Source organism: Pinus tabuliformis, chromosome 1_1 (genome assembly GCF_031772625.1).
Source record: "Pinus tabuliformis cultivar Carrire ecotype Pingquan chromosome 1_1, CPIR1, whole genome shotgun sequence".
Lineage (NCBI taxonomy): Eukaryota > Viridiplantae > Streptophyta > Pinopsida > Pinales > Pinaceae > Pinus > Pinus tabuliformis.
This window is the reverse complement of record NC_142297.1, coordinates 773,734,509-774,311,224: the sequence shown is the minus strand read 5'-3', so window position 1 is coordinate 774,311,224 and position 576,716 is coordinate 773,734,509. Positions and strand designations below refer to the sequence as shown.

The 576,716-nt window shown below is 37.7% G+C and overlaps 1 protein-coding gene across 1 annotated transcript; it reads left to right on the top strand.

Annotated features, from left to right (window-relative positions):
• Positions 1 to 139,195: 139,195 nt before the first annotated feature.
• On the top strand, positions 139,196 to 409,719 carry LOC149216290 (uncharacterized). The gene is made up of 5 exons (XM_089392766.1): positions 139,196 to 139,930; positions 140,052 to 141,111; positions 405,303 to 405,380; positions 405,507 to 405,830; positions 405,927 to 409,719. The coding sequence occupies exons 1-5, from the start codon at positions 139,401 to 139,403 to the stop codon at positions 409,488 to 409,490; spliced, it is 5,556 nt and encodes a 1,851-aa protein (XP_089248892.1). The 5' UTR covers positions 139,196 to 139,400; the 3' UTR covers positions 409,491 to 409,719.
• Positions 409,720 to 576,716: the final 166,997 nt, after the last annotated feature.

Below are 576,716 nucleotides of genomic sequence, written 5' to 3'. Positions count from 1 at the left end.
CAATCTAAGTGAGTTGAAGAGACTATCAAAAACTTGGGCACACAATAAGAGATTGATGGATGATCAAACCCTGAGAGGCACTGAAGCTGAGATTGTTGCACTGGAAGATGAGCATGGGAGGGGATACACATCACCTGAAAAAAATGAGAGGCTCACAACCTTAGTAGCACAGAGAGGAAAAATCCTGAAAGACAGAGAGGAATCATGGAGGTTATGAAGCAGAGCCATTTGGTTTCTTGAAGGTGATGATAACACAAAATTCTATCATAAGTTTTCCAATGGATGAAAATAAATTAACACCATTTGGCACTTGAATAATGAACATAGCATCAGAGTGAATACCTTTCAACACTTAGCCTCCCTTGGCACATCTCACTTCAAGCAGCTCTACAAATCTCCCCACAATGTATCATTGGCTGATATAATCAAAGTGGAACAATTGTTCCCCCGGTTCGTGGACTAGGAGGATGTTATGGACCTCAACAAGGCTGTTACTATGGTGGAGCTTGAAGCCACACTGAAATGGTTCAAGAGAGACAAGAGTCCAGGAACAGATGGTTAGATGGTTGAGTTCTATATTGCTTTCTTTGAACTTCTTGGAGAAGACCTCCTCAAGGCCATTGAAGATTGCAGAATCTTTGGGCAGATACGAGGCTTACAACACCACATTCATAGCGCTCATCCCTAAATCTAATAACCCTGGCTCATTTGACAGCTCCCATCCCATTTCCCTCTGTAATTGTATCTATAATATCATTGCCAAGATCATTGCTAATCGCCTCTATCCCATTTTATCCTCACATATCTCCTCTGAACAATTCACTTTCCTTTAGGACCATCAGATCCATGAAGCTATAGGAATTACACAAGAGGTGTTGCACTCTGTTCAGATGAAGAAATTGCAAGGTATGATTCTCAAGGTAGACCTCTCCAAATCTTTCGATCGTGTTAGTTGGTTATACATCAGAATTCTCTTAACCCATCTTGGTTTCTCCATAGAGTTTATAAAATGGATCATGTGTTTCATAACAAATATAAATTTCAATGTCCTTATCAATGGATCGGAATTCTCTTTCTTTCACTCAAAAAGAGGCCTCGGGCAGGGATGCCCTCTCTTCCCTCTATTATTTTTTTTCATTATGGAGGGCCTCAACAAACTCATATTGGAACAACACAGGATGGGAAGACTGCAGGGCATTAGGATTACAGACAGATGCACACTGACCCATCTGCTCTTTGTAGATGATGTGTTGATCTTCCTTAATGGAGGTATAGGGGATCTGACTGATCTACAAAACATCATGGTTATATTTCTAATTGCTATTGGTATGAATATTAACAACCTAAAATCCACAATCACGGTATCAGGATGCTCACCTGATGAAATTCAGTTTGCCCTTCACATATTCCCATTCACTCTACAATAGTTGGATGATGGCCCTAGGTACCTGGGTTATCGACTAAAACCTATTAGATATAAGATTTCTAATTGGACATGGTTAATTTCTAAGCTAGAGCGAAGAATTAATATCTGGCACCTCAAGTACCTCTCAAGAGTGGGTCGTATGGTCCTTATTAAAGTTGTACTTGAAGCTACCCCCATATATTGGATGTCCCTAGCCTAGATCCATATGGGCATACTCTCTTGAATACAGAATCTCTGCTGCAGATTTCTTTGGAAGGAAAAACAGGCAGGAATATTTTTTTCCTGGGCTAGATGGGAGTTTCTGGCACTACCAAAGAAATGGGGAGGACGGGGAATTAAAAGACTAGATGATTTCTCAACTGCACTGGATGCTAAGTTAGGATGGCAATTGGTTACTACAAGCAACTTATGGACAAGGGTGGCATACTCGAAATATATACCCCCCCACAATACAATGGACTGAATCCGATGACCCAACTGGAACAAGTATGGGATATCCATCATATGGAAAGCAGTAATAAGATCCCCGCCCCTCATCTGAGATGGGATCACATGGAAAATACAGTCTGTCTCATCAGTTCACATTGGTTTAGATCCTTGGATCAGTAACGGCAACTCACACTGGCTCCCATAGGATTTCACCCTTCTACTCAACAATTATGGTATCGTTAACATTAGCCACATAGAAGATCTAGAGCACTCCTCTATATTTCAACATGCATGGAAGATTGCACGTCACCTACATCTCCCTCAGATTTGGCATCCTCACTAGGGGGAATACATTTCTGCATTGACTGAATCACATATCAGGATTACAGAGGGGGAAGATGAGATCATATGGGCCGATGCAAAAATACTCTCCAAAGGAAGGATATCTTTGTATCTCTACCATCCATCAACCACCGAACATTAGTCGAAACATCTATGGAAACTTAAGGCACCTCCTAGAACGAGGTTGTTTATGTGGACAACACTCATGAACAAGGCCCCCACGAGGGACAACCTGAACAAGAGAGCCCATCACAGACCATCTTGGTGCTGCAAATGCAAGAATAACACTAAAACTATCGATCACCTCTTCTTAAACTGCTCGATCACTATGGACCTGTGGAATTCCACCCTTCAGGCCATCAATATTCACTGTCGATGGTAGGGTACATCTGTTTTGGATGCATGGATATCATGGTGGACAACAGCTGCTCCAAACAAGGCCAAAAACCTACCCCTACTACTCTGCTGGGCTATTTGGATAACATGAAACTAATACATCTTCCAAAATACCATCCCTTATTGGCCCTCTATCTCTGCCCACATAATGGCCACCTATAACTCCATCCCTGACGACAATGTTGCTCCACCCTCTAGGAACATTGTCCCTAAGGACATCAACCGAGACTACCCCTGGGGTTATTTTGATGGATCTGCATAGGATGCAGGATGTGGGGGGGGTGCTATTCTATACCTCTCTGACTATCATTACTTTAAAATACAAATGGGCCTGGGAAGGGGCACTAATAATTATGTTGAGTTGATCACTATCAGACATCTCCCACACTTTTCCACGGAGAAACATTGCATAAATATCCAAATCTTGGGGGACTCCAAGAATGTTATCAAGTGGATAAACAATATATCAAATTGTCATGCATATTATCTGAGACCTATTTTGGAAGAGGCAGACATATTCATTACACATTTTTATCATTTTGTTTGTCACCATATCTACAGGGAACATAACTAGATTTCTGATCAACTATCCAAGGAAGTTGCAAACCGGCCTCGTGGTACACAGATGATTCAGGAGCAGAGGGACAGTGAACACTATTAGTACTACCATCGCCCATATATGGATTACATAGCATAAATGGCCCAAAGAAGCCTAATTTACATGTTTATATTTTTGCTTAATTTATCAATACATATGTATATTTCGATCTACTAGCTGTATATATAAGATAGACAATTGTACTCTCTGCGAGGAGTTTTTTGACCTCTTTGAAAAACACAGAAGACACGTTTCTCCCTGCGTGGAGAATTAAAGATCATTTTTGATACATTCTTTTTTGATAGGTGAACAACCTCACTATATAGCATATGCGACAATGCATCTACAATATGTAATTTTCTTATATCAATGAAAATTATGATTTTTCCTTGGGGCAAAAAAATTGGTATCTAACAAATGAGACTCCCCAAATATTAAGAATGAGGATGAATTAACCAGAGGAATTTCTTGAACCTTAAAGATGTAGAATCTTCCTCTTCACCTTTTAAATATCGCAAATATAAAATATCATGAACAAGGAGTTCAATATTTTTATCTTCTGATTTTGAGACCATATACCTCATTGCAATCAAAACCAATAGAATAAAGATATAAAATATATAGAGAAATCACTGGTGTAGCAGACTCATCAAATCAATAAGGCTACTGTGTGTAATGTGTTAATGATGAAGGAAGATGAAATGAGTCAGGAAAAGAAACATCAATTCCAACTAAATCAGATCTCAAATTAAAATCTTGTTGTAATAGCCTTCATGAAAATTCCATGTAATAAAAGTTAATAAATGAAAAATAACAACCACAATTGATGGGACACTTATTCCAAGATGAATTTTGGGCAAGACATCCTAGTGTGGGTGTTCATTTGGTTTATTAGGGCTAAGAAAATTGGCAAAGGTAATGGCTAAGGATTTGGGAAGGCAAAATAGCATTTTTGGCACATTTATTTATGAAAATAATGGAAATTAGGAGAATAGGAAGGTGAAAGGCCACAGGTTTCATGTGAGGAGGAAAAGGAAGGAAAATAATGGAAAATGAAGAAAAAGAGGCCTAATTGATAAAAAGGCTTCTGAGGATTAGTTGGTACCTTTTATAGTTCAGTTTTGGAGCTCTCTCATTACTCTCTCTCTCTCTCTCTCCCTCTCACTCTTGGACACTTAGAGTTTTCTTGGAGAACTTTGGCATTGGGTCAAGAAAGGAAAAGAAGGCAAGAGGAAGGAAGGAGTGAGCAAGGAGGAGTAGGATCAAGCAGCTACAACAGGATTATTTGCAGGTGTCAATTTGCATATGTGCTTTCCTTTCTAGATTTGACATGCATGGTATTGCATGTGTTCTTTGCTGTTATGGCATGGTTTTTTCCAGGTGTGATAGTCTTTTCAGCCTAGCCTTGCCATTTCTGGATAGCCATGGTGTGATGGGGTTCTAAAGTTTAGGTTTATCTGGATTAGTGGATGGATTCAAAGCTGAGTGAAGTGGATATTCGAATAATAGAACACATGGCCTAGTAACCCATGAACTAGACTGTGGGTTGTGGCATAGCTAGATTTTGTGTTGCCTTGGTGGGCATAAGAATCCTTTTCGAAGAATGGCAGGATATACGATAAAGCATAGAGGTGGTTTCCCTTGATTAGGCCTAGGAATCATTACCAATGAATGGCAGGATAAACGATAAAGCCTAGAGGGTGGTGTCTCAATTTAGGGCATAGTGATCCATGGATCACACTGTGGATTGCAATAACGCCTAAGAAACTAGGAGGTAGGAAAATTCCTCACGGTATAGGTGGAGAAGTCCAATAGAATTAATGCTTGTTTTGGCCTAGTGATCTGGTGGAGATCATGGTAAAGCCCTACTATTACATGTTTATTGTGTTGGCCTAGTGATCCAAGATGAATTACAGTAAAGCTTGATTTCTATTGTTGAGGGTGAGGGGGTTTAGCCTCGGGATGCCTTGGTTGGTTCTTTTGGTCTAAGTCCTGTTAGGCCCATGTACCAATAGGTGTCATATGTCATGATTGACTTGATGAGCTATGTAATATGTTCATACCTTTTCTTGTTGCAATTTTTTTCCATATTTTAAAAAATAAAAAAATTTAAAAAATGTAAAGAGGGTATACCCTAAAAGAAAAATCAAAGGGTAAAAAGAATAAAAGATGGTCAAAAAATGAAAGAAAATGAACCCAAAACAAAAGATAGACCAGGAAAGTGTGCAAGTCTAAATGCCACTACTTTTTCACTTTGTGTAATAAACAATTATGTGCAGCTTGTCACTTATGCCACAATTCATGAATAGTCAAACTGTTTAAACTTGGCTAATTCATTTTTCAATTTCATGTTGTAGAAATAGAGAATAAATATCTGACCAAACAGTGTAATCTTGGTAGATAAGTAGATAGGTAGAGTAAATAAAAGGAGCTCAATAGTTTAATTTGAGCCCTTGGATGTAATAACTGCAAACTTAGATAGGCATCACTATGTAAAGAAAAGAAAAATTTGATAAGGATTTTCCAGTCTAAGTGCACCCTAATAAGAAGAAAAAATGCTAGGTTAAAGTAGGTAGAGTAGGTAGATGATGTTGCAAAATTATATGTGATGAATGATGACTCTAAATGTGTTAATCTTTTACTTTCATCACAAGGCCAAGGCATACAGTACATTGAAAACATCTCAAGCAAAGCAAAGTCAGAATAATTAACTCCCCTTCTCATTTTCCTTAATTATTCACTAATTTCCGCTAAGTACTAAGGTATTTGCTAAATTGTAGGGGTTCAGAGAATTTATCTGACTTCTCAAGGGACCGGACCCTCGGCCCAATAATTTAAAAAACCTAAGTACTTAAAACCATTCATAAATCATTCATTCACCTTCATAAGTCTTTTCCTAAGTAAAATCCTATTTTACTTAGGAAAATTACATAATTTCTCATAAAAACCCTTTTTTCACTTAAGCCTAAGTTAAATACACAAATCAACTATTTTTATTCTTAGCGCTTTTCATTTTAGTATCATATTAATTTTTAACTTATATTATATAATTCCCTTATAACGTTCCCCTCTCCCGTATTATTTAAATATAAAAACCCTGAATTTCTATATATCCTACCCCTGGTTAATTATAGTCATAATACATCTTTAATTGGGATTAATTAGTTAAACAGTAACTAATTAACAGCCCTTAATCATCCTACCACATTAATAAGGATTAATTAACCCTCATGGTTAATTAACAACCCTTAATCATCCTGCCACATTAATAAGGATTAATTAACCCTCATGGTTAATTAACAGCCTCCCCGTCCAATCCCGCCAACCCTGATACAATTAATTAACTCTTTAAAGTATGGGGCCCACTCCATTATAAACCCATCACTTCATATCCCCTGACAGCCATCTGATCAGGTCCTCAAGATCTAATGGCCTTTATGCATATCGCACGACCCTTTGTGAATGCACCTTAACGTGCGATCACAAAGCGGTTTTCCTAAACAGTACTCCGCCATGCATCAAATAATATATGGAATCACAGGTTCAGGGTCCATTACCGCCCTTCCCCAAAAGCAGTGCGACCTGAAACCACTTACTTCCTCCCCACAATATGAAAAAATGTCAAGTTGTTTTTCATTGACATCACCCACCCGAATTCTAAACCCCGCCAATCTTTGACTTTTGCAAATAAAACAAAAACAAAATCATTTTCATTGTTTTATTCAGTGAACCTGTGCACCCATGCAAAAGAACATCAAGGGGTTCCAGTACAGTTTTCAGCTGCCAACCTACTCCCAAACCTTGCAGTCGACGCCGCCCAGAACCCTCAAACCGCTCCAATACCTGCATTTCATTATTCATCCCCCAAAAGAGGTATTTATCAAATTCCCGACAAAAACCATGCAAATATTTAGTTTTCGCTGAAAATTGACGAAAATTCCCAAATTCATTATAATTCATGTCTTGCTTTCATCATTTAAGTCCCCCATAGCCTCTGTTTTGCCCATTCCACAAAGAAAACCTAAATTCCCTTTCTGAATCCACAAGAACTAGAAATGGAAGCCCCGGTAGCTTTGAATGTTGCACTCATAAATTCTCCTCATCGAGATTTAGACTATCTACCTCTTGCGGATAAGGACTTCCAGATAAAAGACTTAGCCATTGATAAAAAAATCACCTCAAAGTCTTTTTCCAATGTAGAGATAACCACTTGAATGGCTATGATGCCATAGGATTGTGGGAATCCAATCTTCCCATATACTTTCTCCCTTTTGTTCATGCTTTCCCGAAACTAATCCATCATTGCCATGCCAATTATGACCCTAACCACAAAGCAATTATGTCTCCCAGTCAAACAGTCGTCTTTCCAATAATTGTTGAATCAGTGAACGAGATGTTGCAATTTCACTCTAGTCAAGCTCTCACCACCATTTCCATTGAAATTTATTTGAGAAATCAACTAAATTATCCCAATATGAACTCAATCGCCTATGTCAGACCTTCATAGAATATAGATATCAAACTAAAGATCCACCTCCTTACATGTAAATTTTCTTCACAGATATGGGAAAAATCATAATTGAGAGGATGTCTGTTATTATGGGATTCAACACCAGTGAATATGTAGATGAACTGACCCTAGTATTGATGTCTATCTTTACTCCTCGACAACTACCTCCTGTCAAATATGATTATGCCTCCATTATTGCTGATAAAATTCATGACCAGTTCATGAGACTAGAAAATGAAAGGGTTTTCAAGTACACCACCTTCATATACCACCTCATGCTCTATTATCTATCAAATAATTTCCCATTCCCTGTCATGAAACTTGATACCAAGGGTAATCCTAGATCTGTTATCTTTTGGACTTCCATCTTCCATACATCCTTCGACTCCCCTTACTCATATAATGAGATCATTGATCAATTTGTTCATCCAGCAACTACCTTATTGACAGGGGTTTCCCCTCCCAGGATCAGTGGTGACATTAAGAGGATTCTTTAGCTATCCAAATAGTATAGAGTGGGTGATGGTATTTATACCAAAATTATACAAAAATCAGGATGTATGGGTGTGAACTTCCCCCTTTCAAGTTACCAAAGTATGTTACAATGAGATTGTTTGCATTGGGATATTACAGACAAATGATAAATTCAGACTTGGTTCATTTCCACAAAGCCAAAAAGAAAGCACAGCTCAGAATCAAGAGTCAATTAGGCCCTTTCATCTACAACACTAGGGAAGCATGGAAAGAAGCAGAATACATTTTAGAAGATCATCTTAAATTACCTACAAGTTTTGGGTGGATCCCATATGACCCTCACAGCATCATATGTGATAGAAGGATGAAAAATAGACTTTCACCTTATATACATCACAAAATCCCAGAAATTGAAAAGTTTTCCAACATGGATGAATGGAGGGAAGGGACTTTAGTAGAAACTGATAGTGAACAGGTCAATATAGAAAATGTTATGAGGGATCTTGAGAAAACACTTGACCTGGATTCTTTTGGGCAGGTACGATTTGAGTCTTCTCAAAGGTCAGGGATTAGTGCTTCTATAGCTGAAACCTCTCAGCAGCACTCTCAAGATACCAACACACCATTTACAGGGGCATCTAAGGGAAAGGGACTAGAGACCAGCTCTCAAGCCACAGAACAATCTACAATGTCAAAGAAGCCTGAAACTTCTCAACAGAAAATTCAAACACAGGCTCAACAAACTCAGGTTAATGTAGGAGAGCCCCCAATTTTGCAAACTCCTCTGAATGAGGAAAAGAACAAAAAGAGAGACAGGGAAGAAACCACCCCTGCCAGTGGTCCATCAGACAAGCCTGGTGCTAAAAGGCATAGGCTAAATCCTCTTTCAGAAGAAGAATATTTTGAGGAAACTATAGAGAGTCAAAGAAGAGAAGGTGCATAAAGTCACCAGAGTTTCTCAACAGTTGAGACACCTTCTAGCTCACAGAGACAGGAGCTAGAAAGACAACAGAGCACCGAAGCATCATCTTTTAAGCCTTCAGCGAATGAAAATCTAGATTTCAAAAAGAAATTCAAGGAAACAAAAGCCAGAAATGAGCCACTAAGGATCCAAGTTTACAATCAATTCTTAAAAATGGCTCCCACAATCAGAATAGATTGATGTCAGCCTATAACATCAAGGAGGGTAAAATGGAAATGAGCCTATTCAAGCCTAAAGTGCAGAAACCTAAAATAGCTGCAGATTATCTTCAAACAAATATTGATGGCAAAAGATATTCATCCCTTGAACCAAATTGCACTACACAGGCGAACAGGGGAAATGATCTATTCTACTTTGACTAGTAAGGCCATGATGGCCCAAAGATTAGAGAATTCTCTAAGTAATACCACTACCCAATTATAGCTAGAGAGAGCCTCCTCACAGGCTAAAAATAATATAATCAAATCTTTGGAAGAATTAGTCATTGGATTAGTTCATAATCCAAAGGATGTGAAGGCTGTAGAAGCCTTAATTAAAAAGAAAGATGAAGACATAGCTACCTTAAGAAAGCAGCTGAAATTGCCTCCTTCAAGGCATCCACAGACTGTTGAGGTCATACAACAAAGGTTTGAAGAAGAGCTTATGGACTTGCTCCTAAAGCTTAATGAACGACTGAACGAGACTGAGCAAGAGCTAGAAAAATCATTGAAGAACAGGCAGGGAGAGTCGACCTCTCAGCCTCCCAATGTGATACCAGTGGTCTCAACTACAGTCCCTTCAACCCTTGGAACAACTTTGGCTCCAAATGCCCCCTTAGTCACAGCTGAGGTAGTCACAGGTACAATAACAACAGCAACAACATGAACAACACAGGAAAGTACTTCAAATTTGAGCACAGAGGAACTGATAAGATCAATGGAGGAGATGAAACTCCAAGTTTCAAAGTTACAAAAGGTAAAAGAACAATATGTTACCTTAGAACAGAGGTATGATTTTTCAAAGATAAATGTTGTAGAAAAGGCAAGGGAAATTAAAGGATTAGAAAACAAGGTAAAATCATTAGAAAAAGACCTTACATTTAACAAGCCCTTGGCAGATATTATAAAGATTCTTTGCACCAACATCACTCAATCAATTAATGATGTTTGGCCATCAATACAAATAATTTTTGAGCAAATTGATTTGGTAAAGACAGCCCTAGAAGAAATTCAGAGGACAAAAGTAGAATTAGGAAGGATGCCTGAGGAACCCACCAGGTTCATAAACTTTTTGAACACCAAGAATAAGTACCAACTTGAAGAACTAGGCATTGAAGATAGAACAGGGACTATTTTGGAAGTTAAAAAGGTATTAACTAAAAAGTCTCTGATGCAAAATTTAGAAAGAAGATGCCAACCATGCAGGAGGAAATTAATGCTTTTATGGAGAAATTTGGTATTTTGTAGAACAAAGGGCTACCTAGTCCTTTAGTTATTAATGACAAATTAATGAGGCATATAGATTATGTGGACAAATTGAATCAATATGCAGGCAACCAGGGAATTTCATCATCAAGTGCATCAGCACCAAAGGCACTGCCTACAGGCAGAGTTCTCTATGAAAATCTAGAGAACTTGTTCTATGTCGAGCATGAGCTAAAGCACTTGTTTCTAGTTCAGCCTACCTTTTTCAGGTACACCGCGACTGATGAAATCCTTAGAAAACTTCAAAGGACCAGAATACCACAGTCAAAATGGTGGGAAGAATTGCTAGAAATTTTGTAATTTATTCTTGGTAAAAGGTAAATTTTGGTTATTTACTACAACCAATGATGGTAAAAGAGGATAAACAGAGATCAAACAGGTAAAGAGTATTAGAACAGGTCAAAGCGTATCAGTGAGAAGATGAAAAGCAGAGCAGCCAGCACTAAGTTACAAAAAAGACAACAAGATGCCTCATCATAGGGCCTGCCTCTAGTACACTCACAAGAATAGGGACATCAAGCCACCAGTTTACATTATCTGCTATCCACGAGACCATCTGTCTCTATTTCCATGTAACTTATAGTTAGTCACCCTAGAATATATCTCTCTTTGTTATGAGATATTTTATTGTAAAATTTTTGTATAAATACTCCCTCATTTAGAGTATTGAAGGTGGATTCTTAGACATTGCTATAAAACTGATTACTTTGGAATAAAGTGTTGTTGGACAAATCTTGCATGACTGGCTGGATGAAGAATTAATGCAAAGGATTTTTCATAGGATTCACGTGCAATACACCACACAAATAAGTATTTTATAACTCATGTGTTATTTTTCTCTTGTTTAAATATTTCAATTATGTTTCATATCTGAATATTAAAACGAAAAAGCTTAATTCAGAAAGTGCTTCAGTGCAATCTGTTTTCAATCATTTTTATTCTTGATGTTTTCTTCTAAACTAGCATAAGCAGTGAATTCTTAATTGCTCCTGTTTCCTAGTTTACTCATTTTGATCATTTATTAAAGAATTCTTAATTGCTCTTTATTGGTGATCATTCAAGTTCTCTTCTCTTAAAACATGTTGAAGGATTCTTAATTTCCCTTCATCCCTTTTAAGTCCATCCCATCCTATCAAGTTATCATTTGCTCCTTGTTTTAGCTATCTTGCCCTGTGAAGCCATCCTTTGTTAAGAAACAAAATCCAGTTGAGCCATTTTCTTTTGACTCCATTAGCCCAATGGCCTAAAATAATTAGTTGCAACCCTCTGCTATTGAATTCCACCACCAAACCAAATCAAAACCCCAAAGCTTTCATAACTAGTCTAATATCTTCCAAAACAAAACTAAACCTTAAAGAGAGAGTCCTCTCTGGATACAGATTGGCTAGATTGTATCTAAAAGTTGGTTTGTGGTTACCTCAGACCCCTTTCCTCTTCCTACAACTTGTAGGAAAATCTTAGTGATAACATAGCGGCGACTCTGCCAGGGAACACAAATTTATTGTTATTACTCTTTACTTTATAAACTATAGACGGAGCCTAAAGTTAGCCAGGTAGCCTTTGAACTGCTCTTGCTCTGCAAGAGCATAAGTTGATGAATGTTGCTTTAGTCTATCTCCAATTTAGTTTATGAATTGAACATGAACCAGTTCCTCAGTCAAACAAATCTTTAGGAATGTTTTAAATTCAAAGCTGAAACATCTTAAAGAAACCACAGAAGTTGTTGTTGATATTAATATAGAAAATCAAAATCAAGAAATCTGGCTTTAGAAAGAGCTCGTTACACTAGGTCAAATCCTGATCCAAATCCACCACCTGTGTTTGAGAATCCCAATCTGATTCCAGAATTCTTAGGTGACGGGAAAGTCACGAAAGTACTGCTAGTTCTCGGCCTATCTACCAATCAAGATCTTGTCTTGTTAGGTGGATTTATCTCGAGGACGAACCCTTTGATGAGCATTTTGAGACCTCTTTATTTGTAACATTTTCTGACTCTGAATTGATCCACTTGGTTCTAGACCTAGTATTTATTGAAGATTTATAATTTGAAGCTGTCAGTTCCTCAATTAACAGACATTTAGAGAGTTCAATACAATCTGAGCTTACTTCTGAAGGAACACCTAATCCCTCTACAGTCATTGCTACTTCTAAAAGTTCCTCACCATTCCCTCATACATCTCAACCCCAAACTACTCCACCACAAACCCCTCCTTCTACCCCTCCATCCACAACCCAAATCCCCATTGTTAGCCCTACCCCAGTTGTTGCTCCATCACTACCTGCAACCATGGTAAACAAGTATTCCCCTCTGGTTTTACCAGCCAATTTAGGTGCCATGCCTCAATACTATCAAAGTAAAATCACTCCATTTGATGGTACTGGTACCTACACAGCTTAGCAACATACCAAAAAAATGATTGACTACTTTGAAATATATGAGATTGATATTGATGATGTAACAATGAGGATATTTGTTCAGAGTCTAACTGGGGAAGTCAAACTCTGGTTTAGGGCTCTAAGAGAAAACAACATAGATAGCCCAGAAACCATTTATACACAATTCTTGAATTGTTGGGAGAAAAAGAAAGATCCTCTGTAGATTTTATCCGAGTATGAAAACCTCAAGAGAGGAACGCAAGAAACTGTGCAAGATTATTGCACTAGGTTTAATACTGTTTACAATGCCATTCCTCAAAACCTCAGACCCCCACCTGATTTGGCCCTAATCAAATTCCCAGATGGATTTGACTTGGATATGGATTTTTAGCTAAGGGAAAGAGCCCCTAGAACTTTAAAGAGCTGAAAAGAATAGTTGTCAGTGTGGAAGCTAACTTGATGTCTAAACATGCCAAGGTTAGGAGTGAAAGAAGGATACCACTGAAAGAAGAAGCTTCACCTGTTGAACAGAAACTGGATGCTATAATCAAAGGGATGGAAAGACTAGGAGATAGAGTGGAAACAATAGAAAGAAAATCTCCTTGGGATGGTCAGCCAACCAACACAGGGAGGAATCCAAATTTCCGAAAAAACCAAAACCAGAACCCTAGAAAGACTGGCCCAGATCAAAACATTAGACCCCCTTTCCAGGAAAATTATGTAGAAGCTTCTAGCTCCAAAGATCCACCAGAAGACACTTAGATAAATCTAATGGGACTTAACAATGAAGGAGAAGTTTTCCTAACTCAAGATGATCAAGAGGCCCACATTCTCAAACAATTTCAAACTCAGTCAGGAGAATCATTTGACTTCAGGGAGGGATATGACACAACTATCTACGAAGTGCACAAGTAGTATAACTTAAGGAGTAGAAGAATTGATGTTCCTGAAAGCAACAAACAGAAAGCTCCAAAACAACCTATCAAAGGTAAAGCAGTCCCTCCACATGTACAAATTTTGTCTAGATCAAATAATAACCCATCTAACCCTATAATTGAAGATGTTTCCGATAATCAACCAAATAATAGACATTCCTCCACTCCTCCTCCTTCCAAAGGAAATGTGGAAGAACCTCCAGAAGTTGATTTAGGAGAAACTATTAATCATAACCCTACTCCTGGAAAGGAGAAAAACACAGAAAATATAGAAAACAAAGGGAATCGCACTATTCGAAACACAAAAGCCCAAACATAAAAACCTTTGAATCTGGAAACTGAAGTAGGCAAGCTAAAGATTGTTGATCCATTGTTCGAATTAGCTAAACATGATGCCTACCGAAGTCAAATCAACAGATCACTGAACATCACTGGAACTGAAGATTTTGTTAATGTTTTTGATGACCAACCAGAATTAATCTTTGGCCCTGAAGTAAATGGGAAACATTTAGAAGGAAGTGTTCCTCCCTTCTATGTGAGCTTAAATATTCATGATAAAATCCTTCACAATGCCATGTTTGATTCTGGGGCATCTCACAACCTAATGCCCAAGTCAGTAATGGAGAAATTAGATCTTGACATCACTAGGCCATATAAAGATCTCTTTTCTTTTGATTCAAGTCAAGTGAGATGTTTAGGACTAATAAAAGACTTGTGTGTTTCTTTAGTTCAATACCCTACAAAAACAATCCTGATGGATATAGTAGTAGCAGATATACCTCCAAAATATGGAATGTTATTATCCAGATCCTGGGGTGCTAAGCTTCAAGGATCGCTTCAATTGGACATGTCTTATGCTACTATTTCTATTTTCAGCCAACCTAAGAAACTATACAGAGAAACATTAATGAAATATGTAGTAAGTAGTCAGGAAAAACCACAAAATTTCCCTATCTACTCAGTACACTTTGATATGGATTCATTCATTCTGTACAATGCCAAAACCAATCCTGCCAACAATGAACAAGTTTTAGTAGCAGAACCAAAAGAAATTAAAAAAGGAAAAACAAGTGTTCAGATTCAGGAAATCTCAGATACCAATGATGATTCAGATAGTAAAGAAAAATCAGATGAAAACAAAAAACTAAATCCCCCTGCTAAACAAATTCCCACCACCCCTGACACTGATTATGTCCATGAAATTCTTTGGCATTTAGAATTTGATGGCTCAGTCAATAAATTAGGGGTTGGAGCAGGAATTTGGGTGCATAACTTAGAAAACAACCATGCTGAAGGCCATGCCTACAGATTAAATTTTAAGTGCACCAATAATATGGTAGAGTATGAAGCTCTTTTGCTTGGAATTAAACTTGTAAAAAGATTAGGAGCAATTAGGGTATCTGTCATAGGAGATTTAGAGTTAATCATAAAACAGATCAATGGGAAGTATTTAACTAGGGATCCTAGATTAGGATACTATAGAGGAATAGTTATAGAGATTCTTAATACTTTTTTGGAAACTAAGCTTGTTGTAGTACCTAGGAAACACAACTTACATGCTCACAGTCTGGCCATGTTTGCCAGCACCTGTAAATTACCTTTCGAACCTAATCATCAGTTCACTGCTGAAATTAGGCATAGGCCAGCTATCCCTGACAATCTAAAGAACTGGCAAGTTTTCAAAAGTGATGAACAGATTAATAACTTTCTAACTTTAGACAAAGAATTTTCTCACAGTCACATAGATGTTGATACAGACAGTAACACTAAACAAATAGATGAGGTAGATGCCAACATTTTAGAAGAAAGTTCAATTCAAATGCTTCATCCCACAACTTTCACCAAGCAGGAAGTTCAAGACCTAAAACAGATGGACCTTGATGAGATAAATGAAGAAGAAACAGAGGTCATTGATCTAAAAGACAATCATTTGCCTAAGGGATTAACCCCTCTAGAGGACCTCTTTGATTCCAATGACATTCCTAAGAAACCAAAGATGGAACCATTAAAGGCAGACATTGAAGAATATAACTTAGGGATAGAAGAAAATCCAAAAATGATAAAACTATCAAAGTCTTTACCTCCTGACCAAAAGTTAAAATATGTTGAAATTATGAGAGAATTCCAGGATGTTTTTGCCTGGATTTATGAGGATTTTAAATCATATGATACCTAAATAATCAGCATACTATACCTCTGAAATAAGACCAGAAGCCATTCAAACAAAAACTCAGAAGAATCAACCCTATATCACTACCACTGATTGAAAATGAAATTAAAAATATGTATGAGGGAGGGATAATTGCACCTATAAGATTTTCAGAGTGGGCATCTAACTTAGTACCTACTAGGAAGAAAACTGGGGAAATAAGATTATGTGTAGATCTGAGAAATGTGAATAAGGTTTCTCTGAAGGATAATTACCCTTTACACTAGATGGACCATATTTTGCAAAGGGTAGTAGGTTCTTCTAGAATTTCTTTGTTAGATGGATTTTCAGGGTATAACCAGATTCTGGTTCATCCAGATGACCGAGAAAAAAACTTCCTTTACCACAACATGGGGCACATTTATGTATATCAAAATCACATTTGGACTTAAAACACAGGAGCTACTTTCCAGAGAGCAATGGATATTGCATTTGCTAAAGAAATTCATGATTTTATTGTCATATATCTAGATGACCTAACTATTTTTTCTAAGTTAGATAAGCAGCATTTGGACCATCTCAGACATGTATTTCTCAAATGCAGAAAAAATGGTATCTCTTTAAATCCTAATAAGTCCTTGTTTGGCCTGGAAGAAGGTAAACTCTTAGGTCACATCATTTTAAAGGATATCATTCAAATTGACCCTGCTAGAATAGAAGCAATTTTACAGATACCTCATCCTAGAAGTATCAAAGAACTTCAAGCTTTCTTAGGAAAGATAAATTTTTTGAGAAGATTCATATCTAACTTAGCAGAACTAATTAGGTTACTTAATAATATGTTAAAAAAGGATTCAAGTATAAAATGGATAGTAGAAGCCAAACAAGCATTTGAAGAAATTAAAATGGCTTTAACCAGAACACCGGTCCTTACAAGTCCCCAATTTGATAGAGATTTCATAATTTTTTCTTTTGCCTCAGAGCACACTATAGCAGCTATTTTACTACAAAAGGATGACCAAGGATGTGAAAAACCTATAGCCTTTTTTAGTAAAGCACTCATAGATGCATCACTGAAATACAAGTTCATGGAAAAACAACCATTTGCACTTGTTAAAGAAAATAAAGACTTCAGAGTTTACATATTATATTTTCATGTGATAGCCTATGTACCAAATGTTGTTGTCAAGGACATCCTGACTCAAGATGGAATTGAGGGCAAAAGGGGCAAATGGATTTCTACAATCTTAGAGTATGATACTGAAATAAAACCTATAAAATTGATAAAAGGACATGGGTTGGAAAAACTCATGGCAGAAACAAATTGTCAAGCCCTGGATATAAATGAACTAGATGACGAATAGGAGATGGTGACTCCACAAATCAGCCAGGCCTTTTCAGATTCACCTTGTTATGCTGATATAATTTATGTGTTACAAAACCTACGGGCTCCTCCAGGGTTATCCAAAACAAAAAATAGGTTTTAAAGATGAAAGCTTTAAAGTTTTGTATTTTAGATAATGCTCTTTTTTGAAAGAATCATGAAGGAATCTTATTAAATTGTTTGTTAAAAAATTAAGGTGACAAGGCTCTCCAAGAGTTTCATGTAGGAGACTATGGTGGAAACCTCTACTGGAAATCAATTGCAGATAAGATCTTAAGGGTTGATTTCTATTGGCCAACCTTGTTTGTTGATGTGAAGAAATTTGTCACTTCTTGCCATAAATGCCAAATTTTTTAGGGCAAGAGAAAACTATTACCTTTACCCCTGAAACCCATCTCTACTGAAAAACCCTTCCAACAATGGGGTCTTGACTTCATTGGAGAAATCCATCCTCCCTCCTTTGGCCAGCATAAATGGATTCTCACTACCACTGATTATTTTACCAAATGGATAGAGGCTATCCCCTCCAGACAGGCCAATGACACTGTAATCATAGGTTTCCTAGAAACCAATATATTGTCCAGGTTTGGCTGCCCTACTAAAATCATAATTGATAATGTTGTAGCTTTTAAATCAAGAAAGATGATCAGTTTCTACAACAAGTACCACATTACCCTAGGCCATTCCATAGCCTATTATCCACAAGGGAATGGTTTAGCTGAATGTTCCAACAAGAGCCTCATTAGTATCATTAAAAAACTAATGGAAGAAAATAAAAAGACTTGACCTAAGAAACTGATAAATGCACTATGGGCAAACAGGCTGACAACCAAAAAATCCATTGGCACCAGTCCCTATGAGTTAGTATATGGTATGGAGGCTGTATTTCCTTCATCATTAGGAGTTCCTGTTATGAAATTACTCCAAGAAGCTCAAGTGGAACCTAATGATATCCAAAGAAGGATAAATCAGACCATCAATTTACAACAAACTAGAGAGGAGGTGTACCAAAGATCCCAAATATGGCAGGAAAAGCTCAAGAAGATATTTGACAGAAGAACCAAGGCAGAATATTTCCACCTTGGAGATAAAGTGCTAAGATGGGATTCCAGAAGAGAAGATAAGGGGAAACATGGGAAGTTTGACTTCCTATGGAAAGGACCATATATTATCCATGCCCTACAAGGAAACAATACATATTTTCTAAAAAACTTGGATGGCACAGAAGCAGAAGAAGGACCAGTCAATGGTCAAATGTTAAAACATTACTTTGATCCTACTTATTAAGATTTATCATGATGATTAACATGTACATACTATATCCTTTGTAATGTTACAGTTTTGATTGGACAGTAACTTTTAGAGTTGAAGCTCGAAGAAAAGGCCCTAAGCTTCAGAAGTACCATTGTCATAAATATAATAAAATAGCAGGAAAAAGAAGATTGCAGAACACAGTGAAAGTCATTCAGAGGCCATCTAATCTACTGTTCTTGACTTTCCACCAGGGAAAGCCATCCCCAAGTGGAGCCACTGTTAGGCCCCTATACCAATAGGTGGCATATGTCATGATTGACTTGATGAGCTATGTAATATGTTCATAAAAAAAATTTGTTGCAAAGGTTTTCCATATTTTAAAAAATCAAAAAATTTAAAAAATGTAAAGAAGGTATACCCTAAAAGAAAAATCAAAGGGTAAAAAGAATAAAATATGGTCAAAAAATGAAAGAAACTGAACCCCAAACAAAAGATAGACCCGGAAAGTGTGCAAGTCTAAATGCCACTAATTTTTCACTTTGTGTAATAAATAATTATGTGTAGCTTGTCACTTATGCCACAATTCATGAATAGTCAAACTGTTTAAACTTGGCTAATTCATTTCTCAATTTCATGTTGTAGAAATAGAGAATAAATATCTGACCAAACAGTGTAATCTTGGCAAAGAGTAAATAAAAGGAGCTCAACAGTTTAATCTGAGCCCTTGGATGTAATAAGTGCAGGCTTAGATAGGCATCACTATGTAAAGAAAAGAAAATTTTGATAACGGTTTGCCAGTCTAAGTGCACCCTAATAAAGAAGAAAAAATGTTAGGTTAAAGTAGGTAGGGTAGGTAGCTGATATTGCATAATTATATGTGATGAATGATGACTCTAAATGTGTTAATTTTTTACTTTCATCACAAGGCAAAGGCATACAGTACATTGGAAACATCTCAAGTAAAGCAAAGTTAGAATAATTAACTCCCCTTCTCATGTTCCCTAATTATTCACTAATTTCCCTTAAGTACCAAGGTATTTGCTAAATTGTAGGGGCTCAGAGCATTTCTCTAACTTCTTGAGGGACCTGACCCTCGGCCCAATAATTTAAAAAACACAAGTACTTAAAACCATTCATATATCATTCATTCACCTTCATAAGTATTTTCCCACTTAGGAAAATTACCAAATTTCCTCATAAAAACCCTTTTTTCACTTAAGCCTAAGTTAAATACACAAATAAACTATTTTTACACTTAGCGCTTTTCATTTCATTATCATATTAATTTTTAACTTATATTATATAATCCACTTATAACATTCCTCTCTCTCGTATTATTTAAATATAAAAAACCCAAAATTTCTATATATACCACCCCTAGTTAATTATAGTTGTAATACATTTTAAATCGGGATTAATTAGTTAAACTATAACTAATTAACAGCCCTTAATCATCCAACCACATTAATAAGGATTAATTAAACCTCACGGTTAATTAACAGCCTCCCCGTACAATCCCGCCAACCCTGATACAATTAATTAACTCTTTAATGTATCAGGCCCGCTCCGTTATAAGCCCGTCACTTCATATCCCCTAACAGCCATCCGATCAGGTCCTCAAGATTTGATGGCCTTTATGCATATCACAAGCCCTTTGTGACCGCACATTAGCGTGTGATCACAAAGCGGTTTTCCTGAACAGTACTTCGCCACGCATCAAATAATCTATGGAATCATTGGTTCAGGGTCCATTACTGCCCTTCCCTAAAAGCGGTGTGACCTGAAACCACTTACCACCTCCCCACAAAATGACCAAACGTCAAGTCGTTTTCATTGACATCACTCGCCCGAATTCTAAACCTCACTAATCTTTGAGTTTTGCAAATAAAACAAAAACAAGATCATTTTCATTATTTTATTCAGTAAACCTGTGCACCCATGCAAAAGAACATTGAGGTGTGTTAGTCCAATTTTCAGTCGCCAACCTGCTCCCAAACCTTGCAGCTAACGTCCCCCAAAACCCTCCAACCGCTCCAGTACCTGCATTTCACTATTCATTCCCCAGAAGGGGTATTTATCAAATTCCTGACAAAAACCCTGCAAATATTTAGTTTTCACTGAAAATTGACGAAAAATCCCAAATTCATTATAATTCAAGTCTTGTTTTTGTCATTTAAGTCCCCCATAGCCTCTTTTTTTCCCATTCCACAAAGAAAACCTAAATTCCCTTTTTGAATCCACAAGAACCAGAAATGGAAACCCCAGTAGCTATGAATGTTGCACCCATAAGTGCTCCTCATCGAGATTTAGACTATCTACCTCTTGCAGATAAGGACTTCCACATAAAAGACTTAGCCACTGATAAAAATCACCTCAAAATCTTTTTCCAGTGTAAACATAACCACTTGAATGGCTATTATGCCATAGGACTGTGGGAATCCAATCTTTCCATATACTTTCTGCCTTCTGTTTATGTTTTCCTTGAACTAATCCATCATTGCCATGCCAATTATAACCCTAACCGCAACGCAATTATGTCTCCCAATCAAACAGTATTCTTTCCAATAACTGCTGAATCAATCAACGATATGTTGCAATTTCACTCCGGTCAAGCTTTCACCCCCATTTCCATTGGAAATTTACTTGAGAAATCAACTAAATTATCCCAATCTGAACTCAATTGCCTTTGTCAGATCTTCATAGAACAAAGATATCAAACTAAAGATCCACCTCTTTACATGTCAATTTTATTCATAGATATGGGAAAACTCATAGTTGAGATGATATCTGTTGTTATGGGATTCAACACTAGTGAATATGCAGATGAACTAACCCTAGTGTTGATGTCTATCTTTACTCCTGGATAGCCCCCTACTGTCAAATATGATTATGTCTCCTTTATTACTGATAAAATTCATGACTAGTTCATGAGACTGGTAAGTGAAAGGGTTTTCAAGTACACCACCTTCATATACCACCTCATGCTCTATTATCAATCAGATAATTTCCCATTCCCGGTCATGAAACTTGATACCAAGGGTAATCCTAGGTCTGTTATCTTTTGGACTTCCATCTTCCATGCATCCTTTGACTCCCCTTACTCATATAATGAGTTCATTGATCAATTTGTTCATCCAGCAACTACCTTATTGACAGGGGTTTCCCCTCCCAGGATCAGTGGTGACATTAAGAGGATTCTTCAGCTCTCCAAATAGTATAGAGTGGGTTATTGTATTTATACCAGAATTATATAGAAATCAGGATGTATGGGTGTGAACTTCCCCCTTTCAAGTTACCAAAGTATGTTCCAATGAGATTGTTTGCATTGGAATATTACAAACAAATGATATATTCAGACTTAGTTCATTTCCACAAAGCCAAAAAGAAAGCACGACTTAGAATCAAGAGTCAATTAGGCCCTTTCATCTACAACACTAGGGAAGCATGGAAAGAAGCAGAACACATTTTAGAAGATCATCTCAAATTACACAAAAGTTTTGGGTGGATCCCATATGACCCTCATAGCTTCATATGTGATAGAAGGATGAAAAACAGACTTTCACCTTATATACATCACAGAATCCTAGAAATTGAAAAGTTTTCCAACATGGATGGATGGAGGGAACGGACTTTAGTAGAAACTGATAGTGAACAGGTCAATATAGAAAATGTTATGAGGGATCTTGAAAAAACACTTGACCTAGATTCGCCTGGGCAGGTACGATTTGTGTCTTCTCAAAGGTCAGGGATCAATGCTTCTACAACTAAAACCTCTCAACAACACTCTCAGGATACCAGCACACCATTTACTGGGGCATCCAAGGGAAAGGGACCAGAGACCAGCACTCAAGCCACAGAGAAATACACAATGTCAAAGCAGCCTGAAACTTCTCAAGAGAAAATTCAAACATAGACTCAACAAACTCAGGTTAATGTAGGAGAGCCCCAAATTTTGCAGACTTCTCTGAATGAGGAAAAGAACAAAAAGAGAGACAGGGAAGAAACCACCCCTACCAGTGGTCCATTAGACAAGATTAGTGCTAAAAGGCACAGGCTAAATCCACTTTCAGAAGAAGAATATTTTGAGGAAACTATAGAGAGTCAAAGACAAGAAGGTGCAGACAGTCACCAAAGTTTCTTGGCAGTTGAGACACCTTCTAACTCACATAGACAGGAGCTGGAAAGACAATAGAGCACCAAAGCATCATATTTTAAGCCTTTAGGGAATGAAAACTTGGATTTCAGAAAGAAATTCAAGGAAATAAAAGCCAGGAATCAGCCACAGAGGATCCAAGTTTACAATCAATTCTTAAAAATGGCTTCCACTAATCAGAATAGATTGATGTCAGGCTATGACATCGAGGAGGGTAAAATGGAAATGAGCCTATTCAAGCCTAAAGTGCAGAAACCTCAAACAGCTGCAGATTATATTCAAACAAATTTTGAGGTTATGGAAAAAGATATTCATCCCTTGGATCAAATTGAGCTACACAGGCAAACAGGGGAAATGATCTATTTTACTTTGACTGGTAAGGCCACGATGGCCCAAAGATTAGAGAATTCTCTAAGTAATACCACTGCCCAATTACAACTAGAGAGAGCCTCCTCATAGGTTAAAGATAACAGAATCAAATCTTTGGAAGAATTAGTCATTGGATTAGGTCATAATCCAAAGGATGTGAAGGCTGCTGAAACCTTAATTAAAAAGAAAGATGAAGACATAGCCATCTTAAGAAAGCATTTGAAATTGCCTCCTTCAAGACATCCATAGACCGCTGAGGTCATACAACAAAGATCTAAAGAAAAGCTTATGGAATTGCTCCTAAAGCTTAATGAACGACTGAATAAGACTAAGTAAGAGCTAGAAAAATCATTGAAGAACATGCAGGGAGAGTCGACCTCTCAGCCTCCCAATGTGATACTAGTAGTCTCAACTGTAGTCCCTTCAACCCTTGGAACAGCTTTGGCTCCAAATGCACCCTTAGTCATAGTTGAGGTAGTCACAGGTACAACAACAATAGCAACAGCAGGAACAACACAGGAAAGTACTTCAAATTTGAGCACAGAGGAACTGATAAGATCAATGGAGGAGATGAAACTCCAAGTTTCAGAGTTACAAAAGATAAAAGAACAGTATGTTACCTTAGAATAGAGGTATGATTTTTCAAAGATAAATGTTACAGAAAAGGCAAGGGAAATTAAAGGATTAGAAAACAAGGGATAATCATTATAAAAAGACCTTACATTTGACAAGCCCTTGGCAGATATTACAAAGATTCTTTGGACCAACATCACTCAGTCAATAAATGATGGTTGGCCATCAGTACAAATAATTTTTCATCAAATTGATTTGGTAAAGGCAGCCCTAGAAGAAATTCAGAGGACAAAAGTAGAATTAGGAAGGATGCATGAGGAAGCCACCAGGCTCATAAATTTTTTGAACACCAAGAATAAGTACCAACTTGAAGAACTAGGCATTGAAGATAGAATAGGGACTATTCTGGAAGTTAAGAAGGTATTAACTAAAAGGTCTCTGATGCAAAATTTAGAAAGAAGATGCCAAAACATGTAGGAGGAAATTAATGCTTTTATGGAGAAATTTGATATTTTTCAAAACAAAGGGATACCTAGTCCTTTAGCTATTAATGACAAGTTAATGAGGCATATAGATTATGTGGACAAATTGAATCAATATGCAAGCAACTAGGCAAGTTCATCAACAAGTGCATCAACACCAAAGGCACTGCCTACATGCAGAGTTCTCTATGACAATCTAGAGAACCTGTTCTATGTCGAGCATGAACTAAAGCACTTGTTTCTAGTTCAGCCTACCTTTTTCAGGTACACCGAGACTGATGAAATCCTTAGAAAACATCAAAGGACCAGAATACCACAGCTAAAATGGTGGGAAGAAATGCTAGAAATTTTGTAATTTATCCTTGGTAAAAGGTAAACCAAAATTTTCTACAGTCAATGATGGTAAAAGAGGATAAATAGAGATCAATCAGGTAAAGAGTATTAGAACAGGTCAAATTGTATCAGTGTGAAGATGAAAAGTAGAGAAGCCAACACTAAGTTATGAAAAAGACAGCAAGATGTCTCATCATAGGGCCTGCTTCCAGCACACTCACAAGAATAAGGATAGCAAGCCATCCGTTTACATTATCTGTTATCCACGAGACCATCTGTATCTATTTTCATGTAACTTATAGTTAGTCACCCTAGAATATATCTCTCTTTGTTATGAGATATTTTATTGTAAAATTTTCGTATAAATACTCCCTCATTTAGAGTATTCAGGGTGGATTCTTAGACATTGTTGTAAAACTGATTACTTTGGAAGAAAGTGTTGTTGGAAAAATCTTGCATGGCTAGCTGGATGAAGAATTAATACAAAGGACTTTTCATAGGATTCATGTGCAATACACTGGACAAATAAGTATTTTATAACTCATGTGTTATTGTTCTCTTGTTTAAATATTTCAATTATGTTTCATATCTGAATATTAAAACGAAAAAGCTTAATTTAGAAAGTGCTTCAGTGCAATCTGTTTTCAATCATTTTTATCCTTGATGTTTTCTTCTAAACTAGAATAAGCAGTGAATTCTTAATTGGTCTTGTTTCCTAGTGTACTCATTTTGATCATTTATTAAAGAATTCTTAATTGCTCTTTATTGGTGATCATTCAAGTTCTCTTCTCTTAAAACATGTTGAAGGATTCTTAATTGGCCTTCATCCCTTTTAAGTCTGTCCCATCCTATCAGGTTATCATTTGCTCCCTGTTTTAGCTATCTTGCCCTATGAAGCCATCCTTTGCTGAGAAACCAAATCTAGTTGAGCCATTTTCTTTTGACTCCATTAGCCCAATAGCCTGAAATATTCAATTCCAACCCTCTATTATTTAATTCCACCACCAAACCCAATCAAAACCCCAAATCTTTCATAACTAGTCTAATATCTTCCGAAACAAAGCTAAATCTTAAAGAGAGAGCCCTCTCTGGATATAGATTGGCTAGATTCTATATCTAAAAGTTGGTTTGTGGTTACCTCAGACCCCTTTCCTCTTCTTACAACTTCTAGGAAAATTCGAGTGATAATAATTCCAACATTCATGCTTGGAATATGGCGCAGGGGTGAACGACTAAAGAGAGAATTAGCTCAACCATTCTATGGTTGGGTGGAATCTTGTAGTCCCATCTCAGGTTGCCTTTTGCATTCATAAATAGGCGGTTCTTTCCTTGATATCTTCTATATAAATGTACTAGTTTAAATTTGGATTCTATGGCTAATGTATCTTTGATATTTATGTTGTTATTATGTTGGTTATAAGCATGTTTTATGAGAGTGATGATGTATGGCTCTCCTAATGTTTTTACTTATAAATGTATGAATATTGTATCTATGGCCTAACATATGATAATGCAGCTAATGATAAAAGGGACCAATGTTTCTTAGCGATTCTCAGATAAGTATGAGACCCCTATGCTCGAATTATTTTTTTTACTCCTGTAGATTAAATATTTGTTATATGTTTGAAAAAATGTTTGTCATGGTTAGTAGATGTCCAGTCAAGCCCTTGTTCAAATAATTGTGTTTGTATCATAATTCCATTGTTATCTTTCTATTATAAAGGTGTCATTTAGTTCTAGGAAATGACCTAGGCTCTGGGCCTAAAAAAGTGCCTCAAATCCCAAGGATGTAGGCAAAACTCTGGGTAGGAAAGTCCCTGGACGCTGGAATACCATGCTATGGGAGTTTCCATAGCCATATATATGGATGCATGCATGCCCATATCAAGGGAGCGTCTGAGAGTTAAATGGTCTAAAACTTCAGTTGGTATTAGGGGTTGGCTTCTGGAGTGGTTGGGATGGCTCCTGGGAGTTTCGTTATTGATGTAGAAGTTATGTATGGTCCTTTTCCATCAATTCCACTTCATTAAGGTCATCTAGGAAGTTGAATCCCATCATAGTAGAATCTCGTCACATGTTTACCTTGGTTGGCTATTTACTTGGGTAGATGTGGGAGGAAGGTGTTACACCTGCACATTGGTATCATCTTAAGGGATCAACATTCATGTTATGCCCTAAGGAATGAATTAAACATCCATTGTCGCCTAAGACAGGGTATTTGCCATGACATGGAGGTGACGGAAAGAGAATATCTTAGAAATGTGAAAGACATGTATTATCAATTTTAGATTCATAAATGTGACTATTAGGGATAAACCAATATGATTATGAAATTGGGCTTACATCACTTCAACATAGTTTAATAGAGCTTCTAAATCTAGACAACTTTGCTCCTTTTCAGGAAAAGTTTCCACATTACTTGCTTCATTAGAAACATGGATCTATACATTAGAATAATATCCAATTTCATTTGATAATGAAGATGAATGATGATCAGGGAAATCATGGGGAACCATTTACTCCTTCATAATGTGAGGTTTTCTTTGGCTTACACCTCAAGCAAATGTTGGCATAATGAAATTAGGGAGCATAATGCTAGAATCTTTTGATGAATTACTTTCAACATCCAATTCATTTTTAGATTCCCTCTCATAAAGGCCAAGTAGATGGGAAAAATCTCTCATTAGACGATACCAATCCCTATCTTTCTCAATAATTTTATAACAAACGTTGGGAAATCTATTGGAAAACTTGTATGTAGATTCATTCAGTCTCATTCTAATTTCATCAATTTCCTTAATTAAATCCTTAGAATTAGACACTTGAAGAATGGACATAAATTGATCAATGAACTATTCAAAAGAATGAATAGAAGCATACGGTAAGGTTTTACACTATAATGTGATGCAACCTATAAAGGTGAAAAATAAAAGCCTGCGTAAGACACTGCTATGACGCATATCATTATCAACACAAATATTAAAAATCCATAGGATATGCTTAAATGCAAAGATTTTCCCTTCACCATCAAACTTATTCTTTGACAAGAGATTGAATAACTTCTTAGGGATTGAAATATTTACATTATTGGAAAGGAAACCTGGAATAAGAATATCAGAAGGAGCTATTTCAAGAAAAAACATTTAAAATTAGACTCCATAAGGTCATCTTGTCACCTGCCCTCCTTCTAGTGCCAAAATCCATTGACGAGGAAAAATGTACCTCTAATAGTTAAGGGGTATCCCCAATTAGACCTCACACCATTTGAAATAGGAGCCCCATCCAATATGTGGGCTTGACTACCACCATGAATGTTTTTCTCTTGGCCATCAAATACAAGGACATCAGACTTAGGGTAGGAATAGAATTCCCAAAGAATGGGGATGAGATCAACTCACAATTGATAACCTACATAACAGAATAAAAGGATGTAACAACAAAAAATAAGATGAAACATGCATAAAGAAGGGTTAGTGAGCTAAAACCATCTCAAACATATATGAATAGGAAAGTGCCAGAAGTTAAATACAAATCATTTCACAATAAGTTATCGAAATAACATGAAATAAGAAAGGAAATATTCAAAGCGGGAATGCAAGCCATAAGCCACAAATAATTTCATTAACATATCACCAAGATGAAATCACACACACAAATGCAATGAAAATACTAGAGAACCAATACATCCACTACGAAGATTCACATGAATTAATGTCGAAAGTGAAGAACTTCTCATTATTCATGCTACAAGTTTAAGTATATGTCCTACAAACCATCGAATCCCAATACTGGAACATGGGATACTCATGCCTTCATCCAAAGTGAAACCTTAGCATCACCACAACTCACCCTACTATTTCCAAGAGTTGAGTACCTCTAGCTCCTTAAGCCCAAAACAATTCTCTAATGCTAGCCCTAGCTCAAGTGCTAAAGTCCCTTCTAAATGAGGAGTGAGGGTATATTTATACAAATGGGGAGGTGGATTTTCACCTTCCCCATGACCTTTCGTATTCCTTATGACCTTTCATGTTCCTTGTAGTCATAGTCACACTTTAAAGTCACAACCACCCTTTATAGTCACAGTCACCGTTGTAGTTGCAATCACAATTTCTAGTGACAATGATCCTTTATAGTCACAATCACAATTTATAGTAACATTCACCCTTGTAGTTGCAATCACAATTTATAGTGACAATGATCCTTTGTAGTTGCAATGATAATTTATAGTCACAACCAAACCTATAGTCGTAATCAAAATTTCTAGTGACAGTGGCAGTTTGTAGTTGTAGTCACAATTTTTAGTGACAATCATAGTTTCAACATGAACCTTAGCTTTATTGCATGTAATCAGAACAATCTCAATCACAAGTCACATTTGTAGAGGGAAATGAGTAAGTCACAAATCACATTAGCAGAGGCTAGTTGCAGATCACATTAGCAGAAGCTATATGGGCTAGTCACAAATTGCATTAGCAAATGCTAGATAAGCTAGTCACAAAATGCATTAGCAGAGGCTAGTCACAAATAACAATTCTAGAATCTAGGAAGACTAGTGCTACAAGTTGTGACTGTGACTTATGACAAAGACAAAAAATACAAATCCTTCAAATTTTAAGGAAAAACTCATTATCACTTGTAGAATCAAGTATGGATGATCTAGATTGGCCCTTGTGACAATATGTTGATGTTGAACCATACATGAATCATAACGCATCTTATAACCCTCCCAATGTAATAGTATATGCTCTCATAGGAGCTATTATTAGTGGTAGTAAGCCTCATATCTGACTACAACCTCTACAAAATCCTGGGCATACAGAAGGCACACATGAGTATAGCTTCAACACCTTCTTAAAAAACTAATTCCTTTAACCTACATAAACACCAATGGAGAGGCAATACTAAAACATCCTTTTCAAGATGAATGAATGCAAAATGTTATAAACCCTAATGACGAGGATAAAGAAAGATAGGTAATCATAGGACATGTGGCTCATGGACATACAAACACTAGTAGTCTTGATGATAACTATGTTATTAAAGGGTTTTAACTATTTTAATCGACATGGAATCCACTAAGACCTTGAAAAGCAAAGGGGGGGCCAAGATCTAGATATACAAGGCATAAATTTTGGGTCATGTTGTAGTGGAAACAATAGGTTGGAAATAAGGATATAAGATATGACATGATCTATAACACTACTACAAAGCTTGTTAATACAAGTCATCTAGTTGGAGTTTGTCCAATTGATTATGCCATTTCAAATTATAAGGTATAAGAACTACATAGCTTTAATAATTCGGTACCAAATAAATTCTCAGTTGTGTCTTTAGAGTTTCTTTTGTATCTATTAGCTAAATCAAGGTCCTCATCTAGCCAAAGAGGATTACGGTTGGAATCATTACTTAAGATAATAGCTTAGTTAGTTCTAGTTCTAGTATTAAAGTCTCATACTAAAAGGATACTACATTAATTCCTTATATTATCAATATAATGTTCTAGGGTATTATAGGGGAAATTATTATTTATATTGGCTTTCTTATAAAATGTAGAGTTGATAAGTGCAAAATAAAAATTTCTATACAAATCTTGTTATTTTTAGTGTCATATATTTTGATCCAAATGTATCAATTGAGAAGGTCAATCTTATGACGATGAGTGTGAGGAGAAACATTTGTTTTTATATAACATGTTGTCCCCCAATTCCTCTACAAAATTTGGTTTGTTGTTCCATTCTAAGCATAGAACCAATCCATCTATGTGAAGAACCCTACTATAGATTCATCATGCTCCCAAATATCAAGTAAAAAAATAATATCAATTTCACTTGAGAATGAACTTAACGTAGGACCTTTACACCTTGAAAATCCACGATAGTTCCAAAAACGATTTTGAGTGTTCTAAATTCCTATTTATTATACTAATTTTGGTCTCTATTCCTAATAATAGCTTTCCTATTTTTAATGATATCCCATTTTCCTTCCTTTCTAGCTTTATTTTTCTTTCGAACATCATTCCTTAATTTAACTTGGTTTACTAGAATAAGATCCTTATTTATAAAGGTTCACATCCCTTTTAAGCTTGGATATTTACTGAGTATGCCAAATTCATGGTCACTACAACTTATCATAATACATATTAGTCTATCTTTATACTCAAGTATCTTTCCCAACCTTCTTGCTTCTATGAGATAAATTGTTTCAATTTGTGACTTATTTTTCATTCTTATTTACTATTTCTAACATGTCCTCATCTTTTTTCTCTTTTATACTAGAAATTATAAGATTCAAGGCTTTTTTATTTTTCTCATGATCCAACTCAATTATCATGTTCATTTCCAATTTGATGGGTTTGATGTCTAATTTATTTTTCATACTACTTGGGCCAAATTGTTATTCAAATTTTCATTTAACTCTTTAATCTCATCTTTCAAGGTGTAATTTTCTTCAGCCATTAATTGTTTCTAATTTTCCATTTTTTGTATTCTATATTCCATTTTTTATAATTGATTTTCAAACCTTAATAGTTTATTTTCTAACAATTTAAATTTGTTACCAAGCATTGTAGTTAATTCTATTTTATATTCAACTTTTCTTTCTTCTCTCTTTTTTCCCAATGAATTAATATGATCATAAGACTTTCTAGGATGATTTTGCTAGGAATCCCTTTGCTAGGTGAGGTTTTGACATATGTTTTAAATTTCTCATGATTTAAAAGTAAAAATAAAAAATAAAATAAAAAGTAAAAAGAAAGAAAATAAATAAAATGAACTTATGCACCTGGTTGTGGAATATATTTCCACATAATTTATGCAAATATATTTTTGCAGAGTTATTGAGTGTAATTTTTACCGAGTATATGGAAGAAAAACCAAAAATCTATTATATTATATAACAAATATAACAATTTTTTCACATATACAATTAATCAATAATCACCAAACCAAATGACTACCAACAAGCATATAATATCTAATACATGCCCAACATATAATATTTTAAATACATGATATATCCAAACATATATACACCATTATGTCAAGAAACATTCACATAGCAGATAATATGGAAGAAAAATGAACCAATATGTCAAACACAAATACAATATTCCCAGCATCACAACAAAAAAATCCCACAAAACATTAGTCTCGCAAGTAGTAAAACTGTCCCAGCCGAAAAATAAATAAATTAATTTAGTAGACCATGGAGTATATACTTGACTAGAGAAATGTTCACGACACTTCAAATATTCATTACATATCAAATTAATTCACCGCAAAGATTCATTGCAAATAAGTCTCCACAAATATTCATCGTAAATATATTATTTCCAGTATGTATGCCAAAAATATATTTGCAAATATTCAGCTTAGATATTTTTCGCAAATATTAACCATAGTAATATCGGCTATTCACCGTAGGTAAAAAAAATATTGTTTATTGTTATTTTAGAGGCCCATAAAAGATTGTGGATTTGGAATTTGAGCGAACCTGATTTATCCCTACAGCTTCACAATAACTCTTCACAACTGGATCCCTAAACCTAGAATCACCTCGAATATGGTCGTAGAGTATACAAATAGTTGTAAAGTTCTAAATTATTGTAGGGTTCAACAAAAAAAGACAGTGGAAAAGATTTATGATGCAGAGTTCATAAAAATTCCAACGAGAAAGTTCAAAACTATCCCACCATGGAGTTCAAAACTTGTACAATCGCAGATATTAAAATTATTATAAATATTAAAATTTATGATAATATATTTCATTAATAAGAAATTATATATATATATATATATATAATTTTAATTTCTTAAATCATATGTTGTTTATTTATGAATAATAAATATATGTGTGTGGAATATTTTTTTAGGCATACATTATGCGATGAATGTATATTTGGGCGTATCTTTCTTTCTATAGTGAATACATATTTATAAGTTATAATTTATGTGATTAACATATGTTTAGGCATACTATTTTATTTTTCTATTTCCAACTACTTTATATTTTTCGCAATACAATTTCTGCAATGAATATATTTAGAACTTTGGGTGGCAAGAAATCTTTGAGCAATAAGAACTTTGGGTGATATGAAGGGATTTCGACAACACATAAAACCTATAATCAATTAAGTGAAATCTTTTTTCTTTTTCCTCTTATCTATTTATTTATCACTCTATTATACAAGTTATAATATTAATAATTCACCATAAATATCAAAATATTCCAAGGGGAGACCAAGCAATATATTCCTAGATAATTTGTATGAACATATAGATTCTTTATAAAAATGCATAGATGAGAGAAAATGGAAACTTTAATAAGAGTTAATAGGAATTCTTGATAATAACATTAATTCCTTATAAGACAAGATTCAAACATAAATACACAATATATTGTCATGAATGGACATTCAATTGTAGGAAATGGGTGCTAGATTGCAAGAAATAGGAAAAAAAAGTTAATAAGATAAACAATCAACCCAAGGAAAAGAGATTGAAGACAATCTTAATAAAATCTTAATCTTAGTGACAAGATTACGAAACCAGGAAAAAACTATGGATAAATATGGCCCTAAATATTTTGGAATGTAACTTCGATATCAAAGACATCAAGGAATAAATGAATAAGATCATAGAGTTATCCCTCGAGTGTAACAAAGGAGTTTGAAATGTAACTTGATATCAAAGACATCAAAGAAGAAATGAATAATCTCATAGATTTAAGCCTTGAGTGTAACAAAGGAGCCTTGAAGCTCATCATTTTTGCTCTTAAAGAGAAGAAAGATGAAGACATGCTAACAATAGTGAAGGAAGAACTAAACAACAAGTCACAAATTGAAATAACTCACTTCACATAAGCAAAGAGATTGGGAAAAATTATTGAACATAAATGTAGTTTGATTCATGTTAAGATAAGATCTAATGACCATATATATCACATGCTCAATAAACTCCTTGCTTAAAAATATGAAGAATATTTATAAATGAATGCCTCATTCCACAAGACCAAATATAATTAATGAAGGTAATTCAATAGCTCAAAGAAGTTAGGAAGGAATAAAAATGGGAAATAATTAGGCATCAAAATGGTATTTTCGGGGATAGAGAACAGAAGGATAAGAATAAACAAGAATTTGTTACACTTTGAATCCTCTCATGGAATTGTCATGGTTTTCCATGAAGCAAAGGTCTTGTATTAGGTTTGATCTTTTTTGAAAGTGATATTATATTTCTAGTTAATACTTGAGATCATCAAGCATGTTATCACTGGAAAAAATCTCTCATAAATGTAAGGTCCCTCACCTTGAGGGGTTCGTATTGTGTTCAACATGGAACAAGAAATCCTCTTATGGGAGGGCTAGAGGTCTAGCTTTTTACATAAAAACGAGAATTTATCCTTACCTTCGAGTTCATAAGAAATACCCTCTTACATATGGATGAAGATTCTTGATATTAAAGGTAAGAATTTGTATATAGGAATTTGTTACTTTACAGCTATGAATTCCATATTTTATTATTTAAAATAAAATAAAACAATCTATATAACAATTATCCATAAAAAGAATAAAGAAAAAAACTTATAACGATATATTTATACCCTAAGAAATGAAGATTGTGTCCTCCTACTATGAGCCTTTAATGCTATAATTGAGACTAATCAAGTTATTATTCTAAGTAGTGAATCCAACCCTAATCCTCACTAGCTAAATGAGGACCTTGTTTCCACTAATGGGTAGAAAATAAATTTCCAAGACCTTACCAAGAATTTATTTGGTATGGAGCTAATCAAGCTATGTAGTTCTCATGATCTAATAATTTACAATAGTTTAATGAAATAATCAAATTCTTACAAGATGGCTTGTATCCATAACTTGGGTAGTTGATCTGAAATGGGGCACTAAAGGCTTCTTGTCAAACTTATAAGAACCTCTCCCACTCCAAAGCTTCTATATTCCCAAGATCTATGCCTATGCTTGATAATTTGCGGAATTAAAAGAACTTGAAAAAGGTGTATGCTTGTGTTTATCTTTAACTGTTTATTTGCTTTAAGTCCATTTGCATAAACTGATATGTAGCATATAAAAGTGAAACAATGCACCAAATAAACATCATACACATGGCAAAAAGATTCAGCAAATAAGCAAACCACAAGACAACAAGCTTAATATGGAGTTCAACCTGATGTCTTGGGCTACATCTCCTTGAGCTTTAACCAACTCGATTAGGCTCTTTGGGATTATGGTAATGCTTCTTTTACAAGTTCCACACTCAACTCCATGTTGGAAATAATACTGAGAGGGGGGGGGGTGAATCAGTATTATTAAACTCTTTTCAATATACCACCCAAATTTATATTTTAACTTATTCTTCAGATATTGATGATTAACTTATATATCAGTACCGCATAATAATGAACAAGAACGATGAAAAACAGATATTCACACCATAGAACACCAGATATAAGGTGGAAACCCAATGTGGGTGAAAACCACCTGCTGCAATATGTCTCTATCTTCTTTCAATTAGAAACTTCTTTTACAATGATTTTGTACTGGTGCAGTCCTTTACCAGTACGCAGGCTCCAACCTGCAGAGAGCTACAACTCTCTCTCATTTTCCAGTCTCTCCTGGAAGGGAGCTGCAACCCCCCTTACTTCTTTTCTTTCGAGGACCACTTTTCATAAATTTTCAAACTGGATCCATGAGTATCAAATGATCATCAAATACTTGTAAAACACACAGTCAACTGCTGTAACCCAATAAAATAAACCCAGAACACCTTATCAACAAAGAAAAGTAAGCCAATAAATGTCTTAAGACAGATAAAGGGGATAGCGTGAGAAGACCCAGATCAGGTGCCAGTGAATGGGGCAGTTTAGAGGCATTTCGGGGATAGGAGTGTGGGAGATCTATAACTCCTGCTATGGTAATGAGGCAGTTCGATAGCATGCACTTGGGGAGATGCCTGTACCGCGATCATTACCCAGTCAATCATTAGATAATTCCTATAGTAAGGTGGGCTTCACATACTGGAACGAGACCAGTATTTCTTTGTCTTGCCTGCGTAGCCACGCACTTCGCCTTCTGCTTTCCTGCGTATCGGCATAGAGAACCTTGGATTGTGCTGCGTATCTACACACCTGCGGCTACTGTCTTTCTGCGTACCTCCGCACCGACGGCTTCTGTCGCGCTGCGCACTTCTGCACCTGCGGCTTCTGTGGTGCCGCATACCTCCACACCTGCGGCTTCTGTCGCACCACGTACCTCCGCACCTGTGGCTTCTGTCGCCCTGCGTACTTCTGCTTAGAACCAAATTAACAGTCCTCCAATGTGCCACTGACAGTCAGATTCACAGATCTGATCATGCGCCCGAGAGATCACGACTTCATAGATTCACTTCTAAATTCACCTTTATATAGATCAAGCTTTTAAACCAATAACCCAATAATTCAGATCTAAAGATATTCAACATTCACAAGTGATTAGCCAAGTGATCTCCTTTCCCTTTTATAGGCAAGCCCTTCCTAAAATCATGGATCAATACCATAGATAACCAAAACAAGAGGCCCAAAAACATGGGGCTCAATAATAAAAATAATAATATCAAACCATAGGATCAAATACGTCGGGCTAAATATTATGGTCTACCATCGGATTCCCCCGTGAGAGTACTTTTTCACTGCATAAAAGTGCGTGAACTAGGGTCCGCACCTTTTACACGGTATACCTGCGGGTATGTACGCACTTTATGTAAGGCATGCCTGCGGGTCCGCACCTTTTGTACGGTGTACCTGCGTACTCCTTATTTTCTTCAATAATTGAGAGCTGATCATCAATCTCTGCTATTAACTTGATGTACTATGATCTATCACCTGTATGGGTTGCCATCAAGGACAACACTTTAGCCATAATGCCAACAATCTCCCCCTTTGAACTTGATGGCAACCAACCAAACACTCTCCCCCTTTGACATCAAGGGCAAAGGGTTATGCTCCCCCTGAGAGCATGCTCCTCCTTACTATGAACCGGATCTGCAAAAGGAACGAACTTCCTTCACGACATCAGGAGTAACCATGAAACCATTTGAAACCATGAAAGAGATAGAGACATATTGCAGCACTATGTGGACCAGCATCCATGTTCTCCTTCTGTACCAACATAATGCCAACAATACCATATATATATGCTCCCCCTGAACCTGTGCAATTCGACTGCGACCAATCCATAACTCTGCCAATGTACACATATACACCCAAAAAGGCCTCATGTGAAACCGTGTACAACCAACAACAGATGAGATTTAACAACATGATGATGCATCAACAACCCCTAGCTTTTTCCTGAGGTATTCAAAGGTATCCCTGGGCAGAGGTTTGGTGAGAATATCAGCAACCTGTTCCTTAGAAGGAACATATTCCAATTTGACATTTTGTTCAAGCACTTGTTCCCAAAGAAAATGATACTTGATCGGTATGTGCTTGGTCTTTGAATGCATGACTGGGTTTTTAGAAATGCTGATTGCACTTGTATTGTCACATAAGATGGAGATAGGTGGTGTACAAGTGATTTGAAAATCCTGCAAAGTCTGCATCATCCAAAGAAGTTGAGTGCAACAAGATGCAGCAGCCACATATTCTGCTTCAGCTTTAGATAAAGCAATTGAACTCTGTTTCTTGCTGAACCAAGATACTAATTTGGACCCCATAAAGAAAGCACCACCACTTGTGCTTTTCCTGTCATCCACACTTAAGCATGAAGTGTAAGATCTGTATCTCTAGGATATCATAAGCCATAGTTTTGAGTCCCTTGAAGATATTTGAAAATCCTTTTTACTGCCTGAAGATGAGTTTCCTTAGGATTTGCTTGAAATCTTCCAACTCTTCCTACTACATGCATTATGTCCGGTCGGGTACTTGTCAAATAAAGTAGACTTCCAATCATAGATCTGTAGGTTGGTTGATGGACTGCTGTTGATTCATCATTTTCACTAAGACTGCATCCTGTAACCATAGGGGTACATACCGGTTTCGAATCTTCCATGCCATACTTCTTCAGAATCTGTTTGAGATATTTGGTTTGAGACAAGAAGATACCATCTTCATGTTGTTGGATTTGCAATCCAAGAAAGTATGTTAGTTCTCCAAGCAAGGACATTTCGAATTCTTTCTGCATCACCAAGGCAAAGTTCTGACTCATACCTTCTTCATTGCTGCCAAAGATAATATCATCTACATAGACAACAAGTATTAGCAATTTGTCATTTTCAATTTTTATATATAGGTTGCTATCTGCTGACCCTTTTGAAAAACCTTGTTGATGAAGATATTTTTCCAAACGATAGTACCAAGCCCTTGGAGCCTGTTTAAGACCATAGAGAGCCTTTTTCAGTCTACATACAAGATTTGGATCATTCCCAAGAATGAACCCATCTGGCTGCTCTATGTATACTTCTTCTTCTAAGTCTCCATTTAGAAAAGCTGATTTTACGTCCATTTGAAATACTTTGAACTTTTGAAAGCTTGAGAGAGCAAGGAACATTCGGATGGCCTCAAGTCTTGCAACAGGAGCAAAAGTTTCTTCAAAGTCTATTCCTTCTTGTTGAGCATACCCTTTGCACACAAGTCTGGCCTTGTTTCTGATGACTTCTCCATTTTCATTCAACTTATTTTTAAAGACCCATTTTGTCCCTATGACATTTTTATCTTTTGGTCTAGGAACCAACTCCCAAGTGTTGTTCTTTTCAATCTGCTCAAGTTCTTCATTCATAGCTTTGACCCAACATTCATCGTTGCATGATTCTTTTACGTTTTGTGGCTCAGTGGAGGAGAGCAATGCCAAATAGCTTGAGGCTTCTGCTATTGTTCTTCTTGTTTGTATACCTGCCTCTTTCTGTCCCAAAATCTGAGATTCTGGATGATTCTTCTGCACATACCTGGATGGAGTCTTCTCTTCTATCCTTATCTGTTCCACGGGTGCTTCTTGAGGTTCTTCTTCATCATCAGTTTGATTCGGAGGGTAATATGCTTCTTGAGGTTCTTCTTCATCATCAGCTTGATTCGGAGGGTAATATGCATCTTCTTCGATATTTTCATAATTTATTTGCCTAGGAACGTTTCCTTTTTCATCAACCACAACATCAATGCTGTCAACAATTCTTCCAAGTCTCTTATTGTAGCATATATATGCTTTGCTATGGGGAGAACAACCAAGAAGAATACCTTCATCAGCTCTAGGTTCAAACTTGCCAAGATGTTCATCATTATTCTTAATGTAACATTTGCTTCCAAAAATCTTGAAGTGTTTTACCGAGGGAGTCTCACCATACCAAAGCTCATGAGGAGTTTGAGTGCTATTTACCCGGACATTTGTTTTGTTAAGAATAACCACTGCAGCATAAGCTACTTCTCCCCAGAAGGTTGCAGGAGTCCCAGACTCATCAAGCATAGCCCGAGCCATTTGTTGAACCGTTCTGTTCATTCTTTCCACTACTCCATTTTGTTGCGGAGTCCTAGCTGTAGAGAATTCCCTTCTTATTCCATGTTCTTCACAGAAGTCGAAAAATTCATTTGAAGTAAACTCCCCACCTCTATCAGATCTGAGACATTTAATTTTGCGATCTGATTCATTTTCAACCAATGCCTTGAAAGATTTGAATTTTTCGAACGCTTCATCTTTGTGTTTCATCAGTCCTATCCAAACCATCCTGGAGAAGTCATCAATGAATAATATAAAGTATTCTTCTCCTCGAGGTGGCCTTTTCCTAGATGGACCACATACATCTGTATGAACTACCTCAAGAGGCCTGCTAGCTGATCCTTCCTTCTCAGGAAAGTTAGTTTGGGTTTGCTTACCAAACTGACATGATTTGCATATGGTGTTATCTGGAATTTTGATATTTGGAAGACCACGAACTGCCTGGTACTTGCATGCTTTCCTTATTTGTGAAAAGCTTAGATGCCCCAATCTTTGGTGCCATAACCAGTGCTCATCATCCTTGCTTAAATAGCATTGTTGTTGTCCTTCTTCAAATATGTATAGATTATTTGGAGTTCTTCTACCTTTGATCACTGTTTTTCCTGTATCAAGATCACAAACACTACATCCGTTTGATCGAAATATTACCTCGGTCCCTTGATCGCACATCTGACTAACACTTAGAAGATTATGCTTCAAGCCATCGACATACAGAACATTTCCAGCTTTGACCTTTTCTTTTAACTGAGTAGTACCTTTTCCTTTTAAGGCTGCAGGGGAATCGTTTCCAAAAGAGACCTTCTTCCCTTTATCTAATGCAGTATATGATTCAAGTTTTTGTTTATCCCCTGTCATATGCTTCGAACATCTGCTGTCGATATACCAGAGATTTTCCTGTCCTTCTGCATAAAAGGAAATTCCACATCTTTCTGGTTGTGGTTCCTTTATTTTCCATGTTCTTGAGGTTTGTTCCTTCTGAGTTGTCTTCCAAAACATGCTTTTGCATTCAGAATCTTCATGACCAAAATTATTACATATAGAACATTCAACTTCATTTTCAAGGGCGGAAAAATTGTTATAAGTCCTTTTCGTGATTCCAGTCATATCTTTTCATTTTTGCGCTTCTCTAGTCATGATTGTCTTGTAAGCAACACATTGGGCTGCCTTGTGACTAAAGTTGTGGCAAGAAAAACATTGGCCATTGAAGAAACTTCTGCGGTTATCAAATCTGTCATCCCACCGATTGTAATTTCTACTGACATCCATTCTCGAAGTAAATTGTGAGGATTTTACCTGTGGTTGATTGTAGCTTCTGTTTGTCTGATTTTCTTGATGGTCTTTGTTCATTCTTGAGGCAAATGGTCCCTGATTTACCTGATGAATTTTGTTAGTCCTTTGCTCGCTCCCTTTTGCTGCATTCAGATAACTTTTGGAGTGGATGCTTGAGATATTTCTCCATTATATCCTAGACCTATCTTGATTAGAGGAGAACGCTGCACATTGATGATCTCATCCAAAGTTTCAGAGCCTTTACAAATTTAAGATTAATAGCTTTCGCTTTCTCAATCTCCTTTCTAAGACAAACAATCTCACATTCCAATTTTTCAATATGCTTTTCCCTTTCAGCTAGTTGACATTGCAGAGAGTCAATAATTGCATTTTTCTCTTCTAAGTCAATTTTGAGGTTAGACATTTCTTTATAAAAACCTTCTACATCTATAGCATCCATGTAGTCATCATATTCAAAAGCCATTAAAAGTTTATACTCATTACCTCGTTCATCTTCATCACTGTTTGAAAGGCCATCACTATCTTCATGAGTGTAATAGCTTTTCTTATTTGGATTCTGTTTCTTGTTCCATCTAACAGGTTCCTTCCCCTTATCAATTTTATCCTTATGAGGACATTTGGCAGCATAGTGACCTACCCTTCCACAAGCAAAGCACTTGAAAGGTAACTTACCTCGAAATCGTCCAGCACCTCGTTGAAGACTTTTGACAAAATTTGATTCTTCTTCTTCCTCTGACATGTGTCCTGATTCATAGTACTCTCAGGCTTCAGGCAGCTTCTCTCGTGTCCGATGGACCTCCCTTTCTCATTTCATAAGCAGTTAAAATTCCATGTAGCTGAGACATGGTAAGTGTTCGTAGATTCTCCTTTTCTTCTATTGCTGACACTTTAGATTCAAACTTAGGGGATAAGGACCTTAGGACTTTTTCAACCACAATAGCCTCTTTTATTTCTTCACCCAAGTTTTTCATGCAACTAACAATCTCATCTACCCGAAGGAAATAGTTAGCCACACTCTCATCATTATACATCCTGAGATTTTCATATTGAATACTAAGGGTTTGAAGTTTTGCTCTCTTTACCTGTTCATCTCCTTCGTAGCTCAAGACAATCTTGTCCCATATTTCTTTTGCGGATTTATATTGCATAACTTTCACGAATTCGGTTTGAGACAAGCATCCCAACAGAGTGTTGACTGCTTTAGCATTTGTTTCATATTGCTTCTTCTCAGCCGGATCTGTAGGAGTAGCTGAAGGAAACTTGTATCCTGTATCTATGATATCCCAAACTTCTGTACCAAGAGATTGAAGATATGCAGTAACTCTTACCTTCCAATAATTGAAGTTTGTCCCATCGAAAATCAGTGGCCTGATTGATGCTTCCCTCTCGTAGTTGCTCATGATGAAAGATCTTCCTTCAAGCGATCAAGCTTCTCTGAAGGACCTGCTCTGATACCAATTGTTGGAAATAATACTGGGGGGGGTGAATCAATATTATTAAACTTTTCAATATACCACCCAAATTTAAAGTTTAACTTATTCTTCAGATATTGATAATTAACTTATATATCAGAACCGCATAATAATGAACAAGAACAATGAAAAATAGATATTCACACCATAGAACACCAGATATAAGGTGGAAACCCAATGTGGGTGAAAACCACCTGCTGCAATATGTCTCTATCTTCTTTCAATTAGAAACTTCTTTTACAATGATTTTGTACTGGTACAGTCTTTTACCAGTACGCAGGCTCCAACCTGCAGAGAGCTACAACTCTCTCTCGTTTTCCAATCTCTCCTGGAAGGGAGCTGCAACCCCCCTTACTTCTTTTCTTTCTAAGACCACTTTTCATAAATTTTCAAACTGGGTCCATAAGTATCAAATGATCATCAAATACTTGTAAAACACACAGTCAACTGCTGTAACCCGATAAACTAAACCTAGAACACCTTATCAACAAAGAAAAGTCAGCCAATAAATGTCTTAAGACAGATACGCAGTATTTCTTTATCTTGCCTGCGTGGCCACGCACTTCGCCTTCTACCTTCCTGCGTACCAGCGCAGAGAACCTTGGACTGTGCTGCGTATCTCCGCACCTGCGGCTACTGTCTTTCTGCGTACCTCCGCACCTGCGGCTTCTGCCGCGCTGCGCACTTCCGCACCTGCGGCTTCTGTGGCGCTGCGCACTTCCGCACCTGCGGCTTCTATGGCGCCGCGTACCTCCGCACCTGCGGCTTCTGTCGCGCCGCGTACCTCCGCACCTACGGCTTATGTCGCCCTGCGTACTTTTGCTTAGAACCAAATTAACAGTCCTCCAATGTGCCACTGACAGTCAGATTCACAGATCTGATCATGCACCCGAGAGATCACGACTTCATAGATTCACTTCTAAATTCACCTTTATATAGATCAAGCTTTTAAACCGATAACCCAGTAATTCAGATCTAAAGCTATTCAACATTCACAAGTGATTAGCCAAGTGATCTCCTTTCCCTTTTATAGGCAAGCCCTTCCTAAAATCATGGATCAATACCATAGATAACCAAAACAAGAGGCCCAAAAACATGGGGCTCAATAATAAAAATAATAATATCAAACCATAGGATCAAATACGTCGGGCTAAATATTATGGTCCACCATCGGATTCCCCCGTGAGAGTACTTTTTCACTGCATAGTAGTGCGTGAACTAGGGTCCGCACCTTTTACACGGTATACCTGTGGGTATGTACGCACTTTATGTAAGACATGCCTGCGGGTCCGCACCTTTTGTACGGTGTACCTGCGTACTCCTTATTTTCTTCAATAATTGAGAGTTGATCATCAATCTCTGCTATTAACTTGATGTACTATGATCTATCACCTGTATGGGTTGCCATCAAGGACAACACTTTAGCCATAATGCCAACACTCCATAGGTTTACAATTGTACCTATGGGCATAGAATACCATCTTACCCCTGGCTCTCCTTACTCTATAGATAGATCTAGGCTTCTTTGGACTAGACTCCTTCAATTAGTGCTCTGAGCTATCTTGAGTTGTAGCTTGCACCAACTCCCTTAGAATTTTGTTAACTGTCTCTGGAACTCCTTTTTTTGTCTTCAGCACACTTCGACATTGGCAATAGCTTGATCATTTGATCTCTTTGCTGTTCTGCAACTTCATTACAGCCCATGGCTCTTAGAAGTCTATTTGAGCTCTCTGGCTCTGCGGCTCTGGCTCTCTAGCTAATTGGCTCTAGCTCTCAGCTCTCTAGCTCATTTAGCTCTGGCTCTCTTAGCTATTTGACTATGTTCATCTAGCTCTGCCTCTGGTCCGCCCTCTGGCTTACTGAAGCTCTCCGAATTTTTGTGCGAATGCCTGTCAAATGTATTCTCTATGCCTTTGTAACACTTCAGTTATAGTCGCCTAATGCATGGAAGCCCAACTGTTTCCTTACAAGAAGAAGTTTACAATTGGAATGAACCGACGGGCACAGGAAACTCGGTCGTTTGGCCTTCCTGTGCAGAAATCCCGAAAATAGCCACATAACAGAATACACAGGCAAATTGACGAAAAACACATCATGCAGGGTTTTGTTGGAACTCAAATAATATAGAATCGCCCCTATAAACCTATCGATAGGTTTCGTCATCCTATCACATATTGCAATCGCATTGCATATGGCCAAAAAATCCAAACACACGGGAATACAAAGAAATCCTATAAATCTAGATTTTAAATTATATGAAATCATGTTTATAAACTTATCAGGTTTGCCTTTGATTGCATATCACAATCGTGTCTCGCATATGTCAACGACCCTTTATGTTGTGCGATCTGATCGCCAATTGCTGATCGGCGCTATCGCACATCGACGCTTATCGCTATCTGCCCCATCACATCAACGTATCGCTATTGGCCCACTCGCATCGGTGTTATTGCATATTACTATCAAAATGGCCCAGGGTCTATACAACTTCCCTTTGACTGTGCCAATCACTGATCCATCGATCCGCCGATTGCAATCGCTAATCGCCTACCCAGGGTTCCAACATCGCATGAAGGCCTTCCTCCGATGCGATATATCAAAGATCGCTATCGGGGAGTCCTTCCACCTTTTGTTAAGTCCTCCCTTTGAACCTTTTTGATGCAATTTTCTTTAAGGAGCCCTTAAGTCCATTTTTATAAGAAATTGCCTCCTTTTTTAAGGATAATGGGCAAACTTCTTTTTACAATAACTTCATCCGAAGTCTGTTTTCACCCATTCAAATTGAGTTAGATTCGTAATGAAGAGATGTATGAAATGAGACTATTTTCAAGAGTATCATTTGAATTTTATTTTCCTCTCTGAGAAAGTTTTTTAGACTTAGAAGTCTATTCTAGATCCATTTTGAATCACGCCTTCCCACTAAAAAACTTTTGGACTCCAAAAGACTGATATATTGAACTGAACAGTAACTGCGAGTACGTCACCCTCTTCTTTCAACCTCCATACACTTGCCTTTCATAGTGCCTGTTGGTATCATCCCAAGACCCCTTTTTCTTCCTAAAAACATGTCATTTACCCATTCCTTTTCATCATATCTTCCTTAGAATCCTTGAAAATTAATTATTAATAGTCTTATAGTTATTAAAATGCATTGAAATTGATTTAGGAATTTTATGTTGAAGAATTAGAAGTTTTTGGTGAAATGGTTACAGGAAGTTTCAACATCCTGTAATCAGCTCATTGTTTGACATGTGTCATAGCAGCTGGACTAGAGCGAAAGGCATGGATGAAAAATAGAATGTCCAAGGATGGACAAACACCTATCATACAGCCGAATCGACCCTCCTACATGCGCGGTCAACTCAGGTCAAAGCATGGCACACTGGCGACAAAGGCAGAAACATCAGCTCATTCTAATTTGATTTAGTTTTTGATCTTTTTGAAATCAGTTAGGATAGAAACATTTTGAAAAGCTCGATGTAATAAAAGCGGCAACAGCCGAATTCCGAATGTACATTCATTTGACATGGTTGTGATAGACATATGTAAATACAGTCTTAGTAAGGAACAGGGGTTAATCGTTGTATCATTCTGAAACAGAGTTTTAAACTTAATACTAAGAACCCAGTTGCAGTTACGACTTGTATCTAGTGCATTGATTTGATCTTCAGTCGATTATAGTCTAGTGTACCTCTGGAGTGCGGACGGGCCCTGCGCTCAACCGGTATACTGTTCTTTTCATTTTATTTGCACTTAGGTTATCGTGTGGTTTGCACAGTAGTTACGCTTGATTGGATTTCAATTTCAATAGATATTATATGATTTCGATTTCAATAGGTATTATATGGTTTGCACAGCAGTTACAATTAATTGGTTTCGATTTCCATAGCTCTTGATTTCCATCGAATTTATATTGTTTGCTTATATGGTTTGCGTTTATGGTAATGCTGAACAGTCATCACTGAGATCTGGAAGTGCATCCTGTAAGGGATTCGATCCCTGTGTTGTCCTTTAAAAGCACTGTCATAAAATTTATTTTCATTTCACAATCCATTTATGATCTCTGTATATTTTGATATTGTATAAATATTAGTGAATACTGGGTGTTTACTGAACAAGGGTTTTATGTGTAATATCTTTGTAAGGAGATTAAGATCATTGTTGCAGTGATACACAGTGTTTAGTTTCAGTGTGTGATTTGGTAAATGCATTTAATGATAGCATTGTAATCAGGTATATTAGCAGAGTGACCTGATTGATTGGATGATAGGTGACATACCCCAGTCTTCCGTAAAGAAGCCCTGTGACCTATATCATAGCCACTTAGCCAACAATCCTTTATGTCTATATACTTTAGACGCATGCCTCTAAGCTTACGCATCCTGGTCGATAATTAATATAGTCTAGTCTAGTACCCTAGCTAGAACACTACATTTTGGCGCCGTTGCCGGGGAGGCGTACTTAAAGGATTCAGACAAAAAGAAAAAAAATTCAACACACAAAAATAAACAAAAACACAGTTAGAAATCATGTTCATTTATGCCTAGATTTAGAGACAGTCAAGGGAGATTTGTAAAAACCCCCCACCATCTAAAAACTAACCCATCATCATCAGGAGCAGACTCTCTAGGGAATACAACACCAGCTGAAGAAGTTATCGAGACATTGGCAAAAAAAAATTATTCAGGATAGAAACTTACTCTTATTGAGAGGGAAACTTTATTCACACATAAATCACAGAAGAAGCACTTTCCTAGACCTTCTACACAAGGAGAAAGTAGTACAGTTACTGAACAATCTTCCTTCCTCCTTTTTCCACCAAGTGACATTGACATAGAGAGACCAATTAGAATGGCTGAGGAAGGATCTGGATCAGTCCGACGCCAAGGAGATGAAGAAGAGTCAAATTTTAAGTTCCCTATACATGAACCACAGGAGGATGAGGAGATCAAAATGAAAAACATACCCCCATCCGTCCTACCAAATTTCTATGGTATGGCTTCAGAGGATCTGGACTCATTCTTGTTCGAGTTTGACATTGTATGTCGAACTTATGGCTATACAGATGATTCCCATCGACTCAGGTTGTTCCCAGCCACACTAAAGGCATCAGCCTTAAAATGGTTCATGGGGCTAGGTGAGCATGCTATAGTTGATTGGGACGGTATGAGGAGAATATTTCTTAGGAAATATCAGCCTTATTGCAGATCCAAAGACTCTAAAGATGATATCTTTAGAATGAGTCAGCAAGAGGATGAAACCTTAGAGGAATATCTAGAACGGTTTGTCTACAACTTACAAAAATCTAAACACCGAATTATGCCTCCTGATCTGGTCCGCACAATATTCTTGAAAGGTATCCGAGAGGAATACATGGATGATCTCAACTTAATGGGCAAAGGTGACATTTCTGCCTTACCCTTTGAAGATGTCGCTGAGTTGTACGAAAAGTATTCAAGGAGTAAAGCTAAAATGGGAAAGAGAGGCCTGTCATCAAGGGTCACAAAATCTGCCTCTGCAAGTGTCACTAGGGCCGAAATAGGAAATCTTTTAGAAGAGTTTAAAACAGATTTGTTAAGCACTCTAGGGAACCAAATTGATACTTTAAAAGCCAAGAAGAAACAAGAAGATGAAGATCATATCATGGCTATCTTCTGCCCAAAATGCCGAAAGAAACATGCATTAAAAGATTGCCCTCTAGAGAATATCCAAGTTTGTGCTTTCTGTACTGAACATCATGATATGTTTAACTGTCCTAAAGTTAAAATTTTGCAGAACTGTAATATGGCAGCCAATACAGAGATGGAAAACGTGTATTACATGGGCACAAAGCGACCATGGCAGCCACGGCCAGCAACCCAAGGTATGTTTCCAAATCAAAATCTGCAATTTCCTATGAATGATCAAATGTATGCACAAAACTCATGGAATGTACCCATGCCATGGCAGCACCAGAACCAACCACAAAACCAATGGAGACCATCTCAACAGTACTCCCAATCTTATAATACATATCCTCAATCATACCCACCTTACTCACAACCATATCAACAATACCAACAGCCGTATCCATCACATTCTCAACCATATCAGCAGTATCCTCAGCAAGTTGTCTATCAGCCCCAACCTCCTCAACAAGCACTGTCTGCTCCTCCACCAATAAATGCACCACAACTGCAATTTCCAGCTAACTCACAACCTCCCAGACCCACTCAAATTCCTGCTCAAACTGTCCCAAATCCGAATAATAGAGCAGAGAGGCCAGCCTATAACGTAGAGGAAGGAACCTCATATTCCACACTGCCTTTGCAAAACATTAATTTGAGGTCTGGTAGGGTGCTCCACAAGGATTCTCCAATAACAGATAAGCAAGAAGAAAACTCAGAAAAGGAAAATGAAATGACAAATCAAACAAAACCAAATAGTGATACCAAAGACAAACAGATGCAACCATTGCATCCACCTTTTCCAGACCGATTGGTCCAAGTAAAACCACCATTGTCTACACCACAATTTGATGTCTTAGATGAACTTAAAAATGTCTACATAAAAATCCCACTGCTGCAAGCTATAAAAGACATTCCTATCTATACCAAAGCCATCAAAGCATGTGCCTCAAGAAGCCTGCTAGGAAAAGAATTGATCCTCAAACCATTCATGTTTTAGGAAATTTAGCAGGCCTTATGACCAATACCATCTCCATGGAGAAGTATGTTGATCCTGGCATTCCCAAAGTGACCACCATCATTAACAACATACAGATTCCAAACACTTTGATAGATCTTGGAGCCGCAATCAATGTCATGACTCTTGAAACCATGAGAACACTCCAGCTCATGAATTTGCAACATACCACGATTGTTCTAGAACTAGCTGATAGGTCCAAAGTCATTCCTGAAGGGATTTTGGAAGACATCATTGTCTCACTGGACTCTTGGGAGTATCCAGTGGATTTCCTAGTCCTTCAACCCAAATCCAATTTAGGAGGACACCCTATCATCCTAGGTAGACCATGGTTAGCGACTGCTGATGCATTTATAGGATGTCGATCAGGCAACATGATCATTTCAAGGGGGACCGAAAGAAAACAACTCACCCTTTATCCATCAGCACAATCACCAGCAGTAACACATAATTTGTGGCTTGATGATAAATTTAATGATAAAGAAGAAGTACAATTTGTTTTTAGCATTGACCAAATCTATGATTTCCAGGAAGACAATAATGATTTGGTAGAATTATTCCTTTCTCAACCTGATATGTCTGAAAATTTAAGAAATGAAAAATATCATGCTGCAAATTTACTTCTGGCTCAAAACTTTCAAGAAACATGCTCTATCCAATCATTGCAAACTACATTTCACGACATTTTTCCAGTTCAATCCATCACCAATACACAGAGTCAGATCATAGAGATCAGTCCAGGGAAAACTTTGAACATAGGCAACCACCTAGACTCATCTCAACAAGAGAAATTGATTAAACTCTTGAGAAAATACCAAAAAGCCTTTGCTTGGGACTACACCGATATGCATGGGATTCACCCCGACACATGCACTCACCATATCTATACAGATAGCACCATTAAACCAGTGAGGCAACCACAGAGAAGAATGAACCCCATGCTCCAAGATATTGTCAGAGAGGAATTGCAAAAACTTTTGAGAGTTAATTTTATATATCCTATCTCTGACAGTCAGTGGGTATCCCCATTGGTGATAGTGCCCAAGAAGAATGGTAAGTGGCGCATTTGTGTTGATTACAGACAGCTGAACAAAGCAACGCTCAAAGATTACTTCCCACTGCCATTTATTGACCAAGTGTTAGACACCCTAGCTGGCAAATCATCATTTTCTTTTCTTGATGGTTTCAGTGGCTACAACCAAATCAGGATAGCCTCTGAAGACCAGGACAAAACCACATTCACCTGTCCTTGGGGCACCTATGCCTACAATGTTTTACCATTTGGACTTTGTAACGCTCCAGCTACATTTCAGAGAGCTATGTTAGCTATTTTCGCTGATTTAATTCATGATTGTGTTGAAGTCTACATGGATGATTTTTCAGTATATGGCAATTCATTTGAACATGCATTAGAAAATCTTGAGAGAGTTTTGAAAAGATGTATTGAAGCTAACCTGTCCCTCAGCAATGAAAAGTGCTTTATGATGTTAAACGAAGGGATAGTGTTAGGCCACTATATTTCTTTTCAAGGCATCCAGGTTGACCCAGCCAAGATCCAGATTATTGCTGATTTGCCAATTCCACAGAATCAAAGAGAGGTAAGAAGTTTCCTTGGGTATGCAAGCTATTACCGCAGATTTATTGAAAATTTTAGTAAGATAGCTTTACCTTTGTTTAAACTTCTAACCAAAGATGTACATTTCAACTAGAATGAGAACTGCCAACAAGCATTCGAACAGCTCAAAAAGAAACTATCCACCGCACCAGTCTTGAGAGGGCCTAATTGGAGCCTACCATTTCATATCTTTACAGATGCATCCGACACTGCAGTAGGTGCATCCTTAGGCCAAAAAGAGGAATCTTGTACTTATGCCATTTATTTCATTAGTAAAAATCTAACACCTGCAGAGTTAAACTACACAGTTACAGAAAAGGAAACGCTTGCCATCATTTATGCTGTGAATAAATTCCGACATTACATAACTGGTTATGAAGTCTTTGTACATACTGATCATTCGGCCATTAGAAATTTAATGAATAAACCAATAACTAGTGGCAGATTTACCAGATGGTTACTATTGTTACAGGAATTTAACATCACAGTGTTAGATAGACCAGGCAAAGAGAACTAGGTGGCAGATTTTCTCTCTAGACTGCAAAATCCAGGTGAGGTTGTTCCAGTTGAAGATTCTTTTCCAGATGAAAAATTATTTGCAATTTCCATAGTAACTCCTTGGTATGCTGATTTGGCCAATTATTTGTCTACAGGAAGGACACCTCCACACTTTATTGCAAAGGAACGGAAAAGACTAGTCAAACAAAGTGCTAGATATTCATGGCTTAATGGCAATTTATTTTACACTGGTTATGATATGATAATTAGGAGATGTGTAAGAAATGATGAGGTCATTGATATTTTAAAATCTTGCCATGATGAACCGTGTGGTGGGCATTTTGCAGCGAAGCGGACAGCCTTCAAAGTTCTTACTCTTGGATACTACTGGCCATCCATTTTCAAGGATGCCAAGAAGTATGTAAAGAGTTGTGACAGCTGCCAAAGAATGGGCAGGCCCACAGCTACCGATGAGATGCCCCTTCAGCCCCAAGTTCACTTAGAGCCATTTGACAAGTGGGCTCTAGACTTTATAGGACCCATTAACCCAACCTCCAATGGTAAGAAGTACATCTTAGTATGTACTGATTACGTCACAAAGTGGGCTGAAGCAAAAGCACTGGTTAGAGCAACCGAACACACAGTAGTCAATTTCCTTTTTGAGGAGATTTTTGTGAGGTATGGAGTACCAAGGGAAATTGTGACTGATCAAGGTACTCAATTCACCTCAAAGCTAGTGAAGGACATCACAGACAGATACCAAATCAAGCATAGGAAAAGTACCCCTTACCATCCACAGGCCAATGGGCAGGTGCAATCCACAAACAAAAACTTGGAAGGCATCATTACTAAAACTGTTGCAATGAACAGGAAAAACTGGGAAGAGAAGCTCAAAGATGCACTCTGGGCTTACAGGATTACCTGGAAAGATACTACAGGATTTACACCATATCAGTTGGTGTACGGTAAAGAGGTAATGCTTCCTATTGAGTTCCAAATACACACTTTTAAACTGGCTGCAGATTTACAAATTGATTTGGACCAAGCACAAAAAGAAAGAATTCAGCAGTTGAACCAGCTGGATGAGATGAGGTAGCAAGCAGAAGAAACCACCATCCTCATGCAAAAACATAGGAAGCAGTGGCATGATGCACATATTAAGAAGAAGCAGTTTAAGGAAGGTGACTGGGCTTTACTTTTTGACTCAAAATTTAGAGATCATAAAGCTAAGTTCACCACCCATTGGATGGGCCCCTATGAAATTGTTCAGGCTTATGACAATGGTTCAGTCAAGCTCAAAACTATTGATGGAGCATGTCACTCCTTCACAGTCAATGGTCATCGCCTGAAACTATACACCAAGCCCATTAGCAAGCAAGATTTTCTCCATACACTATCTCAGCAAAGAGAGGTTGAGGTACTGCAGCCCTCAGCTGCAGTATCACTGCCTTAGTTTCATTTCCTTTCAATTTCAGAGTTAAAAATAAATAAAAATATATATATATATAAAACAAAAACTAAAAAAAAAATAAAAAAAAAGAATATAAAAATAAATAAATAATAATGGGTTAGATGTGAAAACCAGTCTCTGGAACACTCTAACCTCGAATTCCTACTTGAAAACCAATTCGTTGGCGGGTATGAATTCTCTTTCTTTTGTTCACTGTTTACTTTATCAGCTGAATCATGACTTGAGGACAAGTCAAAATTTTAGTCGGGGAGAGAGGCATCAACACTCTTTTCTTTTATCTCTCCATTGTAAATTCTTAAAGATTTCTTATCCTATATCTTCACTGTAAATTTCCAAAGCAGCTTGTTTCAGTATTCCAGACTTCAATAAATAAGTTGTTTTGTCAATGTGTTATCTCAGAGGGACCTGGTTATAAACATTATGCAGGGGGACCTGTTCTGTCCAGACAACTATGCTACCAACACCAGCAGTAATGGGACCTGTTAAGACATTCAGAAGGGACCTGTTAAAGAAATTGACACCAAGGGCTACTTCAACAGAATTTCATCAAGTTTCTACAAGGATTTGGGCACCAAGACTCCATCAAATGCCCAAGCTCAGTGAACCTGTATCAATATAAGGAGCTGCATGAACATTTTCAAATTTTTCTTAAGGGACCTGTTACATTCAATTTTTCTCAAGGGACCTGTTATATCTTCAAATTTTTCTCAAAGGACCTGTGCATTCAATCTTCCTTAGAGGACCTGTTACAACAAGCAAAAGAACAGTCAAAAAGGGACTAGCTACTCAGCATGTCAATACAACAATGACCAACAAAAGAGTAATATGTTTCTTGTTCTTAAACATTTGATTTCTTAGATTGATTTTTAATGTAACTTTGATAACTGTGAACTGTTATGATTGATTTCAAGGACACCTACATTTCCTATCATCCCTTATTCCACCGATTCTCATCATTCTCATAACATCAACCCATTCATACTTCTAAAACCCATTATCAACACATCAACCTTGTCATACATCCCACAGTCATACCAACATCCTCCATCCGACCGAATACCATCTGGAATGGGACACGTGGCGGATTATGTTTTTAAATACAAGGGAAAGAGACAAATGTAAAGCGGCCTATCTATTTCATTCCACACAGCCAAATCATAATTCCACCACCCAACGTACCCAATGATTCAAGGGACTTCCCGAAACCATACCCAGCATTATATATACATGCTCCCAGCGCTCTTGTGGTGACATCTATGTAAGCGTACAACACTCCTCTGTTTTAAAATGAATGAATATGCTGTGAAGTGAGTACAGCCGGTTATCCCACAGTCATTCTCGCACTTGATTCCCATAATTTTCAAAGTATAATCGGGAGCAGTGAGCGCCGGAAGAAGCATTATCATTTAGGTTCGATTATTATCATTTGGGTCCGATTTACTCAGTGAGGAATGGGAGCAGTGAGCGCCTAAAGAGAAAGTATAACCACCCTGTTGCGACTTCCACCACAGTCATAATACAGTCGACCGACCGAGCATCATATTGAAGAATAAGGAAAGCGATATACCAGGTAACCAGTTTGAAATTTCTTTGTTAAAATTGTAAGAACATAAACAGAGAAGGGTTAGAAGCACGACCCTCTGCCACCATGACTAATAGGGTCGAACCGAGTGTGTTCGACAGTTCACAATATCATGAGGATTGCATTGAAATTCTTAGAGAAATACAGTGGTTACCATTCCTGGAGAAATTTCATGGAAGAAATGAGGAAGTTTCCAAGCAATTTACTTTCACCTTCAACGGAGAAAAAGCCCTGATAGGTAACTTCTCATTCAGGGTTTCAGAGGATACTATAGCTCAGGCAATAGGGATTAGTCCAGAAGGGGAGAAGTATTTTAAAACCAAGCAATTTAAAGAAAAATCGTGGACACAATTTATGTCTAGATCTAGAGTCTCATCAGTGAACTGGAAGAAGGGTGTTCCAAGAAGTTGGTTGATGCATCCTTGGGATGAGATGGTCTACATCCTTCAAAAATTCATAACCTGTGAAGGCAGTTACAGTATTGTCTACCTATACCAGATTAAACTACTCCTCCACTTGAAGAAACAATGTGTTATCAGTATACCATATTTTCTGTTACAAAGCTTAACCAAGATGTCCAAGACTATCCAAAAGCAGAAGGGGAATGAAGACAAGAGCCTGTATCACTTTGGCTTAATTAAAATTCTCATTGAGCATGAATTGCATAGAAGAGGGAAACCATGGAAAGAATTCCTCACTGTTAATCAAATTAGAGATGAAGAAGATAAGGAAGAAGTGCAAGAGGACTCAGGGTTCATGAAGGACATTGATGAAGAAATCCCAGTATCCAAAGCCAGCAAGGCACCTCTACCTGTGGGCAGCATAAGGACCAGGAACATGAAAAAGGAAGATGCTAAGAGGGCCGAGAAAGATAAAATTTTCACCACTTACTCACGAAGAACAAGGAGGACACCAAAAGCCCAGTTGCAAGAATACCAACTTGAATCCAATGCACCTGCACAAATGGATGTTGAGAGTGGTGACCATTCACTACCAGGACCAGAAGTTGATATAGAGGTAGAAAGCAATAACAAGCAGGAAAAATGTTCACCACCTCCCATTAAGAGACAGAAGAAATTGGAAAAACAAATTGAAGAATTAAAGGGAGAGCTCATGGAGGCTAATATGTTAGAAAAAGTTATCAAGAGAGAAAATGAAATGCTCCGGGCGCAGAGTAAAGAAACTCAGAAGAAGAATGAAAAGTTGATGGAGAGAATCAATGAACTGGAGGCTGAGCAAACTGAGATTTCTAACTGGGCCACTAAGTGGTACAATCAGAAGAAGACCCTCAAAGAAAAATACAAAAGGTTAAAGCAGGAGCTCAAGGGTCAGAAAGAAAACCAGGTGAAAAAGAATGTGGACACATTGCTTAAGGCAGCAGAGATCCAGTCAGGGACAGAGTTCAAGGGAAGCACTTCGGGGATAGCAGGAGGACTTGCTAATTCCTTAAGTCGGGGAGAGATGTTGGTATCATACCAAGACCCCTTTTTCTTCCTAAAAACATGTCATTTACCCATTCCTTTTCATCATATCTTCCTTAGAATCCTTGAAAATTAATTATTAATAATCTTATAGTTATTAAAATGCATTGAAATTGATTTAGGAATTTTATGTTGAAGAATTAGAAGTTTTTGGTGAAATAGTTACAGGAAGTTTCAACATCCTGTAATCAGCTCATTGTTTGACATGTGTCACAGCAGCTGGACTAGAGCGAAAGGCATGGATGAAAAATAGAATGTCCAAGGATGGAAAAACACCTATCATACAGCCGAATCGACCCTCCTACATGCGCGGTCAACTCAGGTCAAAGCATGGCACACTGGCGACAAAGGCAGAAACATCAGCTCATTCTAATTTGATTTAGCTTTTGATCTTTTTGAAATCAGTTAGGATAGAAACATTTTGAAAAGCTCGATGTAATAAAAGCGGCAACAACCAAATTCCGAATGTACATTCATTTGACATGGTTGTGATAGACATATGTAAATACAGTCCGAGTAAGGAACATGGGTTAATCGTTGTATCATTCTGAAACAGAGTTTTAAACTTAATACTAAGAACCCAGTTGTAGTTACGACTTGTATCTAGTGCATTGATTTGATCTTCAGTCGATTATAGTCCAGTGTACCTCTGGAGTGCGGACGGGCCCTGCGCTCAACCGGTATACTGTTCTTTTCATTTTATTTGCACTTAGGTTATCGTGTGGTTTGCACAGTAGTTACGCTTGATTGGATTTCGATTTCAATAGATATTATATGATTTCGATTTCAATAGGTATTATATGGTTTGCACAACAGTTACAATTAATTGGTTTCGATTTCCATAGCTCTTGATTTCCATCGAATGTATATGGTTTGCTTATATGGTTTGCGTTTATGGTAATGCTGAACATTCATCACTGAGATCTGGAAGTGCGTCCTGTAAGGGATTCGATCCCTGTGCTGTCCTTTAAAAGCACTGTCATAAACTTTGTTTTCATTTCACAATCCATTTATGATCTCTGTATATTTTGATATTGTATAAATATTAGTGAATACTGGGTGTTTACTGAACAAGGGTTTTATGTGTAATATCTTTGTAAGGAGATTAAGATCATTGTTGCAGTGATACACAGTGTTTAGTTTCAGTGTGTGATTTGGTAAATGCATTTAATGATAGCATTGTAATCAGGTATATTAGCAGAGTGACCTGAGTGATTGGATGATAGGTGACATACCCCAGTCTTCCATAAAGAAGCCCTGTGACCTACATCATAGCCACTTAGCCAACAATCCTTTATGTCTATATACTTTAGACGCATGCCTCTAAGCTTACGCATCCTGGTCGATAATTAATATAGTCTAGTCTAGTACCCTAGCTAGAACACTACAGTGCCTCTGAACCAAAGCCTTTAAACACTTTCCTTCCTGGATGTGCTTGTCCTCCTAGGAAGAACTGTTTTCCTCCTTGGCTTCATGCAGAAATCTTGCTGAGAAGGTTACAGAAGGTAGTTTGAACTTCTCTTCCTTGATCATTAGTCCAAGGTGGCTCAAACAAATGTGAAGTTCATATTCGTCACAAAAATCTATATTTGTACCTATTTGACATATTTTCAAGAACAACAGAAATACAGACAACAACTTGATGGCTTAAACTCTTTTTTCATCAAAAGAAACAAATTTCACATCTTGTGAACACCTCCATGTCTTACATTTGCATACAAATGATTGACTAGATAACAAGCCAACAAAACATGCCTTTAAAACAATTGACCCTTCAATTCAAGCAAGTAGAAAAAGATTTCTATAGTTCTTTTTCAAAGATGAAACACTTCATCATCATCTCCATCTTGGAGACCAAATCAACTTTTCTCAAGTCAATATTGCATTACATGCATGTTTACAACAAAGTAATCAACCCTTCAAGTTAATCACACATACATGTTTAAATACAAGGAAATCATCAACATCCCTGTGGTCATGCACATCATTCTCATGCATGCATTTCATCATTTAACTTTCGCTTAAGTACATTGTACTTTTGAAGTTGAAATGAAATATAATGTTTCATCCTTCAACTTTCGCTTAAGTACATTGTACTTTCGAAGCTGAAATGACATATAATGTTTCATCCTTCAACTTTCGCCTAAGTACATTATACTTTCGAAACTAAAATGAACATAATGTTGCAGCAATAAAGTGAGTCTTATACTCAACTTTTCCATTCACCTTCTTGGTAAAAACCTACAACTTGCATTCCATTAACAAAGAAATGCATTCTATTGATTTGATGCATTTTCAAAAGACATGCAACCTTAATTGGATAAGAACTCTAACAATTTCTTACCAATCCATTGAAAAGGTCCTTCCTGTGTCTGCACATTAGCATCAACATGTGAATCATCTTGAAACACATCAATCATGGAATATTTCTTTCCATTCCTACCATTCTCTATTTCCACCTTCTTCAAGTTTCGTGGAAGCATTGTTGGATTCAAAGTCCAACATTTTGCAGAAACATGTCCATGCTTATGGTAGTAAGTGCAATGCATGTGCACCTTCTTGACAACATGATTTGCCTTGTCCAATGGACCTTTGGCTTCTTGCTTCCATTCCTTCAAAAGTTTCATGTATGTGGTCATTCTCTTCCAACATCTAGAAACACTATGGTTATCCAAACCATAAAAGGAACATTGAATTCTTTTCCAATTCCTATGTGGAAATTTATCATGCTTTACAAAGTCAAGAGAAATATGATTAGAACCAGATTTATACCTTTCTCTTTCACCTTTATTGCCTTCATCAAGAGGTGAATTAAATGAAGAAGTAGCTCCCTTTGGAACATCATCAACCTCTTCAATGGTTTCAGAGTTTCCACAACTCTCTAATTCAAGTGTATGCTTATGAACACCATCTTCCTGAAAATGATGTTTCAAGCTATTGCATTCCCCATGAATACAATCTTTACACTCTTGAGGTAGAAGACCTGCAATGAAACTCCTTCTTGGAACTGTTTCAATGGCCTTCATGGCAGCTTTGGAACTTCCTCCATAATATTGTCCATAGCCAAGACCCAAATACTTAGGCCTTTCCTCAACCATTATTGGCTCAACAATACCTTGTGCATATTTTCCCAATACTTTTCCTTCATAGCCCATCTTGGACATTAACTTGGACCCTATGCCTTTGGTATGTTTTTCAAAAGAACCAACATAAACATTCTTAGAGGAAATTGAAGACAAACTAGAATTGTTTACCTCTTCTTCAAGTTGATACTTGACTAAGGCTTATTTGGCAACAAGGAGCTATGTCTCCAACTCATGCATCCTTCCCAGGTTCATATTTGCAATATGAAAGTTGCCTCTCCATTTGCTGCAATTTGTCAGAAAGCAATTGCTTCTCTTCCTTAATGGAATTCAACTGCTCTCTAAGAATGATGCTCTTCCCTCCATCCTCATACATTTCCCTCACCATTTCCATCATGATGAATAAGTCTTGATACATTTCTTCATCAAAGAATCTTGTGATGAAAGAAGAATTTGAGGACTCACTTGTAGAAGTTGTCATTATCAAAATGAAAAAAAGAACTTCAAACAAGATTAACAAAGAGATTATTCAAGCAACCTTTTGCAACAAATCTCTTGTGCTTCAAGGATTTCCTTGAGGTCCTTTGGGATAAGAAGAATGCCTTCAGCCCTTCTTCCTTCTCGTCCTCTCCTAGACTTAGCTATCAATAGCTTTCACCTCTGCAAACTCACACAACAATCAGTTTACAAACAATTAAACAACTAAATTCTTTCTACTGATTGAACACATTTCAAGTCAAAGAAGCAAATAGATTTCTCTATTAATCAAACTTCCTACTTTGGCAATCAAGCATCATGATACCACTTGCTCTAATATAACTTGCTCTGATATAACCAATTTTGATACCACCTTCTTTGAAGGTGGGGTTAATCAACCTAATGCTCTGATATAACCAATTTTGATACCACCTTCTTTGAAGGTGGGGTTAATCAACCTAATGCTCTGATACCACTTGATCTGAAATGGGGCACTGAAGGCTTCTTCCCAAACTTATAAGAACCGCTCCCACTCCAAAGCTTATATATTCCCAAGATCAATTTGCGGAATTAAAAGAAGTTTAAAGAGGTGTATGCTTGTGTTTGTCTTTAATTGTTTATTTGTTTTAAGTCCATTTGCATAAACTGATATGTAGCATATAACAGTGAAACAATTAAGCAAATAAACATCATACACATGGCAACAAGATGCAGCAAATAAACAAACCACAAGAAAGCAATCTTAATATGGAGTTCACCCTGATATCTTGGGCTATGTATCCTTGAGCTCTAATAAACTCGATTAGGCTCTTTGGGATTATGGTAACTCTTCTTTTACAAGCTCCACACTCAACTCCATAGGTTTACAACTGTACCTATGGGCTTAGAATACCATCTTACCCCTGGTTGTCCTTACTCTGCAGACATATCTAGGCTTCTCTGGACTAGACTCCTTCAATTAGTGCTTTGAGATATCTTGACCTCTAGCTTGCACCAACTCCCTCATAATTATGTTAACTATCTCTAGAACTCCTTCTTCCTTCTTCAACACACTTCAGACATCAGCAATAGCTTGATCATTTGATCTCTTTACTATTTTGCAACTTCATTACAGTCCATGCCTCTTAGAAGTCTGTTTGAGCTCTCTGGCTCTACAGCTCTGGCTCTCTAGCTAATTGGATCTGGCTCTCAGCTCTCTGGCTCATTTGGCTCTGGCTCTCTTAGCTATTTGGCTCTGTCTGTCTGGATCTGCATCCAACCTCTGGTGGCTCTGCCTCTGCTCGACCCTCTAGCTTACTGATGCTCTCTAGCTTTCTGTGCGGATCCCTGTCAAATGTGTTCTTTGATCCTTTGCAACACTTCAATTACAGTTTCCTAATGCATGGAAGCTTGATTGTTTCCTTATAAGAAGCCGTTTATAATTGGAATGAACCGGCGGGCACAGGAAACCCGATCGTTTGGCCTTCCTGTGTAGAAATCTTGAAAATAGCCACATAACGAAATACACATGAAAACTAACAAAAATTACATCATGGAGCATTTTACTAAAACTCAAATAATATAGAATCGCCCCTATAAACCTATCAGGTCCGTCATCCTATCGCATATCGCAATTGCATTGCGTATGGAAAAAAACCCAAATACATGGGAATATAAAGAAATCCCGTAAATCCAGATTTCAAATTATATGAAATCGCGCTTATAAACTTATTGGGTCCACCTTTGATTGCATATCACAATCGCTTCTCGCATATGTCAATGACCCTTTATATTGTGCGATTCGATCACCAATCGCCGATCGATGCTATTACACATTGGCGCTTATCGCTATTGGCCCCATCACATCGGCGTATTGCTATCGAACCCCTCACATCAGCACTATCACATATCACTACGCAATGGCCCGGGGTCTATACAACTTTCCTTTGACTGTGCTGACCGACAATCGCATACTCTAATCGCCTGCCCAGGGTTGCGATATCGCATGAAGGCCTTCCTTCGATGCAATATATCAGAAATCGTTATCTGGGATTCCTTCTGCCTTTGGTTAATTCCTCCCTTTGAACCTTTTCGATGCAATTTTATTTAAGGAGCCCTTAAGTCCATTTTTATAAGAAATTGCCTCCTTTTCTAAGGATAATGGGCAAACTTCTTTTTACAATAACTTCTTCATCCGAAGTCCATTTCCACCCATTCAAATTGCGTTAGATTCAAAATGAAGTGATCCATGCAATGAGACTATTTACAAGATCATAATTTGACTTTCATTTTCCTTTGTGAGAAACATTTTTAGACTTAGAAGTCTATTCTAGATCCATTTTGGATCAGCAGTAGTGTTTCAGATTCCTATATACAACTAAATATTGAATTTTGACCTTTTAAATGACCGTGAGACTTAATCCAACCATAGAAATTTATTCTTAACCCTAAAATTTATCATGCGCAGAATCTCCATTAAAGAAAGTTTTGGTATTCAAAGACACTTGATTTTTAATAAAATTAAAGTTTATCTTTCTTTCAAGACACTTAAATAATGAATTCAATCTCATATCATAAACAAACAATATTGAGGACTTTTATCATATTTTTATCACAACTCTATCTACTTCCATTAACAAATTTTCTATTAAGGTATTATGGAAAAAGAAAAATAGAACAACCAACCCTTGGAATGACAACAAATGGAATTTTTCTAGAAAAAACCATTAAAGATGGTCCTAATGAGTTCTTAAAATTGGATAAGATAAACATATACAAGGCCCTAATTTAAAATAATAAGAAAAAGGATCTATATTAATGGACAATAATAAATTCTCCCCCATCTCTCAAATATTGATCCTATGAGATTTTAGAGAGAAATTTGACTTGTAAAACTAAATAAAGTAATACAATTCCCCTAAAGGAATGGAACTCCTACCTCGAAAATATTTATGAATCCTTCTATTGTTGTGGAAAACATTCCAAAAGTTCATATAAAGGATGGAGTGTTTTCTATAAATGACATAAAGTTTGGGATTAAGTGACTTGCAAATGGGAAATATAAGGACATTGAAGCTACCAAGTTGAAATCTTGAAAATTGGAAGGCCTATCTTCATGCCTCATATACAAAAGCTTTTTAATTTAGTAGTCAAGCAGGGCTTCCCTAAGCCTTGAACTCAAAGCCTCATTGTTCCTATATTTATAAGTGGCTATAAGAGTAATCCCTCTAATTATAATGCCATTATAATTAGCCCAATCTTAAATACGATTAATTATGAAGTATTTTAGAAAAAATATAAGCATATGGCTTGAAAACCATAGAAAAGGGCTAAAGGATAGGTTGGACATGTTGGATTTAGGGGATAACATTTGAATGTGGACCATATTGTTACCTTAACAATCATTGTAGAAGATTTCCACAATAATTTAACCAATCTCTCTTATTGTTTCATTGATTTTATAAAAATTTTGACATTATCCTTAGGAATAACCTTCAGAGGTTAGAAGAGCTAAAATTTCCTTATGAGCCGAGAGCTATTGTTGTAGGTCTGTATGAAAGTTTTAATTCCAACATTATGAACATTGAGGGGTAGTTGAAAGAAATTATTAGCGATATAGAATTCAATCAAGGTTGTCTCTTATCCCCTACTCTCTTTGACATTTACATTGATAAGTTAGAATTTTGGTTGGAAGAAACTAGCAGTACTAGCTTGACTCTCACTAGTATAGCCACCATCCTTCTTATTTATATTGATGATGTTGTTCTTATGGCATGGAATCCCTATGACTTTGATAATCATTTGAGAATCCCCAACGATGTCTTCACTAGTACGGGTATGACTGTGAACATAGACACAATAAATGTTATGCTAATAAAATCCCATACGATCACATAGGAAATTTTCATATATGACTAATAGTTTGGAGGAAGTTCCTTCATACAAATATCTTAGATTTGATACTCACGATAGATTCAATTAGAAAATAGTGTGGAAAAAGGATAATAGAGGGTGGAAAGCTCATTATGGGCTTGAAAACAAGTGTAATCTAGCAAACTTTCCACTGCGTGAAAAGAAAAGATCATATTTGATATTTTTGTCAATCCTATTATATTATATAGATGTGAGGTCTAGGGATGTGTTATTTATAGGGAATCTTGGAGAAGGAGAGATAAAATCTAAAGAATTTTATAGATTATAATCTTGATTAAAAAACAATACACCCTATCCTATTCTCCTCATAAAAGTGAGCCCCTCCTCCATTGAGTGCATCGTCATGGTTAGGTATTCAATCTACAAGAACAATCAACAACATGGATGACAAGAGGATCCCAAAAATTTTGTCCATCTTCAACAATAACAACCAAGATCTTAAGTGAGGATGACATCAAGACACCAAGTCTTGGTTAAATAATTGGGAAATATAGAGACATCGTCACACAAGATACTAACCATCTAAAAGATATTATTACATTTAAATATAAAGAAAAACAGCGCTGCAATAAATTGTTAGAAAATAAAAGGAATTTAAGTTACTACAAGAAGGTTTCAACCCTAATGTAGAAGATCAAAAGTATATTTTAGTTCTAACTAGCACAATTGAGAAAATCAACATTATTAAAATGCAAACCAACTCCCATGAGCTACATAATGAAACTAGGCATTGGGCATTATCAAACATTATGGAATGTAAGAATTTATCATCTTTGTGACATTAAGAAGGTTTAATATGAAAGTCGCATTCTACTACAATGCACTACATACACCCAAACTAGAACTCACTTTTGAACTATTTGTTACAATACTAACCTTCCTAGCCTCCTAATTCATTAAAACTATGATAATGTTATAACACTTGTCTTACTACTTTTTGAGCATGGAAATAAATACTCTAAAGGAATAAGTAATATTTAGTTTTTTAAGGTCTGATAAACCAATTATGATTTGAATGGACATAAATCATCATCATTAAAATGATCTTTTATAAAATATTTTTATTAATAAAATCTAACTTAAAATTAATAATTATGATGATGGTGATGGTGATAATTATCTATTGAGACCAAATTGGTCTATTAGACCTTAAGAAAGCAAGGGATTACTTTAAACTTTTTATATTTTTATATACGTTCTTGAAAATCATAAAGAGAAGTGTTCCAAGATCACCATAGTTTTGTTGAGTTAAAAGGTTAGGAAGGTTGGTCATGTGACAAATATTTTGAAATGAAATCTAATCTCAATATATGCAAGACATTCTAAGAGAAAGTGTTTTTTATCTTCCACCTTATCAGTGTCATAAAGTTAGAAAACCCTTTCATCCCAATGAGTTATGAGAATTAACCAATGCCTAGTTTTAATATGGAGCTCATGAGAATTAGTTCTTATTTTAACAAGATTAATTTTCTTTTTTACACTCTTTAGAACAAATATATACTTTTTATTCTCTAAAGTGGGGTTGATAACCTCCTTATAATATCGTAATTTTTTCCCATCCAATTTTTTATTGTACGATTTTCTCCTTAAATTTTGATGTGATAATATTTTTAATGTTATCCATTATTTGCAAAATGATCCCTTCCTTTATTATCCAAGGGTTTAGCCAAGACTCACACTGTCACACCATCCCCTCTTGAGTTGAAGGATGGTATTCGCTAGAGTTTAAAGCAAGTTTAAGAAGTATCTTGTCTTCCATGTTATTTAACTTGTTCTTATACATTATGTACTTTTCATAGTTGTGCTCTCAATTGGGGAAATGATTGCTTATATGTGGAGGATAGGATTATAACATCCCTTAGTATACATAATACAAAATACATAGATTTAGAAAATTTTACTAGTTTTACTAGCATGTTATTCTCCCAATGACTTATCTCATACTCCTTAACTAATAATAAAATGATATAGTCATGATCCTTAAGGAAAGTAACCTTAGAAAAGGAATAGTAAATCACATAAATTAATAATCGTTAATACAAATTGTTAACGTAATGTTTTCTATTGCAATTTTGCATCATTAACATTGTTAATAACACATTAAATGATATAAGTCTCAACATCGTGCAAGGTAGCAATATCATCAAGTTAATAGAACAACACATAAATGGACATGGATATACCCTAGAAACCCCAAAGGGAAAAAACAACAAACGTTTATTTTATTAAAATTTTTGTGAGATACTTCACCACTCAATCAATTGCAACGAGGGATTCTATCCCTTATATGCTATTGAAATTTTACAAAAGGAACATAATCTTTAATTCAATCATAATTAAGTAGAAGCAATTACATTAAACATGATGTCATGTTTCTCAACCACATTACCTAACAATTCTTCGTGCACAATGTCTCTGTGGCATAGTTGTTTCATATAGTAAGTTACCTCTTATAAACTACATTGGCAATCTTTCACTCTACATGTAACATTAGTTATGTGTAATGACCTCATTGTTTGCCATAGTATTAGTTATAATCCATCTTTCAATTGTTACAAAAGAGTTTAGTTTAGAACTACTAGCCATTTTTTTTTTAAGTTCATGATTCTTTTCTACAACACTATAATCAATAAACCCTAACATCATGGATATTGAAACCCAAAATATTATGACCTTTTCAATCGCATATTCAATCTTAACATTGTTCACATTTCTATGTTAGAACAAAAATAAACCCTAATATCATGGATATTGAAACCCAAAATATTACGACCTTTTCAATCTCATATTCAATCTTAACATTGTTCACATTTCTATGTTAGAACCATTGACAATATTCTATGCATTATACCTATTTTCAAGAAAGCACTTTCTTGAACATGTAAAAGTAAAAGTCATCTACATAACTAATTTCTTACTTTTACATGCATAACCATAACTATTTAATAAGTACAATACCTTAACTAATATATGCAAAACTATATTTTTAATGCATTTAATCCAAATTCAAAGCCATGGAAATTTATTTTCACACTTGTGGTATTATTTTCCAGTCACTCTTCTTATCCCAAAACCATGGGTAATATTCTACTTGTTTCTTCTACTACAAAACCAATCTGTTATTACCATTGCAATAACATAGATTAATAACAAAAATACATGTAATAATTTTATTTTAATTCCCAAAATATAATACAAGTGCACACAGTTTTAAGTGCATGTCTACTTTTTCCATATTTCACACGTGTATACATTATAAAAGCATGCTTATTCATCCTCTATTTCACATGAATTAAACTAGCAATTGCACCAGATGTTGCAAATGCAACATTGTAAGGCATTGGCATATAGCAGTAATTAATGCAATATCAAAAAAACGAATGGATCATGCTACAATGAAATCTTACTTCAATAATACTTCATTTAGCCTTACAAATCATGAGGCCTATGTTGAAGTTAAATACCTTGTTTGATTATGCCAACATGAATGCCTCGTAAATAAATAAATTGATTTTGATTTGCTACTTTCGAAATCAGAGGTCGTTTTGGTATAATTCCTCCATATTTCTTCTTGATCACTTCCTTTTGCTATAGATAAACCTTAATCAGTACAAGGCAATTATTTCATACTTTAAAACATGTGTCTACAAAGGACTATAACACTTTTGCAAATAAATTTTGAATTTCTATGTGAATTAAGATCTACACTTGAATAAAAATGCACATATATCCAATCTAGAAATTGAACCCAAGAATAACATCACTTACATCTCTTCTTGAGAAAATTTGAGAAAATTGTCTGTGTTTCTCTTTTGAATGTTGACTCACATGATCCTTGAAACTATTCAAAAGATCACATTGGTCTTTACCACTAATCTCCTTGGTGTCTCTCATGTTCTTGTTTTAATCCAACATATTTTGATTAAGTAAATCTAACCCATGTCATGCAGTTGAAAATATTGTAGAGATCAGTCAACAACATTTAAACTATTTTATCTTGAAAATCAAGTAAATGTGGTCCATAACCACAATGAAAACATTGTTTTTTCACATCAAAAGAGAACACCTCACCTGTTTTTAAAATAATGGCCCCAAAATTTATTCAAGTCTTCATTATTTATTGATTTTTCATCCTTCCTGATATACAATACATCACAACATCACATGTACTTCATCATCAACCTCTCCTTGCCTAGAAAGGAAGCATAGACTTTTCTTGATTTATATCTTTCTATCTCCTTGTTTCCATTGCTAGGTGATGAGATATAAGGTTGAATTGATAGATTATGTGTCATTCATGCATCAATATTTTTTCTCTTTAGAATACGTTTTTCTGTGTTATCTTTTCTTTAGGTACTCTTCTTTCCAACCCAAAGAATCTTAATATTCTACTATAATGAACCTAACTTTTGTACAAATCCTACTTCCATACTGATGAGGGTTTGATATGGTTTTTGTTAACCATTTTATGTTGATTTGGTTACATACTCAATGAGTATGTTTTTTTCTTTATGGGTTCTTGACCTATGAAAGATTATTTAATCTACTAGTTTTCATTGTATTTATGAGCATCTTAAAAGGAACTGATTTATATTTCAGTAGCTGATATGAAGAAGTTGGTCTCTTTTGTTCTTTGTGTAGATAGTAAAAACTAGATGGAGTAGTGGTTTTCATCACTTCAAGAGCAATAAAAATAAGGCTATTGAGAAAATGTCTCCAAGAGGAGTATAGTTGGTACTTTGAAGACTTCCAAGAGCATGGCTTTATGTTTTCATGAAGAAAATAATCTTAAAAAATGACAAGTTGATATGTATTTAATTGAAAAATTTAAACATTTGGTATAATGAATATTTCTCAATACCTAATAAGCATGAATATGGCCTTATGTTTTAGCTCAGAACTCTGTGAACTAAGAATCTATGTTTCAGCTCAGAGCTTTGTGAGCTAAAAATCAATTTAACATTGATAAATATCTTAACAAAACTATGAAAGGGAAAAAATAGCAATTATGGAACATAAGATGCATGAAAACATAATAAGGCCATATTCATTATGGTAAAAGCCATTTATATAAATAAGATTAACCAATTCTATCATCAACAAAGTACAAGGTCATTTCCTTCGTGGTCAAGTTAAAGAGAAATACTACATCGCCACAATTACAATACTCGAGAGAAACTGGAGATCATCTCCCAACATATGGTGGTGTAAATAGAATGTCAAGTTGTAAAAGTCTTAAAATAACATCTAGAAACATAACTTAAATTGTTTGTGTTTCTTAAGAGCTTCTACTACAATCTATATGGATATCTATTTTTACTTTTGTACAAAGTACAACAACTAGAGTACAAAACTTAACATATACAAAGAAGTCAATCCAAGAATTCACACCAACTACTGCTTTTGTCACTCGGTCAGTAGAAGTCTCACTCTCCACTCACATTTGTTCAAATATGGAGATGGATCTTCACTAAGAGCAGCCTCTGTCATAAGCATCTCAAAAGCCTAGTTAAAAATAATACAGTTGGCTAAATTTGTAACATTGGTCACTGAAATTCACTCTAGTAGCAATTGTCTTGCTAGGAGAGTCTAAGGTATTCTTCATGTCTAAAGAAATTTACAAGATGATCATTAGTCAAGACTGCAACTTGCATGAAGGAGTACATGATTGTCAAACAAATAAAGTGGAAATTTCACTTCATCGGATCCTTGCTAATAGTTCTTGCTTTGGATGACTTCATAGAAATGGTCCTTTCATACTCATGTTTATTCACAATGGGCTTGAAATTCACAAAGTCCCATGTGTATTTGTCAAATGAGATGAATTCTTGTTCAATCTAAATAGAGCCAAGAGAAAACATGTCAAAATACAAACCTCAAAGAAAGCTCAACCTTAGGAAAGATTGTTTAAGAAACAAAATAAAATCAAGAAAAAGAAGAAGAAAATAGATTTCTGAATACAAACGCTTTAAGGAAGGAGAGAAAGATGAGAGTTTATATGGAAAAAAAGACAAACAACATAAAGGGGATATCTAAATGCCAGTACTAAAAAGATATAAAAAACCATGGTAGGCTAATCTAGATGGAAGTTTATAGGAAAATAAGGCAAACAATGCAAAGAGGATGTCTAATGTCAATCCCCAAATATGTAAGAAACCATCAAATCTTTCAAAGATTTATAATATGGACATACATTGCTAATTGTAATAACTTAATAGCCCTATAATATTTAATTCTCTATTTTCAAAAGCATGAAAAAATATTGAGCAAGAGGTAAGAGATACCTCAAGAATGTGTTTGGCATTCTCAACTATCCCTATGATTTTGGCTACATCCATGATGTCATGCTCTTAACTAATTGATTCCATTTTCCTCTCATTGAAGGTTTCCACAATGGTGGGATCAAACCTAGCAAATGCATCTCTGCAAAATTTGTTTGAACTGAGATCAAGAAGAACAGCAGAAAGATGCCCAAATCAAGATTTCAAGAGGAAAAAAAACAAGGGTGAGAAGAAAATAATACCTAAAGGCTTCACAGTTGCTCAATATTGTTAGTCAATTCATTCCCACCTATGCACCCATCAAAGATAAAATCTCAAACAACATTTTGCACGATGGAATTGAAAGTAATTAGCTCCAAGATTCCTAAATTTAAACTGGCTAAGCTCAGAGCTCAAACATACCACCATGGTTATTAAACACCAATCTCACAACAATTATGAAGTAGAATAATTAGAATATCGATGATGAAAAGAGTCGAAAAGAATTTCCACATGTCATCATGGACATACACACCCCATTTTTTATTGTGATAAGCTGCATAAGTCAGATCTGCAAAATTTCAAGAAGAAAAATTTTGAGAAATACTTTCATTCCAAAGCCATAATCTTTCCTTCAAAGTTTATAAGTTTCAACCATTACTGAAATTCAATCAAAATAAAGTCAACATAGAACAAGTATTTAAATTCAAGAAAAATAAGGACCCCATCAAAACAAATGTTAATTAGATCATACCAATCTATGAATATATGAAACTACATCTCTTGACCTCCTCATAAAGTGGATCAGCAAAAGCCATGTTTTCAAGAACATGTTTCTCAGACTTGGGAGTCCCCTTTTTTTGTGGCAATGACCAATCCTTAGCTTTCTTTGCACATGAAGCTCTTATATTTATGACTTCCTTGAATTAATGATTGTTATAGGATTGAATAATTAATCATTAATCATTAATTAAGTTTCTTCCTAATTGGTTTTTTTGCACGTGTTTTTTTTAATGCTATGCATGGAGATCCTACACTCCACCAAATCAAAAGTGAACTCAAGAACATAATTCTCAGACCTTCAACAATCAAATAGATCATATTATTAGATCTTATTCCACACACTGAACAATAAGCTTTTTCTAAATGACCTTGTTACATCTTATTCCACATTAGCACACGCCAAAAACCTAATGTTTTTGCAACTTTCAATTTTCAGACGAGCCATGGTAAATTACACTGCAATATATATATATATATATATATATATATATATATATATATATATATATATATATATATATATATATATATATATATATATATATATATATATATATATATATATATATAGATATAGATATAGATATAGATATATAGATATATATTAGTGAGCTCTATATTTTCTAGATTTGTAAAATAATGAATGCATGGCAATTGATACTTAGATCTTTGCCATTTGTAGGTGGGAGATTGCCTATAACTTGGTACCCACAAGATGTTGGTGTGAAAATCTCCATGGCTAATATGAACACGAGGTTGGATCCAACCACAACTTTGTTGCTAGAAACGGGACGATAGACACAATTTCTAGAAAACGCGCTAGAAATAGGATGACATGGGAACCATTGTTTTCTACACCCATCCTATGCCAGGATGGTTTAATGCTAAACATAATCAATTATTTGGAATATAGGATAGATTTTGGGTCTTAATATGGATAATGCTCTTTCATACCATTATCCCATGATCACTCACCATCATCAGAGTGGCCTCTTTCCATAACGAATTGATTTAAGTGTTGTTCCTCTTATTATTAGGAGATCCAATGATTCAGATTCAAAACAAAAACCTTGCACTCGTTGGCATGGAGTAAAAAGACCTTAAAATAGTCATCCATGTGACCAACCACTGGAGGCCCTCAGAATGGTCATCCATGTGACTAACTGTGGGAGGCTTTGAAAAAGAACTGTATGAACCCTCTCTAGCCACTTAGCTAAGAAATTGTTTCTTCGAAAGGAGCAATGTCGCGAAGTTCTATTAGAGAAGCTTATTCTCCTGCCAAAGCATTGCGAGAAAAATCAAATATTATTTAATATTTTATTATTTGGACATTGAGAACAATAGAAAATGTTATTTCCAAAACATTCAAATATTTTCATATAGTTTATTATTTGCATCCTGTTAAAAGTGGTTAAGGTTATGTTGAAATGGTATATTTTTATTTATTTTTTAATATTTTCAATTTTTTATTATTAAAATATTGTTATAAGTGGTTAATGTTTTATTGAGATTGGTCACTAAGAAATAAATAACCCAAGGGGTTAGGTCAGCTAATTAGCCTAGTTTGAATCCCCTGGGTTAGGAGATTTCATTCAAAAATGTGGAGAAACGTCCCTTAAATTTACTTGGGTATTTCTTGCTGGGACAAAAGCTACACTATAAATCAATTTTTTCTCGTGTGATACAAAATGAGGTACTTTTGGTGAAAGTTTTTTCAAAAATATTTTGTCTTGCCCTAAGATCTGAGAGGGTTTACCCATATAAATTTATAATTATAATTCATATAAAAATTTCTATGGAACAAATGTTACTATAATATGAGGATATTATACTAAGTATTGTAAGCATGTTGATACTTGAAGATATTACACATTCTATATAAATATATAATCACAATTCATATAAAAATTTCTAGGGAAAAAATGTTATTAGAATATGAGGATATTGTACTAAGGAATGTAAGCATGTTGATACTTGAAGATTTGCACATTCTATACTATAAATAAGTGTTCTCTCACGTGATACAAAATCAAGTACTTTTGGTGCAAGTTTTTTCAAAAATATTTTGTCTCATGTGTGTGTGCCCTAAGATCTCAGAGGATTTACCCATATAAATTTATAATTACAATTCATATAAAAATTCTTAGGGAATAAATGTTATTATAATATGAGGATATTGTACACAATAGATAAGAGGCATTTATACCCAACATGTCACCATATACTGATGTGTTATTTCCACATTATTGAAGGGAAATTTATCTAGCTTCCTAGTTAGAACTTGGTTGTTGTTTTACATTTGTGTTATTTCTTTTCCAAACAAAGAGACAAAAGATCAGATCAAATCTTTGAAGTTGAGGTGATATTGTGCAGAACTGAGAACCAGCTAGCACATATCTTCAATAAAGGCATTAAGCAAGGACAAACTTCAGAAATGCAGAAAAAAATGCTTGGTGAAAAGAAATGTAAAATGGTCATTTGAGGGGTTTAGGATATATTTATATTGCCTATGTAAGATGGACACCCTATTCTGTGAAACAAAATATTGCAATTAAGATATAATACAATAGACAATTTCATGACAAGATAAAAGAACATAAACAATATCAAGTCCAAGGGGTTAGGTCAACTAATTAGCCCAGTTTGAATCCCTTGGGTTAGGCACATGAGTCTAAACTAGACAAATTTACTAAGAGATGTCACTCACAAATGTGGAGAAGCATCCCTTACATTTACCCGTGAGATTTCATGTTGAGACAAAATCTATACTATAAATCAGTGTTCTCTCACGTGATACAAAATCAAGTACTTTTGGTGCAGGTTTCTTCAAAAATATTTTGTCTCATACATATGTGCCCTAAGATCTGAGAGGGTTTACCCATATAAATTTATAATCAGAATTCACATAAAAAATTCTAAGGAATAAATGTTATTATAATATGTCATGAGTGTTTTATTGATTAACTTTCTCTAGACTTGGAATATCATTTAATGAATTTCCTTTAATCCATTACTGTCATTCTTCATTCAATCTACATATTTTTTTTCATTTGTAGTAATTGTGGTCTATTGGGTATCACTCCTACCAATGCAACGTTTTGTTGACTATACTACACCTGTACACTTCCATATTTTCTAATTAACAATTGCCTATTTCAAGAATCACATGCTAAGTTGGGTCACTAAGACATCAATAACCCTTCTCCGAACACAAAGTAGCATTGTGGTGAAACACACCTATCGTTCCAGAGGGATAACTACCCATTTAAAGTTTGTGTTCCTCGAATTATTTTATTTATGCCACTAGGCCCATGCTTATTTGAGTTGGAAATTTGATCAAATTTCCATTATATTTGCCTGTTTCCTTCTCGACAAAGCTAAAATATGGCCACAAGATCTGGTAAATACAATATATTTATTTTGGTTCATATATCTACAACTACTTCACATGCGATGATGTGCCATTGGTTTGAAACTTTCCATGGGTTTTGTTGTTGCCAGTAATTCCTTTCAATGGTTAATTAGACCAACCAAACATCATAAAATGAGTCCAGTATTTTTAGTAAAATGAAATGCATGTCAATCTAACATCTAAAAATAAGAAAGCTCCAAGGCTTACCCAACAAAATATCAGTTTTTCTTTTAAATCTCCAAATATGAAATCTATTAGCTTGTCAATGTTCTTCCTGGGTAAGAAAAAAAAACTAAAAAAAATCAATCAACATCCATTTACCAATTTTGTGGACAATAAAGACAAGATCAGGCCATATAAATCTTTTGTTGAGCAGATGACCATACTCCTACAACAAAATTCTGAAAGCAGAACTCAATGAACTGGTGGAAAAAGGCCTTTTGTAAACTACAATCAAGTTAGAAAATCATCTTCAACATTTCAAATAAGAAGAGAAATATGAACCAAAAAAATGAAACTAAAAAAAATAATCAACACCCATTTACCAATTTTGTGTACAATAAAGACAAGATTAGACCAGAGAAATCTTCTATTTGAGAAAATGACCATACTCCTACAACAAATTATGAAAGCAAATTTCAATGAACTGGTGGCAAAAAGGCTTTCTTGTAACTGCAATCAAGGTTAGAAAATCATCTTCAACATTTCAAATAAGAAGAGAAATATGAACTAGAAAAAATAAACTAAAAAAAATCAATCAACATCCATTTACCCATTTTGTGGAAAATAATGACAAGATTAGGCTAGAGAAATCTTCTGTTGAGCAGATGACCATACTCCTGGAACAAAATTTTGAAAGCATAACTCAATGAACTTGTGGCAAAAAGGCCTTTTGTAAACTGCAATCAAGGTTAGAAAATCATCTTCAACATTTCAAATAAGAAGAGAAATATGAACCAAAAATACTCCAAACATATTATACGACTTTAAGTTCTAAATACTAAATAGCTTTCTACATTTAACAATTTGATACTCATATAACTTACAAAATTGATTCTTTCTAGATTTTCCATCAAGATGTGGCTCTTTGGGACATTTGTTACGCTGATGGAATGTTTCCACAAGAAATCCATTCATATGAAGGACATGCAACTTCTTTTATGTAGGCACAGTCATTGTTTCATCTGCACCTAGAGCAATTAAGAAGTACTCACAACACCAAGACATCGACCAACTTCCCACTTTCAACTCTTAAAATGATTCCCACAACTGAAACATCTATACCTCAAGTAGTAGGAAGAAGACATTAGATTCAGACACTATAAAAACTCCAAGTTTTTTTATATGGGTGTCAATATGTTATCAAGGCCACTAGTATTGGATAGGCTTCTATGAACTAGAAATGTGTGATAGCTCATGAACCTATGATTTGTGAGAACTTTGTCTTTGAAGCACGACAATGTTCCTCTATTTCTTAACAATTGATCAAGGTTGCGGAAAACAATCGAAGTAATCAACATAAAATTTCATGACTTCTAAAATCTGAAAACACAAATCCTAGATCTCATAGCGGGACTGTTGAAAACATAGAAATATGATCTGGTAACCCAATAAAGATAAAAAGTAAAATAAACTAAAAAAATCCAAAAATCCCAACTTGTTCACATACCATATTTTTTATTTCTAGGTATTGATTCAGAGCCCATTGGTACTTGTTGGGATGGGGTACCTTGGGTCAGTTTTGGGGTAAAAACCCAAGCTTTGATGTAAAAAGATGTAAAGTCTCCGCGAATTATGGACACGGAGAGCATAGTTAGTTAAGAGTAAAAAAGGGTATTTACCCTCGGTTATGTAAATTTGATTCGGTTTTTGAGATCTACCCATGGTCTGTAGACCATGGGATTGTATAAATAGGTGTGCCCTGGAGAGTCTAAGGCAGATTTATGTCTTTGTGTATGGGTATGGCAAAAGGAGTCTGGAGAGTTAGCCCAGAAAAGTAAGCCTTAGAGGGGGAAAAGGCTCTGCAGCTAAGTGAGCAGAGGCCTAGAGTAGTTTCCACAGCTAAGTGCACGGAACCCTGTAGCTGAGTGTACAGGGAAGTTTTGAGTCTATAAACTTATATTGAAGATCAATAAAGAAGATTGTTGCCGAAATTCCTATGTTTTATCTCCTTACTTCTATTATTTATGATTGCGATATATGTTGTGATGAATGATATCTTTATGAAATAATGATGTATTGATGCACGAATTTACTGGATCTGTCTTATTAACTGAACGCAATTAATGTTAAATAACTACGTGAAGGTCATAATACATTATGTTATGTTTATCGAACACTTAGGTAAATCTGAATAGATTCTTATCTAAGGATCATTTATGATGTGCGTAAGTAGATAAGTCACCTGTTTAGGGTCCGCAAAAGCTTATCGTAGGCATTCGCGAAGGTTTATAGGTCATTCGAAGGGAATTGCAATACCAAGCCCTAAGGGCTTATAGATCTGTGCGGATGCAGATATAGCGCTTAAAAGGATATCACACTGATATCTGGATGCAGAAACTTGGTTCTAGCATCCCCCCATACTGCTTCGGGTGAGACTTCAGTCCACGCTATGCGGGTTGATGTTGAAAGGGCCAATAGTGTAGGATTTTGTTTGGTGCAACTAACTCTTAACTTGGGTCAGGACCCACTAAGCCAAAAAATGGTTTTGCTGTCGGAACTAGGATCTGCTTAAGGAGATGTGTGATGTCGCATCACTGGAATCCGACCAAGAAGGAAATTGAGAAGTGGTTGGAAAGAAAGATCCACGAATTCGCGGTGCAAGAAAATAGGAATCCATGCTTGTCAAAAGAACAGTGGTTGGAAAAATACTTATACATAGAAATACACAAGGTTTTCTTCTACACCTTCCCAAACGAGATATACAAGTGGATAGCTAAAATGGCAGATGACCAAGGAAGGTGGAATCTCGACAGACCAATAGTGTGGACTCTAGAATTAGTGCAGAGGTTGGAAGCTTCTAAAGATAAGATAGTGTGCACTATTGATCACTATCTCGATCGAGTCATAGGAGGATTTGTGACAGAGTTCGCGGTTGCTACCTTAGTCAGCTACAACGAAGTAGAGCGATGCTTTTTCAAAGGACTGTAATGTAAGTATCTAAAATCTTTGAATACTTGGATTAAGATGTTGTTGTGTGAAAAATGGGTTATGCCACTACCTTGATGTTTGAAGCTACATGAATTGGGAAGCTCTTCAGAGATAGGGGAAGAACAAGTCCTAAATATAGCCTGTTGATTGGACCTCCTTCGATTGATGACGAGGGAGTAGTACAAGCTTCACTGCGGAGTTTTGTCTAGTTGACAAGATAGGGTTTTCTATGGATAGCATCCACTCCACCTCCACATTGGCCTCCACAGCATAAACCCTTGCCCACACTACCACCACCACCATTGTCATTCAACATATCGAACTCGAAAAATCTGTCGATTTTCAAAGTATAGGAGAAAAGATACGGATCAGTTTTGGTTTGTTGCAAATTCCATGTGGACTACGAAGCAGATCACTGATGACAACATAAAGAAGGAACATTTAGTTACTGCCTTACAGAACCGCATGCTGACATGGTATATTAAGTACTGTACTGAGCACCTTGTAGCAACGCTAGCAGAGACTAAGGATGATTTAAAAAAATATTTTGGTAATCCCAACTCTAACTCACAATCAATAGTGGGGTTCAAGCAGATCACGATGAGGGCTGGTGAAACTCCCTAGGAGTAAGATTGAAGCATGTGATCCGTGAAGCTAATATGCAAATCATAGACGGTCAGCACCGCGAATGGTTTATAGCTTTGCTCCTACCTCACCCAAGTGTTGCTTTATCACAGTAGAAGATAGCAACTGAGGCAGAAGCCCAGGAAATCGCAATGAGTTTGCACAAAACACCTATATAGGACGCGTCTTTTGGAGTTCAATAGATTCACTCACAGTTTCAAAACCTCTACTTAGAATTGCAGAGCCTGAAAAAAGAAAAGGAAGCTAGGACGGATGTGCACGAAGAATTATGGTGCCTCAATTGTAAGAGTTAAGGGCATGACAAAGATCATTGCCTTGTCTTTGCGAATTATATCACGGGGGGCACCAATGCCCCTGAGGCAGGAAGCTCTAGCAGGACCAAGTATGGGGCCTGCGCTATGGTGTGTTATTTATCAGGTGGTTGGAAAACATGTAACGGATAATTTCCATTTGCTGCAAAATTTTGTGCAGACCCCACAACAAGTATCCTACAATTTTTGTAAATTGATGGGCCACGATGAATGCCAATGTCGTAGCTACAAATTGATGATGGGGAGAACACCCATGTATTGAGTGCATGTAGAAACTCAGCCTCTAGATCAGGGAGCTGGGGGAGCACACAGAGGATATTAGGGGCACAGACGAGGCTGAGGAGGAGGGCCTGGTAGAGGTCATGGATAGGTTATTTGCAATAAATGTGGGAGGCCAGGACACTACGCGTGGGATTGTCAGAGTCAGACACAACCGTCATGTCAATATTACACTGAGTTTGACCACACAATAGAAGAATGTCCTTTGTTGATAGCCAAGATGCAGGAGAAGGAGGTATCACCTTAGCACCCTACCTAGACCTTACAGATGATGAGGGCTAAGCCTCGTGAAGAGGATCCAAATATGAATATTGTACTGAGAAGCGAGATCTCGGCTAGTGACGATAAATGAAAATGACCTGAAGAGGATGAATGGGTACGGAAGACCCCGAAAAAGGAGATTGGTTTTGATCTGGAATGTGCAAAGGAAATGTTTCTAGAGACGAAGAAAAGCTTCATTGAGGCCTCCACCTCAGGGAGTCAAGACAAACTACCAAAAACTAGCGCGCCAACGAAGGTTTACCCCTCTGTGCTTACAACATTCTTGGAAACTTATATGAAACTACTTTGCGATAGCAAGGCTATGAAAGGGCTACAAGAGTTTATAAACAAGTGTGCTGGTAAGGAAAGTTCTCTTGCGGGACACCGAGTAGTTTGAAAGATTGGTAAACATAAGGTGAGAATAGGGTGGAAGATGAGGCTCACCGCGTAGATAGGAGACTATGAGATGGAATAGGTTATTCTAGATTTGGGGTCTGATGTGAACGTTTTTCATAAAAAGACATGGGAGAGAATGGGGAGACCTACACTGTAGCAGTCTCCAATTTAACTGAGGATGGCGAACCAGCAGAATATTTTCCCTATGGGATGACTACATGGAGTCACCATAGATATAGAAGGTGCGATCACGCTGGCTAACTTTGAAGTAATAGAAATCATTGACGACAGCAATCCATACCCCGAGCTCCATGGAACTGATTGGGCTATTGATATGAATGGGGTCATCAACTTGAAGAAGTGGACATTGTCATATGAAAGGAAATCACTCCCCATTGTAGTACCGTTGGACCCTACATAAGGACTGCACTATACTGAACTGGTCTATGACTACGAGAGAAGTAATGATGATTTGGATTAAATCCACAAAATAATGAAGTGAGACCAAGACTGGATTAATCCTACAACTGATGGATGGATTTCATGGGACCGCGAATGTTTCTGTACCTCAGATTTAGATGAAGAATTAGAACACTGGTAGAACAGGCTGCATGAAGTATCTACACTGAGTTGTGTCATCAGAGGTACGAAATTTACCTTTTTATGATGGATTAACTAATGTAGATAAGTTTTTGGATGCTTTTGAAAGAGAAGTCCCTAAGGATCATTGCTTTTAAGTGCTGGATTTGGCACTATGTGCTACGCCTGCATGATGGTGGGGTACGCACAAGGACAACTTTGATGAATGGTACGATTATAGGAGGATGATGAGGTTGCGATTTGGTCACCCTAAAGTGCGATTAACTGGAAAATATGATGGGAGAAATGATCCACGCTATCATTTGGAAAAGTGGACTAAGGTCTACGGAACAGATCCATAGCCAGAGTGGGTGCACTTATTTTGTCACACTTTGGATATAATCCCTATGAATTGGTACCTAGAAACAACGCTCTGCCACGATACTGTAGAGTGGGATATCTTAAGAGAAGGATTTTTTATGACCTTCAGTTTTGAGGATGGGTTCGAAAGCATTGATGAAGCCCTGCAAGAGGTTAAGGCAACGATATTTAGAATTCCATAGGATCCTTTGGAATTGGTTCAACTAGATTGGAGCACCCAGCTGCACCATGCATTGGAATGATATAATATGACTGTTGAGGGGGAGGATGAAGATCCAAGAAATATTAATATCCCAGAGGTGGAAGGCCACCACGAGGTCGAAGGTCCGTAGATAGAAAACCTGGATATCATCGCATCATTGAAGACTAGGCAAGTAAACATTGGTACTGAAGCGAAGCCAAAATTTGTGAAGATTGGGGATTACTGGGATTATGCCATGGTAGATAAAGTTGTTGAGTTGCTCCGCGAATATCAAGATTTGTTTCCTACAAAATTTTTAGACCTGAAGGGCATCATAAGTGATTTGGGTGTGATGAAAATAAATTTGAAACCAGACGTGAAGCCTATTAAGCAGAGGCCATATTTCCTTAATCCCAAATATAACGAAAATGCCCACTTGGAGTTAGACAATATGTTTGAGGCGGGAATTATCGAACCTATGGAGGAATCCAAATGGGTGAGCCCAATGGTGGTCCAAGAAAATAAACAGAAGGGAGAAATATGGATTTACGTAGATCTTAGGAAAATTAGTGACGCCTACGTCCATAATCCTTTTCTGACACCATTTACTAATGAGGTATTGGACAACGTTCGAGGGTTGGAGGCCTACTCATTCACTGATGGGTTCTTTGGATACCATCAAATTAAGATTGCACCGGAAGACATGAGCAAAAAAACCTTCACGATAGAATGGGGTTGTTTCTAGTATATGGTGATGCCATTCAAACTCAAGATTGTGCCTGTGATATTCTCTCGTGTAGTCATCACGACATTCAAGGAGATCATTCAAAAATTATTGGAGGTGTATTTTGATGACTGGATATTGTTTGGGTTAGTAAAGCTCCATGTAGCCAGTCTACTCCTAAAGTTGGATACGTGTCAAAGATATCAAATCATGCTGAACTGAAGAAGTGCTTATTCTGTGTTCCCTTTGGAATTTTCTGGGTCATGTGGTATGCAAGCGAGGACTAATGGTGGACCCTACCAAGATCACGGTAATAGTCAATTTGTAGGCCCCAAGGAGTGTCAAATAGTTGCGCACAACGCTAGGCCATACTAGATATTATCGAAAATTCATCAAGGCTTATGCTTAGATTATTACGCCTACGGAGAAGCTATTGAAGAAGGATGCTACATTCTGTTGGGATGAAGAATGTCAGTGCAACCTTGATGTATTAAAAGAAAAGATGGTCATCACACCAATCTTGGTCTTCCCATATTGGAAGAAGGAATTCCATGTGCACGTTTATGCCTCATGTATTGTGTTGGGGGCAATGCTTACACAGGCCAGTGAAGGAGAGATGGATCACCCTATAGAATTTGTAAGCATAAATTTATCAAAGGGTGAGAAGAATTACTCAACAACGAAGTGTGAAGGACTGGCTATGGTGTACGCGCTCCAAAATTTCAGACACTATCTGTTGGGCAGACATTTCAAAATGTACACGGACCATTCTGTCTTGAAGTACTTAGTCAATAAACCTGTGTTGGGGGGGAAGATCTACATATGGCTGTTGTTGTTTCAAGAATATGACTTTGAGGTAATTTTGAATCCAGGAAGGTTGAATGCAATACCTAACCATTTGTCGCACATTGAAACAGGGGAGGAGCCTACTAATTTGGAGGAAGGGTTTCCTAACACACAGCTCTTCATGGTACATATAGTAGATAATCATTTTGCAAATATTATCCACTTCTTGACTACCAGAATAGCTCCAGAAGGATACACCAGCCAATAGAATAAAGAGTTAGTAGTACATGCAGCATACTTCTCAGTAATTACAAGACATTTATATAAGATGGGTTCAGATGAGATACTCCAATGGTATGTGCTCGATTTCAAAAGAAACAACATCCTTGCAGAGGCTCCTGGGGGGGCTGCAGGAGGACATTATGCAAGAAAGGCAATAGCGCAAAATATTTTGCGTGCCGGGTTGTGGTGGCCTACGCTTCATAAAGATTCTAAAGCATATTGTAGGGCATGTGACGCATGTTAGAGAATGGGTAGACCATCATGGAGGGACGAGCTACCATTAAATCCTCAGGTGTCATTACAACCATTTGAAAAATGGGCAATTGACTTTATAGGACCAATTCAGCCCCCAAGCAAGAAGACAGGGGCACACTATATCATCACCGCAACAAAATACCTAACCAGATGGGTGGAGGCACAACCTATGAAGGGTTGTACAGGAGCCACAACAGCTAAATTCTTGTTTGAATACTTTTTAACTAGGTTTGGCTACCCAAAAGTGTTGATGAGTGATTGCGGTATTCACTTCCTCAATGCAATGATCAGCACGCTGACAAAAGAATTCTAGGTGTATCATTAGAAGAGCACACCATATCATCCTCAAGTTAATGGTATAGTTGAGGCCTTCAAAAAGATCTTGGAGAATGAGCTGACAAAGATTTGCAACATGCAACAAAATTATTGGGACATGTGCGTACCAGCGATACTATGGGCGTACATGACTACTTGCAAAAAGATAACAAGTTAGACACCTTTTTAGTTTGTCTATGGCATAGAAGCTATGATGCCTATGGAATATATCATGCCTAGTCTATGCATAGAAACTTCCACAGGAATGGCAGACCGTAGAGCCTTGGGAGAGTGGCTTGCACAGTTAATGGAGCTCGAAGAAGATAAGTTCTTTGATGGATTCAATCAGCAAGACCAGAAGGAACATGAAAAATCTTGGCATGATCAACACATCAAGCTGCGCACATTCAAGGTAAATGATTTGGTATTATTATATGATAGTAAGTTTGCTAAGTTTCCAGGAAAGTTTTAGATGCACTGGTTGGGGCCATATATCATCAAAGAGATCATAGAGGGGGGTGCAGTTCAGCTTGCAATGCTGAACGAAGATCCTTTTCCGGGGAGAGTAAACGGAAGCTGACTAAAGCCGTATGCAGGAGATCCAACTCAATGACTATATGACGGTGGACATTCTTACTGCTCCAGGTAGCTGCAAGGGAGCGCAGGACTATAAACTACACTACCTGGTTTTGGGGACTATGCAACTGGGGATCTGCATGCAAAAAGGCGATGTTACAGTATCATAGGCTACGCGAAGGGAGTTGCTCTATGGAGGGAGATACCACGCAGCCTGGCCAGAAAGTGACTATTAGAGTCATTGTTCATGATTTGATAGCCAGGAGACGGTTAAGAGGAGCGGGTGGGTGGCATTTATGGCTAAAATCTTTGGAGATCTGCCACCAGATCAACATTAATGGATGAATTTTGGGGGGAATGGTTCAATTTGAATTCAAAATTCTCTATAAATTATACATGTTGGCCCAGTAGAGAACACTTTGCACCCTTATAGTTTTTTATCTGTGCTATCTCTCGCTTATGAATCATGAGTTCTTTGAAGATCTAATCGCAAGCCCCGCATTCAATCATTTTCCCAAGTTAACTTGGAAATTTGTTTGCGACACCATGTTAGGACTAGGCCCCGCTAGGACTGCAAGCACTGGAGGAACTATCGCCTCTAAGGATTTGCTCTAGAGGTTTTGATCATGGAGGATCTGACTCCTATGCCTATGGTGTCGAGGTCACCTAGTCCAAAGCCTACACCTGTGTGAGAGACCCAAAGCCGAAGAAAGACAAGCAAAAGAGGCCGGTGCTAGTGCGTGAGTCACCTAGGAAGCATTCTGCTACCCAGAAACAGAAGAAGGATAAGCAACCTAAGAAGGATGTAGATTTGGAGCCTAAATAGGGTGCTAAAGATATAGATGTTAAGGACGCGGATCCCATCACCAAGTTGCCAGAATATATCCCTTCGCATAAAGGGAAAGCGAAGGTCACCAAGGACCCAGGCTCACAGAAATTTTTCATTCACGTGCCATTGTTGCCAGAGAAGATAACCTTTGAAGGTCCGCGTTTGGCGCAGATCCCTCTGTTAAAAATGTAAGATTGGGACCTAGCTAACCATGAGAGGTTCCCCCACCTCACAACAGAAAATTATATGAGGCACATGTATTACAAAGACTCAGGTGCCACTGAGTTGGAGATAGTTGAATGGATCTGCGAAGTGGAGCAATCCAGGTTGTTGCACCTATTTTGGTTGCCCCACTACCATCGCTCTAACATTAACACCACATGTATATGGAAGATACTTACTCTGGTGCACAATGGGTGCTTATGAATTGGCGTGCCTATCCCCATCACAGATATGCTTATCCACAATATCACACACTTGTCACATGAGGGTTTGAATCCAGCCAAGGAGTTTGGAAGAAAGACAAGCAAAAGAGACTTGGCGGAGAAGATGAAAAAGAAATTTGAGCTTATTAAGAAGCTGTGTGGCTATTCCATAATGTCCATCAATGAACCCGTGGTGAAGATTTCCACCCAAATATTAGCTGACAAGGTTATGAGAAAGTGTTGCACGAACGAGGTTCCAGCACCTGTGATCTCCTTACCCTACAATGCGCGGAGGGCATGCAGTTTAACTGGTCATGGTACTTATGTAGTGAGTTCCTTGCGAATTTCCACGAGGCCCATGATGAGAGAAAGCCCTTCCACTACACGTGGTTGTTTCTCTGCATTGTGTTGGTTGCTTGGGAGCTACCGGAGGACATCCAGTTTCCTCCATCGAAGGCAGGATTGTTGGAGGATGCACAGTTTTCCTCCCTCTAGGCTACGAAGGACCCTACACGGGTCATCAAAACAAAGATTTTCTAGGTATTGATGGAGTCAAGCTTCCGCATGGCCATCAAATTGCGCCCAAGGTTGTCCCTAACCTTGTATGAACAGTGGTCTGAATATGCTACATTCAAGGAAAATTTCCACAGCGTCTACATTCAGGCAGAAGGAACCATAGAAAAAGCAGTTCGATCTACCGTATCTAGTTACCAATGATGCCATATAGGAAGTGATCAAGGACTAGCCAGTAGATTGGCACACTTTGTCTGACTTGGCCATAGGTACCAGTGAATGCATGGGGAGCTCAATGGAGAAGAAGTGAAAGGATGCAGCGAAGCAAGCGGAACAAAATTTGGCCATGCAACAGAAGGCAGAAGCCAAATAGAGGGCTCGACTAGAAAAGAAGCCTGCCACAAAATAATATCACAACTCTGAGCAGAGAAGAAAATATCCTTCGCTTGAAACTGAGGAGGAAGAGCAGTCTGCATAGGGCAATGGAGGCGATGAGGGGTAGAGAACCCAATTTCGCAGAAAGAAGAGCAGAGAACTATAGCAGGAGGGTTCCCAGAAGAAGACAAAGTTGGCTAAAAAACATGTGAATCCCATCACGCTGATGGAGGGCAATTTCGATGAGATAGAGGACAAAGTTCATGACACTACAACCAAACTGTTGCATCAATTCAAATAACAGTACATGCATTTGTTGGGAAATGTTTAAAAGGATTTGCATGAGTTGTAGATCCAAACTAGCAGAATACAGATGGGTGCAGGTCAAGTGAGCACACATAGACGAACCTAGCATTGGGACAAGTCACGCTGCAGAACTAGTCAAGGCAATGGACCTTAGGAAATTTTTTCTACTAGAAAGGTTCTTGAGCATGGAATCGGACGATGACAAGATCATCGTAAGCACCTTGAAGAACATTGGCCTCAATATTGCAGCGCTCCCTAACGATTTTCTTCATGCGTTGCAGACAGGGATGACAATGAACTTGAGATCGTGGGGCAGTGCGCTCTCTGTTTAATAAGCAAGTATCATGTGAACAATGAGAAAATGTTCACCGAGAATATGTAGGCCCTGAAAGAAAGGAACACTATCCAAGCATAGAGTGCCCAGCTGGCGGCCACAGTTGTAGAGGCATGCAGAATAGTGCCAGAGTTGCACATACCTAAGGATGCACAACCAAAGGCAAGATACGAAAAATCTTTGTGGGCGTCCATGATGCAAAGGTAGAGGTGGCAAGAGTTCAATTTGAACTCAATATGAAAATCATGAAGTTGCAACTCAAATCAAAGCCTTCAACTCTACCTAAGGTCAGGGAATAATGCGAAACTGTCATCAAGGGATGGCTATTGTGGATGTTGTTGTCGTTGATTGCAAAACTTTGTTTGAACAAGAAATGTAGTTGGTGACGACCCTGTAGGAAGACTCCAATCTGCAGATATTGAGTACAGAGATCCATGAACTCCAAAAGAAGTATGACGAGGTTAGGGTGACGACACGATCAATTGTTATAGCACAACACCTCGCCAGGTTGCAGGAGGAGAAGCAAATCCTCGCACAAGCAAAAGCAAGGCAGAAAAAAGAAGCAGTGCTTAAGGCCAGGTTAGGTCCTTGGTTGGAAGAAGCCTACCAAGTCTCAACCAACATTCAAGTGAAGCTGACGAACTTGCAGCTCACATAGTGGAAGATCAAGCTAGCCAACGAAGGACTAGCCATAGAGAAGCTCATCGAACAAGTGAAGTGTTGGCTTGTTGGGGCATGACCTAGGTTTAGAGGTGATTTATCCAAACAAATCCTAGTACTACTGGCCCTTTCAAAAATAGTTCGTGGATAGTGGAATGAGGTCTCACTTGAAGTAGTATGGGAGGGTGCTAGAACCAAGTTTCTGCACCTTGGAGATGTCTGATGAGTTCAATTGGTCCGCGGTTCGACCCTGCTGATGAGCCCCAAAAATGTACAATTATTTGGGCTCATTCAACCTCCTAAGTTGGCTTAGTCCACCATTCTCATTTGTTTATTGCATGTTTTTGATTATTTTTATGTTAATAGAGTGAATTTGGTTAGTCATTATGCCAACAAGTCTAATGGGTGCTTTGTGTAGCCTTTTTGGTCAACTTGGAGACAAAATTGAAGGTCTTAATGAGCACTTGGCAGCCAAATTCGTGGGAGAACAAGCTAGAGGATTTGTAGGGAGGTGTCCCCCTCATTTATGGGCCCTTACCTCGAATTATCCACCATCAGCTCGGAGTTCAAAGGCCACCAAATCAATGAGCACAAGGGCAGCCAAGCAAGTCAAGTTGGACTGCTGTTAACTCCAAGTCTTGGGCAGCCAAGTCCCTAACTTTTAGGAGGACTGTTGGGTCCTCAAATTGTATAAATAAGAAGGCTTGGGGCCTCATTTTGGTTAGCTAGTTGGTAGTCATTTTTGGTAGCTAGTAGTTAGTCATTTCGTAGCAGCTAGTTAGTCAATTTGGTTTTCTCTCTTTGTAAGCTAGTTTTGGCATGACATTAGACTTTTGATTATGAATAAAAGCAAGCAGTTTTGGATCAGATTTTGAGTTTTTAAAGGAGCCTAAAGCTCTCGGGGTTGGGCCTAACCTGAGAGCTCAGGCCTCCTTCCTTTGTATCAATATTGTTCCTTTCGCATTTCGTTTCCATTTTCCTTTACATGCATTCGAGTATAGTTGCTGATTTGGATTTCCTGTAGAAGTCAAACAGATTGGTTTTATCAGTTAGAATTGTTGTAGTTGTTTGGAAGTAGGCTGAGGCATTACTTAGATCCATTCATGCACTTTTATATTTAGCATTACTTCTTCATTCCACTGCCATGCATGAGTTTCCTTCACAATTTATATTGTTGTTCATTGATTTTATGTCACAGGTAGCTCAGGTTGAAGCATTCTCGTTTTGGTGACACTCATAAACAATTTGTTTCATCTGCACTGCTCCATACCACTCCATTACCTTCCTCCTCTTTTCAAACACACCTAAAGCCACTCAACCACTCTCTGTTCAGCTCATTCAACCTCCAACTCTTCTATTACTCACATGGCCCCATCTACTTAACCTTTCATAGATACCATCCTTCCATTCACCAACCCACTCCCTACACTCACTCCCTATCCCATTCTTCCACTTCTGAGCCATCACCAGCCTTATTCCTACCTTACACATCTCCCCCTACCATTCCATCACTCCTCCATCACTTCAAACACTCACGGTAGGTCATCCTGTAGCCGTTTGTAGACATCCTGTAGAAACCAGAGTATCCTGTAGGATCCCCTGCAGACATCCTGTAGGAGGCCACTCACTCGGTTGCTGAGCTTCTGAACGTGAGGAACCTCTGTGGATGGATGCTAAGGATCCCTAGGGACCTCTCCTAGCCTCCCCAACCTATCCCACGCCTTCCTTCCTTTTCCATCCCATCTGCACAACCAAACCCTAGTTAGCACAAAATCACAATCATTCCATACACTTAAAGGAAAAATACAAAAACATGTCTTTTATGATGCAAGTAGCTTAGATCCATGCATTTGCACTTATTAGAGGTAATGACAACATTAGTAGAAGTTGCATTCACATTCTTTGCATTATAGAGGTTAGACTAGTCAAATTAGGGTTTCCTAGGTTTACATGCTTTGATTTGCTTTCAGTTCATTTTGTCAAGTAGAGTAGCTTTCCTTTGAGAATAGCTTTCGTCCATCAATTAGCAAGCTTCTTCTGAGAGCCTATAGAAGTTGGCTTGAGCCCTAGCGGACTTGTGCCAGCTGACCAAGTGACAGCTGCGACAAGAGCTAGTACTTGTGCATATAGCACCGTCGCTTCCAAGTTTGTACGAACTACTTGGTTGATAAAATTAAGAGACAGGAAGCCCCAGGAGTTGTAGCATTATTGCTACAATACTGGAGCTCACAATCTTTTTGGCGCCGTTGCCGGGGAAGCGGCAGAGTATTGGTGATTGTTGCTATTCTTCTATTTTCTACTACAACCTTCTGCTCAGTAGTTTATTTCAATTTCATTTATGCAAAAGTAGATTAGCATTTCCTGCTTTCATAGATTAGCATTTCCTGCTTTCATAGATTAGCCTTTCCTTCTTTCCTAGATTAGCCTTTCAATTCCGCAATTTCAATTTTGCAAGCGTAGATTAGTATTTCAATTCTGCAAGCGTAGATTAGTATTTCAATTTTGCAAGCGTAGACTAGCCTTTCCATTCCTGCAAGCGTAGATTAGTATTTCAATTCTGCAAGCGTAGACTAGCCTTTCCATTCCTGCAATTTTATTTGAGCAAAATAGATTAGTCCTTTCTGGCTTTCATTTCAATTCCGCATTTTCATTTCAGCAAGATAGTTAGTTGCAGTTCAATCTCTTTCAATTTTGCAAGTAGAAGTAGAAAAAAGAAAAAAAAAACAAAAAGATTTCATTTCATGCTTTGTAGGAGTAGAGATAAGTTAGAAAAATGATTGCACAACCCCCCCACTGCTTCACACAGCCAACGTTCTTCTTCGATGGCTGTGATGAAAGAACCCCTGGGTGGACATCAAGACATATCTGAAGAACCTCTAGGGGAGAAGAAGAAAGAAACACTCCTCTGAAGCAAATGGCTACAAGCAGAAATGATTGGAGCAGTCCCTTGTCCAAAGATGAGTTTGAAAATCAGATCGAAGATTTCAAGAGTGACATGAGGCAGTTTCTTGCCATGCAACTGGATACCTTGCGGATCCAAAAAAAGAAAGAAGAAGCCAAGAGGGCTTTGGTCATTTTTTGTCCTAGGTGCCTTAAAAAGCATCCTAGGAACGAATGTCCAATGCACTCCCTAGAAGTGTGTTTTGTATGTGAAGAATACCATCCTACAGATCAGTGCCCTTCCTTGCCCAGAATCAAAGCTGCATATCAAAGAGCCAAGGGAGCCACTGAATCACTCTATTATATGAACCAAAGGAGGCCACATGGACCTAGATCTTACCAACAGGAGCTGCAAGGGATACCCGAGACCTATTATGACCCTTATCAAGCCACTTTCATGCCTTCTTGGGATCCCCCTGCTCATCCCTCCTGGTCTACACCTCCTCCTTGGTCATATTCTCCTTGTTCCTTCACAGATCCATATTATGCCCAACCAGTTGCTCATTCATTTCACTCTTATGCTCAGCCACAGCCTCAGTGGAATGCACCTTATCAGGAGTGGAGGCCCCAGTACAACTCTCATCCCTCTCATTTTTCTCCACCACCTGCTCATCCACAACCATCGCCTCCTCCTCCACCAAGGCAACCCCAAATGCCTACCCAATCACAATGTCATCCATCTCCATCTCAATTTCAAACCTCCACTCAGCTAACCGTACCTCCATTTCCAAAACCATGCAATGGAGCAGCTCAACCCCATTGCAAATCTGAGGCACAACATGTGCAAATGATTCCTCGTGAGCTCAATGATGTTCACCAAAGCTCAGGAAAAGTAATGCAAAAAAGAGATCATCTTGAAAGCATTGAAGGATCACATCCAGCAAAAGAAGATTCAAAAGAGGAGATCAAAGAACCATGGGCTGCACTTGATAAAGAGAAGACATCAGAAGCAGAGATAAAGAGAGATCCCTCATGGTTACCATTAAATCCTCCATGTACTCAAGAGAAAGATCAGCAAAAAGAGGAAGATGAGAAAGTCATGATAGAAAGTGACATGAAGAAGGATCCAGATCAGCAAAAGGACCAAGGATATCAAAGCTATATTGAGACATGGTTCCAGACAGTCATTAAGTTGTAGCAGTACTCTCTTCCTCAGCTATGTTTGATCCCTTCAGAGTCAGGTCATTTGGTCTCTGAGATCTGGATACTTATCAGAGCATGCATTTCGAGCCTTCACATCATCTTGTCTCTAATCTCGATGTGCACATGGCTCCATTGGAAGTATTCTTATACTTGAAAATGATTTTGTTTTTCAAGTAGGGTAGGGTAGAAAAAAAAAAGAAAAAAAAAAGAAAAAAGAAAAAGGAAAAAATGAAAAAAGGAAAAATAGAAATCTAAGGTGAAAACCTCCTCGGAGGCACCTTAGGTTGGCTCATTGATTGAAAACCTCCATGAGGCGGTCAATGGGTTGAAAAAAAAAAAAAAAAGAGAAAAGAGAAAAAGATCTTTGGGTGAAAACCTCCCTTGGAGGCGCCCAAGGCAGGCAATTAGGGTGAAAACCTCCATGAGGCGCCCTAGTTGTTTTTCAAAAAAAAAAAGAGAAAAAGAAAAAGAAAAAAAAATAAAGCTAATCTCCATTTCATGTTGCAGCAATGACATTGCAGGTTAAAAAAGGACGTTTCATGACAGGAGGAGCACTCAAATCAAAGACAAAGGATTTTTTGTGCCTTCTACAGGAAGTTTCGTATCTTCTATAGGAAGCTTACAAAAAAGCCAAATTGATCTCCGAGGAGGACCTGAAGGCTTGGAATATGTCCATGAGGCCTACCCACATCCATGTTTCCATTCCTCACCCCTTTTCCATCATTTTTTCATGTCATTATGCTTCTTTCCTCAAAATTGTGTCTTCTACAGGAAAGCTCTGAATTTCTACAGGAAGCATCCTGTAGAACCTTTGGACGAGCCAAATTCAATCTCAAAAGTGAATCTAATGGTGGGAATCTATTGGTTAGGCCTGCAAGCACTTGTGTGTCCATCCCTTGCCTTCATCCATCATTTTTTTTACCTCCTTGTGCTTCTCATTGTGCTTCTACAGGATCTTCCTGTAGAAATTGTGGGAAACTAGGCATGCATTTCAAAAAGTGGTTTGGCGAGCATGGTAGCTTCCTCAAGTGTTCAGAAGCCCTCATGCCATCTTCCAACTCCTCCTCCATCATCTCCATACCTGCATCACAAACAAAATTCATTTTGTCATCCCATGCAAGCACATGCAAAAAGCCTTGAGGCAAAAATCCATAGAACCAAATTTGTTTTTGCCATAACTTGAAAACCATGCATCCTTTTGACAAACCGTTTTATGGGGGATTGTACAAGGTCGATGAAAACATGCCTGAGCAGTTTCATGCAATTCCGGTGCACGGTTTCCAAGAAATCAGCCTCCATCACCATCAGCCATTTTTGCATTTTCTCCATAACCATGCATCCGTTTCAAAACCTGTTTCATGGGGAGATGCACATGGGTGATAGTAGCCTACCCAAGCAGTTTCAGCCAATTCTGATGCACGGTTTCCGAGAAATCGAGCTCTGAAATCTTCAGTTATTTTCCAATTTTCTCGAAATCCGTGCATCCATTGATCACGAATTTGCTATGGGAGATGCATCATGATGGTAGGAACATTCCCACCGAGTTTCAGCTCAATCCGGGTTGCCGTTTGGGAGAAATGGCAAAAAGAAGTTCTGGTCCTGTGAAAATTCAATGGCAGCAGTTTCAGGATGCAGGTCTGAACGTGGAAATGAACTTTTGTTGCATGCATCTGGCCAGAGGACACCTGCACAAGGAAACCAGCCATGAATTAGCAACCAAGCCATCATGCAACCATAAAATCAAATTCATGCAGCAACGACAGCCCACAACAACTCACGGCAGCGATTCGACTTCGAGGTACGTGACTGATCTCATTCTTCTATTGCATAGATTTAATTTGAAAACTGCATGAATTGATGGGATGGTGGAATTAAGCCACGAATTTAGGAAGGTTCACTTGATGTCCAGTTCTCTAGCGCTCAAGGAAAAATCACGTAGCCCACGTGTATGGTCGTTCATGGAAAATTTGAAAAACACAATTAGTGGTATATTTGTTGAACTTCAGTGCACAGGGCATCAATTAATTAACAAATATAAGGGTTCATGATAGCACAGCAGTTCATATGCGCTAGCACACGTTTTGCCACCTCACCACAAGTCACGCAGTAATTCAAGGGACGCTCGGCTGAAACTCTCACCACTCTTTGTTCAACTGCGGTCAACTGAAGCGCATGTCCTCCATCCAGATCAGTTAAACAATGGTGCTCTACCGATTTATGCCTTTCATTCTCAAGATCTCTTCAGTTCCTTAAACAAATTCCCGCCTGTCGCACTGTTGATCGAATTTCCTTCAAGTCAAGAGGACTGAGTTGAATTTCTCCAATGCCATTCGCTCAAATCCATTTCAGATTTCTTATGCATTAAGAGGAGACTGATTTCATATATACCTGTCATCGTTTGTATCTGAGTTTCATGCTCAGAAAAAGGATCAAGCTTCACTCATATAGAAGCCTAAAATTTCCTTTCAGAAATCAAATATGTCCTCCAGCACTTAAACCCAAGACCGAAGATTGTTCCCTTGGGTAATTTTAAGAGGTTTAAATATCCACATTCCACAGAGGCCGGATTGATCTCTGCACTCTCATTCACTCAGCCTAAACTTCCAGGGTTCATCTCAGTTTTTGTGCATCAAAGAACATACTGATTACATGTATTGGTGGCTGTCTTTCTGATTAGAAAAAGGGTTGTTCTGTTCTGCATCTCAGACTTATTTATGTGCCAAGGATATGCTGGTTATTTGGAATGATGGCAAATTATTATTTAAATGGTGGTGACACCCGTGGTGACACCCGTGTCTACAGGAAGACAGAAAAAGCCACTACAGGACTTTCCTATAGAAGCCAGCGAATAGTTTCTATAGGAAAGTTTGAAAAAAGGGCAGCAAAAGGAGAAATCGGCCGAGATTTTAGCTAAGGAGGCAGCACCTGTGTTGGCCACCCTCAGCACATCCATCCCCTCCATGAACACTCATTTCTTTCAAGGTTCGGGCACAATTTAGTCACGGTTCAACCTTCTACAGGAAGCTACAGGACTTTCCTGTAGAAGCCTTTTGGCAGGCCAGAATCAATTTTGCAGAGGGATTCGAAGCTTGAAGTCTGTTGAGGAGGCATGCAACCACTCTTTTCTTCCATCCTCCACTGGTTTCATCTCCTTTTGCCACCATTGCTACCATCAGATTGAATATGCTTGCACACTCATACCAAGGCTGAGAATTCACTAGGAAAAGGAGCAAGTAGTGGGAAGAAGCAAAGAAGCATGGTTTCATGACAGAGAAGAGGACATCACTTCAGAAGCTTGGCATGGCAAGGAGTCCATCAGGGCCATCAGATGAGGAGAGAGATTGGTTTCTCAGAGGATGAGCAACACTTTCAGTAGGGGGTGATGATGAGCCCCAAAAATGTACAATTATTTGGGCTCATTCAACCTCCTAAGTTGGCTTAGTCCACCATTCTCATTTGTTTATTGCATGTTTTTGATTATTTTTATGTTAATAGAGTGAATTTGGTTAGTCATTATGCCAACAAGTCTAATGGGTGCTTTGTGTAGCCTTTTTGGTCAACTTGGAGACAAAATTGAAGGTCTTAATGAGCACTTGGCAGCCAAATTCGTGGGAGAACAAGCTAGAGGATTTGTAGGGAGGTGTCCCCCTCATTTATGGGCCACTACCTCGAATTCTCCACCATCAGCTCAGAGTTCAAAGGCCACCAAATCAATGAGCACAAGGGTAGCCAAGCAAGTCAAGTTGGACTGCTGTTAACTCCAAGTCTTGGGCAGCCAAGTCCCTAACTTTTAGGAGGACTGTTGGGTCCTCAAATTGTATAAATAAGAAGGCTTGGGGCCTCATTTTGGTTAGCTAGTTGGTAGTCATTTTTGGTAGCTAGTAGTTAGTCATTTCGTAGCAGCTAGTTAGTCAATATGGTTTTCGCTCTTTGTAAGCCAGTTTTGGCATGACATTAGACTTTTGATTATGAATAAAAGCAAGCAGTTTTGGATCAGATTTTGAGTTTTTAAAGGAGCCTAAAGCTCTCGGGGTTGGGCCCAACCTGAGAGCTCAGGCCTCCTTCCTTTGTATCAATATTGTTCCTTTCGCATTTCGTTTCCATTTTCCTTTACATGCATTCGAGTATAGTTGCTGATTTGGATTTCCTGTAGAAGTCAAACAGATGGTTTTATCAGTTAGAATTGTTGTAGTTGTTTGGAAGTAGGCTGAGGCATTACTTAGATCCATTCATGCACTTTTATATTTAGCATTACTTCTTCATTCCACTGCCATGCATGAGTTTCCTTCACAATTTATATTGCTGTTCATTGATTTTATGTCACAGGTAGCTCAGGTTGAAGCATTCTCGTTTTGGTGACACTCATAAACAATTTGTTTCATATGCACTGCTCCATACCACTCCATTACCTTCCTCCTCTTGTAAACCACACCTAAAGCGACTCAGCCACTCTCTGTTCAGCTCATTCAACCTCCAGCTCTTCTATTACTCACATAGCCCCATCTACTTAACCTTTCATAGATACCATCCTTCCATTCACCAACCCACTCCCTACACTTACTCCCTATCCCATTCTTCCACTTCTGAGCCATCACCAGCCTTATTCCTACCTTACACATCTCCCCCTACCATTCCATCACTCCTCCATCACTTCAAACACTCACGGTAGGTCATCTTGTAGCCGTTTGTAGACATCCTATAGAAACCAGAGTATCCTGTAGGATCCCCTGCAGACATCCTGTAGGAGGCCACTCACTCGGTTGCTGAGCTTCTGAACGTGAGGAACCTCTGTGGATGGATGCTAAGGATCCCTAGGGACCTCTCCTAGCCTCCCCAACCTGTCCCACACCTTCCTTCCTTTTCCATCCCATCTGCACAACCAAACCCTAGTTAGCACAAAATCACAATCATTCCATACACTTAAAGGAAAAATAAAAAAACATGTCTTTTATGATGCAAGTAGCTTAGATCCATGCATTTGCACTTATTAGAGGTAATGACAACATTAGTAGAAGTTGCATTCACATTCTTTGCATTATAGAGGTTAGACTAGTCAAATTAGGGTTTCCTAGGTTTACATGCTTTGATTTGCTTTCAGTTCATTTTGTCAAGTAGAGTAGCTTTCCTTTGAGAATAGCTTTCGTCCATCAATTAGCAAGCTTCTTCTGAGAGCCTATAGAAGTTGGCTTGAGCCCTAGCGGACTTGTGCCAGCTGACCAAGTGACAACTGCGACAAGAGCTAGTACTTGTGCATATAGCACCGTCGCTTCCAAGTTTGTACGAACTACCGGGTTGATAAAATTAAGAGACAGGAAGCCCCAGGAGTTGTAGCATTATTGCTACAATACTGGAGCTCACCACCTGCATGCAAGTCACTTTGCGCACTTTCCCTTACCTCACAGCCTGAGATGTTGCCTTTGCATAGCCCTACTCAAGGGCTAAACGTTGCGCTTCTGCATTATTACCCGAGAATTTATTGATATTCCAATGTTAGTTGATTATCTTAGCCTACTTGCATGCTTTAAGATATACTTAACAATATAAGCCATTCATATAGCTACGCACAGTAAATAAATAGTATATTCACAAATTATATCAAACATGCATTAACCCAAAAATAGATGCACAAAATTATGATAAAACTTCTCTTTATTAGTTCCTTCCTTAGTTACAAACTCAACTTCACCCTGCGCACTCAGTTGTAGGGGTCCACACACTCATTTGCGGACTACTAGGCTTCTGCGGACTCAGCTGCAGAGCCTTCTCCTGCTCTACGACCCACAGACACATTTTACACTTATGACTCAATCACGTAGACTTGTTATTATTCTCTACCATTCCTTCCTTCTCTTTTACACTTAGAGCCTTGCTCTATTTATACAATCTCATGGTCCATGGACCATGGGTAGGCCGACATTACATTATAAAACTAGGGCAAACAACCTTGTGACTCTATTATAATTTTGTGCCCCGCACCCACAATTCGCGAAGCTTTACAACAAAATTCGGTGAAATATTAGGCTTTGAGCCCCAAAACATGCCTTGGGGGGATTCCATGCCCAACAGGCCCCCAATAAAAACATTGTGACTCGCCCTCAAGTCACTCCGTCGGTGCGGCGATCTTTGCGTGGAGTCCCTCCAACCATTCTCAAACTGAGCTGCTACTTGCTGGATCTGCTGCATACATTATTCCAAGACCTCTGTATCCAAACTGCTTCTCTGGATATGTATGGTATCCCTTGCATTTTTTTATAGTCCCGTGCATTTGTCCAGATCCTTAGAGTGCAAAGATTGTGCTTCTGCCAACTAGTCAAATAGTCAACCCACCCGTGTAGGGCTTCAAGGAGCTGCCATTCACTTTGCTTGGGAAGGGTTCTCCATTTAGTTTGACTAGCTGGACTGTGCCCCCGTCGGTGACCTCCTTAACCACGTATGGTCCCAGCCAATTTTTGGTGTCTGAGTATGAAAAAATTATTCAATCTCGTTTCCTACATTAATTCATCAATCCGGGTGCGTACACTTTTCAAAGTAACATGCAAGGTATATGCAGGAGCAAGGTTACAATCTTACATTGACCAAGGGTTCGTGACTAAGAAATTAAATCATCGCTGTAACAATAATGGAAATTAAATTGCGAAAAGAAAACATTCACAACAATCTATGGAAATCTGTAACAACAATAAAGAAAATACAATAAGTAAGACAATATACATAAAAAGGACACATGCACAACACCTAATCAGAAGAGTGGACCCAACACCCTTTTCAAGGTTATGCTTAACTCACATATTGAGAAAGATATTAGAACGCTGGAAATTTCATTAACAAGAGTTCCATTGTTACAAGGTTCAATTCTTACATAAGCTAGCTCCCCTCTCCTTGAATTGTGTCTTTTAAATATACAAACATCCAAAGGAAACTTGAAACAAACTGATCTCAATATTCAAGATGAGATCTTGGAGATATGTCCATCATGATTCAGCTGGACCAGGTCGAATTTGGTTATTACAATTGGGCAATTCTGGAAAACGGCCGCAACAGTAAATCTGCAAATATTTCCTTCGAAGAACCTTGATTTTCTCCCAATACAAATCGAATTTCTGAAAACTTCTCATAAGGAAACTGATTTGGTCCATTCTGAACAAAACTTATGTCTGAGATTTTCCAGATTCACTTTCATTTGCCTAAAACATCCAATGCAAAATTGTCACTTCTTATGCCAGTGAATTCCTAAGTTGGAATATCTAATTATCTGTTGAAGACCAAATCTGAAATCTGGAAGAGATATTGGAGGCTAAAATCATGAGTGAGGTTATAATGAATGAATAAACCAAAATCATGCATAATAATAATTAATTATTAAAGATAAATGAGATCAGATATTATTTATCCACAAGAGCATAAATGATTATGAAATGGAATTATATAATAAATTATGGTAAATAATGTGATAAAAGAATACTTGATCCGAATGGAAAATGGCATCAACCCATGGTACTCATCTACCCATATTTTCCATCGACCCATGGAATTTACTCATGGTATTGTAAATGGCATCCACCCATGGTATTGTAAGTGACATCCACCCATGGTATTCATTCACCCATGGTAAGTGCCCATGGTATTGTGACATCCACCCATGGTATTCATTCACCCACGGAATTGGCCTGTGGTATTGTTAAATCCACCCATGGTATTCATTCACCCATGGAATTGGCCTGTGGTATTGTAACTGAAAAATACTATAAGTAACAAGTAAAGGCTATTATCATTGGTTTTAATAAAAAGTTTCTTTGTGGTTTTGTTTATCGGGCATTCTCCTCTTTTTCTTCTGGCAATTCAAGTTTTCAGATCTTGGGGGTCTCTCCTCCCAAGATCCATTTCAATTTTTTAGATCTTGGGGGCCTCCCCCCAAGATTCGGATCAGTGGTATCAAAGCAGGTTATGATTCCATGGGAATGAGGGTTTGATGCATATTTCAGTTTTAAATTTTGCAGCAATATTCAACAAACTTTAGGCATGTGCTACATCCTCCACAGAGCATTTTCTTGGGCCAAGCGGGAAGAATTTTTCTTTTTTCATTTTTTTGCAGGAATGTTTTTGGGTAGCGAGTTTATAGATCAGATCTGAAACATTTGGTACAAAATTTACAAAATCAAATACCAGATCTAGATTCCTTGTGAAAAAATACTGAAATTCAAAAAAAAAATCAGCCGAATCAGAGTCCGGATGAGGGAGATATCGCTGATTTGAATAAGCTATGTTGTAGAATTTTTTTCTGACGACAACTGGTGGATGGCGACTCTCCTATCATTTTTGAAGTTTTTGGTGAAGAATTTCAAAAACAGGATTGTAGATCTGAGCTCCTCTTGAAAAATCACCCAATTTCAAAAAAAAAGGGTCGAATCGGAGCTTGGATGTGGGAGATATCGTTGATTTAAAATCAACTATTTTTTTCATAACTTTTGTGACAACGGAAGAAATTACAGGGTGAATTTGAAATTTTGGAGTGTTCATATAAGGATTTCCATCACATGGGAAGATGCAAAATGGTCCTTCTGCTTCCAAAAACAGGTTATAATAAATATTCTGAGTTATATTGACTAAGTTATGCCCATTTTAATTCTGTAGCAGCATTCGGAGTGGGTTCCTATTGGAGACGTGCCCTCCCACCCCACTTTAGTAGGCACCTGCTTCACATTCATCAGTTTCAACATAACAGCATTTGGCTTGGGTTATTTGGAGACGTGCCCTCCCACCCTAGGCTATGTAGGCACTTGTTACTTCATCAACAACCAACATCATGGTTATGGGTCAACCGCATAAAATCCTTATCATCGAATTCCATTTGCTAGGCCGCACATGGTTAGTATTACAGTTGGTCACAAGCATTACAGGGTATCTCTATCCTCAGATCTTCATTTTTCATGGTTATGGGACATCCACAAACCCACACTTCATCGAAGTCCATTTGCTAGGCCGCACACTATCATCATCACAGTTGATCACAAGCATTACATGGTATCTCTATCCTCGGATCATCGTTCATCATGGTTATGGGTTAACCATATAAAACCCTTATCTTCAGTGGCTCTTCATATTCAACAAAGGCTTCACAGAAGGGAACTTTACGCAATGGGGACCATTGCTTCTTAAGGAGAGAGGAATGATCCGAATGGAAAATGGCATCAACCCATGGTACTCATCCACCTATATTATCCATCAACCCATGGAATTTACTCATGGTATTGTAAATGGCATCCACCCATGGTATTGTAAGTGACATCCACCCATGGTATTCATTCACCCATGGAATTGGCCCGTGGTATTGTAATTGAAAAATACTATAAGTAACAAGTCACATTTTGTAAAATGACAAATTGTCTACCACAATGTAGCCTTTACAATTATCATTGATTTTAATAAAAAAATTCTTTGTGGTTTTTTTTATTGGGCATTCTCCTCTTTTTCTTCTAGCAATTCAAGTTTTCAGATCTTGGGGGTCTCTCCTGCCAAGATCCATTTCAATTTTTTAGATCTTGGGGGCCTCCCTCCAAGATCTGAATCAATAGTGGAAATAGATGAAATGAAGTTTAAGAAGTGGTAATAATAATGAAAAATTAAGAGCCGAACATTCCCCCAAACTAAATATGTTGCATGCCCACATGCAACCCAATGCCTCTGTATAAAGTAGGGGAAATAATGGTTTGAAAAATATGAGTGAATAATGCTCACTGGTTTTTTTAATGGCATTCTCATAAACTTTTAATAAATCAAACACTCATGTTATTACACCTCAATTGTTGCTTTCAAAAAAATAACGTGGAAGGACATCTATGGATTAACATTTATTGAATCTAATGTAGGTTGACCTTGTGTGAGTGATGTGAAAGGTGGAAGCCATGCAAGCTCAAAGAAAGTAATCAAAAAGTGTAGCAGGATTTCCTTCCCCCAAACAGGTTAGTTTCCATGTCATCAAGATTTCTATAGCACATCTCATGAGTATCCTCAATCAGTAATTCATTAGGATTCAAAATCAGAATTAGACCTCTTCATCCTTCCCCAAAATAATAGTAGTATTGTTAAGCTAGGATTAAATAGAGTTTGATTGGGTAAAGCAACTATCTTTGGTTAAAGATATGAAACTTGTAGAATAAAGGAATGATAGATTAGATGATAAAAAATGTCAAATATCAAATATCCTAAAAGTTTCATCCCTAACATGTAAAGTAAATATTTATAATTGAATAATAGATATAAACCATAACCACCATTATCTAAGAACTAATTAAATATTACCCCATGAACCATAGTTCTAGCAAAAATTATATATGCAACAGTGGCTTTATTGGTAGTTGGTTTTGAGAAAACAAGGTAACCAAGTAGATCATAGTATTGAATTAAATTCTATACCATAGGCATGGCCACTACTGCCATCAGGTGTCCATAGCTTCGACAAGGATGCCTTTTTAACCCATTGAGATGCCAGTGTCCCATCTATTAAAAATATGTACATAGCTACAAAATCATTTTAATTTACTTAGATGTCTATTGAAGATCATTGGTTTGGCTTGGTAACCAGTTAATAATAATGCAATTCACGGGAACTAACAAAAATGAAAAAGTTGGCTCGTGATGAGACCTCTTTTCCTTTAGTTTTATAACCGAAGGCCATTACCTTGGCATGGCGACCAATAGTGGTATGTCACTCTATTAGGACCTATGATCATGGTAGGTCAGCTCGTGATGAGACCTCCTATCCTCCATCTGACTATTTATGTTTAAAATTTAACTATGGTTATTGTTAATCAACAAAAGATCACTTAATAGATGGGGTGGCAAGCTAGCGCCTTAAGAGCTAGGGATGGCATATAATGTTTTGTAGTAACTATTTTCAACTTGGATAATTTTGCTAAAATACTAATAACCTTCAAATGATTGTCGATAAATATATTTTGCTTTCTTAAGATCGAGGTTTGAGGAATAACTTGTTAGATAGTGATGGAAAGATTTAAGTACAATTTTTTGGTCATCATCATAAATTTTACAAGCTCAGGGATTTGACAAATTAGGAAAGTTGAAAGTTTCCATGATGAAATCATCTTTTCATAATTATTCCTCAGAAAATAAAATTATGTTTATAGATAAACAAAGATAAATTGACTACCAAATCACTATGTCAAAGAGGACCTAGACAATTAAATATATTTCCCCATTCACCAAGTTAATGCTATCGTGCATGATTCAAGTTCCAATGTGTGTGGATAAGTTGGGTTACAGATTGTTATGGATTATGGTGGTAATAATCGTGAGATGTATAAGTTGACGTCAAATTTTAATAATAATGATGACATGACATCATTGATATTAAATATAATACATTTTCTATCAAATGCAACACCTCCCCCCAACTAAGATATGACCGTCCTCAGTCATAATTGAAACATCAATCAAATACATAGAGTTGATTAGGGACATACTTGAAGACTTACCTTGACAAAGTATCAATCATGTGTAGAGTAACAATACTGGGTACTTAGAAAAAATTTCACCACAGAGTAGCAGCACCAGAGGAGTAATATCACTGAAAGATTAACAACACCAAAGAAATAACAACACCAGGTACTCAGAAAAAATTCGGGAGTAACAACATCGATGGAGTAATAGTAGCACAGAGTAACAGCAGCGCCGGAGTAACAACACTGGTTGAGTAATAGCACTGGCTGAGTAATAGCACTGGCGGAGTAATAACAGCAGTGGAGTAACAACAGTGGCAGAGTAACGACACTGGCTGAGTAATAGCACCAGCTGAGTAATAGCACCGGTTGAGTAATAGCACCGACGAAGAAACAACACTGGCTGAGTAACAACACTAATGGAGTAACATCATTGGCGAAGTAATAGCAGTGGTGGAATAACAGCACCAACTAAGTAACAACACTAGTCGAGTAACAGCACCAGCGGAGTAACAACACCATTGAGTAGCAGCACTAGCGGAGCAACAACACTAACAGAGTAATGGCATCAATGGAGTAACAGCACCAGCGGAGTAACAACACCAACAGAGTAATAGCACCGGCGGACTAACAATACCGGTGGAGTAACAATAGTGATGGATAACAACACCGATGTAGTAACAGCAATGACAGAGTAACAACACCAACAGAGTAACAACAATGATAGAGTAATAGCATTGGCGGAGTAACAACAGTGACGGAGTAATAGCACTAGCGATGTAACAGCACCGGCGGAGTAACAACACTAGCAGAGTAACATCATTGGTGGAGTAATAGCATCGCAGAGTAACAACAGTGATGGAGTAACAACACCGATGGAATAACAACACTGGCAGAGTAACAACACCGACGGAGTAACAACACTGGTAGAGTAACAACACCGATAGAGTAACAACAGTGATAGAGTAATAACACCAATAGGGTAACAACACTGGTAGAGTAACAATAGTGACAGAGTAATAGCACCCAATGGATATGAGGAAACCATATACTGATAAGACTCAGGAACAAATGGATAAATATGGAGCAACATCATGAAACTTGAGAACTTCCTTTTATTTTGATGAAGGAACAAAATTTGTGACTTTGAACACATGAAAAAAACATAAAAGGAATCAGAAAAGAAACAACAATTTTATTGAAAAACAATAAATAACCGCGCAGATGATAGGAATAGCGCTGGAGAAAACCACATGATTATTAATATTAATCATGATAAGTTGAGTAGCAGCAGTAATCATAGCAGATGGGATAAGAATTCAAAGAAAGAAAATCCAAATTTGGGGATAATCAGTGGTTTTGATGATGAAAACATTATGGTTGGGGAGCAGAATTCCCATGCAAAGGACAATCACATCACAGATGGCAAGGGGTTATCGACATTAGTGACTCCAATGTTTCCTCAGAAATCAGATAACTTTGCCAACTCACAGAGCAAGGACATAACAATGAAGATGGGCAGTGGAAAGCATAATGATAAATCAAAAAGAAAAGTGGTTAACCTGTCCTCTCTGGAATTGGATCCTGTAGTCATTAATATTCTCAGCAAAGGTTTAGGGTTTGCAGTGACTCCTAAAAACCTTCCCTTTGAAAAGATGATTTGTAGCATAGAGGATGGGATCAGTAACCTTACTGTGGAGGATAAAGAAACATTGAGGCAAGAATGCTCTCTCATCATGAGGAAAACCAAAATTCCCAAAAGCAACCTGAGTAAAGAGGAGCAAAAAGCCTTCAATTCCTTGCGAAGCAATGACAAGGTTGTGGTCCTTAAAGCAGACAAAGGAGGAGCTACGGTCATACTGGACAAAGAAGATTATGTTTGTAAAATGAATGACCACCTAAATTGTGGCAGTTATAAGAAGCTAAGCAGCAATCCCATTCCCAAAATCGTGAAGGATGTAAAGAAGATTATCTCTAATTCAAACCTCGACGAAAAGTTAAAAAAGAAGTTGATCCCCTCCTGTGAAACTGTCCCCAGAATCTATGGATTACCCAAAATCCATAAGGAAGGGGTCCCCCTTAGACCAATGGTTAATACTATTGGTTCCCCAACCTATGAGCTTGCGAAATATGTTGCAAAAATTCTTAAGCCCCTTGTCGGAAATACTGATTCCTTCATCAAGGACTCCCAGGACTTTGTGAATCTTATTAGAAATGAGAAGTTGGAACATGATGATATCCTTGTAAGCTTCGACGTGGTATCCTTATTCACTAAGATCCCTCTTGATGAAGCCATCCAGGTTATAAAAGAAGTTGCTGATCCGGGGACTGCAAAGCTGGCTGAGATCTGCCTAAGGTCGACTGTGTTCACCTTCCAAGGAGTATTTTATGAACAAACATCCGGTGTGGCAATGGGGTCCCCCCTTTCGCCAATCGTGGCCAACCTATACATGGAATACTTTGAAAAGAAGGCCCTAAATTCATATCCTTTGAAACCAGCCTGGTGGAAGCGATTTGTCGATGACACCAATATAAAGTGGACTCATGGTAAAGCAGAGCTCGAAAAGTTTTTCACTCACTTGAATTCAATCTCTCCAGATATAAAGTTTACGATGGAACTTGAAGAAAACAAGAGCATTCCTTTTTTAGACGTCCTAATCATCAGAAAAGAGGATGGCTCTTTGGGACATAAGGTTTTCAGGAAATCAACCCACACAGAAAGTTACCTCCATGCTGATTCCCACCATCACCCAGCACAGAAGTTTGGTGTTCTAAACACGCTGGCCATCAGAGCCCTTCGAATTTCCGACTCAGAGCACCTGGACGAAGAGAAGAAGCATCTAATTTTAACTTTTAAAAGTATAGGCTACAAGGAGCAGGAAATTAAAAAGGCCATTGAGAAAGCTGAAAGAAAGATGTTGTCTCATGAGCCTAAGGCTCAGGACCAGCCTAATTGTGGTATTGTTTTTCTACCATATATCCATGGAATTACAGACAAAATCGCTAAGATCCTAAAGAAGAAAAACATTATCACCCATTTCTCAGCCCCAGGTACTATCAGACAAAGTTTGAAGTCTGTTAAAGATGATATCGACAATCATCAGCTTAAAGGAGTATATAAAATAGAGTGTTCCTGTGGGAAAAGCTACATTGGTGAAACAGGTCGCTCCCTCCAGACAAGACTCAAGGAACATGGCGCCGATATTAAGAACGGAAGATCTCGTACTTCAGCCCTGGCAGAGCACTCCTTAAAGACTAAGCACCATATCTGTTTGGAAAGCGCATCAATTATCGCAAGGGAAGAGCAACATCAGAGACGAAAGATCAGAGAAGCGCTTGAAATCATCAAACATCCTAATAATCTGAACAGGGATAATGGTGTGGAAATTAGCGGGAGCTGGCTTCCCTTGATCAGGGAAATAAAAAGCGTAAGCACATCCCCAGGTAAAAGCCTCAGCAGGTAAGTTATCCCCCTCTCCCTTCTCGTGTCATTAGTCTATGTTTTTATTCAGATATAGGTATAAAATTTCCATTAAATTCTAGGATATATTAATTCCTATATTGCCATTAATTAATATATTAATCATTATATTAATTATTTATAAATATTAATTATTTATAATAGTTAATATAATTTGATTAATATTTTAATTATAATTATATAAGAATTAATATTTTTCCTAGTATTTAGTGTTTTTAGTTTCATCAACCCTTTTTGTGTTTTAGTTATAGCCCTTAAAGTCTATTAGTTAGCATCAATTTCCTTAAAATAATTTCTATTTAACAATTAATTAATATATTAATTATGATATTAATATATTAGTATTAATATATTATATTAATAATACATTAATTAATAGATTGTATTATATCATATTGTATTATATTAATATATTAATTATTATATTAATATATTATATTATATATTAATATATTAGTATTATTATATTATATTAATATATTAATTATTATATTGTATTAATATATTAATTAATATATTGTATTATATTGTATTATATTATATTGTACTATATTAATATGTTAATTATTATATTAATATATTATATTGTATTTATTTATTAGTATTATTATATTATATTAATATATTAATTATTATATTAATACATTATTTTTATTATATTAATATATTAATATATTGTTAATATATTAATTTCTTTAGTCTTAGTTTAGTCCATATTTAATCTTTAGGCTTGGTATTATTTTATGAACTTTTCCAAAAATTAAAATAATAAAATAATAATAATTTATTAAAACAAATCAATATAAAATTATATAAGATCAAATTAATTAAGGATTATTGCAGCCGACAGTATGTTGATCTAAAAATTTATCCTCTTCTCTATTTATTACTTCTTTGTTGCTCTTCTGTTATCATCATTCTCATATCTTGATGATGGATCCCATTTGGGATTTGAAACGTTGGTGCAAAAATGTTAAAACTTTGGATTCTCCGGTCAATGATTCAAAACAATAAATAAATAAATAACTTTGCAACGACTATGATTTTCACTTCAACAATGTTGTTTCCTAAGGAAATATCAATTTGTTTCCAGAAACAACAATCTATCAATCATAAATGAATGGAAAAATGTTTTGGCGGAAATGACTTAGATCTTCAAATGGAAATCAATTCTCCATTTCTCCTGTTATGAATCCATTAGGTAATTAAAAAGTCTTCATGTTGTTGGTGAGAAATAATAGGAATAATTTGTAACAAACTCTTATGATCAATTTCCATGGAACCTCGAAAGAATCAAAATTATATGATATTAGATTTCTTAATAGATGTTGGGATGAAAATCTATTATTTCATTATCATTGTCTTTAATAATGATTTGTTCAAAAACAATTTGATCTCCTTTATTCTCCTCGGACTTGCAAAAAAGGAGCACCTACCTGTAATAAAACATGTAATCATGGAAGAAGAGAGGTGATTGGGCTCTCTAAATCCAATAAATATGAAAAAAATTAACAAGTAGTTACTCTGTAAAATAAATCCATGGAAAACAAATAACAAAGTAGAGTTAATTTATTACCTGTAGGACAGCGGTGGCCAATAATACTAGCCAAAAGTATTTTAATCATAACTTCTTTGTTTTTCTTCTGATTTGCGTGATTCCAAAGTCAAATGAAAGTGAATTAATAGGGATATCTCCAATTGAAACAAGTTTTAAAAATTCCATGATATGATATGTCAAATTTACTTAGAACAACCTGCATAACAGAGTCATTTTCGATTTCCCAACTTAGACCAATAGTTGATATTTTAAGCATAACTTTTTCGTTTGATGACGGATTGAACCAATTCAAATTGGAGATTAAAGTAGATTCATGTAACTATATCCAATAGAAACATTTTTTGAAATCATGAAGAATTGATGGGTCAAATGTGCGAAGGAATAGTCAGAAAAATAGAGTTTTAAAGGTGATGATTTACGATAGACATATACGATATCGAAATTGGGTGATTCAAATTCCACTGTAAACTATATTAGTAGGGTGATATACCATAGAAACATATTTCAAAAATCTAGTCATTTAGGCCTCCAAAAATGGATTGTCCCAGCTCTATCCCTGAGCTGCCTACTCGACATACTGTCAATTTTTTGGTAATAACTTTTTCATTTCAAATCCAAATTGAGTTATTCAAATTGGATTAGAAATTCAAAATAAAGGGCTACTTAGGATAGAAACAAGTTTCAAAAATATTCCCATTTTGTTCCTCAAAATATGACTATTTCGACTGTGATTTCAGTGGTTTTATCAAGGCCACACACCCTAATATATGATAATTTTTTATTTATTTTTTTCAAAATGATGGTGAGTGTTTGCAGAAATCTGTTTTTCAATATAATACATCTACATACACAATTAAATTCAAATATTTACCATTGATATTGATATACACAACAAGTTGCAGCAAACACAACTCGTTCTACATATAACAAAAATTATTTATATACTTATTTATTCTATTTTCTACACTAACCTATTATACCTTGAAAAATGAAGCATGAGTATTTCAAATGAAGCAATTTTATAAATAAGGCCTCAAGTGTATACACACCCGAATTTGAGAAATGTCTGTCAATAAATACTAGGGTATGAGAGACCAACTTCCCTTGAAAATATGTTGTCAAAAATTGTTGAAGTATGGAGTGACGCTACGAACAACTGATGGAGTGAAACCAATCTTCAATATATCCTTTACTTTCTTGATTTCCCATTGTTGTCATATCATGAAGTTTTTGAGTTTCTAAAACAGCTTGTTGACGTAGACTAGAAGAAACCCCCTTTTCTTCTACAATTTTTGGATTTGAAACATTTCCAATCTTGATATAGGTTTTCTGCAATTGTGTATGCAAGATAGATTAGGTGGGAAGGGTAGGTAGATTTTGAAATTCAACACTGTAAGCATGTTGTACTTGTTTATTATGGTGAGGGTGTGGAATGAGTTGAGCAGGATATTGTGTAGGGCATGGAGGATTTTGATGATGTAGTTGAATGGGATGTGTGGATGATTTTGATACGCAAGCAAGGTGTTCTTGAGAAGATGGAAAATAATATGGATGATATTTTTGTGCTATAGGATGAGGGAGAGTAGTCATGTAGTCATAGGATGAACCATGCCAAACTTGTGGAAAAGAATGATGGGGGTTATATTAAGATTGGCATGGTTTCTCTAACACATGAGTATTCCATAATAGATTATGCAAGTAAGACAATGGAGAGGAAGTGTTTTAAAACATATATTAAGATTGGCATGGTTGCTCTAACACATGAGTATTCCATAATAGATTATGCAAGTAAGACAATGGAGATGAAGTGTTTTAAAACATACATGTATGCCAAGGTTTCAATGGTTGTGAAATTGTTGCAACTTCTCCATCTCTTGGAAATGTTGTTTTCATCCTAGGTAGGAAAGAGAAAGTATCCATGGGATGATCCTTTTGGCATTGATGAAAAATCACTTCTTTAAATTCTAATTGACTTTTCTTAACCTGCAAAACATGCAATTGTGAATTTAGAGAGCTCATAAAATCAACTTTAAAATGTACAAATAAATCACTGATTTCATCTCTTATATCTCTTGTTCTTGTAGCAGATTTGGAAAGGAAAGAAGAAAATTCTCTAGAATCCTTATCATCCTTGGATATTCGCTTGAATACCTTATTCATAAATCGCAAACATCATCATATGATAGCTGAAAAACATCACATTTTCCTATTAGATTTAAGATTTCTAAAATTTCATCTTTGACCCCTTTAAGAATGAGTGTTTTTAAGATCTCTTTTTCCAAATGCTTATACTTTGATTTTTGAAGGTTGTATTTAAATTGCTCCAAATAGTCCTCCAAGCTTTCATCTTCTCCTTGTATCATATTGAAAATATCTTCATTGGCCTTGCAATATTCTTTGTACTTCTCCAAGAAGGCATTCTTCACGTCATCCCATGCTTTGACGCAGTTCACACCAAGGCTCATGAACCATCGAAGAGTTGCTCCTTTTAGAGTAAGAGGAAACACTTTCAACCTTTGATCATTAGTACAATAATCATATCCTCTACAAAGTACTTCAAACTCAAATAAGAATGTATATAGGTCCTCATTATCCAAACCATGAAAATTTGGTAGAGAAGATGTAGGAATTATGTGCATTTGTGTCACTCCTCCAAGATCGTTGATAGGGAATTCAAAAGTAACAATGTGAGCCATTTCTTACCATAATAGAAGATGTTCTTCATGTGCTGCTTTAAGGTTCCTCCTTCAAATATTCCTGTCAATTTTAAGTGGAATGGGTGGTGCTTACATCACCACTTGAGTGAAATGATAAGATTTCTTTAAATTACCTTTCTCTTCCTAGTTATTCAAAAAAACAATTTGAAAGGAAATCTAAAGCTCAATACCTGGAGCAGGGTTTCAAAAGACCATTCCCTCCCCAACACGAGAGATTATTTTCTCCAAAATCAAAAATACAAAAATATAGGAAAAATTATAAGCTCAAGACCTGGAGCAGGGTGAGAGAACTCTTTCCCTCCCCGGGACGAGAGAGTGGATCCTATAAAATAAAAATAAGCAAAAAAGGAGGAGAAATAACTACACTTAAGACTTGGAGCAGGGTGTCAAAGGACAATTCCCTCCCCAAGACGAGAGATTGACCCTCTGGTCGATACAGATCGTGTCTTGCACCTTGTTAGCCTTCCCCAACAATGACGCCAAAATGTTGGTGTCCGAGTATGAACAAATTATTCAATCCCATTTCCTACATTAATTCATCAATCTGGGTGCGTACACTTTTCAAGGTAACATGCAAGGTATATGCAGGAGCAAGGTTACAATCTTACATTGACCAAGGGTTTGTGACTAAGAAATTAAAGCATCGCTGTAACAGTAATGGAAATTAAATTGCAGAAAGAAAAGCATTCACAACAATCTATGGAAATCTGTAATAGCAATAAAGAAAATACAACAAGTAAAACAATATACATAAAAAGGACACACGCACAACACTTGATCAGAAGAGTGGGCCCAACTCCTTGGTCAGGGTTGTGCTTAACTCACATATTGAGAAAAATATCAAAAGGCTGGAAATTTCATTAACAAGAGTTCCATTGTTACAAGGCTCAATTCTTACATCAACTAGCTCCCCTCTCTCTTTGAATTGTGTCTTTTAAATATACAAACATCCAAAGGAAACTTGCAACAAAATGATCTCAATATTCAAGATGAGATCTTAGAGATCTTTCTATCATGATTCAGCTGGAACAAGTCGAATTTGGTTATTACAATTGGGCAATTCTAAAAAACGGCCGCAACAACAAATCTGCAAATATGTCCTTCAAATAACCTTGATTTTCTCTCAATACAATCGAATTTTTAAAAACTTCTCTTCAGCAAAATGATTTGGTCTGTTTTGAACAAAACCCATGTCTCGGATTTTCCATATTTGCTTTCATTTGCCCAAAATGTCCAACGCAAAACCGTCGCTTCTTATGCCAACGAATTCCTAAGTTGGAATATCTAATTATCTGTTGAAAACTAAATCTACAATCTGGAAGAGATCTTGAAGGCTAAAATCATGAGTGAGGTTATAACGAATGAATAAACTAAAATCATGCATAATAATCATTAATTATTAAAAATAAATGAGATAAGATATTATTTATCCACAAGAGCATAAATGATTATGAAATGGAATTATATAATAAATTATGGTAAATAATGTGATAAAAGAATAGTGGAAATAGATGAAATGAATGTTAAGAAGTGGTAATAATAATGAAAAATTAAGAGCCCAACACCAATGCATTCTGAACTTTCCCGGAATTTTTCAAACTTACTGTCATACAACAACACTAAGTAATTTACCTTGAAGGTGTGCAGCTTAATATGGCAATCGTATCAGGCCTTTTCATGCTGCTTTTGTACTTGCTGATGAAAACCAACCAAGAAATGTTCCTCCTCAAGTTCTTCCAATTGCGCAAGCCTTTCTTCCAGGGCTTCATGGTCTGTCATACCTGTGAGCGATGTTATGAGTAGACTAGGTACGATATATTCCATTGGTATGACAAATTTCATGCCATAAACTAATCGGAAAGGTGTTTGTCCCATCATTTTCTTGCACGTTGTCCTATAAGCCCATAGTACTGCAGGTAGGTGCAGGTCCCAATCGCTTCGCTGCACATTGCACACTTTGGTTAGCATAGTCTCCAATATTCTGTTGAATGGTTCTACTATCCCGTTGGCTTGTGGGTGATACGGTGTTCTTTTCTGATGATACACGTGGAACTCTTCTGTGAGAGCGTTGATGGTTTCGTTCAAGAAATGTGTATCGCAATCACGTACTAAGATTTTTAGACAACCAAATTGAGTCAACACGTGTTCAAACAAAAACTTCTCAGTTGTGGCAGTTGTGCAGTTTTTGATTGACTGCACTTCCGCCTAGCGAGTCAGGTACTCCGTCGCGGTGATGATGCATCGCGCGCTCATTTTTACCTGAGGTTTGATAGGTCCTATGAAGTCAATTGCCCATTTCTCGAATGGTTGCAGCTTCATTTGTGGATTCAATGACATCTCGTCCCTCTGCAATGGTTTTTCGGTCCTTTGACATTATCGCAAGCCTTACAGTGTGTTTTTGAATCTTTGTGAAGGGTTGGCCACCACAACCCTGCGCGAAGAATCTTTTGTGTTATCACTCATCCTGCATAGTGTCTTCCTATAGCGCCCCCATGTGCTTCCGCAAGGATATAACTTCATTTAAATTTAGGTACGTACCTTCACAATATCTCATCATTTCCCATTTTTTATTGGTGCCCCGCGATGACAGAAAAATCCGTGACATGCACCACCAATTCCTTCTTCTGTTGGACGGAGTATTCCTTTGACACAGTCTGTGTTTTCAGAAAGAGGATTATATCTTCAAAGTGTTCATCTGCGACATGCACAGCAAAGAGCTATGCGTTAGGTAATCCTTCCTCCAAACTAGTAGGTTCCTCGCTCATCTCAATACACGACAAGTGATCTAGTCCTACGTTCAGGCATCTAGGTTTTACCACAACCTTAAAGCCATATTCTTAGAACAATAAGAGCCACCTACAGATGTGCCCCCCCAACACAGGCTTATTGACCAAGTAATTTAGCATGGAATGGTCTGTGTACATCTTGAAATGTCCTCCTCGCAAATAGTGCCGATATTTCTGGAGTGCGTACACCATAAGCAATCCCTCGTGCTCAGTTGTGGAATAGTTATTTTTGGCTTTGGACAATCTATGACTTGCAGATGCAATAGGGTGATCCAAGCCCTCTCCACCCTCTTGTGTGAGCACCGCTCCCATCTTGTTACATGATGCATCAACATGGACATGAAACTCCACATCCCATTTTGGGAAGACCAGGATTGGAGCAGAGGCCAATTTCCCCTTTAGGACATCCAGGATCTTCATGCAATCATCATTCTAGAAAAATGTGACATCCTTTTTCAATAGTTTCTCCATCAGCACTGTGATTTTAGCATAGCTTTTGATGAACTTCCTATAGTACCCTGTGTGTCCCAAGGTAGCACACGACTATTTAACACTTCATAGTGCTTCCAAATTTAGAATTACTGCAATATTTGCGGGGTCTACCATTAGTCCCTGTTTGCAAACCACATATCCCAGTAGGTTCCCAAAGGGAATGAGGAACGTGAACTTCTTAAGGTTCAGTGCAATCTAGTGTCATCGGCAAGTATCCAACGTCAAGAGTAAGCTTGCTGCGTGGTGCTTAACCAATCCAAAGACAGTCCAATCATCCAGATAGACCTCCAAGAACTTGTGGATATATTCTTTGAAGGTGGCAACGACTATGGGTGAAAAGATGGTTGGCGCATTTTTTAACGCAAATGGCATGATGGTGTATTGAAAGCATCCCCATTCAGTAGCGAAGGTGGTCTTTCTCCTATCTTCTGTGCGATTTTGATATGGTGGTATCCTGAGAACCCATCGGTGAAAGAATATGCTTCTTGCCCGCCAACATTTTCTAATACTTCATTTGTGAACTTGGTTGGGAATGGGTTGTGTACACAGGCATCATTCAACTTCTTGAGGTCCACACGTTTTCTTATCTCACCCTTTTGCTTTTCTCCTGCACTACCATAAGGCTCACTCAGTCAGATTGTTCCACCGACTCAATAATTCTGGCTATGAGCATTTTGTCTAGTTATATGCGGACCTTTTCCTTGTGCTTCAGATTCAAGTGGTAAGAACTCTATTTAACCAACTTCAAGTCAGGTTTTATGGTGATTTTCATCATACCTAAATCACCAACAATCCCCTTTAAGTTCGTAATCTTGGTTGGGAACAAGTCTTGGTACTTGTGGAGTAACTCAGCGAACTTATCCACCATGGCATCGTTCCAATAGTCACCAGTAACTCAATGAACTTATCCATCATGGCATCATCCCAATAGTCACCTAGCATTGCTTAATTTGATCAGCCTCCATCCTAATGTTTACTTGCTTCATTTTTAGTAGCGCGATGATGTCAGGATCTTCAATCAATGGTCCCTGAACCTCGTGATAGCCTTTAGTTTCTGGAATGTTAATGTTCCGTGGATCCTCATCATCCTCCTCAATATTTACATTGTAACACTCCAGTGCATAGCTTAGCTGGGTCGCCCATTCTGGCTGAAGCACTTCCATTGGCTCCTGGGGTATTTTGAAGATAGCTGCTTTTATTGCTTGTAGCGCATCATCAACGGTATCCCGCCAACGATCCTCAAACATGAAGGTTAATAGGAATCCTTCACGCAATATATCCCATTTGCTCGTGCCATGGTGGAGCTTTGTATCAGTATACCAATTCATGGGTATGATATCCAGTGTATGATAGAACAAATGCACCCACTCAAGTTGTGGCTCTTCCCCATAGACCTTGGTCCATTTTGCGAGGTGTGCACGTGGATCATCCCATCCTTCATATTTGTCTGTTAGCCACATCTGAGGTGTCCCAAACTGCATGCAAATCATCCTTATACATTCCTGCCAATCTTAAAAATTTTGTTGGTGCGTACCCCACCACCTTGCAGGCGTAGCGTGCAGTACCCATTTCAGAGCATCGAATCACTGTTGTTCCGGCACTTCTATTTCAAATTTGTTCAAGAAATCATGCACCTCTGTCAACCCATCATACATAGGTAGATCTCTTATCTCTATTGCCACACATCAGTGACTTTATCATCATGTTGTAATTGAGCGTGGTTACCTTGTTTAACCAGTTCTACCATCGTTCTATTTCCTTATCCGAATATGAGGTGCAGGAGCTTTCACGCTCCCACGAAATCCTGCCATCCACTATTGGATTCACCTAGTCCTGCTCCCACGTGGTTATCTTGTAGATACAATCTATATCATCGTCGCTCTCGTAGTCACGCATACGTTCTGTGTAGGATGATCCTTCTGCAAGGTCTAAAGGTACCACTACACGTAGTGACTTTTTCTCAAAAATTATCTTGCGCTTCTTTAGATTTATCACTCCATTCATGTCAATGGCCCAATTATTCCCAGTAGCGCGTGATAGCGATTGTTGTCATCAACAATCTCTATCACTTCAAAATCTGCAAGCACGCTTGCACCTTCAATATCCATCGTTATTCCCTGCAATCTTCCCATGGGTAGGATCTTTTGTTGGTTCACCATCCACAATTGAATAGGAGACCATTGCAATGCGGGCCTATCCATGTGATCCCATGTTTGCTTTGGTAGGACGCTCGCGTCCGATCCTAGATCCAAAATCACTTGATCCATTTCATATTCCCCGATTTGCGCAGTCAATCTCATCTCACTTCCTGTTCACATTGTGTGCTTCCCAAGCTTTTTGACTACGCATGGTTCTCCTGGCGCGGTTTCAACACATCTAATGATGAGTTCTTACAGCCCCTTCACAGTCTTTCTGTCATGCAGCAGCTTCGTGCATGTCTCCAGAAAGGTAGTGAGCATTGATGGGTCCATTTCCAGTTCCAGCTTTTCTTTACTACCTGAAGTGGAGGCCTCTATGAAGCTCTTCTTAGCTTCCATGAATGTCTCCTTATTGCACTCTAAATCAAATTCTGGTTCCTTTGCTGGAACCTTGCGAACCCAAGCACTCTCTTCGGGCTTCTTGCCCTTGTCATCTCCTATCATGATACCACTTTGAAGCACAATGTTTACATTTGGGTCTTCCTCGCACGGCTCAGACCTCATCATTTGCAGGTTCTGAGTCGGGGGAGGTTGGAGTGTTCCTTTATCGCACAACCTCTCTATCAGTGTGGGGCAGTCCTCTGTCTCATGATCAAACTAGTTACAATATAAACAAGATTCTCTCATCGTATTTGTACAATCACGAGCATAATGCCCTGGCCCTCCGCAATTGTAATAAATTAGCTGGCTGTGACCTCTTCTTGGTCCCATTCCACCTCGACCTCGTCTGCACCCCTGAAATCCAGTGTGCACCGTCCCTGCATTTTGATCGAGGGCTCGTATTTCATTTTGAACTCTGTAGGTACGATTCGATCCATAATCAGTTCGTAACTTCTACAAGTATGCTCATCATGGTCTACCAACCTACAGAAATTACAGAACAACTGCTGGAAACTTTGCATATACTTCTTTACTATATGGCAGTTATCTGTAGCATGCTTCCCTCCTATCTGAAAAATCGCGCACCATAATGCAGGCACCACGCTCGGTCTTTCTTGTGCCTCTGGTATCAATGGCATTGATCCTCCTCTCGCCAGGGAGTTCGAAAATATTGGACAATGGTCCTTGTCATGTCCCTGGCCTTTACACTTTACGCACCATACCTCCTCGTGCGCTTTTGGGTGAGTTGTCCTATCTTGTTTCAAACTCTACATCTCAAGACACAATTTTTTCAACAGTGTGTGGATCTGTTGGACTCCTAGGTTAGGATTTTATATCAAGGTCTCATGCAGTCTCATTGCGATTTCCAAGGCCTTGGCTTGAGTGGATAACTTCTACTGTGACAGCGCATTCCTTAGATGCGGCGTTAGCGACGCTACAAACCATGCGCAGTGTTGCCCATCCATCAAGGTCATGTTGGCTTCATGAATCATACCCTTCAGTCTTTGATCCAGCTCCCACGGGGTCTCTCCTAGAAGCATCGCGATTTCCTTAAATCCAATAATCGATTGTGTCTCTAATTTTGGCCTGCTAAATTCCCTGTTTAGCGTAGCTTGGATATCCGCGATCCCTGCATTTGGATTGTCATTGGAATGCTTAATGTACCACGTCAGTGCACGATCCTGCAAAGCGCTGACCAATGTTGCTTTCTTTATATTGTCATCCGTGACTCCCTGCACTTCCCATACAGCCCTTACCATGAACCAAAACTGGTTCGAATATTCATTCCCTACTCCTTTGAACACCAACAACTTTATTGCACTCGCCATATTGAACTGGGGTGGTGGCAGAGGTGGTGTGGGTGAAGACGGGGATGAAGATGGTGAGACTGGCAGTGGTGTAGGTGGAAGTGGTATGCGCAGAATTCGCTACCTTATTAAATTGATCACACTTCTTGGTGAAACCTTTGGAAGCTCTTCCTCGCTTTCTCATGGAGGTGAAATCAAGGGGCTAGTTTCTAGTTCTGCGCTACCTTTGTTTCTGTAGATCCTCCCACTTCACGTAGCCCTAAACATAAATTTATTCGCATAACCCACTTTTAACACAATAACATCTTAATCCAAGTGTTCAAAGATTTAACATACTTACCTTCCGGTCCTTTGAGGAAACATTGTTCCGCCTTGCTATTGCTGACTGAAGTATCTACCACGACCTCGGTGATAAATCCTCTTATGATTCAATCGAGCCAGTGATCCACAACGTGTGTGATCTTATCTTCTAACGCTTATAGTCTGCGCACGAACTCTAGAGTCCACACAATAGGTTTATCGAGCCTACACCTTCCTTGACTATCTGTATCTGCTAGCTTCGTGATCCACTTGTACAACTCAAAGGGAAGGATGCAAAGAAAATTTCGTGGATTTCCATATATAAGTAGCAATCTAACCGCTCTTCCTTCGATAATCACGGTTTCCAGTTTTCTTGCACTGCGAACTCATGAATCTTCCTTTCCAACCACTCTTCAATTTATTTCTTTATTGGATTATAGTGATACGACATCATACGTCTCTTATGCAGATCCCAGTCCCGACAATGGAACCATTTGTTGGCTTATTGGGGCCTAATCTAGGTTCAAAGGTGATTTAGCCAAACAATTCTTGGTACTACTGGCCCTTTCAGTAATAGTCCGAGGAGCATGGACTAAGGTCTCACCCGAAGTAGTATGGGAGGATGCTAGAACCAAGTTTCCGCACCCTAGAGATGTCTAATGAGTTCAATTGGTCTACGGTTTGACCCTGCATGCAAGTCGCTTCGTGCACTTTCTCATACCTCGCAGCCTGAGATGTTGCCTTCACGCAACTCTACTCAGGGGCTAAACACTGCGCTTCTGCGTTATTACCCAAGACTTTACTAATATTCCAATGTTAGTTGATTATCTTAGCCTACTTGCATGCTTTAAGTTATAGTTAACAATATAAACCATTCATATAGATGTGTCCAGTAAATAAACAATATATTCACAAATTATATCAAACATGCATTAACCCAAGAACAGATACATAGAATTATGATAAAACTTCTCTTTATTAGTTCCTTCCTTGGTTACAGACTTGACTCTACCCTGCGCACTCATCTGCAGGGGGCCTCGCACTCAGTTGCAGACTACTAGGCCTCTACGCACTTAGCTACAGAGCCTTCTCCTACTCTACGACCCATAGACACACTTTACACTTACGACTTAATCACGTAGACTTGTTATTATTCTCTAGCATTCCTTCCTTCTCTTTTACACTTAGAGCCTCACTCTATTTATACAATCTCATGGTCCGTGAACCATGGGTAGGCTAACATTACATTACAAAACTACGGCAGAAAAACCTGTGACTCTATTATACTTTCGTGCTCCGCACCCGCAATTCGTGGAGATTTACAACAAAATTCGGTCAAATCTTGGGCTTTGAGCCCCAAAACATGCCTTGGGGGGATTCCATGCCTAACAAGAAGAAGGAAACTACACAAAGTGCTATTGAGGTAGCAGTTGTGCAGGTGGAGTTGGGGGATCTTCGCAGTAAGATCACTTCACCAACCGAGTGACTCAAGGGCTAGTCACAACATTTTTTTGGGGGGCTTGTTGGGATGGGGTCCCCTGGGTTAGTTTTTGGGTAAAAACCCAAGTTTTGATGTAAAAAGATGTAAATTATCCATGAATTTTGGACGTAGAGCACGTAGTTAGTTAAAAGTCAAAAAGGGTTTTTACCCTTGGTTATGTAAACTTGAGTCGGTTTTTAAGATCTACCCATGGTCCACAAACCATGGGATTGTATAAATAAGTGTGTCTTAGAGAGTCTAAGACAGATCTATGTCTTTTTCTATGGGTACGATGGAAGGATTCTAGAGAGTTAGCGCATAAAAGTACGCCTTAGAGGGGGAAAAGGCTCTACAAATGAGTATGCAAAGGCCTAGAGTAACGTTCGCAGTTGAGTGCACATACCCTTGCAACTAAGTGTGTAGGGAAGTTTTGAGTTTGTAAACTTATACTGAAGATCAATAAAGAAGGCTGTTGTAGAAATTCCTATGTTTTATCTCCTTACTTCTATTATTTATGATTGCGATATATGTTGTGACGAATGGTGTCTTTATGAAATAATGATGTATTGATGCGTGAATTTACTGGATCCGTCTTATTAACTGGACGCAATTAATGTTAAGTAACTACCCGAAGGTCATAATAAATTCTATTATGTATATCGAACACTTAGGTAAATCTAAATAGATTCTTATCTAAGGATCATTTATGATGCACGTAAGTAGATAAGTCACCTGTTCAGGGTTCGCAAAAGTCGTTTGTAGACCTTCACAAATTTTTAGAGGCCATTTGAAGGGAATTGTAGTACAAAGCCCTAAGGGCTTATAAATCTGCGTAGAGGCAGATCTAGGGTTTAGAAGGACATCACACTGATCTCTGGATGCAAAAACTTGGTTCCAGCAACCCCCCACACTGCTTCGGGTGAGACTTCAGCTTGCACTACGTGGGTTGATGCCAAAAGGGCCAGTAGTGTAGGGTTTTGTTTGGCGCAACTAACTTTGAACTTGGGTTAGGACTCACTAAGCCAATAGTACTTGGATTGATTCAACCCAAACCAATGTGCCAAATACCCGTCCACTCTTGAATGTACTCCAAAACACCCAAAACCAAACATTTCAATAAAACCATTCTAGCATTTTAATATACTTTAAAAAAAGAAAGTCAAAATCTCTGTAAAACCCTGCTTTTGTATAGGATTAAAACCTCAGATTTCAAACACAGAACCCATCAACAAATTAAATTTATAACAAGTTCAAACGTCGATCCATAATAGAAAAAAGACAATTTTAAGTACATAAAACAATTGTCATGCTGGATTTTAGCAACGACATTCAAAATTGAGCCCAAATCATAGCCAACCAATGTCTCCGGTTGGCTAGTCAGAACAAGAAAGGCTTGGGCTTCCAAGTCCACAACATTCTTGGGCTTAGGACTAGAAGTTTTGCTAATCTCTTAGTCCATCTCCCAAAACGACGATATTTCGAGTTCAACACTGAAAATCCCGACAAGAGAAATGTTTTTATGGAGAAGCCATCAAGAAACTGTTCAACAAGAAACAACTTTAATTATTAGTTTTCTCTTAACTATAAATTATTAATCTGATAGCTTAAAAATCTTCATTCGTCTAACATTCCATCCAATGGTGCAGAATAGTACAGAGTGGCAGCTAGGGGAGTTATTTTCAAAGAGAAACACCTTACAACATAATAAATGCTTAAAAATATAAAAGCATGTCTTTTCATTCATAGTTCGCATGCATTCATATAATTATAAAAACCTGATTATTTATGGTTGAAAATGCAAAGTCCTATGCATCAATAAAACCATACTTATATTATTTCTATGAATGCAAAATTAGATGCATTAACCATCACAAGTCATGACTATTTTAATATCACAAATGCATTGGAAATACATTGCAAGAGGTCAATGATTATCAAATTATTGTTGCATTAACTTATTGCAAAGGTATTCGGTGTTGTGAAGCCACACTTATATATATATATATATATATATATATATATATATATATATATATATATATATATATATATATATATATATATAAGCTACCCTTTTGGTGACCATTTCTTGTGTGGAATTTTGTAAGGAATTCTATATTTTGTCTTACTCTAATTGCATGTATAATTTAATAGTAGGAAAGTAATTTTTGTTCGCTCCTAATTGTTTTCTTTTAATTAACTTCATCTCCATATAAAACACCACCCAATTTACATAGTTCCTTATTCATTGAAAAGGAACAAACTTAATCTATTTATGCAATTTCCATGCATTTTATATATAGATCACATACAATAGATTGGCCATATAGAATAACATAGATGCCAAGAACCAAGTACAGTTTGCAAAAAGGAAAAGTATGATTCATAGGGGATTTGCACTTGATAATGATAGATTTGGAACTAATGGCATTGATCTCTTGATGAATTTGCGAACATAAATCCATGATAAAGTGAGCCGCTAATGGAATGTAATCTTTGCTCGGGTCTAGAGGTGCTTGCTTTCATGATAATGGTGACAAAATTATTGTTATTTGTTGGAACTACAGTGATGGCATCCTGGACCATCTTGGACCATCCTGAAATCACTCAGACCTTTCTTCTTATATACAGGTAAAAGTATGAAGATGGGTTATACTTTTGGGCCAAATGTGGCGATGAAATTTCAAATTTTTCCTCTTTTATCAAATTCCAACTCTCAAAATTCATATAAGCATTGTGAATTTTGGTTCAGAGTAAAAAGACAATATGTGGAGAATTATGTTGTTGTTTTGCAAAAATGAATTAGTGTCATATAATCTCTTAATTTTCCATTAAATGCAATATATGTTCTTGCAAATTTTCACAAAATTTAAGAGGTATGTTTGACTTCATGTAGCATAACTTAGTCTAAAATGTGTCATATATATATACATATACATATACATATACATATACATATATATATGAGCATGATCTACACATAGACAACTAAGTTTTTTGTATTAATTTTTTTATGCAAAATTATATTTTTAATTATTTTTCGAGGTTGATGAAGTAATATCTTAATTACATTTTGGAGACACATGTGTTAACATCAGATTTTTTTCACCTCTTTAAATAAATTGAAAAACCAATAGTACCCTTTTGAAGAGGACTCGTAAATGAAGATAGTGGTATTTTTTGAAATTTTTTTGTTTTGCATATTTTATGTTATTGATTTTTTATTCAACCCTAAACTGTCCAAAAACAAATTCAAGTGTTATGTTTAAAGAACCTAGATGCAAAATATCATATGAATTCAAAAGTGTCAAATTCAGATGACATTAGATAGGGGATTCTTTCACGAAGCCAACATGATCAACTCCTCCACTTAAGGACAAATTCGACCCTAAATCCAATAGGGTATGAAATGGGGTTGCAAAGAAATCTGGATAAAAGAGGTCGGAATTGTAATTTTTAGGACTTCAAGAACTCGATCAAGCGCTTTAAACGCTTGACCATTCAAAATTCAAATTGCTTGATCAAGCGTCAAAGTAACCCTCGATTGAGCAACATACGCGATTAACCAGCGGCTCGATTGAGCCATTAAAAATTCTAACCTGCGAACGCCCTTACCAACTTTTATTAATGGTATTAATGGTAAACCAAATGAATCGATCAAGTCGTTAACTCGGGTTAGAAAATGGCTAGATCGAGAGTTTGTTTAAATGCTCGATCAAACTATTTTTAAGCGCCTCAACAATTCGATCATTTAAAAATTGATCGATCAAGCGCTTAAAATTGCTCAATTGAGCATCCATTTTTCAGCAAAATGTGCCCTCATTTTGCAAAAAACTGTAACCCAACTCCATGCTTTGACCCCTACTGTAATTGCATGTGCATTCTTAGGCTTTGCAAAAATCTCCCTTAGTTTTTGAGACCAATTGCTAAAGAATTCCGTAGAATTCTTCTCCCAATTTTTGTGTTGTTAACATTTGCAAGAAATTAAGAGTTTCACGAATGAATGGATCATCTAGGATTTCATAGAACAAAGACTATTTATTGATGTTCACACTAAATTCTAGGCCTGCAAATATCTGCAAAGCCCATTCTCGAGACTTTGGTAAAAGTAGATGTTATTTATCCTCTCCCTGCAACGAATTGTTGGCCCCCTCTTGTATTTTGTGAATTTAATACATTTTTTTGGTGATTGATCCGGTGGTTGCAAAAATCGTTCCAAAACCTACAACTAATTCTTGGGCATCAACCATTTTAGAACATGTCTTTATATTAATCATTAATATTTCTTTCATGTTAACAAAATTATTATGTTTAGTTTGGTTTTTGAGATATTACAATGATGAAGTATATTCTTTTTAATTTTGAGAATATAAATTATAATTTTTTTTTAGATTTGTTTTATCTTTCTCCATGACTCTTTACAAATATTACAGTGTCAAACTTTACATCGATATAAAATAATAAGAATAATGAAAATATCAAATTTTTTTTTCTTATCAAATAAAAATTTATTGATTTATAATTAATTTCAAACTCATAATAAACTTATCTCATTTATTTATTTTTAAATACCATAATATTAATTAAACTTGTAATAAATATTGATTTGAAACATTTTATATATATATTTTTTTTCAAATTATTATTTTCTTATGCATTTTTATTTATTTATTATTATTCTTTTATAAATCCATTTTTATAATTGTTTTATTTTAAGTACTTAAATTTATAAGACTAACATAAATAATGCGCATTAATCATGGGCAAAGATATAACGACCTCCATGTATTTTTGGATCAAGACATGTATACGAAGTCACTATGTAATATTGATTGTTTTTTATTTATTTCAATTAATTTAAAATTATCTAAAACTATGATTTAACTTATATTAAAAATAAATACAAAAATTATTATTAATTTCATATTTTATTAAATCAATTATTAATTATCATATTTTCTTAAATCAAATAGCTTAAATGTGTTTAAAAATTCTAAACTGGTCTCGGGTAATAAAGTGATAATTATTTTCACTTTTCTTTTGGATGCCCCTCTGCGTCATCTTCCGTCCTGCTCTACGGGACACGTGGCGTTCGGCACCGTACTCACGCGGAAAGTATGGGATGCTCGGGTCCGACAAGGAAAAAATGAGACGACACTACATGACACGGTATCGGAGGGTATAGAAAACCAAGGGAAATTGAGACGATCACTCCTACATCACACGGTATTGGAGGGTATAGAAAACGGCAATTCCTATTTCCACCCCCATAGCAAAGTTAATGCTATGGGGGTACCTGTGTCAGAGCCCGGCGACAGCAATCGACGGTATCGATCATACCCCTCCGACCTGCCCGCAAAAAGCCCTCTCCGACCTGCCCGCCGCATTGGAGGGCGATGTGACATTCCAGGGCGATGTGACATTGCTATGGATGTTCATACATCCATAACATTGATATTCCGGCAACGACGTAGTTTCTGATAATGCTTCGACGTCCGCACCTTGTCGCCATTTCCGGCCTACTTTCTATCCAATCTCGTCCCGTCCTGTGTACGTCTAACGCCGGCAGCTGTAAACAGACTCAACCAATGCACCTGTAAGCGGTAAATTTAAAAAATTTCAACCTGCAGTTTACCGCTCAAAATTTCAAAATTTAAAATCTGCAGTGGGCGGTTTCAATTTTGCTATTTCTCCGCGCCCATTTGAATTTTGCTGCTAATGCCTCGACCAAAGCGAGTGGAGCTATCCATGGAACTGGAAGGGTCTTTCATCCTGGAATTCAAACGGATTACAATGACAGCATGTTCCTTCATCAAGGGGTCTTTCACGCGCTATGTGAGAATGGCCAATGTTGCAGGTGCAATTGTCGTTTCTATCAATTACAGGTTGCTATCAAACATAACCTCCCGCTGCCTGCCAATGATTACCCACTGTTAAATTATTTTGAGAAAATATTCCCGTGGAATCACAAAGGCAATCTTAAGGTAGATACTAGAATGGAGGATCCAGATTATTGAAGGATAAGTTAATGGAATGGGTTCAACAAGTTGTAGCTTATGTTTGTTGCAGATATAACCTAAAGATAGCCAGAAATATATGAAACGAACGCCCAAACTTGGGAGCAAGAAACTTTGTTGAAGAAATAAAAAACTGCAATCCTGGCATATTTCAGAAGAGCGAAGAGGAAGGACGCTGAAGAAACTAAAAGACAGTGAGTGAATTAGACAAGAATTTTGTCCAGTTGATACATATCCATTTTAATAAAACAACTCACTCCTTTGAGACCAAGGTAATAGAAAGTAGGTTAGATTGGGTTGATGAGAATGGGAGTGTAAGTCAAAGGGACATCCCTAGGACAGTCAAAGACAATACGCAAATCCATCAATCATGAGAGGAATAAGTTGGGAAGGCATAGAAAATCCTCCTTTGCAAATCTTGTAACACCAACAAGCTTGGATGAAATCACTGAACATCCTACTACAAAGTGTCATATTTATCATCTTTGTCCATCTTCAGATGGAAAAGTCAAGACGACACTTAGTAGATGCCCAATCATGTTTCCAATGCCATAGGTAAGGCTAGAATTTGGACAAATTCGCAAGCACTTTTGGAAGCTTTCAACACAACACTGATTTTGGCACAAGTCTTTGCACTTCAAATTTGCACACTTTATGGATACATGAGAGGATGACCTTCTTGGAAAAAAGACGACGTTGTTTTCAGGGTATCAGTTAAATGTATAATTTTTGGTACAGGGTACCCACAACACATCATTGTTCGTGTGCATGGTGAGCAATACATCGTGTGCAAGAGTACCCACCAATGATTTGATGTGATACTTGATGAAGTGGTTGGAATACATTCAATTATTTTTATTATTAATATTTTTTTATCATTGAGATTCACCCCTATTTTAATATGAATATTTTTCAATTCACCCTCATTTTAATATGGAGATTTTTAACTTATCAATAGGAATCTTTATAATACCATGATTCAATACCATAAATCCATCTTAACTCTGGATCTAGTAAGCATCGATCAATTCTCTCAATATGCAAACCTCTTTTTATGTGCAAAACATGAAAATAAGTTCACATCTCGAGATTTGATTCCTCTTAACTCTTGGTAGATATGGAGAATTTATGTTGATAAAATGTTTTAATTATAAGACTTTTTATTTTATTTTATATATAGAATGTTGGCATTCAAATATTTTATTTATGATTCACAATTTTCACATTAAAATGTTAATACATGCTCGTGCATATTCGGAAGTAGAAACCATCTCTCTATATATATGAAAATAAATATAAATGTTACATGTCAAGAAACCATCTTAAAGAAACATGTATAGTTGGACCTATTTTGAATAAAAAATACATAAATTTATATTTGTGTTTATGACAACATCTCCATTGAATTTTAAATCCTTATGTGGATGCGATGTTATATTCTATCAATGTTACATTACTTTTTGATGAATAGTTGTAACGGATTTTGTTTTTATTAGTTACAAATTATCATGTTTATAAGTTAAGTGCTTCAACTAACCTTGTAATATCAATTAAACCATCCTTCAAAATAATTATTTGAGCTATTCAATGGTTGGAAAATATGTATTATAGACTTCCCCATTATTCCAAATGAATCTCTCTTTTGATTTTCTAACTAATGTTTAATTAGATAACGTTTTAGAATTAAAATAATAAAGTATTATAGTGAATTACAAATGTATTGAAATCAAATATCAATTAAACCAACCATTAAACAATTGAAAACAATTAATTAAACCAACCATTGAAAACAATACAATTAATAAAACAAATACAATAGTTTGATCTTTTGAAATAAAATAAGATTTGTTTTTTTCTTTATATATAACATTATAAGTTAAAATGAGAAATCTAAAACATTTCTCATTCAAATACTAACAAAAAAAAAAACGAATATTTGACTTTAACAGTAAAGACACATTTGACTTTAAGAGTAAAGAGATTAAAATACCCATTTGACTTTAACAGTAAAGACATATTTGACTTAAAGAGTAAAGAGATTAAAATACCCGGTTCCCGGAGCTAAATATGATCATAACTATAATGTATCTAGAAAAGTTTTATAATTCCATTTATAAAAATATAATTGAATAATAAGTATCACTTAGTATTTCATTCATCTTTTTGGAATTACTAAAAAGATTTTTAATAATAAGTATTATTATTAATATTACATAAGTCTTTTTTGGTCCTGAAGATGATGGGAGGTAAAGAGAACTATTTAATATTAATAATGAATCTTATTAATAAAAAGTTTTAAAAATTTCGGAAAATATTAATGAAATGTTGAATGACATGTAATTATTTCATTTCACTGTATCATAGTTATATCATATTTATTTAAAAAAAAATGTAACTTCTAATGTATTTATTGCTTAAATTAAATATTCATTTTTATGATTATTTAAATAATTTTTAGAAATAAAATTTAAAAACTTTTTCTCAATATATTAAAATTATATCATATTTATTTAATGAAAAATGCAATTTCTAATGTCTTCATTGCTTGAGTCAAATATTCAATTTTGACTTTATTACAAGTAGAGGGGCACATTGAACTACAGAATATTTGGTTTAGATATCCATCTCGAAAACAAATTGTCTTTCAATATTTTTACCTTTCTATTCATGATGGCAAGACAATAACACCTGTTGGTCATAACGGATTTGGAAAGAGCACAATTTATAGATTCATGGAGACAAGATTGATGAATTGATTCAAACAATTCATACATATGGATAGATCCTTAGATAATACCTCAATCTAAATGAGACCACCTATCCATCTACAAATAATGGGTAACATGTCTTTTCATTATTGATTTGTTAACAAACCCTGGATACCATGTATAATGTGTCATTTCATTATTGATTTGCTAACAAACCCATGCTTTGTTTGCCTATTTCAACTTCAAGGCCCAAACTGTGACAGTATGAGATAAGGAAATCATCTCGTCCTAGGATGGGGAAAATGGGGACAAATCTAGACAGTGTAATTGTACACCATCTTGAAATGCTTACAAAAAAAATGTGTATAACATGTAAATTCAACATTACAATCCTATAGTTTGCTATATAATTTTAATTAAAAGGAAAAAATGAAAAAACGTATTGCATTTTGTGTGATGTGATTACACTTGCACTTAGTTAATCACAACTGCATATAGCATTCTAATCATGATAGAACAAAATCAAAATATAAATCACAATCTTCCTGAAAGCGAGACTTTATTACAAGTAGAGGGGCACATTGAACTACAGAATATTTGGTTTAGATATCCATCTCGAAAACAAATTGTCTTTCAATATTTTTACCTTTCTATTCATGCTGGCAAGACAATAACACCTGTTGGTCATAACGGATTTGGAAAAAGCACAATTATTTCCATATTTAAACGCTTCTATGATCCCTATGCAGGTCATTTTCAACCCTCTCCTATCAATGAAAACATCACTCAATAGCCACTCTCTTTTCCAAAATAGACAAATACTAGACATCATTCAACAGATAGAAGTGAAATATGAGAAAAATTCCAGTAGTTTCCGTATATGCACACATCTTCCGTATATGCCCAGTTTCCGTATATGCCCACATCTTCCGTATATGCCCAGTTTCCGTATATGCCCACATCTTCCGTATATGCGCACATCTTCCGTATATGCCCAGTTTCCGTATATGCCTACATCTTCCGTATATGCCCAGTTTCCGTATATGCCCACATCTTCCGTATATGCCCAGTTTCCGTATATGCCCACATCTTCCGTATATGCGCACATCTTCCGTATATGCCCAGTTTGGGCATATGCACACATCTTCCGTATATGCCCAGTTTCCGTATATGCCCAGTTTCCGTATATGCCCACATTTTCCGTATATGCGCACATCTTCCGTATATGCCCAGTTTCCGTATATGCCCACATCTTCCGTATATGCCCAGTTTCCGTATATGCCCACATCTTCCGTATATGCGCACATCTTCCGTATATGCCCAGTTTCCGTATATGCCCACATCTTCCGTATATGCCCAGTTTCCGTATATGCCTACATCTTCCGTATATGCCCACATCTTCCGTATATGCCCACATCTTCCGTATATGCCCAGTTTCCGTATATGCCCACATCTTCAGTATATGCGCACATCTTCCGTATATGCCCAGTTTCCGTATATGCCTACATCTTCCGTATATGCCCAGTTTCCGTATATGCCCACATCTTCCGTATATGCCCAGTTTCCGTATATGCCCACATCTTCCGCATATGCGCACATCTTCCGTATATGCCCAGTTTCTGTATATGCCTACATCTTCCGTATATGCGCACATCTTCCCTATATGCCCAGTTTCCGTATATGCACACATCTTCCGTATATGCCCAGTTTCCGTATATGCCTACATCTTCCGTATATGCCCACATCTTCCGTATATGCCCAGTTTCCGTATATGCCTACATCTTTCGTATATGCCCAGTTTCCGTATATGCCCACATCTTCCGTATATGCCCAGTTTCCGTATATGCCCACATCTTCCGTATATGCCCAGTTTCCGTATATGCCCACATCTTCCGTATATGCGCACATCTTCCGTATATGCCCAGTTTGGGCATATGCGCACATCTTCCGTATATGCCCAGTTTCCGTATATGCCCAGTTTCCGTATATGCCCACATTTTCCGTATATGCGCACATCTTCCGTATATGCCCAGTTTCCGTATATGCCTACATCTTCCGTATATGCGCACATCTTCCCTATATGCCCAGTTTCCGTATATGCACACATCTTCCGTATATGCCCAGTTTCCGTATATGCCTACATCTTCCGTATATGCCCACATCTTCCGTATATGCCCAGTTTCCGTATATGCCTACATCTTCCGTATATGCCTACATCTTCCGTATATGCCCACATCTTCCGTATATGCCCAGTTTCCGTATAGGCCTACATCTTCCGTATATGCCTAGTTTCCGTATATGCCCACATCTTCCGTATATGCCCAGTTTCCGTATATGCCCACATCTTCCGTATATGCGCACATCTTCCGTATATGCCCAGTTTCCGTATATGCCCACATCTTCCGTATATGCCCAGTTTCCGTATATGCCCACATCTTCCGTATATGCCCACATCTTCCGTATATGCCCAGTTTCCGTATATGCCCACATCTTCCGTATATGCCCAGTTTCCGTATATGCCCACATCTTCCGTATATGCGCACATCTTCCGTATATGCCCAGTTTGGGCATATGCGCACATCTTCCGTATATGCCCAGTTTCCTTATATGCCCAGTTTCCGTATATGCCCACATTTTCCGTATATGCGCACATCTTCCGTATATGCCCAGTTTCCGTATATGCCTACATCTTCCGTATATGCGCACATCTTCCCTATATGCCCAGTTTCCGTATATGCACACATCTTCCGTATATGCCCAGTTTCCGTATATGCCTACATCTTCCGTATATGCCCACATCTTCCGTATATGCCCAGTTTCCGTATATGCCTACATCTTCCGTATATGCCTACATCTTCCGTATATGCCCAGTTTCCGTATATGCTCACATCTTCCGTATATGCCCAGTTTCCGTATATGCCCACATCTTCCGTATATGCGCATATCTTCCGTATATGCCCAGTTTCCGTATATGCCCACATCTTCCGTATATGCCCAGTTTCCGTATATGCCCACATCTTCCGTATATGCCCAGTTTCCGTATATGCCCACATCTTCCGTATATGCCCAGTTTCCGTATATGCCCACATCTTCCGCATATGCGCACATCTTCCGTATATGCCCAGTTTCCGTATATGCCTACATCTTCCGTATATGCCCACATCTTCCGTATATGCCCAGTTTCCGTATATGCCTACATCTTCCGTATATGCCCACATCTTCCGTATATGCCCAGTTTCCGTATATGCCTACATCTTCCGTATATGCCCAGTTTCCGTATATGCCCACATCTTCCGTATATGCCCAGTTTCCGTATATGCCCACATCTTCCGTATATGCCCAGTTTCCGTATATGCCCACATCTTCCGTATATGCCCACATCTTCCGTATATGCCCAGTTTCCGTATATGCCCACATCTTCCGTATATGCGCACATCTTCCGTATATGCCCAGTTTCCGTATATGCCTACATCTTCCGTATATGCCCAGTTTCCGTATATGCCCACATCTTCCGTATATGCCCACATCTTCCGTATATGCCCAGTTTGGGCATATGCGCACATCTTCCGTATATGCCCAGTTTCCGTATATGCCCAGTTTCCGTATATGCCCACATTTTCCGTATATGCGCACATCTTCCGTATATGCCCAGTTTCCGTATATGCCTACATCTTCCGTATATGCGCACATCTTCCCTATATGCCCAGTTTCCGTATATGCACACATCTTCCGTATATGCCCAGTTTCCGTATATGCCTACATCTTCCGTATATGCCCACATTCCGTATATGCCCACATATCCTACCATGTGAAGATACAAAATCTTGGCCCTTGTTGATCATAGACTTATTGGGCAACTCACTAGGATTTGGCTCTTTCACAAAATTATGAAAACTTGTTTGAAGAATACCTATAAGCCTCATATCAAAAGACACAATGTTGTTGATCTCGTTTCCCGTCAACGATAAAAGTCAACATCCTAGGGACTTTTATATATTCTATGGTGTTTTTATAGAGGTGATACTCCTCTTTCACACACTCACATTTTCTGATTAACTCAAAAATGTGGAATTAAACATTCAACATATTCACCTTTGAGTGGACCAGGTGATTTTAAAGAAAATAAAGAAAAATAAAAGAAGTAAATATTATCTCATTGATTCATTCCATGGTACATATCCATTCACATATCATGAGGAAGACACATTTGAAACAAATACATAGACAAAAAATAAAGAAATGGTCCAAATATTTTAAAGAGCTCTAAAATGATTTCATTCAATATCATAAACAATCATAGGAGAACATTCATGAGATTTCAATACTTAATTAAAAGTATACGAAACCACAAATTCCATGCGCTCTTGGAAATAGCTCTCTATAAGAGTCAAAAAGACATTACAAACTTTAAGTTCAAATAGAGCAGGTGTGTAAAGTACTCTACAAAATTCCTAATACTTAAATGTAAATTGAATGCATTCATCCTTAAGGGACTAGAATGGAACTCGAATGGGACTCTTGAGGAATAATAAATGGTATATATTAAGCTAGAAGAAAGCAAAAGGAATGCAGACAGAATTACAAATGTATAACAAACTTTACAAAGTTGGATGATTTAAGACTAGGGAGAAATAAATGGGAATTGCTTCAAATAAAATATAGAACACTCACAAAATTGCAGAAGGATGACCGACTTAATGAATTATCTATCCCTTATAGCATCAAATGTTGGAGTATACATTAGTCTTTGCATATTTGTTAATCTAACCAATGGGGAAGTTATTCAGGATTAACAATTTCATTTAAATATTTTCTAAGCCATTCTTTAATATAATCCATAGGAAGGACGATTATGTCGTGTCTTACATCTAATGCAAAAGTATGCTCATATGTTTCTTTTGTATTTGAACATAATTGATTGATGACTGATAGTTGGTCTTCATTCTCATTATTATATGTAACTAACCATTTTTTTATTTCTTCCTTCAAAGAATTTGTTAAGTTGTCGAACTCATTACCCCATAATGTCTTAATAACTTCCAATCACTCTGTTTCCCCCTTAGCCCCCTAATCACTCTGTTTTCCCCTTAGCTTATTCTAGGCAATCCCAATGCTTAGAATCAAGGAACAAACATTGGGTTTGCTGGCCTGTTCAACAAAACATGGGAAGAATGTCATCATAGTTAGCCTCCCCTACTTCGACAACACACTGAAAATTTCCTTCAACTAGTTCTCACTTTTTTTGAAGCCAAGAAGCTATCCTTTAATTGAAATGATTTCTTTTTCAAATTTGGAATGTTGAAGCATAGAAAAAAAAAGATGCACAACAAAAAAGGAAAGCACAACATTAAGTTACAATGGTAATATTATGATTGAAATCTTTAATTTGACCTAGAAACTAACTAAAAAATACACCACTAATTTTCTTGAATGCTGAGAGAATAATGACCCACAACTAAATTTCACTCATGGCTTGGATTATGCATTACCCTAGACTTATTAAACCTAAATCCTTTTAAAATTTTGATAACTTGAATTTATTTACCAATCAAAATTTAGTATACCCTATTGACACTAAGTCTTGATCTCTATCGGATCATAGTAGCACTTTACAAATTGACCAAAATAATATAAAATACAAAGCTTTACTTTGATTACTTTAAAATAGGACACTAACACATCGACCAAATTATATGCTTTGGAAGATGAAATTTGAAGCTTATCTTTTAACTCTTGATGTGAATATTTTCTCTCTCATTTGAATATGGTATGTAGGATGAATTTAATGAGGAAGACAAGAATATAATATTAAAAGGACTATCATATCATGATGTCGCTAAAGTGAGACATTGTGTGACTACAAAAGAAATCATGGACAGACAAGCTACATAGTTTTTATGGAAGAGAAAGGGTTCATGATTTATAAATTTTTGGAAAACCCCATTGCATTATTGAAGAGAAAGAGAATGATAAAAAGGACTCCACATTCATAGCAGTAGAGGATCCAATTTTAGCTCAAGAAGATAGTGAGAGTAGCCATAAGAGTAATGACATGAAAATCATTGATCTAAAGATACAACATGAGGAAGTCATCAAGGCAAATGATAATTTTTGAAATCAGCTGCAAGGTGGGGAAACCTATTGGGTTGATGAGAAGGGGCGTTTAAGTCAAAGAGAAATCCCTAGGATCCGCCTTGTTACCAAGCACTATCTTATTGTTTTTGTTTAGATAGTCAAAGGCAATATGTAAATTCATCACCAATGAGAGGACTAAGTTAAGGCATAGAAAATCCTCCTTTGCAAATCCTGTCACATCGACAGGCTTGGATGAAATCATTGAACATCCTACTACAAATTGTCGTATTTCTCATCTTCATCCTATTGAGATGGAGAAGTCAAGGTGATACTTAGTAGATGCCTAATTGTGTTTCCAATCCCATAGGTAAGGCTAAAATTTGGCAAATCCGTAAACACTTATTGAAGCTTTTGACACAACCTTGATACTGGCACAAGTCTTTGCACTTTGAATCTGCACACTTTATGGACACATGAGAAAATGACCTGCATGCGACAACAAGGAAATACAATGCAAAACTTGAAAGGATGCTCCTACAAGATAACATGCATTAAAACTAAAGCAAGCGTTCAATAAAACCAAGCAAACAACACTCACACAAAGTGAAATACAAAAAGTGATATAAAAGAAGCAAAGGACATGAAAAGCAGACTTTCCTAGAAAAGCTACAACGAGTGTGCCGAAGGTTTCTAGATGCGTTGGGAATGTCATAGCTCCAAGATCGAAGTGAAGAATGAGCTCTGAAGCATCGAATAAATACTTTTGACAAGATCGAGGCTTATGACGTGTATGCCACAATTCTAGGAAAAAGTGACACTTGGCAAGAGGTTTCTAAAAAGGCTTTTGCATGTAACCCCCAGTTGCTAAAAATAGATCCCTAAAATCTAGGGATGTTTTTTTCTTTTTTCTTTTTTCCTTTTACTTTTTGAGGAAAAAGTCGCCCATGCATGCAAGGCAAGATTGCACAGTCCTAGAGGGAACCAGTCAACTTGTGAGCACATGCAACAGATAACAAGTCTTGGGATGAATTCTACGCAGTTTCTAGGCAGAGTGGCTCTAGCTTCCCCTTAAGCTCTACGCAATTTCTAGACTAAAGCCAAGGCTGCCAGCCAGAACTGCGCAAATTCTGAGAGCAAGCCCAATGATGGGCTGCTTTGTGCAATTTTCTTGGGGAAGGCGGTCGCATGCTCTGCGCAATTTTCATGGGGAAGGCAGTCATATGCTCTGCACAATTTTGGAGAGTAGCTAGCTGCCATGATGCACTGTGAAATTCTAGAGAGCAAGGTTGGTTTCCCTCCAGTTCTGCACAATTCTCCATGTTAGCACAAGAACCGGTCGAAGACCAAGTCACGAGAAGTTAGTTTGCGGGGGAAAGGCAAACAAGTTAGCGAACACAAGACGATAAGCCAAAGAAACTCAACTGAAAGCATAAGTACTTGGGTAGTGCAAGACATGTTGCTAAGGATGGTTGGTAGGGATGCTCCAAAACGAAGCCAAGGCAAAATTTTTGAGGATGGTTGTAGCCGCTACAACATAGAGGGAACATCACGGGATCAAGAAGAACTAGAGAAGGACCCTAGGAAAGAACCTTAACTATAACAACCTAGTTCAAGTGCCACGAACCATTCACGTTCCTTGTTCAAGATGGAAGTGAAGGGCATCAAGACATATCAAGGTGAGATTGATGCCTTTGAAATTAAATCACCACTTGCAGTAGTTAGAAGTTTATTTTGGTGTCCATCACATAGAGGAAGATGAAGTTAGAAGTTTCTTCCTCATTTAAGGTATGAGGGATATTTGTAATTGTTCAATGTTTAATATGGAGTTTGACATGTAACATTTATATTTATTTTCATATATATAGAGAGATGGTTTCTACTTCCGAATATGCACGAGCATGTATTAACATTTTAATGTGAAAATTGTGAATCATAAATAAAATATTTGAATGCCAACATTCTATATATAAAATAAAATAAAAAGTCTTATAATTAAAACATTTTATCAACATAAATTCTCCATATCTACCAAGAGTTAAGAGGAATGAAATCTCGACATGTGAACTTATTTTCATGTTTTGCACATAAAAAGAGGTTTGCATTTTGAGAGAATTGATCGATGCTTACTAGATCCAGAGTTAAAATGGATTTATGGTATTGAATCATGGTATTATAAAGATTCCTATTGATAAGTAAAAAATCTCCATATTAAAATGAGGGTGAATTGAAAAATATTCATATTAAAATAGGGGTGAATCTCAATGATAAAAAAATATTAATAATAAAAATAATTGAATGTATTCCAACCACTTCATCAAGTATCACATCAAATCATTGGTGGGTACTCTTGCACACGATGTATTGCTCACCATGCACACGAATAATGATGTGTTGTGGGTACCCTGTACCAAAAATTATACATTTAACTGATACCCTGAAAACAACGTCGTCTTTTTTCCAAGGTCATCCTCTCATGTATCCATAAAGTGTGCAAATTTGAAGTGCAAATACTTGTGCGAAAATCAATGTTGTGTTGAAAGCTTCCAAAAGTGCTTGCGAATTTGTCCAAATTCTAGCCTTACCTATGGCATTGGAAACATGATTGGGCATCTACTAACTGTCGTTTTGACTTTTCCATCTAAAGATGGACAAAGATGATAAATATGACACTTTGTAGTAGGATGTTCAGTGATTTCATCCAAGCTTGTTAGTGTTACAAGATTTGCAAAGGAGGATTTTCTATGCCTTCCCAACTTATTCCTCTCATGATTGATGGATTTGCGTATTGTCTTTGACTGTCCTAGGGATGTCCCTTTGACTTACACTCCCATTCTCATCAACCCAATCTAACCTACTTTCTATTACCTTGGTCTCAAAGGAGTGAGTTGTTTTATTAATATTCTTTTAAATCTCATGTGTCAACTTCATGTTGATCATGGAAGAAATTGCACATCTATTTCATATTAAATTATAAAAAACACATAATCATAATAAAACAACGGAGTCGTCTAACGAGGCGAAGGAATTGCCCGGACGGCCAAATGTGGTCAAAATCCGAGCAAAAAAATTCAAAAAATCTTGTAGAGGTGGTGTTTGAATCATGTTTTTGATTGTGGAAATGGATTCAGCACCATCAAAAACGTCCAGGACACCTAAAATTTTGAAGTTTAACAACTATAACTTGGATTTACAAAAATCCTTGCCGGATTTTCTCTAAATATGACTGGAATTTCCTTAACTTCCCGGGCAACTCCTCCGCCTCGTTAGATTACGCCTAAAACAACTTTTTCACGCCAATATTTTATAATATCAACTCTTAAATGATAAACAATAATGTTTTTTTATTAAATAAATATATATTTTTAATACAAATACATTTTAACATTAATTTCATAAACCATAAGACAAATAAACATGTTTGCTAATGATTTCAAATTGAATTTGTTTTTTGAGATATTTTTATATTTTTAATGAATCTAAGATTAAAGTAAATGTATATGAATAATTTTTTAATTAAATTATAAATAGTTATATATTTTTTTAAATTTATAGAAATAATTATATTTCTATGATTTTTTTTGTAAAAAATAAAAAATAAAAAAATTCTTATGAGTTTTAAAGTGAAATAGAGTATTGCTCATTTCTCAAAATTATTTTGAAAGAGCTTGTTGCTTTTGTGACACTAAAAAGATTTAAAATGAAAAACAAATTCTCACCAAAAAAAGATTGAAGATAAATAAACAAATTCTCTTCAAATCTCCTAAGTATATAGAGGTTATATCTCATTTTCAAAAGATTGGTCACATGGCCAATTCTCCTAACCTTTTAAGTCAACAAAATTATGGGAATTTTGAAACACTACCCTTAATATTTTTGTAACATAAAAATAAAATTCTAAAAATTCTAATTGAACATTTAATCTAATAAACCAAATTGATTTCCAAAAGAAAATATAATAATTGAAATAATTTCCTTAGTGCACGAGTTTGACCTCAATGGATATTAATCATCATAATCAAATATTAAATTTTTCTACTACCAAATTCATGAGTGAGACTCCCTTGCTTATAGGAAAAGGGATACCCTCCACACAAGAATTTTATTCGTAAAGTTTATGGAGAATTTAAACAACATAAAAATAAAATTCTAAAAAATTCTAATTGAACATTTAATCTAATAAACCAAATTGATTTCCAAAAGAAAATCTAATAATTGAAATAATGTCCTTAGTACACGAGTTTGACCACAATGGATATTAATCATCATAATCAAATATTAATTTTTCTACTACCAAATCCATGAGTGATAGTCTCTTGCTTTTAGGAAAAAGGATCCCCTCCACACAAGAATTTTATTGGTAAAGTTCATGGAAAATTTAAACAACTAATCTTCTACAGAGAAACACATATTCTTACAGATAGAGTTTTCTCAAATACTTTTTTACCTAAAAGCTCACTCCATACTTTTTACATAATAATTAAATATAAAAAAACTTATTATTTTATTATAATAATAATTTAATCTTAAAATAACAATTAAATTTAAAAACAAAATTCTATCTTTTTACTATTAAAATTAAAAATATTTATATAACATTGTTTCAAATTTCCTTGAAATTAGATATATAACCTCCTAGTAACATTAACTAAACATTAAACTTTCCATATAACCTCTTACTAACCCATTAAGTTTTCCATAAGTAAAATTGTGAAATTCCCTCTCCTCCGCAAGGAAAACCATAAAAGCTTCCATTTCGTTGGCCACTAAAATGTCAAATATGAATAATCTCAAATGGTCAAATATGAATAATCTCCCATTGTATATTACTTCTTAATAATAAAATAAGAATAATTGAATTGTTATTGAATTTTACCTGATGGTTTTACAAAATAAGACACGCAAACAAGGCCAAATATGATATTCCAACCCATTGGCAAAATCATCCAGAAACATATTACAATATGGCGCAAGTCTTACATTCACGCTCACCGACAAACCATTGGGCAAATGCACAAATCACAAATCCATAAATCTATGAAATAAAGTACAGGCATGCAACATATGATATTCCAAGACATGCACGCAAAAATGCATCATGTTTATTGCACAGATTTTATTGATTAAATGCCCGAATATCTCAACTTCACCGTCAAGTGAAGTTTTATTGAACTTATACACAAATCCATAAACCAAATAGAAACCAAACCACTGCCTTTGTCTCACCTCCACCGTTGATCATGGAGACCCCATGTTCCTTGTGTAAAATGGATATGTATCAACTGGACAAAATTCTTGTCTAATTCACTCACTGTCTTTTAGTTTCTTCAGCGTCCTTCCTCTTCGCTCTTCTGAAATATGCCAGGATTGCAGTTTTTTATTTCTTCAACAAAGTTTCTTGCTCCCAAGTTTGGGCGTTCGTTTCATATATTTCTGGCTATCTTTAGGTTATATCTGCAACAAACATAAGCTACAACTTGTTGAACCCATTCCATTAACTTATCTTTCAATAATATGGATCCTCCATTCTAGTATCTACCTTAAGATTTCCTTTGTGATTCCACGGGAATATTTTCTCAAAATAATTTAACAGTGGGTAATCATTGGCAGGCAGCCGGAGGTTATGTTTGATAGCAACCTGTAATTGATAGAAACGACAATTGCACCTGCAGCATTGGCCATTCTCACATAGCGCGTGAAAGACCCCTTGATGAAGGAACATGCTGTCATTGTAATCCGTTTGAATTCCAGGATGAAAGACCCTTCCAGTTACATCGATAGCTCCACTTGCTTTGGTCGAGGCATCAGCAGCAAAATTCAAATGGGCGCGGAGAAATATCAAAATTGAGACCGCCCATTGCACATTTTAAATTTTGAAATTTTGAGCGGTAAACTGCAGGTTGAAATTTTTTAAATTTACCGCTTACAGGTGCATTGGTTGAGTCTGTTTACAGCTGCCGGCGTTAGACGTACACAGGACGGGACGAGATTGGATAGAAAGTAGGCCGGAAATGGCGACAAGGTGCGGACGTCGAAGCATTATCAGAAACTACGTCGTTGCCGAAATATCAATGTTATGGATGTATGAACATCCATAGGAATGTCACATCGCCCTGGAATGTCACATCGCCCTCCAATGCGGCGGGCAGGTCGGAGAGGGCTTTTTGCGGGCAGGTCGGAGGGGTATGATCGATGCCGTCGATTGCTGTCGCCGGGCTCTGACACAGGTACCCCATAGCATTAACTTTGCTATGGGGGTGGAAATAGGAATTGCCATAGAAAACCAAGGAAAATCGAGACGATCTTCGTATTCGATCACAGGCGTGGCATTTGGCAAGTGAATCACACATTGTGCAACGTCACATCACAAAAACGGGCGGGCCCCTCAACAACGCGGCCCGACACATCATAACACTGTTCAACGCGCAAATTACGGACTTGTGGTTTCCAGGTCACGGTGTGTCCGAGAAGATCCAAAGCCACACCTACCCCTTGCTTTTGTTTTCTACCATCTCAAAGACTTTGGTGCTTCAAACTTCCCATCGCTCTGCCTGCCTGCGCATCATCTGCTTCATTGTTACTATTACTCCTGCTTCAAACTTCCTATCGATCTGCCTGCCCGCGCATCATCTGGTTGCTTATTATCATTACTTACCTCTATTCTTCTTCTTTTTCCAATGGCACACAACACAACCGCCTCCACTTCTGCATCTAATTCATCCGCGCCCTATTCTGCGCCCAACTACTTCCATATATTTATAAATCACCGCGGCTGCGATGTCAAGAAAACCTTCGCAGGATATCTCTACCGGCGCCTTACTAATTCCCATGGATTGCGAGTGTTTCTTGACCGGCCAGAGTTAGAGGCTGGAAAAAGAATTCTTTCTCAAATCGAAGAGGCTATCCAAGTGGCCTCTGTCCAGATTGCCATTTTCTCAGAAAACTATGCGAATTCGAAATGGTGTCTGGATGAGCTTCGGCTGATGGTAGACTCAGAGAAGCGCGGGGCTACCATTCTACCTGTATTTTACAATATTAAACCTTCCGATCTACGGTGGGCGGACGCAGCTCAAGATGGACCGTACGCTCAAGCCCTGCTCAAACATGAAGAAAAGGGGCGATACGACTCCCTAAGAATTCAAGGTTGGAGAGAGGCTCTTTCTCAGGTTTCATATATCAGCGGCTTTGAGTTGGAGGCGTGTAATGGGTGAGTATCTTCGACACTGTTACAATTCCTGTCTTCGTTTTTCTTTCATGGACTGATAGCCACATGACAAATTAGGCAGGTTACTGTTTGTAATTTTACCCTTTGAATATGCCATATTCAGGGACGAGGCTGATCTCTTGGAGAAGGTAGTGGAAAGGGTATTGACAAAGGTTCCAAAACCAGCGTTACATGTGGCCAAATATGCAACTGGTTTGACAGAAAAAATTGAAGATTTTGAAAAGACTGTATCATCCCAGCAGGAGCAGCAACCGATGGAGTCTAAGGTAGTGGCGATTGCAGGTGTGGGTGGAGTTGGCAAAACGACGCTAGCCAAGGAATTCTTCAACTCTAAGAGATCAGGTTATGGCTGCTCCTCCTTTCTAGCTGATGTCAGAGAAAAAGCGTCTAGGGCGTCGCTACCTTCCCTGCAGTCTCAGCTCATTAAAGACTTGAAAGGTATGACTAAGGAAATTCATAATTGGGAAGAAGGTATAGGAATACTTCAAACATGTCTCTCATCTTGTCAGGCTCTCATAGTAATAGACGATGTAGATGATGCCGATCAATTGGATGCATTTTTGCCAATTAAGGGCGTCCTTCATCCCAAGAGCTTGATTTTGGTCACTTCTCGTGACAAGCATGTCCTTCGAAGTGCAGGGATAGGAAAGTCATCAATCTATCACCTAAAGGGCCTCAATGAATCACATTCTCAAGAGCTTTTCTGTTCGCATGCTTTCTTTCGGCCACATCCACTACCAGGGTTTGAAAACCTTGTTGTTGGGTTTGTAAAAAGCTGCGACGGTTTGCCTTTATCGCTGAAAGTTTTTGGTGCTCTTTTATGTGGCCAAGACCAGCATTATTGGGAAGAAAAATTGAAGGAACTTCATAGATTGCCTGATAAGATCTTGGCAAGCCTTAAAATTAGTTATAATTCATTGAATCAAAAGGAACAGCAAATATTTTTAGATATTGCTTGTTTTGGCATAGGAGAAGAGAGGGATAAGTGGGTAACAATATGGGGCGGATTGGCGGGGCTTCAAACTCTAGAAGACAGATGTCTTGTAGAGGTAGAGGTAAAGGAGGAGACTGTGTTGCTGATGTCATCACATGTAGATGTAAAAGTGAAGAGGATGAGAATGCATGATCATGTGCGCGACATGGGAAGAAATATTGCTGAGGAAGTATCAATGCCCCGTCGTCTTTGGCGTTCCGTTGAGGACGTCCATGATCTCTTCGAGGAGCAGTCATTATCATCTGTAAGTCATTAATCATCTAAGACTTCATACCCATGTCCACAACTTTCAAGTTCTGTTTATTCAAATAAATAAATAATAATTATGCCAGGTACTATGTCGTAATACTGTCTTTTAACGAACGAACAGGTAATACCAGATGTACGTGGAATTAGGATGCCTACCCAGTGGAGAGCCTATCATCAAACAATAACAGAAGAGGAGGCATTATTACGCACAAAATCAGAGATACCGCTGAACAAAATTTCAAGTGAGCCGGCGATCAAAATGAGAACATTGCAACTTCTTGAAAGTGAAGGGGAATTTGTGGAAGGCATAATAAGAAGGGTGCGGTCACCAAATCTCGTATGGCTCCGCTGGAATAACTGTCCCTGCTCTTCGCTGCCTACCTGGATTCCAATGGACCAATTAAAAGGTTTAGAAGTGGAAGGGTGGAAACTAAAAAAATTATGGCGTCGTGATTCTCAGGTGAGTAGATGTAGATGAACATACAACAATAGTAGATGAGAGTAATTGTGTATCTTCTGTTTTCTCATGTTATGATTAAAACGTCAAACATTGCAGGCACCTCTACAGTTGCGCGAGTTGTATGTTGATGCTCCACTTTTAGAGTTTCCAAAGTCAATAGGGAAGCTGACACACCTCGAAAAGATTGTCCTCAGGAATTCTAATTATTCAACTCGTTCTCCAGAGCCGGCAGATCTATCAACGTTGCCAACGTTACCAGAAGAATTCTTTCATCTCCGCTCCTTGAAATATCTAGAGCTTCATGGGCGCTTCAGGATTCTTCCGAAGGAATTTGGAAATTTAACAAATCTCCAAAGCATCGTTCTCTCTGGCTGCCAAAGGATGGAGAAGCTTCCAAATTCCTTCACGGATTTAACAAATCTCCAAGTCATCCACCTGTCTGGCTGCCACAGTTTGAAGCGGCTTCCAAAATCCTTGGGAGATCTAACAAATCTCCAACTAATCTCCCTCCACCGGTGCAGTAGTTTGGAGCTTCTTCCAAATTCGTTTGCGAATCTGGAAAATCTCCAAGACCTCTATCTGTCGGGCTGCAACAGATTGAAGCGGCTTCCAAACTCCTTGGGGGATTTAACAAATCTCCAAAGAATCACCCTCGAGAACTGCGAAGGTTTGGAGGTACTTCCAGAATCTATTGGGTGTTTGACAAATCTGTTACGCATTGAACTCACTGGCTGCAAAAGATTGAAGCACCTTCCAGAGTACTTGACAGGTTTAACGAGCCTTCAACACCTCAAGCTTGTTGAAATTATAATTTCAACTGCAGTGAACAGAACAACAGCAGCTACTTTATTCATTTGTCGTGATCCGGCGCCCCACATTTTCTCCCGATCTTTTATGTCACCGCCATTACCATCTTTTCACTCTTTAATTATTTTTGAGTTACCGAAGGATGAAGATCAGATACAGCACCACATCATTACTTCTCAACAACCATATTAATGAGCAGAATGGCTGAAAGAGAAAAGAATCATTCTCGAGCCGTAGCAGCATTTACTAGCCATAGATTTCATCACCACCGACTCAAAAAAATACAGCAAAAGATCAGATATGTTCATTATGAACAGCAGAAACTTTATCAGCAAGTTAAAGCGGTGAAGACCCTTTCCCGCACTATAAAATGCAGACACAGCAATGTAGAAAAATATAGATAGATTGAAAGTTCTTTTGTAACACACAGCAGTGTAGAACAAGAGAGTTTTTTTTGTATTGCACAGCAGTGCTGAAATTTTCTGAGATAGTTGTTTTGTGGAACTGAAGCGTTCCTGTTGTAATCCCTCTGTCAAGAGGAAGATGCTTTTCAGCATAGTTTGGTGAATCCCTCTTTCAAGAGGAAGATGCTCTTCAGCATAGATCGGTGAATCCCTCTGTTGAGAGGAAGATGCTCTTTAGCATAGATTGGTGAATCCCTCTGTTAAGAGGAAGATGTTTTGTAACAGCAGTTGTGAAATCCCTCTGTGTGAGGAAGACTTATTTTTATCAGTTAGTTTGTCGTTCATAAATAGAAGTTTCTTTTTGCCTGTTGCTGTTACACCGTAACTCAAAAAATACTTGACGTCAAAAATTTACGTTGCTGCAACACCACGAACAGCGTTGCTGCAACACAAGTTACAGCAACTGAAAAAAAACTGTGTTGCTGCAACACCGTTTCCAGAAAACGAATTTTTCTGTTTTTCTGAGTTAAAAACAGAGTATTTTTCTGTGTCAAAGACAGTATTATTTTGATCAGTTTGTGATCCTGAGGCAAAGTAGAGTATTATTTTATGCTCTGTTCTTGTGTTTTTGAATTATCAGAAAACAGAGTATTGCTCTCTGTTCATATTTTTGTTGTTTCGGAATTTATCAGAAAATTCTCAACAGTGGAAACAGAGGATTTTTCCACTGTATTTTGTTTGGAATAACCAGAAATTCCCGACATGGTATCAGAGCTAGTCCAGGCTCTTTGAAGTGTCAAAGAAGCTGAAGGAAAGATTTCTTGCAGCAACAACTTCTCCAGCAGCGTGAAGACTCAGCCAAGAAAGAATCTAAGGTATTTCTCAAGGATTTTTCTGTGTTACTGTTGAAGACAGACAGTGATTTTTAAATACAGTCAAGTATTTGAAGCATAATTAGTGTAAGGAATGGCTAGCGTCAGCACTAGCGTGGGTATGTTTAATACTCATCTCCCACTATTAAATGAGAAAAATTATGACTATTGGGCAATAGTTATGAGAGCTTTTCTTTTCTCAGAAGATTTATGGGAATTTGTTGAAGATGGTTTTGAAAAACCAGCAAATGAAGATGAAACAGAAAATGAGCTATTGAAGAACTATAAGAAGAAGGATGCTTTGGCCCTCTACTTCTTGTATCGAGCAGTGAATGAAAGTGTTTTTCCACGGATAGCAGCAGCTAAGACATCCAAAGAAGCATGGCAAACTCTCAAGACAGCCTATCAAGGCATGGAGAAAGTAAAGACAGTAAAACCACAGTTCATTGAGGAGGAAGCTTGTGATAAAAGCTTAGAGAAAACAATGAATGATAAAAACTGTTTGTCTCGTGGTGAAGGTGATGAGGAGATGGCTGAAGTACATCCCCAAACAGCAGCACCAACACAAGGGCAGCAAGTCGCACCCTTGAGGAGAAATGAATGTGCTTCTCCAAGCACACCACAAGAAGCAACAAATGAAGGTACAAATTCTTTGTTTGCTTTATCTAGTCATGTTGATGACCTTGTTTATTTAGAAGATGGAGTTCAAGATAGGAAATGGACAGAACCCATGAATGGGAGAAAGAAATTGAAGTTCCTTGAAGATATATTTAAAGAATATGGCGTTCGATATGTAACTCTTGCTAAGATGGCTGAGATGGGCTTCACTGCCAAAACCCTTGTCAATATGACAGAGGAAGAGATTGAAGATCTGATGAAGACCCTGGTAGAACTCTATCAGATGGATCTTCCTAAAGGGGAGAGATATGAAATTAAATCTCCCATGAGAGCAGAGAAGGAGCACGTTGCTGATATTCTGACCAAACCGTTGGATCAGAAAAGTTTCGAGTTTTTGATGAAGTGTCTGGGTATGACTGATAACCCAGCAGTTGAAATTAAAGGGGAGTGTTGGAATGTAATTTCAACTGCAGCAATAGTTGAACAGAAACCGCACCCTCACCTGCAAACAATCCCAGCAGTCCATCTGTCTTTAATCCAACAACCATTATTTGTTTCGGCTTATTCACGCCACCGCCATAAGTGTCTTTTCACCGTTTGCTTGTTTGTGTTCCCAAAGGAGGAGGAAGATCAGATCTGGGCTCTGCGCCATAACTGCTCACCAAACAGAATTAAAGAAGAAGCATGGCCGAGAAGGAAAGTACCAGCCTCGAGCCAGCCGCAGCATTTATCAGTCTTGGGTTTCAGCACAACCGACTCAAGAAATACAACAAAAGATCAGATTTGTTCATTATGTGCAGCAGAGACTCTGTCAGAGAGTTGAGGCGATTGATGGATAAATTATGACCGCTTCCTGCACTATATATATGTGTAGAGCCACAGCAGTGTCATGTACTCAGCAATATAGCACAACAGCGCTAGAATGTAATTTCTGTGTTTTTAAGAAAGAATGTGCAGCAGCATGAGCTCACATGAATCAAGCTCTTTTGCACAACAGTGCATGGATTGAAAAGTAAGAGAGAGGAGATAGATTGAAAGTTCTTTTGTAACACACAGCAGTGTAGAACAAGAGAGTTTTTTTTTGTATTGCACAGCAGTGCTGAAATTTTCTGAGATAGTTGTTTTGTGGAACTGAAGCGTTCCTGTTGTAATCCCTCTGTCAAGAGGAAGATGCTCTTTACCATAATATCTTGTGAAGATCCCTCTACGTGAGGAAGACTTATTTTATCAGTTAGTTTATTTTCATAAATAGAAGTTTCTTTCTGTGCGTTGCTATTACATCAAAAGTTATTTTGTCAAAAATTTCCTGTTGCTGTTACACCGTAAGTCGAAAAATACTTGACGTCAAAAGTTACGTTGCTGCAACACCACAAACAACAACTGAAAAAATTTACGTTGCTGCAACACCACGAACAACGTTGCTGCAACACCAGTTACAGCAACTGAAAAAAAACTGTGTTGCTGCAACACCGTTTCCAGAGAACGAATTTTTCTGTTTTTCTGAGTTAAAAACAGAGTATTTTTCTGTGTCAAAGACAAAGTATTAGTATTTTTCTGTGTCAAAGACAAAGTGGAAACAGAGGATTTTTCCACTGTATTTTGTTTGGAATAACCAGAAATTCCCGACAAAGCTGTCTGGCTCCGACAAATTGAAGCGTCTTCCAAAATCCTTGGGGTGTTTAACAAATCTCCAAGGCCTCTATCTGTCGGGCTGCAACAGATTGAAGCGGCTTCCAAACTCCTTGGGGTGTTTAACAAATCTTCAAGAAATCAGCCTGTCAAGCTGCGGCAGATTGAAGCGGCTTCCAAACTCCTTGGGGGATTTAACAAATCTCCAAAGAATCACCCTCAACTGCGAAGGTTTGGAGGTACTTCCAGAATCTATTGGGTGTTTGACAAATCTGTTACGCATTGAACTCATTTTTTGCAAAAGATTGAAGCACCTTCCAGATTACTTGACAGGTTTAACGAGCCTTCAACACCTCAAGCTGTCTGACTCCGACAAATTGAAGCGTCTTCCAAAATCCTTGGGGTGTTTAACAAATCTCCAAGAAATCAGCCTGTCAAGCTGCGGCAGATTGAAGCGGCTTCCAAACTCCTTGGGGGATTTAACAAATCTCCAAAGAATCACCCTCTGGAACTGCGAAGGTTTGGAGGTACTTCCAGAATCTTTTGGGTGTTTGACAAATCTTTTACGCATTGAACTCAGTGGCTGCAAAAGATTGAAGAACCTTCCAGATTCCTTCACAGGTTTAACGAGCCTTCAACACCTCGAGCTGTCTGGCTCCCACAAATTGAAGCGTCTTCCAAAATCCTTGGGGTGTTTAACAAATCTCCAGGATATTATTCTATCCAATTGCAAGAGTTTGAAAAAACTTCCAAATTCCTTGGGGGATTTAACAAATCTCCAAGAAATCAGACTGCACAAGTGCGAAAGTTTGGAGGTACTTCCAGATTCCTTTGGGAATTTAAAGAATCTTCAAAGGACCACCCTGCAAGATTCCGGCTTGAAGACGCTTCCAGATTCCTTTCAGCATTTAACAAATCTTGTGTCAATCGATCTGGGAGCATGTAGAAGTTTGAAGATGCTTCCAAATAATTTATTTGGGAATTTAACAAATCTCAAAACAGTACTTCTGTCCGGTTGCGAAAGTTTGGAAAAGCTTCCACATTTCTTGGGAAATTTGACAGAACTCCGATCCATTCAGTTGAATGGCTGCAAAAGTTTGAAGAAGCTTCCGAAATCGTTGGGGGAGATAACAAATCTCCGAGACATTGATCTGTCTGGATGCAAAAGTTTGAAGAAGCTTCCGAAATCGTTGGGGGAGATAACAAATCTCCGAGACATTGATCTGTCTGGATGCAAAAGTTTGAAGAAGCTTCCGAAATCGTTGGGGAATCTATCGCAGCTGAGATTTCTGGATTTGAGTCATTGTAGCACGTGTTCGATTGCACTACCTGGAAACATCACCACGCTTCAATTGTTAGACTTATCAGGATGTGTCCAAATGGCAACATTGCCCGCCCAAGTGGAACATCAGAAGTCCTTGAAAGTGTTGAATCTCTTGGCTACACACTTAAAAGAGTTGAAAATTAATGCACAGACTGCATGCCTAAGCAATTTGAAATATCTGTTCTTAGGAAGTCCTTTGTTGAAAGAGCTGCCACCTTCGTTCGGATGCCTATTGAGTTTGAAGGTACTGCTGCTCCATGGATGCCAGGAATTGAAACGCCTGCCCGATTCATTTGCACTGTTGACTCAGTTGACTAAGTTGGAGATATCAAAATGTGGAATACAAGAGTTACCAGATCTCATGGAGATGAACAATCTGGAAACTTTAAGAGTACTTGATTGTCCGCTGCGGGAACTGCCATTTAAGGAGGAGTCTGCCCCGAGGAGAAAGAGAAAGCGAAGAGCAACGGAGAAAGGCCTGATTCGGCTCAACTGGTTAGAGTTGTACTGCACAGAAGTAAGAGAGGTATCCTTTCCTGAAGGTGTGTGCATCAACCTTCATACCCTCAGCATCATCTGTTGTAATGATTTGGTGAAGGTCGGTTCATTGCCAGCAACAGTAGAGTATCTGACTTTGAGGGGTTGCGGTGTGTTGGGAAAAGTAGAAGGGCTTAGTGGGTTGGCAGAACCTTGGGAGGTAGACCTGCGAGGGTGTTGTAATATAGAAATGGGGGAGGTGCCACATTTCGGGAATACCACGCGTTTATTCATCCCGACTGACGCTTACAACCCCCAGGAGGAGGAGGAGGACGAGGTCACGGTGGAGATGAAGGGGGGTGTCCTGAAATATCGTTCTGCCCGAATGTCTTATTCTTCCTTGATGGACCTTAATGACCAAAAATGAAGCGGTGGGCAGTACAGTCTTGGTTGTAAGGCTTTAGTTTAGGAGTTGTCTATAATGCGACTTTTTGAGATTCCGGTGACGGAATCCGGCGGAAGAAATTGAGATGAAATCATGATTTGTTGCAGTTAAAATGGTTTTTTAACTGCATATTCGGATTCAGCACCCTGAAAAACCCCTGGGACGGTTTCATTGTGCAGAAATTAGCTATCAAACTTGGATTCCAATAAATTACTGCCGGATTTTCACCGGAAAAAATCGCCGGAAAGGCTTTCAAAAAGTCGCGTTAAAGACTACTCCTTTAGTTTATGGTGGAGTGTAAATATGAAAGGTATCTTAGTTGTGTTATATATTTATGAATTTTAAATAAAAATAAATAAATGAGAAGCAATTACATTGAAATAATGACAGACAGCGGTGGTCTTCTAAATTAAAATATTGACGATAAAGAAGGTATATTCGAAGCTCACAAATTAAACGTGGTCTCCTTTAAATGAGACGCGATAGGATTGTTTCCACTACACTATGAAAATATAAAATTCTCCCCACTACGCTATGAAAATATAAAATTATATTTTCTAGTTGATAGTGCTTAAAAAAATTTAGGTATGAATAATATTGTTGGATTTTCAAGTTTATAGCGTTTAAAGGTGTATTTTACAATATGAGTGATATGTATAATTTTTGTTGACGAATGATTTTTCTTGATCCATTATCCAGTTTTTGTGTTGGGCTATTATGTTTTCTGACTTCTATTTATTTATTTTAGGTTTGTTATCTAGTTGGGTAGTATGTATGTGTGTTCTTTATTAGCTTGTATTTGTGGTTTTGGGGTAATGGTTAATTCTGGATATTGATTTTTGATTGATAAAGTTAACCATAAACAATATCTTACAAAGCATATTAGTGGTAAATTTTATTTTTTAAATATTAATCAAAATTAAGTAAGATATTACAAAAAAAAAGAGTGATATGAGAATAAAATTATTTGAAAAAGATTTCCAAATTTTATATGAAAAATAAGTAATTTGAAAATTAGATATTTAGAATATTCTAATGAATAAAATGAAAAATTCTAGTTATTATATTTTTTAAAAATATAACATTTCTGTATTAATTAAATATACTATTGAAGTAAGATGAGATGAGCATTTCTTCTAATTAGAGACATTGTGGTAATGAATTCTAAGAAACTATTATTTGTCATTTTAAATATTCTTTCTCTATTAATGAAGAAAGAAATACATGATTATCTAGATAAAGATATTCATCACTTTTTAATAAAAAGTATACCTTTTGTTAATGCAACTTTATGCCTATTTTTCTTTTCACATTCAAAATTGTGTATTAGAGAAGGAATTAGACACCATACAAAAGGACATTGGACAATATTTTCATAATACTTCTCATCATGCGCTATGATTATTCATTGGATGTGTGGTCATGACAACAATGAGTTGTATACTTAATGGTTTAGCTTCATATTACTTCATTTAATTGAATATACAGGTGGTGAACTTAAACATGGATAGGGAGTTATTACTTGCATTGTTCCTAAGATGACACTATTAAGTATGGTGTACTCTATGAATTTTTCACTTTACACTCTTTATGCCTGCACACTTTTATATGTGGGTGTAGGGAGTATTTATGATACATTGACCATATATGATCTTCTTATGGATGACAATATACTCCTTCCTTTCACTCTTCCTTGTGACAAATCATTTGTGTTAGTATCTTTTCATTTTGAGTCATCCTTTTTACCTTAGGAGCATGGACAAGGCCTAACCACCTAATGTCTAATACTTTTTGACAAGGTCCCTTTTGCCTTTGTACCCTTTATCATGATCCTTGCTCATAGGTTTGGCCTTATTTGGGTTCCTATATTTCGGAAACTTCCAAGTTACTTGTTTAATCACTGGGCTTCAACCCCTTTATTTGGTAATGGTTGGGAACTACACATTTCCTTAGAATTCTTGGGTATGTGTTATATTATTTGAGCGACTAACCCCATGTGATGTACGTTGATATGGGAGAAAGGAAGGGAAACTTGGACCTCTTTGTTTGGGGGTTCTAGGGCATAGGACCCAACAAAAGTTTATTGGTATGTTTAAGCCCTATTTTTTGGTGTTTTTTATCCCATGGTTTTCTAATTTTCATTAAGGAATTAAGGTTTAATCTAATCTGTGATATTGGATTAAGGATTTTGGATGTTATAAAATCCTATATATTGTATTGTAAATGATGAAGAAACATAGAGGTAATACTCTAAACATTTTGTTGGTTTTCCTGGTTATGGGTTTCTAGAGTAAATCTCTGAGTATTATGTGTAATTGTTAGTTTTTACTTTTTTATTCATAAAGAATATGTGTATGCATTGCTTACTGTAAATGTTTAAAACTTACAATAACACTTCCTCTATTGTGTGTTTCCCATACTATGCAAACTTCTTTGCGTTGTGGGCTCATAAATAGCACCACAACGCTTTTTAGCTATACAAAGACAACAAAAAAATGTCATCTCATAAGTCATTTCGGTTTCCGAAGAAATGGCATAAGAAAGCTAAACTATTAGATTTATATAATAAGGCATTGATCAAAATACTTAAATCCAAATAAATGAGGATATATGGATCAATTTACTTTAATTTTGTGGTTATTAACTACCTCTCTTATTTGCATGAGGATATGCAAAATATCTAGTGTAAGGGAAATGTTGGGCCCCTGTTCTTACATGATTTCAAAGGTCATTTTCCCTTTATTCCTCATTCATCATTACCTTCATTACCATATATTTGTCCATTCTCATCCCCTGCAAACTTCATAAGACATATGAGCATTAATATGGCTAATTTTCATCATTTGATGGTTACTCATTGTTGGAAATACTGGGGGGGGTGAATCAGTATTTCTTTTCAATTGTTACATTTACTAGTTAGATCACTTATATTTAGAACACAAAATGAACAATAAGAATAAATGCTTTTATTAATTTATTTTTCACAATAAATCAAGTACAATGTATATAGGGCTCCAACCCTAGATGAAGACACCAATCTTCAATCTCCCAGGCTCCAACCTATTGCCAAGCACCAACTTGGACTTTTGTGAGGCTCCGACCTCTACTGCATCAACCCTATCTTCTCAAGGCACTAACCTTGCGTTTAGAGGCTCTAACCCCTAGGGCACCAACCCTTCTCTGTTATAGACTCCGACCTGGTTTCTTGAGGACACCAATCTTCTAGGGCTCCAACCCTATCCTCCAAGGCACCAACCTTGTCTTTTCAAGGCTCCAACCCTCAGCTTCACTTCGCCAAGATATGTTTAGTTGTACTTCATGGCTCCCAAGGTCGTCTTCACTGAGCCTTGTCAATCTTCAGCAATGCCTTAACTTTAGTCTCCACGCAACATCATCAATGATAACCTTGTTCTTCACATGAAGGTGTCACCATTGCTCTTCATGCTACCCAAACAAAACTTCTTCAGGGTCACCTCATGACGGCTTCAATGTATCATCATCTCCAAGGGTGCCTTCAAGATCAGCTAAAGCTTCTTAACAAGATGTCTTCAATAGGCCAAGGTTATATGTTTAAGAATATTCAATATGCTCCAAAGAGATGCTCCTTTAAGAGTATTTCAAGCTTGTTTAAACCCAAGGTCTGCTCCACTACAGTTCCTCAACCAGGCTCTTCAAATTTGACCACAAGATTGGCCAATCATCTTCTCTTAAGATCACTCCATAGGGCTTTCAATCAAGTACCTACAATAGACTGCCCCAAGAACCTCTCTTGCACAAAACCAAATGTGCTTTCAAATCCACACTCAGGTCACCAGTCCACAAAGAGATTACTGTGGGTTTTCAATGTTACCAGAGATGCTCCGAATATGCTTCAAGAAGCCTTCAATTCCGCTTCAATAAATGTTCAACAAAGTTGTTTAAAAACTTGTTTCATCTTTGACCAAAGGAATGTTCCCAAATATCTGTATTGCTCCACAAAATGGGTTTGATCCTCCACAAGTTCAGGTTTGGATCTGCAATCACAAAAAATTGTCCACTGTAGATAAGTGGCAGTCTACACACCACAGATCTGAGTCTCTTGTAGAATATCCTGAGCCTTCCACAAACACTTGAGCTTTCATATACTAATCCAAGGTCTTACAAGTCTGTTGTTCATACCTTCTTTAGGTTCAAGCTTCACAATGACACTGCCCACAGGGAACTGTCTGAAGTGTAGTCCTCTTGCCACAGAGTTGAGGTGATGACAGTTTAGTAAAATTGAGCTGTAATAAGAGACTTGTCCTACTATAATACTGTGATTCTCTTTCCAATCTGAGCCCTCACAGATATTCTTACCACACTTATCACAGGTCCAAGGTAGGATGTCTGAGTTGTGATGACACCACAGGTCTCTGAACTGTTACAAGGTTCTGGTTCAACTGTTCCACAGCTTGAAATGTTGACTGTTCACAAGGTTTGAGGTGGTATGCGCTCCAAAAATATTCTCCATAGGCAGGCAGTCTGAAGTAAGTAGCTTGAATGATCACCCAACAAAAACGAGTTGCAGATCAACAAGTCTGAGTCCTGAAAAAGAGGTTTGAGTTCTACACCCACAGGAAATTGTTCTCACACTTGTCCACTGCTATAATGGAGAAAGCCCAATCATAGAGAGTATTTGCCCAAATTGTATTCAATAACGTCCTCCTCGGCCTTCTGTGCTTCTTCTCTGAAATGATCACCGAAACTGATGATTAGAAATGAGGTCTATGGTTTCTATATATACACATTTCATTCATGAATTGAATGGTCACGTCATAAAGGTAGGCCGACTTGAATTTACACGTTCAGGTCGGCTTGCTGGCCAGAAATTATACCTTAACTTAAAAAATCAATAACTTTCCAACCGCTTGGAATTTCGGGACGTGTCATAGTTCGTTGGAAAGGAAAAATTATGCTCTTTAAGATGGTGTAGGTCTCATGGAATAATTCTGCCTCTAAGGTAGAAAAAAGTATTTTTTAATGTGACTGATATTTATGAGTGCAAAAATATAGGATAACAACATTCTTTCATAGATGGGCTTCCTCTTCATGGATGATTCCTTCGTTAATTGTCTTCACAATTCATGTCCATGTCTTCATGTCATTATGTCTGTGCCCTCTTCATGTTCTTGGTTGCCTCAAATTCATTAATTCTTTTATAGGGGCCTTCCAAAATTGTTCCTTAAATGTTCTTCATTTGCAAGGTTAGTTGGGCATCATTTATGTGTGTAAGGCTTCATATGCATTTAGTATTTTTCATGCATGTAGCATATGAATCTAGAGTTTCATATATGCATTTATGGTATCTTTAACATCTTCAGCAAGTGTTTGACATAAATTCACAACATCTAAGGTTAGGGTTTCCTTTATCTTTAACTATATTAATTTCCCTGGGGTTAAGTTCATTAATGGTTTGACATCATATTGACTTAAGTGATTCTAGCGTTTGTCATCGTCAATGGCACATAGGGTTAGCTTCAACAATGTTGGACATGACATCATATTGACATCAATGATAACCTTATCCAATAATCTCCCCTTTTGTCATTGATGGCAATACTCTCCCCCTTTTAGCATTCTCTCCCCCTTTGACATCAATGGCAACTAGGGTGCCCAAGTACTCCCCCTATCAAGCTGCTTATTGACATGTTGCTTTATCGTATTCTCTTCATCAATGATAGTTCTCCATGATATATATATATATATATATATATATATATATATATATATATATATATATATATATATATATATATATATATATATATATATATCTATATATATATATATATATATATATATATATATATATATATAGATAGATATATATTGCTCCCCCTATCAAGATTCTCTTCTTTCTGGCAATGTGGTCCATAATAGATGTGTTTGCATTTCTTTATGTGATGAACCAACTCCCCCTATCTGCACGACCTCCTCTAGCTCATGAAAGATTACATGCTTAGTGATCAAGTGGAAAAGATCTTCAATAGTAGTTCATGGATGAATAAGGGATCATGTTCTTCAATGGAAAGTTCCCGAGAGATGATCTATCAAAGAATGAATTTCCATGTTGCTCATCAAGGATTTCATAGGGTCCATTCACAAATAGCTTCTGCAAGAATGCCTAATCATCATAAGCTCCCCCTAACTATATGCATGGTCTTCTTTTTGGCAGAGTCTCCCCATCAAATACTTGGAATATCCAGGATGACATCATCAAGTCAACAACATGTGTTGTTGGCTGGAGAGTTCAAGAGACTTCTAGATTGTATTTGCTTCCTTCTCCATACTTGTGTAACCTTTTTCTCTGGTATGGTTCTTGCTTGTGTAGGGGCCCAATTCAAGTTACAATCACGTGCCATATGTCCAATGTTATGACACTTGAAGCACTCTATGTTTTTCATGTATAAAAAATCATGAATTCTTGCAAAATTGCTTCTCATAGATTGACAGGGACCATTAAATTTATCTTTGTGATATGCCCTACAATCTTTTTCCATGTGCCCAAAGTTTGTACAAGAATAGCAATAACCAAGAAATATACTTTGATACCTGGGAGAAGAAGGTTTCCTTGATGTACTTCTAAAGTCTTTTTGCCTTGGGATCCTTTGATGACAACCATTGCTTCTTTCATCCTTGACACCATTTGCATTTCTTCTTGGAGTAGTATTTCTTCCAATGTCAACTTGACTCTTGCCTTTGCTGGGAGCATCAACATTTCTTCCAGGCTTCCTCACATCTTTGTTGTTTGAAGCATTATCATTATTGCTTAAGGATTCACCTACATAGCTAAGAACTGATTTATCGAGGGGAGACCTTTGATGACTTAGGATGTCATATAGGGTTTGAGAACTTTTCAAGTTCTTATTCATCAAGTCAACTTCCTTTTTAAGAAAGACAATTTATTCCTTCATTTTCTTGCATTCTTCATCCTTCTTTGATAGAATGATCTCCATTTCTTCCTTCATCTTGGTTGCTTCACATGATTGGGCCTTAAGAGAAGTGATTTCTAATCTTAACTTGGTAATGTCATCATCCTTTTCTTCTAGTTGGCATATCATGGTGTTTCTCTCCTTTTATGCTTCATCAACTTGTCCTTCTATGAATGTCAAAGCTTCCATCACCTTCTCAGCTCCTTGTGCTTGTTTCCTTGCTTCTTCTAGTTGAGATCTAAGGGAGGAGACCTCTTCCTTGTATTGACCAATCTCTGCTTCAAGTTTTTTCAAGCTCTTGTGCCTTTGTTCAAGGTGGCTTGACAAGGTATCTTCCCGTTTCTTTGCTTTATCCAATTGATTTGTCATGGATATGACTTCTTCATGATGATTTCTCTTGTTTTGATGAAATTCTTCCTTAATATTGGTGAGCTCCTCATCTCTTTCTTGTACTTGAAGCTTGACAAGGTCAACTTCCTTCCTTGTCTTGTCCTGGTCACCAACTCGCGCTTTCTTCTTAAGTTCCTCATTTTCCTTTTTCAAATTGTTAATCTCTTCCATGGCATCCATAATCTTAGTGAGGAGATCTTCTTCAAAATCTTCTTCATTTGCTTCATCTTCTAGGTCTTCTTTAGCATTGATGTCATCACTCTTATCTTCAGCTTCCTTGATCAGCTCTAGATTTCCTTCTTGTTTTCCATCATTTTCTTGACTAGAGATCATTGTCAATGCTCCTTTTGAGTGAAGATCATGAAGATTATCCCATATGCCTTTTGCTGATGAACATTTTTCAAAATTGGCCTTCATAGAATTAGGTAGCCCATTCAAGATTGCTTTCATTGCTTTTGTATTATGTTCCTTGGATTCTCCATTCATCATGCTATTAGCAGTCACCAATTTCCAGACTTCAATGCCTTGAGTCTTTAAGAAATTCCTGATTCTTGCCTCCCATATATCAAAGTTTCCATTGAATAATGGAGCCTTCACAAATTGATTGACTTCAATTTCGGTGGTTGAGGGAGACACATCTTTAGGAGGATTGGAGACTTTCTTCCTTGGCTTTGCCATTTGTGTTCTAATGATCAAACTTCAAGTTGTTAGGCTTTGAGTGAAGGTACTAGCTCTAATACCAATTGTTGGAAATACTAAGAGGGGGGTGAATCAGTATTTATTTTCAATTGTTACTTTTACCAGTTAGATCACTTATATTTAGAACAAAAAATGAACAATAAGAATAAATGCTTTTATTAAAAAAAATTCACAATAAATCAAGTACAATGTATATAGGGCTCCAACCCTAGATGAAGACACTAATATTCAATCTCTCAGGCTCCAACCTATTGCCATGAACCAACTTGGACTTTTGTGAGGGTCTGACCTCTAGGGCACCAACCCTATCTTCTCAAGGCACCAACCTTGCGTTTAGAGGCTCCAACCCCTAGGGCACCAACCCTTCTCTGGTACAGGCTCTGACCCGGTTTCTTAAGGACATCGATCCTCTAGGGATCCAACCTTATCCTCCAAGGCACCAACCTTGTCTTTTCGAGGCTCCAACCTCTTGGGATCCAACCCTCAGCTTCACTTCGTCACGATATGTTTAGTTGTACTTCATGGCTCCCAAGGTCTTCTTCACCGAGCCTTGTCAATATTCAGCAATGCCTTAACTTTAGTCTCCACGTCACGTCATCAATGACAACCTTGTTCTTCACATGAAGGTGTCACCATTTCTCTTCATGCTACCCAAAAAAAACTTCTTCAAGGTCACCTCATGATGGCTTCAATGTATCATCATCTCCAAGGGTGCCTTCAAGATCAGCTAAACCTTCTTAACAAGATGTCTTCAATAGGCCAAGGTTGTATGTTTAAGAATCTTCAATATGCTCCAAAGAGATGCTCCTTCAAGAGTATTTCAAGCTTGTTTAAACCCAAGGTATTCTCCATTACAGTTCCTCAACTAGGCTCTTCAAATTTGATCACAAGATTGTCAAAGCATCTTCTCTTAAGATCACTCCATAGGGCTTTCAATTAAGTACCTACAATAGACTACCCCAGGAACCTCTCTTGCATGAGACCAAATGTGATTTCAAATCCACACTTAGGTCACACGTCCACAAAGAGATTACTGTGGGTTTTTGATGTTACTAGAGATGCTCTAAAGATTCTTCAAGAAGCCTTTAATTCTGCTTCAATAAATGATCAACAAAGTTGTTTAAAAACCCGTTTCCACTTTTACCAAAGGAATGTTCCCAAAGATCTGTATTTCTCCACAGGATGGGTCTAATCCTCCACAAGTTCAGGTCCTAATCTGCAATCACAAAAAGTTGTCCACTGTAGATAAGTGGCAGTCTACACATCACATATATGAGTCTCTTGTAGACTATCCCAAGCCTTCCATAGACACCTGAGCTTTCATATACTAATCTGAGGTCTTACAAGTCTGTTGTTCATACCTTCTTCAGGTTAAAGCTTCACAATGACATTGCCCACATGCAACTGTTCGAGGTGTAGTCCTCTTGCCATAGAGTTGAGGTGATGATTGTTTAGTAAAACCGAGCTGTAATAAGAGACTTGTCCTACTGTAATACTGTGATTCTCTTTCCAATCTAAGCCCTCACAGATATGCTTACCACACTTATCACAGATACAAGGTAGGATGTCCGAGTTGTGATGACACCACAGGTCTCTGAACTATTACAAGGTTCTGGTCTGACTGTTCCACAGCTTGAAATGTTGACTGTTCACAAGGTTTGAGGTGATGTAATATGGTCTGAGCTCCAAAACAAGTCTCCATAGGAAGGCAATCCGAAGTATGTAGCTTGAATGATCACCCAACAAAAATGAGTTGTAGATCAACAAGTCTGAGTCCTGAAAAAGAGGTTTGAGTTCTACACCCACAGGAAATTGTTCTCACACCTGTCAACTGCTATAATGGAGGAAGCCCAATCACAAAGAGTATTTGCCCAAACTGTATTCTATAACATCCTCCTCGGACTTCTCTGTTTCTCCTTTGAAATGATCACTGAAACTGATGATTAGAAATGAGGTCTGTGGTTTCTATATATACACATTTCGTTCATGAATTGAATGGTCACATCATAAAGGTAGGCCGACTTGAATTTACACGTTCAGGTTGGCTTGCTGGCTAGAAATTATACCTTAACTTAAAAAATCAATAACTTTCCGACCGCTTGGAATTTCAAGACATGTAATAGCCCATTGGAAAGGAAAAATTATGCTCTTTAAGATGGTGTAGGTCTCATGGAATAATTATGCCTCTAAGGTAGCAAAAAGTATTTTTTAATGTGACTGATATTTATGAGTGCATAAATATAGGACAACAACATTCTTTCATAGATGGGCTTCCTCTTCATGGATGATTCCTTCGTTAATTGTCTTCACAATTCATGTCCTTGTCTTCATGTCATTATGTCTGTGCCCTCTTCATGTTCTTGATTTCCTCAAATTCATGAATTCTTTTATAGGGGCCTTCCAAAATTGTTCCTTAAATGTTCTTCATTTGCAAGGTTAGTTGGGCATCATTTATGTGTGTAAGGATTCATATGAATTTAGTATTTTTCATGCATGTAGCATATGAATCTAGAGTTTCATATATTCATTTAGGGTATCTTTAACATCTTTAGCAAGTGTTTGACATAAATGCACAACATCTAAGGTTAGGGTTTCCTTTATCTTCAACTATATTAATTTCCCTGGGGTTAACTTCATTAATGGCTTGACATCATATTGACTTAAGTGATTCTAGCGTTTGTCATCATCAATGACACATAGGGTTAGCTTCAACAATGCTGGACATGACATCATATTGACATCAATGACAACCTTATCCAACACTCATAATGGTTTTTGTCTTTTCCTAACCTCTAAAAATTTTGGTGTGCCTATAGAAAGTTCTTGTAACAGACATTTGGAGAGTCAATTTTGAAACATCATTTAAAATTTGATGAAGATCAATCTAGAAAATGTAAAACATGGATTTTGTGCAAAATATGGTTATTTAGGTGACTTTCAAGTAAAATCCTCAAAAAGTGCAACATATGGGATGTTTGGATAAGGTTTCCATGGGGATTTATTAAAATTGTTCACTGAAATATGCACTTCGTTGTTTGACCAACAAACCTTGTGTACGACTTTGGGAACATGGAATTTAAGAGGTTTGATGTCATTTGACCTTCTTATGATCTCCACATGATCTACATCTGATCTCCACATAATATTCATAAGATATTCACTTGATCTCCATTATCCTACATCTAAGTTAAGTTGGTTTTAGATCCACTTATTTAGGGACTGGTTCTATCTTGTTGTAATATCTTTCCTTTTATGAAGGATGAGTTATATGTATAAATATGAGAGGATATAAGTCATTTGGAGGATGTTGGAACTAGAAGAAGGAATAGGACAACAATTTTCTCTTTTCAAATGCATGTGTATTGGGTTAAATTCAGTTATGTATACTCTTTACCAACGCTTCACCGAGTCAAGATGACCCCCTATGTAAGGGATGCATTACTCTTCTTCTCTTAGTTTTTTTTAATTATAGTTAATTTGATTTGTGTCTACTTATTGTTAATTGTAGCTTATTTTAGTGTGTTTTCAATTTCATTTACTTGCAGTTTGGTGTGGTGTGTCAACCTAGTGGAGGCTACTAATACAAAACTTCTAATAGAAGAAAGTTTTGTTCATCTTCAATTACAAAAATGAATAGTTTAAATATAAATTATATGATTAATTGATTTCGTGATTGTAACATGCCAATTATTTACATAGTAAGAGGATTTGAAAACAATTAGAACCATGACTCTATTAAATTCTTTAAATTGCAAGTGTTTTAGATTAGAACTCTGATTTCATGTCAAATTTCGATAGATTAAGTTAAAAACTAGACCTAGCATATAAGACATTTTCACAAGTTTACCAACCTATATTGATAATTTAAATGTAATGAAATTCTAGTACAGTTAATTTGACAGACATTTTTCACGCCATTCTCAAGTATACATAGGATTTGGTTGTTCATTTAGGCATACACTTAATTTGTATAAGTAAATCATGATAAATAGAATACATGAATGTTAATCAATTTTGGGTGATTTAATATCCCCCATGTACTAGTCCATGTGTTAAATAGGGATTATCAACTAGAAATTCAAGCATGTTCAAGAATCCATTTAGTAAAGAAGATTGTTACTCCAAGAAATATCTCAAATCCAAGCAACAACTGGAAAGATCTCTACATCTTGGGGAGGGAACAAATCTTAACCACCATTAGGAGCATACTTGCACTCCAAGAAGTAATAAAAGGGAAAAAAAAAGGTTCATTAAAAAAATCTATAAGAAGATCCAAAGGAGACTAAAGGATCATGGACCGCATTTGACGGAGAGCAGACTTTAGAACCTAAAATCAAGGAATTTATACTATGCCTATCATTAGATCATTTCTACATTCAAGAAACTAATCAGAAAATATTAGAGGATCTACATGGCATGAAAAAGGAGGACATATAAAGTAATGCCAATGAACAAGCAAATAAAGGCCATCATGACTACATTGAACTTTGGTTCAAGATAAGTATCGGGTCGAAGCATCAGTCTCTTCTTCAACATTTCTTGACATAAGCTCAATCAAAGTAGCTAGTATCTCATGTTCTGGTTGTATGAAATCACATATTTCAAACTTGAATACGAGCATATCTATTATCTTATTATGCATATGGCTTCATTGGAAATATTCATACACTTAAGAAAAAACTTTCTTTCTTCAAGTAGGGTAGGATATTGTAAAGAAATAAATAAAATAGTAAACAGAAAAATAAGTCTAGTTGTGAAAATCTAGTAAGTGGTGCAATTAGACATGAATCATGCTTGAAAACTAGGCTTCTTGGCAAGCATGATTCACAATAAAGTTCTATAAGTTCATGCTGGTTTGAATCTTTTATTATGGTTCTTCAAAATCCTTTTGGTTTTATCGTCAAGTTGGATAATGTGGAATTCCTTAAGGCCCACCTTCCAACAGATCTTGTCCCGTCGACTTTAACACCTTATCAAAGGACCAACATCAAAGATTTTTTTGAGTGCCTTGGAGTTTGCATACATCAATGACATATTGCCTCGCTGACAACAAGGGAATATCTCAATGCCTCTTGATTGTCAGATCCTACAGGTGACTTCAATTCAACACATTTGTTTGTACTTGTTAGAATGCACTCTTGTACCTTGATTGTCAGATCCTATAGGTGACTTCAATTCAAAACATTTGTTTGTACTTGTTAGAATGCACTCTTGTACCTTGACACTTATTTACACTATCGATGAGTTGTCTCGCATGAGTTAATGATTGACATTATTAGTTGGTACTCCAATTAATTCTTTCTATGTTCGAATTCAATTAAATGCATTCACATAGATTGACCTATACCAATAGGGGTTAAATTTGAAGATTATATGGCTTACGATATCAAATTTTCTCGTTTTAAAGTTTCCTATAGTAGCATTTTTCGTATTTTGTTCGAATAAAGATTTCCCATTCAACATAGAATGATCATAGCCACCATGGTTCCTCTTCATTCATTGTCTTTTCCAATAAGTTAGAAAATTTAGATAATTTCTCATAGGAAACAACAACCTTCCTTGTTCTAAGAATTTCTAAGCCATGTTCTTGATCCTACCTCAGCATACAATACCAATCCAAGGCTTCATGGAGGTGAAACTTGATCATTTCAAATATTTCTCCAAAATAGTAGCACAAACATACAAGCCAAATCTATAATACTTCTACGCTCTAGCATGATGTAGCATTCAAGATTAAACAACAAGATGGGGGTAGTGATGAGTCGCAAAATTACCACCATTTGATACCTTCATTTCCTTCCTTTTATCCATTCTTCATTTACCCTTAACCATGTGTTATCCCCTTTTATGTTCACGTGCGAGATTTAGGCTCTAGATGTTTTTCATTGCATTTCTTAGTATTTGATTTGATTTTTGATTAACCTTAGAAAGAATTAGTATATTATGTATTTGATTTTGAGGCGATAACTCATGTTTGGACAAGTTGTTATAGGGTTTTTATTTACATGCTACAAAATCATGTCCGCCATAGATCACGATTTTTGCACAACACTTGCCATAGATTGAAGTCATTTTGTTGGCTACTACAACTACAAGGTTCTCATACAATTGTTGTGAAATCAAACATGTAGTAGGAGGAGATTCAAGTGCATTACAAACAAATTGTTACAACAAGATGGACTGTCAATCATACAACTACTCGGAGATAATGAAATATATATTTCATAAATTTAAAGGAATATTTCTATGTGCTAAAGTGTTCATATCCACTTTTATTATGGATTTAAAGCTCCTCCATATATATACTATGGGCCAATAGAGTTTAATACAAATAATAATAATTTTTGAGCATATTTTGAGCATGTTATTCTAGCCCCCATGACTAATTTCGAATTTGACAAGTAGGGACATCCCAAAATATGTAAGTAGTTAGAAAGAATCTTGGAACTATTCTAGTTCTTGTAACTGTTTGAGAATATTTTATCAAGTGGATCTATATTTACATATTTGTTGTAACCATTTGAGGATATTATCTAGTGGATATATATTTAGCAAATTGTTGTAACCACTTGAGAATCTCTTAACCTCAAGTGAGTTTTTAGTTTCAAGCAAGTTTGTGTATAAAAGAGAGTGTCATATCCATTTCAAGGGGGGACTCTTAGAGAAATTGTCCAACATATGATGGAATAAAATCAAGCTTCTTTATTCATATTTCCATTCTCTAGTTTTAGATGCAGAATGCTTTGATTTAGTATTATGGAATAGCTTGTTACTTTGTTCTTAAGAGAAATGAGCTCATTCCAAATAGGTCATGGTAGCATTTTGTTCCATTGTATATTCTCTTTTCATTTTATGTAATCTTATTTATTTTATATTATTTCTTTTACCTATGTGTTGTTCATGAACGAATTATCATAGAATAGTTGTTTCTTTTGAAGACAAGTTGATTGATAATATAAGCAAAGGACCAAGAGTGACATCTGCTACCTCTCTTGGTGGAAAATGCCTTAACTCTCTCACAACTTCTCACTTAATGTTGCATCAAAAGAATCATAGTTTCCTATTTTCCTATATTAATTTACTTTTGATTTCATGCAAGAGTGTCTCCTTTATGCAAGTGTGTTTTGTTGCTACAGAATTTGTGTGTTAAAACATGGCCACTTAGCTTACTGACCAGTGAAACAAAGTTGAGCATTCAAAGTAGGAAACTTGAACATGTGAGGTGCTACTTAGCTATGCTTTAGGCTGATATCCTAAGACCATATTCCACCTAGACTTTGTACTATTATAGTATTTTCTTTTTGCAGCATAGGTCATTTAGAAATTTGGTGAGGATTCTCTTTCTTGTGTATACTGCATAGAGTGCCTTGCAAGCTTATTGACCCTGGTTTGGAAAAATAAAGTGCACAGTGTATCTCAAATTTCAATTGAAATACAAAGTATATAAATACACCATCATTTTTAGCATCATTGTTGGGGAGGCACTTGAAAAGAATAGGGATTCTTTCCCTTATAATTTAGAGAAGATACTAGGAGTAGAAGCGAACAAAGGGAATGTCGACTACCCCTTTCAGTAACATACATCCTTGCTATCCTACATTAGGTCATATAGATGCATGAATTAAGTTAAAACATACTCCTATTTTGTGGTACAATAAGATCCACCTTTAGTACTAATATTTTAGCAGGAAGCTTGGAACAAGAAATAAGTATTGGTGAATGAGGATTCCACTAGATGAGGAGTCAAGGATGGGTTACTTTATGAATGTATGTTTTATGAAAATTGTTAAGCCTTCTATTTTGCATGTATTGAAGAATATTTCAAATCCTCTAGATTCTTTGGAACATAGAGTGGAAAAATCTCATTAACAATGAGAAACTCCATGGACTCTTCAGAGTTTCTGTGGTGGTTATATCATGTTCTTGCTATGTCAATTAATACTCTGGATGATGAGGCACTCTGTGGATTCTCTAGGGTTCCCACTATGGTTATGTCAGGATTTCATCATCCCAAACCACACTTGAACCATAAGTTATAGCTTCCTCTTTCATATGATAACTAGAAATCAACTTTTGAGCCCCAATTCATCTTCTGCGACATATGGGTATAGCCTAATTGTGTTTTCATTCTACTAAAGAATCCCCTAGCGTTATATCACTTTGTTAAAATTTGAGAGGGAATTAGGTTGTTACAAAATCCTTCACATTTATTTGTTTCTCTCCCTTATCATCCATTAATCCATGACCATTTCCTTCATTTTTATGTCCTCCATAAACCATTCACTACATCTACTATACACCTAGTCTCTTTGGTATTGAAAAAAACAATGGAGCAAAAATCATTTTCAAGGTGGCATGATTTCATATAAATATAAAGAGGATCTTCAGAAATCGACAAACTTTGATGGTTTCTAAGCAGATGAAATTGACTCCATGGCGTAGAGCTCAAGGAGAAAATTCCAACACAATTTGAACATAATCAAACAAATTCTATATGCAAAATTTATTAGAATATGAAGTTTTTTCCAAACAATGAAAAAAGGTCTGCAAGACTACCACGTGGTAGCACCAAGGCACCACATGGCACTTAAAATGATGATTTGGTAGATCCATGCATTACCACATGGTATGTTAGGTCCCTATACTACTAGTGTAACCCCTTATTGTTATTAGTGCAACCCCCTTATTGTATTATTGTGCCCATATAGTCCCCATGTTGTTATTATTACGCCCCATAGAAGCCCACTATTGTTATTGTTGTGCCCCTACAATATTATTGTTATGTAGGCTCTGATTGTATTGGGACCCCTTAGACTCCTATATATAAAAAGGAGGTCTTGCCATTTGTATGATCTAAGAATTGTTCATTTGTGTAATGTAAAGGAGGTTTCCCCCTCGAAGAGGTTGATTTTTAAGTCGTTGATCTATCTTTTCTATCTTTTTGTGAGCTGGTTTCATAACATTTGGTATCAGAGCTTTAAATTCTAGGGTTTCATTGCTCTAAACAAGTCATCGTGGAATTTTTCGCTATAACTTTTTCTCTACGAAGTTTCAAAATCTAAAACAAAACCCAATTTGAGCTGCAATCGTTCTTAACCTCGAGTCTGAATTTCAGATCTTGTCTCGCTATATTTTCGGAGATATGATCTGAGGAAGTTAGGGTTTTTGCAAGCTCCAGAATTCCATATCAAACAGGTCATCATGGAATTTTCGCTATAATTTTCTTTCTACGAAGGTTTAGACTCTAAAATTCAAACCCATTTGAGCCAAAATCTTGGTGAAGCTTGGGCCCAAATTTCAGATCTTGTGTCGCTATATTTTTGGAGATACGGTCCAAGAAATTTAGGGTTTATGTAGGCTCCTGAATTACATCCCAAATAGGTGACCTTGGGAAAATCGTCATAACTTTCTCTCTAAGCATCAGATTGAAATTTCGTAAGAAGTTACAGAAAGAGGACAGAATGTGATTGTCTGTGTATTGTTTTCAGGTCGGAAGGTCGAAACAGTGACACATGGCACTTCGTACAAGTTTGCTCTATGGAAAACGTATATAATCAGGTCATCTTAGGAGATGGGGCATAACGCTTTCTTGGAGAATCCAATTTCGATCAGATTGGTGGCATTGGAAAGAGGACGCAGAGGGATACTTTAGGTCACCATTTCAAACCTTGGAGATCTGAAATTTCATAGATACAATAGATTCAAGATCAAGCTGCTAAAAGAAAGAAAAAGAATGACTTGAATCAAGAAAATAGAAACACCTAGTAAGAAAAATTGGATGGATGATTTGAAGAATGAAATCGAAGCTAAGATAAATAGTTTTATATGTTCCATGGAAGCTAATATAAATGGTACGGAAGTAGATTTGAAGAAAGGCATGAAAGGTTTGAAGAAAGACATGGAAGGTTTGAAGGAAGGTGGGACAAAGATGCTACAAGAAAGGCCTCCTAATGATGAAAAGGTAGTAGAGGAAACTCATGATGAGAAAAAAAAATATTAATCATGATTTCATAGAATCTAACATTGGATTAAAGACCCACCATATTCCAAAGATCGATATGAGGAAGTTTGATGGCAAGGATCCCATAACATGGATACTACAGATGGAGAAATATTTTGATCTACATGATGTGCAACTGTTACAAAAGGTACATATTGCATCTTTATATTTAGAACCGAATCAATTTTTATGGTATAAAGGGATTTTTTCTTGTAAACCACTTGTCACTTGGTCATTTTTCATGGAGGAAATCATAGCACATTATGAGGATACAAAGAGAAACACCTTCTTTAGCCAATTGATAAATCTCAAACAAAATGGTTCAATGGCAGAGCACATTGAGGACTTCCAAAAATTGAATATAATGGTAAATGATATACCAAAGAAGTAGAGGATTGATGCCTTCATATGGACTTTAAAGGATAACATTCAACATGAGGTTCATCTTTGGGAACCTGATTCATTGGAGAAGGCATTTAGGTTGGCAAGAAAAATTGAAAGAAAAATTACGGCAACAAGAAATCCTACCACTCACAATTATAAAGATGGAAGTGTTGTTGCTCCTAGCCTTCCACAACCTACAAGGTCGACAACACAACAATTGGAAGAAAAAGGAGAAAATGACTTTTGTTACAGTTGTGATAGCAAATACACTGAAGGTCATAAGTGTGCTGAGAAGAAATTATTTTACATTGATCGTGAAGAGGAGGAAGAAAAGGATCAAGAAACGTCAAAAGAAGGGGATATACACCAGGAACCAACCCAGAGAAAGAAGAAATGAATCTGATCATATCTTGTAATGCATTGGCAGGAATTACCACTCCTCAAACTCTCAATATAGAAGGACATATCAAGAAGAAAAAGGATAACCTCACTTTCGCGCAGAATCGAATGAAACAACAGGCAGATCAACATCACAGTGAAAGAAGTTTTGACATAGGCGACTGGGTATTTTTACGACTACAACCATAAAAACAAATGTCCCACAAGCAAGCTAAGAAGGATAATAAATTATCACTAAAGTATTATGGTCTGTAAAAGGTGTTACAAAAGATTGGTACTATGGCATACAAATTGGAGCTTCCTGCATCTTCCTGAGTGCACCTAGTTTTCCATGTTTCATGCTTAAAGAAGGTTATAGGTGAGAAGATCCCAGTTCAAACAATATTGTCAAAACTTGACGAGGAAGGAAAAATATTATTGGAACCGAAAGCAGTCACAAAAACAAGAAATCGACAGCTACAGAATCGATCAATTTTAAAGTATCTCATCAAGTGGAAGAACTTACCCGCTGAAGGTTCCACGTGGGAGGATGAGAATTTTATACAGAAGCATCCAGAACTACTCAAGCATTGAGGAAAAAACTTTTTGAAGGAGAGGGGCATGTTAGGTCCCTATACTACTAGTGTAACCCCTTATTTTTATTAGTGCAACCCCCTTATTGTATTATTGTGCCCATATAGTCCCTATGTTGTTATTATTACACCCCATAGAAGCCCACTATTGTTATTGTTGTGCCCCTACAATATTATTGTTATGTATGCTCTAATTGTATTGGGACCCCTTAGACTCCTATATATAGAAAGGAGGTCTTGTCATTTGTATGATCTAAGAATTGTTCATTTGTGTAATGTAAAGGAGGTTTTCCCCTCGAAGAGGATAATTTTAAATTCATTGATCTATATTTTCTATCTTTTTGTGAGTTGGTTTCATAACATGGTAGTGACATTGCATTGTATGGAGTTGAGGTGGCAAGTTTGTACAGGGGACACGTACCATAGAAAATGGGTGACACATGGCAACTGAGGTGGTGCTAACATAGAAGCATGACTGTGCAGATGATGTGGTATCATGATCTGGCATGGGTATGTGGACCAATCATCAATTTCCACATGAAAGGCCTGTATTGGCCAATGTTCTCAAACTCTAGGATTCATGCACTATTGCAGCTATATCCATTATGGTATATCATTTAGTTTATACCATAAAAAGGGGCTCGACAGGGTTTGAACCCGCGACCCCTATGAAAATATATCTAACTGTTTAACCAATATACCAATAGATTCACTGGTTAAAAAATCCATTTTTTTTAAACCATAAATATTCCAACACGTGGGTATAAGATTTGCACACAGATCGAGGTGTGGAAAAATAGTGGCATATTTTACGAGGCAAAAGGGGGTCCAAAGTGACCTTGAAAAACATAGTCATGTTTATACTCAAAATTCACAGAAGTTTGCAAGGCGTTCATTCGTGAGGTCTGTTTTGTCATTTATAAAATTTTGTGTACAAGTCTACATAGATTTGTGTGCTAGATGGGGTTTTGGGTGCTAAAGAAAAATATAGTCAAGTTTATACTCATATTTCTCAAAATTTTAAGTGGAATTCATTAGTGACCTTTGCTTCTGCATTAAATTAGTAGAATTTGAGAAGGCTTTCCAAGAAGTGGTGTTTACGCATGGGAATTGAGATGGTGAAGTGTTTTTGGTCTTTTTTAGAAGTATGGCATGTTTATAGTCCAAAGTTTCAGTTTGTTTAAATGGTGTTGATAATGATGGGAACATATGCATCATGATGGTGTAAATGAAGGGAGTATTCAAGTATTATTATTAGTGGACTATGAAGTTTGGATATATTTTATGTTAAACCTTGAAGTTGAAGTAGACTCTCCATTGGAAGAAAACCTGAAGTTATAACTTAGTAATGTTTGGGAATTGAAAACATCATACCTTATAACTTGTTTTTCAGCATGTTTGGTATATTATTTAAAATCCATATAAAAACTTGTGTGTAATGGAGATAACCATATGGATATACTTCAATTTTGCTTTGGAATCACTCCTATTAGACATCAGATGAAACTTTATTAGTGCAAAGTAGTCTAGCCTGGCCACTGCTCCCTAACATGCAACAATGATTTGTTTTTCAATGAATCCTTTAAGATATATGTTTCCAGTCATTTTAATGTTTATAGTTGTTTTCCTCGATAATATCACCTTGTGTTGGAGGTAAAATGCTAGGTTTTTTTTGCAGATCAACAAAGGATCATGAAGGTTAATCCATGAACAAGTGATTTTCAAGGACAAAATTTCATGAAATAGGGCATGTCACCAACCTTGAAAATAAGTATTCTATCATGTAATGTTGATTCCTTGAACAAACCATGTTTGAAGATCAAGTCCCTATGGATGTGCTGCAGAATTGTTCTAGCTATTAACTTACAAGGATATTGAATAAAGTTTCAAATTGAAAGATTACAAGGAAAAGAGATAATTGATTAAAGACTAGTGTTGCAAAGTTGAGCCCCATTTCTACATCAGTGGATCCATTGACGCATAAATCAATTTAAATAAATTTAAAATATATTAAAAATTTTAATATTGAAAATAAATTTAGAAGTTAATAATAATGAGGCACTGTTCATAAGCAGCAAAACAACTAAACAAAACTGAAAACAAGGACAAAAACCCACAATTTCTAGGATGGAAATAGGTTCAGTCAGTCATCGCACCTGGGCTTCATAGAAACAAGGATGCATTGCACTTTACACACTCAGGAGGTGCGATGCATACTGGTTTATAGTGATAGACAGTGCGATGGGCCAGGGAGCGCAACTGAAATGGGTTTTGGCTCAGATGTGTAGCTGTTTTCAGTGGGTTAAGCTGAGCTATGATGGACAGTAAAGAGAAAAGTATTAAGGAATGTCTTGAGAGGTTACTGGGCTACCAAAAGGGGATCTAGAATGCTTGTAAGTCAAATTTTTAATTCATAAACTAAACTAGAGATTGACTGAAGCAACATTCATCTACTATGCAATTGCAGAGCAAGAGCAATTTGAAGGCTACTTGGCTGACTTCAGGCTCTGTCTATAGTTTATAAAATAAACAATAACAACAAACAAACATCTATTCAATCCCCAGCGGAGTCACCAATTTGTTTCTGGGAAAACTAGTGTCCTTTCGAACGACTAGCCCTCTAGGTTTGGCAGCTACCCTAGAAACAACAGTTTAAAGAAATTCATGATTTCTTCTATATATAACAGATAATAGAAAGATGAAGGAACCAACCTGGAACTTCTGCTTAATCCCTTGCTTGATCTCTCTCTCCCTTGACAGAGCTTGCAACTCCTCTCCTTACTTAACCCACTTGGAGAGTACCTGTAGAAACATAGTAAGAAAGAACTGTCAAATCATCTTGATCTATTATATCATAAACATTATAGAATTAGATATGTAATGAACAGACAATAGCATTCACAAATGATAACATTCACAACTGCATAATCATATGGAAGAAAACTTGAAGAACTTTATTAAATAGAAGGGAGAATTACAACCCATTTGTCTGATCCACCATCATTCTCCCAGCATCAATCCCTCTTCACCTCATGAAATAGCAAGATCACACCAAAAATACAATGCTCCTTCCTCAATTACAAACTATCAGCACTTCCTTGCAATTCATAATATTCCAGCCTTCAGATCTCTTAGATGAGGGATCCATTTATAGATGTGTGCAAGGGTGTGAGTCATCTCTGGGGTTTTGATTAGTATCATTCCACTTGTTACATTTGGTTCCACTTGGAGATTTCTTGGATCTCTTACTCATCCCTGGGCGAATTCAAAGAGGCAAGTGTCATAGGAGAAGTTTCTAGAAGATTCCATGAGAAACCACCTAGCAAACTGTCTCAGACATTTGTCCATCCTTGGCCATTGCACCCTATATAAGGCCTAATCAATATGCATCGCACTTGACCAGTGTATCACTCAATATGCATCGCACCTGGCCAGTGTAGCAGTCAGTATGGTTCAGTTTAGGCCATTTCTTGATGGTTTTCCAGTTGGAACTTTTGGGGAATGATATAATCAGATGACCATGTTCTTTTAGGGTATGAAACAACTCTTTTAGGGGTTGAAGAGCCCTAGTTTATCGACATATAAGATTGGGGTTGAAGTGCCCAAATATGTCTATAACAGACACAGTGCACACTTCTGCGCATTTTCCTTTTGGCAATAGAGTGTATTGGCACGGGTTACTCCAAATCATGCACACATGCTTAGAATTTTTGAAAAACTCAGTTATATCCTCTTTAAATCCAAAATTTTGGTTTCTTCCTATTAATGTTTTACACTTGTTTGAACCTTCTGTGACTGATTATCAGTCTGGCCAAGTGTTATTAAGAGTTTTGATTGTGATTGTCTTACTTTTGAAAATTAGGGTAAGGTCTTATCTGGTGAATGGATGATTTATCAAAAGAGAGGTTTTTTAGTCCTATCTTCTAGACTATCTATCTTTCTTCTGTTCGTTACATCAAGTTTTGACTCCAGTTTGCTCTTTTGTAAAAGTTTGATTTGTGTGTCAAAATCAATGATTTGCAAGATTAGGTATTGTTTGAGAAAATACTTCTTGTACTAGTTTCGAAATGGAAAATAATTTTTCTTTCCGCTGCTCAAGTGTTCATGAAACATACTTTTCTTGTAAGTGAATTCATAGCATTCTATTAAAGAAAATCCATTTTTAGTCATTATTGGTTTCTTGTTGCATTTTTCGAATTTATGAGTGATTGTATGAAAAGAGAGATTTCTTGTTTTCTTGTGTTATTGGGAAAAGTTAAAATTTGAAATTGTTTTCAATATTCGGGTGATTTAAAATTGGATATTTGCATTTTAGGAAAAGGGTTATAGTGGGGTTTGGAGTTTTTGTTTACATTTCAGTTGAAAAGGTGAAAAACTCTTTCCTTACTCTAGATAAATTTTCATTGAACCAAAAATATCAATATCATTATTTTTTATTGCATTAGGATTGCGTCAAGTCACAATTTCATCAAACTTCACATCCATTACCTTTGCCTAAACAAAAACTATTAAAATAAATGCTAATTAAAATTAATCTAGAAAGTTTATTTTTATGGCTCTTTTCCACCTACAATATATTAGGTTGTAGGGCTTTGGAATAGGGAAGTGACTAAACTTTCCAAAGCTGCAAAAAAACACTACAATCTTATGATAGGTAAATAAATCTAGTTATTTCAATTTTTCTTTGGGAAGCTACCCTTACAAAGGAGTCAAGCACGAGATCATATCAAACCTTATGAAGTGATCATACCCACTTCATTGGATATGGTATATTGATTTACACATATTACAATGGTGCGGAAAGGTACTTGGGGTCACTTGAAAGTAAACCTCCAATTAACCATGTTGAGGATCTTTCAAGGGGATTGAGCTTTGTTACTATGCCCTTGTGTGTACGTCTGATTTGTGACTATCCCCCCAGGTAGAATTGTTGTAGTTAGTAATATTAGTGACCATAATCCTAAGACTATTACCCGAGGTGACAACAAAGGGAAGGTCCTTCTGTAACTGGAACAGACGTTGACTAGACTCACTTGGAATTTTTAGAGGGTAATCTTTGCTCGAGATGGCATAAGTCAAGTCACTTGCACCTGATTTTTTCATTAAGAAAGTTGTCAGTGTAACTGGTTCCATTCGCTCTATCTACAACCACTTTTCACTTTGATTTCTGCAACATTGGATTTCATTACCAAATAGTGATTTTGTTGTGAAAATATTGTTTGCATGGTTTGAATCCTTAGATTTTTTAGTGTGTGTTAATTGTTTGTTTTTAATTTTTAAAGACCTTAAGATGGGATTGTGAATATTGTTTAATCTTTGATAAAAAAATTATCCTCACTAAATCACCAAGGTACTCATGTAGAATGCAAGGTAAACCTCCTGAATACACACCTAGTTAATTGGAAAAGATAAAAACTGAAAGCTCAAAGTCAACAAGATCAAAAGTCTCAGAAGAACCTGAAACATCAACAATTTTACAATATGAGACAATTGAAACCGAAGTGAATCCACTGCAAGAAATAGAATCAGGCTTAGTTTACTCTGGTCCAGAGATTACTAAAGGAGTTCACATTGAATCTGATATTGGTGAAGTTTCAAATACTGAGCTAACCAAAACAGAGGTAGAACATCTCGAGTCTGAAGTTTCTTAACCTGAATCACCTTTGATTGTTTTAGCTCCTACTCTCAGCCACCTTCGCCACGAAGGAAGCTAATAGTTACAATTGAATTACCTCCAAGGATAATTAGCATTAAAGACATTATCGAAGATACAAAAACACCTCATTCTCCATTTACGGGTAGTGAAAAATTTGACCCAAGAGCTCCTTTCTTTCCTTTCCGACCTGACCCTTGGTATTCTACCACTTTAAGTTTTTTAGGTCAAAACTTGACACCGCCACGCATTCCTTTTTATTCACCAAAAATAACTATGTCAGAAATTCCTATTGGGAGCCAACCTATTGATTCATCTATGTTGACCGACTCCCTAGAATCACTATTGTATGGTGGTCCATCAGTTCCTCCTTGATACCAGTCACTTACTGGGGATTTTTCAAGAGTTGCTTCTTCTCCCCAACCTTCTACATGGTCATCTGGTTTATCTACATCTACTGTTCAGTGCATGACTTCCATGCCTAAAGCGCTTACGGCATCAGACCAACAAATTAACATGCTTTTTGGTAATTCAAGTAACCCTCAAGTAATCCCGACTGCTGGTTATTACCAACCTAGGGGGCAACTACCTTATCCTCCACCTGGAGGACAACCTATTGCTAGGGTTCAACCTTTTACTGGAACTTATGGTTAGATACCTTAGCCCAGATTAGGTCAACCTGTTGTAAATCAACCTTTACTCGGTACTCCTTATCCTGGGATGAACACTATTTGGAATCCTACTTTTACTGAACAATATGATCCAGTTGCTCCACAAGTGCCACTTTACCATCTTGTCTAGCCTACTAGAAAAACTATTCCTCGAATATTTGTTCTAGGTATTTTCATACCTGTCCAACAACTTTTTAAGGGGATTCCTCAAACAATTGTCGAACAACATATCCAAGGAATTTCTCAAACACTTGTTCAGAAACCAATTCAACGACCTATTTAGAGTTCTCCACAGACCCCTATTCAAACACCTGTTTCGTAGTCGGTTCCAAGTTCTCCTCATAAATGCATTCTAAGAGTATCACAAATGACCGTTCTAGCAAGCCCTCAAATATTTCTTCCTCAAACTACTCAAGAAATCTCGCAAGCTTATGCTTATCAAACTACTCCTACGGTCCAGTATATACCATAGATTCTTAGCAGGGAATCCATTGTTGGAACTGTGAAAACTCCTTTTCGAGGTCAAGCTTACTAGGTTCCACTTTTTCAAGGACAAGTTTTTCAAAGTCTGCCTTTCCAAGGTCAGACATTCCAAAACCCACCTTTTCAAGGTCAATCTATTCTAAGTCAACCTGTTCAAATTCAATTTGTTCAAGGTCAACTTGTATAGGGGAAATATTACTTAGGTCAAATGGGTCAAGATCAACCTTTTCAGAGTCAACCATACCCCAGTCATACTTATTAAGTCCTTGTTAACCTCAACCTGATATGGTTCACCCTAGTTACCGTGGTGGAATTCTAATTCCAACTACACAGGTTATTCTAGGATATCTTGGGTATCCTCCTCGAGGGGTTGGTCTTAACCCGCAAGGTTATAGATCTTTACCACAATACCGTAACCGACAGTTACAGTTAATTGCAACTCTTGATCTACAAGATTTATCCCGATTAACCAACGATCCCATTTATTATTATCCTTATTGGTCGATGATTCCTACTAATTTGCTGAGTGACATACCCAAATTTGATGGTGAATCGAGAGAATATCCATCCAATCATGTGATGACATATCAACTTTGGTTTGCATCAAATTATTTAATCAATGATTCCATCTGTCTTCACCTTTCCCAATAAACTTTAACTAGTTTGGCAGCCAAATGGTACATTGAGCTACCTCGTGCTTCTTTCCATAACTTTAATTCCATGGAAACAACATTTTTAACCCACTTTCAGTTACCGATCCATTATGATACTATTATCAAACTATTGACTTCTTTAAAACAATCAAAATTGACTCACATTTATGATCATATCCATGAATGGAGATGTAGGCATTGCTTAGTCAAAAATTTTATTCCATAGCATATTACGAAGTCACTTCTTCCCGTTATTATGGAGGATGTTTCCAAGGGAGGTGTCATCACAGAAGTGCATGTAATTTCTTATGGCCAGTACTTAGTCTACACTCAATCTAGCACTTTGTACAAAAAAATCTCGACTTTACCACGCCCTATGGATGAACCAATCATTACATATCCTATAGGATCTAATTTCATTGATGGTATTATAGGTTCTGTTAGCCAATAGTCTAGAGGGAAAAAGAAAAATTCTAATAATACTCAAATTTTGGCCATACAAGATACACCATGTGAAAGCCTTTCTCTGAAAACTATTTCCAAGATTAATGTCGTAGAATCATCTACCGGCAAGACAAAATCAACCAAAGGTAAAAAGAAGGGGAAGGGTAAATCGATACAAAATTCTTCTTCGAAAGAGAAACCTACTAAAATTGAGCCTATTGACGAAAAACGAAAACTTCACTATCCTTGTCTTATTTGCAATGAGGATCACTATACAAAATAATGCCCACATCGAGAAAACATTTCTAAATTCATTAAAGGTTCTCTAATTCCCAATGTTTTGAAGGATCCATTTCCTTCTCGAGATAGAAAAACGGTTTCTCATAGCACATCTTCCTCTTCCACGTCACAAGATATCATGACGATGTCTTCACAAGAAGTTATGGTAGCTACGAGATTGAAATATTGCGGGTCTAATGTTGGGTTGTGTTATATTCTTTCCATGACTAGCCTACCTAGTTAACCAAGGGGTTAGAGGGGGGCGGAGCCCCCACTTCGTTGCACCGATTGCGTAGCGGGGGGGTCACGGGGGGGCAGCAACCTCCCCTGTCCAAGGGGTTTAAGGGGGGTGGGTAGCCCCCCTCTACGGGGTGCGAGGAAAATCCCAGGAAAATTATTTTTGGACCCTATATTAGGTTGGGTGGACCTACCTATGGTTTTATGCATGTTTTTCACACATGGTTTTGGACGCGATGGTTTTCGGTCCATGGTATTGGATGCTTCTGCATGTATAAATATGTATTGTAACATTGAAAGGAACATAATGAAAAATCAATCTGGTAGTCCCAGTTTTAGGATCCAGGGGAAAATCTCTATGTATATGTGTTTTATGTATTATTCTCTTGCATTGTTTATTTTCTGTGTTTTAGAATTCATATGTAGGTAATTTCTATACAGGGTTAAAACCTATGTGTCTTGTTGACAATGGAAATGAGGTTAGTTCATCTTGTCAAACTTCATATTCAATTCCTCCTCCTCCTTATGAACCATTACAGATCGAGAAATTTAATCTTGACATGATGATCTGACCACCTCCCAAAAGTGTTCTTCAGAAATCATCTTTCTACCAGCATGCTTGGGCTACACAAAATTACATCATTGTTGAAGACTTGGCTATGTCTCCTTCTGTAATGTCAACTTTGGAGGTGTTGCAAACATGCCCGACACAACGAAATATTTTTATTGTCAGCCATAGGGTCCATTGATCCGAAGGATTCTAACCTAATTATCTTTGATCTTGAGAGTCATATTCTGAGACTTCCTCATCAACTGGCTTTCCAGATTCTAGTTTTTGTTAAAACTAGATGAGTATTTCACATAGTTGTTGATCAAGGAGCTTCTACGTGTATTCTGTCGATTGCTTGTTCCAAATATTTAGGTTCTCCAACCATCAATCAGTTACCTACCACTCTGAAAGCCTTTGATGGAAGAGGTTTTCGTCCATATGGGGTCCTGAACGATTTTCCCATAGAGTTAGAGCTTTCCATCGAAGTTGAAGTTTTTTATGCTCAACTCAATTACGACCTTTTTCTTGGTCGAAGTTGGACCTATGTTATGTCAGCAGTGGTCTCATTGTTGTTTCGAATTATACAATTTCCTCACAAAGGGAAAATTGTCAAAGTAGACTAGTTGTCTTAGTACTCTTTAGACCCTAACTCTATGAGTAGCATATCTTTTGTCGGAAAAAAATACTCTTTATGAGGATATTGGTGTTGATTTACTCAAAGTCTCATCACTAATGAGAAACTTTGTGATTCCTCCACTGAATTTTCCTTCTAATATCGCTGAGGTTAACATGATTACATCATGCACTATGGAATCTTATGATCTGTGGATAGTGCCTTTAGATTCTAAATTAGCCTCCTATGGCATTGAGATGCCTTTAAGCCCTTTTTAATTGGATTATCAGGTAGTACAATATTTTTCCTGACCCTTCATCTTTTGATATTAATCGAGTGGAAATGATCAATGAAGATTATTCTCCTTTATCGTGGTTATAACCAGTTTCACTTTTTGATCCTTTCAATTATATGTTTCCAACTGACGAAATTATCATGGAGATCATGAATTCAGATGAAATGCCATGGAATGATTACCATCATCGTTCATCTTTTCTACTTGACCCTAATAAAATCAAGAATGATTTTTCAAGTATGTTTTCACTTGAGATAGTTGATAGTCCAAAATCACCCATTTCAGTATTTCAAACTAAGTCCGAAAGGAATTTGGGGAATATATCTACGACGATTACCATTGACATCTCAATTAAAACAGGAATTGTTGAAAATATTCACATATGTGCCTCATGCTCAATCGAAGAAATTCAAACATATAAGGCCCTATTTCAAGAATTACGAGATATTTTTGCCTAGTCCTATGAGGAAATTCCAGGAATTGACCCAAGCATTGTAGTACATGAAATTAAGACTTTCCCGAATGCCAAACCTATCAGACAATGATTATGTCCAATGCATTCACGAAAATTTGTTGCGATTAAAGATGAGGTCAAGAAATTGCTCAAAGTAGGTTTCATCTACCTGGTTCCCTTAACTAATTGGGTGTCCAATATCGTACCTGTTAATAAGAAACATGGAACCATTAGAGCATGCATCGATTACATGGATATCAATAAAGCTTGTCCAAAAGACAATTATCCTACTCCCTATATCGATCAAATCATTGATGAATGTGCCAAAAATGAAATGTTTTCATTTATGGATGGATTTTCTGACTACAATCAAATCAACATACTCCCAAGTGATCAACAAAAGACCACATTCAATTGCCCATGGGGGACTTTTTCCTATCGAAATCTCCCATTCGATTTGAAGAACGTTGGTCCAAATTTTCAACAGGAAATATCATGCATTTCACGAGATCAAGCATATTGTGCAACCTTATTTGGATGACTTGTCAGTTCATTCACTAAGACGAGAAGACCATCCAATGCATTTGAGAGCAATATTTATCATATGTCGTCATTACAATATTTGCTTGAATCCACATAAGTGTGTTTTCTGTGTGCAATCTAGTTGATTGCTAGGATTTTTCATTTTAAAGGAAGGCATTTGTGTTGATCCATTGAAGGTTGAGGCCATTTTCAATCTGCCTCATTCTTCCAATCTTCACCAACTCCAAATTTTGCAAGCGAAAGTAAACTTTCTAGGTCGATTTATCTAGAACTACGCTAAGTTGACTAAAGGTTTTACTCGACTTTTGAGAAAGGGCATCTCATTTATCTACGATGAAGTGGCTCGAAAGGCCTTTAATTCACTTAAATATTTATTGACCCATACACTATTGTTGCATCCTCCCGATCATCACTGAGATTATTTTTATACTTAGTCGCATTCGATGCCACCATTAGCATGGTTCTAGTTCAGGAAGACAAATCGAATGAAGCGAATATGATATATTACTTAAGTTGTAATTTGAACAAAATTGAAGCAAAATATGCACATGTGGAGAAATTGGCCTTGGCATCTGTTCAAGTTGTCCATTGTTTCCATCACTACATTTTATTGTCAAAAACCACTGTGATTTTTTATTGTAACCCCATGGTTTACATTCTTACCATACAATTGATGGGGGGCAAGTATTCCAAATGGATAGTCATCCTACAAGAATTTTCTTTGGAATTTATTAAATCCAAATCTATGAAATTATTGGCATTTGCTAAAATATTGTGTGACTTTCCCCATACTAAAACTGAAAATGTGGTAGATGATTATCTTCAAGATGAATCTCTCTTTCTAATCAGTACTTTATATTCCTGGTATGGAGATATCATCATTTATCTTCAGACCCATACATTTCAATTAGAATTGAGTCAAAATTATCATCGTTGTATCTCGTATCAATCCTAACAATACAATATTGTTGGCGATATAATTTATCATCTTGGTGTCGATTCTATTTTCCGACGATGTTTAACTCACAAGGGAGCCAAAAAGGAATTAAATGACTTCCATTCTGGAGTATGTGGTGATCATATGTAAGGGTTTTCCACTGCTAAAAATATCCTGCATGTAGGGTATTTCTGGCCTTCTATGTTTAAAGATTGCATAATTACGGTCCATAAAGCCATAATTGTCAAATCTGTGATAAAAAAATGTATGCACATCCAACTCCTCTTCATCCACTAATTTTTGTCGATCCCTTTTCTAAATGGGGCATTGATTTTCTTACATGTAACCCTTACTTGATTGGGGGGCATGGGTACATTATCCTTGTGGTAGATTATTTTACAAAATGGGCCGAGGTGATGCCTACATATAAGGATGACGGTGAAACAACATCCATTTTCGTGTTAAATCATATAATTGCTCGGTTTGGAGTTCCATAAGCCATCTTCACAGACCATGGTATCAGTTTTTGAAACTATATAATGATCGATCTTACCATGAAGCTAGGCCTGTGTCATGATAGTTCTACTCCTTATTACCTACAGGTAAATGGCCAAGTGGAAGTTGTTAACAAGGTTTTAACCAGCATGATTAAACAGATTATCGGGACTCATAAATGAGATTGGCATCTAATGATTTATCCATCCTTGTGGGCATGTCATACCGCAACAAAAACTTCAACTGGTTTTACTCCTTTCCAGCTTGTCTATGACATGGAAGTAGTTCTATAGATTGAATGGGAGATACTGCCTTTGAAACTGGAAATTGAATTATTACCATCCACTTCCGTTGAGGAAGAACATTTCTTATACTTAGCACACCTTGACGAGGCTTACCATGATGTTGCATTATCTAGTGAGGCCCAAAAGAAACAAGTTGAAGCACAATATGATCAGAATGTAAAACCTCGTTCGTAATGTAGAAGATGATTTAGTCTTGGTCTATGATCAAGAGCACGATAAGTTAGGTGTTGGTAAGTTCGAGCCTATGTAGCATGTGCCTTATATTGTAAAATGTGCACTGACAAAAGGGGCCTATGAACTAGTTGATTATGCCGAAATTCCTTTAGGAAAGCCCAGAAATGGTCTTTACCTAAAGAGATATTATGCTTAGATTGTTCGGTGAAACATTTGTATATTATTGTAACATAGTTTATGTGTGACATGTTTTAGCAGATTTTTGCAGTTTTCCGCTACTTCTCCTACTCATCTTGTGTTACACTTGATTTTCAGATTTCGATGTTCCTTCAGACTTACATTGGCTTTGCTGATGGTGCTAGTTTGTTATGAAACCAACTCACAAAAAGATAGAAAATAAATATCAATGCCTTAGAAATAAACCTCTTCGAGGGGGAAACCTCCTTTACATTACAGAAATGAAAAATTCTTGGATGATACAAATGACAAGACCTCCTTTCTATATATAGGAGTCTAAGGGGTCATAATATAATCAGAACCGACATAAGAATAATAATGTAAAGGCACAACAATAACAATATTGGGCTTCTATGGGGCACAATAATAACAATATGGGTACTACATGGGCACAACAATATAATAAGGGGGTTGCACTAATAAAAATAAGGGGTTACACTAGTAGTATAGGGACCTAACATGCCCCTCTCCTTCAAAAAGTGTTGTCCTCAACACTTGAGTAGTTCTGGATGCTTTTGTATAAAATTATCATCCTTCCATGTGGAATATTCAGCGGGTAAGTTCTTCCACTTGATGAGATACTCTGAAATTGATTGATTTCGTACCTATCGATTTCTCGGTTCTGTAACTACTTTAGGTTCCAATATGATTTTTCCTTCCTTGTCAAGTTTTGTGAATATTGTTTGAACTCGGATCTTCTGCAAATTTTGAATGAGTTCCCACCCTACTTCATCATGATTCCTATTATCTCCTTTGTCTGAAGATGAGATAGATCAACTCCTGAAAGGTCATGTTACAACCCAAGCTGATGCAGATTTGCAGTGCGCACATGGTCAAGAAAGTGTTGGTGAAACTTCTTCCTCTTTTGAAAATGATGACAGTCTTGTAATTAGCTTTATAGATCAGCAAACAAATAATATTTTCTTTCATGAAGATGATAATGCTGTCATGTTTGATAATCTTGAAGATTTTTTTCTGTTTAAGAATGACCTAGACCATGAAATTGAGGAATATGAGCCTGAGAGAGACAATATGTCAGTATCTTCATCCCTCCATCAGAGATCAAATCCTCTTGTTGCATTTCATATTAGGTGTCCCGCCCAGTCAGCTGCATTCCATTAGGCGCATGGATCATCTGACATTAGTGGCTTCTCCTACAGTTTCCCTCATGTCATTTACCTTCTGGCTTATGTTTATTCATAGAAAATGGTATACAGTCACTTTTTTGTTTTTAAAGATTGCAAAAGTCTTTTTAGGGTTTCATGGTCATTTAGGTCTAGGGTTTCATCAAAAAGTGTTTTGAAGTGTCCAATAACAACCAGCAGGCACATGAGGAGGTTCCAACATCAATAAATTTCATCATCAAGTGCTCAGAAATGTGTCTTTCCTCCAAACTCTGTTTTGAGGAAAAACACAGTATTTTTTGCTTTTATTGTACAAAATCATGTAATTTTGTTTTCTTCATATGTAAATTACTTCCCCTACAACCCTGGTCACTTTCCCTAGCCTAGTAGCTCCAAACCCTGCAAAACAAACAAAGCACAAGTCATTTAGTTCATCACAAGCTCAAAAGAAGTGAAAAAGTTCAAAAATAAGGTTTAAAAATAAAGTCAAATTCAAAACATTGTAAAGTGGGTTTTGCCAATCAAAAAATTAAAAGACTCCTTGTATATAAGTCATTTCTCCAATTGAAAAGCTCATTTGCACTCCAAGACAAAGTGGAAGCAAGGCAAAGTCGTGTTGGTGAGCAAGCAAGGAGAATTGGTGAAACATCGCCCCAAGACGGTGGCGCGGCGCACTGGGTAGGTGGCGCGGTGCACATAACTGGCGCAGTGTATTGGGCTCCAATTTCCAGTTCAAATTCACACAGGCACGCCGCACATAACTAGCGCGGCGCGTTGGGTTTGATGCACAGCGCATAGAGCCAGCAAGCCCGAAACCTTCAACAACTTGCTCCAAAATCGCCCAATATGCTTGGATCTGCACTTGTACAAGTAGGTTGAGCTTCTATCATTGCTTTTCATCCAATTTTGGTGCTTGTTTGATGGTGGTTGTTTTATGGTGTTGGATAAGAAAATCAAACCCTACCAAAGAAAACAGTGCTTGGGTTTTGTATCAATTGTTTAGCTGCCAAGTTATTCCCTCACCTCACCACTCCCTTACTACATTTTTCCCTTGATTTCCCTATTCCTTAAACTTACATATCCCTAAATTCATTAATCCCATATCCCCATTCCCATTTCCAAAAATCCCAAACACAAAATCCCAAACCCTAATCCCATACCACAAAAGCTCCCACATTATTCCCTAATTCCTTATTTCCTTAACTAAACCCTACCCCAACAGTCCCTAAAATCCTTCATTTTTCCCTCCCTCTACAGTTCCCTGTATCACTCTTCCCTTGGTGGCAAAGGTCAAAACACACCATCAAGACAGTTCAAGACATTTCAACACATCATCACCTACTTCTCATCAAGACAGTTCAATCACTAGCAGAGATGGCATTTGATCCCTCATATGATTATGAAGAGGAGACACACAGTGACTCACCTGCAGAGGTACATGAACCCAGGATGCCTCATAGAGGTGGCAAACATATTCAAGAGGAACCAACCACTCTTGTTGAATTACAGGCCTGCCCTCTTGCCATCTCTTATTTTCAGCACCAGTCCTGCTATGAATTTTGTGAGAAGGTTGCTAGCATTCAGTTTCATCATGAGTTGGCTCGTTTGTTGGTGTTGCATTTACATGATGGTCAAGCCATGCTAGATGGTGTCACTTTCTCATTAACACCAGAATCTATTTCACTAGCAACTGGTATTCCCAATGTTGGAGAGCAATGGAATAAGAGGCAACAAATTGACCGGTAGCATTATGAACCATACATCAAGCCCGGCTATTTGAGACAGCTCAGGAGAGTGTTTCCTTTTTGGTACCTCAAAGATTCTTATGCTCCTTTGATGAAATTGATAATGAGGTATTTCAACTATGAGGGCTGGTTCTCCCGTTTATATGCTTATCATATCAGGTTGCTGAGGCATTTTACCAGGGTAAGGATGATGAACATCCCTTACTTCATGTGCCGAAATATTGAAAAGATGACCTCTCTAGTGTAGCACAAGACCCCTCAGCAGTAGTTCAACAGTATTTACCATTTTTCTCTCATTAAAATTGTGGTCATTCATCAGCTTGGCTTACAGGGCATCACTTGGGAGGACTTCATCTCTCGTGAGTTTTTCAAAGCTCCTCAGGGACCTTCAGAGGCTTTGAATGAGACAGGTGGACCTTCTTATCAGCATGAGGGCCATGATACACAGGCCGCCAGTATGCCGGTGTTTATCACTTACCAGAAGGGCACCAGGCAGTTGTTCGCAGCAGCAAAGCGAGTATTATCTCCACCTGGGGTGGAAGGGGTCTCGCTTCTGTCATTAGCACCATAGGTTCAGGACAAAGGCAAGAGGCCTTTACAAGATGAGGGGCCTTCAAGTGAGTGAGATATTGATTTTATTCTCATTGAGGGTGATGATATAGATGTGGGCCCGCAAAGTGAAAATCTCAAAGAAACCATCCAAGAGCAGCAGGCGGACATCAAGGCCTTGTCCCTCAACTTGGAGAGGGATAAGTGGATTATAAAGTACTTGGAGTAGAGGAATAAGCAGCTTGAAGATCAGCAAGTGATTATGGAGTTGCAAAGCATTCAGGAGAATCACCAAGTTGTCCAAAGGAGAAGGGTGGAGTTCACTTCACTCGAGAAAGAGATCAATGCCAATCAGGAGTCTTGGCTTGAGAGAGCCAACATCCACTTAGAGAGATTGTTGGACAAGGCCAACAATGAGAAAAACTTGTTGAGACACATGGCTTTTCATTACATGGCAAGGAACAAAGTTTGCAAGGCGAGAATCAGGAGTTTAAAGGCAAAATTGAAGAGAACATCAAAGAAGAGAAAGGAGCATGATCACCTTCAGATATTGGCCGAGGCTTCCTTGGCCCAAAGTAGCTCTTGATAGAGAAGACTCAGCCCAAATTTCAAAAAATTTGGGGCATTTGTTTTCATTTTGGAGAATTCTGGCACAAAAACAGGAATTTCTGCCCTATGCACTACGCCACGTGGCGCTCGCTTTTGCTAGGAGGCTCCAAATCAGCATTTTTGGATTTGGCATGAAAAATTATGCTTGCCTACCAATGGCCAAGAAATTTGGACAGGTTTCGAGCCCTCAAAAAGGTCAAAAACACTTTAAAAAATGACCTTATTGCCCCTATTTTGACACACAGGAAACAGTCTTGGGAGATTTGACTTTTTACAGGGCAAATGGAGGCCAAATTGAAAAATTCCACTTGGGTTGGAAACTAGACAGGTAGAACTTTCTAAAAAGAATAATTGGAGTGAATTTGGACATCGAGAAGGCCTCGAAAATTGCGTCCAAATAGGCACTACGAATAGAGAATCAGATGCAACACATAGAGGAAATTTTGCCAGTTTGACCAAGTATTACTCTGTTTTTCACCTAGCTTTGGCTAGTTTGACTTTTTCACTTTCTTAATGGAAAATTTGTGATGTAATTTCATGTACATTGATGGATCATGATGTAAATATGTTAAATTTTCACTTAGTAAGGTAGATTCATATGTTAAAAGGTTGTTTGAAACTAAATGAATCAGTTCCCTTGTTTCTAGAGGCATGCTGTTCCACTGCCTGATTTCTAGTTCTTAGTTTAGAATTAGTTGGATCAGCTCCTAAACATGTGAACTTGACCCCTAGAACCTAGGATGAGCTATGCTTTGTCTATATTATGTGTTTTCTCAGTCATTAGCATGGTTGGACTCTTGAGAAAGTAAGGAGATTCATTTCACACTCATATCAATATTTTGGCTAAGGAATTGAGACCAGGGTTTGCAGTACTCTTTGGGATCCCTGTGGCATTTGTTTTGGTATAGTGCTTTCTTATGTATTTTTGAATTTATTCATGTGTTATGTATATCATTTTCTCTCTTACTTCTTCTCAGCTAAATCAAACAAGAGTGTAAGTAGAATACATTGAAATTGCAGTGCTCTACTTGAGGTTTGCTTTAGTTTTTTTTTATGTTTTCAGTTGTTTGGAGAGGTTCCATGGCTTCTCTTTCCCTCTTCAACTCCTCCTCTGTCCAATCCATCCATATCACTTGATTTAGAGTGCCAAATACAGCTTCCTACGTTGCCCCATTGAGATCCCTGCAAGACTGAGCCTCATTCCCTGCACCCAAGATCTGCCTTTCCCTTGGAGCCCACCAAATCATCATTTTATTCAATCAAACTCCTTTGCACCTATACCTAGCCTAATATCAGTAGCTATATCAGTCAATCTCAAGCCCTCAGCGATCATTATTTGCTAAGATTGACCCGGAGAGAGCCCTCTCCTGACCTGGTAGGGCTAGCTACCAGGCTGAGTGTGGTTTGATGTTGGCCCTGGATCCTACCTTTTCAGCCTGAGGTAAATCTAGGCACTAACATAGTGGCGACCATACTGAGGAAGAAATTATTTGTTTGTTAGTGTTCTTCGTTTTATAAACTCCAGACGGAGCCTGAATATTAGCCAGGTAGCCTTCGAAACGCTTTTTCTTTGCATTAGCGCAAGTAGATAAAAGCTGCTTTAGTCAAACTCTGGTCTAGTTTTATAAATGGAAACATCTGGCTTACAAATTTCCCCAGTACATGAATCAAGTTAGATCTGATTGTTGATGGTGGACAGCAGTCAGACACACAGGAAGGTTGAAATCATTCACCTGGCGACTCCGATGTCGAAGAATCCCAAGGTTCAGAATTTTTATGGCGACTCTACCCTTCAAAAATCAGTAACCTAAAGAATTTCTTGGTGAATTCATTGTTATCAAAATGGTTTCGCTGGATCGAAGGTATGCTCCCATGAGCCGAGATCACATTCTAGGTTTTCCAAATAAAATTCCTAAGGTAGATTGGCAAAGGAATTTGCCTACGTTTAAAGATGATGATAGGAAGGATGTTGCTTTACATCTAGTTAGATTTCACATACATATTCGCAAGTTGAAGGTTGATTTTCCTAAATATTGCTTGATGAAGATATTCATGGCCACTCTGGAAGGTGAAGCCCGATCTTGGTATGAAAGTTTGCCGCCTGCTTGTATCTACTATTTGAAGGATTTTCATACCATGTTCTTTGAGAGGTATAAAGAATCTTATCCATCCTTAACCTTAGTTCAGAACTGTTGTAGCCATGTTCATAGTTTTATTGAAAATCTTGAAAAAGTTTATGAAGATGATGACTTCATGGACGATGAGACCATGGAGGCTCTGTACGAAAATCCATTTCAGTAGCATAAAGAGAACTTAGAGGATACTTATCAAGATGCGCAGGGAAATTTGCAGCAGGATCAAGATCTTCGCACAATGGAAAATGATGAAAGAGAAGGTTTTATTTCAGATCTGTCCATAGAAGAAGACAGCATGCTTGAAAGTCAAGTTTCAATTTCAGAATGTGATAAAGTCAAGTCAGCTATTTCAGATCTAGATTCAGATCGTGATGATGAAGAGTACCTTGTGCTGAATCCCATGAAGGAGAACTCCGCTGTTGAGATCATCTGGAATGAAGAAGACAGAGTTATTGACCAAAGCCTTCATGAGGAGGTAATCCAGTCATTTTATGACAAACAAGATGAGACCTTTGTTCAAGTAAGTGAAAAATCTTCTTTCAATAACTCAGTGGTAAATGACAATTTGGTTGCCATGTCATATGAAGATGATCAACAATGTTTTCAAATTTCAGAAGATCAGGGAATTGAGGACTTTCATTCTAGTTTTTCATGTTTTGAAATGTTATTTCATGAAAACAATATTCGCTTGAGCAAAACAAAACAGAAAGTATTATCTCCTTTGTCTGAAGATGAGATAGATCAACTCCAAAACAAAAAGTATTATCTCCTTTGTTTGAAGATGAGATAGATCAACTCCTGAAAAACTAACACTCAGATGGCAGAAGCTTATACCTCTCTATGCCTTCCTATCACTCGGCAACCAGTTGTTCTTTTAGATCAGAAGGAAGGGAGTACTTGTATTTTTGCTGCTGGATCTCAAGACAAGCTAGTGCTTCAGGATTTTCAAGATCCCTTCGGCATTCTTGTGCAAGCATTAGAAAAGATAAATGTTGCCTGGTTCGTTATCATAAGCCTTGGTTTCAGTGGTTATTGTGAGTTGCCTACATTTACATCGTTCTGCCTGCTTGGGGAAAGTGAGAGCAGAATTTCAGTGTGTAGCCATCTGCTCGATTGGTTACATTGGAAGGCCCACTTCACATGATTGTACATATTTCATCAGTAGGCAGGTGGTTGTCATCATGATTTGAAGCCCTCAAATCTCGATGGTTTGTTGCCATTAAAAATCTTTGTAAGTACTAATTTCAGTTAAGTAGGTCTTGAGTCATTTTTGTTTTAGTCAGTTTCAAAATAGTTTCAGAGCAAGTGTGTACTGTTCTCATTCTTCAGTTTGGGGCCCGAGGTGAAGGCTATAAAGCTGAGGTTTGATTTCAGTTTTGGTTTGGTTTTTTAGAGTCAGGTCTTTCAGTCGATTTCAGTCTTGAAATTGAGTCAGTTTGAGTCACATTTCAGTCCTGAAATTGAGTCAAAGAATTTGGTTTTGATTTGTCGAAGTTATTGACTCCATAGCCCAATGGACAAAGGCACTGCCTGCTTTCCCAGAGATTTGTAGTTCTTGGCACCTCCAAGGAGCTACCATCCCCATTGGAGCCAATGTTAGTGTCGGTATCTTCATCCCTCCGTCAGAGATCAAATCCTCTTGTTGCATTTCATATTAGGTGTCCCGCCCAGTCAGTTGCATTCCATTAGGTGCATGGATCATCTGATGGTAGTGGCTTCTCCTACAGTTTCCCTCACGTCATTTACTTGTTGGCTTATGTTTATTCATCAAAAATGGTATACAATCACTTTTTTGTTTTTAAAGATTGCAAAAGTCTTTTTAGGGTTTCATTGTCATTTAGGTCTAGAGTTTCATTAGGGTTTCATCAAAAAGTGTTTCGAAGTGTCCAATAACAACCAGCAGGCACATGAGGAGGTTCCAGCATCAATAAATTTCATCATCAAGTGCTTAGAAATGTGTCTTTCCTCAAAACTCTGTTTTGAGGAAAAACAGAGTATTTTTTGCTTTTATTGTACAAAATCATGTAATTTTGTTTTCTTCACATGTAAATTACTTCCCCTGCAACCCTGGTCACTTTCCCTAGCCCAGTAGCTCCAACCCCCTACAAAACAAACAAAGAACAAGTCATTTAGTTCATCACAAGCTCAAAAGAAGTGAAAAAGTTCAAAAATAGGGTTTAAAAATAAAGTCAAATTCAAAACATTGTAAAGTGGGTTTTTCCAATCAAAAAATAAAAAGACTCCTTGTATATAAGTCATTTCTCCAATTGAAAAGCTCATTTTCACTCCAAAACAAAGTGGAAGCAAGGCAAAGTCATGTTAGTGAGCAAGCAAGGAGAATTGGTGAAAAATCGCCCCAAGACGGTGGCGCGATGCACTGGGCAGGTGGTGTGGTGCACATAACTGGCACGACGCATTGGGCTCCAATTTCCAGTTCAAATTCACACAGGCGCGGCGCACATAACTGGCGTGACGCGTTGGGTTTGATGTGTGGCGCATACAGCCAGCAAGCCCGAAACCTTCAACAACTTGCTCCAAAATCGCCCAATATGCTTGGATCTGCATTTGTACAAGTAGGTTGAGCTTCTATCATTGCTTTTCATCCAATTTTGGTGCTTGTTTGATGGTGGTTGTCTTATGGTGTTGGATAAGAAAATCAAACCCTACCAAAGAAAACAGTGCTTGGGTTTTGTATCAATTGTTTGGCTGCCAAGTTATTCCCTCACCTCACCACTCCCTTACTACATTTTTCCCTTGATTTCCCTATTCCTTAAACTTACATATCCCTAAATTCACTAATCCCATATCCCCATTCCCATTTCCCAAAATCCCAAACACAAATTCCCAAACCCTAATCCCATACCACAAAAGCTCCCAAATTATTCCCTAATTCCTTATTTCCTTAACTAAACCCTACCCCAACAGTCCCTAAAATCCTTCATTTTTCCCTCCCTCTACAGTCCCCTATATCACTCTTCCCTTGGTGGCAAAGGTCAAAACACACCATCAAGACAATTCAAGACAGTTCAACACATCATCACCTACTTCTCATCAAGACAGTTCAATCACTAGCAGAGATGGCATCTGATCCCTCATATGATTATGAAGAGGAGACACACAGTGACTCACCTGCAGAGGTACATGCACCCAGGAGGCCTCATAGAGGTGGCAAACATATTCGAGAGGAACCAACCACTCTTGTTGAATTACAGGCCTGCCCTCTTGCCATCTCTTGTTTTCAACACCAGTCTTGCTATGAATTTTGTGAGAAGGTTGCTAGCATTCAGTTTCATCATGAGTTGGCTCGTTTGTTGGTGTTGCATTTACATGAGGGTCAAGCCACGCTAGCTGGTGTCACTTTCACATTAACACCAGAATCTATTTCACTAGCAACCGGTATTCCCAACATTGGAGAGCAATGGAATAAGAGGCAACAAATTGACCGGCAGCATTATGAACCATACATCAAGCCCGGCTATTTGAGACAGCTCAGGAGAGTGTTTCCTTTTTGGTACCTCAAAGATTCTTATGCTCCTTTGATGAAATTGATAATGAGGTATTTCAGCTGTGAGGGCCAGTTCTCCCATTTATATGCTTATCATATCAGGCTGCTAATGCATTTTACCAGGGTAAGGATGATGAACATCCCTTACTTCATGTGCTGAAATATTGAAAAGATGACCACTCTAGTGTAGCACAAGACCCCTCAGCAGCAGTTCAACAGTATTTACCATTTTTCTCTCATTAAAATTGTGGTCATTCATCAGCTTGGCTTACAGGGCATCACTTGGGAGGACTTCATCTCTCGTGAGTTTTTCAGAGCTCCTCAGGGACCTTCAAAGGCTTTGCATGAGACAGGTGGACCTTCTTATCAGCATGAGGGTCATGAGACACAGGCCGCTAGTATGTTGGTGTTTATCACTTACCAGAAGGGCACCAGGGAGTTGTTCCCAGCAGCCAAGCGAGTATTATCTCCACCAAGGGTGGAAGGGGTCTCGCTTCCATCATCAGCACCACAGGTTCAAGACAAAGGCAAGAGGCCTTTACAAGATGAGGGGCCTTCAGGTAAGCGAGATACTGATTTTATTCTCATTGAGGGTGAGGATATAGATGTGGGCTCGCAAAGTGAAAATCTCAAAGAAACCATCCAAGAGCAGCAGGTGGACATCAAAGCCTTGTCCCTCAACTTGGAGAGGGCTAAGTGGATTATAAAGTACTTGGAGCAGAGGAATAAGCAGCTTGAAGATCAGCAGGTGATTATGGAGAAGGGTGGAGTTCACTTCACTCGAGCAAGAGATTAATGCCGATCGAGAGTCTTGGCTTGAGAGAGCCAACATCCACTTAGAGAGATTGTTGGACAAGGCCAACAAGGAGAAAAACTTGTTGAGACACATGGATTTTCATTACATGGCGAGGAACAAAGTTTGCAAGGCGAGAATCAGGAGTTTAAAGGCAAAATTGAAGAGAGCATCAAAGAGGAGAAAGGAGCATGATCACCTTCAGATATTGGCTGAGGCTTCCTTGGCCCAACATAGCTCTTGATAGAGAAGACTCAGCCCAAATTTCAAAAAATTTGGGGCATTTTTTGCATTTTGGAAAATTTTGGCACAAAAAACAGGAATTTATGCCCTATGTGCCGCACCACGTGGCGCTCACTTTTGCTAGGAGGCTCCAAATCACAAAAACTCAGCATTTTTGGATTTGGCATGAAAAATTTTGCTTGCATACCAATGGCCAAGAAATTTGGATAGGTTTTGAGCCCTCAAAAAGGTAAAAAAACACTCAAAAAAATGACCTTATTGCCCCTATTTTGACACACAGGAAGCAGTCTTGGGAGATTTGATTTTTGACAGGGCACATGGAGGCCAAATTGAAAAATTCTACTTGGGTTGGAAAGTAGACAGAAAGACCTTTCTAACAAGCACACTTGCAGTGAATTTGGACATCGGGAAGGCCTCCAAGAGTGGGTCCAAATAGGCGCTACACATAGAGAATCAGGCGCGACGCATAAAGGAAATTTTGCCAGTTTGACCAAGTATTACTCGGTTTTTCGCCCAGCTTTGGACAGTTTGACTTTTTCACTTTCTTAATGGAAAATTTGTGATGTAATTTCATGTACATTGATGGATCATGATGTAAATATGTTAAATTTTCACTTAGTAAGGTAGATTCATCTGTTAAAAGGTTTTTTGAAATTGAATGAATCAGTGCCCTTGTGTCTAGAGGCATGCTGTTCCACTGCCTGATTTCTAGTTCTTAGTTTAGAATTAGTTGGATCAGCTCCTAAACATGTGAGCTCGACCCCTAGAGGCTAGGATGAGCTATGCTTTGTCTATATTATGTGTTTTCTCAGTCATTAGCATGGTTGGACTCTTGAGAAAGTAAGGAGCTTCATTGTACACTCATATCAGTATTTTGGCTAAGGAATTGAGACCAGGGTTTGCAGTACTCTTTGGGATCCCTGTGGCATTTGTTTTGGTACAGTTCTTTCTTATGTATTTTTTAATTTATTCATGTGTTATGTATGTCATTTTCTCTCTTACTTCTTCTCATCTAAATCAAACAAGAGTGTAAGTAGAATACATTGAAATTGCAGTGCTCTACTTGAGGTTTGCTTTAGCTTTTTTTGATGTTTTCAGTTGTTTGGAGAGGATCCATGGCTTCTCTTTCCCTCTTCAACTCCTCCTCTGTCTAATCCATCCATCTCACTTGATTTAGAGTGCCAAATACAGCTGCCTACCTTGCCCCATTGAGATCCCTACAACACTGAGCCTCATTCCCTGCACCCAAGATCTGCCTTTCCCTTGGAGCCCACCAAATCATCATTTTATTCAATCAAACTCCTTTGCACCTATACCTAGCCTAAGATCAGTATCTATATCAATCAATCTCAAGCCCTCAACGATCATTATTTACTGAGATTGACCCGGAGAGAGCCCTCTCCTAACCTGGTAGGGCTAGCTACCAGGCTGAGCGTGGTTTGATGTTGACCCTGGATCCTACCTTTTCAGCCTGAGGTAAATCTAGGCACTAACAATTCCATTCATCCCTTGCTTCGTTTATTGAATTTGGTTGAATAATTATACCAACCTCTAGCATTTCTGCAACCATACGTTCAATTTCACTCGTTTGGGCATATGGATATTTCTAAGGCTTGATGTTTGGAGGAACACTTCCTAGAATCAAATGAATAACATGATCATGATCACGAATAGGTGGGAGGCCTTTGGAAGTCTCAAATCCTTTGAATGATTGTCCACGACTTTTTGGAGATCTAGAGAAATAGATGATTTCAATGTGGGAACCTCTAGTGAACATAATTATGCAATTATGCCTCATTGTTCTTTCTTTAGAAGCTTTGTCATTCCGTTAGAGCTGATTATCATTCCTAGTTTCCCTGTGATACCCCTTAATTCAAATTCCTTTCCTTCCAAAGAAAATTTCATGAAAATTTCTTGAACATTAAAAGCTATTGTACCCAAGGATTGTGGCCATTGGACTCCTAGTACAACATCAACACCACCCGTTGGAATGGAAAGCATTGGGCTATTCAATACATATTCTCTCATGGATAGGTTGATATTATGGCACTTTCCAAAGCAATTTATGGTTCCTCCACTTGTAACCATCATTTGACACTATGGTGTTGGATATAGGAAGCAATTCAGATCCTTGTCTATCTTACAATGAATAAAATTATGGGTACTACCCGAATAAATCAACACTATTACCTTTTTCTTCTTGATATGTCCTTCTATCTTAAGAGTTTGAGGAGTGGTAATTCCTGCCAATGCATTACAAGATATGGTCAGATTCATTTCCTCTTTCTCTAGGGTTGGTTCCTGGTGAGCATCCTTTTCTTTTGACGTTTTTTAATCCTTTTCTTCCTGATATTTCACTACTTGAACCTTCTTCTTCTTGATATATCCTTCTATCTTGAGAGTTTGAGGAGTGGTAATTCCTGCCAATGTAGTACAAGATCTGGTCAAATTAATTTCCTCTTTCTCTAGGGTTGGTTCCTGGTGTATATCCTCTTATTTTAATGTTTCTTGATCCTTTTCTTCCTCCTATTCACAATCTATGTAAAATAATTTCTTCTCAGCACACTTATGACCTTTAATGTATTTTCTATCACAATTGTAACAAAGCCCTTTTTCTATTTTTTCTTCCAATTGTTGTGGTGTCAACCCTGTAGGTTGTGGAAGGTTAGGAGAAACAACACTTCCATCTTTATAGTTGTGAGTGGTAGACTTCCTTGTTTCCATAATTTTGCTTTCCACTTTTCGTGCCAACCTGTATGTGTTCTCCAATGAATCAGGTTCCCAAAAGTGAACCTCATGTTGGATTTTATCTTTTAAAGTCCCTATGAAGACATCAATCCTTTGTTTCTCTGGAATATCATTTACCCTTATATTCAATTTTTGGAATTCCTCAATGTGCTCTGCCATTGAACCCTTTTGTTTGAGATTTATCAATTGGCTAAAGAAGGTGTTTCTATTTGTCTCCTCATAATGTGCTATCATTTCCTCCGTGAAAATTGACCAGGTGACAAGTGCTTTACATGAACAAAGCCCTCTATACCATACAAACTGATTCGGTTCTAAATATAAATATGCAATACGTACCTTTTTTAACAGTTGCACATCATGTAGATCAAAATATTGCTCCTTCTGTAGTATCCATGTTACTGAATCCTTGCCATCAAACTTCCTCATATCTCTTTTTCTTGCTTTTAGGAGCTCGATCTTGAAACGAATGTAAATCTAGTTTCAAATATCAAACTCTGAAATTGCGACCTATGGTAGCCCTCTGCGTCCTCTTTCCAATACCACCAGTCTTATCAGAATTGGATTCTCCAAGAAAGAGTTATGCCCAATCTCCCAAGATGACCTGATTATATACTTTTTCAGTACTACGAATTTGTACAACGTACCATGTGTCACTATTTCGAAATTCGGACCTGAAACTGATACACAGAAAACTATAGTCCATCCTTTTTCTTTAAATTCTTACGACATTTCAATCTGATGCTTAGAGAGAAAGTTATGATGATTTTCCCCAGGTCACCTGTTTGGGATGTAATTCGGGAGTCTGCAAAAACCCTAATATCCTTGGATCATATCTCCGAAAATATAGAGAGACAAGATCTAAAATTCTGACTCGAGCTTCAGAACGATTTTTTCTCAAATGGGTTTTAATTTTAGAGTCTGAACCTTCGTAGAGAAAAATGTACAGCGAATATTCTATGATGTCCTGTTTGAGATGGACTTCTGGAGCTTGCAAAAATCCTAACTTCATCAAATCATATCTTCGAAAATATAGCGAGAAAAGATCTAAAATTTGGAGCTGAGGTTTCGAACAATTGCATCTCAAAAGGTTTTTTTTTAAGCACCTAAAACTTCATACAGAAAAAGTTATAGCGAAAATTCCGCGATGACCTATTTGGAGCAGCAAAACCCTAGAATCCAAAGCTCTGATACCAAATGTTATGAAACTAACTCACAAAAAGATAGAAAATAAAGATCAATGCCTTAGAAATCAGCCTCTTCGAGGGGGAAACATCCTTTACATTACACAAATGAACAATTCTTGGATGATACAAATGACAAGACCTCCTTTCTATATATAAGAGCCTAAGGGGTCATAATATAAATAGAGCCGATATAAGAATACTAATGTAAAGGCACAACAATAACAATAGTGGGCTTCTATGGGGCACAATAATAAAAATATGGATACTACATGGGCACAACAATATAGTAAGGGGGTTGCACTAATAAAAATAAGGGGTTACACTAGTAGTATAGGGACCTAACATAGTCATAGTACTTGGAATTTGTCTTCCGCAACCTGGGTTATTTATTCACCAACACGTGAGTTAGTTTCTATTCATGGGATATGCCTTAGTCGAAAAAAGAATAATATTGCAGAATATAACACAATGATTGAGCTATTATCTGATGTTATTGCATTTGGCATTCGTTGATTGATCTTTAGGTTAGTTTTGCAACTCGTGGTATTACATTTAAATGATTTTATTCAGTTAGAAGTGCTTCCATGTTAAGGATGTTTTTGCAGGTTCACCTCTTCGAAAGGGAATTTGATTATATTGAGTGTCAACATATTTTGAGAAATTTAAACACATTAACATATGTATTAGCTAATTATGTTTTAAATTGGCACTTGTAAAACATTTGTAAATCCATCGATGCAATATTCATTCATATATTGTACAAGATAGATAGAAATAGAATTAGTAGTTTTCATTAGATAAGATTCTATAAATAGTGTGCCTTCATAAAAAAGACATGAGGCCTCGTGGCCTTTATTTTCCAAACATGCTGATACATCATCAAAAATAAAAAATCTAGCCCTCAAACTAGTGACTACGCATGATGATGATTATGGTAGTATACAATAACATGAGCAACTCGTCGTAGAAAATGGCTAATAGGTCCAACCACCCCTGCAATATTCCTCTGGTAGCAGAGAGGTAGATCATCTATCATGACATTCGAGATGTCCAAAGTCAGCCTCTCAAGGTTGTGCTCTATCTCTATTAGTGTCTTTGTCACATCCAGGTTATGTATTATGGGAGAAACTGGCTTCTCACCACGCCAATCATATCTACGTAATTCAGTTGGTCTCACTGGGGCCACATCTCCATGTTCATTTTGAATAATTAGTTTTGGATTCCAAAAATAACAAAAAATGAAAAACTCTTGTGTTTGACCACCATGATTTGAGAAGATGCCACATTAAACATCGTTATTCATGGAAAAGGGGCTACCCACAAGATCATGATGAATAATACCTTGAAAGAATTGAGGTTGTAACATTATTTAAGAGTTTAAGGAGTCAAACTTAACCACTAGTAGGATATCAGGATATGTTATAATGAAACCACTAGGAGGAAAAAGGGGTCTATTCTATTCGAGTGCATTTTGTTGCATAGATAAACATAGTAGTTGAAAATGGATAGGGAGAGAGAAAAAATAGAGGGTTTGTGCTTAGTAGCATCCCACATACCAAAAGTGTTAACATCCATTTCCATTTAGAGAAAGAGGGAGAAAAACAACCTCACCTTCAAGTTGGGTTTTCTCTCAAAAGGGTTTCCTAGGTCATATCTTGTGTTATTATGGTTGTGAGTAATTTATTTTTTGTATGTCCTCTATTTTCTTCATTTTCTATATTACATTTATTAAAAAAAATAACTTAATAAATATATAACTCTAAGGAAAATAACTCTCATAATATAGATTTCATATTTTTAGTATAAATTTATCATATTTGTTGTGATGAGCTATTTAGTGGAATATCCATGGAAAATTTTGGATCATATTATTATAAAATAAATTTTCTTTGGGTATATTGTGGGGAGTTGCAATGAATCCAAGTATGTTAAAACAAATCATAAAACCACATCCATGGTTGACAAATTTGTTAATAACCTTCAAGATCCTACAAATGAGAGGTTTAAATGGTTGGAAGCATAGGTCATAGATATAAATTGTAATGTGAACCTCCTCATGGTGTCCTTGACAAATAAGCTCAAGATATTCAAAAAAGGTAAGGTTTCTAACATGGAGGTCGGATCAAATGGGAAATCAGTAGATTAAAAGGAACCAAAGAGGAAATTTAAGAAATAACCTAAAAAGGACCAACCTAGTTTGAGTGTTGTGAATAATTCATGATCCTTATTTAATATGGAAGAAAAGGTCGACATCAAGCCATATCAAGATCATATTGATGCTCTAAATTTAAATTACTGGATGAAAAAGGTAGAATTCCATTTTAATGTTCATCATATAGAGGAAGAACATATGATTTTATTTGCTTAGATGAAATTAGAGGGTCGTGCCCTGACTTGGGGTAAAGAACATGGACACCCTAAGGTTGGAGGGAGATCCACCAATGAATAAGTGGGAGTATTTCAAAACTTTCATAAAATCACAATTCTACCCTATGGGTTATATAGAGTAATAATGGATCTAGTGGCATCACTTAAAGCAGAAGTAGGGGTATAATGTATAGGAGTACGCCACAAAATTTAGAAACATGACCATAATGTTGGGTATCCCCCCAAAGAACCCAGGTTTACACCTCAAGTATCTGAGGGGTCTAGAAAACCATCTATGGAAGCAATTGATGTTGTTCAAACCCATATTGGTGGACAAACCTTGTGTACAATCACAATATCTAGAGAAAATAGGCAAGAAAAAAGGGGAAATAAGTGGGTGAAAGTAGAAGGAGCACCAAGAAGCTTTTAAGGAGGGAAAAAAGAAGAAAAGATAAAAACCCTATAACACTAGTGCAATGATCCTAACAACCACTACAACCACTCTAACATTGATAGTCATATAGAGGAGAAGTTTTGGAAGTTGCATCCAAAGCTCAAAACGAATAACAAAAAGAAAGATGCTAAGAAGAAAAATATCATGGCCACTAATTCAAGAAATTATATGGAAAGCAACTTAGATGTGGATGAGAAGATTATATACACATCAGTGTAGAATGGGGTGAATTTTAGTCGCCTTTAACAACAAGAAGGGAAGGAAATGACCAAACATTTTTGTATAAAGATACAAGTCAAGAAGACAAAAATTGATGCTCTTTTCCATTCAAGATTAATGGTGAATCTCATTGCAATAGAGTTGGTCAACAAATTGGGATTCTAAGTTTCTGATCATCCAAGCTCATACCCATTGGGATGGGTAACTAAGGATGCAGAAATAAAGGTAACCAAATAATGCAAAACTAGATTTGTTACTAGTGCTAAATTTATTGATGAAGCAGAACTAGATGTAGTCCCCCTTGATGCATGCCGAGCAGTTTTTGGAAGTCCCTATATGTACATGTGGGATGACATATCCATTTAAAGAACCAACAAATATCACTTCATGAAGGATGGTAAATCATTCATCATCAATGCACACTATGGAAATCCCATAATTTTACTCGTTAGTGTCAACCAAGCCAATAAACTGATTAGTTCTAACAAGAAGTATGATTTAATGCTTTTAAGGGAAAATCAGTTTGTAAAAGAGTCAATGAGATTAAATTCATCCCTAGAGGGGTGTACTAAGGAACAAAAATAATAGTTGGAAGAGTTTCTATAGGCATATAGGGGTGTGTTCTAGGAGCCTAAAGGGTTATTTCCGAAGAGCGAAGTGGAGCACGAGATCCAGTTGTTGCCAGACTCATCATTGCCAAACAATGGATTATTAAATTAGTATATTAAGAAGCAAGTGAGGTGAAGAAGCAATTTTAACAATAACTAGAATAGGGTGTCATTTTATTGAGTGCCTCACCATGTGTGTTACCCATCATCATTGTGCTAAAAAATATGAGACTTGGAAGATGTGTTTTTATTACAGTTGTTAAACAAATTATGCTCAAGAACATGTAACCCTTGTTTGAATAGATAATCTATTGGATCAGTTACAACAATCTAAATACTTCACCAAGCTAGACTTAAAGTCAAGATATCACTGAGTTTGGATGAGAGAAAAATAGACTTGAAAGACCGCGTTCAAAACTAGACAAATTTTGTATAAATAGTTAGCCATATTGTTTAGCTTATGTAATATACCAACTAAATTTATAAAATTAATACATAACATATTATGTCATTTTATTAAAAATATGTTAAAATATAACATGTCATATAAAACATACATAACATGTTTACAAATTTATAATATATAATCAAATAAAAAAAAGATAGATAATACTATGAAAATAAATTATAAATTGTACTTGATATCAAAGATGAAAACTTTATATTATATTATTATATTATATTTAATAATTAAATATAAATTTATTAATCATATAAGTTAAGATTTAATTATTTTTTTACATGTTTTTGATGGGATGAGATGTGGGGCACCAAACGACCACATGTACTTGAGACTTTGGATTAACAAATAAGTTTCACCATAGTCTTCGGGACATGATCTCACTTTGGTCCTGGTTAATCCAAATCCAGACGGGTGGTAAAAGCGAAGTTAAATGATTCTTCCCTGCATGTAACTTCGATTGTTGTATGATATCTTTTCCATATTTTCTTAGTGATTTTCTTTACTTTATAGCTCATAGCTCATACTCATTGATTTTAGAATAAAATATGCCATTTTATAAACAATTATGCAACCATTAATCTTGAAATCATACTCATTGATTTTAGAATAAAATATGTCATTTTATAAACAATTATGCAACCATTAATCTTGAAATCAACCATCAGCAACATTAAGTTTTAATAAGGTCATGAGTTAATGGTCATAGGATCTATAGATATAACAATTATGGCATTAAAGGGTCTTTAGAGTTATTAGGGCTATTGGTTGTGCACTTGTTTATAAAGTAAGAGAAACTATTTTCTACTAAAGTTCAACACTTCAAACAAAAAAGAGATAAACATGTTGTCCAAATATTTATGGAAGTTTACAAAATATGATGTTGAACTCAAAGAAGTTTTCTTTGTCATTCGACATTTATATATTCAAATGCGAACTATGATAAAAGGATCACGCAAAATAAAATTATTATGGTAATTTTAATTTCGTTATTTACATGATTCTAATCTCATAGATATAATCAATTAATTCAAATAAAATATGTGGAAATTTGAATTCTCTTTTTCTTAGGAAAAGTTTGAATTTTAGTGAATCACTTAGGCAAAAGAGATATGGATTCTGACATAATTAATTTATGTTGTAAAGACCTACAAGCAAATTCTCTATGAAGATTTTTGTGCTTACAATCTTATCCCTTTGAGCCAATGTTTTAGGCATTTGAATCTGAGCATTATATTATCCAATTATTTATTGGAACACAAAACAATCTAACTTTTATATCTATATTTTTACATAATTGAGTAGAGACAGAAGCAATTGTTTTATGATAAAAAAAATGGAAGAATATTTTTTTATAGTGTTTGATCTAATTTGTGTTGTATATGATGAATCAATGTTAAGCTAATGTACATAGTACTTATACTATCTACTTACTTCCATGTCTCACATATGAGCTTGTAATCTTCCTTCAATGAAAGAGAAAATCCATTTACAAACCCAATAATATCGAGTAAAAATAGTCTTCTTTGTTATGGGATCATATTTCAGAAGTCTAGTATAGGTTTTTGCTTCCAAAAGATCTGAAACCATCTCTTATATCCAAACTTGGTGCTTGCATTAGTGAAATATACACTTCTATCGCTATCCTCTACAACTATATCAACAAACCTACAAAATCCCACCTCTACCCTATGTTATATTTTATGAAAACAAACATAAACAACATTTTTTTCTTTCAAATGGTTGTGTAAATGTCATATTGCAAATACATAAAAGAGTTTCAATTGAACAAACCTCGTTGGAACTCCACCATTTTTTAAGATAAAAGTGTTATATGTGAGACCAAATGAATAAATAAATAAAGCAAAAGCATAATGTAATATTATGACCTCTTGAAACTTCTGGAAGAAGTCTAGAGTAGTGGGTTTTGGATGGTTTTCATAGCACATGGTATTGTGCCAATAATGTTTCTCTAGATTATTCGATGAGAGATTATTTATATTTAATATTAGTTAGACATTATGTTTGTGGGGTTAGAAGGCAAGAACAATTTTTATTTAATAGAGAAGTTATAAATCTTTCCCTACGGTTTTTCTTGTAGGGTTTTCCACGTAAATCTATCGTTCATTTTAGTTGTATGAATTGTTTTTATATTATTTTTTAGATTTGGATTTTAAATCAACATGCTTTTACAGATCTATTGCATTATAAAAAATGTGAAATTTATCTTATAGATTAATTTGTTGAGTGTTTTAACAAGTGGTATTAGAGCAAAGTTCTTGTTAGAGAATCAATTTGTGTAGGATTTATTTACAAACGGCTGAAATGGAATCACTCATAGGTATTTCAAAACTTACTGGGGTTAATTTCACAATATGGAGATCGAAAATGGAAGATATATTGACATTGAACATTCAGCACCAGACAATTGAGGGTAAATCAAAGAAACCCTCATCCATGATTGATGAAGAATGGGGGAAGATAGATAATAAAAAAAATTGCCACTATTTGACGATATTTGGCAGACATGGTGTATTTCAATGTTTCTCAAGAGAAATCAATTGAATCATTATGGAAAAAGATTCATAATTTATATGAACAAGATACAACGATCAACAAATTATTTTTAATGAAGAGATTGTTTAATATCAAAATGAAGGAAGGGAGTCTAGTAATGGAACATTTAAATGAGTTGCTTATAATATCAAATCAGCTCGCTTCACTGAAAATTGTATTTGATGATGAAATCCAAGCCTTATTACTCTTGAGATAAATGCCACATAGTTGGAAAAACTTGATTGTCACAATAAGTAATTCGAAACCAAAAGGTAAATTGTGTTTTGAATATGTTTCTAATAGTTTACTAAATGAAGAAATGCGCAAGAAATCTATGGAGGAAATGCCAAATATGGAGGCATTAACACTTGGTGACCACTAAAGACAACCATATAGAATGAAATCATGGCATTCCATATCTAGAGGTATATCAAAGTCTAGGCAAGGCATAATAACGTTCTACCATTGTGGAAAACCCTGCCATATAGAAAAAAATGCAAGGTGTTAAAAGGAGAAAATAATGAGCAAAAGGAAACCAACAACAACAATAAAGAAATTATTGCTATTGCATCAGATGGTGAGGTATTAATTATGGTTTCTTATGAAGATGCATGTATTATACTTCTTGTCATGATAGTGACTAGAATTTAGATTCTGGAGCCTCCTACCATGCTACCCCAAGTAAAGAAAGTTTTATTTCTTATAAATCTTGAAATATGGGAAAGGCTCGCTTGGGTAATAAAATTCTTTATAGTATCGAAGGGTTAGGGGATGCACTAATAAAGATAAGAGATGGTTGCAGTTTATTGCTTAAATAGGTTAGCTATGTACCATAATGAATTTGATTTCAGTTGCGAAGTTAGATGATGAAGGCTACCTCACAGTGTTTGGCAAAGGAGGTTGGAAGATTGTGAAGGGCTCACTAGTTATTGCAAAGAGGCAGAAAATTGGCACTCTCTACACAATAATGTCAAAAATATTAAATTCTAATATTGGTGTTGCTAAGGAGGAATCTACAACATATTTATGACACATTTAAGGATTGGGCACATTAATGAAAGAGGACTGAGAATCCTTGTTGAGCAAAACCTTTTTCCTGGGATAAAGGTACATAATTAAATTTTGTGAACATTGTATTATGGGTAGACAAAAGAGGGTGTCATCTATGAGAGATGGTCCTAAAAGAGATACAAAAATATTTTATCCAGTATATTCTAATGTTTGTGATCCAATCAATATAAAATCACTAGGAGGAGTTTCTTATTTTGTTACTTTTATTGATGATGCCTCAAAAAGGGTGTGGGCTTTCCCAATTAAAAGCAAGGATCAAGTTTTAGATATTTTTCATAAATCTCACTTGTCTATTGAAAGAGAAACTAATAAGTTATTGAGATGTACTAGAATATATAATGATGGTGAATATTCCTTCAATGCATTCAAATAATATTGTAGTAGACATGGCATAAAGCATGTAAAAACAATTCCTCACACTCCACAACAAAATGGAACAACCAAGAGAATGAATTGAAAAATAATGGAGAAGGTGAGAAGTATGCTTTCAAATTAGGGTTTTCTTAAATACTTTTGGGAAAAGGTTGTCTGAAAAACTTGCAACTTAATAAATCATTCTACCGCAACTTCATTGGATGGTGGAATTCCTGAAAAGGTATGGACTGGTAAAGGTTTATGTTATGCTCATTTGAAAATATTTGGTTGTGAAGGATATGTGCATATTCCCAAAGAAAAAAGATCCGAGTTGGATGAAAATTCAAATGCATTTTCTAGGATATCCTGATAATGAGTAAGGTTACCAGTTATGGGATCCTTTGAAAAAGAGAGTTACTAGAAGCGGGGATGTTAATTTTAATGGAGAAAAAATGTTTAAAACTAATGACAAAGATGTGGAGGAGAAAAAGATTATTGAAATTCTAGAGCAATAGGAAAATCGACCACCATTACAAGAAGACTCATCAAGAGATAATGAGTAGTCATTGCAACAAAATGAAAGTGAGGAACAACAAGGAGAAGAACACGAAGAACAACAAAACTAGCAACCATTGGCAGAAAGTCCACCACAAAACTCATCAATTCACAAATCTAGTAGGACACATAGGCCTTTGTAACATATTATCCCTCGGAATATATTTTATTGATTGATGAAACTGAACCTGCTTGTTTTTGGGAAACATGTGAAGGACAAAATAACATCAAATGGAAAAAAAACTATGTAGGAAGAGCTAAAATCCCTACATGATAATAAGGCGTGGGATTTAGTTGAAAGGCCAAAAGGAGGAAATGTTTTAAAGAACAAGTGGGTGTATCGAATAAAACATGAAGGAAAGGAAAATCAATAAAGATTTAAAGCAAGGCTAGTGGTTAAAGGTTTTGGGCAAGAACAAGGTATTTATTTTACGAAAACAATCTTTGCATTTGTTAAAATGTCATCAATATGAGTAGTACATGGCCTTGTAGCTACTCTAGGTACATCACTTGCTTCTCATTTCAAATTAACATCTAAATAATGCCCCACTACTACTGAAGAAAAAGAAGAAATTTCCAATATTACATATTCTTCTACAATAGGAAGTCTTATGTATGCTATGGTATGCACTCGCCCTGACATTGCCCATTCAATGGGAGTAGTAAATGGTTTCTTTCAAACCTAGTAAATGTAGTTAAGTGGATTTTAAGATATATTAAAGGATAAGTTGACTATTGCTTGTGATTTCGAGGTACTAATATCTTGTTGGAAGGATTTATAGATGTTAATTTCACAGGGGACATGGATTCTAGAAGATCTACAACATGTTACATTTATACTTTTGCAGGGGATGTAGTATCATGGGTATCTAGACTCCAAAAGGTAGTGGCTCTTTCTACCATAGAAGTTGAGTATATGGAAGCAACCGATGCATGCAAGGAAGTGATTTGGATGAAGAATTTCTAAGAACAACTAGGCATGCAACAAGAGAAGTATGTAGTGAATTATGATAGTCAAATTAGAGTCCATATTGCCAAAAACCCTACTTTTCACCACAAGATAAATTGTATTAATGTTAGATATAATTGGATTCACACAAAGGATAGTCCAACTTGTTGTAGCATCTTTGTTTTTGATAAGTTAGCCATTAGTTGAAAAAATAAAAAAATACCATTGTAAAATGATAAGTTAGGATATGGACCAAAAGGAAAATTGAAAATAAAAAAATGTTAGGAATTATTATTATTTTAGGTCCATATAATATAAAATGTTAGGGTAGTTGCTCTAAAAAAGGAAGGCAAATGATAAAATGTTAGATAAAAAAAAAAAAAAAAAGTCTTTAGAAAATAAAAATTAAGGCTGCTACTTCAAATGCACCCTTGAAATTTTTTATTTAGTTTAAATAATGATTAAATTCCTTAATTGAGGTTTAATTATATTGATAAACTTTATTATCTTGCAAATAATCAACATCGCATAATTTTATTATAAAGTCGGAAGCAACCGAATGACACTTCAAGTGCCCTCCAACTTCCAAAGGTCTAGATCAACCCCACTGACATCAATGGCGAAGGATCCATTCCGTCCCCCTTTCACTACTTTTGGTTAATGCGGGAAAGACCCCCCGAAAATATGGTTTTAATGGCCACCCTTTTCCTCTTATGTGGCAGCACGACATGATTTCAGGCCCCCTAAGCCCAAAACCACGACCCACTCACCATACCTCCCAAAATCCACTAGCAGTTTTGACCTGTCAACTCATTCATCACCACGCCTTCCACATCCGCTTTACCTCCATTTCCATGTCGTCACCTCATCCACCACCTCACTTATCCATTACCCTTTGTCCACTCGGCTACTACCGCGTAGTGATCTGTTACATCGCTCTTGTCCTGTTGGTCATTAACACTTATAAACCCATTGTAAAATTACCATTCTTGTAATAAATATCCTATGGTAACATTTAAACGGTAAATTGTAAATTACCTACAAATAACCTGTTTAAGTGTTCATAATCATTTTCTTGCCTTTGATCCTATTTCCTGCTAATTCCCTTCCTCTGTAAATTTCCCCTGTTCAAAAAGTAGCTGCAACCTTTCACCATCCATCTCAATACACTTTAAGCTCATCTTCCAGCGTAATGGCTCCCAAAGCCAAAACCCAGAAAACCGTTGAAGAAGCAAGCCCCTCCATCACCCCCACTGATCTAGAGTGGATTCCCCTAGCTGATGCCCTATTTAAAGTTTCAGACTGTGAGTGTGAATTCGATTTTATCGAATTGCACCCATGGTTAAAACAAAAATACATTGATCAGGGGGATCAAATCAGGTTCTGGGAGACTCATTTGCCCCTTTTTTCATTCCCAAAAACTCATAGCTTCCCAAATCTGATAACCTAGTGCCAAGCCCATTATGACCCTGTACAAAGAGCAGTAATGGCTCAAAATGGAGACATGTTGATTACCATTAATGCTCAGAACATCAACCAGATGTTAAAGGTTCCCTCTTCTGATTCCCTGAGCTTTTTCTCACCAACAGCCCTCCTTGATCTTTACAACAAACTCACCTTTCCACAGAGAACTGCCATTTTTGAGATTTTCTTATTTGAAGATGCCCAAATGCCTAAAAGAAATCCACCCTATCCATCTTCTGATTTTCCTGAAGCCACCAGACATGTTACCTCTTTACTATCCTACCTCCTAGGGTATGAGAATGATCACAGTATAGATGAATCCATTTTTGGATTCCTCTCCATCTTCAGTGTAGAATTTCAGCCAACATTCATGTTTAATTACAACCAATTCTTGGCTGATAATATTCATGAACAACTAATCCATTTCACTACTCAAGGAGTATTCAGATACTCCTCTGTGATTATTCATATGTTTTTATTTCAGAGAGGTGATTTATTGCCTATTCAACTTCAGAAGCAGGATGATCAAGGGATGGATCAATCAGTGATCCATTGGATAGAGTTAGTTAGAGCCAATTCAACAAAGTGTACCTATTCATACTTCATTGACTTGTTCATCCATCCATTTCTTCAACTTATCAACAGTCAAACAGAACCGAGGATTAATGAAGAAATAAAAAAGACCCTGCACTTATTTGATTAGACAAAGATAGGTAACTAGTATTTATACCAGAATTATACTTAGATCAGAGTCTATGGTAGTGAGTTAGATCCCTACAAACTTCCTAAGTATGTGTCAATGAGAATTTTGTCATTGGAATACATAAGGCAGATGATTAACATGGATGAGCTGCATTTTGTTTCAGCCAAGAAGAAGTCACAATTTAAGCTCAAGGCCAAGATAGGATCCTTTATTTGCAATACCAAGTTTGCAGGTATGGAAGTTGATCAACTGTTAAAACAAATGAACTTCAAGCTTAGTTTTACTTGGTCTTATGATCCTTTTGGGATCATTTCAACATTAAGAGTTCAGCTGAAGTCTACACCATACAACCACACTCCTAGACCTAAATTAGAGAAATACATGAACCAGGAGGAGTGGTCTGAAGGGACTCTACAGGAAGCAGATGAAAATATTATTTCAACACCACAGGTGAACACTCCAGTGACAAAGACAAATCCACTAAAGAGGACCAGGGAGGAGACTACAGCTGATACAACCCTGGTTAAAGATTTCATTATTCAACCGAAGAAGCTGAATACAGGATTAATTATGTCATCAGGTAGCAGGAAACTAGACTTTATTGATCTTGGAGATCAAGAAGAAGCCTCATCAGCAGGGATGACAGATCCCAATTCTTCTTTTTCAAAACCTATGGAAATAATCCAATCTACAAAGGCTAGCATTGCTGAAGATATAAATATCTTTTCTAAATATAGGGATATTAAGCAGAAGAATGAGACTCTTAAGGCTCATATGTAAAACCAGTTTTCGAAGTATACATCTACATCACAACACAAACTTCTCTCTACCTTTGTAAGTGAGAAAGGAAGGATGCAGCTAGCCTTCCTACAGGCTCAAGTTCTGTTTCCTAAGTCAGATGAAGACTACAAAAGATAATTTTCTCCTTTGATGAAAATCAAATTCACCCTGTAGATCAAATGGACATGCATAGGCAATCAAGAGCAATGATATTCTCAACAATGACCACCACTACCATGACACTTTCTAAAATAACAACAACTTTATCTAATTCTCAGTCTCAACTTAAGATAGAGAAGTTTTCATCAATAGCTAAAGAAAATAAGTTAAAAATGATGGAAGAACTTATTGTAAAGATTGGGTATGATCCCAAGGATTGCAAGGCAGTGAATGAGATTCTGAAAAAGAAGAATGTAGATATTGCAGCTCTCGGGAAACAGTTAAATTTCCATCTACTGAGGACCCAAAGACCAAGGAGATGGAAGAAAATGAGAAAAATAAAGAAGATTTGTTAAAGCTTATTTTTTGAGAAGAATATGCAGATTAAAACCATGGAGGAATAGATTGAGCAACTGCTCAAAGAGAAGAAAGCCTTACAGCTGACCACGGAGCTTGTTACATTAATTCCCATCTCTAGAGCATAACCCAGTTCATCTTCTACAGGTAATGAAACTTCCCTAGCAACAGAAATGTAAAGCTGTCACAGGAGTTGCAAGCACAAAAGTAGCAATATGACAATTTGCTTCAAAAGTTTCAGGCTTTGGAAACAAACAAGATAAAAAACGATACAATGTATGTCAAAGAGATGCAAAGGACCCATAAGCTCAAGCAGAAAGTTAAACAGTTAGAAGATCAAACATTCATGGCAGATACCTTGACCCAAGCCAAGGAAGACATTTGGTTTAATATTGCTAACTCTATTTCAGAAATATGGCCTTCTGTTAAAATTATTTTTGAATAACAGGAACTAATTGAGAAATGAAGGACTGAGATAGAAATTCAAAAGGAAGCCCTGGATACAAAGCCTAAAGAAGCCACATCTATGATCAAGGTATTGAATTCTAAAAGCAAGGAAGAGCTACAGGAAATAAATATCACTGATAGGACATGTACCATTTTAGAGATAAAGAAAGTCCTGCAGAAGAAGAACCTACTGACTCAGCTGGAAACCAAATGTAAAGCTTTGGACATTGTTTTCCAAAGGTTTCATTCAAAGTTCAGTAGGTTAAGTAAGAAAGGGTTGCCACAGTTAACATTTGTTAATGATCAGTTAATAAAACTAGAAAGTTACAGTGAAAAGTTGTATACTATTGCTGCTGATAAAGCACAGTTTGCACAAATCAAGGGACAAATTACAGGGAAGGAATTTTTGGAAGCATTGGAGCCAGATTTAATCATCAGACATGACATCAAAAACCTCTTTCTAGTAAAACCTACCTTTGAAAAGTACACTGAGGTCGATGAGGTTTATAGAAGGATGGTAAATCTGGAAATTCCATCTGATGATAAATGGAATCAATTGTGTGAAATAATTGATTAACCTTTTATCCAAATAGGAAAAAGGATGACTCATATAGCACATCAGCACATCCAGGAACAGTCATCAACAATTATCAACAGTCTACAACAAAATAGGGACAGATCATGCAACAATTCATATTTCCTATTTTATATCAGGCTATTTTTGTAAATTAGTTTAAGATATTTTAAGATATTTTGTCTAGTCCTAAACTAGTATAAATAACTTTGTTTTCGAGTTATCAAGGGTCGTACCCTTCCATAAGAAATTTTGTAAGCACTGATGTACAAGATTTTTCTAGATCACTGATAATAAAGCAAAGGATTCTGAATTTGATCTCATACAGTCTCGTTTTCTTCTGTAAGTATTTCATGTGTTTCATTCACTTTGTTCATTTTGCATATGTTTAAGTTTTACAGAGATATTAGGTGAGAATAAATGTGTCACAATTATTCTTAAAATTCCTTCTGAAGTTATTATTATAAAGAGATTGAGATATTGGATTGTTTGTCTGAAAGGCTCCCTCTAAATCATAAAATTGTCAGTATCTTATGTAATTTTAAGCATATTTTGTTTAACTTTTGAAAATTGATCAAAGGATTTCCCACTTATGATGATTTATCTTTCTATCTAAAATTTAAAGTAATCATATCTCCTTACTGTTCTTTCTATACATCTTATCAATTTAAATCACTATGTGGAGTTAAATAGCAACCCTTCGATTATCTATTAGTACTATCTAAAGGGTTAAATACATCATTCTTATAATTTTTTTTATGTATTGGTCCTCCATAAAAACCCAAAACCCAAAACCCAAAAACAAATATCTTAGATTCTCTGGCATGATCAATTGACCACTGTCATCTCAGAGGTACAACATCAATCTGGCGTCGTTATCGGGGACTCGAATTTGATTAGTTTCCCTAGGACAACAATACAAATCCTATTCCTTTAAAGGTGACTAAAGGTCTAGATAGGTCAAATTTTTTCACCTGGCAACTCCACTTTGCCAAACTAGCACCTTTTAAGCACACTAGATCCAATTCTGAATCTGACACAGTTATCCTTTGATAGATCCATAAAATCTTGTCAGAAGGGCCAATTCCAAAAGAAGACTTCATCCATCTTCTTCTTCTTCAACCTTGCACTCTAAAGATATATTATCATCAGATCCCTTTAGGAACATTCCATCCAATCCAGATTGGACACAATTATCACCCAGGGTTCCAAAACTTTTAGGTCAGGGAGTTGATTTTAAATCAGCTTTCCTTATTCACTCACTTGAAACATATCAAGCCCCCTCACTACCATTAGAATCACCTAAATCTGAGGTTGAATTGGGTGTTCATTTACCTGAATTCAAACCTACGGACTTCATATCCCCCACTACTTATTCATTTCCTTCTACTTTTGAACCACCTAAAGAGAGCTTCTCTGTATACTCAATTCCACTCTTTGAAACAAAAGAGAATATTCAGTAACAGGTTCAGAAGTTAGTTATTATGACTCCCTTAAATTCATTTAGGGGATCTCCTCCTTCTTCACCTCCACATAGATATACACCTTCTCTACCATCATCTTCCTCGTCTTCTTCATCATCTACTCAAACACCTCCTACACCATCTTCTACCATGGCATTCCAACCCATTGTACAGGCTAGATATGCAGCTTTAGTTTTGCCTCAAAACCTAGATGCATTCCCTCCTAGATATTTAAAACACCTTCCTAGGTATAATGGAGAAACTGGTTCCTCAGTTGAGGACCATCTTCAAGCATTTCTAGATTTTGCAGATAATATGAACATAGAACAAGAAAATGTTTATATGAGGTTGTTTGTCCAATCTCTTGAGGGAAATGTTAGAACCTAGTTTAGGCAGTTACCTACAAATTCCATTAGGTCATCGGAGGAGTTAACAAATATATTCAAAAACCAATGGGGTGTGAAGAAATACCCTCTTTACTTTCTAACTAAGTTTGAAGAACTAAAACGAAACTTTGGTGAACTTGTAGTTGATTTTATTAAGAGGTTCAACAAACTTTATCATAAGATGCCCCCTGATTGCAAACCCTCTATAGCAGCCACCAAATCTAGGTTTTCAAAAGCCTTTGAAGATGATTTTGTTGTAATGTTGAGAGAAATAACTTCAAAGACTCTTTGAAGACATGCAGACCAATGCTATAAAGGTAGAAGCAAATAGGGCTACCTCATCCACCTTGAAAGCTAAAGATGAGAAGGCCCAAAGAAATCTTAAATCTAGTCAAGATGCTTCAACTTCTTCAAAAACTAAAACTGAAGATTCCAAAATTGATGAGATCACTTCACTTCTTAGAAACCTATCTAATAGAATTTCCAAGATTGAAACTCAACTGAGAATAGTTCAACAGATGGTCACTCGACCTCAAAATCAGAATCAAGGTCAATATAAAAGAGCTCCACAATTACAAATCCTTCAAAGGCCTAGTAATGGTCAATAGGTTCCAACTCCTTTGTTGATCAATGATCAACAACCTGATGACAATACCATGCCTATCATTGAAGACATTAATAATATGGATACCTCTTCTGGTTAGACCATTATTGTTCCTCTTTCACAAAATAAGCAAATTCAAGAAGATCAAGAATCTTCACAGGTTTCCAAATACCATGCCTTCTCTGAATTTCTAATTCCAGAGCTAAACAAGTTCTTAGACCGAGACCTGGCCCAAGAAGACCTCTTAAGGAACCTCCAATAATTGAACCTCATACCAAAACTGTTAAAACTCAGAAAACTACTATTCGGCCATTAAATCAGTCAAGTGATACAACTCAAATTGATAAAATTGTCTTAACTACATTTAATGTTGAAAAGGAGTTAGAGAGAGTTAAGATCCCTATACCACTTTTAGAACTTTCAAAAAACCCCAAATATAAAAATCAAGTTTCCAAATGGATACAAAATACCTCTGTTGATGCTGAAGGCTATGTTATTAGCCTGCAAGATGAAAAACCAACAATTATCTTTGGTCCTAGCTCAGATATGATAGATGAAATAATACCTCCTTTCTATGTGACACTAAAGACAAATGACTCCATGTTATACAATTGTATGCTTGATTCTGGAGCATCACATAATCTCATGCCAAAAACTATCATGGATCATTTAAATCTTGATATAACTAGATCCTATCATGATTTGTACACCTTTGATTCCAAGAGGGTACCTTGTCTAGGATTGATTAAGGATTTAGTAGTCACTCTTGCCAAAATCCCAGTAAAAAGTATAGTATTAGACATAGTTGTCATTGATATCCCTCCCAAATTTGGAATGCTCCTTTCAAGGTCTTATTGTGTCAAATTAGGGGGAACTCTTCAGATGGACATGTCTTATGCCATTATTCTGGTTTATGGGGGAGAACAAATTAGGTTGTATAGGGAAGTTATATTTGTGCACACTGTATGTAAAATAGATCAACCAGGAAACCACCCCATCTATGCTATTGATCAAGCCTTTAGCTACTTTCAGCTCTCTTCAAACCAAATACATGAATCTCAAGTAAAAATTGAAGATGTAGTTGAAAACCTTATATCAAATAAAACTAATGTATGGAAGCTATTCTTTGATGGCTCTTATACAAAGGATGGAGCAGGGGATGGGGTATTATTAATCTCACTAGAAAAAGAAAACATTACACAATCATGTAAACTTGATTTTGAAGTTACCAACAATGTACTCTAGTACGAGGCATTCCTTCTAGGAATACAGTTAGCCAAAAGTTTAAAGGTACACAACCTAAGTGTTTTCATTGACTCCGAGCTCATTGTGAGACAGGTTAGGAATCTTTGCCAAACAAAGCATCCTAGGCTTAGGTCTTATCGATATGAGATTTGGGACTCCATTGAAAATTTCTTTAATGCCTTTAACATAACTTATGTCCCTAGAAATGAAAACATACATGCAGATTCTTTAGCTGTCTCTGCAAGCTCATTTAAAATTCCTGATCAAACACAAGTGTTATACCAGATCCAGGTCAAATACAGGCCATCCATACCAGATAACCAAAATCATTGGCAGGTATTTGAGGACGATGAACAACTAAAATATTTCCTTCAAGTTGTAGGTCAATTTTCTCTTTTGCAAATCACTGAAGACAAGCTTGACATAGTTGATCCTCAAGCAAAAGATGATCCAGAACTAAACTCCAATATTGCAGATCATGACATCATATAGTTATCAAACAACTTCATTCCTAAAGGATTAATTCCTTTACAGAAATTATTTGATTATAATGATGTCCCTTGAAATCCTTCATCCATTTCTCCTAAAGATGAAATCGAAGAAATCAATAATGGAACCCAAGAACAAGTGCAAAATATAAAAATTTCTACATATTTAGCTCCAGAAGTTAAAGATGAATATCTTAAGTTACTTAAAAGATACAAGGATGTTTTTTCTTGGTTGTATGTTGATCTTAAAACATATGACACATCCTTCATTGAACATAAGATCCCATTAAAACCAAAAGCTAAACCCTACCAACAAAAACTCAAAAGAATTAACCCAACCCTTCTGCCAACTATTGAGAAAGAGCTTAAGAAAATGTTAGATGCACATATTATTCTTCCACTGAGATATTCTAATTGGATTTCCAACCTAGTACCTGTCAGGAAAAATAATGGTGACTTTAGACTCTGTGTAGACTTTAGGAACTTAAATAAAGCATCACTAAAGGATAACTATCTATTACCTACGATGGATCAGTTACTTCAATAAGTTTATGGAGCTAATAGACTTTCTATGTTAGATGGCTTTTCTGGTTATAATCAGATCATGGTGGACACAATGGATCGGGAAAAGAATTCCTTCACAACACCTTGGGGTACATTTATGTATGCCAAGATGCCTTTTGGTTTGACAAATGCAGGAGCTACATTCCACAGAGTTATGGATATAGGTTTTGTGGGCCAGGTAAATAAATTTCTTGTTATTTATCTTGGTGGTCTTACAGTCTTTTCTAATTCTGATAAAAAACATTTAAAGCACTTGATGAAGGTTTTTGACAGATGCAGGAAATTTGGAATATCGTTGAATCCAAAGAAGTCTCTATTTTCTATCACAAAAGGGAAATTGTTGGGCCATATAATTTCTAAAAATGTAGTCATTGATCCAAACAAAGTATCAGCCATTCAGACACTATCATTACCTAGAAATAAAAAGGAAGTTCAGGCTTTTCTTGGTAAAATCGACTTTTTAAGAAGATTCATACCCAATTATGCTGAAATTGTTAAAGATATAACTGACATGCTTAAAAAGGGTCATGAAGTTAAATGGACTATCTCTTCCAGACAAGCATTTGATGAAATTAAGAAAGCTATTTCTGAAGCCCTAACCTTGGCCAGTCCTGATTATACCAAACCATTTAGTATATTTTCCTTTACCTCTAAAACAACTCTTATTGTTGTCTTACTACAAAAGAATGAAGATTCCCATGACCAACCTATAGCCTTTTTCAGTAAATTCATGAGAGACGTTGAGCGTAAATATGACATTATTGAGAACCAGGCTTATGCCCTATTCCAGTCTTTGAAATCTTTCAGAATGTACATTTTACATTCAACCATCATAGCTTATGTCCCCAACAGTGATGTTAAAACTGTTCTCAGTCAATGAGATATTGATGGGAGGAGAGGTAGATGGATCACTCAAATTTTGGAGTATGATCTAACTATCAAAACCACAAAGCTAGTAAAGGGTCAAGGATTAGCTAAGCTTCTAGCTGAATCAAACTGTAAAGTGTTGGGCATCAACTCTGTTTTAGAAATTTCAGGGGAGAATCCACAAGAACCTTCCAAAAATCCAAATGAGTAATCCACAAGAACCTTTTGTCCATGGAGAAGGTGAGAATCCACAAGAACCTTCTGTCCATGCAGAAGGGGAGAATCCACAAGAACCTTCTGTCCATGCAGAAGGGGAGAATCCACAAGAACCTTCACCTTTAGATTGGGCCATTTTTGTACATATTGATGAGAAATTTCTGTTATCATATTGGTATCAAGAAATTGTAAATTTCTTGATTCATTTTGAATGTGCTGCATCATTTTCCAAAGTCAATGTAAAACTCTCAAATTGAAAGCAGTCAAATACTGTATCAAAAATGCAAATCTATACTGGAAAGACCCACTCAACATCTTATTATTATGTTTAACAAAAACAGAGACTAAAGGGATCATTGACCAGTTTCATGCAGGATTTTGTGGAGGGCATTATGCTTGGAGAGAAACAACATATAAGATATTAAGGGCAGGATTTTATTGGCCAACATTATTCTTACAAGTAGGAGAAAAGGTCAAAAGTTGTGTCCCTTGTCAGATGTTTGCTGGCAAACAAAAATTAGCAACTCTTCCACTAATCCCAATACTAGTATCAACACCTTTTCTCCAATGGGGATTAGATTTTATTGGAGAGATTCATCCTACTTCAGGCAATCAGCATAGATGGATCCTCACTGCAACAGACTACTTTACTAAATGGGTGGAAGAAATTCCAGTGAGAAATTCTACTGATACAGTAGTGATCAAATTCATTGAAGAAAATATTTTATCCAGGTTGGGTTGCCCACAATAGATTGTTACTAATAATTCCACAACATTTTCTAGTGTTAAAATGATTGAGTTTTTCCAGAAATATCAAATTTTGTTACACTATTCAACTCCATCTTATCCTCAAGGCAATGGCCTCGCAGAATCATCTAATAAAAGTCTGGTGAAGGTTATCAAGAAAACTTCAGCAGATCATAAAAAGAATTGGAACACTCATCTAATTTATGCAGTCTAGGAAAATATGATTACTCCTAAGAGATCTACTGGAAAGTCTCATTTTCAGTTAGTTTATGGGAAAGATTCAATTTTCCCTACCAATTTGGCTTTCCCTGTTTTAAATTTTCCACAGGAATCAACTGATGAACCTAATGATTTTTCAACGAGGATTAATCAAATCATTGAACTAAATGAGAATAGAGATGAAATCCAATATAAATTGAAAAAATATCAAAATAAAATGAAGAGCCTGTTTGATAGAAAAGCCAGGGAAAGAGACTTCAAGGAAGGAGATTTAGCTCTAAGATGGGATTCCAGAAGAGAGGACAAAGGAAAGCATGGAAAGTTTGACAACCTCTGGTTCGGACCTTTAAGCATTATTGAAGTAAAAGGGAACACCACTTTTGTGTTTCAAAATTTACAGGGACAATATTCCACATTTCCTATTAATGGAATATTTCTGAAACATTATATTTAGTATTGAGGAGTTTGAAATAGATTTTACTACCATCATTGTAAAAAATTTGGGTTTTATTTACCTTTCCCACTGTCAGTATGATTTTTTACAGCAAAGACTCGAGAGCCCGAGGAGAAGGCACATGGATTTGCAAGTTCTATGCATTCTATAGGAGAAAGCAGTCCCCAGTTGGAGCCGATGTTGTAGCATCTTTGTTTTTGATAAGTTAGCCATTCGTTGAAAAAAAAAAAAAATACCATTGTAAAATGATAAGATAGGATATGGACCAAAAATAAAATTGAAAATAAAAAATGTTAGGAATTATTATTATTTTAGGTCCATATCATATAAAATGTTAGGATAGTTTCTCTAAAAAAGGAAGGCAAATGATAAAATGTTAGATAAGAAATAAACAAAAAATATTTGCTTTAGAAAATAAAAATTAAGGTTGCTAGTTCAAATGCGCCTTTGAAATTTGTTATTTAGTTTAAATAATGCTTAAATTCCTTAATCGGGGTTTAATTATGTTGATAAACTTTATTATCTTGCAAATAATCAACAATGCATGATTTTATTATAAAGTCAGAAGCGACAAAATGTCACATCAAGTGCCATTTAAGCGCCCTCCAACTTCTGACGGTCAAGATCAACCCCACCGAGATCAACGACGGAGGATCCATTTCGGCCCCCCTTCACTGTTTTTGGTTAATGCGGGCAAGACCCCCCGAAAAGGTGGTTTTAATGGCCACCCTTTTTCTCTTACGTGGCAGCACGACATGATTTCGGGCCCCCTTAGCCCAAAACCACGACCCACTCACCATACCCCCCAAAATCCACCAGCAGTTTTGACCTGTCAACTCATTCATCCCCACGCCTTCCACGTCCACTTTACCTCATTCATTTCCATGCCGCCACCTCATCCACCACCTCACTTATCTGCTGGCCTCCATTCACTCAGCTACTACTACGTAGTGATCCGTTACACCGCTCTCGTCCTATTAGTCATTAACACTTATAAACCCATTGTAAAATTACCATTCTTGTAATAAATCTCCTATAATAACATTTAAATGGTAAATTGTAAATTACCTACAAATAACCTGTTTAAGTGTTGATAACCATTTTCTTACCTCTGATCTTATTTCCTGCTAATTCTCTTCCTCTGTAAATTTCCCCTGTTCAAAAAACAATTGCAACCTTTCGCCATCCATCTCAATACACTTTAAGCTCATCTTCCAGCGTAATGGCTCCCAAAGACAAAACCCAGAAAACCGTTGAAGAGGCAAGCCCCTCCATCACCCCCGTTGATCTAGAGTGGATTCCCCTAGCTAATGCCCTGTTTAAAGTTTCAGACTATGAGTGTGAATTTGATTTTATCGAATTGCACCCATGGTTAAAACAAAAATACATTGATCATGGGGATCAAATCAGATTCTGGGAGATTCATTTACCCCTTTTTTCATTCCCAAAAACTCATAGCTTCCTAGATCTTATAACATGGTTCGAAGCCCATTGTGACCCTGTACATATAGAAGTAATGGCTCAAAATGGAGACATGTTGATTATCATTAATGCTCAGAACATCAACCAGATGTTAAAGGTTCCCTCTTTTGATTCCCTGAGCTTTTTCTCATCAATAGCACTCCTTGATATTTACAACAAACTCACCTTTCCACAAAGAACTGTCATTTTTGAGATTTCTTATTTGAAGATGCCCAAATGCCTAAAATAAATCCATCCTATCCATCCTTTGATTTTCCTTATGCCACCGAACATGTTACCTCTTTACTATCCTACCTCCTAGGGTATGAGAATGATCACAGTATAGATGAATCCATTTTTGGATTCATCTCCATCTTCAGTGTAGAATTTCAACCAACATTCATGTTTAATTACAACCAATTCTTGGCTGATAATATTCATGAACAACTGATCTATTTCACTAGTGAAGGAGTATTCAGATACTCCTCTGTAATTATTCATATGTTTTTATTTTAGAGAGGTGATTTATTGCCTATTCAACTTCAGAAGCAGGATGATCAAGGGATGGATCAATCAGTGATCCATTGGACAGAGTTAGTCAGAGCCAATTCAACAAAGTGTACCTATTCAGACTTCATTGACTTGTTCATTCATCCAGTTCTTCAACTTATCAACAGTCAGACAGAACCCAGGATTAATGAAGAAATAAAAAAGACTCTGCACTTATCTGATCAGACAAAGACAGGTGACTGGTATTTATACCAGAATTATACTGAGATCAGAGTCTATGGTAGTGAGTTAGCTCCCTACAAACTTCCTAAGTATGTGCCAATGAGAATTTTCTCATTGGAATACATAAGGAAGATGATTAACATGGATGAGCTGCATTTTGTTTCAGCCAAGAAGAAGTCACAATTCAAGCTCAAGGCCCAGATAGGATCCTTTATTTGCAATACCAAGTCTGCAGGTATGGAAGTTGATCAGCTGTTAAAACAGATGAACTTCAAGCTTAGTTTTACTTGGTCTTATGATCCTTTTGGGATCATTTCAACATTAGGAATTTAGCTGAAGTCTACACCATACAACCACACTCCTAGACCTGAATTAGAGAAATGCATGAACCAGGAGGAGTGGTCTAAAGGGACTCTATAGGAAGTAGATAAACAGATTATTTCAACACCACAGGTGAACACTCTAGTGACAAAGACAAATCCACTAAAGAGGACCAGGGAGGAGAATACAGATGATACAACCATGGATAAGGATTTCATTATTCAGCCGAAGAAGCTAAATACAAGATTAATTATGTCATCAGGTAGCAAGCAACTAGACTTTATTGATCTTGGAGATCAAGAAGAATCCTCATCAATAGGGATGACATATCCCAATTCTCCTTTTTCAAAACCTATGGAAATAATCCAATATACAGAGGCCAGCATTGCTGAAGATATAAATATATTTTCTAAATACAGGGAGATTAAGCAGAAGAATGAGACTCTTAAGGCTCATATGTACAACCAGTTTTGGAAGCAGACATCTACATCACAACACAAACTTCTCTCTACCTTTGACAGTGAGAAAGGGAGGATGCAGTTGGCCTTCCTATAGGCTCAGGTTCCATTTCCTAAGTCAGTTGATGACTACAAAAAGACAATTTTCTCCTTTGATGCAAATCAGATTCACCCTATAGATCAAATGGACATGCACAGGCAATCAGGAGAAATTTTATTCTCAACAATGACCACCACTGCCATGACACTTTCTAAACTAAGAACAACTTTATCTAATACTCAGTCTCAACTTAAGATAGAGAAGTTGTCATCAATAGCTAAAGACAATAAGTTAAAAACATTGGAAGAACTTATTGTAAAGATTGGGTATGATCCCAAGGATTGCAAGGCAGTGGAGGAGATTCTGAAAAAGAAGAATGTAGATATTGCAGCTCTCAGGAAACAGTTAAAATTTCCATCTACTGAGGACCCACAGACCAAGGAGATGGCAGAAAATGAGAAAAATAAAGAGGATTTGTTAAAGCTTATTTTTTAGCAGAATATGCAGATTAAAACCATGGAGGAACAGATTGAGCAACTTCTCAAAGAGAAGGAAGCCTTACAGCTGACCACAATGCCTGTTATAGTAATTTCCATCACTGGAGTAGAACCCAGTTCATCTTCTACAGGTAATGAAACTTCCCTAGCAGTAGAAAATGTAAAGCTGTCATAGGAGTTGCAAGCACAAAAGCAACAATATGACAAGTTGCTTCAAAAGTTTCAGGCTTTGGAAACAAACAAGATAAAAAATGATACAATGTATGTCGAAGAGATGCAGAGGACACATAGGCTCGAGCAGAAAGTCAAACAGTTAGAAGATCAAACATTCATGGTAGATACCTTGAGCCAAGCCCAGGAAGGCATTTGGTTTAATATTGCTAACTCTGTTTTAGAAATATGGCCTTCTGTTAAAATTATTTTTGAACAACGGGAACTAATTGAGAAATGCAAGGCTGAGAGAGCGAGTCAAAAGAAAGCCCTGGATACAAAGCCTAAAGAAGCCACATCTATGATCAAGGTATTGAATTCTAAAAGTAACGAAGAGCTACAGGAAATAAATATCACTGATAGGACATGTACCATTTTAGAGATAAAGAAAGCCCTACAGAAGAAGAACCTACTAACTCAGTTGGAAAGCAAATGTAAAGCTTTGGACATATATGTCCAAAGGTTTTTGTCAAAGTTCAGTAGGTTAAGTAAGAGAGGGTTTCCACAGTTAACATTTGTTAATGATCAGTTAATAAAACTAGAAAGTTACAGTGAAAAGTTGTATACTATTGCTGTTGATAAAGCACAGTTTGCACAAATCAAGGGACAAATTACAGGGAAGGAATTTTTGGAAGCATTGGAGCTAGATTTAATCATCAGACATGGCATCAAAAACCTCTTTCTAGTAAAACCTACCTTTTAAAAGTATAAGAGGTCTATGAGGTTTATAAAAGGATGGTAAATCTGGAAATTACATCTGATGATAAATGGAATCAATTGCATGAAATAATTGATTAACCTTTTATCCAAATAGGAAAAAGGATGACTCATACAATACAACAGCACATCCAGGAAAAATCATCAACAATTATCAACAGTCTATAGAAAAATAGGGACAGATCATGCAACAGTTCATATTTCCTATTTTATATCAGGCTATTTTTGTAAATTAGTTTAAGATATTTTTCTTAGACCTAAACTAGTAGAAATAGCTCTGTTTTCGAGTTATCAAGGGTCGTACCCTTCCATAAGCAATTTTGTAAGCACTGATGTACAAGATTTTTCTAGATCACTGATAATAAAGCAAAGGATTCTGAATTTGATCTCATACAGTATCATTTTCTTCTGTAAGTTTTTCATGTGTTTCATTCACTCTGTTCATTTTGCATATGTTTAAGTTTTATAGTGATATTAGCTGAGAATAAATGTGTAACAGTTATTCTTAAAATCCCTTCTGAAGTTATTATTATAAAGAGATTGAGATATTGAACTGTTAGTCTGAAAGACTCCCTCTAAATCATAGAATTGTACGTATCTTATGTAATTTTAAGCATATTTTGTTTAACTTTTGAACATTGGTCAAAGGTTTTCCCACTTATGATGATTTATCTTTCTATCTGAAATTTAAAGTAATCATATCTCCTTACTGTTCTTTCTGTACATCTTATCAATTTAAATCACTCTGTGGAGTTAAATAGGAGCCCTTTGATTATCTTTAGTACTATCTAAAGGGTTAAATACATCATTCTTATAATTTGTTTTATGTATTGGTCCTCCATAAAAACCCAAAACCCCAAAACAAATATCTTAGATGCTCCGGCATAATCAATTGGCCATTGTCATCTTAGAGGTACAACACAACTGATGTGTTAACAAAGATTTTTCCAAGGGATAAGCATGATATTTGTAGAACCTTGGCTGGCCTATTGCAAAGATGATAAAGGAGGCTTATGAAAGATCTGTAACAAAGAGAGAGAATTTATTTGGTCTCAAGTGGAAGATTGTTGTGTGTGAGACCAAATAAATAAAACAAAAACATAATGTAATATTATGACTTCTTGAAACTTCTATAAGAGCCATGGTTTTGGACCCATGGTTTTCATAGCACATGGTATTATGCCAATAATATTTCTCTAGATTATTCAATGAGAGATTATTTATATGTAATATTGGTCAGACATTAGTGTGTGCGGTGAGAAGGCCAAAAGATTGGAGAGCAAATGGTTGTAAATTTATATTTAATAGAGAGGTTATTGATCTTTCCCCATGGTTTTTCATGTAGGGTTTTCCACTTAAATCTATCATTAATTTTTTTTTGAATTGTTTTATGTTATTTTTCAACATGCTTTTAGATCTATTGCATATCATATTGTTTTAACAAAAATAAATATTTGACCATCAACTTTAAGTCGGGAATAATATATGTCACATGAATACAAGAAACATGAACTATCACACTCTAACATCAACAAATACTTATTTAAACCTAGTTTGACATAAATCTTCGTAAGTTTCTCAACTAAAAATTGTATACTTAGAATTTGCAATGTGTTGAAAAACATATCAAACATAGATTTTGATGCTTATAGACATATATAACACTTTTCTTTTATGATATAAAGACATATATAACAATTTTTTTAAGATATAAATACAGATAGAACTAAAGTCACACATTGACACAAACTCATTTAAAACTCAATCTCTATCCTTATCTCTATAGGGTTTTCCCTAAAAACCCTTCAAATTTTTATATCCTAAGTTTCAAATTTAATACTTGTAATACAAAATGTCTAAATTTATATATCAAACCCACATTCGAATATATATATATATATATATATATCATGAAATATTATGAAACTAATGTCCTTTAAAATAACTATTTAGAAAATAGATGAATCTAAAATTACATATACAAGATTGCAGAGATTGGTGATCTCATTTTTTTGTTGGATGATTTTGCTTTCAAAATATAATTGGTGTTTTCATTTCTTGGCATTGCCAAATATTCTTTATTGCAATTTAGGAAAATTGAAATAACAAATGTCATTTTTGCTAGGGAATAAAAGCTATTCAACAAAATATTTTACTTCCACTTATTCATAGAAATTACTATCTAATATATAAAAATAATTCACGGTTTTCTTTAAATCGGTATGGAAAGAGAAAAATATATATATATATAATTCAAGAATTTATTTAAATGAGTACTATATAAAATGAAATTGCTAACGAGTTAATGTATGTGTGTGTGTGTGTGTGTAGCTAACAAGTTAATGTGTATTTTAGACAAAAACCTATTTCAAAAAAAATTGCCAAATTCCACCGTGATCTTCAGCTGCCTCATTTCAGGGGATACATTTCAGAAATGACTATACTCTAAAATTACACTATAAACATATTATACCAAAAAGAGGAGATCCCTCATATAGAGCGGAATACTATACCCAAACGTATGATTTGATTCAAATAAACAAAATAGGGAGGATAGAGCATTAAAGAATGAAGAGTAATTTGACTCAAATAAACAAAATAAGAGTGGTTTCAACTTTAACTTTAATGTTGAAAACATGAGAGACGGAATAATAAAATTATTGTAGCATCATCTTTGCACAGACTCTAGTAGATTGGGAACAGGTATGATGGAATCTCTACCTGTAAATGATCCTGCAAAGCCAAGAGACAGAGACAGAAACTATGAATGCAGTAAAAATAAGTGAATCAAAAAATCTAAAAAACAATTTGTAAAAAAACAACTAGTGAAAATGAAAGACTAAGTAGAGAGTAAAAGGTAGTGGTGGACACATGTGATGATGGACTATTTTTATCCATCAATAAGTCTCTATTTCATAGTTTCTGTTGTAAACATGTAGCGGTCCCTGTCCATACAATTTTCAACATGCTTAATGGGATGCTTTGCTCTTATGATATATAATTTGTTATGTTTGAATCTCAACATCAATTACTGGCTACTTTAGAGGCTTGAACAAGGTTGGAATTTCAAAACAAAATCACTTATTAAATTTGATGGTTTTCACAATTCTCTAAATTGTTTTTGTAACTTTAACGAAATAGTGATGATTTTGTAAACTTCTAAATTGTTTTTGATAGGAAAATCACCTCATAACTGTAGGAATTTACAGGGTAAGTTCCTCAGACAGAAGACCAAAGAACACTACTCACAAACAAATCACAGATCAATACACCAATATTCTTGACGTGGCTAAAACCCTCAAAGAGGGAAATAGTCCATGACCTGAGCCAATGCGGCCACTTCAGACAATTTATTAATAAAAGAATGAAAATTTACATAAGCTTCTCTCATGAATGGTTACCCTACAAATGACCCTCCATGCTCTTTAAATAGAGATCATGGACAAATCGGGTGTTAAGCCACGGATCAAGTGTCAGTAATAGCGAGGAGAGAATGAACCGTTGGATCACTACATATCGTGACCATTGATGAGCCCCAAATTTGGTAACATTTTGGGCTCATTTGGCCTAACTACCTTTGCTCAATCCTTCATTTTTCATAACTTATGCATCATTTTTTAGTATGTTTATGTCATTTGTACGAATAAGGGCAGTCACTATTCCTAGGTGGCTAACATGTGCTCATTTCAGGTTTTTTGACACATGATTGGAACAAAACTGAGCAGATAAGGACCAGGAGACAGCCAAGATGGGGTTGAGGATTCATAGGAGGGTTGTCCACAACATTAAATGGCCTTCCTCGGGATCTTCACCCCCAACTCCGAGCTCCAGCAGCCACCACAACCGGATTAGAAGACAGCCAAATGGATTTTGAGGAAGCAGCAGTTCACTCCTAGTTTGGTCAGCCAAGTCCCACTGATTTAGGAGGCCAGCTTGGGGCCTCGTGATGTATAAATGATAAGGCTTTAGCCTTCGAAAAGGACTTTTGGGAACATTGTTTCACATCCTGCACTACGAGCTGCTAGCTTAGTTTTGCTCTTTTGTAGCCATTATTGGCATGCTGTTTGACTTATGATTATTATTTTTTAATGGAAAGCAGTCAGATTTGATCTCAGATCTTAGCTTTTAAAGGAGCCATAGCTCTCGGGGTTGGGCCCAACCTGAGAGCCTAAGGCCTCCTTCTTCTGTATTGTTATCTTTTCTTTCAGCATTATGGTTTTTATTTACATGCATTTGAAACGCAGTTTGTTGAGTTAGATTTCTTGGTGTGGTTAAGTAGGTCATTGTTAGAAGATAGAGTTGCTTCAGCTATTTAGAATAAAGTGAAGAGATTGGAGTTGATAAAAGTTCTAGAAAAGGGTTGCTTGCACACACATTTTCACCTCTTTCTAGGGGCTGGAATTGCAGACAATGATACCTACCAAAAACATTGGTTTACGAATCCATGCAATCTGTGGTGCAATATTTTCGTTTGTAGAAGTTGCCCATGCATTCAGACCTCTTGGAATGTTTCTTTGCTTCAGTACCATACATGGTTTTCCTTAGAAATAACGTTGTTGTTCATTGGTTCCATTAAACAGTTAAGAATGTTTTGATTATGTGCAGGACGTGGATGATTTGGTTCAGTTTACACTGTGCAGTGCTACTCCCTCACCTTCTCATCCTTCTAAGCCTTGCCCAGGCCAACTACTCATCTCCCAATTAGACCCCTTGTCTCTCAGCTACTCTACTACCCACGTTATCCTACCTTTTCGGCCTTCCATTCCCTCTACCCTCCTTTAGACAAACTAGCTTAGCACACCCCCTCATCATCTCATCTCTCTGTCACTAAGTCATTACAAACCCCTCTCCTACCTCCCTATCCACCCATGCAGCCTCTTCCACTCACCCATCACCCAAAAATCCGATTGTAGAACATCCTGTAGGAATTACTGAACATCCTGTAGAAGTTCTGAAACATCCTGTAGAACCCCTGCAGACTTCCTGTAGAAGCTCATAAACACGGTCTCTTGGTAGCCAAACTTTGTGAAACTCTCTGGAAGGGTGTTAGGGACCCCTTAGACCCTCTCTGAACTTTCCCAACCTTCTTCAAGCCTTTCTCCTCCTTGATCCACCTCTGCACAGTAAAAAGCTAGTTAAAAGCACATGCATGATAATTCTAATAATTGAAACAAAAATAAAAAAGATGTTTTCTTCAGATAGAGGTAGTCTAGACACATGCATTTCACCTTCATAGAAGTAATGGCATCTCTTTCAGTAGTTTGCATTCCCATCTCTGCATCAGTAAGACTAGTTGGTAGAATTAGGGTTTGCTAGGGTTTGCATTTCTCGTTGGCTTTCAGTTCCTTTTTTGAAAATAGATTAGCTTCCTTTGAGTTAGCTTTCGTCCATCAGTTAAAAAGCTTCTTCTGAGAGCTCATAGAAGTTGGCTTGAGCCCCTAGCAGACTTGTGCCAGCTGACCAGGTGACAGCTGCGGCAAGAGCTAGTACTTGTGCATACAGCACTGTCGCTTCCAAGTTTGTTACGAACTACCGGGTTGATAAAACTAAAGAAGGAAGCTCCAGGAGTTGTAGCATTATTGCTACAATACTGGAGCCCACCATCCTTTTTGGCGCCGTTGCCGGGGAAGCGTCAGAGTATTGGTGATTGTTGCTTTTCTTCTACTTTCCTACTTTCGCCTTCTGCTAAGTAGTATTTCATTTCCATTCTGCAATTTCCTTTCTGCAAAAGTAGCATAGACATTTCCTGCTTTCATAGATTAACATTTCAATTCCGCAATTTCATTTCTGCAAGCGTAGACTAGCATTTCAATTCTGCAAGCATAGCTTAGCATTTCATTCCTGCAATTTCATTTGAGCAAAATAGATTAGTTCTTTCATGCTTTCATTTCAATTCCTCATCTCCATTTCAGCAAGATAGTTAGTTGCAGTTCAATCTGTTTTAGTTTTGCAGGTACCAGAAAAAAACAAAAGCAATCCGAAGTCTTTTCATTTCATGCCTCGTAGAAATCGAGATAAAACAGGCAAATTCTTACCCAACACCCCCACCACATCATTGAGCCACCCTTCTCTCTTCTTTGGTGACAGTGATCCAGAAGAACCTATAGGCGAACCTCCTGAGATATACGAAGATCCTATAGCAGAAGAATTGTTAGAGAACACTCCATATGAAGCTATGGCTGACAATAGGGGAGAAAATGAGAGAATTGAAGGTGCCTTCCCCATCCGAGAGACCAATGGAGACATGAAAATGAAGAACATCAGCCCCTCCGCTTTACCTCACTTCCATGGGCTGACTACTGAAAACCCTGATACCTTCCTGTTTGAGTTTGCCGTCCTTTGTCGAACTTATGACTATACCGAAGATGAGCAAAAACTGAAACTCTTCCCCTCTACCCTTAAGGATGCAGCATTACGCTGGTTCATGGGCTTACCTGGGAATAGTATCACCACTTGGGCCCAGATGCAGCAAGCTTTCAATACCAAATACCGGGACTACTGTAGGTCCAAGGAAACCAAGGGAGAAATCTTTCGGATGACCATGGGGAATGATGAGTCTTTAGAAGATTACGAGGAAAGGTTCCAACTTAGCTATAAACGGGCCAGGTGCACACTTGACCCTGAATCTCTTAAGTTGGTCCTGCTCCGAGGAGTCCCTGAAGACCTCTTAGATACCCTTCACATGCTAGCTGGAGGAGATATTTACCAACTGCCTTATGAGGACATAAAGACTGTGTTTAGAAACCACTCTAGGGCAGCCCGGAAAAGAGGTAGAGGAAACCCCCTCTCAGTTGGTATTCCTTTCTCCAAACATGAGTTTGCAAATCAATTAGAGGACCTCAAGAGTGAGGTGAGGCAGACCATCGCCATGCAACTTTATACATTTCGAATCCAGCAGAAGAAAGAGGAAGCTGAGAGGGCTTTGGCTATCTTCTGCCCTAGGTGTACAAGGAAACACCCTAAGAATGAGTGCCAATTACATTCGGTTGACGTATGTTTTGTCTATGAGGAGGACCACCCCACAAACCAATGTCCAAACTTACCTGGGCTTAAAGCCATGTATCAAGGGACAGAAGCGCCCATTGAACCTCTCTATTTCCTCAACCAAAGGAGGCCACAAGGACCTAGACCTTATCAACAGGGGATGCAAGGGACGCCCCAAGCTTATTACAGCCCCAACCAATCCGCTCCTATGCCTTCCTGGGGACCCCCTATTCATCCTTCCTGGTCTATACCTCCTCCAAGGTCTTACCCGCCTCAGTACCATACTCAGCCCAGTACTCCTTCGTTTCACTCACATGCCCAGCCACAGCCTCAGTGGAATGCACCTCAATCGGGGTGGAGGCCCCAGTACAATACTCCTCCCGCCATTTTGCCTCCACCACCAGCTCAACCACAACCATTACCTCCTGCTCCTCCAAGGCAACCCCAAATGCATGCTCAACCGAACCCGAACCCCAACAACAGACAGGCCCAGCAGGTATATACTGGGGAAACATCATGCCCTACCTATGCTGTGGAGATCCAGGAGATCAATCTGCGATCTGGAAAGACTCTTCCCGATCGCCAACCTCCTTCCCCAGAGGACGAGGAAGATAAACAGGAAAGTGAACCAAAGGCCATTCCACCCTTTCCTGAGAGACTAACGGCCACCACAAAACCCAACCCAGAGGAGGATGAGCTTCTGGGAGAACTCAAACAGTTGTGTGTGAGAATACCACTTCTCCAAGCCATCAAAGATGTACCGATATACAACAAACTGGTTAAGGAAAAGTGTTTCAAACACCCAGGCAGGCAAAAAAGAGATGCTTCAAACATCAATGTCATAGGACAACTGTCTGATCTTATGTTGGGGCAGGTCATCTGCCCAAAGTATCTGGATCCTGGGAGTCCTGTAGTGGCTGTCCACATCAACAGCACCATCATACCTCACACATTGATTGATCTGGGGGTTTCCATTAATGTGATGACCAGAGATACCATGCTCAAACTCAACCTTCAGGGTTCCCTGAGAAAGACCTCGACAGTCCTGCAACTAGCAGATCGCTCCACTGTGACTCCCGAAGGGATTGTAGAGGATGTCTTGGTCTCTGTCGACTCTACGGAGTACCCTGCAGACTTTTTGGTTCTGCAACCAAAGGCAAATCTTACTGGATACCCTCTTATTTTGGGAAGGCCTTGGTTAGTCACTGCAGATGCTTATATAAGCTGCCGTGCAGGAAACATGACCATCAAAAATGGTCCTATGTCCAAGCAGCTAGTCCTGTACCCTCCTACCCAACCCTTATTAGAGCATGACTTACCACTTTGGTTGGAGGAAGGAGAAGAGGATGAGGTGTACTCAGCACCTTTGTGCACCCTAGACACCATTAGGGGAGGCCTCCCAACCGAGGATGATTTGATTGAGACCTTGATCCAGACTCCACCTCCCAGTGCATTGTCCTTAGAGGAATTGGTGGAGGATGCCCAAGCCAGCACCTTAGTGGACCTTTGTGTGACCAACCCTATCACTCCCAGAGTAAAAAATGTGGAGTTCGGCCCTGAGAGAACGTTAAAGATTAGCTCCTCCCTATCTCCTTCCCAGGAAAAGGAGCTGTGTAGTCTGTTGGCCAGTCATCTAGATGCTTTTGCTTGGAGCTATAAGGAGATGAAAGGAGTCCATCCTTCAGTATGTACCCATCACATCTACATCAAAGAAGACTGTAAACCAGTTAGGCAACCCCAAAGGAGAATGAATCCAGCCCTTAAGGACATCGTCAAGGAGGAATTACAAAAACTATTGGATGCCGGATTCATTTACCCCATCTCGGATAGCGAATGGGTGTCCCCTTTGGTGTTGGTTCCCAAGAAAAACGGGAAGTGAAGAATCTGTGTGGACTACCGAGAACTGAACAAGGCCACCAAGAAAGACCATTTTCCTCTACCCTTCATAGATCAAGTGTTGGATGGACTGGCAGGAAAGAAGTTTTTCTCTTTCCTGGATGGGTTTAGTGGGTATAACCAGATCCAAATCAGCCTGGAAGACCAAGATAAGACCACCTTCACTTGTCCTTGGGGTACCTTTGCTTACCGAGTTCTTCCCTTTGGACTATGCAATGCTCTTGCCACCTTCCAGAGAGCCGTCTTGAGCATCTTTTCTGAGCTGGTCCATGATTCGGTGGAAATCTATATGGATGACTTCACTCCTTATGGGTTTAACTTCCAGGAAGCCTTGTCCAATCTGGGAAAAGTCCTAACCAAGTACATCGAGATGAACCTGTCCCTTAGTCCTGAAAAGTGTGAATTCTTGATGACTGAAGGGACTGTGCTAGGCCATACCATTTCTTGCCAAGGGTTACAGGTGGATCCTAACAAAATTGCTCTCATCAAGAAGGTTCCACCTCCCCAGAAGGTAAGAGATGTTCAAAGTTTCTTAGGATTAGCGGGGTATTATAGGAGATTCATTAAAGACTTCAGCAAGCTAGCCTCGCCATTGTTTGGCCTCTTGGCAAAAGATGTTGAGTTTAAGTGGATTGACGATTGTCAGAAGGCTCTGAATGAATTAAAGGACAAGTTGGTGTCTTCCCCAATCTTGAGAGGTCCAAACTTGGCCCTACCTTTCCACATCCACACTGATGCCTCAAACAAATCCATAGGGGCAGCCTTAGGACAAGTTGAACAAAAACTTCCATACGCCATCTACTTTGTCAGCAAAAACTTATCCAAGGCAGAACTGAATTACACTGTAACTGAGAAAGAATTCTTGGCCGTGGTCCATGCACTGAACAAATTCCGACATTATATCACTGGATATCAAACATTTGTACATACTGATCATGCTGCAATTAGATATTTAATGAATAAACCAGATGTGAATGCTCGTATTATTAGATGGTTACTTTTGTTGCAGCAGTTTGATTTGACTATCGTTGACAAACCAGGTAAAGAAAATGTTGTTGCTGACTTTTTGTCTAGATTGGATTTACCTGCAGGAGAGGATGGAACAGTGGATGACCAGATGCCAGATGAACATCTGTTTGCTATCTCAATACTCTCTCCATGGTTTGTTGATATAGCAAACTACCTTGTCTCAGCACAGTTTCCTCCGCACCTATCCTCAAGAGAGAAGAGCAGGATCATACGGAAGAGTGCCTCATTCACTTGGATCGGGGGAAACCTGTTCAAGCTTGGCCCTGATCAGATCTTAAGGCGTTGTGTAAGGGAGGAGGAAGTCTTTGATATCCTCCTAACCTATCATGACGGGCCTTGTGGAGGACATTTTGCAGCCAAAAGGATTGCCTTCAAAATCCTGCAGGCAGGCTACTATTGGCCCATGCTACATCAAGATGTCAGAAGGTATATCAGCCAATGTGACCGATTCCAAAGGATGGGGAAACCGACTCCAAGGGACGAAATGCCTCTCCAACCTCAAGTGACTCTTGAGCCATTTGAGAAGTGGGGTATGGATTTTGTGGGTCCGATCAATCCTCCTTCGAGGCAAAGGTCTTACATCATTGTGTGCACATACTACCTGACAAAGTGGGCAGAAACCAAGGCAATCAAAGCAGCGACAGAAGAAAAGGTGGGCGAGTTCTTAAGAGAAAACATCTTCTACAAATTTGGCTACCCAAGAGAGTTAGTCACCGATCAAGGAAGCTAGTTCACCTCCAACTTAATTGAAGACCTACTCGCTCATCACAAAATCAAGCATAGGACTTCCACCCCCTATCATCCTCAAGCAAATGGGCAAGTGGAAGTCACCAATAGAGCATTGGAAGGGATCTTGACTAAGGTGGTGAGCAGCAGCAGGAAAGATTGGGCAGATCGCCTGGTTGAGGCCACATGGGCTTACAACACCACTTGGAAGACCACAACCGGCTTCACACCTTATGAGCTGGTCTATGGGAAGAGAGCTTTGCTGTCAATTGAGTTCGAATACAACACCTTGAGGATGGCAGCTCAGCTGGACCTGGATCTCAGCCATGCCCAACAAGAAAGGTTATTGCAGCTGAATGGATTGGACGAGCACCGAATGCAGGCCCTTCTCCACTCAGAAGTGGTTCAACTTCAGAGGAAGGTGTGGCATGACCAACACCTCAATGACAAGCAATTTCAGCCGGGAGATTGGGCGCTGTTGTATGATTCCAGGCATAAGGATTTCAAGGGGAAGCTGAGAACTAGATGGCTGGGACCATACGCTGTGGAAAAATGTAATGACAATGGATCTTTTTTTATTCGGACCATTGATGAGGAGGCTATCCCTATGCTTGTCAATGGGCATCGACTAAAGATCTACAGAAAACCTCTCTCAAGACAAGAATTCATCAAAACTGGTCCATGATTCGGTGGAAATCTATATGGATGACTTCACTCCTTATGGGTCTAACTTCCAGGAAGCCTTGTCCAATCTGGGAAAAGTCCTAACCAAGTACATTGAGATGAACCTGTCCCTTAGTCCTGAAAAGTGTGAATTCTTGATGACTGAAGGGACTGTGCTAGGCCATACCATTTCTTGCCAAGGGTTACAGGTGGATCCTAACAAAATTGCTCTCATCAAGAAGGTTCCACCTCCCCAGAAGGTAAGAGATGTTCAAAGTTTCTTAGGATTAGCGGGGTATTATAGGAGATTCATTAAAGACTTCAGCAAGCTAGCCTCGCCATTGTTTGGCCTCTTGGCAAAAGATGTTGAGTTTAAGTGGATTGACGATTGTCAGAAGGCTCTGAATGAATTAAAGGACAAGTTGGTGTCTTCCCCAATCTTGAGAGGTCCAAACTTGGCCCTACCTTTCCACATCCACACTGATGCCTCAAACAAATCCATAGGGGCAGCCTTAGGACAAGTTGAACAAAAACTTCCATACGCCATCTACTTTGTCAGCAAAAACTTATCCAAGGCAGAACTGAATTACACTGTAACTGAGAAAGAATTCTTGGCCGTGGTCCATGCACTGAACAAATTCCGACATTATATCACTGGATATCAAACATTTGTACATACTGATCATGCTGCAATTAGATATTTAATGAATAAACCAGATGTGAATGCTCGTATTATTAGATGGTTACTTTTGTTGCAGCAGTTTGATTTGACTATCGTTGACAAACCAGGTAAAGAAAATGTTGTTGCTGACTTTTTGTCTAGATTGGATTTACCTGCAGGAGAGGATGCAACAGTGGATGACCAGATGCCAGATGAACATCTGTTTGCTATCTCAATACTCTCTCCATGGTTTGTTGATATAGCAAACTACCTTGTCTTAGCACAGTTTCCTCCGCACCTATCCTCAAGAGAGAAGAGCAGGATCATACGGAAGAGTGCCTCATTCACTTGGATCGGGGGCAACCTGTTCAAGCTTGGCCCTGATCAGATCTTAAGGCGTTGTGTAAGGGAGGAGGAAGTCTTTGATAACCTCCTAACCTATCATGACGGGCCTTGTGGAGGACATTTTGCAGCCAAAAGGATTGCCTTCAAAATCCTGCAGGCAGGCTACTATTGGCCCATGCTACATCAAGATGTCAGAAGGTATATCAGCCAATGTGACCGATTCCAAAGGATGGGGAAACCGACTCCAAGGGACGAAATGCCTCTCCAACCTCAAGTGACTCTTGAGCCATTTGAGAAGTGGGGTATGGATTTTGTGGGTCCGATCAATCCTCCTTCGAGGCAAAGGTCTTACATCATTGTGTGCACATACTACCTGACAAAGTGGGCAGAAACCAAGGCAATCAAAGCAGCGACAGAAGAAAAGGTGGGCGAGTTCTTAAGAGAAAACATCTTCTACAAATTTGGCTACCCAAGAGAGTTAGTCACCGATCAAGGAAGCTAGTTCACCTCCAACTTAATTGAAGACCTACTCGCTCATCACAAAATCAAGCATAGGACTTCCACCCCCTATCATCCTCAAGCAAATGGGCAAGTGGAAGTCACCAATAGAGCATTGGAAGGGATCTTGACTAAGGTGGTGAGCAGCAGCAGGAAAGATTGGGCAGATCGCCTGGTTGAGGCCACATGGGCTTACAACACCACTTGGAAGACCACAACCGGCTTCACAACTTATGAGCTGGTCTATGGGAAGAGAGCTTTGCTGTCAATTAAGTTCGAATACAACACCTTGAGGATGGCAGCTCAGCTGGACCTGGATCTCAGCCATGCCCAACAAGAAAGGTTATTGCAGCTGAATGGATTGGACGAGTACCGAATGCAGGCCCTTCTCCACTCAGAAGTGGTTCAACTTCAGAGGAAGGTGTGGCATGACCAACACCTCAATGACAAGCAATTTCAGCCGGGAGATTGGGCGCTGTTGTATGATTCCAGGCATAAGGATTTCAAGGGGAAGCTGAGAACTAGATGGCTGGGACCATACGCTGTGGAAAAATGTAATGACAATGGATCTTTTTTTATTCGGACCATTGATGAGGAGGCTATCCCTATGCTTGTCAATGGGCATCGACTAAAGATCTACAGAAAACCTCTCTCAAGACAAGAATTCATCAAAACTATGGAAAAATCAGTGCTGGTCATAGAGGAGGGTTCTGCCTCTGTTTTGGGCATACCCTGAAGATCTTAAAAATAAAAATAAAAAAAAAATAAAGATCCTTGGGTGAAAACCTTTCTGAGGCTCCCAAGGCAGATGGTAGGGGTGAAAACCTCATTGAGGCGTCCCTACTATCTTTCTGAAAATGTTTGAAAAAGACCCTTGAGTGAAAACCTCTTTGAGGCGCTCAAGGCAGATGGTAAGGGTGAAAACCTCATGGAGGCGCCCTGTTGTCTTTCAAAAAAAAAAAAAAAAAAAAAAGAAAAAAGAAAACAAACAAAAAACAGGGAAAGCAAGTTCACAATATGGCAATGCATGCAGGTTGCAGGTATTCCATGCAGGAAAAGAGGCCCCTCAACTCAAAGACAAGGGTCCCTACTATGCTACCAGGAAGCTACAGGACTTTCTACAGGAAGTTTTGTATTTCTACAGGAAACTTCCTGTAGAAGCTTTGGACGGCCCAGAAATGACTATGTGGGGATATCTAACGCCCGAGATCCGACACGGAGGCATGCAAGGTAATGTTTTCTCCATCATGCACTGTTGTCGCCTCCTCCTACCACCCCAGTTGCCATGCAATGGAAATACCTGCACAGTCAAAACAAAACATTGAAATTATCAGAGGAAGCGATTCTCAAATGGAAAAAAGATGCAGAGACACCATGCACTACTTATCAAAGCCATCCGAGGGCCCTGCGATCATGACTGTGATGCCACCGTCTCCACCGTTTCGGCATGCACCTGAGGAGGAAAAACTGCTACAGGACATCCTACAGGAATCCCGTAGCAGTTCATCCAGCTAGAGTGTACACCATCAAGGCGCCTGCAACACATAGAGCGGGCACATGCACCACCCGCAGCCAAGTAACAAGCTTCGTAATCAGCAGCAGTCTGCAAGGAGGGACCCCCGTGCCTGTGTATGAAGCAGCAACCAACAAATCCAATCACCCTCATCCCGAAACCTGAAAATAATGTCGCGGCCGCACAGGTAAGTGCCTCACCCTTTTTTTCATCAAATTACATGAATAATACTCTAAAATGTTTGCAAGTGTGGAAATGAACGGGTTGAGCAGTCGGGTAGCCATTCAACTGGCCACCACGACCAGTCAGATGGTCCAGTCAGATTTGGAAAGTGGTGGTCGTGGCAAGCAAAACGGGTAATGGACACATGAGAAGCGTCTAGTCGGGGAGAAGCGGCGATTTAACAGAAATTGCGGCGGCAGATCTGCAGGGAATGATGTGGCAGTTAGGGAGACTTGCAGTGAAATGAGTAGGTGACATCGTCCAACGGTCCGGCAGGGACAGCTCACCCCCGCGCCACGAGTTCGGCCGGGATTCAAATCCACCGGCTAGATCGTCACTCCACTCATTTATCACTAGCCGTTTTGCAGTCGAGTAGCGTCTGAATTTCTCTGAAGCTCGTTACTCCAAGTCCTCGGCTCGTTCAGACGTCTGGTGGTGGCACAGAAGGAGCAGAACCACTGACGTGCTCTCCGGAACCTGTGCGCGACTTCTACAGGAAGCTGCGCTACAGGAAGCTCGCCGCTACAGAGGAAAATTGGTCTATTCACGTCAAAGGTGGCGAATTGAAAAAGGTAAGCCTGAACCTGTTCCTCCCATGCAATTGGTTTGCAGGGTGGCGAAGTCGACATCCTCAAAAATGTAAAACTACAGTCTTCCTTTTGCATGAAAGTTGTCGTCGAAGTATATGTGGGGTTTTCTACAGGATGTGGTTTGTAGTCGAGCTCCTGTCAAGGCTCATCTGTAGATAGCCCAGAATTCACAAATTGTGTGCGTGACAGAGGCGTAGTTCTACGCTCTGTCCCAAAGAAATCCGAAAGGCCATCTTTTGATACGCACCCGCCACCTCCGGCTAACATAGAAGGCTTTCACCATGCCGGGTGGATTCATCAGAAAATAACCGACAGACTCGAAGAAACTACGGGAGAACCCGAAGGTGGTAGAATTGTTCACTCGTGCGCGATGGATGTCGTTCTGCGACAAACTTCAAGGCTATGATGATGAGGTGGCAGAGGAGTTCCTGCGAGCTTTGAAGCCAAAATCAAAAACGTTGGCCGTTGTCAATTTCAGTGGTTTGAATTTCAGACTCACCCCACAGTTCATCAGCAGAGTCACTGACCTCCCAACGGGGGTACCGTGGGACAAGGAGGAGAGGAAATTAGGCCAAAAGGTTAAAAAGGAGTTCTTTCCACCGGAGGAGAAATTCTCAGCGGATAAGAACGGGGTTCGCAGAGCTAGCCTACAGCCACTTTGGAGTGAGGTTAGGCTCCAAATTATGAAATACATCACGTGCGAAGGACGTTTCAGCATTGTATATGGGTACCATTTCCGGCTACTCACAGAATTGAGGCACCAAATGGACCTACCTTCAGAAAACAAGCTAAGTATTCCTTACTTCCTCCTGCAGTCTATGACTGAATGTGCCACCAAATTAAAAGAGGGCACGCCAGACCAGGTAGCCCATCATGGGCTCATTAAGCTCCTCGTGGAGGATGCACTCCACACCTACATAGTCCCTCTCTCGTGGGAAGCCTTCCGAAATCTGACTAAGGATGGCGATATCAAGATGTTGACCGAGGAGCTCACCTCCTCCAGCAGCGAGGAGAAGGAGCCAGTACACACAGAGAAGAAAGGGAAAGGCCAAGAACCCGCGGCCAAAGCACCGAAGAAAGAACAAAAGGGGAGGCAAGAGAAACCCCAGGTTGCTGAAAAGGAGGGTGACAAATCCACATTGACACCCAGAGAGAAAAGGCTACAGAGTAGGATGGAAAGAACTGAACCAATCCACGTCAGTAAAGGCACCTCGAAAGCAGCCTCAACCAAGTCAAAAGGCAAAGCACCCTCAGTCAAACAGGCTAAAACGGTGCCACCTGTTTCTACAGGAAAACCAAAAACGGCTTCTACAGGAAGCCAGAAATCAGCTGATATAGGGCCTTCTACAGGAAGCCCTGAAAAAGGAAAACCAAAGGAGAAGAGAGCCAAAATTCTTGCAAGGGAGGCAGCAGCCGTGCTGGCCGCCCTTAGTACACCTCCTAAGCCAAGGGAAAAACGAAAGAGGGAGATCCCTCTATATTTCAAAGCCAGGAGAAGTGTGAGAATCAAAACAGGCAGGCCACAACCTCCATCCAGCAGCCCAATTACTATAGAAGATACCCCTACCCCACCAAGGGAGAGGTCCCCCTCAAAAATATCAGTCACTTATGAGTGGGGGAGCCCGAAGACAACTACTTGGAAGGAAAGAATGGACAGGTTGGCTTCAAAAGACCGACTACAGGATGCTGAGGCCATTCTACAGGAAACCTTAGCCCGGCTTAAGGAGACAGAGAGGATGGAGGGAGAGGCACCCTCATCACCACTTAGGGAGGACGAAGTAGAGCCACCGAGGGAAGAAGAGAAAGAGCATATTCCGGAACCTAGTCCCCAGCCAAGCTTGAGCTCGTACTATAACTTTTTGGAGGCTGGGAAAATTATTCCACAAAAATTCACAGTGCCGCTTTTCTTTGCGTTGGAGGAAGAAAGGGTGAGAACCCACACGTGGATGAAAATAGCTAAATCAAAAGGAGTGGTAGATATAGGCCCCTTGGAGGAACAACTCAAGGAGGCAAGAAAAGAATTAGCTATGGCTAAACACGTGGCAAACTGCCAGCGGGTATTCCTACAGGAAGAGAACGAGAAACTTAAACTGCAGCTACAGGAACTGAAGAAGGAAAAGGGCACATCCTCAGGGGACACTACAGCAGAACATCAAGGCAGAGAAGGACTGCAAGTTGGTCTTGGGGAGCCAACCTCGCATCTACAGGAAAAGGAACTGCAAGCACAAATCGAGATACAAGCTCTCAAACAGCAGTTGCAGCAAAAAGAGGCACAACTGGCTTGCATGGCCAGTTGGGCCATGGATGCTCTACAATGCAGACAGCCAGCCAAATCCTATGGCCTGTACCTACGAGACCAGTGGCTACAATATCAGATTAATGCATTGGCACAGAGGGGTATCTCCCAACTCCAAGACCCCCAACAGTTCACAGCGTTATGCAATAGCAGTTCATCAGAGGATAAGGCCAAACTCTCGGAGTTCTATCTCCATAATTTGGCCCTTCCTAACGTGACTACATGGGATCCCAACACAGTTGTAGGGGATATGCAGTTGATGGCATTTGCCTCATGGTTGAACCATGAAGAAAAGAGGGCAGCAGAAGTCAAAGAGGTCATGGACCAAGAATTACATGAGCCACTGCTGATTAGAGCAGAGCCAGGGGATCCCACTGCATTGATATCGGCCCACCAACACTTAGCCACCAACCCTCAAACTTTATTGAAATACATGGATCAGCAGGCACAGGCCATAGCACATTTCGAGGATATGGAGCGACTATTAGGGGACAACTGTGTTCATGCTTGCACCCACCGATGGAACACATTGTCCCACAGCCTTAAAATTAGAGAATATCATACTCCAACTTGAATGAGGGAAGCTCTAGCACGGGTGCCCCTCTACAAGAAGGCCATACAGAACCTCCAAGCCAACTGGATTGGCCTCAAGCTAAGCCCACCTCTGCTGTTAGGATTGATGGAAGGCAGCACAAAAAAAGAAGAGCATAAGCAGTGGGAAGAGGTGGAAAGGAAGGCTGGGTTCCATGCCAGTGAGGAGGAGACCACTTTAGAAGCCTGGGATGTGAGGGTGGCGGTGAAAGCAATGAAGGACGAAGAGCTGGATTAGTTGCTCAGGGATGAGCAATCATTTTAGTTGGGGGGTGATGATGAGCCCCAAATTTGGTAACATTTTGGGCTCATTTGGCCTAACTACCTTTGCTCAATCCTTCATTTTTCATAACTTATGCATCATCTTTTAGTATGTTTATGTCATTTGTACGAATAAGGGCAGTCACTATTCCTAGGTGGCTAACACGTGCTCATTTCAGGTTTTTTGACACATGATTGGAACAAAACTGAGCAGATAAGGACCAGGAGACAGCCAAGATGGGGTTGAGGATTTGTAGGAGGGTTGTCCACAGCATTAAATGGCCTTCCTCGGGATCTTCACCCCCAACTCCGAGCTCCAGCAGCCACCACAACCGGATTAGAAGACAGCCAAACGGATTTTGAGGAAGCAGCAGTTCACTCCTAGTTTGGTCAGCCAAGTCCCACTGATTTAGGAGGCCAGCTTGGGGCCTCGTGATGTATAAATGATAAGGCTTTAGCCTTCGAAAAGGACTTTTGGGAACATTGTTGCACATCCTGCACTACGAGCTGCTAGCTTAGTTTTGCTCTTTTGTAGCCATTATTGGCATGCTCTTTGACTTATGATTATTATTTTTTAATGGAAAGCAGTCAGATTTGATCTCAGTTCTGAGCTTTTAAAGGAGCCATAGCTCTCGGGGTTGGGCCCAACCTGAGAGCCTAAGGCCTCCTTCTTCTGTATTGTTATCTTTTCTTTCAGCATTATGGTTTTTATTTACATGCATTTGAAACGCAGTTTGTTGAGTTAGATTTCTTGGTGTCGTTAAGTAGGTCATTGTTAGAAGATAGAGTTGCTTCAGCTATTTAGAATAAAGTGAAGAGATTGGAGTTGATAAAAGTTCCAGAAAAGGGTTGCTTGCACACTCATTTTCACCTATTTCTAGGGGATGGAATTGCAGACAGTGCTACCTACCAAAAACATTGGTTTACGAATCCATGCAATCTGTGGTGCAATATTTTCGTTTGTAGAAGTTTCCCATGCATTCAGACCTCTTGGAATGTTTCTTTGCTTCAGTACCATACATGGTTTTCCTTAGAAATAACGTTGTTGTTCATTGGTTCCATTAAACAGTTAAGAATGTTTTGACTATGTGCAGGACGTGGATGATTTGGTTCAGTTTACACTGTGCAGTGCTACTCCCTCACCTTCTCATCCTTCTAAGCCTTGCCCAGGCCAACTACTCATCTCCCAATTAGACCCCTTGTCTCTCAGCTACTCTACTACCCACGTTATCCTACCTTTTCGGCCTTCCATTCCCTCTACCCTCCTTTAGACAAACTAGCTTGGCACACCCCCTCATCATCTCATCTCTCTGTCACTAAGTCATTACAAACCCCTCTCCTACCTCCCTATCCACCCATGCAGCCTATTCCACTCACCCATCACCCAAAAATCCGATTGTAGAACATCCTGTAGGAATTACTGAACACCCTGTAGAAGTTCTGAAACATCCTGTAGAACCCCTGCAGACTTCCTGTAGAAGCTCATAAACGCGGTCTCTTGGTAGCCAAACTTTGTGAAACTCTCTGGAAGGGTGTTAGGGACCCCTTAGACCCTCTCTGAACTTTCCCAACCTTCTTCAAGCCTTTCTCCTCCTTGATCCACCTCTGCACAGTAAAAAGCTAGTTAAAAGCACATGCATGATAATTCTAATAATTGAAACAAAAATACAAAAGATGTTTTCTTCAGATAGAGGTAGTCTAGACACATGCATTTCACCTTCATAGAAGTAATGACATCTCTTTCAGTAGTTTGCATTCCCATCTTTGCATCAGTAAGACTAGCTGGTAGAATTAGGGTTTGCTAGGGTTTGCATTTCTCGTTGGCTTTCAGTTCCTTTTTTGCAAATAGATTAGCTTCCTTTGAGTTAGCTTTCGTCCATCAGTTAAAAAGCTTCTTTTGAGAGCTCATAGAAGTTGGCTTGAGCCCCTAGCGGACTTGTGCCAGCTGACCAGGTGACAGCTGCGGCAAGAGCTAGTACTTGTGCATACATCACCGTCGCTTCCAAGTTTGTTACGAACTACCGGATTGATAAAACTAAAGAAGGAAGCTCCAGGAGTTGTAGCATTATTGCTACAATACTAGAGCCCACCAACCATCAAATTGTAAGTTACAAAAGTACATAGTAAATAAACACACTTTACCTAACTCTACACTAGACCAAGTTATACTTAACTATTTCCTATGTGTCGGAATATCCTAACATCCCCCCTTAAGAACAACTTGGGATAGGATTGAAGGATGTACAAATATGACACAATAGGAGAAGGACGGAGGCATTAGAGCCTATTCCCCTTTAGTGACAACTTCCTGAACTCCAACAATAAATCGAAGTTTAGTAAACTTCGCCTTTGTAAGAGCCTTTGTAAAGATGTCTGCAACTTGATCATCTGTTGAACAATATTGCACTTCAAGAATATGGTCATGAATGAGCTTTCTAATGAAGTGCATGTGCAGTTCAATGCGTTTGTTGCGCTGATGTTGGGCTGGATATTTTCATACTTGAATGGCACTTTGATTATCACACCAAAGTGTAGTTGGATGCTGCTATCGAAAGCCAAACTCTGGCAGGATCTGAAAGCCAAACTCTAGCAGAATCTGACAAAGCCACAAGGTTTCCTTACTAGCTTCTACGGCACGAAGATACTCTTCTTCTACTGAAGAAAGATAAATGGCACTTTGTTTCTTGCAAGCCCATGTAATAGGTCCTGAACCAAGAGTGAACACATAACCTGCAGTAGACTTCTGATCATTAGGGTCACCAGCCCAATCAGAATCAATGAAACCAACCAATAGAGGAGATTCTTTTGCACTGTAATGAATCCTAAACTGAATTGTACCTTGAACATAAGGAAGTATTCTTTTAGCTGATATCCAATGACTTTCATGTGGGTTTTTCATAAACCAAGCAATAAGGCCAACAACAAAGGAAAGGTCAGGACGAGTATGGGTCAGATACAAAAGTTTCCTACAAGTTGACAGTATAAGGTAGCATAAAATTCAGGGGAAGTACAAGTGACTGAAAGTTTGGCTCTAGACTAAAATGGAGAAGAGGCTGGCTTATAGTCTTCCATGTGAAAATGGTGTAGAAGATCACAGGCATACTTGGACTAGGAAAGGGAAATACCTTCCTTTGATTGCAAGACTTGAAGACCAAGAAAATAATGCAAGTGTCCTAATTCTATCATTTCAAACTTATTTTTAAGGCTAGACTCCACATGGTTTATAAGGTTGGGATCACTACTAGTAAGGATAAGATCATCAACATAAAGAACAAGAATGATAAGAGACTTTCCCACTTTCTTGGTGTAGACAACATTGTCAGAATGACACCTAGAAAATCCAGTTTCTAAAAGAAAGCTATCCATTTTGGCATACCAAGCCTGAGGGGCTTGCTTGAGACCATAAAGGGATTTCTTAAGCCGACATACAAGGCTGGAGTTTGTTTGTATAAAGCCAGTAGGTTGTTCCATATAGATTTCTTCATGCAAGAAGGTAGATTTAACATCCATCTGATGGACTTCCCATTTGAAAGAGGCAGTGAGGGAAAGAACAAGGCAAATAGAGTTCATTTTGGCAATAGGGGAGAAGGTTTCAGTATAGTCAATACCTTCAACTTGTGAACAACCCTTAGCAAAAAGACAAGCTTTATGTTTATCAACTTTTCCATCTAGTTCATACTTGGTTCTGTAAACCCATTTACATCTAAAAAGTTTTCATCCCTTTGGAAGAGGAATAAGATCACATGTATCATTTGCGAATAATGAACGATATTCTTCATCCATAGCTATGTCTCAATCTGTATGGCCTGAAGCTTCTGCAAAGGTGTCAAGATCATAATTCGCTAAAGCTTGAGCTAGTAAAAAAGAGGCTCTATTGAACTGAGAACATGTACGTTGTTGATCTATAGGATCATCGACAAGAGCACCTGCTGCATCCCAAGTAGCACAAACCCATTTTGGAAGCTGAGGAGCTGAAGGAGGATCCTGAGAAGGTGGGGGAGGATTGTCATCCTCACTGTCATCATCTGAAGAAGAAATATTTTCAGAAGTAGAAGGGATAGAGAGAGGTGGCACATCCACCGAACTAGGCTCGTAGGCCGATATATTTTCAGCAAACTTTACATCTCTTCTAATGATAACATTTTTGGACTTAAGTGGAATAAGTCTATATCCTTTGACATCTTTAGAATATCCAACAAAAATACATTTTTCACTCTTAGGTTCTAAAGCTTTATGTTTCTCATCTGGAATATGGGCCCATGCTTCACTTCCAAAAACATGAAAGTGACTTACATATGGTTTAATTGAGCTCCATGCTTCTTCTGGAGTGATATTCTTTAAAACCTTAGTAGGAGTACAATTTACTATGTAATTTGCACAGTTAATTGCTTCTACCCAAAAATTAAGACTAAGTCCTTTAACTTGAAGCATACGATTAGCCATTTCCTTTAAGGTGTGATTCTTCCTTTCAGCTACACCATTTTTTTGTGGAGTATATGGAACATTATGTTGCATTTGAATTCCATTCTCAATGCAAAAGTTGATGAATTTGTTGTTAACATATTCTCCGCCATGATCAGATCTTAGCTTAAGAATTTGATGTCCAAATTATTTTTCAACAAAGGTCTTAAAGGCCAAGAACATGTTAAATACTTCACTCTTGAGTTTTAAGAAGTATACCCAAGTGCGTTTGGAGAAATCATCAATGAAAGTTAAGAAATACTTGTAGCTAGAGAATGAAACAACTGGAAGTGGACCACATAAATCACTATGCACAAGCTGTAGAGGGGCTGAGGCGTGCCAAGAGGCACATTTTTCAAAACTAACCCAATGATGTTTTCCGAGTACACATCCGGAACAAACACCATCTCTACAAGATACCAATGGAAGACCTGTCACAATATTTTCTTTACATAGTCTGAAGGGAGCGATAGTTTAAGTGACCAAATCGCTCATGCCAAAGTTTGCTCACTTCATCATTATGAGCAACAAATACCGAGGGAAGATTTGATAACCAAAGTTGATAAACTTATACAACCTTGTAGAATCATCGGCAATGCCAGTAGCTAAAATTTGTCTAGGATCTCTTAGGTCCTTAATTACAACATCGTGAGGTGAAAATTCAATGATTTTACCTTCACCTGAATGGGTTATCTGATATACAGATAGAAGGTTGCAGGATAAGGTTGGAACACATAATACATCTTTAAATTGACCATTGCCTAGATGAATAGTTCCAGTTCCTACAACACTAAGAGATCTATCATCACCAACATATATATTTTTGGTGTTACAATCATTTAAAGAAGAAAACATGGCTTTATTTTTTTTCATGTGATAAGAAGCTCCATAATCAATAGAGTTCATGGAGGATACCCTTTATAATTATTATAAAGGGTATAGTTTAATTTATAGAAAAAATAGATTTTTTTTTCTAGCAAAACAATTTCAATAAAAAATGTCATTTTTGTTATTTAATATATATTTTCGAATGTATAAGTAGATTCAACACTATCGAAAAAAAATTAAACACTTATATTTTACACATTAAAAAACTTAAATTGAAATTTCTAAAAAAATTTATCAAATTTTGATTTAAATTAACAAAAAAAAATATTGTGAGAAAAAATATTTAATCTAAACTACACCATCCCAATCCCAAATCTCAAAACACATTACAGTATACAGATATGCACAATTTTTAATATCAAATACTAGTAAAATGCCTTATGACAGTGAAATTCCAACCCAGTACCTGGTAGTAGTAGAATAGAATTTGAAAATTGAATTACATGTGAGAGGCAAGTTAACCATCAAATACAATTACAAAATCCTCAATATACACATCAATGAACTTCATTGATTGAGATGCTTCAAACTTAAGGTAAAATTGGGGTGAACCATCAAATTATGGGTCATGGGAATTCAAATTCCAACTCTAAACATGGGAAAGATTTAATAAAATTAGTATATTGGCTTATAAATTCATATTTTATTTACAACATTAAAAGTTTTTTTTTTTAAATTCTGAAGTTTTTCGAAACAATGAAATGATAATGTCCTACTGACATATTCACATGGTATTTAGAAAATTCATGAATAAAAACAAAAATACTGAGCGGAAACAATAAAGTAATGATGAATAAAGACAAAAATGTCTCGCCAATTCAAAATACCACGCCGATAGGAAATAGTGAAGTAATGATGGATAAAGACAAAAATGTCGCGCCAAATCAATGGTGCAGACACAGTTTCAAACAGCGGGCGTTTCTCATCCCACGGCACATCACATCACATAAGCATATGCTTTACACGCCCCTAAACGACAAAGAAAAGGTTATACACACGTTACATCACACATCACATGGTAGGTAAAAGTATCATGATCAGATTTATGTAATTATTGGTCAAGAAACTTCTTATATATATAAAATGGAATTGCTAATGTATTAATGTGTATTTTAGAATTTTATTTAAATCAATATATATATATATTGAAATATTTAAATATATATATTGAAATTGCTAACGGGTTAATGAGTATTTTAGAAGACAACAAAAAAACTTATTTAAAAAAAAATTGCAATACCATGGCCATGGCCATGTCCATCGTGATCTTCAGCTGCCTCTATTGCATTTCAGGAATTACGTTTCAGAAATGACTATACTCTAAAATTACAATATAAACATATTATGGAAAAAAAAGAGAGATCCCTCGTCCAGAGCCTAATACTATACCCAAAGATATGATTTGATTCAAATAAACAAAACAAGGAGGGTAGAGCATTAAAGAATGAAGAATAATTTGACTCAAATAAACAAAATAAGAGTGGTTTCAACTTTAACTTTAATGTTGAAAACATGAGAGATAGACTAATACAAATTATTGTGGCATCATCTTTGCACAGAACTCTAGTAGATTGGGACAAGAATGAAGAGTAATACAAATTATTGTGGCATCACCTTTGCATAGACTCTAGTAGATTGGGACTAGAATGAAGAGTAATACAAATTATTGTGGCATCACCTTTGCATAGACTCTAGTAGATTGGGACTAATACCGGTAAACGATCCTGCAAAGCCAAGAGACAGAAACAGAGACTCTGGATGCAGTAAAAATAAGTGAATAAAAAAACCTAAAAAGCAGTTTGTGAAAAAAGACGAAGTAGAGAGTAGAAAGTAGTGGTGGACACATATGATGATGGACTCTTTTTATCCATCACACCATCAATAAGTCCATACTTCACAAATTCCGTTGTAAACATGTAGCAGTCCCTGTCCATACCATTTTCAACATGCTCAATGGGATGCCTTGTTTTGTGGCATTGTTTTTATGATATATAATTTCTTATGTTTGAATTTCAGCATTAATAACTAGTTACTTAGAGTAAGTAAGGTTAGAATCATGCCCCTTGTTCTATGATTTCTCTATTCTGCTTGGTATTCCAAATTTTCTGGTCCTTTTTATCTGTGGATGACTCATATATTGCCTTCTTTTGATTCTGAACATTTTGATGGGGATTGGTAGTCTTGGGCTTTGATTTTCCCTACCTCTATTAAGTTTTGGTTAGTCAAGGTTCGGCATATCTATATAATTATCATAATAGTTTTATGATGTACTGTTTTTTTCTCATAATGAATTAATAGAAATCTAGCTTTTTTCGTGCTGAAAAAAAAGTTAGAATTTTAAAACAAATTTACTCATTAAATTTAATGGTTTTCACATTTTTCACAATTATTTTAACAATTTTAATAAAATAACAATAATTTTGTAAATTTTTAAATTGTTTTTACCAACAAATCAGTCATAACTAAAAATTGGCCACAAACGAGCAAATCACTTCTTAACGAGAAATTTACCGCACTCAAATTCCATCGCTACGCGTCAGGAAAGGCAGCATTAATGTCCTCCTACTCCTTGCAGCCTTACTCCATGCTTTGTGCTCTGTCCATTTACATAGTCAAATTCCATCGCTACGCGTGAGGAAAGGCAGCATTAATGTCTTCCTACTCCTTGCAGCTTTACTCCATGCTTTGTGCTCTGTCGAAAGTATAATCTTCCAACTGGATTTGCAAGCAGTCGAAAGTATATAACCAATGGAGCCATGGGTTAATTTTGCACTAAGAGTTTCTTGGCAAGCTATTTACTATTTTTTTAAGTAAATTTGAATAGTTTTCACTAAGAGGTCCTATCCTATATAGAACACAATTTAAGATGAAGATTTAAGATGAAGTATTAATAATGTAATAATAATAAAATAAATTATTTATAAAAGTATAGTTTAATTTATAGAAAAATAGATTTTTAGTTGGAATTTAGTAAAACAATTTCAATAAAAATATCATTTTTTGTTATTTAATATATATTTTTGAATATATAAATAGATTCAACATTATAGAAAAAAAATTAAACCCTCAAATTTTACACATTAAAAAATTTAAGTTGAAATTTCTAAAAATTTCTATCAAATTTTAATTTATATTAACCAAAACAAAATATTGTGAGAAAAAAAATATTTAATCTAAACTACACCTTCCCAAAAACATTTTGTAAACCTCAAAACACATTAGAACATACAAATATGCACAATTTTTAATATCAAATATTAGTAAAATGCCTTCTGACGGTGAAATTCCAACCCAGTACGTGGTAGTAGTAGAATAGAATTTGAGAATTAACTTACATGTGAGAGGCAAGTTAACCGTCAAATACAATTACAAAATCCTCAATATACACATCAATGAACTTCGTTGAGATGCTTCAAACTTTCGGTAAATTGGGGTGAACCATCACATTATGGTGCGTGGGAATTCAAATTCCAATTCTGAATATGGGAAAGATTTAATAAAATTAATATATTGACTTATAAATTCATATTTTATTTACAGCATTAAACTTTTTTTTTAAGATTCTAAACTTTCTCTTTCGAAACAGTGAAATAATAATGTCCTACCGACATATTCATATGGTATTTAGAAAAATGATGAATAAAAACAAAAATATCACGCCGATACAAAACAGTGAAGTAATGATGAATAAAAACAAAAATGTCGCGCCAATTCAATGGTGCAGACATAGTTTCAAACGGATACGTCAGAAGTTTCACGTGACAACAGTGAAAGTAAAGGGCGTTTCTCACTCATCCCATGGCACATCACAAAAGTAAAAGTAATATAGAAAAATGATGAATAAAAACAAAAATACCACGCTGATACGAAACAGTGAAACAGTGAAGTAATGATGAATAAAGACAAAAATGTTGCGCCAATTCAGTGGTGCAGACACAGTTCCAAACGGATACGTCAAAAGTTTCAAGTGACAAGTGAGAAAGTAAAGAGTGTTTCTCATCACATGACATAAGCATCTGCTTTACACGCCCCTAAACGACAAAGAAAAGGTTATACACACTTCACATCACACATCACATGGTAAGAAAAGGTTATACACACTTCACATCACAATCAAATGGTAGGTATCATGATCAGATTGTAATTAAACTTCTAATATAAAGGACATATAAGTATTTTTTATTATATATGTCAAATACCAAATAAAAATTATTTTAAGAAATATAAAAGACAAATCAATATAATATAAATATAAATTTTTTAAATATATTTAAAAGTTAATATAAAATAAAATATTTTAATTTATTTTTAAAAACAATAATTTTATAATTTTATTTTTTAATTTATTGACACCCACCAAATGTGTAAAGGAATTTTTTAAAGTGATGGCTAATCCAAATAATTGAAATCACTAAAGGGATTTTATTAGAAAAATAATGAAATTAACAGTGGAAAATTTTATTTTATTTTTAAAGAATAATGATTTTTTTTTTTTAATTTGGTAGGACAACATTTTTATCATGTATAATTTCTTATCTTGATTGGGGGATAAGCACAAGATTTGAACCCAAGACTTTTGATTCAGTGAAACTTCATTTCCACCACTATTGTCAATTGAGCTACCTCAAACTTACAAAAGAGTAATAAAATTTAATAAAATAATGGAAATTTTTATAAAAATTTATTAATTTTTTTATTTTACTAAAAAATAATGAAAATTGACGGTATGGAAATTTCTATAAAAAATCGTTTGTAAAGTGATATGAAAATTTGTTTACCAAATAATAAATAACAAAAATAATGAAAATTAATAAAATAACTTAAATTTATTTAATTATAATTTCATAAAAATTAATAATATATATAAAAATATTTTACATAACACAATTTAATTAAAAAACAATCTAAATATCCAAACATCCTAACAATTATCAAAATAACTAAACATCCGAACAATTATTGTGAATACTTATTTTATATTTTAAACCATAAAAATTCACAATTCACTAAAAAAATTATCATCCAGTTTAAACCTAAGAAAAAGTGAAAACAATTATTGCTTCGAAAGAAAATGTCAATGACAGTTCAATGATGAGGGTAGAGTTTGAAACGGATAGATAAAACCATCTAACACCTGTAAAAGTAAAGCACAACTCTCATCCCACTATACATCACATGAGCATGTGTGTTAAAAGTGTTTTTTTAAACGTAATGAAAAATAAAAAAATAAAATTAAAGGTTAAAATTATATAATTATATATATAATCAATCAAAAGTAAAATACTTTTTATTTTATTTTTATAATTAAATGTTTATTATTAAATTAATAATTAAAAAATAAATAAAAAGTTAAAATTTTGTTTTGTTTTTTGTTTTTAATTTGGAGGATTATATTTTTATCATGTTTAATTTATCATTCTGATTAGGGTGGGGAATTGAACCAGTGATTTCACATCAAAGAGTGATGAAATTGAACCAGAATCAAAAAGTAATAGAATTGAAAAGTGATAGAATTAAACCAGTGATTTTACATCAAAGAGTGCTTTAACAAAATACCCAATCGCAATGGATTTTATTATTGGTAAGAAGAAAAAAGCAATTTTAATTATAACACACTCTCATCCTCTTACTTTTAAGTTTTACTTTTTTCCAAAATTTAAGCATATAATTTATTTCAAATATTGTAAGTTTCATAATGATCAACTCGCAGCCTCTTACTATTTAGATTTATTAATGATTTCTCTCTATTAAAAAAAAAAATAAACTTGCACATAGCTTATTTTTATGAGATTAAATATGGCCCATTATGAGGTTATTTGTCAATGTAATTGGATTTTTAATATGAAGTTAAAAATAATATTATTTTACAAATTACAAATTACTTATGAAGTGTAGAGGAATTGGTTTGTGTAGGGTTTAGTTTTCATCAACCTATTGATTCAAATTTTATTGGAGGGATTGAAGATGGGATCCACTTTTGAGGGAATTAAATTATCCCAATGGGCATCCAAGCTTAACCAAGTTTCACACAATCTTGGTGATAACATCCCATCAGTGAACAAATCATTCTTCCAGCCAATATTAGGGTTAGCCCTACCTAGACTCAATCTTACAAAGAAAAAAACAAGAACAACATTATCTTACAAACTGAAAAGTAAGTTTGTTTAAAAATATTTATTATACTAGTCTTTAGGTAAATGAGGTATACAATTTTCATGTAAATTTGTATAAGATTTATTTAAAATTTTTTTAAAAATTTACCTGATGGATTTTTATTGAAGTTGTGTAATAAAATTTTGGTAGCTATGGGGTATTTTTTTAAATACAGTCAATATATTAGCACAATTATTTTTTCATTTCAATTAATAAATATAAAATCTTGTTTATATTTATATTTAAGTATATATTTTCAATGTATATAATGTATGGACACAATCACTGTCTATTAAATGTTTAGAGAAATCCAATTTTTTTGACGTGCAAATTCTTTTTAGAATAAGAAATTTGAAAAAAAATTATAGATATATATATATATATATATATATATATATATAATTCACATTAAAGTGTTCACATTAAAATCTTTTTTGTTTATATATATATATATATAGAGGGTGTTGAACAATATACGTTCACACAAGAAGTGCTTTAACTAATACACTTTATTATTATTATTCTATACTTTGTTGACATTATTGATATATATTTAAATACACATATCTTTCACATTGAAATGTACAAAACATACATGTATGGATCTATCTCTCTTCATATATATATATATATATATATATATATATATATGACACTCAAATATTCTTTTGTTATTAATCTTGGGTGGTGAGGGAATTACACAGCTCTCTCCTATTAAAAAGTGGAAATCTTTACTTCCAATTACTTTATCTCTCTATATAATATTGATGTAAGATTATGGTGGACATTGAAGTATTTTATCTATGGTGGAATATTTTTTAGTTATTAATATTTTTTAATGTGTTAATGTAAATATTATTCAGCAGAGAGGCGATGTGTAAGGATGTGTAACTATGTTCGTCCCTCTTAAAATAAAAATAAAATATTCTCTAAATATAAAAGCAATGTCACTATAATAAGAAAGAAAAAATAAAAATGCTATGCATATTTAATTAATTGTCCATATGACCTAATACAATTTCATCTAAAGTAATTAGAAGTAAAAAAAGAATATGAGTAAGATTTTTAGCACTTGATATCAACTTCATATATATCTATATATAGAAAAAAATGTTAAAAGAAAATATTTTATTGTTGTATAGAATAAAATATCCAATGTGGATTATGAATAAAATATTTTAATATGAATTATTATTGAAGTATACTTAAAAATATATCAATAACAAAAAAACCAATTAGATGTGAGTTAATAAAATTATTGAACATAAAGAAGCAAAGAGTTTGGGAAAATTGAACATAAAGATACATTGATTTGTGTTAAGGTAAATTATAAATACATAAATATAGCATGCTCAACAAAACTCCCATCTTAAAAGGCTTATGAATATTTATAAAGAAACATCTTATTCCAAAATACCAAGTAGAATTAAGGAATGAAGTGGGAAAGTAGAATTAAGGAAGGAAGTGACCAAGTACAATTTCTTGATCCTTTTCTTCCTCCTCTTCACAATCTATGTAAAATAATTTCTTCTCAGCACACTTATGACGTTTAATGTATTTGCTATCACAATTGTAACAAAGCCCTTTTGCTCTTTTTCCTTCCAATTGTTGTGGTGTCAACCTTGTAGGTTGTGGAAGGCTAGGAGAACCAACACTTCCATCTTTATAGTTGTGAGTGGTAGACTTCCTTGTTTCCATAATTTTTCTTTCCACTTTTCTTGCCAACCTATATGCCTTCTCCAATGAATCAGGTTCCCAAAAGTGAACCTCATGTTGGATGTTATCTTTTAAAGTCCCTATGAAGACATCAATCCTCTCCTTCTCTGGAATATCCTTTGCCCTTATATTCAATTTTTGGAATTCCTCAATGTGCTTTGCCATTGAACCCTTGTTGATGGTGTTGGACCCGCCAACATTTACAGGATAACCCTAGTATGAAGTCCCAACTAGACCTCACACTATTTGGTGTGGGAGTCCCATCCGGTATGATGGCTCAGTTGCCATTGTCTTAAGGATTTTCCTCAACTCTTGCTTGTCAGCACAGGAGAGTGGTCTGCTTTGTCTTTGGGAAGTGAGGTTCGCGTGCCTGGTGAGTGTAAGTGTACTTGTATCAATGGTTCTTTCACTGTGAGGGGAACAGAGTGAAAATGATGCACTACAACAAATGAATCAGTTCAAATGTAGAACACATGGTTAAAGCAACATGCATTACAAGTGTTAAAGATCAGTCTTACAACAAATACAATACATATGTGAAAACGTGTTGGCCTTTTAACAGGCTTCTGAATTAAGCAAAAGTTCCAAGACACGTCGTTACACCATACATCACTAACCCCGTCAGCGGGGAATTCGAGCCACTACTTACTCCTCAACGAAAAGATTACAGACTCTCTCGACTATGTGGGAGGAGCTGAGGTGAAAAGTCCCTCTATGTACAAATGAGGGGGTATTTATAGCCAAGGGAAAAACTGACCCTTGTGGTTGTTCAACTACCCTCATGATTATTCGACTTCCATGACTTTTCAACTTACATGACTCTTGTTCACAAGTGGGTCTCTTGGACTTCCACGTTACATCACATTGATTGACAACAAGCCGTTAGTGGAGATGTGGGCAACATGACTCATGACTTGACTCGACATGACTTGACAAGAAAATGCTAGTACATTCGTGATGTTGCTGGAGTGCATGTCAAACTACAGTGCTACTAAGTTATGGATGTCTTCAAGGTGTATCATAGATTCACCTCTGCATGGTGAAGTGTGTCGAGTCTTTGATGGTCCTTGGTTCGATTGATGAAGCTCTAGCATGTTGTTCCTTGCTTTCATGTTGGAAGGCTTAACAGGTTCACTTGTTTGCGAAGGTGCATGTTTGTCGCGTTTGTCGCGTTTGTTCGCTTCACATGCTTCGTTCGTTCGTTGTTGGTGAACCTGTCCATCTGTATGTGCTCCCTTCGTTCATCCCGTTCGTCGTCTTAACATGTTTGTTGGTGTACTTGTACCTGCAGTCACTCATGACGAGACAACATCAAATCCAAAACCCCCTAGTCTACCATGACACATGATCATTTGGATGTGGGTGACCAGGAGAGGCAGTAGGGTTGTGATGTGAGATGATGGCTCTGTGCAACTGCTGATGAAAACTACGCAAGAGTCTTTGAAGGATGGAGATAAAAAATCTGAGTCAACAATGACTCTCTGCAAGTTATGGCTCAGTTGGGAGGCAAAATTGCAAAAATTTTGGGAGGGACAGTCAGGGATGCAGGTGGGCAAGGAAGGCATGCTCTGCGCATTTTCCAGAACGAACAATCAGCAGGGGTTGGACAGTCAAATCTGCACAATTTTCTAGAGGAACGAGCTAGGTTTGAATGAAGGGCCAGTAGACAAGGATTGTGCAATTTTTCTAGGGAACTGTCCGGGAAACTTGCAGCCAAAACTATGCAATTCCCAGAGGGGATTTCCAATTGGCTGCTGGGGTCACTGGCAGCCAGATCTGTGTAATTTCTAGAGGGAACTACTAGTTGGTTGCTAGGGTCATTGGTAGCTAGACTTGCTCAATTCCCAAAGGGATCTGCTAGTTGGCTGCTTGGGTCACTGGGAGCCAGACTTGCGCAATTCCTAGAAGGAACTTCTAGTTGGCTGCTTAGTCACTGGCAGGCAGACTTGTGCGATTCCCATAGGGAACTACCAGTTGGCTGCTCAGTCACTGGCAGCAGAAATTGTGTAATTCTTGGAGGGAACAAGAAGTCTACTGCTAGGAGATGTTGGCTGGGAAAATTACATTAAGGCTGGGAAGCTAGCTTGCTGATCATCTCTGTGTAATTTCAGAGTTGAGATAACTGATGGGCAGCGGGAGGTCTGCTCATGAGCACTGCACAATTTCTGAGATGAAGAGCCAACCGATTGTCCGGGTGGTCAGCATGAGTGTTGATTGAATTGCTTGCGGGCAGAACAACTTGAAAGAGCTATCTTGGTGCTTGTGCACTACTCTGGTTGACAGTCGAAAGTAGGGTGATGGTCTGGCTGTCAGTGAGGATTCTGGTCGTTAGAACTTCAGCAAAAATGACTAAGTGTGTGAACAATCGAAATATGCATAGGTGAGCATATGGACACACACTCACTTGAATTGATGACGAAATGATCAAACCATCCAACCACACATGTTCAACATTACTGATTGACGGTGAAAGCAATAAGTACGACACTCGTCATTGATCGTTCATGATCGAGACGACGCTTGTGCGACAGTGAATATGACTCTGTGTGTGAGTGTGACAGATGCCTTCATGGCGAACACAACAAACACATACGAAGCAAAGAATTTGAGCATATCTAGAAAACAGATGCAAGCATGACTTAGACATCAACATGCAGAGACTTGAGTGCAATAAACAATCAAGGCAAATGTAAAGACTCACTCGAGCTCACAGGGTGAAACTGAGTGTGTGCAGTGATCAAGTGAAAGTCTCCAAGGGAGGCTCCGAAATTAGTGCAGACCAAAATTTTGGAGGGTGGTTGTAGCCGCTACAACAACCCATTGTTTGAGATTTATCAATTGGCTAAAGAAGGTGTCGCTCTTTGTTTCCTCATAATGTGCTATCATTTCCTCCGTGAAAATTGACCAGGTGACAAGTGCTTTATGAGAGCAAATCCCTCTATACCATATAAATTGATTCGGTTCTAAAAATAAAGATGCAATACGTACATTTTGTAATAGTTGCACATCATGTAGATCAAAATATTGCTCCATCTGTAGTATCCATGTTACCGGATCCTTGCCATCAAACTTCCTCATATCTCTTTTTCTTTCTTTTAGTAGCTCGATCTTGAAATGAATGTAAATATGTAGTTTCAAATCTCCAAATTCTCAAATTAAGATCTGCGGTAGCCCTCTGCGTCCTCTTTCCAATGCCATCAGTCTAATCAGAATTGGATTCTCCAAGAAAGAGTTATGCCCAATCTCCCAAGATGACCTGATTATATAATTTTTCAGTACAGTGAACTTGTACGATGTGCCACATGTCACTGTTTCGAACTTCGGACCTGAAACCGATACACAGAAAACTACAGTTTGTTCTCTTTCTGTAACTTCTTACGAAATTTCAATCTGATGCTTAGAGAAAGAGTTATGATTATTTTCCCAAGGTCACCTGTTTGGGATGTAATTCGGGAGCCTGCAAAAACCCTAACTTCCTTGGATCATATCTCCGAAAATATAGTGAGACAAGATCTAAAATTCAGACCCAAGCTTCGGAAATATTTTGGAGTCTGAACCTTCGTAGAACAAAATTTATAGTGAAAATGCCATGATGACCTGTTTGAGATGGACTTCTGGAGCTTGCAAAAACCATAACTTCATTAGATCATATCTCTGAAAATATAGCAAGAAAAGATCTGAAATTCAGACCCAAGGTTCTGAACGATCACGTCTCAAATGGGTTTTTTTAAAGCTTCTGAAACTTCGTAGCGAAAAATTTATAGCGAAAATTTTGTGATGACCGGTTTGGAGCAGTGAAACCTTAGAATCCAAAGCTCTAATACCAAATGTTATGAAATCGACTCACAAAAATATAGAAAAGAAAATCAATGCCTTAGAAATCAGCCTCTTCGAGGGGGAAACCTCCTTTACATTACACAAATGAACAATTCTTGGATGATACAAATGACAATACCTCCTTTCTATATATAGGAGTCTAAGGGGTCATAATATAATCAGAGAAGACATACGAAAAATAATGTAAAGGAACAACAATAACAATAGTGGGCTTCTATGGGGCACAATAATAACAATATGGGTACTACATGGGCGCAACAATATAGTAAGGGGGTTGCACTAATAAAAATAATGGGTTACACTAGTAGTATAGGGACCTAACATAGTCATAGTACTTGAAATTTGTCTGTTGAAAATGCAACAAGATGATGGAGCTTAGTGAAAAGGAGTCGCCTTCACTAAATGGGCCCGCAGGCTATTTTTGGCGCAAAGTCTATTTTTAGACTATGTCTATTTTAGACATATGGATCATGGTCTATGAGTTGCAGGATGCTATTTTTGGATGATTGTTCATGTTGGGAAAAATAGATGGACTTCTATTTTTAGACATATGGGCGGAGTCTATTTTTAGACTGCCAAGTCAAAAATAGAACAGTTGAATATTATTAGCTCTTAATAATATTTGGACTATAAACATTATCTTATCCTCTTGCAGCACTTCAGTTTGAGCTACGGATGTGGCACATGAAACTTCCAGAAGGAAATACGCTTTTATTATGGGTTACTTGAGCTATTGCATGATAGACTTCAGTTAGAACTCAAGTGGTTGAGTTTGGTGGAGTTGACAAGCAGTTGATGGAGTTGTGTTCAGTTTGACTTAGTTGAACTAGTTGTATTTAGTCTAACTGGAAAATAGACTAATGATGAGTTGTGTGAATTAATTATTAATTAATTCACTAATTATTAACTCATAAATCAACTAAAGAATACATCAGTTAACTCAGTGCATGGACAGTTCAGTGGAGACAAGTGTTAGAGGTGAGTGAAAGGGCAAGACAGCTGTCAGTTGTGACTATAGTTGTGCATGAGATTTGCACATGCATGGATTGAGTATGCCAATGAGGATTGCGTAGTATCACACAAGGGAAATACGAGTTTGGTCAGCCATTCTCGTTGTATTCACAGGTTGGATTGTGCAGAGGAGGCAGGCAAGCAGCGGAGGAGATTTGAGCCAGTGATTGATTCAGATCTGAGCTAGTTTGTGTGTAATAGGTGGAGAAAGTACTGAGTACTTGGGAAGAGTATTGTACTTTGTATTGTTACATGTTCTCAATCAATATAATATACAGATAGTTTGGGGTTTTTAGCGAGATGATTTCCCCAGTGATATACTGTGTTGATATGTGTGATTGATGTTTCAATGTGCGCATGTTATTGTTTCTAATTCTGCAAATTGATGATCAAAACGTAGAGGAGGTTATGTATTATGCATGTATTCCGCAACTAATGTATAATCAGGATAATCTCTGTGAATAAGTGTCATATTATTCAAAATTTCTACATTGTCTTCCGCAACCTGGGTCATTTTTTCGCCAACATGTGAGTTAGTTTCTATTCTTGGGATATGCCTCAGTTGAAAAACGAACAATATTGCAAAATATAACGCAGCGATTGAGCTATTATCTGATGTCATTGCATTTGGAATTCGTTGGTTGATCTTTAGGTTAGATTCACAACCCGTGGTATTACATTTAAATGATTTTATTCAATTAGAAGTGCTTCTGTGTTAAGGATGTTTTTGCGAGTTCACCTCTTGGAAAGGGAATTTGATTATATTGAGTATCAACATATTCCGAGAAATTTAAACACATTAACATATGCATTAACTAATTATGTGTTAAATTGGAACTTGTAGAACATTTGTAAATAAATCAATGCAATATTCATTCATATATTGTACAAGATAGATAGAAATAGAATTAGTAGTTTTCATTAGATAAGATTCTATAAATAGTGTGCCTTTTACAAAAAATTTCATAAAAAAGGCATGAGGTCCCGTGGCCTTTATTTTCCAAACATGCTGATACATCATTTAAAAAAAAAAAAATCTAACCCTTAAACTAGTGACTACGCATGATGATGATCATGGTAGCATACAATAAAATGAGCTACTTGTCGTAGAAAATGGCTAATAGGTCCAGGAACCCCTGCAGTATGCCTCTGGTAGTGGAGAGCCAGATCATCTATCACGTCATTCAAGATGTCCAAAGTCAACATCTCAAGGTTGTGCTCTATCTCTATCAGTCTCTCTGTCGCATCTAGGTTATGTACTATGGGAGCAACTGGCTTTTCACCACGACGATCATATCTATGTAATTTAGTTGGTCTCACTGGGGCCACATCTCCATGTTCATTTAAAATAATTAGTTTTGGATTCCAAAAATAAAAAAAAATGAAAAAAATCTTGTGTTTGACAACCATGATTTGAGAAGATGCCACATCAAACATCGTTATTCATGGAAAAGTGGCTACCCACATGATCATGATGAAGAAAAATTTGAAAGAGTTGATGTTGTAACACTAGTTAAGAGTTTAAGGAGTCAAGCTTAACCACTAGTAGGATATCAAGATATGTTATAATGAAGCCACTAGGAGGAAAAAGGGGTCTATTCTATTCGAGTGCATTTTGGTGCATAGATAAACAAAGTAGCTGAAAATGGATAGGGAGAGAGAAAAAATAAAGGGTTTTTGCTTAGTAGCATCCCACATACCAAAAGTACTAACATCCATTTCCATTTGAGAAAGAGGTAGAAAAGCAACCTCACCTTCAAGTTGGGTTTTCTCTCGAAAGGGTTTCCTAGGTCATATCTTATGTTATTATGGTTGTGAGTAATTTATTTTTTTGTATATCCTCTGTTTTCTTCATTTTCTATATTACATTTATAAAAAAAATAACTTAATAAATATATAACTCTAAGGAAAATAACTCTCATAATATAGATTTCATATTTTTAGTATAAATTTATCATATTTGTTGTGATGAGCTATTTAGTGGAACATCCATGGAAATCTTTGGATCATATTATTATCAAATCAATTTTCTTTGGGTATATTGTGGGGAGTTGCAAGGAATCCAAGTATGTTAAACCAAAAATCATAAAACCACATCCATGGCTGACAAATTTGTTAATAACCTTTAAGATCCTATAAATGAGAGGTTTAAATGGTTGGAATCATAGATCATAGGTATAAATCGTAATGTGGACCTCCTCATGGTGTCCTTGACAAATAAGCTCAATATATTCAAAGAAGATAGGGTTTCTAACATGGAGGTTGGATCAGATGGGAAATTAGTAGATTAAGAAGAACCAAAGAGGAAATTTAAGAAATAACCTAAAAAGGATCAACCTAGTTTGATTGTTGTGAATAATTCACAATCCTTATTCAATATGGAAGAAAAGGTTGACATCAATCCATATCAAGGTCATCTTGATGCTCTAAATTTAAATTACTAGATGCAAAAGGTAGAATTCTATTTTAATGTTCATCATATAGAGGAAGAACATATGATTTCATTTGCTTAGATGAAATTAGAGGGTCGTGCCCTGACTTGGGGGAAAGCACATGGACACCCTAAGGTTGGAGGGAGATCCACCGGTGAATAAGTGGGAGTATTTCAAAACTTTCATAAAATCGAAATTCTACCCTATGGGTTATGTAGAGTAATAATGGATCCGATGGTATCACTTAAAGCAGAAGTAGGGGTATAATGTATAGGAGTACACCACAAAATTTAGAAACATGACCATAATGTTGGGTATCTCCCCAAAGAACCCAAATGTACACCTCAAGTATCTGAGGGGTCTACAAAACCATATATGGAAGAAATTGATGTTGTTCAAACCCATATTGGTGGACAAACCTTGTGTACAATCATAATATCCAGATAAAATAGGCAAGAAAAAAGGGAAAATAAGTGGGCCAAAGTAGGAGCACCAAGAAGCTTTTAAGGAGGGGAAGAAGAAGTGAAAGGGAAAAAAGAAGAAAAGATAACAACCCTAGAACACTAGTGCAATGATCCTAACAACCACTGCAACCACGCTAACATTGATAGTCATATAGAGGAGAAGTTTTGGAAGTTGCATCCAGAGCTCAAAACGAATAACAAAAAGAAAGATGCTAAGAAGAAAAATACCATGGCCACTAATTCAAGAAATTAGGTGGAAAGCAACTTAGACGTGGATGAGAAGATTATATACACATTAGTGTAGAAGGGGGTGAATTTTAGTCGCCTTTAACAACAAGAAGAGAAGGAAATGACCAAACATTTTTGTATAAAGATACAAGTCAAGAAGACAAAAATTGATGCTCTTTTCCACTCAAGATTACTAGTGAATCTCATTGCAATAGAGTTGGTCAACAAATTGGGATTCTAAGTTTGTGATCATCCAAGCTCATATCCATTGGAATGGGTAACTAAGGATGCAGAAATAAAGGTAACCAAATAATGCAAAATCAGATTTGTTACTAGTGCTAAATTTATTGATGAAGTAGAACTAGATGTAGTTCCCCTTGATGTATGCGGAGTAGTTTTTGGAAGTCCCTATATGTACATGTGGGATGACATATCCATGCAAAGAACCAACAAATATCGCCTCATGAAGGATGACAAATCATTCATCATCAATGCACACTATGGAAATCCCATAATTTTACTCGTAAGTGTCAACCAAGCCAATAAACTGATTAGTTCTAACAAGAAGTATGATTTAATGCTTTTAAGGGAAAATCAGTGTGTAAAAGAGTCAATGAGATTAAATTCATCCCTTGAGGGGTGTACTAAGGAACAAAAATAATAGATGGAAGAGTTTCTATAGGCATATAGGGGTGTGTTCTAGGAGCCTAAAGGGTTATTTCCCAAGAGCAAAGTGGATCACGAGATCCAGTTGTTGCCAGACTCATCGTTGCCAAACACTGGATTGTTAAATTAGTATGTTAAGAAGCAAATGAGGTGAAGAAGCAGTTTTAAAAATTACTAGAATAGGGTGTCATTTTATTGATTACCTCACCATGTGTGTCACCCAACATCGTTGTGCTAATGAAGATGAGACTTGCAAGCTGTGCTTTTATTATAGTCGTTAAACAAAATTATGCTCAAGACCATGTAACCCTTGTTTGAATAGATAATCTATTGGATCAGTTGCAACAATCTAAATACTTCACCAAGCTAGACTTAAAGTCAAAATATCACTAGATTTAGATAAGAGAAAAATAAACTTGGAAAACCGCCTTCAAAACAAGACAAATTTTATATAAATAATTAGTCATAAGTAAAGAAAAAAATAAGTAATGCTATGAAAATATCTTACAAGTTGTACTTATATAAAAAATGATAACCTTATATTATTATATTTTATTTTATTTAATAATTAAATATAAATTTATTAATCATATAAATTAAGATAAATGACAACTTATATTATTATTTATATTTTATTTAATAATTAAATATAAATTTATTAATCATATAGATTAAGATTTAATAAATTATTTTTACATGTTTTGATGAGATGTGGGGCACCAAACGACCACATGTACATGAGAGTTTGGATTAACAAATGACTTTCACCATAGTCTTCGGGACGTGATCTCACTTTGGTCCTTGTTAATCCAAATCCAGAGAGAAGTTAAATGATTCTTCCTACATGTAACTTCGATTGTTGTATGATAGTTTTTCCATATTTTTTTAGTGGTTTTCTTTACTTTATAGTTCACTACCTCACTTTGGTCTTTGTTGATCCAAATCTGGACGGATGGTAAAAGAGAAATTAAATGATTTTTTTCATATTTAATTTCAATTTTTGTATGATACTTCTATATTTTCTCAGTTGTTTTTTTTCTTTTATAATTGATTGTTGATAATTTACTACTGATTTTTCCTATATTTAACCGTGATTGTTATATGATTATATATATATATATATATATATATATATATAATTATAATTATAATTTTCTTAGTTGTTTTCTTTAATGTATATACATTTAACCGTGATTGTTGTATGATATATATAATTTTTTATATTTTCTCAGTTGTTTTCTTTACTTTATACCTCACTACCTATAGCCAACTACCATGAGGCGTATTTTCTACATATATAAAATGCAATTTTGTTTTATTGTTTTTGATGAATACAATTATAAGTGTTGTTTTTTCTGGGAAAAAATGAATTTAATTTTATTGAAATAAAATAATTTACATTATAATTTAAAAAATATATACTATTTATTATTATTAATTCTAAATTTATAGACTATTTATTATTATTAATTTCTAAATTTATTTTCAATATTAAAGTTTTTAATATATTTTAAATTTATTTAATATAGTGAAGTAGTTTTATTAACATATTCATTCTTTAGTCACTGCCAAGGCATGATTCTAACAATTGATTTTATGTTGACTACTATTAGTTTAGAACACAACTTATAATGTTAACTTTGAAAAATTTCTGTTTCACATGTTTTATGTATAATTTATGGATATGGTTTCAATATTCATGCATGATAATTAGGTATTGTGTAGTGATTTTTTATTCTTAAGCTTTGTAGGTAAACAATCATTCTCGAAAATAGATCATACTCTAGTAAATAACATCTTTACCATTAGGTACTTCCCACCATAATTTAAGGAAATCTTTGCATAAAAATGAATAGGAATAAGATGTAAATAAATATACTTACAAGTTACTTCCCACCACTATTTATGTTTTCCTTAGTACTTATGTAGGAGCAAAATTGTAAATGTGTAGACTTACTAGTGGTTACCACCCACTAAAATTTATGCAAGTCTTTGTGCCTAAGCAAGTAATCAATTTATCTAATTTTTTATTTACAAATGTAAGTTAGAAATTTTAATTCAATTTTTGTTAGAGCATAATTTTTAACTTGAGTGTTGGGGACTAAGCTACTCTACAATGCTGGGTAAAAAAAACTGAAGAAAGAAAGCACCAGATTAATTATTAAAATTTTTAATTTTTTTTTGAGAATATATTATATTGAAGAAAGGAAGGACAACCTAATTATTATATATATATATATATATTAAATTGTTATTTTTTTTTATTTTTTTTTGCATATTGTAACATCCCTACCAGGTAACTATTCAGAATTAACAGTTATGAATAGTCATTAACTTTCGGAACTGATCCTTAACTTTCGAAACTGATTCTTGATATTAGAATTACTTTCAGTTAGCGCATTTAAAAAGACGGCGTCGGATAAGCGGCGTTGGTTGGTTTTGATTATAGAAAACCATAGCGTAAAACACCGCCTGCCACGCCAGTCGTAATAAAGGCGGAAGTTTCTTGTTGCGAGTGGAAGAAAGAGTGGGGATCCATGGTAGATGTAGTGTATGCGTAGGTCCCTTTGGGCGATGTTTCGTTCTGTTGGAGATCCACAGTAATTACGCTGGAGGTTTTATCACTCGAATGAATCCTTATAGACCCGCTACCCAATGTTGATTGTTCATAGTTTTATCTCTAACGTAGCAGCCAGCGTATGTATGGTTTTATCATATGAAGGATCTGCCCAATTCCTCGTGGAGCCATTGTCTGTTGTCGACATTGAAGACGTAGCAGCGATGTTTGTTTCAGAAACAGTGATAGTTTCTTGATTGTTGGCTTTCCTCGTGTCTGCGCTCGTGCCTTGAGCGGTTGATTTTGTTGGGGATCCACTGTAGGTGCAGTGTATACGTTGGTCCCTTTCTGCGATGTATCCACAGTAATTACACTGGAGGTGTAACATCCCTACCAGGTTTACGCTCGCTGCCCATCTGGGGAAAAAGTGTAACATCCCTACCAGTATGTGAGGAGATCGAAGCTGGGAGGCGAAATCTCATTCCAGAGATGCTTGGATCGAACCCTGGTCGGAAATGATGTATTCTGCCACTATGTTTTAGGTTTTATTAATACTAAGAGGAAGCCATGCTTGATTTTCTTGAGCTTTTAATGAAAGATATGCCGGTTTTAAAGACTCTATTTGATGTGTTCGCATGATACGGAGGATACGAACGCTGGATTCTGGATCTTGCGGGATTCTGGTGTAATCGGCATATCGCTTATGAAGAGTGAAGACTGGTTGTGGTTTTAGAGATCGTGATTACAGCCTAAGTTATGATCTTTGTATAATGACCTGAGCATGCGCTATGGCGACGAAGATAACAGAGGAAAGAGAGATAAGTTGACCTCGTGTAATACTCTTTGTTTATGTGCAGTAGAAGAATGTTTGAATTATATGTTTTCTTACTAAACAATTTGTTAATGCATGCAGATAGAAATGATTATTTGTTGTATTTTCTTGGTGAAGAAAAAACACATGACAATGCATGCAGTGGAAGATTATCATTCTAGCTGTTATTTACGAAGATTTATCTTGGAAAATAGGAACCTGGTTTTGGTTCTTTCCTCGGTTTTACATGAGCTAGCGAGTTAGAACTCTTAAAGAGAGTTTAGTAAACATTGTGGAGGTCAAGCAGTATTATTGGATATATATATATATGCTAGTTAGCTAGTATGTTATGCGTGCTCATGCAGCTGAGTAGAGGTTAAAAGATCTCTTTAGATGTTGATTATTGTTTGAATAATAATGTAACTAATCTTGTTGTCAAGTTTGTTGATGACTGTATTGACAGGAAAAGATGGCAGATGGTGCCAAGGAAAGTGATGTTTAACATTATGGCAGGAAAAAGGATTATTCGTCCATGCAGATGAAGTCAAGCTGCAGTATTGTCCATTGCTAGAACAATTATGCCACAAGGAATGTCGCATGTGGCGGTATGTAAATAAAAGATTACATGTAAATTGTATTAGCTTTTAGCTAGTTATGTGACAGCTTAATGATAACTCATTGTAAAGATTTTTAAGACAATGGTTAAGGGATGGAATCCCTTATAAACCATTGAGTGAGGGGTGAAAACCCTCACGAGCGTTTAATAATAAGATTAAACGTTTGTTGGTTTTCACCCTACGGGGTTTCCAGGGTATATCCGTGTTCAAATGGTGTGATTGATGTGATTGCCTTATGTGTCTGTTGATAATGATGGGTCCTTAATGATGATGGTTCTTTATTGATGTGACAACCATAATGTCTTAGTACATGAATATCTAATATGGTTAAGGATATCAAGAAAATGGATGCATGGATTCATGAGACAGTTTATGTTATTACAGTGATGGTTAAGGGTTATGCAATGGTTATGAAACTTACTGTCCTTGATGGCAATTACTTGATGCACTAATGAATATTATTTTTAATGGTTAATGATGAATTGTGGAGTTGTGAATTGGTTAATTACTTGTGATAATTTGTGTGAAAAATTCTAACTCCCTACCTTTTACATGCGAGGTTACCGGGGTATGTTACACATATTTTATTTAAAATTTGATGAAGATTTTATAAGAGAAGTTTCACTATGGTAATCTATACAATCATTCTAAAAAATTTAAGACACTAAATCCATTAAAAGCAATAAAAATTGAAAAATTTTATGACTAAATTTGATTATAAAAAGAAAAACAACGACAACGACATTAAATATTACAATACTCCTAAGAAAAAGTTCTTAAATATTACAATACTCCTAAGAAAAAGTTCTTAAATATTACAATACTCCTAAGAAAAAGTTCTTAAATATTACAATACTCCTGAAAAAAAGTTCTTGACAATTAGCTTGCCATCTAAGTTATAAAAGTAAGTCCCTTGTGATTATTTAGCTTAGGCTTGGTTAGAGTTGGAATTTGGGTTCCTCTTTTTCCGTCAAATGTTTGTTTTTTTTGTTTTTTGTTTTGCTTTGTTTTTGTTTTTTGTTTTTTTTACTTCTTGTAAAAAAACATTATATTTAAAATTTTGCACTTGAAGAGTGATGTTTTGATAATCAATTAACCCTTTACCAATAAAATTGCCCTTAATAAATTTCCATCGTATTAAAGTTTTTCACATATTTATCATAAGAAAAAAACCAAAATGGCCATAACACAAATGAATTATTGAATCATGAATCTAATTATTCTTTTATAATTAATAATAGTAATATATTTTCTATTTTTTATATCAAAATTTCTCAATAACCAAATTAGAAATCAAATTAAAATTAAAATGAATTGTGAAATATTAAAAGTACTTTATTGTAAGACTTGTTCAAAAATATTATACACAGTCCCCTTATAGCATAGACCATGCAATGAAGTCTACTTTGACAATCTTGTTATAATTTTAAAATTAAAACAAATCAAAAGAATGATTGGGGTTGTCTTAAATAAAGAATGATACTCATTGATTTTAGAATAAAATATGTCATCTTATAAACAAGTATGCAACCATTAACCTTGAAATCAACCATTAGCAACATTAAGTTTTAATAAGATCATGAGTTAATGGTCATAGGATCTATATATATTATAACAATTATGACATCGGGTCTTTGGAGTTATTAGGGCTAATGGTTGCACACTTGTTTATAAAGTAAGAGCAATTATTTTCTACTAAAATTCAACATTTCACACAAAAAAGAGATCAACATGTTGTCCAAATATTTATGGAAGTTTACAAAATATGATGTTGAACTCAATGAAGTTTTCTTTATCATTGAACATTTATATATGTAAATGCTAACTATGATAAAAGAATCATGTAAAATAGAATTAGTATGTTAATTTTAATTTCCTTATTTACATGATTCTAATCTCATATATATAATCAATTAATTCAAATAAGATGTGTGAAAATTTGAATTCTCTTTTTCTTAGGAAAAGTTTGAGTTCCCTTTCAGTGAATCGTTTAGGCAAAAGATATATGGATTGTGACATAATTAATTTTTGTAAAGACCTATATGCAAATTCTTTATGAAGATTTTTGTGCTTACAAGCTTATCCTTTTGATCCAATGTTTTAGGCATATGAATCTAAGCATTATATTATCCAATTATTTATTGGAACACAAAACAATCTAACTTTTATATCTATATTTTTACATAATTGAGTAGAGACAGAAGCAATTGTTTGATGATAAAAAAAAAGGAAGAATATTTTTTTTATAGTGTTTGATCTAATTTGTGTTGTATAAGATGAATTAATGCTAAGCTAATGTACATAGTACATATACTATCTACTTACTTGCATGTCTCACATATGAGCTTGTAATCTTCCTTCAATGAAAAAGCAACTCCATTTGCAAACCCAAGAATATCGAGTAAAAATAGTCTTCTTTGTTATGGGATCATATTTTAGAAATCTGGTATAGGGTTTTACTTCCAAAAGATCTGAAACCATCTCTTACATCCAAACTTGGTGCTTGCATTATACACTTCTATCGCTATCCTCTACAACTGTATCAACAAACCTACGCAATCCCACCTCTATCCTATGTTATATTTTATGAAAACAAACATAAACAACATTTTTTCTTTTAAATGGTTGTGTAAATGTCATAATGCAAATACATAAAAGAGTTTCAATTGAACAAGTCTGGTTGCAACTCCACCAATTTTTGAAGCTAAAAGTGTTATATGTGAGACCAAATAAATAAAACAAAAGCATAATGTAATATTATGACTTCTTGAAGAAATCTAGAGCAGTGGTTTTGGATGGTTTTCATAGCACATGGTATTGTGCCAATAATGTTTCTCTAGATTATTCGATGAGAGAATATTTATATGTAATATTGGTTAGACATTATGTGTGTGGGGTGATAAGGCAAGAACAATTTTTATTTAATAGAGAAGTTACAAATATTTCCCTATGGTTTTTCTTTTGGGTTTTAGTTGTATGAATTGTTTTTATATTATTTTTTAGATTTGGGTTTTAAATTAACATGCTTTTACAGATCTATTGCATTATCAACAATCTAAAATTTATTTTATAGATTAATTTGTTGATTGTTTTAACAAGTGGTATTAGAGCAAAGTTCTTGTTAGAGATTCGATTTGTGTAGGATTTATTTACAAACGGCTCAAGTGGAATCACTCATAAGTATTTAAAAACTTACTGGGGTGAATTTCACAATATGGAGATCGAAAATGGAAGATATATAGACATTGAAAGTTTATTTAAAAACTTACTAGGGTGAATTTCACAATATGGAGATCGAAAATGGAAGATATATAGACATTGAAAGTTTTGCACCACGTGATTGAGGGTAAATCAAAGAAACCCTCATTCATGATTGATGAAGAATGGGAGAAGATAGATCGAAAAACAGTTTCCACTATTCGACAATATTTGACAGACATGGTATATTTCAATGTTTCTCAAGAGAAAACAATTGAATAATTATGGAAAAAGCTTCATGATTTATATGAACAAGATACACCAATCAACAAATTATTTTTAATGAAGAGATTGTTTAATATCAAAATGAAGGAAGGGAGTCTAGTAGTGGAACATTTATATGAGTTGCTTATAATATTAAGGTATATTTCAATGTTTCTCAAGAGAAAACAATTGAATAATTATGGAAAAAGCTTCATGATTTATATGAACAAGATACAACAATCAACAAATTATTTTTAATGAAGAGATTGTTTAATATCAAAATGAAGGAAGGGAGTCTAGTAGTGGAACAATTAAATGAGTTTCTTATAATATTAAGGTATATTTCAATGTTTCTCAAGAGAAAACAATTGAATAATTATGGAAAAAGCTTCATGATTTATATGAACAAGATACAACAATAAACAAATTATTTTTAATGAAGATATTATTTAATATCAAAATGAAGGAAGGGAGACTAGTAGTGGAACATTTAAATGAGTTGCTTATAATATTAAATCAGCTCACTTCACTGAAAATTGTATTTGATGATGAGATCCAAGCCTTGTTACTCTTGAGCTCAATGCCACATAGTTGGAAAAACTTGATTGTCACAAATAAGTAATTCGAAACCAAAAGGTAAATTGTGTTTTGAGTATGTTTCTAACAGTTTATTAAATGAAGAAATGCGTAAGAAATATATGGAGGAGGAAATGCCAAATATTGAGGCATTAACAATTGGTGACCGCGGAAGACAACCATATAGAAGGAAATCATGGCGTTCCATATCTAGAGGTAGATCAAAGTCTAGGCAAGGCAGAATAACCTACTACCATTGTGGAAAACCTTGCCATATCAAAAAAAATTTGCAAGGTGTTAAAAGGATAAAAAAATGAGCAAAAGGCAACCAACAACAACAACAATGAAGAAATTATTGCTATTGCATCAGATGGTGAGGTATTAATTACGGTTTCTTATGAAGATGCATGTCTTATAATTCTTGTCATGATAGTGACTAGATTTTAGATTCTGGAGCCTCCTACCATGCTACCCCAAGTAAAGAAAGTTTTATTTCTTATAAATCTTGAAATATGGGAAAGGTTTGCTTGGGTAATAAAAGTCTTTGTAGCATCGAAGGGGTAGGGGATGTACTAATAAAGGCAAGAGATGGTTGTAGTTTATTGCTTAAACATGTTAGCTATGTACCATAATGAATTTGATTTCAGTTGGGAAGTTAGATGATGAAGGCTACCTCACAGTGTTTGACAAAGGAGGTTGGAAGATTGTGAAGGGCTCACTAGTTGTTGCAAAGGTACAAAAAATTGGCACTCTCTACACATTAAAGTCAAAAATATGAAATTCTAATATTGGTGTTGCTAAGGGGGAATCTACAACATATTTATGACACATTTAAGGCTGGGCACATGAATGAAAGAGGACTGAAAATCCTTGTTGAGCAAAACCTTTTTCCTGGGATAAAAGGTACATAATTAAATTTTGTGAACATTATATTATGGGTAGATAAAAGAGGGTGTCATTTATGAGAGATGGTCATAAAAGAGATACACAAATATTTTATCCAGTATATTCTAATGTTTGTGGTCCAATCAATATAAAATCACTAGGAGGAGTTGCTTATTTTGTTACTTTTATTGATGATGCCTCAAAAAAGATGTGGGCTTTCCCTATTAAAAGCAAGGATCAAGTTTTAGACATTTTTCATAAATTTCACTTGGCTATTGAAAGAGAAACTAATAAGTTATTGAGATGTACTAGAACATATAATGATGGGGAATATTGCTTCAATGCATTCAAATAATATTGTAGTAGACATGACATAAAGCATGTAAAAACAGTTCCTCACACTCCACAACAAAATGGAACAACCGAGAGAATGAATTGGAAAATAATGGAGAAGGTGAGAAGTATGCTTTCAAATTATGGTTTGCTTAAATACTTTTGGGCAAAGGTTATCTGAAAAACTTGCAACTTAATAAATCGGTCTCCCACAACTTCATTGGATGGTGGAATTCCTGAAAAAGGTATGGATTGGTAAAGATTTATGTTATGCTCATTTGAAAATATTTGGTTGTGAAGGATATGTGCATATTCCTAAAGATCTGAGTTGGTTGAAAAGTCATTAAAATGCATTTTATTGACATATCCTGGTAATGAGTTAGGTTACCAGTTATGGGATCCTTTGAAAAAGAGAGCTACTAGAAGCAGGGATGTTAATTTTAATGGAGAAAAAATGTTTAAAACTAATGACAAAGATGTGGAGGAGAAATAAACTGTTGAAATTCCAGAGAAATAGGAAAATCGACCATCATTACAAGAAGACTCATCAAGAGATAATGAGTAGTCATTGCAACAAAATGAAAGTGAGGAACAACAAGGAGAATAACACGAAGAACAACAAAACTAGCAACCATTGGCAGAAAGTCCACCACAAAACTCATCAATTCACAAATCTGGTAGGGCACATAGGCCTTTGCAATGGTATTCTCCCTCATAATATATTTTATTGATTGATGAAAGTGAACCTGCTTGTTTTCAGGAAACATGTGAAGGACAAAATAACATCAAATGGAAAAAAAAAAACTATGCAGGAAGAGCTAAAATCCCTACATGATAATAAGACGTGGGATTTAGTTGAAAGGCCAAAAGGAGGAAATGTTTTAAAGAACAAGTGGGTGTATCAAATAAAACATGAAGGAAAGGAAAATTAACAAATATTTAAAGCAAGGCTAGTGGTTAAAGGTTTTGGGCAAGAACAAGGTATTGATTTCACAAAACAATTCTCTACATTTGTTAAAATGTCATCAATATGAGTATTACTTGGCCTTGTAGCTACTCTAGATTTAGATTTGGAGCAATTAGATGTCAAGACAACTTTCCTACATGGAGATTTAGAAGAATATATCTACACACACACACACATATATATATATATGGAGCAACCAGAAGGATTCATTGCAAAAATAAAGAAAAATTGGTTTGTAGGTTGAAGAAGAGCCTCTATGGGATGAAACAAGCCCCTCGTCAATGGTATAAGAAATTTGACTATTTTATGCTCGATCATAATTTTAAAAGGCTAAATGAAGATCATTTTGTATACATTAAAAGAGATGAAAGATGCAATTTCATTATCTTATTAGTATATGTTGATGACATGTTGATTGTTGGGAAAGATGATATCACGATTAATAGGTTAAAAGAAGAATTAAACAAGGCCTTTGCAATGAAGAATTTAGGACTAACAAGGAAGATTTTGGGGATGAAAATTATACGTGATAGAAAAAGGAAGAAGTTATGGCTATCACAACAACAATATCTTGGAAAAGTATTGGAAAAATTCAATATGGCTGATGCAAACTTATATAGGTACACCACTTGCTTCTCATTTCAAATTAACATCTAAACAATTCCCCACTACTACTAAAGAAAAAGAAGAAATTTCCAATATTACATATTCTTCTACAATAGGAAGTCTTATGTATGCTATGGTATGCACTCGCCCTGACATTGCCCATTCAATGGGAGTAGTAAGTGGTTTCTTGCAAACCCAGACAAGGAACATTAGAATGTAGTTAAGTGGATTTTAAGATATATTAAAGGATAAATTGACTATTTCTTGTGCTTTTGAGGTACTAATACCTTGTTGGAAGGATTTATAGATGTTGATTTCACAGGGGACATGGATTCTAGAAGATCTACAACATGTTACATTTATACTTTTGCAGGGGATGCAATATCATGGGTATCTAGACTGCTAAAGGTAGTGACTCTTTCTACCATAGAAGTTGAGTATATGGAAGCAACCGATGCATGGAAGGAAATGATTTGGATGAAGAATTTCTCAGAGGAACTAGGGATGCAACAAGAGAAGTATGTATTGAATTGTGATAGCCAAATTACAGTCCATCTTGCGAAAAACCCTACTTTTCACTACAAGATAAAGCCCATTGATGTTAGATATGTTTGGATTCACACAAAGGACAATCCAACTGATGTGTTAACAAAGATTTTTCCAAGGGATAAGCATGATATTTGTAGAACCTTGGTTGGCCTATTGCAAAGATGATAAAGGAGGCTTGGGAAAGATCTGTAACAAAGAGAGAGAAATTTATTTGGTCTCAAGTGGAAGTTTGTTGTGTGTGAGACCAAATAAATAAAACAAAAGCATAATGTAATATTATGATTTCTTGAAACTTCTAGAAGAGCCATGGTTTTGGACCCATGGTTTTCATAGCACATGGTATTGTGGCAATAATATTTATCTAGATTATTGGATGAGAGATTATTTATATGTCTAGATTATTGGATGAGAGATTATTTATATGTAATATTGGTAAGACATTAGTGTGTGCAGTGAGAAGGCAATAAGATTGGAGCTGAGCAAATGGTTGTAAATTTATATTTAATAGAGAAGTTACAGATGTTTCCCCATGGTTTCTCATGTAGGGTTTTCCACTTAAAACTATTGTTAATTTTGGTTGTGAATTGTTTTATGTTATTTTTCAACATGCTTTTACATAACTATTGCATATAGTGTTGACTATTTTAACAAAAATAAATATTTGATCATCAACTTTCAGTCGGACCTGTAGAATAATATATGTCATATGAATACAAGAAACATGAAGTAATAGAGAAGTTACAGATCTTTCCCCATGGTTTTTCATGTAGGGTTTTCCACTTCAATCTATTGTTAATTTTGGTTGTGAATTGTTTTATGTTATTTTTCAACATGTTTTTATAGATCTATTGCATATTGTATTGGTAAACAATTTGTTGACTGTTTTAACAAAAATAATATATGTCATATGAATACAAGAAACATGAAGTATCACACTCTAACATCAACAAATAGCTATTTAAGCCCCAGTTTGACATGAATCTTTGTAAGTTTCTCAGCTAAAAGTTGTATACTTAGAATTTACAATGTGTTGAAAAACATATCAAACATAGATTTTGATGCTTATAGACATATATAACACTTTTTTTTTAAGATATAGAGACATATATAACAATTTTTTTAAGATATAAATACAAAGATAACTAAAGTCACACATTGACACAAACTCATTTAAAACTCAATCTATATCCTTATCTCTATAGGGTTTTCCCTAAAAACCCTTCAAATTTGTATATCCTAAGTTTCAAATTTAATACTTGTAATACAAAATGTCTAAATTTATATATCAAACCCCCATATATATATATATATATATATATATATATATATATAATTAATGAAACCAATGCCCTTTAAAATAACTATTTAGAAAATAAACTAATCTAAAATTACATATACAAGATTGCATAGATTGGTGATCTCATTTTTCTGTGTTGTTAGATATTTTGTTTTCAAAATATGATTGATGTTTTCATTTCTTGGCATTGCCAAATATTCTTTACTGTAATTTAGGAAAATTGAAATAACAACTGTCATTCTTGCTAGGGAATAGAAGCTATTCAACAAAATATTTTACTTCTACTTATTCATAAAAATTACTATCTAATATATAAATAATTCAGGGTTTTCCTTAAATCAGTATGGAAAGAATATATATATATATATATATATAGATATATAAAATAAAATTAACTATTCAATTTTTTTCTTTTAAGGTATATTTTAGAATTTTCTTTAAATCAATACAGAAATATATATATATATAATGGATTAAGAAAAATTGTCATACCATAGCGAATTCCATGCCATATCTTCAACTGCCTCCATTGCATTTCAGAAATGACTATACTCTAAAATTACAATATAAACATATTATGGCAAAAAACAAAAAAAAAAAATCCGAGCCTAATACAATACCCAAAAGTCTGATTTGATTCAAATAAACAAAATAGGGAGAGTAGAGCATTAAAGAATGAATTTGACTCAAATAAACAAAATAAGAGCGGTTTCAACCATGAGAGATAGACTAATCATTGTGGCATCATCTTTGCACAGAGTCTAGTAGATTGGGAAGGGGTATGATGGAATCTCTACGGGTAAATGATCCTGCAAAGCCAAGAGACAGCAACAGAGACAATGGAGAATCAAAAAAGCTGAAAAGCAATTTATAAAAAAGACCAAGTGGAGAGTAAAAAGTAGTGGTGAAAACATGTAGTGGACCCTGTTGATGCGCTGTTCTCTGGGATTGCTCTACACGCCCCTAAACGATAAAGAAAAGGTTATACCCACATCACGTTTCCTCTGGGATTGCTCTACACGCCCCTAAACGACAAAGAAAAGGTTATACCCACATCACGTTTCTCATCCCACGGCACGGCACATCACATAAGCATCTGCTTTACACGCCCCTAAACGACAAAGAAAAGGTTATACACACGTCACATCACAATCACATGGTAGGTATCATGATCAGATTTCTGTAATTATTGGTCAAGAAACTTCTAATATAAAAGACATATAATTATTTTTTATTATATATGTCAAATACCAAATAAAAATTATTTTAAGAAATGTAAAAGACAAATCAATATGATAAAAATATATATATTTTTAAATATATTTAAAAATTAATATAAAAATAAATATTTTAATTTATTTTTAAAAACAATAATTTTATAACATATTTACATTATAATTATCAAAATTATTAAGTGTTTATGGCTATTATTGACAACCACCAAATATGTCAAGGAATTTTTTCAAGTGATGGCTAACCCAGATAATAGAAATTACTGAAGTACGGGATTTTATTTATTTATTTATTAGAAGAATAATGAAATTTAACAAATTAGTGGAAAATTTTATTTTATTTTTTATTAAAAAAATAATGAATTTTTTTGTCACTGGGTAGGACAACATCTTTATCATTTATAACTTCTCATTTTGATTGGGGGATAGCACAAGATTTGAACCCAAGACTTTTGGTTCAGTGAGACTTCATTTCCACCATTATTGTCAATTGAGCTACTCCAAACAGACAAGAAAGTAATAAAATTTAATAAAGTAATGGAATTTTTTATAAAAATTTATTAATTTTTTTTTTTACTAAAAATAATGAAAATCAACAGTATGGAGATGTCTATAAAAAATCGTTTGTAAAGTGATATAAAAATTTGTTTACCAATTAATAAATAACAAAATTAATGAAAATTAATAAAATAATTGAAATTTATTTAGTTATAATTTCATAAAAATTAATAATATATATATAAATATTTTACATAACACAGTTTAATTAAAAAACAATCTAAACATCCAAACATCCTAACAATTATCAAAATAACTAAACTTCCAAACAATTATTGTGAATACTTATTTTATATTTTAAACCATAAAAATTCACAATTCACTAAAAAAAATTATCACCCAATTTAAACCTACGAAAAAGTGAAAACAATGATCGCTTCGAAAGAAAATGTCAATGACAGTGCAATAATGCGGATAGAGTTTAAAACCTATAGATAAAACCATCTAACACCTATAAAAGTAAAGCACAACCCTTATCCCACTATACATGACATGAACATTTACTTTACACACCCCAACCCACACATCACAATTTACTTTACACACCCCAACCCACACATCACAATTTGAAGTTATAGTGGTGTATTAAAAGTTTTTTTTAAACGTAATGAAAAAAAAAAAAAAAAAGGTTAAAATTATATAATTATATATATAATCAATCAAAACTAAAATATTTTTATTTTTTATTTTTATAATTAAATTTTTATGGTTAAATTAATAATTAAAAAAAATTAAAGACTTAAAATTTTGTTTTTATTTATTTTTTAATTTGGAGGAATTATATTTTTATCATGTTTAATTTATCATTCTGATTAGGATGGGGAATTGAAATTTATCATTCCGATTAGGATGGGTAATTGAACTAGGGATTTTACATCAAAGAGTGATGGAATTGAACCAGAATCAAAAAGTAATAGAATTGAAAAGTGATAGAATTAAATCAATAATTTTACATCAAAAAGTGCTTTAACAAAATACTTAATTACAATCTATTCACGACCCAGTAAACATAAATATTTTTTTTTATTATATAACATATATTAATTAATACATGTTAGAGCCATAGAGTGTAAGAGTTGTATCTGTTTACGGTTAGAGAAATCGAATTCGCTATCCAGACCTGTAAGTAAATACATTGTTCTCACTCAGACCATCTGCTGAGATTGGTATGGGATTTTACAGCAACGAGAATAATACGGTCCAAGAATGAAAAACGGTGCAAGAACTTGCATCTCTTCCAAGTCGTGACATTGTCATTTTATCCCTATTCAGTGTGTACTTGAAACTGTAACAACTATTTGTAAAAGATACTTCAAAAATTCTGTTTTGATACTCGGAGAATGGAATAACGGCACGCTATCATTCACTATGTTAATGTTAATTTGGTGTGGTTTGGTTTATAATTTTCTTTTTACTAAAATAAACATGTTCAACCTAAAAAAAATGGTTATATTGACGAGAAATATTTTTTTATTGATATTTTAGATGATATTTTGATGGTTGAATATAAATATGTTATTGTTTCTGGCACTCTCAGTCTGATAAGTATTAAAAGTTTTATTTTACTATACAAGTTGTTATTGCCTAATTTAAAAAATATCATAAAAAATAAATAAATTATTATCACATAATTTTTTAATTAAGTAAATTTTTAATAATTAAATAGTTTATGTGATAATATTAGGGATGATTATTATGATTTATCAATATTATATATGTAATATTAGATATGTTGATATGATTATTTTTTCAATTAAATTAATTTCTATATATATATATTATTATGAATATTTCAATATATTTTATAATAAAATTTCTACCACTTATTTTATAATTAAATCTCTACGCTTAATAATTAATGAAAAGTAAATTAAAATTATAAAAAACTTATTTTAAAATATACTTATAAATATACCTTGATTATTATTATTTTATCTTTTACTTATTATTAAATATTTTGTAAGCACAAATTTGTATTTTTGGATTTAAATTTTATTGTGCATTCATATTATTAATCCACATTTAAGACTATCCAACAAAGTATTTAATGTTACCTATATATTTAGGTTATCGTGAATAAAATTTTATTGAATACTTTTTACTAAAGTGAATTATGTTAAAGTGGTTGAACTTAGATGGAGGGAAAATAAAAAAACTACCTTTTGGTCAGGAATACACTTTTTGTTTAAAAGATATTGGAATTTTTTTTTACTAAAGTCAATTTTGTTAAAGTGGTTGAACTTTGATGGAGGGAAAATCAAGAAACTACCTTTTGGTCACGAATACACTTTTGGTTCAAAAGACATTGGAATTTTTTTTACTAAAGTGAATTCTGTTAAAGTAGTTGAACTTAGATGGAGGGAAAATCAAGAAACTACCTGTAACATCCCCGTTAATGTAAATATTTATTTTTTACTGCAACTAAACAAACTATTACTTTTCTTTAAATTATAAATTGTTCTTAAATTAAGTTATGAGAAGGAATTTTGCAGTTATTAGTAAATGATGTTTCTTTTGATTAATTGGTTAAAAGAAGCAGTTACCTGTTCCAAGAAAGAAAACTAAATCTTGGAAAGTATTTGAAAGCAAAAAGATCAAGATGATAGGGGTATCTGAGATCAACAAGAGGAAACATTGTGCTAAGAGGTCAGGCAGTTGTGTTAGCTATGTCTGGTTAAGAATTCCCTGGTTTAGGGATAGCAAGGGGGGAGATTTACTGGCATAGTAAATCTTACAGTAGGGAGGAAAAAAAAGTGAAGGTATATACACTTAGTCTCGAAGGAGAGAAAGAATTCCCTGGTTTAGGGATAGCACGGGGGGAGATTTATTGGCATAGTAAATCTCACAGTAGGGAGGAAAACAAAGTGAAGGTCTATAGACCAAAACTGGAAGAAACAAAATCAAATAAGTTAAAATATGTTGGGAGCTACAAAATCAAATGTCACATCCCCATGGGAATATACCACGGTAAAAAAAAAATTAATTGTAATGCTAGCCCTTAGCCCTTTATATATACATATAACGCTTAATGACACGATGACTGTTCAATATATGTATAAAGCTTATAATACAACAGTGGTTCAATTCTCGTTTCCGACATGCAACAGGGTTATAACATGTGTTAGGTCTTTTGACTATATGTGATCCCGTATGATACATATCCACGGCATTGTGATATTTTTATAAGGCCTGTGTGTTACATTTGTTTGGCCATACTTCCACCCAAGCGCCAGGTGTGAAGAACTATTAATGTCTCAGCTACCCTGGCCAGGTGGCTGTCTTCGTACTTGACCCATGTGATTGCTTTGGAGGGAACGCTGCTGAAGCGCGCCAACTCCCATCCGAGCGAACGGTGAGGATCTGCCCAGTTGATCTAAGGGTTTACAATGACTTCAGGGTTTAAGGGGTTTATAAAAGTCTTGGACCGCAAGACTCGGGTTCATTTGCACCTGTTCGGTTGGTGGTGCTCACTTCTGCTCCGCGGGTCATTGCTGCTCTCAGTGCTGGTTCGTTTCAGTCAACCCTGGTAACACCGCCGAGCCTCAGCTATTACACATGGCTCATTTTCTTTACTTGTATCGTCTTTTCCACAGGTTAAGGTTCTGGTTGTATCATTCTAACTTCCAGTTTTGGTTGTGCAGGCACCGGCTTCTTGGCCTCCATTCCACGCCAGGCATTCAAGGAATCCGGCACTTACCAGGTATTTTCCCTAACGAGGGTTTGGTAGATTCATTGTGCATTTGGAGTTAAGGTTTATATGAAGATTCATTCCTTCGACCTGGGGTTTTCCTCCTGACAACTTCCACCCGTTGTCTCAGGTTTAACCCTCTTTTGTCAAACCGGGTTAGGGTGAGCGGCAAGCCTCCTCATGGCGGAGCCGTGCCTAATGTGGTTCTGAAATGTTGATATACATATATTTGATTTTCGTTTAGTTTGTAAATCTTCTTTAGAAGTTCACGGCAACCTTGGCCGGACTTGGTTTAAGACAGAGACTGTTACTATCTCTTCTGATGTTATATACTCGCCATGGATTTGTTGAATGTTTACCGAGACCAGGATTTATCCTCGGCTCTCAGGTTAAATTATGAACTGTCTGTTGTCATACCCTGCGGGGTTCTCTTTTCAGGACATGGAATATATGTATAAATGAATTGTTTTCTTTGAACGCACGAGCGTATTTACATTTATCTTGGTTATGTCGAGCATTCATTTGTCTGTGCTTTATATGAATCCATTCTCCAGATTCGTTTGGGGTTTTTGTTTATTAAGTAACAGCCGTGGTCTTTTGATAAGTTTTTGTTTATTAAATTACGGCCGTGGCCTTTTAATAACTGGTTTAACCCCTCGAGGGTTTAATAATACTCATAGAGTTGTGATAATGAAACCCTCTGTTTACACAGTCTTCTTGTTTACACAGCCCTCTCGTACCTGAGACGGAGGTTGGATGACCGCTGTCACAGCGTTCTGGGCTTTAAGCGTCTCACATGTTGTTAATTTATATGTTATTGCAGATATCAATGTTTATCAACATCTATCCGGTTTACATGTGTTGTAGATTGAAACCCTAAGTGCTGTGTTTCGATGAGTTATCTCTGCAATGGATTTTCTTATTATACGCGACACATCTTGTCTTCTATGTTTCGTGAATACACAGTCATTTGATATATATATATATATACTGTTCCGTTCTTTCAGTTATAGATTCGCATGGTTGTTTTCCAACGAACCATTCTTGTATTATCACTGTGTTCACTGTTAAGCTATTAAGAACTTTTATGAAGCTCCTCATACGACTACAGATAGTCATGTAGCGATTCATGCCGTTTATTTTGTCTTGGGTTTTCTCACAGCTAAAGTATTTCCATTCTTATGGCGCATGCATTAACTGCGTTCCCGTATCGGCTCTGTCTGTAGATTGCACATAATCTTACAGCCTCCCGATATCGGTCTATAACTTATGTTTTGTATACACAGTTTAATATACTTATCTGTCTGTTGATAGTTATGCATCGTCTACAGTCATCACCTATTGATTCGACCTGTAGCTTATGTTGTGTTTACAACTTTCATTTCAGCTAATATATATTGTATTTCGTTATCGTGCATTGCTATGACATTTAGTTCATCATTTAACAAATTCAAGCAGATAACATTATAGACTCACAGAGCTGTATGTAAGACTTCCATTAACTAAGTATTTAAGCATCATTCAGAAAACTGAAGCTTCACTGTACTTTCTTTCATCTACCAGTATACAGAATATAGAAAGCCAAGTTTGGTAACAGCCATACCTGTTCTGTCAGACACCTGAGTTTCAATGCTCCAGAATTTCACCTGCAACTTGTAGGTTTGCTCTTATCCACCCAACCATGAGATCCAGTGATAACTTGGATTCTCCCCCCGAGCTGTCCTGCAGGCCTGCAGCCCTCAACAAGACACTTGCACAGTTTGTGCTAGGGTTATCTGGTCCTCACCAGACTTAACCCTTTCTTTCTTTCTTTCTCACAGATTTTCCTCTCCCTCTCTGTCACAACAGACCAGGGATTTTCCCTCCCAGGACCTTTCCTGGATGAGGGTTAGTTTCTTTTTCAGTTATCATAACTGTTTCTTTTTCCAAATCCTCCCTTAGGAGACTGCCAGCATTTGCACACCAAAAAAATATCTTTCATTTATAAAAAATAAATATCTTTTAACAAAAAGTAATTAGTAGTTCACACTAATTTCTTACCATGGTAACTTCCTAATTACTAGCTTTTACGGGGTCATTACATCAAATAAGTTATATTCACTGATTAAAGCTTAAAATTTTGTAGATTAATAAGTCTTATTCTGATTTTTTAATTGATTTAGAGTTATTAAAAGTCTTATTATGATTTTTTAATTGATTTAGAGTTATTAAAAGTCTTATTATGATTTTTTAATTGATTTAGAGTTATTAAATGAGTTAATTTCCTAGTAAAGAATTCTTTTCAAAGCTATCTGAATAGTAATTACATGAACAAGAAACAGAAAAACACTAAAACACCTTCACTACTTAGAATGAAAATCACAGTAATTATTAAGGAAGACAACCAATATAAATCCATGAAAGAAAAGCTAGTAATGAAACAAATTCAGTAGTAAATACAGTCAAAGCATACATGATTATGTATTATAAATGGGTAAGTTCAGTTGAAAGAATTTACAAAAGATTTCATTCCATAGGAATTTTTAAGTTTAAAAGACTGATAAAACAAATTACCCAAAGGAAGTAAAGTCTCTTCTTTAAAATAGAAAGAACCCTTACAAGGTTTAGTAATTTGTTTGTACAAAATGAAAAACAGGTAAACACCAGAATTTCTCTAATTAGCTAATTACACTAAAATAAGTATCTAGGTGGCAAACCTTAGTTGTTTACACAGTTTCTAGCAGATTCTGGATCTATGTAGGATAACACAGGTAGTATGAAACTATCCAACACTCCCCGAGTGATTCCATGCGGACTAGTTACCTTACACAAGATTAAAGCTTTAGCATTCAAACTCTATTCAGAAACAAGAAATTGTATATACGAAATCAAGGAATTATGAACTATTGCCAGACTAGGCATGGAATGTTATGAGGCGTTAAATGTCATATCCCCATACTATTGTAAATATTTTATTTACCTCAATTAAAAAAAAAGAAGAAACAAACTAAAGGATGTTGATTATTACCTGTTGAATAAATTAATATTTTTTTCAGAAAATGAAAATGAGAAATGATTTCCTAGTAACAGGGATATCATGTAACTTTTGAGGAGAGAAGTTAATATATATATATATATATATATATATATATATAAACAGTTGCAAAACCTACCGCCCTTCCCCCTAACCATGGAATGGTTTCCAGGAAAAAGGGGGAAGAGGAAAATAAGACTGTGCTGTAGAGGACAGGCAGTAGGAAAAAGGGAAGGGGGCTTACCACGTCTGGTGATGATCAGATGGTAAGGGTGCAGAGCGCGTGCAACTAGCAAAGACTGTAGTCTTTGAGCAAGCTAGGGGGGAGATTGGTCTCGAAAGACAATCTCATGGTCGGGTGGATGACTAGCTGCAATGAGCAGAGGTGACCCTATCTCGGAAAAGAAAAAGAAAGTACACTTACAGGAAGCGACACAGGTATGAGACTCTGGCTTGAAACTAGAAAATGTTTAATTTCTGTGGGTTGCAGTTCTTTTTAGAATTTGTGTAAGTATACTCAAAAGAAAGGGAAAAATGGTGAGGTTAGGTAGTTCTCTTTATAAACTGTTTTCCGGGTAACAGCAGCAGTAAGCTGCCAAGAAGAGGGTGGAACTTAGTTAGAGAACTTTACAATTAACCGTCTTTGTTAGACTTTCCCTCTGACTGGAAACTAAAACTTGTATGGTGGTACGGGCATAACTGTATTTGGTAGGGGTTGCCAGTGTGAATTTATTGAGAGGTACCATACCGAATGTATTAACCAGTTTCATACAACAGTGGATGAAAGAAAAATGAAACCCTTAGGAAGACATGGAAAATTAGACTAATTGCTCTCAGGAACATTAATAAACCAATTGAGGAGTACTGTGCAATGCATAGACAGACCCGAGTATATAAAGTGTACAGAACTGGTTAAATTCCAGAGATATTCTTAGTTGGCTTGTAATGTTTGGACTGAGCTTTTTCCTAAAAAAATATAAGTAGAAAATGCCATCGTTTGCCTTACTGCGAGCATGCAGCAACCATGAAATATCACCAACCAAATTGCAGAGATTAATGCAAGTCTGTAGGGTGTCGCAGGAATACTACCCCTATATTAAGGTAGGGCTAGTCACAACATAGACGCGGCAGGAGGTCCGCTCCACAAGTAATCTCTAAACGGTGAAAGAACCCAAAACGAAAAGCTAGGTATTGAGCATGGATGGGTGAATAGGTTGGGTAGGGTCGCCACCCTTCAGCGTTTAACACTTCCACAATTAAACAAAGACAAGGACCTAGTAGCATGCAAAAGCTAGTGGGAAAGAAATTTAAGACTGTAGTTGGGAAGCAGGGCTCGGACCCTCTCAAACGAAAAGACGCATGCATGTGGAACAAACCAACTCAAAGTCGAATGTATAAAACACCATAGAACTGTACATTTATGTGCAATCTAAACCAAAATTCTTGACATCATTAAACACTGGCAAGACCATGAATTTATAGAAAAGAAACTACATTTCCTGTACAGACTAGCTGCGGCGCGGCAATTCCTTTAAGCAAAAATATAACAAGGAACCCATTTATTTATTAAATTAGCAGTTCAACATAATAATTACAGTCCATCATATAAGAGTATCACTATGCCGAAGCAAAATGTGCACAGTATGCAATAAAGACTAAACAACCACAATGTGCTGAAGCAAAATGTGCACAGTGTGTATTAAAGACTATACAACCACTGTGTCCGAGCAGTGGAAACTGTAGTCAGACGCAAGGGGGGAGATTTACTGGCATAGTAAATCTTACAGTAGGGAGGAAAAAAAAGTGAAGGTATATACACTTAGTCTCTAAGGAGAGAAAGGATAGCACTGGGGAGATTTATTGGCATAGTAAATCTCACGGTAGGGAGGAAAACAAAGTGAAGGTCTATAGACCAAAACTGGAAGCAACAAACTCAGATAAGTTAAAATCTGTTGGGAGCTACAAAATCAAATAAGTGATATTCACTGATTAAAGCTTAAAATTTTGTAGATTAATAAGTCTTATTCTGATTTTTTAATTGATTTAGAGTTATTAAAAGTCTTATTCTGATTTGTTAATTGATTTAGAGTTATTAAATGAGTTAATTTCCTGGTGAGTTGATCCTAGAAATCATATCAGTAAGGTATCTTTTAATAGAAGTAAAGAATTAGCTATCTAAAAATGAAAATCACGGTAAATATCAAGGAAATCATATCAGTGAAGTATCTTCCAATAGAAGTAAAGAATTCTTTTCAAAGCTATCTGAATAGTAATTACATGAACAAGAAACAGAAAAACACTAAAACACCTTCACTACTTAGAATGAAAATCACAGTAATTATTAAGGAAGACAACCAATATAAATCCATGAAAGAAAAGCTAGTGATGAAACAAATTTAGTAGTAAATACAGTCAAAACATACATGATTATGTATTATAAATGGGTAAGTTCAGTTGAAAGAATTTACAAAAGATTTCATTCCATAGGAATTTTTAAGTTTAAAAGACTGATAAAACAAATTACCCAAAGGAAGTAAAGTCTCTTCTTTAAAATAGAAAGAACCCTTACAAGGTTTAGTAATTTGTTTGTACAAAATGAAAAACAGGTAAACACCAGAATTTCTTTAATTAGCTAATTACAGTAAAATAAGTATCTAGGTCGCAAACCTTAGTTGTTTACACACTTTCCAGCAGATTCTGGATCTATGTAGGATAACACAGGTAGTACAAAACTATCCAACACTCCCCGAGTGATTCCATGCGGACTAGTTACCTTACACAAGATTAAAGCTTTAGCATTCAAAATCTATTCAGAAACGAGAAATTGTATATATGAAATCAAGGAATTATGAACTATCGCCAGACTAGGCATGGAATGTTATGAGGCATTTAGCTATTACCTAGACTAAATGTCATATCCCCAGACTATTGTAAATATTTTATTTACCTCAATTAAAAAAAAGAAGAAACAAACTAAAGGATGTTGATTATTACCTGTTGAATAAATTAATATTTTTTTTTTCAGAAAATGAAAATGAGAAATGAAAAGAAGAAACAAACTAAAGGATGTTGATTATTACCTGTTGAATAAATTAATATTTTTTCAGAAAATGAAAATGACAAATGATTTCCTAGTAACAGGGATATCATGTAACTTCTGAGGAGAGAAGTTTATATATATATATATATATATATATATATGTATATATAATATATATATATATATATGTATATATATATATATATATATGTATATATATATATATATATATATATATATATATATATATATATATATATATATATATATATATATATATATATATATATATATATATATATATATATATATATATATATATATATATATATATATATATATATATATATATATATATATATATATAAACAGTTGCAAAACCCTAACCGCCCTTCCCCCTAACCGTGGAATGGTTTCCAGGAAAAAGGGGGAAGAGGAAAAAGAAGACTGTGCTGTAGAGGACAGGCAGTAGGAAAAAGGGAAGGGGCTTACCACGTCTGGTGATGATCAGATGGTAAGGGTGCAGAGCGCGTGCAACTAGCAAAGACTGTAGTCTTTGAGCAAGCTAGGGGGGAGATTGGTCTCGAAAGACAATCTCATGGTCGGGTGGATGACTAGCTACAATGAGCAGAGGTGACCCTATCTTGGAAAAGAAAAAGAAAGTACACTTACAGGAAGCGACACAGGTATGAGACTCTGGCTTGAAACTAGAAAATGTTTAATTTCTGTGGGTTGCAGTTCTTTTTAGAATTTGTGTAAGTATGCTCAAAAGAAAGGGAAAAATGGTGGGGTTAGGTAGTTCTCTTTATAAACTGTTTTCCGGGTAACAACAGCAGTAAGCTGCCAAGAAGAGGGTGGAACTTAGTTAGAGAACTTTACAGTTAACCGTCTCTGTTAGACAATTTTTCCTCAGGCTGGAAACTAAAACTTGTATGGTAGTACGGGCATAACAGTATTTGGTAGGGGTTGCCAGCGTGAATTTATTGAGAGGTACCATACCGAATGTATTAACCAGTTTCATACAACAGTGGATGAAAGAAAAATGAAACCCTTAGGAAGACATGGAAAATTAGACTAACTGCTCTCAGGAACATTAATAAACCAATTGAGGAGTACTGTGCAATGCATAGATAGACCCGAGTATATAAAGTGTACAGAACTGGTTAAATTCCAGAGATATTCTTAGTTGGCTTGTAATGATTGGACTGAGCTTTTTCCTAAAAAATATAAGTAAAAAATTCCTTCATTTGCCTTACTGCGAGCACGCAGTAACCATGAAATATCTCCAACCAAATTGCAGATATTAATGCAAGTTTGTGGGGTGTCGCAGAAATACTACCCCTATATTAAGGTAGGGCTAGTCACAACATAGACGTGGCAGGAGGTCCTCTCCACAAGTAATTTCTAAATGGTGAAAGAACCCAAAATGAAAAGCTGGGTATTGAGCATGGATGGGTGAATAGGTTGGGTAGGGTCGCCACCCTTCAGCGTTTAACACTTCCACAATTAAACAAAGACAAGGACCTAGTAGCATGCAAAAGCTAGTGGGAAAGAAATTTAAGACTGTAGTTGGGAAGCAGGGCTCGGACCCTCTCTAACGAAAAGATGCATGCATGTGGAACAAACCAACTCAAAGCCGAATGTATAAAACACCATAGAACTGAACATTTATGTGCAATCTAAACCAAAAATCTTGACATCATTAAACGCTGGCAAAGACCATGAATTTATAGAAAAGATACTACATTTCCATTACAGACTAGTTGTGGCGCGGTAATTCCTTTAAGCAAAAATATAACAAGGAACCCATTTATCTATTAAATTAGCAGTTCAACATAATAATTACAGTCCAACAGATAAGAGTATCAATGTGCCGAAGCAAAATGTGCACAGTATACAATAAAGACTATACAACCTCAATGTGCTGAAGCAAAATGTGCACAGTTTGTATTAAAGATTATACAACCACAATGTCCGAGCAGTGGAAACTGTAGTCGGACGCCCAACTCTAGAAATTAAATTACATAAGTCATTTCAATGGAAAACCTGGAGCCTTGAGGGGATGCAAACACCCTCTGCTCCATTATTTATCAAAATATGGAAGAAACTGGAAGGGCCACCCTCCGAGACAATCAGACAAGGCCACGACCGGAAGGCTTTTCCATACCTGGACCTCTGGACATGCTGAAGGAGGGTTTTCCCTTAGTCAAGTCTAGGCCACCGTATGATGGATAGGCGCCCAGCCTGCATGAGAGCAACCCACGCAAACAAGTTAGATAACTGTGGAAGGAATGCGAGCTGCTGTAAAATTTCAAAGGAAATTGCCCTCGCACTTTGTCAAAAGAAAACTTACCGCTAAAGGAAATTCCAACCAACGTAAGACAGCTCTCGTCTTGATGTTGTGGAATGCCCTCTGATAACAACCAACCTGCAGTTTGTATGAACTATGTGCAAAAAAAAAACAAGAATTCCTTCAGCAAAACGATGGAGCGCATAGTCAAAAGAAAATAGAACGAGCATGACTCTGTTTCATGAGATTACCTGAGGGTTTGGTGACAAATCCGCCAGCTTCTGAGCGGGGTCTGTAGGTCTAGCTCTTTGGAGCTGAATGCATGAGCTGAACCAGAGCAGGCCCGCACAGAAAGTTGCCTAACCAAATGAACTTCGCCACCCAAAGCAACCAATAGATTAGGTTGAAAGCCCGCGAAAGACTGCCACCGTTGGATGGCAAGGGAAGATCTCCACCATAGATGAGGCGAGGTATACCATGCAAAACGAGAGATTGGACAGCCTGCCGGCCTCGTACAGAACGGAGCTGGGTAGAAATTAATTACACGCGGAAGCGGATAAGGAGGCCATGTGATGGCGAGGGGAGAAAGGGAAGTTACCTCCTGACTGGATGCCGCGTGGACAACATGCACGATACCCAGTAGAGATTTCAATAAAAATTTAAAACTCGTACATCAGCATATAAATGAAAACCAATGCCACATGTTAACATGGTAACCAGTTGGTGTCACCAGGTGAATAACCATAGGTGTACGGGACTATAATCCCAACGGTTACGATAATATCTTAAAAAAAAAATTGTTTATTTACATAGCAAATGGAGTTGTGACAAGTGGTATCAGAGCCAAGTTACAAAAACTGTGGCCTCTGGGAATTGAAAACTGTCAAACAGATTGTGTACATACAACTTATTTCATCTCTATTGAGTAATTAAAGAAACAGATATTGTGTTGACCTTTCCACTGTTACTTGTCGTATGTTAAGCATAGGAAACAGAGGACTGACAATATGAGGAGAACAGACAGTGTGTCACGCAGGTTCGTGGCGGGTCAGGGACCTGCAATGGGTCTTGGAAATAGTCTCGAATTATGGGTACAGCTGGGAGAGGAGGCGCGCAATACCAACCTGGCAATTTTGGAGACAGTACAAGAGTTGAAAAATGAAATGGCTCGATTACGGGAAGATAATGCAAGGTTAACTATGGAATAGGAGAGGATTATAAAAAGCCTATCCGACAGACAGAATCAGTAGCCATCGAATCCCAGTGCTGAGCAATAAAGAATGTCAGAAGAACAGAATCACCACACAAAGGGAGGAGGAACGCTCTGATAATGCTTCCGAACAGCAGACATCTAAAAGGCAACAGATAGAGTTGCAAGGGGAGTTCCGTAAAATCAAACCACCACATTTTGACGGAGAACAGGAGGAAGCAGCTGAGGCTTGGTTTATTAATATGAACAAATACTTCCAGCTATATGAATACGATCACAACCTTAAGGCCACCTTGTGGTGGGAAGAGGTTAAGATGGTAAAAGGAGTAAGCAAACAAAATATCACTTGGGAGAAATTTCAAAGATACTTTAAGGAAAGGTACCTGACCGAGCGCTTCTATGATGAGAAGGCAAGGGAATTTCATGATCTGCGTTTGGGGCAACAAACTATGGACGAATTTATCACTCGTTTTACTTATTTGCTCCGTTATGTGCCCTATATTCGGGAAGAGAAAGCTAAAGTACAGAGGTTTGTCAGCAGTTTACCATTGAGGGAAAGAATCGAATTTGACAACCCAAAGATGATGGACGAGGCTATATGCAAACACCGAATTTGCTACCAGCAGAGCAAGCAGAAGGGAGAAATCCTGGGTAAGAAATGGGTCGATAAGAAAGGCAGCAGGTTGGCTGGAAGTACTAAAGGTAATCATGGTGGTGGTAACAAAGGATTCGCCAAGGGGAAAATCAGCAGAAACTCACAAAAGAATTCACTCCGATTAAAGCCCCCCATTGAGTCCAGAACCAATGAACCACCCGGAAAAATAGACAACGAAGGGACAACAAGGCCTCCAGTGCAATGTTGGGGTTGTGGTGGACCCCATTACGTGAAAAAATGTCCCCAACAAAAAGGAGCCGAACATGTTTCCCAAGTCTACGAAGCCTCAATTGTTGGCGATGTAGGACGGAGTCTGCCAAATATTAATGCCGCTTTGGAAGATCGCCAGGCGGAGTACCAGCCGACCATGGTGGAATTTGAAGGTAAACTCTTAGACCTTGTTGTAACTGTTTTAATTGACCCTGGTGCAACATTAAGTTATATTAGTCCTAGAATTGTGGAGTATTGTAAGTTGCAACCTGTTAAGTTTAGGGACCCTTGGCTAGTTCAGTTGGAAACAGGAGCAAAAAGATGGGTAATTGCTAAGGTCAAAAACTTCACTTTAAAAATAGCAGGACAGTCAGTTACAACATATTTAAATGTGCTTCCCCTTGGCTCGTATGATATATTGATTGGTATGGACTGGTTAGAAAAACACTGGTCCATAATTAATTGTAAAACCAAGACTATCAGTTATAAGGATGAGCTTGGAATAAAACAAGAGATGCAGGGAATCAAGCGGCCAGTGCAAATTCGGCCCATAACCGCCTCACAGTTAGCCAAATGCATTAGGAAAGGATGTCAGATTTATGCCGTCCAAGTGGGCTATGCCAACTCGAAAGATAAAACAGCCACAATGGAGAATATTCCTGTGATACAAGAATTTGCCGATGTGTTTCCGGAAGAGATTCCCGGGCTGCCACCCAAAAGAGACATAGACTTTACCATCGAGTTGGTGCCAGGAGCAGCCCCAGTCTCCGAGCACCCTACAGAATGAGCGTACCAGAATTGACGGAGCTGAAAATGCAATTACAAGAGCTGTTGGACAAAAAGTACATTTGTCCCAGTGTGTCCCCTTGGGGAGCCCTGGTATTGTTTGTTAAGAAAAAGGACGGGACCCTCCACATGTGTATGGACTACCGTCAATTAAACAAATTGACAATAAAAAACAAGTACCCTCTACCCCGTATTGATGAACTATTCGACTAGGTGAAGGGAGCAACAATTTTCTCAAAGATTGATTTGTGATCAGGGTATCACCAAATCCGGATTAAAGAGGAAGACATAGCTAAGACAGCTTTTAGAACTCGGTATGGCCACTATGAGTTTGTGGTGTTACCCTTCGGGTTGACCAATGCCCCCACCACTTTTATGTGTCTGATGAACAATGTATTTCATCGGTATTTGGATAAATTTGTGCTGATCTTTATTGACGATATATTGATTTACTCTCGAACTATGGAGGAGCATCAGGAGCACCTCAGGTTAGTATTGCAAACCCTCTGAGAACACCAATTATATGCTAAGTTTAGTAAATATGAATTCTTTAAAGAGAAGATACAATATTTGGGGCATATCATCACTAAAGAAGGGATCGCAGTGGATCCTGAAAAGATAAGGACCATAATGGAATGGCTGGTACCCAAAGATGTGGTGGACATCCGATCTTTCATGGGACTAGCAGGCTATTACAGATGGTTTGTCGAAGGATTTTCAAAAGTAGCCTATCCAATCACATCCTTACAGAAAAAGGGAAGAACCTTCAGGTGGACCCCTAAATGTCAAAAGAGTTTCGAACAACTCAAATACTTGCTCACCACGACACCCATTCTAAGCATAGTCAATCCTAGTAAAGATTATGTGGTGTGTACTAACGCAAGTAAGGAAGGGGTAGGAGGTGTGTTAATGCAGGAAGGGAAAGTGATAGCATACGAATCAAGAAAGTTAAAAGAGCATGAGTAAAAATATTCTGCTTACGACCTAGAATTGGCAGCTGTGATTCACGCCCTAAAAATGTGGCGACATTACCTTATGGGAAGAAAATTTCTGTTATTAACAGATCACCACAGTTTGACCAATTATTTTAGCCAACCCACTCTAAATGCAAGGCAAGCACGGTGGGTGGATTTCCTAAGTGGTTTTGATTTTGAGATTAAGCATTGAAAAGGGAAGGAGAATCGAGTGGTGGATGCTTTGAGTCGAAAATTGCAATGCCTGTACGAAATTTCCTGCAGTGAAGGGAAAAGCCCCTTCGGGGAAATGATTAAAAAAGCAACTAAACAAGATGTTGTTTATCAGCAAATAAAACAACAAATTCAACAACCGACCAGCAAAACAGTCGGATTATGCTTTGGATGTTGTTGGAATGTTGTATTACAAAGGAAGGTTGTATGTGCCCAATCAGAACAATATTAAAAATATGATATTGGATGAGTATCATAGGAGTCATTATGTTGGACACCCAGGATATCAAAAGATGATCATTGCACTTCGGAAAGAATATTATTGGTTGGGTATGAAGAAAGATGTGGCTGGTTATTTGGCACGATGTCTAGAATGTCAACAAATTAAAGCATAACATCAACATCCTGTGGGATTATTACAACCATTACCCATCCCAGAATGGAAGTGGGAAACCATTTCTATGGATTTTATAATAGGTTTGCCTAAGTCAAAGAAAAATAATGATTCCATCATGGTGGTGGTGGACAAGCTAAGTAAGTCAACACACTTTATACCAGTGCAATATACCTACAGAGTTGTGCAGATTGCCCATGTTTTCATGCAAAATATATTTAAGCTGCATGGGTTACCAAAGACAATAATTTCAGACCGTGATGTGAAATTTACATCGGTCTTTTGGAAAACATTGTTTGAGGAATTGGGGACTCAACTGAACTTTAGCACAACTTATCACCCTCAAACTGACGGGCAAACCAAACGAGTGAACCAAGTGGTGGAAGATATGTTAAGAGCATATGTGATGCAGCAACCAACCAAGTGGGAGGATTATCTACACTTGGTTGAGTTTGCTTACAATAATGGCTACCACACATCATTGCTAATGAGCCCTTTTGAAGTATTGTATGGGCGGAAGTGCCGCACCCCCTCGAGCTGGAGTGGACCGGAAGACAAATTGATGTTAGGTCCTGAAATGCTTAAGGAGATGGAGGAACTAGTTAAAAAGGTACGTGCTAATCTGAAGGCAGCTCAGGATAGGCAAAAGAACTTCGCTGACCGGAAATGAGGTTTAAGGAGTATCAAGTTGGTGATCATGTATATGTGAGAATTCGAGCAAAAAAGAGCACATTACATTGGAGTGGGTGTGCTAAATTGGCACCACGATACTGTGGACCATTCCAGATCTTAGCAAGAATTGGGCCGGTAGCTTACTAGCTCGCTCTGCCAAGTCACATACAAGTCCACAATGTCTTTCATGTCTCCGTGTTAAAAAAATATGTTTATGACCCTAAACATGTGATTAAATGGCAGGATATTCAGGTGAAAATCATCTCCGATAAATCAGTCTAAATGTTTTCCTTAAAAAGAAAATTGACTTAGGATGTTGCATGTTATAGGTAGAACCGGAAGGAGAAATCCAGGTCGAACCGCTGAGCATCCTCGACCGAAGAGAAGTAACGTTGCGGAAGCAGGATATTACCCAAGTTAAAGTGCAGTGGCAGCACTTTGGGCCTGATGAGGCCACTTGGGAGGATGAAGAACTCATGAAGCAGGCTTACCCAGGGTTGTTTATAACCGAAGGACATCGGGACGATGTCTAATTTTAGGAGGCAAAGATGTCATATCCCCAGACTATTGTAAATATTTTATTTACCTCAGTTAAAAAAAAAAGAAACAAACTAAAGGATGATGATTATTACCTGTTGAATAAATTAATATTTTTTCAAAAAATGAAAATGAGAAATGATTTCCTAGTAACAGGGATATCATGTAACTTCTGAGGAGAGAAGTTAATATATAATAAAAAAAACAGTTGCAAAACCCTAACCGCCCTTCCCCCTAACCGTGGAATGGTTTCCAGGAAAAAGGGGGAAGAGGAAAAAGAGGACTGTGCTGTAGAGGACAGGCAGTAGGAAAAAGGGAAGGGGGCTTACCACGTCTGGTGATGATCAGATGGTAAGGGCGCAAAGCGCGTGCAACTAGCAAAGACTGTAGTCTTTGAGCAAGCTAGGGGGGAGATTGGTCTTGAAAGACAATCTCATGGTCGGGTGGATGACTAGCTGCAGTGAGTAGAGGTGACCCTATCTCGGAAGAGAAAAAGAAAGTACACTTATAGGAAGCGACACAGGTATGAGACTCTGCTTGAAACTAGGAAATGTTCAATTTTTGTAGGTTGCAGATTCTTTTTAGAATTTGTGTAAGTATGCTCAAAAGAAAGGGAAAAAAGGTGGGGTCAGGTAGTTCTCTTTATATACTGTTTTTCGAGTAACAGCAGCAGTAAGCTGCCAAGAAGAGAGTGGAACTTAGTTAGATAACTTTACAGTTAACCGTCTCTGCTAGACAATTTTCTCTCTGACTGGAAACTAAAACTTGTATGGTGGTACGGGCGTAACCGTATTTGGTAGGGGTTGCCAGCGTCAATTTATTGATAGGTGCCATACCGAATGTATTAACCAGTCTCTTACAACAACAGATGAAAGAAAAATGAAACCCTTAGGAAGACATGGAAAATTAGACTAACTGCTCTCAGGAACATTAATAAACCAATTGAAGAGTATTGTGCAATGCATAGATAGACTCGAGTATATAAAGTGTGCAGAACTGGGTAAATTTCAGAGATATTCTTAGTTGGCTTGTAACGATTGGACTGAGCTTTTTCCTAAAAAATATAAGTAAAAAATGCCTTCATTTGCCTTACTGCGAGCATGCAGCAGCCATGAAATATCTCCAACCAAATTGCGGAGATTAATGCAAGTCTATAGGGTGTCGCAGAAATACTACCCCTATATTAAGGTAGGGCCAGTCACAACATAGACGCGGCAGGAGATCCGCTCCACAAGTAATTTCTAAACGGTGAAAGAACCCAAAATGAAAAGCTGGGTATTGAGCATGGATGGGTGAATAGGTTGGGTAGGGCCACCACCCTTCAGCATTTAACACTTCCAGAATTAAACAAAGACAAGGACCTAGTGGCATGCAAAAGCTTGTGGGAAAGAAATTTAAGACTGTAGTTGGGAAGCAGGGTTCGGACCCTCTCTAACGAAAAGACGCATGCATGTGGAACAAACCAACTCAAAGTCGAATGTATAAAACACCATAGAACTGTACATTTTTGTGCAATCTAAACCAAAATGCTTGACATCATTAAACGCTGGCAAGACCATGAATTTATAGAAAAGAAACTACATTTCCTGTACAGACCAGCCACAACATGGCAATTCCTTTAAGAAAAAATATAATAAGGAACCCATCTGTCTATTAAATCAGCAGTTCAACATAATAATTACAGTCTAGCAGATAAGAGTATCAATGTGCCAAAGCCAAATGTGCATAGTATGCAATAAAGACTAAACAACCACAATGTGCTGAAGCAAAATGTGCACAGTATGTATTAAAGATTATACAACCACGGTGTCCGAGCAGTGGAAACTGTAGTCATACGCCCAACTCTAGAAATCAAATTACATAAGTCATTTCAATGGTAAACCTGGAGCCTTGAGGTGATACAAACACCCTCTGCTCCATTAATTATCAAAAATATGGAAGAAACTGGAAGGGCCACCCTCTGAGACAATCAGACAAGGCCACGGCCGGAAGGCTTTTCCATACTTGGACCTCTGGACATGCTGAAGGAGGGTTTCCCTTAGTCGAGTCTAGGCCACTGTATGATGGATAGGCCCCCAGCCTGCATGAGAGAAACCCATGCAAACCAAAGTTAGATAATTGTGGAAGGAATGCGAGCTGCTGTAAAATTTCAAAGGAAATTGCCCTCGCACTTTGTCAAAAGAAACTTACCACTAAAGGAAATTCCAACCAACGTAAGACAGCTCTCGTCTCGGTGCTGTGGAATGCCCTCCAATATCAACCAACCTGCAGTTTGTATGAACCATGTGCAAAAACAAGAATTCCTTCAGTAAAACGAAGGAGCGCATAGTCAAAAGAAAACAGAACAAGCATGACTCTATTTCATGTGATTACCTGAGGGTTTGGTGACAAATCCGCCAGATTCTGAGTAGGGTCTGTAGGTCTGGCTCTCTGGAGCTGAATGCATGGGCTGAACCAGAGTAGGCCCGCATAGAAAGTTGCCTAACCAAATGAACTTCGCCACCCAAAGCAACCGATAGATTAGGTTGAAAACCCGCGAAAGACTGCCACCGTTGGATGGCAAGGGAAGATCTCCACTGTAGATGAGGCGAGGTATACCATGCAAAACGAGAGATTGGACAGCCTACCAGCCTCGTACAGGAAGGAGCTAGATAGAAATTAATTACACGCGGAAGCAGATAAGGAGGCCATGTGATGGCGAGGGGAGTAGGAAAGTTACCTCCTGACTGGATGCCACGTGGACAACATGCACGATACCCAGCGGAGATTTCAATAAAAATTTAAAATCATACACCAGCATATAAATGAAAACCAATGCCACATGTTAACATGGTAACCAGTTGGTGTCACCAGGTGAATAACCATAGGTGTTCGAGACTATATTCCCAACGGTTACGATAATAACTTAAATTTATTTTTTTTCGTTTATTTACATAGAAAATGGAGTTGTGACACTAAAGATCAATCCATCCTTCGCCATATTAAAATCAGAGACTTTTTCAAAAGGAAACCAAGAAAGATCTCGAATATAAATGGAGATATTATTCTAGAAGACCAAGTTGAACTAAGGAAAGAGGTCCAAAAGGTAAAGAAGGAAAGAAAAGAAGGGAAATGTGCAATCATTAAAAATAGGAAAGTTATTATTAGAGATAGAGTCCAAAATGAAAGTAATAAATAGGAATTAGGAACACATTGGATCCTCTTTTGGAACTATCGTGGTTTTCCATTGCGTAAAGGTCCTATGCTAAGTTGGGTTCCGAGTGATATTGATCTTGTTTTATTAGTTGAAACTTGGGAGCATGATGAATCTAGGGTCCCCCACATACATGCATACATTCTTTGGTTAACGGGAAATAGGAAATCATATCATAAAGGGTTTGGTAGTATAACTTGTAACATAAAAAATAATATTCCTTCTCACATTCAATTTCATAAGATTGACCCCCTCAATCAGTACATTTGGATAAAAATTTATGACTCTTACACCAATAGGATTTTTCTCGCAATTTGTTATTTTTCTCCTATCAACTCTATCAACTCTACCTCCGATAAGAAAAACAACCTAGATAAGAATTGACCCTTTAATACCTTGGAACATGATATCCATAGTCTAAGGAATGAAGGTAATATCATTTTGCTTGGAGACTTCAATGCTAGAACCATTACTAACCACAATACTCTCTTAAGTAATGTAACACACCCCGTTTACTTTCCAAAATCTGAGGAGATGGTTGTTGATTAGACCCAATGCCCAAGATACAATGATGAGAATGGGGTTTACAAGTTCCTCAAGATAAAGTGTTATACTTATTCTATAACCGATATAGGTTTGAATTTCATTACAAAGTTTCATATGAATCAAAGATAATAATGACCTATGCTTTCGATTTCAAAGGTTCATAAATACATGAATACATTATAGTTTTAAAAGGTCCCATCATCCACTTATCCCTTTTGAATTGTAATGTTTCCAGTAAACATCTATTCTCGGGTATTAAATTCCAGCTCTAAAATTTCCAAGATAGCTAAGGATTGATATCAAAGTTTCCAAGGTCAAAGATTCTACAAACATTTCCGTGTCTATGTATCAACTATACAATCCCTCAATAACCTCTAACATGTAGATGATGGATCTGAAGAGAGAGGAGTGATGGTATCAGTGTAGGAGTTGTGAACCACTGCATACCCGAATCCTCACCCTCTCTTGATCCATGGCCCTTTTCTCACCACAGTTGAGTCTTCTCCACAAGGAATTGTGTTGATCATTGTTGCAGAGGGTTGGAGGGACATCACAACACAGGATCGATTGACCGATGGCCAAGGGGGATGCAGCTTGGTGTCAGATCTAGATTCGTCTTGGATAGAAGAGTACCTTGAACAAAATTCGATAACCAGATCTATTATCCCCACAGGTGCGGTACTAATCATATCATATCGTTGGCCCGCCGAGAGCGTAGTAGTTGTTTACCCTTTTGAAGTGGCCCTAGCAGTAGATCCACGGTCAAATTTGTTGGATTGAGGGTTTAACATCCCTCTGTAGACACATAGTAGTTGAAAATGATTTTTGGAGCTAGATCTATGAAGTAGCTCGTTGGATTAGATGTTCTTTTTAACCAATATGAGGTTTCCATGGGACCAAATCTTGCATAAGAGCTTATTCTTCTCATGACAATCTCCTCAAAGTCACCCAAATCTGAATTTCGACATAGATATGGATATTGACACACATGAATTTCAAGAAAGGAAGTTGGATCTAGAATCACAGTCAACTCTCCAAGTATTTATCAGATCTCCTATTGGAAAATCAATACTTTTTTGGGTTTGGGCTTTCTGAAGAGGTTGCAAAATTGAAGAAAAATATCCTACACACTCTAGGTTATCCGATAAGGTTACAAAGCCTCATCTGCAGAGGCAAAACAATGGAGGATTAACTGAAATTACAAGATTATAATGTCACCCCATCATCCACCATATTTTTAAATCTGAGACTGCAGGGAGGATCTTCTGGATCAAGCAAACCAAAGGGTGTCAGGGGTGTGGTTGAATCTAATCTTCCCAAAGGACCAACATTGAATCAAGGAGGCCCATCTTTCAAAGACATTCTAAATGGAAAACAGGTTGCCTTCGCAAATCCAAAACATACACACAATAATCTCATCCCCTATATAGTGTAACAGTTGAATCAAGTTCATGCATTGACTGTAGCTCTATCAGGAACAAACCATCTGCATTCAACATATGAAGCCCAAGAAGTTGTATACGTATTCAATATTTTATGGCCAAAATCAATGGATCTTTTCCACTGGAGCTTCACAAATTAGACACTAAATTGTGAGATCCACCTCTACTCCAAAGGATTCTTCATAGTAAAGTTTGCATCATTAGAGGAGCATGACTATATTCTACAAGAAGGCCCATGCTTTTGTTGAACTGCAGGACTCTTCATCACTCCATGGTTCCCATATTTTGATGAAAATAAAATGGTAGTAGCTAGAATGTCATTATGGGTTAGACTGCATAACCTTCCCCTACATTTCTGGCATCATAAAGTACTAGAAGGCATCGTTAATCTCTTAGGGAGATAGATACAAAAAGAGTTGAAGAACGAATCTTCACTTTCGCCAAAATATGTGTAGATGTGGATCTTAGCAAAGGATTGTTGGATCACATCCTCTTGACTCACAAAAATCAGTATTGGACTCAGTCTCTAGATTTTGAAAACACAACATTCTGATGTCGAATATGTTGACAGACTGGACATCTACAAAATACATGTCCCGAGGCCAAGAAAGAGCCACGAAGTAAGAAGAAACCAGGAAAGTAACCCAAAGGATGGAAATTTCCAAAGCATCTACCTAAAGAAGATGAGGATGATGAAGAAATGGATCCCCTTACAAAAGAAGAAGTCCAAAATCTATAAGAAAATGTAGAAAATAAGGAAACTCTACATGAAGTCTCATCAACACCAAGATCCCACAGCGCAACCGAAGGGGAGAATTGAGTCTAAGGAATTGGGAGGATACAAACATCAACATGTCTCAGAAATCTCGGATTCAGATAAGGAAATTCTGAAAATGGATGAAGAGAACCAGCTAGCTCTTGTATCCACCACTCCATCTCAAGGAGAATGGCGGAAAGTGGAAAAAAATAAATGGAGGAAAGGGTAACATGTTTCTCTTCACATTAAGATAGTTTTTTTTTGTATTGGCTCTGTGAACACCAGTCTCGACTGGCTTGATGAATGCTTACAAGCATCTACAACATGTAATTTTGTTTTCCTTAATACAATTACGATTTTTTTTGGGGGGGGGAAGCCTCTAACAAGTAGATGCACTACATATTGTGGTTATATATATTTATAAGAGCCTAAGGTTGAAACATTGAAAGATGATGGTGAAACTACAATTTTTTCAACAACTTGCAGTGGTAAAGGCACTACAAAGTGACAATATGTTATGCTTATTATGAATTCTTAATAATATGTTGTGCTTGTCATGATATGAGGAATTCACTATGATTTATGAAATTGCAGAACTATAAATACCTTTAGCAAGTTCTAAAAAATGGTGAATGTATAACACAGTGCCACTTACTAGGTTGATTTTTGTTCTAGTCATTAGAGAAATTTTTGAGGTCTAAAATATGCCTCAAAACAAAAATGTACAACCAAATTTTTTTTTATAAGAACCAATAGGATTCAATAAGATGGTCTCAACCATGGGGGATAATTCACCATTTTGAGAGCAAAAAAAAAGAAGATTAAACAATAAAAAATGAAAATAAAAAACTACTTTTTCAACTTGTATTTTCAACTTATCTCCCTATGGTTTGACTCAAATTTCGATTAGATCACTCATTGGATATAAAATTTAATTCCTCATCCAAGGAGTACCCATGTTTCATGTTTTTGATGGACCCTTCTACATGAAAAATGAGAAATAAATGAAAAATGTGATTGCAATCATGTTTTTTCATGTATTTCTCATTTTTCGTGTAGCTAGATCTATCAAAAGTATGTAACATGGGTACTCCTTACAGGAGGATTTAAATTTTGAATCCAATGAGTGCTCCCACTCAAAATTTGAGTAAAATCATAGGGAGATTAGTTGAAAATAAGATTTGAAAAAGTAGTTTTTTCTTTCTCCCCTCTAAAATTTGATGATGTACTCTAATCTTATTTTATTATTTCCACTATTATTTTATACTATTCCTTAGGAGGCCCATTTTAGACCTGTCAATTTCTATAATGGAACAAGTGAGTAAGGCCATCAGTACTCAACTCATGAGGTATAAATAAAAGTACCTTTAGTGATGCATCCCATGTTAGCTAATTAGAGTAGGATCTATTCAGAGCCAATTAAGTAGTATATTCAAAGTCAACCAAACTATGAGAGGGCAACAACTTAGCTGAATAATTGTGTGTGTGTATGTGTATAACCTAGCATGGAAACTTTGGGTAGAGAATAATAGATATAAACTTCTAGGTCAGTGGAGGTAGACATCAAAATAGGTTAAAACAATCATTTTCCTTCTACTAGAGATCAAATCCTAAATAGAATACATTTACACAATACTTGACATACTTCTTTTATATATTACATTTACTCAATTGTCAGCAAGAGAAAATTTAATTGTGTATAACACTTAGCCTCTCTGGAGGGATTAAAAAGGGATGGAAAGTAACATGCCACATCACTAACCAAATAAAAGTACTCAGTTCTTGAAACCATTCTCTATGGCGGCATGAAAAGCTGCTGACATTATGAACTTGATCAATTTGATGGGGAACATGCAATGATGATTATAGTTGTTGCAAGGCATTGTTTATAGGTGTTGCTGCTAAATAATGTAACACTTCAATTTAAACCTAGGCTTAGATAGAAGGATGGAATTATAGGAAGGATGCCAACCTACAATCACACTTGTATATATATGACAATATATTGTTTTTGTATGACCCAGACAAAGAACATAAACCCGTGAAATAATTCTCCAAGGATATACCAATATGGTAGCATGTTGTCTGGAATAAGAGCAAGGGACAATTTGATGAACATAGATGGGTACAACCAAACTGTTATTTAAGTAGTTTTCTTTAATGTCATGAAGTGTTGGCAGCTCCATTGGATAGTTGAAAGGCACATTAATAAATAAAGGAAAATGTAGAAATTTCACCTGTAGATCACCTGATAATGCAATAAACTAAAGAAATATGCTTGATCTACTTCTGATAACTTATTTCAAACTATTAGAAATAACTTTAGGGAGGGTGAGAGTTGGAATTGTCAACAAAAAAAGATGGAGAGAGCTAGGGTTTTGACGAGAGGGCAAACGAGGTCTGGAGCGACCACCAAGAAGTGCCCCTCGGATGGCACCCAAGGAGTCGAGGAACCTAGTCACAGGAGGGCTCTAGCATCAAGGGGGGCACACACTGGAACATCAATCCATCCTGAACAACCAATACATTGACTCGCAGGCAAACTGGAATGGAGTACTTCCCATGGGGAAGAATACAATCAAGGGGAAACAAGGTCAAATCAGGCCTGTCATATGGGTTTTCTCTTACTGCTTAAGACCACTAGAGATCAGGGGGAAATATCCGAGACGACAAAGGATAATGAAAATAGGGACCTCCTGCACAGCAATAAGGGAAAAGGCGCCGCTGACACCATCCACCCCTTGGACAGCTCGTGGGGAAGTAAGATCAAACTGGGACGATGGCGGATCTAGACAGATGGTTGGAGCTCACCTGAGGTAACTTATTCCTGTGGAAATGCAGGGTATCCCCCCGGTACAGAGTATTATCGCTAGAGTGCTAAACCGCATCCCAGTCGGGGATGGATACCTGAGGGCCCTACAAGGGCACACAAAAAAGGGTGTGCGATAAGGCGGATGATTAAATGGGACAGTGGTATGTTGATGGAAGTTGGACCAACTAGTTGGACTGCAATAGCCGACCACAAAGAATCCTCCCCTCTTCAGCAGAAAACGCCATAGGGTCTCCATTGGATCAGACATGGTTTGAATGAGAGGGCAATAATACCCTATCACACACACACAACGTAGATATGGGAAGACAGACAACAGGAACAGGGCACCAGAACCTTGTTATGGAATGCAGAGCCCACAATGAGCCGAAGTGCAACTGCTGCTGCATGAACAAGCTACTGCTAGATGGCAACAAAACCCAGATCTCTGGTAAGTACCCTCTGTTTCCAAGTTTTTGTCAAATCCCCTACCGGAAAAACACAGTTGATTTGGGTACATGGAACTGATAGTGTGATGCATATGAAGAACCTTATTTCTCAGCAAGTTGGATATCCCACCAGTTTACAAAATTTGATATATGGGGGCAGAGCACTCTAGGACTCCAAGCCTCTTATGGACTACAAAATCGCACCTGTATCAACCATAATTCTCAATCTGAGACTAAGAGGTGGCGTGACAGATAACAGTAAAAATCCTTATAGGGGAGAAGGAATTGGGAGTTGCTCAGCAAAAAGCGCAGAAACACATCAGGGGAAAAAATGGAGGACTATCTTTCAAAAACATTCTCCAAGGGAAAAATACATCCACAACAACACCAAAACAAGCAAGAATGGAACCAAGGCCATATACTGTGGAGCAACTAAATTATACCCCAGAATTAAACATAGATATACCAGAAACAGATGAGCACTATACTATATTTGAAAAACAAGCTATAATTTGTAGATTCAATGATTTTTGGCCCAAGCCTGTGTTAGAAAATTATATATTACGGAGCAATGGAACACATAAAATATTGCAGAAATATAAATGCAGAAAAAACGCATAAAACAAGAGAGACACAGATATACATGGTTCACCCAGTTTGGGCTACTTCCATGAAGAAACAACCAGTCCTTCCTTTTATATTATCCAGCAAACTGAAGAGATACAACCTATAGCAGATCCACTGTAACACCCTCTTCGCTCTCAATCTCCTCTCTCTTTCTCACTCAGAATACAGATCTACATAGACGCAATAAAATTCCCTCATATATAGTGAGGGGTTGCCTTCTAGGGAAAAAAACCCTAAATTAAACATAACTTCTACCGTCAGATCTCCACCTAATGAACAGCCCAGATTGACTAGAAATTACTATACTTTTACAAGGCAATTTTACATATATTCTTAGCTTCGGGGGCGTTGCCCCCGAAACCCCCCACCAGAGGGGGCTCCCCAAAGGTCGTAGCTGCCCCCTCTGGATCCCCCTGCAGCAAATATTTTACGGGCGGCGTTGCCGCCCCATTTTGAACTGGGGTCTGTTGAGATTGCAACAAGATGATGGAGCTTAGTGAAAAGAGTCGCCTTCACTAAGTGGGCCCGTAGGCAAATTATGGCACAGGTTCAATTTTTGGATCACAGCAGGGATGATCACAGCAGGAGTGACCACAGCAGGGATGATCACAGCAGGAGTGACCACAGCAGGGATGATCACAGCAGGAGTGATCACAGCAGGAGTGATCAAAGTCTATTTTTAGACTGGCTATCAAAAATAGAAAAGTCAAATATTATTGTCTCATAATAATATTTAGACTATAAACTTTATCTTATTCTCTTGGAGCACTTCAGTTTGAGCTACATATGTGGCACATGCAGCTGTCAGAAGGAAATACGCTTTCATTGTGGGTCAGTTGAGTTGTTGCATGCATGACTTCAGTTAGAACTCAATCAGTTGAGTTTGGTGGAGTTGATTGTGGAGTTGATGGAGTTGTGTTCAGTTTGACTTGGTTAAACTAGTTGTAATTAGTCTAACTGCAAATAGACTAATGATGAGTTGTTAAACTAATTATTAACTCATAATGCAACTAAAGAATACATCAGTTAACTCAGTTGCATGTCAGTGCATGTATAGTTCAGCGAGGACTGGTGTTAGAGGATCAGATTGCTATCAGTTGTGACTATAGTTGTGCATGAGGATTTGCACAATCAAGGGATTGAGTATGCCAATGAGTATTGCCCAGTATTTTACCAGTAATATAGCCTCTCCTCACGTGATTCCCAGTGTGAGTGATTCTTTTGAGGTAAATACGAGTTTGGTTAAGCCATTCTCATTCATTCTCAGCAGGTATTATGCAGTGGAGGTAGGCAAGCAGTGGAATAGATTTGGAGATCAGATCTAAGTTGTATTGTGTGTAACAGGTGGAGATAGTGCTGGATACTTGTGAGGAGTATTGACTATTGTAATGTTACATGTTCTCAATCATTAATATACAGATAGTGTGGGGTTTTCAGCTGTAAGCTTTCCCCGGGTTACATACTATGTTAATGTGTGCATGCTCTTGATGTTTTATTGTTATTGATGCTGCTAAATTGATGATCAACGTAGAGGAGCTTATGTATTATGTATGTATTCCGCAATAGTACATGATCAGGATAATCTCCATTGAATATGTGTTTATTATTCAAAATTTCTACAGGGTCCAATGTGGCAATACCTTTAAATACAGAAGATAATCAGGCTCCACACCCAACAATCTCCCACTTGGAGATTGATTATAGCAACTCCACCGCTGCTTCATTCGCTGGACAATGACTCCTCTTTGGACTTGACTGTTTCTCATCTTCTTCATCATACTTGAAGACCAATTGAAACTAGGCATATTCTTAGTTTCTCCCTGGTTACAACTTTTGTTAGCATATCTGCAGGATTCTGGCTAGTGTGTATCTTTTCCAGCTTCAACTCTCCATCTTCCAACATTGATCGTATGAAATGGTACTTGAGCTGTATGTGTTTAGTCCTAGAATGAAATGTTGAGTTCTTTGCAAGATGAATGGAACTTTGGCTATCACTGTATAACGTGCCCATATCATGCTCCTTACCCAATTCACCCATAAACCTTTGTAACCAAATCATTTCTTTACTAGCCTCTGTAGCAGCAACATACTCTGCTTCTGTTGTTGAAAGTGAAACAACACTTTGGATTTTTGAAATCCAACTGACAGTTGTTCCACCTACAGTAAATACATATCTTGTAGTGCTCCTCCTGTTATCTCTGTCACCTGCCATATCTGCATCAACATATCCCTATAGAGAAATGTTTGAACAACCAAAGCATAATGCTTGATTTGTTGTACATTTCAAATATCTGAGAATCCATTTCACTGCCATCCAATGTTCCTTTCCTGGATTGTTCATGTACCTGCTTACAACTCCCACTGCATGTGTAATATCAGGCCTTGTGCAGACCATTGCATACATTAAGCTTCCAACTGCTGATGCATATGGAATTTTAGACATATAATCCATGTCTTCTTGGGTTTTTGGGTACATTTCCTTACTAAGTTTAAAATGGCTAGCAAAAGGTGTAATAACTGGTTTTGCATTGTGCATATTAAATCTTTTCAACACCTTTTGTATGTACTCATTCTGAGACGATGTTAGTTTGCGATTTTTCCTGTCTCTAGTTATTCTCATTCCAAGGATTTGTTTTGCAACTCCCAAATCCTTCATTGCAAATGAATTTGCCAATTTTCTTTTGAGCACATTTATTTCCTGCATGTTAGACCCTGCAACAAGCATGCCATCTACATACAATAACAATATAATATAGCTGCCATCATTTTGCTTTTTCAGATAAACACAATGATCAGAGTGACCTCTAGTATAACATTATTCAGACATAAACTTATCAAATTTTAGATACCACTGCCTTAGAGCTTGTTTTAAGACATACAAGCTCTTCTTTAACCTGCACACTAGTTTCTCCTTCCCTTTTACCTCATATCCTTGTGGTTGCTGCATATATATCTCTTCCTCCAAATCCCCATGGAGAAAGGTTGTCTTTACATCTAATTGCTCAAGATGCAAATCTTCAGCTGCTACTAGACTTAGAATAGTTCTGATTGAAGTCATTTTAACAACAGGAGAAAATATTTCATCAAAATCAATACCTTTCTTTTGTGCAAACCCTTTCACTACAAGTCTAGCTTTCTACCTCTGTTTTCCTCCATCTTCTTCCTTTAGCCTGTAAACCCATTTATTCTGCAATGTAGTTTTACCTGCAGGCAACCTGACTAAGTCCCAAGTCTGGTTATGCATTAAGGAGTCCATCGCTTCCTCCATTACTAGCTCCCACTTCTTCCTTCTTTCAACCTGCATTGCTTTTTCATAACATTCGGGTTCACGAGAATTAGTCAACAATAAATAATATAATGAAGGAGAGTATCGTTCAGGGGGTCTACTTATCCTAGTAGATCTTCTAACACCACTTTCAGGTGTTTGGGGTGCCTGTTGCTGTTGTTGTGGTTGTTGATTATTATTATTTTCAGGCACCTTTACTTTTTCAGTGATCTCATCAAGAACTATGTATTCCTTGTTTTCTTTTTCCTGTTTCTTTTCCTGCAACTGATTCTTATACAAGACCTTTTCATTGAATATTACATCTCTACTCCTAATGATTTTGTGATTTTCATAATCATATAAGCAATAACCAAAATCATTAACACCATATCCAATAAATTTACATTTCTTTGATTTTGCCTCAAGCTTTGTTCTATTTTCTTTATTAATATGGAAAAAGGCCTCACAACCAAAAGGCTTTAAAAAAAGTAGTCTACCTTTTTACCTGTCCATGCTTCCTCTGGAACACCACCATCCAAGGAACTTGAAGGCCCTCTGTTTATTAGATAAACAGCAGTATCTACAGCATCTACCCAAAATTGTAAAGGCAATCTTGCATGCAATCTCATGCACCTTGCACTCTCCATGATTGTTCTGTTCATCCTTTCTGACACACCATTTTCTTGTGGTGTTCTTGGAACGATCTTCTCTCTGCGAATTCCATGCTCTGAACAGTACCTATCAAACTCGTTGTTGCAATATTCACCTCCATTGTCTGATCTGAGACACTTCAATTTCTTTCCTGTCTTAATCTCAACCAAAGCTTTCCATTTCTTGAAAGTATCAAATACATCAGATTTATTCTTAATACAATAAATCCAAGTTTTTTTAGTTGCATCATCAATAAAAGTAACATAATAACAACAACCACCGAGAGATGATACCTAAGCAGGTCCCTATACATCTGTATGCACAAGCTCTAATTTTTCGCTCTTCTTTTCTTTCCCAACTCTGAGAAATCTGACTCTCTTCTGTTTTTCATAAATGCAATTCTCACAGAAGTTCAAATCAACATTCTTCAAATCCGGCAACAAGTTCCTTGAGTGAAGGATCTTCATCCCCTTCTCACTCATGTCCGAGCCTATGACGCCATAATGCTGCATCTGCTCCTTTGGAAGTTAAAGCATTAACAGTTAGAAATACCATTGCATAAATACAATGTACCAACCTTTTCACCTTTTTCTATTACCAGGGCTCCTTTGGTGACCTTCCAAGCTTTATCTGTGAAAGTTGTCACACAACCTTCACTGCCTAACTGTCCTGTTGAAATCATATTTTTCTTCAGATCTGGAACATGCCTTACCTCCTTTAGTAGTCATTGGTCTCCATTCTGTTGTTTTACAAGAACCTTACCCATTCCAACAATTTTACAGGGTTTATCATCACCCAAACAGACTTGTCCAAAATCTCCTTGAACATAGTCATGAAAGTATTTCTTATCAGGTGTGGCATGGAATGAGGCCCTTGAATCTACCACCCAGGAATCAATAATATTTTCGCAAGAAAGAACCAACGCATCTTGTAACACCTCACCTATCACATTTGCTTCATGATTGTTTTCTTGTTGTGCATCACCTTCTTTTCCCTTTCAAGATCTACAATCTTTCTTTAGGTGTCCTTTCTTTCCACATTTCCAGCACACTATCCCTAATCTGGACTTGGATTTGCCTTTCCTTGATTTACTGCGATATCCTGAGCTCTTTCCTCTTTCCATTTTTCTTCCCCTAGACTCTACACTTAAAGCATTACCCGATGTCTCACCAGAGCTTTTTCGTTGCATTTTCTCACTAAGGATAGCACCAACAACATCATCAAACTTTAAAGTACTAGATCCAGAAACAGAGTTACTAATGGCCATTACTAAACCATTCCAACTTTCTGGCAATGAGCACAAGAATAACAGAGCTCTAACTTCATCATCAAAGTTTACCCCTACAAAACTTAACTGACTTGTAATAGTATTAAAATCATTTAAATGGTCTACAACAGATCCACCTTCCGACATCTTCATATTAAATAACTGTTTCATAAGAAATACCTTTTTTGAGGCCAAGGGTTTTTCATATAGTTTCACCAATGCCTTAATCAAACCCTCTATCGTTGTTTCCTTCGAAATGTTGAAGGTGACCGACGCTGCGAGGCACAACCGTACTGTTCCGAGTGCCTTTCTATCAAGAAGGTTCCATTCTTCATCTGTCATACCCGTCAGCATCTTTGTTTTTCCGCTCAATGGTAGGTACAGATCTTTCTAATACATATAATCTTCCATCTGCATCTTCCACAGCGAGAAGTTTTGGCCGTTAAATTTCTCGACCCTAAACTTACCATCTTCCACCATTGCTCCCACTCGAACCAGGAATCCTTCTCTCCTGCGAGTTTTTCAGCCAAAAAAAGACTTTCGGCTCTGATACCAGTTGTTAGAAAATTATATATTACGGAGCAATGGAACACATAAAATATTGCAGAAATATAAACACAGAAAAAACGCATAAAACAAGAGAGACACAGATATAAGTTGTTCACCCAGTTTGGGCTATGTCCACGGAGAAACAACTAGTCCTTCCTTTTATATTATCCAGCAAACTGAAGAGATACAACCTACAGCAGATCCGCTATAACACCCTCTTCGTTCTCAATCTCCTCTCTCTTTCTCACTCAAAATACAGATCTACATAGACGCAATACAATTCCCTCATATATAGTGAGGGGTTTCCTTCTAGGGCAAAAAACCCTAAATTAAACATAACTTCTACCGTCAGATCTCTGCCTAATGAACAGCCCAGATTGACTAGAAATTACTATACTTTTACAAGGCAATTTTACATCTATTCTTAGCTTCGGGGGCGCTGCCCCCAAAACCCCCCGCCAGGGGGGGCTCCCCAAAGGTCGCAGCCACCCCCCCTGGACCCCCCCTGCAGTGAATATTTTACGGGTGGCGTTGCCGCCCCATTTCGAACTGGGGTCCAATGTGGAAATACCTTTGAATACAGAAGATAATCAGGCTCCACACCCCACAGCCTGTTGAGCTATTTCATTAGATTTTCACAAACTGGACTACACAATGTGAAATACATCTCTGCTCCAAGGGTTTCTTCATAGTGAACTTCCCTTCAACAGAGGCTAGAGATACTATAATACGGGAAGGACCTTGGTTCTGGGGGTCCACGGGCCTCTTCATCACACCATGGTTTCCAGAATTTGATGCAAACACAATGGTTGTTTCAAGGATGCCAGTTTGGGTATGCTTGCACAACCTCCCAATACATCTTTGGAATCAACAAATCCTTGTAGGAATCGGTAACACCATTGGGAGTTATACCAAAATGGACACCCAAATAATGGAGGAAAGAATCTACACATTCACACGAATTTGTGTGGAAGTAGATCTCAGCAGAGGTCTGCCAGATTGAATTCAACTGAAGCATAAACAGAGGTGCTGGACACAGGTTTTAGATTATGAAAATACAACATTCAGATGCAGAGCTTGTCGACAAACAGGACATCTACAAAACACGTGTCCAGAAGCCAAAAAAGACATTTGTAGGAAGAAGAAATTAGGGAAACAAGCCAAGGGATGGCAATTTCTTCCACCACCCTTCGATGAGGAGGAGGAAGAGGATGTTGAACATGTCATACCCAATGAGAACAATCAGATGAATAAAGAACCAGAAGTAGAGGATTTAAATCCACAAGATCTGATGGACTATCAACAGGAAAAGATACTAGAAACAATGGATACTAGCGAAACCAAATGACAACACTTATCAGACACCTCAGACTCTGATATAGACAACCCCCAACCTGTGGCTGACACTTCACTAGCACTTGTATCTACATTACCAACTCAAGGGGAGTGGCGAAAGGTTGAGAAGAAAAATGGGAGAAAAGCATGACTTTTCCCCATTTGTACATTATTTTCTTGCATTCATGAACTTTGATGAACAGTCAACAATTGCTAATGGAATGCGCCACAACATCTGCGACATGTAATTTTGTTTTAATTAATAAAATTACAATTTTTCTTTTGGAAAAAAAAAATACTTGATCTACTTCTACAAACAAACTTGCGGAAGCTTAATTGAATATGAGCAAGATCCAACGGAACAAATATTACAGATGAAGAGAAATCAAACACACATGAACACAAAAGATAACTCTGGGGAAAGCCTCAGCCTAAAACCCCAATCTCTGTATTATCATAAAAGTGGAAATATCTCAGATTACACAAAACCTTAGCTCAGAAACTATCCAGCTCTCAGTACAATCTCAGAATACAACTCACAGACTGAATAGACACAACATATGCCTTTCCTCATCCCTCCAAGCCTCCTATTTCCTTGCACATTTTCTCTTGGGGTCCAATGATGCCACCTGTGTGAATTAGCCTCATCACACACTCACTAAACTGAAGAAGTAATTGCGTAATCCTTAAGGAATGAATTCCTTCTCATGCAAGAGATATTCTCAATGGAATATTCTTGTAACTGATAGTACACTATCCCATCATCTGATCTCAACTGGGTCCCTGACTGAACTGACATGCATGAGTTATTTATGAGAGAATATTTAGTTATCTGAAGTGCAGTAGTTACATGCATGCAAGCATTAACTAACTGAACTCACAATCAATTCCTCAAAATTTTGGAACTAATCTAACTGGACTTAACTCAGATAACTGAGCTAACTAATTATGTACTCAAAGTACAACTCATCCTCATCTCCTTAACTAAGGGATAAATTCCTCAATCAATGGAGAAACTGTTGCATGTCTTCACATAGACTTCATGTTTGATTTTCTCCAACTAATTAACTCAAGATGAATTAATTAATTATTAATTAAACAGCTGCTAAGAACAAATTCGAATTTTACTTCTCAATTTTAGTTTAGGGACTAACTAAAATAGGAAGGTATACCAAAATGCTATTTATGGCAGTGCTATTTTTAGCACTTCTATATTTAGCATTTCTTGTTGCTATTTTCAACACTCCCTCTTAACAAGGAATGGATTATCAAACACCCAATCCTGTCTCTGTGGAACTCGAACTTGCATTTTGACAATGCCTTAGTCAAAATATCTGCATCTTGTTCCTCGGTCAAAACATACAACAACAACATGATCCTCTTCACCACATAGTCTCGAGATGATGGTAACGGATATCAATGTGCTTGGACCTGTCATGAAACACTGGATTCTCAGAGAGTTTGATACAACTCTGATTATCGCAATATATCATGGTTGGATCCAACCTCTGAACAAACAATCCCACTAGAATCTTCCGCATCTAAATGGCCTCGCATGCTACCTGACTGGCAGCCATGTATTCAGCCTCTGCTGAGCTAAGTGAAACTGACCTCTGTTTCCTGTTGTACCAGGAAACTACAGCTGAACCAAGGTTGAAGATTCCTCCAGAAGTGCTCTTCTGGTCTGTTGGACTCCCTGCCTAATCCAAATCTGTGAAGCCCTGAAGCGTCACTCCTTCTATCCGTCTGTACCATAATCCATACTAAGATGTCCCTCGGAGGTATCTCAGTACATGCTTCGCTACCTTCCAAAATAGCTTGGTAGCCTGAACCATATCTTGACTCAGCTGGTTCACCGCAAAGCACAAATCTGGTCGTGTGTTCACTAGATACATCAATGAACCCACAAGCTGTCGATAAATAGTAGTAGCTACTACCTCACCTGAAGCAACATCCTCCTTCCTCTAGTTACCATCTAGAGGAGTCTGCATGGGTTTGCACTTCTCCATGTGGAATCACCAGAGTATCTCATTGGCATACTTGCCTTAAGATGCAAACACTTCCCCATCCTTCTGCCACACTTCCATGCCTAGAAAGTAGTGCATGAGACCCATGTCTTTCTTCTCAAACTCTCTTGCAAGGTCCTCCCTGAAAGACTTGATCAACTGATCATCACCTGTCAAAATCAGATCATCAACATAAAGAACAATGATCAATGACTTACCTTCTACCATGATGTGGTAAAGGTTCGCATCCACTTCACTCTTGGTGAAGCCCAACCCGGTGAAATAACTGTCAATCCTGGTGTACCAAGCACGAGGTTCTTGCTTTAGCCTGTACAAAGCTCTCTTGAGTCGACACACATGCGACTCACAGTCGAAGGTCTCAAATCCTTCTGGTTGCTCTATGTACACCTCTTCCTCAATTGTGCCATTGAGGAACGCAGTATTCACATCCATCTGATGGATCTTCCAACCCATCTGAGTTGATAGTGCCAACATCGATCTGATAGATGAGTACCTTGCTACAGGAGAAAAATTCTCATCGTAGTCGATCCCCTCGACCTGTGAGAAACCAAGGGCAACAAACCTTGCCTTGTGTTTCTCAACACTCCCATCAGCTGCTTGTTTTACTTTGTAAAGCCATCGGGAACTTACCACAGACTTGTCCTCCGGTCTTGGGACAATATCCCAAACATTGTTTCGAATGATATAGTCGTACTCCTATACCATGGCATCAACCCATACTAGTTGTTGCACTGCTTCCTCGAAAGAAGAAGGTTCGGTCACTACACACTCCCCAACCAAGGCCATGTAACCAATGTACCGCTCGAGTGATCTCCTCTATCTGCGCTGAGAGGTTCGCTGCCCCACATTCTCTCGTGCATCAATCACCAATTTGTCTGCTTCCCTTGAGCGTTTATGCCCATCTCTGGAAGACTCAGCATGAGTGGATGTCTCCACTCCCAGATCCTTTGCATGCAGCTACTATGCATCAGTATGAGGCTCCTCCTCCTTTGGAACCAAAAGTTCCTCCTCTGCATGCAACTTGAGCTCCCTCTCAAGTGATACCCACATGGCTTTCCACTCGTCGAACTTCAGATCTTTGCGCACCACGGTTTTTTGACTGGTAGGCAGAAACAATGAATAGTTGTGGGGTGTATCAGTGTACCCCACAAGTATCCCCAACTCAGCAGTTGGACCTAGATTCTTCCGGGCATCTTTGGTCACATGGCAGTAAACCAATGATCTAAAGATTCAGAAGTGACTCTCATTTGGTTGCTTCCCGGAAAAGGCCTCCATTGGTGTCTTCATCCCCAATATATTTTGATGACTTATGTTCTGCAAGTATACTGATGTATTTCATGCCTCAGCCCACAAATGAAATGGTAGGCTTTGGTCATGCAACATTGCTTGAGCTACTCCCACTATCGATCTGTTCTTCCTTTCAGCCACCCCATTCTTCTACAGCGCAGAAATCCTTAAATTGTTGGGAGACATATTCTCCACCATTGTCACTTCGCAAGGCTCTTATTTTCTTTCCAAATTCTTTCTCTACCAAGGCTTTAAACTCACAAAACCTCAAGAAGGTCTGATCCTTATTTTTCATAAAGTAGATCCAACATCTATGAGAAAAAACATCAATCAAAATAACATAGTACCTTTGTTTAGCAGTGGAGGCTATAGAGAATGGTCCACACACATCTGAGTGAGCTTGCTCCAGGATTCCTCCAGCTCTACTGTCTCGATCCTCAAAGGAATATTTTGCATACTTACCCAAGGTACAACCTTTGCATGTATCTGTTTGCTCTAGTTTCCCCTTGGGTAGTCCGGTAGAAATTTGTTGCATGATCTTCAGCGGTCCATGGTGCAAGTGGCCCAATCTTCTATGCCATCGCTCGCCAGCATCTTGGCTCTGCACCACCTCTACTTTGGAACTCAATGAAGCACAATCATCTACCTCAATCTTGTAGAGATTCTTTGTTCGAATCCCAATTCTCTTGGTCTATCTAGTGCCGATATGCCTCAGGAATACCTTTCCTTTACTAAAGACTACATCATAGCCTTCATCTTCTAGCATAGCAACGGACACAAGATTCTTCTTCAAACCCAGTACATACTTTACATCAGTGAGGGTGAGAGGAGCTCCATGCTCCCTCTGAAACACAACTGTACCTTCACCTGAAACACAGTACTTTCCATCATCACCCATCTCGATGTGCATTTGGAGATCCTTCTCCTCCAAGGTACTGAATAGATTCTTGTCACCGGACATGTGGAAGAGGCTCCACTGTCCAGGTACCAAACACATTCCACCATGGATGAAACCATATATGTGATGAGAGAGAAATCCAACTCGAACTGTGACGCTAGTGCCTCACCATCAATCCCTTTGAGGATCCCTTCTTGGATTTCTTCTGTGGACAATTTGTTGCAAAATGGCCCACCTCATGACAATGAAAGCATCATACTTTCGATTTTTCAAACTTCTTCCCACCATGGGAAGAACTAGATTTGGGATGGGATGCCTTCCCTTTCCCTTTCCTAGCCTTACTCGCTAAGGCTACATTTTCTTCATCATCTTGCTTTGATGAAGATCCATCTCTAGTGCTTCTTCTTATCTCCTCCTGCATCAGATCCAACCAAAGTCGTTCCCAATCTGGCAGTTTCTCTCTTCCATTTACCAAGTCTTGGTAGCTATGCTAGCTCTTAGGAAGACCGAGGAGAGCTAGACTCACCATGTCGTCATCAGCTATCGTGATCCCTACACTTCCAAGCTCATCCCTGTAGGAGGTGAGGTTGTTCAAAAAATTAGAGATCGTGTCGCCCTTTTCACACTTGATTTTCCAAAGCTTGTCTTTCAGGGCCAGCTTCCTTTGATCGTTGTTATTCTGATATAGATCCTTCAATGTTTTCCACATTGAATATGGTGTCTCCTTCCCATGGAGGCTCGAGACAATGTGGTCTCGAACTCCCTCCAGGAGGATTCTCCTTGCTCTAGCCATATATTTCTTCCATTTCGCCAATTCTTGGGCATTAGCTACTGCGGGCTTGGGGACTTCTTGATCAATGAAGTCCTTCAAACCATTGTCCTCTAATACCGCTTCCATGTGATCCTTCTAGGCTACATAATTCGAGCTGCCATCAAGGGCATACTCGAGTCTCAAACCGTTTACCGCCATTGGTGAATTTGAGATGTGATAAGAACTCGATTTCTATAATAAAAAACTTCAACCTTTGAACTTCTCCCTTCATAGTATATTTTTCTTCGCTTTGATCACCTTTGCTCTGATACCATGTAGAAATTTCACCTGTAGATCACTTGATAATGTAATAAACTAAAGCAATATACTTGATCTACTTCTACAAACAAACTTGCAGAAGCTTAATCGAATATGAGCAAGATCAAACGGAACACATATAATAGATGAAGAGAAAGCAAACACACATGAACACAGAAGATAACTCTGGGGAAAGCCTCAGCCTAAAACCCCAATCTCTGTATTATCATACAAGTGGAAATATCTCAGATTACACAAAGCCTTAGCTCAGAAACTATCCAGCTCTCAGTACAATCTCAGAATACAGCTCACAAACTAAATAGACAAAACATATGCCTTTCCTCAGCCCTCCAAGCCTCCTATTTCCTTTCGTAGTTTCTCTTGGGGCCCAATGATGCCACCTGTGTGAATTGGCCTCATCATACACTCACTAAATTGAAGAAGTAACTACGCAATCCTCAAGGAATTAATTCCTTCTCATGCAAGAGATATTCTCAATGGAATGTTCTTGCAACTGATAGTACACTGTCCCATCATCTGATCTCAACTGGGTCTCTGACTGAACTGACATGCATGAGTTATTTATGAGAGAATATTCAATTATCTGAAGTGCAGTAGTTACATGCATGCAAGCATTAACTAATTGAACTCACAATCAGTTCCTCAAACTGTTGGAACTAATCTAACTGGACTTAATTCAGATAACTGAGCTAACTAATTACAACTCAAATTACAACTCATCCTCATCTCCTTAACTAAGGGATAAATTCCTCAATCAATGGAGAAACTGATGCATGTCTTCACATAGACTTCATGTTTGATTTTATCCAACTAATTAACTCAAGATGAATTAATTAATTATTAATCAAACACCTACTAAGAACAAATTCAAATTTTACTTCTCAATTTTAGTTCAAGGACTAACTAAAATAGGAAGGTATCCCGAAATTCTATTTATGGAAGTGCTATTTTTAGCACTTCTATATTTAGCATTTCTTGTTGCTATTTTCAACAGAAAACACTTTGAAGCTCTTACACTAAGACCCTATAAAATATAAGGGCTCCTTAGAAGATCATATGTTTGGGTCAAATATGCTGAAACAAGAAAAGTTTTCACCTCTAGTTCTTGCATCATATTAGTGTTTCTTAAGAGTAACAATGCACTAGAAACATAACCATGATAAGCTACATATGGCTATTATTTTAAACCCATCTTGAGATGCTAAGTGAAGTTACATTGGCTTACAAATTGACATGTCATTCCTAATTGCCCATCATTCTACCTTGTAAATCAAACAAAGTACTGTGGATTTGTGACCATACATAGAGAGGGTGCATTGTGAATAACCCAAACACATTACAATGTAGTCCAACTATGTTTCCATTCATGCATAATAACCAAGACATATGATTCTATCATATTAAACTACCAATCAATATTCATTCATAATAGTTAGAAAAATGCAATAAAAGTAACAATCCCAATAAGTATGTTAAATAATTTAGTGAGGTGGTTCTTTGGGTATCACAATTAATAAGGCTTGGTTTAGTGTTTCTATGCATTTATGAATACCCTTGCCCCTATCATCTTCTTGACGGAATTTTTACTTACCAGGTTCAATTATTTTTATGAGAGCCTTATTGATGCTTCTCCATCATAGTTTGGTTGTTTGCTTGTGACTTTTGTTAGAGTACCTTTTTGGGAAAACAACATTTCCTTTATATTGAAAAGAAATATCACTCTTTGGGATTCCTAACACTGATTTCATAGTATATTTTAGGTCTTGGAGATTTTCAAGGTTTGCTCTCTTAACCCTTTGTGACTCTACTAACGTCTTTTTGGCTAGGCATATTGGAGCCTTGTTAGATTCCTTCTCTTGCATGTCAAAGTCTATAAGGTCTTTATGCAGCTTGGCTAGGCATATTGGAGCCTTCGCGTTCCTTGCCTACCATCTGTCATATATATATATATATATATATATATATATATATTGCAATGTTTTAATGATCTTTTACAATAGCTTGTGTGTGTGTGTGTGACCCTCAAAACAATAATTACCCTACTTACCTATGGTTTACACACATATATACATGTCATAATTATGAAATTGAACATGACTAGTAAAGGTTTACTTACCAATCTGTTTGCAATATTCACACCATTGCAAGGTCACCAATAAAAGAACATTTGTATATTTATCACTTTCAAAATGTATACAACATTTACTCTAATATAATAAAACCAGGCAAGTATTTAAAATGACCATATGAGTGCAAAGTAACCAAGACAACATTTACAATATTTAAATGTGTGCACAATGAATAAGGCAATTAGCGCCATATTTACACACTTGCAAAATGACTGGGGTCATTACAAGTAATAAATCTAACCCTAACCCCTTATGGCTAGATGAGGACTATGACTTAGCTAGTAGATTCAAAATAAATTTTGAAGACATAACCGAGAACCTATTTGGTATTGAGCTTATCAATATTTGTAGTTCCCAAGTCTTGATAATTTGTAATGGAATTAATAAGTGGCCAACCTCTGGCCAGATGACTTGTATTCATGGGCTTGTAAATAGTGGTGTGGATTATGTGATATTTGATACTTATGTTATCAACCATATTGTAAAATTTGACCTCCTAAATGACCACACATCTGATTTTTACCACATACCTCTATCCTTAACTCTCAATCTTGACATGCACACTAGCCACATGCAAAAGAATTGTGAGAGTCAAAGTTACATTCAATTTGACAGAATTAAAATGGATCTCTTCTTAAAGGATCTAAAGAGGGATTTAAGTTTCTTAATGTATAATGATAACATTGATCACATCTACCACAATTTTACTACAACTCTTTCCACTATATTTACACTACCATTAACAAATTCTCTACCGAGGTGCTGTATAAAAATAATAATAGAATCTTCCAACCCTTGGTATGATAATGATTGTAAAATTGCTAGGAAAGTGATTAGAGATGCTCCTAATGAAACTGTAAACCTTGAAAAAATAAGTGTATATAAATCTCTTATCAAAAGGAAGAAAAGGTCCTATATAAATAAGAGGCAAGAGCATCTTCTTCACCTTTGTAAAGTTGCGCCTAATTTTTTTTGGAGGAATATACTTGTTCATAAAACAAAATAAAATAATTCGATCCCCTTAGATAACTAAGATATCTATATTAAGAATCTTTATGACTCCCTAGACACCGTAGGCAACATCTTAAAAACTCATATAGAGGAGGATATCTTTTCTTTGGAAGGCATGGAGTTTGAGATTAAGAAACGCTAATGGGAAAGCTAGGGATATAAAAGGCTACCAAGCTAAAATTCTCAAATGGAAAGGTCTATCCCCGTCCTTTACATTAAAAAACTTCTCAATTTCGCAGTGAAACATGGCTTCCTTAAGCCTAGGATACAAAGCCTTATTTTTCCTGTCTTTAAAAATGGGGATAAAAATGTCCCTTCTAACTATGGGACCAGAGTGATTAACCACATTTTAGCCAAACTGTATGGTCTCATCTTGGAAAAGAAGATTAACCTCTGGCTTGATGGGAAAAGAGCTAAAGGGTAATTTGATTTTAGGAGACATCATTCAACTATTAACCATATTGTTACTCTTAGGATCATTGTCGAGGAATGTCGCAATAGTAAAATTGGTCCTTTTTGTTGTTTTGTTGACTTTAGGAAAGCTTTGGGGACAGTTCCTCAAGATAAGCTATGGCAGAGAGTTGAATATATAATGGTTCCTCTCAAGTTAAGGGTTGTTGTGACTAGGCTATACGAGAATGTTGTTGCCAAGATTAAGACCACCAAGGGTTGGTCTGAAGAAATTAAATGTAATATCGAAGTTAAGCAAGGGTGTATCCTATCCCCTACCTTTTTTGGAATTTACATTGATAAGATATAAGAGTGTTTGGAAGTTGTGGGATGTGATGGCCCCAAACTCATTGGTATGGTTATTAATCTTCTCCTTTATGCTAACGATACCATTCTTCTAGCTAAAAGCCATGATGATCTTGACAAGAAACTTAGAATCCTCCATGATTACTGCTACAATGAGACTAAAGTCATGATAATTAAATCGAAAAAGATTAATTATAATAATTCCATTTATAAAAGCAATTACTTGGAGAAGTCATACAAATATTTAGGTATCAACATTCATGATCAACTCAAGTGGAATTATAACATTGTGAAAAGGATTGTAGGAGGCTGGAAAGTTTATTATGAGCTTGAAAACAATTATAAGTCAACAAATATTTGGGTTTGGAGTAAAAAAATAATTTATAACCTACAATCTTAATATTAAAGGAAATATTCCCCACCCTATCCTCTTGATTGAAGGTAGTCTTTCCCCCATTGAAAGAATGGCAATGTTTAGGTATCTAATGTATAAGAATAAGCTTTACAACATGGAAGCCAAGAGATTCACCAAAATTGCTTCTAACTCTATCCAAAACCCCACCTATGGCTCAAGCGAGGTTGGCCTAAGGATGCCCATTCTTGGCTCAACCATTAGGGGATAAAGGAGGGGATCATTTTGGAGAATAAGGATAATATTAAAAATACTATTACTTCCAAATTTAAGGATAAGTTGTAGGATGATAAGGATCTAGACGGAAAATGGAAGCTTAGGTATTATAAGGAGGCGATCAACCCCATTCTTGTTGACCAAAATTATCTTTTTGCCTCGACTAGTGCTAAGAAGAAAATGAACATTGCAAAGATAAGAACTATTTCTCATGGGCTTTGAAGTGAAACTGGGTGTTGGTCTATTCCCAAAACACCTTGGGATGAAAGAGTCTATCACCTTTGCGATACTAATAGGGTTGAAGATGGAAAACACTTTCTCTTGGATTGCCCACCTCTTACTCACATCCGCTCTCGTTTCCAAAACATTTGCCACACTACGAGCCTTCTTGACTTGTTAATTCAACAAAACTATAGTGATCTTGGAACACTTCTCTCCCTTCTTTTTTTATCATAGAAATACAAATTTAAAGAATCTAAATTAATCTCTTACCTTCTTAAGGTATGATATATCATATTGGTCTTAGTGGACATTAATCATCATCATTAATTGCTCCTAAAAGTAAGACTATAAGATTAGATTTGTCTATTGATCACTATTAATTTATCATTAACCAATGTAGGCTATACTTTTTTACACAATTTTTGCCAAAGCATAATTTTTAACTTGAGTGGCAAGAAATAAGCTACTCCAACATTTGTGAAGAAAGAAAAAGGCATAACTCTCTTGGATTGTCCAACTCTTACTCACATCAGCTCCGACTCTCATTTCCAAAACATTTGCCACACTACCAGCTTTCTTGACTTGTTAATTCAACAAAACTATAGTGTTCTTGGAACACTTCTCTCCCTTCTTTTTTTATCATAGAAATAAAAATTTAAAAATCTAAATTAATCTCTTACCTTCTTAAGGTCTGATAGACCATATTGGTCTTAGTGCATGTTAATCATCATCATCATCATTAATTCCTCCTAAAAGTAAAACTATAAGATTAGATTTGCCTATTGATCAGTGTTAATTTATCATTAACCAATGTAGGTTATACTTTTTTACACAATTTTTGCCAAAGCATAATTTTTAACTTGAGTAGCAAGAATTAAGCTACTCCAAATTTTTTTAACAAAATGTCGGATTTTTTTTTTTTTTTTTGCCTAAATTAAATATCAAATATTTTAGACTTTTTAGAAAATTTTACAGTAAGGGAAAAAAAACATAATCTAATTATTAAATATTTTATTTTATATTTTTCTATACATAATCTAATTATTAAATATTTTATTTTTTTGATATATTTTTCTATTTATTTTGTTTAAATTTTAATAGAAATTTTTTAAAATGGTAAATTTCAAATTTGTAATCTAGATCAACCAACTAAATGTTAAAAAAAAAATTACACATTAAATCTATTCAAAAACAATATAAATTCAAATTTTTATAACTAAAATTTAGAATTTAAAATATAAAAATAAATAACCTGAAATATTAAAATACTAAATAAATAATGTTCTTGAGAATTCAATCTTGCAGATAGAGTTTCTAAGGGATAGATAAAGCTTGCCAACTAAGTTTCACGTGACCAAAATAGAAGTAAAGCCCGTAGACGTCGTTAGCTTATGCCTCGTAGTAATCGGATGGAATTTGACCATAAAATTTCCCGTCAGGAGTCAAGTTAGCCGTCAATTAGAATTGCATCTCTTCATTATACACGTCACTGATCTCCGTTGAAATGCTGCAAACTTTCGCCAAATTGGTGTACACCGTCAAATTACAGGTTCCCTGCTAACATGGGAAATTAAGAAAATTAGTTGTTATTATTTTATAGAATTCCAAATTTATTTATAGTATTATCTGAAACAGTGAAGTGATAGAGTTACTAACATATTTATGGTAAATATTAATTACTATGTATTAAATTAATAATTGATTTGGTATTTTTTTATTTGATTTTTAGAAGAGAATAAAATAATATTCAATAAATAAAATAAAATAAAAACATTAAATTAATCATTAATTTAATATATAGTATTTAATATTTGTCGATATTCACACTATAATAATAATAATAAAATAATAAATTAAAAAATATCTTCACAATTCAAATTGATAAAGAAAAATGTCATCACAATTCAATATTGAAATCTAGAAATAAAGTGTGCCTTATAAGTTTCACTTGACAATGTCACAGCAAAAATAAAGTGTGCCTTGTAAGTTTCACTTGACAATGTCACACCAAAAGTAAACCATTCCACTACACATCCCACTACACATCACATGACATGGGCATCTGCTTTACACGCCCCTTACCGACAAACAAAAGGTTATATTCAATTCACGTCACATGGTGGGTATCACAAATCAGATTGTAATGGTTGTTCAAGAGTTTTATGTAACATAAAAGAATATAAAATTAGTTTTGAGTTTTCACTTTTGTAAGTACTATTTGATGTAATGAGTGATAAGTGGATTATTCAAAAATTATGAGAAATTAGTCAGTTACGACTAATTCTAGATTACCTCTCATGGAAATGGTCATTCATAAATGACTTTCTTAACGCAGTTGAATCCCAGAAAATGATATCTAATATAATGCCCTGCGAAAGACCCTCAATACTTAAAAAAATAAAAATTATTTTAATATTTATCCATTAATGATTTCAAATTATTTTAAAATATAAAATAAATTAATTATTAAAAATAAATTATATTATTAAAAAATAAAATATATTTAAAAATTAATATAAAATTAAAAGACTTTACCTTATTTACAATAGTTTATAACATAATCGCATCATAATTACCAATATTTTATAAATAATAATAATTATATTATATATAAAAAAAACATTATATGCATTATATTCACATATCTCTATATCAAATATGATATGTAACCAATGTTATTGAGCAAATCAATTATTAAACATGAGAAAAATCAAGTACCTTACCATCATCATTAACAACCACATATTTCACAATCATAAAACATTATCAATAGGTATAGTAAGTGCATTTCAAATCTCATGGGGAGGTCCCTAATGGGGTGTGCACACGATCTGAGGGGGTCTAGGAGATTGTGCTCACCACCTCGCTCACCTGAACAAGAGCAAATGAAGAGGAGAGATGTGCCTTGGGCATGCAGTTGTATGCAACCACCCTAATGGCAATACATAATAGTGTTGGTCTGTTGATTCACATTTTCTATCCAAAGGTGAAGGTGAAGGGTTGCCACAGGCATGAGGTTGAGGTGTCGATCTCCCTGCTACAAGTACATTCGATTGACTCTGGTGTGGAGGAATCTCGGTCTAGTTTCGCCCCTGACTTGTTTTTTGTGAGTTGGGTCCTGCATTTGGAGTCGGAGAAGTGAAGGGTAGTGGGTTTTTTTGGAGGCAAGAAAGAAATTTCGTCACAGAAGTGGGATTCTGGTCTTTTGTGCTTTGATGTGGAGGATGAGTTGCAAATTCAACTGACTAGCGAGAAGTTGGGGAGGAAATTCTACAAAGGGTGTTAGGCATTTGGAGGAGGGTGGAGCAAGGAAAACTAGTTGGTGGCTTCAGAATTTGGCTAGAGAGGTCGATGTTGGTCACGTATCATGCACCAGAGAGTTGATACACTGGTAGCGCCCTCTCATTTTTACTTTTTCATTCTTAATTATTTGTCTGGTTGTGTTATTCTAGTCTAGTTTAATCTTGTTTTTGTCGTGGTGTGCATACTGTTGTTGGGTCTTAGGTCTAGTATGGGCTAGAGAGGGGATTTTGTGTCTAGAATTACTATGGGTAAGGGCTATTTGATTTCGAGTCTAAGGCAGGTGGTTGACCTTCACATGCCCTCAAATATTTGTGTAAATTGGTGCAATTACAGAAGTTTGGGTAGTCTGTGGATTTGGCGTTTTGTTGTTTGTCTTATAATCTTGATAGCCCCAAGTTCCTCTACATGTAAAACCTACCCCATGGGTCTACACATGGGGTCCCTAATTCTGGTTTGGATTGTTATATGTCTTACGACAATGTGGGTTTCCTTTTGGTTCCTCCAGTTTGGGGTTAGGTCAAGTTCCTCCCTTGCGACTTTCCTAGTGATGGTCATTTTAGTTTATGTTACAAGTGTTACCCCCTTTGGATTGTCATGTTACCTAGAAAATGTATGCAGTGCAGAAGAGGGGGGGGGGGGGGGGGGGGGGGGGGGTGGTTGGAAGCAACCCACCAAGTCAATAGAGGGTTTGTCTCTTCGCTCAAGACTCAACCACTACATACTTCAATGCAGTCGCTCTAGAGACCAGAAGATAAATTAGGAAGCTAGAAACTCAGGATGGAGTGGAGAGACAATATTTCACCTATTCTGAGATTATGGAGGATGTTTCTTGTTGGGTTTCATCCCTGGGCATACCAGAGGACAAAAAAACAATATGTCAATTCTATTACCCTTTATTGAAAGATGAATACATTACTAGGCCTAGTTTTGAAAGATTAGTAGGTGAAACACTACAATGTATTCAACTCATTGGAGGACATCAAGAGGATGTTGCAATATCAACGGTTCACTGTGGATAGACTTGACTCAAGACTAGCTCATGTTGAGGTCCATCTACTTTGCGAGCCAGACAATGTTGCTCCTCCTAGAACAAGTGTCAGGGATCTTGCTCCCATTTCTTCATTTGATTCCTAATGGTGTCCTTGTCTGTTAGATACAACTGGTTATATATGATGTTTTGTTATAGTTCAACAACATCTCATGCTTGTAGTATTAGATGTTTACTTGGTTTACAAATTGTGTATCTTGTTTTATGGTATGTTTTGTATTAGTTCACTAGCAAGTCTAGTCTGCAATCATTTTTGGATGCCCAACTAAAGAAAAAGCTTGTATCATATAAGTTGGGTCTGGTAGAAGAATATGTACACTGAGTATCTTCAGAGATCAACAAAGTCCTCCTTTGGGACTTGATCATATCAACTATGTAACTTATGAGTTTTTTGTTAATATAAAGTTATTAAATCTATAAAAAAATTAAGAGCCACCTTTGGCAAAATTAAACTATCTCAAGGGGTCGATCATTCTTCCACCCAACATTGAGGCTGGCCTTAGCCTAGGCTCAACTTGGTTTGGAAAAAAGAAAAAGAAAAAAACTATGGTAAGTGCATCAAAGTAACCCATATATCCATATTTAGAGAATTTTTTATCAAGTGATGGCTAACTAAGTGTGCTCAAGAGATAATGGAAATTATTAAAGTAGAGATTTTTTTTAATTAAAAGATAATGAAAATTAACAAAGTAGTGGAAATTTCTATAAAAATTTATTTAATGATAAATAGTGATAAGTAACTTAATTTAGTGAAGATAATGAAAATTAACAAAATAGTGGAAAATTTGTTAAGAGATAATAGAAATTAATAATATAATGGAAACCTTGATCTAGAAATACGTATATGTTGACGGTGTTGGACCCGCCAACATGTCAGGGGATCTCCCTGATAAGAAGTCCCAATTAGACCTCAGATCGTTTGGTGTAGGAGCCCCAACAGTGGGTTGTATGGTAATGCCTTGACCACGATTTCGCACAAAGGCAAGTAAGATGTCCCTATTGGTAGCAAGGGTGTGATAGCTGCAGTAAGTCAAGGAAGGTGCGTGAGAGGTTCTAACACACAGAGAGTGAGGTGATTGCGCCCCTTGGAAACCTGTAATAGTACTCAGCTTGGAAGGGAACACACGAGCAAAGATGCATCACTAGATGGAAAGAAAGATAGTGAGCAATCCAAAGTGGTGGTTAAACCAACAACACATTTCAGACAGATTCATACATACTTATACAGAATAGTCCATACATGCATGTGTAAGCAAACAAATACATATGCCATTTAGAGTAAACAAGATAGCTAGAATAAAATACAACATGTGCATGAAATGTGCTGGCTCTGTTATATTAAGAAGTGTAAGTTGTAGTCATACAATACATCCATGTCCAACCACTAGTCTCGATAGTGGAATGTTACAACCACAACCACCTATGAGATAACCATATACACAAAGATGCAGCGGAAATAATACTTCATTTCATTAATGGAAAATACTGAAATATGCTTACAACCAGAAATGGAAATAAACCAGCTAGGGCGATGGTAGCTTATCTTTGAGAAGAGATGTGATGGCTACATGCCTCTGAACTGTGTTACAATGAGGCTCGAAGGCCTATTTATTGTTGAGAAACAATGGAAAACCCTTAACATTCCAAAACCTAACCCTAGGAGATGAAACGTCAAACTGTGGGCCCCGTTTGGGGTAAATTGGTACATCAACTTCCCGGGGTCGTAACTTTGGCATATGATCTCCGTTTGACGCGTACAATAGCTCGTTAGAAATATTTATCTGAGCACTACCATTGTTGGAACAGGAAACATCGGTCCATTCCATGGACCCATGTTGCCGCGGGATTCCCCAAAAAACGTCGTTTAGGGCCTCAAAATGGCTCCGGAAGTTCAGGACCCGAAAAACTGCTAAAAATAGTAAGTTGTGCTACAATTAAGAAAATTGAAAATGCAGAGAAAGACAATGGTGGGGGTCCAGGTGGACTTGGCAGGTGGCCACCAATATCCACCTGGATCATTCCTCCCCCCTTAGGAAGCAATGGTCCCCATTGCGTTGAGCTCCTCCATGAGATGAGGAAACTTTTGTTGAACTTGTTGATGAGCCCCAAAAATGTACAATTATTTGGGCTCATTCAACCTCCTAATTTGGCTTAGTCCACCATTCTCATTTGTTTATTGCATGTTTTTGATTATTTTTATGTTAATAGAGTGAATTTGGTTAGTCATTATGCCAACAAGTCTAATGGGTGCTTTGTGTAGCCTTTTTGGTCAACTTGGAGACAAATTTGAAGGTCTTAATGAGCACTTGGCAGCCAAATTCGTGGGAGAACAAGCTATTGGATTTGTAGGAAGGGGTCCCCCTCATTTATGGGCCCTTACCTCGAATTCTCCACCATCAGCTCGGAGTTCAAGGGCCACCGAATCAATCAGCTCAAGGGTAGCCAAGCAAGTCAAGTTGGACTGCTGTTAACTCCAAGTCTTGGGCAGCCAAGTCCCTAACTTTTAGGAGGACTGTTGGGTCCTCAAATTGTATAAATAAGAAGGCTTGGGGCCTCATTTTGGTTAGCTAGTGGGTAGTCATTTTGTAGCTAGTGGTTAGTCATTTTGTAGCTAGTTAGTCATTTTGTTTTAGCCATTAGTTAGCTAGTTTGTAGTTCGATTTTTATGCAATAGATTAGCTTTGCTTTCAGCTCATGTTCAAGTTCTCCTTGTGGACAGTTTTGATGTACTTTTCATTTTTTGATTAATAAAGATGGATCCAGCTTTGCACCAGCTCTAAATCTTTCATGGGAGGCTGTAGCCCTTGGGGTTGGGCCCATCTCAAGCGCCCAATACCTCCCTTGTTTCTCTTTATGTGTGTTTGCTGCGTTCTTGAGAAAAAATCTGCTCTTTAGATTTAATTCATGTTGTGTTACTTAGGTTGCTTTTGATGGTTAAAGTAGTTTCTTATGTTTAAGATAGATTGGTAGGAGTTATTCATGCGTTTATATCTCTTTGATAATGTTTTGTTCACAGGCTGTACGTGATTCTTTTCATGAATAAGGTTACTGTCCACCGATTTCATTAACTTGTTAGATAGATCACATGATATTTCGATTGCATGCAAGAGGTAGTTGGTTTGATCAAGTAACCACTATGCAGGGCATCTTCATCACCTCCTCGTTCATCTGAGCCGCGTTCAGATCAGCTCCTCCATCACCAAGTCTGTTCCCTCATCTCCCATCTTCTCTTTTGCCAAGTAACCTTACCTTCTTCCCCATTGTTGTCTCAACTACCTTCAAGCCAAGTCAGCTTTCCACATCATCTCACCACTCCATCCATCAGCTCCTGGATCACTTCAGACCCCCATCCTACCTCCATAACCCTCCATGCATCTTCCATCAACCATCCATCCTCAAACATCCCATTTCAGAACATCCTGTAAAAGAATTGCAGACCTTCCTGTAGAAACCCCTGCGTTTCCTGTAGAATCCCCTGCAGACATCCTGTAGGAGGCCACTCACTCGGTTGCTGAGCCTCTGAATGTGAGGAACCTCTATGGACTGATGCTAAGGATCTCTCGGGACCTCTCCTAGCCTCCCCAACCTTTCCCAAGCTTTCCTTCCTTCCGCATCACATCTGCACAACCAAACCCTAATAAGCACAAAATCACAATCACTCCATCCACTTAAAGAAAAAATACAAAAACATGTCTTTTAAGATGCAAGTAGATTAGATTCATGCATTTTCACTTATTAGAAGTAATGGCATCACTGGTAGAAGTTTCCTTCACATTCTTTGCATCATAGAGGTTAGACTAGTTAAATTAGGGTTTCCTAGGGTTTCCATGTTTTGATTTGTTTTCAGTTCATTTTTGCCAAGTAGATTAGTCTTCTTTGAGCTAGCTTTCGTCCATCATTTAACAAGCTTCTTCTGAGAGCCTATAGAAGTTGGCTTGAGCCCTAGGGGACTTGTGCCAGCTGACCAAGTGACAGCTGCGACAAGAGCTAGTACTTGTGCATACAGCACCGTCGCTTCCAAGTTTGTACGAACTACCGGGTTGATAAAATTAAGAGACAGGAAGCCCCAGGAGTTGTAGCATTATTGCTACAATACTGGAGCCCACCACTTATTCCCTGGTGAGCCACTTGCCCTACTGAAGGAGTTGGCCTGCTTTGACAACTCGATACAGTTGGATATTCTGTTGGTGAGTGTTCTTGATCTGTGTGTCCATGATCCGATCAGTTGCAGCTTTTTCCATGCAATCTGGATTTAATTCTGTGGGTTTGAGCTGTTCTGCAATGTCGGATGTGTCTAGCAATGGTGGAAAGTATGGCCGAAGGCGGTCCACATTGAACACTGGGTGCAGGCCAAGGAATGGGGGAATGCTGAGCTCAAATGCATTGTCTCCCATAGCCTTAGTAATGGTGTAAGGACCATATCGGAGTGGTCTCAATTTCCGATAGGCTCCAGTAAGGCGTTCCTTTTGCAAATGCAACCAGACTTTGTCGCCCACCTGAAACTTGTGTGGCACCCGATGTTGATCATGTCGCTGCTTGTACTTGGCATTTGATTTCTCAAGAATGTCATGGACCTGCTGGCGAATATGTTGGATGCGCTCAATGAAGCTGGTGGCCTTATCTGTTTCGGACTGGACATGAGCTGAATTTATGTGAGTAGCTGCAAGTGGCATGGCCACATCAATGGGGCATAGTGGTTGGAATCCCAAACCCACCTGAAAAGGGCTATGGCCAGTGGAGCTGTGAAGAGCTCGGTTGTAGCTGTGCTGAACATAGGGGAGGCTTTCGTCCCATGTGCGTGGATGCTTTGAGTTATACATGCATAGAATGTGCACAATCATCCTATTGACAACCTCTGTCTGGCCATCAGTTTGAGGATGGAAGGCTGTGGACTTTGTGAGTTTGGTGTCCAGCATTGACCAGAGACTGGACCAAAAAGTGCTGAGAAACCGACTGTCCCGATCTGAGATGATAGACTGTGGGATCCCAAAGTGCACCCACACTCGTTCAAAGAAGAGTTTGGCAGTGGCTTCTGCTGTGATATTCTTCTTGCAGGCCACCATAATGGCCATCTTCGAGAACCTGTCGACGACCACAAAAACACAGTCATTTCCATGCTTAGTGGAAGGAAGGCCTGACATGTAATCCATGGAGATGGATTCCCAAGGTCGACTAGGGGTAGGCAACGGGGTATAGAGGCCGTGCTTCTTAATGGTCAGTTTGGCAATGGCACAGGCAGTACATGATCTGATGTACTTCCCAACATCTTGTCGAAGATTCGGCCAATAGAAATAATTTTGCAGTACTGCCACTATTTTCTCGACCCCGAAATGCCCAGCAGCCCGACTGTAGTGTGCTTCCCAAATCATCTTGGCACGCTCGCTTGAAGGAACACAAAGGTGACCGAGGTGGCATAATAGGGCATCCTGGAGGTGAAAATCTGCAACATGCCGACCCTCCAAGAGTGTCTGGTATGTGTGGCCGAATTCTGGGTCGCTTTTGTAGAGAAGTGGCCAATCAGAAGTCTCGTGCCCACAAGAGTTGAGCACGGTGGTTAACGCCATGATCGGTGGTCGACTGAGGCAATCTGCAACATTATTGGTGCTGCCCTTCTTATACTTGATATTCAAGTGGAACTTTTGCAGGTATGTAGACCACTTCTGATGGCGATCATTCTGCAATTTCCCTTGGGTCTGTATGAACTGCAGGGGTCGGTGGTCTGTGTGGATGACCGTTTCCTTCCCCAAAATGTAATGCTTCCATTGTCGGCAGGCTTGTACAATGGAATACATCTCTTTATCATAAGTGGGGTACTTCCGGACTGTGTCTGAAAGTGTTTCACTGTGATATGCCACTGGATGTCCATGTTGAGTAAGGACTGCCCTAATAGCATAGTCAGAGGCATCTGTCTCGACCTCAAATGGTTGTTGTAAATCTGGTAACGCGAGAACTGGTGCCGTGCAGAGGCGATCCTTCAGCTCCATGAATGCCTTCTGTTGAGATTCAGACCAAAAGAATTTTGCTTTCGCCCCTCCCTTGGTGACTTGACTCAAGGGCCAAGAAATATGAGAAAACCCCAACACAAACCTGCGGTAGAAGTTGGCAAGACCCAGAAAGCTGCGGAGCTCTGTTAGAGTGGTTGGAGAGGGCCAATCCCGAATGACTTGGATCTTGGCTGGATCGACATGCACCCCCTGTTCATCAATGATGTATCCCAGATACTGAACCTGGGTCATGCCAAAAGTGCATTTCTCCAAATTGGCACATAGCTTGTGTTGCTGCAGTGTTTGGAGAACCTGTCGGATGTGGTGGAGGTGCTCTTCCCAACTCTGGCTGAAGATCAGAATGTCATCCAAGTATACTACTACAAAGGAGTTGGTGAATGGCCGCAAGATGTCATCCATTAGCCTCATAAAGGTTGCAGGAGCATTCGTCAATCCGAAAGGCATAACCAACCATTCGAAGAGGCCCTCCTTGGATTTGAAGGCAGTCTTCCACACATCAGAGGGTTCGATTGGTACCTGGTGATATCCTGACTTTAGATCGATCTTGCTGAAATATTTCGCCCCCTTTAGTTGGTCTAGGAGGTCATCAATTCGCGGGATCGGGTACCTATTACGGACAATGATCTTGTTCAGCGCCCGATAGTCAATACAAAGTCTCCACGTCCCATCCTTCTTCTGTACCAACACGATCGGGCTCCCACAGGGCGATGAACTCGGACGGATGTGACCTTTCTGCAGGAGCTCCTGAATCTGCCTCTTGATTTCATCGTTCTCCAGAACGGAGTGCCGATAAATTGGTCCATTGGGTAGCGGCGCACCTGGGGTCAGATCGATGGAGTGCTTGACTTGACAGTGCAGAGGAACCCCTGCCGGGGAGGTGAAGATGTCCTCGTACTCCTCCACAATCTTGTCCATCTATAGTTGTCGTGCAGAGGGACCCCATCTGGTGGCCGCGGCCACTGTCTTCTTCTTTCCTTGAGGGCGTATCATCAGGAAAACAAATTTCCTGGTTTTGGAAATGATCTTACTGCATTGTTTTGCAGTAATCAAAGAGATGGCGGTAGGTGGTGCTACCTCTGGTATCCTGAACAACTTATTTCCCAATGTAATAATAACAGCACGGGGCCTTGATTCATACACAACATGTCGCTTCCACAAGGATGGTTGTCCTAGTAATACATCACAAACTTCAAGGGGAGCAATGTCACACAATACCTCATCCGTGAAGGGCTTGATGTTGTATGGAAGGCGACACTGCTGGCTCACGTGAAGATCTCGTCCTTGGTGAAGCCACCCAATGGTGTATGGTTGTGGATGTGCTGTGGTCGGTAAGCCCAACCGCTTCACGACCTCTGCCGAAATGAGGTTCTTTTGACTCCCGCTATCAACAATGAACTGTATCGGGGAGCCCTTTACCCACATCTGGGAGTGGAAGAGACGCTCCTCCTCCTCTGGATCTTCGGGTTCATTTTTCTGGATCTTTGTGGTAGCAACAGTGGCGCTGGGATCCACATCAATGATCTGCTTCCCTTTTTCATACCCCTTATCGGGCTCTGACTCAGAGTCGGAACATGCATCTGATTCTGAAACCTTTAGCTCAGCCACCAGTGACTGCTTGGCCCGACACTCACTTGTGTTGTGAGTGGAGCTCTTATGGAACTCGCACCATTTTCCAGTGTCCTTTCTCGGCTTCGCGATGCTGTTCTTTGCTTGTAGCTTCGGCTGGTTGTCTGGGGCTGTCCCGCCTTGGCTTTGTCCTTTGTTCTGTGGTTTAGGGGCACCTTTCCCCTGCTTTGGATTCACAGATCCAAAGTCTCGCTTCTTTTGTTTAAACTTCTGCTCGACCTTGATGGCATACCAGTATGCTACGCCGAGCGAGGGATGTTTAGGAATTGTATTTCTTCCTGGATGTACTTGTGCAGGCAGCCACGGTATTTGAGTATCAAATGTTGCTCTGAATCCTTGATACCCAACTTTGTGCAAAGGGTATGGAAAAGATTGGTGAACTCCGGCACGTCTTGGTCCTTTCCCTGCCGCAGCGTGGTCCACTTTATGTATTCATCCTCATAGCTTCCAACAGGGTAGTACTGCTCCTTGATGGCATCCCGGAACGAATCCCAGGTGGGTGCGGCTGAAAATAGTGAGCCAGTACTTTCATCCTTTTGCTCGCAGTAGGTTTCCCACCAGTCCTTGACGTGGGGGGCTGCTTTGAGAAGAGCAAAAACAATCTTTTCCCTACTCGAAAATTCATGAACAGAAAAATAACCCTCTAGCAGATTTAACTATTTATCTACGGCATTTGCATCTATCTGACCCTCAAATATGGGGATTTCAAAATTAACTTGTACCTTAAAGGGTGTGGCGCTTCTAGAGTAGCCGCTGGAAGCCGATGCGTCACTTCTGGGTAGCCGCTGAAGGATCTGGGCAAAGCTGTCCATCATCGCGTTCCGTTGTCGCTCGAGGGCTTCTTCGAGCAAGATTTTGATGGGATCTCCTGCCCCCTCGTCTTTCTTCTCATCCGCCATGGGAGGCCGTCGGGATTTGCGAGGCTGGTCTTGCAAAGGTTCAACCAGTTCAAGCCCTAACTCCTTATATCCCGACCTTGTAGGGGACATGCAAAGAAAAAAAGAGAAAAAGCAGACCGCTCTGATACCACTGATCCGGATTTAAACAGGAACGCAACAGATTACAGAGATAACCATATACACAAAGATGCAGCGGAAATAATACTTCATTTCATTAATGGAAAATACTGAAATATGCTTACAACCAGAAATGGAAATAAACCAGCTAGGGTGATGGTAGCTTATCTCTGAGAAGAGATGTGATGGCTACATGCCTCTGAACTGTGTTACAATGAGGCTCGAAGGCCTATTTATTGTTGAGAAACAATGGAAAACCCTTAACATTCCAAAACCTAACCCTAGGAGATGAAACGCCAAACTGTGGGCCCCGTTTGGGGTAAATTGGTACATCAACTTCCTGGGGTCGTAACTTTGGCATATGATCTCCGTTTGACGCGTACAATAGCTCGTTAGAAAGATCTATCCAAGCACTACCATTGTTGGAACTGGAATGGACCCATGTTGCCCCCGGATTCCCCAAAAAACATCGTTTAGGGCCTCAAAACGGCTCCAGAAGTTCAGGACCCGAAAAACTGCTAAAAATAGTAAGTTGTGCTACAATTAAGGAAACTGAAAATGCTGAGAAAGACAATGGTGGGGGTCCAGGTGGACTTGGCAGGTGGCCACCAATATCCACCTGGATCACTCCTCCAAAGAGATATACTAGCTTTGCGTAGTGGAGAAGCCAAGGCACATTACAATATTGTCCAAGCTTTCTCTAAGATACTCCTATCGGAAGCTTGGTTGACCAAAAGCCTTTATAATGAGTTATGAGGTTCTATTAATAGCAAAGGGTGGATGACCCTTAACATTCCCCTTTGTGACAGTTCATCTACCCTCATGACTCTTCATCTACTCTATGACTATTACATCCAACTATCAACACTTGAACTTCCACTTGACAAGACATTACATTACAATGCACATGTGCCCATGTGAGACAAAATGGCTTGAGCAAGTCATGAAAGAAATCACTGACAATCGGTCCATTGTGGTGAGACCAACTATTTGACATGCTTGTGATGGTGAAGGTGGTGAGTTGATGCCAATCCTGGTGGTTTGTGATGGTGTGCATGCACTCCATGGTGACATCTTGTTGAAGCAAACTCTTACCTCTGTTGCATTCGGGTGCATTGTTATGGCTCCTCCATCCAAATCGTCTGCTAGCATGCGTATGGTCTTCCTGGGTGCCACCGAACCGGTAACACACTGATGTATAATGTCCGTGTTGATCTTCTATTGTGTGCTAGTGGTCATGCACATCAACTGTCAACTACATGTTCAGCTCCAGTCAGACTTGCTTCTTGTCTTTGGCTCGGTGAGTGCCAAATGGGTTAGATCACACGCGTGCACACAATGACATGCAAGCTACTGAATTCCCTTGCATGCGATCAACAAAACGACTCACCATGTCTGCTCCATGCCAATTGCTGGGATGAATCTATAACTTGTACGAGCATAGTTTCATCCATTTGTACATGTTGCATCCCTTGTTGTACACATTCTTGCTGCAACTCATTCTCTCATCTACGCAGCTCCTGTTCTTCCTTAAGTTGTTGCTTCATCACATAAAACTCCTTCTCGATTCCTTTCTCTTCCCTCACTAGACCGTCTTGTCGCACTGTCACCTCATAGCCTCAATCTCCAAAGCTTCTTTCGTCATGAGTGGATCTACTTTGGACTTGCATCGTTTCTTCGCCTCTACACTGTCAACAACCTTCCTCTTGTATCCGTTGCGTGCAGGTGTGTTGCCTTCTGATGTTGTTGATGGTGTTGCTCGTTGTGATGATGCTACCATATTATCTTTATTTCCTTGTCTATGAGCAACTTGATGTCTTCATAGGTAGGCAAGCTCATAGACACTTGCTTGGCTACAACCCCCGTTGTGCTCTCAATGGTGTCCTTTGAATTTGCTCTCCTGAATGTAGGTTTTAACCCCGTACAAAAATTACCTCCATTCGAATTCTAAGACACAGAAGATAAACAATGCGAGAGCATAACATATAAAACACATATACACAGAGATTTTCCCTTGGATCCCAAAACCGGGACTACCAGCTTGATTTTTCATTATGTTCCTTTCAATGTTACAATACATATTTATACATGCCGAAGCATCCAATACCATGGACCGAAAACCATCGCGTCCAAAACCATGGACCGAAAAACCATCGCATCCAAAAAACATGTGCAAAAATCATGCACAAAACCATAGGTGGGTTTTCCCAACCTAACATAGGGTCCAAAACCAAAAATTTTCGAGGCACTGCCCCGGACCCCATAAAGTGGGGTTACGGGTACCCCTCAAACCCCTTGTGACCCCCCCGCTACACAATCAACACAACGAAGGGGGGGCTCCACCCCCCCTCTAACCCTTCGATTAACTACGTGGGCTAGTCGTGGAAAGAATATAACACAACCCAACACTGAAGGCCATTGTACTTGTGCTTCTGAGATATAAACAAACATCTATGATGCCTGGAGACATAGCAACACTCATGGCAAGAAATATGTCAATCGAAAACCAAAAAAAACTTGAGAATTGACTTGCAACATACCTGTGTGACTGATCATGAAGGTTGCGCAATTTCTGCGTGGAGGTCGAGAGACTGATTGCCAAAAATATGCAAGGAAAAGTTCGGGATGTTGGGAGTCTGACTGACTGTTGGAACTGCACAATGCATAGTCCAGCCTAGCCTGCTGAGGATTGAAACTATGCAATGCATAATTTCAGTTAGCAGTGACATGCAACCAACAAACTACATTGTGCAGTTTCTGGGGCTAGCAGGACATTGCCTCCAAGAATTGCGCAATGCAAGCCTGGAGGTTAGTGTTGGGCCATAATTGTGCAATTTCTAAAGGGAAGGTAGAGCCTTCACTTCTAGAAATGCGTAGTGCTAGCCGACCAAGGCATGGTATGGGCCAAGGCAGCCTAGTTCGGTCGACGGGCAATGTTGGCTTAGTGGGTCCTGACCTAGGTTCAGAGTTAGTTTTGCTAAACAAATCCCTACACTACTGGCCCTTTCAGCATCAATTCGCGGAGCGCGGACTGAAGTCTCACTCAAAGAAGTATGGGGGGATGCTGGAACCAAGTTTCCACACCCAGAGATTAGTGTAATTTCGTTTTATGCCCTAAATCTGCCTTTGTGCAGATCGATAAGCCTTTAGGGCTTATCGATATAACTACCCTTAATCAGCTTCTATACCTTTGTGACCATTTACAATTGTCTTTCGCGGACCCTGAATAGGAAATTCCACTACTTACGTGCATCAAAGATTACTTATGACCCAGTAATGACTCGTATTAGCTTAAGTGTTCGATAACTTCAACATACAGCAAGAAAATCTTCGCGTAAACAATTAACAGTAATTTCATTCATATAACAGTATAAGTTATACAAAGTCGTGCATCAATACATTATTATTTCATAAACCCATTATAACATAAGGTGCATTCATATAAACCGAAGTAGGAGATAAACACAAGTATTTCTGCAATAATCTTCTTTATTAATACTCAGTTCTGCTTACAGGCTCAAGACTTCCCTGCGCACTCAGTTGCAAGGGTCCGGGCACTCAGTTGCAGACTCTACTCTAGGCCCCTGCACACACAACTGCAAAGCCTTCCTTCTACTCTAAGACTTCTATGCTCATCCTTCTATTGACTCATTACATTCGTCTTCATCCTCTATTACTTCCTTAGACATCCTAAGACACACCTATTTATACAATCCCATGGTCCGTAGATCTTCAAAGGCCGACTCAACTTACATAAAGAAGGGTAAAACCCTTTATGACTCTTTAATTATCTACGCGCTCTATGACCATAACTTGCGGAGACTTTACATCTTTATACAACAAAACTTGGGATTTTTCCCCAAAACTTGGGTTTTTGCCCCAAAATTAACCCTAGGGGACCCCATCCCAACAGGCCCCCAACACAAAGATCGTGACTCGCCCTCGAGTCACTCTACTGGCACAGAGATCTTACTGCAAATATCCCCCAGCTCCACTCATACAACTGCTACCTCAGTCGCGCTCTGCGTGGCTGCCTGTTTGATCTATTCCACTGGCTACTCTGTGGATGGTCTTGCATTGTCCTGCTGGATTTTCTGTTGCGTACTCTGCAAGTTCATCAATTTCTCTTGAATGTTGGCAGAGATGATGTAGTCCTCATCCAACCAAGGCCCCAATCTAGCCTTGAGGACTACCTCTCTCTTTTACATTGCCTCCACCTGTCGATGTAGCTTCCTTGCCTCCTACAACTTAGCAAGGCATTGCACGGCAGAAATGGTGTGCATCGTTTCCCTTCATCACATTGTTGCTGGAGTTCGTGAGCTTCTGTATTATAGGCCTGTAGGGTGGGATCTTCCTGCAGAGCCATGAATACCTCCATTTCTTTCTCAAAAGGCACAGTGTAGTCTACCACCGCGGAATCCACTGTCGTGACTCCATCCTTCACAGCAGCTTTGCGTTATTCCCTGACCTCTAGCAGAGTTGAAGGTTGTGACTTCAACGCCAACTCTGTTATCTTCAAGTTTAGCTCGAACTGAACCCTAGCCACTTCTGTCTTGGCATCGCGCATGCCTGCAGCCAGCTTTCTGACCTTCACCTCCAATGATGCTTCCTCTGGTATATTCAGTTTGGGCACTGTTCTGCAGGCTTCTGCCACCGTGGCTGCAAGCTAGTCATTCTGCACTTGGATTTTCTTCTATGCCTCCAGCGCCTCTGAATTTTCTGCTAACATTTGTTCATTGTTCACTCTATACTTGCCGATGAGGCTGAGCGTGCGTTGCTCTCGAGCTATGAATTCTACTATCACCCCTTCCTGTAGCGTGTGCAGGTACTCATTTGGAAGCGCAACCAGGTTGAGGCTGATTTTCTTCAAAGAACTCACTATAGCTTTGTCATCGGGCGCCTCCACACTCAAATATCCATCTGGCAGTGCGACTGCCCAGAGGTCTAGTGATCGAACCATCTCAGTTGCCTGAGTGGTCCCTGGAGCCAAACTTGTTGATGCAGCGCTATTTTGCCCTGCGCCTACCTGGATTCTAGTCGTCTGAATCTACAGCTCGCGTAGATCCTTATGGATGGTGCTCAGTGCTCACTGTTGCTGCTGCTCAAACTGTTGCAGCAATTCTGCTATAGTATCTCGCACTTTGTCTCCTATCTCGTCTAGGTCACCGTTTGTCAGAGTGATCGGATCCAGTGACCGCTTGGTTGCCTTGGATTTCTTCCGCGACCCCTCTTTTCCCTGTTCTTTGTACCATTTGATCTGAAAGGGAGTTCTCTCCTGCTCCTCCTGACCATCGCTGCCCTGCTCTGACTACTCTTCCTCCTCCATTTGGGGTGAAGGAGACTTATCACTCCACTCGGAGTCGTGCACTTCCTGTTCAGTCTCCTTCGTGATGCACTCTACTTGAACCCGGGCCTTCTCCTCGGCCTCTTTTTTCCGCTTCTCAGCCAACTGTTGAACCTTCTACTTGGTCACTTCCTTCCTTTTCTTTTCCATGGAATTTCTAGTCCCTGCAGCCAGATTATATGGAGAATGCCAATCTATTGGTCAGCGCTTGACGACCTCCTTAATAGCGTCATCTCTAGCGAGGTAGGGTAGGTCGAACCATTTTTGTTGTAGATCCTTCTACGCCTGACTGTAGACGCAATGTAAGTCAGATTTGAACTCTGCATACCCTGAAAGTTGTTCAAACATGGTTGGTGACAACCACGAATTTTGGTTGATGGCCATGTGAATACTCGCCTCCATCAGCACCCAAAATACTTTGGTCTCTGTGACCCACACAACATCATTTGTGGCCTAGAGAGATGAAAACTTTGTAGCATTAGACAACTCTTTATCCACAGGAGGAAACTAACTGTCCTCCAGCAGACAAGTGAAGAGTACAATGGAGAGCAACAACCATGAATAGTGGAATGTTTTTCTCTCATCCTTCGCCTCTCAACAGTTCACGAGGAACTCGCTACAAAGGTAGCACGCCCAGTTGAACTGTACACCCTCTATGCACTCGGCAGCCAAAGAAATCACTAGCACCGAAACCTCATCCGCACGACATTTTCTCATAACTTTTCCCACAAGGATTTGAGTGCCAAGTGCGGACCTTCAAAAGTAATGTTCCGCGGTAGCAGGGGTGTATTAAGGAGGAATTTTCTTGCATCTGGGTCCTTAGGGACCTTCACTTTCCCCTTGCGTGGGGGGATCTAATCTGGAAACTTGGATATTGGATCCACCCCCTCTGTGTCTATGTCCTCCACACCCTCTTCAGCCTCCAAGTCCACCACTTTTCCCTTCTCTTTCATGCTTGACTTTTCTTTCCTTTGTGCCTGTGTAGCGGCATGCTTCCTCGGTGACTCACACGCCAGTATGAGATTCTTATGTTTGTCCTTCTTCAGTTTGGTGACTTCCCTCACTGGCGTCAGCTTCAGCGTAGGCGACCTCAACATCGTAGGCACTACAGCTGGAGTCTCCATGCTCATCACCTATGGAGCAGCTCCTTCAGAGGCAACAACCCCTCCAGTACTAGCTCTCCTAGTCCAAACATCGTGCTAAGAATGAATCGTTGGGTTTCCTTGGGTAACTTCTCGAATACAGAACTAGCGACCAAATCAGCGTAAACCTGAGGATTCATAAACAATCTATAGCTCAAAACAAAAATTATAAGAGTGAAAAGTGTTTTTCGCTGGATGGCCACGCGTAATTTATAGGTGAATTCGAATTCAAATTTGACCGTTCCCCCCAAAATCCATCCATAAATGATAAATTGGTGGCAAATTTCCAAATATTTCACTCTTAAAGTCAGCCTTAAATGTCGCCCCACCCCCCCACTCCTCTTAACCATCTTTTGGTAGTCAAATCTTGAACAGTGACTATAACGGTTACTTTCTCACTACGCTACGTGGTCTCTTCCCCTAGAGCGTAGCTCCCTTTGCGCTTCTTCTAGTATTGATACACCCTTTCGTTTCATGCAGCTCTACAAACCGGGCAGTATATTTTATAGTCTCGCGCCTCCTTACAGCTACCTAGAGTGCTAAGACTGGGATACCGTCATGTAATCATTGGGCCAGATCCCCAATGTATGGCTTCAATTGGCTTTCATTTACCCTTCCCGAAAATGGATTTCCATTCAACTTCACGAGCTGAAATACTCCACCATCTGTAATCTATTTGATAACATATGGTCCCAACTAATGCATCTAAAATTTTCCTGAAACTTATCAAAATTACCGTCATATAATAAAACCAAATCATTTACCTTGAAGGTGTGTAGTTTGATGTGTCGATCGTGCCAAGCTTTTTCGTGTTCCTTCTGAACTTGTTGATGGAATCCAGCTAGAAACCTATCTTCCTCAAGCTCTGTTAACTGCGCGAGCCTTGCTTCCAAGGCTCTGTGGTTTTCCATTCCTGTGAAGGCTGCTATGCGTAGACTAGGAACAATGTACTCCATATGCATCATAGCTTCTATGTCATAGACCAACCTAAAAGGTGTATGACTAGTAAGATTCTTACAAGTAGTTCTGTAAGCCCATAACACTGCGGGTATACACACATCCCAATCATTTCGCTGTGCATTGCAAACCTTCGTCAACGCATTCTCCAATATCTTGTTAAAAGCCTCAACCATTCCATTGGCCTGAGGATGGTATGGCATACTCTTTTGATGGTAAACCTACAACTCCTTTGTTAGCGCACTAATCGTTTCATTGTGAAAATGCATACCGCGATCCCTCATCAATATCTTCGGGCAACCAAACTTGGCCAACACATATTCGAATAGAAATTTCGTTGTTGTTTCCCATGTACAGTCCTTCATAGACTGTGCTTCACCCATCTGGTTAAATATTCAGTCACGGTGATGATATACCGTGCACCTATATTCTTGCCTGGAGGCTGAATTAGTCCTACAAAATCAATTGCTCATTTCTCAAATGGCTGCAATGACACCTGCAGATTCAATGGTAGCTCATCCCTCCGTGATGACTTGCTCGTCCTGTGACATGCATCACATGCCTTACAATAAGTTTTAGAATCATTATGCAGCATCGGCCACCACAACCCAGCGTGCAAAATCTTCTGCGCTGTTGCTTTTCCTACATAATGTCCTCCCATAGCTCCTCCATGAGCTTCAGCGAGGATACTGTTTCTTTCAAAGTTGGGCACATAGCACCGAAGTATTTCATCTGATCCCATCTTATACAAATGGCCTGCAATAATTGAAAAGTCTGTCGCATGCACTACCAATTCATTCTTCTGTTGACTATGTATCACTCTGGAGTCATCCCTGTGGTCAAAAAGTGGATAATGTCTGCAAAGTGATTATCCTCTACCCACCCCGCAAAGAGCTACATGTCACGCAGTCCTTCCTCCAAATTGGTAGGCTTTTCTCCTATTTCAATGCGCGACAGATGGTCTAGCCCTGCATTCAACCTTCCTGGCTTCACAATCACTTCGAAATCATATTCCTGAAACAACATCAACTATTTGCATATTCCCCCTCCCCCAACACATGCTTATTGTCTAGGTATTTCAATGCAGAATGGTCTATGTACATCTTGAAATGTCCACCTAGCAGGTAATGTCTAAACTTTTGGAGTGCGTACACCATTGCCAAGCTTTCACACTCTATCATCAAGTAATTCTTTTCAGCCTTAGACAACTTCCTTCTCACAAACTCTATAGGGTGATCCAATTCTCCTAGCACAATACATGAAGCATCCACAAGCACATGAAATTCCTTCTTCCAATCTGGGAAGACTAGGATCGACATGATGACTATTTTCTCCTTCAATACGTCCAGGCTTCGCTGACATTCTTCATCCCAATAGAATGTAGCGTCCTTCTTCAACAATTTTTTCATAGGCGTGGTAATCTGGGCATAACTTTTGATGAATTTCCGATAGTATCCCGTATGGCCCAACGTAGCACGCAACTGTTTAACACTCCTTGGGGATTCCAAATTAATGATGACTGTGATCTTAGCAAGGTCCATCATAAGTCCTTGCCTACAGACCACATGACCTAGCAAGATCCCGAAAGGGACACAAAACAAGCATTTCTTCAGGTTTAGCACAATCTGATATCTTCAGAATGTATTCAACATCAAGTGCAAACTAGCTACATGGCACTTTACTAGTCCAAACACTATCCAATCATCAAAATATACCTCCAAAAAATTGTGAATGAACTCTTTGAATGCCACGATGACTACGCGCGAGAAGATCACTGACACATTCTTAAGTCCAAAAGGCATCACGGTATACTGGAAGCATCCCCACTCTGTCATAAAGGTGGTCTTAATCTTGTCTTATGGCGCGATCTTAATCTAATGGTACCCAGAGAACCCATCAGTGAATGAATATGCTTCCTATCCTCCAACATTATCCAATACTTCATTTGTAAATGGTGTCGGAAAAGGATCATGGACGCAGGCATTGTTAAGCTTTATGAGGTCTATGAAAATCCTAATTTCATCCTTCTGCTTCTTTTCTTGAACGACCATTGGACTCACCCAATCAAATTCCTCCACCAGTTCAATAATACCTGTTGCAAGCATCTTGTCCAACTCCAAGCGGACATTTTCTTTATACTTGGGATTAAGGCGTTATGGCCTCTGCTTGATCGGCTTTGCATCCAACTTCAAGGTAATCTTCATCACGCCCAAGTCTCCTATGATGATTTTCAGGTCTTGAAATTTTGTGGGGAACAAATCCTGGTATTCGCGGAGTAACTCAATGACATTATCTACTATGTCATCATCCCAGTGATCTCCAATCTTCACAAATTTCGGCTCCGCCTCTATGCCATTTTTCACTTGTCTAGTGTTCAATGGTGCGATGATGTTTGGATTCTCTATCTGCGGTCCTTCAACTTCGTAGTGGCCCTCGGCCTCTGGGATGTTGATATTCCTCTGATCCTCATCATCTTCTTCAACGGTCAAATTGTAGTATTCCAGCGCATGGCACAATTGGGTGCTCCAATATGGGTGAATCAAGTCTAAGGGATCCTGCGGTCATAAAAAATCCTTCTCTTAAGATGTCCCACTCCGTGGCACCATGGTGGAGCTCTATTTCTAGGTACCAATTCATAGGAATGATGTCCAAAATGTGACAGAAAATATGCACCTGCTCTAGCTGCGGCTCCGTTCCATAGACCTTAGTCCATTTTGCTAAATGATAGTGCAGATCATTCCTCCCGTCATATTTCTCTATTAGCTGAACTTTTGGGCGACCAAACCACAACCTCATCATTCTTTTGTACTCGTGCCATTCATCGAAACTGTCTTTATGCATACCCCACCACCGTACAGGCGTAGCGCCAAATCCAACCCTTGGACACGATGCTTCTTTGGTACCTCCCTTTCAAATGCATCCAAAAATTTATCTACATCCATTAGACCATCATAATAAGGAAAAATTCTTACCTCCGATGATACACAACGCAACGATTTAGTCATCATATTACAATGTAGCATAGATACTTCATGCAATCTCTTCTGCCAGTGCTCCAATTCTTCATCAGAATCCGATGTACAAGAAATTTCGCAGTCCCATGCAATTCGTGCATCGACAGTCAGGTTAACCCAATCTTGGTCTCGCGTTGTTATCTTATAGATCTGGTCCAAATCATCATCGCTTTCCTCATAATTGCGGACCAGTTCAGTGTAGTGCGGTCCTTCTGCATGGTCCAAAGGTACTACTACGTGGAGTGATTTCCTCTCAAAAGACATTGTTCACTTCTTCATATTGATTACCCCATTCATATCGATAGCCCAATCAATTCCAAAGAGTGTGGGGTATGGCTTGCTGTCATCAACAATCTCTATTACTTCAAAATCGGCCAATGCACTTGATCCTTCTATATCTACAGTTACTCGATGCAATCTCCACATAGGGATAATCTTTTGTTGATTTTCCATTCTTAGTTGAATTGGGGACCATTGTAGCATAGGTCTCCCCATTCTTTCCCATGTTTGTTTAGGAAAAACATTCACATCTGACCCCAGATCCAAAATAACTTGATCCATTTCATACTCTCCTATTTGCACGGTGAGCCTCATCTCGTGCCCTGTTCTTGTCTTGTGTTTGCCTATCTTTCTGACTGCGTGGTGTCCCTCAGGAGCACCTTCCTTACTAGCATACTTATTTATCAGTTCCTATAGCCCTTTTACCGCCTTGATGTCACACAACAACTTCATACAAGTTTCCAAATATGTGGTAAGCATGGAGGGGTCAACTTCTCCAGACAACTTGTCATGACTTCCTAAGGTAGAGGCCTCAGCGAAGCTTTTCCTCGCTTCCAAGAACATTTCCCTCAGGCGCTCTAGGTCAAACCCAACTTCTTTTTTTGGAGCTTTGTGAACCCACTCACTTTCTTCAGGCTGCCTTCCTTTATCATCACCAATCATCATTCCACTTCGTAGCACAATATTTACATTGGGATCCTCCTCATGGGGCTCAACCTTCATCATCTGTAAATTCTGGGTGGGTTGCTGAGGCTGCGCCTTCTTCTCCTACATCTTAGCTATCAATATAGGGCATTATTCTATCATGTGGTCAAATTGAGTGCAGTATCGCAACATGGGCGCGTCTGTCTCATACATTCCCTTGCGTAGTGGCCTTGCACTTTGCAATTGTAGCAAATATCTTGTCCTCGACCTCTACCAATTCCTCCTCCTCCTCGGCCTCGTCCGTGCCCCTGGTATCCTCCACGAGCTCCCCCAACGCCTTGATCTGGAGGCCTAGTTTTTGTTTGCATTCGATACATGGGCGTTCTTTCCATCATTAACTCATAGCTACGACAGTTACACTCATTGTGGCCCACTGATTTACAAAAATTGCAGAATAATTGTTGCACTGCATGCACAAATTTATTTAGCAAGTGACAATTGTTTGTTACATGTTTCCCTGCTACTTGACAGATAGCACACCATAGTGCAGGCCATGTACTTGGTCCTGCTGGGGCTTCCTGCCTCAGAGGCATGGGCCCTCCCCCTACCATATAATTCACAAAAATAGGGCAATGATCCTTATCATACCCTTAGTTTTTACATTTTAGGCACCAAACTTCTTCGGGCACCTCCGGTCGAGCCGCTTTTTCCTTCTTCAAGCTATGCAACTCTAAGGAGAGGTTCTGCAACTCCGCATGAATATGCTGAACTCCCAACATCGCATCCTGGATAGGGGTCTCATGCAATCTAAATGCGATCTCTAGTGCTTCCGCCTGAGTCCCTATCTTTTCTTATGACAAAGCAATCCTCAAGTGAGGTAGGAGTGCAACTATAAACCAATCTCAGTATTGACTATTTGTGAGATTCATATTGGCTTTATGGATTCTGCACTTCAGCCTCTGATCCAACTCCCATGGGGTTTCACCAATCCTCATTGCAATTTCCTTGAATCCAAGGACTGATTGGGGTTCAGAATTAGGCCTACCAAATTCCTTATTCAGAGCAGTCTGAGTTTCCACTGATGATGCCAATGGCTTATCTGTGCAGTACTTAATGTGCCATGTCAACGCGTGATCTTGTAGAGCAGTAATCAACTGCCATTTCTTCATATGATCATCTGTAATATTCTGTGTTATCCATATGGCCTTCACAATGCACCAAAACTGGTCTGGGTCCTCATTTTCCAAGCCCTTGAATCAGGAAACTTCATTATATTCGACATATTGAATGGTGGCGGAGGTGGTGGTGGTGTGGGCAAAGGTGTATGCTTAGGTGAAGGTGGAGGCAGTGTGGATGGATGAGGTATTCGCAGAAACCCTTGCCTTATTAACTGGACAACGCTCCACAGTGAAGCCTGTGCTGCTCCCTCGTAGTCACTCAACAGAGGCTCAATCAACGAGCTATATTCAGGCCTTATTCTCCCCCTATCCCTAAAGAACTTTCTACTTCCCGTAGCTCCAAACATCAAGGTAGTGGTTATTAGCCTTGTTGGCAAATGGCCCAAAAAATGGATCCAAATATGCCCCAAAGTCTCCAAATTTTCTTAAAAGCATGCCCATGGATCCATATATGCTCTTGAAGTCTTCAAAAGCCTCTTAAGGACCATTCAACGTCAAAGCCATCGCATGCCAAGAGCCCTTGGAAGGGCAGAAATACACTATCAGGAGGTGAAAACACTCCAAAACCATGAAAAACCACGAAAAATAGTCCAAATCACAGCAGCTATTAGATTTGGCCGATCAACGGCCCATACCTAAGCGGCAAATCGCAATCGGCACAAGCAGGTAGCGGAAATAAGTGCAAGACATCGCCGATCAGCGATCTTCGATGATCGGGTCGACACATTGCATCGGCGGATCGCAATCGGCGGAAACCAAGGGGTGACGAAAAATGGTGATCGGCGATTAAATGAGGACTATTGATCGTGCGATCAGATCAATGACCCAGATTGCGTCGCAATATCGCAATCGGCAGAAACAGGCAGTGGCAATCGGCGCAGACAGTATGCAATGAGCGATCGCAATCGGCGATTCAATGAGGACTGTCGATTGCGCATGTGGATCAACGGCCCAGATTGCATCGCAATATCGCTATCGGCAGAAACCCATGGGGCAGGGCCTTTACATATACATGCATGCGACCCGATGGGCCAAACCCGATGGCATTATAAATGATTTCTTATAAAATTTCAGGTCCGCGCCAAAGCCTTGTTTAATGCATTTTTCGTGTATTTTGTTATACAACAAAATACAAAGGAACCTTGGGTGAGCGCTGATAGTGATGAAGCCTGGACCCGAAAGGGTCCGAGAAGTGAAATTTATATATTTTGAAGTCTGCCAAAGGCCAATTTTCCCGTGTTTTCGGTGTTTTTCAAGCGTAAGTCAAAATACAAAGGAAGCAAGGGACCCGCTCGCTTGCTACATGCGACAGCGACCCAAGGGCAGACCCGATAGATAATTAACCCATAAATGAGGACTTTTGAAGTTCGAAAGAAGCAGAATGGGCGGGATTCCTCAGTATCATAGCGTTTTCTATATACAATAGAAAACAATCATTATTAAGCATTTCCAAGAGATCACAGAAGCCCGAATAACCATTCCATCACTTAAAAGAGGCTGAAAGACAGAGACAGAAGGATGGAAGTGGAAAAGCGACAGCACAGCATGATGCAGCCCACAACAAAAGTGATCAAGGAGCATAGACAACGCAACATAGCCAAATCAACCAGAAACGATCATGGAACCACAACACAACTCAGCTAGAACAAATAGAATGATTGTGGGGCATCTCTGGCACGGGAGAAATCCTAGACAGCTCAACAAACTACCCAAAATATCTGAAAGCGGTTACTCTTCTATCAGAAGTAGAAAACCGTCGAGCCATGCTTGCCGATTGAGGGAATCAAATAGTTAACGAGACAGGGGGACAGATCAAGACCTCTGAAGCCTCAAAAATCTTAGCATCATTGTAAAGAGCTATAAATAGCTAATAACTAAATGTAACAAAGGTTCAAATTTTGAAGATCATTCCTCTTCTGTTCCTTCAAGCTTCTCATCTGCAGTCTTTAGTAATACAAGCTTCTTTTGTTGTTATATGTTTAATGTCCATTTCTCTTCTGTTCTATGCTTGCACTTGAACAATTTGTTCAGGTTTTCTCTATGTTTAAGGCCAGATAACTGTCATCTTATCTCTGCTTTGATATATTAGATTTGCAATCTTCTTTGTTGTCTATGGCTAGCCATTTATATGTGTGATTATATATGCATCTGTTAGTATAGTCAGTAAGTTCATTTGCTGCCTGTAGCTAGCCATTCATATAGGTTCATGTATGCAATCTGCTGGCATAGTCAGTATTCTCCATCTATCCATTAAATCTACAAACTATTGAGCATTAGCAGTCTAAAGCCTTGTGTTGTTGGGGGTGTTCATGCATGTCTTGAGTGAGAATAGAGCTGAAATTGTTATCTGACTTGATCCAAACCATGATCTCTTCCAGTAGTTCAAACAACAATAACGAAGATTATATGTTACCAGGCATCTCCGATTTACAACCTAGGAGATTTTCCTAGAGTGCTAACATTAATTGGTGCCATTGTCGGGGAGAGGAAACTGAAGCTCAGCTTCCCTGGGAAATGACACAGACCCAACTTTGATGATAGACAAAGTCTAGGCACATTTTTGGTTGTAATCATCTATCTGGTGACTCTACTAGAGGTTGAACCTCTTGGCGACTCCACTTCATAATTCTGGCTCAGTTTGTGAGGCATACTCGAAGAAATCCTCAGAAATCGCGAGCTGACCCAGTACCTGACCTGGAAAAGACCATCAAGGAGAAGAAAGTATTGCAGAAAAGAGCATCGGGTTCAGGTAAACCTAAACAATATTCTATATCTCTTCAAGAAGATCATGCAATAGAACAAATACATGTTGAGAGTACAGATTCTAATACTAGCAGTGAAGAAAAGCTCTCAAAAATTCATAAAGCTCCTTATTCTTTAGTTTCTCCTTTTGTTGTTAGCCCAAAGGGAACCTCACCTCCTATTCACCATACTCCTTTGGTCTCGTCAATCACTCCTCCGCCTTCTGTCATTCAGACTTCTAGTACTCTTTTAGTCACCACAGTTATGGCAGGTCCACAAGCACCCACCAAAATGGAAAGAATCATAGCCGCTAGGTATGGACCTCTAATACTGCCCACTCCTTTGAATGTTATGCCCACTGGAGAATATCAGAAGTATATGCCTAAGTTCACTGGAATTGAAGGTGTCACTGCTGAAGAACACCTTGAGTCATTTTATAGCTATGCTGATAATCTAGACATTAGTGAAGATGATGTGTGGATGAGAGTCTTTCTCCAAAGCCTAGATGGGGAGGCTAGAAAATGGTTCAGAGAACAAGCCCCAAGATCTATAGCGGACATCGAAGCTTTAGATGATACATTCCTAAAACATTGGGGGGATAAGAAGGACCTCCTCTATTACCACACTGAGTTTGGGTATTTAAAGAGAGAAAATGGTGAACTGATGTTTGATTTTAATAAGAGATTTAACCGCATGTACAACAAGATACCAGCTGAAGTGAAGTCCACTGCTACCTCTGCTAAACTCACCTATGCTAATGCTTTTGATTCTGACTTCTGCCTACTATTGAGAGAGAGGCGGTGTGCTACTTTGGTTGACATGCAGGATGCAGCCTTGGAAGTAGAATCAAACATCATGGCTGCAGAAAAACTCAAGGGAAATGTTGATAGAAGAAGACAGAGGGGTGAGTCTTCATCCTCCTCTAATCCTAAGATAGATAAAATGACCAAAATGATCGAGTCATTAGCCTCTGAAATTTCCAAATTAAAGGTTGAGCAGCACCCTGGGAAAGGGAGAGTTCCCAATACCTTTGCTCCTAGAAATCCAAATCCATATAGAAGAGCTAATGAACAGTTGCAGATATTGCAAAGAAGCAAAGATGCCAATGAAGACCAAAGGGTCAAGACCCCTTTCCAGAATGTAGTCATGGAGGAAGAGCAGTTTGAAGAAGATGATGAGATCCATTGCCTTGAAGACAAAGGAAATGCTTCCTTTTTTATCGCAGCTGCCTATGAAAAGTCATTATGCAATGACTAGACTAACCAAGAATGGGGTGGTGAATTTGTTCTACAAGATGAAAATCAACGCAGATATAATCTGCGGTCAAAGATAAATAATGCTAAGGAAACTCCAGTTCAAAGAGTTGTTGACCCTACAGTACAACAAGCTAATAAGCAAAAACAACCGGCAGTTGATCCTATCATCCTCAAAGCTCCAGCTCATGAGGTAAAAGGCCTTGACAAGTCCCCTTCTCCTTTTAGTTTTCAACCAGAAATTCAAAAGCTAAGAATACCTATGCCTCTGATTGAACTAGTGAAAAGCGAGTCCTTCAAAAGATCCATCCTCGAAGCCCTTGAGCCTAAAGCCTTCCAAGCCTCCACCAACTATGTAAATCTACAAGATGACAAGCCAACTATCATCCTCAACCCAATGATTGAAAATGGTGAGGATAGCTCCCCATCATTCTATGTCTCTCTGAACATTCAAGATAAAATCCTCCACAACTGCCTTTTGGACACTGGAGCTAGCCATAACTTAATGCCAAAGGCTATCATGGATGAGTTGGGTCTCGACATCACTAAGCCTTATCATGATTTGTTTTCTTTCGATTCTTGAAAAGTGAAATGTCTAGGATTAATCAAGGACCTAGCCATCACTTTGTCTCAGCTGCCTATGAAAAGCATGATGATGGATATTGTGGAAGCAGATGTACCTCCCAAATTTGGCATGTTACTTTCTAGAGGTTGGATCAAGAGACTAGGTGGATCATTACAAAATGATCTAACCTATGCTACTGTCCCAGTTTTCGGAGGTGAGAGCAAGAGATTATACAGAGAGGCACAGTTGGCTTACATCATCAGTAATGAGAAGAATCCCACTAATCATCCCATCTACGTTGTTGATACTGATTTTGGAGCATGTATTCTTCATATTGAAGAGTCTCAGTTGGCCTCCACACAACTTAAAAAGCCAGTTTGCCAAATCACGTAAGATGGAAACCCGCAGATTTGGGGTATGTTATTTGATGGGGCTTGCTCCAAAGAAGCTGCAGGGGTAGGTGTATTCCTCGTGTCCCCAACACAGGAATACATTCATTTGTCATTCAAATTAGCCTTTCAGGTCACAAACAACATAGCAAAGTATGAAGCTTTGATTCTGGGCTTAAGCGCTGCTAAGGAAATGGGTATCAAAGGCCTGCAAGTGTTTGGGGATGCAGACCTCATCATTCAGCAGGTAAATAAAACATTCCAAGCAAAGCATCCAAGGCTGAAAGAATACAGGGATGAGGTATGGAGGCTCAAATATTCTTTCAAAGTTTTCAGCATTTCTTATATTCCAAGAATGAAGATCTAGCTTGCCGACTCCCTTGCTGTCTCTGCTAGCACGTTTGTTCCCCCTTTGCCTCCTAAATTGACATATGAAGTTCAGGTAAAATACAGACCATCCCTGCCAGACAATGTCAAATATTGGAGATTTTTTGAAGACGATGAGGAAATTAACAGGTTTTTACAAGTCGTTGAGGAATTTGCTGAAATGCACATCGACCAAGAAATTCAAAACATAGAAGAATTTATCCAGTCCAAGCTAAAAAGTGAAATCGGCCGAGAAAGCATCGTCTAGTTGCCCAGAAATCACATACCAAAGGGATTGGTGCCTCTAGAGAAGCTTTTCGATCATAATGACGTACCCTACAAGCTAGCCAAAACAAAGAATGAGTCTGCCGCTTGTAAACATAATATAGGGAGCCTAGCCCATCCGAAATTCATCAATCTATCTACTCATTTGTCTCCTGCCCAGAATTCCGAATATTGCTCCCTCATGAAGAAATTCACTGATATTTTTTCCTGGGAATACATCGATCTTAAAACTTATGACCCAGACATTATTCAGCATAGGATCCCACTGGAAAAGAACACCACTCCTTTTAAGCAGAAATTAAGACCTGTCAGCCCTCTCTTACTGCCTTTGATTGAGAAAGAAATCAAGAAGCTGTTGGATGCCAAAATCATAATTCCCCTAAGATATTCGAAGTGGATAGCCAACCTGGTGGTGGTAAGGAAGAAAAATGGAGAAATCAGGCTTTGCGTCGACTTCAGAAATTTGAACAAGTGCTCTAAAAAAGATAATTACCCCCTGCCCAAGATGGAACACTTGCTACAAAGAGTTTCAGGGGCTAGAGTCATGTATTTCCTAGATGGATTTTCAGGCTACAATCAGATTGCTGTACATCCTGAAGATCAGGAAAAGACTGCCTTCACTACTCCTTGGGGCACTTTCATGTACTCCAAGATGCCTTTCGGACTGATGAATGTTGGGGCTACCTTTTAGAGGGCCATGGACATAGCCTTTGTGGGAGAGAAGGAAATTTTTGTCCTTATTTATCTCGATGACATAACAGTCTTCTCCAGCAGCCACAAAGATAATTTACAACATTTGGAGAAAGTATTTCTGAAGTGCAGACAGTTTGGAATTTCAGTCAACCCAAAGAAGTCACAGTTTGCTCTACAAGAAGGAAAACTTCTGGGACATATTGTTTCTGCTGAAGGTGTGAAGATTGATCCAACCAGGGTTCAAGCCATTCAGACACTGTCCATCCCAAGGTCGAAAAGGGACATTCAATCCTCCCTGGGTAAGATCAACTTTGTAAGGAGGTTCATTCCAAACTTTGCAGAGTAAGTAAAGCACATCACTTCCATGCTAAAGAAAGGATCGGAGATAAAATGGACAGCCACTTCAAGAAGCTCTTTTGAAGCCATCAAGCAAGCTATCATGGAGGCTCCCACTCTAATTAGCCCAGATTACACTAAGGGGTTTTGTATCTTCTCTTTTGCCTCTTATGATACACTAGCAGCAGTCTTGTTGCAAAAAATTGATGAAGGCATAAAGCACCCCGTGGCCTTTTTCAGCAAAACTCTAAGGGATGTTGAATTAAGGTATGACCTTATTGAGAAGCAAGCTTATGCTCTCATAAAATCCTTGAAAGCATTCAGGATTTAAATTCTGCATTCCAAAGTAATTGCATATGTGCCCTCAGCCTCAGTGAAATATGTATTGACTCAGCTAGATATTGATGGAAAGAGGGCTATATGGATTGCAAAATTCATAGAATTTGACATAGAGGTGAAGCCCACTAAGACCGAAGAAAATTGTAGCTTGTTAGACATAAATTTCATGGGTTTAACTTTAGATGATGAGAAAACAAGGGGAGCATCAAAAGAGCAAAAGCAGAATCAGTCCGTGGCTGGAAATCTAGTCACATGCGAATGGTATGCCAACATAGTTCATTTCTTGCAGAGGTTGGAAGCTCCTCCAGGGCTTAGTTCAAGTCAAGCTTGTACCACTAGGCTCAGATCAGCCAAATTCTACATTGACAAAAATCTGCTTTACTGGAAGGACCCATCAGGAATCCTCTTGAGATGTCTAGATAAAGAACAATCTGTAGAGGTCATACACCAGTTTCATTCTAGCATCTGTGGCGGGCATCATTATTGGAAAACCATAGCTCACAAAATCTTGAGGGCTGGATATTATTGGCCTACGCTGTTCGATGATGTGTTTTCTTTTGTAAAAGCTTGTGACAAATGTCAGAGATTTGCAGGAAGACAACAGCTAAAATCTCTGCCCTTAAAGCCAATTCATGTCAATGGTCCCTTCCAGCAGTGGGGCTTGGACTTTATAGGTGAGATTAACCCACATTCTAGTGGCCAATACAAATGGATCTTAGTAGCCACTGATTATTTCACCAAGTGGATTGAGGCTATACCCACTAATAATGCCAATCATCAAGTTGTCATAAAGTTCTTGAATGAGAATATTTTCACTAGATTTGGTTGCCCAACCAAACTAGTCACTGATAATGCAGCATCTTTTAAGGCAAAAGAATTGATGGACATGGCTAAATCCATGGGCATTAAAGTGGTGCATTCTACCTCATATTATCCTCAAGGCAATGGCCTGGCATAATCATCTAACAATAGTTTGGTAAGGATAATCAAAAAACTATTAGAAGACAAAAAAAAGGGTTGGGATTCCGAATTGAAGTTTGCACTATGGGCTGACAGAGTTATCATCAAAAAGTCCATAGCGAACTCTCCAATTAAACTAGTTTATGCGCCGATGTTGTTTTCCCTATCCAGCTGATCCTCCCTGTGGCTAAGTTCTTGCAAGAAGAACAAGATGAAGAGAATGACTTAGTAAGAAGAATGAATAACCTAGTCGAATTACAGTAGATCAGAGAGCAGCTGGTTGATAAGTCACAGGTCCATCAGAAGAAAATCAAAGGAACCTTTGACAGGAAGGCAAAAGTGGAAAATTTCCAAGTTGGTGATTGGGTTCTCAAATGGGATGCATTGAAGGAAAAGAGAGGTAATCATGGCAAGTTTGACTCCTTATGGACTGGTCCTTTTTTCATCGCTCAAGTTCAGCACAACAATACATTCATCCTGCACAATCTGGAAGGAGGAGACCCTTTTGGTAGCCCGGTAAACGGGCGGTTCCTGAAACTCTATTTCATTTAAGGCTCAAAAACCTTATTATTGTACATATGTTTTTCTTTCAGTTTTTATGTTATGCTAAAAAGAATCCATGCCCAATGGAACACTAGGGGAAGATTTTTTTTTTTGTTTTACAGGAAAGGCATTGTTCTGTAGTTCTTGAAACCTCACAGGGAGGCTTTCATACCTAGAAGGAGCCAGTGTTATCCTTGTTGGCAAATGGCCCAAAAAATGGATCCAAATATGCTCCAAAGTCTCCAAATTTGCTTAAAAGCATGCCCATGGATCCATATATGCTCTTGAAGTCTTCAAAAGCCTCTTAAGGACCATTCAACGTCAAAGCCATCGCATGCCAAGAGCCCTTGGAAGGGTGGAAATACACTATCGGGAGGCGAACACACCCCAAAACCATGAAAAACCATGAAAAATATTCCTAATCACAGCAGCCGTTAGATCTGGCCGATCAACGGCCTAGACCTAAGTGGCAAATCGCAATCGGCATATTCAGGTAGCGGCAATAGGTGCAAGACATCACTGATCAGCGATCGCCAATGATCGGGTCAGCACATCGCATCGGCGGATCGCAATTGGCGGAAACCAAGGGGCGATGGCAAATGGTGATCGGTGGTTAAATGAGGACCATCGATCGTGCGATCAGATCAACGGCCCAGATCGTGTCGCAATATCGCAATCGGTGGAAACAAGCATTGGCAATCAGCGCAGACAGTATGCAATGAGTGATCGCGATTAGTGATTCAACGAGGACCGTCGATCACACATGTGGATCAACGACCCAAATCACATCGCAATATCGCTATCGGTGGAAGCCAAAGGGGCAGCACCTTTACATATACATGCATGCGACCCGATGGGCCGGACCCGATGGCATTATAAATGATTTCTTATAAAATTTCAGGTCCGCACCAAAGCCTTGTTTAATGCATTTTTCATGTTTTTTGCTATATAGCGAAATACAAAGGAACCTTGGGCGAGCGCTGATAGCGATGAATCTCGGACCCGAAAGGGTCTAGGAAGTGAAATATATATATTTTGAAGTTCGCCAAAGGCCAATTTTCCCGTGTTTTCGGTGTTTTTCAAGCGTAAGTCAAAATACAAAGGAAGCAAGGGACCCGACCTACTTGCGACATGCGACAGTGACCCAAGGGCGGAACCGATAGATAATTAACCCATAAATGAAGACTTTTGAAGTTCAAAAGAAGCTGAATGGGCGAGATTTCTCAGTATCATAGCGCTTTCTGTATACAACAGAAAATAATCATTATTAAGCATTTCCAAGAGATCACAGAGGCCCGAATAGCCATTCCATCACTTAAAAGAGGCCGAAAGATAGAGATAGAAGGATGGAAGTGGAAAAGCGACAACACAACATGATGCAGCCCGCAACAGAAGTGATCAAGGAGCATAGACAGCGCAACATAGCCAAATCAACCAGAAATGATCATGGAACCATAGCACAACTTAGCCTGAACAAATAGAATGATTATGGGGCATCTCTGGCATGGGAGAACTCCTAGACAGCTCAACAAACTACCCAAAATATCTGAAAGTGGTTACTCTTCTATCAGAAGAAGAAAACCGTCGAACCATGCTTGCCGATTAAGGGAATCAAACAGTTAACGAGACAGGGGGACAGATCAAGACTTCTGAAGCCTCAGAAAGCTTAGCATCATTGTAAAGAGCTATAAATAGCTAAAAAATAAATGTAACAAGGGTTCAACTTTTGGAGATCATTCCTCTTCTGTTCCTTCAAGCTTCTCATCTACAGTCTTTAGTAATACAAGCTTCTTTTGCTGTTATATGTTTAATGTCCATTTCTCTTCTGTTCTATGCTTGCACTTGAACAATTTGTTCAGGTTTTCTCTGTGTTTAAGGCCAGATAACTGTCATCTTATCTCTGCTTTGATATATTAGATTTGCAAGCTTCTTTTCTGTCTATGGCTAGCCATTTATATGCGTGATTATATATGCATCTGTTAGTATAGTCAGTAAGTTCATTTGCTGCCTGTAGCTAGCCATTCATATAGGTTCATGTATGCAATTTGCTGGCATAGTTAGTATTCTCCATCTATCCATTAAATCTACAAACTATTCAGCATTAGCGATCTAAAGCCTTGTGTTGTTGGGGGTGTTCATGCATGTCTTGAGTGAAAATAGAGCTGAAATGGTTATCTAACTTGATCCAAACCATCATCTCTTCCAGTAGTTCAGACAACAATACTGAAGATTATATGTTACCAGGCATCTCCGATTTACAACCTAGGAGAGTTTCCTGGAGTGCTAACAGTGGCATAACCTGCTTTTCACACAAGAGCATTTTAATCCAAGTATTCAAAGATCTTAAATACTTACCTTGCGATCCCTTAAAGAAGTGTCACTCTACTTCGCTGTAGCTAACTGAGGTATCGACCGCAAATTCTGTTACAAATCCTCCTATGACTTAATCAATCCAATGATCGACAACACGCACGATCTTATCTTTAGAGGCTTCCAACCTCTCACTAGCTCTTGGGTCCACACTATTGGACCGTCAAGCCTCCACCTTCCTTGGCCATCTGCCAATTTAGCGATCCACTCGTATAGTTCGATCGGGAAGGCTTAGAAGAATATTTTTTGGATCTTTGTGTATAGGTACCTGTCCAACCACTGTTCTTTTGTCAGGCGCAGATTTCTGTTTTCTTGCGCTGCGAATTTGTGAAACCACTTCTCAATTTCTTTCTTTGTTGGATTCCAGCGATGCGACATCACACATCTCTTTATGCAGATCTTGGTCCCAACAACAAAACCATTTGTTGGCTAGTGGGTCCTGAACCAGGTTCATAGTTAGTTTCACTAAACAAATTCCTACACTACTGGCCCTTTCGGCATCAATCCGCGGAGTGAAGACTGAAGTCTCACTCGGAGCAGTATGGTGGAATTCTGGAACCAAGTTTCCACACCCAGAGATCAGTGTAATTTCGTTCTATGCCCTAAATCTGCTTTGGGCAGATCGATAAGCCTTTAGGGCTTATCGATATAACTACCCTTAATCAACTTCTACCTTCGCCACCGTTTACGACCATCTTTCGCAGACCTTGAATAGGAAAATCCACTACTTACACGCATCAAAGATTACTTATGACCCAGTAATGACTCAGATCAACTTAAGTGTTTGATAACTTCAACATGCAATAAGATAATCTTCGCATAAATAGTTAACAGTAATTGCATTCATATAAAAGTATAAGTTATACAAAGTTGTGCATCAATACATTATTATTTCATAAACCCATTATAACATAAGGCACATTCATATAAACCGAAGTAAGAGATAAACAATAGTATTTCTACAATAATCTTCTTTATTAATACTCAAGACTTCCCTGCGTACTCAACTGCAGGGGTCCACACACTCAGTTGTGGACTCTACTCTAGGCCCCAGCACAAACAGCTGCAGAGCCTTCCTTGTACTCTAATAATTCGATGCTCATCCTTCTATTGACCCATTACATTCGTCTTCATCCTTTATTACTTCCTTAGACATCCTAAGACACACCTATTTATACAATCCCATGGTCCACAGACCATGGATAGATCTTCAAAAATTTGACTCAACTTACATAAAGAAGGGTAAAACCTTTTATGACTCTTTAATTATCTACGCGCTCTGCGACCACAACTTGCATAGACTTTACATCTTTATATGACAAAACTTCGGTTTTTGCCCCAAAATTGACCCTAGGGGACCTCATCCCAACAGACGACTGAAAACATGAGAAGTCTAAATGCATGGTGAGGAGCACGAATAAGAGTGAAGGATCATACATGTAAACAACAAGTGCAGGATTCAAAAAATAGGAAAGCATGCATGTGCGTGAAGCGAGTCGCCGAAACGACGATCGTCCGTGCACAAATAGTGTCATGCATGTGACAACAGTGAGATGTGAGTGAAAATTGAAATGGTGCTTCTACAAGCTAACATACATCAAAATTACAGCAAGCGCTCATTGAATTTATGCAGACAACACTCACATGAAGCGAGACACAAAAGGTGACAGAAATGCAGCATGAGACAGAAAATTGAGCTTACCCAAAAATAGTTGAGTTGAATGTGCCGACGAATCCTAAATTCAATGTGGGATGTCATAGCTGCAAGGTCGATGTGAGTAATGAGCTCTGCAGTGTTCGATTGATGAGTTTTGATAAAATCATGGTTGCGACAATCTAGGAAAAGAGACACTTGTTGGGAGTTTCTGAAATGATCCTTGCATGCAACCTCCAATTGCTAAAAGTAGATCCCTGAATCAAGGGATGCCTTTTCATGCTACCTTGGGAGAAGTAGTCCATGCATGAAAATCATTTTTTCTTATTCCCGGAGAGAACCGTAAACTCAATTTCACATGCAACAGTTTGCTCAACTGGGAGGAAAAAAGGTGAATTTCTGGGAGGGTGTTGGGTTGTCTTCTCAGAATATTTACGTAATCTTTGGGAAGAGCAGCTGTCTACTATCTAGGATTACATAATTTCTAGGTTGAGCAGTCCTATTGGGAGGAAGTGTGCACTTTTTCCAGTGAACAGTGACAGACAGATTTGTGCATTTATGGAGCCCAACAGGCTGTTAGACAGAATTATGCAATTCCTGGAGGGAAGGTTGGTTGCCCTCTAGAATTGCACAATTTCTTGAGGGAGCTTCTCAGCTTGTAGCTAGACCAAATCCAGTGAAACAACCTATGAGGGGCATGTATCAAGTTTTGATGGACATGCTGTCATTTTGCAAGAAAATCATTGAAGCTTGTGTACTTGACAAGGCAAGACATGCTGCTGCGAAAGGTTGATAGGGAGGCTCTAAAACGAAGCTAAGGAAAAATTTTGGAGGGTGGTTGTAGTCGCTACAATAGTATATTACATGCATAATATTCAATTTAAGGAAAAAAAAACTAAAAATCTAAATATCCCAAAAAATATTTAGAATACTTAATTTATATTTTAAATAATAAAAATTTCACAATTCTAGAAAAAAAATTTCACCCAATTTAAACTTTAAAAAAAAATTAAAAATATTGATTGCTTTGAAAGAAAATGTCTGTGACACGTCAAAGTTTCAAATGGATAGATAAAACCCTCTCACACGAGTAAAGGAAAAGCACAACTCTCATCTCACTACACCAAATGAGCATCTGCGTTACATGCCCTAACCGACACACCACATCATACCATGGATATCATGATAAATTTGAATTTGTTATCGTGATTCGTTGGTCAAAAGATTTTTAAACACATTATATTATAAAAGCATTAAAAATATTATTTTTGAAAGTTTATATATATGAAAGTTAAAATGAAATAATAATAATAATAATAATATTTATCATATGAGTTTTTCATTTTTATAGACAATCTTTCATTATTACATTGATAATTAAAAGAAAAAAAATTATATATATTTTGTAGGTGAAAATTTTTATTCTTTTTAAAAATAAGAGTTTATAAAAGATATTGAAAATATTCAAGTTAATATTTTATGAGGGAGATTTGACGAGATCCAAAATTTCACTCTTTACAAGGGAGAGAATCATTTGAGTGCAAGGTGAGTTAAAAGTAAACATAGTAGACTAGATATATTGTCCAAAACATCTATGTAGAACTAAATCTACACCATAGGGAACAAAACATATAGACATAAATAATACTAGGCAGAGTGATCTTAAATAAAACATGCAACCTGGATGGACTCCTTAGAGGCCTTACATGTTTTCTCAACTGATAAGGGAATGCCAAGATTCTCTTAGATTCTCTCCATCTTCTGATTCAAGTCTCTCAAATGTCGTCAAAGGTGCTATAGGGAGTGAATAACATCAGTTCGATGCTCATGTATGTCTAGGAGAGTGTGACCCAGAAGGAATTTCAACTGCCAATAAATATGGATTATTTGCATGTATTGGTTGAAACATTCTGTCATGTGGATGGTGTCTGGAATCGAAGTAGCCCATTTTGTGAGGACCTTTGTGTCAGAGAGGGGTTGCCTTTGCATAGAACTTTCTCCTTTTGCACGTGAGAGTTCCTCTTGGATATGACCTGGCATGAGTTAACAAAAGCGTGAAGCAAAGTCCTCCAGCCGGTGGAGGACATGGGTGTTGCCCATGTGACCCACTACTGGTTAGACACAACGCCCCTCAGAACTCATGCCCTCTAACGAGGAATGGTGGATAAAACTGAGCTACAAAAGAAAGAAGGTAACATCCACAGAGGACAAAGAAAGAGAAGAGGACAAGGGAGAAGCCACGTCAAGCAACGACTAAGCTTGGAAGAACGTTTGCCACTGTCACCTTTCAATAAGAAAAGGAAAAGGTGCCACTCAAGATAATGGGGATAATATTGCAACCACTCAAATAAGATGACCACCCAAAAGAAAAAACAAGGAAATTCATAGTTCGCTAATAGCAAAATTGAAATGAGAAATGGAAAAATATCGACAATGAAGGAGTGGGGAGACACAAAAATCACAAGGCAAGGCCCTGAACATAATGATGTGGTAGGAGGTAGGAACAGATGACCAAAATCTAAAAAGGATAAGGGACAAGGAACAAGAGGGGATATACCAAGGAGAAATAAAGAACATGGGTTGGCCACAAGAAAACCTCAAAGATCTAATCTTGAAGCAAACAACTTGCACAAGTTCTTAAAACACATTCTAAGATAGAAAATTGCAAAGAATAACTATTCATTACGAATTGTGAGATGACACCATTGTGTGGGAATTGAAATAAATCCACTTGATCCGGATTTAGGAAGCAATGAAATGAAATATAGATTTAAACAAAAACAGAAAACTACAATGAAAATTGAACTTCAATTCATTGATAACAAAATACTGAAAACTATTTACATGCATAATGAAAATAAACTAGCTCGGGTGATGGTAGCTTATCTATGAGAAGAGATGTGGCGGCTATATGTCTCTAAACTATGTTATAATGAGGCTCGTAGGAATTTTTATTATTGATAAACAAGGGAAAACCCCAAACATCTAAAAAATTAACCTTAGGAGATGAAGCACCAAAAGTTTGTGGGCCTTGTTGGGTTTAGTTGGTACACCAACTTCGCGGGGTCGTAACTTTGGCATACGATCTTCGTTTGACGTGTACAATACCTCACTATAAAGATCTATCCAAGGAATAGAACTTTCATCTACAAATCCTTATCACAGGATATTGGTTTTAATGTTTTCCAAAAAAAAATCGTTTAGGGCCTCAAAACGGCTTCGAAAATTTAGGACCCGAAAAACTGCCAAAAAGTAAAATTTGCTACAATTAAGGAAACTGAAAGAAATGGTGTTGGGGGTCTTAGTGGAATAGGTGGGTAGCCACCAAAAGCCACTTGTATCAACACCAGTATGATGGAATTATTTTCTTACAAACGCAATTTTGGAAATGAGCAGAACAACCTTAACTGACTAGACCACGGGGGTTTCACCAGGGGAGCAATACCACACCACGTGGCTTCATATAGGAGGATATATATTGAGGGAAAAAATGACATAATATATTGAGCATATAAATGGGGTAAAGGGTTTTTATATTGGAAGTTATAAAAGATGGAGCTCAAAGTTAATGAAAAATATAAATCGGTATAATAAATCTTAATGAAAAAATGGATGCCTACAATATTTAGTAAAAGTAGGGGTTGTTAAATTGGGAAGGTGTATTGGGTTCGTATTGGCAGGGGGTTAAATAATGTGATTTTTAGAGGTAGTTTCCAATATGTAGTCAAATTAAGGGTATTGTTTAGTATGTCATGAACACACGTGATATGTCATAGATTCATTGAGTGAAGCCCATGTGGACTAGAAACCCCCCTTCCCCCAAAAAATAAGAAAGGTGCCTCAAATTAGTGCTTTCATGTATCTCCCTTCACCAAGACTAGAACCATAGAGAAAGACATGATGATTGTTGTGGTTAAAACATTGATGCCCATCACTTCCACACGCGGAAGGGATCGAAAATTACCACCAATATATGTTAAACAAACCAATGCCATAACCCACATTTGCTTGGAATGACAAGCTTTAATGGCCCTTCTCTTGTCATGATCCATAAGCATTAAAACATTTTAGAGAGTGTGCTGCAAAGCCTCTCGATCCATTGACCAAGTGGGACAATAACCCCCTCACCCCCCTCACCTTTCTCATCACAAGTCACCCCATAAGTCACCCCAACTAGGTCCATTATATGTTATATACTATTTCAAAAAAGAGTTATTATTTTTATACACTACAATTATATATCATTTACTTTTTGAAGTAACCATTTAAGAGTGGGTTTGAAAAATAGATATTTAGTTGTGAATTTTTTTGTTTGTAAGAGGGAAGGAATAATTTTCATTTTATTTAACGTGCATCCACTTACTACTTGAAATTACCATTGATTCCTACCAATCATTTGTTGCAAAACTTGATCGTTAGAACATATAGTTTATTTTTATGAGATTAAATATTGTAAGTTTTAAGTTTTTTTGGGATACAATTAGATTTTCATGATTTTTTTTAATACAAAGTGAAAACACCATTTATCTTTCATATTGAAAAGAAAACTTGTTTAAAAATATTTATTATATTAGTATTCAAACTTATGAGGTATATAATATTCATGTAACATTGTTTTATTTTTAAAATTATAAAAGATATTATGTGATGGATTATTCTTGAAATGGTGTAAAAAATGTTTTTAAATACCATATTTTTAATATGGTTAATATAATCATGGTTTCCATTTCTATATATATATATATATATAATCAAATGTTTAAAGGCATTCAAATTTATGAGGTGTCTTTTAGAATGAGAAATTTGAAAAAAAATTACACTTTGACAAATTCAATCTTTCTTGAGAAATTCAATCATTCTAAATGTTATATATATATATATATATATATATATATATATATATATATATATATATATATATATATATCACGTGTTAACTTAACAAATATATAATCTTCTTTATATTTATATTTAAGTATATATTTTTATTGAATAAATATATAATTTTTGTTTATATTTATATCTAAGTATTTAGAGAAATCTAACTATATTGAGATGCAAACTTATTTTAGAACTTTCTAATTAAACTCACAGGTTCCATTCCTACTATTTGAATGCTTACAGGATGCATGAGATGTAATTATTTTTGGCATCACTGGCTTTCGTCACCTATATGGACTTTGCAATGAGCAACTAGAGATTAGATGCATCATCGACCTTTCTCACCTCGATCGACCTCTTGCAAATTGGCCTCGTGTCTCCTGAAGCAGTGCTTCTTGGTGGCCTCGATTTCTTATAGCAGAGCAAACATTTCTTCAAATATTTCATTGTCACTATTGGTAATAATGCATTTCCTCTTAGAACTCACTTCACATAATGCTGAAGATGATTCCAAACGACACTTTCTTGTGGTGGTCTCCATAAAAACATATCAATAAAATTGATCCAGATCTTTTAACTTCAAGGATGCATACATAATTGAATATAAAAGAGAATAATAACCAAGTAACTTAACACATGAAAAAGAAGCAGAAATCATAAAGAAACCATGAGATCAAAGGCACACAAACGATTTGATTATGGAGTTCACCTAATGTGGGCTATGTCTCCGGGCCCTTCTCAAAGTGGGGAGGCCTTCTTTCATTAAGTGGCATCAAAGAAATTAGTTACAAGAAAATTTACAGAAATTACCCTTATATCTCCAATTCGGATGATGGCCTGAAAATGGGGACCTCGGCTAGAGAAACGAACTACACAGTTGGATTCCTGGCGTGCAAATGCACAAAATCAACTATAAACTTGTCAAATTTTGACAATGACACCTCTGGCCCTCTAAGGGAACCTTTTCAGCATCTAAACTGATACCTCGCTCATGCTTCCACCACCTCTGGCCACTCATGATTCCATCATCTATGTGAAAATTCCAACTACTGAAGGAACCCCTACTACAACAAATCTGAATCTACTTCACCTAATTGATTTTTAAATTATATTCATCAAGCTATTCTTATGAATACTGAAGCAAACTACTTCTGCAACCTATACTAATTAAATATTTGATCTCGTGAAATAGAAAATAGAGCAAAGAACAAGATACATAGGACACACTTATTTTTGGACACAATAGACCCCAGAAAAACCCAATGCGGGAAAATCGGTGCAGCTCTTAGGGTTTATTATTATGTAGCAGAAATATCTGAATACAAATCTAGGATGCTCAGCTAGAAATACTTTACAGAGAAAATATTGGCAGAAAATCTGAGTAAGTTTTACCTCACTTCACGCAATAGAATTTCAGTTGATCTGGCACAAGACTAGCTAACCCCAACTATTTCTTCACTGGCCCTGCGTAGGCTCTGCGTTAGCTTACCTTCCCTTTGCGTTAGCTCTCCCAACTGTTTAGACAATTCCTGGCAATTTTGGCAGTTCTGGATTCTGTGATAGGCAACTTTTCTACTCTTCACTAGCCCTTCTGACTTTGCGTAGGGACTGCGTGGACCCAGACTGACTTAACATCATCCTTTCCCGACTATTGTGTTGTCTCTCTGCAAGCTCTCTCCGCCTCTCTGTCAATATTTTGTGGAAAGTCCTTCCAGATTCTCACTGCCCCTTTACGACTGAATGATCACTTAGTTTGATTTTCTTAGCTTCCTAGCCCCAAAAATCAAACTCCAGATCAATTCTCTCTCTCTCTCTCTCTCTCTCTCTCTCTCTCTCTCTCTCTCTCTCTCTCTCTCTCTCTTTGTATCTCCAAATGAACCCCAAGCCTCCATTTTATACTTTTCCTGTTAAGTCTTCAACGTCCGAGATTAAGTCTCTAATCAATGACTAATATTAAAACATGACTTGATCCATCTTCTAGATCATTCTCACCCATATTTTGATCAATACCCATTAATATTTTAATTTCCCTAAGTTTAGACTTAGGAACCCCATTAAAAATATTAATTATTTTAATAAAATACAATCCGGGTGGAATTTCACCAAACACTTTCTGGGTTCTTTAGAACTCATGTGACTTAGCCTCTCCACCAATTTTCAAAGCTATAGCACTTCCGATGATACCAAAAACTAACACTCCCTCTTAATGAGGAAAGTTCTTTAGCAACAATGTCCACCTGCATGTTGCTCTGATTCTAAAGAACCTCCTTTTTGCACTATTGTTGCCACCAACATTGTGTTGTTGCTACTATTGTACTACTACCCATGACACTACCACTGCCACTGCTACATTTTTACTACAACTCCCTCTCAAATGATGCATTGGGTACGCTGCTAGCACTACCACTGCTAATACTGCATATATACTGCAACTCAATTGATGAGAGAAGAAACTGAAAAACATCCAAAGTTAGTTGAACTTAACTATGTTCAACATAATACAATGAATTTTGGAATCTCATTGCTACTGATTCTAACCCTCTGAGTCTTTTGCACTGTATCAACTACACTTCTGCCAACCTTGATCTATGATGATCAGTCTCTAGTCCCTAGCTACTACAACTATCCTCCAAACACTCCATTGCATCATCTGACACTAAGTCCATCTCGCTATTGCTAAATCTTTGGCTCCCGTAGCAAGGAATTTTTCCAAGTGGTGGACTCCTCAAGGACCCTACCCACATGTAGTCCTCTCGACTACAACTCAATATCGCCCCATATCGCTCTTGTAGATGCGTGGGCACTCATGGCAAACTTGTCCTCGTTAATATTTACTGAAGCAACCGTAGGATCATGTTTCTCATCCTTGTCCTTTTTCTTCAAAGGACACTGGCATGCATAGTGGCCCATCTCGCCACAACTGAAACATTTCACCTTTGAAATGTCCTTCTTTTGCTTCGTCTTCTGTTGTCCCTTCGATGCTAGAGCTACATTTTCCTCCTCCTCCTTCATCTTTGTGCTACTCCCACTCCTGCCACCTAGCTTGACCTTCACTAGGTCCCTCCTTAACTCCTGTTGAAGAGTTGCCCACATCTCCTCCCATGAAGGTAGTTTTTCTCTTCCAAATATGCTTTGGACGAAAACTTTCCATTCATCTAAGACTCCATTTTGGGCTATCCTCACCATCATGGTTGGATAAGGAGTGGACCCCACTGCAGCAAGCTAGTCTCTAGTGTCCTAAAGACACTAAAGATATAGGTTCACCCCTTCTCCTTTCTGCATCAAATTCTATTGCAACTTCTTCTCTAGATACATCTTCTGTTGTTCGGAAGAGCCTTCATATAGAAAAGACAAGGCTTCCCACATCTCTTGGACTGTATCCTTGCCCTGCAAGTGTGAGACCACCTGATCTTGAACTCCATCGAGAATGAGCCTCTTTTCCTTCCCCTGCACGACCTTGTATTTCTTCTTTTGATCATTGTCAACAAGAACAAATGCAACACTATTGATGTAGGTCTCGAGATCATGTTCCTCCAGAACAACTATGATTCTAGTCTTCCATATGACATAGTTGGAAGCACCTTCCAACCTGTCCTGATCTCTGAGCCCATGTGATGCCATCTTACCAAACTATTGAACTGACTCCTCTAGTCACTGCTTAGCACTGCTTAGTTTCTTAGCAAGTGAGAAATTCGAACTTTCTGACGGAAATTTCTGTGAGGAGAAAATTTCCCTTCTACATGTATTCATTCTTTTTTAGAGGATTTCTGCCCCGGCGGAAATTGCGCCCTTCAAGCACTACATCGAGGCTCTGTGTCACTCCCTCTGCCTCTGCAAACTCATGAACTGGAAATCATACCTCTCCGTCATGTCACTTAGAGAGAGATTTCCTCGGATATACTTTTCGACAAGGATTGCACAATCCCTTCAAGGGGATTCGAATTACTGCCAAGTGCCGCTTTCGGTCTCACTGCTCATCATTGAATCTAATCTTCCCTACTTCAAAATCAATGCTCTGATACCATGTGAAAATTCAAACTACTGAAGAAACCCCTACTGCATCAAATATGAATCTACTTCACCTACTTGATTTTTAAATTACACTCATCAAGTTATTCTTCGGAATACTAAAGCAAACTACTTTTGTAGCCTACACTAATTAAATATTTGATCTCATGAAACAGAAAATAGAGAAAAGAACAAGATACATAGGACACACTTATTTTTGGACACAATAGTCTGCGGAAAAAACCAAAGCGAGAAAATGGGTGCAACAACTTTGAAGGTTTATTATTATGCATGAGAGATATCTGAATACAAATATAGGATGCTCAGCCAAAAATCATTTATAGAGAAAATAATGGCGGAAAATCTGAGTGAGTTTTACCTCACTTCACCCGACAAAATTCTGGCTGATCCAACACAAGACTGGCTAACCCCGACTATTTTTGCACTGGCCCTGAGTAGGATCTGCGTTATTTTCTCTGCCCTCTGCGTCAACTCTCTTGACTATTCCGATAGTTCTTGATAGTTACGCCTCTTCCGATAGTTCTGGATTCTGTGTGAAAAGCATCTTTTCTGCTCTGCGCTGACCCTTCTGGCTCTGTGTAGGGACTACGTGGGGCCAAACTGACCCAACGTCAACCTTTTTTGGTTACTGTGCTGCCTCTCTACAAGATCTCTTCGTCTCTCTGTCATTATTCTTTGGAATGTCCTTCTTCCAGATTCTCACTGCCCCTCTGCTGGTAAATGATCACTTAGTTTGAATTTCTCAGCTTCCTAACCCTAGAAATTGAACTCCAAATCAATTCTCTCTCTCTCTCTCTCTCTCTCTCTCTCTCTCTCTCTCTCTCTCTCTCTCTCTCTATATCTCCAAATGAACCCCAAGCCTCCATTTTATACTTTTCCTATTGAGTCTTCAACGACTGATATTAAGTCTCTAATCAATGAGTAAGATTAAAACATGAATTGATCTACCTTCTTGATCATTCTCACCCATATTTTGATTAATACCCATTAATATTTTAATTTCCCTAAGTTTAGACTTAGGAACCCCATTAAAAATATTAATTATTTTAATAAAATACAATTCGGGTCGAATTTCACGAAATAGTTTATGGATTCTTTAGAGATCACACACCTTAGCCTCTTCACCAATTTTCATGGCTAGAGAACTTTTGATGTTACCAAAAAATAACAATCCTCCCTCCACCGGTCTCATTTGAATGGGAAAATGAAGGTTTAAATAGAAGTGATGGGCAGAGCCACCAAGGAAAGAGATGTGGCTTGTTGGTGGCAGAGCCGTTTAGGCCGGGGGTGGAAATGGTTCAAACCCCCATCCCTCCAAATATAACATATTATTGTTTGGTAGTTTTGTTTGAAGGTTGGTGAAATATAGTTTTTGTGCAAAGTTTGTTTGGGAGGATGCCACTTGGAGCCGTGCGAGTGGCGGGCTGGCCCACCAGCCCAGGCAGGTTCAACCCCTGCCGACTCCACACTTTATTTAAGTTACATCATTGTTCAGTGGGTCGAGCGGGTCCACCGGTGGTGGCCCACCCACCCATTTTGTAATATATTTAACATAACCATTGCCCCATGTGGTGGGGTTGGTGGCCCGCCAACCCAAAAAGTTTTGATTTTTATATATAAAGGCCACTATACATAAATTTTCCGTAAGAATTTAAGGGTTATTAAGAAAATTAAGGACGCGATAAATTCACCCTCTCCAACCGTCATTTTTCGTGCCTCGGGACTCTGACAATTTGTTGCCTCGTTAGTGATTGCCACTTGGCCAAGTTTGACTAGAACTTTGACGAGCTATAACTTGAGCATATAGACACAAATTTGAGTGTCATTCACACTGTTGGAATCAAGGCAATGAGCACTATGATTTGGTCCTGGTTTATCTTTCATTTGAGGGACTTTGATTTTTGAGCTATTTTCAAGGCTACTTCATTGTCACTATCGGTAACAATGCATTGTTTCTTAGAACTCACTTCACATAATGAAGAATATTGTTCCAAAGGACACTTTCTTGTCATGGTCTCCATAAAAACATATCAATAAAATCCCTTTAAATTTGCAAATGACCCGCTAAAGGAACCAACCCTTTTTGGTTTTTCTTATTCAACTCTGAGATCACACCCTTAGAAATTGTAGAGAGTCTGTGACAAGCTATCCACCAAAAGCATGTTCTACCATTTGGATGTGTCTGTTTTTCTTGGCTTATTTTCCATAATTTCAAAATTTCGTTTCTGAATGTTTAATTTGAAAACATGAAACGATAGGAAATTATCCCCATGGGGCATACATATAGCATCATGCATGATGTACCATCACATACCCTAATGAAAAACAGACACCAAAAAAAGGTTGATGAAAAGTGGGAGTCTGATGGTGCGGGAGACTTATGGGCTGCTAGAGGCTCAACAAGTCCCCATATCGAGGCAATGAAAAAGTCGCATGTTTACACTATTCATGCCTACACAACACGACGTGGTAAAGATGAAGTGGTAAAGAGGCCTTACACAACATAACAATGCCCAATGCGTAATTACAGAGTTGTGGTTTCCAGGTAACTGTGTCTTTGTAATGATCCAAACCAATGAATCTTTTCCTGGAAAACCACACTTGCTTTTTATTTTTGCCATCTAAGGGTTTGGTGCTTCAAACTTCCCATTAGTATGCCTTCCTGCACATCATCTGCTTAATTGTTACTATTACTTGTGCTTCAAACTTCCTATCGATATGTTGCCTGCACATCATTTGGCAGGTTAATATTTTTATTTATATGTCCACCTATTATTATTCCAATGGCACACAACACAATCGCCACTACTTTAACATCTTCCTACTTCGTGACCTCTTACTTTCATGTATTTATAAATCACCATATGAACCAAAACTGCCTTTTTAACATCTACCAGGTGCATTTGAACTCCTTAGGCTGAGTTTAGGAATGAATAGGTTGTAATCTGGGGTTTGTTGGTTTCGGTCTTATCAAAGTTTGCCACCTTAGGCATTTGTTACAAGGTCCTTGAATTAAATAACCAAAACTTAATTTCAAAAACCCAAAAATAACATTATATTAAATCTCTAACTGTTGGCGGCTTTGTTGATCGGGCAAAGGAAGTTGATGATTACATGTGACCAGCCACAGGCTTCCACCTCGGTGCATGCCCCCGATAGTCTCGGCTGATGGTGCTCCGACGGTTCCGTCTTGCATGTGACCACTGTTGTTGCGGCTTTCTGTGACGGTCAACTGTATCCGAATGGTTAACTCCCGACGCTAACCCTTCTGTTCACATGTTACAGTTTATTCCTGTGGCCTTCGATGTGGTTAGACTCTGCGATTATCACTGTGGTTTATGTTATCCCTGGTAGTTTTACACTTCCCGCTCAAATGCCAACTATCCCGACGCGGTTTTCGATAGCAGTTAGGGACTGAGTTACAGCTACCCCGATAGCTTTACACTTTCTTCACATGACCACTATAGCCACGGTCTTCTCCCGTGCAGTCAAGGCTGAGGCTTATGACTGTGTCAATGTATTTGTACTATTTTTTATTTGTTTTGACATAGGCCGAGAGGGTTTAGAGCTATGTTTATATGTGTTAGGTTTTAACACATAGATTGGTATTGTAATGTTTTTATAGGTTTAGAACTTAGGTAATGGTTTAGACTTAGGATTAGGTTTAGATGTATTTTGATGCATAGGATTAGGGTTATGGTTTAGATGTAGTTTTAGGGTTTAATACATAGTGTACATCAAAAACATGATTACAATCATTTGTCACAAAGTGACATTCACCCAACACACATCTTCATCACAAAGCCACTTTTGTGACGTCATCATATGACGACAAACCATATCGAACCCCTGCAACGGACAACTCACCCATGTCTGTGATCAACCTATGAGTGGACGACAAAACCCAAATACTGCGAGGAAAAAGACAAACACATGTCGACAACCAAATCCTGGCGGAACTGACGACAATCACATGTCAACAACCATGTACAAAACCATCACCATGAAAACCATTAACATCACCTGAACAACTTGAACCTTAACAACACTATCAAAACTGACGAGACTGAATACTGATGATGAACCTATGCAACTGATCTGACGAGATCCTCTCGGATCACCATAGCTTTGATGTAGAAAAAAACATCACCTCACATCTCTATCGACGCCTTACTTCTCATGGATTGTGAGTGTTTCTTGACCGACCAAAATTACAGATTGGAAAAAGAATTTTTTCTCAAATCGAAGTTTTTTTCTAAGTCGGCTCTGTCCACATAGAAATTTTCTTTGAAAACTATGCCAATTCGAAATCGTGTCTTTATGAGCTTCGTCTCATGGTGAATTACAAGAAACATGGGGCTACCATTGTAACTGTATTTTAAAATGTTAAGTCTTTTTATCTCTTATGGGTGAACGATGCTCAAAATGGACTATACGCTAAATCCCTGCACAAACATGAAGAAAAGGCATGATACTTCCCCAAAGAATTCAAGGTTTGAGAGATGCCCTTTCTCATGTTGCAGATATAAGCGACTTTGAGTTGGAGGCATGTAATGCATGAACATATCCGATTGTTCCAATCCGTGTTAGTTCTTAATTTCTAAATCCATATTAGCTTCACTTTTATGAATTGATATCCATATGACATCTAAGGTAGTATGTTGTTGTTCTCTTGTCACTTCACTAACTTCGAATATATGAATATTCAAGGACGAGGTGGAACTCTTGGAGAGGATCATGCACATGGTGTTGAAAGAGGTTCCACAACCAAAGTTGCATGTGGCCAAATATGCAATTGTTTTGGGAGAATAAATTGAAGATTTTGAAAATACCATCTTATCACAAAAAGAGCAGTAGTCGGTAAAGACCCCACTTGTGGGGATTGCAGGTGTAGGTGGAATTGGAAAAATGACGCTTGCCAACTAATTTTTCAACTGTAAGAGACCACATTACGATGGTTATGTAGATTTTCCGGTAGATTCACAGCTCATGTAATGTACTAAAACAAAAGACAAGAATCTAATTCTACTTTCAACTAGTGAAAGCCAATATATCGATGAAAACAATAATAGCAAGAGGAAGACAATCAATGGCACATAGAAGAATAAGTTTTTCTTGAGAAAGCCATTTCTCAAAACCCTGCCTATCTTTATTTATTTAATCAGAAATATGATTGAAAATACAAATCTTGTTCTCACTAGAACAATTTCGCACAAGTATGCTCAACTTTCTGCTCACAAGCTAGCTTAGGCCAATACTAAGCCAATTTTTGCTACTCTCCAAGCCCCTATTTCCTTGTGCAACTCCAGGCTAAATAACCCATATTTAATTGGTAATTCATGCTTCCATAATTGCACAATCCAAGTCTAGGTCTTCTTCCAATTGCATGCATGATATGTACAACTCGGTAAATCATACAAGTGATCGGTAACTCAACTGGGTCTTTCTCATAACTGACATGCATGAGTTTTCGATGAGTGAATCTTTAGTTAGTTGGAGTAGAACCTGTGGATGCACCAGTGCACCAACTAACTCCTAAGTGTCTACTAGTGCAACAAACAATTAGAACTAGTTTAACTGCCTATAGCTCAGTAAATTGAGTTATCTAATTACAACTCAACTAAACTCATCCTAGGCCCCTAAATCTTAGGGAGAACATATACATGACTTCAGAAAGACTTCCAACTTGAATTTCCTAAGATAATTAAGTCAATTAAACTTAATTAACTATTTACAACTTGCTATGAGAATAGAATTCAATTTTAATTCATAGTTTAAATTCAAGGACAAATTTAAACTCGAATTTCTTATTTCCATTATTCAACACTCCCTCTCAACAAGAAAGGGATTATCTACTACCTCGATCCTATTATGTGAAACTTGAATTTACATCTTGACAATTCCTTTGTCAAAATGTCAACATCTTGCTCCTTTGTGGGAATGTACTCTAACAACATAATACGCCTCAATACACAATCTCGAAGATGATGATATCGGATATCAATATTCTTGGACCGATTAGGAAAAAAAGGATTTCCAGATATTTTGATACAACTCTGATTATCGCAGTAAATCACGGTTGGATCCATCTACTGACTAAACAAACTAACTAACCATGATCTTCCTCATCTAGATGGCCTCACATGTTGCCTGACTTACAACCATGTACTCTTCCTCTGTCGAACTAAGTGCAACCGATCTCTATTTCCTACTATACCAAGAAACTACCATTGACCCAATACTGAAGATCCCTCTTGATGGGCTCTTCCTGTCGGATGGGCTGCTTGCCCAATTTGCATTGGTGAAGCCTTGAAGCTTCACTGCCTTTGTTTGTTTGTACCACAATGCATACTGAGTAGTGCCCCTAAGGTATCTCAACACATGATTTGTCACCTTCCAATACAACTTGGTTGGCCTAACCATCTCTTGACTAAGTTGGTTAACTGCATAGCGCATATATGGTCATGTGTTCACCAAGTATATGAGTGCGCCCACAAGCTTCCTATAAATAGTAGCTTACACTACTTCCTCCAAAGTAGCATCCTCCTTCTTCTAGTTACCTTCTAGAGGAGTCTCCATAGGCTTGCTTCTCTATATGCTGAACCTCTTGAGTATCTTGTTGGCATACTTGCCTTGTGACACAAACAACTCCCCATCACTCTGCCATACTTCCATGTCCAGAAAACAATGTATGAGCCCAAAACCCTTCATCTCAAACTCTCTTTCAAGGTCCTCCTTGCAAGACTTAATCAACTGGTCATCACCTGTCAGTATTATATCATCAACATAAAGTACAATGATAAAAAATTTACCTTCCACCACCATGTGGTACAAGTTCGCAACTGCTTCACTCTTCATGAAGCCCAACCCAGTGAAGCATTTATATATCCTTGTGTACCAAGCATGAGGTGCTTGCTTTAGCCCATATAACGCTCTCTTTAGTCGACACACATGTGACTCATGGTCGAAGGTCTCAAAACCTTCAGGTTGCTCTATGTACACCTCTTCCTCTATCATGCCATTAAGGAAGGTTGTCTTTGCATCCATCTAATGTATCTTCCAACCCATCTGCATTGTTAGTGCCAATATAGATATGATTGATGAGTACCTTGCAACAGGAGAAAAGGTCTCATCATAGTCAATCTCCTCTTCCTGTGAAAATCCATGGGCCACAAATATGGCCTTATGCTTCTCCACACTACCATGTGTAGCTTGCTTTACCTTATAAATCCATCGAGAGCTCACCACTGACTTATCCTTCGGTCTCAAGGACAAATCCCAAACACTGTTATGAACTATGGAGTCATACTCCTCAACCATGGCATCAACCCAAATCAGTTGTTGCACTTCCTCGTCAAAGGAAGATGGTTTTGTCACAACACATTCGCTCATAAGAGCTATGTATCCAGTGTACTTCTCAGGTGACCTCCTCTATTTGCGTTGAGATGTGGGTGCTCCCACATTCTCTTGTGCATCTGATAACAATCTGTCAACCTCTCTGGTGCGCTTGCTCCCATCTCTGGAAGACTCTACCTGAGTGGATGTCTCCACTCTTGGATCCTTTGCATGTGGCTTCTCCACATCAATCTAAGGATCCTCAACCTTAGGAACCAAAAGTTTCTCAACTCCATGTAGCTAAAGCTCCCTCTCGAGGGAAACATTCATGGCCTTCTGCTCATCGATTATATAATCCTTGTGAACCACCATCATCCTGCTGGTTGGAAACTACACCTGATAGTTTTCAGGTGTATCTGTGCACCCCACAAATATCCCCAACTCTATTGTCAGCTCAAGCTTCTTCCATACATATTTGGTCACATGGAAATATAACGATGACCCAAAAATCCTTAAGTGACCAAAATTTGGTCTCTTACCGGAGAAGCCTCCTCTGGTGTCTTCAACCTAAGTATCTGATGCAGGCTATGGTTTTGAACATAAACCGTTGTGTTGCATGCCTCAGCCCATAAGTGTAGTGGGTGGCTCTGTTTATGAAACATCGCCCTCTCTTCCCCTACAAGACTTATGTTCTTCCTCTCGGTCACCCCATTCTGTTGAGGGTTATGGGGTGTTGTCAACTCCTGTTTAATCCCTTCTTCTGCACAAAAGTTCTTAAACTCATTTGAGACATACTCACCATCGTTACCACTTTGTAGATATTTAACCTTATTGCTAGACTCTTTCTTTACCAATGCTTTAAACTCACAAAACTTTATGAAAGTTTGATCCTTCTTCTGCATGAAAAATATCCAGCATTTACAAGAAAAGTCATCAACAAATATAGCATAATACATGTGTTTGGACATGGGTGTTGTCAAGAATGGTCCACACATCTGAGTAGAATCATTCTAGAATCACCTTTTCTCGACTGTATCTATCGTGAAAGGAAGCCTTGGTGTATTTACCCAAAGTACACCCCTGCATGTATCAACATGCTCTAGTGTACCTTTGGGAAAACCGATAGAAATCGGCTGCAATATTTTCAAAGCCCCAGGATGCAAGTGACCCAATCTCTTGTGCCACAAATCACCAACATCTCATATCTATACCATCTCTACTTTCATGCTCAAAGAAACAAAATCCTCTACCTCCAGCTTATAGATATTCTTCACTAGAATCCTTATCTTCTTTACTTGACCTGTGGCTATGTGTCGAAGGAATGCCTTTCGTTTCGAGAAAATCACATCATAGCCTCTATCCTCAAGCATGGCAATAGATACCAATTTCTTCTTCAACATGGGCACATACATAACATCCTTCTAGGTGAGAGAAGCCCCATGCTCCCTTTGAAAAGTAACTGTGCCCAATCCAGTAGCACTATACCTCCTATCATCACCCATCTTGATATGCATCTGGAGATCCTTCTCCTCTAGGTCACTGAATATATAACTCCTTATCACCAGTCATGTGGAATGAAGGTACACTATCTAAGTTCCATACACTTCCCGTCATTTATGACACCATGTATGTAATGAGGGAAAATTCCAATTCTAATTGAGAGGCCAAAGCCTCACCCACCGCTACTCCTGAAGATTTATTCTTGAGTGGACAATTTGTAACAAAATTTCCTAGCTCATGATAATGAAAGCACTTAACTTTCGACATGTCTTTCTTCTTATCTTCATGGAAAGAATCCAATTTGGAATGGGATGACTTCCCTTTCCCTTTCTTTTCCTTACCTTCTAAGGCACAATTTTCCTCAATTTTCCAAGGCATACTCGAGCCTCAAACCATAGAAAGCCATCTGCTGATCCTGAAGTATGTATTGGAAATTTGAATTTCACCTGTAACCCTAAACTCAAAAACTTCGAAATCTCCTCTAGTATATTATCTTCATCTCTGATACCATGTATATTTTCCTGTATAAAACAATAATAGCAAGAGGAAGACAATCAATGACACATAACACAATAAGTTTTTCTGGGGAAAGAAACTACTCAAAACCTCGCCTATCGATATTGCATTAATAAAAAATATGATTGAAAATACAAACCTTGTTCTCACTAGAACAATTCCGCACAAGTATGCTCAACTCTCTGCGTAGAAGCTAGCTTGTAAATCATAGATTTGATAGCACATTGTCCCTACACTCTAGTCTCAACTGGGTCTTTCTCAGAACTGACATGCATGAGTTTTTGATGAGTGAATATTCAGTTAGCTGGAGTAGCACCTGTGGATGCACCAGTGCACCAATTGACTGCTAATCCTCTACTAGTTCAACAAATGGTTAGAACTAGTTTAACTGCCTATAACTCAATAAATTGAGTTATCTAATTACAACTCAAATAAACTCATCCTGGACCCCTAAAACTTAGGGAGAACATATAAATGACTTCAAAAAGACTTCAAACTCGAATTTTGTAAGCTAATTAAGTCAATTAAACTTAATTAACTATTTAAAAGTTGCTATGAGAATAGAATTCGATTTTAATTCACAGTTTAAATTCAAGGATAAATTTAAACTGGAATTTGTTGTTGCCATTTCTCAACAAGCTACTCCTTTTTGGTGAACAATATATGTGGAGTTATTGGTTCGTTAATTGGCAGGGTAGTATATTCCACCCATCCAATTTAACCAAGTACATTATCAAATGGGTAGCATATTTCTCTGCTCATTAATGAATCGATAACTCCACATTTATTGTAACTCCACATTTTGTTTTCCCTCCTTTCTAGCTGATGTTAGAGAAAAAGCATCTAGGTCGTGTTTACCTTCTTTGCAAAGTGAGCTCATGAAAGGTATATAAAATGAAATTAATATGTGTGAAGAAGGTATAGGACTACTTAAAGAGTATCTCAAACCTTATCGTTCTCTCATGTGATTTCTACCGAAAGACTTTGTTTAATGTAGATGATGTCGATCAATTGGATGTGTTCATTCCAAATAAGGATTCTCTTGATTTGAAGAGCTTTATTTTGGTTATGTCTCGTTGCAAGAATGTCCTTAGAAGTGTAGGAATAACAAAGCCACCAATCTATCACCTAAAGGGCCTTAATAAACCACATTCCCAAGATCTTTTTTTCTCGTTTGTGTTCTTTCCTGGCCACATCCATGACCAGGGTTAGAAAACCTTGTCGATAGGTTTGTAACTAGATGCAATGAATTTCCTTTATCACCAAAAGTATTTGGGGCCCTTTTATGTGGAAAAGACCAGCCTTATTGGGAAGAAAAATTTTAGTAACTTTGTATATTTCCTGATAAGATATTGGCGAGCCTTAAAATTAGTTATAATTAATTGAATCAAGAGGAAAAGCAAATATTTTTAGATATTGCTTCTTTTTCCCTAGGAGAAGACATGAATTAGTGCGTAAGAATCTAGGGGGGATTGGTAGGGCTTCAAACTCTAGAAGATAGATGTCTTGTAGAGCTACATGTGGACACTATGAAGAGGACATAATTGCTAGGATGTATTGAAGAGGTAGAGATGGACAATGTGAAGAGGATGAGAATGCACGATCACCTACGCAACATGGGAAGGAAAATTGTTGAGGAATTACTAATGCCTCGTCGTATTTAGTGTTCGGTTAAGGACAACAATGATTTGTTTGAGGAGAAGTCATTATCCTCTGTAAGTGATTTAATCATCTAAGATTTGATATCCATGTCCACAACTCTCAAGTTATTTTTCTTCAAATAAATAAATATGCTAGGTCATATGTCTTAATACTAACTTTAAAGAATGAATATGTAATACCAGATGTATGTAGAATTAGGATTCCTACACGTTAGCCCCAAGGGTTAGCTTAATCGGTCAAGTCGGGGCCTCGCCAGATGGGAGGTCACAGGATCAATTCCCAAAATCTCTTGGGGTCAGGTCTTGCAGTAGGCCGAGGGGCGTCAGCCCAGATCTTTCCAGTGGACGTAGTGCCACCTGTTGACCAAAGGTGTCCGTGGACCACGTGCAAAAAAGAAGAAGAAAAGATTCCTACACTTTGGACCTTTAGAATAACAAAAGAAGAGGCATTATTATGCCCAAAATTAGAAATACCATTGAAAAAAAATTCAAGCCAACTAGCACCCAAATTGAGAAAATTGCAACTTCTTGAAAGTAAAAGCGAATTTGTGGAAGGCATAATAAGGAGGTGTTGATCAGAAAAAATGTTTGTCGTTAACATTAGGGGAGATAACCCGGTTAGGAACTTAGTGCAACTCCTTTTCCGTTAAAGTGGTGGTTCTGACTAATTATGGGTCCAGTTACCCTATTATCTAATGCTAACTTAAAACTAATCTAATCTAAACTAAGATTTAATATATTTATATCTATAATATATTAGGATACATTTCCTTTATATTGATCTTTAAAGATGTGAATTAAAAGAATAGATCAACACAAAGGTTTGATCGATTTGAAGGTTGATCAAACCACAATTAAATGATTTGTTTGCCTCTCTAACAGAGGACTTGATGCAAATTAAGATGTAAATGAAAAATTATTCTAAATTATGAAATCCTATGTCGAAATAGGATGGGATAGCCCTCTTCTAATTTGAGAGCAAGTTAACTAAAAAAGGAGGAAGGAAATGGGAGGAAGGAATTGATATAATTCATCATATGATTTTGTATCAATTAAAGGAAGTATTTCACATTAGCTAATACAAGTGAAATCAAAACAAGCCTGCAAATGAATGAAAATAGTTATTAGTCACCACGGAATACTTCAATGAATTAAGATTGATTCTGATCTCATTCTACCTTGTAAAGATAACTTTAATAAATTTTCAACAATAGAATGTCAATGCCACAACAGTAGTGCATAATATCAAAGAAACGTAATATTGTTTAGAATAAATATCATAATCAATAATGAATCTCTAACAATGAGACCATAATCCTTCATTCTGATAAAAGTATACAAGAACAAGAATCAATTAAAACCATGCCAAAGTTTTATTACTGCAGTTCCGAGAGTAGCTCTGACTCTTAATGAAATTTCTTACAATAGTGCAAAGTCCCTTTATAAAAGAGCCATAACTTCTCTACATTCTCTATAATAAAACTCTTTGTACTCTACAATAGTGCAAAAGTACAAATCACATTATTACAAAGCCCCCTATGTGTGATCACGATCTCCCCTCACAAGATTGAATACAAGGGTATTTATACAGATTTAAAGAGCTAACAATCTTCCCCAATTCTTTCAACAACCAAATCTAGAGGTTTTGTATTTCATTGAAAACATGCCCAATTTGGGAAATCGTTGCAACAAGTGTTGTTCTTTAGCCGAAGGGTTGATTTTCCACTTACGTTGTTGGTGTTTTTGCTCTCTGTTACAACAATTTTCCATTTTAGAGCTACGTCCAATCACATGGAAGAGAGTGATTGGAAACCTCAGATCGAACTGTTACTTCCTCCTTATTGACCCTAGCTTCATCCTTGTTTCAGTCAAACAGAGCTTATTACTTCTAATATTAAATTAATAGAAAACTAAACACACAAGCTTCCCTCAAAACCAATGAAAATAGACTTTTCAATTATTATAACAACGACCCCATATGAAAGTGATAAGTGGAAAACGCAGAGTGGCATTGGAGATTTTCTCATCGCAACATTCAAAATGAGACAACATAAAATATTTTCGATATGGGAAGCTCCGATATGGAGTGGATGCGAAATCATATTCAATTGTTTTTTAAATCCATATCGGATCCATAACCAAATTGACGATCGAAGGTTTAGTCTTATCAGAGGTTCCATTTTAAAAGTTGTGATATAGGAATAGATGCGATATTCCGATTAGAACAATGCTAATATGCCTATCGGGTCTAGATATTGGAGATGGGATTAAATTGACAGAATGACATATCACAATATCAGCGGGCTATCATATCACAGTATCGACGATTGAAGGGAATCAGAGGTCGGAGTGGGATTAACATATTGCAAGTCAGAAGTCAGAGATTATATGATATCAGAGATCAAAGGAGGAGAAAGAAGGTATATCAGGGGAATGGATATATCAGAGTTCGTATATTATAGGATATTGAAGTTCGTAGATTATAGGATATCGAAGTTTAGAGATCGAGGATTTTAAGTGGTAACACATAACACAAACGCCGATATGATATCTCCCAGATGCTAGAGTGGAGTATGATGTGGATGTGGGGTCCTCCTATAATGATTATTATAATACGCCGAAATATTTTGAAAGGGCTATCACTTATGTATTTTAGAGTTTATGTATGTTTATCATTATAAAGGGCCAATGTCATATGTATTGGAGTTTTGTTATCGGAGAATTCTAAAAGAGTTTCTCTGATGTCAAGGCTCCAATATCTCTGATATAATAGCCACTTGTTTGTGAATATGCATGATGGACTTAAGCTCCGATATAAGGTTCAGATATGTGTTTTCTCTGATAAAAGTTAGTGGAGAAGGGTTATGTGATAAGTGAGTCTCAAATAAACTACAACCACTTTATCAAAAGACAAATCTGCTTTATAATCTAAAAGCTAGTTTTTTTTAAAATATAGCCACTAATTAATAATAATGATGATCTTGGTCTCGGGGGCTATGTTATATCATTAATCTAATATGTTTAGAAAAACTTATTACAAAGTTTATAATCAAACTTAGGAAAAATATGTAAATACAAAGAAAATTAGACTAGAAATAAAGTGATCACACTCAAAGCCTCCATGAATTGCAAAAAGGGCCCCCATGCATATTATAATAAAATAAAATGGGGGTGTTGTGTTTTCACAACAACAATGGTGAAACACTGGGGAGAAGAAGTTATCTATGTACTAAAGATACATAACTTATTTTAAAAATGGAGTTATAATTAGATGATTTTAAATGATCAAATTTAGATATCCTAGCCATTTTGTCCCTATTATATGTTGTCAAATAAATAAATATACCATTATCGTTCATGAACTTATAAAAAAATTACCCCATGAATTCAATGTTTCAGTAAATTTATATGTACAACAATCATCTTAGTTGGACATCAATTTTTGAGTAAACAAGATAATCAAGAAAACATAGTATTAATTTAACTTCCATACCATAGGCAAGGCTACTGCTGCCAGTAGACATTTATAGCCTCGACAAGGATGTCTTTTAACCCTTTTAAGTTCCAGTGTCCCATCTATTAGGAATAAATGCATAGTTGCAAAAGATCATCTTAAACTTATTTGAATGCCAACTGAAGATCACTGTCTTGGCTTGGTAACCAGCTAATAATGATGCCATTCACGAGATCTAACATGGTGAACAAGCCGACTCATGATGAGACTTCTTGTATTTCAACCTTGTGGTCGAAAGCCATTACCTTGGCTTGGTGACCATTAATGGTAATGTCACAATGATAGAACTTATGATCATGGTAGGTGGGCTCATGATGAGACCTCTTATCCTTCAATTGACCATTTTTATTTTTTATGAACTATGGTTATTTTTAATCGCATAGAGATTACTTAATAGATGGGGTGGCGTACTACTACTTAGGGATGGCGTAAAAATCTTTAAGGGAACTACTATTTACTTGACTAGAATTGTTCGCCAGAATAACTCACGACCTTAAGAAATTGTTGTTAAATATGTTTTACTTTCTTTAAAAATAGGTTAAACTCAAAGAACACAAACCAAGGACTCTACTTGGTTAAGAAAGTTGAAAATGAACATAAACGAAATCATCTTCATTGAAGTGATCCTTAGAGATTAGGTTTTGTTCAAAAATAGAGCATAAAAATTACTTGCCCAATGATTATGCCAAGCTGAAAGAGAAAACATTACTCCATTTTATTGTGAAAGAAAATGAAAAGACAATCCAGCCAAGCCTAAAATTCTTATCAAATAAGAAAAGAAAAAACAATCAAGAGAATGAACCTTGAGACACATCTTACAAGATAATATAGAGGATTAACATAAAAATGAGATTATGTTAATTTTATCTTGTAGGATGATTTGTTAATAAAACTTTTATTCCTAAGCATAGTTATTGATTTAGAGTTATTGTTGAATGCTTTGACATGGGTTTTTAACTTTTGCAAATTTTGTTTAAAGATAGTTTGTGAGTCTTTAAAGAGTAAATTTTAAAAATAAGACTGACAATTGATTTAAAATGTATGTAAAATTAGAAAAGATAAAACTCCCTAATATCATATGATGATCATTCTTCCAAAATGTTTGTTTCCAATAAAGCTGAATTTACAAATCAAATCCATGGGAACTTGCAAGAAGAAAAAAATATATAAGAAAGAAATAATAATTAAAAGAGAAAAGAAATACTGAAAATAAAACTCAAACCAGATGAGGATGAACATATAAATGTGTATCTGGAAGAATTCGATCATAATTTTACTTGATGAATCTTGATTTTCTCCCATGTATTAATCAAAGTTCAAAACCATCTTCTTATTCAATTTAAACTTCTACTAACCTACACCTAATCCTAATTTAAAAAGAAAACTAAGAGTAAGTGAAATCATCCCTCCAATGTAGCTATTCAATCATTTTATTTTCTGCATGAGTGCGTACATCAAACATTAGTAACAAAAGTATAAATCTAATTAAATCAAAAGAAATAAAACTAAAAACATTAAGTAAAACTATTGTTAATGTATGTACAAGAAGTAACTTATTTACAATAACCCTTTCTTGTAGATTTTCTTCCAAGCAAATCTCGATGGGATCATAAAAATATGGAAGAATATTTGTTAGAGATTGGAAGTGATCTGAAGAAAAGGATAACATGTCAGATTGTGAAAATATTCATTTAAAGGAAATGTCTTACATCAAATTATCAGTTTTATGTACATATGATGAAAGGTCACCAATTGTGTTAGATCAATGGTCATACTGTAAAGGTACACATTAGAGTACAATTTTTTGTTGGTGATGCCTTTGAGAAGAAAAATAAATTTGACATGAGCTGAAAATCAAACAAAATGGGAAGAGTAATGGTTGTTGATGTTCATAAATAAAGCTCCAAAATTTAATTTTATCCCTTTTTGTTAATGTACCACGTATGTCTGCAATGCTAAACAATTTAACATACCAGCATAGAATATCAAAGTGTTGAAAAATAAAAGAAGAAGAAAATTCTAACCAATTACTACTTATACTATAATTACAATTATTGTTATACCACAATTGGGACAAGTTTGAAAAGTTTTTTTTTTACAAGACTTAGCCAAAATAATGCAATTGGAATGGTTATCGACATCATCTTGTGCATGAGATAATGGATTGGGAATAGAAAAGACAATTCAATCATCATAAGAATCATAAGTCGGGATGGAATCTTGAGCAATGAAATCATTACAATGATTAGAAGATTGAAAATGAGAAATTATTGGGACAATTTTAAAACTAGATTTTTCTTCATTTTCAAATGATATTTTACTTTGATTATGAGGATTTAATGAAGAATAAGATGAATCAATATCCTCATTATCAGCGTATTTGTCATAAATGACTTCACAACTTTCCTTAAAATTTATAGCATTCCCATGAGACACATCAAAATAAGAAGAAGAACTAGGCACATTTTTCCTGAGATTGAAAGAATGATCATTAAGTATTTCTTTATCCTGTCAAAAATTTAAAGGCAATTCATTTGTATCAACTTATTTTATTTCTGAAATATAATAACTAGGACATCAATTTCTATCAATAAAAATATCAGGATAAAGATAGAAATGAGAATTAGAAACAATAAACCTCAATATTTCTTTATTTGTAGAATCCTTTGAGTTCTCTCTATTACATATTTTAGATTTATTATTTGTTTGTCTGATCATGCTTACTTGAAGATTATCGTTGCGTTGCCTTGAATTTTGAAGTTGATCATCATGACAGAAATAATAAATTTCTGTAGCAAGGCGCACTTTGTCTAATTCTTCAATTGGTACTTGCGTTTGTTGATCTGTTTGTTGACTTTTTGATTTCAAGACAACAAATTCCTCTTGCAATTGGTTGTCAAATTTTTCCAAGTTAGGTGATTGTCTTACATTAACATGTGAAAATGAATCTGAATTATCATTAACACTATAAGAAGTATGAATTAAATGGAGAAATCTATCATATATGGTTGCAACAACTTCATCATGATTAGCAAGTTCCTCCATATCACATTTTTCAGTCATGTTAATGGAAGTTGAAGATGATTCACTAAAGCTTGAAATTGTTTCGTATGGGTTAGGAATGCAAGGGAAAGAAGTTAGTTTATCAAACCATCCTATTAATTGAAATTATGGAGGTAAATCATCAAGTTGAAATTGAGAACAAGTTAATTTGAATCTAATACGAAAGTTATCTAATGATTCACTTTCAAAATGAAGAATATTCTCCAATTGATCACATACCATTTCAAAGTCGTAATCCTGAAAAGTGTGTAAGAAAAGAATTACAAAAGCATTCGAATTGCGTACAAAAGAAATTGGTAGGGCTTTGCACCAGTCTTTCGTTATTCCTTCCAAAGTAAGGGTAAACAATCTATACATGAAACCTTCATCAAGATCATAATGATTAGAATTTAAAATAAATTGATAAACATGTTCATAAGCAGAGGTATTATTTTCACCATTAAACTTCTCCTTTGAGAAGAGTTTAGCTACCCGTGTTGGAATCAAATCAGGTGGAAGTCCAATAAATCAACTCCAAAGTGGTCTCTTAAGAGGAGCCATTGAAATCAAATAAAAATTTAAAAATAAGATCTCTAAAGAAACCAAGTAGATGTTGGCCCTCCTTCTAGCGCCAAAAATATTGATCAACAAAAATGTCCACTGTAAACATTAAGGGAGACCACCTGTTCGGGAACTTAGAGCAGCTCCTTTTCCAATGAAATGGTAATTCCGACTGGTAATGGGTCCAACTACTCTATTATCTAATATTAACTTAAAAATAATCTAATATTAATCTAATCTAAACTAAGAGTTAATCTATTTTTATATATACTCTGATATGCTAGAGTGGAGTATGGTGTGGCATGTGGGGTCCTCCTATAATGCTTATTATAATATGTCGGAATATTTTAAAAAGGCTATCACTTATGTATTTCAGAGTTTATGTGTGTTTATCATCATAAAGGGCCAATGTCATATGTATCCGAGTTTTGTTATGGGATAATTCTAAAAGAGTTCCTCTGATGTCAAGGCTCCAATATCTCTGATATAATAACCACTTGTTTGTGAATATGCATGATGGACTTAAGCTCCGATATAAGATTATGATATGTGTTTTTTCCAATAAAAGTGGGTGGAGAAGGGTTATGTGATAAGTGAGTCTCAAATAAACTAGAACCACTTTATCAAAAGACACATCTTCTTTATAAGCTAAAAGCCAATTTTTTGAAAAATATAGCCACTAATAAATAATAATGAAGATCTTGGTCCCAGGGGCTATGTTTTATTCATTAATCTAAGATGTTTAGAAAAACTTATTACAAAGTTTATAATCAAACTTAATCAAACTTAGGAAAAATATGTAAATAAAAAGAATATTATACTAGAAATAAAGTGATCACACTCAAAGCCTACATGAAATGCAAAAAGGGTCCCCGTGCCTATTATGATAAAATAAAATGGGGGTGTTTTGTTTTCATGAAAACAGGAGGGTGTGGTCACCAAATACAGTATGGCTCTGTTGGTATGAATGTCCCTGCTCTTCGCGTCCTTCTTGGATGCTCATGGACCATTTAAAAGTTTTAGAAATGAACGGGCATGACCTAAAAATTTTATGGCATCGAGATTCTCAGGTAAGTAAATGTAAATGAACATACAATACTAGCAGATGATAATAATTATGTATCTTTTATTTATGTTTATGATTCAAAGGTCGAACATTGTAGGCATCTTTGCAGTTGCGGGAGTTCTATTTTGATACTCTAATTTTAGAGTTTCCAAGGTCAATAGAGAAGTTGAAGCACCTGGAAAATATTGTCCTCAGGAAACATTATTTAAATCTTCCTCCAGAGCCTGTAGATCTATCAACATTACCTGACGAATTTTTTCATGTATGCTATTTGAAATATATAGAACTAGAAGGGTGCTTCGGGATTCTTCTAAAGGAATTTGGAAATTTAACAAATCTCCAACACATCGATCTCTCTGGTTGTGAAAGATTGGAGAAGCTTCTGGATTCCTTCACAGATTTAACAAATCTCCAAGACTGTCAGCTATCTCTTTTCAATAGTTTGAAGTGAAATCCAAAATCCTTTGGAGATTTAACAAATCTCCAACAAATCACCCTCACTAAGTGTCTAATTTTGGAGGGACTTCTAGATTCCTTTGGGAATCTGAAAAATATCCAACGAATCAGCCTCTGGATTTGCGACAGATTGAAGTGGCTTACAAATTCATTGGGGTGTTTAAAAAATCTCCAAGAAATCAATCTCAACTCCTGTGAAAGTTTTGAGGTACTTCCAGATTCCTATCGGAATCTGAAAAATCTTTGACGCATTGGATTCATTGGATGTAGAAGATTGAAGAAGCTTCCAGATTCTTTCACAGATTTAACAAATCTCCAATACCTTGAGTTGTTTGGCCCTGAGAGATGGAAGTGATTACCAAAAATTCGCGGGAGTTTAGAAAATATCTAATATGTTTATCTATCTAGGTTTAAGAGTTTGAAAAAACTTCCAAATTCCTTGGGTCATTTAATAAATCTCCAACGAATCACACTCAACGATTGTGAAAGTTTGGAGGCATTTCTATATTCTGTTGGGAGTCTGTTAAATCTCCAACAAATCAGTTGGTCGCACTGCAATAGATTGAAGAGGCTTCCAAATTACTTAGAGGAATTAACAAATCTCCAAACAATCACACTCAACAACTGCGAAATTTTGGAGGTTCTTCTAGATTTCATTGGGAGTTTGACAAATATCCTACTCATTGAACTCTTTGCCTTGAAAATATTAAACAAGCTTCCAAATTCCTTCACAGATTTAACAAATCTCCAACACCTCACGATGTTCAGCTCCCACATATTGAAGTGGCTTCCAAAATACTTGGGGAATTTAACAAATCTCTGACATATTGCTCTAGCTAGGTGGAAGAGTTTGAAAAAACTTTCGAATTCTTTGGGGATTTAACAAATCTCCAAGAAATCACCCTCGCCTACTGTGAAATTTTAGGGGTACTTCTAGATTCCTTTGGGAATTTAGAGAATCTTCAAAGCGTCTACCTGGGAGATTCCAACTTAAACACACTTCCAAAATCCTTTCAAAATTTATGAAATCTTCAGTCTATTTCTATGCAAGCTTGTAGAAGTTTGAAGATGCTTCCAAATATTTTGTTTCAGAATTTAACAAATCTCCAAAGAGTAAGCCTGTCCAGTTGTGAAATTTTGGAAAAGATTCCACATTCCTTGGGAAATTTGACGAAACTCTTATCCATTGATTTGGATAACTGCAAAACTTTGAAGAAGCTTCTAAAATCATTTATAAAGTTAACAAACCTCTGAAGCCTTGATCTGTCTGGATGCAAAAATTTAAAGAAGCTTCCAAATTCATTAGGGAATCTATCACAGCTGAGATGTTTGTATTTGATTATTGTAGCACATGTTTTCCCACAACACTTGGAAGCATCACCACACTTCAATACTTAGACTTATCAGGATGTGTCCAAATGGAACTATTGGCCGCCTAAGTGGGACATCAAAAGTCCTTGCAGATGTTAAATCTTTTGGGTACAAACTTAAAAGAGTTGACCAATGAGAAAACAATATGCCTAAGCAATTTGAAATATCTTTTCTTAGGAAGTCTTATGTTGAAAGAGTTGTCACCTTCGCTTGGTTTCCTACCGAGTTTGAAGATATTGCTTCTCCATGGATGCCAGAAAATGAAATGCCTACCCCATTCAGTTGGAATGTTGACTCATTTGATTGACTTGGAGATATAAAAATGTGGAATACAGGACATACCAGGTCTCATGGAGATGAACAATTTGGAAACTTTAAGAGTACGTGGTTGTCCATTATAGGAAATTCCATTTAAGGAGTTGTCTTCCCCAAGGAGAAATAGAAAGCGAAGATAAAATGATAAAGGTCTGATTTGGCTCATGCAGTTAGAGTTGTACTATACAAAAGTATCAGAGGTATCCTTTCCTAAAGGTGTGTGCATAAAACTTCACACCCTCCACATCATGTGTTGTAATATTTTGGTAAAGGTTGGTTCATTGCGAGCAACTCTGAGGTATTTTATTTTGAGGGGTTGTGGTGCATTGAGGAAAATAGAAGGGATTTTTGAGTTAACAAAACCTTTTGAGGTAGACATGTGAGGGTATTATAATATAAAAATGGGGGAGCTCCCACATTTCGAAAATTCCATGTGTTTATTCTCTCCAGGTGACACTTACAACTGTCAGGACAAAGAGGAGGTAGAGAAAGAGATGGTAGCTTTCCAAGAGGGTGTTATACCGAAGTGTTTTGAGCACTTTGCTAGCGCGATGAAGTGGTCAACACTAAACACTTCGTAAGTCTTTGGTTTGTCATGGAGGGTAAATATGAATACATCATGAGGGTGTCAATCTTAGTGGTGTTATATTTATCAATTTTAAATAAAAAGCAATTAAAAAAAAACAAGTGCTACATAGTATCTCGTCCCTTTCCTTTTGTAAAAAAATAGTGAAACTATCTAATCATTATTGCCATATATTAAAAGAATTAACAACTATGATTTGTAAATGTAGTTATAAAATGTATCTTTAGGACAAGATTGGTTTCAATCTAGTTCAAAATCTTGAAAATTATCATTTAATATATATCTTAACTTAAAAAATTAAGAAATAGTACAATGTACTATTTATAAATAATTACTTGTAGTATATAGTTTGTTTTGGATGTGGAAAAAATATTAAATGATATTTGAAATATTAAATGTTATAACTATATTAAGTAAATATAAAATGATAAACATATTTAGTGATGATAAACATATAAATTTGAAAATATAAAGAAGTTAATTTTAAAATTTTCATCTATTATGGAGAATGCAAAATTAGCTTACGAAATTATTAGACATTTTTCATATTAATTATAATACATGTAAATGAAATATATATAATAGTACACTTTTTATGTTCAATTGTAATCGTGAATAATATTCATAGTTGTTCAAGTTACATGATAATAAGTTATTGGTTCATGCAATGTAAATACGTGGTCAATTCAAAACTCAATGCAACATATCTTGCCTCTGGTAGTTGGTATAATAAAGCTAGAAGTAAAACGCAATTAAAAATTTATAATAAATTCATTGCAGTGTAAAACTAATTTTGATAAGTTTATTATAATTTAATTAATTTTAAATATTATTGAAAACAAATTATAAAAATTGTGAGAATCATTCATTTCGTACAGTAAATATATGTTTCCATACCAATTCAGAATTTGACTAATAAAAATGATAAAGGTGTATATATTTTATTGTTATAAAATAAATTTTAAATGTCAATAGAATACATTTTAAATGCCAATAGAATAAATTTTAAATGTCAATAAAATATATTACAAAATATGTTTTTTTTTTTTTTTTTTTTTAAGTTATACTTTGTTAAATGGAAAAATATTTCCATTGGTTGAATTAATAAATATTCAACAAATACCTAATGCATAATATTTGCCTACAAGTAGGAATAATAAGACCATCAATAGTAAACCAGGCACTAAACCTTTATGCATAAGAATAATAAAAGGTTAACTAACACACTAAACACAAGTATTTAGTGAGTACAATAAAAGTGCAAATGTCTTTTTGGCCAACACACCAAAGCCAAGTATTTAGCTAGTACACCAAAAGTCAAATTTTCTTCTTTGTTTTGTTTGAAACTTCAATCGAAAATAGACTACATTATTCGATCTACTAATTGAGAGGGAATCATCAAAAGGAACCACATGACACCTTTAAGAAAACATGGTTATTATTGTCGGTTGTGGGCTCGAGACCATATGTCGCTTACCTCTTGTTTCTCGTATGGAGTTGGAAACCACACAACCATAGTGGATAAAGTTCCTAATATACTTGGCATGGTACAAATTTAAAAGGATATATGTTTTCCCTTCCCAATCTTTGGCTTTGTATACATGCATGGATATTTTAGGGCCTTTTAAAGGTGCGGGTGTTACAGGGGCAACGTTCCCAAGCCCATCCAAAGTAGCGTTCTTGGGGCCCAACCAAGCTTAGTCACAAAGCAGTTAGAAGTTTCGTTTCCAACTGAAGGAACAGGTCAAACCCACATTTCCCTCATTTTCATATTATTTTCTGTGTTTTTTGGTCTTCATTTCAAAGCATCAAACTATAGCTCTCTAAAATTGGACCTATTAAACCTTTGTTAGCAAGAAAATTTTAAAGTCAAAAGTATTTAATATGGAGACTGGGAGGTCCAGTGCAAAAAAGCACTTGTTTTGGTGGAAAATAAGCATCCAGGAATCTCAAAGGTAGGGAAAGTATCAAATAGTTGGGAAACAGTAAATGGATTTCAAATGCAAATTTCGGGTTTGATTTTATGGGGTATCTCGGAGGAGGGTTGGTGCACACCCTAGAACCACACTTTCTGAATCTTAGGAGGAGATAGGGAGCCCTACTCCAACACTCTTATTAAGAGTGTAAGTGGGAGTTGGAGTCCCCTTTTGTCTCTAAGACATGTAGAGACATATGCAGAATCTAGAGCAACACTCCAAGCTCCTACAATAGTAGCATCTCTAACCAATACAATATATCATCCTCAAACCAACATCACATGTGGAATCCATCTCCATATCACCTCTACTAGGTCTATTCATAGGTATGTTGACATCAATTCCAAATAATAAGACTATCGAGCCAAACATCCATCACCAAGCACTCATCACACATCACACATGCATATGATCAACGACATCTCCAACTTGTTGACATCAATGCCAATGCCAGAATGCCTACAAACTCCCCCTTTGACATTGATGTCAACCTCCATCCACTAAGTAAGGGGCTGACCTCTACAATCCAAAATATCTCCCACTTTGACATCAATGGAAAAGGGCTATACAAACACTGAAGATAATGTCAATAATGTGCCATATTAGAGAAGGACTCCCACTGTCAAACACAATATCATGTTGATGCAAGGCTAATGTAGACCAAGAAGCTCAGCTGGAAATCATGTCTCTGCCAATGCCATGCCATCTCTAAAACTAAACATGCTCCCCCTAAGCATGTAATGTAGCTACAATCATACACTCTGACTACTACAATACATTTCCTTTCTAAGTGCAAGATACTACTCCTCATGGCCATGACTCCAACTAACTTTGAGCAATGATATGCAATGACGTACAACACATGCAATGTTTCATGGATAAAATAAATAGTTGTGACAAGTACATATGACTGACATATGAGTCCTCTATAAACTCTTTTATCACCAATCAAGACTTTTATGGACCCAAGTTTACATCATTCTCTCAATGTAATGAGGCTACATCAAAGATATGCAAATTAATACATGAATTGGACTCCCATTGGCCCATACATGGCTAATGACAAAATATGCTAAACACCATGGGTCTCTCCATGAAAAATACACTCGAAACATGACATAAGGATAGTACATGGCTTTTACATCTGCACACAATGGCGCTCTCATTAATACATGCCCAAAACATAAAATAACATGAGCACATGGCATCGATGAGTATCAACATATACTCCATATGGAAGCAACAATGAACTACAATACATGGCATCCACGAGCTATGACATGAGCTCTCCAAATGTAGCAGCAAAAATAAGAAGTACTAACAACATCAGATACTAGTACATGACCACTCAACACCTTGGACACCACCATCCCATCAATGAATATCCTGCAGCATAATCATGATAACCACTAGCAATCACCATGGTCCAAATGTGCATCAACAAACAATATCAACCGATAGCATCAATATAACAATAGTAGCAACAACAAGTACATATCCTCATCATGAGCAACAATAATCTCTTCATACATAAACAACCATATGAATCAACATCACTCAACCAAATTAATGTCCAACACATGATAATCAATATCATATTCAACCATCTAAAATATATCAATAGCATGCATGATTCATCTAGAAGTGAAAACAAAAGCAATGAAGTACATAAACTCTAGATGATCCAACTAGAAAAATGTGACAACAGTAATAAAAATCATCTTGCATAAAACAATGTCAACATTTTGCAAATCCACTAGGAAGCACATATGCTCCCCCTAAATGTGTGATCCTCCATCACACCTTGACCATATGCATAATACAACCATGTGGCTATCAAATCTCCAGTAACCATCATGAAACTTCTCCAAAAACCATCAGTAACAATATAACTGAAAAAATAATCAATGAATGTTGCAACAAGGCTAATATACATATATTTTCCACTCATATACAATAAATACATTAGCTACGAAAATAACGAGTGAAAAATAAATAAGCATAAGGAATGAAGCCTTGAGAAACTAGCTCCCCTTGAACATGATGTACCTCATATGAAGTATCTGCCTGAGTTGAAAGTGCATGAAGGAACTAAATCATGCTGCCAACACTCCCCCTGAGACCATGCAAGTCTCATGCATAGTACTGCAGTCAAGTAAATCTAACATGCAAGAGTGGACTGTAGTAAGGAATGATCTCATCTATTCTGAATTTGATGAGGAAGAGTACTCTCTTGGTCTCTTCTTACTTTTCACTCTTCCCTTCAACACATATACATTATCTGGTGTCTTGAATCCTCTAGCAATCACTCTCTTTGATCCTTCCTTCTAGATGATGCAACCTTTGTAATTGAAGATCACTTCTTTTCCTCCATCAACCATTTGGATCACACTCAAGATATTATGATTTAGACCTTCAATGAGCCAAACATCTTCTACATTTGTCCTCTTCTCACCAAGATTGGATTTACAGCTTCCCAACACTCTAGCGGTTTCACTATCTTCAAAAACCACACAAGAATCATTGGTTTTATTGAGAAAACAAAGTTTTCTCCTATCTCTTGACATATGGTGTGAGCATCTGCTATCTATATACCACATTTCATCAACATCATGAAAAGAAAGTGCAATTCCACATCTTCCTAGTTGCTTCTCATTCCTCCATGTGTTCCTTGGTTGCACATTTTCCCTTAACTGCTACTTTTGAACAAATGGCCTCAAATATCTAGACATCTTACAATCCTTGGCCATGTGCCCAAAATTATGGCACACATAACACTCTATGTGACCAATATATGTAGCCAAAGGATCTAGTCTTTTGTTGCTCATACTAGACCTTCATCTTTTTACGTTAGATCTGCAATCAATGGCTTTATGCCCAAACATGTTACAAGAAAAAAAATGACCATTGAAATAATTTTTATACCTGAATGTAGGTCCTCCTTTTGGATGATTATACTACTGCATGGATGAGTGCATTCTCCTCCTACAATCAACCGCCACATGACAAAAATTGTGACAGTTGAAGCACTCAATCTCGTACATCAAGGGGGAAAATGAGTTTTGACTTCTCCTTTGAAAACTGCTACCTCCAACCTTAGGAGCAAATGGTCTTATATATGTTAAAGCTCCTTTTGGTTTTCTATATTGTTGTTGCTTGCATGGCTCATGGATCTCATGATTTTTTGTAGGCTTCTCTGATTCTACTTTGACATTATTTCCTGCATGCAAACTTGTCTCACCCTTGTGAAAGTTGTTGCCTATTTTTCCCATTGGTATAGTTCTCTTCCCTTTCTCCAATTGTTGGTTATTTTCTTCAAGCTCCTTTCTCAATTTTTCAATCACACCTTCAAGCGCTTCAACATAATCCTTTCTATCTTTTTTCTTGCTGTAATTGACTTCTTCTAATGTATTTTATTCTTCCAACTATTCTCTTAAGCTTGTAATTTCTTCCTTGAGATTTTCTTCCTTTTGATCACAACCCTGCAATTTCTTCTTATGATCCTTGCATACATTTGTTATCCTACCAATTTCACTAGAAAATTCTTCAATAACAACCATGGAAGATTCATATTGAGTGTTAAGAAGCATACAATTGTGATCATAATCTCTATCACTAAACAAATCTGAATCATTGTCATTACTGCTATCTGAAATATAACTCAAAAGTATATCATTATGGCTTATACCTTCAGATTTGTTGCCATTTTTCAAAACTGGTTCAAGAGGATCTTCTTTCTTCTTTTTTCTTCTTTTCTTAATCTCTCCATCATTGTTGTTGCTACTGGATCCATATAAGATATGCAATCTATCCCAAATTTCCTTTACATATTTTAAAACTCCAATTTTCTCTAAATCTTCATTATGGATATTTTCAAAAATAATTTGCCTTGCTTGAGCATTTTGCTTCCATAATTTAGATGCAGGAAAATCTTCATCATTTCCTTCACAAACCAATCTCCAAATGTTATAGCCACAAATCAATAATTTATTTTTCACATTTTCTTTCCATACTTTGAAATTTGCAGCAATAAGAACCAAATTCTTTGGAGAAATCATTTTGAAAAAAATATGTAAATTTCTATCAAAATCTCCAAGATCCACTCATCAGTGATCAAGCTGCACCTGAGAGCCCTGCTTTGATACCAATTGTTGGAAACTAGATCACTACTGGGTGGTGGGGCGAGGGGGGGCGGGGTTGGTGAATCAGTGGCGAGAGAACACATAAAATTTTTCTCCAATATATTAATATTATAACCATGAATGAACTGAAACACATAAACATAGATCAGAGAAACAAAAAAAAACATGAAACCATAAAAAGAAATCACACAAGGACACAAGTGCTTTTGGTGGAAAACCCTTCACTAGGAAAAAAATCAGTCTCTTGTTGCTACGCTGCTCAATTTTTTTATTAAAATAGCTAAACAAATTTTACATGGATTAGCCACACCCATAGATGGAATACTTGACTTATTTCACAGTATGTTGTTTGGAAGACTTGACTTATTTCACAATATGTTGGTCCTTTTAAACATGAACTTGTTTCTCTCTCAGATCTATGGACTACCATCCGCTGAAGGCCACCCCAATCAATGATCCTCGCCCAACTTCCATTGGACTATCCAAATCATGTTGGATGGATACACCTCTTCCCTCTACTGAATCCACCAAGTCACTGTATCAACACCTCCAGGACCTGTATCAACATCTCTGACTCCTATAGCAGCATATCCAACTCATGTAGTAGCAACATCATGTCATACAATTGCCTCCAACACTGATAGAGGCACCTCCAATACAAACAACCTCATCTTATCAGATGTAGCAACAATCTAAAGTCTCCAAGACATGTATAAACATATGAAACATCTAGAGTAGCACTCCAACCTCTTGCAGCAGCAACATCTCCAACCAACACAACATATCATCCTCAAACCAACATCACATGTGGAATCCATCTCCAAATCAACTCCACTAGGTCTAGTCATAGGTATGTTGACATCAATGCAAACTAACAAGACCATCAAGCCAAACATCCATCACCAAGCACTCATCACACATCACACATGTATATGACCAGTATTATCTCCAACCTATTGACATCAATGCCGACAATACAATGCCAACAAAATTTCCTTCATACAAATATCTTGGATTTGATACTCATTATAAGTTCAATTAGAATATAATGTGGAAAAAGGGATAATAGAGGGTGGAAAGCTCATTATGGGCATGAAAACAAGTGTAATTTAGCAAACCTTCTATTGTGTGCTAAGAAAAACTCCTATTTGATACTTTTGTCACTCCTATTATCTTATACAGATGTGAATTCTAGGGATGCGGTATTTATAGTGAATCTTGGAGAAGGAAAGAGAAAATCCAAAGAATTTTATAGCTTATAATCTTAATATTAAAAGCAATAAACCCTATCCTATTCTCCTCATAAAAGTGAGACCCTCCCCCAGTGAGTGCATGGTCATGGTTAGGTATTTAATCTACAAGAACAAGATAAACAACATGGATGACAAGAGGCTCCCCAAAATTGTGTCCATCTCCAACCATAACCACTAAGATCTTAAGTGAGGATGGCATCAAGACACCAATTCTTGGTTAAATCATTGGGGAATATAGAAATGCATCATCCCAACAGATACTAACCATCTAAAAAATATTATTACATTTAAAGATAAAGACAATTTGTAGTGCAATAAAGATTTAGAAAATAAAAGGAAGTGAAAATACTACAAGAAGGCGTCAACCCTAATGTAGAAGATCAAAAGTATCTTTGAGTTCTAACTAGCACAATGGAGAAAATCAACATTATTAAAATACAAACCAACTCCCATGAGCTACATAGTGAAACTAGGCATTGGACATTACCAAAACATTATGGAATGCAATAATTTATAATCTTTGTGACACTAAGAGGGTTGAATAAGAAAGCCACATTCTACTACAGTGCCCTACATACACCCAAACTAGAACTCAATTTTGAAATATTTGTTACAATACTGAACATCTTAGCCTCCTAATTCATCAAAACTATGATAATCTTAGAACACTTGTCTTACTACTTTTTGAGCATGGAAATAAATACTCTAAAGGAGTAAGTAATATTTAGCTTTTTTAAGGTATGATAAATCAATTATGATTTGAATGGACATAAATCATCATGATTAAAATTATCTTTTGTAAAATATTTTTTTATTAATAAAATTTAACTTAAAATTAATAATTATGACGATGATGATGATTATTGTCCACTGAGACCAAATTGGTCTATTAGACCTTAAGAAAGTAAGGGATTACTTGAAACTTTTTAGAATTTTATTTATGTTCTTGAAAAAATTAAGAGAAGTGTTCCAATATCACCATAGTTTCATTGAGTTAAACGGTTAGGAAGGTTGGTCACGTGACACATATTTTTTTTGGTAAGCTTGGTAGGACTCTCCGATTTTCATGTTTACATGTCCATTATTCACCTCTCTACAGGGGGAGGGTAGCACAATATTTGAACCCAAGACTTCTGGTTCAGTGAGACTTCATTTCCACAACCACTACCACCTGAGCTACCCTAGACGGACCATGTGACACATATTTTGAAATTGGAATCTAATCTTAATATATGAAAGACATTCTAGGAGAAAGTGTTTTTTATCTTCCGCCCTGCCAGTGTCATAAAGGTAACAAACCCTTTCATCCGAATGATTTCCAAGAATTGACCAATGCCTAGTTTTATTATGGAGTTCATTAGAATAAGTTCTTATTTTAACAAGATTAATTTTATTTTTTACACTCTTTAGAACAAAGATATACTTTTGATTCTCTAAAGTCAGGCTGATAACCTCCTTATAATATCGTAATTTTCTTTCTCCCTCCAATTTTTTATTGCACCATTTTCTACTTAAAGTTTGATGTGATACTATTTTTAATTCTATCCTTACTTTGCAAAATGATCCCTTCCTTTATTATCTAAGGGTTGAGCCAAGACTCAAACCGTCACACCACCCCCTCTTGATTCAAAGGATGGTATTAGCCAGACTTTAAAGCATGTTTAAGAAGTCTCTTGCCTTCCATGTTATTTAACTTGTTCTTTTACATTGTGTACTTGTCATAGTTGTGCTCTCAATTTGGGAAATGATTGCTTATATGTGGAGGATAGGATTGTAACATCCCTCAATATACTTCGTACAAAATACATAGAGTTAGAAAATTTTACCAGTTTTACTAGCATGTAATTTTCCCAATGACTTATCCCATAATACTTAACTAATAATCAAATGATATAGTCATGATCCTTAAGGAAATTAACCTTAGAAAAGGAATAGTAAATCACATAAATTAATAACCATTAATACAACTTGTTAACATAATGCTTTCTACTGCAACTTTGCATCATTGACATTGTTCATTTAATTAGGCTTGTTAATAACACATTGAATGATATAAGTTTCAACATCATGCAAGGTAGCAATATCATCAAGTTAAACAAACACATAAATGGACACCGATATACCCTCAAAACCCCGAAGGGAAAAACCAACAAACATTTATTTTATTAAACATTTCATGAGGGAGTTCACCCCTCACTCGATGGCAACAATGGATTCTTTTTTCAACTATTTTTCACGTCACTGAGTGGCCGCTACATCCACTCGAAGGGATATACCCACCGGCTTATCTAGTCGGGCCTAACCCCAAGGGGGGCAAGGAGATTTGACCCTGTGACCTCCCAATTGGCAAGGTACTTAGCAACGTGAACTCGACCAATTGAGCTATCTCTTAGGGCTTCAACAAGGGATTCTATCCCTTGTCCATTGTTGATTTTTTATAAAAGGAGCATAATATTTAATTCAAGCATTATTAACTAGAAGCAATTACATTAAACAAGATGTCATGTTTCTCAACCACATTACTTAACAGTTCTTCGTGTACAATGTCTTCATGGCATGGTTGTTTCATGCTGTAAGTTACCTCTTATAAACTACATTGATGATCTTTCACTCTACATGTAGCATTAGTTATGTATAATGGCCTCATTATTTTCCATAGTATTAGTTAAAATCTATCTTTCGATTGTTGGAAACATTTTTTTGTGAAGGTCATGATTCTTTTCTACAACACTATCATCAATAAACCCTAACATCATGAATATCAAAACCCAAAAAATTATGACCTTTTTGATCACATATTCAATCTTTACTGGTTCACATTTCTATGTCAGAATCATTAATAATCTTCTATGTAGTATACCTCTTTTCAAAAAAACACTTTCTTGCACATGTAAAAGTAAAAGTCATTTCCATAACTAATCTCTTACTTTTACGTGCATAACCATAACTATTTAATACATACAATACCTTAAATATTATATGCAAAACTATATTTTTAATGCATTTAATCCAAATGAAAAGATATGGAAATATATTTGCTAAACCATGGCATTGTTTTCTGGTCATTCTTCTTGTTGCAAAACCATGTGTAATATTCTACTTTTTTCTTCTACTACAAAACCAATCTTATTATTACCATTGCAATAAAATACAAGTAATACTTTTATCTTTATTCCCAAAATATAATACAAGTGCAAACATTTATAAGTGTGTTTCTATTTTTCCCATATTTCACGTGTGTATAAATTATAAAAACATGCTTATTCATCCTCTATTTCACATGCATTAAATAAATCCTTAAAAATTATAAAAGCATGTCTTTTCATTCATAGTTAACATGCATACATACAATTATGAAAGCCTGATTATTTATGGTTGAAAATGCAAAGTCCCATGCATTAATAAGACCATATTTATATTATTTCTATGAATACAAAATTAGATGCATTAACCATTGCAAGTCATGACTATTTTAATATCACAAATGCATTGGCCATTGCTAGAGGTTAATGATTATTCAAATTATTGTTACATTAACTTATTGGAAATGTATTTACCATTGTGAAACCACACTTTCATATTTATAGATTTATAAAGTACTCTTTTGGCGACCATTTCTTTTGTTGAATTGTGTAAGGAATTCTATATTTTGTAGACTCTTAGTTGTTCTAATTGCATGTATAGTTTAATAATAGGAATCAAGTAATTGTTGTTTTCTCTTATTTGTTTTATTTTAATTAACTTCAATTTCATATAAGTCACCACCCAATTTACATATTTCCTTATTCATTGAAAACAAACAAACATAATCAATTTACTCTATTTCCATGCATTTTGCATAGAGATCACCTAGAATAAATTGGCCATATAGAATAATATACAGTTAATTTACTCTATTTCCATGCATTTTGCATATAGATCACCTAGAATAAATTGGCCATATAGAATAATATACAGTCAAGTACAATTTGTAAAAACGAACAAGGTTGATTCAGAGGGGATTTGCACTTGATAATGGTAGATTTGGAACCAAAAACATCAATCTCCTGATGAATTTGCTAACATAAAATCCATGATAGAGTGAGTTGGTAATGGAACGTAATCTTTGCTCGGGCTTATAGGCGCCTACTTTCATGTTAATGGTGACACAATTCTTGTTATTTGTTGGAACTGCATCGATGACATCTTGGACCATCCTGAAATCACTCATACTTGTCTTCTTATCTACGGGTGAAAGCATGAAGATGGGTTACACTTTTGGGCCAAATGTGGAGATGAAATTTCAAGTTTTTCCTCTTTTATCGAATTTCTCCTGTCAAAATTCATATAAGCATTGTGAATTTTGATTCAGAATAAAAATACAATATGTGGAGAATTATGTTGTTGTCCTAATGATATTTTTTGCAAAAAAAATTAGTGTCGTATAACTTCTCAATTTTCCATTAAATGCAATATATGCCCTTGCAAATTTTAGGAAAACTTAAGAGGTATGTGTGTATTCATGTAGCATAACTTAGTCTAAAATGTGTAATATATATATATATATATATATATATGAGCATGATGTACACAGAGACAACTAAGTTTTTCGTATTAATTTCTTTTTTTATGCAAAATTATATTTTTAACTATTTTTTGAAGTTGGCGAAGTAATATCTCAATTGCATTTTGGAGACACATGTGTTCACATAAGATTTTTTTCAACTCTTTAAATAAATTGAAAAACCAAGAGTACCCTTTTGAAGAGGACTCGTAAATGAAGATAGTAGTATTTTTTGAATTTTTTTTTGTTTCGTATATTTTATGTTATTGATTTTTTATTTAGCCCTAAAGTGTCCAAAAACAAATTCAAGTGTTATGTTTAAAAGAAATTAGATGCAAAATATCATATGAATTCCAAAGTGTCAAATTCATATGATATTGGATAGGGGATTCTTTCACGAATCCAACATGATCAACTCCTCCACTTAAGGACAAATTCGACCCTAAATCCAATAGGGTATGAAATGGGGTTGCAAAGAAATCTGGATAAAAGAGGTTGACACTGTAATTTTTAGGACTTCAAGAGCTCGATCAAGTGCTTTAAACACTTGACCATTCAAAACTCAAATTGCTTAATCAAGCATTAAAGTAACCCTCAATTGAGCAACATAGTGATTAACCAGCGGCTCGATTGAGCTATTAAAAATTCTAACCCACCAATGCCCTTACCAACTTTTATTAATGGTATTAATGGTAAACCAAATGACTTAGGGGCTCGATCAAGCCATTAACTCGAGTTCAAAAATGGCTCGATCGAGAGTTTGTTTAAACGCTCAATCAAACTATTTTTAAGCGCCTCAACAATTCGATCGAGCACATAAAAATTGCTCGATCAAGCGCTTAAAATTACTCAATCGAGCATCCATTTTTTAGCAAAATGCACCCTCATTTCACCAAAAACGGTAACCCAACTCCATGCTTTGACCCCTACTGTAATTGCATGTGCATTCTTAGGCTTTGCAAAAATCTCCCTTAGTTTTTGAGACCAATTGCTGAAGAATTCCGTAGAATTATTCTCCCAATTTTTGTGCCGTTAACATTTGCCAAAAATTAAGAGTTTCACGAATGAAGGGATCATCTAGGATTTCGTAGAACGAAGACTATTTATTGATGTTTGCATTGAATTCTAGCCCTGTAAATACCTGCAAAGCCCATTCTCAAGACTTTGGTAAAAGTATATGTTATTTATCCTCTCCTTGTAACAAATTGTTGGCCCCCTCTTGTATTTTGTGATATTAATGCATTTTTTGGTGATGGATCCAGTGGTTGCAAAAATGTTCCAAAACCTACAACTAATTCTTGGGCATGAACCATTTTAGAACATGTCTTTATATTAATCATTAATATTTCCTTCATGTTATGTTTAGTTTGGTTTTTGAGATATTACAAGGATGAAGTATATTCCTTTTAATTTTGGGAGTATAAGTTATAATTTTTTTTAGATTTGTTTTATCTTTTTCCATAACTCTTTATCGATAATATGGTCTCAATTTTACATCAATATAAAATAATGAAAATATCAAAAAATGATTTATTTATTTATTTTTATTCTTTTTCCAAATAAAAATTTATTTAATCTCAAACTCATAAAAACTTTCCAATCTCATTTTTTTTAAATACCATAATATTAATTAAATTTAAATTTGTAATAAATATTGATTTTAAACTTTTATATATATTATATTTTTCCAAATTATTATTTTCGTATACATTTTTATTTATTCATTATTATTCTTTTCTAAATCCATTTTTATAATGGCTTATTTTAAATACTTAAATTTATAAGACTAACCTATTAATCATGGGCAAAGATATAACGACCTCTATATATTTTTGGATTCAGAGATGTACAGGAAGTCACTATGTAATATTGATTGTTTTTTATTTATTTCAATTAATTTAAAATTATCTAAAATTATGATTTAATTTTATATTAAAAATAAAATAAAAAAATATTATTAATTATCATATTTTATTAAATCAATTAGCTTAAATGTTTTAAAAAATTCTAAACTGGTCTACGGTAATAAAGTGATAATTTTTTTCACTTTTCTTTTGGATGCCCCTCTGCTTCCGTCCTCCTCTACGGGACACGTGGCGTTCGGCACCGTACTGACGCGGAAAGTATGGGATGCTGGGGTCGACAAGGAAAAAATGAGACGACACTAGGTACATCACACGGTATTGGAGGGTATAGAAAACCAAGGAAAATTTAGACAATCTTCGTATTCGACCACAGGCGTGGCATTTGGCAAGTGTTGTGCAACGTCACATCACAAAAACGGGCGGGCCCCTAAACAACGCGGCATCACAAAACTGGCGGGCCCCTCCCGACACATCATAACACTGTTCAACGCGCAAATTAAGGACTTGTGGTTCCCAGGTCACGGTTTGTCCGAGAAGATCCAAAGCCACACCTACCATCTGAAAGAGTTTAGTGCTTCAAACTTCCCATCGCTCTGCTTGCCTGCCTGCGCATCATCTGCTTCATTGTTACTATTCCTTCCTTTCGATCTGCCTGCCCGCGCATCATCTGGTTGCTTATTATCACTACTTACCTCTATTCTTCTTCTTCTTCTTCCAATGGCACACAACACAACCGCCTCTACTTCTGCATCTAATTCATCCGCGCCCAGCTACTTCCATATATTTATAAATCACCGCGGCTGCGATGTCAAGAAAACCTTCGCCGCACATCTCTACCGGCGCCTTACTTCCCATGGATTGCGAGTGTTTCTTGACCGGCCAGAGTTAGAGGGTGGAAAAAGAATTATTTCTCAAATCGAGGAGGCTATCCAAGTGGCCTCTGTCAGAAAACTATGCAAATTCGAAATGGTGTCTGGATGAGCTTCGGCTGATGGTAGACTCAGAGAAGCGCGGGGCTACCATTCTACCTGTATTTTACAATATTAAACCTTCCGATCTCCGGTGGGCGGACGCAGCTCAACAAGGACCGTACGCTCAAGCCCTGCTCAAACATGAAGAAAAGGGGCGATACAAGCCCCGAAGAATTCAAGGTTGGAGAGAGGCTCTTTCTCAGGTTTCATATATCAGCGGCTTTGAGTTGGAGGCGTGTAATGGGTGAGTATCTTCGACACTCTTGCAATTCCTGTCTTTGTTTTTCTTTCATGGATTGATAGCCACATGACAAATTAGGCAGGTTACTGTTTGTAATTTTACCCTCTGAATATGCCATATTCAGGGACGAGGCTGATCTCTTGGATAAGGTCGTGCAAAGGGTATTGACAAAGGTTCCAAAACCAGCGCTACACGTGGCCAAATATGCAACTGGTTTGGGAGAAAAAATTGAAGATTTTGAAAAGACTGTATCATCCCAGCAGGAGCAGCAACCGGTGGAGTGTAAGGTAGTGGCGATTGCAGGTGTGGGTGGAGTTGGCAAAACGACGCTAGCCAAGGAATTCTTCAACTCTAAGAGATCAGGTTATGGCTGCTCCTCCTTTCTAGCTGATGTCAGAGAAAAAGCGTCTAGGGCGTCGCTACCTTCCCTGCAGTCTCAGCTCATTAAAGACTTGAAAGGTATAAGTAGGGAAATTGATAATTGGGAAGAAGGTATAGGAATACTTCAAACATGTCTCTCATCTTGTCAGGCTCTCATAGTAATAGACGATGTAGATGATGCCGATCAATTGGATGCATTTTTGCCAATTAAGGGCGTCCTTCATTCCAAGAGCTTGATTTTGGTCACGTCCCGTGACAAGCATGTCCTTCGAAGTGCAGGAATAGGAAAGTCATCAATTTATCACCTAAAGGGCCTCAATCGATCACATTCCCAAGAGCTTTTTTGCTCCTATGCCTTCTTTCAGCCACATCCACGACCAGGGTTTGAAAACCTTGTCGACAGGTTTGTAAAAAGCTGCGACGGTTTGCCTTTATCGCTAAAAGTTTTTGGTGCTCTTTTATGTGGGCAAGATCAGCCTTATTGGGAAGAAAAATTGAAGGAACTTCATAGATTGCCTGATAAGATCCTGGCAAGCCTCAAAATTAGTTATAATTCATTGAATCAAAAGGAACAGCAAATATTTTTAGATATTGCTTGTTTTGGCATAGGAGAAGAGAGGGATAAGTGGGTAACAATATGGGGCGGATTGGCGGGGCTTCAAACTCTAGAAGACAGATGTCTTGTAGAGGTAGAGGTAAAGGAGGAGACTCAGTACATCAGGTCATCGTATGTAGATGTAAAAGTGAAGAGGATGAGAATGCATGATCTGTGCGCGACATGGGAAGAAATATTGCTGAGGAAGTATCAATGCCCCGTCGTCTTTGGCGTTCGGTTGAGGAGGTCCATGATCTGTTCGAGGAGCAGTCATTATCATCTGTAAGTCATTAATCATCTAAGACTTCATACCCATGTCCGCAATTTTCATGTTCTTTTTATGCAAATAAATAAATAATAATTAGGCCAGGTACTATGTCTTAATACTGTCTTTTAACGAACGAACAGGTAATACCAGATGTACGTGGAATTAGGATGCCTAGATTCGGAGGAATAACAAAAGAGGAGGCATTATTACGCACAAAATCAGAGATACCACTGAACAAAGTTTCAAGTGAGCCGGGGATCAAAATGAGAACATTGCAACTTCTTGAAAGTGAAGGGGAATTTGTGGAAGGCATAATAAGAAGGGTGCGGTCACCAAATCTCGTATGGCTCCGCTGGAATAACTGTCCCTGCTCTTCGCTGCCTACCTGGATTCCAATGGACCACTTAAAAGTTTTAGAAGTGAGTGGGACGAAACTGAAAAAATTATGGCGTCGTGATTCTCAGGTGAGTAAATGTAGATGAACATACAGCAATAGTAGATGAGAGTAATTGTGTATCTTCTGTTTTCTCATGTTATGATTAAAACGTCCAACATTGCAGGCACCTCTACAGTTGCGGGAGTTGTATGTTCATGATGCTCCACTTCTAGAGTTTCCAAAGTCAATAGGGAAGCTGACACACCTCGAAAAGATTGTCCTCAAGAAGGATACATATTTAGCTCGTCAAGGGCCGGCAGATCTATTCACGTTAGCAGAAGAATTCTTTCATCTCCGCTCCTTGAAATATCTAGAGCTTCATGGACGCTTCAAGATTCTTCCGAAGGAATTTGGAAATTTAACAAATCTCCAAAGCATCGTTCTCTCTGGCTGCCAAAGGATCGAGAAGCTTCCAGATTCCTTCACAGATTTAACAAATCTCCAAGTCCTCCAGCTGTCTGACTGCAACAGTTTGAAGCGGCTTCCAAAATCCTTGGGAGATCTAACAAATCTCCAACGAATATCCCTCGACGGGTGCGGGAGTTTGGAGCTTCTTCCAAAATCGTTTGCGAATCTGGCAAATCTCCAAGAACTCTATCTGTCGGGCTGCAACAGTTTGAAGCGGCTTCCAAACTCCTTGGGGGATTTAACAAATCTCCAAGGAATCACCCTCAACAACTGCGAAGGTTTGGAGGTACTTCCAGAATCTTTTGGGTGTTTGACAAATCTTTTACGCATTGAACTCACTGGCTGCAAAAGATTGACGAAGCTTCCAGAGTCCTTCACAGGTTTAACAAATCTTCAAAAGCTCAACCTGTCTGGCTTGGACAGTTTGAAGCGTCTTCCAAATTCCATGGGCGATTTAACAAATCTCCAAGAAATCAGGCTGTCAAGCTGCGGCAGATTGAAGCGTCTTCCAAGATCCTTGGGGAGTTTAACAAATCTCCAAGAAATCAGCCTGTCAAGCTGCGGCAGATTGAAGCGGCTTCCTAATTCCTTGGGGGATTTAACAAATCTCCAGAGAATCGCCTTCAGCAACTGCGAAGGTTTGGAGGTACTTCCAGAATCTCTTGGGTGTTTGACAAATCTTTTACGCATTGAACTCACTGGCTGCAAAAGATTGAAGAACCTTCCAGATTCCTTCACAGGTTTAAGGAGTCTTCAACACCTCAAGCTGTCCGGCTCCGACAGATTGAAGCGTCTTCCAAGATCCTTGGGGAGTTTAACAAATCTCCAAGAAATCAGCCTGTCAAGCTGCGGCAGATTGAAGGGGCTTCCTAATTCCTTGGGGGATTTAACAAATCTCCAGAGAATCGCCTTCAGCAACTGCGAAGGTTTGGAGGTACTTCCAGAATCTTTTGGGTGTTTGACAAATCTTTTACGCATTGAACTCACTGGCTGCAAAAGATTGAAGAAGCTTCCAGATTCCTTCACAGGTTTAAGGAGTCTTCAACACCTCGAGCTGTCCGGCTCCGACAGATTGAAGCGTCTTCCAAGATCCTTGGGGAGTTTAACAAATCTCCAACAAATCAGCCTGTCAAGCTGCGGCAGATTGAAGGGGCTTCCTAATTCCTTGGGGGATTTAACAAATCTCCAGAGAATCGCCTTCAGCAACTGCGAAGGTTTGGAGGTACTTCCAGAATCTTTTGGGTGTTTGACAAATCTTTTACGCATTGAACTCAGTGGCTGCAAAAGATTGAAGAAGCTTCCAGATTCCTTCACAGGTTTAAGGAGTCTTCAACACCTCGAGCTGTCCGGCTCCGACAGATTGAAGCGTCTTCCAAGATCCTTGGGGAGTTTAACAAATCTCCAACAAATCAGCCTGTCAAGCTGCGGCAGATTGAAGCGGCTTCCTAATTCCTTGGGGGATTTAACAAATCTCCAGAGAATCGCCTTCAGCAACTGCGAAGGTTTGGAGGTACTTCCAGAATCTGTTGGGTGTTTGACAAATCTTTTACGCATTGAACTCACTGGCTGCAAAAGATTGAAGAAGCTTCCAGATTCCTTCACAGGTTTAAGGAGTCTTCAACACCTCAAGCTCTCCGGCTCCGACAGATTGAAGCGTCTTCCAAGATCCTTGGGGAGTTTAACAAATCTCCAAGAAATCACCCTGTCAAGCTGCGGCAGATTGAAGCGGCTTCCTAATTCTTTGGGGGATTTAACAAATCTCCAGAGAATCGCCTTCAGCAACTGCGAAGGTTTGGAGGTACTTCCAGAATCTCTTGGGTGTTTGACAAATCTTTCACGCATTGAACTCACTGGCTGCAAAAGATTGAAGAACCTTCCAGATTCCTTAACAGGTTTAGCAAATCTTCAACACCTCCAGCTGTCTGACTCCGACAGATTGAAGCGTCTTCCAAAATCCTTGGGGTGTTTAACAAATCTCCAACATATTAATCTATCCAATTGCAAGAGTTTGAAAAAGCTTCCAAATTCCTTGGGGGATTTAACAAATCTCCAAGAAATCAGAGTGGACAAGTGCGAAAGTTTGGAGGTACTTCCAGATTCCTTTCGGCATTTAACAAATCTTGTATCCATCGATCTGGTAGCATGTAGAAGTTTGAAGATGCTTCCAAATAATTTATTTGGGAATTTAACAAATCTCAAAGGAGTAAGTCTGTCTGGTTGCGAAAGTTTGAAGAAGCTTCCGAAATCGTTGGGGGAGTTAACAAATCTCCGAGGCATTGATCTGTCTGGATGCAAAAGTTTGAAGAAGCTTCCGAGTTTGTTGGGGAATCTATGGCAGCTGAGATATCTGGATTTGAGTCATTGTAGCACGTGTTCGCTTGCACTACCTGAAAACATCACCACGCTTCAAATATTAAACTTTTCATGCTGTATCCAAATGGAAGTGTTGCCCGCCCAAGTGGAACATCAGAAGTCCTTGGTATTGTTGAATCTGGTGGGTACAAACTTAAAAGAGTTGACCATTAATGCGCAGACTGCATGCCTAAGCAATTTGAAATATCTGTTCTTAGGAAGTCCTTTGTTGAAAGAGCTGCCACCTTCGTTCGGATGCCTATTGAGTTTGGAGGAACTGCTGCTCCATGGATGCCAGGAATTGAAACGCCTGCCCGATTCATTTGCACTGTTGACTCAGTTGACTCACTTGGAAATATCAAAATGTGGAATACAAGAGTTACCAGATCTCATGGAGATGAACAATCTCTGGATGTTAAGAGTACGCTATTGTCCGCTGCGGGAACTGCCATTTAAGGAGGAGTCTGCCCCAAGGAGAAAGAGAAAGCGAAGAGCAAGCGAAGAGATTCGGCTCAAGTTCTTAGAGTTGTACTGCACAGAAGTAAGAGAGGTATCCTTTCCTGAAGGTGTGTGCATCAACCTTGAAATCCTCAGCATCATGTGTTGTAATGATTTGGTAAAGGTCGGTTCCTTGCCAGCAACAGTAAGGACTCTGATTTTGAGGGGTTGCGGTGCGTTGGGAAAAGTAGAAGGGCTTAGTGCGTTGGCAAATCCTTGGGAGGTAGACCTGCGAGGGTGTTGTAATATAGAAATGGGGGAGGTGCCACATTTCGGGAATACCACGCGTTTATTCATCCCAACTGACACTTACAACCCCCAGGAGGAGGAGGAGTGGGTGGCGCAGGAGATGGCAGCTTTGCAGGAGGGTGTCCTGCCGTATCGTTTTGCCTGGAGACTTGACGACATGAAGCGGTCACTAAACTATTAAATATGAAAGGTATCTTAGTTGTGTTATATTTATGAAATTAAAATAAAAATAAATAAATGAGAAGCAATTACATTGAAATACTAACAGAGCGGTGGTCTTCTAAATTAAAATATTGAAGCTCATAAATTAAACGTGTATTTGAAGCTCACAAATTAAACGTGGTCTCCTTTAAATGAGACGCGATAGGATTGTTTCCACTGCACTATGAAAATATAAGATTCTCCCCACTGCACTATGAAAATATAAAATTATATTTTCTAGTTTATAGTGCTTAAAAGAAATTTAGGTATGAATAATATTGTTGGATTTTCAAGTTTATAGCCTTTAAAGGTGAATTTTACAAAACGAGTGATATGTATAATAGTGTTGACGGATGATTTTTCTGTTCGGCTATTATGTTTTCTGACTTTTTATTTTATTTTATGTTTGTTCTCTAGTTCGGTAGTATGTATGTTTGGTTCGTGATCGATTTAATGGGCTTGTTATTAGCTTGTATCTTGGGGCAACTGTTATTTCTGGATATTGATTTTTGGTTGACAAAGTTAACCATAAATAATATACTGTTATTTTTGGATATTGATTTTTGGTTGACAAAGCACATTAGTTTTAAATTTTGTTTTTTTGAATATTAATAAAAATTAAGTGAGATATTACTAAAAAAAATGTGATGAGAATCAAATTATTTGAAAAAGATTTCAAATTTTTATATGAAAAATAAGTAATTTGAAAATTAGATATTTAGAATATTCTAATGAATAAAATGAAAACTTATTTATTATATTTTTTTATTAATTAAATATATACTATTAAAGTAAGATGAGATGAGCATTTCTTCTAATTAGAGACATTGTGGTAATGAACTCCAAGAAACTATTATTTATCATTTTAATATTCTTCCTCCATTAATGAAGAAAGAAATACATGATTATTTAGATAAAGATATTCATCACTTTTTAATAAAAAGTACATACCTTTTGTTAATGCAACTTTATGTCTATTTTTCTTTTCACATTCAAAATTGTGAATTAGAGAAGGAATTAGACACCTTACAAAAGGACATTGGACAATAATTTCATAATACTTCTCATCACGCGCTATGATTATTCATTGGATATGTGGTCACAACAACTATGGTTTGTATACTTAATGGTTTGCTTCATATTACTTCATTTAATTGAATATACAGGTGGTGAACTTAAGCATGGATAGGGAGTTATTACTTACATTGTTCCTAAGATGACACTATTAAGTATGGTGTACTCTATAGTTTTTCACTTTACACTCTTTATGACTACACACTTTTATATGTGGGTGTAGGGAGTATTTGTAATACATTGACCATATATGATCTTCTTATGGATGACAATATACTCCTTCCTTTCACTCTTCCTTGTGAAAAATCATTTGTGTTAGTACCTATTCATTTTGAGTCATCCTTTTTTGATAAGGTCCCTTTTGCCTTTGTACCCTTTATTATGATCCTTGGTCATAGGTTTGGCCTTATTTGAGTTCCTAAACTTCCAAGTTACTTGTTGAATCACTTGGCTTCAACCCCTTTATTTGGTAATGGTAGGGAACTGCACATTTACTTAGAACTATTGGGTATGTGTTATATTATTTGAGCGACTAATCCCATGTGATGTACGTTGATATGGGAGATAAGAAGGGAAACTTGGACCTCTTTGTTTGGGGGTTCTAGGGTATAGGACCCAAGAAAAAATTATTGGTATGTTTAAGCCATATTTTTTGTGCTTTTTTATCCCATGGTTTTCTAATTCTCATTAAGGAATTAAGGTTTAATGTAATATGGGGCACTAGATTAAAGATTTTGGATGTTATAAAATCATATATATTGTATTGTAAATGATGAAGATACATAAAGGTGATACTCTAAACATTTTGTTGGTTTTCCTGGTTATGGGTTTTTATTGCTTATTGTAAATGTTTAAAACTTACAAGAACACTTCCTCTATTGTGTGTTTCCCATACTATGCAAACTTCTTTGCATTGTGGGCTCATAAATAGTACCACAACGCTTTTTAGCTATACAAAGACAATAAAAAAATGTCATCTCATAAGTCATTTAGGTTTCTGAAGAAATGGCATAAGAAAGCTAACTTATTAGATTTATATAATAAGATATTGATCAAAATACCTAAATCCAAATAAATGAGGATACATGGATCAATTTACTTTAATTTTGTGGTTATTAACTACCTCTCTTGTTTGCATGAGGATATGCAAAATATCTGGTGTGAGGGAGATGTTGGGCCCCTGTTCTTACATGATTTCAAAGGTCATTTTACCTAATATTTTATAAATTTCCCTTTATTCCTCATTCATCATTACCTTCATTACCATATATTTGTCCATTCTCATCCCATGCAAACTTCATAAGACATATGAACATTAATATGGCTAATTTTCATCATTTGATGGTTACTCGTAATGGTTTTTGTCTTTTCCTAACTTCTAAAAATTTTGGTGTGCCTATAGAAAGTTCTTGTAACAGACATTTGGAGAGTCAATTTTGAAACATCATTTAAAATTTGATGAATATCAATCTAGAAAAAGTAGAAAATGGCTTTTGTGCATAATATGGCTATTTAGGTGAATTTCAAGTAGAATCCTCAAAAAGTGCAACATATGTGATGTTTGGATAAGGTTTCCACGGGGATTTATTAAAATTGTTCGCTGAAATATGCACTTCATTGTTTGACCAACAAGCCTTGTGTACAACTTTGGGAACTTGGAATTTAAGAGGTTTGATGTCATTTGACCTTCTTATGATCTCCACATGATCTACATCTGATCTCCACATAATATTCATAAGATATTCACATGATCTCTATTATCCTACATCTAAGTTAAGCTGGTTTTAGATCCACTTATTTAGGGACTGGTTCTATATTGTTGTAATCTCTTTCCTTTTATGAAGGATGAGTTATATGTATAAATATGAGAGGATATCAATCATTTGCAGGAGGTTGGAACTATCAGAAGGAAGAGGATAGATTAAGTGTTAAGCATATGATTATGAATTAAATGTAGAATATTTCTATTTATTCCTTTGATTAATATCAAAAAATAATTTTCTCTTTTCAAATGCATGTGTATTGGGTTAACTTCAGTTATGTATACTCTTTAGCAATGCTTCATCGAGTGAGGAGGCCCCCCTATGTAAGGGATGCATTACTCTTCTTCTCTTAGTTTTTTTTTAATTATAGTTAGTTTGATTTTATGCTTAGTTAATGTGTCTACTTATTGTTAAGTGTAGCTTATTTAATGTGTGTTTTCAATTTCATTTGCTTGCAGTTTGGTGTGGTGTGTCAACCTAGTGGAGGCTACTAATACAAAACTTCTAATAGAATAAAGTTTTGTTCATCTTTAATTACAAAAGTGAACAATTAAACTATAAATTATATGATTAATTGATTTTGTGATTGTAACATTGAAATTATTTACATAATAAGAGGATTTGAAAACAATTAGAATCATGACTATGTTAAATTCTTTAAATTGCGATTATTTTATATTAGAACTCTGCTTTCATTTCAAATTTCGATAGATTAAGTTAGAAACTAGACCTAGCATATATTGTGCATTACACTTCACAAGTTTACCAACTCATACTGATGATTTAATTGTAACAAAATTCTAGTACAATTAAATTGACCAACATTTTTGGTGCCATTGTCGAGGAAGTGCACATAGGATTTGGTTTCTCATTTAGGAATACAATTAAGTTGTATAAGTAAATCATGATAAATAGGATGCATGAATATCAATAAATTTTGGGTGCTGTAATATCCCCCATGTACTAGTCCATGTGTTAAATAGGGATTATCAATTATAAATTCAGGCATGTTCAAGAATCCATTGAGTAAATAAGATTGTTACTCAAAGAAATATCTCAAATCCTAGCAACAACTGGAAACATCTCTACATCTCGGGAGGAACAAATCTTAACCACCATCAGGAGCATACTTGCACTCCAAGAAGTAATAGAATGGAAAAAAAAGGTTCATGAACAACATCTATAAGAAGATCCAGAGTAGATGAGAGGACCATGGATGACATTTGATGGAGAGAAAATATTAGAACCCAAAATCAAGGAATTTATACTATGCCTATCATTAGATCCTTCATGCATTCAAGAAAATAATCAGAAAATATTAGAGGATCTGCATGGCATGACAAAGGAAGGCATACAAAGTGATTCCAATGAAAAAGAAAATACATGGAATCATGACTACATTGAAATTTGGTTCAAGATAAATATCAGGTCGAAACATCACTCTCTTCTTCAACATTTCTTGACATAAGCTCAATCAAAGTAGCTAGTATCACATTTACTGGTATATGTAAAATCACATTTTTCAAACTTGAATACAAACATATCTATTATCTTATTATGGATATGGATTCATTGCAAATATTCATACACTTAACAAAATAATTTCTTTCTTTAGGTAGGGTAGGATATTGTAAAGAAATAAATAAAATAGCAAAGATAAAAATAATTCTAGTTGTGAAAACCTAGTAAGTGGTGCAACTAGACATGAATCATGATGTAACATGCCTCCTCTCACATCTACCCACTTTCACTAGCTTACTTGTGGTAAACATGAGATGAGGGGCTAATATGATATGACTCAACCTCTTATATGACCTCAAGGAAATTTAGTCGACACAACTAGACCTTACTAACTTCCCCCGGGGTCCACAAGACCCCCAGGAGTAACCCAACCCCTCCAGGTGTCCAATCCCTGAGACAACTCACCTTTTCCCTAACTTAGAGCCCTAGTCGCTCCCTTGCCAAGGCCTCCATGTGACTATGGGTTCCTAGTCACTCCCTTTCCAAGGCCTCCATGCAACTATGGGTTCCCAGTCACTCCCATAGGCCTGCATCATTGTGACTGTGGCCTTTTTCTACTAGTGTTGTGCCAGCGACTACGATAATTAAGGTTATTTTCCAAGGCTAATGCTTAGCCTCTACCTAGAAAGCTATGAAACTTCCAGAACTCATAAAAGACATGAAGACAATGCTTGTAAACCAAAATTGGAACCAAGACTTACACTGACCATCCCCAACCGGGACTGAAATTCTGTCAAACACTTGGTAGGTATGCAACCTACAAGTCATGAATGCAAGTTTGAACATAAGGTACTGAAAACTTATCTGAGGTTTAACAACAAAGGTCTCTACCTTCTCCCATTAGCTGTCTTAACACCAATTAGGTCTTGCATTCATTATTTATTCAGTTATAAGTAAAAACATAAATAGAGCCACTAATGATATTTGTCATAAAACCATGCTTATAACCAACATATAACCAGATAAATAACCATAAGAGAAAAACCATTAAAGCCACATAATAACTAATACATTTCGTTACCAAAAGTAAGAGAAACTTAGCTCTTATTAACCATAGGCAAACACCAACTGGGTTCAGGACTTCCATGTTCCACCCAACCATAGATTGATTGAACCAGATCTTTCTTTCAACCAATCACCCCCGTGCCATATTCCAAGCATGAATGTGGGAACTCATGGGATAAACCAATCCATAGACAACCAAGGGAATCCATAGGTTTAACCACCTCCACCCTCTCCATACTGTTGTCGAGATAAAAAATCAAACCGAGCTTGGATGCCTCATAATTTCTTTACCATCCTTGAGGAATTTTCTTGACTCCACCCTCAAGATTTACCATATATCCTTCCATTAGCGGTCAAGGGATTCCTACGCCTTTGGGAATTTTCCTGAGACCACCTCACCCCGGATTCTGAGACAATCTGAGAATCCAAATCTCAAACCGATAAAGAATCCCATCACACCATGGCTACCCGAAAATGGAAATGCTAGGCTAAAATCCACTATTAAAACCCGACAAAATCCATGCCAATGACAACAAAAGAACCAAATACCAACATCCACATACCATGCATGTCAAAACCAGCTACGAAATCACACATGCAATCTGTTACCTGCAAGTATTCCCATTAAAGTTGCTTGATCCTTTCCTTCCTTTCCTTTCCTTGTCCTTCCTTGCTTTTCCTTTCCTTTCCTTTCCTTGCTTGCTTACTTTCTTTCTGCTCTTTGAGACAAAACTAACACTAAACTAATAAAAGGCATTAACTGATCCTCAAAAGCCTTTTATTAATGGGGCCTCTATTCTCTTCAATTTTCTTTCCTTAATTTTCTTCCTCACATGCAACCTTTCACTTTTCACCTTCCTTTTCTTATAGTTTCCATTATTTTCATAAATAATATGCCAAAAATACTTTTTTTTTACTTTCCAAAAGCTTAGCCATTGTCTTTGCTAATTTCCCTTTAGTCATAGAACACCACAAGTGATGCCCACTAGGATATTTTTCCCAACATTTAGCTTGGAATAAGTGTCCATTGTCGGTGGTCTTATTTTACCTTTATTAACTTTTATTACATGAACTTTTAACCTGGGGTTGTTACAGACCCCTCCCCCTTAGGGGAACACCATCCTCGGTGTTAAACCATACCTACACCCAAAAAAACCACTAAAGAGAAAAAAAATACTACCTATGGAGCTTTATAACCCAGCTCATTGCAGTATTTATAATAACATCCTGCTCAAAAGCAAAACCATCATGTAAAACATGATAACATGACAAGCGTACCGCTTACTGGAGCTTTATAACATAGCTCATTGCAGAATTTACAATAGAAACCATACATAAATATGCACAAATGCCAAGACTCATTTGCCTTCACCCAAAAACAATGAAGGATACATAACCCGCATATGATCTGCCATCTCCCATGTAGCTTCATCGGACCCAAAGTACTTCCACCACACTTTAACTTGCTCGAGTGCTTTGCTCTAGAGCACAAGATGTTTTCGCTACAATATGCATTGAGGTTCCTATTGGACGCGGGATCCCCCAAGGGCAGTTTTGGGGCTTAAAGCTCAGATTTTGGTCCAATTTTGTAATCCAAATGTAAAGACTCCGCATTTTGTGGTCGCAGAGTGTGTAGATGTTAAAGAGTCACAGGGTTGTCCACCCTTATTTTGATAATGTAATGTCGGTTATAAAAGATCTACCCATGGTCAACGGACCATGTGATTGTATAAATAGAGCGAAGCTCTAAGTAGTTAAAAGACACGAAGGAATCAATGATTGAAGATATATGAGAGATAGATCTGAAGTAGAAGTCTAAGTTTTGGGTCGTAGCGTAGGTAGAGGCTCTGCAACTAAGTGCGTAGAGGCTTAGAAGTCCGCAGCTGAGTGCGCAAGGCGAGTCGAGTCTGTAATCATATGGAATTATCAATAAATAGAAGTATTCTATAATTTTTGCATCTTTATTTTCTATTTATGCATCTATTATATTGGGTATAAATTTAACTTATAATGCTTATATGATGCACAAATGTATGTAAATGTATTGGTTAAGTGAATGCAAGTAAGAGCATCTGTTTACGCGAAGCCAACTAAGATCTGTTAATAAATCAAGTAAGATACTTAGTGTAGTTTGGGAAATATCACATTTTGTTGCCCTAGCAGCGCGAAAGCATATCAACCCCTGGTTAGGGCTATGTGAAAGCCGATTGTAACATTTCGCGAAGGCACTGAAGGACAGAGTAGAGGGATAAGATACTTGAGTGAAGGCAGGTATAGTTGGAATAAACCGACATCACATCCATCTCAAGGGTGCGGAAACTTGGTTCCAACATCCCCCCATACTGTTTCGGGTGAGATTTTAGTCCACTCTCTGCGGGCTGATGCCGAAAGGGCCAGTATTGTAGGGATTTGTTTAGCTAACTAATTCTGAACCTGGGTCAGGCCCCCACAAGCCAAAAAATGGTTCCGTTGTTGGGACCAGAATCTGCATGAGAGATGTGTGATGTCGTATCACTGGAATCCAACTAAGAAAGAAATCAAAGGCTGGTAGGACAGAAGGATTCACGAGTTCGTGTCGCAGGAGAACAGAAACCCGCGACTGTAAAAAGAATAGTGGTTGGACCAATACCTGTATACGAAGATCCATGAAATCTTTTTTGCCTCTTTCCCTACTGAGCTATAAGAGCTGATCGCGAAGCTAGCAAATAGCTAATGAAGGTGGAAACTTGACGGTCCTATTGTGTGGAACCCAGATCTAGTGCGAAGGTTGGAAGCATTAGAGGATAAGATCACGCGCCTTGTCGATCACTGGCTCGATCGCATTATAGGAGGATTTGTTATTGAGTTCGCGGTTGACACCTCAGTTAGCTATAGCGAGGCAGAGCGATGATTTTTCAAAGGACCAAGAGGTAAGTACGTAAACTCTCTGAATACTTGGATTAAAATGTTGTTGTGCGAAAAATGGGTTATGCAGCTACCTTGATGTTTGGGACTACGTGAAGCGGAAAAAGTTACAGAAATGAAGGAAATAAGGGTCTAGAGTATAACCCCTTGATTTCACCACCGCGAAGGGATGAAGAGGGGATAGCTAAGGTCTCTCCGTGAAGTGATATTCAATTGATAAGACAGGGATTTCTGCGAATACCACCTCTGCCCACACTACCTCCATCTTCACCGCCATCACCTCCAACTTTACCTGTACCACCTCCACCACCACAACGATTCAATATGGAAAACACAGTGAATTTGCCTTTGTTCAAAGGTTTGGGAAATGAGGACCCAAACCAATTCTGGTTCGTTGTGAGGGTTGTATGGGAAGCTCAAGGTGTTACAGATGATAACATAAAGAAGGCAACGTTGGTTAGTTCTTTGCAAGATCGCACGCTAACCTGGTATATTAAGTAATCCAACGATAACCTGAATGCTAGAGTAGCAGACATCCAAGTAGCACTAAATATGGAATTTAGCAGGCCTAAATCCGAAGCACAGTCGATTGTGGGATTCAAATAGATCATGATGCTACCAGGTGAAATGCCTTGGGAACTAGATCAGAGGCTGAAATGTACGATCTGGGAAGCCAACATGAATTTGACAGATGAACAACATCCTGATTGGTTTGTGGCTTCGCTACTACCACACTTAAGGAGTGCGTTGTCACAGTAGAAGATAACAACTCAAGTAGAGGCCTTGGAGATTGCCATGAGAATACATGAAACTCCAATGCAAGATCCTAATCTAGGAGTTCAATAGATCCATGTGGAGCTAAAGAATCTGTGCCTTGAGATGCAAAGCTTGAAGCAAGATAGGACAGCTCAACTAGAGGTACGCGAAGAAGTATGGTGCGTGAAATGCAAGAGCTAGGGTCATGATAAAGACCACTGCCCAGTCTTTAAAAATTACCTTGCAGGAGGAGGACCGATGCCTTTAAGGCTAGAAACTCAAGCAAGACCTAGTGCAGTGCCTACTTTGTGGTGCACTATCTGTCAAATAGTCAGAAAACATGCCACAGATAACTGCCACCTGTTACAAAAGTATACACAAACTCCAAAAGAGTTGTTCTTCAACTTTTGAAGATCAGTGGGACATGATGAGAACACCTGCAGGAGCTATGAATTGATGATGGATAGAACTCCCACCTACAGGGTTCAGGTCGAAATGCAACCCTTTGACTAGAATGCAGGGATGGCACGGACAGGATTTCAGATAATTGATTTGCTACAATTGCAAAGGGCTAGGACACTATGCCCGTGATTGCACTAATCCAACGTGCCCGTCGTGCAAGTATTGCACATTGTTTGATCATGAAACAAAAGATTGTCCTACGATAATAGCTAGGATACATGACAAAGGAGTGCTACTACCTCCCCCGACTTAGAACCTACAAATGATGAGTTCCGAGCCACACGAGGAAGATCCGAATGTAAATATAGTGCTCTGAAGTGGAATCGCGACGAGAGATGACAAAAGGAAACAGTTGGAAGACAATACATGGGTTCGCAAAGCCCCGACAAAAGAGGCTGAGTTCAATTTGGAGCACGCTTGTGAAGCATTCATGGAAGCTAAGAAGATCTTCGTTGAGGCCTCCACTTCAGGAAGCAAGTATAAACCGGAGTCGGAGATGGACCCCTCTATGCTGACAACTTTCCTCAAAACCTGTATGAAGTTACTACGCGACAGTAAGGCTGTGAAATGGTTACAGGAATGTATCAATAGATTTGCTGGGACCACGCGTAGTTTGCAAGATCAGAAAGCATAAGACAAGGAAGAGACGTGAAATGAGACTCACCGCGCAAATTGGAGAATACGAGATGGATCAAGTCATTCTGGATTTGGGATTAGATGCGAATGTTTTATTGAAATAGACATGGGAGCGAATTGTGAGGCCTACGATACAATGGTCTCTGATTCGGCTAAGGATAGCGAATCAACAGAAAATAATACCCATGGGGCAGCCGCAGGGAGTGACCGTGGATATTGAGGGAGTGAGTGTGCTGGCAGATTTTGAAGTAATAGAGATTGTTGATGACAATAATCCCTACCCTGTGCTCTTGGGAATTGACTGGGTTACTAATATGAACAGGGTAATCAATATGAAGAAGCGAAATATTATATTTGAGAAGAAATCACTAACCGTAATAATACCCCTGGATCCTGCTGAAGGATTACACTATACGGAACCGGTCTGCGACTATGAGAGTGATGAGGATCTCGACTGCATCTATAAGATAATAGCACGAGACCAAGACTGGGTGAGCCCAAGAGTTCCTGCACTTCAGACTCTAACGAAGAAATAGAACGTTGGCAGAATCGGTTACACGAAGTAACTATGTTGAATTGCAACATGATGACCTAGTCATTGCGCTGTGTGTCATCGGAGGAAAGAAATCTACCTACTTATGAGTGACTGAATGAGGTGGATATATTTTTGAATGCATTTGAGAGGGAGGTGCTAGAAAAGCAAAGCTTCTAGGCCTTGGACTGGGTACTGTGCGCTACACCCGCAAGATGGTGGGGTATGCACAAAGGAAGCTTTGATGATTGGCACGAATGTAGGAAAATGACGTGAAAACGATTTGGGAAGCCTAAGATGCGACTGACAGAAAAGTACGATGGGAAGAATGATCGGCGTGCATTTCGCCAAGTGGACGCAGTCTTATGGGGAAAATCCACAACCTGAGTGGGTTCACCTATTCTGTCATACCCTAGATGTTATCATAATGAATTGGTATGTAGAAACAGAGCTTTGCCATGGCACAAGTGAATGGGATATCTTGCGCGAAGGATTCATGATGACATTTAGTTATGAGGACGGGTTTTACGGTATTGATGAAGCACTACAAGAGGTGAAAGCAACCATCTTCAGGATACCGTAGGATCCTTTAGACCTGACGCAGCCTAAATCGGCTACTCAACTGAGTCGCGCACTGGAATGTTATAATGTAACTGCTGAAGAAGAGGACGAGGATTTGCGGAAGATTAACATTCTAGAGACAGAAGGCCACCGCGAGGTTCAGGGACCACAGATTGAGAACCCTAATATAACCGTGCCAGTGAAAACTAGACAGGTGAACATTGGTATGGAGGTAGAACCCAAGTTCGTGAAGATTGGAGACTACTGGGACGACTCGACAGTGGATAAGGTCGCTGAATTAATCCGCGTATATCAGGACTTATTCCCTACCAAGTTTATGGATTTGAAAGGAATAATCGGAGACCTGGGAGTGATGAAGATCACGCTAAAGCCCGACGCGAAGGTAGTTAAGCAGAGGCCTTATCGCCTACATCCGAAATACAAGGAGAAGGTCCACTTAGAGCTAGAAAAAATTCTAGCAACAAGCATCACTGAGCCTATGGAATAGTCCAATTGGGTAAGGCCAATGGTGGTGCAAGAGAAGAAGTAGAAGGATGAGATAAGGATATCTATGGACCTTAGGAAGCTAAATGACGCTTGTGTGCATGATGCTTTCCCAACTCGGTTCACAGATGAAGCGTTGGACAATGTAGGTGGCCAGGAAGCATAGTCCTTCACTGATGGGTTATCTGGGTACCACCAAATCAAAGTCACACCGAAGGATAGGAGCAAGACAACCTTCACAACTGAGTGGGGTTGCTTTCAATACACTGTAATTCTGTTCGGGTTGAAGAATCCACTTGCTATCTTTTCGCATGTGGTCTTTGCGGCATTCAAGGAATTTATTCATAAGTTCCTAGAGGTCTATTTTGATGAATGGAACATATTTGGGCTGGTTAAGCGCCATGTAGCGAGCTTGCGTTTGATACTGGATACCTGTCGAAGATACCAGATCACGCTCAACATCAAGAAGTGTCTATTTTGCATTCCTTTTGGGAACCTATTGGGGCATGTGGTTTGCAGACAAGGGTTGATGGTAGATCTTGTGAAGATCGCGGTGATTTTGAACTTGGAAGTGCTGAGAAGTGTGAAACAACTGCGCGGTACTCTAGGGCATATGGGATATCACAGAAAGTTTATCAAAGGCTATGCCCAAATCACCACGCCGATGGAAAAATTATTGAAGAAGGATGTCTCATCCTGCTGGAACGATGACTATAAGAAAATATTTGATATATTGAAAGAACATATGGTTACCACGCCGATTCTAGTCTTCCCGAACTACAAGAAAGAATTTCATGTACATGTTGATACATCATGTATAGCGCTGGGGGTAGTACTAACATAGGATGACGAAGAAGGCTTGGGCCACCCTATCATGTTCGCAAGTAGCAGATTATCCAAAGTAGAGAAGAACTATTCCACCACTAAACGTGAGGGATTGACTACGGTGTATGCACTCCAGAAGTATCAGTACTACCTGCTAGGAGGCCACTTTAAGATGTATACAGATCACTCCACACTCAAGTACTTGGTTAATAAGCCTATGTTTGGGGGGCGCATCTGCAGATGGCTATTATTGTTCCAGGAATATGATTTTGAAGTTGTTATGAAGCCTGGACGACTGAATGCGAGACCTAACCACTTGTCGCGCATTGAGACAGGGGAGTAACCCACTAATTTGGAGGAAGGATTACCTGACAGGTAGCTTTTTGCTATGTATGTCGTGAATGGACATTTCGAGGATATAATACACTTCCTAACAACTGGAACTGTGCCGGAAGGATACTTTTTCCAGCAAAAGAAGGAATTAGTGGTGCACGCGGCAGACTTCTCTGTCATTGTTGGGCATCTATACAAGATGGGAAACGCTGAGATACTATGAAGGTATGTACCTAAATTTGAACGAAGCAAAATCCTTGCAGACGCTCATGGGGCGCCGTGGGAGGAAATTATGCAGGAAGAGCATCCACGTAGAATATTTTACGCGCAAGGTTGTGGTGGCCAACCCTTCATCAGGATTCAAAAGTATATTGCAAGGCGTGTGACATATGTCAAGGAATAGGTAGGCCATCACAGAGGGATGAGATGCCTTTGAATCCACAAATGACGTTGCAACCTTTCGAAAGGTGGGCAATAGATTTTGTAGGACCTATCCAGCCTCAAGGAAAGACAGGCGCGAGGTACATTATCATTACGACAGAGTACTTGACTCGTTGGGCAGAAGCACAACCAGTGAAGGATTTCACAGGCGTGATGACTGCGAAGTTTCTATTTTAACATGTACTAACATGATTTGGATGTCCAAAGATCTTGATGAGAGATCGTGGTACACACTTCCTGAATGAGACAATCAGTGCACTGACGGAGGAATTTCAGGTGTATCACAAGAAGAGCACACCTTATCGCCCACAGACTAACAGGATAGTGGAGGCGTTCAACAAAGTATTGGAGACTGAGCTGACAAAGGTTTGCAACACTCAGTGAAATGATTGGGACCTACGCATACCTGCAGTATTGCAAGCTTATCAGACAACGTGCAAGAAGTTAACGGGACAAACACCCTTTAGGCTGGTATACGGGGTTGAAGCTGTGATGCCTATGGAATACATAGTGCCTAGTCTGTGCATAGCAACGCTTACAGGTATGACAGATCATGGAGCCCTGGAAGATAGGCTCGTGTAGTTGGATGAGCTCGAAGAAGAGAGATTTTTGGTTGGATTTCACCAGTAGGTCCAAAAGCAGTGCGAAAAGTAATGGAATGACTGACATATTAGGCTATGCACCTTTAAGGTGAATGACCTGGTGCTATTGTATGATAGTAAGTTTGATAAATTTCCAGGGAAATTCAAAATGCATTGGCTGGGGCCCTATGTTATTAAGGAGATTATCGATGGTGGCACTGTCCAGTTGGTTAAGTTGAATGGAGATCCCTTCCCAGGAAAAGTGAATGGCAGTCATTTGAAGCCATACACAGGTGGCCCAACCATTTGACTAGCCAACAACAGGACAATCTTAACACTCCAAGAAACTGAAAGGAGGCGCAGGACTATAAACTACACTGCCCGGTTTGGAGAGCTGCACGATTTCAAGACTGCGTGATGCAGCAAAGTGTCACAGGGTCCGTGACAGCGCAAAGATAGATGCGCTCGCAGACAGGTCCGTTGAAAAGTGACCGTTAAAGTCACTATTCACGATTTGATGGTCGGTTTGAGGCCAAATGGAGTGGGAGGCAGGCATTTAAGGCGATATTTATGGGTTAGATTCTTGAAAATCTACCGCCAATATAGCATTAATGAACCGAATGTGGGGGGAATGGTCGAATTTGAATTCAAAAGGCCTTATAAATTACAAGTGGCTATCTAGCGAAAAACACTTGGCATTTTGAGAACTGAGTTGTTGCGCGCTCAAGTATACATGAACCAAGACCTATTCGAGACTGAAAGTGAATTCATTGTTTGAGCAACTACCAAAGACACTGCAAGAATTGTAGAATAGCACTATGACAACACCCGCATAAGCCATGGACACAGTAGTAGTGATAGCCAAATAAGCCATGCAGGACATTGCGGTAGTAAAAGCCCCAGAGAGCATTGGAAGAATCATTGAGGTTCCTAAATCACCCTGAACAATGAGACCTAAGAAGGATAAGTAGGCTATGACATCGGTGCGTGTCTCACCAAGAAACTCACAGAGGACCAAGCTCACCCTGTAGGAAAAGGGGAAGACCATTAATCTGGAGGCCGACGAGGAGGAATCTGAAGAAATCGTGGTGGAGGAGGAGGACGAAGAAATGGAAGTTGAAACCCATGGTGCGGACCCTATTACCAGGCTGCCAGAATATGTTCCTCTGCACAAGGGCAAAGACAAAGTACCGAAGGATATAGATGAGAGCAAGAGCTCTCTGCAAACTCCATTGCTCCCTGACAATATTGTTTTTGAGGGACCGCACTTAGGGTGAGTTCCTATACTGAAGTTTGAAGATTGGGACCTCGCGGATCATGAGAAATTCCCGCATTTAGCGGTTGAGCAGCTAATGCACCGACGGATTGATGCGACGGTCGGAATGATTGAATTGGAGCCGCGCAAATGGCTTAGGGGTGTAGAGAAATCCGGGTTGCTTAACCTGCTCTAGGTTTTGCATTACCACCGTGCCCTAATGATCGTCTTCATCATCAGGCAGCTGCTCTGCTTGGTGCATGATGGGTGTTTGTGGCTAGAGGAGCCCATTCCCATCACAAACCATTTGATTCACCGAATTACACGACTTCCTTACTCAGGGGAGGATCCAGCTAATATTTCTGAAGAAAAAGGTGGCGAGTTGGCCCTCGCAGAAGCAATGAAGAAGAGGTTCAAATTGGAGAAGAAGAAGCAAGGATACGCTATCTCTAAAATTAACAACCCTGTAGTCAAGGTCGTGACACAAATCCTAGCAAGGAAGGTGATGCGGAAGTGTCGTGTGGATGAGGTGCCTGTGCCTGTGGTTGCACTAGTGGCCCAATGTGTGGAAGGAGTCTAGTTCAAATGGGCGAACTATCTATGCAGTGAGTTCCTTGCAAACTGGCGCGAGGCACAGGAGCATGGAAAAACATTTTAGTATGCGTGGCTCCTATTGTCGATAGTACTGGTGGCATGGGAGCTACCTGAAGATAGCCAATTCCCTTCGGTCACGTCGGACCTTCTAGAGGCAGCGAAGTAGGCTTTGCTATGGGTGACCAAGGACACACAACATATCATAGAAAGTAAGATCTTATGGGTTCTAATGGAAATGAGCATCCGAATGGGGATCAATCGCAAGCTGCAGTTGTTGCCCACAGTTTATGCCAGTTTGTAGATATTTGCAAATTTCAAAGCGGATTTCCACCATGTCTTTATCAAGGTGCGGAAGGACCCTACAAAGACATGGCACAACATACCATATCTGGTGACTGACGATGTGATATTTGCAATCCTCAAGTCTTGGTCGCCCGAGTGGCACGCTCCAGCTGGCTTCGTGGTGGAAATGGACATGTCCACCGCATAGTAGAAGAAGGAAGAGACAAAGCTTCGAATGGTGCAGTGGGAAGAGAAGCGCAAAAAAGAGAAAGTAGAGGCTAAGGCCTAGGCAGCGCGTGACATTGCGAAAGTGGTAGAACAGTAGAAAACAAGGGAAGAAGTGCGCGAAGGACAGAAGTCAGCTTCGCCTAGCGCTGAGGCAGAAATAGAGACAAAAAAAGGTGGCGCGGACCTGCAGACGACGTCCACCCAACTCAAGTGTCTGCGACCGCGAGAGGAGGCAGTGCCACGAAAGAAAACCAAGGCATCCAAAACCTCCTTCGACCCAATCACCCTCACTGAGGGGGATTTGCATGAAATCAGAGAAACGGTGAGCGATGTCACCATGGAGGCCCTCCAATAATTTGAAGAACAACATTAGCTGGTATTGGGGGCTCTTCGAACAAAACTACAGGAGTTGTAGGTTCACACTCCACAAGCTGGCACAATGTCCACCAACCTCGTGATTGACACTTCAGCTTCCAAGGAGATGTTGTGCACAAGGGTGACCAATGCGGTATTGCTACCTAATGGGGCGCTCAACACAGAAAAATGAGGCCGACAAGCCTATGGTTAGCAGTCTGAAAGTGGTAGGATGGAACATGGCCGCACTCCGTTAGGAGACACTCTACCTATTATAGGATGGAGTCACTGTGGAACTTAGGGCCCGGGAGAGTCACACTCTGCAAGTGATGAGCAAGGAGTGCATCAACATCGAGTAGTTGGGCCTAAAGTGAAACGAAGCAGTAGAGTAGAATAAGAAGATAATGCAGATTGTTGAGGAAGCCTGCCGGATGGTTCCAGAGTTGGAAACTCAAGCAGAAGAATCGGTAGAGGTGCGCGTCTGCAAATTGGCCATAGGGGTATCAGGTTCTCACCAAAATAACTCGAGATCATGACTAGGAAAAATCCTAGTGAACCCAGAAAGAGGATACAAGCCCAAAAGAAATTACTTCTTTTTCAAGACCCTGTTATAGGTTCTATCCAGAGCCATTTGGATCGACGATTCATAAAAAATTGTATTCAATTCCATCCTATTGAAGTTGAGGGAATAACATAGCTCTATCCCCAAGTGCAATAAAAGAAGCCGGTAATGGAAGGATTGAGGGGTTTCACCCCATAAATGATTTTATCATTTTGGTATTGGGGAACTCATTGAGGAGGGAAGGGTCTCCTAAGAGAGTCTCTAAAGTCCACAAATTGTCTAAGGATTCTCTCTTCAAGTTGTTGCATGTAGGGCATGATGCTCGACAGAGATGGCTAGGGTTCAGCTGGAGCTGAACCTGCAGATTGTAGAGATGGCCAGGGTTCAGCTGGAGTTGAACCTGCAGATCGTAGAGATGGCCAGGGTTCAACTGGAGCTGAACCTGTAGATCGCAGAACTGTAGTTGAAGTCTCAACCTTCAACTCCGTCAGAGATCAGGGAACAACGTACCACCATTGTTACAACAATAATAGCGACGGTTGAAAATGCAGTGGAAGAATGCATGCAACTTTTCAAACAATCATTTGAGGTCCTAACCACCCTACAGGAGGACTCGAATGTAGAGTGCCTAGAGACAGAGGTGCGCGAGCTCCAACAAAGGTATAGCGAGGTAAAAGGGACCATGCAGATGGTTTCCCTTACATAGAGGCTTGCAGGGATGCAGGAGGCAAAGGCGCTCAAGGAATAGGTGGATGCTGCTCGACACAAAGAAGCGGTCTTGAAAGCACGCCTACAAAAATGGATTGACGAGGCTTACGTGATCACAGTCTCCACTGAAGGGCTCGCGAGACTGCAGGCAGCTCAACAGAAGATTCAGAGTAGCAGTTCAGAAGTAGTCACCAAACAACGAGTGGAATAAGTCCAATAGGCGGTCGCTTAGTGCGCTACCGACGTTGTAGTGATACAAATAGCGTTGGGAGGTCTTCGTGCCAAGATCTCCGCACCTGTAGAGTGACTCAAGGGTGACTCATGATGTTTGTGTTGGGGGCCTGTTGGGTGTGGGATCCCCCAAGTGTAGTTTTAGGGCTTAAAGCCCAGATTTTGGTCCAATTTTGTAATCCAAATGTAAAGACTCCACATTTTGTAGTTGCGGAACACGTATATGTTAAAGAGTCATAGGGTTGTTCGCCCTTATTTTGATATTGTAATGTCGGTTGTAAAATATCCACTCATGGTCTGCAGACCATGAGATTGTATAAATAGAGCAAAGCTATAAGTAGTTAAAAGACACGAAGGAATCAATGATCGAAGATGTATGAGAGATAGCTCTGAAGTAGAAGTCTATGTTTTGGGTCGTAGCGTAGGTAGAGGTTCTGCAACTGAGTGAGTAGAGGCCTAGAAGTACACAGCTGAGTGCGCGGACCCCTGCAACTGAGTGCGCAGGGTGAGTTGAGTCTGTAATCATCTGGAATTATAAATAAAGAGAAGTATTCTATAATTTCTATGTCTTTATTTCCTGTTTATGCATCTGTTATATTGGGTATAAATTTCACTTATAATGCTTATATGATGTGCGAATGTATGTAAATATATTGGTTAAGTGAATGCAAGTAAGAGAATCCATTTACGTGAAGCTAACTAAGATCTATTAATAAATCAAGTAATATACTTAGTATAGTTTGGGAAATATCACAGTTCATTGGCCTAGCAGCGTGAAAGCATATCAACCCCTGGTTAGGGCTGCGTGGAAGTCGATTATAATATTTCACGAAGGTACTGAAGGGCAGAGTATAGGGATAAGAAACTTGCATGAAGGCAGGTATATTTGGAATAAAGCGACATCACATCCATCTCAAGGGTGCGGAAACTTGGTTCTGGCATCCCCCCATACTGCTTTGGGTGAGACTTCAGTCTGCGCTCCACGGGCTTATGCCAAAAGGGCTAGTAGTGTAGGGATTTGTTTGGCTAACTAATGCTAAACCTGGGTCAGGCCCCCACAAGCCAACAGTTCCAACTAGAATTCTCCTTCTTTCTCCACCTGCAATACAAACCAATCAATAATATGATCAACATCCTTTACATATCTTTCAAGCAATGAAACATGAAAAACATCATGGAATTTCACTATCAGAGGTATTACAAGTTTGTAGGCCACTAGTCTAATCCTCTCAAGGATCTAAAAAGGCCCGTAATACCATGGTGCCAAATTTGCACATGATCCGATCCTCAAGGAACACTTTTTGGACTTGACTTGCAAATACACATGCTCCCCAACCTGAAAATCAATAAATTCTCTATGCTGGTATGCATAACTTTTCTACCTATCCTGTGTTGCCTTTAAATTCTTCTTTATAACCTACACTTCCTGTACCATGTCTGCCAACATGTCTGGTCCAATAAGTACCTTGTTCATTGGATCACTCCAGCTGATAGGTGTGTTACAACTCCACCCATACAATGCCTCAAACAGACTCATCCTCAGTGACTCCTGATAATCATTGTTGTACGCAAAGTTAACCAATGGAAGGTACTCTTCCCATCTCCTTTTTTGGTGTATCACATACATCCTCAACATATCCTCGAGGATCTTGTTGACCCTCTCTATCTATCCATCTGTCTATGGATGATAAGATGTGATGAAATCCAACTCTGTCCCTAATGCTACAAACAAATCCTTCCAAAACTTGGAAGTGAAATTGGCATCCCTATCCGACATAATCGTCTTTGGAACATAATGCAATCTCACGATATCCCTGATGAAGACCTGTGCTACCTCACGAGATGAATAAGTAGTCTTCACTAGAATGAAGTGAGCTACCTTGCTCAACCTGTTGACCACAACCATGATAGAATCATGATGCCTCGATGTCATTGGAAGACCTATAATTAAATCCATGGAAATGACATCCCATTTCCACTCTAGAATCGTAATAGGTTGAAGCAACCCACCTAAATTCTTACACCCTGCTTTGACCTACTGATAGTCTAAACGTCTCACCACAAACTCTGCCACTTTCTTCTTCAGATTTCGCCAATAGTAGAAATTATTTAATGTTGTCAACATCTTCTGATATCCTAGGTGACTTGAATATGGTTTTACATGAAAATCCCTCAAGGAAATCTTCTTTATTTCACTATCATCCGTCACAGATCTTGTCCTTAAATATCAACAAGACATCTTCTTTAAGATGATAATCCATATCCTGATCACATGTACCATGTTATAACCTGAGCATAAGCTCCCTTTACCTGTCATCCTATTGTCCTGCTTGTAAGATCTGATCATGTAAATGTGTCCCATATGAGCTCACTATTTCAACATGGTTCAACTTCACCTTCCTACTGAGAGCATCTGCAACCCTGATCTCAAATTCAAACTCATTAAGGGTAGACAGCCATCTACCTTGCATGGCATCCAAATTCGGCTAGTCAAACATATATCTTAATCCACTATGATCACTCATCAACAAAAACCTCCTGCCAAGAAGATAATGTCTCCACATACTCAAGGCATGAATAATAGCTGCCAACTCAAGATCATGAGTCACATAGTTATGCTCATGCTCATTCAGTTTCTTGGACTAAAGATATCACTTATCCCTCCTTTATAAGGACTCCACCAATCGATCTCTTGCAATCAATTGTACATACTACAAACTCTTTATATGGATCTACAATCTTTAATAGTAGAGCATTTGTAAACAACTACTACAACTCCTCAAAATTGGTTGCACACTCCTTTGTCCATTCAAAATTCTTACATTTCCTCTACAATGATGTAATGGGATATGGAATGCGTGAGAAGTTCTTGATGAACCTCCTGTAGTATCCTTCTAAGCCCATGAATGATCTGACTTCCTCCACATCTTTAGGATTTTCCCACTCCATGATAGTCTTTATCTTCCCTAGATCTATTGTTATGCAATTCTTGGAAACAACATGTCCCAAGTAGTGTACTTTTGTCTGAAATAAACTGAACTTGCTAAGCTTAGCATACAAATGATGCTCTCTTAGCAATCTCAACACTTCTATTAAATGCTCGACATTCTCTTCCTCATTCTTAGAATATATAAATATGTCATCAATGAATACAATAACAAACTTGTCTAGATAAGGACACAACACACTATTCATCAAACACATAAATGTAGATGGAGAATTAGTCAAACCGAATGGAACTACAACAAACTCATAATGCCCATCCCGGGTCTTGAATGCAACCTTGTAGATGTCCTCTTCTTTGATGCGTTCCCTGCTGCTCCCTTCAACTGATCAAATAAGTCACCAATCCTCATAAATGGGTACCTATTCTTGATCGTCACCTTATTCAATTGCCTGTAATCAATGCACAATCTAAGAGTACCATCCTTATTCTTCACAAATAATATTGGTGCACCCTAAAGCGATAAACTTGTTCTAATGTATCCCTTATCAAGCATTTCCTTCAACTAGAAATTCAACTCTACTAACTCTGGAATGCTCATCCTATAAGGTGCCTTTGATGCTGGTGTTGCCCCTGGTACCAACTCAACATAAAAGTATACTTCCATGTGTGGAAGAAACTCTGGCATATTTTCTAGAAACACATCTTGAAATTGTTTTAATACATGGTACCTCTTGAATATTTCTGCATCCTCAACATCCTTTGTTGAAAAGTGTGCAACAAGAAATGCTAAATTTAGGAAGTGCTAAAAATAGAAATTCTAAAAATAGCACTTCTAAAAATAGCAGTTTGGCCAATGAGCATTTTTGCCACCTTGGGTGAGAGGTGAAACTGCTAAAAATAACATCTTCTAAAAATAGCATTTCTGGGTCCCTTCCTATTTATAGCAGTCCCTGGTCTATCTATAGGAAGTAAATTCGAATTTGGTCTTACCAGCAGTTTGGAATATTAATTAATTAATTCTCCATGAGTTAATTAGTTAAGGAAAAGCAAACTTGAAGTCTTTGTGAGAACATGCAATTATTTCTCCATGCATTGGGGAATGTGTCCTTGATTTGCTCCACTGATTGAGGAATTAAGGATGAGTTCTATATTGAGAGGATCAGTTGACTTAGTTTAACTTAGTCAAGTTCAGTTAGATTAATTTAACAAGTTGTTACATTAATGAGATATAGTTTGTTGATGCTTGCATGCATGTGACAACTATTATTTTCAGATAACTGTTTATTCACTCATGGATAACTGATGCATGTCAGTTCAGATAGAGACCCAGTTGAGATCAGAGAAGGGATAGTTTACTATTTGTTGGATGAATATTTTTCCTATAAAGGAAGCTTATACATGATGAGGATTTATCTCCTTCAGGTTTGTGCAGTTACATTAGAGGTTAGTGAGTGTGTGAAGAGGCCAATTCACACAGGTGTCAGCACTGGACCCCAAGGAAACTGCACAAGGAAGTAGGAGTCTTGGAGGGAAGAGGAGAAGGTTTGTGAGAAGCCTTTGACTGTCTATGAGCAGCAGAGGGATTATACTAAGAGCTGGATAGCTTCCGAGCTAAGGCTTTGTGTAATCCAGACTATATTTCCACTTGTATGATAATACAAAGATGGGGTTTTAGGTAGGTTCTTTCCCCGGGTAAATTCTTCTGTGTTATGTGTGATTGATTCCTTCTTATCAATTATATGTGTTCTTATTGATGTTGCTCATGGTTGATTAAGCTTCCGCTAATTTTTTTTGTAGAAGTAGATCAAGTGTTTTGCTTTAGTACATTGCATTACCAGGTGATTTATAGGTGGGAAATTTCTACATGGTATCAAAGCTCGCTGATTTGTAGAAAAATTCTACATCCTTACCCTTGTCACTATAAATATGAACTGCAAACATCACACACCATTTTCTGCAACTGTGCTTAACTTGCATAGTTGTGACCATCCTCACTGATGTAGGATTTTTCTTCCCCTGCAAGATTCTCTTCTCTCCATTATCATCTAGGCACTCAATAGCCTTATCATATCAATCTACTTTGGTCCTGTGAATATACAACCAATCCATACCCAAAATCATACTATATGATCCCAATGGTAGTACATTCAAATGTGTTGTGGTAGGGATATCATTCAACTCAAATGAATAAGCTCTTATCCAGTGATGAACTCTCTTCTTCGTACTTGTAGCCAACTGCACCAACCAAGACTTTGCATGCACTTATTTTCTCAAGCCACACTTATCCACTAGGTCAGGATTAACGTAACTATAATTAGATCCAGGATCAATAAAAATAGAAATAACTTGATCACAAATATTACTTTCCATCTCAATGATAGATGCTTGGTGATCCACTTGCCTGTTTTTCACTGCTGTATAAATCTGAGGAATACTATGAACAACATCCCCAACTGTATGTGCCTCCTAAGCACTATAGATCTGAGTCCTACCTCCCTGGTACAATGGAAAATCCTTCTTATGATGATCTTTGCCAGATATCCAACACTGCAATGGTGCTTTACAATCACCTCTAGTCTACTTCTCTCTAGGACGCGACACATGTCCCTTCTCAACTGCACTAAACTTCCTTTAAGGAGAAACATTTTCTTTCTCACTTGCATCTTGATGTCTTCCCCGCTTCAGTGGAGATTTTCCTTTTACTTTCTCATTTCCCTTAAAGTCGCATTTAGGCTTAGCTTTTCACTTTGACTTCTCATAACAATGCTTCAATTTACGGATGGATTCCTTTAACGATCTAGGTTCATGAAACTCAATCTGGTCTTTATATACTACTAGCAATCCATTGATGAATCTTTGAATATTAGCCTTCTCATCCTTGAGATATGGCACATACCTCAACATCTCCAAGAACCTACTAGTGTACTCATCATCTGTCATATAACTCATATATAGCTCATAAAAATCCTTAGCTCTATCATCATAGTCCTCTCCAATAAGTAGTTTTTCTTGAACATCCTCTCAAAATCATCACAAATCAAGTCTTGTTCCCGAATGCCCTTTACATTCTTCACATCTTCCCACCAAATATCTGCTTTCCCTTTAAGACCAAAGCTGGTTATCTTGTCTTTCATGTTCTCTGAGTAGCTATGAAATATGAAGAATTTCTTCATTCCAAGCAACCATGCCTCTACATCTTCTACCTTCTTCATCTCTCCATCAAATGTAGTAGGCTTCACATTCTTACTCTCTTAAGGTAAATACTCCCTCCTCCTATAAGGATGATGATGGTGATGACTATAATGATTTCTCCTAGATGAGGAAATATAATGATGCCCATACATACTAGTCCTCCTGTCAATTTTATCCAGTGATCTGCCACCTCTAACTATGTCCCCTCTATCCAACCTGTATCTGGACCGAGATATGCTACCATAGGCTCCATTAGTTTTCTCTTCATACTATTGACTAATTATCAGCGATATCTGTCTTTGTAACTCTGACAAGCTTTGAAGGATTGCTGCATTAACCTCTACCTGCTTCTCCTGGGCCATTGCAAGTATTTCTCGAGCCTCCACTAACATTTCATTGTCTACTTTGCAACTTCTGATATCTGTGATCAAGCTCCTAAATGTATCTACTATACCAGGAGAATACTCTTCTCCTTGTTGCCGAATTGATCTATAGGGAGAGTCACAGGAGCTATAGTCTACCATTTTTCTTTTCATCTTGAATGATCTTCTTCCTAAAAGTATACCATGTAAGATAAACCAAATAGATACCAAAACCAAATCCATACCTTAGTGATGTTCAAGGGAGGCTTATCCCATCTACAAAATTAGTCCACATTAGCATGTACACGTATAATCATAAACATATCTATGTAATAATATAACATCAAAACAACATCATGCATGATCATATCAACGGTATACCTTGATCCCATGCATGATTACCATAACCTTGAAAACATCAGACTTACCCAAAGAGAGTGAAACCATACTCTGATACCACCATGTTGTATCAGATATGACCCAAAGAGAGAAAAACCCACTCTGATACCACCTTGTAATGTGCCTCCTCTCACATCTACCCACTTTCAACGGCTTACCCGAGGTAAACATGAGATGAGAGGTTACTATTCTATGACTCAACCTCCTATATGACATTAAGGAAATGGAGTTGACACAACTAGACCTTACTGACTTCCCTCATGTGCAACAGGACCCTCAGGAGTAACCCAACCCCTCCAGTTGTCCAATCCCTTAGACAACATACCTTTTCCTTGACCTAGAGCCCCGTTCTCTCCCTTGCCAAGGCCTCCATGTGACTATGGGTTCCCAGTTGCTCCCATAGGCCTGCATCAGTGAAACTGTGGCCTTTTTCTGCTAGTGATGTGCTAGCGACTGCGAGAATTAAGGCTATTATTAGAGTTGGGGCTTAGCCTCTACCCAAAAATTTATGAAACTTCTAGAAATCATAAAATACATGAAGACAATGCATGTAAACCAAAACGGGAATGAGGACTTGACCTAACCATCCCCAACCGGGACTGACATTCGGTCAAACACTTGGTAGATATACAACCTACAGGTCATGAATGCAAGCCTAAACATAAGGGACTGAAAACTTATATGAGGTTTAACAACAAGGGTATCTACCTTCTCTCATTAGTTGTCTTAACACCAATTAGGTATCTTATTCATTATTTATTCAGTTATAATTAAAAACCTGAATAAAGCCATGACTAATATTTTTCTTAAAACTATGCTTATAACCAACATATAACCAAATAAATAACCATAAGAGAACAATGATTAAAGCTACATAATAAATAGTACATTTCCTTAGCAAAAGTAAGAGAAATTTAGGTCTTATTAACCATAGGTAAACAACAACCGGGTTCGGGACTTCCATGTTCCATCCGACCATAGGTTTGCTGAAACAGATCTTTCTTTCATCCAATTACCCCCATGCCATATTCCAAGCATGAATGTGGGATCTCATGGGATAAACCAATCCATAGACAACCAAGGGAATCTAGAGGTTTAACCACCTCCAACCTCGCCATAACGTGATCAAACCTAAACCGATATCAAGATCACAAAATCAACTGAGCTTTGATGCCTCAAAATTTCTTCACCATCCTTGAGGAATTTTCCTGTCTCCACCCTCGGGCTTTACCATGTATCCCGCTATTACTGGTTTAGGGATTCCTAGGCCTTTGGGAATTTTCCTGAGACCACCTCACCCCAAATTCCAAAACCATCTGACAATCCAAGGCTCAAATTGATAAAGAATCCCATTACACCATGGCTATCTGGAAATGGCAAGGCTAGGAAAAAATCCACTGTCGAAACCCGACAAAATCCATGCCAAAGGCATCAAAAGAACCAAATACCAACATGCACATACCATGCCTGTCAAAACTAGCTAGGAAATCACACATGCAATCTATTACCTGCAAGTATTGCTGCTGAACCTGCTTGCTCATTGCCTTCGTTTTATATCCTTGTCCTTCTTTTCTTTTCCTTTCCTTTCCTTTCTTTCTTACTTTCTTTCTCCTCTTGGTGCTTTCTCCTCTTTGAGACAAATTCTAAGATTAAACTAATAAAAGGATAAAACTGACAAAACCCATGAACTGATCCTCAGAAGCCTTTTATTAATGAGGCCTCTATTCTCTTCAATTTTCCATTATTTTCCTCCCCACATACAACCTATGACCTTTCACCTTCCTTTTCTCCTAATTTCCATTATTTTCATAAAAAATATGCCAAAAATACCATTTTGACTTTCCAATGCCTTATTCATTACCTTTGCCAATTTCCCTTTAGCCATAAAACACAAGAAGTGATGCCCACTAGTATATTTTTCCCAATATTTAGCTTGGAATAAGTGTCTCCCTCCAGTGGTCTTATTTTACCTTTATTAATTTTTATTACATGAAATTTTAACCTGAGGTTGTTACACATGCTCAAAAAATAGGCTTCATAGCAAGCATGATTCACAATAAATTTCTATATGTTCATGTTGGTACGAATCTCTTATTATGGTTCCTCAAAATCCTTCTGGTCTTATCGTCGAGTTGGATAATGTGGAATTCCTTAAGGCCCACCTTCCAACAGATCTTGTCCCATCGACTTCAATGTAGGTTTTAACCTTGTATAGAAATTACATGCAAACAAATTATTAAAAATAGAAAATATACAATGGAGAGAAACACAAAACAAATACATAGAGATTTTCCCCTAGATCCAAAAACTGGGACTATCAGACTTATTTTTCATTATATTCCTTTCAATTTTACAACACATATATATACATGCCGAAAAATTCATAAACCCCAATCCATTAACCTTGGATTATAACATAACTATAGTTCCCTTGACCAGATCTACAAAATACCATGGAAAGAAAACCATCATGCCCAAAACCATGTGCGAAACCCATAGGTAGGTTTGCACACCTAATATAGGGTCCAAAGAAAAAAAATTCCCGGAGTGCTACCCCAGACCCTGAAGAGGGGGGCTACCGTCCCCCCTCAAACCCCCTGATAGGGGTGGCTGCCACCCCCCCCAACCCCTCGCTTAGTGCATGGGGCTAGTCATGGAAATAATATAACACACACCCAACATTCTCCCACTTGTTGTTTTCTTTCCACACAAGGGGTCACAAGAGAGCTTAGTCATTGGTCCAACCTTGCAACACCCATTGTTTCTCTATACCAAGAAAAATTCTCAGTTCTCACAGACTTCATCAATGCATCTGCAACATTATTTAAAGTGCCCAACTTTACCAGCAACACCTTTTTGTCCTCAACCATATCCCTCACAATGTGATACCAAACATCAATGCGCTTTGTCTTTGAATGATAAGCAAGGTTATTTTCCAAGAAAATTACACTTTAGCTGTGACAGTCTATCCTTATAGCTCGTTGTACTAACCCCATACTTGAACACAATTTCTGCAACCAAACTACTTCCTTGCTTGCATGAGTGGTTGCCATGTATTCTGCCTTTGTAGTTGAAAGTTCTACTACAGACTGTCTTTTGCTCATCCAACTGACTGCACTTCCAAATAGGTTAAACATATACCCACTTGTAGATCTTCTCCGATCCAGATATCCATCCCAATTTTCATCAACAAAGCCACGAAAGTCCAAAACTTTGTCCAATCCTGGTCTTCCTTAGTAGCACAAACCATAATCACTAATGCCACACATATATCTAAAAATCCTCTTCATTGTTGTCCAATGCTCCTTCCTTGGTTTTGACATAAACCTGATCAATACTCCCACTACATGAACAATATTTGGTTTAGTACATACCATTGCATACATCAGGCTACCAATTGCGCTTGTGTATGGAACACGATACATTCCTCTTCCTCTTCTTATGTCTTGGGACACTATTCAAGAGATATATTTACACCTACATGAATAGGAACCTTCACCGGTTTACTATCCTTCATATTAAACCTCTGCAGTATTCTCTCGACACAATTCCTCTAGTTTAACCAGAGCTTCCTCTTTACCTGAATCTTGTTTAATTTCCATGCCCAAAATATAGTTTACAACACCAAGATCTTTCATGTCGAATTTGGAGGACAATTGGGTCTTCAAATCTTGGATAATTTCTTTGCTATTTCCAATCAGCAACATATCATCCACATACAAGACCAAATAAATAACATGGTCACCAATTAATTTAAAATACACATAGTAGTCTACTTTACTTCTAGTGAAGCCAAATCCCTGTATATATGTATCAAATTTCTGATACCACATCCTTGGTGATTGTTTTAACCACTACAAGAAAAAAGGTCATTGGTGAGGGTCATGCCTATGATGGACCTTTAAGGTCTGTCACCAATGTCAAATATGGTGACAATTTTTAAAAAAGTGTCGTTGTAAGTGTATATAGTGATGGTCCTTTAAGGTTTGTCACCAAATCCATTTTCAATGACACTTTTTGTGAGGTTCGTTAAAGGTCCGTCACTAGTTCTCTCTTTGGTGACACTTTTGGTGAGAGTCATTAAATGCCATCACTATTTCTCTCTTTGGTTACACTTCTAGTGACGATATTTTATTGACCCTCACGAATGCTCTTTTTGGTTACTTTTGGTGATGGTAAAAAAATGTTCGTCATCATTGATCATTCCAATGAGTTTTTGATGACGCTATGCACTTGTTACTATATTTTTTTTCAAAATATAATGATTTAAGACCATTTTTGCGGAGCCCTTTTCATTATTTGTCCAAGGCCATAGTGGTTAGAGTCAGTCAATTTGATAAGAAGTAATTAGTGCATATCATTTACCTCAAGTAATAAGAATATAGTTCTCCTATGAGTCAACAGATGATTCATCTCTATTAGGTTTATTATCTAGCAAATTCCCTTTAGATAAAGTTCCACTAATATGTGTAGGAAATATATTATTTAATACATAATCAAGCTCTATCATTTATATTAATGAGAGAGACCTAGCATTCCTCAACACTCATGTCACACCTTAACATGCTTTGGCACACACTAACATTCCTTACCACCTTGCATGTCTTAGAACATCTTTTTACCTAGAACATCTTGTGATGATTAGGACACCCAAGCACATGATGGCATGCCCTAGCATAACATAGCACTCCCCTAACATGTGTTGTCATGAATTATAGTCCCAAACATACCTTATAACACCTTGGCATAATATTGCATTGACATACATTAGCACTTGGCACACATTGGCACTTGACATGTATTGAAACCTATTATGTGTGCCTTGCATGCCCGTTTTGAAAAAGATAAAGTCTCGACTTATTAACCCTCTTATGTGTTCATTTCCTTTCATTTTAGCTTGGTTATTCCTTTTGTTTCCTTGAAACTCCTTGATGCGTATTGGCATACTTTGACACCCTGCACATCCTAGCATGTCTTAGAACCTAGCATGTCTTGGCACTATTTGGCACATGTTAGCACACCCTAGAACTACCTAGCACAGTCTAGCACTTCCTAATATGCCCTGATATTCCCGGGCATGCCTTACCGGTGCTTAACATACCTTGTCACTCCCTCTTTGGCATGCCAACTAACACTCATTGACACTCCCTAACACACCCTCATATTCATTCACTTCCATGCATTTTGACCTAGCTCTCCCTTGTGTTGTCTTAGTACTCCCTAACACTCCTTAGCATGCATTGGCACCCATTAGCACACCTTAGCACTCTTCGACATGATTTTCCACTTCATAACATGCATCACACTCCCTGACACACATTGGCACTTGGCATGTCTTAGCATGTTTGGCATGCATTGAGATGACTTGGTATGCTTTAGAATGGTTTAATATTAAAATTATTTGAGATCAATTATTGGAAAGTAGATGAGAAGCAATGGAGGAAGATTTGACACTTAGAATGCACTTACACTTTGCACTTGGCACCTATTGGCACCCATTGTTGGTGTGCCTAGCATGCCACTCATGGAAAAAGTAAATTGATGACTTATTAACCCTATTATGCATTCATTTCCTTGTAGTTTAACTTGTTTCTCCCTTTTGTTTCCTTGACAATCCCTGGCATGCATTATCACACCCTTGCACATCTTGTCATGTCTTAGCACTTGGAAAATATTAGCTTGTTTGACATGCCTTTGCACTATCTAGCACATGTTAGAATTCCCTAGAATTCCCTAACACGCCTTGGAAGTCATGCCCTCATAGTTAGCATTACAATTTTCCATGACTTGGGAACCTTACATTTTGTAGAACACCTTGGCACTCCTTAGTTGTCATGCCCTCATAGATATCATTACTTTTTTTTTGACTTGGGGACCCAACCAATTCATTAGAAAACAATATTGTGCCCAACCCAAAGTCTCGCTTTCTCTGAAAGTTCTTTGTCCATGCATTATCACAACCATAAGATTGCCTCTTGCAAGTCCTATTCTGAACTTCTCCTAAAACAATTCATCCTTGGGACACCTGGAATTCACTGACACTCCTTAGCCCACACTCTTATTCGTTCATTTCCAAGAATTTCGACCTAAGTCTCCCTTGTGTTCCCCTGACACTCCCTAACAATCCTTAGCATCCATTGACATTGTTTTCCATTTGTTAGCATGCCTTTTCATTCCTTGGCATGCCCTCACACTCCTTAGCTATCATGCCCTCACAACTACCCTTATTTTTTTAGACTTGGAAACCCAACCAATTCCTTCCTTGAATACAACAAGTTAACCAAGTTATAGTTACAACAACTAGATTATGCCTTGTTCACCTAAGAACTTCCTATAACACATATTATGCTACTCATGTCCAATCTCAACTTATCCCACTTAAAAAGTTACCAAGTCAAGGCTCATGTCCAACCATGGCCATAAAACAACTAAGCAACACAGTTTACATCTTGACATTCCATAACAACTAGCACATTTAACAATCCCTTAGCATTATGTGGCGCGTGTTAGCATCCCCTGCATTTCTTGGCATGTTTTGCACTCCCTAGCACACCCTAGCACTCCCTAACATGCCCTGACACTCTAGCATGCCTTGGCATTACCTAGCATATAACCTTGTCACTCCCTCCTTAGAACATTTGGAACTCATTGACACTCCCTATCACACACTCTTATCTGTTCATTTCCATGCATTTTGAACTAGTTCTCCCTTGTGTTTCTGTTGCACTCCCTAACATTTGTTGGAACACATTGACACACGCTAACACCTGACACATCTTGGCATGTTTCCCTAGCACTCTAGCATTCCTTGGAACTACCTAACATATCTTGTCACTCCCTCGTTACCACACGTAGAATTCACTAACACTCCCTATAACACACTCTTATTCATTCATTTCCATGTATTTGAAACTAGTGATCCTTTTTTTTTCCTTGGCACTCCATAACAGTCCCTGGCATGCATTGGCACACTCTAGCACCTAAAACATCTTGGCATGTTTCCATGGCCTCTAACATGCCATAGAACTGCCTACCATACCTTGCTACTCCCTCAGTACACTTGTAACTCATTGACACTTCCTATCACAAACTCTTATTTGTTCATTTGCATGCACTAATTTGACCTAGTGCTCCCTTATGCTTCCATGGAACTCCCTAACACTCCTAGCACATGTTGACACACCCTCGCACCTGGCACATCTTGCATGCATGTCACCCTAACAATCTAGCATGACTTAGCGTAGCCTAGCATACTATGTCACACTCTCCATAGCACACTTGGAACTCACTGGCACTCCCTGTCACACACTCTTATTCATTCATTTCCATGCATTTTGACCTAGTGCTCCCTTATGTTTCCCTGACACTCCCTAACACTCCTTAACATGCATTGGCACACCTTGGCACTTGTCACGTCTTGTTATGCTTCCCTAGGACTCTAACATTTCGTGGCAGTGCATAGAATTCCTTGTCACTTCCTCCTTAGCACACCCTGAACTTGATAAAAATTCATTTCCATGCTTTTTAAACTTGTTTTCCCTTGTGTTTCCTTGGCACTTGGCCCTAACACTCCCTAGCATGCATTCGCGCCACACTCTGACACTTGACACATCTTGGCATGCCTGAGTAGTTGGCTTGTCTTAACATGCCTAACATGCCTTGGAATTTTCTAACATGTGTTAGTACTTCCTGGAATTCCTTGTCACACCTTGGTACTCCCTAATTGTCATGCCCTCATATATAACTTTACTATTTTTGCGACTTGGGAACCTAACCAAGTCATTGGCAAAATAGTGTTGTGCCCAACCCAAAGTATCCCTTTATCTGAAACTTCTTTCACCAACCCCTTGTAATTATAACCATATGCTTTCCTCCTACAATTCGTATTTTGACCTTCTCCTAACACAATTTGTCCTTGAGACACCTAGAATTCATTAACACTCCTTAGCACACACACTTATTTGTTCATTTCCATGTATTTTGACCTAGTTCTCCCTTGTGATGCCCTAACACTCCTTAACATTCCTCAACATGAATTGGTAATGTTTGACATGTGTTAGCATGACTTTTCATTCCTTAGCTATAATGCCCTCACAACTACCCTTACTTTTTTTGGGACTTGGGAACCCAACCAAGTCTTGCCTCGACTACAACAACTTGACCAAGTTACAGTTACTAAAATATTGTAGCGGCTACAACCACCCTCCAAAATTTTTCCTTAGCTTTGTTTTGGAGCCTCCCTACCAACCATCCGAGCAGCATGTCTTGCATTGTCAAGTACATGAGCTTCATTGGTTTTCTAGCAGCTTGCTAGCCTGTGCATGATAGCTTCCTTCACTCCCCTCATAGCTTACTTCCCCAAACTTGGTCCAACTATTAGTTGAGTAGCTCCCTTAGGAAATTGCGCAATTCTGGAGGGGAACCAGTCTTCCCTCCAGAAATTGTGCAATTCTGACTAATAGCTTGCTGGGCTAAAAAATTGCACAATGCTATCAAGCAACCTTCCTCTTGAAAATTTCGCAATCTGGCCCAGCAGTACAGTTCAACCAAGAAATTGCGCAATTTTGGGTAGCAGTCAGCTGCTCCTTCCAGAAATTATGTAATCCCTCTGGAAAGCCAACCCAACTTCCTCCCAGAAATTTCACAAAAATCTCCCTTAGTCAACCAAGCTATTACTTGTGCGTTCAGGTTGACCGGTTCCACTCGGGACAGAGAAAACTTGACTTGCATGCATGGGATGTTTTTTATCAAAATAGCAAAAATAAACATGCAAAAAGCATCCCTAGATTTTTGGGAGATATTTTTAGCAGTTGAAGGTTACATGCAAAGATCATTTTAGAAACTTTCCTCCAAGTGTCACCTTTTCCTAGATTTGTAGCATGTGCGTTGTTGTAGCATCCATCGTCGTTCAAATTTCATTTCTAATATTATCACAGGAAATAAAATCAAGTATTATGTTCTAAAAAATTAAAAGAGAACGTGAAAGTCTGAAAACAATGATTTATAGTTGATGGCATTCAAATGCGAATTAAGGTGGGGCCCCGAACCATATTAAAATTCGAGCAATATCACAAGATTTAAGTAAGCGTGGGTTCGAGAAGCGGGTAAAGTGCTCTGTAGGGGAGCAATGAGCACAAGTTGTAACTCAGGCTCAACCCCCGCAATTGACAATGATGTCAAGGTGTTTGACCGAGATCTATGGCTTGATATTGCTGTGGGGGTTCAAGCCCGATGAACATCCCATACATTCCTTGCCCCCACAGCGGGTCACCCCCATCGCTCCACTCCATCCAATCTCCTCCATGTCATCCACCACCCTCATTCATTACCATCCACCTCATTCACGGTACCCCGTCACCTCATCTACCACTCCATTAATTAGTTACATTAATTACAAGTCCCCCCTCATTTGAATATTATATGTATAAAATACAAGCAAAACCCCATTGAATTAGTCTTTTGTTTTAGTACTAAGCAACCTTGCAGCCAGTTTAGAAAATCTAAGTCAGCAACCGTCCCGAAAACTGTCATCAGCAACCGTCCCAACAACTGTCATTAGCAACTGTCACTAGAAAACTGTCACCTACAGTCACCATGGCCAAACAAGTAAGTTCCTCATCAGTTATCCATACCCCATTAATGGATGTTGAACGAGATATTTCCAATACCCTCTGTACAATTAAACATCTTTCATTGTATCAAGAGGTCATTCTGAACCATAAGAAGTCTCCTATATTCATGGAAATGGTTAGGTCAGGTGTTCTAGTTGCTTTTGTCCCCATAACTCATTTATTTCCTGAATTTATTCAATGGCTAGCCTCAACAATGTACCCCAAGAAGTGTTTCGTAATGAATCAGTCAGGGGAGAATGTTTTTCAAGTAACCTCACAGTTAATACACCAAGCTTTGAATTACCCTGTGTCTGGAACTTACACCACCTTTACTAAAGAATCCTTGATTTCTTATTATGATAACATGTCTCCTCAAGAGCTCTCTCATGTCACCTCTTTATTGGCCCATAAATCTGGTCAATTCTCCCTAGATGGTAATCTCTTCTGTTTAGAAATATTTTCAGTTGACATTGTTATCACAAAATCAGGTACTAAGGGCTGCCAATTAGCAAGATTTTGTGTAACTATTTCAAACCAGGCTTTAGACTAAGGCTTAGCCTCCTTAGTCAGAGAGGGCTCTCTCACAGATTATGAATATTGATTAATGACAAGGAAAGATGGCTAACTCTTATAAGACACATGAAGAAAAAGTAGCTGGCTGGACAAATATCAAATTGATTCCCATTGGGCTTATGGAGTCACTAAAATCTCAGTAAACAATGGCAATATCCTTTCATAGAAATCAGGGCACTTTACATCTAATGTTCAAACATAACTTACATAAAACACAGTTTGCGAAGGCATACAGGAAGTCAGAGCATGATACATGAGTTCTGAGTGATTATGCAATAACAAAACTGTAAAAGAACACTAAGAGAATAAACCATCATACATTTGAACAATCAGATCTATTGTGAATCCTGAGAAGAAACAACAGTCATTTGCATTACTGAAATCTGCTATACATAAACCAAAATAGTCTTATCTTTTGTCAAAACATCCAACCCCAATTACATCCAAGTCTGATCCATATATAGGAATACATTCTTAACCACCTCGAGCTTCCTCCTCCAGCATGAGGGGAGCTCGAAGGCTGCTATTAACTACTCCTATCTACTGTTTAACTAATTCATTAATTACATAAGTGCTAAACTGTAATTACAAAGAGTCCTAATTTATTCAAAACTCAAAATCTGTCCTCCTCGTAGCATGATTCCTTCCTGATTCTTGACACATGTCTTCTTTCTGTTTTGGTCGAGATATCTTGGAGGAGAATGCAACGAACAAGCTGGCTTTGGATACTGGCTGCGTAGATGGTTCATTAATCAACAAGATAAGTGCCCTGTTTTCCCGGTCCTTGTCTCCCATCATTCTTCACTACTTAAGGAACATGTTCCCAGCTCTTTAATTCCTCAAAAACAACGAACATCACCATATTCCCCAATGAGCTGGAAGCCTTGTGGACTGAACAGGTGTACAAACCAAAATCTCCGGTAACCCTAACCAGAACCCTAACAATTCGGTAATAAAGTACCTTTAACAAAGCTTTAGCTAAAGACAAAATATTTCACCTTTTCCAAAATGCACACCTGTCATTCTCTGAATAGCTAGGAGAGTCTTATGTGGTCTCCCTTATGTTCTTGAGGCATTTCCTTCAAAAATTTGCTGATCCCATCATTAAACTCTTTGTTTTCCTTATAAAACAGCACCTACAGCAGTTTCGTAGAGCGCTACGAAACTGCTGTTTTTGCTAAAACAGAGTATATTTGCACTAAAGCGTCTTTTGCTTGAACTTATGACTCTTCAAACTTCTTCTACAGGTGTCAAAGACTTATATGACTTCAAAATAATGGAGCTTAAACAAAATTGACCAAAACTAAGAATATCACCTTTTCCTCAAATCAGTGAGCTAGTTGACCTAGCTGTATCTTCAAATTTGCAATCTCCTTCTTCAAAGCTTTGTTTTTAGCTCTCAGGGTCATGTTCATTTTTCTGACGTGTTTAGCTTGCTTGAGGGCTGGAACCGTCCATGTATACACATCAGCCACTGAATCTACCTGACTCACTAGGCTTTTGCTACCCTTTAACACAGCTCTTCGATAGTTGGCATACCTAACTGCACGCTCCTTAGTAACATTCTTTGCTGGGGCAACTTCATCTTTTGTTGTTCCTGCTTGATTCTTTATAGCTATAACATTTCCTCCTTGGGTAATGATAACCTTTCTGTTCTTATCTTTATGCTTGACTGCCTCCACTGTTTTGGTCAATACTTCAATTACCTCTGTTCTGGGTATCTTTACAGTTTTCTCTCCTTTATGCACTTTCTCAGCTTCTTTAACTTGCTTCCTTGTAACTGGCCTTCGTGGTTTGAACATAAACTCCTCACTAGGCTCATCAAACCTTAATCTCTTCAAAGCTTTTGATTTCTTAGTACTCTCAGGAGATGATTGAGTCAAATCAATATGCATGGGTTCAAGATGCACTGGTTCTTCCTGCTCAAATTCAATGGCCTCAAGCAAATCACTTAAACTGGCCTTTGATATTGGACTTTCCTCAACAGCTACTGATTTGCCCTTCTCCTTGCTTAATTGACTCCTTATTTTAACTCTTGATGCTCTTTCGGACCCAGCTGATCCAGGTACATCTTTTTTGTGCTTAACCTTGTCCTTTGATAATGACTGAGGTGGCTGAGGTGGCTCTTTAATAACCAAGGGCTTGACTGGTTTGTTCAACTGAGATTTAACTTTCTTTTTCTCCCTAGCCTCCTTCCTAAGCTCAGCTATTGTAGGTTCTTCCATTGATTCTTCTCTTTCTCTAACCGGCTGTGGGGTGAGGCCTGTCTTACTCTGGAAACCGGCCATATAGATAAAAGAAATCCAATCCCTACCAATTTTTTGAAGAGCATCCAACACTAGCAGTTTGACTAGACCATGATGAAATAGTGATGTCTCACAATCGTCCTTTTTCAATTGAACCTTGTCACACATCTTGTTGAGGCTACGAAACAAGTAAAATGGGATGTCTATAGATGCTTTACCCGTAAAATGCAGCAACAACTTAAAATGATAGGAATAAACCTTATTATATCTACCCTCACAAGTCAAATACTTTTGAATACAGGTAAGAAGCATAGCATAGTTCTCCTTAACATAACTTCTAGGCACAGCCTTGGTTAAATCTTCATTCACATAGGCTTCCTTCAAGAACTCTTTACAGGGGTTCATATCAAATTTGAAGTTTTTAAACCACTCCTGCCCCCCTCTGGGAATCTCAGTTACACTAGCAATAGCCTCTGGAGATACTGGGAATTCTAACATAGATACCTTAGAATTTAAACCTGTAAAATTCAAGGCAAACTCTTTTGTTACCTGAGCATGACCACCCTTCAGCTTTTCACAGAAACTCCAGCAACCAGCATCCTTAAAAGCTTTTTTAACACCTTCATCTCTCAATGCAAGGTCCAATCCTTCAGGCTCTGCCCTCTGACACCTTCCAGACCGATGCTCCTTCTTCTCCATTCCGCTTTTGAAATCTTTCGCACAGAGAAACACCACCAGCCTCAACTCAAATGGCAAATTCAAATTTTAGAACGCAAGCTCGCTTGCAATTAGGCTCCTTTGAAGAAGAAACTCGGGCTCATTTGCAATTCAAATGTCTTAACATATAAGCTGGCCACTTCATGCAATATTAACAAACATCATGACACAACCATGCATGACAAAACCGTTTGAATGATTTTAATGTGCGTGGCTATGAACCTATTGGTGGAGTGATGGCTCATAAGTGCTTGGAAGGTACGCCAACTGACAATAACCGGACGGACACAATGACTCATCCCCAGACATGACATTTTAAGAATATGCGCTGCAAAATCCTCGAATCCGCGATTTCGTAGCGCAGACAGTTATAATTTAGCGACATGCGCTGCGAAATGGCTGGCGCTACGAAAAGGCTAAAACATCATTGCGCTGCAAAATCAACCAATCAAACTGCGCTGCGAAAATGCGGAAAGGACAAATGACGTATACGAGATAAGACATGTCTTATACAATCATGATGGAGGATGACTAACGGTATTTGAAAATGGTTCACATCAAAATCTTTAGAAACATGACCCCTAAGTAGTACACATAGGACAACAACCATTTGACACCCATTTTTGACAATAAAACTTTGGACAAAATTTATGTACATGTGACTGCAGTTCTAGGTGATAACAGACAGAAGACTTGTGTTGCAAGTAATTTCCAATATTCTAGGGAAAGAAGACTCCAAGAAGGTAGATAAAGTTGTGCTAGGATTTTTCTCCTTAATGATGAAGCTTGAGATAGTACTAGACATTCCAGCATTCTGGGTAGATGCTATCAATACTCAATTTATGACTTTTCCTCTCACTGGTTCCTTCAAATTTCCTTTAGTAATTACTTATTTATTTCTGTACCAGAATGCAGAACATTTTTCTGATTTGGGGCTAAATGTTGTTGATATCAATAAAAAAAAAAAAGTCAGTGGTATTCTGGACAGACCTGATAAGGGTTGATCTAGGAGATAGTAGTTTATTTGAGTTTACTTCTTTATTCCTTCCAATGGCTTATAAAATTTTGAATGGAAGCCTACCCCCAACTTTCCTTCCTAAAGCTCAAGAGTGTCTTCAATTGAGTAAGGATGTGAGATGTGGAGATTGGTTCATATCTAAAGAGCATGCAGAGATTAGGCTTTATGGAGCCTCTGTCAAGCCTTACAGGTTACCTAAATTTGTGCCAATGAGGCCTTTCTCCCTTGAATTTATTAGGCAGAGCTTAAATGTTGATCAAGTTCATTTTTTTCCTATGAAGAAAGGCTTCTTCTTCAAGTTGCCTAAAGCAGTGGGACCCTTCATTGTAAATACTAGAAAGGTTGCCCAAGAGGTTGAAACATTGTTAAATGATATGTGTTTTTTACAAGTGGTTGAGTGGGCTTATGATCCACATCAAATTATTTCAAAAAGAATACTGGAGAATGGCTATTTAGTCTTTGTACATGAAAGTAGACCTGAAACAAAGAAATTGGCAAATGGAGGTTTGCAAAACACTCATGGGACAAAGATTGAAACCCCTAACATTACAGAAAAAGGGGTCAAGAGGGTCAGAGAGGAAGTTATTGATCTGGATGAGGAAGAATTTGAAGCAACAAAAAGGACCAAGCTTCAGGATGCAATGTCTTCAACACAACCCAGTTTGGTGATTCAGTTAGGAGATACAGAAGGTGCCCCTACTTCCCCATCTTCCAGAGAACCTGTTCATGATCAGGTTCCTTTAATTCAAAGTATGTTTCTCAAATAGCTGAGAGAAATCAGAAGATGAAGTTAAATATGGAAGCTCAAGCTGAGTCTTAGGTAACTCCTGAACAAACTAGATTGTTATCTGCCATGGATTTGGAGAAGAACCAACTTAAAATTTCTTTTTCTCATCCTACTGAAATATCAGTGGGGTCTACCAGCAATTTCAAGACTGTGAACTTAACTATTGACACTCACAATCTTCCAATGCTTGACAAGATCAATTTGCATATGAAAACTGGGCAATTGATCGTAAATGATCTACATAAGACAAATGCAGCAGCTGTCAAGGCAGAAAAAATGCTAAATAAGGCGATTCAGCAGTTAAAGTTGGAGAAAGCCAACTCTAGAGCTTTGAATGCTCAGGTGGATGAGCTAAAGAAGATTATCATCAAAATAGGTGTCAATCCTGATGACCAACATGTTGTTCATAAATTATTGCAATCTACCAAATCAGAGATTGGGGCTTTGAAAAAGAAGTTGAATCTACCTATAGGTGAGCATCCCATAGCTATAGAGATAGCTAAAGTAGAAAATGAAAAGGAAAAGCTCCTACAAGATGTGTTGCAGAAGACTGATGAAGTTTCCTATCTTAAAGAATCTTTGGACAAGATGCAATGACAGGTGGACACTCATGTTTGTACAATAGTAATGCCAGCCAACACAGATGATCCATCAACATAGGTTTTACAGTTGGGAACAGAGCTTAAAATGGCTGAGCATGATGTAAAAAAAGCCCAAAGAGAATTGCAAACATCTTGCAAGCTACTGAATTTAAGTGAAGAATGTTGGTACCATCCCATGACCTCCTTTTTCCTCCTAAAACATATCATTTGCCTACCTCTTTCCATCATACATCTCTTAGATCCCTTGAAATTGATTAGTTAATAGTACTATAGTTATTAAAATGCATTAAAATTGATTTAGGAGTTTTATGTTAAAGAATTAGGAATTTTTGGTAAAATGACTACAAGAAGTTCCAACATCCTGTAATTTGTTTATTGTTTGACATGTGGCATGACAGCTAGGCTAGAGCGAAGGGTAGGGATGAAAAGTAGAATGTCCAAGCATGGACGAATACCTATCCTACAGCAGAACCGACCCTCCTACATGTGCGGTCAACGATGGTCAAGGTATAGCATGTTGGCGACAAAGGCAGCAACAACATAGCATTCTAAACTGATTTAGTTTTGTTCCTTTTTGAAATCAGTTCAGGATAGAAACATTTTAAAAATCACGACATGGTAAAAGCGGCAACAACCACATCATGAATGTACATTCGTTTTCGAAATGTAAGGGTTGTAAAAACATATGTAAACACAGTTCTGTGTAGTTAGTATTGGTTATCATTGTATCGTTTTGAGAACAGAGTTTTTGAACTTAATACCAAGAACACGATTGCAGTCACGATTTTCCTTGTTGCGTTGATTTTATAATCGGTTGATCACAGTCCAGTATACCTCTGAAACGCGGACGGGCCCTGCGTTAAACTGGTATACTGTCATTTCTTTTTATTTGAAACTTAGGGTATTAAATGATATGCACAACAATTAGAATTGGTTTTCGATTTCAATAGAATGCTTATGGGTGATGTTTATGATAGTGCTTGAATAGTTCATCACTAAGATCGTGAATCGTATCCTGTAAGGGATTCGATCCTTTGTTGTCTTCTAAAGCAATGTCATGAACTCTGTTATCATTTCAAAGTATGCTTATAATTTCCGTATGTCTTTATCTTTCATGAATATTAGTGAATGCTGAGTATTTGCTGAACAAGGGTTTTATGCATAGTGTCTCCGTAAGGAGATTGAAATCTTGGTTTGAAGTGATACACAGTGTTTTAATTTGGTAAATGAATTGAATGACAGTGTTTTAATTAGGTAGATTAACTGAGTGACCTAAGTGTTTGGGTTATAGGTAACACACCTCAATCTTCCGTAAAGAAGTCCTGTAACCTACCATCATAACCACTTAGCTAATAATCCTTTATGTTTATATACTTTAGACGCATGCCTCTAAGTCTACGCATCCTGGTCGATAATAAATATAGCCTAGTCTAGCACCCTAGATAGGACACTACATTTTGGCGCCGTTGCTGGGGAGGCGTACTTAAAGGATTTAAAAAGAAAAAATTCAATAAACAAAAATGAGCAAAAACACAGTTAGAAATCATGTTCATTTATGCCTAGATTTAGAGACAATCAAGGTAGATTCATAAAAACCCCCCACCATCCAAAAACTAACCCATCATCATCAGGAGCAGACTCTTTAGGGAATACAACACCAGCTGAGGAAGTCATCCAAGTATTAGAGGAAAAACAAAAGTCAGGACAAAGACTTACTCTCATCGAAAGACAAACTTTATTAACACATAAATCGCAGAAGAAGCATTTTCCTAGATCTTCCACACAAGGAGAAAGTAGCACAGTGACCGAACAATCTTTCTTTAATCTCCTCTTTAAAACAAGTGACACTGACACAGAGAAACCTATTAGAATGGATGAGGAAGGAGCTGGATGAGTACCAAATCAAGGACAGAGAGACGAAGAAGAGTCAATTTTTAAGTTTCCTATACATGAACCACAAGAGGATGATGAGATCAAATTGAAAAACATACCTCCATCCGTGCTACCAAACTTTTATGGTATGGCTTCGGAAGATCCAGACTCATTCTTGTTTGAGTTTGACATTGTATGTCGAACATATGGCTATACAGATGATGCCCATAGGCTTAGACTCTTCCCAGCGACATTAAAGGCATCAACCTTAAGATGGTTCATGAGGCTTGGTGAGCATGCTATAGTTGATTGGGATGGCATGAGAAGAATATTTCTAAGGAAATATCAACCTTGCTGTAGATCCAAAGATTCCAAAGATGATATCTTTAGAATGAGCCAGCAAGAGGATGAAACCTTAGAGGAATACTTAGAACGGTTTGTCTATAACATACAAAACTCCAAGCACCGAGCTATGCCTCTTGATCTGATCCGCACAATATTCTTGAAAGGCATCCGAGAGGAATACATGGATGATCTTAACTTGATGGGCAAAGGTGACATTTCTGCCTTACCCTTTGAAGAAATCGCTGAGTTATGCGAAAAGTATTCAAAGAGCAAAGCTAAAATGGGAAAAAGAACCCTGTCATCCAAAGTCACAAAATCTGCCTCAGCAAGTGTCACAAGGGCTGAAATAGGGAATCTGTTAGAAGAGTTTAAAACAGATCTGTTAAGCACCCTAGGGAACCAAATTGACACTCTAAAAGCTAAGAAGAAACAAGAAGATGAAGATCAGATAATGGCTATCTTCTGCCCAAAATGCCGGAAGAAACATGCATTAAATGATTGCCCACTAGAAAACATCCAAGTTTGTGCTTTCTGTACTGAACATCATGATATGTTTAATTGTCTTAAAGTTAAGGTTTTGCATAACTGTAATATGGCAGCTAATGCAAAGATGGAAAACATGTATTACATGGGCACAAAGAGACCATGTCAGCCAAGGCCAGCACCTCAAGGTATGTTTCCAAATCAAAATTTGCAATTTCCTGTAAATGATCAAATGTATGCACAGAATTCATGGAATGTACCCATGCCATGGCAGCACCACAACCACCCACAGCAACAATGGAGACCGTCTCAACAATACTCTCAATCCTATCATACATATCCTCAATCATACCCACCATATTCACAACCATATCAACAATACCATCAGCCGTATTCATCACATTCTCAACCATATCAGCAGTATCCTCAGCAAGTTGTTTATCAGCCTCAATCTACTCAACAAGCACTGCCTTCTCCTCCACCAATAAATCCACCACAACTGCGATTTCCAGCTAACTCACAACCTCCCAGACCTACTCAAATTCCTGCTCAAACCGTCCCAAATCCAAATAACAGAGCAGAGAGGCCAGCCTACAATGTAGAAGAGAGAACTTCATATCCCACACTACCCTTGCAAAATATCAACTTGAGGTCTGGTAGGGTACTCCACAAAGATTCTCCAATAACAGATAAACAAGAAGAAAACATAGAAAATGAAAATGAAATGACAAATCAAAGAAAACCAAACGATGATACCAAAGATAAGCAGGTGCAACCATTGCATCCACCTTTTCCAGACCGATTGGTCCAAATAAAACCTCCACTGTCTATACCACAGTTTGATGTCTTAGATGAACTCAAGAATGTCTACATAAAAATTCCACTGCTGCAAGCTATAAAAGACATTCCCATATATACTAAAGCCATCAAAGACATGTGCCTCAAGAAGCCTGCTAGAAAAAGGATTGATCCTCAAACCATTCATGTCATAGGACATTTAGCTGGCCTTATGACCAATACCATCTCCATGGAAAAGTATGTTGATCCTGGCATTCCCAAAGTGACCACCATCATTAACAACATACAAATTCCAAACACTTTGATAGATCTTGGGGCCGCAATAAATGTCATGACTCTTGAAACCATGAGAACACTCCAGCTCATAAATTTGCAACATACAACGATTGTTCTAGAACTAGCTGATAGGTCTAAAGTGATTCCTGAAGGGATTTTGGAGGACATAATTGTCTCACTGGACTCCTAGGAGCATCCAGTGGATTTCTTAGTTCTTCAACCCAAATACAATTTAGGAGGGCACCCTATCATCCTTGGTAGACCATGGTTAGCGACTGCTGATGCATTCATAGGATGTCGATCGGGCAACATGATCATTTCAAGAGGAACTGAAAGAAAACAACTCACTCTTTATCCATCGGCACAATCACCAGCAGTAACACACAATTTGTGGCTTGATGATAAATTCAATGATAAAGAAGAAGTACAATCTATTTTTAGCATTGACCAAATCTATGATTTCCAAGAACAAAACAATAATGATTTGGTAGAATTATTCCTTTCTCAACCTGATATTTCCGAAAATTTGAGAAATGACCAATGTCATGCTGCCGATGTACTTTTGGCCCAAAATTTTCAGGAAACATGCACCATTCAATCTTTGCAAACCACATTTCATGATATTTTTCCAGTTCAATCCATCACCAACACACAGAGTCAGATCATAGAGATTAGTCCAGGGAAAACTCTGAACATAGGCAATCACCTAGACTCATCTCGACAAGAGAAATTGATTCGACTATTGAGAAAATACCAGAAAGCCTTTGCTTGGGACTACACCGATATGCATGGGATTCACCCTGACACATGCACTCACCATATTTATACATATAGTACTATCAAACCAGTGAGGCAACCACAAAGAAGAATGAACCCCATGCTCCAGGATATTATCAGAGAAGAATTGCAAAAACTGTTGAGAGTTAATTTTATATATCCTATTTCTGACAGTCAGTGGGTATCCCCATTGGTTATAGTGCCCAAGAAAAATGGTAAGTGGCGCATTTGTGTTGATTACAGAAAACTGAAAAAAGCAACGCTCAAAGATTATTTCCCACTACCATTTATTGACCAAGTGTTAGACACCCTAGCTGGGAAATCATCATTTTCTTTTCTTGATGGTTTCAGTGGCTACAACCAGATCAGGATAGCCTCGGAAGACCAGGACAAAACCACATTCACTTGTCCTTGGGGCACTTATGCTTACAATGTTTTGCCATTTGGACTTTGCAATGCTCCAGCTACATTTCAGAGAGTTGTGTTAGCTATTTTCGCTGATTTAATTCATGATTGTGTTGAAGTTTACATGGATGATTTTTCAGTGTACGAAAATTCATTTGAACATGCATTAGAGAACCTTGAAAGAGTTTTGAAAAGATGTATTGAAGCTAATCTGTCCCTGAGCAATGAAAAGTGCTTTATGATGTTAAACAAAGGGATAGTATTAGGCCACTATATCTCTTTTCAAGGCATCAAAGTTGACCCAGAAAAGATCCAGATCATTGTTGATTTGCCAATTCCACAGAATCAAAGAGGGGTAAGAAGTTTCCTTGGGTATGCAAGCTATTACAGAAGGTTTATTGAACATTTTAGTAAAATAGCTTTACCTTTGTTTAAACTTCTAACAAAAGATGTACTTTTCAACTGGAATGAGAACTGCCAACAAGCATTCGAACTACTCAAAAAGAAGTTATCAACTACACCAGTCTTGAGAGGGCCTAATTGGAGCCTACCATTTCATATATTTACAGATGCATCTGACACTGCAGTGGGTGCCTCATTAGGCCAAAAAGAGGAATCTTGTAATTATGCCATTTATTTCATTAGCAAAAATCTAACACCTGCAGAGTCAAACTACACAGTCATAGAAAAGGAAACACTTGCCATCATATATGCTGTGAATAATTTCCGACATTATATAACTGGTTATGAGGTCTTTGTACATACTGATCCTTCTGCCATTAGACATTTAATGAATAAACCAATAACTAGTGGCAGAGTTACCAGATGGTTATTATTGTTACAGGAATTTAACATCACAGTGTTAGATAGACCAGGTAAAGAGAATCAGGTGGCAGATTTCTTTCTAGACTGCAAAATCCAGGTGAGGTTGTTCCGGTTGAAGATTCTTTTCCAGATGAAAATTTATTTGCAATTTCCATAGTAAATCCTTGGTATTCTGATTTGGCCAATTATTTGTCTACAAGAAGGACACCTCCACACTTTACTACAAAGGAAAAGAAGAGACTAGTCAAACAAAGTGCTAGATATTCATGGCTTAATGGTGATTTATTTTACACTGGTTATGATATGATCATTAGAAGATGTGTAAGAAATGATGAGATAATTGATATTTTAAAATCTTTCCATGATGAACCGTGTGGTGGGCATTTTGCAGCTAAACGGACAACATTCAAAGTTCTTACTCTTGGATACTACTGGCCATCCATTTTCAAGGATGCCAAGAAGTATGTGAAGAGTTGTGACAGCTGCCAAAGAATGGGCAGGCCAACAGCTACAGACGAGATGCCCCTTCAGCCCCAAGTTCACCTAGAGCCATTTGAAAAATGGGCTCTAGACTTTATAGGACCCATTAACCCAACCTAAAAGCACTGGTTAGAGCCACCGAACACACAGTGGTAAATTTCCTTTTTGAAAAGATTTTTGTAAGGTATGGAGTACCAAAGGAGATAGTGACTGATCAAGGTACTCAATTCACCTCAAAGCTAGTGAAGGACATAATAGAAAAATACCAAATCAAGCATAGGAAAAGTACACCTTACCATCCACAGGCCAATGGGCAGGTGGAATCCACAAACAAAACTTTGGAAGGGATCATTACTAAAACTGTGGCAATGAACAGGGAGAATTGGGAAGAGAAGCTCAAAGATGCACTCTGGGCTTACAGAATTACATGGAAAGATACTACATGATTTACACCATATCAGTTGGTGTACGACAAAGAGGTAATGCTTCCTATTGAGTTTCAAATACATACTTTTAAACTGGCTGCAGATTTGCAAAGCGACTTGGACCAAGCACAACAAGAAAGAATTCAGCAGTTGAACCAGCTGGATGAAATGAGGCAGCAAGAAGAGGAAACCACAATCCTCATGCAAAAACAAAGGAAGCAGTGGCATGATGCACATATCAAGAAGAAGAAGTTCAAGGAAGGTGACTGGGCTTTACTTTTTGACTCTAAATTCAAAGATCATAAAGCCAAGTTTACCACCCATTGGATGGGCCCATACCAAATTATTCAGGCTTACGACAATGGTTCAGTAAAGCTCAAAACTATTGATGGAGAAGGCCATTCCTTTACTGTCAATGGTCATCGCCTGAAACTATACACTAAGCCCATCAGCAAGCAAGATTTTCTCCAAACAGTATCTCAACAAAGAGAGGTTGAGATACTGCAGCCTTTAGCTGCAGTATCCCTGCCTTAGTTCATTTCCTTTCAATTTAGAAATTCAAAAAGAAATTAAAAAAAAAACAAAAAACAAAATATAAAAAAAAATAAATTAAAAAAAATATATATAATAACACTGGGTTAGATGTGAAAACCAGACTCTGGCACACTCTAACCCCGAATTCTTACTTGAAAACCAATTCGTTGGCGGGTAAGAATTCCTTTTCTTTTGTTCACTATTTCATTTATCAACTGAATAATGACTTGAGGACAAGTCAAAACTTTAGCGGGGGAGAGAAGCATCAACATTTTGTTCTTTTATCTCTCCATTGTAAATTCTTAAAGATTTCTTATCTCATCTCCTCACTGTAAATTTCCAAAGCAGTTTGTTCCAGCATTCCAGATTTCAATAAAGAAGTTGTTTTGTCATTGTTTTATCTCAGAGGGACCTGGTTATAAACATTATGCAGGGGGACCTGTTCTGTCCAGAAGACCATGCTACCAACACCAGCAGTAATGGGACCTATTTAAGACACATAAAAGGGACCTGTTAAGAGACTGTTACTTCAGGATTACTTCAACAAAGCTCCATCAAGTTTCTACAAGGATCCACAGGTTGCTGGGCACCAAGACTCCATCAAATACCCAAGCTCAAGGAACCTGTATGCATATAATTCTTTCTCCGGATTTCAAAGGAGCTACATGAACATCTTCAAGATCTCAGAGGGACCAGTTGCATTCGAATCTATCTCAAGGGACCTGTTATGAACAACAAAGAATAGTCAAAAGAGACTAGTCCTACTCAGCATGCCAATGCAACAACAACCAACAAAAGTGTAATGTGTTCCTTATTCTTAACATTTAATTTCTTAGATTAATTTTTAATGTTGAATTTAATGACTGTGACTGTTATGATCGATTTCAAGGACACTACATTTTCCATCATCCCTTATCTCACTATTAATTCTTATCATCTTTCATACTCCAACCTATTTCATACCTCTAAATTTGTTACCCCTTTTCATATCAACCTTGTTATGCCAATCGCATCCTACAGCCATACCAACATCTTCCATTTGGCCGAGTACCAATAGAAGCAGGACACGTGGTGAATTGTTTTTTAAAAAAAGAAAAAAAAGGAAACAAATGTTAAGTGGGCTTATTCATTGTATCCCACACGGCCGAATTATGATTCCACCACCCGACGTAGCCAAATGATTCAGAGGACTCCCTGAAATCATACCCCAGTATTGCATATACGCTTCCAGCGCTCCTATGATGGCATCTATACAAACGGTACAGCCATTCCTTTGTTCCAAAAGATGAATACACTATGAAGTAAGTGTAGTTGGTTATTTCACCATCATTCTCAGTTATTTCACGCTGGCATTTAACTCCCGTGACTTCCACAGTAAGGATTGAAAGCAGTGAGCGCCACAAGAGGGAAATATAGCCATTCGGGTTCGACTCCCACCAAAGTCACAAGACAGTCAACCGAGCATCATACTGGATATTAAGGGAGCGACACCACCAGGTAACAAATTGAAACTTCTTTGTTGAAATTGCAAAACATAAACAGAGAAGAGTTAGAGCACGACCCTCTGCCAAAATGACCAATAGGGTCGAGCCGAGCATGTTCGACAGTTCTCAGTATCATGAAGATTGCATTTCAATTCTCAAAGAGATACAGTGGTTGCCATTTTTAGAGAAATTTCATGGAAGTAATGAAGAGGTTACCAAACAATTCACTTTCACATTCAATGGAGAGAAAGCCTTGATAGGTAATTTCTCATTCAGGGTTTCGGAAGACACCATAGCCCAGTCAATAGGGATCATCCCAGAAGGGGAGAAGTACTTTAAGACAAAGCAATTTAAAGAGAAGTCATGGACTCAATTTATGTCTAGATCCAAAGTCTCATCAGTTAATTGGAAGAAAGGCGTCCCTAGGAGTTGGTTGATGCATCCCTGGGACGAGATGGTTTATATCCTCCAAAAATTCGTAACTTGTGAAGGCCGTTACAATATTGTCTATCTATACCATATTAAACTGCTGCTACACTTGAAAAGGCAGTGTGTTATCAGTCTACCATATTTTCTATTGCAAAGCCTAACCAAGATGTCGAAGACCATCCAAAAGCAGAAGGGAAATGAAGACAAGAGCCTATATCACTTTGGGTTAATTAAAATTCCTATTGAGCATGAATTGCAGAGAAGAGGGAAAACGTGGAAGGAGTTCTTAGCTGCTAACCAAATTAAAGATGAAGAAGACAAAGAAGAACTGCAGGAGAACACAGGATTCATGAAGGATATCGATGAAGAGATCCCAGTATCCAAAGCAAGCAAGGTACCTCCACCTGTGAGCAGCATAAGGACTAGGAAAATGAGAAAAGAGGATGCTCAGAAGGCAGAGCAAGATAAAATTTTCACCACCTATTCAAGAAGAACAAGGAGAGCACCAAAAGCCCAGTTACAAGAAGACCAGCTTGAATCCAATGCACCTATACCGATGGATATTGAGAGTAGTGACCACTCACCACCAGGACTAGGAGCTGATATAGAGGTTGAAAGCAATAACAGGCAAGAAAAAGGTTCACCACCTCCCATTAAGAAACAGAAGAAACTGGAGAAACAAATTGAGAAATTAAAGGAAGAACTCATGGAGGCTAATATGCTAGAAAAATTTATCAAGAAAGAAAATAAAATGCTCCGAGCGCAGAGTAAAGAGACTCAACAGAAGAATGAAAAGTTAAGGGAGCGAATCAGTGAACTTGAGGCTGAGCAAACAGATATTTGTAAATGGGCCACTAAGTGGTACAACCAGAAGAAGACCCTCAAAGAAAAATACAAAAGATTAAAGCAGGAGCTCCATGGTGAGAAAGATGCCCAGGTGAAAAATAATGTGGATACATTGCTAAAGGCAACAGAGGTACAGGCAGGGACAGAGTTCAAGGGAAGCACTTCGGGGTTAGCATGAGGACATGCTAATTCATTAAGTTGGGGAGAGATGTTGGTACCATCCCATGACCTCCTTTTTCCTCCTAAAACATATCATTTGCCTACCTCTTTCCATCATACATCTCTTAGATCCCTTGAAATTGATTAGTTAATAGTACTATAGTTATTAAAATGCATTAAAATTGATTTAGGAGTTTTATGTTAAAGAATTAGGAATTTTTGGTAAAATGATTACAGGAAGTTCCAACATCCTGTAATTGGTTTATTGTTTGAGATGTGGCATGACAGCTAGGCTAGAGCGAAGGGTAGGGATGAAAAGTAGAATGTCCAAGCATGGACGAATACCTATCCTATAGCAGAACCGACTCTCCTACATGCGCGGTCAACGTTGGTCAAGGTATAGAATGTTGGCGACAAAGGCAACAACATCATAGCATTCTAAACTGATTTAGTTTTGTTCATTTTTGAAATCAGTTCAGGATAGAAACATTTTAAAAATCACGACATGGTAAAAGCGGCAACAACCACATCATGAATGTACATTCGTTTTCGAAATGTAAGGGTTGTAAAAACATATGTAAACACAGTTCTATATAGTTAGTATTGGTTATCATTGTATCGTTTTGAGAACAGAGTTTTTGAACTTAATACCAAGAACACGATTGCAGTCACGATTTTCCTTATTGCGTTGATTTTATAATCGGTTGACCACAGTCCAGTATACCTCTGAAACGCGGACGGGCCCTGCGTTAAACTGGTATACTGTCATTTCTTTTTATTTGCAACTTAGGGTATTAAATGATATGCACAACAATTAGAATTGGTTTTCGATTTCAGTAGAATGCTTATGGGTGATGTTTATGATAGTGCTTGAATAGTTCATCACTGAGATCGTGAATCGTATCCTGTAAGGGATTCGATCCTTTGTTGTCTTCTAAAGCAATGTCATGAACTCTGTTATCATTTCAAAGTATGCTTATAATTTCCGTATGTCTTTATCTTTCATGAATATTAGTGAATGTTGAGTATTTGCTGAACAGGGGTTTTATGCATAGTGTCTCCGTAAGGAGATTGAAATCTTGGTTTGAAGTGATACACAGTGTTTTAATTTGGTAAATGAATTGAATGACAGTGTTTTAATTAGGTAGATTAACTGAGCGACCTAAGTGTTTGGGTGATAGGTAACACACCTCAATCTTCCGTAAAGAAGTCCTGTAACCTACCATCATAACCACTTAACTAATAATCCTTTATGTCTATATACTTTAGACAGATGCCTCTAAGTCTACGCATCTTGGTCGATAATAAATATAACCTAGTCTAGCACCCTAGATAGGACACTACAAAAAAGAAGAAAGAAAGGAGAAAGATAATGCAAAGAAGTACAGGGAAGATCTCTTGAGGGCTGAAGATGAAATCAAAAGGCTAAAGGAGAAAATGAAGGGCAATATGTCCTTAATTCAAGCCAGAGAAATCCTGTGGGATGAATTCATTGAGGTTATCAAGGGAATTTGGGAGTTTCTGGTGATTATATCTGAAGAAAAAACACTAGTTCGGGATATGGAAGAGGTGGTCATTAAAAACAAGCAAAAGGATCTAGATAGATCAAAGTTTGCAAAGAGAATGATAGATTTCATTAACTCTAAATCTACTACAGAATTGATGGAACATGACATGCCAGACAGAACATCATATGTAATTGATTTTAATAAAATGATTGTCAGAAACATTTATATGATTACTGCTGAAAAGAAGATAAATGAGAAGAAGGAATCAGTTTCAAAGTTTAACATCTCGTTTGATAAAAGGGTTAGGGTTGGACTTCCTTTTTGCTGGGATCTACAGGGAAACTTGCTGCCATGGAAAACATATGAGACTTTGCTGGTTGAGGCAAAAAGCAAAGTTGATAACACTCATGAAAAGACAATAGTATTAAAAGGAGCCACCATTGTGAACTACCTGAACAAATATTTTAAGCTTCTCTCGATGGTGAAGACTTTGTTTACTGACAAGCTGTTGATGCCTTGAAAATCATTGCAACAACAATGGGGGATAACCACCTGGTCCGGACCTTAAAGTAGCTCCTTTTCCGTTTGGTGTGGTGGCTCCGACTGGTTTAACTAGGTCCAATTACCTTTTCTTTATCGCTATTGGTTTATGATGTATCTTTAACTACTAATAGACAAGGATATCAGATCACTTTTTCTTGCTGACCATGCAAGAGAATGACCTTTAAGCTGATTTGGGTTCAGCCAAGTCACAACTAAATTTTTCCTCTTTGATAAGAGGACTTAAAAGAATGTAGAGCTTTAATCTAAATGCAAACTTATTCTAAGAAGCAAGCAAAAGGAACGATCTTAATCCTATCTCAATTAGGTATATATAGATCTAACCCAATCGAGAGCAAGATATTTAAAATATTGGGATTTAAATATGTCTCGTTTATAATGAATATCAAGTTAATGAAGTAGTTCAATTAATTGACATTATGGATACCAAAACACATCCTATTGAGACCTCTTAACTGAAATATTAAACCAACGACACTCAGGAAGTAATTCACAAAAATGATATTGATTATCATATCAGTAAATCCAATAATTAAACAATAATATGTGGAAATAGTTTACAACACATTACTATTTAATAAATCAGTTTTATAAGACAGATTTCTGAGTAAATAGTTACTCAGAAATCAGAAATTAATTCATAAGAATAGAGATATATAATAACAACATTGAGACAAATTACTCATATTGACAAAAGTTCACAAACATGAATAAAATGATACATTCCTGTTATCATAAAAATGAAACTAGTATTTGAAACAGTAGTATTAGAAATACTAATTTATTGCATCCATTTCTCTGACCCTGGTCTCCAACAGTCCTTTACATTGCTTGAACTTCTGCTTTCAAAGCTAAAGCCACAATAGTGCAAACTTTGCCCATCATACATAATTCAAGATACAAAAGAAAAATCTTCAATAATCCCCAGATCTGAGATTTTCTCTACTCCCTCCTACAACTTTAAATTCCTATTACAAAAGTTCTTTTAGAAGTCCAAAATTGCAGAGGAGAGCAGTCCCGTATTACATTATGCAATCTATTATTTATAATATTTGCAAAGGAATTCTTGAGAGGAAAGTTTGTTGAAGGTAAATATGCCAAATCCAATTTTATTTGCTAAAAAATTCTAATCTTCAATTGCTGGAGCATTCTCATTGATTGAGATCATTTTCTCCATATTTCTTCCACTGTTTTCCTGCAAAAAGAAATCAAAATAAATTAAGATGCAATCAATAAAATCAAAATATCATTTCTGGCATTTAAAACAAATCCAATTAAATTAAATTTAAATAAATAATTGAAAATAAAATATGAGCTCTCTATTGATGCTTGAGATGGTTTAATTGGGCAATGATATTATTGACAAATAGCTCTGCATTTAGAAGAGGCTTGGATAAATGAAAATGCAGAAAATAAAACTCAGAAAATTGATTTTGTTTAAAAATTCGTAGCTAGATCTTTTGCCTGATTTTTGACCCAATAAATGACCAAATCTGTTAGTGGAACCTCCTCAGAAATGTTCTCCTTGATTTTATCTTTCCAATGAGCCATCCTGGGCCTCATTTGGCCAAGTAAAACTCATTCTATGAGCTTCCAAAGTTGATGAGTCAAATCTGACACAATTCTGGGATTTCTATTGCTGAGTTAAAAATCAAAATTTTCAATTAAAAGTTTAATCATAAATTGCAATTCTAATAAACTAATAATTAATTCTAATTTAATTGTTAATTATGAACTAAACTAATTATTAAATAAACTATTATTAATTAATCTTAATTTAACTAATTAATATAATTAACTATTTATAGCTAATTTAATCTAAATAATATTTAAATTTAAATTTAATTAACTCAATTAAATTTATTAATATAAAATATTATTTTAATATAAAATATTAATATTATATTATATTAACGGTACCCTACCATACTTCATTTGCTCCACTCACGTATGAGTGAGTTTTAAAACCCAAAACGAATGGATTATTAACCTTTGGTAAATGCCCTTTAACTTATGCTTATCGGCAATTGGGGACATGGAGGCATCAGTGATCGGGAAAAGAGAGGTCATCGGAGTCTTTAAAGGATGCGTCTATTGAAAAGTCCCGATCCAATTCTCTAATCGCGAAATAAGTGTTATATATATAAAATTTTAATTTAATTTAATTAATTATATTTTATATAATAATTAATTTAAGATTTAATATTAAATATTAATTTTTATTTTGATTTTATTTTAATGATGTTTAATTAAATTATGAAATTATCTAAAATGTATTTTCTTATCTAATTTATCGCCATTATGATAAAAATAAACTACAATCACTTTGACATTTTGAGTTTTCGAAATTAGTTATTTATTTGAAAATAGAAAATTAGAATAAATCACTGAAATCTCGATGCTTTATGATTTGGCTATATAAGTGAGAAAAAATGAAAAAATGTTAGTAATAACTAACTAGGGGTTAATATTTAAAATGAATGCATTATTGAACTAATTTATTTACAAAAATGGAATATTTACATTTTATGCGTTTTTAACCCAGGGGACATAAATGATTAGATTTCAAAGGAGTGTCGTTTACGAACCAATTGACTAAATGAGGTGAAACAAGCGTCAATGGGAAACTTATAAAAAATCGATTTTAACAAAGCAATCAAAACAAAAATCTAAAGATAATGAAAAATTAACAAACGCGTAAGATAATAAACTAAATAAAAATCCTAAAAGGTGTTTAACCAATTTTTTTTATAGAAAGGGTCTCTATTATTTGAAGTGAACAAATCAATAATGAAGGGGTTGTGTTTTCACCACAACAATGGCGACACACGGAAGAAGAACCAGTTATCTCTGTTTGATATGAATGAGATTTTCCTAAAATTAGATTAAAAACAATTAAAGAAGAGAATTATTTTTGGATTGCTTGACTAGGTTCATTAGTCTAAATAAAAGCAAGAATCATCTAACTATAATTTTTCTTAAAATTTATCATAAATTAAAATATTTCAAAACTCTATACCAGTGTTTAATTAGTTGTAGAGATGAAGCAAGAGTCACTTTACAGCTTAGCTTTTAAAATATACTCATTTGTCATAGGTAGAGCCACTGCTGCCAGCAAACATTTATAGTCTCGACAGGGTTACCATTTAATCATCAATGATTCAGAATTCCATCTCTTTAAGAATTATTGACCTAGAGATAAATCCATTTATAAATGTTTATTTTTATTTTTTTGTTCCTAAAAGCCATTGTCTTGGTTTGGTAGCTAGATAGTTGACAATGCCATTCACTAGTTATAATTGGACTGAACAAGCTGGCTCGTGATGAGACCCATTGTCTTATAATTATTTGCAATCATAAGCCATTATTCTAGTTTGTTTAGCGGTGTTGGTAATGTCAGCTTATTTTTCACCTATGATCATGGTAAGCTGGCTCAAGATGAGACCTCTTATCTTTTAAGTTTAAATATATTTTTAGATTATACTCTAGAAAAATAAGACTCTTTGGGACGGAGAGAATCATTGTCTCCTTAAGAGTTAAGAATAACAATTTCAGAGTTAAATGTGCTTTGCTGTAAAGTGTCTTTACTTGGCTAAAAATAACTTTTCTTCACTGATAATAGAACTTTGAAAGATCGTAATAAAATATTGAAATCTCAAAATGATTGCAATTTTGATTAAAAATCAATTTCTCCAGATTTTATGATACTTTGCCAACTTCTCTTGATTGGTAATCTCTTCCTTAAGTATGTCTACCTTTATAATAAGAAAATCAAACTTTACTAAGAGATTTTAAAGAAAAAGCTAATAGGTGACTATTAACAATTTTTCCCCATGCATGCCGACCATAGTTAGATAACAAGAAGGCATTCTATATAAATCATGGCAAAGTCACCAAAATCAAAACTAAAAACCAAATGAAAAGAATTCTTATGCGAAAGTGAGAAAAGAAATCAGCAAACAACAAAAAAATGAAGAAATTTGAAAAGTGGAAGGAAAATCCTAGTTTCGAAAGAGAAACTCAAACAAGAATGTTTATACCAATATCTTAACAATATGAAGAAAGAAAATAAGCATGTAATCAATCCTTCTTATGACGAAATTTAGAAAAATCATACCTTTCAGGGTTGTGAGTGTTTCAGGCTTTTTGGATAGTAGTGATGATAAAATTCAGCGATAATGAAAACTTTCTGTTTGATATCAATTTTCTTGTTCCAAAGCATCATCTTAATCATTTTCTAATAAAATGAATGCTTAAAGAAACAAATTAAAGGTTCAAAAACTTCCTGGTGTAGCTGTTTCGACGAAAATTATCGCTGCTTATTGAAATAAAGCCAGGAGAAGAGTATAGGATTTCGAAAATATGATCCGGCAGAGGATTGAAAGTTTCAAATGGAGAGCTACAAAACATAATTTTATATCAGAATACTAAAAAACAAGACTAAAGGAATGAAATGGAAATTAATGAAAGTGGGAACATGGATCTTACCATTGGATAATTGCTTTTGATCTTACCTGAAAGGTATCAGTTTCTCCAAACTAGCTCACTTCTTATTTTAATTAACATTAAAAAAATGAAGAAGTCAAACTAACCAAAATCATATAACCCAAAATCATTATTTATTTTATTTACACTAAAGCAAGTAGTAAAATGTAAAAATGGAATGCTTAGTGCTCAAGGGAATTGAAATTAAAACCAATGCATGAGAAATAAGAATGAGAATTTGCAGTAATTTCTGTTTCTCAAAATATTATAAGTTTCATATAAACTCCATGATTTTATAAATTGTCTAGAATTAAGACCAAATCCAAGATAATGAACTTTAATGAAGATAAAAAAGTCTTGAATTTCTTATTAAATTATGGAAGTATATATTTAAAACTGAAATGTATGAGAAATTGAAATGATTTGAATATGCTGCAAATTTGTAATTAATTGTTTTCTTACTAAGTGGTTACCCAAGCTCGCTTTAAATTAACACAATGCCTTATCAGATGATTCATATTGCATATAGAGGCATGTGTTGGAGTTTATCGCATCGGAGGTTGAAATGGTAAATTGCCGATATGAGAACATGTGATGAGAACATGTGCGATGAGATGGAGCGATCACACCATTGAAGAAATGTTATATTTAGGATCGGAGACAGTCATGTCGCAAATCGCACATCGCATATTGCATCTCGCGATTTATACTTTGTACATTGCACATCGTGCATTGCAGATTCAGAATAGTGGTATGGCCATGAATAAAAATGCGATGAAGTGATTGTGATATCAGCGTATCGGAATATCAGAGGATAATCATGTTGGAAATACCAATATTGGCGATGCAATGGATGATGTAGCTAATCGACGATCCGCAAACTTTAAGTACTGAATGAAACACAATATGATTTTTGCGATGCCGATATGCGATGAATGACGTGGCTAACTAGCGATCAGCAATTTTAAGCACATAATGTAACACTTCTTGATATGTCGATATGTGATGAAGAGTGGACCCAATAACTTTATGATGGGATTTTAATAACATATCGGATCCGAGATATCGGCCCTTTAAAATTATGCCCCTACTTTTATTGTGATTGAATGGACGCGATATTTTATAAACTTGATTTGAATTTCATATCGGATTCAGAATTATGTGGTCATCGCAATATCAGTAAAGTCGTTTATCGGAGATCGGCGATTCATGATAATGGAAGTATATTCAACTGCAAACCTCCGATATGCGAAATGCGATATGACATATGAGCGAGGTAATACATCGGAGATCTTTTATAAACAATTTGTTATCAAAAATGCTAAAAGCTACTTCCGATGAAATATTTCACTACAAATACTTGTTAAGTGGATGATGTGATATCGGAATGAAATTATTGACGAAGATGAGTGGGATGGTAGTATCGTGAATATTTTCACTAAAGTATCAGCAATATGAAAATCAAGTTGAATCCTATGATATTGCTTGAAATTTCAATTGGGTTTTTTGATGGTTGAAAACAAAGTTAAAAATACTCAAATTCTAATGAATCACAAATAAAATCTCCCCGAACCTATTGTAAATTTGAAATGGGTTTGCTGCTTACTTCAATTTTTGAAAACAAATGAAAACCTGTAAATAAAACAAAACATGAATAAAAAATAAACTAAGGAAAATAGAAACTAATAATAAATGAGAACGAACTTGTAAACGTGTACCTGGAAGGAAATTGTCTGTAGTTTTTACCTCATGAATCTTCAAATTCTTCCTTCGATTTATCAAAATTTTGCCTTTGTTCAAAACCATCTCATTATTTATTCTAAATCGGAGTGAACAATCAGCGTAAATAAAATCTGCTTATTCATGTTCAGGAAATATAAAATTTACCAGAAATAAATATGAAAATAGTCTTCCCTTTTGAATTGAAACAACAATTTATTACCTCTGCTTATTCCGAATAACTTGAGAAGAATCTGTATTGTTATAGCGATTGTTCAGTAATGCCTTTAGTAAATGAATATGATGCGTAATGCACCATCAAATAATAAAATAAAGATCAGAATGGGATAAAGCCACTAATTGTGGAAAAATATCAAAACAGATTTGAATGTGTGCACTGAGCAAAATGGACATCTTTAAGGTCAGTTTAGCAAATTTCGAGGAAGATAATATGAACTTCATATGATTACCGCGAAAAGTTAGACTGACTAATATTGATTGAATTAGAATTAAGCTTATCATAGACAGTCATGCATTTTATGGGATGATAAGATCATGAAGCTTTTATATTCTCAAAACCTTTATCATATAAATTTCAAAAGAAAATCTTAGAAGAAAATTTCAAAATGAAAAAAAGTGGCTTTGAGGCGATCGATGCCAAGTCCAACCTCAATTGAATTTAATCCAGACATTATTCAAAATAGGCAGAGTAGAGGTATTGCTGTAAGAAATTTTAAAAAGGAAAACAAGATTGAAACTTTCTGATAGGAAGAAAATGTTTTCACTGAACATGTATGAGAAGGGCTGATTGTTTTGTTTTATTTTTTAATCTGCAAAACTATTGAAATAAAATATAAATAAACTAAATTAATTATACTCCTATTTTAACCATATACATGAAAATGACTAGTTATAATCATATTTCCAATGTAACCATTTTCTGATTTTAATTCCTGGATGTATGTACAATTCAAATGTTAATAATAAAAATACAAATCTATCTAAACTGAGGAAGATAATCTGTAAATATAAATCACAGTTATTGTTAGCAATTTAATTAAAATATCTTTCTCGTGAAATTTCCTTTCTAATTGAATACCAATTGGAACATAGAAATCTGGATGGATTTCCATTAATGATTGAGAAATGTTCATAAGAAGAGATAACAACCCAAATTGTGAATATGAGTTTTTAAATTCAAAGGCTTGAAAAAAATGTGAATGTTATTTACAAATGTTAAATTATTAACAATCTTCCATGAACGAAAATTTTCCAAATATTTTTCAAATGAATTAATAAAAAATGGATGGATATATGTCAAATAAAATGAAAAATTATTAATTGAATTGGATTGCTGGCCAGATTGTAAAAATACATTCTCTTTTTGACATTGCCTTTGAGAAGATAGCAGCTTTTGATGAAACATTAGCATTGATTGAAATTGAAATATTAATAGCTTTTGATGCTCTTGATTATAATATGAAACTTCAATTTTCCAACAGGGCAATGCATCAATTGAATGTTTGATAGTAAAGTACTCAATATGCCAGCATAAAGTATAAAAAATCTGAAAAATAAAATTAGAAAATAAATCTAAATTCAAACAAAATAAGTGAGGAAACAAAAATAAAATGAAATCACTATTTGTACAACTAATGTTATAGCACAATTGGAATTGTTTCAAAATTTTTTTTCACAAGGATGGGCCAGAATTATAAAATTTGAGTAATTGCCAATTCCAACTTGTGAATTAGAAAACGAATTATGATTATGAGTAAGAATGAGAGTTTGATCATGATATGAATCATAAATTGGAATGTTTTCTCGAATAGTGAAATCATGAAGATAATTCACTGCTCTAAGATGAGGACTGGTTGGGATAACTTCTAAATTGAAGCGTTCCTCATTCTCAGATGTTATTTGAATTTTCTCATGAGGATAGTAATCAACATCCTCAATGTCAGAGTAATTATCATAAATGACTTTACAAGATTTTCTAGAATTTCCTTCGATCTCATCCAATATATCAAAACAAGGAGGAATAAAAATTTTATGTTCATTAATGGCAAAAGAATGATCAATAATTGCTTCTCTATCTTGAAAAAAAATTATTGGGAATTCATTTAGATCATTCTCTTTATTCTCTGAAATATCATTAATAGCAAGAAGGGAAAAATTACCATCATTAAAAATATCAGGATAAAGGGAAAAATGCGAATCTGAAATAATGCAATTAAAAATGTCTCTGTTTGAGAACTCTTGTAAATTATGCTCATAGTAAATTTCAGATTGTAGATCATTCCTTTGCGTACTCATGCTTTTTTGAAGAAGATTGCTTTGCTGCTTTGATTTCGACATTTGCTCATCATGAAAAAATTCAGAAATTTGCACAGCAGTTTGCATTTTATTATTTACTTTGTTTGCTGCTTGTATTTGCTGATTTGCGATCTGATTTTCTGAATTCACCGCAGAGTAACTTCAGATTCCAATATAGCGTTTTCTCCAAAATTGCTATTATTGTCTTCTTGCATTTGAATAGAAATATTTTCCAAGCTTTGTGGAACCATTTCATCACAATTTATTTGGACATCCATATTGGAATTTTCATTTATATTAGAAGGGGATGAAACAAAGCTTGAAATAATTTCATATGGATTAGGAATGGGAGGAAGAGAACAAATATATTCAAACCAATCTAGTGATTCTTTTTCCGTAGGTTTATCTTCGATTTTGAATCTTAAACAATTCAAATGAAATCGAATATTAAAATCAATAACACTCATTTTCAAACCTTCGTAGATATTCAATTTCATCACATACTTGTTCATAATCATAACCGTCAAATTTACAAATGAAAATTGTAACAAATTGATCCCAGCTGTGGATTGAAGCAACCAGAAGATTTTTACACCAGTTTCTAGCTTTTGCCGCAGATGTGAGAGTAAAAATTATCCATAAAATGCCTTCATCAATTCTTTGAAAATCATAATTTGAAACATTTTGAATAAATTTAAAGACCTGATTAAAAGCAGAATAATTTTTCTTACCATTAAACTTTACTTGAAACAAAAGTCTTACCACTTTGGGTGGAGTATTGGAAGATGCACGTCCATGGATACAACTCCAAATTGGAAGTTTAAGAGGAGCCATCGTAATTAAATAAAGTGTTAAAATTGAAAAGACTCCAATAGACAAAAAGTCTCAAACCCTCCTTCTAGCGCCAAAAATGTTGATGCTTCTAAAATCGCTACAACAACAATGGGGGATAACCACTCAGTCCGGACCTTAAAGCAGCTCCTTTTCCGTTTGGTGTGGTGGCTCCGACTGGTTTAACTAGGTCCAATTACTTTTTCCCTATCACTATTGGTTTATGATGTATCTTTAACTACCAATAGACAGGGATATCAAATCACTTCTTCTTGCTGATCAGGTAAGAGAATGACCTTTAAGCGGATATGGGTTCAGCCAAGCCACAACTAAAATTTTGCCTCCTTGAAGAAGACTTAAAAGAATGTAGAGCTTTAATCTAAATGCAAACTTATTCTAAGATGCAAACAAAAGGAACTATCTTAGTCCTTTCTCAATTAGGCAGATATAGATCTAACCCAACCAAGAGCAAGATATTTAAAATATTGAGATTTAAATGTCTTGTTTATAATGAATATCAAGTTAATGAAGTAGCTCAACTAACTGACATTATGAATACCAAAACACATCCTATTGAGACCTCTTAACTGAAATAATAAACCAACAACACTCAGGAAGTAATTCACAAAAATGATATTGATTATCAAATCAGTAAATCTAATAATTAAACAATAATATGTGGAAATAGTTCACGACACATTACTATTTAATAAATCAGTGTTATAAGACAGATTTATGAGTAAATAGTTACTCAGAAATCAGAAATTAATTCATAAGAATAAAGATATATAATAACAACATTGAAACAAATTACCCATATTGACAAAAGTACACAAAGTGAATAAAATGACACATTCCTATTATCATAAAAATGAAACTAGTATTTGAAACAATAGTATTAGAAATACCAATTTATTGCATCTATTTCTCTGAACCTTGTCTCCAACAGTTCTTTACATTGCTTGAACTTCTGCTTTCAAAGCTAAAGCCACAATAGTGCAAACTTTTCCTATCATACATAATTCAAGATATAAAAGAAAAATATTCAATAATCCCCAGATCTGAGATTTTCTCTACTCCTTCCTACAACTTTAAATTCCTATTACAGAAGTGCTTTTAGAAGTCCAAAATTGCAGAGGAGAGCAGCCCCTTATTACATTCTGCAATCTATTATTTATAATATTTGCAAAGGAATTCTTGAGAGGAAAATTTGTTGAAGGTAAATCTTCCAAATCCAATTTTATTTGCTCAAAAGTTCTTGCTAGAGAATTCTCATTGATTGAGACCCTTTTCTCCATATTTCTTCCACTGTTTTCCTGCAAAAAGAAATCAAAATAAATTAAGTTGCAATCAATAAAATCAAAATATCATTTCTGACATTTAAAACAAATCCAATTAAATTAAATTTAAATAAATAATTGAAAATAAAATTTAAGCTCTCTATTGATGCCTGTGATGGTTTAATTGGGCAATGATATTATTGGCGAATAGCTCTGCATTTAGAAGAGACTTGGATAAATGAAAATGCAGAAAATAAAACTCAGAAAATTGATTTTGTTTAAAAATTCGTAGCTTGATCTTCTGCCTGATTTTTGACCCAATAAATGACCAAATCTATTAGTGGAACCTCCTCAGAAATCTTCTCCTCGATTTTATCTTTCCAATGAGCTGTCCTGGGCCTCATTTGGCCAAGTAAAACTCATTCTATGAGCTTTTAAAGTTGATGAGTCAAATTTGGCACAATTCTAGAATTTCTGTTGCTGAGCTAAAAATTAGAATTTTCAATTAAAAACTTAATCCTAAATTAGAATTCTAATTAGCTAATAATTAATTCTAATTTAATTATTAATTATGAACTAAACTAATTATTAAATAAATTATTATTAATTAATCTTAATCTAACTAATTAATATATTTAACTATTTATAACTAATTTAATCTAAATAATATTTAAATTTAAATTTAATTAACTTAATTAAATTTTATATATTATTAAATTAATTAGTATAAATTTTATTATTATAAAATATTATTTTAATATTAAATATTAAATATTAAATATGATATTATATTAACACTACCCTACCATATTTCATTTGCTCCACTCACGTATGAGTGAGTTTTAAAACCCAAAATGAATGGATTATTAACCTTTGGTAAATGCCCTTTGACTTATGCTTATCGGTGATTAGGGGTATGGAGGCATTGGCACTCAGGGAAAGAGAGGTCATCATGTCCTTAAAAAATGGGTTTATTGAAAAGTCTCGATGCGATTCTCCGATCGTGAAATATATATATATATATATATATATATTAAATTTTAATTTAATTAATTTAAGATTTAATATTAAATATCAATTTTTATTTTGGTTTTATTTTAATGATGTTTAATTAAATTATGAAATTATCTAAAATGTATTTTCTTATCTAACCTACAGCCATTTTGATAAAAATAAACTACATCGACTTTGACATTTTGAGTTTTCGAGATTAGTAATTTATTTGAAAATAGAAAATTGGAACAAATGACTGAAATCCCGATGCTTTATGATTTGGCTGTATAAGTGAGAAAAAATAAAAAAATGTTAGTAATAACTAACTAGGGGTTAATATTTAAAATGAATGCATTATTGAACTAATTTATTTACAAAAGTAGAATATTTACATTTTATGCATTTTTAACCCAGAGGACATAAATGATTAGATTTCAAAGGAGTGCCGTTTACGAATCAATTGACTAAATGAGGTGAAACAAGCGTCAATGAGAAGCTTATAAAAAATCGATTCTAACAAAACAATCAAAATAAGAATCCAAAGATAATGAAAAATTAACAAACGCGTAAAATAATAAACTAAATAAAAATCCTAAAGGGTGTTTAACCAATTTTTTATAGGAAGGGCCCCTATTATTTGAAGTGAACAAATCAATAATGGGGGGTTGTGTTTTCGCCACAACAATGGCGACACACGGCAGAAGAACCAGTTATCTCTGTTTGATATGAATGAGATTTTCCTAAAATTAGAGTAAAAATAATTAAAGAAGAGAAAATTATTTTTGGATTGCTTGACTAGGTTCATTAGTCTGAATAAAAGCAAGAATCATCTAACTGTAATTTTTCTTAAAATTCCTCATAAATTAAAATATTTCAAAACTCTATATCAGTGTTTAATTAGTTGTAGAGATAAAGTAGGGTCATTTTACAGCTTAGCTTTTAAAATATACTCATTTGTCATAGGTAGAGCCACTGCTGCCAGCAAACATTTATAGTCTCGACATGGTTACCATTTAATCATCAATAATTCAGAATCCCATCTCTTTAAGAATTATTGACCTAGAGATAAATCCATTTATATATGTTTATTTTTATTTTTTTGTTTCTAAAAGCCATTGTCCTGGTTTGGTATCTAGATAGTTGACAATGCCATTCACTGGTTATAATTGGACTGAACAAACTAGCTCGTGATGAGAACCCTTGTCTTATAATTGTTTGCAATCATAAGCCATTACCCTAGTTAGTTTAACAGTGTTGGTAATGTCAGCTTATTTTTCCCCTATGATCATGGTAAGCTGGCTCAAGATGAGTCCTTTTATCTTTTAAGTTCAAATATATTTCTGGATTATACTCTAGAAAAATAAGACTCTTTGGGACGGGGAGAATCATTGCCTCCTTTAGAGTTAAGAATGACAATTTCACAGTTAAAGGTGCTTTGCTGTAAAGTGTCTTTACTTGGTTAAAAATAACTTTTCTTGACTGATAATAGAACTTTGAAAGATCTTAATAAAATATTGAAATCTCAAAATGATTTAATTTTGATGAAAAAGAAATTTCTCCAGATTTTATTATACTTTGCCAACTTCTCTTGATTGGTAATCTCTTCCTTAAGTATGTCTACATTTATAATAAGAAAATCAAACTTTACTAAGAGATTTTAAAGAAAAAGCTAATAGGTGACTATTAACAATTTTTCCCCATGCATACCGACCATATTTAGGTAACAAAAAGGCTTTCCATATAAATCATGGCAAAGTCACCAAAATCAAAATTGAAAACCAAAGGAAAAGAATTCTTATGCGAAAGTGAGAAAATAAATCATCAAATAAAAATAAAAATGAAGAAATTTGAAAAGTGAAAAGAAAATCCTAGTTTCAAAAGATAAACTCAAACAAGAATGTTTATACCAATGTCTCAACAATATGAAGAAAGAAAATAAGCGTGTAATCAATCCTTCTTATGTCTAGATTTAGAAAAATCATACCTTTCAAGGTTGTAAGTGTTTTAGGCTTTTTGGATAGTAGTGATGATAAAGTTCAGCCACAATGAAAACTTTTTGTCTGATATTAATCTTTTTGTTCCAAAGCATCATCTTAATCATTTTCTAATAAAATGAATGCTTAAATAAACAAATTAAAGGTTCAAAAACTTCTTGGTTTAGCTGTTTCGATGAAGATTATCGCTGCTTATTGAAATAAATCAAGGAGAAGAGTATAGGATTTCGAAAATATGATCCGGGAGAGAATTGAAAGTTTTAAATGGAGAACTGCAAAACAGATTTTTATATCAGAATACTTAAAAAATAAGACTAAAGGAATAAAATGGAAATTAATGAAAGTGGGAACGTGGATCTTACCATTGGATAATTGCTTTTGATCTTACTTGAAAGGTATCAGTTTCTCCAAACTAGCTGACTTCTTATTTTAATTAACATTAAAAACATGAAGAAGCCAAACTAATCAAAATCCTATAACCCAAAATCATTATTTATTTTATTTACACTAAAGCAAGCAGTAAAATGTAAAAATGGAATGCTTAGTGCTCAAGGAAAGAATGAGAATTTGCAGCAATGACTGTTTTTCAAAATATTATAAGTTTCATATAAACTCCATGATTTTATAAATTTTCCAGAATTAAGACCAAATCCAAGATAATGAACTTTAAATATGAAGATAGAAAGGTCTTGAATTTCTTATTAAATTATGGAATTATATATTTAAAACTGAAATGTATAAGAAATTGAAATTATTTGAATATGCTGCAAATTTGTCATCAATTGCTTTCTTACCAAGTGGTTTCCCAAGCTTTATTTAAATTAACACAATGCCTTATCAGATGATTCATATTGCATATAGAGGCATGTGTTGGAGTTTATCGCATCAGAGGTTGAAATGGTAAATTGGCGATATGAGAACATGTGCGATGAGATTGAGCGATCACATCATTGAAGAAATGTTATATTTAGGATCGGAGACAGTCATGTCGCAAATCGCACATCGCACATTGCATCTCGCGATTTATACTTTGCACATCGCACATCGTGCATTGCAGATTCGGAATAGTGGTATGGCCATGAATAAAAATGCGATGAAGTAATTGCGATATCGGCGTATTGGAATATCGGTGTATAATCATGTTGGAAATGCCAATATCGGCGATGCAATGGATGACATAGCTAATCGACGATCGGCAAAATTTAAGTACTGAATGAAACACAATATGATTCTTGCGATGCCGATATGCGATGAATGACGTGGCTAATCAGCGATCGGCAATTTTAAGCACATGATGTAACACTTCTTGATACGTCGATATGTGATGAAGAGTGGACCCGATAACTTTATGATGGGATTTTAATAACATATCGGATCTGAGATATCGGCCTTTTAAAATTATGCCCTTACTTTTATTGTGATTGAATGGACGCGATATTTTATAAACTTGATTTGAATTTCATATCGGATTCAGAATTATGTGGTCATCGCAATATCAGTAAAGTCGTTTATCGGAGATTGGTGATTCATGATAATGGAAGTATATTCAACTGCAAACCTCCGATATGCGAAATGCGATATGACATATGAGCGAGGTAATAGTTCAGAGACCTTTTATAAACAATTTGTTATCAAAAATGCTAAAAGCTACTTCCAATGAAATATTTCACTACAAATGGTTGTGAAGTGGATGATGTGATATCGGAATGAAATTATTGACGAAGATGAGCGGGATGGTAGTATTGAAAATATTTTCACTGAAGTATCAACAATATGAAAATCAGGTTGAATCCTATGATATTGCTTGAAATTTCAATTGGTTTTTCTGATGGTTGAAAGCAAAGTTAAAAATGCTCAAATTCTAATGAATCACAAATAAAATTTCCCTGAACCTGTTGTAAATTTGAAATGGGTTTGCTGCTTACTTCAAGTTTTGAAAAAAATGCAAACCTGTAAATAAAACAGAACAAAAATAAAAAATAAACTAAGGAAAAGAAACTAATAATAGATGAGAACGAATTTGTAAATGCGTACCTGGAAGGAAATTGTCTATAGTTTTTACCTCATGAATCTTCAAATTATTCCTTCGATTTATCAAAATTTTGTCTTTGTTCAAAACCATCTCATTATTTATTCTAAATCGGAGTGAACAATCAGCGTAAATAAAATCGGCTTATTCATATTTAGGAAATATAAAATTTACCAGAAATAAATATGAAAATAGTCTTCCCTTTTGAATTTGAAACAACAATTTATTACCTCTGCTTATTCCGAATAACTTGAGAAGAATATGTATTGTTATAGTGACTGTTCAATAATGATTTTAGTAAATGAATATGATGCATATTGCAGCATCAAATAATAAACTAAAGATCGGAATGAAATAAAACCACTAATTGTGGAAAAATATCAAAACAGATTTGAATGTGTGCACACAGCAAAATGGACATCCTTAAGGTCAGTTTAGCAAATTTCGAGGAGGATAATATGAACTTCATATGATTACTGCGAAAGGTTAGACTGACTAATAATGATTGAATTAGAATTAAGCTTATCATAGACAATCATACATTTTATGGGATAATGAGATCATGAAGCTTTTATATCCTCAAAACCTTTATCATATAAATTTCAAAAGAAAATCCTAGAATGAAATTTCGAAATGAAGAAAAGTGGTTGTGAGGCGATCGATGCCAAGTGCAACCTCAATTGAATTTAATCAAGACATTATTCAAAATAGACAGAGTAGAGGTATTGCTGCAAGAAATTTAAAAAAAGAAAACAAGAATTAAAACTTTCTAATAGGAAGAAAATGTTTTCACTGAACATGTATGAGAAGGGCTGATAGCTTTGTTTTATTTTTTAATCTACAAAACTATTGAAATAAAAAATAAACAAACTAAATTAATTATACTCCTATTTTAACCATATACATGAAAATGACTAGGTATAGTCATATTTCCAATGTAACCATTTTCTGATTTTAATTCATGCATGTATGCACAATTCAAATGTTAGTAATAAAAATAAAAATCTAACTAAACTGAGGAAGATAAATCTATAAATAGAATTCCCAGTGATTGTTAGCAACTTAATTAAAATCTCATTCTCTTGAAATTTCCTTTTCAATTAAATACCAATTGGATCATAGAAATCTGGATGGATTTCCATTAATGATTGGGAAATGTTCAAAAGAAGAGATGACAGACCAAATTGTGGATATGAGTTTTTAAATTCAAAGGCCTGAAAAAAATTGTTAATGTTATTTACAAATGTTAAATTATTAACAATATTCCATGAAGGAAAATTTTCCAAATATTTTTCAAATGAATTAATGAAAAATGGATGGAAATATGTCAAATAAAATGGAGAATTATTAATTGAATTGGATTTCTGGCCAGATTGTAAAAATACATTCTCTTTTTGACATTTCCTTTGAGAAGATAGAAGCTTTTGATGAAACATTAGCATTGATTGAAATTGAAATATTAATAGCTTTTGATGCTCTTGATTATAATATGAAACTTCAATTTTCCAACAGAGGAATGCATCAATTGAATGTTTGATAGTAAAGTACTCAATATGCCAGCGTAAAGTATCAAAAATTTGAAAAATAAAATTAGAAAATAAATCTAAATTCAAACAAAATAAGTGAGGAAACAAAAATAAAATGAAATCACTATTTGTACAACTAATGTTATAACACAATTGGGATTGTTTCAAAATAATTTCTTTTTTCACAAGGATGGATCAAAATTATGAAATTTGAGTAATTTCCAATTCCAATTTGTGAACTAGAAAACAAATTATGATTATGAGTAAGAATGAGAGTTTGATCATGATATGAATCATAAATTGGAATGTTTTCTCGAATAGTGAAATCATGAAGATAATTCGCTGCTCTAAAATGATGATTAGTTGGGATAATTTCTAAATTGAAGCGTTCCTCATTCTCAGATGTTATTTGAATTTTCTCATGAGGATAGTAATTAACATCCTCAATGTCAGAGTAATTATCATAAATGACTTCAAAAGATTTTCTAGAATTTCCTTCGATCTCATCCAATATATCAAAACAAGGAGGAATAAAAATTTCATGTTCATTAATGGCAAAAGAATGATCAATAATTGCTTCTTTATCTTGATAAAAATTTATTGGGAATTCATTTAGATCATCCTCTTTATTTTCTGAAATATCATTAATAGCAAGAGGGGAAAAATTACCATCATTAAAAATATCAGGATAAAGGGAAAAATGTGAATCTGAAATAATGCAATTAAAAATGTCTCTGTTTGAGAACTCTTGTACATTATGCTCATTGTAAATTTCAGATTGTAGATCATTCCTTTGCGTACTCATGACTTTTTGAAGAAGATTGCGTTGCTGCTCTGATTTCGTCATTTGTTTATCATGGAAAAATTCAGAAATTTGCACAACAGTTTGCATTTTATTATTTACTTTGTTTGTTGCTTGTACTTGTTGATTTGCGATCTGATTTCTGAATTCACCTCAAAGTAACTTTTAGATTTCAATGCAGTTTTTTCTCCAAAATTGCTGTTGTTGTCTTTTCGTATTTGAATAGAAATATTTTCCAAGCTTTGTGAAACCACTTCATCACAATTTATTTGGACATCCATATTGGAATTCTCATTTATATTAGAAGGGGATGGAACAAAGCTTGAACTAATTTCATATGGATTGGGAATGGGAGGAAGAGAGCAAATATATTCAAACCAATCTAGTGATTCTTCTTCCGTAGGTTTATCTTTAATTTTGAAACTTAAATAATTCAAATGAAATCGAATATTAGAATCAATAATAAACTCATTTTCAAACCTTCATAGATATTCAATTTCATCACATACCTATTCATAATCATAGCCGTCAAATTTACAAATCAAAATTGTAATAAATTGATCCCAGCTATGGTTTGAGGCGACCGGAAGAGTTTTACGCCAGTTTTTGGCTTTTGCCGCAAATGTGAGAGTAAAAATTCTGCATAAAATGCCTTCATCAATTCCTTGAAAATCATAATTTGAAACATTTTGAATAAATTGAAAGACATGATTAAAAGCAGAAGAATTTTTCTTACCATTAAAATTTACCTGAGACAAGAGTCTTACCATTTCAGGTGGAGTACAACTTCAAATTAGAAGTTTAAGAGGAGCCATCTTAATTAAATAAAGTGTTAAAATTGAAAAGAATCCAATAGAAAAAAAGTCTAAGGCCCTCCTTCTAGCGCCAAAAATGTTGATGCTTCGAAAATCGCTGCAACAACAATGGGGGATAACCACCTGGTCCGGACCTTAAAGCAGCTCCTTTTCCATTTGGTGTGGTGGCTCCGACTGGTTTAACTAGGTCTAGTTACCTTTTCCCTATTGCTATTGGTTTATGATGTATTTTAAACTACCAACAGACAGGGATATCAAATCACTTCTTCTTGCTAATCAGGCAAGAGAATGACCCTTAAGCTGATTTGGGTTCAGCCAAGCCACAACTAAAATTTTTCCTTTTTGATAAGAGGACTTAAAAGAATGTAGAACTTTAATCTAAATGCAAACTTATTCTAAGAAGCAAGCAAAAGGAACTATCTTAATCCTATCTCAATTAGGCAGATATAGATCTAACCCAACCAAGAGCAAGATATTTAAAATATTGGGATTTAAATATGTCTTGTTTATAATGAATATCAAGTTAATGAAGTAATTCAATTAACTGACATTATGGATACGAAAACACATCCTATTGAGACCTCTTAACTGAAATAATAAACCAACAACACTCAGTAAGTAATTCACAAAAATAATACTGATTATCAAATCAGTAAATCCAAAAATTAAACAATAATTGACAGTTTTGGTAGTTACCAACTGTCCCATGATGTATAAAAAGACGCAAAATTATAGGAAAAATGTCCGAATTTTGAAGAACTTGGAGAATATGTTGTTGTATTCTTGATAAATTGATGATTAATGAAAGAATCAAAAGTTTTCCAAACATTGTTGGGTATGATTTTGTAATTTCTTTGTTATGTGTCATCATGTTTCTTTCTTTCTTTAAATATGGTAATGAAATTGCAGGTTTTTGTTTACTTATGTGAATGAAGTTAAAGTTTCTTAAAAGAGGGATCCTATATTTAAAGTTCCTACCCCTATATTTCTTCTAAGTTACAGATAATAGTTCCTGTAAAACACAACATATTATCTTTAACTTCTCAAGGCATTCTTCACATAGCATTCATATTCAACATCACATGGCACTATGAGATTTTCATGTCAGCTAATTATTAAGGGTTAAAAGTAAGGTCCTTCAGGCCCTTCATATGAGGATACATTATACAAATAAGTGACATGCATAAATAAAATTAATGTCTTAAGAACAATTTCTACACAGCCAGGAAATTGGTTTCTTAAGGGACAACATTAATTGGCGTCGTTTCCAGGGTCGAAATCAAGAACATTTTTCCCTAGGTTTTCAATATTTTCCTCTTGTTGTTTAGTGAGGAGGGAATATTTCACTGTATCGAACAAAAGACAATAACTCTGGCTTCAAATAGGCCTCTTGCGAGGTCAGATACCTCACAGCAAAAAGTTGAAGCCCTTTCAGACCCTAAGAGACTAGTTTCCAAGAGGGTTGGAAGGCCAAAAACTGCATTTACACCATGTCCTACACTGTCTGCACCTGGTAGCAGTTCAACACATATTTCATCCAAACATTCACCTTTTATTGACCAAGAGCTACCTTTTACATCCACTTCATTTCAAGAACCCAACTATCAAGAACAGTCTTTAGAATCTGTTTCTTTCTCAGTATTTAGAAATATATCTGCTATAGTTGTTCAACCTGAACCTATAACTACATTGCCACCTTTTCATACTCCATTTACTCCTAAGACGGGTTTTACATCTATTGGTACTCAAGGTTCAGTGAGTTCATAAGAAAACATGGAAGCACGTGCATTCTTGTTGAATAGGTATACACCTATTCAGTTACCACAACAGCTGAATCCAATGCCTCAAGAATAATTAAAAATTCTTCCTCATTTCTCAGGGGAGGATGAACAAACAACAGAGAAGCATATAGCAGTGTTTTGTAATTTTGCAGAAAATCTCAATGTTGAACACCTAGATGTTGTTTTAAGAATTTTTGTGCAATCCTTGGATGGTGAAGCGAGAAATTGCTTTAAAGGGCTTCCTAATAAATCTATTCCTACATGGGAAGAGATGGAGCGCTAGATCACCTAGAGATGGGGAGAGAAATGAGACCATGGGTATTCACTTGCAGAGTTTAATGCTATTAAAAATAAATCTGATGAAAGTGTTGTTGAGTTCATCAGAAGGTTCAATAAACTTTACAATAGTCTTCCAGTGGAGATCAAGCCCCCTCCTACTGGTGCAAAAATAACTTTTGCAGGGGAATTTGAATCAGATTTTGGGTTCATGTTGAGGGAGAGAAGATCCACAACTCTTGATCAGATCCAAATTCATGCTTTAGAGATAGAAGCAAATCTGGTCACTGTAGGTAAAGCACTAGAGGCACAACCTACCCAAGATAAGGGAAAGGCCAAAGAGGAATCCTCTCAAAGTCAAACATTAGAGGATATGAATAATGTGATTAAAAATTTGTCTAGTAAATTGATTAAACTGGAGTTGGAGAGTAATAATTCTCAGAGACAAGTACAACAAAACAAAAACTTTAACCCTCAATATAGAAGACAACCTCTACAAATTTTGCAAAAAGAGAGAAAAGACCAAGATCAGGTTCAAGCACCACTTTACTTAGAGGTAGATCCCGATGAAGTACCAGAGCATTCCAAAGATCATGATGATCATATTTCCACGTTGTATGCAGGAGATGAAGATGAACTAGGTGTTGAGGGACAAGACTATGAAACAGATGCCATTTATGATGAGAATGCAATTGATGAATATTGGAAGCAATTTACTGATTTTATGCAGGCAGAAGTACATAAGAAATATGACTTGAGATTAAGAAAAAGATCCAGAATTCAAGAAAATGAAGATGAGCAGCAAGTTCCAACTCCCCTACAAAAGGCGACTCCACAAGAACCACAGCCTACAAAACAATTAAATAAAGGAAAGCAACAGCAGAATACAAATAGCAAAACTCAAAACTTCAAGGTGAGTTTTCTCAAGATAAAAGTGATAAAATTCCTTTAGAAAATTTGTTTCCATTCCACAAGAGATTTCAGTGATGAAGAAAAGTGAAGATGAAAATGAATTGAATACTAAACAGGTCCATGTATCTAGTCTCACTAAAGAGTTAGAAAAAATCAGAATTCAGGTGCCCCTCACAGAGTTGGTCAAAACACTAGTTTATCAAAGAGAGATTGCTGAGTTTATCAACCTATCTTAGAATGTGAATATAAATGACACTGTGAATGTGCAAGAAGATAAACCAGTAGTGGTTTTTTGTCCACATGTGGAGGAGATAGATTCTTCAACACCTCCTTTCTACATTTCTTTATTGATTCATGGTTTCCTCTTGTAAAATTGTATGTTTGATTCAAGAGCTTCACATAACCTTATGTCACTAATAGTAATGAAACAACTAAACCTACAAGTTACTAAACCTTACAGAGACTTGTATTCTTTTTATTCAAATAAATTCAAGTGTCTCGGGGTCATTAAAGATATGGTGGTGTCATTAGCCCAGATCCTAGCTAGAAGCTTGGTAATGGATGTAGTGGTACCATATATCCCTACTAGGTTTTGAATGTTGCTATCTTGGTCATGGGGGGCTAAATTGGGGGGAGTTCTGAAATTGGATTTTACTTATGCTATCATACCAATTTTTGGTGAAGAAGAGAGAAGGCTATATAGAGAAACAAGATTTTCTAAAACAATCACAAAGAACGGAGAAAGTAATTCACCTGTATACATCCAAGAAAAAAATAACTTTTCTTGTTTCATGCTACATGACAATGTAGAGTTGGCTGAAGATAATCAGAGGCAGCGTACTTCAGCTTGTGTAAATACAGAGCTGAAAAAAAAAGGGGTGTGGAAGTGCTTCTTTGATGGAGCCTATTCTAAAGAAGGAACATGTGCTGGTTTCCTTTTAATTACACCTGGAGGTAATATGATCCCATTTTCTTTTAAATTGGAGTTTGAAGCAACTAATAATGTGGCAGAATATGAATCCCTGATCATTTCTCTTCAAACAACAAAACAAATGGGAGTCCAGTCTATTTCTATTTTTGGAGATTCAGAGTTGATTATAAATCAAATCAAAAATCATTGTCAAACAAAACACCCTAGACTTAGGGCATACAAAAATGAAGTGTGGGATTTAGTTGAGAAGTTCTTTGAGGCTTTCAACATACATTTCATTCCAAGAGATGGGAATAGGTTAGCAGACTCATTAGCTGTGGTTGCCAGCACCTTTAGGCCTCCTATAAATCCAAGGTTGAGATATGAGGTTGAAATGAGGCACAGACCTTTTGTTCTAGATAACATAAAACACTGGCAGGTTTTTGAGGATGATAAAAAAATTAAGGAATTCTTGACTATGATTGCAAATTTTCAGGGCACCGAGATTGATCAAGATGGAGATGAAACAACAGAAGGTGCAGAAGTAAGTGGTTTTAAAAATTCCATAGTTAATCAAAATATTATTCAATTGAAAGATAATATTCTGCCAAGGGGGCTTGTCCCTCTTGAAAGACTTTGTAACTCCAATGATGTAACTGTCAGTTCAGAGAAAATTCCAGAGGATGAGCAGATTCAAGATCACAATATTGGAACCCAGAAGGAGCCCAAGTTAGTCAAATTATTTAACGGAGTTCCATTTAATTATAAGGAGAGATATATTGAGCTTCTCAGGGAGTATACTAATGTTTTTCCTTATTTCTATGAGGATCTTAAGACATATGATGTAAGCATTATTCATCACAAGATTCCCTTGAAAGAAGGGATTAAACCATTTAAGCAAAAACTCAGGCAGATCAGTCCTTTGCTTTTACCATTGTTTGAGAAAGAAGTCAAAAAGCTTCTTGATGCCAAGATAATAGTTCCACTTCGATACTCTAACTAGGTGGCCAATTTAGTACCTGTAAAGAAGAAAAATGGAGAAATAAGGTTATGTGTGGATTTTAGAAATCTAAATAGGGCTTCCTTAAAAGATAACTATCCATTACCTAAAATGGATCATGTGCTACAAAAGGTTGCTGGATCATTCAGAATGTCAATGCTGGATGGGTTCTCTGGGTATAACCAGGTGGCTGTTGATAAAGAAGATCAGAAAAAGACTGCATTCACAACTCCTTGGGGAACCTTCATGTATGCTTGAATGCCTTTTGGGTTGATGAATGCAGGGGCAACATTTCAGAGGGCTATGGACATTTCATTTGTGGGTGATAAGTTTGTTGGCTTGTTGGGGCCTAACCCAGGTTCGGAGTTAGTTAGCCAAACAAATCCTTGTACTACTGGCCCTTTCTGCAACAGTCCGTAGAGTGCGGACTGAGGTCTCACCCGAAGCAGTATGGGGGGATGGTGGAACCAAGTTACCACATCCTTGAGATGTTTGAGAGGTTGATTTAGTCCATGATCTGAAATGATGGTTTAACATCTTGTTATTCTTACAATAACCTCTCACTCCAAATCTTACAAATATATGATCTAGCATATGTTGACAATTGCGGAATTAAGTACTTGAAACAGGTGTATGTATTTGTTTGCTTTTAAATGTTTAAGTGCTTTAAGTTGATTTATTTCTGCTGATATTAAACACACATAACAGCCATATAATGCAACAAATAAGCAACCACAAAAGACAACAAGTTTAATTAGGAGTTCACCCAACTCTCGTGGGCTACGTCTCCGTGAGCTCTTGTTAATTTTAGTTGGCTCTTTGGGATTATGGCTTGAATTATTTTACAAGTTCCACACTCAACTCCAATGGTTATTGATTGAACCAATGGGCTTAGAATACCATCTATATCCTTGGTTGTCGCTACAAAATAGATCCAAGCTCTCTTGGACTTGATTCCTTCAATCAGTGCTCTTGAGCTGTCTTGAGCTTCTTGATGACATTGAACCCTTCAGAATTCTGCAACTCAAATGCTGAAAATAATAGCACCAGTGAATTCATAGCATCGAGATGGTGCAAAATGCCTATAAACATGACCCCTTTCTGACAAATCAACCTCTGGAACTCCCAAAAACCACAAACTCTATCTTCTTTGCCAAATTCACCTCCAAATTTGGTAGTTCCACCAAAATTAGCAGGGTGCTACTAAATGTAGTAGAGTTCTGATATATGCCTGCAATAAAACATGATTAGTTCACTCCCCTCACAAGTTTGATATCCTTGGCGCATTGGCAAACTTTGAGTTATATGGAGGGAGGTTGGTGGGTCGAAACCCCCGCCCGACACTTCCGCCCTTTTATATGGATATCATATCACACATGTTATCACATATTTGATATGGTTTAATGTTTGGATATGGTTTTTTATATCATATGATATAGTTATGATATGATATATCGTGTATGGCTTGAAATTGTACCATGTATTTAACATGGTTCCTATTCCGACGATTACATAACAAACATTTGATGCCAAGGGACCAGTGGTCTGGGTTTGACCCTGACCGTCCGACCCTTTTTTCAGCGTACCCAACTTGCAACATTAAATATAATATCATCTCTTTAGTTAACAAGATCCAAACCATAGCCCAATCGGTGTGTGTAATCTAGCAAAGTCATTGCTATTTCGAGAGGTTAGGGGTTCGATCCTCCTTGACCCCCAAATTTTGGGATTTGCATGCTAACACTGGGTAAATCCAGGCTACCATGTGTCAGCACTGGATTGGCCCATGTGCACCAATCACAAATTGCTACATCACCTTCCTTGCTGACGTCATCAAAACCGTGTGGCGCATCCTCGGGACGACACGTGTCCTACTGACGTAAGCATTGACTTGTTGACCGTTGACCAGTTTGACTTTGACTTTTTGCCCTAGTTTGCCTGAAATTTTGACTAGCCTTAACCTCTTCATCTGAAATCGAATTTTTGCGTCGTTCACACCATTAGAATCGTCTCGTCGAGCACTTCGACTTGATCCCACTTTCAACTGAATTGGAAGACTTTGATCTGGAGGTAAAACTGAATCCTTTTTGGATCAGTCCAATTGTGAATACTTCTGCGCAAGTTTCTTTGCACATTTTTCTAGCCTGCGAGGCCTTTGTAGCCCTGTTATATTCATCTTCAGGAAACCCTAGCTAGGGGCTATGGGGCTTTCGTGCTGCTATAGCAGTGATCTGCGTTATCTCCCCAAGTCACATCACGGATCTCACTTATCATCTTATAACAATTAGTTATCTTCACGTAAACATATAATTTATATTATATTCACTTACTCAACACATTCATATAAGTTCACGCAACAAATAAACAATAAACTTGCAATATGTATACCCAATATACTTCAATGCATAAAACAGGAAAATATACACAAAAATATTGTAGAAATTCTCTTTATTAATGCTTCAATCGGTTACAGACTCAACTCACCCTACGCACTCAGTTGCAGGGGTCCGCTCACTCAGCTGTGGACTACTAGGCCTTTGCGCGCTCATCTATAGAGCCTTCTCCTACTCTACGACCCAATGACTCGACTCTATACTTAGATTAGACTTAACTCTTCTATTCCATCATCATTCTTCCTTAGATGTCTACTTACAACTTAGAGCCTTACTCTATTTATACAATCCCATGGTCCGCAGAACATGGGTAGAACTCTTAAGTCGACATTACATTTACAAAAGTAAGGGCGGACAACCCTGTGACTCAATTACAACTTCACGCTCCGTGCCAATAAGTCGCGGAGTCTTTACATCAAACTTGGTCAAAACTTGGGCTTTAAGCCCCAAAACATTCCTTTGAGGGATTCCACACCCAACAAGCCCCCAACACAAACATCGTGACTCGCCCTTGAGTTACTCTGTTGGTGCGGAGATCTTTGCGTGGAGACCTCCCAACTCTGTTCGGACTTCTGCAAGGTCGGTAACGCATGGAGCGACTGCCTGCTATATCTCATGTACGCGCTGTTCTGAGACCGCGGTGTCGGAACTGCTTCTTTGTACCTGTTTATAGTCCCGCGCCTTATTGTAGCTCCTAGGAGCATGACGACTGTGCTTCTATCAGCTAGTCAGATGGTTGGGCCACCCATGTATGGCTTCAATTGAATGCCATTCCCTTTGCCTGGGAAAGGTTCACCTTTTAGCTTTGCCAGCTGCACCACGCCTCCTTCTGTGACTTCCTTAACAACATACGGTCCCAACCAATACATTCTGAACTTTCCCGGGTATTTATCAAAATTACTATCATATAGCAACACCAAATCGTTTACCTTGAAGGTGCGCAACTTAATATGTCGATTGTGCCAGGCCTTTTCATGTTGCTTTTGTACTTGCTGATGGAATCCAACCAAAAAACTTTCCTCTTCAAGTTCCTCTAATTGTGCGAGCCTCACCTCTAGGGCTCCACGGTCCATCATACCTGTGAGCGTTGTGATGCGTGGACTAGGTACAGTATACTCCATTGGCATTATAAATTCCACTCCATAGACCAGTCAGAAAGGTGTTTGTCCCATCAGTTTCTTGCATGTTTTCTTATAAGCCCATAATACTGCAGGTACGCGAAGGTCCCAATCACTTCGTTGTGCGTTGCATACTTTGGTCAGTGCAGTCTCTAGGACTTTGTTAAATGCTTCTACTGTTCCATTGGCTTGTGGGTGATACAAGGTGCTTTTCTGATGATACACCTAAAACTCTTCGGTCATCACACCAATGGTCTCGTTCAGGAAATGTGTACCACGATCACTCATCAAGATCTTTGGACATCCAAATCATGTCCATACGTGCTCAAATGAAAACTTCATAGCCGTGGCGGCCGTGCAATCTTATATGTCTGTCCTTTTGCCCAACGAGTCAGGTATTCTGTCGCAGTGATAATGTATCTCGTGCCCATTTTTCCCTGAGGTTTGATAGGTCCTACGAAGTCAATCACCCACTTTTCAAAGGGCTGCAGCGTCATTTGCGGATTCCAAGGCATCTTGTCCTTCCGCGATGGTTTACTTGTTCTTTGACATACATCACAGGCCTTGCAATGTGCTTTTGAATCCTGATGAAGGGTTGGCCACCACAACCCTGCACAGAGAATCTTTTGCATGGTCGCTCTTCCTTCATAGTGTCCTCCCGCAACTCCCCCATGCGCGTCTGCAAGGATATGACTTCGCTCAAATTCAGGTACATACCTTCGTAGTATCTCATCATTGCCCATCTTATATAGGTGCCCCGTAATGATAGAGAAATCTGTCATGCGCACCACCAGTTCCTTCTTCTTCTCGACAGAGTACCCTTTCGGCGCAGTTCTGGTTGTGAGAAAGTGGATTATATCTTCAAAGTGTCCATCCGCTACGCACACAGCAAAAAGATGTGCGTTAGGTAATCCTTCCTCCAAACTAGTAGGTTCCTCTCCTGTCTCAATGCGCGACAAGTGATCCGGTCCCGCGTTCAGGTGCCCAGGCTTCACAACAACCTCAAAATCATATTCTTGGAACAATAAAAGCCACCTGCATATGCGCCCCCCCAACACAGGCTTATTGACCAAGTATTTCAGCGTGGAATGATCTGTATACATCTTGAAGTGTCCGCCTAGCAAATAGTACAGATATTTAAGGAGTGCGTACACCATAGTCAATCCCTCGCATTCAGTTGTGGAATAGTTCTTTTCTACTTTAGACAATCGGTGACTTGCGAATGCGATAGGGTGATCCAAGCCCTATTCACACTCCTGTGTTAGTATCGCTCCCAGTGCTATACACGATGCGTCGACATGGACATGAAACTCCTCGTCCCATTTCGGGAAGACCAGGATCGGCGCACAGGCCATTTTTTCTTTTAGTACGTCCAGGATTTTCTTGCAGTCATTGTTCCAACAGAATGTGACATATTTTTTCAACAAATTATCCATCGCTGCAGTGATCTGGGCATAACTTTTGATGAACTTCCTATAGTACTCCGTATGTCCCAAGCTAGCGCGCAGCTATTTCACACTTCACAGTGCTTCCAAATTCTGAATCACCGCAATCTTCGCGGGGTCTACCATCAGTCCCTGTTTGCAAACCATGTGTCCCAGCAAGTTCCCAAAGGAACTAGTTCAATGTCATTTGGTGTCTTCAGCAGGTATCCAGCATCAAACATAAGCTTGCTACATGGTGCTTAACCAATCCAAATACAGTCCAATCATCTAGGTAAACCTCCAGGAACTTGTGGATATATTCTTTGAATGCTGCCACTACTATGCGTGAAAGATGGTCGACGCGTTCTTCAATCCAAATGGCATAATAGTGTATGGAAAGCAGCCCCACTTAGTCGCGAAGGTGTTCTTGCTCCTATCTTCAAGCACGATTTTGATCTGGTCATACCCTGAGAAGCCGTTAGTAAAATAATATGCTTCTTGCCCGCCAACATTTTCCAATACTTCATCTGTGAACGGAGTTGGGAATGGGTCATGCACACATGCATCATTCAATTTTCTGAGATCCACGCATATTCTTATCTCACCCTTCTACTTCTTTTCCTGCACCACCATAGGGCTTACCCAATCGTATTCTTCCACCGGCTCAATGATTCCTGTTGCGAGCATTTTGTCTAGTTCTACGCGGACCTTCTCCTTGTATTTCAGATTCAAGCGGTAAGGCCTCTGCTTAACTAGCTTCGGATTGGGCTTTAATGTGATCCTCATCATTCCTAAATCTCTGATGATCCCTTTTAAGTCCGTGATATTGGTTGAGAATAAGTCCTGGTGCTCGTGGAGTAACTTAGCAACCTTATCCACCGTTGCGTCATCCCAATAGTTGCCGAGCATTGCGTACTTAGGTTCGGCTTCCGTACCAATGTTCACTTGCTTTGTTTTTACCAGTGCTATTATGTTAGGGTCTTCAATCAGTGGTCCTCAAACCTCGTGATGGCATTCTATTTTTGGAATGTTAGTTTTTTGCGGATCTTCGCCGTCTTCCTCAGTATTTATATTATAACACTCTAGCGTGCAACTCAGCTGAGCAACCCATTCTGGCTAAATCAATTCTATTGGCTCCTGTGGTATCTTAAAGATAGCTGCTTTTACTACTTGGATTATGTCATCAACAATGTCCCACCAACGATCCTCAAAAGTGAAGGTTAACAGGAACCCTTTGTGCAAGATATCCCATTTGCTCGTCCCATGGTGCAGTTTTGTCTCTACATACCAGTTCATGGGTATAACATCTAGGGTATGAAAAAACAGGTGCACCCACTCTGATTGTGGTTCTTCTCCATAGGCCTTCGTCCACTTGGCCAAGTGCATGCGCAGATCATCCTGTACGTTATATTTATCTGTTAGTCGCATTGGAGGCTTCTCAAAACACATGCGCATCATCCTCCCGCACGCGTGCTAGTCTTCGAAGTTCCTTTTATGCATACCCCACCATATTGCAGGTATAGCGCGTAGTACCCAATTCAAGGCTTCAAAACGTTGCTTCTCTGGTACCTCTTTTTCAAATTTGTCCAAGAACATCTACCTCACCTAATCCTTCATAACTAGGTAGATCCCTCATTTCTGTGGAAATGTAGCGCAACGATCTTGTCATCATATTACAGTTAAGTGTGGTTACTTCATGTAACTTGTTCTGCCATCACTCTGTTTCTTCATCGAAATCTGAAGTACAGGTGTTGTCACGCTCCCATGAAAGTCATCCATCCGTGGTGGGATTTACCCAATATTTGTCTTGCGTGGTTATCTTGTAGATGCAGTCTAAGTCATCATCACTTTCATAGTAATGCACTGGCTCAATGTAGCGCGATACATCAGTAGGGTTGAAAGGTACGATTACGTGCAAGGACTTTTTCTCAAAAATCATCTTGCGCTTCTTTAGATTTATCACTCCATTCATGTCAGTGACGCAATCAATTCCTAAGAGTGCAGGGTAGGGATTGTTGTCATCAACAATCTCTATCACTTCAAAGTCTACTAACACGCTTGCCCCTTCAATATCCACGGTGATTCCCTACAATCTCCTCATAGGTATGATCTTTTGCTGGTTCGCCATTTGCAGCTGGATAAGAGACCATTGCAGCGTAGGCCTTCCCATGTGCTCCCACGTCTGATTTGGTAGAATTTTCGCGTCCGATCCTAGGTCCATCTCATATTCTACGATCTGTGTGTCAACCTCATTTCCCTTCCTGTCCTTGACGCATGCTTTCCAATCTTCCGAACTACGCGCGGATCTCCTAGCACAGTCCAAGTGCATCTATTAATGAGTTCCTGCAATCCTTTTATAGCCTTATTGTCGTGTAGTAGCTTCATGCATGTTTCTAGGAATTTCGTTAGCATAGATGGGTCCATTTCTGGCTCCAGCCTGTCTTTGCTTCCTAAAGTGGAGGCATCAGCAAAGCTCTCCCTGGCTTCCATGAAGGTTTCCTTAGCGCACTTCAAATCAAACTTTGGTTCTTTCGTCGGAGTCTTGCAAACCCAAGTACTATCTTCAGACTGTTTGCCTTTATCATCTCCTGTTGTAATTCCAATTCATAGCATAATGTTCACATTAGGGTCTTCCTCACGTGGGTCAGACCTCATCATTTGCAGGTTCTGATTCAGGGGAGGTTGGAGTGCTCCTTTGTCGCGCAACCTAGCTATCAGTGTGAGACAATCCTCTGTTTCGTGATCAAACAAGGTACAATACAGACATGATGGATACATTGGATTCGTACAATCAAGGGCATAATGTCCTAGCCCCCCGCAATTGTAACATATCCGCTGTGAGCGACCTCTTCTAGGTCCTCCTCCACCCTGGCCTCGTCCACGCCCCTGAAATCTGGTTCGCGTCATTCCTGCGTTCTAGTCAAGAGGCTGTGTTTCAGCCTGAAATCTGTAGGTGGGAATCCTATGTATCATTAGCTCATAGCTTCTACAGGTATGCTCATCATGTCCCACTGATCTACATAAATTACAGAACAACCACTGCAAGTTCTGCGTGTACTTTTGCAATAGATGACAATTGTCCATAACATGTTTTCCTCCTATTTGACAAATCGTGCACCACAAAGCAGGCAACACACTAGGTCCTACTTGTGCCTATGGTATCAACAGCATCGGCCCTCCTCATACGAGGTAATTTGCAAACACCATGCAGTGGTCCTTGTCATGTCCCTGACCCATGTAGTTTATGCACCATACTTCTTCGCGCACTTCCAAGCGAGCTGTCCTGTCTTGTTTCAGACTCTGCATCTCAAGGTATAATTTTCTCAACTGCGTGTGGATCTTATGAACTCCTAGGTTAGGATCTTGTATCTAGGTCTCATGTAACCTCATCATGGTCTCTAAAGCTTCAGCTTGAGTTTTCAATCTTTGCTGTGACAACGTGTTCCTCAAATGCGGAGATAGTGATGCTACAAACCACTCGTGGTACTGTCCATCTATTAGAGTCATGTTGGCTTGGGGAATCATGCATTTCAGCCTTTGATCCAACTCCCAAGGGGTATTTCCTAGTAGCATTGTGATTTCTTTGAACCTAATGATCGACTGCACTTCTAACTTCGGCCTGCTAAACTCCCTAGTTAGTGCTGATTGGACATCCGCGATACCTGCATTCAGATGATCACTTGAGTGCTTAATGTACCAGGTCAGTGCATGATCTTGCAAAGTGCTAACCAACATGGCTTTCTTGATAGCATCATCTGTCACTCTCTGTGCTTCCCATGCAGCTTTTACAACGAACCAAAACTGTCTGGATCTTCATTTCCCACTCCCTTGAACATAGACAACTTTATCGAGCTTGCCATATTAAAACTTGGTGGTGGTGGAGGTGGTACGGGCGAAGACGACTGTGATGACGATGAAACTGACAGTAGTGTGGGTCAGGGTGGTATGCACGGAATCCTCTGTCTGATCAAATTGATTGCACTGTGCGGAGATACCTGCACGAGCTCTTCCTCGTCCCTTCGCGGAGGTGAAATCAAGGGGATAGTTTCTAGTTTTGTACTTCCTTCGTTTATGTAAATTCTCCCACTTCGCGTAGCCCCGAACATCAATGTAACTGCATAATACACTTTTCACATAATAGCATTTTAATCCAAGTGTTCAAAAAATTTACGTACTTACCTCGCGGTTCTTTGAGAAAGCATCGCTCTGCTTCATTGTAGCTGACTGAAGTGTCTACCGCGAACTCAATAATGAATCCTCCTATAATTCGATCGAGTCAGTGACTAATAGTGTGGGTGATCTTATCCTCTGATGCTTCCAATCTGTGCACCAGTTTAGGGGTCCACACTATAGGACTGTCAAGCTTGTACCTCCCTTGGCTATCTGTTAGCTTCACGATCCACTCATACAGCTCTATAGGGAAAGATGCGAAGAAAGTTTCGTGGATCTCTATTTGTAGGTAGCAGTCTAACGACTCTTCTTTTGTCAGTCACGGATTCCTGTTCTCCTGCGCCACGAACTTGTGAATTCTCCTATCAATCTAGCCTTTGATTTCCCTATTAGTTGGATTCCAGTGATGCGACATTAGACATCTCTATGTAGATACCAGTCCCGGCAATGGAACCATTTGTTGGCTTGTTGGGGCCTGACCTAGGTTCAGAGTTAGTTGGCCAAACAAATCCATGTACTACTGGCCCTTTCGGCAACAGTTCGTGGAGCGCGGACTGAGTTCTCACGCGATGTAGTATGGGGGGATGATGGAACTAGGTTTCTGCACCATTGAGATGTGTGAGAGGTTGATTCAATCCAATTGTGAATACTTCTACACAGGTTGCTTTGCACACTTTTCTGGCCTGCGAGGCCTTCGTGGCCCTACTATATTCGTCTTCGTGCACCCCTAGCTAGGGCCTGTGGGGCTTTCGCCCTGCTAGAGTAGGGATCTACGTTATCTCCCCAAGTCACACCACGGATCTCACTTATCTTCTTATAAAAATTAGTTATCTTCGCATAAACAGATACTTTATATTATATTCACTTAACACATTCATATAAGTTCACGCAGCAAATAAACAATAAATTTGCAATATGTATACTCAATATACTTCAATGCATAAAATAGGAAAAGATATAGAAAATTATTGTAGAACTTCTCTTTATTAATGCTTCAATAGATTGCAGACTCAACCTGCCCTGCGCACTCAGTTGCAGGGGTCCGCGCACTCAACTGCAGACTACTAGGCCTCTGTGCACTCAGCTATAGATCCTTCTGCTACTCTACAACCCAATGACTCGACTCTATACTTAGATCTGACTTGACTCTTCTATTCCATCATCATTCTTCCTTAGATGTCTACTTATAGCTTAGAGCCTTGCTCTACTTATACAATCCCATGGTCTACTAACCATGGGTAGAACTCTTAAGCCAACATTACATTTACAAAAGTAATGGCAGACAACCCTGTGACTCAATTACAACTTTGCGCTCCGCACCCATAAGTTGTGAAGTCTTTACATCAGACTTATTCAAAACTTGGGATTTAAGCCCCAAAACATGCCATGGGGGGATTCCAAGCCCAACAAAGTTTGTAGTGATATACTTGGATGACATCACTGTTTTCTCTAAGTCATATGAGGAGCATCTGGACCATCTTAAAAATACTTTTGAGAAATGTAGAGAATTTGGGATTTCTTTGAATCCTAAGAAGTCTATTTTTTCTCTAGAAGAAGGAAAACTGTTGGGGCACATTGTTTCTAGATATGGAGTGAAGATAGATCCAACAAGGGTGCAAGCTGTGCAAAAAATACCCCTGCCTAGGAGTAAGAAAGACATTCAGAAATTTTTGGGAAAGATAATTTTTTAAGGGGGTTTGTGTCCAATTATGCTGAAATTGTAAAAGAGATTACCAATATGTCGAAGAAGGAAAATGAAGTACATTGGACCAAGGAAGCTAGAGAGTCATTCTCCAGGATCAAAGAAGCATTACAAGCAGCTCCAGTTTTAATTAGCCATGATTATCAAAAGCCCTTTCATCTTTTTTCATTTGCATCACTTAACTCAATAGTTGCTATTTTGTTACAGAAAAATGATGAAGGAAAAGAGCAGCCAGTTGCTTTCTTTAGCAAGATTCTCAGAGATGCTGAACTCAAATACAATATCCTTGAAAAATAGGTATATGCTTTGGTAAAAGCCCTAAAGGCCTTCAATACTTATGTACTACAGTGACAAATCATTGCTTATGTACCAAATGTTGCAGTAAAGGATGTCTTAGTCCAGAGTTATGTGGAAGGAAAAAGAGGAAAATGGATAGCTAAGATCCAAGAATATGACCTGGACATAAAGCCCACAAAGTTGGTGAAAGGGCAGGGATTGGCAAAGATGTTGACAGAGTCAAATTTTCAGGCATTGGGAATCAACTTGCTAACACCTGTAAATGAGGAAATAATTGAAGAAGGTGAAAAAAAATCAAACCCGGGTATGAAGATCCGATATAAATTTTTGTGTTCAAAATGGTACAAGCACATAATTCATTATTTATGTTTTCTCTCTTGTCCCAGTCATTAGATAGAACAAGATATAGAGCAATAAAAATCAAGGCACAACCATATGTGATTGTAGAGGGCAAATTGTATTGGAACGATCCTGTGGGAATTTTATGTTATGTTTAACAGAGGATGAATCTACAGAGACAATCAAAGATTATCATGAGAAGTTATGTGGTGGACATTATAGTTGGAAAGCTACTGCACACAAAATCCTCCAGGCATGTTTTTTTTGGCCCACCCTATTTGGTGATATATATAAGTTTGTGAGAAGCTGTTAGAAGTGTCAAATTTTTGCTGAGAAAAAGAGGTTAGCTCCCTTGCCATTAAATCCCAGTCTTCATAGAAGAACCATTCAGACAATGGGGGCTATAATTTGTTGGAGAAATTAACCCACCTTCAAGTGGACAGCACAAGTGGGTTCTTACAGCTACTGATTATTTCACCAAGTGGGTAGAAGCTATACCTACTAAAAAGGAAAATGACCAGGTGGTGATGAATTTTTTAGAGGAAAACATTTTCAGCAGATTTGGATGCCCTATCAAAATCATAACTGATAATTCTCAAGTGTTCATTTCAATTAAGTTCGTTGCTTTTTGTCAGAAGTATAATGTCATTTTATCTCATTCAACAGCTTATCATCCTTAGGGAAATGGACTGGCTGAATCCACTAACAAAACATTGATGAAAATTCTTAAGAAAACTATTGCAGAGAATCAAAAAGACTGGGATTTGAAATTAAAGTTTGGTCTATGGGATTTCCGAGTGACTACAAAAAGGTCTACATGCAAATCACCTTTTGAGTTAGTTGTATGGAACTCAAGCTTTATTCCCTAGTCAACTTGTGAAGCCCGTGATTGCAATTATTCAAGAGTCAAAAGAAGAGCCCAATGCTATAATAAGAAGGATGCATAAGGTATTAGAGTTGAGTGAAAGCAGGGATAAGGTATGAGATAATTTGATTATGTATCAATCAAAGATGAAGGGTATTTTTGACAGAAAAACCAAAGAAATTGATTTTAAAGTTGGAGACTTGGTATTAAGGTGGGATACTAAAAGAGAAGATAAGGGAAAATATGGAAAGTTTGATCCTCTATGGTATGGCCCATTCAGGATCATAGAAGCAAGGGGAAATAATACATTCTTCCTAGAGAATCTTGATGGTGAAACTTTACAGCTGCTTGTCAATGGGTGGTACCTCAAACATTATTTCCAATTCTGAAGAACAAGCATCCTTTCATTGTACATATCGAAGTGAATTCATTGTACAAATTCCATAGAATTAAAATTGGTTAGGCAATATGTGACTCCATGCCCGAGGTGAAGGCATTGATCTATGGTTCTTAGTGCTTCTGTGGAAAAAGCACTATCCCCAGGTGGAGCCAGATGTTGTAGCATCCGTTGTTGTTTAAATTTCATTTGTAATATTATCACGGAAAACAAAAATAAAAAAAAATAAAATATTATGTTCTAAAAAATCAAAAGAGAACGTGAAAGTCTGAAAACAATGATTTATTTTTTATGGCATTCAAATCCAAAGTAAGGTGGGGTCCTGACCCATATTAAAATTCGAGTGGTATCACAATATTTAAGTAAGCATGGGTTCAAGAAGAGGGTAAAGTGCTATGTGGGGGAGAAACAAGCACGCGTTATAACTTAGGCTCAACCCCCAGAGTTGACCATGATGTCAAGGTGTTTGACTGAGATCTACGGCCTGAGATTGTTGTGGGGGTTCAAGCTCGATGAACATCCCATACACTCCCTACCCCCACAGCAGGTCATCCCCATCGCTCCACTCCATCTCATCTCCTCCATGTGATCCGCCACCCTCATTCATTACCATCCACCTCATTCACCGTACCATGTCACCTCATCTGCCACTCCATTAATTAGTTACATTAATTACAGGTTTTTCCCCCCGTTTGAATATTATATGTATAAAAGACAAGAAAAACCCCATTGTATTAGTCTTTTGTTTTAGTACTAAGCAACCTTGCAGCCAGTTCAACAAATCTGAATCAACAACCATCCCAACAACTATCATCAACAATTGTCACTAGCAAACTGTCACCTACAGTCACCATGGCCAAACAAGTAAGTTCCTCATTAATTATCCATACCCCATTAATGGATGTTGAACGAGATATTTATGATACCCTCTGTACAATTAAACACCTTTCACTGTATTAGGAGGTCATTCCGAACCATAAGAAGTCTCCTATATTCATGGCAATGGTCAAGTCAGGTGTTCTATATGCTTTTGTCCCCAGAACTCATTTATTTCCTGAATTTATTCAATGTCTAGCCTTAGTAATGTACCCCAAGAAGTGTTTTGTAATGAATCAATCAGGGGAGAATATTTTTCATGTAACCTCATAGTTAATACACCAAGCTTTGAATTACCCTTTGTTTGGAACTTACACCACCTTTACTGAAGAATCCATGATTTCTTATTATGATAACGTGTCTCCTCTAGATCTCTCTCATGTCACCTCTTTCTTGGCCCCTAAATCTGGTCAATTCTCCCTAGATGGTAATCTCTTCTCTTTAGAAATATTTGCAATTGGCATAAGACCTGTGTTGCAAGTAATTTCCAATATTCTAGGGAAAGAAGACTCCAAGCAGGTAGATAAAGTTGTGTGCTGGGATTTTTCTCGTTAATGATGAAGCCTGAGATAGTACTAGACATTCCAGCATTCTAGATAGATGCTGTCAATAGTCAATTTATGACTTTTCCTCTCACTGGTTCCTTCAAATTTCCTTCAGTCATTACTTATTTATTTTTGTACCAAAATGTTGAACATTTTTCTAATTTGGGATAAATGTTGTTGATATCAATAAAAAGAAACAGTCAGTGGTATTTTGGACAGACTTGATAAGGGGTGATCCAGGAGATAGTGGTTTATTTGAGTTTACTTCTTTATTCCTTCTAGTGGCTTATAAAATTTTGAATGGAAGCCTACCCCCAACTTTCCTTCCTAAAGCTCAAGAGTGTCTTCAATTGAGTAAGGATGTGAGATGTGGAGATTGGTTCATCTTTGAAGAGCATGCAAAGATTAGGCTTTATGGAGCCTCTGTCAAGCCTTACAAGTTACCTAAATTTGTGCCAATGAGGCTTTTTGCACTTGAATTTATTAGGAAGATCTTAAATGTTGATCAAGTTCATTTTGTTCCTATGAAGAAAGGCTTCTTCTTCAAGTTGCCTAAAGCAGTGGGACCCTTCATTGTAAACACCAGACAGGCTACCCAAGAGGTTGAAAGATTGTTGAATGATATGTGTCTTTTACAGGTGGTTGAGTGGGCTTATGATCCTCATCAAATTATTTCAAAAATAAGACTAGAGAATGGCTATTCAGCCTTTGTACATGAAAGTAGACCTGAAACAGAGAAATTGGCAAATGGAGGTTTGCAAAACACTCATGGGATAGAGATTGAAACCCCTAGCATTACAAAAAAAGGGGTCAAGAGGGTTAGAGAGGAAGTTATTGATCTGGATGAGGAAGAATTTGAAGCAACAAAAAGGACCAAGCTTTAGGATGCAATGTCTTCAGCACAACTCGGTTTGGTGATTTAGTTAGGAGAGACAGAAGGTGCCCCTGCTTCCCCATATTCCAGAGAACCTATTCATGATCAGGTTCCTTTAATTCAAAGTATGTTTTCTCAGATAGCTGAGAGAAATCAGAAGATGAAGTTAAATATGGAGGCTCAAGCTGAGTCTCAGGTAACTCCTGAACAAACTAGATTGCTATCTGCCATGGATTTGGAGAAGAGCCAACTTAAAATTGATTTTTCTCATCCTACTGAAATATCAGTGGGGTCTACTAGAAATTTCAAGACTGTGAACTTAACTATTGACACTCACAAGCTTCCAATGCTTGACAAGATCAATTTGCATATGAATAAAGGCCAATTGATCGTAAATGATCTACATAAGACAAATGCAACAACTATCAAGGAAAAAAATGTTAAATAAGGTGATTCAACAGTTAAAGTTCGAGAAAGCCAACTCTAGAGCTTTGAATGCTCAGGTGGATGAGCTAAAGAATATTATCATCAAAATTGATGTCAATCCAGATGACCAACCTGCTGTTCAGAAATTATTTCAATCTACCAAATTAGAGATTGGGGCTTTGGAAAAGAAGTTAAATCTACCTGCAGGTGAGCGTCCCATAGTAGCAGAGATAGCTGAAGTAGAAAATGAAAAGGAAAAGCTCCTACAAGATGTGTTGCAGAAGATTGAAGAAGTTTCTTTACTTAAAGAATCTTTGGAAAAGATGCAACAATAGGTGGACACTCATGTTTGTACAATAGTAATGCCAACCAACACAGATGATCCAGCAGCACAGGTTTTACAGTTGGGAACAGAGCTTAAAATGATTGATCATGATGTAAAGAAAGCCCAAAGAGAATTGGAAACAACTTGTAATCTATTGAATTTAAGTGAAGAAGAAGTAAGAAGGGAGAAAGATAATGAAAATAAGTACAGGAAATATCTTTTGAGGGCTGAAGATGAAATCAAAAGGCTAGAGGAGAAAATGAAGGGCAATATGTCCTTAATTCAAGCTATATAAATCCTATGGGATGAATTCATTGAGGTTATCAAGGGCATTTGGGAGTTTTTGGTGATTATATCTGAAGAAAAAACACTAGTTCAGGATATGGAAGAGGTGGTCATTAAAAATAAGCAAAAATATCTAGATAGATCAAAGTTTGCAAAGAGGATGATAGATTTCATCAACTCTAAATCTACTGCGAAATTGAAGGAACATGACATGCCAGACAGAACATCATGTGAAATTGATTTTAATAAAATGATTGTCAGAAACATCTACCGCATTACTGCTGAGAAGAAGATAAATGAGATGAAGGAAGCACTTTCAAAGTTTAACATCTTGTTTGATAAAAGGGTTAGGGTTGGAATTTCTTCTTGCTGGGATTTACAGGGAAACTTGCCGCCATGGAAAAAATATGAGACTTTGCTGGTTGAGGCAAAAAGAAAAGTTGATAACACTCATGAAAAGATAGAAGTATTAAAAGGAGCCACCATTGTGAACTACCTGAACAAATATTTTAAGCTTCTCTGGATGGTGAAGACTCTATTTATTGACAAGCCTACTTATGGTAGGATCACAACTTACAGAATAACACTTGATAAGTTAGAGGAGCACAAAAGTGAAATGTACCTTTACGGAGAAAGTGCAAGGAATGGATGATAGATCAGACCAAAGATGCATCAACAGGACCACATACTCAAGCCACAGCTTCAAACAGTGAGCAACAATCACCAATCATACTCTAATTTCTATTACTTCTTTTTATTTTGTTTTCTTGAGAAGAATGAGGTGTCTTTTACCATCCAATGTAATATTCTGTAATGACTTTTACTTTAGATAGTTAGGAGGTAGTTAAGCGGTTTGACAATTTTGGTAGTTACCAACTGTCCCATGATGTATAAAAAGAGGAAAAATTATAGGAAAAAGATCTGAATTTTGAAGAACCTGGAGATTATGTTGTTGTATTCTTGATAAATTGATGATTAATGAAAGAATAACAAATTTTCCACACATTGTTGGGTATGATTTTGTAATTTCTTTGTTATGTGTCATCATGTTTCTTCCTTTATTTAAATATGGTAATGAAGCTGCAAGTCTTTGTTTGCTTATGTGAATGAAGTTAAAGTTACTTAAAAGAGCGCTCCTATATTTAAAATTCCTACCCCTATATTTCTTCTAAGTTACAGATAATAGTTCCTGTCAAACACAACATATTATCTTTAACTTCTCAAGGCATTCTTCACACAACATTCATATTCAACATCACATGGCATTCTAAGATTTTCATGTCAGCTAATTATTAAGGGTTAAAATTCAAGTCCTTCAGGTCCTTCATATGAGGATACATTATACAAATAAGTGACATGCATAAATAAAATTAATGTCTTAAGCACAATTTCTACACAACCAGGAAATTGGTTTCTTAAGGGACAACATGTGTCATGAGCCTCAAAATTATTTATTCGATGCTTCAGATCTCATTATTCACATCGATCTTGGAGCTATGACATCCCACGACACATCTAGGAGTATTTGACACATCCAGCTTAGCTATTTCCGGGTAAGTCCACTTAACTTGTCTTTTTGTGTTTTGGCTTATGTGAGTGTTGTCTGCTTGATTTCTGTGAACGCTTGTTGTCGTTTGCATGCATGTTAGCATGTGCAAGCACCATTTTAGCTTTCGTTAGCATCTCACTATTGTCGCATGCATGACACTGTTTTGCATGAATGGTCGCCGATTCAACGACTCGTTTCACAAACATGCATGTTGTTCTGTTTTCTGAATCTTGCATTCACTGTTTACATGCATGATCATTCACCTCTACTTACACTTAGTTTCACCATGCATTCACATATTTATTTGATTTCAGTTTCCTGTCGATGGGTTTGGGAAATCTTGGCCCAGACTCTGCCTCACTAAGAAAACATTGCACAATTCTGAGAGGGAAGGCTTTTCCTTCCTCCCAGAAAATGCGCAATTCTAGCCAGTGACTACCCTCAAGTCTTGTCTTGCATAATTCTGGGAGGCATTGACCGTTGGCCCAAAAAATTGTGCAATGCAGTCCCTGGGCCTGCATCACTTGCCAACTGAAATTGCGCATTGTGCAATCTCAGCACCCAACAAGCCAGCTTGGATTACGCACTGCACAATTCTAGTAGTCAACCAGCCTCCCGATAGTCTAGACTGCCTTTTGCACAGTTCTGGCAGTCAGTCTCCCGACCTCCCAATGAAAATTACGCAATCCTTACCAGTCAGTCCTCGGGTATGTTGCATGTCATCCCTCAAGTTGCTTTGGTTTTTACTGACATATTTATTTCCATGTGTGTCACCATGCCTCTAGATGTAGCAGGTGTTTTTCCATCTCTCAGTAGCTCAGGATCAATGGCCTCTAAGAGAGTAAGGTCAAAGGACACCGATGGAAGTGCAACTGGAGCAGTGGTTGAGTGAGTGTTTACAAGTTTGACGATCTATGAAGACACCAAGCTAATCATAGACAAAGATATCAAGATGAAATGGCAAGAGGTCAATGTTGCATTCTCAGGCACATTTGGGGAAGATCTTGAAGACCACCAACTCTATGTGAACATTCACAAGTTCGGCTTGTATCAGATTGCATGCAGGTATCCTGTGTTCCCATGCGTGGGCATGGTACACTGGATCATCTCACATACTGATCCCAAGATGACAACATTGAGCAGTGTCAGTGGGATAGAGATTGATACCTTCAAGGCACAGGATGATCAATAGATGTATCACTTGCCGAAGCCAATGATCACCATGGAGACACCCTTTAGCATACCGAAAAACAATGCCAACTCCAGGGATATCTTGAAGAATTGGTTGAAGGAACCAGCCAAATTCAGGATGACACCCAACCAAGTTTACAAGATGAAGATACTACAGAAGGCGTATCAATACTTGGTCATATTTCCATGTCGCTTGTATGGCCAAGAGAGCACGGAGACCTTCGCGTAGATTTGGGTGATCGAGTTGGACCAATTGGCTAGTGAAGGCAAAGCATGCAACTGGGCCTACATTTTGGCTCATAGGCTGAAGGAATAGGTAAAAGGAGCTTGCCAGCCACCCAAAGATCAACAAGAAGAAATATACATGTCCACCTACATCTTGGATGAAATCTATGCTCGTCAGGAGTTCCCAGGCATGAAGTGGGCATGGACATCGACGAAAACCTCTGTGAATACTTATTGTAAATTGTTTTCCAAATGCAGCTTCAGAGGAGTTATCACACAATTGCCAGATCATTTTGTCACCCCTATGTACAAGATGATATTTGAGAAGGATCCACCTTTCATGTCAAAGGCAACAATGGAGGCACTTATCGACATAGCAGATTGGTATGCCTCACCGTCCAACACCTTCATACGGATGTGTAGCGCAGAGAAGCCTCGACATATTTTGCTGAAGTTTGCCATGGACAAGCTCGTCATGCAAGAAGTGTCATACCACATCTCGGCAAGATTGTCAGCTAGGCTGCACCAGAAGAAGAAGGCACCTTGGCCCACTCTTCCGTTGCAGATCAGGTTGTACGAGATATGAAATCTCAAGCACGCAGATGTCGAAACAAAAGAGATCAAGAAATATCCTTTCGACACCCGAAGCTATAATTTGTATGACCCGCATTGTTTGGTGAAGGATCACTGCACGAGAGTACATTTTCTGTGGATCCATAGGGCATGTCATTAGGCAGAGGAAGACCCATGGAGATATTTTTATGGCTTCTCTAAGACCAATGAATTGGTCGGTATCGTTGTGGAATGGCTAGTGAAGCATCCAGGAGAGCAACAGTAGAGGTAAACGTATCGCGCGTGACAAAGGCAAGAGAAATATTGTCGACAATGCGGTGGCAGAACAAAGTTGCAAGTTCAAAGAAGATCCACTTGTGGAGAAATCAAATTTGGAAATAGAGGTGAAGAGGAAACAACGCAATAGGAGGATCACTCAAAGGCAGGGAGAAAAACAAATCAGGATGGAGGAAACAGTGAAGTAATTGCATGAGTTGAAGGAGAAACTTTGGAAGGAACAGGAGCTGTGCAGACAAGAGAATCAAGCACAACAAGAACATGTACAACAGGGGGCACAACATGTACATATAGATGAAACTATGCCCGTACATGTAATAGACTCATCCGAACAGTTGGCATAAAGTGGGCAGGGTGAGCAGTTGCAGGAGCAGGACTTCGCTAAAGAGATTGAACAAGAACTTGAGCAGATGGATACATATATGGAGCATCAAGAGTTAGAGCAATACATCGAACTCATGCCTTACCACCAAGTGGTCGACCCACCAGCTTCACCAGATTTGGAAGCAGAGAAAGTCCCGAGTGACCAAGGAGACAGTGAGATCCTTGGAGACAATCCAGAAGGGGAGATGCACAATATATCATTTGACGAGTCGCAACATAGAGTTATGCAATCAGGCTGAGTGTCTACTCCAGATGATCACACATCTCCTTCGTAGTGTAAGGAATGAGCGATTGTGTCTGATGTGTGCAAGCATCCAACAACATTGACTGATGCTACTAGAGCATATGCCGAAGCCACTAGCTTGAGTGTTCACTTCTTGATATCAAAGAACGAGCAAATGGCTAAAGAGTTACAGATGACCAAGTAGGGAGGAGAACTAGTTACAACATCCACCCGAGCAGAGTTGAAGACGACAATACTGGATGAAGTATCGTGCCTTGAGACAGCCATGCAGGCATTTTATTCCAATTTTTGTACCATGCATAAGGCAGTTTTCCATCTCAACTATTGGTAGCAACGATGTGCTAGGAGAGCACGTATCTTATCAAACGTGCATATTACCGTTGACTACATGCAAACATGGACAATGAGATACAAGGGAGCTCTATTACACATTCCCAATATGATGAAGTCCAGAGCGGTCAAGCTCAACGCACGCATTAGGAGTCAGACCCAGAACTACGAAGAACTCTCGCAACTCATCACTAGTTTGCAGGTTTCCCATGCACCAGTATTCAGAAGCATGGATTTTGTTGTGCACACACATGTGATCCCATGTATTGGGACACTCATTGAGGCAAAGGCAAAGGCACAAGTCCAACTGGAGCTTGATAACGAAGTTCATCCAGGAGGGACTACGTCTCCGGGCCCCGGTGTCAAGATGGTGTAGGTCGCTACATTAAGTGCTGTCAATAATGGTGATGTACACAGAGATGATGTCTCGATCATACAAGGAAAGATTCCCTCACGCAGGAGTGGCTCTAAGAGATATTCCACTATTGGAATTCTCAATCAAAAGACTCCTATCAGTATGACGATAAAACATGCATGATGAGCATCCCGCCAACATGGCATAAAAGGGATCTCAAAAACAAAACACATGCATGATGAAAACAAGAGTATCCAAGCAACATACAACAAGGGATCTCAAACCATAACATGATGAGTTATGACAAAAAGTACATCACATAAAATATTCCACATCAAATCAAGCAAGGAATCATGACAACATGTAATAAACAAGATCCTGCATCAACATCAATCAAGGGTATGTGCAACATAATGCAGAAAGAAGTAGTACATGAACACATCATATACCTCACAACCAAGGGCCATCTGAAGAGTGGATGTAACACTAATGAAGTTGCTCGGACCATCGATCTCAAGGCATCGATCGTATGAAGATGGCTACTCGCACAAGAATGTGGACATCTGCACTGGCACTTAGAAAAGTGACTAGAAGAAGAAATGAGAGAATAAGAAATCTGAAGACACCATCAAATTTGTGGTGTCGAGTAGTGCTGAATCGACTATCCAAAATCTGAATTCTGAGAAGTTGAGAATTCTGGGCTCAAGGAATCTTTTAGATTCCCTTGAGATTCCTCAAAGATTTTGTTCCATGGATGGACTGGAAATCTGAAACTCAGATGATGAATCTAATATTTCCATTGCGATCCCTATGGAAAACCATGAAAAATAGGTATAAACTTGACTATATTCTGACGTATAAAAATTTTACCTCCTTGGGAAAGTTTCATGGCTCATGGTTCCACTCCCTGTGTTTGCTGAAATCATGGTTCCACATGCATTTTGGAAATGACCAAAAAATGCAGACCCCTGATGAAGAAATGGACAATGCCACTGTGCTCATGGCAACGAGAGGTGTAGAATCCATATAAAATTTGTCAAATTCTAACAAAGTGAAAATTTTTCCCTCCTACAAAATTCATGGTTCCTGCATTAAAATATTAATTAATTGCCTCGAAAACTGTGCCCACCTACAAATTCTTCGAACTGCGTGCCTGCAGTGTCTCTCCTCTCTCTCGAACTGTGTGCACTTGTAAAAATGACTGTTTATATAAAAATTTCGGCGGATTTACCAATGTAATTGGTTAGCGCATTGGCAAAAGAGGCATATGGTTGAGGAGAAGTTGAGGGATCAAATCCTGCCCCTCCATATATATTTTTTATAAAAAACAAAATGATGTATTAATGGGGGTTGGTTTTGCATTGGGCGGCCCTCCCCTTAAACCCGCACTGACACAACCGTATATGAAATTGGCGCTTTCCAAAATCGGCGATCGGCGTTGTCGGTGCCTTCAAGATTGACGATCGGCGTGGTTGACGCCTTTAAAATAGGCGTGGACATTGGCATATATATCGGCACGATTCAAGGGGTATTGCTGATATATATATCGGCAATCGGCCTGATCGGCATTGATTAAATCGGCGATCGGCGCTGCGTATGTATCGGTGATATAAAATAGGTCGAGGCGATAGGGTTTGGGCCGGGTCCACCATCGGTGGCCCGCCCGCTCTGATATAAAATGTAATAGCAATATATGGTTATGATATATATATGCGGAGGGTTGTGGAGAAGGGTTCAGTGGGGGTTATGGCCGCCGATCCCGAAACCATATATTGACTTGTTTTTTGGTTGCAATTGCGATTAGGCTGGTGGGGGTTATGGCCGTCGGCCTTAAAATATATATGCGATTTGTGATTTGTTTTATGACCATTTAATAACCATGATATTTTATATGGTTATAACCATATTTTAATAATTTTTAAAATGGTTTTATTTTTAAATGGATTTTGTTTTTGGGTATTTAATATTATATTTTTGTCTTTTGCAGGGTAAGGAGCCAATGACTAGGGACCAAGTGTTAATGGCTGATGGGTTGCCATGTGGGTCCCACCTGCTTACTGGGATGCCATGTGGCACACTATGGGCCCCTATTTTCCCATGTCATGTCAAACTTTGAAGAGCTCTATCTTTCACATATGAGCTCAGTTTGATGAACCGTTCACACCTCTGCAATTAGGACAATGAGGTCTACACTCTGGTCTTGGGTCGAAGTCATTCTAAGCACTTTGATTTTTGAGCCCTCTTTGTCATGTGTCTCTCTCTGGAGCCACCTGGATCAATCCTCCCCACTGAGGAGCTTTTGGTCCTCCAAAAGCATGAAAAATAATCTGCAACCCTCTCTGTACCCCGTCTGCATCACAAGCGTCCTAAAAAGGTCTCGCTTCCATCTCCTTCACCTTTGTTCTTTGGAGCCTTAAGCAATGAGCTGACACCTGCTGCCTCTGAAACCTGTAATACATTGTTTTGAAAATTACATGCTGGAATAACATGACCAACTAATGACCCAAATTTCCCACACTTGCCACGAGTTTATAACACATACTTGGTGGTCAAGTTTACAACAAGATGGATGTAATACCCCAGCTATGACAACACGGCCAACATATCATTGTTGCTTCAAAAAGTGATGGAAAACACATCATCACTACAACACATGATTTACATTCATAAGGCCAAACACTATTGTTTTGACAAGTGATGAAAAAATAGCATCACTTTCAGAGTGTAAAATACAACTCAAAACATGACCAGACATCATTGTTGCTGACCAAGTGATGGAAACACATCATCACTTTTACATTTTAAAATGCAACAAATGATTTACAAAAGAATGACCATGAAATGAAAACATGTCTAGAAACCAATTTTCACTTATCAATGTGAATGGGTCACCTACTTGAGGTGGTTTTTCTTGTTGAACAACAACTCTTCCCGGTTCACGCATTGACGCTTTGTCTTTAAGGCACCGCTCTATATGAAGCCTCCAACAAGTGGCTCTCTGATGGCCATTTCTGTCACAATGACTGCAGTAGGCTTTCTTCCTCCATATATGCTTAACCTGTTTCTTTTCATGATGTTGAGAGGGTCTTTCATGCCTCATGAGTGCTGCCATTCTTTTCCAACACTTAGAAAAGGTATGGTAGGTAAACCACAAAAGGTACATGTTTTTCGATGCCTTGATCTTCGTTCATTATTAAAAACATGATCATAACCAAAATGAACATTCGAAGATCGAAAATGGTTATACCTTCCCTTTCCATCTTTGATGTCAGTATGGTGATGAGAGCTTGCCTCAGCTCTCTCCCTGTAATGGAAACTGCCATGGGATGATGGAGATATTTTCCCATCATACTCTTTCCTCGACAATGTCTTGGAAAAATCTAACACCTTCAAGTACTCTCCTTTAGTGTATCTCGAGCCTGCAAATCGATGTTCATGCACAACCTCCAAAGGTTGAGTTATGCCTTGGTTATTAGCACCAAGTTCTTTCTCCTCGTGCCTCGTCTTTGTAAGGAGCCTCATGTTTGTCCTTGTATTGGGATCTCCAAATCTCCAACAGACATCATACTATGAGAAGATGAAATCGAAAGGAAATCAACATCTTTTACCTCCTCTTTCGATTTGGAAAGAACTTATGAGGGCTTCTCATCATCCGTTGTTGGTGGTTTGCTAACTATTTTAGTGCATTCCCCAACTTCTTTCCTGACATACCCAAGTCCTGTTCGACACTGTAATTCCTCCACTTTGATGGGATTGACAATGCCTTGGCCATTAACGCCCAAGGCTTTTCCTTCATACCCCATTCTCTTCAACTGTTTGGAGCCAATTCCTGTGGTATGATTTTCAAACACAACGAAATCATCATCAGGAAACATACATGAAGATGGAGAACTACTTTTTACCTCGCATGGGTCATGCTACATCTTTTCCAAGGCCTCGTCCTTTGCTTGCAGTTGTCGTAGCAATCTTTGTTTTTCCTCATTCTCTTCATGTAGACACATATTCAATTCATTGTTCTCTGTTTGAAGATTATGTTTGTTCTGCTTCAATTCTTCCATGGCCTTTTCTGTGGCTTGCAACTGAAGCTACAACCACTCCTTTTCCTCTGTCTCTTTCTTTAGAGTTTCATACAGGATTTCCACTTTTTTTGAAATGTTGACCATGGTCTCATGCATCGATTTTTCATTCTCTGTCGTTGCATGTTCCATTGTTCACACTGCAATTCACATACACGCAAAGACCGCTCTGATACTACTTGATCCAGGTCGGGGCCCAAGACATTTTACTTTCGTGATGTGTTAAAATACATTTTAAAAAGAACATTAATGAATACATCTGCATGCGGAAAAGAAGAGGCACATGTCAATCATCAACACATGAAAACATAAGCCATTGATAATGGAGTTCGTCCAGGAGGGACTATGTCTCCGGGCCCCAGTGTTAAGATGGTGTAGGCCATTGCATTAAGTGTTGTCAATAATGGTGATGTACACAGAGATGATGTCTCGATCATACAAGGAAAAATGCCCTCACACAGGAGTGGCTCTAAGAGATATTCCACTACTGGAATTCTCAATCAAAAAACTCCTATCAGTATGACACAAAACATGCATGATGAGCATCCCGCCAACATGGCATAAAAGGGATCTCAAAAACAAAACACATGCATGACGGCAACAAGAGTATCCCAACAACATACAACAAGGGATATCAAAGCATAACATGATGAGTTATGACAACAAGTACATCACATAAAATATTATGCATCAAATCAAGCAAGGAATGATGACGACATGTAATAAACAAAATCCTGCATCAACATTAATCAAGGATCTATGCAACACAATGCAGAAAGAAGAAGTACATGAACACATCATATACTCACAACCAAAGGCCATCTGAAGAAGTGGATGTCACACTGTTGAAGATGCTCGGACCATCGATATCAAGGCATTGATAGTATGGAGATGGCTGCTCGCACAAGAATGTGGACATCTGCATTGGCACATAGAAAAGTGACTAGAAGAAGAAATGAGAGAATAAGAAATATGAAGACACCATTAGATTTGTGGCATCGAGTAGTGCTGAATCGACTATCCAAAATCCGAATTCAGAGAAGTTGAGAATTTTGGGCTCAAGGAATCTTTTATATTCCCCCGGGATTCCTCAAAGGTTTTGTTCGATGCATGGACTAGAAATCTGCAACTGAAATGATGAATCTGATCTCGCCATTGCAATCCCTATGTAAAACCATGAAAACCAAGTATAAACTTGACTATATTCTGACATATCAAAATTTTACCTCGGGAAAATTTCATGGCTCATGGTTCCACTCCCTGTTTTTGCTGAAATCATGGTTCCAAGTGCATTCTGGAAATGACCGAAAAATGCATACCTCTGATGAAGAAACAGACAATGCCACTATGTCTGTGGCGAAGAGAGGTGTAGAATCCATATAAAATTTGTCAAATTCTGACAAAGTGAAAATTTTTCCCTCCTACAAAATTCATGGTTCCTGCATTAAAATATTAATTCATTGCCTCTAAATCCATGCCCACCTACAACCTTCTCAAACTATGTGCCCACAGTCTCTCTCCTCTGTCTCGAAATGTGTGCACTGGTAAAAATGACTGTTTATATAAGAATTTCGATGGATTTACCAATGTAATTGGTTAGCGCATTGGCAAAAGAGGCATATGGTTGAGGAGAGGTCGGGGGATCAAATCCCGCCCCTCCATATATATGTTTTATAAAAACCAAAATGATGTATTAATGGGGGATGGGTCCACATTGGGCGGCCCGCCCCTTAAACCCCGCACTGACACAACCGTATATGAAATTGGCACTTTCCAAAATCGGCGATTGGCGTTGTCGGTGCCTTGAAGATCGGTGATCGGCGTGGTTGGCACCTTTAAAATTGGCGATCAGCGTGGTCGTTGGCATATATATCGATACGATTCAAGGGGTATTGCTAATATATATATCTGCAATCGGCTTGATTGGCGCTGATTAAATCGACGATCGGTGCTGCGTATGTATTGACGATATTATCGGCGATATAAAATAGGTCCGAGCGATAGGGTGTGGGCCGGGTCCACTGCCAGTCGCCTGCCCGCCCCAATATACAATGTAATAATAATATATGGTTATGATATATATATGCGGAGGGTTGTGGAGAAGGGTTTGGCGGGGGTTATGGCTGCCGATCCCGAAACCATATATTGACTTGTTTCTTGGTTGCGATTGCGATTAGGCTGGCGAGGGTTATGGCCGTTGGCCTTAAAATATGTATGCGATTTTCAATTTGTTTTATGAACATTTAATAACCATGATATTTTATATGGTTATAACCATATTTTAATAATTTTTAAAATGGTTTTATTTTTAAATGGATTTTGTTTTTGGGTACTTAATATTATATTTTTGTCTTTTGCAGGGTAAGGAGCGAATGACTAGGGACCAAGTGTTAATGGCTAATGGGCTACCATGTGGGTCCCGCATGCTTACTGGATGCCATGTGGCACACTATGGGCCCCTCTTTTCCCCTATCATGTCAAACTTTGAAGAGCTCTATATTTCGCATACAAGCTCGTTTTGATGAACCGTTCACACCTCCGTGATCAGGACGATGAGATGTACGCTTTGGTCTTGGGTCAAATTCATTCTGAGCACTTTGATTTTTGAGCCCTCTTTGTCTTGTGTGTCTCTCTGGAGCCACCTGGTTCATGGTCTAAGGTCTAATTGGGACTTCTTACCAGGGAGATCTCCTGACATGTTGGCAGGTCCAACACCATCAACATAAACCTAGACTATGCCTTGTTCACCTAAGAATTAACTATAACTCATCTTAGGCTGCTCATGTATAATTTCAACTATCCAACTTAACAAGTTACATGTTACCATGTTAAGGCTCATGTCCAACTATGGCCATAAAACAACTGAGCAACATACTTTACATTTTGACATGCCATAACACCTGGCACATCTAACAATCCCTTGGAACTATGTGGCACATGTTAGCAACTCCTACATTCCTTGACATACTTTGGCACTCCCTCGCACTCCCTGACATGCCTTGGAAATCTAGCATGCCTTGACACTGCTTAGCATAAAACCTTGTTACTCCCTCCCTAACACACCTGAAACTCACTGACACTCCCTATCACATGTGGATTTTCCTCATAGTGACAATATGGTATCCTAGGTTGTGTGTCAGGGATTACATGATGGGGGTTCTTCTTCATGCATGAAGCTAGTGGAATGAGACAAGTCATCCAAGATACCTCAAAATATTTGATTTGTGCCTTGGGGAATTTATAATATACCCTCAATAGAAAAAATGCATACAAATTTGTAGCCAAGTGCCCCAAATGTGAGAAGGGCCTAAAGGAATTGTGCAATCCAAATTGGTGAATGTCCTAATTAATAGGGGTCTAATTCCCAAGGGAACAACATAAGGAAATAAGATCTTGGTAGGCTGAGAAATTGGCTAAGTGTTGGCTTGAGTCAGTTTGTGAGGCAGCGAGATAGATTATACTAGTGAAGAGGTTGCTCAGGCTTGAGAAAGCATTGTATTTATTCTCCATTCTTTGATTAATGCAATATATATAGTAAAGGGTTTTGAGCAGTTGCTTTCCCCTAGATAAATCTCTATGTATGTGTGTTGAATCTTTATGCATGTTAATGATTTTTGTTCTTAATCTTGATTTACTTTCCTTAGATGAGTAGAGTAACTTCAAGTCTTGTGATATAGTAAATTTCATGAGCAGTTTTGAATCTACACATTAAATTTGTACAAAAGCTCAACTTATCCCACTTAACTAGTTACCAAGACAATGATCACATCTAACCATGCCCATAAAAGAACTAAGCAACATAGCTTACACATGCAATATTTCACTTGTATGTCTAGTTCATATAAATAATAGAGCATTAACTGAGATTTTGCAATAACCACAAGATGCAAAAGACACACAAGATATAAGACAACAAAATCTGAGTGCCCCAAAATTTATACACAAAAATGTACAATATGAAATTATCCATAATAATTTAAAACATGAGTATGCAACCAAAGTGTGCCACATATCATATAAAAATAATAGCTAAAGGAAAAATAGTGTTGTGCCCAAAACAAAGTCTCCCTTTGTCTAAAACTGCTACGTCGATCCCCTTATCACAGCCATAGGATTGCATCCTGCCAATCCTATTTTGAACTTCTCCTAACACACTCCATCCTTGGCACACTTAAATTGGTTGACACTCCCTAACACACATTCTTATTCGTTCCTTCCCATGAATTTTGACCTAATTCTTCCTTGTGATGCTTTGACACTGCTTAACACTCCTCAACATGCATTTACATTGTCTGGCATGTGTTAGCACACCTTTTCGTTCCCTATCATACCCTAAACCTACCTAGCTATCATGCCCTCACAAGTACCCTTAATTTGCAACTTGGGAACCCAACTGTTATAGAAATATTTGGGCACTGCAACCCCAATCACATATGTCCATAAACCAAGGGCTTCTAAGTCCCTAAAAGTGTTGTTTCATACCCTAAAGGAACAAGGTCAGCTAATTACATCATCTCCTAGAAGTTCTCCATGAAAAACTACTCAGAACTGGTCAAAACTTGATCATCTCACTTGCTCCATGGTCAGGGTGCAATGCATCGCACCTACTACACACGGGAGGTGTGATGCATACTGAAAATTCCTTCTATAGGGTGCGATGAGCGAGAATAGACAAATGGTAGAGACAGATTGCTAAGTGGATGATCAAGGAATCTTCTAGAAACTTCTCATATGACACTTGCCTCTCAGAATTTGCCCAGGGATGAGTAAGAGATCAATGAAATCTCCAAGTCTGACACTAATCGAAAACCTAAAGCTGACTCACACCTCTGCAAATATCTATATATGGATCCCTCATCCCAGAGATCCAGGGGGGAGGGGCTGGAATCTTGTATCTTGTAAGGAAGTGTTGTTGGTTTCCTAGTGGAAGATCATAATGTTGGGTGATCTAAGCTTTTCATGAGGTGAAGAAGGGCTTTCATGCTGGGAGGATGACGCTGGGTTAGATCAATGGGTTGTAATCCTCTCTTCTAATCTTTATATCAATAAAGCTATTCAAATTTTCCTCCACATTCTTGTATGTTTGATGATATATGCATTTGTGTGGTCAATATGTATTTGGTCCTATATTGTTTATGATTGTAGATCTCTGCACTTTGAAGGTATTATGCTGCTTTAACTTTACAGGTACTCTTTGAAGCGGAGTGGTCAAGGAAGGAGCGGCAAAGACCTATTAGAGAGGAGGAGGAACAAGCGAGGAACCAAGCAAAACATTGAGGTTGGTATTCTTTGCTCCTCTCCTATCTACTTCTCGTAAAGGAAAACGAAAGTAACTTTGATCTGTTTGTTTCTAAGATAGCTACCCATCTTAGTGGGACTAGCAGCTCTGCAGAGACACTAGATTTCCTGATAACAAAATGGCGACTCCGCTGGGGAGCGAATAGCTTGTTTGCTTGTCTATATTTGTTTGCTTTAAAAAACTTATAGACGGAGCCTGAAGTCAAGCCAGCTAGCCTTCGAACTGCATTTGCTATGCAATTGCAAAGTAGATCAATGCTGCTTCAATCTATCTCCGGGTTTTGTTTATAAACTGAACAATTGATTTTCAAACATCCTAATTGCCCTGGTGGTGGCTCAAGTAGCCTCATTAGATCAGCCCCTATGATTTGCATTATCTCAGCCTAAATCCCCGAACTAAGCTGCAAACTGTGACCCAGAACCAAGTTGAAGTCTCATCCCTGGACCATCGCACCTCCCATGTGCAGTTGGTGAGATGCATTGCTCTTTCCCTGTGTTACAGGTGCGATGATCAGATAAAACCTCTTTTGCTTCTAGATTTTGGTTTTTTGTTCACTCTCTTCAGCTTTATTAAGGAGTTTTGCTATCTGTGATCAATATACCTCTGTGGAAACTCCCTTCCTTTGCATGATTCAACCTCCAAAGTACAAGGAACTGTAAATGTTTTTTATGTATTGTTCACCATTTACGGTTCTCCTTTATAAAGAAGTAGCGTAATCAAACTGTCATCTTTTGATTTGGAAGTGTCGCAAGTGTTGTTTTCAGTCAAAGAAAAGAATCCTATTGTTCTTGATGGTCGATTACACTGTTACTCTTGTATTTGATTTGAATTAATAGTTTTTCAAGTGTCGAAAGCAATTTTCAATTCAAAATCGCAAAGTGTCGTCATTATCTTCCTTTCGTCTTTTGAAGAGAAAATCGTTAGTACTGTCGCTTGAAACGATTCAGATTTGTACTTAGCATTCTTTTTGTCATTCACACATTAAGAAAGTGAAAACAAATACATGCATGTGCATTTGCATTTAGACTTCTTGTTGATTTTGATTTAGGACAGTGCATCTAGTGTGTGCTCTTTGCTCTATGTTGAAAGAATTCTGCTTCTCTTTCCTTAGTAGCTAGGATTTTCATTGCAAAAAGAAGATTAAACGATTGTTTATCATCTTAGATTGCATTTTAGGAATTGTATATCTACATCACGTGGTGAACCTGAAAGGAAAACTTCTTAAGAAAGATCAACTGTAAAATAAATTCAATGAACATAAAAACGCTTTGGAACCTAACACACAACATTTAGAAGTCTAGGCTAGAGACGTATTCCAGCGTCGTAAAGCCTGGTAACTATCGCTTTCATCATAGGTTGGGTGATTCCTCCTCTTTGAGACGACAAGTGCCAGTACGGACTTGTGCTCCCACGTACCGTCGAGTATATATTGGGAGACCACAATAGGCTATATCCTTTATCCTTAGGAAGCCGTGTCTGCCACCCTATTGATCGTAATGCACTGAACACAACATTCAGGAAGATTGACTGCCGTACCGTAAAATGTATTCTGCAGTTTTGCGATTGGTTTGGTAATCCGTCTGTCTATATTTCCATAGTAGTCTCTTTCGTTCCTTTTCAAACTCCATAAAAGAAAAGGTCCGTCTAAGCACTTGTCACTTCAGGCTCATGAAACATCGAAGGCGACTAGAGTCATCTTTAGCTTTTTCTCGACTCTTAAAAATTGAGAAAGCGAGTTGTGTCAAAGCGTCTAAAATTTGTTTTAATCGGAATAACGTCACTGTTCCCTCATTGGTCTTAGGTTGAGAAAAATGGAGTCCACCAACCAAGGAGTTCCCCTTGAGGGAAATCCTAGTCCTTTCTCCTCTTGGGGAAATGTTGGTGCAACTCATATGGCCACATTGTCCCTCCCAGGATTGACAATCGGCTTGCCAATATGGCTCTTCTCGACCTCTGTCGTTCAAACCACCACGATTCCTGAGCAATCAAGTCAGCAACTAGATGATACTAGAGTTACCCCCCAACCTTCTGCTTCACTTGTTTCTCCCTCCCCTCCTTCCTCTTCGCTTAGTGAAGTTGGTAAAGCTAAAAACCAAGTAACTGAGAAGAAGAAGAAAGGGAAGGAGAAAAAGAAGAAGGAGCCAAAGGCGAAAAGGGGCAACCATGCATCATTTAGTGAAAATCCACACATTGCACTATCCAAACCTAAATCTCCATGTGTCATTTGCAAAGGAGACCACTATCATCGAGATCATAGAAAATTTTAGGGGCGAATGTTCGCCCTTTGGCGAAATTAAGGGGTTTTAAATTTTTAGTGGGCGAATATTTTGTATCATAGTACATTTTTACAAATCACCTCAAATAACTCAACTTATTTTAAGGGAGAGGGTAAAAAAGGTAAATTTAGCCCTTGAAATTAGGAGTTACAACCTTCCATTCGCCCATTTTCAATAATATTTTTTATTTAAGTGAATCCATTCGCCCATTTTCAAGAATAGGTTTTATTTAAGTGAATCCTATGGGCCAAAGGCCCAAATACCATATTTATAAAAGAGGTATGGTAAATTAATAAAAATATAAATAAATGAGAGGTATGGTAAATAAATAAAACATTTTTTATATTTACTCCATAAGTCACCTTATCTACATGCAAGGGTGTAAACAAATAAAAATATAAGTAAAGTGGAGGTATGGTAAATAAATAAAACATCTTTTTATACTTACTCAAAAGGTATGGTAAATAAATAAAAATATAAATAAATTAGAGGCATGGTAAATAAATAAAACCTCTTTTTATATTTAGTCCATAACCCTTGTTCTATTTATGAAGGCTCAAGAAAAAGGTTTTATTTAAGTGAATCCTATGGGCCAAATACCATATTTGTAAAAGAGGTATGGTAAATTAATAAAAATATAAATAAACGAGAGGTATGGTAAACAAATTAATTTTTTTTTATATTTACTCCACAAGTCACCTTATATTTACGGACACTCAAAAAATGCGTTATATTTAGGTGAAACCTATGGGCAAAATACTATGGGACAAATACCATGGACTAGATTGTTATTAATACCATGCAAAAAAACATTATTAACCCTAATATTAGTATTAATAAAAATAAAAATGGCACATGGTATTGACCCATGGTATTCACCTGGAATGTAGCCTATTTAAATGGGGGAATTAAACTAGCATAGATCCATCTTTACTCTGGATCTACTAACCCCCAAGAGGTATCAAATATCGTGATATGAAAACTAGCATAGAGTGAAAAAATATTTGATCCGATCAGGAGTAAAAATGGATGTTGTAATTTAATGTATTTTAAACATTTTAGCTTGGTTAAAATAAAAAATAAAATAAAAATCAACTATTAATTTTATTAATTTTTATAAATTACTAATAGTAATTTTTAAGCTCCAGGTTTATGATAACCCATGGTATTGACCCATGGTAATACCATGGTATTCATGTGAGCATAGACTATTTAATTCTGGGTCTACCAAGTGCTCAGAGAGATAAATAGATTTCATCCCCCTAAGAGTGGTAGATGTGGAGTTAAGATGGATATAGGTTGGTTTTTATGATAATGAAGATATTAAATAGACTTAGGAAATTATATTGTAAAAACATCTTAAGGTGAATGGTTAAAGCATATACATTGGACAAGTATATTTGTATACTTCCGTTTTAAACTGAAACAAATCCAGGGCTAAAAGGAATGGATTGATTGCACTAGTAATCCTTCTATAACTTTCCAACATATGCTGGAGTAAACAGATTGTAATTTGGGTAATTTTTCTAATTGCAAACAGGAACATAATTGTGTATTGGCAGGGTGGTTACGAGGTCCCTAGAAGTGATGAATTTGAATTTTTCTTGGTTTTATATATAGTATTAGGTTTTTTCTCATGCTTTCTATGAATGGCACGGGTGAATTTTATCCTACACCCACTAGGTTATCAATATGTAATTTCGGTAATTTTGATTTCAAAAGATATTTTAAAGAAATGCAATGATTTCATTTGTGTATTCAATAAACACAAGATTTTATGATTGAGTAAAATATTCACCATGCCTGGTGAAAGATTCGCCAAAAAATTATATATACATATCATATTATTGATAAAATTTGCTTCCATTTTTCCTATATACCACGGAGATTCGCCCATTTAATATACATGTAAATTTGGGGGGGTTCTTAAAATTTTCCCTGATCGAGATTGTCCTTGCATCCCTCGAATCTTAAGGGACTGGTCTCCTCGTTTGCACAATCCGGTGTCATCAACCTCTGACGATCATGTTGAAAGTACACCATCAACTAGTGAAAGAGAAGTCTCTGGACAGAAAGGAAAATATAAATTTCCTTGCAAATTGTGTGAAGGCAATCATGCCGTCCACCATTTTGCCTTCCTGGATGAAGCTAAAAAAGTCTTGGATAACCGTCCTACTTCACTGGTACGGCTTCCTCATGGGTACAAGAAACTCTTATCGAGTCCATCGCTAGTTGAAAATCCGACTGGCACAACTTTGTGGTCAGTCGAAGCATCTATAATTGAAGATAAACCATTTGAATCCATACCAGACGAAAGTCAAAAGGTTGAGGCGGCAGTCGACCCGGTCTTGTCTTCAGAAGGTCCATCTTCAGATGATACGTCACCGAAGAGAATGAGAACGACACCATTCAAATTCTTTTCATAAGCACAGACTTCGATGAACATGGGGGCAATCTACCCATTCCTTTACTGCAGGAAGGAAGTTCGTCAGGGTCATATCTGGCCGTTTATTTGATCCCACCTCCGAGCAACCTACTCATTTCCTTCGATTGGTATCTACTAGGCAGACCCCGTTTACCGTCTAATGTACCATTCTGAATCATTGTACAAGCTTACAGAATGGTCATGGTTGGTACCATCATAGATGAGGGGGGTTCTGTGAGTATCCTTTCCTCAACTGCTTGGAAAGCGCTTGGTTCGCCATCGCTTCTGCCTGAGATGCGAAATATAATAGGCTTCAACAAAGGAACCAGTCGACTGTTAGGGATCCTTCCAAGTTTGCCTATAACTTTGAGAGGGAAAACTGTGTATCTGAACGTAATGGTAGTCCAAAGACTTTTAGATTATAATCTGCTCCTTTGGCGCGACTATATTTATAGCATAGGAGCCATTGTCTCCTCACTCTTTTGAGTAATTTGTTTTTTGCATGAAGCCCGAGTGGTCCAGCTCGTAGACCAGCTTTCATTCCCCGGCTCACACATAGCTAATAGTCAAATGCCATCCCTAACTGGTCTTTTCATGAAAGGAATGTCTCATCAATCTCCAATCCGTTCGCCTGAAGAACGCGAGTAATTTGGTGGCCATGACTGAAACACAGGGGGCATGCACCTTGGTTTGCCTCGGCAGGAAAACTTCGGGTATACGGTAGGTTTCCGCGTAGGAATATGACTAGTCTCACATGCCCATCCATTTAGGAAAATGGGGTTAGACTGGAATAAGATACCTCCATTAGAAGGTAGGCCTTTCCTGATAGAACAAATGTTTTGTTTGCAAATTGAAGGGTAACCTGAAAACTCTACTTCGCTATACCTGGGGGCATGCAAACCTTTTTGCATGAAAGTGAAGAGCGACCATTTATTTTCTTAGTTTGTAGGTTCTTAACCCTTTAAACTCGTAGGATTGGTCGTTCCTGGCTTACGTAAAGAAAGGATCGGGAGCAAAGTTTCGAATGGTGCAAGCACCTTAAAAATTGAACCTATCGATGAGACATCCTTATTATATGACTGGCATGAGCAATTTTTATGCGAAGTTCAAGCTCGTTAAAAATTAAACCTAAGCAATGAGAAAATGTTCCCCCAGAGTTTAAGCTCACTAAAAAATGAACCAACCTCCGGTAAATAACCATTGCGAATGCATTATCATCAGCTTCTGAGCCCTGGTCGTGTTCTTGCCATCACCTCCACTCCGTTTAGCCAATCATATGCCTCCATTTGATTGTTTACCCTTTTGAGGAACAGCTGCAAAGAGTGATTCTGTTAGCCATCCTTGTGACACTACCATGATTGGAAAATTCCAAACCTTACCTGGAATTAGCAGCTACCTGAAAATATCACTCATTCCTCAAAGACGAGTCTCATTTAATCTCTTTTCATCTGACTCGTAAAATGTGAAAATATTTCCGAGCAGTTGGCCTCTCCAGCTCGTTAAAGCTACCGGGAGTGTTATCCCTCCTCTAGATTTTAATCTTTTTGGACCTGAGGGATTATTACACAAAAAGATCGAGTGATTTTCTTGTTCGGCTCGTTCAAACTATCAAAAATTCATCCCTTTCGTATTATTTTATAATTTTTCGGACTTAAGGGATTATATGACGAAAAAGGATTACTGGAGTTTCCTTTCCATCCCTTTTTAGACTCTCTAAAATTGAAAAAGGACCGAGTTATCTTTGTCGTTAAACTCGTTAAAACCAATAGCGACAAACTTGTCCATGCAAACAAGAACGAGTTTCACTGTCGCTAGGCTTGTTAAAACATAGCGATGGGTTTTCCCAAAGGGAAAATTATAGAACAAGCATATGTTATCCTCCTCAAGCTTGAAAAAAATAAAGAGGTATTGGTCAGCAATGACTGGGGAAAATTGGGAAGAAAACTTGAAGAAACTTTATTGGTAGCAAGACGCTCTTGAACATGACACTTTCACTCCATCACCATGATTGAGTTGAGTTGGGTTATTCCGTTCACTGGTCATATCACCATTGGTCCACCGTACCATCTATTTTTGGGGTTAACGCTACCAATCCATTTCAGTGTCGCCGATATGTTCAAGAGAAGTCGATCAGAGAATTCACCAACCCAGCTTGTGTCTCACCCGCTGCAATACCTTCACGCTTCATTCTTTCATGACCGCCACCCTGAACCCTGTATCATCAGATCGTTTTCACCTCCATAAAATAATTTTCTCCGTTCCATGTCGTAGATGTGGGATTCATTAAGGCCCTCCTACGACAGGTTACTTCTTGTCGACGACAGCTCATTATCCAAGAAGTCAACCTAGGAACAACCCTTTCAGTACTTTGAAGCTTGCATTCCTCAATGGCAAGTTTCTCACTTCCGGTGACAGGTTTACATCAATGGCCTTCGACCGAAAGATTTTGCGTGGTGTTCGACGCCAAGTCCCATTTTCACACCTCGTGAATTGTACTGTAGTACCTTGAGGGTCATCATCATTATCAGTGATTCCTCTCGTGCCTGTTAATAGCTTGCATCATTGGCTGGTAATCAGGCAATGTCTTTCCATGTTCGACTCCAGAACATTTTTCACATGGATTGACTTGTACTTCGGGTGAAGATTGGACGAGTTTGAAGACCCGGGATCTAGTTTCATCCATCCGGGCTGTGATATATTTAGGAAAATAAAGACATCAAATGTACATCATTTCTACATAGATGATCATCCAAATCAAAGGATGATGGCTCTATCAGAATCATCAGTCTGCCACACAGACGGTTGTCTGTCCCATGTACATGAAAATGAATTTATTAAAGTTGAGTATGGGAATGCCCACCTCAGCTAGATCATTGAAATATTATGAAGATAATTTATTGTATTGTATCTTATTACAGGTCACCTTCCAGTTCGAAAAACCTTGGATCCTCATAATAAAGCATTTCACCCGACATCAAAAGATTTACGACCTCATGCTTTAGGGGGCAACTGTTATAGACACATTTGGGCACTGCAACCCCAATCACATATGTCCATAAACCAAGGGCTTCTAAGTCCCTAAAAGTGTTGTTTCATACCCTAAAGGAACAAGGTCAACTGATTACATCATCTCCCAGAAGTTCTCCATGAAAAACTACTCAGATTTGGTCAAAACTGGATCATCTCACTTGTTCCATGGTCAGGGTGCGATGCATCGCACCTACTACACATGAGAGGTGCGATGCATACAGAAAATTCCTTCAATAGGGTGCGATGAGCAAGAATAAACAAATGGCAGAGACAGTTTGCTAAGTGGATGATCAAGGAATCTTCTAGAAACTTCTCATATGACACTTGCCTCTCAGAATTCGCCAGGGATGAGTAAGAGATCAATGAAATCTCCAAGTGGAGCCAAGAATGTTGGAAATAATACTGAGAGGGGGGTGAATCAGTATTATCAAGCAATTTACCAAATCTTCCTTATTTGATCTTTTGAATTATTCTTGCATATCAGTACCATAAAATAATGAGCATGAATAAAGAAAATAGACAGTCACACCAAAGAACACAAGATGTAAGGTGGAAACCCAATGCGGGAGAAAACCACCTGCTGCAATATGTCTCTATCTTCTTTCAAGAAATTCTTTTTACAATGATTTTGTACTGGTGCAGTCCTTTACCAGCACGCAGGCTGCAACCTGCAGAGAGCTACAACTCTCTCTCGTTTTCCAGTCTCTCCTGGAAGGGAGCTACAACCCCCTACTTCTTTTCATGAAGAATCAAATGATCAACAAGTATACAACAGATACAGTCCACTACAGATATCAGATCAGTAATTACAGAAATAACCCAGAACACCTTATGAACAGAAACATACAGTCAACAGATCATCTTAAGACAGGGACGCATATTTTCTTTCTGTGACCTGCGACTGGACGCAGTCTACCTTACACTGTTCTGCGTGCCGACGCACTGTTCCTCTATGCTTTGTTGTGACCGGCGCACCCAGAAACACTATCGCGCCGCGTCTTTTGCTTCAGAGACGCACCCAATAACACAGTCGCGCCGCGTCCTTTGCCTCAGAGACGCACCTGCGCCTTTACTGTACTGCGTCCCGGCGCACTTTCCCTTCACTGAACCTGCGTCCCTTCAGATATAAAAGATATGAGGACTTCAGAACCAACCCAAACACTCAGATCCACAGATCTGATCATGCGCCATAGAGATCACAGTCCATTAGAAGATTCGCCCTCATAGATCTGGACTAGATCTCACCAAAAGATATTCAACCAAGATGATGCCTAATCCAAATGAACTCCTTTGCTTTATATAGGCGAGCTTCTCCCCAAAACATGGAACAAAACCACGAGCTGACACCATAGAAACACAAAACCGTCGGCTAGATACCACACAAGAAACCCCCACGTGCTTTTCTTTGCCTTGAAATGTGTGCACTGGGCGGACGCACCTCCTGAACGGCTGGCCTGCGTCCCTGGACGCGGGTTCTGTATGGTATACCTGCGGGGACGCACGCGCTGAACATATTTCCTGCGTCCTTCTTGATTTATCACCTGAATGGGTTTGCCATCAAGGACAACACCTGAATCATAATGCCAACAAAGAACTATCAGTGGAATGACACTAATAAAAAACCTAGAGCTAACTCACAGCTCTGCAAATATCTATATATGGATCCCTCATCCCAGAGATCCAGGGGGGAGGGGCTGCAGTCTTGTATCTTGTAAGGAAGTGTTGTTGGTTTCCTGGTGGAAGATCATAGTGTTGGCTGATCTAAGCTTTTCATGAGGTGAATAAGGGATTTCATGCTGGGAGGATGACGTTGGGTCAGATCAATGAACACATATTTCATTAAATTTGGAAGTAAATAGTGGATCTAGAATTTCATAATAACCAAAAATCTCAATTCTAGTGATGTCCTTGTAATAAAATATTTCCAATTTTAATGAAATATAGGTTAATGGGTTGTAATCCTCTCTTCTAATCTTTATATCAATAAAGCTATTCAAGTTTTCCTCCACATTCTTGTATATTTTATGATATATGCATTTGTGTGGTCAATATATATCTAGTCCTATATTATTTATGATTGTAGATCTCTGCACTTTGAAGGTAGTATGTTGCTTTAACTTTACAAGTACTCTTTGAAGCAGAGTGGTCAAGGAAGGAGCGACAAAGACCTGTCAGAGAGGAGGAGGAACAAGTGAGGAACTGAGCGAAAGATTGAGGTTGGTATTCTTTGCTCCTCTCCTATCTACTTCTCGTAAAGGAAAACGAAAGTAACTTTAATATGTTTGTTTCTAAGATAGCTACCCGTCTTAGTGGGACTAGTAGCTCTGCATAGACACTAGATTTCCCGATAACACCAACCAAGTCCTTGTTTGGCTACAAGAGCTTGAGTAAGTTACAATTACTACAACTAGACTATGTTTTTTAATTGTGTAGCTTGGGAGGTACTCCACAAGCCTATTGAGATGGGTTTGTGTGAGTTTGGTCACAAAATTCTTTGTGGGCAAAGAACCCAAACGAAGGGGTTTTGGACCCAAGATGGGATTTAAAATCTAAAACAAAATTAAAAAGGAAAATTAATATTTCCTAAGGTCTAAGTGGATAAAACCCATAAGTTCTAGAGGGTTCCTAAGAGGCCTAGGAAAAACTATTTAAGGAGGTCTCAAGATGAAGGCAAGAACATCAAGTGAGAAGGAGCTCATTTGATCAATAAGGCCAATAGAGATGTAGCCCTAAAGTAGGTCGAGTTAGATATTCGAGTAAGGTCTGCTAAAGGGAGGCCATGATCATCCACCAAGAGTAAGATCATCATGTGCGGGTTCAAAATAATGTCACATACCTTAATGGGTTCGAGCTAGGAAGTAGGATGACATATTGTTGGTTCTCTTTTGGAAAATCAAACTCAAGAGAGTCTGCTCATGAGAATATGGGAATGTGATTTTAGTGGTGTCTTTGTGTGAAGGTCACATCAAATTCTAAAATAGCAAAGAGGGTTGGGACCCTGTCTTGTCGTAATTAGTAGGCCGCAAGGCCTGTGATAAAGACCAACACAAATGGAGGAGGGTTTGCATTGGAATATAGGGCCAAAAAATAAGTAGTTGCAGGTGTAATATTGACTGAGGTAACCCTAGTTTAAGGGTCGTAGAGATATGAAGTTCATGTTATGATTCAGTCAAAGGAATTCCCAAAATATATGGATCCATATGAGCTAGGATGGGTCTCCTATGGAGGCAAGAGTTTTTGTTGTTGTTGTTTTTTTTTTTCTTAATATATGGGTGGATATGGTTTGTTCTAAATAAATTATAATAGAAGTATAATTCCCTAGTTAGGGCGGTTTCCTAACATGTTTAATCCATAAGGGATGCACTTAAGATTGTGAAAAATCTACATAGAAGAAGAGTGGTTGTGACCCTTAGAGTGAGGTTTATCTCTGCAATATATACCGTAGATATGGAAGATGGTTTGCCAAAGTATGTGTGGAGATAGAAGATCCAAAGGAGGGTGGATCCTGAGTAGAAGAAACGTGTCATATAAATAATGGATTAACATGAAGAGTTGATTTTGGTGGAATGTCGATAGAGTTTTGGACAAAGATCTGAAGCAACCTATAAACAATTATTCAATCGAATTTTAGTGGCTGATTTGTGACCCTAGTTCAATAATATACAGATTGTTAGAAGGATTATAAGAGGAGCAGCTCAATTTTTTTCATAGATTAGACAACAAAGAAATTACCCCATTCCTCTAATGGTATCCTGAGGGGTCGGGTATGTTACAGAGTGGTATCAAAGCATCCAAGTTCAAAATTAGGCTTGGATGGGCTTATCACAAGTAGGAAGTCAAAGCCATCATGGGACTCTATCATGATCAATCAATAGTAGAGACTCCTTTACAATTAAGGTCTAATTAAAAAACACATAGTTCCTTTAAATATTTGTAGGCTTAGGCAACTACTTCAAGCCCTTGAACTTCAAGATAATACAATATTTACAATTGTTTAGAATAATAATTCCATTATGCACACTCCTCGTCTTAGATTTGGGAAAAGAGGGACAATTCTTGATTGATGCAAACCTTGTAAATGAACAACCTTTCTTACTCATTGGTTGGACTCTCCACCACTAGTTGAAAAATTATGTGTGCCATAAATCAAAGATGATATCTTAACACAAGTTATCGACACTTGAAAATAATGGCCATGGATATCATGGAAAAAATATGTAGAAACTCTTTGAATCTTATGAAACATTTTCTTATACTTTACTTAACCTAAAGGTGGTAGGACTTCAAATTTTTCCATTCATTGGGAAATCTCACCCAAAAACTCAATCATTGAAGAATCAATCCTACGCTAAATCAAACCTACCTTCTCATTTTTAAGATCTTCATGAGATTTCACCTATGACCCTTAAAGTCAATGACCTTTAGCACCTCGAATGGTGGAATAGAAGGAATTACAATAGGAGGTAAACTCCATTCCCTTCACTTTTGTCAAGACCTCTAGAGACACCTGCAATATATACCCCTCCTTTGACTCAACATGATTTTTTTTTTCCACTTCCTTTACATACCCTCCCTTCAAGTGCATCCTCATAGGAAGAGCTCATGGTTGAAATATTACGACAAAAAAATGAGGCACACCATCTCTTTATAGGGTTTCAAGGGAGGGGTATTGGAAAAAAACCATCTTATTCCCTCATAGCCCTTGAAACCTTCTCAACACATAAATGAAATGATAGACTGATAACTATATCTAAAGATAAATCTCAACATTCAAGGCCAAACTCAAATAGAAATAATCACGCCATGGATTAAGCACTGACATTGAGTTTCAAGGACCTACTTTCGAGATCATGACCCTTTTTTAGCATTCTCAAATGGAAGGTTTAAAACCCACATTAAAAAGGGCAGATCTGCACCTTAGCCTTTGCAACCTTTTCCCAAGACGAATCTATCTAATGGACTAGCTTAGATATACTGGGTCTTGGATTTCTAGAGTACCCAATCAATGCTTTTGAGGCCAAATCCCTAACTCTAACTAAAATCTAATCCTATTTAAGAGGAAAATTGAAAAATACTACTAATAGGAGACATTTTTCCTTCCTTTTGATTGATTTACAACAAACATCAGTGCCTCTCCTTTTTTATCTTCCTCTTCCATTCTCCAACAAAAAATCATTAATCTTATATCATGAACACTTTATATAGGTAAGAATCGCAATCATTTTCCTCAACTCATGGGGTACCTTTACACCTCAACTCATGCAAGTGGACCTAAGTCCATGGTACAACCCATCACACTTTAAGATGGTTCTAATTGTCTCCTTAAAACTAGGGCATAGCACACCTTACAATGCCAAATGGTTAAGGCATCTCAAAATTGTGGGCCTTTCGCCTTCATGGAACACAATATGGCTAGTTCTCATCAAACATAATGCACTAACACCACTAACACACACCAAAAGTCCAAGATACCTGTAAGATGTGGCCTGCACCCAAGTGCTCAAGCTACACCTCCATAAAATGCACCTTCGACTTTGGATGTCCCCAAACAATAATATCCTAACTCGGTATGGCCTGTTTGTTAGATTTGTGTAATTCACTCCTTATCAGATCCTTGCCTGACAAATCTACTCTGATGGTCACCTTCTAAGTTCCAACACCTCCTCTTGCAACACGACAAAACCACTTATATATGTTGCAAGAACCTTGCAAACTTCTTTAGTGGGTTTCACATATATTTCACATTTCTTCTTCGTCTTGCAATGTGGTAGTGCCAAGGAGAGGGTATCAAATCCGATCAAGAAATTTTCACTTAGTACCACTGCCAAGGTGTCATTGTGCAACTCGTCAAATGTCTTAAGTTTGCTTCACAACTTCTCATGGTTCTTAACTTGCTTGTATACACCTCTAAGTGAGACTACAACCCCCCAAAATCTCTAATGATTCAACCTCTTTAACCCTTGTTAAAGTCTTCTTACACATGCACTCATGCCTCAAGTAGAACATAACACTAGCATCCCAATGTGCATGCTCGTTTCATCTTTTAACGCCTCACTAAATCCACCTAAACTAAACTACGACAACCTAAACTATGTGAGTGACTTGTAGAGGACTCCATTTTCTCAAGATAAAAAATAGAGTCTTACAACCCAGTCACCAAATAGTTCAGATATATTTAGCCTAAATAAGAGTACATACCCTGCTCCTTCCAAATTTGACATATAACTTTTAAGAAACTAACACTTGTTTTTAACTTTTAAATCCACTTACTATATATTCTCTTTTGTTTGCACCCACCTAATATGCAAGAACACTTAAATGATTTCAATACAACCAAGCTAAGAGCACATGTTTCCTTCTTACACTTAAATGTTCTCAATACAACTAAATTAAGAGCACGTATTTCCTTTTTACACTTAAATATTTTCAATACAACCAAGTGAAAAGCATGTTTCCTTTGACAAGCCTCACATTAAAATTCCAAAAGTACATGTCTACTCCATAAACTTTAACAACAAAATAAATGTATAAAAAAATAACTTAAAAATAGATTATTATTATGATAAATATCTTAACAACAAAATAATTATATAAAAAAATTATCTTAAAAATAGATTATTCTTATTATGATAAATATCCTACATATGCTAGAAATACTTTTAAACACACATAATTATTATAATAAATATCCTAAATATGCTAGAAATTCTTTTAAACACAACTAAAAGCATGGAAGAGGGAATTAGTTTCATTTTTGAAAAAGTTACAAAACCCCTCTCAACCCAAAAGAAGTAGTATATTCACTTTTCACAAGGCGGGAGGGAAATAAGAAGAAGTTTGGTAATTTTTCACAGGGTGGGAGGGAAATCGATATTCAAGGGAGTTGTGAATTACTAGTAGACTCCGTATTGACCCCACCATTGGATCTTCAGTCCATTGACGGTAAGATATGTTCCATTTTTAAATTTACTACATTTTCAACTCACTTTCAGTCTTCCACGCAGAGTGTACAAGCACTTCAGGGCTCTCATTCAAAGTCCACTTTTTTGATTTTTTCCATCCACTCTTGTATGTCTAGGGGGTTAATCTCTGTGTTTCATTTTGTTACTATTTGTAGGGATGAAATTGGCATTTGATGAGTTGTCGTTTATCATAATAAAGGAGCAGGAGCAGAAGAACTAAATGATAGGCTTAGATGTTTAGAAGGCCAACATTGTGGTTTCCAAGGACATTGCGAGAATCCTCTCCACCTCACTTGGGCCAAAGGGAATAGAAAAGATGGTCAAAGCTATAACATTGATGTCACCATCCATAAGTTCCTATTTGATTTATTCATTCTCCATTTTTGGATCAGCAAAACCCCTTAAATTATGAAATTAAGTAGAATTTACCTTAAAAAAACATATGGTTCATAAGTAGAAATTACTCTAAAAAAATGGATTAGTGAAACCCCTTAAATTATGAAAATAAGTAGAATTTACCTTGAAAAAATGTATGATTCATAAGTAGAAATTACTCTAAAAAAATTGTAAATATTCTGCAAGGAGTGAAATAAGAATATACTCTGCGATCTGCTCATTCTTTCTCACAAACTATGAGACCCATCGAGCTAGATGCTCTACATATGCCTATGCATGTCTGCGAAAGCTCTCGAAATCGGTGAATGTGGTCAACTGTCAACAACACCGAGACATAGACTCTCTGTAGGGATCTACTTGCATAGAGGTACTTTTGGTGGCCTTTTCACTAACCAAGAACCACTTGGTTACCTACTCGTATACTCATTGCTATAATGGAAACCTTCCTGCATAAAAGTCCCTGGATCCCAAGGCCATATTGGAAATATGACAGTCCCATATTCAAACTTCTCACTAGCATGGTTTACTGTCCCATCACAAGAAATTGTTAGATCATATAGAAAGGCTCTTATATTTTTAAGTAGTGTTCATGGACATCGACATTTAACAATTGCATTGAAAATTTCAGTCAGGGATCTTAGCAAATAAAGATAATTTGAATCTGTGAGTGAGTAGCTTCCTTGAAAGTTGACATGAAAACTTTGCTGAGATAAGGAATGGGGCTTTGAATGAGTCGCATCATAAATATCCCCAACTTCAACCATACTGATCTTTACATAGAAAACTGATATTGACATTGAGGAGGCTGGAAATCTCCATGTTCTATTCATCCCAAAACAAATTTGGCTGGTGTGTTTTGAGCAAGGAGAGATATTCATGACCAAGGATAGGTGCACCATCTCTTGGAAGAACATAATCCTCCATAGAAATTTATACCCATTAAGGTTTTTGCTGCTAGCTGATAATTGGTAGTCTTCATGTATATTTTTGCAACTCTTTGGTGCATTGCAGTTGGAACAGTAAGCGAAAATTGCAAACATGCACACACAGAACCAATAGGTGCATCTGGACCATGAAATAATGTCTCTACTTTAGCTAAACCCTCTGCAGGATCTATCTATTCCTAGAATCCCGATGAAGAAGGTTGATCTGTTTCTGGAATCTGTATTAGGTTCCCAGCTTCCTCAACACTCTTAATGCATTCATCAGCATGATTAGAAGTGAAGGATTTGTATCCATTATCATTTCTAGTAGCTCCAACTACATTTATAGTGCTCTTCTTCAACTCAATATTAATCTATAGGTAAACATTATAAAGAGATTCATTGTTTGCATTATGTTTTGTAGGCATGTCACAACCCAAACTGTCCCCCATGTTTGAAAATCTAATTGTTGCTTGGTTACGGATCATATTATCAATTATCTCCTTGCACAAAATCAACCACTTGTCACATGTTATTCTAGAGTGCAACATTGCCTCACATTCTATTGGGTGTGGGATCCCCCAAGGAAAGTTTTGGGGCTTAAAGCCCAGATTTTGGCTAAAAAGTGTAAATATGATGTAAAGACTCTGCATTTTGTGGGCGCAGAGCACGAAGTTGTAAATGAGTCATAGGGTTATCTGCCCTAAATTTTGTAATGTAATGTCATCTTTAGAGATCTACCCATGGTCCGCGGACCATGGGATTGTATAAATAGATCGAGGCTTTGAGTTGTAAAAAGAATAGAATGAGAGTGATCATGGAATAAGGATAGCGAAAGATCTAAGTGTAGAGTCGAGTCTTTGGGTCGTAGAGTAGGAGAAGGTTGTGTAGCTGAGTGTGCAAAGGCCTAGTAGTCCGTAGTTGAGTGCGCAGACTCCTGCAGCGAAGTTCATAGGGTGATTCGAGTCTGTAACTATTGAAGAATTAATAAAGAGAATTTTTACATCAATTCTGAGTATTTATTTCTTGTTTTCTGTATCGAATATATTGGGTATAAATAGCATTTATGTTGTCTATATGGTGCGCGAACATACATGACTACATAGATTAAATAATTGTGAGTTAAAGTATCAGGTTACATGAAGTTGACTAACATCTATAAGAGGATAATTAAGATACATGGTGTACTTAGGGAAATAGAGTAGATCACTGCCCTAGCAGTGCAAAAGCATCTCAGCCCCTGGTTAGGCCTGCGCAAAAGGAAATCATAACAGATCATGAAGGTCTCGCAGGTCAAGACAGTGCATGAAGAAAAATGTGTGAAGGTAGGCACAGTTGGATTAAATCGACCCCTCAGACATATCCAAGGTGTGGAAACTTGGTTCCAACATCCCCCAATACTGCTTCGCGTGAGACTTCTGTCCTTGCACCGCAGGCTGATGCCGAAAGGGCCAGTAGTGTAGGGATTTTTTGGCTAATTAACTTCGAACTTGGGTCAAGCTCCCTCAAGCCAACAAATGGTTTCGTTTCCGGGACCGGAATCTGCATAGAGATGTCTGATGTCGTATCATTGGAATCCAACTAAGAAGGAAATTGAAGGTTGGTTAGATAGGAGAATTCACAAGTTCACGGCACAGGAGAACGTGAACCCGCGACTGACAAAAGATGAGTGGTTAGACTGCTACCTGTACACAGAGATCCACGAAATATTCTTCGTGTCTTTTCCTACTGAGCTGTATGAGTGGATCATGAAGCTAGTAGATAGCCAAGGAAGGTGGAAAATTGACAATCCTATTGTGTGGACCCCAGAGTTAGTGCGAAGGTTGGAAGCATCAGAGGATAAGATGATGCGCACCATTGATCACTGGCTCGATCGAATTATAGGAAGATTCATTACTGAGTTCACAGTTGACACCTTAGTTAGCTACAGCGAGGCAGAGCGATGCTTTCTCAAGGGACCGTGAGGTAAGTACGTAAAGTCTCTGAATACTTGGAATAAAATGTTATTGTGTGAAAACATGGTTATGAAATTACCTTGATGTTCGGAAGTGGAAATGCTTACAGGAACGAAGTAAATAAGGGACCAGAAACTAGCCCCTTGATTTCACCTCTGCGAGGAGACGAGGAAGAACTCACGAAGGTCTCACTGTGAAGTGTGATCCATCTCATAAGGCAAATAATTCTGTGAATACCCCACCAGCAGCTTCAATGCCTTCACCTCCATCTTCACCCATATCACATTCGCCACCACCGCGAGTCAATATGGCAAACACGATAAAGTTTCCTGTGTTCAAGGGATTAAGAAATGAGGATCCAGACCAATTTTGGTTCATCGTACGAGCCGTATGGGAAGAACAGGGAGTTAGGGATGACAATATAAAGAAAGTGACACTGGTTAGCACCCTGTAGGACCATGCACAGACCTGGTATATTAAGCACTCCAATGATAATCCAAATGTGGAAATCGCAGATATCCAAGTAGCGCTAAACAGAGAATTTAGCAGGCTGAAGTCTGAAGCACAGTCGATGATTGGATTCAAAGAAATCACGATGCTATTAGGTGAAACTCGTTGGGAGTTGGATCAGAGAATGAAGTGTATGATTTGCGAAGCTAATATGAATCTGACAGATGGACAACATCGTGAATGGTTTGTAGCATCGCTAATGCCACATTTAAGGAGTGCGCTATCACAACAGAAGTTAACGACTCAGGAAGAGGCCTTAGAGATAATGATGAGGCTGCATGATACCCTGATGCAGGATCCTAACTTGGGAGTTCAGTAGATCGACGCGCAGTTGAAAAACTTATGCCTTGAGATGCAGAGTCTGAAACAGGATAGGGCAGCTTGACCAGAAGTGCGCGAACATGTGTGGTGCGTAAAATGCAAGGGTCAGGGTCATGATAAGGACCATTTCTTGATGTTCGCAAATTACCTCATAGGAGGAGGAATGATGCCATTAAGGCCGGAAGCACAAGAAAGACCTAGCGCAACGCCTGCTTTGTGGTGCGCGATTTGTCAAATAGGTGGAAAATATGCTACGGACAACTACCATTTGCTACATAAGTACACACAGAATTCACAACAATTGTTCTATAATTTTTGTAGGTCGGTGGGACATGATGAGTGCAATTGTAGAAGCTATGAGCTAATGATGGATAGAACTCCCACCTACAGAGTTCAGGCCGAATTGCGGCCCCTAGACCAGAATGCAGGAGTGGCGTGAATAGGATTTCAGGGGCGCAGACGAGGTCGAGGTCGAGGAGGACCTGGAAGAGGTCATAGTCAGTTGATCTCCTACAATTGTGGAGGGTCAAGACATTATGCCCGGGATTGTATGAATCTGACACGACCATCATGTTTATATTGCACCTTGTTTGATCATGAGACGGAAGATTGTCCTATGCTGATAGCTAGGATATGTGACAAAGGAGCGCTACCTCCTCCCCCGACTCAGAACCTGCAGATGATGTGGTTTGAGACGCACGAGGAAGACCCAAATGTGAACATTGTGCTCTAAAGTGGAATCGCGATGGGAGATGATAAAGGAAAACAACCAGAGGATAGTACCGGGGTTCGCAAAACCCCAATGAAGGAAGTGAAGTTTGACTTGGAGTGCACTCGGAAAACTTTCATGGAAGCTAAGAAGAGCTTCGCAGAGGCCTCCACTCCAAGAAGCAAAGATAGACCAGAGCCAGAGATGGATCCATCCATGCTCACAACTTTCTTGGAAACATGTATGAAGTTACTACGTAATAGTAATGCTGTAAAAGGATTACAAGGACTCATTAACAGATGTGCTGGGACCGCGCCAGGAGAACTGCACATAGTCTGGAAGATTGGGAAGCATAAGACAAGGACGGGAAGAGAAATGAGGTTAACTATGTAGATTGGAGAATATGAGATGGACCAAGTAATTCTAGATTTAGGATTGGACGCAAATGTTCTACGGAAGCATACATGGGAGCGCATCGGGAGGTCTATGCTGCAGTGGTCTCCTATTCAGCTGCGAATGGAAAACCAATAGAAAATAATACCCATGGGGCAATTGTAGGGAATCACTATGGATATTGAGGGAGCGAGCATGCTAGCAGACTTTGAAGTAATAGAGATTGTTGATGACAACAATCCCTACCTTGCACTCTTAGGAATTGATTGGGGCATTGAAATGAATAGGGTGATTAATCTAAAGAAGCACAAGATGATTTTTGAAAATAAGTCACTACGCATAGTTATACCTCTAGACCTTGCTGAAGGATTGTGTTATATAGAGCCGATGCGTGACTATGAAAGTGATAATGATTTGGACTTCCTCTATAAGGTAACAGCGCGAAACTAGGACTGGGTGAATCCCAATGCGGATGGATGGCTTGCATGGGAGTGCGAGAGCTCATGTACTTTGGATTCAGATGAGGAAATAGAGCAATCGCAGAAATGGTTACATGAGGTGACTACACTGAATTGTAATATGATGACAAGATCACTGCGCTCCGTATCGACAGAAGTAATAGACCTACCTACTTATGATGGGTTAAGTGAGGTAGATACCTTCTTGGATAGGTTCGAAAGAGAAGTGCTGGAAAAGCAATGCTTCTAGGCCTTGGATTGGGTACTGCATGCTACACCCGTGAGATCATGGGGTACGCACAAAGGAAGCTTTGATGACTGGCACAAATGTAGGAGAATGATGTGCACGCATTTTGGGAAGCCTAAGATGCGACTAATAGATAAGCATGATGGACGAGATGATCTCCGCGCACACTTGGCCAAGTGGACCAAGGTCTATGGAGAAAAGCCAAAACCTAAGTGGGTACACCTGTTCTGTCATACCCTAGATATTATACCCATGAATTGGTATATAGAGACAGAGCTCTGCCATGGGATAGGTAAATGGGATATCCTGCGTGAAGGGTTCATGATGACCTTCAGTTTTGAGGATGGATGGGGGGACAGTATTGATGAAGTGTTATAAGTGATAAAAGCAACAATCTTTAGGATACTGTAGGAGTCTTTAGACCTGAGTCAGCCTGAATGGGCTACTCAGCTAAGTTGCGCGTTAAAATGTTATAATGTAGCTACTGAAGAGGAGGATGAGGATATGAGGAATATTAATGTTCCAGAAACAGAAGGCCATCAAGAGGTTCAAGGACCATAGGTTGAGAACCCTGACATAACCGCGCCAGTAAAAATGAAGCAGGTGAACATCGGTACGGAGGCCGAACCTAAGTTTGCAAAGATAAGCGACTACTGGGATGACGCAATGGTGGATAAGGTCACTGAGTTACTTCGCGAGTACCAGGACTTATTCCTGACAATGTTTACAGATTTAAAGGGAATCATCAAATATTTAGGAATGATGAGGATCGCGTTAAAACCCAACGCGAAGCCAGTTAAGCAGAGGCCTTACCACTTAAATCCAAAATACAAGGACAAGGTCCGTGTAGAACTAGACAAAATGCTTGCAGTAGGAATCATTGAGCCAGTCGAAGAATCTGATTGGGTTAGTCCAATGATGGTGCAAGAAAAGAAGTAGAAGGATGAGATAAGAATATGTGTGGATCTTAGAAAATTGAATGATGCTTGTGTGCATGATCCATTCCCAATTTTGTTCACAGATAAGGTGTTGGACAATGTTAGTGGGAAGGAAGCATATTCTTTCATTGACGGGTTCTCAGGGTACCACCAGATGAAAATCACGCCAGAGGATAGGAGAAAGACAACCTTCGCAACTGAGTGGGGTTGCTTTCAATACATTGTCACGCCGTTTGGGTTGAAGAACACGTTGACCATATTTTCATGCGTGGTTGTTGCAACATTCAAGGAATATATTCATAAGTTCTTGGAGGGTTATTTTGATGATTGGACTGTATTTGGGCTGGTTAAGCGCCATGTAGTGAGCTTACGCTTGATGCTGGATACCTGCCAAAGATACCAAATCGTGCTTAACCTCAAGAAGTGTGTGTTTCTTGTTCCTTTTGGGAACGTATTGGGACATATGGTTTGCAAACAGGGACTGATGGTAGATCCTGCAAAGATTGTGGTGATTCTGAATTTGGAAGTGCCGCGAAGTGTGAAACAGCTGCACGCTACTCTAGGACATACAGGGTACTACAGAAAATTTATCAAAATTTATGCCCAAATCACCGCGTCGATGGAGAAACTGTTGAAGAAGGATGTTACATTCTACTGGAACGATGACTGTAAGAAAATCCTGCATATGTTGAAGGAAAAGATGGTCACTGCACCAATTCTTGTCTTCCCAAACTCGAACAAAGAGTTTCATGTCCATGTTGACGCATCATGTATAGCACTGGGAGCGATACTACTTGATAGGAGGTCGCAGATTTTCTAAGGTAGAAAATAAATATTCCACCACTGAACATGAGGGATTGGCTATGGTGTATGTGCTCCAGAAGTATCAACACTACTTGCTAGGAGGTCACATTAAGATGTATAGAGATCATTCCATGCTGAAGTACTTTGTTAATAAGCCTGTGTTGGGGGGGCACATATGCAGATGGCTTTTATTGTTCCAAGAATATGACTTTGAAATTGTTGTGAAACCTAGACGATTGAACGCAGGACCAGATCACCTATCATGCATTGAGACAGGAGAGGAACCTACTAGTCTGGAGGAAGGATTACCCGATGCACAACTCTCTGTTATGCGCATAACAGATGGAAATTTTGAAGATATAATTCACTTTCTCACAACTGGAACTGAACTGAAAGGATAATCTATCCAGCAGAAGAAGGAACTAGTGGTGTGCGTGGCAGATTTCTCTTTCATTGCGGGGCACCTATATAAGATGGGGAATGATGAGATACTACGAAGATATGTACCTAAATTTGAATGAAGTAATATCCTCACAGGCACTCATGGGGGCACTATTGGAGGACATTATACAGGGAGAGTGACCACGCAAAAGATTCTCCGTGCAGGGTTGTGGTGGCCGACCCTTCATCAGGATTCGAAAGCACATTGCAAGGCTTGTGATGTATGTCAAAGAATAGGTAAACCTTCACGGAGGGATGAGATGCCTTTGAATCTAAAAATGACATTGTAGCCCTTTGAAAAGTGGGCAATCGACTTCGTAGGACATATCAAACCTCAAGGAAAAATGTGCGCGAGATATATTATCACTATGATAGAGTACTTGACTCGTTGGGCAGAAGCACAACTGGTAAAGATTGCATGGCTGCAACAGTTGTGAAGTTTTTGTCTGAACATGTATTGACACGATTCATATGTCTGAAGATCTTGATGAGTGATTGTGGTGCACATTTCTGAACGAGACGATTAGTGCGCTGACAGAAGAGTTTCAGGTGTATCATCAGAAAAGCGCACCATACCACCCACAAGCTAATCTGATAGTAGAAGCATTTAAGAAAGTACTAGAGACTGCGCTAACCAAGGTATGCAATGCGCAGCGAAGTGATTGAGTATTATGGACTTATAGAATGACATGCGAGAAATTGACAGGGCATACACCTTTCCGGCTGGTCTATGGAGTGGAAGTTGTAATGCCGATGGAGTATATCATGCCTAGTCTACGCATAACAGTGCTCACAGGTATGATAGACTACAAAGGCATAGAGGAGAGGCTCGCGTAGTTGGAGGAGCTTGAAGAAGAATTATTTTTGGCTGGATTCCATCAGCAGGTGCAAAATAAGCTCAAAAAGGCTTGGCACGATCGACATATCAAGTTACGCACCTTCAAGGTGAATGATTTGGTATTGTTATATGATAGTAAATTTGATAAATTCCCAGGGAAGCTCCAAATGTATTGGATGGGATCGTATGTTATTAAGAAAATCACAGATGGTGGCGCGGTGCAGTTGGAGAAGTTAAACTGCGAACTCTTCCCAGGAAAAGTAAATGGTAGTCAGTTGAAGCCTTACACAGGTGGCTCGACCATTTGACTACCTGCAGGAAGCATAGTATTAGCACTTTAGGCAATTGAAAGGAGGCTCGGGACTCTAAACTACTCTGCCTAAGAGCTGCACGATGTCAGGACTGCATGCAGTAGCGAGGTGTCACAAGGTCTGCGACAGCGCAAGGGTAGCTACACTACCACACAGGTTGGCTGGGAAGTGGCTGTTATAGCCACTATTCATGATGTGATGCTTGGTTTGAGACCAAATGGAGCAGGTGGTAGGCATTTAAGGCAAAATTTATGCGCTAGATTTGGGAAAATCTGCCGCCAAGGGAGCATTAATGGACCTAAAGTGGGGGAAATAGTTGAATTAAAATTCAAAAGGTGCTATAACGTGTAGAGGGTTTCCCAACAAACAACACTTGGAAGTTTGAGAATTGAGCTATTACGTGCCCAGAGATTCATGAACCTCGATTTGTTCGATCTATTGAAGTCGAAGGCATTGTTTGAGCACTTACCTGAGCTGTTGAGAGATTTGTGGAGCAGCAATATGGTAGTGTCTGAAGATGCCATGGATATCAGAGAGATGACCGTTGAAGAGGCCGCGCAGGCCATGATGTTAGGGTATGTCCCAAAAAGTGCCAAGATAGTCGTAGAAATGCCTAAATCGCTGTGCACACCAAGACCCAAGAAAGATAAGCAGCCTATGGTATCAATGCGCATGTCCCCCAGGAATCCGTTAAGGATGAGGATCACCATGGAAGAAAAGGGGAAGGCGATCAATTTGGAAGCAGATGAGGAGGAAGAAGACTTCAAAGAAATCCTGGTAGAGGAGGAGGATGAAGAAATGGAGGAAGAAACCCAGGCCCTTTGACCAGGTTGCCCACGTATGTTCCTCCGTGGAAGGGGAAAGAACGGGTGCCCAAGGACTTAGATGAGAGCAAGAGCTCTCTGCAGACTCCACCACTACCCGCTGATATCATTTTTGATGGAGCGCACTTGGGATGGGTGCCGGTTCTAAAATTTGAAGACTGGGATCTCACGGACCACAAGAAATTCCCACATTTGGCAACTTCTTAGCTAATGCGACCGAAGAAAAATATAGCAATGGGAGTCATATAATTGGAGCTGCACAAGTGGTTGCAAGGAGTAGAGAAAGCAGGGTTGTTAAACCTACTCTGGGTGTCGCATAATTATCGTGCCCCAGTGACTATATTTGAGATCAAGTAGCTGCTTTGCCTGGTGCATGATGGGTGTTTGTGGTTGGAGGAGCCCGTCCCTATCACATATCATATGATTCACAGCATTACCCGGCTCCCTTGCAAAGGGGAGGATCTAGCGAACATATCTGAGGGTAAAAGTGATGATTTGGCCATTGCGGAGGCCATGAAGAAGAAGTTCAAGCTGGAGAAGAAAAAGAGAGGGTATCTGATCTCCAGTATCAATAACGTTGCGGTCAAAGTCGTGATGCAGATATTTGATGTGAAAGTTATGTGAAAGTGTCGCACGGATGAGGTGCCTGTGTTAGTGGTTGAACTTGCCGCGTAGTGCATAGAGGGAGTCCAGTTTAACTGGGCAGATTACTTGTGCAGGGAGTTCCTGGAAAACTGCCATGAGGCATAAGAACAGGGGAAGACTTTCCGCTATGCATGGCTTCTGCTATCCATAGTGCTGGTGACTTGGGAATTGCTTGAGGACAGCCGATTCCCCACAATTTCGCAGGATCTTCTGGAAGCAGGGAAGTATGCTTCGCTGTGGGAAACTAAAGAAGCATAGAGGATTAGAGATAACAAGATATTCTGGGTGTTCATGGAGATGAACATCAGAATGGGGATTAACCGCAAGCCAGGGTTATCGCCCACTCTCTATAACAGTCTGTAGAGCTTCACAGAGTTTAAGGTGGACTTTCATCATGTGTACATCAGGGCGAGGAAGGACCCCATGAAGGCATGGAAGGAGCTACCTTATCTAGTGATAGATGATGTTGTTGGGCATGGAATCCTCCCAGAGGCGCGTTTTGGGGCTGAAAGCCCATATTTTAACCAAATGATGTTGTAAAGCTCCACGAATTATGGGCGCGAGGCACAGAAGTAGGTTAGAGTCATAGGGTTGTCCACCCTAAGTTTTTTAATGTAATGTCGGCCTACCCATGGTCCGCAGACCATGGGAGTGTATAAATAGAGCAAGGCTCTAGGTTGTAAATGAATATGGTTTTTGAGATGATGATTCAATAAGGGAAAATTGAGTCCAAGTGCGTAAGTGTGTTCTGGGTCGTAGAGTAGGAGAAGGCTCTACATTTGAGTGCGTAGAGGCCTAGTAGTCTGCAGCTGAGTGCGCGGACCCTTGCAGCTAAGTGTGCAGGGCGGAGTCGAGTCTATAACCAAAGGAAAGATCTAATAATAAAGAGAATTTTTGGCATACATCATAGGTATCTGTTTTGAATTGATTATTATCTGTTATCTGGTTTATTTACTTTGTGCATTTGTATGAATGGTTTTTGCTCTTTATAACTAAAGATACGTAATGAACTAATATAATTGCAAATGAGATCTACGGTAATAACATAAGAGCGCAACAACGATCTTGGGAAAAGGGTGTGTGAAGGCCAAAACAATGCGTAGCAAGGTACAAAGGAGCGCGCAAGGCAATCTGAAAGCATAGGCAAGCTGCAGACTAGTTGTCCCCATCAGACATCTCCAGGGTGCGAAAACCTGGTTCTAACACCCTCCCATACTACTTTGGGTGAGACTTTAGTCCGTGCTTTGCAAACTATTGTCGAGGGGTCAGTAGTAGCAGGATTTGTTTGGCTATTTAACTCTGAGCCTGATTTAGGCCCCATCAAGCCAAAAAATGGTTCCGTTGCCGGGACCAGGATCTACCTAAGAGATGTCTGATGTCAGATCACTGGAATCCAACAAAGAAAGAAATTGAGGATTTTTTGGATCGAAAGATTCACGAGTTCGCGATGTAGGAAAACAGAAATCCATGTTTATCAGAAGAAAAGTGGCTAGACTATTATCTGTATACAGAGATCCATGAAATATTCTTTGCATCCTTCCCAACTAAGTTGTATGAGTGGATCGTGAAGCTAGCAGACAGTCAAGGGAGGTGCAGACTCGAGAGACCTATTGTGTGGACCCCAGAATTGGTGCGTAGATTGGAAGCATCAGAAGATAAGATCGCGCACAATGTAGATCACTGGCTCGACCGCATTATAGGAGGATTTATCACTGAGTTGGCAGTAGAGTTCGTGGGAGACACATCGGTTAGATATGGCGAGTCAGAGCGACGCTTCCTCAAAGGACCGCGTGGTAAGTACATTAAATCCTTGAACACCTAGATTAAAATGGTATTCTGTGAAAAATGGGTGATGTGAGTAAATTTATGTTTGGGGCTACGCGAAGCGGAAAAATCTATAGAGATGAAGGAAGTATAGATCTAGGAACAAGCCCCTTGATTTCACCTCTGCAAGAAAGCAAGGAAGAGCTCACGAAGGTCTCCACAAGAAGTGTGGTTAACTTGATAAGGCATTGAATCTCGTGCACACCACTCCAATCTACACAACTGTCAGTTTCACTAGTTTCAACTTCACCATCACCCACACCACCTTCGCAACCACCACGAGGCATTATGGCAAGTGCCATTAAGTTACTCGTATTCAAGGGAGTATAAAGAGAAGACCCGGACTAGTTTCGGTTCATGATAAAGGCTGTATGAGAAGTGCAGGGGGTCACAAACGACAACATAAAGAAGGAAACACTAGTTAGCGCATCAGCGCTATACAAGATCGTGCACTGACATGGTACATCAATTATTCCAATGACCATCCGAATGTAGGAATTGCAAATATCCAAGCCGTGCTAGACAAGGAATTTAACAGGCTAAAGTCATAGGCATAGTCAGTCATCGGGTTCAAAGAAATCATGATGCTACCAAGAAAAACCCCGTGGGATCTAGATCAGAGATTGAAGTGTAAGATCTGCAAAGCGAACATGACACTGAAATATGGGAAACACCTTGCGTGGTTTGTAGTGTCATTAACACCACACCTATAAAATGCACTGTCGCAACAGAAGCTCACTACCTAAGCCGAGGCCCTAGAAGCTGTGATGAGGGTACATGAAACTCCGTTGCAAGATACCAACTTGGGAGTTTAGCAAATCCATTCGTGGTTTCAAAACTTATGTTTGGAGATGCAGAGTTTGAAACAGGAAAGGACAGCTCGCTCGGAAGCGTGTGAAGAAGTATGGTGTGTAAAATGTAAGGGCCGAGGACATGACAAGGACCACTGTCCAGAATTCACGAACTATTTGGCGGGAGGAGGACCGATGCCACTAAGACCGAAGGTGCAAGAAGAACCCAACGCAGTGCCTACATTATGGTGCGTGATTTGTCAGATCGGAGGGAAGCATGCAACCGATAACTGCTACCTATTGCAGAAGTATACACAAAGCTCTCAGCAGTTGTTCTGTAATTTCTACAGATCAGTAGGTCATGATGAGCATACCTGTCGAAGTTATGAACTAATGATGGATTAGACTCCCACCTACTAAGTTCAGACCGAGGCACGGGATTTTGAGCAAAATGCAGGGATAGCGCGCATTGAATTTTAGGGGTGTGGATGAGGGCAAGGTGGCATGGGACTAGGAAGAGGTCGAGAATAGTTAATATGTTACAACTGTGGAGGACCGGGACACTATGCCCGAGATATTAATCCAACGTGTCTCTCATGTTTGTATTGCGTGATGTTTAATCATGAAGCAGAGGATTGTCCCACGCTGATAGCAAGTCTGCACGATAAAGGGACACTTCCACCTCCCTCGGTGTAGAACCTACAGATGATGACGTCTAAACTGCACGGGGAGGACTTGAGTGTAAATATAGTACTTTGGAGTGGGATCACGACAGGCAATGAGAAAGGGAGGCAACCCGAAGAAACCACCTGGGTGTCGAAGGATCCAACGAAGGAACCCGAATTTGACTTGGAGTGCGCCAAGGAAACCTTCATGGAGGCAAAGAAGAGCTTCGTGAAGGCCTCCACCTCAGGGAACAAAGACCAACCAAAGTCTAAGATGGACCTATCGATGCTTATTACTTTCTTGGAAACGTGTATGAAGTTGTTGTGCGATAGTAAGGTAGTAAGGCGACTACAAGAGCTCATTACTAGATGTGTTGGGACCACGCCGAGAAAACCCTGCATAGTTTGAAAATTGGGAAAGCACGCGACGCGAACAGGAAGGGAAATGAGGTTGATTGCACAAATCAGAGAATATGAAATGGATCAAGTGATTTTAGATCTAGGATCAGACGTGAATGTTCTGCCAAAGCAGACATGGGGGTGCACGGGTAAGCCCTCTTTGCAATGGTCACCTATCCAGCTGAGAATGGTGAATCAATAGAAGATCATACCAATGGGAAGATTGCAAGGAGTTACCATCGATATTGAAGGAGTGATCACATTGGCGGATTTCGAAGTAATAGAAATTGTGGATGACAGTAATCCATACCCTGCACTCTTGGGAATAGATTGGGCTACTAACATGAATGGGGTAATAAATTTGAGAAAGTGCAAGATGATTTTTGAGAAGAAGTCACTACGCGTAGTGGTCCCTCTGGACCCTGTGGAAGGATCGCGCTACACAAAGCTGGTGCGCAACTACGATAGTGCCGATGAATTGGACTACATTTACTAGATAACCACATGAGAGCAGGATCAGGTGAAACCCACTGAGGATGGACGAGTCTCTTGGGAGCGTGAAAGCTCCTGCACCTTGGACTTTGACGAAGAAATGGAATGATGGCAGAACCGACTGCATGACGTAACCACACTCAATTTTAATATGATGACGCAGTTGTTGCACTGCATTGCAAAAGAGGTTAGGAATTTGCCTACGTATGACGGGCTAAGCAGGGTGGACGACTTCTTGAACATATTCGAAATGGAAGTACCCAAGCCACAGTGGTTCAATGCACTAAAATGGGCATTGCATGATACACCGACAAGATGGGGGGGTACGCATCAGAGAAGTTTTGGGAACTGGCACGACTACAGGAGAATGATGCTGATATAGTTTGGAAAGCCTCAACCATGGATGGAAGTCGGGTATGATAGATGAGACAGTCTACACGCCCACCTCTCCAAATGGGTACAGGTGTATGGACCACTGCCTGCATGAGCACATACCATCCTCACGATTGGAACCAGGACTAATAAGTAGGAGTGGGCACGATGAGGGCGCGACTGATGAAGTATGATAACACCATGCACATCGAAGGTTATACGTGGAGAGAACTTTGGCAAAAGGTGCGAGGTACTGAACACAGTCCCCCATGTGAGACACACTGACAGGGACCTACGTGTACCCGCGGTTCTATGGGATTATAGGACCATGTGCAAAACCCTGACCGCGCGAACATTTCCGAAGCTGAAGTATGAGGTAGGGATGGTAATCCCTATGGAGCATGTGAAGCCTAGTACACACATAGCAGCCCCCTTAGATACGGTAGTCGGCGAAGCCCAGAATGAAACAATCAAACATTCACAAGACACATAACACATAAGACTTAAGGATGAAATCCGACAGGGAAACATTAGACTTACAAACTTGAAAAAGGCTAGGTATGCCTAAGGGAGAAAAGCGCTTTGATGAACGTAGAGATCATGAAGCTGGAAAATGAAATGAAGGAAGAATTTCTCGACGAAACACCAAGGATGGTAAGGCAAGGTGCGTACAATCATACTGACAGGTTGAAGAATTATTATCGTGAACTGGGTAGCCTACCGCCTTGGCTAGGACTGTATATTGCAGAACGTAGTGACCACGGTAGTGCATTGAGAGTAGTAAAGTGCGCGATGCCAATCACAACAATAACAAGTGTGGATTCTCTGCGAACGATGATGAAGGACAGGATGAAGCCCCACATGGGTGGTGTGACCACCTAACTAGCTGTAGGAAGAACAATCTTAGCGGTCCAGGTAGTTGAAAGGGAGCACGGGACTATAAATTACTCTGCCCGGGAGCTATGCAATATTGGTGATGCGCACAGAAGCAGAGTGTTGCAGGGTCTGAGATCGCAGACTAAGGGTTGCACCGCCGCGAGGGTTGGCCTAAAAGTGACTGTTGAAATCACTATTCACGATGGGATACCTGACTTGACACCAAATGGATTGGGCGGCGGGTATTTAAGACGCGAGTTATGGGCAAGATTTGGGAGAATCTACCACCAAGAAAGCATTAATGGTCTCAAATTGGGGGGAACGCTCGAATTAGAATCCAAAAGATGCTATAAAACACAAAGGGATGGCCAACAAACAACACTTGGTCATTTGAGAATTAAGCACTTGAGAAAAACACTGAGCATTGAGATCTAAGCGATAATTGAGCCCCTAGGTTCACGAGTGACATAATACAACCTCGATACGATGACAACCACTAAGGATGGTTTGGGAATTGAAGAGGTAATTGCTGATGAGGCCACAATGGTGGAAGGCATCAAGGGTGTGGAAGAAGTCCCTAAATCATCACGAACGCTGATGCCCAGGAAAGATAAACAAGTAATGCCCCCCATACACGTGTTCCCCAGGAAACCACTATGCAGCAAGCTATCAATGGAAGAAAATGGAAATATAGTTACCATAGAGTCGGATGATGAAGAAATTGACCTAGAGGAATTCGTAGAGGAAGAGGAGGAAACCACTATGCAGCAAGCTATCAATGGAAGAAAATGGAAATACAGTTACCATAGAGTCGGATGATGAAGAAATCGACCTAGAGGAATTTGTAGAGGAAGAGGATGTGGGTGAAGGCATGGAGGTGGCCAGTTCGACAAAACTGCCCGCCTATTTTCCCCGTGGAAAGGAAAGGCGAAGGTCCCCACAGATTTGGACAAGACTAAGAGTTCGCTCCAAACCTCGCTCCTCCCAGATGGGATATTGTTTGAAGGAATGCACCTGGGCTACGTATCGAGCCTGAAGTTTGAATGTTGGGACCTCGCAGACCATGAGAAGTTCCTACATCTTGCAACCGACAGCCTCATGAAGCAGAACACCATGGAAGGAGTGACAACCTTAGAGCCACAAAAATGGTTTCATGGAGTGGAAAAGTTCAGGCTGCTAAACCTACTCTAGGTGCCGCAATTCCACTGCGCCCTAATCACCGTTTTCGTGATTCGATAGCTATTATGCTTGCTGGATGGTGGGTGCATACAGCTGGAGGAGCCTATCCCTATCACAACAACCATCGAAGGAAAGCTAGCGCACATACATATTGATGCAGAGTGGCACCCCAGGCATGGAGATCTCAGAAAAAAGGATGTAGCAGATCCAACAAGGAATGGCTCAATGCGCTATTGACATCAACACAGTTCGAGGACAGTTGGAGGAACTTCATGCCAAGATCACCGTGTCGACAGAGTGAGTCGAGAGCGAGTCACGATGTTTGTGTTGGGGGCCTGTTGGGCATGGAATCCCCTCGAGGCACATTTTGGGGCTCAAAACCCATATTTTAACCAAATGATGCTATAAAGCTTTACAAATTGTAGGCGCGGGGTGCAGAAGTAGGTTAGAGTCATAGGGTTGTTCGCCCTAAGTTTTGTAATGTAATGTCAGCCTACCCATGGTCCACAAACCATGGGAGTGTATAAATAGAGCAAGGCTCTAGGTTGTAAATGAATATGTATTTGAGATGATGATTCAATAAGGGAAAATTGAGTCTAAGTGCGTAAGTGTGTTCTGGGTTGTAGAGTAGGAGAAGGCTCTGCAGCTGAATGCGCAGAGGCCTAGTAGTCCGCAGCTGAGTGCGCAGGGCAGAGTCGAGTCTGTAACCAAAGGAAAGATCTAATAATAAAGAGAAGTTTTGGCATACATCTTGTGTATCTATTTTGAATTGATTATTATATGTTATCTGGTTTATTTACTATGTGCATTTGTATGAATGGTGTTAGGACTCAGAAATGTCACTTTTTCATCGACCTTACCTTCACTATTCCTTACATTCCATTGTCGTATTAAACCCTTCATCATATCATTTTCATAAATTCATTTGGGTTTCATATTATTATTTTCCAATCTATTCATTTTAGTGTTAAGAGTGAATTTATGATTAATATTAGAAAATATACATGTTTTCATAGATATCTCAAATATGGGTGAGCTTTGTAATATGTAGGAATATGAGAATGATTAATTCAAAGAGACTTCTCGAATATCTCCTCCACCATTTTAAGGAGATAATTATTCAATCCTATTCCTAAGAAGAAGTTCATGGAGGATTTGGTTGGCATATCTTATCCAAGATATGTGAGAGATGTCTGGAGGATTTGAAGGGATCATATCTTGTAATAATGAGAAAGTAGTTGAGAGTGGTTGAGGGAATAGCGGATGTATCATTATGAGATGGTTATCTTCTTCATGTATATAAGAGAGTGCTCTCTCTTCATTTCATTAGTTTTTGAGTTTTGAGAGATAGACTTGTAATTTGGAGAAGAGAATTCTTAGCTTTGATTCATATTCTTTTATTGTTACACTTTCATGATTTGTCATTTGATTCTTGTAATGTAATTTGAGATAGCTTTATTGTTGTGAGCTCACATATGTTGTTTGTCATTCAACTCTTCACATGTTGTATTGCTTTTCCCTTATGAAATTTCATGCTTTCCTAGTTAGTGTTTCAATGCTTTTCTAGATTAATTTGATTTCAGTAATTTAGATTAGATTAGTTCCACTTCGGTCCTGCATATATAATGCATGTGCTTCGTAAGCCTACGAACCTCGGGTTGACAAATTAAATAGTTGGGCAAATACTACAACAGAATTAAACGACAATATTTTCACCCAACATTTTGGCGCCATTGCCGGGGAGGCACGATGGATTGAAGTTTAGTTTGATTTTTCATGCAAGTGTGGTTAGACAATGTTCCTAACTCCAAGGTGTCAGGGCGGTAAGACGTGGGGAAGAGCCTACGCACGAACTCGGCCTCATATGTGTCAGGGCATGTAGGGTGTGTTTACATTTATGCAAAGTGTGAATTTCAATTCCTGCAAGTGTGATTTTCAAATTCTGCAAGTGTGAATTTCAATTTCTGCAAATGTGTTTTACTTCCGCAACTGTGAAGAGTTTTTTTTTTCATCTGTTTCTGCATGAGTGATTTTATTTACGCAAGTAGTTTATTTTCATTTAATCTTTTTAGATTTAAGTTTTGGGTGCAATAAGAATCCCTTTTTCAACATGGTTTTACAATGAGTTTCAACTTGGAACTACTCACTCAGATCCTAGCAGAAGTCATGATCTCCTCTTCCTTGGAAAAGGAGATCTTAACAAGAATTAAAGATTCAACTACTCCCCAAGAAATAAATGAAGATTCAACATCTAAAGGATCCTGCATATCTGATGGTGAACAATCATTCAAACAGGATAGCGCGGAAGAAGAAGAGGAGTTACAACATGATCTAAGCGAGAGAAATTGTGCCTATCGAAGCCTTATCGAACAATGGTTCTAGGTAAGTACTCGATTAGATTCATCTTTTTATTTTTATTTAATTGATTTGCAGATACAACAACTAGACTCATTCACTCTCAAATATTTTTATTTTCATTTGAAAAATTGCTACTGAATATATTGTTGTTACTGCTACGTGAGTGGCTTCATTGGAAGTTTAATTACACGTAACTAATTTTTAAATTCTAATTAGTATAGAGTAGCTAGGCTTTCATTTTTAGTTTTGCTTTTACCTAGAATAAGTATGCTCTCCTCCGCGCTTAGTGCGATCGCGAGGATCAGAAAATAGGGATGATTTAGACTAATTTCAGGAATAAATAAATTCATGTTTTGCAATATGCCTAATCGATTTTATCGTTAATTTGCAAATCATTTTTTGCTCAAACTGTGTCTCGCTTGCAATTGATTGCGTTTTCTGGCCATACTAAAACCTGCAGCAAGCAATTAGATGAAAAAAACCTGCAAAAACAATTAAATCTGAAATTTCCCAGGTTCATCGTTTCGCTTGGGGCCAATAAAAGAACTGTGAGTTTGGTTGGACTGTGCGCGAACTTGTAAGTTTCTGTCTCCGTCTATTCATTTATGGCTGAGCCGTAATGATGCCATCTCTCCGCCTAGTGTTTCATAAATCTGCAACTAGCAACAAAAAACCAAAACGATGAGAAACAAACAAATGAAACCGCAATAAAGTAAAAGATAATTCTTATTTCTTTGTTTGCATATTTCGAAAGCTGGGATTTTCTCCCGTGATTAATTCTCACGTTTAATTTGGGTTTCATAACAAAAACTAGGATACTATGTGGATGTTGATTGAGAAATATGGGCCAAAATCCACGGGTTGTGACACTATCTTTGGCATCTCAAGATAATAGGAACCAAATCCCATAAGTATCACTGTCATATAACTATTTTTATGGATTGGCCTTCCTAAATTTTCTGTCCGTCCGCATACTTTATTGAGATTAAATGATTATGTTGTTGCTTATTTGACGGATCCCTTCCTTATTGGCTGCGAGTTTTTCTCCATCGTTTCTCTTGGAGGAAGCATTCTTATCATGGGATATAAACAAATCCAGCCGAAAGAGGTAATGAAACCACTGTTGCATGATATTATTAGAGTTATTTTAACAACTCATGCTATCTTTCCGAGGCAGGGAATTTTGGTGATACGCTGTGATCATACATCATGGGCTGTTAGACACGTGAATCCCCATTAGTGTATTCGTATTCCACAGTTTATACTGGTAGGTCAAGAGAAGCATTTATATACGCTGGACAGCTGGATTTCTTCTTACGATAATCCCCTGAGGGAATGAAAACTATGAGTATTGGTCTTTTCCTGAGCCTCGTTTCGTTCTCCCTACTATTTCCACGCATGCTCCAGGCTGCACTGGCAATACTCTAACTGACCAAGTATTCCGAGCCCTTTTGCGGCATCGTCATCGCACTACCCTCACGGGATATAGCAATTCGACCGATTGAGAGCATTCATCATTTTATTATACACTAATCCAAACAGTGGACACTCTCGGGTGTGGGGGATTTAGATACTCATGTGCCTATTCTTGGGACGATACCCATCATGTTACCCAACCGACTTACTTAGTGGATCTGGTGTTCGCATTTGGTTGCCTCTTGAAAGTGCTAGATTTATAATCACTAATGCAAAAGGGGATCTCATCACTCTGTACTTGCTAAGATATTTTTGATAGATGGCTGAGATCCTGAGTTGAGGCTACTGTCTTCAGGTCACAGGCCTTTAGAATTTACCAATTACCTTTTCTCGTGGTGAATTAGAAGTCATTCATTCCAAAGTAAGTAATTATGGGTTGTCTGTCAGGTCATAATATGCATATTTTATAAGTTGTTACAGCCATTATGAAAAGAGCATGCTTATGCTTATGCCTCTAGTAGGTATATTGCCGTAGTATTCTTTCGTACAGGACTTGATTCTAAACACTGCTGAGAGCATCCAGTAAACGAGTGGGGGGGGGCAAGGATCACGACGTGCGTTTCTCTATTTCAGGGCATGCAGACTCCTTCAGGAAAATTTGGGGTGTGCTTGCGTTGCTAGTTTATTTATCGATACAGGAGAGTTCCTTCTGTTTCTTGCCAATACGACATGTACAACCCGCACCCTTCAATAGAAAATCCACCTCATCTTAAAACCATACCTAAACCTAGTTTCCCTCTTGAGATCTGTCATCATCATCATAGCCTAGTATGATCTGAACAAAGATGTAATAAAAGCAATCCCGTGCAACAATCAAACGTAAAATCTTCAAAAAGGAGATTCTCCAAAGATGTAAACAACGTCATCAGTTTTTGCGATATGCAAATATAGTAGACTTAATGCAAATCACCAATGAGAATCAAAACACAACCCATATTTCCTTTCTTGTCTGGCGCACTCTTAAATTGGGTTGGATTATCTTTAAAGAAAAACTTAGTCCGGAGCCCTGAATGTACTATGAAAGATAGGGAGAGGAAATTGTTTATACCTTCTGCAAGCGAAGAGTCAAGCCATGGGTTGCATTTTATTTTGATATATCTTGTCTTATAGCATTTTGCTTTCAGGATTTTACGCCTAGAGGCAACATGCTGACACCAGGCACTCAGAGGAGATGTTTGACTCACAAAGGATTTTGCACCAGAACGAAACTGGAAATTGGCCCACGAGCTTTATGTGATTCTTATGTTTATGCTGGATTTTATGTCGGAAGCTGATTGTTTTCTCATGCTCACTATCTCCACTAATTTCATGATGCCAGGATCGTCTGTTTGATGATTGTTACTGGATACTTGGGAATGCTACAATTGAATGTTTTGAATATTCCACTATATCTGACGATGTACAGGTCCAATATTGCAGAGAAGTAAGTGAGATTATTGCAGCAAATCGATGCGAATCATACTCTGTCCAACTTCCAATTGCCTGAATGAATTTAACAGTGCATCTAAGAAACCTATTTAACTTTCAGAACTTTAGTGACATGAATCAGCAAGAAACTGAAGAATTGCTAGCGCCGAGACAATATTGCTATACTTTGCAAAGAATGCCAAGGAATGGAGATCTGACTTTGATTTTGCTTGTTTTGTTTTTCTTTTTGCCTTTTCTTTTGGTGTGTATTATCAACATAAATAAAAAAACTGTAACAATTATAAAACCATGAAAATTGCAAATGGACCTTTCAATAAATTCCTGAAAACAATACGAACGCATGTTTTTACGAATTTGTTTTCTTGAAGTCACTTTGACAGCTATCAATGATGAAATCAGTGCGGGAGATAGGTTAACACACACTTTCTTTCTTTTTCTCTCATTTGTACTTATTCTCACATCTTATGTTTTACAATGCTCTCACGAAGTTTTCATACAGGATTTGTACTAAGTTCTTTTTTCAGGTTTCGGAAATGATCACAGAACTTTTTGAGAAACATGCTTTCATAAACAGCTTGAAGGAGTTGTAACTCATCATAAACATCATGAAGTTTGAAACTTTTTGCGCCTCTTGATGTTTTATGTTACACAACAACCACGCTGATACACCAACATTTCCACTTTTTCCATTATCCATGCTGTGACACTGTAAAATTTCTCCTTCAAAGTCGATTGACCATCCTGGTGTTGAAGCCCATTTTCCATTGCCTTATCCTTCGCAACTTCATGCATGCCTATTTTTCTGAATTGCATACATTCCTTTATCCTTTTCAGTTTACATATTTTTTTACTTCTAGTTTACATTCTGAAATAAGACTTATTCCCTTTCCATGATTGCATTGCCTTGTCATCCTGATCCACACTACTTGCCCGTGAGTTCTTTCCATTTATAGTCCTACCAAATCTCTTTGTACAAACTCACGTTGACTGATGTGGGATTCCTTAAGGCCCACCTTTCAACAAGTCTTACCCCATCGACCTCAGTATCTTATCTGGGATATAGACTAGAGTTCATTTTGAGTACCTAGAGGCTTGCATGCCTTAATGGCAAGTTCTCTTGCTGACGATCATCGGAATACATCAATGTCCCTTGATCTTCAGATCTTGCAAGTCGCTCGACCTCAACATATCAATTCGCACTTCGCAAGATGTACTCAGGTACCTTTGCAGTCATTGACATCAATGGTGAGTTGCCTCACATTGGTTAATGACATCCATCAATGGTCAGTAATCCAATGATTTGTATTCATGCTCGACATCAACACATTCATTCACATGATTAGAATTGTACCATCAGGTTTGTAGCGGGTGAAGACTATACGCTTTTTCTTGACTCCCTCAGTAGTTCCAGCAGTTGCAGTTACAACAGTATGACTTTATATATGAGAGTACTCTAGTCCACTTTCATACCCCCTCTTTTCCCTGATTCATTAGCAGCAGTTGCTATTATAGCAGTTACAATAGTTGTTATTATAGCAGTTACGACAGTTGCTATTACAACAGTCCCAATAGTTGTAGTTACAGCAGTTGCTATTACAGCAGTCCCAGCAGTTGCAGTTACAACAATTACAATAGTTGCTATTACAGTAGTAACAGTAGTTGCTATTACAACAGTCCAACAGTTGCAGTTACAGTAGTTACAGCAGTTGCTATTACAGAAGTTACAGAAGTTGCTATTACAACAGTTCCAACAGTTGCAGTTACAACAGTGCAGTTGCAACTCCCGCACCAGTCACGTTTTCTTGATCCAGCAGTTGCAACAACTCCATTCCTATTGCATAGTTCATCTACTTTTTGGGTGAGTGGAGGTATGTTATTTTCTAAGATTTAATCACGCAATTCCTTATATGCTGAATTGAATATTTTGGAAAATTTCCTCGCCATACTCCATTTCCTTTTCCCTTCCATGACCTGCACTATGTTGCATGAGGACATGCAACAAATTCAATTGGGGGGGAAGGGGAACTATATTCATAGTCACCACATATTTACTACCATCATTCCATTTTTCCACTATCATCATTCCATTTTCATCCCATTTACCATTCACCAAAATTTCTTTTCCAACGATCCCCTGTTGCACTTTGGTTCATATGCATTGATATACATATTGGCATGACTCATAAAAGACATAGAAATGACCTTCTTACACTCAGTGATGTTTTCTCATGCACATTGATAGCTTATGATTTCCAATGAAGTTTGTGGTTACATTATTATTCCAGCAAGAAATAAATAACGAAGTGAATGTTGTTAACACAAGAACCAACATTCTTATATTCATGGTTGTTACACAAGAACCAACCATAGGAAAGTGCCAACGATTACTCACAATTTGTTGCTCACATCTTTCACATATCCTGGAAACATTGATTATTAAAAAGACATCATCAATCAAAGCCAAAGTTCAGATGCCAAAAATTCCTCATACAATCCATGCATGGTTGCATGAGGACATGCAACAACTTCAGTTGGGGGGGATGTTAGGACTCAGAAATGTCACTTTTTCATCCACCATTCCTTTCACTTTTCCTTACATTCCATTGTCCTATTAAACCCTTAATCATATCATTTTCATAAATTCATTTGGGTTTCATAGTATTATTTTACAATCTATTCATTTTAGTGTTAAGAGTGAATTTATGATTAATATTAGAAAATATACATGTTTTCATATATATCTCAAATATGGGTGAGCTTTGTAATATGTAGGAATATGAGAATGATTAATTCAAAGAGACTTCTCGAATATCTCCTCCACCATTTTAAGGAGATAATTATTCAAGCCTATTCCTAAGAAGAAGTTCATGGAGGATTTGGTTGGCATATCTTATCCAAGATATGTGAGAGATGTGTGGAGGATTTGAAGGGATCATATCTTGTAATAATGAGAAAGTAGTTGAGAGTGGTTGAGGGAATAGTGGATCTGTCATTATGAGATGGTTATCTTCTTCATGTATATAAGAGAGTGCTCTCTCTTCATTTCATTAGTTTTTGAGTTTTGAGAGATAGACTTGTAATTTGGAGAAGGGAATTCTTAGCTTTGATTCATATTCTTTTATTGTTACACTTTCATGATTTGTCATTTGATTCTTGTAATGTAATTTGAGATAGCTTTATTGTTGTGAGCTCACATATGTTGTTTGCCATTCAACTCTTCACATGTTGTATTGCTTTTCCCTTATGAAATTTCATGCTTTCCTAGTTAGTGTTTCAATGCTTTTCTAGATTAATTTGATTTCAGTAATTTAGATTAGATTAGTTCCACTTCGGTCCTGCATATATAATGCATGTGCTTCGTAAGCCTATGAACCTCGGTTTGACACATTAAATAGTTGGGAAAATACTACAACATAATTAAACGACAATATTTTCACCCAACAAATGGTTTATTCTTTTTATAACTAAAGATGCGTAATGAACTAATATAATTTCATATGAGATATTGGGTAAAACATAAGAGCGCAGCAACGGTCTTGGGAAAAGGGTGTGCAAAGGGTGTGCAAAGGCCAAAACAATGCGCAACAAGGTACAGAGGAGCACACAAGGTGATCTACACATAGATGCAAGTCGCGCACCAGTTGTACCCATCAGACATCTCCAGGGTGCAGAAACCTGGTTCTAGCACCCTCCCATACTACTTAGGGTGAGACTTCAGTCCGTGCTCTGCAGACTGTTGCCGAAAGGGCCAGTAGTAGGGGATTTGTTTGGCTATTTAACTCTGAACCTAGGTTAGGCCCCATCAAGCCAACATATGTCATATTCGCCGTGCTTGAGTCGTGGCCACCGGAGTGGCACGCTTCGGCCAGCTTCGCGGTGGAATAAGAGAAGTCAGTTGCACAGAGGAAAAAGGAGGAGGCAAAACTGCGAATGCTGCAGTTGGTAGAAAACAGGAAGAACGAAGCAGCAACAGCCAAGGTGCATGAGGCGTGCGATGCTGCGAAGGCAGCAGAAGAGTAGTAGAGGGAAGCTGAGAAGGACTGCGGGGGAGAAAAGTCACCTTCGCCCACATATGAGATAGATCCAGAGGAAGGTGGCACGGACCCACAGACAACATCCACACAACTAAAATGACAACACCTAAGAGAGCAAGTGGGGCCGTGGAAGAAGTCGAAAGCTTCCAAGACTTCTTTCGACCTGATCACCCTCACTAAGTGGGATCTCCATGACATCGGGGAGACCGGCGCAGGACGTCATCGCGAAGGCCCTCCAACAGTTCGCGGAGGAAAACCAGATGGTGTTGGGGGCCCTCCGGACACAGATACAGGAGTTGTAGGTGTGCACTCCTTAGGCTGGTACTCTGTCGACTAGCCTCACAGTAGGCATGGCTGCAACTGAAGAAATTTTGTGCGTCTGCATGACCAACACCATAGTGCTGCTAGAGGGTGCAATAGTTACAGAAAATGAGGCTGACAGGCCTATGGTTAGTGCACTGAAGGGAGTTGGGTTAAACATGGTTGCACTCCCTTGGGAGATGCTCTATGTTCTGCAGGATGGAGTGACTGTAGAACTACGGGCCAGGGAGGGCCGCACGCTCCAGGTGATGAGCGAGCAACGGATTAATATTGAACAATTGAGCCTGCAGCGCGATGAGGTCATAACAAAGAATAGACATCTAGTGTAGGTGGTTGAGGAAGCCTGCCAGATGGTCCCTAAGTTGGCCATCCCAACAAAGGAATCAGTGAAGGCGTGCATCCGGAGACTATCAACAGGGGTGCGTGAGGTGAAAGAAGAAATGGCTAAGGTTCATCTAGAGCTGAACCTTTAGATAGCTGAGCTATAATTGAAGGCGCAACCTTCAACTCCACCTGAGGTGAAGGAATAGCGTACCAGTTCCATTATAGTAGGAATAACGAAGACCAACAATGCAGTGAAGGACTGCACCAAACTGTTTGAAGAGGCATTCAAAGTCCTCACCACTCTGTAGGAGGACTTGAACATGTAACACTTAGAAACATAGGCGTGCAAGCTACAACAACAATATGATGAAATAAAAGGTACCACGCAGACGGTGGCCCTTACAGAGAGGCTTGCGTGGATACAGTAGGAAAAATCTCTCAAGGAGAAGGTAGACGTTGTGCAACATAAGGAAGTTGTCTTGAAGGTGCACATACAACCATGGATCGATGAGGCATTCGTCATTACAGCCTCGATTGAACCCAAGCTCGCGCAAATGCAGGGAACAGGTGCAGGGTAGTCTAGGAAGAGTTGGGATGTCTCCACGCGAAGATATCCACATCATAAGAGTGACTCAAGGGCAAGTCACGATGTTTGTGTTGGGGACCTGTTGGGCGAGGGATCCCCCAAGGAAAGTTTTGGGGTTTAAAGCCTAGATTTTGGCTAAAAAGTGTAATTTCGATGTAAAGACTCCGAATTTTATGGGCCCGAAGCGCGGAGTTGTTAATGAGTCATAGGGTTGTCTTCCCTCAATTTTATAATGTAATGTCGGCTTTAGATATCTACCCATGGTCCGCGGACCATGGGATTGTATAAATAGAGTGAGGCTCTAAGTTGTAAAAAGAATAGAATGACAGTGATCAAGGAATGAGGATAGCGGAAGATGTAAATGTAGAGTTGAGTCTTTGGGTCATAGAGTAGGAGAAGGCTCTATAGCTGAGTGTGCAGAGGACTAGTAGTCCGCAACTAAGTGCGTGGACCCCTGCAGTTGATTGTGTAGGGTGAGTTGAGTCTGTAACTATTGAAGCATTAATAAAGAGAAGTTTTACATCAATTTTGAGTATTTATTTCTTGCTTTCTGTATCGAATATATTGGGTATAAATTGCATTTATGTTATCTATATGGTGCTCAAACATATATAACTATATAGATTAAATAAATGTGAGTTAAAGTATTAGGTTACGCGAAGTTGAATAAAATCTATAAGAGGATAATTAAGATACATGGTTTACTTAGGGAAATAGCACAGATCGCTTCCCTAGCAGTGCAGAAGCATCTCAACCCCTGGTTAGGGCTGGGCAAAAGGCGATCCTAACAGATCGTGAAGGTCTCGCAGGTCAGGACAGTGTGTGAAGTGACTTGTGCGAAGGTAGGAACAATTGGATTAAATCGACCCCTCAGACATCTCCAGGTTGCGGAAACTTGGTTCCATCATCCCCCCATACTGCTTCAAGTGAGACTTTAGCCTGCGCACCTAGGACTGATGCCGAAATGGCTAGTAGTGTAGGGATTTGTTTGGCTAATTAACTCCAAACCTAGGTCAGGACCCCTCAAGCCAACACATTCTGTATGCTACCACATCCAATAGATTCCTATCCTATAGACTCATGTTGGTTTCCTTGCATATCAGATCCTATGATACCCTTTCCTATCGTGTTTTGGTGAAATAATAAAATCAAGTCTTTATTACTCGATGAAACATTCAGTCACACATGTCTATTGAATATTAGCCTCAACGACGATTAAATTACATAAACATGGTATTGAAAAATAAGAAAATAACAAGCAAAGAATTAATAAATGGAACCTTTAAACAATTTCAAAACTTTGAATTAGATGCCAGTCACAATTACATTTTATGATCTTTATTCGTAGATGGGCGGATACCCATTTTTTGCATAATGTGGGACACACTCGTTCCACCCGCGAACCTTCATTTTCCTCTTACCATCACATGAATTTAGTGAACCTGAACGGTTCCTTGCTAAGCAGACACAAAATGTGCACGTCTTCATAAAATCCTGCCTATTCTTACAATCCACCATAACGACCCCAACTTCTTCACCATCAGAGTACCTCACATCAACAAAATAGTTAGCTTAACCTTCATCATATGCACACACGATATCAATGGGTTCACAATGGAAGGTATTTTATGTTTCTTCTTCTCCGACATTTAACCAAGGTGCCACCATTGCATTTTCATTATCGACTTTTGCACCTCTAGCTATGGGGTCACATATACCCGATGAATACACCTGCCTCCTCATTGAATAACATAGTTTGTCACACAAAACATGCAATGAGTTGCAGAACAACTGATTGATGTTGCTATAAAGCCATGCCCTCAGTTTTGTGTTGAACTCCAATACTACCGACGCTAAACTTAACAGTGTGGGAATCAACCAAAATACTTTTTTGGTTTGGAGAAACATTAGAGCTTTAGTAATTTCTCCTCCGACAATGAAAAATTGACGAAGAGAAGCTAAAGACTGTTTGAATACATTATAGTGTCATTTTCAAGTATGATGTAATCAAGCACTTTTGAAAACTTCATGACACCCCTTGTGACCACTAATTCCCAAAACTCCTTATAACCTTTCAAAAGCACTAATTCTCATTGGCATTCTTTGATGAACAACAGAGTCTACCTCATTGCATGAGTAATGTAGTAGGACATTTTTTCATTCACGAAAAATTGTTTCTGTCCCTCCTCTCTAGCTATAAATCTTCCCCCAAGTAGGACATATTGAAAATCTCAGAACTATTCCAACACAAAAATCACAATCTCTGCAAGATGATCCTGAAGCCTTTCCAAGAGTGGAACTTGATGGACTATTACTCTGTGACTAGCTTGGACTACTTTTCTCTTCATTTGTTGATGGGATTAACATATTAGTAGTGCCACTAATAAATGTCTCCTTACAATAAAAATATTTGTAACCATGGATTGAAGAGTGTAACCAAAATTCTTCAATTGACCTTGGAGTGGTAGAAGTTGAACCTTCCATGACAGTAATTTAGATAATCTATTTGTAATTTCATTTACCTTAGCGGTTAATGTTTTTTATGCTTCAGGAACTACTTTGGCAGATCCTCCACCCTTATATTGGAAATGAACTTCTTCATCCAATTCCTCTTTAGAAGGACAATATTCACCTTGACTTGGTCTAGATATTGCATCATTATCCTTCAGTTTTGAAGCCACACGTTTTTTTCCATGTGTCAACTAAATATTTAGCTCTCCTCTTATTCTCAAAATTTTTTGTGGCTGTGCAATAAATTCAGTGATCTTCCAACACTCGAATTTTTAAGATCATAAGACCTACATGTAACTTGTTGAAAGCATCTAATAGCATTAAAAGAGGTTCATCATCAACGACATCACCTCCCTTTGGACTGTCACCTTCATAATATTTCCTTTATGTGTGGCTTGAAGCCACTGATCCATACTGAGAAGTACAATGAGTTGGATGGATTGATTAAGACAATCATACATGTTTTTGTTTGAAATTACTTCTTCAAGCTATGCCATGAAAGTAAGTCAGTTCATTTATTTTCACTATCATCTACATGTTCTTGCATCATATGAATAAGATGCTCAACTCCCATTGAGTTCTCCAGACCTCCATATTTGTTAGTAATGTTAGCAATTTCAACTGGCCTTATAACATGCCCCTGTTTAAAATGTCCTACACAACTATCATCTCCCTTCGAAGAGAATTCCATCTTAGAAGGAACAATATTATGATTAGTACACTCTTTCTTTTTCTCCTCTTGACAAAGAAATGAACCATTCTGCATTTGTTATGAATTGAATTTCAACTGTTGAGATAGACCATGCACATTCAAGGTTCTAATGGACTGCCCATCTATATGGGTTTTTGTTAGGATGCCAGGTCTTCTTCTAGTCAGCGGTCGATCCACTTCTTCTTGATGTTCATTGTTTTGTTCCCGACCAGTCAGCCACAATAAGTACTTGCTTTTGCTGTCGTACACACTCTGACATACCAAAAAGGATATTCCTGAGGGAAGTTCGACACCCTTGAGAAAAAATGCAACTTTAAATGAATGAAGCAAAGATTTAGCTACTACCAATAAATCTTCTATAGTGATCTTAGTTCTTCCATCACTCATAATATTGAGAGTTGCAATGTTAATTTAGTTGGCTAGCTGGGGTCCAATCATTCTTTTCGTTATGCTAGCCACAACATTGTAATCAATATCATCTACCATAGGTTTTTTCCATGCATGGATATTGAGAATCTCAATTCGACCAATAAGCCTAGGCTTAAGAATGTAAATTTCCCTATTAAATCGTCTAGGTTTCACTAGAGCTAGTTTAGGATGTCTCGCCTGTTGGTGGAAGAAATGGTGATGACTTTGCCTTTCCCTTCAAATCCATCCAAGCATGTAAGACTTAAAGATATAATTGAGAGTGGCATCATGTTCTTTTCCTATAGAACCTTTAATAAGACTATGTTGTTTCCCAACAACGTCCAACTCATCAATGAAAACAAAAATAGGTGCCTTAAAATGAACTCCAGCAGGAAGCTGACTAAAACTATCTATAAAGGCACCTTGCTTGGACCAAAAATTGGCAATTCCTCTTTGCTCGTGGAAAATAAAGGGCAAAGCATCATGTATCTCAAGAATAATTTCTTGCTTGTGGGCAATATCATTCACCAATCTACATGGTGGATTGTAGTGGAGAGGCACTGCGGTATTATTGTGACATACTTGAAAAATCTGCTTGTACATTTATTGCCAATGTGGGCTTGAACCAAACATGAAATTGAAGAAAATGTAGACATCCTTATGAAATTGCATCTATAAGGTCATAGCAAGAACAATTTCATTAAGGGTCCAAAGTATTATGGCATAATCATTCTCTTCAGGAATATGAAGAGTTTGGTTTCTTACCAGGTAGACAAATCCATATTGCAATTGTAGAAAGTCATGAAGGTATGCACATAACTATGGTAATAAAGTTGGATCTATCAAAAGCATGAGGGCCTCAACAAAGGCATATCTGAAGCAAAAAGAACAATGAATTTAAAGGGGATCCAACAGGCAGAAGCTTCCAACTAACCCACCATCGTTTTGCTAACAATATTCTACTTTTGGGGGATGGATCAAGAAGGGATACTAGTGCTCTGAAGGAAATCATAGATCTTTATTGTATTGCTATAGGTATTTTAGTCAACATCTAGAAATATTCTATCTATTTTTTCACATTGGAAGAAATCCACGCAGGAGAAATCCTTCAAATGTTTCCCTACAATTGGATTGAGTTCAAGGATGGATTCAAATGTTTATAATTTTACATACATCCCAACAAATATGGGAAAAATGTTTGGATTTGGCTTGTGTCAAAAAGGGAAAGCAAGATAAGTTGCTAGTTCCATAGATGGTTATCTAGGGGTGGTAGACTCTAGAGTGGTCCTAGTAAAGTCAGTTTTGGAAGCATTTACTATTTACTGGAAAACAATATTTTATATTCCATAAGGCATTCTAGAAAAAAATAGAAGGGTAAGTTTCAAATTGTTATGGTCAGGCAGCAAGGAGAAAGATCTGATAGCCCTTGTCAAATGGAAAAATATCTCAAATCCAAAGAACATAGAAGGATGGGGTTCATAAAATATTTTCTAGTTTAGGAAAACACTATCAGCTAAGAGTGTAAGGTAATTGATGCCATGAATTGTCTTTGTCAACAAACATCGAGCAGGAAGAGTCACTAGGATATAATACCAGGTGTTTTGAAGCCTTGCATGATGAGCTTCTTATGAGAGATACTTTCCATAAGGCACCTGCAATAACAAAATTCTAAGAAGCTTACCTTAGAACAGAAAGAAAGCTTTGTAGAATCATAATGGTCCTTCTTCAACCAAAATGAAGAAATGGCTACATTATCCTCCTTTGCTAGATGATGATGACCAATGAATTAAATTATCCAATCCATGATATTTAGGCATCCATATTCATAAGTATATCTTTCATATGATCTTGGCTTAATGCATCAAGGAGTTCAATAACATAATTAGGATGTCAAGGTCAGGGTCCTCATAATTCCATCTGCTTATTGTGCTTGTCAAGACATAGGATTTGATATGTTTTCATGATGATCAGGGCTGTCATAAGGAATATCTCCAAAAGTTCCATGCACTTTTTCTCCTAGCTGCTAGTCTTCTAAGGATACTCAAGGGTACCAATATAAAGGTGTCGCATAAACTTCCATTTCTCCAGCTACTAAATAAAGATGTAAATGTTCTATTCCATAAATCATCATTGCTCCTTTGATTATTGCTACAATTCACTACATCAAATACCACCATCATTGATTTAAATGACTATTGTCATTGCTCCTCCATTCCTCTTGCACTTATCTGTTTAAAAATATTTTTCTGATTTCTTAACTAATCAAGTTCTTGTATACATTAAAGTCAAAGATACTTTCTTATTTATTATTTCCATGAATACTCTGAGTGGAGCCTCTAGTGTCTCTAAACTTAAAGGCTCTGGTCTAGAATCATATATTAATCAAAATCATCTGAAACAACTTGCCTACTATACTATGTTCTGTATGCATTAATGATAATTACACCTCAAGTGTAATGATCATTTTTGTACTTGAATCATCTTGCTATCAATAGTACATCACAAGGATTAGGTTAGTTGATGCTTTTAGGATCCCTTTAGGTTGATGGCCTTGATCTGCAAACCACTCATTCAATACCATGCCAACAAACTCTAGAAGATATCTGTGCTAGTGAAACAATGTGATCTTCAGAACTTCCTTACCACAGGTATTCTTTAGTTAGGCCCATAAGTGGACTATCATGAAAAATTTAGGATTATTGAACAGTTACTATAACAATGGTGATGTGTCAAATTGATAGTCTTAAGCAATTGTTGTAGGGAAACGATGAATTTTCTCTTCCCTTACTACTGTCAAAGGATGCTTGACCTGTTTTAGTAACACTGCAAATATTGATGAAGTTCTATCAACTATAATATTGCAACTATCCTTTAAGTCTCTTACTATAACGACCATATCAGGGATACATATACAGTCATTGAGATAAGCCTTCAATTTTTCCTTCTACCAATTTAAGTGCACTATAGCTTTCTTTATGAATTTTTTATTCAAGTTTCAAGAGAATAACTTCAACATGTCTCTTACTTTTCTATAGGAAGATAATCACTTTCCATGCTACTTCTCATTAAAAAATTCTACAATGAAGGCCGAGCTTGGAGAATGCCTTTCAGTGGCCTGAACCTTCAAGCTCTTTCCTAAATTGGTGCCCTAAACTCTTTGCTACCCAAAAAATATAGAATAATTTTCTCAGATCCTTCAAAACTGCACTTTAATGATGTCATATATAGTCTTGGGTTGAACCTATAGAAGATGAAACTTAGCTTAAGAGACCTATAATGATCCTTCAATAGTTTTAGAATATTCTCAGATCCAAACCCACAGATAATAGACACAAACATTGTTCTTCACCTTGCAGAATAGTTGCCCATAAACAAGATAATTATGTTGTGTCTTATGTCTTTAGGTCTACACAATAAAAATAAAAAATCGGTGTTCTGCAGTTGATGCCCTAATTGGGACTTGTCAACGAGACTTATTTCTTCTACCTCAAGGATGAACATATCCCAATTGGATTGCTTGATCTTTTTCGGTCTAGGATATAAAAGAGGATGTCCACATCATACTTTGCATCTTTATGAGCAAGAGAAAGGAATGCACCTCAGCAAAATATAGCTATGAAAAATACACAACTCCTTGGTCTAGAAGAAAAACAAAAAAAAACTTTTTTTTGTTGTGCGTTAGCATACCAGGACCGCAAATATTTAGAGAGAATCCAATTCTCTATCTTGGAACATTCACTTTGATCAGAATGCTCTAAAATAATGCACTTAGATCTTGAATTGAAATAGGAAATTGGTTCTAGGTATGTAACTATGAAACTGACCTTCTTTTCATCCCTCTCTAAAACTCTAACAAACCATAGATCTGCAACTTCAACTGTGGCTATTTCCATAAATATTCTTCAAGAGAAAGGAGCTCCAAATTAGGCCTTGTGGAGACTTGGTATGGTACAAGGTTTCTTTGACTTCTGATTCAAAATAATGAATTCATCCTTCTTTCTGTTGTTTATCAACAAACTTCACTTAGTGATGCTTTCTCTTTCACTCTTTCTTGGGCTTCTCCTCACTTGAGCCCTGATACCACGTTGAGTTGAGGATGACATGTTCTTGCTTAAGATAGATACTTCAAATTCTATATTAGCCCATTTGTTAGTCCATTTCACTTTCAATAGCACTGAATCATTATCACATTGATAGCAACTTAAGAAAGAACATATTATCGAATCAGAAGACAAGATAAGAAAAGAGAACACAATAATTGGCACAAGCTAGGGAAAAAACCCAAGATGGGGAAAACCCTTGATCATATATTCTTATTATCAATATCAAATTTTCAACAGAGAAAGAAAGAAAGAGAGCACAATCAATGTCAAGGTTGACTTTCCAATATGATGATTAGAACCACTGACCATGTGCCAAATATACAACCTAGACAAGTTTGCAATTCTGTCTTCAAATAATAGTAGACAAGTTCTGCACTAACCAGTAGACAATAGTATTCAAAGCTGCAACTCAACAGGTTCCAAAATGAGCTTGGTCCTGGTTTACTTCAAGCGGATTTCATTGCTAATTATAAAGAGGCCAAGACAGTCCCAAATTGAGTAGTGAAGTCTGGTCAAAGAGTTGATGAGTTCTGAGGTTGAAGACCTGCCGTTAGGGCTTGTAGATTAGCCCAGATCTTGAGACACTTGCTGTGGTCCTTCCTTAGGAAGACTTAATCTAAGTTTTTGTGCTACAAACAACCTCCATCGAGGTTTCATGTCTACTTGTTCTGCGACCTGTTCTTCTCCTTAGAACAGCCTTTCACCCCCCCTGTCCAAGACTCACAAATCCTGCGGCCCTCCTGAAATGATTATAAGGAGATGAATCCTTCCATAGAGGAGAAATCTCACCAAAATTCTTTTTCCTGACCTATGGCTGCCATACTGCTTCAAGATTGAACCTATGGAAGGAAGAACACACCAAAAACATACCCAATACTTGTCCTCCTATCTCCTTCAAGATGTGGTTGCCTCAGAGATATATCATAGCCCTTGAGTTGTGTTAAGTGAGGTTGAAATAAACCTCTTTATATACAATTCAATGGGGTTGAAGAGACGTGACTTTTGGGCTTATTGAACTGACATATAGGTGAGGCCGACCTTGATGATTTTATATGATAGATACATAAATTCAAAAACACACTTTTACTTAACCAAATTCGATGAAATTTAGGTCGATTTGGGTCCTCTCGGAAAAAGGAATTCAATGCCATAATTATCTTCTTCAAGATACCTTCCCAAAGTGGAATTTAGCCCTAGTTGCCAATTTTAACAAAATTTAAACAGTTAAAATTGTGAAGAAGATGACCATTACTTTGGCTCCATGCAACATCAGTTGTATGAAGATAAAGCCCTTCCATTATTCAAATCAATTCCTGAATTTAATTGGAATACCCTTTATTACATATTCACATCCTAAATGTTTAGAGAAACATGAAAGTATGTATTTGTCTAGTCTTTAATTACAAGAAATGTATTTTAGTCAGCATGGCTAACATGCACACCATGTACTCGATTACTTCTTTCAGATATATGATCCAAAGAAGTTAGGGTTCTTTCCAGGGTCCTGAATTACATCCCAAACATGTGACCTTCGGAAAATTGTCATAACTTTCTCTCTGAGTATCAGATTGAAATTTCGTAAGACGTTACACAAAGAGGATGGACTGTAGTTTTCTGTGCATCAGTTTTAGGTCCGATGGTTGAAACAGTGACACGTGGCACTTCATACAAGTTCGATCTACTAAAAACGTGTATAATCATGTCATCTTGGGAGATTGGGCATAACACTTTCTTGGAGAATCCAATTTCGATCAGAATGGTGGCGGTGGAAAGAGGACTAAGAGGGCTACCACATTTCTCAATTTTATACCTTGGAGATCCTAAATTTCAGAGATAAATCAGATTCAATATTGAGCTCCTACAAAGTGAAAAAAGTGTGTAGTTTTATTTTTATTTTTTTGCATAAGTTTGGTTTGAAAAATTAGTTTGAAGGAATTCAAAGGGCATAGTGAAGAATAATTATCATTAATTGATGCCCCAAAGAAAGAAAATGGAAATACCTAGTAAGCAACCTGAAATCTCTAACCTAACTCATGAAGAAGAGGAAGAAATGCAACATGGTATATCAAAATTACAAGAGCAAGTGCAACAAATTTCACTCTCAGAAGAATTAACAAAAGCTAATATGGATAGTTTAAAGAAAGGAATGGAAGATAAGATGGATGGTATAAATAAATGCATGGATGCTAAGATGGATGGTATGAAAGACAACATTGAAGATTGGATGAAGGACATGAAAGTTTGGAAGGAAGGTTTGACAAAGTTTCTACAAGAAAGGCTTCCTAATGGCGAAAATGATCTGGATTTAAATAGGAATGCAATAAATTATAGGGATGACCATAAACCCAGAGATGCAATGGAAATAATACTTCATTTCATTAATGTAAAATACTGAAATATGCTTACAAACAAGAATGGAAATAAACCAGCTAGGGCGATGGTAGCTTATCTCTGAGAAGAGATGTGGCGGTTACATGCCTCTGAACTATGTCACAATGAGGCTTGAAGGCCTATTTATTGTTGAGAAACATGGGAAAAACCTAAACATCCAAAAACCTAACCCTAGAAGATGAAATGCCAAGCTATGGGCCCCATTTGGGTAAATTGGTACATCAACTTCCAGGGGTCGTCACTTTGGCATACGATCTCCGTTTGACACGTACAATATCTCGTTAGAAAGATCTATCCGAGAACTACATCTTTGGGAAGAGAAACATCGGTCCATGGACCCATGTTGCTCCTAGTTTTCCCAAAAAAATGTTGTTTAGGGCCTCAAAACGGCTCCGGAAGTTCAGGACCCAAAAAACTTCTAAAATAGTAAATTGTGCTACAATCAAGGAATCTGGAAAGCTGAAAGAAACAATGGTGGGGGTCCAAGTGGACTTGGTAGGTAGCCACCAATATCCACTTGGATAATTCCTCCCCCCTTAGGAAGCAATGGTCCCCATTGCATTGAGTTCCTCCATGAGATGAGGAAACTTCTGCTGAACTTGGTCCCTGGTGAAGGAGTTGGCCTGCTTTGACAACTCGATACAGTTGGATATTCTACTAGAGAGTGTGCTTGATGTGTGTGTCCATGATCTGATCAGTTGCAGCTTGTTCCATGCAATCTGGATTTAACTCTATGGGTGTGAGCTGTTTTGTAATGTCGGATGTGTCTAGTAATGGTGGAAAGTATGGCTGAAGGCAGTCCACATTGAACACTAGGTGCAGGCTTAGGAATGGGGGAATGTTGAGCTCAAATGCATTGTCTCCCACAGCCTTGGTAATGGAGTAAGGACCATATCGGAGTGGTCTGAGTTTCCGATAGGCTCTAGTAAGGCGTTCCTTTTGCAAATGCAACCAGATTTTGTCTCCCATCTGAAACTTGTGTGGCACCCGATGTTGATCATGTCGCTACTTGTACTTGGCATTTGATTTCTCCAAAATGTCTTGGACATATTGGTGAATATGTTGGATGTTCTTAATGAAGCTATTTTCCTTATCTGTTTCGAACTGGACATGAACCGAGTTTGCATGAGTAGCTACAAATGGCATGACCACATCAATGGGACATAGTGGCTGGAATCCCAAGCCCACCTGAAAAGGGTTGTGGCCACTCGAGCTGTGGAGAGCCCGGTTGTAGTTGTGTTGAACATAGGGGAGGCTCTCATCCCATGTGCATGGATGCATTGAGTTGTACATGCACATAATGTGTACAATCATCCTGTTGACAACCTTTGTTTGGCCATCAGTTTGAGGATGGAAGGCTGTGGAGTTAGTGAGTTTGGTGTCCAGCATCGACCAGAGACTGGATGAAAATGTACTGAGGAACTTGTTGTCCCGATCTAAGATGATAGATTGTGGGATCCCAAAGTGTACCCACACTCGTTCAAAGAAGAGTTTAACAGTGGCTTCTTCTTACAGGCTGCTATAATTGCCATCTTCAAGAACCTGTCGACGACCAAAAAAACACAGTCGTTTCCATGCTTAGTGGAAGGAATGCCTGACATGTAATCCATGGAGATAGATTCCCAAGGTTGACTAGGGGTAGGTAGCGGGGTATAGAGGCCTCTCTTCTTAACGGTCGGTTTGGCAATGGCACAGGCAGTGCATGATCTGATGTACATCCCGATATCCTGTCAAATATTTGACCAATAGAAATACTTCTGTAGTACTGCCATTGTTTTCTCAACCCCGAAATGCTCAGCAGCCTAGCTATAGTGTGCTTCCCAAATAATCTTAGCACGCTCGCTCGACCCAGGTGGCATAACAGGGCATCCTGGAGGTGAAAATCTGGAACATGTCGACCCTCCAAGAGTGTCTGGCATGTGTGGCCGAATTCTAGGTCACTTTTGTAGAGAAGTGGCCAATCAGAAGTCTCGTGCCCACAAAAGTTGAGCACGGTGGTTAATGCCATGATCGGTGGTCGACTGAGGCAATTTGCAACATTAATGGTGCTGCCCTTCTTATACTTGATATTCAAATGGAACTGCTGCAAGTATGTGGACCACTTTTGATGGCGATCATTTTGCAATTTCCCTTGGGTCTGTATGAACTGGAGGGGTCAGTGGTTTGTGTGAATGACCATTTCCTTCCCCAAAATGTAATGTTTCCATTGTCGGCAGGCCTGCACAATGGAATACATCTCTTTGTCATAAGTGGGATACTTCCGGACTGTGTCTAAAAGTGTCTCACTGTGATATGCCACTGGATTCTCGTGTTGAGTAAGGACTGCCCCAATAGCATAGTCAGAGGCATTTATCTCGACCTCAAATGGTTGTTGCAAGTCTGGAAATGCGAGCACTGGTGCTGAGCAGAGGTGATCTTTCAACTCTATGAATGCCTTCTATTGAGGTTCAGACCAAAAGATTTTTTCGTTTGCTCCTCCGTTGGTGACTTGACTCAAGGGCCAAGTGATATGAGAAAATCCCAACACAAACCTGCAGTAAAAGTTGGCAAGACCTAGAAAGTTGTGGAGCTATATTAGAGTGGTTGGAGAGGGCCAATCTCAAATGACTTGGATCTTGGTTGGATCCACATGCACCCCCTGTTCATCAATGATGTATCCCAGATACTGAACCTAGGTCATGCCAAAAGTGCATTTCTCCAAATTGGCACATAACTTGTGTTGCCACAGTGTTTGGAGAACCTGTTAGATGTGGTGGAGGTGCTATTCCCAGCTCTAGCTGAAGATCGGGATGTCATCCAAGTATACCACTACAAATGAGTTAGTGAATGGCAGCAAGATGTCATCCATTAGCCTCATGAAGGTTAAAGGAGCATTTGTCAATCCGAAAGGCATAACCAACCATTCGAAAAGGCCCTCCTTGGCTTTGAAGGCAGTCTTCCACACATCGGAGGGTTCGATTATTACTTGGTGATATCTTGACTTCAAATCAATCTTGCTGAAATATTTTTCCCCCTTCAGTTGGCCCAGGGGGTCATCAATCCATGGGATTGGGTACCTATTATGGATAGTGATCTTGTTCAGCGCCCAATAGTCAATACATAGTCTCCAAGTTCCATCCTTATTCTATACCAACACGATCAGGCTTCCACAGGGCGATGAACTCAAACGGATGTGACCTTTCTACAACATCTCCTGAATCTGCCTCTTGATTTCATCGTTCTCTAGAACAAAGCGCCGATAGATTGGTCCATTGGGCAGTGGTGCACCTGGGGTCAGATCGATAGAGTGCTTGAACTGACAGTGCAGAGGAACCCCTGCGAGGAAGGTGAAGATGTCCTCGTACTCCTCCATGACCTTGTCCATCTATAGTTGTCGTGCAGAGGGGCCCTGTATGGAGGTAGTGGCCACCGTCTTCTTCTTTACTTGAGGGCATATCATCAGGAAGACAAATTTCCTGGTTTTGGAAATGAGCTTACTGCATTGTTTTGAAGTAACCAAAGAGATGGCGGTAGGCAGTGCTACCTCCGGTATCCTATACAACTTATTTCCCAAAGTAATAATAATAGCACGGGGCCTTGATTCATAAACAACATGTCGCTTCCACAAGTATGGTTGTCCTAATAGTACATCACAAACTTCAAGGGGAGAAATGTCACACAATACCTCATCCATGAAGGGCTTGACGTTGTATGGAAAGCGACACTGCTGGCTCACGGGAAGATCCCATCCTTGGTGAAGCCACTCGACAGTGTATGGTTGTGGATGTGTTGTGGTTGATAAGCCCAACCGCTTCACAACCTCTGCCGAAATGAGTTTCTTTTGGCTCCCACTATCGACAATGGACTGTAGCGGGGATCCCTTTACCCACATTTGGGAGTGGAAGAGACGCTCCTCCTCCTTTGGATCTTCAGGTTCCTCTTTCTGGATCTTCGTGGTGGCAACGGTGGCGTTGGGTTCCGCATCGATAATCTGCTTCCCTTTTTCATTCCCCTTATCAGGTTCTGACTCAGAGTCAAAACATGCATCTTATTCTGAAACGTTTAGCTCAGTCACTAGTGACTGCTTGGCCCGACACTCACTGGTGTTGTGAGTGGAGCTCTTATGGAACTCACACCATTTTCCCTTGTCATTTTTTCGGCTTCGCGGCACTGTTCTTTGCTTGCAGCTTTGGCGGGTTGTCTAGGGCCACCCTGCCTTGGCTTTGTCCTTTGTTCTATGGTTTGGGGGCACCTTTCACTTGCTTCGGGTTCGCAGATCCAAAGTCTCGCTTCTTCTGTTTAAACTTTTTATCGACCTTAATGGCATATCGGTATGTTGTGCCGAGCGAGGAGATGTTTAGGAATTATATTTCTTCCTGGATGTACTTGTGCAGGTAGTCACGATATTTTAGTATCAAATGCTGCTCTGAATCCTTGATACCCAACTTTGTGCGAAGGGTATGGAAAACATTGGTAAACTCCGGCACATCTTGGTCCCTTCCCTGCCGCAGCATGGTCCACTTTATGTATTGATCCTCATAGCTTCTGACAGGGTAGTACTGCTCCTTGATGGCATCCCGAAATGAATTCCAGGTGGGTGCAGCTGAAAATATTAGTGAGCTAGTATTTTCATCCTTCTACTCGCAGTAGGTTTCCCACCAGTCCTTGACATGGGGGGTTGCTTTGAGAAGAGCGAAAACAATCTTTTCCTGACTCGAAACTTCATGAACAGAAAAATAACCGTCTAGCAGATTTAACCATTTATCTACTACATATGCATCTATCTGACCCTCGAATATGGGGATTTCAAAATTAACTTGTACCTTAAAGGGCGTGGCATTTCCAAAGTAGCTGCTGGAAGCCGATGTGTTGCCTCTGGGTAGCTGCTAAAGGATCTAGGAAAAGTTGTCCATCATCGCATTCCTTTGTCGCTCGAGGGCTTCTTCGAGCAAGATTTTGATAGGATCTCCTACCCCCTCATCTTTCTTCTCATCTGCCATGGGAGGCCGTCGGGATTTGTGAGGCTGATCTTGCAAAGGTTCGACCAGTTCAAGCCCTAACTCCTTATATCTCGACCTCGTTGGGGACATGCAAAGCAAAACAGAGAAAAAATAGACCACTTTAATACCACTGATCCAGATTTAAACAGGAAAGCAATAAAGTATAGAGATAACCATAAACCCAGAGATGTAGCGGAAATAATACTTCATTTCATTAATGCAAAATACTGAAATATGCTTACAAACAACAATGGAAATAAACCAGCTAGGGCGATGGTAGCTTATCTTTGAGAAGAGATGTGGTGGCTACATGCCTTTGAACTATGTTAAACTGAGGCTCGAAGGCCTATTTATTGTTGAGAAACATGGGAAAACCCTAAACATCCAAAAACCTAACCCTAGAAGATGAAACGCCAAGCTGTGGGCTCTGTTTGGGTAAATTGGTACATCAACTTCCCGGTGTCGTAACTTTGGCATACGATCTCTGTTTGATGCATACAATATCTCGTTAGAAATATCTATGCGAGAACTACAACTATGGGAAGAGAAACATTAGTACATGGACCCATGTTGCCCCCAAGTTTCCCAGAAAACATCGTTTAGGGCCTCAAAATGGCTCCAGATGTTCAGGACCCTAAAAACTGCTAAAAATAGTAAATTGTGCTACAATTAAGGAAACTGAAAAGCTGAAAGAAACAATGGTGGGGGTGCAAGTGGACTTGGTGGGTGGCCACCAATGTCCACTTGGATCAGCAAAGGTAGTAGAAAAAACTCTGAATCAGAACAAAATAAATGTTAATCGTCATTCAAATAATCACAACATTGAAGATTTAAAGAAAGACGTGGAAGGTTTGAAGAAAGGTTTGACAAAGTTGCTACAAGAAAGACTTCTTAATGGCAAAAAGGTAATAGAGAAAACTCATGATGAGAACAAAATAAATGTTAATCATGATTTCATAGACTCTAAAGGTGGATTGAAGACCCACCATGTTCCAAAGATCGATATGAGGAAGTTTGATGGCAAGGATCCTGTAACATGGATACTACAGATGGAGCAATATTTTGATCTCCATAATGAGAAAAACACACAAAAGGTGCATATTGCAACTTTATATTTGGAACCAAATTAGTTTGTATGGTATCTAGGGCTTTTGTCTCATAAACAAATTGTCACTTGGGAAATTTTTATGGAAGAAATGATAGCATATGAGGATACAAAAAGCAACACTTTTTTTAGCCAATTGATAAATCTCAAACAAAAGGGATCAATGATAGAGCACATTGAGGACTTCCAAAAATTCAATATAAGGGTAAAAGATATTCCAGAGGAGCATAGGATTGATGTGTTCATATGGGCTTTAAAGGATAACATCCAACATGAGGTTCACCTTTGGGAATCTGATTCATTGGAGAAGGAATTCAGGTTGGCAAGAAAAATGGAAAGCAAAATTATGGCAACAAGGAAGCCTACCACTCACAACTATAAAGATGGAAGTATTGTTTCCCCTAGCCTTCCACAACCTACAAGGTTGACACCACAACAATTGGAAGAAAAAAGAGAAAAAAGGCTTTGTTACAGTTGTGATAGAAAATACACTAAAGGTCATAAGTGTGATGAGAAGAAATTATTTTACATAGATTATGAATAGGAGGAAGAGAAGGAAAAAGAAGTGTCAAAAGAAGAGGATATACACCAGGAAAAACCCTAGAGAAAGAAGAAATAAATCTGACCATATCTTGTAATGCATTGGCCGGAATTACCACTCCTCAAACTATCAAGATAGAATGACATATCAAGAAGAAAAAGGTAATAGTGTTGATTTATTCGAGAAGTATCCATAATCTTATTCATCGTAAGATAGCCAAGGAATTGAATTTCTTTCCATATCTAGCACTAGAGTGTCAAGTGATGGTTGCAAGTGGAGGAACCACAAATTTCTCTAGAAAGTTCCATAATATCAAGCTGTCCATGGGAGAATATGTATTGAATAGCCCAATGCTTTCCATTCCAATGGGTGGTGCTGATGTTGTATTAGGAGTCCAATGGCTACAATACTTGGGTATAATAACTTTTAATTTTCAAGAAATTTTCATGAAATTTTCTTAAGAAGGAAAGGAAGTTAAATTAAGGGTTATCATAGGGAAACCAGGAAAGATAATCAAATCTAACGGAATGAAAAGCTTCTAAATAAAGAAAAATGAGGTGTAATTGAACAATTATGTTCGCTAGAGGTTCCCACATCGAAATCATCTATTTCTCCAGATCTCCAAAAAGTCTTGGACAATCATTCCAAGGTATTTGAGACCCCCCAAAGGCATCCCACCTATTCATGATCATGATCATGCTATTCATTTGATTCCAAGAAGCGTTCCTCCAAAATTAGGCCTTACAAATATCCATATGCCCAAAAGAGTGAAATTGAACGTATGGTTGCAGAAATGCTAGACGCTGGTATAATTAAACCTAGTCAAAGTTCATTCTCTGCTCCAGTAGTATTTGTGTAGAAGAAGGATGGGTCGTGGCGTATGTCTCGGATTATATGGAGCTCAACAAGCTCACTATTAAAGATAAATTTCCCATTCCTGTCATT

Excerpts from the sequence above, each read along its gene's own strand:
- LOC149216290 (XM_089392766.1), top strand. The coding sequence starts at position 139,401 with ATGGCACACAACACAACCGCCTCCACTTCTGCATCTAATTCATCCGCG. Across the intron at positions 139,931-140,051 it reads GAGTTGGAGGCGTGTAATGG|GGACGAGGCTGATCTCTTGG; the intron begins GTGAGTATCTTC and ends TGCCATATTCAG. Across the intron at positions 405,381-405,506 it reads AGGAGCAGTCATTATCATCT|GTAATACCAGATGTACGTGG; the intron begins GTAAGTCATTAA and ends ACGAACGAACAG.